The following is a 576,716-nucleotide window of genomic DNA, read 5'->3' on the forward strand; positions in this document are numbered from 1 at the left end:
GGACTTGAATGGTATACACAGAAAGGCTTAGAACTTATTCAAGGAAAAATAGTAGACTCACTAATATTTTGAGCAAAGAAATAATATTAAGACTAAATTGGAAGTGGAGTGTAAGTGGATGCTTCCCTATGTGCTTGACACTTTATATCATATGACTTTTTTCTTTTTTTATTCCCTCCACCCCCATCATATGACTTTTGTTTCATCATATGACTTTTTGTAAAAGATATAAAATACATGTTCTTTAATACAACACAGGTGATTCATTCATGGTGAAGTTTTACAGGTAAAACTAATAAATTTAAATGAGCATTGAAGACTCATGAAATTATTATCCTTCACAATAATAAACTGTCTTGAAAAAACTGAGTGGTATATATAGATATATACACACACATATATAAATAGTTATATAATATACAAATTTAAATCACAATGACAAATTGTTTTAGTATAAAAATGATTAGTGACTTATTGGACTTACTGGGTATTGACACCCAAAATATGTTAGCTAATTTTCTTCCCCAACTCAGCAATTATTTATATACAAGGTAGTGAACCTCAATAATCGATCTGTACTTCTAATATTTTTATATGCCGATGTTCTTATACAGAACACAGAGCCTAAGAAGTCCATGATGTTATAAACAATAAGTAAATAAAGTGAAACGTATTTGTAGTTTTAAGAGTAGAAGTAGATTACTAATGGTGCCTGAGTGCTATGGGTTTGAAACCAACTCCAGCACAGAATACCCCAAGGAAGCTGAGAGACTGATGTGCCCTGGACACACCTGAACAGGGTAAGTCTGGGTCGCCACCTCCACGCCTGAGTGCTGCAATCAGCACAAAAGGGCAATACCTGAGCAGGTTGGGCCAGAGGAGCACGGCTGCTCCACGTTGCTGTGCGGCCATGTGCATCTCTAGCAAATGAACTCCACCATAAAACGTAGAAAAAACCACACAGCAAGTGTGACAATGGGGGAAACAATGTAAGCCAACATCAGAAATATTAAATGAAGATGGCAACTTTGTTGACCTAAAAAAGTGTCAACCACCTAATTAGCCTTTTAGATAAGGATCTTAGAGAAGAAATATGGAGGATGTTCATAGAACTCAAAGAAAGCATAGATTGAGCTGAAGGGACCACAAATACAGAAAACATAAAACTCCAAATTGAAATAATAGGACTGAAAAGCTCTGTAGATGAAATTAAAACCTCAATAGAAAGTCTCTCCAACAGAATAACAGAAGCTGAGGACAGAATCAATGAGCTGGAAGATGAGATACAGAACAACTCCATACAGCAGAAGAGATTGAAAAAAATAAAAGAACCTCAAAGCAAATGATGGAAAAAATACTCAAGGAATGTGAGCAGATGGAAATTGAAGTTTTTGATAAATTCAAAAGAAACAACATAAGAATCACTGGAATCCCAGAGACCCAGGAAGAAAATTCCCAGGAAGAACCAATAGTTAAGGACATCATTACTGAGAAATTCTCAGAGCTAAAGACAACATGCAACCAAATTCTGCATGCCTTAAAAGTACCAGCTAAAGGCCCAGAGAGATAGCACAGTGGCCTTTGCCTTGCAAGCAGCCGATCCAAGACCAAAGGTGGTTGGTTCGAATCCCCGTGTCCCATATGGTCCCCCATGCCTGCCAGGAGCTATTTCTGAGCAGACAGCCAGGAGTAACCCCTGAGCAACGCTGGGTGTGGCCCAAAAACAAACAAAAAAAAGTACCAGCTAAAAGAGACCCCCCCAAAAATCACCCCAAGACACATCCTAGTTACAATGACAAATCCCACAGACAGAGATAGAATACTGAAAGCAGCAAGATCAAAAGGAAAATTCAAAGAAGCATCCTTAAGATTTACAGCAGACCTGTCACAAAAAACCCTCAAGGCCAGAAGGCAGTGGTGGGATATAGTGACAAAACTCAAAAATAAATTCTTCACCTAGAATACTGCACCCAGCCAGACTCACTTTCAGGTTTGAAGGAAGTATACATGGCTTCACAGATAAACAACAACTCAGAAACTTTAAGGACTCAAAACTGACCTTAAAAGACAAACTGAAAGGTCTACTTTAAGACAAGAAAGACCAACAGACACAGCAAACTTCTACACCAAGATGACACTAAATCCCATGACAATTATCTCTCTTAATGTCAATGGATTAAATGCACCTGTTAAGAGGCACAGAGTGGCAAAATGGATCAAAAAGCTGAATCCAACATTTTACTGCCTACAAGAAACACATCTGAATAGTCAGAACATAGACTCAAAATCAAAGACTGGAGGAAAATTATCAAGCAAACAATATCCTTAAAAAAGCTAAAGTGGCCATATTAATATCAGATGACACAAACTTCAGACTCCAACACATGGTAAGGGACAAAGATGTCCATTTTGTATTAATCAAAAGATATGTTCAAAGGAACATGTGCACCCACTGAGGGAACAGCATGTATTTAATACAATTGTTGACAAATCTTAAACAAGATATCAACAGCAATAAAATAATAGTAGGAGACCACATCACTTCCCTGACACCCCTTGATAGGTCAACCAGGCTGAAACCAAAAGGAATATAAAAGCTATGAAAAGAGAAATGGAAGAAACTGGACTAGTATATCTATGGCATTCCATCTGAAGAAAACTAGATACACATTTTTCTCCAATGCACATGGGTCATTCTCCAGGATATACCACATGCTGGCCCATAAAACATAACTCCATAAAGTCAAGAGGATAGAAATTGTACAAACTACGTTCTCGTAATACAAAGAACTGAAATTAGAAGTGAACCACAAAGGGACACAGAGAAAAACTTTAACACCTGGAAATGAAACAGCTCAATATTTAATAATCAGTGGGTCAGAGATTAAATCAAAGAGGATATCAAAATCTTTCTGGAAACAAATGACAATGAAGACACAAACTATCAGAATCTATGGGACACGGCAAAGGCAGTAATAAGAGGAAAATTTATAGCCTTGCAAGTAAACATAAAAAAGGAAGAAGGAGCTTATATAAAAAGCTTAAGATGCAGCTTTTAAAATTAGAAAATGATCAACAAAAGGAACCCAAAATAGGTAGGCAAAAGAAATAATAAAGCTTAGAGCAGAAATCAGTGAAGTGGAAATCAATAAAACAATCCAAAAGATCAATAAAAGCAAAATCTGTTTCTTTGAAAAATAAACAAGATTGATAAACCACTAGCAAAACTCACAAAGAAATGGAGAAAGAGAAACTTAATAAACCAGATTAGAAATGAAAAGGGGGGGTGGAGAGATAGCATGGAGATACGACCCTTTGCCTTGCATGCAGAAGGTTGGTGGTTCGAATCCCAGCATCCCATATGATCCCCCGAGCCTTCCAGGAGCAATTTTTGATTGTAGAGCCACAAGTAACCCCTGAGCACTGTCGGGTGTGACCAAAAAAAAAAAAAAGAAGGAGTGGAGAATATTGCAGAGATTCAAAGACTACTTTAAGAAACTCTATGCCATGAAACATGAGAACCTGGAAAAAATTGATAAATTTTTGGACTCTTACCATTTTCCACAGTTAAACCTGCATCATATAGCATATATTAACAGACCCATCACTCCTGGTGAAATTAAAATGGTAATCAAAAGTCTTCCCCAAAACAAAAGCCCAGGCCCAGATGGATTCACTAACGAATTCTTTCAAACCTTTCAAGAGGAATTACTACCAAACCTTTTCAGGCTCTTTCATGAAATTAAAAAATCAGGAACACTCCCAAATAGTTTTTATGAAGCTAACATCACCTTGAAACCAAAAACAGACAAAGATGCTACAATAAATGAAAACTACAGACCAATATCCCTGATGAACACAAATGCAAAGATCCTCAACAAAATTCTGGCAAATAGGATCCAATGTCTCATCAAGAAGGTCATACAACATGACCAAGTAGAATTCATTCCAGGAATGCAAGGATGGTTTTACATACATAAATCAATCAACATAATACACCATATCAACAAAAGGAAAAATAAAAACCATATGATCATATCACTAGATGCAGAGAAAGCATTTGATAAGATCCAACACCCATTCTTGATAAAAACTCTCATCAAGTGGCCGGAGAGATAGCATGGAGGTAAGGTGTTTGCCTTTCATGCAGAAGGACAGTGGTTTGAATCCCGGCATCCCATATGGTCCCCCGTGCCTGCCAGGGGCTATTTCTGAGCATAGAGCCAGGGGTAACCCCTGAGCACTACCGGGTGTGACCCAAAAATAAAACAAAACAAAAAAAAAGAAACAAAAAAAATTTTCATCAAGATGGGAATGAAAGGAACTTTTCTCAATATAGCCATCTACCACAAGCCAATGAAAAATATTATTCTCAATGGAGATTAACTAAAAGCGTTTCCTCTAAAATCTGGTACAAGACAAGGCTGCCCTCTCTCACCACTACTATTTGACATAATGATGGAAGTTCTTGCCATAGCAATTAGGCAAGAAAAAGATATTAAGGGCATCCAAATAGGGCAGGAAGAAGTCAAGCTCTCACTGTTTGCTGATGACATGATACTATATTTAGAAAACCTGCCAAAAATCTTCTAGAAACAATAGATTCATATAGCAAAGTGGCAGGCTACAAAATTAACATGCAAAAATGAATGATCTTCTTATACACTATTAATGATAAAGAAACGAACATTAAGAAAAACAACCCCATTCACATTAGTATCACACAAACTCAAATACCTTGGAGTCAACTTAACCAAAGATGTGAAGAACCTATACAAAGAGAACTACAAATCCCTGCTTTAAGATATAAAAGAGGACACACAGAAATGGAGACATATACCCTGCTCCTAGACTGGGGTTAATGTCATTAAAATTGCAATACTCTCTAAAGCATTGTGCAGATTTAATGCAATCCCTCTAAGGATATCATGAAATTCTTCAAAGAAGTGGAACAAACATTCCTAAAATTCATTTGGGACAGTAAACACCCACAAATAGCTAAAGCAATCCTTGGGAAAAGGAATATGGGAGGCATCACTTTCCCCAAGTTTAAATTGTATTACAAAGCTATAGTCATTAAAAAAGCATGATATTGAAATAAAGACAGACCCTCAGATCAGTGGAATAGACAGGAGTATTCAGAGATTGCCCCTCCAGACATACAATCAATTAGTCTCTGATAAAGGGTCAAGAAATCCAAAATGGAGCAAGGAAAACTTCTTCAACAAGTGGTTTTGGGACATCTGGTCAGCCACTTGAAAAAAAGCAAATCCAGACCTCCATCTACCATGCAGAAAGGTCATATCCAAATGTATTAAAGACATTGATTACAGAACTGAAACTATAAGTTATATAGAACAACATGTATGTATGACACTCCATGACATAGAGACTAAAGGTATCTTTAAGGGGGAAACAGCACTCTCCAAACAAGTGAAAGCAGAGATAAACAGATGGGACTATATTTAGCTGAGAAGCTTCTGCACCTCAAAGGAAATAGTGCCTAGGATATAAAACTCAGAATGGGAGAAACTATTCACCAACATCCATTAGATAATGGGTTAATATCAAAGACATACAAGGTACTGACAGAATTTTACAAGAAAAAAATCTAACCCCATCCAAAAAATGGGGAGAAGAAATGAACAATTTCTTCGAGAATATATACAAATGGCCAAAAGGCACATGAAAAAATGCTCCACATCACTAATCATAAGGGAGATACAAATCAAAACAATGAGTTATCATCTCACACCACAGAAACTGGCACTTAACACAAAGAACAATAACAATTGGTTCTGGATGGGATGTTGAGAGAAAAGAACTCTTACTCACTGCTGGTGGGAATGCTTTCTTGTCCAGCCTTTCTGTGAAATAATATGGAGATTCCTCAAAAAAACTGGAAATTGAGCTCCCATATGATCCAGCTGTACCACTTCTAGGGATATACCCTAGGAACACAAATATGCAATTCAAAAATCCCTTCCCCCCACCTATATTCATTGTGGCACTATTTACAATAACCAGAATCTGTAAACAACCCAGATGCCCTTCAAAAGATGGATGGCTAAAGAAACTATGGCACACATACACAATGGAATACTATGCAGCCGTCATGAGAGATGAAGTCATAAAATTTTTCTATATATAGATGGACATTGAATCTATTATGCTGAGAAAAATAAGTCAGAATATGAGAGATAGACACAGAATAGTCTCATCTATGGGTTTTAAGAAAAATAAAAGACATTATTGTAATAATTATCAGACAATAAAGATGGATGGTCTAGCTCATGATATGAAGCTTACCACAAAGAGTGGTGAGTGCAGTTAGAGAAATTTCTACACTGACAACTATCATAACAATGTGAATTTATGATACAAGTAGAAAGCCTGTCTCAAATCCAGGCCAGGTGGTGGGGGAGTGTGTGGGGAGGAGGGATCTTGGGGCATTGGTGATGGGAATGTTGCACTGGTAAAGGCAAGTGTTCCTTATATGACTGAAAACTAACTACAGTAATGTCTGTAATTAAGGTGCTTAAATATATTTAAAAAGGCAAAAAAATAAAGAGTAGAAGTATAAAATAATAGATGGATATTCTAGGAGAGATTTTGAACTATCAGAGCGAACCTAAACTTTACATAAAAGATGATAGTAGATCTCCTTCATAGGACAGGAAATTTTGACAAAGGCACTAAGTTTTTAGAAGCATGGAGTCTGGTCAGCATTCTAAATCGTTCCATTCTGCTTGATTGCAGAATGTGAAAAGAGTGTGCTAGAGATATATTAGGAAAGGCAGACAGAAAATAGATAATGATGCTATTAGACACCAAGATTTTCTGTTGTGTGTGATGAGGACTCATTGATGGGGCCATAATAAAGTCTTATCATGGCAGCAATGGCTACTTAACTGTGATGTGGCTATGATATGTCTTAATTGTTGTAAGACAGAGTCGGAGTTACATAGCATATTCTAAAGATTTTATTTTATATGGAATACTTAAAATTTACCACATGTGGTCTTTGAGTTGCAAAAATAGTTAAACCAAAATATTTTAGCTCACTATGTTTCTGCTTTATAGTAAAAACATAATCTGACACAAAATTACATAATAATCATGCACTTTAGAAATATAATCAAATAATGTAACAGAAATTGAGGTCAATACATCTCAGAATTCTTACAGGTTAGGAGACTGAGAGAAAGAATCTGTATCTTCGAAGTATCTGTATTTTGTTTTTACATGTTTGATACAAAGAAAATTTTAACTTTTATTCTACATATTCACTTAACACTATTTTAATATTAAGAGAAAAATATTTATTCTAGAAAATGGTTCCACTGTACTCAAATTTAAATAGTATTTAAACATTCTCTTTTAGTTTTTCACTCTTTTTAAACACAGACTGATTAAACAACCTTTCTCTTTATTTGCCCAGAGATTTAGAAAAATTTCTGACACATAAAAGTAACTTGATTTTATACCATTTACAACATTTACCATTTACCACACTTGGTAGAATAAATATCAAACACAATTTTTATAATGCACCATCTTGTTCTTTACACCATTAAAATTCTCAGATAACCCACTTCTAGTGATTATCCTGTGCTTTGAGTGTTGGAAGTTGTCAGAATCTCTCGAAGAATCATTATTGATGAAAATCAACACATGGAGGACGAACTAAGTTTGGCTCTAAGTTCGTAAAATCACTGAAATGATCTTCAAAAATAAAATATTGCATAAGTTTAGGATTTTACTAAGTCTATAATAAAATAAATAAATAAAAATAAATAAATAAAAATAAAAAATTTACCAAGTCTATAATAAAATGCCTAATTATTTTTAAAATATATACAATAAAATACCCTTTTCCATGCACCCTGAAAAATACTAATTCAAGACACTTAGGACTAATAATCCCAATCAAATGTTAGGATACATTTTCCTTTTATAAATATTGAATAAAATCAACAAAAATCATTGCATTTTAAATTGTACAATGTGATGATTAATTATATGCATATGTTTTGCAAGGATTTCCTCTAATAGACTTAACACAACTATCATTTGAAATAATCATTTTGATCAGAACAATTAAGTTTAACTTTCTTAGAAAATTTCAATAGTTAATGCATTATTAACTAATCATCATGTTCTCTATGGAATCCTCAGACATTATTCATAGAGATTAAAGATGGTGAACTTTTACCAACTTCTTTCCATTTGTGCCAACAATTGCCCTTAGCAACCACCATCATTTCAATTCTCTATTTATGAATTGAACCTTTTCATGTTCCATATTGAAGTGATAATGTGGTATTTTTTTGTTTATGGCTTATTTCATTTAGTATAATTGTCCTCCAAGTTTATTCGTATTGTTACAGATGATAAGATTTTCATTTTTTAGGCTAAAAACAAGTCCATTCCATACACATATTTTCTTCATCTACTTTCAGTTAGTGGACTTAAGTTGTGTCTATACCTTTGTATTTTGAATAACAATGTAATGAACACAGGAGTAGAAACTGTTTAAAGATAATGATTAATTTTATTTGACTATATATACATAATTAATATTGATAGATTATATATTAGTTCTCTTTTTAATTGTTTAGAAACCCCATATTGATTGTCATAGTAACTGAACTAATATAGTCCCACCAACAATGGGCAACTCCAACACTTGTTACTTCTTATATGTATGTATATATATATATATATACACATATATATTTTTTAGAACAGATATTTGAACTATGGTGAGATAATATCTAATTGGAGTTTTGATTTACAATCTTTTGGTGAGGGTACCATATTGGGTGCTTGGAATGAAATGCAGGTTGGCCATAAGTCAGACAAAAACCTACATGATTTTCCTATGTCAAGGCTCTAATTAAATTATTTTTAAGTCTTTTATTATGGTTTTGAGGAGTGTTTTTTGTTCTCTTGGAAAATTTGTGTATTACCCAGCTGCTGCTAGATAAAATGTATTATATAATATACCTAAATGATAATTTACATCATATGTTTTCTTATTAATTCTTACTAAAAGATTTGTAAAACATCTACCAATAACTTTTCCCAGAAAAGTTTCTGCATACAGATTCTGAAATTATTTATAAATTATATGATCCTTGAAGGTTAAAACTATCTTTTATCTTAGAATATGGTTTAGTGTTTGTTTTTAATAGGTATCCAATACATATTTTTTGAATATAGTTTCTCAGTATTCAGTGTTTATCTTACAGGTATCTATTTATTAGAAGGTGTTCATGTTTCATTGTATGTATGAAATCCAACTATGAAGAAATTTGTAAAACACAATGGTTTCAATAAAATATAATTTAAAAATAAATAAAATTGAATTTATCTTAATACTTAAAGAGTTTTACTATATTTGCAATAATCTTTGGAGTGGGAATTTAAAACTGAGAAACATAATTATCATAGTTTTGAACATATATAAATTTAAAAATCAAGCCTCATATCTATTTTTGGAGTGTGAGATAGGTACACTTTAGAATGTTGGCTCACTGTCTCCTCAGCTGTGTGGCATGTACTCACAATTTTTCATTGCTTGGTTTACATTTCTTTCAAGAACAAAGTGATTTCTGAACAAATGCAGGCATGCAACTGAGTTTGTGGTTGTGGTTTCCTACTATTTTTTTTTAATTAAAAGAAAAAATAGCCTGTGACTCTAAATTTATTAGTATGGCCAATATAGAAAGTTTTATTTTCCAATTATAGGTTTATTTTTCTTCTTAACTTTTACTAATAATTAAACATGTATGCCTTAGAAACTATAAGTAATTATGTTTTTTGGCTTGAACTTACTTTCATGATTATTTACAGATAGTGCAAACTCATTTTTAAATACTATTTTAAGGACCAGTGTGATAGTATAAGGGTCAAGTCATTTGCTTTACAGAGTTTATTTCTTTTAAAAGAAGCATGCATAGTGTGTTTGATAAAATAGTTTATAAATATATAAATATAAATAAAATAAAAATATATAAATTTTAATAATGTATTTATAAATACATGTATGATAAATATATTATTTATAGGTATGATTATACAATACTTTATACTATATAATTTTATTATAAATATAAGCATTTGTACATTTTATTAATTTTATAATTATAATATTTAATGTATAATTATTGCTTCCTATGTCAACCTAGTTTTGAAAGCAATATTCTCCTTTATGATATTACTGAAATTAGGGCTGGAGCACTAATCTTGCTTGGATGAGCCAATTCAGGTTTGAGGCCTACACCAATATATGCTCCATGGGATATCATGGAATTTTGTGGGCTTTTTTTTTTTTTTTTTTTTATAAATTTAGCAGTTTTCAAATATCTTGGAATCAACTTGACTAAAAATGTGAATGACCTATACAAAGAAAACTATAAAACTCTGCTCCAAGAAATAAGAGAGGACACGTGGAAATGGAAACGCATACCCTGCTCATGGATTGGCAGGATTAATATCATCAAAATGGCAATACTCCCCAAGGCATTATACAGATTTAATGCTATCACTCTAAAGATACCCATGACATTCTTCAAAGAAGTGGATCAGGCACTCTTGAAATTCATTTGGAACAATAAACACCCCAGAATAGCTAAAGCAATCATTGGGAAAAGAATATGGGAGGAATTACTTTCCCCAACTTTAAACTTTACTACAAAGCAATAGTTATCAAAACAGCATAGTATTGAAATAAGAACAGGCCCTCAGATCAGTGGAATAGGCTTGAATACTCAGAAAATGTTCCCCAGACATACAATCACCTAATTTTTGATAAAGGAGCAGGAAATCCTAAATGGAGCAGGGAAAGCCTCTTCAACAAGTGGTGTTGGCACAACTGGATAGCCACTTGCAAAAAATTGAACTTAGACCCCCAGCTAACATCACGTACAAAGGTAAAATCCAAATGGATTAAAGACCTCGATATCAGACCCAAAACCATAAGATATATAGAACAACACATAGGCAAAACACTCCAGGACATTGAGACTATAGGCATCTTCAAGGAGGAAACTGCACTCTCCAAGCAAGTGAAAGCAGAGATTAACAGATGGGAATATATTAAGCTGAGAAGCTTCTGCACCTCAAAGGAAATAGTGCCCAGGATACAAGAGCCACCCACTGAGTGGGAGAAACTATTCACCCAATACCCATCAGATAAGGGGCTAATCTGCAAAATATACAGGGCACTGACAGAACTTTACAACAAAAAAAAACATCTAATCCCATCAAAAAATGGGGAGAAGAAATGAACAGACACTTTGACAAAGAAAATATACAAATGGCCAAAAGACACATGAAAAAATGCTCCACATCACTAATCATCAGGGAGGTGCAAATCAAAACAACGATGAGATACCACCTCACACCACAGAGAATGGCACACATCACAAAGAATGAGAATAAACAGTGTTGGCGGGGATGTGAAGAGAAAGGAACTTTTATCCACTGCTTGGTGGGAATGCCATCTGGTTCAACCTTTATGGAAAGCGATATGGAGATTCCTCCAAAAACTGGAAATCGAGCTCCCATACGATCCAGCTATACCACTCCTAGGAATATACCCTAGGAACACAAAAATACAATACAAAAATCCCTTCCTTACACCTATATTCATTGCAGCACTATTTACCATAGCAAGACTCTGGAAACAACCAAGATGCCCTTCAACAGACGAATGGCTAAAGAAACTGTGGTACATATACACAATGGAATATTATGCAGCTGTCAGGAGAGATGAAGTCATGAAATTTTCCTATACATGGATGTACATGGAATCTATTATGCTGAGTGAAATAAGTCAGAGAGAGAGAAAAAAACGCAGAATGGTCTCACTCATCTATGGGTTTTAAGAAAAATGAAAGACATTCTTGCAATAATAATTTTCAGACACAAAAGAGAAAAGAGCTGGAATTTCCAGCTCACCTCAGGAAGCTCACCACAAAGAGTGATGAGTTTAGTTAGAGAAATAACTACATTTTGAACTGTCCTAATATTGAGAATGTATGAGGGAATTGGAGAGCCTGTTCAGAGTCCAGGCGGAGGTCGGGTGGGGAGGAGGGAGATTTGGGACATTGGTGATGGGAATGTTGCACTGGTGATGGGTGGTGTTCCTTTTATGACTGAAACCCAAACACAATCATGTATGTAATCAAGGTGTTTAAATAAAAAAAATTATGCATTAAAAAAAAGATTTATATTAAAAATAATAAAATAAAATAAAATAATGAAACTTCAAAAAAAATAAATTTAGCAGTTTTATTAATTTTAATATTTTCCAAATCAATTTAATTGATTTATCAGGGAAAGCACACCAGAATGAATTTAGCCCATAATTACAAGCTAAATTTCTGTAATTGCTAAAACACATTCTTTTCCAAAATTAGTGTAGTTTGTTAAATTGATTTTTTGTTTAACACTTTTCACAAGTATTTTTATATGTAGTTTTGTTAATTTAATCACTGTGAGATACACAGTTAAAAAGTTGTTCATGGTTGAGTTTCAGTCATTCAATGTACCACACCTTTCCCCAGTGCACATTTTTTGCCACCAATATCTCTAATTTCCCTTTCATTCTCCTCCCCTGCCTACTTCTGTGGCAGACATTCTATTATTATTATACAATATTATTATTTAAGGGTTAACACTTTGTCTTGTCCAGGGTAGTCATTTTCAACTATCATTATTATAGTGATCTCTTTCTCTGCTCTAACTCTGCTCCCAGATTATTTGTGGCAAGCTTCCTACCATGAACTGCTCCTCTTGGCCCTCATCTTTATTGTCTTAAACAGAGTTTTAGGCATACCATGTTCCAACTTCAAACTTACCAGGAGTGTCATTACTCTTCCATAAACCTCCATTCATACCACACCCTTCTCAGAAAAATAATTTAATATTTTAATTATAATAGCTTGGGTTACATAGCTCTTTTTGTTCGTTTGTTTGTTTGTTTTGGGGCCACACCTGAATGTGCTCAGAGATCACTGTTGGAGGGGCTCAGAAAACCATATGTGCTTCCAAGAATAGAATCCAGGTCTGTCATATGCAAGGCAAGTGTCTTACTCTGTATTATGGTCCTGAATCATGAAACATTTACTACATCTTTTTATCATCAAAGTATCTATGCAAAAAAAGTTATTTTGGTTTCTGGACCATATCTTATTTTTCTTGGAATTTACTCTGGATTATTATATATTATATTATATTATATTATATTATATTATATTATATTATATTATATTATATTATATTATATTATATTATATTATATTATATTATATTATATTATATTATATTATATTATATTATATTATATTATATTATATTATATTATGTTAAGTTATGCTATGTTAAGTTATGTTATATTATGTTATATTATATTATATTATATTATAATACTCAGCAATTTATTTATAATTGGGGCCAGAGATGAAAACAAGATTATCCTCATGCAGGCAAGTACCTTATCCAGACCCTAAAATATAGATGCAACAGAAACATATTTATCTCTAGACTTCAATTTATCAAATCACTTATATTTCCAATACATGTTTCCTTGCCATTGGTTAATTATATCCAATCCTATAAAATGTATCTGACAGATAAATTAATTTATATGTGGTATGCCTTTTTAAAATGTTTTTTATAACATTTCAATTCACCCAAAAGACAGAAAGCAATTTGTCTTTTCTATTCCTTCTCTCAATAATAGGGCCCCTGTGCAGCCACTGCAGTGAAAGATTCTGCCTCAGAGCATGGAAAATTCACCAACCATGTGTAAATATTTTTTAATATCTTTTTTCAGTCATATAAAGAACACCAACCTTCACCAGTGCAACATTCCCATCACCAATGTCCCAATGTCTTTTGTTTTTACATTTGCTTCTCTGATTTTATTTTAATTTATTATTTATTTTTATTTCACATTCACCCACTCTGATAGCTCCACAATATAAAAATGAAGCTTGTGATAGTCTTCTAGATAACCTATAAGCCCCTCAATATCTAGATTTCTTGGAACATACTTCTATATTGGATCTGACTCTGACTAAGCTACATATGACGTCATTAGTCATCTTCATTCACTTGAAGTAAGGCTCATACCAATTCTATTCTCTCATTATTGTTAGCTATCCTAAACTGAGATGAACTTGTAGTGATTATCGTGTATTTTACCCCTTAAATTCATTCTACAAAGTCCACTTAATAATTTAGTGAGACAATACTTATAAAATGCTTATCATTTATCCCTTCTGTATCACGTGCTGTAATTCTAATGCAGGATCTTAAACTTGTAGATCTCCATTTTAAAATTGTAACTTCTTGCTCTGTTTCCCAAATATTACAGTAGAAATCTAGCAAAGATGACACTGGTGTATACTATGATTGTATAATTAATCAATCGATCGATCAATGACTTTTCATTTCCTCCCTCCTTCCCTCTTTCCTTAGTTTTACTTGTTCATGACGCTGTGATGACTGGGGCTGAACATAACCCTGGTTATGGTGCTCACACATTTTTCAGTTGAGGCGCTGTCTGGCGAGATCATATATTGTAGAATGCAGAGCTTCTTGAGATTTGCACTCGGTTACTGATGGAGCTTGCTGATGCGCTTGCTCACTGAAGTCTGCAGTCTGGTTGTGCTCTTTCTGGTCAGTGTTTGCAGGTAAGTTGATGCAGTGTTCACATAGACTTACCAGGGGGCGCACGTCCTGGACGTGGCCAAGCACTTTTGCTTTGGTGTTTATCCAAGCTTAGTTGAAGGGGTTGTCAGAAGTACCTGTAGTTCTGTGGGCCACAGACTGCAGAGCTGCCAGACTAAAAAATCTGACCCTTATGGTAGCACTGGTGATTTGAACTTGTGAGAACATGGTTATACATTTGTGTTCTAAGTCACCACTATCCCTTTGGGTCTATAGTTCATTTTAAGTCATTATTCACTAAAGCTATATTCAGTTTGCTCCCTTGGTTAACTTGTATTGTCTTTTATAATAGAGTTTCCTTCTCTGACTCTCTTCTTTTCTTATTCCCAAACTCTGTAGCATCATGTCTGGTACAGTATGAACTGTGAATCAGGTAATATGAGATATAAAACTAATTTCATAATCATCATAGCCCATTAAAATAACTCAAGTTTAAAATATAAAGACTTCAGAAATAAGAGCTACCTCTGGATGTAGTCTAGGTTGATACAGTTTTCCTGTTCTTCACAAGATGTTAGCACTGCAATGTAAGTAATTCTTACTCCTGATATTTTGAAGCGCATTTTACTTTTCACATCTTAATTTTTGATAAGGTAAAGAGGAGATAAAATAGGGCATAAGGAATTTTATAGGACCATTGTAATTAGGAATATGTTAGGGGTAAATATTTCTAAAGGATGAAAAGCTAGAAGATGAGATAAGAAAAAGAGTTTATATAGTAAAGATAATATTGTATAATACAGCATCAACACTGAATTTTGACTTATGAATGAATCAGCTGGCTGCGAACTGTTTGATCCCAAGCAGGGACAAGTGCCAATTGGCAACTCTCTCTTTAGAGGCTAAATGCAGAAAATTTTCTAGTTTTGTAGAAAAGGTTTTAATAAAAAACATGAATTTAATTTATTACAAAGGAAACAAGGGAAGATCTTATCTTGCAGTGTTGCAGTATCTACTAGAAATTATGTTTAAAGGCCTATAAGATGAAAATTAGGACATACATGAAAATTTTTGATCCATGCTTTGTTCACTGCACTGCAGATGTTTTCATTTGTGTATCTGTTTGTTTTCTTTTTACATTCAAAATGGTGTGACGTTAACATAGCAGTAGGATATAGGATAAAATCTGAAAAAGGAAACTCTCTTGCTCAAAACTGTACCTGCAACATTAATGGGCATTTTTATGTAAAGTTACACAGGTCAGGGGCAGGTAATGAGACATTTTAATGTACTAATGTACAATTCGTGATATAGCCTTACACTCATCACTAATATTGGCCTATTTTCTTATTGCCTTGAATAAATTTTAAGGTCATTAAATTATTAGATTATTGGGTATCACATTAAAGGTTTGATAAGAGATATGTCTAATGTAAAGCAAATTAACAGATATGAGAATATTGTATACTTTTCTTTAATTCAGCACCAAGCAGTCAAGTTTTCCTCCTGTTAGGTCATTTAATTCTCTGCAGGTAGCTATGTCTGTCTCTGAAGAGAAAGCCTCAAGTTACATGTTACACAAATGAAATGCGATTATCTTTGTGGGTAACAATGTATGATTTGGAACAAGTCTTTAGGTCTAATATAAAGATCCTTCAAATAAATCACCCAGCTAAGCTTCTATGGCCCCAAACTACTAATTTAAAAATGTTGATAAATGAAGTACCTCTTTAGTTAATAAATGAAGTATCTCTTTAGTTATCCTTTGTCAGCAACATTCATTTTAATGGAAAGTGAGTTTACAGGGTTACATGATTGAACTACTGAGCCAAGTCAGTGTTGGCAAATGATGGGCTAAATTATTGATGTTACACACTAATGAATTCTGATGAGAAATAAAACACAGACATTACGTTTCAAGTGGTTCATAATTATTTTTGTACTTTAAAAGCAATTTTATTCTTTTTCCAAATCATACTGGTTTTGTAAAACAAAAACATAGTTAGTGATTATACTAAAATTATTAAGTTTACAGCAAAAAAAAAGCTCTGGCAAGTTTTCATTTCTGTTAAGATAATGTTATTCACACAAGGTTTCTGATTTCTTTATATACTTCTGGGAAAAGATAATTAAATTAAATGTCTAAATTTTAAAACCAGTGTCTTTAAATAAGATAATCTGCTTTGCAACCATGGTTAGCATTTCAATAGATGTGTTTATAATCTATGATATGTCTATCAACACATTTACTGAAACTGTGCTAAAATAGCATAATTATTTCAGGTAATAAAAAACAGAGACTTCCAGAAAGCAGCATTTTTTTTTGTTGTTGTGAAAAATCATCTTCAATGTGTAGCAGAGAATGAAGTGTAAAATGATAGATACTTGACAAATATGGGGCCTGGTGACAATAACTGAAGCAGATTCATGTTCAATGAAGGTATACAGAGGTCTAAAATTCCACAAAGTAATGGCAGTATCCTCTCATATTTACTTCAATTAAACCATCCTAGCTCGAATCTTGAATGATGTGGACCTGTGACATTCCTTATTTCTAGCCTCAATCTGGAGATTTGTTTTGAATTCATTAAACAATTAATTAAAATAAATTAATTTTAATTAATGAAATAGTTGACGTAAAAATCATGGTGGATGAGGTGTTAATCTAAAGGTGTGTAACATGCTGATTCCAATCTTTGGACATGTTCTTCAAGTTTCTTTAGGGTTCAGTCACCAAAGGTCCTAAATAAAGCATTGGATCCTCCCTCTCATACCAGACAAAAGTGTTATAAATTCAAAATTAAGGTATACTGACTTTTTATGAAGCTAAAATCTGCTTTGCAAATGAAAGTGAAGTTTAATTTTCATAAATCTATGCTTAACTTTGAGTACATTTTAGATAGGTTACCAATATTAGCTTAAAAAATTTCTTTAACAAGTGAGAAAAAATGATACAGAGAATAGTAATGAGAAAGGTTTTTAAGTTAAGGTTTGGACTTACACTGACATTATTTTCTAATAATAATAATAATAATAATAGCCAATAATTTAAAGAATGGAAATGGGTAAAACTTGTATAGTGATGGATTAAGGTAGGATATGCAGTGCTGTGTACTCTCCTTATCTCATTTTGTATAAAAGTTGTGTAAAAAATTACATAGGGGTGGCTGGAGAAATAGCACAGTGGTGTTTGCCTTGCAAGCAGCTGATCCAGAACCTAAGGTGGTTGGTTTGATCTCGGCATCCCATATGGTCCCCCATGCTTGCTAGGAGCTATTTCTGAGCAGATAGCCAGGAGTAACCCCTGAGCACTGCAGGGCGTGGCCAAAAACTAAATAAAAAAAGAAAAAAATTATATAGGGATTTATTTTAAGTATAGCAGCCCATTTACATATTTACTGTATGATTTCTTCATCTTAATAAATTTCTTTTTATCGGTATGTCAGTACCATTGCTGAATAAAAGACTATCTCAAATTTTATCATTTTTGTATATTCTTTATTCTAATATCTTCCTCTTATAACTACTTTGTTCATTGTTCTATAATCTCAATATTTTTGGATGAAAAATAATGTGTCTGAGTTAATCTCACATCAAAGCAGCATCATTACATAATGATGATGCTAAGTTGTATGAAAAATACCTCCTGGATATGCTCCATTAGTCACTAATTTTCAAACTTAGAGTTTTGTCTTTGAAAAACTCCTTTCCTCCACACCACTGACATGGGACCTCTACTTGAAAAATGTATTGCCTATAGAAAATAAATGTTAAACTATGCTAAAATTCAGAGTAAAATTTTTATTCCAAGAAAAATATTGAACACAAACTTTTTTCACTCTTTCTAATAAAAATCAATGAATGGTTAGTTTTAAGCTACTAAAAATTCTTTTTGGTTTGGAAATTTAACAGATTAAAAGTAATTAGTGATTTATACTGCCAAATATATTATTTATAACCTAAACTGCATACATTGATATATATGTGAAATGAGTATTACCAATTCAGAAACAAATCTGAATGGAGGTTGTGCTTTATTTATCTTATATGGAAGAATAATAGATGATATAATGCTGCTGTTGCTGCCTACAGGCAATCTAGATATTTTGAGAGATGAAATATTTAGAAGTCAACAAACTGTATGAGGAAAAAAAACCCAGAAACAAATTAGAGAGTACACAGGAACAGAATGGAAAACACTTTGGAGTAGTATAGAGTCCAATGGTGGAAAAAGAGCACTTCAACACACTCAGATAAATAACTTGACATCCAAGTCAGTATTTAAAAATAATAGTCCTCACTGGATATTTGACACTTCTTTTTGTACTGGTGGAGTGTTTCATCTTCTTTTTCTCCTTCATCTCTCAAATCGATGATGAGAGCCTCTAGAAGGATTCTGCCCACTTTCGGAGTATTAGACTTTTACCCCAGTTTATTACTTTTCTCTTCTTCAAACAAAACCACGCAACTTGAACTAGCTAGTCCTGCTCCCAATTAGAGGGGTAAATAAGGGAGGCACCAAGACCAAGCAGGCACAAAACTACTATGTAGTAGGATAGGTACATAGGGGACCACATATTCTAGCAGCCCTGGGGGTGAGGGAAGAGGATATGGGAGATAGGACAAAAACGAAGGTGTAGGGAGGACAATTTGGTGATGGGAATCCCCCCTGATTTTATGTAAATATTTACCTAAAATATTATTGTCAACAATATGTAAGCCACTATGATCAAAATAAAAATTATATTAAAAATACAAGAACAAAAAACCAAAAAAAAATAATAAAACAGACTTGGTTACATCAGTAATGAAGAAAAACTTAATTTGTTCATAATCTATTTGGACATGATATCAAAGTTCTACTAACTAAAAACAAGTTAGGTACTAATTAGACAAAAGATATACAGCCTCTGTTGTGTGTATTGATGATGAACTCTAATCAATTCTATGACCTCATTTTAAATTTCCCCCCCAAATTCTGTAATTATCCTTTACTACACTTGGTCTTAGCCAAAAGGCCAATAAGCGATATGTAATTGTCCTTTACATAAGATCTATTTCTTTTTTTTATTGTAAGAATTTATTTAAGAGACAAAATTGATTAACATAATGAGGTAAACTAACATAACATAATATAGTGACATAACATAACATATAATATAATTGATATAATAATAATACATGTAAGTCAAAGAAAGTTTCTGTTTAAAAACACATTTTTTTCCATAATGGCTTACATATCTTTCACAGTAGTATTTTAGGTACATATTAACATTGAGTCAGGGGAATACCCATCACCAACTATGTCTTCCCCCCATTCCAGTTCCCTTTCTACAACCCATATACCCCACCATCACCCCCCAGGTTGCTAGAGTAGGTGGACCCCTCTATGTCTGGCTTACTATTAGTGATCACATATCTATTTGGTCCTGGAACCCTCGTTTTCCCTTCTATTTAAGAGGCAGAGCTAGAAAAATCGAGGTATGCCAAATAATCAACTTCAGTTCCTTCAAATGGTCAATTCCAAGGATATTATAGTATAAATATTTACGATTCTTTTCAACCCATTTTCTAATGTTTCCTAATAATCATTGACTCATATTTTCAGAGGTGTGTAATTTCCAAGTATTAATGAGATTTTAAAAATATTTTCATTATTTATTTTATTTCCAGTGTGGTGAGAAAAATTCTTCACTGTGCTCATATATTATTCACAATTTAAAAAAATTAATGGGTTGTTTTATGTTTACATATAAAATATATATGCACATATAGACATGTTTATATATACGTATATGGGCCATATATGTATTTCATATACACTTAAAATAGTGTATTTTCGGGGCCGGGCGGTGGCGCTCGAGGTAAGGTGCCTGCCTTACCTGCGCTAGCCTAGGAGACAGACCGCGGTTCGATCCCCCGGCGTCCCATATGGTCCCCCAAGCCAGGAGCGACTTCTGAGCGCATAGCCAGGAGTAACCCCTGAGCGTCACCGGGTGTGGCCCAAAAACCAAAAAAAAAAAAAAAAAAAAAATAGTGTATTTTCAGCTGTTGTTGAATGGAATTTTCCATAAATGTTAATTATGTTAAATTGGTTGATAGTGTTCAATTCTTTCATGTTATTGATTTTCTTTCAAGTTCTTGTTGATTTTTTTTGCTTGTTGAATATATTCGTAAGAAATATTGAAATTCCAAAGAATAGTTATGCGATTTTTATTTTGACTTTTTTTTTCTTCAAATACTGTTTACTTCACAGAAACCTGGAGGTGGAGAGGAAGGGACATGACTATGAGGGAGATCACATCTAGGAGTGCACGTTGACAATGGCGACGTACAGGGCAAGAGTGCTAAGGGCCAGCAGCCCTGTCACCACTGCTCGGGCCAGCAGCGCCGTCCAGCTGCCGAGGGAAGAGGTGGACAATGGTCTCCATGACAAAGGCCTTATAGACATTGAGGACAATGAGGAGGAGGAGGACAGCTGGCCAGAAAGTGTGGTACAGGTCGTAACGGGTGATCATCCACACCTGGGCAGATGCCACAATGTAATGAACCAGATTGATGCTGGAGTCAATGCTCACCTGGATGCACTTCCAAGCAAACTCAATACCAACCCAGAGGGGGATCCAGCAAGACATAATTAGCTCAGCAGTGGCCCAACCCAGGGCAGCAACCATGATCTTGTATTCCCCCTTGCTGGCATTCCTTGACATGACAATGTTGAGGCCTATGAGGTCTGCCACGTCCACACTGGCCTTCATGAACTCCCCAATGAAGTCATAGTTGCCGCCTTCCCAGGTGGGAAAGAAAGTGGCCAGGAACAGCATCTTGCACAGCTGCATGTAGTGGTAGGTGACCCTGGCCTGGATGCATTTCCAGAAGGCGTTATACTCGGACAGGCAGCTGCACTTGTAGGTGATGAAGTAGGGGAAGTAGGCCAGGGTCAAGCAGTTTCCGAAGTGCAAAGTGCAACAGCGTCATGGCACCGGCCTCCCGGGCCACCCATGCGACCCCTGCAGCGGCGTCTCAGAGCGCGGGTCTCAGTCTGCAGGCCCCAGCCTGGGCCCGGCGCCCACCTGCTTCCTTGACTTGTTTTTTAATATTTCCTTTACCTATTTTGAAATCTTCTTAATATATGCATACATTTTCAAGATTATTATATGTGTATAATGAATTGGTTTTTTGTATTATATCATTCCTGATTATATTTATAGTTTGAGATGTTATTTATTTAATACTCATATTATCTCTAAAGAGTTGTGTATGCTGGACACTGCATACCCTGTCTTTTCCACCCTTCTACATTTGACCTATCATAAATGTCTCCGTAGTTAAAGTTTATAATTATAGACACTTAAATATTTAAGGTATATATATTATATAAATATTATATTATAGGGCCCAGAGTGGTAGCACAGTGGTAAGGAGTTTGCCTTGCAAGCATCTGACCCAGGACTGATAAAATTTCAATCCATGGCATCCTATAAGGTTCCCTGAGCCAGGAATGATTTATGAGCTCAGAGCCAAAATTAACCCCTGAGCGCTGCTGGGTGTAGTCCAAGAAACCAAAAAAATTATATTATATAAATATGTAAAGTTTATCATATAATATAGCATTTATGTTATATAAATATTTAAACATTATACAAATACTTAAACTATTTAAATATTAAATAAAATTTAAAATATTAAATATTACATATTTAAATATATAAGTTCTTATATTTATTAAGTTCTTTATATTTATTTATATATTTATATATGTGTAATTTATATAAGTTCTTATATTTTTAATTGAAGTTTTGTTTTATTTATATATCATAACTTTTAATATGGTTGACTTAGACCTCTAGATTTGATTTTTTTTTTCAAAAGAAAACTAGTCATTTATTGAGAATTATTAAGGTATGATGTAAATTAAGGAAAACTAAGGAGTGGAAAACAGCTGACAAGAATTTAGGTCATGGAGATCCCCCACCTAAATCACCAGTGTGTGGCAGCTGTTACTAGATCTAGATTTAATGCAGAACACAGTGTTCTTCAAGGACACCTCAGCTTTGACTTCAACTTTGTCTAAGAATATTTGCTTGCTGCTTGCTTATTAGAATGGATAAAAATGGTGTCGGTGCTTTGTTTGGGGCTAAAATTTTCGAGGGTTACCTGAACTCTTGGTCCACATGAATAAATCCTTTCTCTTCCATCCACCTTGTTTGCAATCTCAATCCTTTTTTTTTTTATTTGTTAAAAAAAATTATTGAGAACATTGTGAATTACAAATCCTTCACAACTTTGTTTCAGGCATATAGTGACATGAATTAGGTCATTCCTATTACCAGTGTTGGCCTCCCCTCACCATAATTCTCAGCATGCATCCCATACCTCCATCCTTGACCCCCTGGACTACTAGTGTCACAGGCTCATTTTGTGTTTAGCTTGTTATAGTTTGGGTCTCTTGATTCTCTTGTCATTGACTTTGGCTTGGGTATTTATATATGAACGTTTTTTCTCCACTCAATGTTCCTGAGACCATTTCAAACTCATTCAGAGGGAGGGAGGCCCTAATACTGCTCTGGCACCAACTTTCTCCAGGATAGGTTCATATGACATCCTAATGACAAGGATGCAGCAACAACTTGATCTAAAGGTAGGCTGCCCTACCTTACAACATAACTGTGAGAAAAAATCAGAAGAGCTTCCATCTTAGGATCTATGCAAAAACCAAGATCTCTAATTACAGAAGACTGACTGACAACCGTGACTGTCCAGAACTTTTCCTGAAACCATAAAGACCTTGTGGTTGGACAACCAACATGCCCAGAGCTTGTAGTCATTCTTACGACAGTATGCTTCATAGGTAGAGACACCTTTTATCTCTTTGGCCAAGGGAATTTCCTTTCTAATTTCCCTGTTTACTTTGTCTATGCAAAAATAAAACAAGACAAAAAACCCAACTTACACATCTGCCCATCTTATTTTATTTAAACACCTTGATTACAAATATGATTGTAGTTGGGTTTCAGTCATGTAAAGAACATCCCCCTTCACCAGTGCAACATTTCCATCAGCAATGGCCCAAATCTCCTTCCTCCCTACCCCATACCCACCTGTAATCTTGCCAGGCTTTCTACTTCACTCACTCATTCACATTGTTATGATAGTTTTCAATGTAGTTATTCTCTAACTGCACTCATCACTCTCTGTGGTGAGCTTCATGTAGTGAGCTGGAACTTCCAGCCCTCCTCTCTTTTGTCTCTTGAGAATTATTGCAAAAATGTCTTTTATTTTTCTTAAAGCCCATAAATGAGTGAGACTATTCTGCGTCTATCTCTCTCCCCTATTATTTTTTCTTCTTTTAAATTTATTTATGTCTTTTAGATAGAAGCTCCAACCTTAAAACTTAAATAATTTTGTTCTGCCACATATTTCTACATCTTCTTAAAATTGAGAATATATTTGATAATTTTATGGATATAAAATTATGAGGTATTTTTTTTTCAGCAATTTGAAGAAAGTCTCCATGTTTTTTGGCCTCTATTTTTTTATGAGTTCTTCAAGATGACTTTTCCCTTTATTTACATATGGCTGCTTTTAGATTTAATCTTTAAATTTAATCACTGGATTTTGGGTATTGATAATGACATATTTGGGCATGATTTTTATGTAATTTTTCAGTAGTTATTTGAGATCTGAAATTACTGTTTTAAACTACAAAGACAATAATATTTTTGTTATTATATAAAATGGATAAGTTAAGCTATACTAAACGTATATAAAATAAATTCTAGTAATTATTCACTAATTTTTTATCACTTGCTTTAAAAATTGCATGATCGGGCCTGGAGAGAGAGCACAGCGGCGTTTGCCTTGCAAGCAGCCGATCCAGAACCAAAGGTGGTTGGTTCAAATCCCGGTGTCCCATATGGCCCCCGTGCCTGCCAGGAGCTATTTCTGAGCAGACACCAGGACTAACCCCTGAGCACCGCCAGGTGTGGCCCAAAAAATCAAACAAACAACAAAAATAAATTGCATGATCAAGACTTATTTACAAATTAAGTAAAATTAAGTCAGCCTGTTATTTGTGGTTCTGTTTAGAATGTTATTTTATATTTTATCCTTTAATTGTCATCATAGACAATAGAATTTAGTAATAAATACACAGAACATTGTCATAGCATATTAAAGGTAGCCAACACTTGTAGGATTGGTGTTGGAACATTTAATGCCTAAGTGACATAAACAATGGTTTTGTAAATAACTTTGTAAATCAGTGTTTAAAAATATTGTTAATCTGTAGTAAACATTTTTTTTTTTATTCTTGGGTCACACCTGGCAGCGCTCAAGGGTTACTTCTGGCTCTACGCTCAGCAATCGCCCCTGGCAGGCTCGGGGGACCATCTGGGATGCTGGGATTCAAACCACTGACCTTCTGCATGCAAGGCAAACACTTTACCTCAATGCTATTTCTCCAGCCCTTGTAGTAAACATTTTTAAATTTCATCTCTATTTGCATTGTGAACCAGACGAAATTGTTAAATCTCATCTACAGGTATCATCTTGTATAAAATGGGTATTCTATGAAACATCTTTGGTTATTTGAAAATTAAATAGAATTAATAAGTTAGTGATGATGTTTTGAACAAATTAAGAGGTACATTATATCTTATTAAAATAAAAGTGAAGATTAAAAAGGGTTTATTCGGTGTCACACTCTGGACCACCTTTCAATCCCTCTTGAACTTGGTACCACATATTGCCAGATTCCCAGGTACTCATAATCATAAACTGAAGGAGAAAGTCATTCAGGCCAGGAAACTCCAAGAATGTCAACAGAATTAACCTAGTAATACGTACACCAAAATATATTGCAATCAAAATGAAAAAATATCAAAGATAAAAAGATACTACTGAAAGTAACAAAAGAAAAGCAGTCTGATTTAGGGAACTATAGACTAGAAGCAGATGTCTCATAGAAAACCTACAATTTAAAAGTAATATGATGTATAAAAATGTTGAAATGCAGACTAGACAGTGGGTACAGTGGATAGAGCATTTGCATTGTATAAGGCCAACCCAGGTTTGGATTACTCCCTGGTATACTATTTAGTCCCCTGAGATTGTCAGGTAATTTCTGAGCACAAAGTCAGAAGTAACCCTAGACACATCCAGGGTGGCTCTATAAAACAAAACTTAAAAAAAGTATTGAAAAGAGAAGAGCACAACAAAAACACTTATGTAATCATTTATATTTGAATAACTGATATTCATATTTATTTATACATATACTTTATATTTATATTTATTTATTTTTTATTTTATTTATTTATATTTATATATTATATTTATATATATTTATATTCAAATTTATATTTGAATAATTTCCAGAAGAATAATTAAAGAATTTATTGCCACCAACTGAGAGAGAGTAAAAATTTTTTTACAAGTTTCTATTTTTCTTTTTCTTTTAAATAATTTCTTTAAGCACCATGGTGACAAAACATGTTCGTAGTAGGATTTTAGTCATAAAATTTACACTTTCCTCTTAACCAGTCAACTTTCCCATCACCAATGTCCCCCATTAACTCATGACTGTCTTTTAAGAACGACCATTTTATTTTTCTCTCTCACTATCATTGTCATGGTAGCTGTTAGTGTACTTATCCTCTAACTGCACTCACCACTCTTTGTGGTAAGCTTCACATCATGGCTGGTCCTCCTGGTCCTCATTTCTATTGTTTCTGGGTATTATTACATACTGTCTTTTATTTTTCTTAATTACACAGATGAATGATATTATTCTTTGTCTGTCTCCCTCTGACTCATTTCACTAAGCATAATAATCTCCATGCCCAACCATGAACAGGCAAATTTCATGACTTCATTTTTCCTAACAGCTGTATAGTATATCATTGAGTAGATGTACCATTATTTCTTTAGCTACTCATTTATTGTCAGGTTCTGGGTTCTTTTCAGATTCTGGATATTTTAAATAGAGATGCAATAAACATAGGAATGCATTTTTTGTATTGTATTTTTATGTTCCTAGGTTATATCCCTAGTAATGATATGCTGGAACATATGGGAGCTCTATTTCCATTTTTTTGAGGAACATCGATATTGTTTTTCAGAAGGGCTGGACTAGACCATATTGCTACCAGCAGTTCCTTTCTCCCCACATCCATGCCAGCACTAGTTGTTCTTGTTCTTTGTGATGTGTGCCAATCTTTGTGGTGTGAGATGGTACCTCATTGCTGTTTTGATTTGCCTTTCCCTGTTGATTAATGGTGTGGAGCACTTTTTCATATGCCTTTTGGCTATCTGTACTTCTTCTTTGAGAAAGTGTCTGTACATCTCTTTTCCCCATTTTTTCTAAACTTGATTGATTGATTGGTCTTTGGACCATATCCAGCAGTGCTCAGGGGCTACTCCTGGCTCTACACTCAGAAATCGCCTCTGGCAGGATGGGAGATCATATGGGATGCCAGGGATCTGATGCCGAGTCTCTCCTAGGTCAGCCATATGCAAGGCAACGGTCCTACCGCTGTGCTATCTCTCGGCCCCTCTTCTCCCCATTTTTTATGGGGTTATATTTTGTTGTTATTAAGTTCTGTTTGTACCTTATATATTTTAGATGTTAGCCCCTTACATGATCGGTATTGGATGAAGAGTCTCGCTCATTCCATAGGTAGTCTTTGTAGCCTAGTCACTGTTTCCTTTGAGGTGCAGAAGCTTCTGAGTTTAATATAATTCCATCTTGTTTGGACAGTGGTGTTTCCTCCTTGAAGATGCTTTTAGTTGCAATATCATGGGGTGTAAATGTTTTCTTCTATATGTCTTATGGTTCTGGGTCTGATATTAAGGTCTTTAATCTATTTGGATTTGTGCCTGGTGTTAGATGGAGGTCTGAGTTCGCTTTTTTGCATGTGACTGACAAGTTGTCCCAACACCACTTGTTGAAGAGGTTTTCTTTATCTATTTTGCTTTTCTTGCCCCTTTATCAAAGATAAATTGATTGTATATCTAAGGAACATTCTGTGAATAATCAAATCTATTCCATTGATCCGAGGGTTTGACTTTATTTATAATACAATTTAAAGTTGGAGAAAGTGGCACCTTTCATTTTCATTTACTAAGGGTTGCTTTAGTTATTCATGGGCATTTATTGTTGCAAATGAATCTCAAAAGTGTTTGATTCACTTATTTGAAGAATGCCATTGGCATCATTAGAAGGATTTCATTAAATCTGTACAATGTTTTGGGAAGTACTGCCATTTAATGAAGTTAATCCTCCTAATCCATGAACAGTGTATATGTCTCCATTGCCTGTGTCCTCATTTATTTTTTGAAGCAGTGTTTTGTAGTTTTCTTTGCACAGGTCTTTCACCTCCTTAGTTAAGTTGACCTCAAGGTATTTGAGTTTCTGTGATATTATTGTGAATGGAATTGTATTTTTAATGTTTTTTCTATCATTATTTGTACAGAAAAGGCATGATTTTTGCATGTTAATTTTGTAATTTATACTCAAATATTGAGTATAATACTTGTCATGTGCTTGTGGTAAAAGACCTTGACTATAGTGAGAAAATTTTCTTTTATTCCCATCATGTTGAAAGTTTTTATCATCTTGTTAAAAGTTTTTAACATTTTAATCAAATCTTTTTTTCTGAATCATTGATATAATCATATGGTTTTAATTTTTCCTTTTGTAGATATGGTTTATTTTTTGATTTACTTATGTATGTTAAATCATCCTTATATCTCTTGAAAGTAACCTATGTGGTCATAATATAGGATCTTTTTGATAAGGTATTGGATTCTATTTGCTAAGATTTTATTTCAGATTTTTGCACCTGTGTTCATGAGAAATATCAGTCTGTAGTTCTCTCTTTTTTTGTAGCTCTCTGCTGCTTTTGATGATCTTAGCTTCTTAAAAACTACTTGGGAGTGTTTCTGTTTTGTCAATTTCCTGGAAGAGCCTGAAAAGGTTTGGGAGTAAGTCCTCTTGAAACATTTGGAAAATTTTGTTATTAAATCCATATGGCCTGGGCTTTTGTTTTTGGGAAAACTTTTTACTATCATTTTAATTTCTTCAATAGTAATGAAACTGTTTAGATATGCTAGATCAGCTTTGTTTAGCCTTGGGAGGCTATAAGATCCCAAGAATTTATACATTTTTCCCAGGTTCTCTTGTTTTGTGGCATAGAATTTCTCAAAGTAGTCTCTGATTTCCCTTTGAATTTTCTTTAGTATCTGTAATTATTTTCCCCTTTACATTTCTAATTCATTTTATTAAGTTTTTCTCTACCAAGATTAGATCATTCCAATTTTGAATGCCACAAAAATCTTCAGAGATGCCTTATTACCTACCTTTCTAAAGCTTTCCCAGAACTGGAAAAGAGGAATTGTTTAAAAATAATTTTTATGAAATCAACATTATCTTGAGAGAAAAATCAGATGGGTATCAAATGAGGAAATAAAAAGAAAAAAGCACTGTATGTCCTACATGAGCCTAAATTGTAGCTTTGTGATAGAGCATTTTATATAGATGAGGCACTAGATTTAATTCTGGTACTGCAGAAAAAATAATATAATATCTGAAACCATAAGGTTTATAGAACAACACATAGGTAAAACACTCCATGAAATTGAGACTAAAGGCATCTTCAAGGAGGAAATAACACTCTTCAAACAAGTGGAAGCAGAGAAAAACAGATGAACTATATTAAGCTGAGAAGCCTCTGCACCTCAAAGAAAATAGAGCCTAGGATACAAAAGCCACCCATAGAATGGGAGAAACTATTCACCCAATACCCATCAGATAAGGGGTTAATATCTAAGATATTAGAGGTACTGACAGAACTTAACAAGAAATAGTATCTAACCCCATCAAAAAATGAGGAGAAGAGACAAAATAATGGCCAAAAGGCACTGAAAAAAATGCTTGATATCACTAATTATCAGGGAGATGCACATCAAAACATCAATGAGGCACCATTTCACACCACAGAGACTGGAACACATCACAAAGAACAAGAACAACCAGGTAAGTGAGTCCAGACAAGACCATGAATGCTCCACTTCTCTCTGTGGTCACAAAATTCTTCTAATCAAGGAACAAAACCACAAACATAAAAATGACCACCATATTACAAAGTCTGCAATGAGAGAGCAATGCAGAACTACACCACACCTACTGCTGAAGATGGTATTTTTTTTATTATGTTTTAATCATAGATGTAGTGATTTAAATACTATGAGAAAACTAAAGTGTTTACTGCTAAAAGTCTCAGGCAGATAAACATATTTTTCATAATTTATTTAAGAACTGAGGTTACAGAAATGTTCATAGTTGGGTTTCAATCATAGAATGTACATTGATTGCCTTTACCAATGTAGATAGACATATTTCATTGACATTTATACTTATCTTTGTATAACAGATTAGAAAACAGAAGTATATCAAAAACAAATGTCTTTAGATCTAGAAATAGTAAAGGATTCAATCAAAGGTTAAAACATTCAGTTTTTTAAATTAACACTTGAAATCGGGGAGGACAAGTCATTTAGTGATTAGGACTTTACATTTAAGTGGCCAAAATTTAAAAATTTAAAAATTTTTAAAATTTAAAAAACCACTAAAAGTATCTCCCAAACACAGAAAGAATAGTAAATCTTGAGTACTGCTTGCTGTAGTCCACCAAAAAAAATTTTTAATTAAATAAAACATATTCTTGGTAATGCCCTATATAACTTTCCTTTATTACCAGCTGTTTCACCATTTTAAATATTTTAATTAACCATTGAAGTTAAGAGCAAGTAAATTTTTTTTTAATATAATTTTTATTTTGATCATAGTGGCTTACATATTGTTGACAATAATATTTTAGGTACATATTTACATAAAATCAGGGGGGATTCCCATCCCCAAATTGTCCTCCCTACTCCCCCGTTTCTGTCTTACCTCCCATTTCCTCTTCCCTCACCCCCAGGGCGGCTAGAATATGTGGTCCCCTCTGTCTCTAACCAACTACTTAGTAGTCTTGCATCAGTTTGGTCTTGATGCCTCCCTTATTTCCCCCTCTAAGTAGGGGCAGGGGTAGCTAGTTCAAGTTGCGTGGTTTTGCCTGAAAAAGAGAAAATAAATAAACCGGGGTAAGAGTTTAATACCCCGAAAATGGGCAGAATCCTTCTAGAGGTTCTCATCATCGATTTGGGAAATGAAGGAGAAAAAGAAGTTGAAACACTCCACCAGTACCAAAAGAAGTGTCAAATATCCAGTGAGGACTCCAGCTATAACGATAAGCACCACAAAAAAACAGATAAAAAATAAACCAAAACAAACTAAAAACAAACACAAACAAACAAAAAACACGCCGTGGTCTTGAAATAAGAAACATGGCGTAGCACATAACGAAAGAAAAGAAAGGAAGAGAAAGAAAAGAAAAAAAAAAAAGAATAATTGGGGCCAACAATTTCAATAATCACATCCAAACTGAGGAATCGACCAAAATAGCTAGGTAAATAAAAATAATAATAACAATAATAAATGAAGGTAAGATATATATATATATAACCAAGGTTTTGTGTTTTTTGTATTTTTTTTTCCCTCCTGCCCTGGCACAGTAAATATTGGGGTCATTCGAAAAGGAATTCACTTGCCCTATAAGATATGGGGTTTCTCCGTCCTTGGAGTATACTGTCATGGAATCAGCTCTAGTCTTTGCTCAGGATCATTACTCTCCAGGTTGTGGTTTTTTTTTTTTTTTTTTTTTTTTTTGGTGTGTGGAAAGCTTCTGCTCTGTCCAGTGTGATACCGTCAGAGCTCTGTGTTTAGCAGTCCCAGTATGAAGATGGTATTTTTGAAAACAAATAACATCAGCCACCTATAAAGGATCTTTGATCAGGTCTTTAATGAGGAATTGTTAAGATTGTTCAAAGGAACTAAAATAAACCATGGAATGGACAGCCCGTAGTACCCCCATCAATACCAAGAGGATAGAGAGTGGAAATGAGAAAACTTCAAACAGAAATATCAATTCCATAAAACTTGGTAGATGAAATGAAAACTCACTGGAAAGTTTCACCAGCAGAATAAAAGCTGCTGAAAACAGATTCGGTGAGCTGGAAGACAAGCAGCTTAACACCTCCATTCAATAGAAGAAATTGGAAAAGAGTCTTAAAATGAATAAACAGAAGATAACAAAATATCCTCAAAATAAGTGACAGACAACGAGAGATAATTTTTGGGATAAATTTAATAAGAACAACGTAAGAATCATTGGGCTTCCAGAGAGCCAGGAAGAAAACATTATGAAGAAGCAACAGTCAAAGACATCAGTGTTGAGAAATTTCCAGAGCTTAGAAATGCTTGCACCCATATTCTGTATTCCTAAGAAATACCAGCTAAATATATCCACATAAAACCACCCCAAGGCACATCGTAGTCACAATGATGAAACATAGAGATAGAATACTGAAAGCGGTAAGAACAAAAAGAAAAATTGCATACACAGGAACAAATGTAAGATTTATCATGGATTTATTACAAGCAACCCTCTAGTCCAAATGGTAGTGGTAGTATATAGTGGTAAAAAAAAAAACTCAATGAATTGAATGCCTCAACAAGACTACATCACCTAGCTAGACTTTCCACTCATGTCTAAAAAAGGGTACACTACTTCATGGATAAACAACAGCTCAGCAAATTTACAAATTCAAAGCAACATGAAAAGAAATACTAAAGGGAGGCTGGGACAATATAACAGTGGGTAGGGCATCTGCCTTTGTAGTGGCCAACCAGGTTAGATTCCCAGCATTTTATATTGCCTCCTAGTCAGCCAGGAATAATTTCTGAGTGCAGAATCAGGAGTAACCCTTGACCACCACTGGCTGTGGACCCCCCCAAAAAACAAAAAGAAAACAAAAAAGCAAAACAGGTATGGGTTTAATTTAAGGCAATTTTTTGCTGCATACAAGAGACAGATTTGAATTGTCAGAATAAACATTCGAAGTCACAGGTTGGAAGAAAACTCTTCAACCAGACGAGTCCCTTAGAAAGTCTGGGTAGCCACACTAATATCAGATGACATAGACTTCCAGCTTAAAAATATTAAAGACAGAGAAGGTCCTTAATAACCAAGAGTTATGCACTTCAAGAAGAAATCACACTCCTAAACATATAAACCTAGAGAGACCAAAATACTTTAAGCAACTGCTAACAGACTTGAAGAAATACATCAATATCAATAAAATAGTAGTGGTAAATTTCAACAACTTTCTGTTACCTCTTTATAGATCAACCAGACTAAAATTCAACGAAGATAAATGGAATTTTAAGAAAGAAATGGACAGAGGCTTAGTAAATTTACATAGGGCTTTTCACCTCCAAAAGCTGAATAAACTTTATAAGTTCAGATGGAACGTTTTCCAAGATAAACCAATTCTGTGCTACAGAACATAATTTCATAAAATCAGGAAAGAAATTCTCTCAATTATTTTCTAAGATCATGATGCACTGAAAATGAAATGAATTATAAACATAATGGAGAAAAACTTTAACACTTGGAAATTAAACAAATTACTACTAAACAACCAGTGTGTCAGAGAGAAAATCAAAGAAAAAATGAAAAGATTTCATGAAACCAATGAGGAAGAAGAAACAAATCATTAAAATCTTTGGGACATAGGAAAAGGGATATAAAGAAGAAAACATTCATCAGGAAGGAAGGAAGGAAAGAAAAAAAAGGAAAAAAGGAAGGAAGGTAGGAAGAAAGGAAGGAAGGAAGGAAGGGCCTAAAAATAATTTAATGGTACAGTTTAAGAATTTGAAAAATGACCAACAAAACGAGCCTAAAGCACACAGGAAGAAGGAAATAATAAAATTTAGAACAGAAATTAATTAACTGGGCATACAACAATCTAAAATATCAATGAAAGGATGACTCTTTGAAAAAATAAACAAGATTGATAAGACATTAGCTAGACTCAGAAATAAAGAAAGAAAACTTAATAAATCGAATCAGAAATGAAAAGGGAATGTCACTATAGAAACTACAGAAATTCAAAGAATATTCAGAGTTTACTTTGAGAATCATTATACCATAAAATGAGAGGACCTGAAAGAAATGGATAAAATCTGGATTCCTATAGTCTTACAAGGTTGAAACAAGATGTTGTGGACTACCTGAATAGAACTATCACTAATGAGGATATTTAAAGAGTAATCAAATGTCTTCCCAAAACAAAAGCCTAGGCCTAGATGGTTTCACTAGTGAAATCTTTAAAGAGGAATTCTGCCAACCTTTTTTAGACTTTTCCAGGAAATTGGAGAACACTCCCAAAATTTTTCCTTGAAGCTGATACCTGATACTTGATACCAAATTCCTGATATCAAAAAACAGATAGAGGCAGCACAAAGAAAGATAATTACAGGGTGATAAACTGGATAAACACAGATAAAAATATCCTTAACAAAATACTAGCAAATAGACTCCAACAGCTCATCAATAAGGTCATACATCATGACTAAGTACGATTCATTCCAGACATACAATGATGGTTTGATATGCACAAGTCAATCAATATAATATACCACATCAACAAAAATTATGAATATCATATTATCACAGCCAGGTCCAACATCTTATTCATGGGACTCAATTCCAACAAAATGGGAATTGAAGGAAACTTCCTCAATATAGTCAAGGCCATTTACCACAAGCTCTAGGCAAGCATTATACTCAATGGAGAACAACTAAAAGTCTTTCTCTTAAGATCTGGCACAAGTATGCTCCATTTCTCCACTTCTATTCAATCGAGTACTGCAAGTACTTTCCATAGCAATTAGGCAAGAAAAAGTTATCAAGTATATTCATATAGAAAAAAAAAGTCAAGCTCTCACTATTTGCAGATAACATGTGACTGTATTTAGATAATCCTAAAGCCTCTACAAAAAAGGTTTCTAGTAGCAATAGATTTGTATAGTAAAGTGGCAGGTTAAAAATTAGTATGCAAAGTTCATGGCTTTTTTTTTTTTTTTTTTTTTTGTGGTTTTTGGGTCACACCCAGCAGTGCTCAGGGGTTACTCCTGGCTCCATGCTCAGAAATTGCTCCTGGCAGGCACAGGGGACCATATGGGACGCCGGGATTCGAACCAATGACCTTCTGCATGAAAGGCAAACACCTTACCTCCATGCTATCTCTCCGGCCCCAAGTTCATGGCTTTTTAATATAGAAATAATTAATGATTATTAATGATGAAAGAAATATAAAAATGTCTTATTCACAATTGTGCTTACAGAAATCAAATACCTTGGAGTCGATTACAGAGAGAAAAGATTTATGCAAAGAAAATTACTTAAAGAAATATAAACAAACACAATGAAATACAGGCACATATTCTGCTCATGGATGGGAGGATTAATATAATTAAAGCACTGTACAGATTTAATGCAATAGCCATGATTTTTTCACAAAAATAGATCAAATTTCTTGAAATTAAAATGAAATAATACAGTTCCATGCATAGCTAAAGCAATCCTTGGGAAAAAGAAGTTGGTGGCAGTAATTTGTCCAACTTTAATTTACTATAAAATTTAGTCATTAAAACAGCATGGTATTGGAAAAAAGACAGATTCGCAGATAGATGGACTCTTGAATATTTTGAAAGTGATCCTCAGATATATGATCTGTTAATCTTTGATAAAGGCACAAGAAATACAAAGCAGAGCAAGGAAAGCCTCTTTAACAAGTAGTATTGGAAAACTGGTCAACTACATGCAGAAAAATACTTAGACCTCTCTTTAATATTGTGAAATGGGGCTGGAGTGATAGCACACTGGATAGGGTGCTAGCCTTTCACACTTGACGAGGCTTTGATCCCTGGCATCTCATATGGTTCCCCTAGACTGCCATGAGTGATTTCTGAATGCAGAGTTCAGAATATCCCTTGATTGCTTCTGGATGTGGCCCAAAAGCCAGAACAAAAAACAAAAACAAAAACAAAAACTAATAATACTGTGTGCAATAAACAAACCAAAATGGATTAACGACTTTGATATCAGACATGATACCCTAAGACACAGAGAAAAATGTCGGCATAAGGCTCCATACATTGAATCTAAAGATTTATGCATGGGTGAAACACCACTGTCCAAGCAAGTAATAGCAAAGTTAAACAACTGGGACTACATTAAACCAAGTAGCTTCTACACCTTAAAGGAAATGGTGACTAGAATGCAAAGACTTCCCACTGAATGGGAGAAATATTCACTCAATATCCATCTGATAACTTGTTAATATTTTAGATATACAAGGCAGTGTTAGAGTTCAGCAAGAAAAATAATACTAATCCCATTCAAAAATGCAGAGAAATAATGAACAGCCATTTCTTCAAAGAAGAGACTCAGGTGACCAAAGACACATAAAAAAAATTCTCCACATCATTAATCATCAGAGAAATGCAAATCAAAACAATGAGATATCATCTCATTCCACAGAAACTGGCATACACCACAAAGAACAAGAACAGCTAGTGCTGATGTGGATAAAGGATGAAAGAGACTCATTTACTGCTGGTGGGAATGCAGAATGGTCCAACCTTTTTGAAAAACAAATATGTATATTCCTCAAAAAGCTAAATATTGGACTATTATCAGACACTTATGCAGATTACATAGCTTAGGTACTGTACTAAATGCTGCAATGAACAAAAGAATGCATATGCTGTTTTTTTGTGAATATTTTTGTGTCTTGGAGATAGAAACCAAGAAGTAAATTCCTGTATTTGGAAGCTCAGTTCTTACTTTTCTGAGAAATCTGCATACTATTTAGCATAGGGGATGAACCAGACAATATTTCCATCGGCAGTGAATGAGAGTTTTTTTATCCTTATTCCCACCAATACAGATAATTTCTAGTCAAATTTAAAACATTATTAACTTAAGGTATCTTTATCAGATAAAAATCCACAGAGATATGATACTCAATAGATGCTAAGTAAATTATTTCCTTAATAATACTACCCTACCTCTTAATTTCTCAGTTTTATAACTTCACAATTTTGTAATTTAAAAATTAAATTTATTCAATAATATACCAATACATTTAAATAAAAATTAAATGATACTATTGAATGTTCTTATAAATTGAATTTCTTTTACTAACACTCACAGTAATATTGACATGTTCATATTCAAAATGCCTTATAATTTAAAACTTGCAAAAACTTTAATTTTTTTTATTGCTGTACTATTTACAGTAGCCCCAAAGGGAAACCACATCAGTCCCACTGATGGACAGATAAAGAATTTCATGTTGGTTTCACTCATCTGTGATGTTTGGAGGGCAGGGCTGGACTTTCACTGCTAAACTTACTGTGGTCTATACAAATAGATGCTGATTTTCAGGCACACTCTTTGAACATGATGCTTTAAGTTAGTTACCTCAATTTAAAAAATAGAACTAAAAAATCAGCTTGAAAAATGAAAAAAATAATGTTTACCTTTTTATAGAAACATATAATAAAATACAATATAATGACAAGTGCATTCAGGTTCTTTGAATATTTTTAGAAGAATCAGATTATAATCATTCCAGACAGCAACACATTTTAAATGTAAAATTATTAAAAGACATTTTAAGGTAAAAGCTTATTCCTCATTCTTAAACTACTGTAACATAGGTCATGTTTTATATTAAACCTAGGTACCCACAAGTTTTAAGCACTATCTCTTTGAGTGTTCATTTTTCCATATTAAATTTGTTATAATTCAGTAGAAACAAAGATTATAAACATGTAAAATACATATAAGGTATATGTACACATATTAAGTGTACATTATAGATCTCAAATATTTTATATTACTGTATATACTAATAATTTAGTGGTATTTTATTAACTTACGGCTAATTATATAATATAAATTAAATGGGATTATAGACTTGTTATTTAAAAATGAATATTATCAGAAGAAATGACCAAAAATAGATATTAGTAAAAGAAAATTTGAAATAGCCTTGGAAGTACTTTGTAAAATCCCTTTTCTTAGTAATGGTAAAAGCACCATGAAAAGCACATGTTTAAAGCTCAACTATGAATAACTTTGTAAATTACAGTGCTTTAAATAAAAACATTAAAACACATGTAAATAAAGTGTATAATTTGGTTTGCTTAGGTTCTACATGTATTGCTTATGCTGCAAGTTCATTATAATTATTATCTTAAAAAGCATATGTCTTATATAGAATAGGCACTTAAAATATAAAACAAAAATCTAGATGTGTTTTCCTTTGGGAAATCATGGTTATGCATAGTATAATATTTCAAATCATTAGAGTATTTTGAAAACAGTCATTTTCAAGTAATAGCCTTACTTAATAAAGATTTTTAAAAGAGATCAGAACCTTAAGGATATCTGATCCACTCAATATTTTTTACAAAGACCAATATAGGTAAGATTGCATTCTAATCTTAAATTGTTTATTTTTAAAACGAAGTCATCTCCAGATCTGCTTAGAAGAATGAGACACTTGCAAAATGGAAGGGGAAAGAAAACTGTACAAGAAAGCCCAAGAGTGTAATTATCACTGAAGTAGCTTTCACACAAAATCAACGGTAAGGCAACAATTAACACTACCTTTCGAAGAGCTGAAAATCATTTCTAAGTCTGTTTTGAGGCTTGTGAAAAATAAATGAAATCGCTTCCCTCGCCCCAAGTATGCATGGCATATATGCTAACATACTGAATTCATCCTTCATGCATTTCAGTTTATTAAAGAAGTTAAAAATTTATAAAATCGATAGGATATGATTTGAATGCTTCATCACACTACCCATCATTTGCTTTTCAATCTAGATCAGAATGATCTTTCCTACTTTCCTGCAATCACCTACCTGCACAACAAATATTTTCTGAATACTCTCTTGAGAGAATGACTGGAAGTGGGCCAGTTTCATCTTGTGGTAGAGGACCACCAGTTCGAAGTGCTTCCGCCACACCTTGAATATAATTTTTTGCAGCTCACAGAGCTAAGGGGAAAAGGGAGGGGGGAAAACACAAGTCAGAGTAGGAGAGGAAATTAATGGCAGTGTTCAAGAAGAATGATGGAGAGAAATATAGAAAGCAGTCAATAGCCCATTCTGCACTGTACGGACCTGACAGGAATTTCACAGTCTCTTGATTTTTCAGCCCACTCATGTGCATTCATCAGAAACCAGTCACATCTGGCCGCCAGGATGGGGGGTTAATTTTCTCTAAATGCCTCAGCAGTTTTGTTCTAGCTGAGGCAAACTCTGTGACTGCAAAGCTGATGAGTAAAATATTTCTACTTCACCCAGTTTAACTCAAAACCGATAGCCTCAGGACATATTGAACCTTTCTTTAAAAAATAATCTTTTGAAGCTTTTTTGAATGGCACATCAGGTCAAGCCAAAGTTTAAAAATACAACTTTAAGACTTTGATGGACACCGTTGCTCCTTTTTCTCCTCATAAAGCTTACTATGGCTTGGCAATGTGTGCTCTAGAGCATGACAAAACTAAAGAGAATTAACTTAGCCATCAACTGCTGAGGGAGAACAATAACAAGGAAGAAAATTCCAGCTAAAACTCCCTATTAATCTACCTCCCTCTGACTATGTGACATGGAAACATTTCATTGCAATGAAAAACAGTGGATGCGATGTTTAGAAATCCAGCTTACTACTGAATCTGCACAGGAAGACTACTTTTCTAAGACATTCTATATCATTGGGAAGTTAAAGATAAAACCAAATTAAAATTTACAGTATAAGTTTAGCAGCATACACAATTGTTATATTTTTATTGTTTTCAAAGAACTACTTCATAAATATTAATGCCAACTGTAGTATTAAAACTATTACATATAATCTGCTGTCACTAAAAAACTTATGTTACAGATCATGTAAATACTTGTTTACATTAGTTTCTTATTAGTATATTTTGCAAAAAACACCAACATTTATTCATTAAAGAATAAATTCATGTTTAAAATATGGTTATTTTATGAGTCATTCATCTGAATACTGTATATATCATACCTGAAAGGTATCATTTGTAAAAATTTTATCAAATAATGCATTTTTAGCCTCTGAACTTTTGTATACAGAGAGATCATACAGTACAGTGGAGAAGGCGATTTTGTTGCATGTGACTGACCCAGGGTGAATTCTGGCGTTTTACATGGTCCCCTGAACCCTGAGTGCAGAGCTAGAAGGAGTAACCTCCAAGCACTGATGGGTGTGGTCCCCAAACAAAAAAAAAAAAACAACTTTTTTTTTTTGGTTTTGGGGCTATAACCAGCGGTACTCAGGGGTTACTCCTGGCTCTATGCTCAAAATTTTTTTTTATTTAAACACCTTGATTACATACATGATTGTGTTTGGGTTTCAGTCATGTAAAGAACACCACCCATCACCAGTGCAACATTCCCATCACCAATGTCCCAACTGGCTCTGGGGACCATATGGGATGCTGGGAATCAAACTCAGCTCTGACCTGAGTGAGCCATGTGCAAGGCAAATGCTCTACCATTTGCTACCTCTTCAGCCCATCCAAAATTTTTTTTAAATGATTAAAATGATTTACCTGGTGTTTTATGTGTATTATATGACCATCTTCATTATGTATATAATAAGCAACATATAGGCATCTATTTAAATCTTTAGAAAAATAAACACCTTCTGCTTGGTAAATTTTTCTTCTTTGTCTTTTTTTCAATTAATATTTTTATTTAAACGCCTTGATTACAAGCATTATTATGCTTGGATTTCAGTCATGTAAAGAACACCCCCCTTCACCAGCGCAACATTCCCATCACTAATATCTCAAATTTCCCTCCTCCCCACCCCACCACCGCCTGTACTGTAGACAAAAGACTTTCTACTTCCCTCCTTCATTCACATTGTTATGATAGTTTTCAACCTAGTTATTTCTCTAACTGCACTTATTACTCTTTGTGGTGAGCTTCATGGAGTGAGTTGGAACTTCCAGCCCTCCTCTCCTTTGTCTCTGAAAATTATTGCAAGGATGTCTTTTATTTTTCTTAAAATCCATAGATGAATGAGACTATTCTCCGTCTATCTACCTCCCTCTGACTTATTTCACTCAGGTTTTCTTCTTTTTCTTTGACTTTTTCTTGTAATTTTGGGGCTCCAACCCATAGCCTCATACATGCAAGACAAGTGGTCCACAACTGAGCCATATCCAAGTTCACTTAATTTGAAGGAAAAAAGAATTAACCTCTAAACTAAATGTTTCAGTTTGTTAAATGCTGAAATATATTACTTGAAATAAGTATATGGCATTTCAGAAAACCTAGGCGACTTAATGAAAAATTTACATCAACTTTGAAGTAACAGTCTATCAATAGTAATGTTTCTATACATTTTAATATATTGGAAATATTTTATGAATTTCAAAATATGTTGAAAATATTTTTCTACACATTCTGGTAGAAAATTATCTTAAATGTGATCATTAAGCATCATTCGGACAAATAATTTATTAGGTATGACCACAACTAAATTTAGGATGATGTAAAAAGAAATGAAGCATTTTTCAAAGAGCAGAAACTGAATGAAAGATAATAGAAGTTCACAGTTATCATGTTTAATCATGAAAAGATGCCAAACCATCAAATCATTCCAGGTAGATCAACTTCTGGCTGAAAACCCTGATGACTTAACAAAATTCATATGGGCACATTGTCCTCCCTACCAAAGAGGCACAGTAGATACCACTACTGACTTCCTTTGACATATAAACAAACAGCTAAGCTCCACAAGTGGGGTATTGGCAAAAGGACAACCTCTCCATTGTTCACAGTAATAAGAGGTCAGTAGAAAAGCACGTTTGATGGGAAATTTTTGTAATAGCTTACCAAGCTCAATGAGCAATAATAGTAACAAGGCTCAGTAAATATAAGTGAAAAAATATAAATTCAGTAAATTAACAATGACTTTAGTAACACCATTGTGAGATATAATGACTATTAAAATTAATTTTTATTAATCTGTTTTTGATAATTCTACTTGTCATTTTGTGTAATAAACAATATCAAGTAAATTTGCTTTTTCCTGCTATGGGGGCATGTGGGAAACAGGAAACACAGGTAGAGAGAATGACTTTGGTAGTGAGATTGGTGCTGGAACACTGAATATATGAATGCCTGAAACAACTGTATTACAAAAAATTTTGTAAATCATGGTGTTTTGATAGTTTTATTATATATATGAAAGTATACTCAGCATTGTAAGCCAATGGTAAAAGAAGAAATTTTCTTAAAAATGCTGGGAACAGGGCAGGGGAAGCCGGGGGAAAAATGCTAGAAACGGCGAAAAGAGGTCAACACTGGTGGTGGGGAATTTCCCTAATTCACTCGCTATGTACCTTAAATATAACTGTGAAAGACTTGTAATTCAGATGGGTCTCAATAAAATTATTAAAAATATAAATAAAATCTTTTATGCTTTTTATGAAAAAAGTTCTAGTATTAAAAACTGACTTTTGAACTAAATTTTGACTTCATTAGATAAAATTCGATATCTAAGTGAAAAAGTCACTTATGCAAATACTTCTGGATTTTCTACACTGTCCAAGGCTATTTATGTGAATCTAACTTGTGCTCAGAAAACCTTTTGCTTCCCAGAATTTCCCATGACTGGCACTGTCCTGGTCACAGATATAACTATTAAAAATAGTAAATCACTATTATTGTATCCCCAAATATGACAAAGAAAATATAAGATAAATTATAGAAGAATTATTTTAAATAAAATTAAAGTTTTAACACACATCTATCACTTTAATGTGTGTAAGTTTTTACAAGTTGGAGGTCATTATAAAGGCAAACTAAATGACAAGTTTTCTATATTAATATCTTATTGAAAGGGAGCAACATATTTAGTAATTTATTTTTATTTTATTTACATATTTATGTTTTATGAGGTAGTCACAAATATACTATACAGTTCATAAATTTCTTAAACATCAAATGAGAAAAAGTGATATCTCAAAAATGTTATTTGTGACAATGTATAGATGAAAAACTAAGATAAAAAGAATGAGAAAAAGAGGACAATTTAAGGAAATAAGTACAGGGAAATCATCACACAATACAACTGCACATGTATGTGAAGTTAAGCAGTTAGGAACAAGAAGGCCAACAATAATCAGAGAAATAGTATGTAAAAGTTGGTTAATTTAATCTATGCATTTATTGGGAAGACAACTTTTTTAGGAAAGTGGCTATAACAAAGATCTAATGGCAAGATATAGCAGACTATGAACATCCAATACATTGTTATTAAAATTGAGTTTATAAATTCAGTTGGTATTGTTGTTTCAACAATTGACATGAATTTATATATCCTAGACCAGCATTTCTCACAGTTTAGTTTCAGGATATGCAAAATCATTATCTCCCCAGAAATATAATCTTTTAGAACTACAGTATAAAAAATCATGGAACCCAGAAATTGATGCTTTAACAAGATAAATAGATAAATGCAAGAAAGATGCGTTGTTAATTTACAGCATTGCTTTCAACAGTGAGAATATGAATAAAACTTAATTGTCTATTTGAGGAAACTATATAATCATGTATTTATACTCAATCCTATGTGCACTAAAACTACAATTAATATGTATGGCATAAAATCTATACAAATAAAATATGAATACTTAAAGTTAATATTTTTTTTTTGATTTTTGGGCCACACCCGGTAATGCTCAGGGGTTACTCCTGGCTATGTGCTCAGAAGTTGCTCCTGGCTTGGGGGACCATATGGGACACCGGGGGATCGAACCGCGGTCCATCCAAGGCTAGCGCAGGCAAGGCAGGCACCTTACCTTTAGCGCCACCGCCCGGCCCCTAAAGTTAATATTTAAATAACAATAGTATTATTAAAAAATGAGTGGTCATAAAAACAAAAAGAAGGCTAGTAGTTAACTCTGAATGGAGGAAAATAATGGAAGAGGAAACGAGACAAAGAGTATTGAAAGTATTTGTATTGGTTTAAACATCCAAAGTAGGACTGGGGATCAGTGATACAGTACCAATAGGCTTTGCCTGTGGTGAACTCAATACTCAAGAACACAAAAGCAAACAAAAACCAAACAAGTACATTAAAAAGATTCAAAGGAAATATAGAAAATTACAAAATATAAGTCAGCAAAGGTAGAAATAAGTAAAGGTATAAATAAAATTTATATAGTTACTTATAATTAACACAAAATTATATTTATTATTTAAAAATCTATCGTAGGCCAAAGCTGACATCTCTGCAAAAAATTCTTTAATATATTTGTGGTATGGTATTATCTCCTTTCAGACTGTAGTTTCAGCTTTAAAAATTCATTTACTGATGGGAATATTGCACTGGTGATGGTGGGTATTCTTTAAATGACTGAAACCCAACTACAATCATGTTTGTAATCAAGGTGTTTAAATAATGATAAATATAAACTATTTACATATAAATCTGAATTCTAAAATATCTTTTTGAATAAAAGTTCTCTATGTATACACTAAGAGTGGTCCTACTTATAATAAAAGAACTGTCAAAAAATGTTAAACTTGGGGCCAGAGTGATAGCATGGAGGTAAGGTGTTTGCCTTTCATGCAGAAGGTCGGTGGTTCGAATCTCGGCATCCCATATGGTCCCCCGAGCCTGTCAGGAGCGACTTCTGAGCATAGAGCAGGAGTAACCCCTGAGCACTACCAGGTGTGACCCAAAAACCAAAAATCAAAAGAAAAAAAAAGTTAAACTTTACATAACAAGGAAAAGACCTCTATCACCTGTTGCTTCATAAATTTCTTTAAAATGTTTATGTTCCTCCATCCATTAGCATAGTTAATATAGTTTTGCTTACTATCTTTATATGTTATTTCACACTAAATTAAACTTAGACATGTAGATTAAATTTTCATAAAAATTTGATTTTGCTAGAATTAAGGGAGGATTAGCGGAGATCTGTTAGAAAGAGAATGTGAAGTGTTAGAAAAATATGTAAAAAAGATTAACAGAAATTTGAATAGGTTGTTTGTATTCCCTAAAATATAATTATCTCAAAATTTCTTATAGCAACAGATATATATTCCCCAAAAAGAATAATGGCAACACAATTTTACATTAATACAATTTTATATGTTATTTATATAATTATTTTATATATAAATATATTTATATATTTATTTATATATAATCTTAAAGTCACATTGGAAAAATAAAAACACGAAGAGGCAGAACTCAGTAAAATATGTTATCTAAATAAATGAATTTTATAATATTTACAAACATTGAATGTTTAGTGCATTGAAACAATAGTAGACTAGTATGCTTTTTATCTTTAAAACAATTATTAATTGCCTCTGTGCAATGCTGAACATAAATATCATTAGAAACATACTTTAGATAAAATTAAATTATTTTTAGAGACATATGGTACCAACAATTAACTCCTCAAAGCACATAATTTAACTGGCTTTGCAATTTAAGAACCCTGGAAAAAAGAAGGGGAACATTTTAAGAAAATGAGAAGTGTCCTTATAATGAATTTGTGCTTGTAAGAATCAGACATAATAACAGTCTTTTTAATTAAAATACAAGTACCATATGTATAGTTACTAAAAATGAACTAAAATTGTTTTGTTAGAAAACAAAGACCAGTCAATACAGAAAATACAGAAATCCTAAAAATGCAAAGGTTAATATTAGCTGTCAGGACTTCTGGTTCATAGACATCACTTTTGCTATAAATAATGATATAGCTGGACAAATAAAAATACACTGATTAATATTTGGCTAAACAGATAATTTTTAAAAATATACTTTATTTTGGGGGAAATATCTTTATATAAAAGATGGTAGTTTATTAAAAAGAGGGGATAAACACCAACAGTTTATTAGTTATAGCATTCTAGCAAAAATTAACAAAATCATTATGATAAGCAATCCTTTTGAATACAACTTGTAGGTCCAATACGAAAGGTCCATGTAGTTTTCCAATTTTCTGATTGGGAATGGGTATGTGGTGGTGACGATGTGTGACAGTTATTAAAGTGTATAGAATTTCTGTAGGAAGCAACTGTGTATGCATGGATTAACTCATCACAGGTATCTGAAAATTTGAAAGTTCATCTAATGTGACTGCTAGTGAGTTTAGGAATTTCATAGGTGAGAAGTTTGCAATCTAAGATTATAAATATGAAGAAATTTTATATTGATAAAAAAATTAAAGCATTCCATGCAATCTACTTCTCTTTCCTAGCTATAAACATAACAAATAGTCCAACTGTAGGGGCAGCTCTCATAAAAAATCAAGCGTTTTTGACAAAGGAGATAAAAATATGCCATGTTCTGCACACTTGCATTTGTGTCTAGATAATCCAACTTAATAATATTGGAAACTTGACAAATTTGATAAAGGCCACCTTAAGAAAAATAAAAGTTTTTCTGCAGGAATGTATTTTTAAAAGATACTATAGTCACAATCAAAACACATATGGTCATTCGATTTTACAAAAATATTAAAATAATTATAATTTCCAATCAGCTTGTTACAAGGTTTCATACGCTGAAAGCATACTGCCTTACTTGATTTTTGACAGAGAAATAAAACTGATAAGCGAAGATATGTGCATACAATTTTAATTCAATGAGAGATGTGAAGTGTATCTTGCAAGGCAAATAGCATAAGCTTTATCAGTTCTGTTTATTGTAATAACCCGAACAATGGCAATTACTAACTACTCCACAGATTTTTGGCAAGGCAGGAATGACAGATATACAAAATCCAGTTAATACTGATCTTTTATAGTACTCAGGTTACCAGATTCTGTATGTACAATATATCAAGGGTAATAAAATATCTCTTTATTAAAATATGTTTCAGAGACTAATATCAAAGATCACATAGCTCACTTCTGGAAACTCTTTGTCAATTTCATAGGTAACATAAAATTAGAAACAAAAATAATCCCCAAATCAGGAATTAATCTGTAAGAAAATAAATTATTGTTAGAGAACAGTTAAATACTCTTAAGTATATGAATAATACATTTCAAAATTCTGTATTTGAATGTCTGCTAATGTATAGAAACTCAGGTGGTATCAGAGAAAAAATCCACTATAGAAACTAATTCTTTGATAAAGATAAAATTTATCCCTTTCTATAAATATGAAGATGTACAGCTTTTGCACTCTTTACAATTAGAACATATACTTTATGTATAATAGATAATAACAATTCAAAATTTTAGTCGTTCATAGTGCAATAAGATGCATAATCCACAAACTTCTTAGTTTATAGATAACTGGTTTTGGAATAAAATTGCTACACTATGATGGACATTCAATTTAAAAAGTATAAATCATTTTTATATTTTTTGCTTACATAAACTCCTCTCACAAATCCCACGAACAGTCCCAACAGAAATAAAATTTGAAAATATCTTAGTTATGGATTTTAGTTTTTGTTTTCTGTGATTTTATATTTTCAAGAATAAGGCAATCATTAAAATTCTATGATTAAATCAACTTCTCATGAAGCAGCACCATATTGTCAAATAAAACAACAATTTTAAGTGTTGAGAATGCAGTTATGTACATGAAATTTAAAAATGAAATTTAGGGGGCCAGAGAGAGAGAGAGAGAGCACAGCTGTAGGGCATTTGCCTTGCATGCAGAAGGACAGTGGTTCGAGTCCCGGCATCCCATATAGTCCCCCGAGGCTGCCAGGGGAGATTTCTGAGCTCAGAGCCAGGAGGAACCCCTGAACGGGTTGCTGGGTATGACCCAAAAAGCCAAAAAAAAAAAAAATCGAAATTTAGGATGCCACTATTTTTTTTATTTAGAGATATACATGCTTTATCAAATGCTTTTATACCTTCCCAGTAGTTCTTAACTATCCAAATGTGAGATTCAGAGCTATGATGTGGAGTCATTTCAGCTTCTTTGGTGCTGAGGATTATCCAGGTCACCTTGGTTGTGTTTGGGGGTCTTCTGAACTACAACAAGTGGTTTTGGGGCCACACCCGTTGACGCTCAGGGTTTATTCTTGGTCATGCACTCAGAAATCGCTCCTGGCTTGGGAAACCATATGGGATGCTGGAAGATTGAACCGCGGTCTGTCCTAGGTCACAGCTTGCACCACGGCTCAGGCCCCTATATTTTTAATTTAAAAGGTTTCTAAATGTATGTCCTAAGGTAACTATTGATTGGAATGTTCATTTATGGATTGATTAGGACTCTTTCTTTATTAACCACCGTATATATATATTTTTAGCTGTTTGAGTCACTTGTTTAATTGTAAGCAAAGTGGGTTATTTAAATGGGTTATTTAAAAAAATCACATTTCGCTAAAGTTAACTCACAACAAAACATTTCAAATATGGTATTTTTGACTTATTTCTAGTTCACAAGAAGAAATATATTTTTCTACTAGAAGGGTATCAAAATCCACTATAAATATCACCACTACCTTTATTTTACATGTGAGTAAATTCAAGTGTTTTAGAAATGTCTTTACTATTTTAAAAAATCAAGTGCAAGTATATAAAATATGCAAAACAATTGTTCAATGGAGCATTTAAAAACTAGTCTAAAGCTTTAAGAAACCAGGAATAAGATATATTTGAACTTATTAGGCAAGACTTATGACCTTTTGTTTTCACTTCTTTTAACTGCTCTTGCTATGATGCTATGGATTTTAGAAACAAAACAAAATGTGGTAAAAATTGTAAATAGTTGGTTTAAACCAGAGTAAATAAAAGGTTACAATAAATATCAGCAAAGACCTAGAATAACAAAGAATATTTTTAAAATATCAGTTTTTAAATTTTTTTCCTTGAAAAAAAGTTGAGAACTAAATTTTAGGACACTCAAAGATGCTGAAAGGAACATTGATGGTGTAAGTATATAGTGCAAAACTCAATGAAATTTATGTTAATAAATATTTGTGAAATATCTGACCTTTTGTCAATATATGATTGTTGTGTCTATGAAATAGTAGCTTATAGGCAAGGCTTACCTTCTAAACCTTAAGTAATTTTCATGATAGCCTCTTAGTAATATATTGCCTTATTCTGTGGGTCACAGAATGCCAAGTAACTATGAACATTAATTTTATTTCTAAAGACAAATATAAAACTAATAGTTAAAATTATTTTTTAATCCTTGAATAGCTATTCTCTATAGACAGACATAAATTTTATAACAAATTTTGCACACCCAAAATAGTAATTACTATTATGTTATCACTGTTTATTTTGTTTTTGTTTTGTTTTGTTTTATTGTTTTGTTTTGTTTGAGGCACACTTAGTGGTCAGGGCTCTGCACTTAGGATTCACTACTGACAGGCTCAGGGGACCATATGGGTGCAGAGAATCCAACCCAAGAATGCAAGACAAATGACTTACATGTATTATTCTCCAGTCCTGCAGTTACTTTAATAGTAACCCAATTTTAAGTTTTATTTTCCTTTTTAAAAATAAAAATATGGTGGGCTAACCCCTCCAAATATTCCTAAAGAGCAATTAATCATATAAAATTTGAGATGATGATTAAAAACACACAAAATAAAAATTCATTTTTTTCTCCAAGTCTAAGTATAATGAGTGAACTTAGATTCTTTAAACAGAGACATGGTTAATATAAAAACACTGTTTAAAACAATACATACTTTTAAAAAATTATGACTTCCAACACTGGTAAGTTTCCCTTAAACGTCAGATACAGATTTGAATTTTTCTTTAGATTTAGTCAAACGTATTTAAGAAACCAGTGGTATGATTTAATTTGAGAAACTGTGTTCTAGAAATTTTTAATGCAAAATGAGCTACAAGAATCACTTCTGGTGATACTGAAGGATCTTTCTTGATATATAGTTGAACTGGGGTTGCCCCAAGGCAAAAGTCTCTTCACCACTTTTATCTCACCAGCCTCAGAGCTAAGCATTCTTTTATTTTATTTAGTTTGTTTTTGTTTGTTTGTTTGTTTGTTTTGAGTAGGTGGTGTCACACCTGGGAGCACATACGGGTTACTCCTTCCTTCAATTACTCCTGACTGTGCTCAGGGAAACTTTGGAGTGCCTAATATGGAACACGGATCAACCTATTAAGCATTCTTAATACTGGAAAATTCTTGAGGCCAGAGCTGTAGTATAGCAGCTAGAGCACCTGTTTTGCACAAGGTCTAACCAGGTTTAATTCCCAGCGCTCCTTATGTTCCAGACCCATCAAGGGTAATCCCTGAGTGTAGAGCCAAATGTAAGCCCTGAGTACCAGTGGAGTAACCCCAAACCCCAAAATATAGTTAAATATATAAGTAAGATTTCTTTTTTTTTTTTTGGAGAATTTTGATATATACATGTATAATACTTGGTCAGTGACACCATTATATATGAATTATAAAAATACTCTGGTTTTCAAAACCTCTGTCTCACTTATAATTTCTTATGTGTATTTTGCCATTTTTTTTTTGACTCCAGCACCACACTTTTTTTTTTTATACCTCATGGTGGACTTTATAAAATTGAAAGAATATTTTCTATTATATATTATGACAATTTCTTTTTTTTTCCAGTTAATCCTAAATTGTAGTGCATCTTTTATACTTTTTCTTTTTTTTTTTTTAACACCACCCATCACCAGTGCAACATTCCCATCACCAATGTCCCAAGTCTCCCTCCTCCCCACCCGACCCCCGCCTGTACTCTAAACAGGTTCTCAATTTCCCTCATACATTCTCATTATTAGGACAGTTCAAAATGTAGTTATTTATTTTATTTATTTTATTTTATTTATTTATTTTTTTATTTTATTTTATTTATTTATTTTTCACAAGCAAGTGAAAGCAGAAATTAACAGATGGGAATATATTAAGCTGAGAAGCTTCTGCACCTCAAAGGAAATAGTGCCCAAGATACAAGAGCCACCCACTGAGTGGGAGAAACTATTCACCCAATACCCATCAGATAAGGGGCTAATCTCCAAAATATACAAGGCACTGACAGAACTTTACAAGAAAAAAACATCTAATCCCATCAAAAAATGGGGAGAAGAAATGAACAGACACTTTGACAAAGAAGAAATACAGATGGCCAAAAGACACATGAAAAAGTGCTCCACATCACTAATCATCAGGGAGATGCAAATCAAAACAACGATGAGATACCACCTCACACCACAGAGAATGGCACACATCACAAAGAATGAGAATAAACAGTGTTGGCGGGGATGTGAAGAGAAAGGAACTCTTATCCACTGCTGGTGGGAATGCCGTCTAGTTCAACCTTTATGGAAAGCGATATGGAGATTCCTCCAAAAACTGGAAATCGAGCTCCCATACGATCCAGCTATACCACTCCTAGGAATATACCCTAGGAACACAAAAATACAATACAAAAATCCCTTCCTTACACCTATATTCATTGCAGCACTATTTACCATAGCAAGACTCTGGAAACAACCAAGATGCCCTTCAACAGACGAATGGCTAAAGAAACTGTGGTACATATACACAATGGAATATTATGCAGCTGTCAGGAGAGATGAAGTCATGAAATTTTCCTATACATGGATGTACACGGAATCTATTATGCTGAGTGAAATAAGTCAGAGAGAGAGAGAGAAAAACGCAGAATGGTCTCACACATTTATGGGTTTTAAGAAAAATGAAAGACATTCTTGCAATAATAACTTTCAGACACAAAAGAGAAAAGAGCTGGAAGTTCCAGCTCACCTCAGGAAGCTCATCACAAAGAGTGATGAGTTTAGTTGGATAAGTAAGATTTCTTAACACTATTTTCCTTCTTAACCCTATCTATGACAATGGTTTAATCAAAAGATCATAAAAAGTGTTTTGCTTTAATCGTTTTGTTCCTAATTACTTTGTTTCATATAACCTGAGAACAGTCCAAATATAAATAAATTATGAGAATGAGTAAGAGATAACTTTATTTATTTATTTATTTATTTTTGATTTTTTGGGTCACACCCAGTAGTGCTCAGGGGTTACTCCTGGCTCTATGCTCAGAAATCACTCCTGGCAGGCTAAGGGGACCATATGGGATGCCGGTATTCGAACCACCATCCTTCAGCATGCAAGGCAAACACCTTACCTCCATACTATGTCTCCGGCCCTAAGAGATAACTTTATTTTTGTAAATTAAGTTATTCACACAAATACATACATATATTTATAAAATTGATGGATTTTAAGCGTAGATAATTCTCAATTGAGAGCAGAATACTGTGATGCAAAACTAGGACAGTCAAGAGTCATTGGTATCAGAAGTTAAATAACTGCATGCAAATGATCTTACTAAAGCGAGTATAAAGTTTAGGGCTAGCAAATCTGTTTTTATTTTCCTTGAGCATATTATTTTGGCTTTAGACTTTAAAAATGCTTGTCGGCTTTCTGTTCTACTTTATTGATCTATAGAACTAACATTGGTGTAAAAATCGTCACTGAGAGCTGAAGAGATAGCACAGCAAGAAAAGCAGTTACATGTAGTTGAGTTGGGTGTTATTTCTCAGCCCATATCCCCTGGGTACAACCAGGACTGACTCCTGAGAATAGTGCCAGGAGTAACAACTGAGTATTGCTGCTATCGGGCTTGGCCCCAAAACCAGAAAAGCAAAAATAAAACCCAAATGGCATATTTTAAGCTTATACCTGAAACTCAACAATGAACACCTTTGTAAATCATAATAAAATGTTTTTGAAAATTTTTTCCAATTGAATCTGAGGTCATTTTCTAGAAAAATCACACTTCTATGCACTGGGGGCAAAAATTTTCTTTTATATCTGAAAATATTGTTATAAGGTAATTTGAGGTATTTAAAATATCTGAGTTCAGGGGCTGGAGAGATAGCACAATGGCAGGGCATTTGCTTTGCATACAACAGACCTGGGAGAGACCTGGTTCAATTCCCAGCATCCCATATGGTCCTCCAGCCTGCCAGGGGCTGCCAGAGCCACTCAGTAACATCCGAGCACTGCTGGGTGTGACCCAACAACCAGTCAATAAATTAATAAATAAATAAAGTTAAGAAATCTGAGTTGCTTTAAGTATATGAAGAAAATTTAAAACTTATTTTGTAATTAGTAAATAAGACCTAAATTAAATAATAATAAAATATGTTAATGAATTGCAGATTCAATGTCATGGCAAGTTAATATTTTATTATAAAGCTATTCTCATCAAACAGGGAACCTTGTCAGCAAATATAAATGAAAAGAATCAGATCATAGTTACTTTTTTTAAGCTTTCTTTTTATGAAATATTATGCTGAGTGAAATAAGCCAGAGGGAGAGAGATAGACGCAGAATAGTCTCACTCATCTATGAGTTTTAAGAAAAAATAAAAGACATTTTTGCAATAATTCTCAGAGGCAAAAGAGACAAGGGCTGGAAGGTCCCAGCTCACGACATAAAGCTCACCACAAAGAGTGGTGAGTACAGTTAGAGTAACAACTACATTGAGAACTATCAGAACAATGTGAATGAACGAGGGAAGTAGAAAGCTTGTCTAGAGTACAGGCGGGGTTGGGGTAGGGAGGAGGAAGATTTGGGACATTGGCGATGGGAATGTTGTGTTGGGAAGTTGAGTGTTCTTTACATGACTGAAACCAAACCACAATCATGTTTGTAATCAAGGTGTTTAAATAAAGACATCAGTTAAAAATTGTCATATTAGTTGATAGTGTATTTCCCTAGCAGCATTCACCACTCTTGATGATGAGCTTCATATTGTGAGCAGGTACTTTCGGCCCTTCACTAATGTCTCTAGGATTATTACAATAATGCCTACTTTTTTTTTAAACCCACAGATTAGTGAGACTATTCTGTGTCTATTTCTCTGCCTCTGACTTATTTCACTCAGCGTAATAGATTTCATATACATTCTTGCATATTAAAATTTTATGACTTAATCTCTCCTAATAGCTGCATAATGTCCCATTGTGTATATATATCACAGTTTCTTTAGCCATTCCTCTGTTGAATTAAAAAAATCTTTCTTTTCTTTCATTACTTGTATGTAGTAAAGTTATGGAGTTTTGTACATTAATTTTGTAGCCTGCCACTTTACTATGCAAATATATTAGTTATAGATGATTTATTTAGAGTATTTAGAATTTTATAAATTTGATAATGCTAGCTGTAAATAATGAGAACTTTACTTCTTTCTTTCCTGTTGAATACATTTGATACCTTTTTCTTGTTTAACTGCTATGGCAAGTACTTCAGTACTCTATTGAACAGAAGTGTCAAGATAAGGCAACCTTGTTGGGGAAGACATTTTAGATGATCATAAAATTAAACATATCAAGATTTATACAAAGATAGTAATAAATTAATGTGATTTGATTTCATCAAAGGCATATTAATTAATAAAACAAACATGAGTTAATATTGTAGATAAATGAAGGATAAGTTAATACTTTCAGGTTGGTTCTAATGTGATAAAAATGAACCAATCAAAAAAAATGATCCAATCCTAACATCATACGTAAAAATTCCAGATATTAAAAATTTTAAGTGACAAAGGGAAATTTAAAATTATTAGAATCATAGGAGGCCAGAGTGATAGTAAGGCCAAACTAGGATCTATTTGGTATCACACTTTGGTACCCAGAGTCCTACCACAAGTGATTACTGAGCATAGAGGCAGTAGTGCACCATATGGGGCAGACCAAAGAAAAATCAGAAGTATAAAAAAATTTATCTGTAAGTAGAATATTTTTATTTCTTCTTTATAGAGAAATAATAAGCCACATTGGGAGAGAATATTTGCCAAAGGTATATATAATGAAGAAAAATAGGATATAGAACTTATTTATATATTCTAAACATGTGTAATCATGTTAATAAATTAAAAAGAATATGCTTAATTAAAATCGGTACTTTCGCCTTAGAGTAGAAGAGTATGGAGAAGGAAAGAAATGAGTGGAGGAAGAGAAAAACAAATATGAAAGATTGGGGGACAGGCACACTGATGGTATTTAAAAAGGAAAAACCTAAATATCCAAGCCAAAGGCAAAAACAATAGAATTAAGAGACCCAAATTTTAACAATCTAAACTTAAAATGGGCCTTTATATTGGCAGGCTGGGGGTCAAGGCTGTAGTGAGATTCACTTGGGGGGAAACATTGATGGAGGGAGGAGGAAGAATTAGTTCTGATCCATTGTATGTCTGAAACCCAACTATGAAAGACTTGCCAATCACAATGGTTTTAATGAAATAAAATAAAAGTTAAAAAAATGTAATTTGACTATTTATTGTTTACTAGTAATTAGGAAAATGGAAATTTGTAATACATTTGACCCTTTATATTAATCAATTTATAGGTAATCTGCTTTAAATACTACTACTCTTATGGCTATGACTAATTATAATTATTGTTTAGAAAGCATTTGCTTTTTTTGGGCTCCGTTAAAAACAAATGACATATAATAAATTGTATCTAATGTAAAGTGAACACTATTATCATTTTACAGGCTGAAAAATTATTTATCATAATTAAATAACTTGTACTGTAGTAGTGGAGGCTTGACTCAAAGACATATCAGTCTTTCTATTACATTATTTTAATTATTATACTTGATAAATATTTGCTGGATAAATTAAATTTAGATACTAATTATATGCCTATAAAAGTTCTGGGCATTAGATACACAGAGATGAACACAAGTCTAAGCTAAATCATTTTTGGGACACACTCAGTGACGTTCAGGGGTTACTCCTGGTTATGCTCAGAAATTGCTCCTGACTTAAGGGACCATATGGGATGCTGGAGGATCGAACTAAGGTCCATCCTAGGTCAGCTGCATGCAAGGCAAACTCCCGACTGCTGTGCCACCACTCTGGCCCCTAAGCTAAATATTTTTAATGAGTATAAAGGTAGGGAACACAGGATTTTGTGAGCAAATATAAAAGATATAGATTAAATACTATGTTAATATGTACATTTGTATTATGAAAGACAAAACACGTGGGGCAATGATTACCAAAGCAAATGATTGTAATTACAAACTGGAGGAGCTGGTTTCATCATGGTTATAGATTTTTTAAAATTCTTAATAAGCAACTTTGGACTTTAAAATTTTTCTTGCTAAATATTCTTTCTTCACTTCTGAGTCACTAATTACAGTTGAACCAGACCCTGTGTCTGATTTCCTGTTGTTCCTTGGCTACTTCCCAATTTTGTTCTTCAAAGCAATGTTTATGTGAAGCTTGCTTATTTCCTCTTTTACTTCTAATAAATTTTCTGTTAGTCTCTCTATTTCCTGAATTTCCTTAATGACCACATCATTACATGAATTAGGTAATCCAATGAATTAATTATATTTGTTAGTTTACTTTTATATTTATTAACTTTTATGATCAGTTCGATAGAGGTGTTGAGATAAATATCTCAGGTATGTAAAAAGGACATCTGTACTTTGCTTTACCCAGAATAATAAATGATTGGAATTTTAAGTATTGCACTCTATTTGTGGTAAACTGTATAGAAATCATAGATATTTCTAGGTCTTCTCAAATCATACCTCAAAATTGTCTATATATGTTTTAAATACAACAGATAGACACTTGGTCATAATCCTCAGAATAAATAAAAGTATAATAGTTAAACCACATATACTATATTTTGTCATATTAGAATAAGCATTGTCATATCAAAAATATTCTTCTCTTGCACTTTGAGTAAATGAGCTTTGTGGAGTTCTAGTTGGGCTTTGTTCTTTTGACAGCTTGTTCTGCTCATTACATGATATGTGGGATTATCAAATCAATAAGATTCTGCTGGTTTTGAAATGCATTTTAAATAGGATAAACTTGTAGAATATTTCTAAATATAAGGTCAAGTTAAACTTAAAAATCAAAAGGCTAAATATAAACATTAGAAGCTGACACACAAAACTAGTCATTAATGAGTCTTGGGAAGTCAAAGGTTATTTTGGAAATTAGTAAAAATTTAAAAGCCTCATTATTATTATTATGTAATATGACTATGACAATTCTTACACCTTTGAATAAATTCAAGAGAGAGGCATGTAAACACTGAAAAAAGCAGGAGGCAAAAATATTCCTAGGGAATGGGAAATAAATAATTATATTAAAAACAGAAATAAACAATCAACAGTAGTGTTTTATCTGCTTTCTTGGCTAGACCATTAGGTTTGGAAAGGCATGCAATAGTTATTTTATTTTGTCTTCTGCATCACATTCAGGGCCAGGTGCATGGAAATCCCTACACAAATATTATTTGAATGACTTAATTAATAAATATAAGGGCTTTTAATGAGCATCAAGAAAGCTGGGCTCTTTTCATTTCAATTACAACAAATTGTACATTGTAAAATTTTATTAGCTATTATGCCTGTTGAACCAACACCACAGGTTAACTCTGTACAATATAGCCCTGTATTACAACAGAGATTACCATTTTACAGAAAAGCATTCCTGAGGCATCTCTAAGCCCCAGGCAGAAAGAAAATGTTTCCTTTACCATGCTCCCGTAGAGGCCTAATATTATCTGTAATAAACCGTTTGTCACACTGAATTATAAATCTTTTTAACATGCAGATTTTGTTAGTAGATTCTGAGCATATTGAGCACATATGCTTTGTTCCTAGCCATAGACTTATTGATTAGAACTGTACAAGGGACTCCAATACCATCACTTACTGTATCTTCATACATAAGAACATGTTATGTCCTGCTGAATTATGTCTTTCTCCAGTATATCCTCATTTTAATCTTTGAATTCTGTGACTCTATTATATAATAAGAGGTACTTTATAAATCGAATGATTTAAATGCTGTATATGGACGCATTTTCATATGATCATTATCTTTGCCTGTTGTCCCATCTACGACCTTCCAGGTGGGGGGCGCAATTGAGAGCCTAATACAGTGAGGTGCTCAGGGTCTTTTGGGGGCAGCTAACTAGTTAGCTCTAAGTTTTTAGAGCTGATGGTAGGCTGACAAAGAAGTCTGCATCCGACCTTCTTGCCTTTACCCCGTCCTGTCTGTGTGGGTTATTTGCTGCTGATAAATATTACCAAGATCTCTTCCCTTTCCAAGGGGATAGGGGAATGGGAATCAATTTCTCAATCTGGGAACTCTTTGAGGACCCATCGATAACCAGTGAAGGAGTAAATTTGACACAGCATCTAAAGTTGTTGATATCAATTATTCTTTTTTTTTTTTTTTTTGGTTTTTGGGCCACACCCGTTTGACGCTCAGGGGTTACTCCTGGCTATGTGCTCAGAAATCGCCCCTGGCTTGGGGGAACCATATGGGACGCCGGGGGATCGAACCGCTGTCCGTTCCTTGGCTAGCGCTTGTAAGGCAGGCACCTTACCTCCAGCGCCACCGCCCGGCCCCGATATCAATTATTCTTAATTTTTCATGAATCCAATGTAATCAGGAAAGTCCTTATGGAGGCAGGGGACAGAAGCCAAAGGGGTTATATGAAAAGAGAAAGTGAAACTGTGATAATGTTTTAACGATGTCACTGTGGAGAAGGGTCCATGGACTAACAAATTTAAGAAGTTTCAAGAATCACAGAAAAGCAAGTTCAGAAAAGGATGCCCCTTCCTATGATTTCACTTTAGCTTAGTGAAAATGTCCTTGAATTCTTTAATTGCAGAACTACATTTTTTTTTCATATTGCTTTAAGTTACTAAGCTCCCATTAGTTCTAGTAGTCAGGAGAAAAACATAGCTTAAGGTGAATGACTTAAAAACACAAGGAGTGAGAAGTTAGTCAATATAGTTTCTCAGCTAATTTTAAGGAAGCAGTCTTCTTTTACCCTTTAATAATGGTTTACCACTAATTGGAAAAATAGAAAATGTGTTTGGAGGTATGAGAAATGCAATACAGTAGAGAGATATTATGGATGCATGGACATTACAAACAAGGTAGACTTTTCAAAATTGCAATTACTTTATTCTTCAATCCATTCAGTCTTGTTGAATCTCTTCAAGCAACTGGTAGCATCATGTACCAGATGCATGTACATCATGTAGCATCTTGTGATCTATCAGCATAACTTCAGATTTAATACATAAATTTTCCTTCTTTCCTCAAGCAAATAAACTGCTGAATGAATAAATTTTAAGTATACTAGGGTTATATAATTTTTCTCTATTCCTATTATTCTTATGATTATTATAACAAACTTCATGAATTGTTTAAACAGGTCAGAAATTAGAGAAGTAGAATGAAAGTGAAGCTTATGTATAAACAAGAATAAAAAACATCAAGAGTTTAAATATTGAATTATTCCTGTAACTTTTCATCAACAAGAATAGATCAGGAGAGAGATTAGGGACATTGGTTATTGGAATGTTGCACTGATGAAGGTGAGTGTTCTTTATATGACTGAAACCCAACTACAATCATATTTGTAATCAATTTTAAATAAACATATTTTAAAAAAAGAATAGATCAGGGACCAGAGAGATAGCCTGGAGGTAAGGCATTTGCCTTGCATGCAGAAGATGGTGGTTTGAATCCTGGCATCCTATATGGTCTCCCAAACCTGCCAAGAGTGATTTCTGAGCATAGAGCCAGGAGTAACCCTTGAGTGCTGCTGGGTGTGACCCTCCCCCCCACAAAAAAGTATAGATTAGAATACTCTTTCCTGAGCTTTAGGCAAGCAACATGTGAATTTGGCCTATATTACCAAGCAAACGCCTATTTTACTTCAAAATGAAGATATGTTTTCAATAATACTACATCTTCAGTTTTTTGCAATGAAACTAAAAGAAACATTAAATCTGATACAATAGTTTATTCATATTAAATTAAATAGAAAAGCTTCCAAGACAAAAATTAACCCAGAATAACCACAGAGTTTGCAGAAATTATGAATTGGCAAGTAGCTAAGTAGATTTCTCTTCCAGTGCCAAGTTCAATTTGTTAATGATGGCCACCTGGAGTGTTGTGTTTTGAAAGTTTGGGAGGATTCACCTGAACAAAGGAATGGAATGTTCAATGATGATAATCCATGTCTGCACATGGTAAGAAAGGTATACAAGGTCCTGGAGAGATAGCACAGCGGTGTTTGCCTTGCAAGCAGCCGATTCAGGACCTAAGGTGGTTGGATCGAATCCCAGTGTCCCATATAATCCCCCGTGCCTGCCAGGAGCTATTTCTGAGCAGACAGCCAGGAGTAACCCCTGAGCACTGCCGGGTGTGGCCCAAAAACCAAAAAAAAAAAAAAAAAAAAAAGGTATATAAATATGGACTTCAAGTATTAATGATTAGAGCATCATGATGTATTTACAAAGTAACCAAATCATGATTTTAACACTTTTGAATGAATAGGACCAATATTTTGGCTAATGTCTTACTTTAAAATATCATCACTCATTTTTATAACAAAATTTAGTTTATGTCAATAATTTCAGGTAAGAGTAGGCACTCACTGCTCTTACTATCATGGATGTGATGCTGGACAAGCATTTGAGTAGAGGGAATTTGTGGACAATTATAATTAATTTTTCTACTGTGGTACCATCTTTCAAGTAAATAAATTAACTATCAACATTCTATGTCACAGTAGAACCAAAACAACTCTGCGAGTGAGAAAATAGCATTTAATACATGGCAGAAGACCAATTTTCTAGTAAACTTCTCCATTTTTTAAAATAGTAAATGTTGTACACGTATATGGATATTTGGTTCAACAGTCCCAAATATGAATATACTAGAGTGGTTTGGAAGTGGCAGCCCAATAAAGATAAAAGAGAATTTATTATAAAGCTAAATCTACAACAAATGTATTAGTGGACTATTAAGTAACTATTAATTTGAGAAAAATTGAAAGCAGCTAACTATAATATATATTGGAGCATGTGTGCATATACGTGTGTGTGTGCTGGAAGCTAATCTAACTTTTCTTTCCTGTACTTATATTTCTCTGGTCATTCCTTAACCATTACCCTTGGAGTTGAACATATACAAGTTATTACATTATAATTGTAGAGGGATTAGAACACATCCAACAGTGTCACTAAATCATCACTGGCACAATGGATTAGCTTTTCTTTTTTAGAAACACCCATCAGTGCTTACAGGTTACTTTCAGTTTGGTGCTTGGTTGCTCAGGATGACATTCAGGGGGCCATACCATGCTAGAGATTGAACAAGGCTTTTTACAAGCAAGGCACACACCTCTTTTAGAAATTTATTTGGGCAACCATTTCCACTTCCACACTTCACAGTAGAATTTTCAAAGATAAATTATCGGTAGTTAAAGGGGTAGAGGACAGGTTTAAGGAAGAATAAGAATGATGTAGAAATCCCAGAAATTCTGAATTTTAATTATGACAATCCATTTGGGCGTTAAGGTCTAGGTGTCTGACTTGAAGCAACTTTGTCCACAAGCCATTCTAATAAACACTACAGTGACTTTAGTTGGATTTTATGGGGAAAGGGAACAGATTATTAGTGTAATAAATTTATTTAACTTCTGGAGATACAGCATAGAGTAAAATTACAGAAGATTAATGAGTAACATGCATTATACACAGCTATTTATGGACAGGTTTAATAAGGATAATTTTGCCCTAATAGTTACATGATCCATTGATAATTTTATAGAGGTCATTGTCTCTAGGGGTAAAAAAAAATAGTATGTTTTATATGAAATTTCTGGGAATCTCTCTTTGACCTTCTCTTCCAATTAATACCTGACTCTCCCTCATGACATGAAACTGCTTTCTCTGCAGATCCACAAATAATGTTTTATTTTAACTTTCTACTTCTTTCAAACCAGGTTGGAGGTATAGATGTCTTTGTTGGTCACCTGCATCTTTTTTTTTATAATTTATAGACTTTTGAAAATCACTCCGCCATACTATTTATTGAATTAAGTTGTCCAAATCTTTAATTAGCCATCTTTTGTTCTCCAGGTCACAAATGACCATTCTGAATTTTCAGTTCTGTCACTATCTTTAAAATTGTTCTATTCCCAACAATGAACATGTCTGTATTCATGGTATTTAAATAAATAAATTGTTAAAGAAATTGCTCTATTATTTTGTTTCTTAAATTCTTTGCTCTCATAAGTCCTTTTCCATTATCTCCTTTATCCCAAATACTCAGCACACACTGTATCCACTTGATTTGTAGTGATTTCTGATATACTGAAAAAAATAAGAAACTTTGAAAAACAACAAAAAGCTTTCTTTGCCCATCTATCATTTATCTCCACATCAATTTCTCTACTTATATAATTAATTTCCCCCTCTTTGATCTACTCAAAGGACAATATCCCAACTATTGTAAATTTTTCCCCAAGGATTCTACTGCATAGTTACCTCCTCTTTATTAGATAATTTTTAATAGGTAATTTCTTAGGTAAAAATAATCTTTTAATTAAATTTTACTATGTAGTATTTATTTTTCACCCTTTATAGAGAGTATCTTAAATGAGATGTCTATATACTATGTATTCATTACTTTTCTCTCTTTTTTTTTCTTTTGGTTTTTGGGTCACACCCGGCAGCACTCAGGGGTCACTCCTGGCTCTACGCTCAGAAATCGCTCCTGGCAGGCTCAGTGGACCATATAGGATGCCTGGATTTGAACCATCGTCCTTCTGCTTGCAAGGTGAACGCCTTACCTCCATGCTATTTCACCGGCCCCTACTTCTCTCATTTTCTATCAAAACTACTATAATCAGGGACCGGAGAGATAGCACAGCGGTAAGGTGTTTGCCTTGCATGCAGAAGGTCGGTGGTTCGAATCCCGGCATCCCATATGGTCCCCTGAGCCTGTTGGGGGCGATTTCTGAGAGTAGGTACTCACACACACACACACACACACTCACACACACACACACACACACACACACACACACACACACACACACACACACACACCTGGAAATGCTCAGGGCTTACTTCTGGTTCTATGTTCAGAATTCTCTCCTAGTGATACTCAGTGAATTATTTGTTGAGCTCCATTGAAAAGGAATTAGATGTATGTGAGAGAACTGCCTAAATCGTGATTATCTTTACAACTTTGGACATATTAACACACATCGATAAACATAAACAAAACTAGACTTATCAGGCTTTTTACTCTCTGCCTCACTGGGACAGGGAAGTTTATTTGTTCAATATTCTATCTATAATGTTTAAGAGAAGACTGTCCACATGAAAACACTCATTAGCACTTTTATCAAGAACTCCAAGTCAAAACAACAATAAAATATCATCCCTCGTCTTTGAGAAAAGACTACACAAAAAAGACTAGAAACAACCAAAAAAGAAAGCAAAAACAGTAAAAGACAAATTCCTTAACTGTTTGTGAAAATGTAAATTGGTTTAGCCTCCCTCTACAGAAAAACAGTGTGGAAAGTTTTCAAAATATTGAAAATAGATCTACCATATAATGAAACAATTCCAGTCTAGATATGTATACCCAAAGGGTTAAAAAGCATTTATTGATTACTATTCTATTTTTATTGTTGAGTTGTGAAATTAACTTGTGTCCCATGAACATGAAAATATAAAGAAAATGTGGTCTACATACACAATAAAATCCTTTTTAGTTGAAAGAAAACATGAAACCTTGCATTTTATAACAAAAATAACTGCAAATGAAAGGGGTTGTGCCAACTGAAGAATGTCAGAAGTAAAACATTGCATGATCTCACTTGCTGGTGGAATATAGAGACTCTAAGCAAAATCAGAAAAGAAAACCAAATGTCACCAACTCTCTTGACTATGACTTAAGACAGGTAACTTAGGGTAGTGAAAGGGGATTAAAGGTAAAAGGTCCAAAGAACTATGTTGGAATAATATTTATTCTTTTGGTGCTAGGTATGGCCTTATCTTTTGAAGAAATGTAAAATCGTACTTTTAAAATATACAACCAGTCTTATACACGTTACTTTAATAAAAACTTTAATTTATAAAATGAGATCATCTACATATAACCAACAGTGTTGAGTTTATATTTAGATATATGGTAGTTCTTTAGGATTTATTAGTAGTAAGATTTATATTTAGATTTATTATTTATAAGAAATACAACAACTTTTTGGAGTTGATCTATGGCTTATATCTTTACTTTTTTCATTTTATTTTTGAACCATACTCTACTATGTTCAGGAATTACTCCCAATTCTGTTCTCAGGATCACTCTTGGCAAAACTGTGGGAGTCATATCTGGTGCCAGGGATAGAACCCAAGTTATCCATGTGAAGAAAAGCACTCTACTCAACGTACAAAGCCCCACATGTGCTCTGGTCCTCTGTTTCTTGACCTCTTTTAAAAAACATCCACAGGACTTTTGATTTAATTCTCCAGAACATCAAGGGAACTCTCCCACAAAACTAGTCTATAATTTTGGTCACATTTTCATTCTTAGTCATCTAAGTTAAACATTCCTTACTTTACACTAATCAGTATTTTATACTCTCTTGGTATTAGGAAAAAGTAAGAGTCTTAGAATTTTTTATGAAATAAAATTGAGTTCTAAAGAGGCATAATAAAAATTTAAACTGCATGTAAAATTCTTAGTTTTGTAGTTTTACTATAAAACATTTTCTTCTTAAACCCCCTCCCTTTTCTCTCCCTATTCCATTGTAGGAGTTCCATTTCATAATAGGCTACTGATCAGACCTGTTATTCTAATGGTGGAATCCCAAAGGACAACATGTTTCAGATGTAAAGTATTCCCCTCAGATTCACTGGCGGTCATGGAAAGCAGGAGAAATTCCTGATGTATGAAGTCACTGTCACTATTGTCAAAGCACTAGAGTGTGGGAAATGAACCGAAAATAAAATCAAAGAATATTTCTTCCAAAGCATTGAATATTAGCGCACAAACAACCTTTTTTTCATTAAAGTACATGCTATTTCAGATCAAATATTAATGTTGAAATGTCCAGAGACATCTAAGCCTAAGGGTTAGAGAGGTATGAATCTTTGTCACCTTTGTAGACAATATAAGAGATTATAGACTGCATCAAAACACCAAAAAAAAAAGTTGTGAAAATATGAAATTCTATGTAATTTCTTTTTAATAGTAAATGACTTCATAAATTCAGATCTCTGTCTTTACTCTAAAGAACAAATTTTAAGGTATGGAATTTTTAAGGGCCTCCTAAGTCTAAATTAAATCACTAAAGCCCCAATAAAGTAACATTAAAATTGAACTGAAATGTGGAAGAGCAAGACAATTTGGAAGTAGGTTAAAATTCCTTTCTTGCTCTTCAAACTTAAATCAGACTGCTGTGTTAAGGTATAGTGATGATGTAAGGCAGTGTGTCATCTTTCATGCCAGACAGCATATGTTACAATTCCCGAATTAGGAGGACAGTTATTCCCCAAATTATTATTTTAACTACATAGTCATTCTCCTTTAGATTTAGGTCAGGCACCAAAAATTAATCTGTAATATTGGGAATGAATATCATAATCCTAAGTTCAAAGTTAAAACTTCAAATTGAAGAGTGCATTCTAGGACACCGAAATTTTACAAAATTGTGATTATTGGCTTAGGATAAGGACATATATGTATTTATTTTTGTAAACAACACATCTGTTGCAAGGGACTCAAATGTGGCAAAACAGCCACTAGCAGTCCCAATATAAGTTGCAAAATCAAACATCCGGGCATGAAAGTCCTTTCCTTAAGTTGCATTCAAGCTTCATCCTTTTTTCTGCAATAACTAAAGCAAAGCCACAGTAGCTACAGCCATTTGCATCTAAGGAAGAGATGTTTTGCTTTGGTGATATAGTTAATGAGTCTAAAAATATTCAGTATAATAATTCTGTCAAAGCCCCTACAGTCTCCTCAATGAGCGGAAGCCTGCAGGATTCCAATGGGGAGCCGAGTAATGAGCTCTCAGCATTTGCTCCCACACCGTCCAGGCGAAATATACTAGAGCCTCCATGGTTCCACATCATTAGCAACATGAAACAAAGACACATGCTTGACTTTAATAAGAGACTAAAGTTGCTGGCTTACTAGTCTTTACTGCATGTAAACTCTGTTTCAGTATTTCAAAACAACTCCTTGCAAAGAGAAAGTAAGGAGGGCTTTAGCAAGCAGTTAGATTTAATTTAATGTGGCAAATGATTGAGTAGAATTTAAAAAAATGGGGTACACGGAAGTGATAGGTTTGACATTAAGTCTCCAGGCTCACTGCAGACTACAGGCTCACTGTGGGAGATGATGGTTGTGGTGGGCTGCAGTGATAGGACTACAGGCATATATGAGTGAGTTTTAGTTGCTATTCTTGCAAGACAGGACTTGAACAAGCTTATTTCCAACTGGGAAAGGTTCAGACATGATTAACTTGGGCATGACCAAATAGGTCAATAATATGACAATGAATTTCTAGCACAATAATTAAGTGGGAAAATTTGCGTGATTTGTTTTTCTTGTTCTGCGCATACCAATAATGCATCAGCATGGATTCATTTAGTTTGTTTCATTAGGTAAAATCATATGACCATAATTTAAGATAGTGATGACTTAATTTGAATACCTAAAAGTTATTTCTGAAAAACATCATTAAATTACTTTTATTTTTGATGTCAGCATTGAGTGATAGGAAATCTATTCATACATGCATACTAATTGCCTCAACTGTGATACCCAATCTAATATCAGATCTTACTAAGATTATTTACTAAGATAAGCAATTATTTAAGAGAACAAAAGACAAAAATAGAAAATGACAACATAAACCAAACATTTCACTGTCAACTAGCAGGACTCAGTATGTTTTACTCTTGTATGATCAGTTGTTAAAATATTTCAACATTTTCTGAAATGAAGTTTGTATATATGATTCTTATATATTATGACAAAATATGTTTTTCAAATGATATGATTTCCAAATACTCTAAATAAGATAACCTAGAATACTTTTATGAGGCTTAGGTCATTACCACTGAGCTTTTGTTCCTTCCCTCTTTGAAAAATGAGTCTAATTTTCCAACCTCAGTTTTCTGGTATTTCTTCCACCTGCTTCACAGCTTCTCATCAGTAATTGACAGGGTCCCTTGATCATATGGGCACATATTTTCAGAACTTAGGAATGCTTTTCTGGGTTGGGATACTATCAGTCTTTTTAAGAGAGCTGAGCAATCCTGTTACTATTTGCTCTACCCTTTCCAAGTTTATGATTAATCTCTGTGGTGTAGACGATGGAAGCACAATGAATGTTCATTGATTTTTATTTCTATTTATCTTTTATTTGATCCTCTTCCTTTGTGGTTGATAAGATTTATTCCCCTTTTTAGTGCATCCTGTTTTGTCCTAAAATGCTATACTGAGACACAACTTTATAATAAAATATATGGTTGGCTTTTACATAACATTTTAAATTAGTCAAGTATGTAAGTTACAAGACCCATTGCAAATTTTTGTAACTGAAATAAAGAACACAAACTGAACCTGTTTGGAAATACTGATAGAACTTTAGTGAGATTACCAAACTGTAAATATCTAAAACTAGATGAAAGATAAGCTATTTAATTTGTGTCAATACTAATATTCTAGGCAAATAAAAACAAGAAATATTATTCATATACATAGAAATAAATTATCAAATATATTGCTTCTCTTATTTCTATATCTTTATTTGCATGAATTTCAAATGTTATAAGAAAACAGATAAATTTGTATTAATGAATTTTTGGTTCTGCAATGAGAAAATATGCTAAAATATCAGGATATTTTAAAATATCCACTACAAGAGTAAAAATTTGATTTATAATCAACTTTTACAGAATTGGAAAATGAGCCAAATTTTGCAATAATTTGAGCACTATTAATTAAATGAAAATGGCTGACTGTAAAACATCAAGCTTTCTGGCATTTAATTTGCCCTATCCTCATTCTCCTATTTATAACTATGCATAATCTTGGAAAGCCAACAGCCTTGAAACTAACAGAAACTCTGCATTCCAGTTATCAGGCACTAATTAAGGATAACAAGAGGGTTTGGAACTTCTCAATGAATCCCATCCTCAGAAAATTTTTATTTATGTTTTTATTTTTGGATCCATCTGGCAACTTCTTCTTCTTCTTCTTCTTTTTTTTTTTTTGTGTGTGTGTGTGTGTGTGTGTGTGTGTGTGGTTTTTGGGTCACACCCGGCAGTGCTCAGGGGTTTTTCCTGGCTCCGTGCTCAGAAATTGCTCCTGGCAGGCACGGGGGACCATATGGGACGCTGGGATTCGAACCGATGACCTTTTGCATGAAAGGTAAACGCCTTACCTCCATGCTATCTCTCCGGCCCCATCTGGCAACTTCTTTTCACTATTTATGCAAGTCCAAATTCCCCCTCTTTATTCTACTTGACTCATTGCTTAATCAGAGTTAATAAACTTATACATAGACATTTGCTAAAATTATCAGTGGATGCTATTTTTTAGCACAGTTGCCTGGGATAGTGATACCTGTTAGATTAAGAGACTGAGGAAAAAGATAAAGAAAAAATAGAAGAATGGAAAGATAATACAGTGGATAGAGTGCTTGCCTTGTATGTGATTGACCAGGGTTCAGTCTCTGGTACCCCATATGATCCTTGGAGTCTTTCAGGAGTAATCCCTGAGTTTAGAACTAGGACTAAGACCTGAGAACTAGCTATCAAAGGAAAAACCCATGTTCAGCACATAAAACACTCAGAAAAAGACCTCAGTTGCTTATGTGTCTTCTCTGGAGGTTCTATTAAAGTGGAATGTGAAGGTAGGGAAGAGTTGTAAACTTCCAGATTGCGGAAGACATGCCCAATACACATATTCTCTTGGCAATTTTTGCTTCATTGGTTCAAGGCATTTAAAGAAATCTCTGTCAAATCATTAGAGGACCTCTAACTGAGCAGAGGCTTCAGTGACTACCCATGAAGAATACAGTTTCTATGGAATTAGTCCGGGAAATTCACAGAATAAACACAACCAATTGCACAACAACCATAATAATAGCAAACACTTGCGTAAAGAAATTAATTTTCTAGAGTTGTCATATTAATTTACTTAAAATGTTCAGTTTCAAGAAAAAATGATAAAATACAAAGAAAGAGAAGAATAGGTCCTAAAACAAAATAATCATTACAAAATGTCAAGTTTTGAAATCCTGTTTCTAAAAATTCTAGTATTTGGATTTGATAGGCAAAGTTTTTAAATCAGTTATAATTATGCTCAATGGATTAAAGAAAAGTGTGTGTATAAAAGTAAAAGAATAGATGAGTGATATATCGAAGCATAAAACAGAGATAAATGTATTTAAAAAAACCAATCTCAAATTTTGGAATTGAAACTAAATGAAAAATTTATTACAGGGGGAAAGAATATAGATGCAGAGTAACAGAAGGAAAATTATATAAACTCTAAGTAGGTTGAACTGAAATTACTTTGTTTGAAAGATTAAATAAAAATAAAAAAACCTGAGACCAAGTAAAACCAAGTAAAACACACAGCATAATATATAACACATATGTACATATTTAAGGTTGTGTGTATTTATATAATATGAGCCACAGGATGAGAAGAGTCAGAAATTGGCAGGAATATATTAATCTATACACTCAAGAGACCTGGTAAACTTCAAGTTCAATAAGATCAGCTATTTATATATATAGATACATATAATAAAGTTTTTGAAAGAAGATTCTCAACCAAGAATTCTATATCCAGCTAATCTATCTTTTAAGAATGAGTAAATATAGTCCAAGAAATAAAGCATGAAAAACATTTATAGAAGAAACTGAACAATAATTCAAGTTCAATTGAAATGAAGAATATCAAAGTAACTGTATAAATATATTCTATAAAATGAATATGCAAGAAATTTGTATAATTAAATACAAAGTCAAGGAAATGAACTCAATTTTAAAATATGCAAAGTACTGAGTGCGCATGTTTGTTTTATCATAACCAACGAACATACATAAAACACTGCTAATTTAGGAAAATTAACATCAAAGAGAGATAACATGTGCACTCCCTGAAATAACAAAAAAAAAAAAAAGAAAAGCTAGAAATAAAAAATTTTTGTAAAGGATATGGAGAAATGGAAACAATCAGACATTGCTGATAAAATCATAAAATAATTACCACTTTAGAAAACATTCCAAAGTTCTTTAAAATCTACAATACAGATGCCAATCACGTAATGAATGGATAAATAAATATAGATGTATATATGTATAGATTTGTTTATCTATACATTCTATAAACAAAATAATGAAATACTATGATCAGAGAAAGAAACCACTAATAAAGGCTACACTATATACACAAAACTTATCATTAGTTATAAATTGAGATGAAGGAGTAAGTGTATTGTGATGGCTGATGGATTTCTTTTGAAGTATTAAAATATTCACATTTGGGTAGAGGATGGTTTGCATAATTTTGACTATAAGAAATTAATAAATATAATACTTTATAGGGTAATATAGAGAAAACATGAGTCTTATCTTAATAAAGCAGCTTTAAGATTTCTAGTTTATACAAATAACTATATCTAGCATAACACCATTTTTCTAATTTTGTGGGATGATACATACAACAAAAGTTCTTGTTCAGGGTTTGGTAGTGTTTTGCATGCAAATAGTTTATGTCTGAATCTAAACACCACATGGTCCAAGAGCATTGCCAGACCAGACCAGGAGATGCTTCCAAGCACAGAGCTGAAAGTAGAACCTGGAACCACTAGATGTGGTCTCAAAACAAGTATCCTTAGGAAACTTTTATGGTAAAAAATAGTAGAATTCACTGTTATACTTTGTTCTATTTTTTTACTTTCTGTAATAATTTTAAATGCTTCAAAGAAGGCAGAAATAATCTGGCTTGATTTCACAGAGCTTGAAAATTTAGAGAGAATGAATAAAATGAGAATAAATGAGTGAAAGCCAAAAGTCAATAGAAGGTTGACTTGATTAGGGAATCAATAAAAGAAAAACATTCAGAACACTTATATATACATATTTTGAATGCAAAGGACATGCCAAAGTTTCATAGAGAGATTTTATTTGAGGAAGATATTTCTCTATTGCACAACTGCTCAGCTGTGCAAGATATCTCTGGTTGCTAACTTAGTTCTAGATGACCCCTCCTACAGCTAGTAAATAACTAAACTGTAAATAGTGACATTTCAGCTCATACATAGAAATCTCAGCTCTTGTATTTTCTACTTGGTAATAAACACATTAAAAGCATTTACTGAGCACAGCTTCTGGCACTGTCCGGCATTTTGAAAGATGCCTGACTTATTTAACTGACTTATTTAGTTGGTGTTATTTTGGAGGGAACAAACTGCAGTGCTCAGTGCTTACTCTGGTCTCTGCTCTAAGGGATCACTCCTGATGGATCTTGGGGGACTGAATGGGAATTGAAGACTTATCTGCTGTACATCCTCTCCATATCCTTACTTTATCTCAGTAACTCTTTGAAATAAGTAGCGCTTCTGTTACAATAAAAAAAAATCTTGTGGTTTATTTAATTACCTTAATGATATAAATGATATAATTCAAGAATGAACTTTTTATATGACATCAAGACTCATGAATACTTTTCTTAATTAAATGTTTGATTCAATACAAGTACGAATACCATGAGCCAGTATTTGAAGATCCAAAAGCCTAATAATACATTTCATGATCCTTGCAACTGAGATACTCTACTCATACTATTTAGTGTTTCTAACCAACTAGCTTCCATTTTCCATCATTAAAAATGATACTTTGTACAAAGAAAGCAAAACAATATTGCTTACATTTTTCCTTAGATGACAAGGCATTTCATAAAAATAACTGAGCCATAGTATAAAATTATTGAGATTCATATATCACTTTTTAAAAAAATTGCTAGGAAGCACAACTTGTGACTGCTGAGAGTAATGATTATCTTTAAATACTAAGTTTTTATTTGTAACACCCATATTATAATTTCTGTTTTGTTCATAAAGTCAAAAAACTTGTTTACTTTTATTTTCTTTCCTTTAGTAGATGATTGGAAAGGATCTAAACTGTTGGTAAAGTTTTCAATTTTATAAATTTGCAGAGGTTAAAACTGAAATAATAAACTAAGCCTGTTCATTGTTTATGTCTCCAGTTGTGAATTTATGAAAATATAACTTAACTCATTCCTACCTACAATGGCCTTCTTTGTTTTCTAAATGATAAAAGTATGATAATTTATTCCTAGTGTATTAATTTTATTATCCTCATCATTTTTGCTATTATTAGTATTAATATTATTTTGTTTGGGGACCACACCAAATGGTACATACTCCCAGTATGCTGATTAGAGCTCATATGATGCAGGGAATTAAAATCAGACTTTCTGCACATGATAGGAGTGTTCCGACCTATTGAGCTCTTTCTATGGCCCCTTAAATTATAGTTTATTTAGGACTTTCAAGAAATGCTCAGTAAGGACCTGGTCTTTATTCCTGGTGATATACTCAAGTTTTCAGAACAGTGCAAATCTTAGGCCAGGTAAACAGATGTTCATGTTTAACAACTAGAAGTTCCAAATCAGGGATGTACCCTAAGGTATTGAGGGGAATTTGAAGTCAATAATCCAATTTAAGGCCTCTTGTATACAAGGTACATTGTCCACCTCTTTGAGCTATCTCCTTTCCCTTAAAATGCATTTCAAGTATGTTAACAGAATAATTTATGAAACTTTAGTATATATAAATGTTATATTTAATTATGGGTCATGTGAAATCAAAATACTGTGCATACCAAATAGAATAAAGGAGAAATGTAATTACATGTTTGTGAGGTTCTACTAAAAAGAAAACAGCATAGCAATTTTTTAATTTTTGATAGAGTCTGATTTGTAGGTGTCACAAAGCCACTGCAATAAAGCCGCTGCCACCTGGAGGCTATGAAAGAGCAGCTAATGTTAAATCTATAAGTTCACTAATTGAAATGACGTGGTAATACAGAAATATATCAATTTAGATGTGATTCATAAAAGATAAGTGATACTGGTAGAATATGAACTTATCAGACTGATCTGGCATGTCTTCTTACAGGTGATTTAATCTTTTGTAGAAAGATTTGTTCTCAAAATGCATGACTATTTTACCTGATCTAGTCACTTCCTTGGTATACATTTTTTTTCATTCTTATTGACTCTTTTATTATTGACTCTTTCAGCTTCAGATGTGAATATTTAAAGACTTAGTATTTTGTCTTTAAAACAACAAAAAAACTAATGCCTTGAATTGTGACAGTTTTATTCTCTATCTTTTATGCATTTTTAATTCGACCTTGGTAAATGTAGGCCTCATTTTTTTGTTTTTGTTTTTGTTTTGATTTGGAGCCACACCTAAATATGCTGTGCTTAGGACATACACCTGGCTCTTCAATCAGAGACCATTCTTGGCTCATCTCAGGGTTAATAATGTAGTTCCAGGAATTTATTCTAGGTCAGCTGCATGCAAGGCAAATGCTTTACATGCTGTACCTCTGATTAACCTCCCAGTTAAGTTTTGAGAGGTTTTTGTTTGTTTTGTTTTGGAAGGCCACACCCGTTAATGCTCAGGAGTTACTCCTGGCTATGTGCTCAGAAATCGCTCCTTGCTTGGGGGACCATCTGGGACTCTTGGAGATCAAACCACAGTCCATCCTAGGCTAGCGCTTGCAAGGCAGACCCTTACCTCTAGTGCCACAGCTCCGGCCCCGCCTAGACCTAAGTTTTGACTGAATTTTCCTCATTTACTTCACTTTAATTATAAAAACTACCATGATGCTCTGCCTCAAAAAATCCTCACTCTTATTCCCCCATCTTTTACTCTATCTCTCTTGTATCATCTATACCTCAACTTCTTTTGTTTATTTTGGGGTTATTTCCACTAGTGTTTAGTGACTAATAGTTTTTTTAATTTTATTTTATTGAAACCATTGTGATTTACAAAGTCCTTCATAATTGGATTTCATACATACAGTAAATCAGGGCCATTCCCAGTACTAGTGTTGACCTCCTTCTACAATTGTTCCCAGAGTGCATCCTATATACCACCACCTTTTGCCCCCAATATAACAGGCCAGTATAACAGGCCCATTTTAAGTTTAGATTCTTAGAGTTTGGGTCTCTTGATTCTATTGTTGACTTTGGCTTGGATATTTAGTTCTGTCCTTTTTTTTTAAACACTACCAATGTCCCTGCAATGATTTAGTTCTGTCCTTTGTCTCTGTCCCTATTCTTTCTTTTTCTTCTTAATTTTATAAAAAGAATACAGAAAAATGATGTAAGACAAAGTAATTCATATCCCAGATTTCTATGAAAAAGAAGGGAGCACCTATCTAAAAGATAAAAATGGGGATGGCAGTTTTTTTGCAAAGGTACAGCAATAGTTGGGTAAAATAGAAAAAATAAAAAACACCCTTTGGCCTAAAAACAGGGTGTTTCTACTTATGAAGCATCCTGTCACTACACCAAATATAGATTCCAGGCATACTAAGTTGTCTAACCCCAAAGTTTTTCTTTATGGTCCCAGAAAAAGTTCTCTTCAATTACGGTTGTTGCAGCCAGACTTATTTAATTACAAATCTTGGTTTTGTACAGATCTTATTTTGGAGAGAGAGTGTCACAGAGCATCTTCTGGTTTTATCACCATGAGGGAACCATGCCTTTAAAGCAAGTTGTTGCTGTTTCTAAGTAATCAGGGTGTCATATAAACCCATCGTGGAACAATGGGTTGTGCCAGGGCAACATTAGGGCCTTCCTTAGAAGACGTTCTATTTCTGGTGCTGGTACAGAAAACCATGTGGGTTCTAAAGATGGGACCCAAAGTTCTGGGGTGAATGGCTGATATCCATTCAACTGAAGCCTAATTCAAATCACCAGAACAAATGTTCAGGGTGAAAGGCTCCTTAAGGGACTAACGTTGACTCTATGCTGGTGATTGCTCTTAGATGTACTTAGGGAACCATGTGATGTGTGGATTGCTAATGAAAATCATGCACTTATTTTATTAATCTATCTCTGCTACTTTCTCAGTGTCTCAATATCTCTACTTCTCTCTGTCTCTTTCTTTCTCTCTTTCTAAACATGTATATATACACATATAATTTTATTTATCTTTGGCTATCAAAAATCCTAAAATAAAAGAACATATTTTTCTTTTCATTCTAAAAGCATAGTAAAATTCAAGATATTCATGTGATAAACATGTTATAAAGAAAAGTAACATAAAAATTAATGTATCATACTACTGCCTGTAGAATTCTTGGCAGGCTCTTCCAACATTCTCAGATAAAAGGCATTGAGTACATTGTACTGGTCATTTGTTCTTTGTTTTTAATTCCTTTCCAACAGTTCTGTGCCCTAATTTGTATTTTTAAAGTCTTATTCATGTAATATTTATTAGTTGGAACCAGTCATCACAGAAAAAAATTATGATAAAAGGAACTCTAAGCATAAATGAGGAAGAAAATAAAATAAGCAAAACTACACTAGGTGATGGAAGCAAATATTATACTGCTGTCTAATAAAACATATTTAGAAGTAAAAATAAAGGTACATGATACATGGAAGACATAAAGGGATGTAAAAGGAGGTGAAGTTTTATATTTCATTTGAATAAGGATATAATGGTAGATTGGGATAAATTATGCATATATAAATGTCAAACCTGATAAAATTACAATACAAGTTACACACAACATGCACTAAAAATAGTATAAATTAAAATGAAATTTAACAATTGTGTCCATGGAATTTATGGAAATTTCTGAAATGGTGGGGTGAGGGAAATAGTACAGGGGTTAGTGTGTTTCTGATCCCTGTTAGATCCCTGGAACTACATGCCACTTTCACATTCATCATCACCAGGGATATCTTTAGAAATTCACAGAGTAGTTGTGGTGGCCACCAGCCCTGCAGTTACCAAATATCACCACATTCACAGGTTAGCAGAGAATCAATAGTAATGGCCTCAGGATTCTTTGGTCACAGCATGAAACCAACCCACTCTTGCCCCAATGAGAGCAAAAAGGGAAAAACAAAGACTTTTTTGTTTGTTTGTTTGTTTGTTTGTTTTCTGGGCTACACCTGGTGATGTTCAGGGGTTACTCCTTGCTCTGCACTCAGAAATCGCTCCTGGCTTTAGAGGACCATATGGGACGCTGGGGATTGAACCGAGGGTCTGTCCTGGGTCAGGTGTGTGCAAGGCAAATGCCCTACTGCTACACTATAGCTCGGGCCCCAGCAAAGACATTTTTCAAAGAAAATAAAAAATAACAGTGTAGTTGTAAACCCTAACTTAAAACCTGCATTAAATACAAGTGGTAGAAATGTACTACTTAGGGGCTGGCGAGGTGGCGCTAGAGGTAAAGTTCTGCCTTGCAAGCACTAGCCAAGAAAGGGCCACGGTCTGATCCCCCAGCGTCCCATATGGTACCCCCCCAAGCCAAGGGCAATTTCTGAGCACTTAGCCAGGAGTAACCCCTGAGCATCAAACGGGTGTGGCCCCGCAAAAAAAAAAATAACAAAAAACAAAAAAAGAAATGTACCACTTAGAATACAAAAATTGGGCACTGCTCTCCAATATATGTTGACTGTTACAGTGTTTGGAGTTTCTACCCTGTTAAACCTGTTATTTGATTGCTGAGTATTAGTTGTATATAAGGTGTATGTTCTAGGTGCTTCATAATAGTGCTATCATTCTGTGTTTGTCTTTCATCTTCTGGCTTACTTTAACAAAATATGTTCTAGGTCCATCCATGTTGCCGCAAAGTCTGTGATTGTATCATTTCTGACTGCCGTGTAGTATTCCATTGTGTATAAATACCACATTTTAATGATCCATTCATCTGTTGTTGGACATTGAGGTTGGTTCCAAGACTTGGCTGTTATACTGAGTGCTGCAATAAATAGTGGGGTGCACACATACTTTGGAATGAATGTCCTTCCAACTTGGGGGTAGATACTTAGGAGAGCAATTGCTGGGTCAAATGACAGCTCAATTCTGATATCTTTGAGCACTCTCCAGACTGTTCTCCATAGGTGCTGGACTAGGGGACATTCCCACCAGCTGTGGATGAGAGTGCCTTTCATACCGCATCCCCGCCAACAGAGATTGTTTCCATTATTTTTGATGTGAGCCATCCTCACTGGTACCTCATTGAGGTAAGGTGGTACCTCATTGTTGTCTTGATTTGGATTTCCCTAATGATGAGTGAAGGTGAGCATGTTTTCATGTGTTTGTTGGCCATCTTTCTGTCTTCCTCAGAGAAGTGTCTATTCATTTCAACTCCCCATTTTTCTATAGCTTTATTTGGTTTTGGGGGGCTCAGCTTTCTGAGTGCATTGTATATTCTGGATATCAGCCCTTTCTTTATCTGACATGTTGAGCGCAAAAATTTTTTCCCATTCAGTTAACTGTCTTCTTGTGTTAAGTAGGGTTTCTTTTGCCATGCAGAAGCCTTTTAATTTGGTGTAGTCCCATTTGTTTATGTTTGATGCTAAAGTGCTTGCCATTGGCATTCTATCATCAAAAACTTTTTTTAATATATAGGTTTTCAAGTGTTTTGCCTATTTTATTCGCAATAAACTTTATAGATTCGGGTCTGATTTCCAGGTCTTTAATCCATTTTGAGTTGACTTTTGTACATGGGGTGAGGTATGAGTCAATTTTCAATTTCTTACAAATGATTTTCCAGTTGTACCAACACCATTTGTTGAAAAGACTTTCTTTGTCCCATTTCAAGTTCTTGGCTCTTTTGTCAAATATTAGTTGACTGTATATCTGGGGGCTTATGTCTGAAAATTCTGTTCTAGCCCACTGGTCTGAGGCTCTGTCCTTGTACCAGTACCATGCTGCTTTGATCACTATGGCTTTATAGTATAGCTTCAGGTTAGGTAAAGAGATGCCACCCAGCGTTCTGTTTTTTAGTATGTGTTTGGCTATCCTGGGTCTTTTGTGGTTCCAGATGAATTTTATGATTGATTGTTCTAAGTCTTTAAAGAATGGTGTTTGAATTTGGATGGGGATTGCATTAAATCTATATAGGAGTTTGGGTAGAATAGTCATTTTGACTATGTTGATTCTACCTACCCATGAGCATGGGATGTTCTTCCATTTCTCTAGATCCTCTTCAATTTCTTTCTGAAGTGTTTTGAATTTTGCGTGGTATAAGTCCTTCACTTCTCTTATAAGGTTCATTCCTAGGTACTTGATATTTTTTGATACTATTTTAAATGGAGTTGTATTCTTTTTTTTTTTTTTTTTTTTTTTTGGTTTTTGGGCCACACCCGGTGGTGTTCAGGGGTTACTCCTGGCTGTCTGCTCAGAAATAGCTCCTGGCAGGCATGGGGGATCATATGGGACACTGGGATTCGAACCAATCACCTTGGTCCTGGATCAGCTGCTTGCAAGGCAAACACCACTGTGCTATCTCTCCTTGGAGTTGTATTCTTAATCTCTCTCTCTCTCCTCTATTTCGTTATTTGTATAGTGAAATGCTACTGTCTTTTGTGCATTGACTTTGTAACCAGCCACTTTGCTGTATTGGTTTATTGTTTCTAGGAGTTTTACTGTGGACTATTTAGAGTTTTCCATATATATCATCATGTCATCTGCAAAAAGAGATAGTTTTAATTCCTCTTTCCCTATTTGAATTCCTTTGATTCCCTTCTCTTGTCTGATTGCTATTGCTAGGACTTCTAAGACTATGTTGAATAAGAGTGGAGAGAGTGGACATCCTTGCCTAGTTCCTGACCTTAGTGGGAATGCTTTCAGTTTTTCACCATTAAGGATAATATTAGCTGTGGGCTTTTCATAGATAGCTGTAACTATGTTGAGAAAGGTTCCTTCCAGACCTATTTTGCTTAGTGTTTTCAGCATGAATGGGTGTTGGATTTTGCCAAATGCCTTCTCTGCATCGATTGATATGATCATGTGGTTTTTGTCTTTTTTATTATTGATGTGGTGTATGATGTTGAACAATTTTTTTATTTATTTATCTAGTTTTTGTCGATTTATTTGTTTTGGTGTGGTTGTTGAAGTTGTCTCTGTTCATATTTATTTTTTCTTCTTTTATCCAGTTTTTGCCAATTTATTTGTTTTGGTGTGATTATTGAAGTTGTCTCCGTTCATATTTATTTTTTCTTCTTTTCTTTTTTTTCTTTATGTGCTCTGCCATGTTTTTTTTTTTTATCTCAAGACCATGGCCTTTTTGTGGTGCTTATCTTTATTGTTGGAGTGTTCACTGGATGTTTTATTTGACACTTCTTTTTGTACTGTTGTGGTGTTCCACAACAAAACTAGGATGAGAGCTTCCAGAAGGACTCTGCCCATTTTCGGCGTATTTGATTTTTCCCCCCCTGTTTATTATTTTTCTCTTCTTCAAACAAAACCACATAAATTGAACTATCTAGTCCAGCCTCCCAACTAGAGCAGAAAATAAGGGAGGTACCAAAACCAAACAGGTGTAGGACCACTAAGTAGTTAGCTAGGCACAGAGGGGACCACTTATTCTGGCAGCCCCGGGGGTGAGGGAGGAGGATATAGGAGGTAGGACAGGAACGGAGGTTGAGGGAGGACAATTCATTATGTTTTATGTTAATATGTACCTAAAATATTATTGTCAATGATATGTAGGCCACTATGATTAAAATAAAAATTATATTTAAAAAATACAAAGATTGGCAGAGTAAGTTAAGAAATATGCTCAAATATATTGTCTATAAGTAATTTATTCATATATTGCAATATAGGTAGATTAAAAGTAGAAAATGGGAATAATTTAATATAAAATCAATAAAAGGAAAGAAGCATTGGCTATAATTAAATCTGATGATGCAGGGGCCAGAGAAATAGTACAATGGTTAAGGTGCTTGGCTTGCATGCAGCAGGCCTGTATTCAATCTCTGGCACCCCAATATGTTGCCTGAGCACTGCTGGATTTGGGTGTGAACCCAAATCAAACACAGTTAAACTAAGTTAAATCTGATAATGAAGACTTCAGAGTAACAAACTTATATAATCTTAAAAGAAGCAAGCTACCTAACATACATGTAATAAAAAACTGTTATATGTCTAGAGAGGAGGAAAAATGTTTAATGCTAAAATATCACTCATGTAAAAATAAAACAATGTAAAAATAAAACAAATTTAGGGGCCGGAGAGATAGCATGGAGGTAGGATGTTTGCCTTGCATGCAGAAGGACGGTGGTTCAAATTCCGGCATCCCTTTTGGTCCCCTGAGCCTGCCAGGAGCGATTTCTGAGTGTAGAGCCAGGAGTAACCCCTGAGCACTGCCAGGTGTGACCCCAAAACCAATAAATAAATAAAACAAAATAATAAAGAAATCATGCAATAATTAATAGAAATGTTAAATTCATAAGGATACAGAATGTAACTTTAACCTCATCAACAACTGAGATTTATAGAAAACAATATCCTAAAATAGTATACATTATTTTCAGTACCCATTTACCACAAATAATAAACCATATTCTATAATTACCATAAATTTTAATAATTTTAAAATAATTTAATCATATAAAATATTCAATTGTAAAAAACAATATGGAAACTAGCCTTTGAAAAATCAGACGCAACAAAACACTTCAAAAATAAACAACACATGTGTAAATAATTAGGGGTCAAGGAAGAATTTTTAGACAAATTAAAAGTACATAAATGTAATAGAAATTAGAATGAAGCTTATGTAAGCTTTTAGAAGACAGTTAATGCAGTACAGAGAGGAAAATTAATTGTATTACATGTCTCCTTTGGAACAGAGTAGACTCTCATATCAATGATCTTTGCTCACTTAGCCCACACAAGTAACGACTAACATAAGAATTAAACATACAAAGGAAATAAAAGTAATAAACATATTAGAAATAATCTAATTGGAATACAGGAGAAATGATCAAGAATATCAGTAAAATATGCCATTGAAAATGTATAAAATTAGATAACTATCATAGCCAATAAAATAAAGAGAAAACACCAATCACTAATACAAGAAATGAAACTGGGATATCATTAAGAACCCTATGGACATAAAAAGAATCAGAAACAGAATAATGCAAATGTATGTTAATTAGAAACCAACACAATATAACAGGTATTCTGCTTATGAGCTTACTGTGAAATCAAGGTATGGGACAGATTTAAAATGGAGGTTGGTAGTTTTCTATAGTCTAAAATTAGTTATTTGTGATAATATTGTAGTTCCTGTTTCTTTTCTATTTACTGGGTTTATCTAGTATCTACAAATCTCACTTGGATCTAATCCACATGAATCTCTGAAAAGTCAGAGCTAACATCTTCATAAACCAGCATGGAATTATATATCATATAATTTAATCAAGTATGAGATAGGTTATCTGAGATGTGATCAGAAGAGAGGTGGTAGATGAGATCTTGGACTCTATATTACAATTTGCTTACTAAACATTATTTAGCTCTTTGTGCAATTTCTTGCATTTATGCATATATCTTAAGCATTATTGCATTAGTACAGCTTGCCAAAGAGAACATATAGTTCTGTGCAACTGAGCGTCATAGAACATATTTTAGAGGGCTGGATCTCACAAGAAGAAATGGCAAATATTCCTTTATATGCAAATATTCAGAAGAAACAAAAGTATGATTTCTCTAGTGAACAAGAAGCACTTTAGTTTATGTACATAATCTGAGGTAGTTATTAGTAGATGGTGAGATAAATTGGTTAAATGTAAAGTCATCTATTGTCTGTTTAAAATTTTCAATATTGTCCTTTAGCATGTAAGATAAAATCCAATATTCTTATTAAGGCTTTTTAATTATCATCTACTTTTCCTCAAAGTAATTTGTAATCACAATTTGCAATGATGAGAATGTCTGTGTTTTCCAAATGTGTACTCAAATTATAATCCCAGTGTAATAAAATTAAAAGTCAATTGCTTAGAAAGATAATCATAAAGGTAAAACACTCATAAATTGAAGGAACACAATGGAGATATTGGATGTTCACCTATAAGAGAGTTTAATAAATTCATTAGCTCTCTTTAGATTAGAGGATACAGCAGAGGTTATCTGCCACTATCTGTTTTCAACATGGAATAGTCCCTTAGCAGAACTTGTGCTGAAAGTCTGATCCTAGACTTGTGGTTTTAAAGACTGTGAAAAATTAATTTCAATGGTTGGGTTTCAACACTCCACTACAGCCCTAGGATATGTTATTTTATTAAAGCAACCCAAGAAAGAAGGCTGCTATCACTATCTAGATATTGGCATCACTATCTAGATATTAGCCAACACTCAGAAATCTAATAATTTTATTCTCTTCCACAATTTTTTTCTTTTTATTAAACCCATTACTATAGGCATCTCTTATGTCCCAAACAGAAAACTCTGGAATACTCTGGCTATGATCTCCCTTTGTGTTGTTGATAATTTATGGGTTTTATCTTTCAATTATATCTCAACTACTTCTTTCTATAGCAACCATGCCAATAACTTTTATTGAGGTAAAAAACAGATTTTTATTTAGAAATTATGAAGAAAGAAAAGGAGGAAGAGAAGTAATGTGCTCAAGAAAGAATATGTTTTTTTCCAAAGATGGTGAGAGTCCCAGTGCATAAACCAATGTTACAGAATTATTGTCCACATCTCAAGAGATACAGGAGACATGTACTTAGACAACATGGGCCCAGCATCAACACAGACACATAAACTAAGATGGGCAGCACATGTGAGTATCTTCTCAAATTAAGTCCTCATTATTACTTGCCTGGAAACCCCTTTAACTAGTCTTCTTTTCTCTCCTTTATCCCTTCTAGCACAGCCTGCATAATTGGTTGAGACAATTTACAAAATAAAAGTCTTAATCTTATTATTTTGTTGCTTAAAACGTTTATAGTAAAATGAGCATTTATTATAAAATTGACTTATCATCAGATCAGCACATAAATCTTGCACAACTGAGTCTTTAACATTCTTGTTAATTTCTGAAAAGTATATTTTTAATTTTTGATCTTTGTAATTTATTTTTATTAATATCTTTATTTAAACACCTTAATTACAAATATATGACTGTAATTGGGCTTCAGTCGTGTAAAGAACACCCCCCCTTCTCCAGTGCAACATTCCCATCACCAATGCCCCGAATCTCCCTCGTCCCTACCACACCCCATCCTATACTCTATCTAGATAGGCTTTCTACTTCCCTCATTCATTTACTTTGTTACAATAGTCCTCAGTGTAGTTATTTCTCTAACTGTACTCATCACTCTGTGGTGAGCTTCATGTCGTGAGCTGGACCTTCCAGCCCGCCTCTCTTTTGTCTCTGAGAATTATTGCAAAAATGTCTTTTATTTTTCTTAAAAACCAGAGATGAGTGAGACTATTTTGTGTATATTTCTCTCCCTCTGGCTTATTTCACTCAGCATAATAGATTTCAGGTACATCCATGTATAGGAAAATTTCATGACTTCATCTCTCCTGATGGCTGCATAACATTCCATTGTGTATATATACCACAGTTTCTTTAGCCATTCATCTGTTGAAGGGTATCTTGGTTGTTTCCAGAGTCTGGCTATGCTCTTTCTAACTAATGAACCCCACCATAACACGCAGAAAAAATAACACTACAAGTGTGACAATGGGGAAACCTCGCAGGCAAAACCATGCACAGAGAATGAAGATAATAGCTGTGATGACCCCAAAAATACCAACCATCTAATTAATCTCTCAGATAAGGAGCTTAGAATAGAAATATGGAGGATCCATGTGGAAATCAAAGAAAATAGCTCTAGCTGAACAGAACACAAAGATAGAAATCAGAAAACTCCAAACTGAAATAACAGTTCTTAAAAACACGGTAGCTGAACTGAAAACCTCAAATGGAAAGCCTCTCCAACAGGGTAACAGCAGTCAAGGGCACAATCAGTGAATTGGAAGATGAAATGCAGAACAACAGAACAACTCCATACAGCAGAAAAGATTGAAAAAGAATCTTAAGGCAAATGATCAGGCAATGGAAAAAGTACTCAAGGAATGTAAACAGAGGAAAATAGAATTCTTTGATACACTCAATAGAAACATACAAATCATTGAAGTCCCAGAGGCCCAGAAAGGAGATCCCTAGGAAGAATCAACAGTCAAAGACATCATCACAGAGAAACTCCCAGAGCTAAAGACTGCATACAATCAAATCCTGCATGCCTGAAAAGTACCAGCTAAAAGAGACCCGAAGAAAAACACCCCAAGACACATCCTAGTCACAATGACGTATTCCACAGATAGAGATAGAATACTGAAAGCAGCAAGATCAAAAAAGGAAAATTACATTCAAGGAAGCATCCTTGAGATTTACAGCAGATATGTCCCAAGACACACTAAAGGTCAGAAGACAGTGGTGGGAAATAGTGACAAGACTGAATGAAATGGATGCTTCACCTAGATTACTGAACACAGCCCGACAAGCCTTCAGGTTTGAAGGAAGGATACATTGCTTCATGGATTAGCAACAGCTCATAAACTTTACAGATGCAAAACCAGCCTTAAAGGAAAAAATGAAAGGTCTACTTTAGGACAAGACTGACCAATGGACAAACCAAATGTATACACAAAGATGACAACAAATCCCATGACAATCACCTCCCTAAATGTCAATGGACTAAATGCATCAATTAAGAAACACAGAGTGGCTAAATGGATCAAAAAGATGAATCCAACCTTCTTCTGCCTACAAGAAACACACCTGAATAGTCAGAACAAATGTAGACTCAAAATCAAAGGCTAAAAGAAAACCATTCAAGCAAACAACACCCTTAAAAAAGCTGGGGTAGCCATATTAATATCAGACGACACAAAATTTAGACTCAGAAAAGTTGTAAGGGACAAAGATGGACACTTTGTACTAATCCAGGGATATGTGCAACAGGAAGAAATAGCACTACTAAACATATATGCACCCAATGAGAGACCAGCAAAGTATTTATTACAATGATTGACAAATTTGAAAGAGGACATCAATAGTAATACAATAATTGTGGGAGACCGCAACATGGCCCTGTCAACACTTGATATGATAGGTCAACCAGACTGAAACCCAACAAAAATATAATAGCCCTGAAATGAGAAATGATCTTTGTATTTTCTTTTCTTCTCACATACATTATGCACATAATTGAAAAGTGTGCCACAGCTTTAATAATTTATCATATTATGTAGTCAACTTCATTGATTACTGAGACCTAGTTTTGTACTTCTCTGTCATCATGGAATCTTAATTGTGTACCCAGTACTTTAATTGCTGCAGCATAAGTCAATAGCCTTCACTAATCTGGAATCTTGAGTAATTTTTGATACTCTTATTAGCAAGATGGACTGGCTGTCATATAACAGTTGAATAAAATATGTTAACTGAATAAATCATAACAAATTTAATTTAATATATAATTATTTTTATCATTTACATATTGGTTCATTCAATAGTTTATTTAAGTAATACCTATAAAGTTACGTGAAAGGCATTTTGAGGTGTATGGTCATGAATATAAAACATATTGCTTTGACTGCAAGTTAAATAAAGAGAAGTTGTTTAAAAGAGATATGTAACATACATGTGATTAAGTTCAATGTTTGGGAATATAAGAATAAAAATATAACTTAATACAGACTAAACAACCGAACAGAAAATGTCTTTGTGAAGTAAAAAAAATCAGTGGAACATAATATAAGATTTATTATTTTTGAGGATTAAAAAAGTTATGATTCAAGAATATTTTCTTGAGAAGCAGAGTGTGCTTGCTTTGCATGTGGTCAACTTGTATTTCATGCTCAGCATCATATTATAGTCTTTTATGCCCTACCAGGAGTGATCCCTGAGCAGAGAGCACAGGTGGTTGTGATCCCAAAACAAACAAGGCTATTTTCCTGAAAGAAAAGACTAGAATGTTTTTTTTTTTGGGGGGGGTCCTACATCTGTTGGTGCTTAGACACTATTCCTAGCTCTTCTGCAGTATGCCCAATGGTATTTGTGGGACAATATGGTGCAGGTCTTACACATTTGCACTATAATTAGGTACTTCTCTTTTTTCCTAGAATATAATGTTGAAAAGGCATACTGGGAGAATATACTGAGAGAATAACTCCAGAAAGGTACTATAAGGGTATATCTTAGTAAAATTAATATATTCTTTGATATGAATAATCACCTTTGTAAAACCAAAAATATACATCATTTATTAAGGAAAGAAAAATGAGTAACACTCCTCAACAAGACACAAAACAAGGCAAGAAAATAAGGAAAAAACCTAGAAAGACCTCTTTTATATCACCATTGTAGATTAAAAACTCACAGATTAACCTAATGTAAGAGATTACTGAGAAAAAATGCCAGAAAATTGACCTACTCAGGAACCATTAGAGTTGATTAAAAATAATAAAGTGCATTAAATATAGGCAAGTCTAAAATCAGTTTAAAATTTCAATGGAAAAATATTATAAAATTTAATGTGACATAAAGTAATGAAAAAGTAGAAATCAAGGCATAGAAAAAGAGGAACTGAGTGGTAGAAGCCAACTAAATTTTTTTAGAATTATAATGTATTAAACTGAGACCTATAGAAAAATATTCATAACTAAAATAATAAATTAAAAGTCCCTATATAGTATATATAAAAATTAAAAATTTCAAGCTTATCACACCCCTTTACTAAAAAAAAATATGTCTTACTGATATTTTGACATAGGCGTCAATCAAAAATTCACCTAAATATTCTATTAGTGTTTAATATTTTGAGAGTAATATAAATGAAAATCACTTATGCAATAAAATATTAAATTGATATAGAAAAATGTAAAGTTTTTTCAAAATAGAGCTTTATAGAATAATTTCAATAAAAATTTCCATCATATAAGAGAGGATTTTTGGTGAGAATATTAATCCAATTATATTTAAGGTTTTAATCCTACGGTTTTGGATTTTATAAAGTACCAAAAGAGCAAATCAAATCACAAGAAAACAGAAAAATATAAAATTCGATCATTTAATAAGTTTCTGGACCTTCTCCAAAGTTAATGGGTCTATATATTTATGCCACATATACGTATACTTACGTATATAGATAAATTTAGAAGTATAATAAAATATGATATATTTTATATTATCTATTTAGACACAAACAATATGTATACCTTGATTATATGCTAGTTAAAGAAACAAATATACAAGACATTGGGAGGGAGACTATTGGCAATATAGTAATATAACTTGGAAATTGACTTTAATGAGTGTGATAATGAAACTGTGGTTAAAATACTATTGTTATTATGTTAAAGGAAGACTGAGAAATTTTATATCAGCAATTTCTTTTAAAATCATACAGAAAATTTGGTTAATGTGAATTATTACTATGCTTTTTGTTTATTTGTTTGTTTGTTTTTGTTTGTTTTGGGTCATACCCAGCAGCAGTCAGGGGTTACTCCAGGCTCTGGGATCCAAAATCCCCCCTGGCAGGCTTAGGAAACCATAGGGGATGCTGGGATTTGAACCACCATCCTTCTGCATGCAAGGCAAATGCCCTACCTCCATGCTATCTCTCCGGCCCCTATTACTATGTTTTTTTTATTTCAAGTTGGAGGTTATAGTTTTGTCATGCTTGTGAATTTTTCTCCAGAAAAAATGAACCTAACGAAATGGAGGGGTGGATAATTTTCCACTATTGATTAAGTATATGATACACAGATCTAAAAACAAGCAAGCAATGATGGTAAGAAAAGAAACAATTTGAGAATGAGCAGATAGTGCAGGGAGGAAGGCCTTGCTTGTGGCTGGACCTAGTTGAATCCCTGAGGACAGACAGGCATAAAGCCCGACCACAGATTTGAGTAGTCCTAAAACAAATCAACAACAACAACAACAACCAGAGAAGCAGTTTATGTGGGAATTCATAGAATCAGATTTTATTAATGAAAAATAGATAAATTTTAAAGTAGGATCAAAAATAAAAGTAAATCAAACCTAACATTGCCCAGTTTTTGAAGCAAAATTTCATTTGAATAAAAATATTCAATATGTCTAGCAATGTTGAGTAATATGTTTTTAGAAAATTATTTTAATGTGATGTAGACATGACTGCAAATAGCACCAAATTATATAAAAATAAATGTAATAAATTAAGCTATCTTTTATTTCAGCAAGCCATTATTTTTTTCTTTTTTCTTTTTCTTTTTTTTTTGATTTTTGGGCTACACTCTGTGATGCTCAGGGGGTTATTCCTGCTATGCATTCAGAAATTGCTCCTGTGTAAGCCATTTTTTAAAGAAGTACAAATACCTAAGTGACTTTTCATATGAACAGAAGAGGTCAAAATCTTACCAAGAATTATCATATAATAGAATATTTGACCTGACAACCAATGAAACTCATGTATAAAAATGAAAACAGACTACCTAGACTGGGATGTTGCCTCTACCACTCATGAGTTGTTTGATGTTGGATAGTTACTTTATTGTACTTTGTCTCTGAAAACAGTGTATATTGCCACAATTTTGTGAAAGAATTTACAATTTAATAATGTGTGACATTTTTAGGCCCTAATTTAGCATTTGTTTATATTAAACATTACTTAACTGACTCAGGTTCAGGTGCTAATTAATTAGTCTCTATCTTAAAATATAAATATGTTTATATTGATTACACTGACAGCTATATTTCAGCAGTAATATTCTCTAGTATATTTTCTTTCTCTATACATGGTATCAGGGATTCAACCCACATTGGCCAAGTGAAAGGCATTGTGAAAAGGCTCACTCTTTTATCTCTCTTGCCACCTTTTAAATTTATATTTAAATCTAAGTCTAAAAATAATTTAGGCAATTTTACACTCATATCTAGAAATTCAAGTCATATAATTGCTATTTGGTATAGAATGACTTAAGTATAAATTTTATCTCTCATTCCCTTTAAAAACCATTTCAAATTCTGAATAGCTCTATAGCCTGAGCTAATTTTTGATATTCTGAGAAGACTACTTTTCATATCCTACTGTTTTAATATATTGTAAGCAAGTGCTTTGTAAGACTAAAAAATTTGACAAAAAATAACTGTAATACCCCAAAAGTACAATGATATCAGTACCTAAATAATATTATTTATCACTTAAAATATTACATTGGAAAATTGAAAAATATTCTCAATTTTATAATAAAGCTATAATTCATAATTCAATGAGAAATCAAAATATGTTATATATATAGCTATTTAATATATATTAAAATATGTTTGTTTTATATATATAGATATTTAATATATATTCCAAGACAGTTTTAAAGTTTATTGCTAACAATAAAACACTAAGTATAGAAATGTGGCATACAGCTAATATTTGACTGACTCACAAAGTAAAGGTCTCTTCACTTTAACTCAGTTCTGACATTTATTGTATATGATAAAAATACTGTATTAGAAATATAATTGTTTTATCTTCTATAAGTAGATACTTTTGACAATTTCAAGCATTAAATAGACTATTTGGTAAGCATTACATAATGGCACATGCATCTGTCTTTATGTGGCTTTAAAAAAAGCAACGGAAAAAAGCAAAGATGTCACACTTATCCTACTTTTGTTGCTACAGTCAGCTAAATAATCAGAGCAGAATTAGGAGAAAAAAATACAAACAGCACAATAAAGAAAAAGTGAATTCAAACCTCAGGCTTATGATGTCCCAGGGCATATAGTAAAGGTTCCACTTTCTCTAAATACATTATTATTCTTCCTTAGCATCTGTGTCTCATAGTTTTAACAAATATGTTACTAAGTGGTAGGCTACGTTGTGGGATATGTATGCCTTTTACTGGATATGTTTGTCAAGTGTGAAACTATCAATTCCCAATTGATGGCTCTAATTTTTTATATTTCAAGGCATAAAATATTCTTTACGGATGAAACTTTGTCTGCTTAATCCATCTGCCAGCAAGTACTTTTTTTCTGGCCAAATATTGCTTAGGGCCTTCAAGTGTTTCTTCATCTGTGAAATGAAAAGAGGTACTTCCAACCTAAAATGCCTTGATCTTCATGTCCCCTTGTAAGTTCAAAAATCTTTCCACAGACATATAGACTAAGCCGCAAAGAGTATAGCACTATGGATGCACTCAGCTTTCGGCAAGTCTCTATCATAAAGGCCAAACAATGCACCAAAATTTGTATTTTTTCAGTGTCTGTAAGACATTCAAGGATGATCTCAGATAAGGGCAATGTCTTCAAGAAAATCACTTTCTTGAATATTATCTATCAATTTGTTTCTTAAATTAAAAAGTAGCTAAGCTTTTTAAACATAGGTCAACATGGAAAGTCAAAGATTTTTATAGAGAAGCTAGAGCATTTGTTTAGTGGTCAAGTAATTGCCTTGTATAAATGTGAGGGGTTGGGATGGATTTAGCCTTCAAAAAAAAGCAGAAATCAAAACAAAAAAGCCAACAAAACAAAATAAATAGGCAGTGTATAGTGTTTTCACCAATTGAATTGTTTCCTAAACAGATATATTCAAGTCTTATTCTCAGCACCTCAGAAATTGATATAATTTGGAGATAGGGCCTTTAGAGAAGTAATCAAATTAATTAGGTCATTAGCACTGGCCATGACCAGTACATCAGTTTTTAGAAAAGGGGAAATTTGTACAGATATACACATTTATACAAGGAAAAAAGAAATGAAGATGGCTGTACACAGTCAAAGACTATTTGAAGCTACCTGAAGTTAGAAATAGAGTCCTGAAACAACTTTCTCAAGAATTACAGAGGGAGTATTCTGCTGACACCTCAAACTTCAGTTTCTATTCTCCAGAGCTGTAACACAATCAACTTGTTTTTATAAGCTTCCCCGTTTGTGGCACTTTGTTACAGCAGCCCTGGGAAACTTACACTATGCTGACTCAGCTTTCAGTAATAACTTATGATAATTATATAATTACATGTTAGAATATTCAAGAATTTTCTAGAATCAGATCCCGGTGCTAGAAAATTTCACTATAGAGAAGAACACTAGCTCTGGGTTACAGAAACATATATTCGAAGGAGAGAAATGAAGAGGGTTAAAGAAGAGGATGACTGGCCCACCTTGTGGTGCATATCTAAAAAAAAAAATGACCCAATACTATTTTAAGTGTGGAACTCAAGTGACAGAAATTAGACTTCAAAATGTATTTGTTCATGCTGGAACAATAGAACAGCTGGTAGGGCATTTGCCTTGGAAGCAACTAACCCAGGTTCTATTACTCCATCTCAATTGGTCACCTGTGCATGCTAGAAGTGATTCTTGAGCACAGAACCAGAAGCCCTGCGCACCACCTGGTGAAGTCTAAGAACAAAAACCAAGTCAGATAAGAAGTCAGGCAGAGTTCATGAAGTTCTCTGGGATCAGTGATGGAGGGAAAGGGACACATAAAGGTGAGACTGAAGACAGCTACATTGTAAGCATAGTATTATTTTGAAATAACCCTATAATCATGGCATCTAACTTGATATTTTTTGTTTGTTTTTGAGCCTCACCCGGTTATATTCAGGGGCTACTCCTGGCTATGCTCTCAGAAATCACTTCTGACTTGGGGGACTATATGGGATGCTGGGGATCTGTCCTGGGTCAGCTGCATGCAAGGCAAACATCCTACTGCTGCGCCATTGCTCTAGCCCCTAAATAAATATTTTTAAAGAAATAACATTCAATTTTTTAAAAACATTGTGATTTATAAAGTTATTCATAATTGAGTTTAGATATACAATGTATCAACACCAATCCCACCACCAATGTCAACCTCTCTCCATCAGTATTACCCGGTGCCCCAGTTTACCATCGTAACAGGCACATTTTTTAATAATTTTTATCATGACCAATGTGAACTACAAGTCTTTCACGTTATATTTAAGGTACATAGTGACAGTGAATCAGGGCCATTCCCACCACCAGTGCTGTCCTCCCTCCACTCCTGTTCCCAGCATGCATCTGATACCTCCCCCTTTGGCCCCTGGATAACTAGTGTAGCAGGTCCCCTTTCTGTATAGCTTTTTCTAGACTGGGGGTCTTGTTGCTGTTGTTGACTTTGGGTTTGGTGTTTAGGTCTGATCATTTTTTATTCCCACTCAAATTTCAAGTGATCCCCCTCAATTTATGAGGCAGAACAAGATGATTCAAGTTCTTTGGTTCTGTTGAATAAAAACAAAGCAAAACAAAAATAATACAATCAGCAATGGTAAAAACACACAATATCAGCAAGAAAAAAAACCCCAACAAAACAATAATAAGAAAGAAAAAAGAAAAAGAAAAGAACAGATTTAAAAAACAGGGGAGGGCTAGTGTAGCAAGATTTGTTTATTTTGTTTTTGATTTTAGTTTGCATATGAACAATAAGTATTGGAGATATTAGAAAGGAAATTCCCTATTCCCTTGGCCTCAGAGATTCAGGTTTTCTTCATTCCTGAAGTATACTGTCATGGTAACAACTACAGGTTCTGAACAGGCTCATTGTTGACCCCACGGTCTTTTTTGGTGCCAAGAAATGTTCTGCTCAGTTGTGACTAAATGAATCAGTCCTCTATCGTTAGAGATCTTGGTATTTGCACAGATTCTCGGACAAAGTCTGGGATAGAGTCTTTATGGCTCTAGAAGTTCTGTTCCATCATGGTTGTTGTAGTCAGTTTTCTGTAATTAGTGATCTCGGTTTTTCACAGATCCTAGAATGAAGGCTAGTAAGTTTCAGAAGATCTGTTCAGTCATAGTTGTCCAAGTCAGACCTCTGGAATTAGAGATCTTAGGTTTTGTTCATATTCTAGGCCATAGCCTAGACTAGGTTCTTACTTATTGGACCCAGGAAGAGTTCTGCTCAGTCAAGTTTGTCAAAGTCAGTCTTCTGTAATTAGTGATCTGTCAAAGGACAGAGTGCCTTCTGTTTCATATTACTATTAGGTGATGAGCGAGGGCAACCTACTCTTAGATCAACTTGTTTCTGTTTCCTTGTCCTCAGGATGTTGTATCAACCTGATGTAAGTAGATGCCAATGTGGTATTAGAAACTCCCTGGGGGGAGTTTGATTCCTGGTGCTATTGCAGGGAACTGTGTCGGTTCTATATTTGGGATCTGCAGGTTGGGTTGGATGGTCACTGTGCGATCACATGGAGTCTAAATCAGTCTTAGAAAAGTGACAAGTGTTCAGGATGGGAGATGAGCCTGTATTATAAAATTTATCGGTTCTTATCCTTAGTAGATAAGAGCTTATTACTATACAGAAGATTTCCCCTTCTTTAGAATGCCTATTCAAAGGGAATTATTATATTGCTGGTGCTTTTTTGGGTAAGAATAATAGGCTATACATTCTCTGTGCCTTAAATTTGGTTGTTAAAGTTTGGGTCTCATGGTTACATTGATGCAGATTCCATGGCTTGGATTTTTAGTTCTGGCTAAATAAATAACATACTTAAAATTTTTTATATAATTATTTAAAAACCATCATATGAAAGATATTTATAATTTAAACAGCAATTTTCAGCTTGTTTCAAAATGGTACTTTTCCTTACATGTAATTTAAAGCAGGATCGTAGAACAGATAGGGAAGTTGCTTTGCCCATGGCCACCAGGGTTCAATCCTAGGCACCCAATATGGTACCCTGCCTATTGCCAGGAGCTATGCCTGAGCATGTAACCAGAAGTAAGCCCCGAAAATCTGACTCTGGCTCCAAAACAAAAACAACAACAGAAAAATGCAGTATTTTTGAAATTTTAGAAGAAAATAGTTGCATGGTTCATATATAGGATTTTCTTGTATACTGACTGATTTTTTTTTTGACTTTGAGATTGCCTTTCTTTAAATGTGTTTCTTAGAGGCAGTGAAAGTTGGATTCAATTTTTTAATTCACTCAGCTACTCTGTGTTTCTTATATGGTACATTTAGACTATTGAATGAAATTATATTCATGAAGTTTTGTGCCACCTTTCAGTAGAATTGGTATGTTTGTGAGATTTGTTCAATTTTTAAAAACTGTCTTCAGAACTTCTTGCAAAGTTGGTTTTGAGTCTAAAATGTTACGGAGCTGTAGCTTATCTGTGAAACTTTTTATAAAATTCCTTGAAACCTGAATGAAAATCTGGCTAGAGTTTTCTTGTTTATGTGCTCATTTCATTGATTCTCTCCTTTTTTCTTTTTTTTTTAATTTTTATTGTGACTGAAGTTCATTACACAGAATTATTTACGGTACATAATGACAATGAATAAAGGGCATTCCCACCACCAATGTTGTCCTCCCTCCACTCCTGTTCCCAGCATGTCTCCCATATCTACCTCCTTTACCCCCCCACCCCCCAGAATACTAGTTTAACTGGTCTCCACTTTAAAGCTTGTTGTAGGTTGGATATCTATTCTGTTTGGTGTTCTAGTCTGGTCATTTTTTATTTATACTACATGTTCATATGACTGGTCCTGGTATCATCCTTTCCCCCCTCAATTTATGAGGCTGAATGATTCAAGTTATACTATTCTGTTGGAGATAAAAAGGTTAAGAAAAAGAGAGAAAAAAAATTGGTATCAACTACTAAAAAAAAAAAAGGAAAAATATCACTGAATAATATCCATAAGAGTGAAAAAGAAAGAAAAAAGTGGAAGAAAAAAGAGAAGGAAAATAATATCAAAAACAAAATAAACAAAACAAAACAAAACCAGAAAAGTGCTGGAGTCGCAGGGTTTGGTGTTACCCCACCCTTCTTTTTTTTTTTTTTTTTTTGCATAGGCACAGCAACTATTGGGGAAGGAAGGAAATTCCCATTGCCTAAGAGATTCAGGGTTTCTCCACTCTTGAAGCATATTGTCATGGGAACAACCACTGGCTCCATACCTTCTCATTGCCATATTCCAGTTTTTTTTTTTTTTTGTGGTGTCAGAAACCTTCCCTCTCTGTTGTGGATGAGAAAATCAGGCCACTGTAGCAAGCAATTTTGGTATTTGCGCAGGTCCTAGGACAAGGCCTGGGAAAGTGTTTTTAAGGTTCTAGAGGTCCTGTTCCAACAATGTTGGTGTGCTCAGTTTTCTGTTTCATGTGCTCCATGTTTTTGCTTGTTCCCTAAGCTGAAGTCTAGGAAATTATGGTTCCAAAGGTTCTGCTCAGTCTCTGTTGTCAGAATTGTGCCTCTGTACTAACAAATCTTAATTTTTGTAGGAGACCTGGGCTATAGCCTAGGGTAGGGTTTTCCTTAATGATCTCAAGGTAAGTTCTGCCCAGTTACGGTTGTCAAAGTCAGTTTTCTGTAGTTAGTGATCTTATTTATCATAGTTCAAAGGATGATACATCATCTGATTTCCATTTAGTGTTAGGTGATGTGATAGGACCTCCTGGTTTTAGGTCAAGTTGACTGAATTTTTATCTGTATCAACTTTGGAGAACTTTTATTGTTCTATTTGGTGAAATAATCAAATAAAGATTTAAGAAGAAATTTTCATTTTTTCAAGGAGCGTTAAAAATAGTTAATGAAAAAAATGAGAATAAAAATAACATATCAGGTATATAATTAGATCATAAATAATACATTAAGTATATAATTTTAGAGATATTCCAATTTATATATTGTTCTAAAAATCTCTATCACTAAAAACATTTTTAAAATATTGGAGGATGATCTAAACCTTAAGAAATCATATCTGCTTTTAATACTGCTTTTGATTCAGAGAGATGGTACAGCATGTAGGAAACTTGTTTTGCATAGTCAGACTTTGAATATCAGATACTTTGCTTTTCATATCTTTGGTACTCTGTATGGTTCCCCAAATATCACCAGGACTGATGCCCGAGACAAAGTTATGAGTAGTAAATCCTGAGTATCATCAGTTGTGATACTTTATATCAGACATATTTGATATTTGATATCATGAAACAAAGCATCAAACAAAAATGCCTTCTACTATACCTCTACACTGCCACTGAAAATGACATCCAGGTGAAGCAAATCACAATAATATTAATTTCAGGCATTAAGTTAAACATTTTAATGCCATTTAAGTATAATCAATTGAAAAGATAAGTTTTCAAAACTACAGTGCAATATCAACTCACACCAGAGATTTGCACACATCAGAAAAGAACAAGAACAACCAATTCTGACTCATATGCAGGGAGAAAGAGGCTCTCACTCATTGCTGCTGGGAATGTAGACTGGTCTAGTCTTTTTGGAAAATAATGGATATTGCCCAAAAAACTAGAAATTGAGCTTCCATTTATCCTACAATACCATTCCTTAAAATATACACTAGGGCCCTAAAACATAATACAGAAAAGCCCTCTACACTCCTATTTTTATTGCAGCCAAAATTAATCAAAATCTCAAAACAACCCAAATACCCTAGAACATATAAAAGTGGCTAAAGAAACATATAAAGAAATATCTACACAATATAATACTCTTTAGCTGTTAAGAAAATTAAGTCATAAAATTTGCTTATTAATGGATGGATATGGAGAGTACCATGCTGAGCAAAATAAGTTAGAGTGGGACAAATAGACACAGAATGATCACACTAATTTGTTTGACATAAAAAATGTCTGGTAGGGGCCGGCGCGGTGGCACTAGAGGTAAGGTGTCTGCCTTGCCAGCGCTAGCCTAAAACGAGCTTCCCATATGGTCCCCCAAGCCAGGAGCGACTTCTGAGTGCATAGCCAGGAGTAACCCCTGAGCGTCACCGGGTGTGGCCCAAAAACCAAATAAATAAATAAATAAATAGTGTCTGGTAATAATAATCAAAGATAATAGAGATGTGGGAATGGAGGACTGGTCCATAATAGGAAATTTGCCACAAAGAATAGGGGAGTACAGTTATGGTAGAAAAGGTGCCACTATCACAATAAGAGTTGGAAATGATAAACTAGACAAGAACTGGGTGCTGAAAGGAGATGAAGTAATATGTATGATACCTCTTCAGTAAACTTATTGAAAACTGGTATTTAGAAAGGGGAAGAGAAAGAGGAGGGTGTGTGCCATAGAGGCAGGCATGAAGTCCGAGAGAGATGTGGAAATCAATCTAAGGGCATTGATGGTAGGAAATGTGCCCTGGTGAAGGATACTGGACATTGTAGTACTGAAATTCACTCAAAAATAACTTTGTAACTATCTCATGGTGATTCAATAAAAATTTTATTTTAAAGAAATGATTTTGAGAACTATATCTACTACAAAGATAACAGTGATCGACTATTAAAGATATCCCCCAAAATTGAGGTTTGATAAAATGCAATGCTTAATAGAAAATAAATCACTTACTTTATGTATATTAACTTATTTTATAATCTCTTAATACTTAAAAAACTGTCATTGATAAAATTTTTCAGTTATCATATTTTATAGGGTTTTGAAACAATACTTCGAAACTAGAAAAAATCATAAATATAAATAAAACCTATAATACACTACAACTGAATAATGAACTTAAACTACGTTATATTTCCTATTAATGCATAACATCAATTCCATGCATAAATACTAAGCTTAACATAAAGTAAAACTAGTGTGTAATTAGAAAAGACAAAATTTACTTAATTACAAATCATATATCTTTGTTACATATAGACTATTACTTTCCATTTTAAGTCATATAAATTAATTTTCATAACGTTTGTTGACAAGTTTAAATCTGTTCTTAGATTTTGTAGTTGCATTATATTATACTTAACTATCTCTCAATTGTTTGAATATGTATATATTTTTCGGTTTGGGGACCACGCCTGGTGGTGGTCATGTGTATTCCTTGATATTGATCTGTTCAGAAATTACTCCCGAAATATGGTCCTTGAGGACTATATGGAATGCCCAGGATCAAACCCAGGTTTGCTGCATGCAAGGCAACACTGTATCCTCTGAGTTACTGCTCTGGCCCCATTATTCTAATGATTCTGGAAGTCTTCACTTCTTGACAGGTAAGTGCTTGCTAATATGGCTGAAAAAAAACTTTGTCATTTTAAATAGAACTGCAGAATACTCTTTACTTCATACCACTAAAAGAGGAATCAGAGAATGCCAAATTCTATACATTTCCAATAGTTATTTTGAGAATCATTAAAATATCTTAAGAATAAAACTGAACAACAACAAAAATAAAAATCACATGGTCATATCAATAGATGCAGAAAAAGCATTTGATAAGGTTCAACACCCATTCTTGATGAAAACTCTCAGCAAGATAGGAATAAAAGGAACCTTTCTCAATATAGTCAAAGCCATCTACCAGAAGCCAGTGGCAAATATTATCCTCAATGGAGAAAAACTAAAATCCTTTCCTCTAAATTCTGGTACAAGACAAGGCTGTCCTCTCTCACCACTCCTATTCAACATAGCACTGGAAGTACTTGCTATAGCGATTAGGCAAGAAAAAGATATCAAGGGAATCCAGATAGGAAAGGAAGAAGTCAAGCTCTCACTGTTTGCAGATGACATGATACTCTACTTAGAAAACCCTAAAGACTCTACCAAAAAGCTTCTAGAAATAATAGATTTGTATAGCAAAGTGGCAGGATACAAAATTAACACACAAAAATCAATGGCCTTTTTATACACTAATAATGATAGGGAAGAAATGGACATTAAGAGAACAATCCCATTCACATTAGTTCCACACAAACTCAAATATCTTGGAGTCAACCTGACTAAAGATGTGAAGGATCTATACAAAGAAAACTACAAAACACTGCTCCAAGAAATAAGAGAGGACACGCGGAAATGGAAACACATACCATGCTCATGGATTGGCAGGATCAGCATCATTAAAATGGCAATACTTCCAAAAGCATTGTACAGATTTAACGCGATTCCTCTAAAGATACCCATGACATTTTTCAAAGAAGTGGATCAAATACTTCTGAAATTCATCTGGAACAACAAACAACCTCGAATAGCTAAAGCACTCCTTGGGAAAAGGAATATGGGAGGCATTACTTTCCCCAATTTTAAGTTGTATTACAAAGCAACAGTTATAAAAACAGCATGGTATTGGAATAAAAACAGGCCCTCAGATCAGTGGAATAGGCTTGAGTACTCAGAGAAGGTTCCTCAGACATATAACCACCTTGTTTTTGATAAAGGAGCAAGAAATCCTAAATGGAGCAGGGAAAGCCTATTCAACAAGTGGTGTTGGCACAACTGGTTAACCACTTGCAAAAAAGCGAACTCAGACCCCCAGCTAACACCATATACAAAGGTAAAATCCAAATGGATTAAAGACCTTGATATCAGAACTGAAACTATAAGGTATATAGAACAACATGTAGGTGAAACACTCCAGGACATTGAGACTAAAGGCATCTTTAAGGAGGAGACAGCACTTTCCAAGCAAGTGGAAGCAGAGATAAACAGATGGGACTATATTAAGCTGAAAAGCTTCTGCATCTCAAAGGAAATAGTGCCCAGAATACAAAGGCCACCCACTGAGTGGGAGAAATTATTCACCCAATACACATCAGATAAAGGGCTAATATCCAAAATTTACAAGGTACTGACAGAACTATACAAGAAAAAAACAACTAACCCCATCAAAAAATGGGGAGAAGAAATGAACAGACACTTTGAAAAAGAAGAAAGGCAAATGGCCAAAAGGCACATGAAAAGATGTTCAACATCACTAATCATCAGGGAGATGCAAATCAAAACTACTATGAGGTACCACCTCACGCCACTGAGATTGGCACACATCACAAAAAAGGAAAACAAGCAGTGCTGGCGGGGATGTGGAGAGAAAGGAACTCTTTTTCACTGCTGGTGGGAATGCCGTCTAGTACAACCTTTATGGAAAGCGATATGGAGATTCCTTCACAAACTGGAAATTGAGCTTCCATACGATCCAGCTATATCACTCCTAGGAATATACCCAAGAAACACAAAAATACAATACAAAAAAAACCCTTCCTTACTCCTATATTCATTGCAGCGCTATTTACAATAGCCAGACTCTGGAAACAACCAAGATGCCCTTCAACAGATGAGTGGCTGAAGAAACTGTGGTACATATACACAATGGAATACTATGCAGCCATCAGGAGAGATGAAGTCATGAAATTTTCCAATACATGGATGTACATGGAATCTATTATGCTGAGTGAAGTAAGTCAGAGGGAGAGAGAAAGACGCAGAATGGTCTCACTCATCTATGGGCTTTAAGAAAAATGAAGGACATTTTTAACAGTATCTCAGAGACAAGAGAGATGAGGGCTGGTAGGTGCAGCTCAGGACATGCAGCTCATCACATAGAGTGATGAGTGCAGTTGCAGAGATGACTACACTGAAAACTATCATAAAATGTGAATGAATGAGGGAAGTAGAAAGCCTGTCTCGAGTACAGGTGTAGGGGGGTGGGGAGGAGGGAGATCTGGGAAATTGGTGGTGGGAATGTTGCACCGGTGAAGGGGGGTGCTCTTTACATGACTGTAATCATACAACTATAATCATGTTTGTAATCACGGTGTTTAAATAAAGATTAAAAAAAATAAACAGAAAAAAAAGAATAAAACTGATTCAATTTGTATTTGTTTACTTGTCTAATTCATAATTACATAATTTATTGAGGGGCAAGAGGTGGTTCACCTCTAGCAGTGCTCTTAGTTTACTTCTGGCTCTTTTTCAGGGATCACTCTTGTAAGGAACAGGACTATATGTGATGTGAGGGATTTCAACTGGGGCAACCAGATACAACAAAAGTGCCTAAACCCCTGTACCCTTCAAATAGTTTTTAATAAAATAAAAGCTTGCAGCAATATAACTATATAATTCACTAATTTTTTTACCCTGCCCCCAATTCACTAAAATTTTTTTGAGAAAAAAGTTAATTTTATTTTCTCATCTATTTGTTATATTTTCTATGGTGTGTGTTTAAAGTTAAATGACAAAATGATACTCAACATTAAAACAGTATAGGGCTGGAGAGACAGCTTGGAGGTAAGGCATTTGCCTTGCATGCAGAAGGACAGTGATTCAAATCCCAGCATTCCATATGGTCCCCCAAGCCTGCCAGGAGCAATTTCTGAGCATAGAGCCAGGAGTAATGCCTGAGTGCAGCCGGGTGTGACACCCCCCCCCCAAAAAAAAACAAAAAAAAAACCCCAAAAACAAAACAGTGATATGATTTTTCTTGAGTTTAAATAGTTCACAAGTACTTTTTATTAGGTTGAATGGTCTTGAAAGACAAATGATACACATTATTTTCAGATTGCAGACAATGAAAATATTAATCCAATAATCTAAAATAGAATTTAAGACACCTACTAGTTAGGACTATAAAGAATATTCAATAATACAAGTGGTCTCTAGATAATATAAAATAATTAACAAAAGAGTAGAGCAGGAAACTCCAAACAAAATAAGAAAAACGTGGCCTAGATGATGGCTCTGTGGAAAAAGACCTCTGCAAGTATCGGTTTGATCCCCATTGCAAAATACAAGAGCTGAGGGTAGAATTTCTGCTTTCTGAAAATCTAGACTCAATAAAAGTGTGAAATGTCCCAGCACTCTGGATCAAGGTTTGAATACCCTAACAGAAAAATAAAGTATGTGAAATGGTGGGGAGTGCATTATGATAGGGAAGGAACCACAATGACAGTAATAGAGGAAAATGATCACTCTGAATAAGAATTGGGTGCTAAAAGGAGATAAAGTGATATGCGTGATACCCCTTCAGTAACAATATTGCAAACCACACTGTCTAAAAGGAACACAAAGAAGAGAGTGAAAGAAGAAAAATGTCTGCCACAGAGGCAGGCAGTGGGGAAGGCCAGAGAAAAAGTGCGGACATTGGTGGCAGGAAATATTCACTGGGTGAAGGGTGTGGTATATTTTTCACTGAAACTCAATCATGAACAACATTTTAATTATGTATTAAATTTTATGGTGATCCAAATAAAGAATTTATTTTTATACATGGTTTGAAAAAGAATAGAAACATGTATGTAATTTGTGTTAGGCAAGAGGGTGAACACCACAAAATCTCCAGTTAAATATAGTCAAAATGTGCATGAAAACTACTGGACAAATGGGCATGATGCTGGAAGACATGTATACAAGCATTGCAACTAAAAATTTGCAGCCCTTGAGAAGCATTGTAGCTGGGTTCATAAGCACCACAACAAGATGTGTGACCCTCAGTAAACACCACAACCAAATATGCCACCACCATAACCCAGAATGTGTGAGGGATCCAGAAACAAAGAGAAAGAGAAAAGAAGAGAAAATAAAATGTATAGTCTACTAGGGAATCTAAGTAATGAACATGATTTTGTATTAGACATATTTTTGTCTACTTGGAAAAATTATATCTTCTGATATAATGTGTCCTATTGCTAGAAAGCATTTGGACAATATACTCAGTGGTGTATAACTTCACCAAAAAGATCATCAGGAAAGACCCTGAATTTCTTCTTGTCTATGCAGTCCAGGCTGTGCTTCACCTGTAAGATATGAAATGAGAGCCCTAAATTTTAAGTTTAATTGCATAGACTTCAGCAGCCTGTATTGTGCTCATTACCAAATGCTTTTATTCCTCCTATTCATTATTAGAAAGGATGTTAAAGTCAGTAAAATGTACGTAAATATTACCATGCATAAATATCATTTCAGGAAGAAATAGAGAGACAATCGGGAAAATGCAGCATGTAAACTGTCCAGAGAAGGATGGGAAATTCCCCTGACTTCATAAAATACGAACAATAACTCCTTCAAAGCTCCTTCTGTCTAGAGGGAAAATGAAGCCACTTTGTGAAAGTGGTCTTGCCACTTTTCTATAAATCCAAGTAGACTTGGATTTATGTGACATTCACCCTTCAAATAAATGTTTTCTAGTGGCACGAAGATTCAGAAAATGCTTCAACAGCAATAACTGAGATGGACGCTGTGTTGTAATAATTTGGATACACTTGACTAATGCAGTTATTTGCAATGAGGTTGGCTCAGTGCCCAAAGCGGTGAGCAAACAAATATAGCTCGACAATTGTTTCGTGCCTTCCAAGACAGCCAGAAAGATTTTTGCTCAGTCCAAGGGGGCTAGTGGTCACTGCTGCAGATTCTGGTCATCAACATCACCTCAGATGGATTTTTCAAATAGCCTTTGTTAAATTCACCAGTGTGCTTGATGTAAAAACGCTGGTGAGGCGCAAGCGTTTTTAATCAAATTAGTATGCAACATAAGGCAGCTGTGTATTCAAATGGGTTTTTTAGCAATTTGGTTGTTTTCCTTATAATAACAGGAAAGAACATTTTGATTTTGAAGGTGACAGAGGCAATATTACCAGAATTAAACAATCTGAATTAGCTTTTTCATGAAATGTAATATGTTTTATGCTTTTAGATGAGATGCTCCGCTGCTCTCAGATGAGCCCTCCACTGTCACAGTCAATGGCCAGGAACAGAATAAGCTCTGGAGGTAGGATTATCCTCAAATTTAATTTTTTTAGAAGAAGCTAATGGCAAATGTTTCTAGCAAACTTTAGGTTCATCTATGTCATAACTAGAAAACCAAGACAGGAAATTAAAAGAACAGATAAGTATAAAATTAGTAAGCAAAGTTTGACATTATCTTATCCTATGAATTTAATGCCCAGAATGAACATAATTCCAAAAATCATAAACAGCATACAAGGCAAAACCTGAAATATTTCAATAGTGTAAACTTAGGTAAATTCAGAACTTCAATAATAAAAAAGCAACAAGATAATAAATGTCACTTTTAAGTTATATAACAATGATTTTTACTGTACTAAATTTGCAACCAAAGCCAATTAAAGATGCCATGTGAAGATCTTTTTATTATTTCTCTATTATATATGAGATAGTGTTCAAAAGGCAACTTATAATCATCCATAACACTGCACATGGGAAATTCTTATTCATTTTGATTAAACAAGAACAAAAGCTCGGAGTATAATAAAACACACATGTCATACTAAAAGGAACATTTAAATTTCTTTAAATGTAAAGCTCCTAGGAAATTATTTCTTACTCTCCAAGATGATCTTGTGTGGTTTTGAAAATATTAAGGATGCTTTTAAGCTTGCTTCTTGAAATTAATTATTTCATCATTCATTAGGCAATCTTTCTAATAATTTGACATGTATTAGAGTCAAAAGAGCTTCTGCTTAATTTTAAAATGCTTGCGTTAGTAAAATATTTATTTTCCTTTTATTGAAAAGACTGACTAAAAGTACTCTGTAATAAGCAAATATCGAACTTTATAATTTAGGCTGGAGAGATACTGATTAATGTCAATGATTACAACATAGTCAGAAGTTACATGATCTAGCTTCAAAAGGAATGATGTCTGCCTAATAGAATAATAAGTACATGCACTAGAGACCAGATAGATGCTCTACAAATATTAGCAAGAGCAATGTGACTAAAGTAGGCTGCTAGTGTTCTGGATGAAAGGAATTTAAAGCCATCTGTTGTCTGGACATCAGCCTGAAAATCATAGGCTTCAATCCATAATATTATCCATTCACATGGTTCACATACTGACATGTCTTTTCCTTACAGATTTGTTCCATTATTTCAAATTAGTCTTTGTAACCTGTGGGAAGGTCTAAGTCTTCTAGGCAATGGTAAAGAAGAACTTACACTATTTCAATCCTGTGGCACATTAACCAAAGTTCATAGGATTGTAGGTTCCATATTCAGAGGAAGACACAGACTTAAGAAACAGACTTAAGTGATAAAATAATATAGGTAGCATTATATGATCCAAACCATCCTCTTTGGTGAGAATACAAAATGAACTAAAATATATTTTGTCTTATAACTTATAAAAAAGACTACTCACAGAGGAGGGTTTTCATGGGTAAAAGTAACACTCGAGAGATTTTCAATCAGTAATCATTTACTGATGATATATAAACAATGTCAGTAAAGAAAATGTAAGTTATTAGGGTCTTTGCTGTCAGTTATTGAATAGTAAGAAGAGAAAAACTCACAAAAGATAAGCAGTCTATTTAAGTATTGATTTAAATTAGTAAATAATAAAGTACTTTTACTTCAAAGTATGTAACAATTAGAAAAGCAACTTAACTTTAAATATTTACAAAACACTGGCAAGCTTCTGTTGAGACATGGTTGGGGCTGACCCAGCCCTGTTCCTGGCTCTGTGCTCAGGAGTGATTCCATGTATGTTCTCAGGAAGATATGCAAGAAACTGAATGTAGGTTGCTTTCATGCAAAGAAATATCTTTCCTCCTATCAAACTGCATTTTCTTGTTTTTCAAATTTTGTTTTGCTCAACTACAAAGAAAACAAGTCCATAAAAATTAAAAAGAAATGTTAAGAACAGGGTTTTGTTTATTTGTTCCTTTTTTTTTTCTTTCCAGTTTTGTTTCATACAAAGAAGTGCTTAAGGTTTACTCTTGACAAGCTCAGGAGACTATATTGGCTGTACAGGATCAAAACTGGGTCCTTTGTTTAAGGTAAATATCATACATGTTGTACTATCATTCTAGCCCCTAAAAATAGGATTTCAAATTAAAATACTAATATATAAATATTATTTATTGTCTTAAACTTAAGAAAAACTCTTAGTCTGCCTCCTTCACGTTTGAGTCAGAGCAAAGAACCTGATGCTTTACTGTCCTTGGTTATATATAATTACTCACACATTCTCTCTCCTTGATAAAAAGCAAACAAACAAATAAATAAAAAAGAGAAAAGGAAAAAAACCCTCCTGGGCTTAAGCGATAGCACAGTGGCAGGGTGTTTGCCTTGCACATGGCTGATCCAGGACGAATGCAGTTTGGATTCCCAGCATCCCATATGGTCCCTGGAGCTTTCCAGGAGCGACTTCTGAGTGCAGAGTCAGGAGTAAACCCTGAGTGCCACCAGGTGTGACCCAAACAAACAAACAAACAAACAAACAAAATCCACAAAAAACCTCTTTTTTCTTTTTTTTTTTTTTTTTTTAGCAAAACTGCTTTGTCTTCTCTATTTAGATAAATCTTTTTTGAACTGAATTTCTTTAAACTGACTTGGTTTTGAATATTACTATGACCTCTATCTCCACATCAAATCATTTCCTATTTGCTTATGAGTTTTCTCAAATGTGTAAAGTGGAAAGCTTCTGCTTACACAATAAGTCCGATGTGGGAAAGACAAAGACAGCTTAATTTATAGTTGATTTCTTCCTACCATCAAATCATTTGTATCTACTCTATTAAAAGGTTCCACTGTGCTCAATAAAGTTTATAATCTTCTGGGGTAAATAAACTCATGATTGAAATATCAACATTACCATCATTTGCCTTTGGACTTTATCTAGATAGTAGGGGAAGGGTGAAGAAAAGATGAATTCACTCACTCAATTATCAAGCAAAAATCTGTGGAATACCAACTGTGTGGAGAGAAGGTATAGGTTAAAGTAAGTACTTTTCAGGGGGCTGGAGCAATAGTTGAGTGTAGACTGCTTGGTTTGCATATAGGTGATCTGGGTTTGATCCTAGCATTCCAAATGGTCTCCCAAGCCCTCCAGGAGTAATAACAGATCACAGAGCCAAGAGTAGTCCCTGAACACTTCTGGGTGTGGCCCCAATGCCAAAAACTATAGCAAAAATAAAAGTTCTTTTTCTAGGAATCTCATTGTATAAACTTAATGCAAGAACTTCTTTAGATTTTTAAGAAATTACTATAATCTATCTTTTGATTATTCTTTTACTTTCATGATTTTTCTCATTCCTTGTGTTGTTTTCCCAGGGAAAATCATAAACTTTGGAAATAAATAATTTATACTTGGAAGCTATTCTTTTATTTTTAGAAAAGAATCTATGCAGTCTGCAAAAATTTCCTAGATATCACTCTTTAATGGTGGAGAGCTACCAAATCAAATTTAAAATTAGTACAAGCTTGAAAAAATGATAGTAGAAAATATGGTATTTTATAATAACGAACATTTATTTATCTGGTTATGATGCTTTAAATTGTAAATTCCATTAAATATCATAGGAGAAAAGAGGAAGTAAAGTGGGTAGGATATGAGGGGGTAGTATAGATAAGGTCTGTGATATAAAGATAAAGAGAAATAAGAAAACAAATACACTATAAAACCACTATAAAAACTATAATCACTAATAATTCAAATATGTATTGAAGAAAGAAATATATGACTAAGTAAGAAGTTAGTATAGCATTAGATGGAAAGAGCACATAGAAATTTTATATCCATAGTCTAAGGATATCCTAAGGGAATATATTCATTTTTTAGAAATATATCTAGAGGGAGGAGATCATGGAGCCCTAAACTCTTGTGATACTTATTCACTGCAACTAAACTGGGCCAGTTTCTAAACTTTGCTTACATTTGTAAGTAAAACTCTAGCTCTTTGATTTAGTGTCTGTTTGATTTTGGGATTGTTTCTCTGAGTTGGTATTAGAGCTTTGAATTTCAACACCAGTCAAAACCCAGAGCCCTTCCTTTGAGGAAGCTAAGCCATAATTTTAAAAATATGTGGCCACACCCATCTGTGCTCAGAGGTTCTTAGGAAACCAGAGATAAGGCAATGCCAAATACCTGCATGCAGAACATGCACCCTGGACCCTGGAACTTTGAATCATTGCCAATAAATCAATATCTCCAATTGGTCAGAATTTACCCTTTTTTTTTTTGTTTGCTTTTGGGCCACACTCCTTGATGCTCAGGGGTTACTCCCGGTTATGTGCTCAGAAATTGCTCCTGGCTTGGGGGACCATATGGGATGCCAGGAGATCAAATCGCAGTCTGTCCTAGGTTAGTTAGCGCATGCAAGGCAAATGTTCTACCACTTGCACCACTGCTCCAGCCCCAGAAGTTAGTTCCCTTTTACACAAATTGCAATAGGACATAAAAGACAATAGAATATCAGAAATGCCTAGACATAGAAGAAATTGTAATGCGTATGATTTAGTGATATAGACCAATCTAAAAGAATTATATACTGTACATGCCAAGTATGTCACATCCAGAAAAAAAATAGTGAAAAAGGAATTATATCACTGGTTGCAAAGACTGAGGAATATAAAGGAATAGATAATCAGCTATGAGTATTGTAGGACAGTAAAACTACTACATACCATACTTGGTTGTTACATTTAATATTATATATTTGCTCAAAGCAAAAATGTACACCACCAGATTAAAATCTAATGTCATCATGGAATCTGACAGATAATTATATTCCAATTAGATCCCTTATTAACTGTAACAAATATACACCTATGATGTGGCATGGTGATAGTGGGTAGGTCTTGCAAGTGTGAAATTGTAGGGTATGTGAGTAATCTGCTGTTTTCATTAAATTTATGAGAATAAAATAAGTTTTTTAAATAAAAAAAGGTTTTGAATGCAGAAGGAAGACTTAATATATACCCTCTCATTTTCTGTTAGTAAAATATTGCATTAAATCATTTTAATGGGAATTTATATATTTGTCTCTGATAACTAAGCTGAACAAGTAGGAGTAAAACTAATTTTTTTCATGAAGTAACATGGTTTTGGGCCCATCTAAGAAGGACTTGCTCACTTCATCAAAGTTATGTTAAACTAAAGACAGTTTTTCATTGTTTTGTGACTATTTTTTTCAGGATAAAATAATTTCTGAGAAAGTAATACCCAAAAAAGTAGCAGGAATTTACTTTGCTGTTGTGAGGTTAGGGAAGAATTTAAATGCTGATTTTACTCTTCTTTGCTGGGCTCAGATTATTATTTAGCTGAAATGTGAAGGAGAGAGACAAGAAGGGTTCGGTGGGCCCACCCATGCTGACAGCACGAATGGCTTTAGCCCCCTCCTGTCTGGTTTTCCCCACCTGCTTCAGGTAGGGAAGTCCTGCCCACCCATGCTGACCATGCAAACCGCACGAATGCAATAGCCTAACACAACATATAGGTCTAGCCAGCTCAGACCTAACACCCAAATTTCTTAAATAATTAAGAGCCCATAAAATCAGAAGCAAATAAAATTTGCTTCCAAACAAACCAGAAATACCTATATCAAACAAGGCAGGTGGCAAAAGCGTGCTCTAATTTAAAGGCCCTGCAAACCAGGCAACAGCAAGAATTGCAAAGAAATATGGGTAAACCAAGGAAGACCCTAACATCTGGAGATATGGAAGGAAACACAAACAAGTTTCTGAGTCCACCAAAATGAACAGATCCAAGAGATGAAGATCTGAAAACAACCATGAAAAAAGAAATGCAAATCATGGTAAATTAAATGAAAGAAGCACTAGCCAGTGAGTACAAGAAAACCATGGATGAAAAAATCAACCAACTAAGAGAATAACTGCTACAGAATATGAGAAATTCCATACAAATGGAATTTAAGGAAATAATAAATAATGTAAAAAGCTATACGAGTAGAATCTCACAGCTGGAAAAGCATATAGAACAACTCGAAGAAAAACTGCAATCAAAAACCGTCCAGGAAACCAACAAGGAAATAAAAGGCAAAGCACTGGAAGAGAAAGTCCAGTACTTAATAAACAAAGGCAAAAGAAATAATCTAAGAATTGTAGGTATACCAGAAGGGGAGGAAACAGGGAAAGGGGAAGAACAAGTGGTCAGGGAAATAATAGCAGAAAATTTTCCAACCCTTTGGAAAGAGACCTTGAAGCAATTCTAGGAAGTAAAAAGAGTCCCTAATAAAATAGACCCTAATAAGACAACACCAAGACATATAGTAATCCAAATGGCAAAAAACAAAGAGTAAGATGAACTCTTAAAAGCCATAAGGGAGAAAAAAACCTCAAGTACAAAGGAAGGGTCATAAGAATCAAACCAGATCTCCCATTTGAAACAATTCAAGCAAGAAGACAGTGGAATGACATATTTTAACGACTGAATGAAAGAAATTTCCAACCTAGGGTCCAACACCCAGCAAAACTCTCATTCATATGGGAAGGAAGACTAAAAACATTCTCAAATAAAAACGATCTAGCAATATTTGCACAAACAAAACCAATTTTAAATGACCTACTCAGAGACGAATTACACAATCCAAATCCCCAATTGTAACAGCAACAACAACCCTACACAACACAACTATACAACAGCCCTCTCTCTCAATAATCTCCCTAAATGTTAATGGTCTAAACTCTCCCATTAAAAGTCATATACTAGAGAACTGGATTAGAAAACATAAACTGGACTTCTGCTGATTGCAAGAAACACATCTACTAATGCAGGACAGGCACAGACTTAGAATAAAAGGATGGAAATCAATTATTCAGGCCAATGGAAAACAAAAAAGAGCAGGGACGGCCATCCTAATAACAGACCAAATTGCATTCAACCTCAAGAAAGTGATCAGAGACAAGGAAGGTCACTACATACTGATCAGAGGAACAATAGATCAAGAAGTACTAACCCTGATAAATATTTATGCACCTAATGTAGACTCAGTAAAATATGTGAGGCAATTACTCACAAACCTGGAGAAACACATGAAGGGAAATGTGATAGTAGTAGGGGATCTCAATACTCCACTATCACCACTGGATAGATCCAGCAGGCAGAAAAATAGCAAAATAATAAGAGCCCTAAATGAAAAATTAGAAGATCTAGGGCTAGTAGACCTATATAGGGCCCTCTGCCCCCATAAAGCAGAATACACATTCTTCTCAAGCCCACATGGAACCTTCTCCAGAATAGACCATGCCTTAGTATATAAATCTAACTTATATAAAACCACAAGTGTAAGGATCATTAGAAGCACCCTATCAGATCATATGCAACAGAGGTCAAAATTAATTGTAAGAAGAAACAATGGAGAAAATCAAACACCTGGAAATTAAACAATATGCTACTCAAGAACAGTTGTATCAAAGAACAACTCAAGGAAGAAATAAAAAGATTCCTTGAGACAAACAATAACGAAGAGACAACTTGTCAAAACTTGTGGAACACAGTGAAAGCAGTAATTAGGGGGAAACTCATAACAATACAGGCTTATGTCAGAAAAGAGGAAAATAACAAAATCAACAATTTAAAGGATCACTTTAAGAAACTGGAACAACTGCAGCAAAGAAATCCAACCACAACGAGAAGTCAAGAAATAATAAAAACCAGAGCAGAAATAAACAACATAGAAACCAAGAAAAAAATACAAAAATATCAATGAGTCCAGAGTTGTTTTTTTTTTTGAAAAAATAAAGAAGATAGACAAACCAAGACTCATAAAAAAAAGAGGGAAATCACCCAAATTAATAGGATCACGATTGAAAGGGGAAAGATTACAACAGAACCCCAAGAAATACAACATATCATGGGGTCATATTATGAACAACTATACTCAGGCTAGAGAACCTAGCAGAAATCGACAGATTCTTGAAAAATACCAGCTACCAAGACTGGAATCTGAAGACTAGAAAATCTAAACAGGCCAATCACTTCAGAGGAAATCGAAGATGTAATTAAGAAACTCCCTAAGAACAAAAGTCCAGGTCCAGATGGTTTTACAGGTAAATTCTATCAAACATTCCAAAAAGACTTACTACCATTGATCCACAGGCTCTTCCAAACCATAGAAAAGACAGGAACCCTGCCCAACTCCTTTCATGAGTCTATTATCACATTCATTCCCAAAGATGACAAGGACAGCACCAAGAAAGAAAACTACAGACCAATCTCCCTAATGAACATAGATGCAAAAATTCTCAACAAAATTTTAGCAAACCAAATCCAGCACTACATCAGATAGATTATACACCATGACCAAGTGGGTTTCATCCCAGAGATGCAAAGTTGGTTCAACATATGAAAATCAATCAACATTATACACCACATCAACAACAAGAAAAACAAAAACCACATGATCATATTAATCGATGCAGAGAAGGCATTTGACAAAATTCAACATCCATTCATGTTGAAAACACTCAGCAAAATAGGGTTAGAAGGAACCTTTCTCAAGAGTGCTCAAGGAACTCAGAATTGAGCTGCCATTTAACCTAGCAATTGTTCTCCTGGGTATCTACCTCCAAGCCAGAAGGACATTCATCCCAAAATATGTGTGCACCCCACTATTTATTGCAGCACTCAGTCCAAGTCTTGGAACCAACCTCTATGCCCAACAACAAATGAGTGGATCATTAAGATGTGGTATCTATACACAATGGAATACTACATGGAAGTAAGAAATGATTCAATCAGACTTTGCAGCAACATGGATGGACCTAGAACATATTATGTTAAATGAAGTAAGTCAGAAGATGAAAGATAAACACAGAATGATAGCACTATTGTGAAGCACCTAGAAACTATACCATATATACAACTAATATTCAAAGATCAAATAACAGGACTTAACAGGGTAGAAACTCCAAACACTGTAGTACCACACATATAGTGGGCAGAAGTGCCAAATACACATGAAAGAGAAACATCATAAACTCTTGACCACACATTAAACCATAAAGAAACCAGCAACTGCAGAAATAGCAGCGTAGAGTGAACAGGTATGTAATCAACCTGTTACTGCAAAGGCTCATAATAATCTCTTAGGGATCTTATACAAGGTTACAGGTAAAGAATACCATGGGAAATCACTGACTACAACAGAAGTATTTCAAAACAATAGGTGTTAATGCCTTAAGCTTAATATATTTAAAGTAACCTCTCAGCTTTTCTGTCCACAGGCATTCTTGGATACAAAGGATGGACAACCTAAGATGGCATCTCAGAGCTAAGCCACATGAGATGCCATAACAAGGTTGCGTTACAAAATTGTCTGGACAAAACGTTTTAAAACCCTTTATCTCTAGGGCATACCTTCTTTTAGGACCTGAAGCATGTGACCAGCCAGACCACCGAAGCAGCAACGGTGACCTGCAGACTTATACTACTGGGCCTACTCATCGAACATATTCAAGCAAAATGACATGCCCCCGCTCTTTTCACCTCTCTTCTCACTACTCCCTCTTCCTTTTATTATCCCCTATTTAATCTTATTTTCCCCTTTCTTCCTTTCTGCCCCTTCCAAATACTCTCCCCTATCCCCCTTCCAGGAATCTGACTACCCCTTCACCCCTCAATCCCATCCAGATTTTCCAACTTATTAAAACTCTTCACCCTCAGTTCTTAATCTATTAGGCATCAAGACTGACCTCCTACCCCAACGAACCAGTACCCAGAACCCGAGTGATGGGACATCCACTCAAACCCACACCTCATCCCCGGCAGGAAAAGACAATCAACACCCCTACTGGCTCATGCTGTGTGGCTCTCCTTACCAATTTATCCTAACGTGGACTGTTGCTGGATACCGGACTTAGCCCTAAAAGGACTCCCAATGCAAGAACTTTACACAAGACCAACCCTCAAATCTTTTACCAATCTCAGGAAGGGCAGGGTGTGCAATGAAAAGGTGCCTGGGAACCCACACCCCACAAGAAAATCTCAAAAGGCAATGGGGAAACCTATACTTCCATCATAAGTATAAGACCTGTATAACACTACCTCTTTATTTTTTATTTAATTTTAATTAAAATCATTTTTCACTATACATATGTCAGCAAATATATATATATTTTTATTTTTATGTTTTTTGGGTGTGTGACTTGTTTTTCTGTTCTTTTCACCCCCAAATGCACCGGCAATATAATGAAGCACCATTTCTTCCTGCAAAGGCACACTAAAAAAGGGAAAATCCCACGTATATAAACAAGCTCTTATCTACCAAGGATAAGAACTCATACTTATTTACAATACAGGGGAATCTCCCACCTTGAAAATATGTCATATGGATCCATCTTAGACGCCAGAAGATTATACACCGACCATCCAGACTTGAATCCTGAACCCCAGACATAGAATCGACACAGTTCTTCACAACAGCTACAGGAACCAAAGCCCATCTGGGACATCCTGAACACTACTCGATCTCCAACATGAGCCAGTTCTAATATGATATCCTGACAACGAGGAAATTGAGAACAAATGGACATAAGAACAGGCTATCCTACCTTACCAACTAATGATAAAACAAAATCAGAAGACTTATTCTGGGACCAACAAGAAAGCCCTAGTCTAGGGTTTGGTCTACATCCTGCATAACAATCATGACCTCCAATTCCAGAGTTCTGACTGAGGCAATTGCAACTGAACGGATCTTCTGGAAACACAACGAAAGGCAATATCCCAGGCACCATTTGAGTTTCAGTGCAAGGAACAAGATCACTAACCACAGAAGACAGATTAAAATGACATCGAGGAAACAGAACCTCTAAAATCACAAAGAAAGTCTTCATCATAAGTTCCAGTCCTTGACCTGTGCACAGACTGTGACCTCTAGATTTAAAGGTCTGTTTTTAACATACAGATCAGAGCAGAAGTCCTCTATATGGCAAAAAAACACCAAGGGGAGAGTAAATGAACGTGAAAGAAGTTTATAGATAATCCCATGACAATATATTCCAAGGGTAGAGAAACCCTGTATCTCTTAGGCCAAGGGGATTCCCATTTCGGATGACCCCAATATTTACTGTGCCTTTGCAGGGTGGGGGAGAGACAAAAACACTAAATAATCCTTCTTTTTTTGTTTTTATTTTAATTTTTTAATTTTTTATGATTTTTTATCTAGTTTTTGTCAATTTTTTTTTGTTTTGGGGTAGATATTGAAGTAGTTGTCCATTTTTTTAATTATATATTTACTTTTTCTTTCTTTTCTCTTCTTCCTCTTTGCGCCTTGTCATATTTCCTATCTCAAGACCATGGCAACTATGTGGTGCATATTTTTATTACTGCAGTGCTCACTGGATATCTTATTTGATTCTTCTTTTTGAACTGTTGTGGTGTTTTTTACCTTCTTCTTTTCCCCTTCAACCCTAAACCAAGGATGAGAGCCTCTAGAATGACTCTGCTCATAGTCGGCATAGTCAATTTTTACCCCACTATATTACCTTTCTCTTCCTCAAACAAAACCACATAACTTGAACTTTCTAGTCCCGCCTCCCAATTAGAGGGGGCAGTAATGGAGGCACCAAGACCAAACAGTTATAAGACCACTAAGTAATAAACTAGACACGGAAGGGACCACGCATTCTAGCACCCCCTGGGGAGAGAGTGGAGGATATGGGAGGCAGGATGGGAGTGGTTGTGGGAGGACAATTTGGTGGTGGGAATTCCCTTGATTCAATGTAAATATGTACATGGAATATTACTGTGAACGATATGTAAGCCACTATAATTAAAATAAAAATTATATTTAAATAAAAAAAGAAGGGTTCGGTGTAGAGCTCAAAGAATACCTGGTCTGATTGAAAGTTTCCTCAGGTAAGATCCACAAAATAAGACCTTCTGTTATGAAAGAATTATGTTCTGATTTTCTTCCCTATGTGAATTGGGAGTTATTTCCGTTTTGTCCAAGAGACCTTAAGAATTGAGATGGTATATAAGAAAAATAAAAGACAATATGGTAATAATATCCAAAGAAAATAGAGATAAGAATCAGGAGGACCAGTCCATGGCAGGAATCTTGAGACAAAAAGCTGAGATTGCAGTTAGGTTGAGAAAGGTATACTATGACAATGATAGTTGGAACTGATCACTCTGGACAAAAATGAGGTGCTGAGAGGGGATAAAGTGATATACATAGTATCTCTTCGTTAATAATAGTGTAAACCAGTGTCAAGAAAAGAGGTATCCCAGAAGCAGGGAGAAGAGAAGGTGGGAAAAGTATTGGGGACACTCTATTGGGAAACGTGGTGTAGATTGTTTGAGAGAAACTCAACTATGAAGAATTTTGTAATCATGGTATTTAAATAATGTAATTATTATTTAAAAATAAATAAATAAAAAGAGTTCTACTTTGTAGTTCATAAACAAGAAGATGAAAGAATCATGAAAGGGACAATAAATGATAGTACAGCATTAGGATGCTTGCCTTGTCCAGGTTCAATCCCTGGCACGCACAGGGTCCCCTGAGTAAAATGAGAGAGAGAGAGAGAGAGAGAGAGAGAGAGAGAGAGAGAGAGAGTGTGTGTGTGTGAAAGAGAGAGACAGAGAGAGGAGAGACCAATACAGGAAAAAACTACCAACGGGAACAAACTTTAATTTAAAACCAAACTGACATGTCTTCTTTTGGGGTGTTACAAAAAAAGATTATGTAAATATATTTAACATTTGCTCTACTTGCAAAAATACTTTTCTGAGACTGTCAAACCTTTTAGTAAATATATACTTGTTTGCTTTTTTATTCAGTTTTGCATGCATGTTTGTAGGCAATTTTGCACTGGTGAAGGGGGGTGTTCTGCTTATGGCTGAAACCCAACTACAATCATGCTTGTAAATCATGGTTCTTAAATAAAAATTTTATATTAAAAATAAAGTATTCAGGGCCAGCAAGGTGGCGCTAGAGGTAAGGTGTCTGCCTTGTAAGCGCTAGCCAAGGAAGGACCGTGGTTGGATCCCCAGCGTCCCATATGGTCCCCCCAAGTCAGGGGCTACTTCTGAGCACTTAGCCAGGAGTAACCTCTGAGCATCAAAAGGGTGTGGCCCCCAAAACCAAAACAATAATAATAATAATAATAAAGTATTCAGTTGTTTAAGGATTAAAAGGAGGAGGCATCCAACACCTCGGTGAGGGCAACAAGTTGACAGTTGATTCTTATGAATGTGTCTATATCAAAGGATGAAATACTACAGATGAAATCATAAAACATTTTATTATTTCATATATAGCCCTAATTAATCTGCTTAAATAACCCTTTTAGAAAATAAATGTGAAAATTGAAGTAAAATAATGTTGCACAGAATAAAAATACCGTTAACCAGGACTGGAGTTATAGTATAGTAAGTGCAGTACTTGTCTTGCACAGGGTTGGCCAAGATTCAGTGTCCCCAGCCCCTTATGTAGTCCTTAAAGCACAACAAGGAGTTCCTTCAATCTCCCTGACTGAAGATCTTAAAATAATCCCTGACTATTGCTGGTGTGGTCCAAAAACAAACAAACAAAGAAAGGATTACTGTATATCAGTTTTGTTAAAATATGTTAACATTCCTAAGACAGTCTTCAACAGATACTTCATGTTTTTAATAGTTGAGACAAATATATTAGTAAAGCAATATGTCAAGTTCTTTTTGTCAAGAATAACTGATATTTTACTTTTAAATTTTTCTTGCAACATAATAAGTACAAATCTGAGTTAAGAACATAAATATTTATATAATATATAGAATATATATTATTTATATATATTCATAATATAAAATATATTATATATTTATATTATATTATATATATTTATATTTATAATATTTATATAATACATAGACTATAAATAAAAGTATAGAATATAAAGTCAAATCTTCAGAAACAAGTAGGTTTTTTGTTTACTTACAATTGTGTTCAACTGATGGCATTTTTAGTCAAATACAGGAAATTTAATGTTTAAAAATAATTACAGAGAAAATAACATGTTCATTATTATGCTAAAATTTAGTATTAATGACAATTTTGGAATTTGCTATACAAATGTGTTTTAAAAATTATTACTATGATTTAATAAGAACACAATAAGATGAGAAAATAAGAAACCATTTAATTTTTATATGGAATATTGAAGTAGTAGGGAATATCAGTCCAGTATAGTATATTGGAGTAGTATAAATATCACTTTGAATACTGTTTAATTTTCTGGGCAAATAGTACAGAAGAGTGCTTCAATGATCCAAGTTGCCTAGGTTCATAATTTGGGTCTGACATTTATTAGTTTAGTGGCTTTTGGCAAAGTCTTTTACTTTTTTGATTTGATTTTTTCATTTTTGTAATGATTATAAACAACACCTAGAGAAGAGCCATAGTAGAGAGGTCCTGGAGCATAAAAGTTAGAATTCAGTGTGAGGATGGGTGATATCAGATGGAACTCCAGGATAACTGGATCTGTGTCCAAGGATTACTCCTGTAGTTCTCTGGGGAACCATATGAAGTGCCAGGGATCAAACTTGGGTCAGTGGTGGGCAAAATCAAGTACCTTGTCTGTTGTTCTGGCCTAGACCTAAAATGTTTCAATGAATTTCTTGAAGAAATTAATTTCTTTTGGGGAAAATAAAATTCAAACCAACCAATCATAAAATATGTTCCTAATTAACTTTACATAACTCTACAGATCTTTGACCTAACTTTCTCTGACAGTTGATATTGAAGGATACCGTATGCTCCTTCTATTTATTAGTGGCTCCCTAAAGTCCCAATGTTATTTCATATATTAGTGTAAGTTTATACATTTGTTTCTTTGAAGGATCTGCCATCATGTCCATATTCAAATGTGTATGGATACTTCCCTGTGATATCTGACATGTTTGAAAAGGAACCTCAAGTTATTTTTTTATTCCTTTAAGGAGACTTTCAAATTATTATAATGTATAGATCGCTATTTCATCATTGGTAAAAGGACTGGATTAATGTGTGAGGTTGATTGACAAATGCCATATTAAAAATATTTGTAGGGGGTTTTATTTTTATTTATTTATTTTACCATAGCCATCAATGCTTAGCACTTGCTGATGACTCTGCATTCACTTCTGACTCTTCCCCTAATGAGCACCCCTAACAGGGCTCCAGGATCATTTGTGGTTCTGAGCATTGTATCTTCAGAAAAGACAACAACAGTCTTATCCACTATACACTGGTACACATATTAGGGACATACAGTTTACATTCCCTATTAAATTCAGTCACCTTTGAATTCCCTGAAACTATAGTAAAATATTTTCACAGATATTTTTATTTTTTGAAAAACACCATTGCTAGACAATCTCTTCTACGAAATATAATAAACTTTTTAATTTTCATTGATTCTTCTAGAGTTCTACCTTTCTAAACATATTCCAGATTTTTCAATGATTTTGTATTATTGGGGGGCACATCTATTAGAGAGCATGGCTAATTCTTGGCTCCATGCTCCAAGATCACTCTTTTTTTTTTTTTTTTTTTTTTTTGGTTTTTGGGCCACACCCTGTGACGCTCAGGGGTTACTCCTGGCTATGCACTCAGAAGTTGCTCCTGGCTTCTTGGGGGACCATATGGGACGCCGGGGGATCGAACCGTGGTCCGTCCTAGGCTAGCGCAGGCAAGGCAGGCACCTTACCTCCAGCGCCACCGCCCGGCCCCCCAAGATCACTCTTGATGTGGCACAGGAGACCACAAGTAGTGCTAGGGATTGAACTGGGGCCCACTGTGTGAAAGGGCAGCAACTTAACCCTTGTACTTTATCTCCAGCCCTTATATTCTAAAATTCTATATTTTTTGCTAGAATGTTGATTTTCTTTTTTTTCTTTCTTTTTTTTTTTTTTTTTTTTTTGGTTTCTAGGCCACACCAATATGGGATTAAACAAAACATTTAATCAGGAAACTTAGGTAAAGGACAATGCTATTTATCTTCAGCAAAAAAAGAAAGAAGCTTTGCTAATATACTTGAAATTAATTCCCTATTTGAAGCATTCTTCCTTACTGTCTGTCCTAGGTCAGCAAGACGAACACCCTACCACTGCGCCACTGCTCTGGGCCCTAGAATGTTGATTTTAAGAACATATGGGACAACTAAATGTTTTTATGGTGACCTTATTTTTATGGGTTAAAGTCATCTCTTATTAAAATGTTTTGTTATGCTAAATCTTTATTCGTTTTAAAATAAATTGTGGTAACACTGGTTTACAAGATTGTAAATGTTTATATGTCTGTAAGCTACTGTATTACCATATCAATCCCATCACTAAAGTGATAACATTCATCCTACAAAGTCCACTGGACCTCCTTCACCATATCAGACCAATCCCTAAGCTCCTTGGTAATTTAAATTCTTTAATGAATCAGAGTTTGTTCTTATTGGACACTGTTTTCGAATTCATTAATTTATATGTGTATATAAGTGAGATCATCTGGTATTGCTTCCTAACTTATTTCATGTAATTTTATATTGTAGTTCTATTTTTAATTTTCGGAGAATGCTCTATGCTGTTTTCTAGAGACTGAACCAATTTATATTACTCCCACCAAGAGTGTATAAGGGTTCTAATCTCATCATATCCTTCCCAGATTGTGATGTTTCAGAATTCTTTTATATGTATATATAAAAGAATATATATGTCTATACAGCTATTCCATGCATATCAGCTTTTTTTCATTGTGGTTTTGATTTAAATTATTCTGGCAATAAGAATCAGTTATCATTTTAATGTGTTTTCTGGTCATTGTATGTTTTTCTTTTTCTTTTTTTATATATATGTTCTTCTTGATGAAGTAGTCTGTTCAGCTCTTGTTAGATTGCTTTATATTTTTTATTGTTTAACTTTGTAATTTCTTTGTATATCTTAGATATCAATCCTATGTCAGAGAGTATTGTGCACAAAAAGAATTTCTTCCTTTTGTTGGAATGTATTTTGATTTCTATGCTAATGATGTTCGATGCAGTCATATTAGATATTTGTTTGTATTTTGAGTAATTATTTTAAAATATAACACAGCAAACTGTAAATGTAATAAACATGGTTAACAAAAACATATCTTGAACAAAGGTTTGGTTTGTTTTTTTTTGTTTTTTTTGGTTTTTTTTTTGTGGTTTTTGGGTCACACCCGGCAGTGCTCAGGGGTTATTCCTGGCTCCAGGCTCAGAAATTGCTCCTGGCAGGCACGGGGGACCATATGGGATGCCAGGATTTGAACAGATGACCTCCTGCATGAAAGGCAAATGCCTTACCTCCATGCTATCTCTCTGGCCCCAAGGTTTGGTATTTTTAATTAAAAAAACTAATCTGGAAATTTTATTTTAAGTTTACTACCAAACCAAAATACTCAGTTTGCTTATATTTTGATGTTGGAAGTAATTAAGAGAAAACCTTAAATTCTGCGGTAAATAATTAAATGCATTTTAAAAAACTTAGATATTGAGGCTAAAGATATAATGTAGCAGATCGGGCACTTGCCTTGTTCACAGCTGATCCAGGTTCAATCCCTAGCATCCCATATAGCCCTCCTGAACAACATCAGGAGTAATTCCAGAGTACAGAGCCCAGAATAACACCTGAAACTCACAGGTTAATTTAAATAAGAATAAAAAAATCTTATTTTAAATAAGAATAAAAACAGAAATATCATATACTTTTAACTATTCTCTGAAAGGAAAAAATGAAATACTAAATTTTAGCATGAATTATATTTTAAATGAAGCAAATAGCAATTAGAGAATTAGAATGGGAAAACAACTTAGATCTTCAGAAAGTATTATTTATTTTTCTTTTGGGCCACACCTGGTGACGCTCAGAGATTACTCCAGGCTATGTGCTCAGAAATTGCTCCTCACTTGGGAGACCATATGGGATGCCAGGGGATTAAACCATGGTCTATCCTGGGTTACCGCATGCAAGGCAAATGCCCTACAGCTGCACCATAGTTCTCCGGCCCCAGATCTTCAGAAATTATTCTTATCTTGTTGAAGTAAATTCTATAATATCCATAAACAATTTCAATGCATTGTTAGTGAAATTGCCATTACATATAAAAATTGTATACAATAAATAATACATAGTCTTGTTTTTGTTTGTTTGTTTGTGCCACACTTTTGGTGTTTAAGGCTTACTCTTGCCTCTGTGCTCAAGGATCCTTTCTCATAGTGGTCAGAGGCCCAGATGCAGTACTTGAGAATCAAACCATAGTCAGCCATGTAAAGTACAAATGCCCTCACTGCTGTACTGTCTTTTTGGTCCCAGTAATAAATAATTTTGTGTAGAAAATTGTATTGTTCTCTTCATTTGTTTTCTTAAATGTTATGTTTCTTTAAATTTGATTATTGTAACATAGTTGAAGAAATGTTGATACATATTATATTGAAGCATAAAAAATAAGATAATTAAATAGACTCAAAGGTACCTTCCAATATGAGGTTAAGTGTAAATGGTACCAAATTCTACATATAAAATGTGTATATTAGGTTAGGAGGAAAGGAAGAAAATGAGAAGCATAATCTCATTTATTTTCAATAAGTCTTCTAATATAAAGACTGCATATTTGGAAAAGCAATGATAGGAGCAAAAGCCAAAATTGGTAAGACTTATACGTATATGTGGCTTAAAAGACAAAAAGAAAAGTGCTCGATTTTAATTGAATTCTTGTTAATAAAGATGAATGTTAAAGAAAATATGGCACAAATTCATAGAGACACATTACAAAGATAGAACAGGATTTTTATCAACCATAAATACTGGAATAAATCTTCAAATCAATTATGGGAGAGGATTAGAGAATAAACAGCCATACTGAAAGATGGGAAAGGAAAAGTAGCTTGTGCTCCATCAATATTTGTTTAATTATAGTGAGTTATTGAATGAAGCAGCTTATACAGTGAACTGCAAATTGGTTAGAGTTAAATGCCTTCACCACTGCCTTTTGGGAGAAAGTAGTTGTAAATGTTGATCAGAGTGAAATAGTCATGGTGAAAGAATGGTAGAATTAGGAGAATGAGTTAACCATGAAGACATTTAAAAATAAACAGTTATCTACATATGCAATCAAAAGAGAAATAAAACAACCTAAAATCAAGTTGTAGTTTGTCATACCAGGAGGGCTGTTAAATAAGTATAATTTAGAAAAAGGCAAATATTTATATATACATATGTCTATGAAGAGGTAGAAAAATTGGACTTCTTGGCTACCTGTAAATATGCCAGAAATAATCAATCAAAAGCTAATCACCTGGATAAGTATGGGTTCAGTGAAACACCAACATAGTTTTCTAAATAGCAAATCATGCCAGACCCATTTAATCTTGTTATGTGATAGCATTGCAGGATACATACACAAGAAAAATGAGAGTGATAATAAATCTTGTTTCCAAAAGGTATTAGAACATGTTCTTTGTCACATTTTCAATGACAAACCTAGGGAAATATGAGCTCAATTAGGACTCTGACTATATTATTTTTAGGTGAGTGGTACACATGCTTGAATACTAAACCAAAGGATAATGAAATATTAAGTCACACTAATATTTTCTTGTAGCTTCAAGGCACTAGAACTAAGAAACATCTCTAATCAGCTGCTATTAAATCATGTGCACTAAGTAATTCAGACTGTGTTCATCAATACTCTAGTAATTATCAAGTTACTTATTATAAATAATGGATAAAAATGAAAGGGCTGAATAATCAAAATATATAAAACAGATTCCTGGAAAAAAATGTCTTATTAGGATAGTGATCACGTGATGTTACTGAAAAGGTTGCCAGTATTCCATAGGAAATTATTAAAAGGAGGAAGTTATACAAGAACTTAAAAGTTAAAATTCAGGGGCCGCTGTGAGATTGGCGACTGGGAGAGATGGAGGAGACCTATTGGCTTTGCATGTTTATCTTCTCTTTTCTCTCCTGAGGCTCTGCTGAGAGGGCCAGAAAGGGTCTAGAAAAAACTGTCTCCTGGAGCCGCTCAGGCCAAAAGACCAAGAAGGCTGAGCGAGTGAAATCTGGCTACCAGAGGAGCCAGGCAGACAGGTGACTCCTTTGTCTGTAAAGGTAGGTGGGAGGGGTCTGGCCTTCCTGTGAGTTTGGCAACTGAGAGAGACCAAGGGGACCTGGCAGCTTTGTGTTCTCTCTCCAGAAGCTCTCATAAGAGGGCCAGTAAGGACCCAGCAAAAACTGTCTCCTAGAGGCACAGAAAAGCATGGCCGCTCTGCTTCCACATGCTCTTTCTAACTAATGAACCCCACCATAACACGCAGGAAAAATTACACTACAAGCATGGCAAGGGGAAACCTTGCAGGCAAACACCATGCACAGAGAATGAAGATGATAGCTCTGATGACACAAAAAATACCAACCATCTGATAACCTCTCAGATAAGGAATTTAGAATAGAAATACAGAGGATACTCATGGAAATTAAAGAAAATATAGCTCTAGTTGAACAGAACACAAAGACAGAAATCAGAAAACTCCAAACTAAAATAATAGATCTGAAAAACATGATAGCTCAACTGAAAAACTCAATGAAAAGCATCTCCAGCAAGGTAACAACGGTGGAGGACAGAATCAGTGAACTGAAAGATCAAATGCAGAACAACTTCATACAGCAGAAGAGATTGGAAAAGAACCTTAAGGCAAACGATCATAAATAGAAAAAGTACTCAAAACATGTGAACAGAAATGAAAAATAGAAGTCTAGAAAAATAGAAATAAAAATGGAAGCCTATAATAAACTCATAAACTCAACAGAAATAACATAAGAATCATTGGAGTCCCAGAGACCCAGGAAGGGGATCCACAGAAAGAATAAACAGTCAAAGACATCATCATAGAGAAACTCCCAGAGCTAAAGACTGCATGCAATCAAATCCTGCGTGCCCAAAGAGTACCAGCTAAAAGAGACCCGAAGAAAAACACCCCAAGACACATCCTAGTCACAATGACGAATCCTACAGATAGAGATAGAATACTGAAAGCAGCAAGATCAAAAAGGGAAATTACATTCAAAGGAGCATCCATAAGATTTACAGCAGACATGTCACAAGAAACTCTCAAGGCCAGAAGACAATGGTGGGATATTGTGACAAGACTGAATGAAAGGGAGGCTTCACCTAGAATATTGCACCCAGCTCAACTCACCTTGAGGTTTGAAGAAAGGATATATAGCTTCACAGATAAGCAACAGCTCAGAAACTTTACAGATGCAAAACCAGCCTTAATGGAAAAACTCAAGGGTCTACTTTAAGACAAGACAGATGAACAGACATTAAATTCGATGACAATCATCTCCCTCAATGCCAATGGACTAAATGCACCAGTTAAGAGACACAGAAAAGAGACACCGAAGATCGGTGAGTGCAGTTAGAATTACACTGAGAACTATCATAACAATGTGAATGAGAGAGGAAAGTGGAAAGCCTTTCTAGAGTACAGGTAGTGGTAGGGTGGGGATGAGGAAGATTTGGGACATTGGTGATGAGAATGTTGTGCCAGTGAAGGGAGGTGTTCTTTACATGACTAAAATCCAACTACAATTATGTTTGTAATCAAGGTGTTTAAATAAATATATTAAAATAAAAAAGAGACACAGCTTGGCTAAATGGTTCAAAAAGACGACCTTCTGCTGCCTACAAGAAACACACCTGAATAGTCAGAAAAAACATATCAAAGGCTGAAAGAAAATCATCCAAGCAAACAACACCCCTAAAAAAGCTGGGGTATGGTCCTGGAGAGATAGCACAGCAGCATTTGCCTTGCAAGCAGCCTACCCAGGACCAAAGGTGGTTGGTTCGAATCCCGGTGTCCCATATGGTCCCTCGTGCCTGCCAGGAGCTATTTCTGAGCAGACAGCTAGGAGTGACCCCTTAGCACTGCCGGGTGTGGCCAAAAAACAAAAAAATCAAAAAAGCTGGTGTGGCCATATTAATATCAGATGACACAAACTTTAGACTCAGAAAAGTTGTAAGGAACAAAGATGGACACTTTGTACTAATCAAGGGATATGTGCAACAGGAAGAAATCACACTACCAAACATATGCACACTCAATGAGAAACCAGCAGAATATCTAATACAATTATTGTCAAATTTGAAAGAGAACATCAATAACACAATGATTGTGGAATACCTCAACATACCCCTGTCAATACTTGATAGGTCAACCAGACTGAAACCGAACAAAAATATACTTTCCCTGAAAATAGAAATGGAATAGGCCTAGTAGATATATATATAGGACACTCCATCCCCAGAAACCTGGATTTGCATTCTTCTCCAATATACATGGGTCATTCTCCAGGACAGACCACATGTTGGCAAATAAAACATACCTCCATAAAATGAAGAGGATAGAAATTTTGCAGACTACCTTTGCTGACCACAAGGCTCTGAAATTAGATGTGAACTAAAAAGCGACACAGAAGAACTAATTTAACAACTGAAAATTAAACAGCCTGCTACTGAATAACCAGTGGGTCTGAGATGAAATCAAAGAGGAATTCAAAAGTTTTTTGGAAACAAATGACAATAAAGACACAAACTATCAGAACCTATGGGACACAAGAAAAGCAGTACTGAGAGGAAAATTTATAGCTTTGCAAGCACACATCAAGAAGGAAGAAGGGGCATACCTCAATAGATGAATGACACAGCTCATAAAATTAGCAAACAGGGAGACAGAAGGAAATAACAAAGCTTAGAGCAGAAATCAGTGAAGTGGAAACCCAAAAAAACAATCTGAAAGATCAACAAAAGCAGAAGTTGGTTCTTTGAAAAAAATAAACAAGATTGATAGACCATTGACAAAACTAACAAAGAGAGAGAGAGAGAGAGAGAGAGAGAGAGAGAGAGAGAGAGAAACTTGACAACCTGTATTAGAAATGAAAAGGAGGAAATAACTACAGATATTGCAAAGATCCAAAGGGTAATCAGAGACTACTTTGAGAAACTAAACCACTAAACATGAGATTCTGGAAGAAATGCATAAATTCTGGACAATTATAACCTTCCACAGTTGGATAAAAAGGATATAGCATATTTGAACTCCCCCATCACTATTGAGGAAATTAAAATGGTAATCAAATGTCTGCCCAAAAACAAAGCCCAGGCTCAGATGGATTCACTAATGAATTCTTTCTAACCTTTTAAGAGTAACTACTACCAATCCTGGCCAGGTTCTTTCATGAAACTAAAAAAAAAAACAAAACGGGAATATTTCCAAATAGCTTTTATGAAGCCATATCACCTTGATACCAAAACCAGACAGAGATGCTACCAAAAAGGAAAATTATAGACCAATATCCCTGATGAACACAGATGCAAAGATCCTCAACAAAATCCTGGCAAATAGGATCTAATACCTCATCAAGAAAATCATTCACTACGATCATGTAGGTCTCATCCCAGGAATGCAAGGATGGTTTAACATCCATAAATCTATCAACATAATACACAACATCAACAATAAGAAAAATAAAAATCAAATTATCATATTAATAGAAGCAGAGAAAGCATTTGATAAGGTCCAACACCCATTCTTGATTAAAAAAAAAACTCTTAGCAAGATGAGAATTAAAGGACCTTTCTCAATATAGTTAAGGCCATCCACTACAACTCAATGACAAATATTATCCTCAATGGAGAAAAACTAAAAGCCTTCCCTCTAAATTTTGGTACAAGACAAGGCTGTCCTCTCTCACTACTCGAGATAGCATGGAGGTAAGGCATTTGCCTTTCATGCAGGAGGTCATCGGTTCGAATCCCGGCGCCCCATATGGTCCCCCGTGCCTGCCAGGAGCAATTTCTGAGCCTGGAGCCAGGAATAACCCCTGAGCACTGCCGGGTGTGACCCAAAAACCACAAATATATATATATATATATATATATATATATATATATATATATATATAATACTGGAAGTACTTGCTATCATGATTAGGCAAGAAAAAGATATCAAGGGAATCCACATAGGAAAGGAAGAATTCAAGCTCTCACTGTTTGGAGATGACACAATACTAAGAAAACCCTAAAGACTTTACCGAAAAGCTCTGAGAAACAATAGATTCATATAGCAATGTGGCAGGCTACAAAATTAACACACAAAATTTAATGGCCTTTTTATAAACCAATAATGATAGGGAAGAAATGGACATTAAGTAAACAACCCCATTCACATTAGTGTCACACAAGCTCAAATGTCTTGGAGTCAACTTGACCAAAGACGTGAAGGACTTATACAAAGAAAACTATAAAGCTCTGCTCCAGGAAATAAGAGTGGACACGCAGAAATGGATACACATACCTCGCTCATGGATTGGCAGGATTAACAATTAAATAAAGATTTATAATAAAAAGTAATTGTCCACAGAATTGTTGTGTAGTTCAAGAGCAGAGAATTAAAGGAAACCAGAGGCTGAATGATTTCTTAAGGTCTTATGAGAGGCAGGATTTACACATTTGTATTTACTTCAGATATTCCTAAATAAAGAGCAGATTAAAATGTACTTCCATTACTTCTTTTTACTTTTATATTGTTTCCTCTCCATCAGTATTTGGAATCCCCTTTATACTTAATCCAGTGAAGTGGACCTAATGCTTTGGGGCTTGTCCATTGCTGCATGTTGTCAGGTTCATCATTGCTGGGCTACCAGAGGCATTTCAGTAATGTGTAAAGGCCACCAGGCCTATGTCCAATGGTGCTCAGGGACCAGGCAGTGTCAGGAATTGGACTTGAGACCATGTATATGCCAAATGCATGCTCTACCCTTGGAACCATAGTCCTGATATCATTGTTCATTACTTCTTTAATATACTATGTAACATCATTAAGATCAAAGTAATTTAAATTCATAAACCTCCATTTTAGGTATGTTATAGAGTTTTGACTATACTTTAATATAGCTGCTTGTTGGTTAAGCTTTGTACTATACTTGCATCAATGTAGAATAATTCCTAAATGGTGTTTTTAACTAAAACTTTGAAGATTGCAAACCTTACTGACAACTGAAGTCAAATACTATAAAGACAATTATATCTATTTTTAAATAATCAGAGCAAACAAATATTACATGATAAAGTGTAAACTAAAAATACTTGGAATTTTATCTGACTTTTTGAGATTTTTATATTTTAGTTTTCATAAGTCTATGACACCTTAAATTCTTATTTTGTTTAAAAACCCTATTATCATTTTTATATTATAAATGAAGACATTGTTACATTTTATAAGTAAATGTCATTTTAAATATATATAAATAAGGAAAATAGTGAAAATCAACTGCAGAATAAGTATTCAACTTGGATTATAGCTTTAGAGAAAGAGTTATATTAATAAGTGTAATATATTAATGTGAAGTTAGTAAGTTATTTTCCCTTGTAGGCACTATATTTCATCCAAATACAAACATTATGGATTTACTTCTTTAACGTGCAATTTAAAATTTGGGCAAGAAGGAAGCATCAGGCTCCAAAACAAGGACCTGAAGAGACATAGGTCTGGAAGCAAACACCAACACAGAAAATAATCCACATAGTGAAAGGGAGTAAAGATGAGTTCAGAAATCCAACATGCAAGCCAGGAATTCCTACACACTAGCTTTCTGCTCCTAAGACACAGGTAACTTATGGGGAAGACCTGCGAATGAATGCAAAGTCTTTCTGAGGCCCAGGCTTTTTATTAGCAAGAATCAGATCCCACCTTCACGTGCTGAACAAATACTGAGTATGGTAGAACCCTGTAACCCTGTAACACCAGATCACATCCTTGAGTGGGGAATGAATACTGAGTAGGGTGGACCCAGTTAATCCAACAGTGATGAGAAACATCACTGGAGAGAATACTCAACACTAATAGTACACAGTTACAATTATTTCAGGTAGACGATTGCTTCCAATAAGAATTGTTTTTAGATAGGTCCGGAGAGATAACATGGAGGTAAAGCATTTGTCTTGCATGCAGAAGGTCGGTGGTTCAAATCCCGGCATCTCATGTGGTCCCCTGAGCCTGCCAGGAGCAATTTCTGAGCATAGAGCCAGGAGTAACCCCTGAGCGCTTGCCAGGTGAAAACCAAAAAAAAAAAAAAATAATTGTTTTTGGGGAAGTAGGGCCATACTAATTATACTCTGCTTGTCATATCTCAGTGCATTATTTTTTTTAAGGAATAAAAGTTTCTATTTATTATCATTAAATATCTTAGCTACTACTGTTCCTGTACTCTATTGTTTAGGTAGAAAGAATATTTGTTTGTGCAATTAACCTTTTAATAGCCTATCTTTTTATTATTGATTATCAATTATATCAGCATCTCCAGGTATCTCAAAATTATATTTGGCCAATCTCAATAATTGTGTGTATGTCTAACTCTAGTCATGTTACAATATTTTTCAGAATTTTAGACTTTATGTCCTCTATCTTCAATCTCAATTTCTGATGCAGTATCTAGGAGATTAGGGTCTTGTTGAAGCAACAAGAGTAAGAATTCTAAATTTCTCTTTGTGTAAATGAACAACCAAAAGATGGTCATATACAAACTAAGGATAGGAATATAAAAAATCCTTTCATAAAAGCCCTAGTTAGGGTTTGAACTATGACTTGCACAATAAGCATGATCCCCAGTCCCAAAGGTCTGACAGAGACAACTGCAACAGAATGGGGCTTCTGGAAGCACAAAGAAAGATACTATCCTAGGTGCCATCCTAGGTTCAGTGCAAAGACCAAGGTCACCAACCACAGAAGATGGATTAAAACAACACTGAGGTAACAGAACCTCTAGAACCACAAAGACTGACTTCATCATAAGTCCCACCTCAGGATCTGTGCAGATACTGAGACCTCTAAACACAGAGCTCTGAGTGTATCACCCTGGACAGAACAGAAGTCTTCCACACACCAAAAAAAACACCACCGGGAGAATAAATGATCCTGAGCAAAGTCTAGAGCTGATCCCATGACAGTATATTCCAAGGACGGAGAAACCCCATATTTCTTAGGCCAAGTGAATTCCTTTTCGAATGACCCCAATATTTACTGTGCCAGGGCAGGAGGGAAAAAAACAAAAATACAAAAAGCACAAAACCTTGGTTATTTTATATATATATATTTTTAACCTTCATTTATTATTGTTATTATTATTTTTATTTACCTATCTATTTTGGTCGATTTCTCTGTTTGGGTGTGATTATTGAAATCGTTGTCCCCAATTATACTTATTTTTTTCTCTTCTTTTCTTTTCTTTCGTTATGTGCTATGCCATGTTTCTTATTTCAAGACCATGGCGTGTTTTTGGTTTGTTTGTTTGTTTTTGGTTTTTTTGTTTTGTTTTATTTTGTTTTGTTTTTTTTTTTTTTTTTTTTTTTTTTTCTTTGTTTTTCGTCTGTTTTTTGTGGTGCTTATCGATATAGCTGGAGTCCTCACTGGATAATTGACACTTTTTTTTGGTACTGGTGGAGTGTTTCACCTTCTTTCTCTCCTTCATCTCCCAAATCGATGATGAGAGCCTCTAGAAGGATTCCACCCATTTTTGGAGTATTAGACTCTTACCCCAGTTTATTTATCTTCTCTTTTTCAGGCAAAACCACGCAACTTGAACTAGCTAGTCCTGCCTACAGTTAGAGGGGGAGATAAGGGAGGCATCAAGACCAAACAGGTGCAAGACTACTAAGTAGTGGGTTGGATACAGAGGGGACCACATATTCTAGCTGCCCTGGGGGTGAGGGAAGAGGAAATGGGAGGTAGGACAAAAACGGAGGGGTAGGGAGGACAATTTGGTGATGGGAATCCCCCCTGATTTTATGTAAATATGTACCTAAAATGTTATTGTCAACAATATGTAAGACACTATGATCAAAATAAAAATTATATTAAAAAAAAACCCTTTCATTACACAGTGCTCAGGAGAAGCAACTCTGCCCATACTTTGATCTCCAGAACCTGGAAACAATGAATTTCGATGTTTCAGCTATGTTGTACTTGTATGTTGGCAGCCTTTTTTTTTAAGAGGCAAGAGTGGAAAAACCCCAATGGTTTCTGAGAATTATTAGAATAATATGTTATTAAAAATTTCTATTTCAGGGCCCGGAGAGATAGCACAGCGGTGTTTGCCTTGCAAGCAGCCGATCCAGGACCAAAGGTGGTTGGTTCGAATTCCGGTGTCCCATATGGTCCCCCGTGCCTGCCAGGAGCTATTTCTGAGCAGACAGCCAGGAGTTACCCCTGAGCAACGCCGGGTGTGGCCCAAAAACCAAAAAAAAAAAAAAAATTTCTATTTCAGTGGCCGGAGAGATAGTATAGCGGTAGGGCGCTTGCCTTGCACACAGCCAATCCAGGACTGATGGTGATTTCAGTCCCGGCTTCCCATTAGGTCCCCGTGCCTGCCACGAATGTTTTCTGAGCAAAGAGCCAGGAGTACTCCCTGACCACTGCCGGGTGTGACCCAAAACCAAACCAAGATAAAATTTCTAATTCATTGAAAATATGTGACACAATAGAGCCATATATTAGCGTGGAATAAATAGTAACTTCTTTTGATTTCTCTCATTCAATGCAATGAATAAATGATAAAAAAATATATTACAGTTAAGAAGTGCATAGATACAAGAAACAAAGGACTATTCCATAAAAGAGAGAAGAAACTTATTCTTGGTAGGGAAAAAAAGTGAAAAGTGCTAAAGCTTTCCCATAGAAGAGAGTTAAAAAAACAAAACAAAAACATTAAAATCACTCACTGGTGAGGAGAGGAGCAAGCTAAATACTTTGAAGTTATATCTGGCCAGAATTATGACAATATGATTCTATTTTTATTCTTTTTTATTTCTATAGCTTGTAATTATAAGTTGTTTGTATTATAATTATTTTGACATTAATAATAAAAATGGACAAAGATTGCTATGAAGTCATAAATTGTATGTGTTGATTGTCGCTTTATATCCTTTTTTAGCTTTTTTGAGTTACTGACATATTATTGCAGCAAAACATATGTAGGGTCAATTCATGCTGAATAGTTATTAGAAACCATGATAACAAAAGTCATTACACTGCAGTTCAGTTTTGACAGTAAAATTTCTGCAACATTATCACAAATCCTCATGCATTAGTGCAATGATCCTTACTATAGTTTCATATTAGAATCAAAAGATTGCTGTAGCATGCTTGATACAAAAAGTCAAGCAAGCCAAATTCTTTTTCTGCTTTTACAGATAACACTTTTGCTCTTTTTATATGTACATCATGCAGATAGTTGCTTTGTTTTATATACTTTTGTCAATAACCTATGAGTACATTGTATGTATCTTTCTTCAAAATGAGATTTTTTTCCTTAAAAGGCCACAAAATTCTGATTGCCAGCACATAAAGGAATAATTTGAAAATGATCTTGTATCTGACACAATCTCACAAAATTCTAAAACTACGGTATGTAATTTATTGTGTTCTATTCTATGCTGTGTGTGTGCAAACCAGTGATTTACTATGATGAAATTGCTCAGTATTTTAAAAGAGATATCTGTCACATTAAGAAATACTTTTATGGGGCCAGAGGGATATCATGGAGGTAAGGCATTTGCCTTGCATGTAGAAGGTGAGTGGTTGGAATCCCAGCATCCAATTTGGTCCCCTGAGTCTGCCAGGAGTAACCCCTGAGCATGCTGGGTGTGACCCAATAACCAAAAAAAAAAAAAAAGAAAGAAAAAAAAGAAATACTTTTATAAGAAAACCATAAATAGTTACTCTTCATCTGAAAGAGAAAATATTTTCATGCCTATCCATTAACAACATTTTATATAGTCCCTTTTTAAAAGAGTCTTATAAGGTGAGATTGGTTATATTCTTCAGGATAATGCTAATTTTCCTAGCTATATTTGATGCAGATCAAAAAGGGTAATTTGTGAACTAGTTCTTTGTGAATCAATTAAAGAGCCTCCCAAGAAGTAATGTCTCCTGTATATATATAAAATATAGGTATTTAATGAACATTTTACTCTACGCTAAGATATGTTCTCTGGAAATGTATCATTTTTTATTCTTAATTGATCTATTTTTACATAATTATGAAACTCATTTTATCAGAGATTGTCATAGATTAAGAATTTTTTGAAAGTACAAACTCTTATCTTGAAAAGTGACACATCTTGGAGTGATAACACAATGAGTAGGGCACTAGCCTTGCATGAAGTGACCCTGTGTTTGATTCTAGGCGCCCCACATGCTACCCTGAGTCCAGCCAGGAGTAATCCCTGATTAAAGTCAGGTGTGGCCCCAAGAGATAAAGAAAAATACATTCTCTTTGGGGCTGGAGTGATATAGTATTGTTGGCAGGGCACTTGCCTTGTACACAGCCAATCTGGGTTTGATCCCAACACCACATATGTTTCCCCACTCCTCAGTGGAAGTGATCTTTGAGAATGCGGAGTCTGGAGTATTGATGTGCTCCAAAAACAAACAAAAAAAATTCTAAAAATTGTTGGACATATTTTTGGTTTTTTTTGGTTTTTGGGCCACACTCGGTAACGCTCAGGGGTTACTCCTGGCTATGTGCTCAAAAGTTGCTCCTGGCTTGGGGGACCCGGGGGATCGAACCGCGGTCCGTCCAAGGCTAGCGCAGGCAAGGCAGGCACCTTACCTTTAGCGCCACCGCCCGGCCCATATATTTGTATTAACGATCTTAAATGAGAGCATATGTATTAGAATATTGAAGTAAGTTTAGCAAAAATATCTTGAGTTTATTAAAAATAGAACTAAACATAATCATTGCATTGTTCATAAGTTTACTGTTAAACCATTATCTTAATGGAGATCATATATAGCCTCCTGACAACTTTTCCTGGACAACAGAATAGAGGTTACCTAGATACTTTTCTAAATAATATCACAATTTATATTACAACTCTGTTCTCCCTAACTCCACATATTAATTGCATGTTCTCAGATTTCATTGACTATTTAATGTCTATTGTAGTAGTCTTTTTATAATAGTATAGCTACATTAAGTTTTGGTAAAAGGGACATAAATTTACCAAAATAATATTAGTACTGTACATTCAAACAAAAGATAGTTTGTAAAATCAATATTTGATATGCATTTTCTTAAGACATATTTTCAGTTTTTGTAAAGTTTTTGAGAAAATTATGAAGATAATATTTAAAATTTTACGTAGTGTCTAGAACATAGTGTTTCCTAGGTATTCACAATTGCTAAATGCAAATTAACAAGATTTTAGGGAGATAATATTCTTCCTTCGCAAAAGCTCTTAGGGGTTAAATAAATTGGTACTTTATCTCCATTAAGAGTAAAACTCAACAAATAAAAATATAAAAATAAAAACCTACAAGCTCTGTATATTTGGGGGATTATTGCAACACTATTTTTTCAAATGATTATCTCAGTGTGATATAAGTATGTATGTAAAAATTAAAAAGAATAATCATATTAAATGATACGGAACTCCAACAAAATCATTAATCAATTGCAGTGGTTTCACTCATCTATAGGCTTTAAGAAAAATGAAAGACATTTTTAACAGTATCTCAGAGACAAGAGAGATGAGGGCTGGTAGGTGCAGCTCATGACATGAAGCTCATCACATAGAGTGATGAGTGCAGTTGGAGAGATGACTACACTGAAAACTATCATAACAACGTGAATGAATGAGGGAAGTAGAAAGCCTGTCTCGAGTACAGGTGTGGGGGGGTGGGGAGGAGCGAGATCTGGGAAATTGGTGGTGGGAATGTTGCACTGGTGAAGGGGGGGTATTCTTTACATGATTGTAATCATACAACTATAATCATATTTGTAATCACGGTGTTTAAATAAAGATAATTATAAAAAAATCAATTGCAGTGGTAAGACATGATTTATACAATTCTCAGTAGAACATATACCTACATAGAACAGGCAAATAAGATCATTTTACTCATTTAGGTGCAATTCAAAATTATTTTTGAATTAAAATATTTAATTTGAGAGCTGAGTGCTCTTGAGGATCTTCTCAGGAATAAAAAAAAATGTTGTTTGTTTATTTGTTTGCTTTGGGGCCACACCCGATGACACACAGGGGTTGCTCCTGGATATGTGCTTAGAAATCGCTCCTAGCTCAGGGGACCATGTGGGACCATATTGAACCCAGGTCCATCCTGAATCAGCCGCTTGCAAGGCAAATGCAGAACCTCTGAGCTATCATTCTGGCCCCAGGAATAAAAAAATTCTAAAGGTGTTCTCTTGTCCTAAAGTTTAACTTTATGTTATTTATTTATTTGTTTGTTTGTTTGTTTTGTTTCTGTACCACACCCAGTGGTGCTCAGGGCTTACATCTAGCTCTGAGTTCAAGGATCATTCCTGGCAGGGCTTAGGGAAACGAATCTGGTGTTGTGTATTAAACCCAGGTTGGCCTCATGCAAGTCAAATACCCTGCCCATTGTAAATTTTCCTTGCTTTCAAGTTTTATAATTTTAGAGTTATAACACCTACTTATAATTTCTGTGTAAATCACATAGTTCTAACTAATAGTATGTTCCTAACAGAAACATCATCAATTGGAAAAATGACTAAGTCTTGGAAAAGGATGTTGTTTTCAGACAATAGAATATATCAGCTTTTTCCTAATTTTTCATCTTGCCTTTCTTTAAAGGTCTAATAAATTTGATGTAGTAATTAAAACATGGAAGGGCCCAAGAGAGAGTACAGGAGTTAATAAGCTCGCCATGTGTTTGGCTTGAATTTGATTTGATTCTTGGCATTGTCAATTGTCATGAGTAGTCCTGGGCACTGCCAGAAGTGATCTCTGAGCACAATGTCAAAAGTATGTCTGGAGATTACTAAATCTGACACCCCCAAACAAGACAATAAATAAAACAAGAACATGAGATAGTGTAAAAAATATTCATGAGTTTTAAGGAGAGAAAATATGTGCCGTTAAGGTGGCAGGCTAGGGAGAAAGGGAGAAAGGAGACAATGGTAAAAGAAAGTTGACACTGGTGGTGGGGATTGGGGTTTGATGTCAGATTAGTGCGACATGTGCTATAACTAAAACTCAACTATGAACAACTATGTAAATCATGGTGCCTTAATAAAAGAAAAACCTTTACAAAGAAAATATTAAAAAATTCTGATATCTTCTATTAAATATTTTTTCAATGGACTTTTCCACTCTAGAGAAGTCATGCTCTCTCTCGAGAGTATTTCTCTCCTCTTCCCCTCACACTTCTCTAAAACAATTCTTTCAGTTCATCCACTTTGACAAAAAGTTAATGTCAATTTTTGAAGAAATAAAACCTAGTTTTCATATATTTTCTCTCACTCATTTTTAGTGTTATTTAAAATTTTGAAATTGGGCTTTTGGTTGGGGCCAAATCCAGATGTGCTGGGGATTGTACCCTGCAGTGCTGTGGAGTTCTGCTGCTCCCAGGCTCCCCTGCAAAATTATCTCCAGGCTGAAATATGAGACATCTTAACTACTCTGTTATTACCAATAAGCAAGGTTAATAAAGCTTTCACATAATTTCAGAAACAAATTTTTTAATTTTTAACAATAGAAGGATCTATCATTGCAAATGATTAAAGTATTGGAAAGGTGATTTAATCACCAAAATTAATCGAACATTCTAAAACATGAGCCAATGGTATATAAAATTTAATTAAAAGGACATTTTAATTTATACTTCATGTTTTTCTTTATGCATATTTTCTTGCTACTTTTGTTCTAAAATACAGATATGCAAGCATGCATGATTTGTGCCAAGAGAATAATTCTTCTTATCATAAACAAAAATTTAAATATTAATTTTTCCAAATAATGAGTTGAATCGGTGTAATTGATTTAAAACTGGAAAGGATAGGCAAAATTCCTCAAAGTGAAACCATTTTATTTTACAAAAGAATTTAACAAGAGCATCAGTTGAAAGGTGCTTTGTATTCCTAAAACTAAACTATCCAAATAACTAAGGCATATATTAAAATGTTCCTGTGTTTATCCTTATACTTATAAATGCTGCAATATTAGGACACTGGACTAAAACCTTAAAGGTTTTTCTCTATTTGATGGCCAAATTTCATCCTCTAAGAAGTGCATTAGACGCTAATGACATACGATTTCTCACTGACAGATTTAACAGCATCAATAAGGCCTCCTGTCCATTGCAGCAAATTGATCCTACATGACACTGACAAGGGCAGCCTGCACTTAATGACCTCCATCGCTGAAGGATGGAAATGAAAAATGATTGGAAGTACAAATAAATCTTTGAAAGTTTCCCTGAAACAGGTGTGCTCAAAGTACAACTCCTTTGAGAGGTCCCTACAAAATAACCCAATCTTCCACTCTCTATTCATACTCTGGATCTTGAATCCATTTTCCTTTAATTTCAAAACTATGTTAAAGATGATTACAGTTCTTGAACAAAATATTGTATGAGTTGCCTCTCTTAAAAGTAGACACAAGCACGAGCATGCCATATACTTTTATTTTCCACCATATTCTTTACAAATTGATAGCAAATGCTACAAAATTTATTTTGCTCTAAAAATACAGAGATATAAGCACGTATGATTTGTGTCAGAGAAACATTTATTTAGAAAGGGAAATACAGGCAGGCTATTGTTATATTTCTCCTCTTCAATTATCAACAACAAGTAGGATGTGTTTAAACTTAATAGCAATTTCAATGCATCAAGTTACTGGGTAATCTCTATTGGTAGAGAAATAGATGTTCTTTCTTTAAAAGCTGCACAATGATTTGAGTATACTAAGATTTTGATCTATTGCTATTATTTTAAATTATTTCCCAAACACATTTGTGAATGTTACTTAGTCTTGTTACTACTTTAATATAAAATTTTAATAGAAAGACAGATACTCTAGATTTGTTTGTTTGGTTTTTATTTGGAGGTGGGGCATATCCAGCAGCACTCAGAGGTCAGTCCTGGCTCTGCACTCAGAAATTACTCCTGGCAGGCTCGGCAGGCCACATGGGGTGCAAGATATGAAACCTAAGTTGACAACGTGCAAGGACCCTGTGCTTTTGCTCTGGCCCCAGACATGCCAAATATTTTTGAATGCTTAATTCAAATGTGGATAGAAGGAAAAATAGAATCTATAAGCAGTATATAATATAAATATAATAGTTATAGTTGCATATGCTTGTATCTATTTAGTTATAAAGTAACTATGCATCTTTTTTAATTATTCCTCATTTTTTCTAAACATTATTTACACATAATGAAATAATTTTTATTAATTTTCCAGTGTCACTGAACTAAGCATTGGTAATCTTACACTTAAATCTGGATTGTGTGTCTAATATTCCATAATGGAGGTGTATAAATAATCCTGGAATTCTAAATACTAAATGATAGTATAGTAATATGGGTGATTACCAGTCATTTGGATCTATGGCTAGTGGAACTATTAAAAAAAAAGTCAACTCTTTTGTATTTTTCTAAATTCAAATTTTAGGAAGATTCACAAAGAAACAAAGAAAATCATTTTTCTTGCCAGTGAGTATCTAAAGAAGCACACAGAAAAGTGGCTACATCTTAAAGCTATCTTTGTATTTACATTTTCAAATTATTATTATTATTATTATTAGGAATATTACTTATTATATTAGGGCTTTCAGTGATTTTCAGTGACAAAGGCAGGTGAACTCCATCTCTAAGTTTCTAATTAAGAAACTTGCTTATATAATAAGATAATAGAATAACAATGTGAGGCTACATGCAAGAAAGTGCTCCATCTGGCATCTAAAATTGTAGATTCTAAAAAGCTTATTCTCAAATAAGCATTAAAATTTAATTTAAATTATTAACTAGAACAAAACTGTCAAATGCATGGCATTTTTGTTGTATAAAGGACCACACTCAAAGGAGACCACACTTGTTACTTTTTATAATGTACATATCAAGTATACCATTATTTTTAAATAAGAAAAATGAATACCTGTTTTATATCTGCAACTGAAGAATCAAGTGGTGTCTCTATATCATATAGTTTTAAAAAATTCTTCTTTTCTGTGAAGAAATTATTCTGCAATTTTAGGTACTCTTGAGCTAAACGTAAATTTTCATTCAGTGCTTTTCTTTGGATTTCCTAGAAGATAAGAATAGATAGTAAAGATAAGATAATGTTAATTTATATGTGAGGTTTTACTACATAGTTTCTATTATCTAAGAGCAACATACTGTGTGTTTTAAAAAAAATAGTAGCACCATAAAAAAATCTTCCTTTGATATAATTTCCCCTTGAATTTAATAAGGTCCTCTTTTGATGTAGTTTTCTATTGATAAATCAGTCTGACTTTCATTTCTCTTCTTCACTGGATTTTCCTTTATAATTATTGCTTTGTGAAGTCTTGTCCTAGAAGACTCAACTCAACATCTCAGGAGCCTGTTTTCAATTTCCCAAGTCCATTAAGCCTCAGTGTTAAGATGAATAAGTAGTTTTAGAAGCTTAAATTTTCATCTCCATGAGATTAAGAATGGTGGTACTTACATAAAATATTGGGGAATTGAGGAATAATAGGCAAAGAAAGTAGAAAACAGTTAATAGTATGCTTTAGTTTATAATAAACGCTAAATAAGCTTCTGTGAGCAGTTGAGAACTTTATAATACCCCCATGACTAAATATATGTTAAATCTAATATTGACTTTTGCAATATCACTTGTTGGGGTTACCTATTATTTTAAGTTAGATGCCTCAATTTAGTATTATTGCAGTTTCTTTTTACATTCTAGCAAAGTTTTTCTTTGCTTCAGAAAGTGCATAACTAATTGTACATGTTTTGAACCTGTTATTAAATTCTCATAAGTAAATTTATGCTATGCAAAACCTTTATTTATTATATTATTTATATTAGTGAAGTTTTCCAAACACATAAATGTACAAAAATAATGACTGTAATGATTCAATAATAAAATATAAAATACCAGTGTGAAGCAATTAAAATATTCTTTGGGATACTGCCATCACATCAAACCTTTCTTTTTTAAAAATATAGTGTGACAAACTTCAGGGGTAGGGTCTCCTTGTATTTACGCCAAAGTTTTTCCTTTCCATGTCCCCCATACTTTGGTGGACCCATGCAAACTATAATTGCCACTCTATCATTGTTTTTACAGTGCTCCTTTGACTTTAAACCTTTAAGAAACCACTAGTAAAAATATCTGGAACTGCAAAAAAAAATGGTTTACATTAGTGTTAACATATATGCTTTTAGTTACACTAGCATTCAGGGGGATAAAGGATGGAGATAAGGGATATATGCTTGGGAACAGGGATGAAGGGAGGACAATACTGGTGGTGGAAAGGCCCTCATTTATTGTCACTGTGTACCTTAAATATCAGTGTGTAAGATTTGTAATTCACTTTGGCCACAATAAAAATTAAAATATATATATATTGTGACAACAGAATATACAAAGAGGAAATGTAATTCAGCAGAAAATTGCCAGCACAAATATTCTTACAGACACTCCTGAAGATTTATTAAGCTTACCAAAAATATTTCTCACCAAGTCTGGTATTCATATTGATCTCTAATGATTAATAATATGTCATAGTGGTTCTTCAAAAAAACCAAAATGATGAGGTGTGAATAATTTTAAATATCCTTGTTCTAATTCTGGCACAATGATATAAAACTTTAAAAACTTCTATCTAGTAAATCTTTCATAAGGAAAAAAATGTATTTCTGAGTAATTTTCATTGTTGTAGATATTTTGAAACAAAAAAACAGTTAAATTCTTTTGATGTATTGACACTAACAGTAAAATTAGTGAGCAACTTGAAACTTTGATAAGTGCTTTACTCAAGTGAGAAACAGAAATAATTTTGAGATTTTTGTTTGTCTGATTTAACATAGTACAAATATAATACCTGAAATAATCTACTTCTGAAATATAGTTTTTTCAGAACCTAGAAGTGTACTTTCGACATTGAAGTTGAGTGCTATATAAGTTGTCATTTGCATTATAACTATTTAATGGAAATTAGTTGAAAATACATCAGATAACTAATTCTTTGTTTCCTTCATAAATAAGTTTTACTTTCAAATGCATATATTTTCAACTTTGCATCACTTCAGTCATATATATTTTTAATTTCTGAATCAGACCAGTTTTTACTGTTATATATACATCAAGTTTATATCTAGAAATAAAATTACAAATTTAATACCAATGTGTCTTCAAAACATTGTTATGTAAATCATATTTTACATAATAAAATTCTAGTAATTAATATATCTGAAAAATTGACAATTAAACACCTATTTCTGAAAGTCAATAAACCTCTAAGGTGCAATGAAGTTCAAGTTTTCTTAATTTTAAATAATGGTATTCTGCTGACAATAAAATTATTTTTATGTTTAACTGTCTTTCCAACTCACAACTCTGACTTGTTTCTTTCTAACCAATAATAATATCAAATAAAATGAAACAAATTTGAAACAATAAATTACTGGTGAAAAACACCCTAGGAGATTAAATATTTAAATTTGGAATTTGAATAACTCTCATATCAGTAGAAAATACTTCTAAGGAACACAAAAGTCAGAGTCATTGCTATAATTAGAGAAAAGAAAGAAAAAATTAATGAGATGTATGATTTCTTCAAGTGATACAGTAAAAAAATCTATTTGAGGGGCCAGTGCAATGGTGCAAGGGATACGTCATCTCCCTTGCCCATGCTAGCCTAGGACAGATAGTGTTTCGGCCTCTCAGCGTCCCAAATTGTCCCCCAAGCCAGGAACAATTTCTGAGCACATAGCCAAGAGTAATCCCTGAGCGTCATGGGGTGTGGCCAAAAACAAAACAAAAAAATCAATTTGATTTAAAAACATTACCGTATTTTCCAGCTTATAAGACAACCGGGCATATAAGACGACCCCTTAATTTCAGACTTCCTCTCTGACTCTGGCCAATCTGAGCAGGCTTTTTACAGTGTAGATTGGGGTACAGAACATTGTATGATTTACATGAACAAAAGCTTGCTTTTTATTGTAGATATTGCTTGTAGATTTTATTGCTTTTATTGGCTGAGTTGGAAAAGTGGTCTGAGCAGCCTTGCAGTGATTGGTGCAAGATTGAGTTGGAAAATACATTTTGTGGCAACATCCAGACAATTTTCATTTAGCAGTCTTTCAAAACGTTTTTCGGGATATACTTGGTGTATAGATGACCCCTGACTTTAGGTTGACTTTTTTTTTGTTTCAAAAGTCCTCTTATACGCTGGAAAATATGGAACATAAAAATTACATTGCATGCAGGGACTGGAGCAGTGGCGCAAGTGGTAGGGCTTCTGTCTTGTACACACTAACCTAGGACGGACTGCGGTTCAATCCCTTGGCGTCCCTTATGGTCCCCAAGCCAGGAGCGATTTCTGAGCGCATAGCCAGGAGTAACCTCTGAGCATCACAGGGTGTGGCCCAAAAATCCAAAAACCAAAAACAAACAAGCAAACAAGCAAAACAAGCAAATTACATTGCTTTTGAGTACACTATGATCTGATCTGATTTACAATATTATTTTATTTATTTCTTAACTTACTCAATTCATAAGCCAGTGCATAAACTTTCAAAACTTACACAAGTCTGAACTATGGTCACATATAGCAAAACAGTGCCAAACACTGTGTAGATAGACCGGATATACTTATCCTGAAGAATGTTTAAATTCATAAGAACTATTTTCAAAATTTAAGGAGTGTCATAGGGAAAAATGGTGCAAATATTTTAGAAATGGCTGTGATGAAGTATGTTATTAAGACAGTTGCAATACTATGATTAAATGTATAGTAATTGTCACCTAGAACTTTAGTGACCTTAATATAGCTATTCGGAGTCAGTTCAAAGGCAGAAGGGAATAAGGAAAGGGTGTCCAATGAAGAAATTTTGGTATTTTAGTGGTAGGGGGGTAATGTAATATATTCTTAAAGGCATAAAAAATATATCTCTATAACATGTATTCAGTATCAGTAGAAAATATTACAACATAAACATTCAGGAGGATACCTCCAGCAGTTCTTTGGGCTTACTTGGGCTCAGGTTTCACTCCTGCAGGCTCAAGGAAATATTTAGGTTAAGAGGAATTATACCCAGGTAGGCTGCTTGTAAAATTATTGTCCTAATCATTCCATCCCAATAAAAGTAATTTTAAATACAGATTTAATGTGTGCTATAATTTTTCAAAAAAGAAATAGAGACTATTGTCCATTTCTCAATTTTGTGTTTTAAAAGAGTCATAATATTTTGACCCGGTTCTAATTGTAAATATTCTATCCTGACGTGATTATATGTGGTTGTCTTGGCTAATCTTTTCTGATTATCTGTCTGTCATTTCCAGAGTCTTGGTTAATAATAATTTACTCCTTGATTTTTATATCTGACTGAGGTTCTCCTGGCTATTATTCTGTGTTCTTGCACAGACTGCAATACACTCACTTTAGTCCCATTGTTAGAAAGAATCGACTTTCTGCCAGAACCTCCAGAAAGCAAAAGTTTTGTTGCTGATATCTATTGATCTATTTTACTTCAGAGCATTCTTGCATCTAGCTGTTCATTAATTTATTTGCTCAATCATTTGTATACTAAAACCCTATGACTTTACTCTATGGGTCCAGCTCTGTAACTATCTAGAGATTAAAAAAGAAAACCAAAAAAAAAAATACCCAACAGATAAAGTGGGACAGAATGATAGTACAGCACTTAGGAGAATTGCCTATTTCAGTCTTTGGTATTCCATATAGTCCTCTGAGAGCACCAGGGATGATTGCTTTGTGCAAATCCCCAAGTAACCCTGGGTATCCTTGGGTATGACCCATAAACAAGAAAACAAAACAGATCATCACTGTTTGTAGAGGATTACAGTTAGAGTTGGGAGAGAGCAAAACTGTAAAATAGTTTTATCAAGGTATTTGTTCAAAATGATTCTACCAAAAGGAATTTATTATACATTATAGGTTGGAAAGGCCAGAAAAAGCTGTCATAGAATAAGTAATCAGTGACCTGGATCTTAGCAGAGCCATTTCTATTACTCTTGTCACAAAGGTCTAAGTAAAATTTGTGTGAGTCAGTTAAGGACAAATGTTTTCTTGACCTAAACTGAACTAATATATCTTTGCAACCTATGCTTTGTGAATTAAGACTTTTATAGGTCATATTAAGTGTTATATATCTTTTGGAATTAAAATACTACAAGTAGTAAAAGTAATAAAATACACCTAGTATCATATCAACTTATCATATTAATGAAACATATCATATTAATGAAAATAATTGCTCTACTTTAATCATCAACAATTTAACAATATGTGATTCTCTGCAAATGCTTATGAGATCACATCACAAAAGACCACAAATGTCTTTATCTGCACGTTAAGGTGCTAGATTGTAAGCAATGATGTGAACACTTTTGTTCAAAGAATTCCCTTTGAGTTGTGGGCATTAATGTAGTGAACACAAATACTTAACATGCATGTCAATTCTCTAAGACTAGAACAAACATGAAAAAACTGTATAAACTGCATCACCTACTGTGTGCATGGAGGTGTTAATGCCTGATACTCCCTTAAAATCTATACAGCAATTACTGCAGAAAATGAGAGTGCTCCCCAGTGTTTCCAAGGAGCAAGTCTGTAAGAATGATATGTGTCGATACTCTGGAGCCTCAAAGGAACAAATAACTGCTTTAACTCTCCCAGGACCCACTTCCTTGTCTGTGCTGCCATGGAAACGAGTCTCTTGTCCAAGACGATTTCTCTTATAATTAGTCTTGAACATTCTTGATTTTTAAATGAACAAATCAGTCCTCTGTATAAAAACTGTTCCATGCCTCAAATTCTTCATGTTATCATGTTAAACAAATGATCTCTATTGAATAATGTATTCAAACTTGCTTACTGAGCAACTGTTATACACAAAATGGGAAAATTGAGAGGCCAAAGACACCTTTATCACTCAGATGAAAGCATGCTACTTGCTGGTTGACCAGTCAAACCTTTCTCATCAGAGTTCAGGGGACGTTCCTTTTCCCATCCCACCACTGCAAATAAATATATGGATACTACATACTGAGTTTTTCCCTTAGCTGACTGAAGAGTTGCAAAAATAGCTCCATTTGATTTGTCCATAAAGTTTACTAGTGGACATAATTACATTGTCATTTAAGAGTCAGAAAAAATGGGAATATATGGCTATCTTGTATTAACCTCATTTTTTTGCTCTGTTTGGTAGATTTATTTGACCAAGAATTATTAATATCAGTATGAAAAAATATACAATTCCAGGGCTGAAGAAATATAAATTAAGACAGGCATTCACAAAACTGTATCAGAATACATTACACATGAAGGACAAAAGATATAGCAAAATAATGATGGCAATTTTTGAGAATTCAGTAGTGGTAAAAATTGAAAGATTCAATAAGAAGTCAACTTTTGAGTAGATTCTAGAGATTGTTTGTATGCTGTATGGAACTCTGCATGTAAACTCAGCAGGAAAAACTGCCTAGAAATACAAGTGTTTCTCCTAGGAATATACCCTAGGAACACAAAAATACAATACAAAAACCCCTTCCTTACACCTATATTCATTGCAGCTCTATTCACCATAGCAAGACTCTGGAAACAACCAAGATGCCCTTCAACAGACGAATGGCTAAAGAAACTGTGGTACATATACACAATGGAATATTATGCAGCTGTCAGGAGAGATGAAGTCATGAAATTTTCCTATACATGGATGTACATGGAATCTATTATGCTGAGTGAAATAAGTCAGAGAGAGAAAAACGCAGAATGGTCTCACTCATCTATGGGTTTTAAGAAAAATGAAAGACACCCTTGCAATAATAATTTTCAGACACAAAAGAGAAAAGAGCTGGAAGTTCCAGCTCACCTCAGGAAGCTCACCACAAAGAGTGATGAGTTTAGTTAGAGAAATAACTACATTTTGAACTGTCCTAATATTGAGAATGTATGAGGGAAATGTACAGCCTGTTTAGGGTACAGGCGGGGGTTGGGTGGGGAGGAGGGAGATTTGGGACTTGGGTGATGGGAATGTTGCACTGGTGATGGGTGGTGTTCCTTTTATGACTGAAACCCAAACACAATCATGTATGTAATCAAGGTGTTTAAATAAAAAAAAATTATGCATTAAAAAAAAAAAGAAAGTTAAACATGGGGCCGGAGTGGTGGCACAAGTGGTAAGGTGCCTGCCTTGCAAGCTAGCCTAGGACAAACCATGATTCGATCCCCTAGTGTTCCTTATGGTCCCTCAAGCCAGGAGTGACTTCTGAGAGCATAGCCAGGAGTAACCCCTGAGCGTCACCGGGTATGGCAGGAAAAAAAAGAAAAGAAAGTTAAACATGGATGGAAATGGGAGAATATGTATTATGCTGAGTGAAATGAGTCAGAGGGAGAGGAATAGACATAGAATGATTCATTCATATGTGGGATATTATTAAAAAAAGATAGTATGGTAATAATATTCAAAGACAATAGAGATAAATGTCAGAAGGACTAGCTAGTACATGGTAGGAAACTAGCCACAGTGCAAGTTAGGGCAGAGAAGAAACCGCTATGACAATGATAGTTGGAAATGATCACTCTAGACAAGAACTTGGTAATGAAAGAAGATAAAATGATAAGCATGGCACCCCTTTAGTAACAATATTGCACATCACAGTGCTTAAAAGGAAAAGGGAGAGAAGAATGTCTGCCATAGAGATAGGCTGGGGGTGCAGGGAGGGGCTGAGGAAACCAAGCAAAACTGGCAAGAAATATCCACTGGTGAAGAGATGGGTGCTGGAATATTTTATGACTGAAACTCAATTATGAACTAATTCATAACTGTGTGTTTCACAATGATTCAATTGAAATTTATTAATAAAAATGCATAGTACTTAGAAAAAGAAAAACTGTTGAGGCCAGAATAATAGTAGGGTGCTCAAGGGTTGTTCCTGACTCTGTGCTCAGAAATCGCTCCTGGCAAGCTCAAGGGACCATGTGGGATACCAGGATCGAATCTTGGTCCTTCCAGGTAGGTCCAGGGTCAGCCGTGTGCAAGGCAAATGCCCTACCACTGTGCTATCACTCCCAGCCCCTAGATCTTCATTCTTAAGCTACCTTCGGGCACAGCTACAATTTCTTTGACAAAGCTTTTCATCCAATAGTCAAAATTCTGTACAAAAGAACTGAGTTAGGTGAGATTTAGGGTCATGAACACGGGGACAAAGACCAAAGTTCATCTACAAGGCTCATCCAGCTGGGGAGCCTTTTTACTGCCCCCTGAAGCTCTGTACTCACTCTCACTTCTGTCCACTGAGAAGAAAAGAAATCACACTGCAAATATCTAATGAAAATAGTCCATTAGCAACACAAAATATGGAATTACCGTGACTAAGGCGAAGATAATATTTCAGAAATGATTGAAACCAGTTGGAGAAACAGTACAGTGGGTAGGGTATTTGCCTTATTCTTGAGTGACCTGGCTCAATCTCTGACTCCCCTGAGCCTACAAGGAATGATCCCTGAGTGTTGAGCAGGAAGTAAATCATGAATACAGATGGATGTGGTCCAAAAACAAAAATAAAATTAATAACATTATTTAAAAATGTTAATAAAATGACTGACACAGACATAAAGTTTGTTTTTCTGGTTTATTTTGGGGGGGTGGTTGTTTGGGGCCACACTCTGTGGCCCTGACAGGTTACTCCTGGCTCTGCACTCAGAAATCACTCCTGACAGGCTCAGAGGACCATCTGGGATGCTAGGGATTGAACCTGGTTCCAACCCAGATCGTCTAGGTGCAAGGCAAACACCTACCACTGTGCTGTCTCTTTGGTCTCAATAAAGCTTGTTTTAAAATAAAAAAAAAAGAAATACAAGTGTTTGTAAAATATTAAAAACTGTCTTAATAATGTAAGTGTCTGTTTCTAAAATTTACCTCTATGTTGTCTGCAGTATATATCCTGCAACTATTCAAAAACTTCAGGATGTATTTTACAAAAAACCTTATTATAATAGCTATTAAATTTTTATTATGCCTACCTTTCTTCAAATAACGTATTATTTCCTAAAAGTAAAATGTTATTGAGTAAGAAAACAAACCATATTAGAAGTAAAAACAAAAACTTGTCCAAAAGTGTAAAGCAGATAAGGCACTTGCCCTACTGATATACAATCCCAGTAACCTGAAAAGTCTCCCAAGAAACACCAAAAGTTTATGAGGATAGAGCCAGAGTAAGTCCTAAATACTGCTTGGTGTGGACCAAAAAACAAAACAAAACAAAAAACAAAAAAAAACTAAACAAAAAAAAGTAAAAATTGGTTTCAGGAATTCATATTCAAAATGATTTTCCTAAGTTAAAGAACATGATATATAAATATTGTTATCAATAATAATATTTCTCTGAAATTTGTTTATTGCTTTTTAAACTATATTTTCACTTCTAAAGATATATTTAATAATACATCTAATATTGATGATTTTTAGCTAATATATTGGTATATTATTTAATTATTATATATTCCTCTGTATTACTATAATTTACTCAGATTTTGTTTTCAGCATTTTGTAGCTTATTTTTAAAGTCAACTACTCTTTCACTTTATCATGTAAAAAACAATTTCTTTTGCATCTTCACCTCCTGATTTGAATAGTTAAAGATTTAGAAAGGTTTCCTATTTACTCACATTTTAATGATATACATTTCTACTTCACTGGTGGAAAAGGCTGATCAGTCACAGAAAGGTCAGTTAACACTAAATAGACCCTTTCTTTATGTAATTACAAAGAATAATATCTTTATGCTGATGGCACTGCACAGGGAGTGGGTGATGCAGAGAATTAATGTGCTGCCTTGTTGGCCCGTGGGATAGAGATTCCAATACAATAACCACAACTTATTCTAATTACTTAGCTTTAAAAGGTCATCAGCAAAAAAGAGTTAAGAAATTAATAACTAACTTTATCATAATGTAATAATCTACTACATAAATGCAGATAGTGTAAAAACATTACCTTAGAAACTTTAATACAAATGATCGAGGTTCCAGAACATGACATAAATTCTTGGAAAAATTAAAATATATGATTTTCCCATAACTTTCTATTGATGTTTGACTCTTTATTTTACTTTATATGATTACAAAATATTTAATGTGAAATTAAAGATTTATATTGGCTATTAATTTTATTACCACATTTATATTATCAATATTATCAAAATAATGCATGTTGTTTATGCAAATAATAGAGATGTACAGGATATAGACTATTAATACCCCTTTTTAGAGTAAAAAAAATTCTCAGAAGTGATATCAACAATATCCATCAAATTCTTAATAGAAACATACAAAAATATTTCAATTGACAATGGGGTGATAGTGGTCAGTTATACCAATTACTCCTCCAAGGTGAAATACAGAAAAAATAAAATTCCCCCATATTTCTATGTTTGTTGCAGAACTATTTATATTAGCCAGAATCTAGAAACAACCCAACTGCCCCAGAACAGATGAGTGACTAATGAAACTGTGGTACATCTACACAGTGGAATACTATACAGCTGTCAAAATCAAGTCATTACACTGGAGCCATTGTGAAAAGCCTCTGCTTTTCTGTGTGCTGCAGTCATGAAACACCTGACTCAGAACAGCTCCAGAGGACATGGCAACAGAGGTGAGCTGTCTCTACCACAAAGTGTGAAGCCTGACTCCTGCCATGTGCTTTGGCACATGGGAGCCATTTTGAAAAGCCTCTGCTCTGCTGTATGATGTAGCCATGAACTACCCCTCCTAGAATAGCTCTTAAGGGCACAGCAACAGAGATGAGCTGTTCCCACCTATGAAGAGTGGAGCCTGATCCCTGCCATGCATGCCCGTGACATCTCCTAGCCAATGAGCCCCATCACAATATGTAGAAAACACTACTCTACAAGTGTCACAATAGAGAAACAAGGCAGGCTAATGCCATGCTTAGAGAATGAATATGGCAGCTCTGATTTATTTTCTTATTTAGATAAGAAGTTTAGAGAAGAAATATAAAGTCCATAATAGCCAAAGAAAGCCTAGATCAAGCCAATTGAACCACAAATAAAAATAAAGAGGATATGAAAATAGAAATGAGAAAACTCCAAACTGAAATAACCTTGGTAGACAAAATGAAAATCTCACTGGAAAGCCTCTCTAACAGAGTAACAGCATCTAAGGATCAAATTAGAGAGCTGAAAGATGAGATACATAATGATTCTATAAAATAGAAGTTATTGGAAAAGAGCCTTAAAGCAAACAGTAAAACAATTCTCAAAGAATGTGAACAGACAAAAATAGAAGTCTTCAATCAACTCAACAGAAACAACATAAGAATCATTGAAGTCCCAGTGACCCAGAAGAAAATCTCCAGGAAGAATCAACAGTCAAGGACATCATTGCAGAGAAAGTCCCAGATCCAAGAACTAACTGCATGCAACCAAATCTTGCATATGCAAAAAGTACCAGCTAAAAGGACCAAAAACAATATATATGTGTATATATATGTATATATAGTTCCAACTGTGTATGTATATAGATACACAGTTGGAACTATCTATGCAGGCAGGAATGTGATGAAAAGGAACCTTCAACCACTACTGATGGAAATTTTGTCTGGTTCGACCCCTATGAAAAACAGTATGGGGAGTCCTCAGTAAACTTTGATTTGATTTGCCATATGACCCAGCAATTGCACTTTTAGGTATCTATCCCCAGGACTTAAAAGCTGTCATTGAAAAGGACATATGCAAACCATTATTCATTGCTGCAATGAGTACAATGGCTAAGATACTGAATCAACCTAAGTGTCCAATGACAGATGAGAGAATTATAAAAAAAAAATGGTACACATACACAATAAAATACAATGCAACTGCAAGGAATAATAATATCAAGATTTTCTGTAACCTTTGTGAAAATGGAAGATAACATGATAGGTAACATAGACAAAGAGAAGAAAGATAAACACAAAACAAAATATTAAGACAATTTTCTAAAATAAATTGATTTTGAGATTCATCTATTGTACCAAATAATTGAATAGTATTATCAAATCATAGTAGAGAGATCATCAGGTCATAATCAATATTACTGAAGCACTAACATCACTCATTTACATGTGTTCTATGATTACTTGTGCTCTATAAGCAATAAGTTCTTCAGAGTCACCACTCTATGATTTATTCTCAGAATTAATTAATCAGTCATGGCCAATGCAAATAAAAGAAATATGTTCTGTAAGCTAATTACCACATTCATAGCCTTTCCCTCTGCGACTTTTTTTTCTTATCATTGCTTTTAGTTAAACTTATTCTTTGGCTTATCTGCATAAAAGCCTCTTATTCCCACATTTCTCTCTGAAGACAATCTGTTACTTTACCATTATTTTCTCAATCCACTATTTCTTTGAAATATATGTGCCAATGTAATGTGTGTTTGTATAAATAAAAATACATTTAACCTTATGGTATGAACACAAAATTAATATAAACATAACACAGATAACCAAATGTTTTTACATTTTAACTATTGACAAACATGAAGGAATTATTAAAATAGGTAAACAATCTAGAATTTTATTAGGAGTGGATAATATACACAAGAAAAATAACCCTGGAATTTATAATATATTATTTGTTATAAGAATAATTTCTTAGCTTATTAATAGCAAAACTTAATATACTTATTGGGTAAATGTGCAAAGGTTAGTGTATCCAATTACTATTTGAAAACTATCTCTATGTCCATATGTTCATATATCACTGTGATAATAATCTTTCTTTTTTAGTCAGTATCTTTGTAATAAATTCCCCATTGTAAAAAATTTTGAATAGAGGGGTTATCAAATGGTTCTCAGGAGGCCACTTGGTAATCCATGGACAATTAGGACAGCAATTCAACATTCAGTGCAAAGGTTCAAAGATGCAGTTCTCTTACCTAACTATGTTGATGATCCTTAGGGACCTCTAGGGCCAAACCCAGAAATACTAGGAGCCGTGTGGTATAAAAATTGAACCAGCATTATCTGCATACAGTGAGTGTGCTTTACCCTTTGCACTGTCTATAAAATCCTTTCTGTGGACTGTTCGTATTTTGCCCCAGTTTTTGGCATGTAGTAAATTAACACTGTGGATTAAATGACATAAGTGAAACTGCATAATATTTAAGCCTTGTTGAATGTAGGGAGAAGAACTTGCACAAAATGGAACTGGAAGATAATATAATATCTAGGGCTCTTGCCCTGCAAGCAACCGACCCTGATTCAATCTTTGCCATCCCATAGGATCAAATGATTACTGAGTGAAGAGCTAGGAATAACCCCTCAACATAGCTGGGTATAACCCCAAAACAAAGACAAAACAAAACTAAAAGAACAAGGAAGAACCTGCACAAATTATTGGAGAAATAAAAATCTAAATATTTTTATTTAAATAATATGTTTATCTAAGCATTCACTTCTGTTAAGACTTTTTTTAAAATATATTTTATATTATCATTAATTTTGGGGGCTCACACCTGACAGTGCTTGGGAAATCATTATAGTGTTACTATATACAGGATGCCCAGATGAAAGGTATGTGTTTCAACTCTTTGAGTTATCTCTCTGGTCCTTGCTAAATATTAATAAATGATAAACTTTAGGGAGTATTATAAACGGTTGGCATTTTTTAATTCCTAGAGACACATTTCACAATTCATTTTGTGACATAAAAACATAGGCATTTATCCATTTACATTTTGACTGAGAAAAATAATAAGGTTTCCAGTTCTTTAAATCCTAGTTTGCAAGAGCATTTTACTGTATAATCTCTCTGTATTGTATTACAGTTTACTTGTAAGTTTTCATTGGAAGACTAACAGAAATCTAAACTACCTGCTTTGCTGCTTTTATACACTTTGCTAAGCTATGTTCTTACAACTCAGGAGATTAAAATTAAAAAAATAGTAAGACAGTTTCACATGAAATAACGATAGCTGATTTTTTTAAATTACTGAAGATCTTCCCAGTTGCTGAGAAGGATGAACATTTAAAAAAAACTGAATAAAAGTATACAAAGGGTGAGCTCTTATTACATTATTCTAAACATTTCTGAATAAGACAATCACTAAATTTATATATTATTTCAGTGTTTTGATTATGTTGAGGAGATATGTTTTAAATGGAAACACTTTATAAACTGCTTTTATCAGATGAGGTTAAAAGATGTGCACTTTTTAAAGTGCTTATGAATTGTTTATTAAATTTTTACTTTTTTTAAATTTAGTTGCCATGAAATTACAAAGCTATTAATGATTAAGTTGCAGGCATACAATGCTTCAACACTGATCCTTTTACCAGTGTCCAGTTTCCTCTACCAATATCCTCCTTTCCCATTTGACTCCCAGCCACCATTTTTTTTCTAGAAGAGGTGCATTTTTGTTTTAATGTGTTTTCACTGTGGTTTACAGTACTGTTACTGACAGGGTTTCATACATAACACTTGACTACTTTTCCCACACCATCTCCTCCTCCCAGTTGAATACTTTCCTCCATCATAGACTTACCCACTTCTTACCCCTAGACCCTAGCTGGTGGAATATTTCCTACTAAATACCAATTTTCATGATCTTTCTTTCCACTATTATGTTTCTTAATACTCCACATATAAAAGAGATCATTTATTGTTGATCTCTCTCCCTCTGACTAACTTCACACAGTATCAAATTTACAGGTCCTTTCATATAGCAGCAAGTATCCTGGCTTTATCTTTTTTAATGACTATATATTCCATTGTATATATGTACCATAGCTTATAAAGTAAATATATTTTTGGACACTGGTTATTCCCAGATTGGTGCTAAAGAACATTGGTATGCAAATATCTTTTCTCCATTTTGTTTTTGGAGTCTTGGGATATATTCTAAGAATATATAAAGAGAATCTTCCTCTGGAACTGGAGAGGTGGCACGGAGTGGTAAGGTGTCTGCCTTGCCAGCGCTAGCCTAGGGCGGACCATGGTTGGATCCCCTGGTGTCCCATATGGTTCCCAAGCCACGAGCAACTTCTGAGCGCATAGTGTCACCAGGTGTCCCCCCCCCTCAAAAAAAATCTTCCTCTGTAGTCGTAGTGTGGTAGTTCAGTGGTAGAGCGTTTGCCTTGAACGCAGCTGACCCAGGACAGACAGCGGTTTGATCCCCTGGCATCCCATACAGTCCCCCACACCAGGAGCGACTTTTGAGCACATAGCCAGGAGTAACCCCTGAGAGTCACTGGTGTAGCCCAAAAACAACATCAAAAAAACAACAACAACAAAATGATCTTCCTCAAATAAATACATGGCCAAAAGGCATATGAAAAAATGTTTTGTATCACTCACAATCAGGAATGCAAATCAAAACAATGAAGTATTATCTCACACCTCAGAGACTGGCATACATCAGAAAGAACAAGAACAACCAGTGCTGCAGTGGATGCAAAGAGAAAAGAACTCTCACCGATGGTGGTAATGTCAACTAGTTCAACTTTCCAGAAAAACAATATGGATATTATGGATATTTCCTTAAAAAAAAAAACCTGGTCCTACTCAGTGCTTTGTTCTATAGCTGTTTCTATGGTAATGCCAGATCAATTTTCCTTTCTCATAAAATTTTTCAAAAATAAAAATTTTCAATTAAAAAAAAGGAAAGGAAAGAAAGACCAATTTTTTGTAATGAAAATCAGATATCTTCATTGAAACTCAATTTTACCTTATCTTTCTTGTTCTCAAAGTAATTACCCTGCTGAAAGATTCAGGTTCTAAAATTTTGATCATCCTAAATGGAGAAACTAGAAGTCTGATTTTAAAAAACACATATATAGATGGGAACTACTAAATATCTGCAAGGCTTCCATTTATCTTGGCAGCCATGACCAAATTAGTCTTTCAGAGAGTGTGGCCATCCCCATCACCAGGAGTATTTTCTTTCTTTTTTTTTTTAATATAATTTTTATTTTGATCATAGTGGCTTACATATTGTTGACAATAATATTTTAGGTAAATATTTACATAAAATCAGGGAGGATTCCCATCACCAAATTGTCCTCCCTACACCTCCCTTTTTGTCCTATCTCCCATATCCTCTTCCCTCACCCCCAGGGCTGCTAGAATATGTGGTCCCCTATGTACCTATCTGAGTGCAGAGTTAGAATTCAGCCCTGGTCACTGAGTGATTCCCCCAAAACCAAAAATTGTTTTTTGGGGTTTTCGTGGAAAAATATTAGAGCAGCAAACACAAAAACACATGTTTGTGCTATATATCACAGCCAAGAATATATTGTAGCTATGACTTTTTGTTCTTTGTTCTTATTACTGTTATTTGGTGTGAGGGGATTGTACAGAGGGACAATCCTCAGGGCTTATTTCTCTGGCTCTGTGCAAAGAGGTCAATCCTGGTTTTGTGCTCAGGGGTGATTCCTGGTGGTTGTGAAGGAATCGTATATGGTACAGGAGTTCGATCCTGGATCCACAGCATTGAAGGTAAGCACCTTACCCACTTCACTATCTCTCCTGCCCCAAAATACATTTCTTGAGATGAGAGTATTCTAAATGATCTAAGTGGAACTTGAAGTGTGAAGGAAGAAACAGGTGAAATTTGAAATTTGATATCCATCTTTCCTCCACTTTGCAGATAGAAGAAAAAAAAATAGATATCTTGAAAATGCAGGCAATTTCTAAAAAGGAAATAACCTGTACCTCACAGTCATCTGGAAATGAGAATTTAGTGCCCATAATCACAAGGAGCTGGATTCTGTCAACATTCTGAAACAGAGGTTTTTTTTAAAGCCTCCAGAAGATAACACAGCCCTGCTGATAACTTAGTTTTAGCTCAGTAAGATCCACATAAGACTTGTAGCATACATAGCTTAAAATAATAACCTTGTTGTTATAAGCCTCTAGTATTACAATCTTTTATTATGGCAGCAATATAAAACTAATATAGTGAATCAGGTCGTATGTTAAGTTACTAGACTTATAAAAATAATATGAAAATATAAAGTTTAATATGGCTGTTTAAAGCATTGTTTTAAAGAAATCCCAGTGCTAACTATCTATCTTCCATCTACCATATATCTTTATATTGATTATAATAAAGTGAGAAAAATGTTGTTAAAATACTAAACAGTGAAATGGAAAAATGTTTGATTGTACTACTTTAAATCAACTTATTTAATGCTAGCCTCAAAAATGCAAAATACTTGCAATCATATATAAAAATCATGGCCAACCTCTAGGTGGACTTCTCCCATTTTTGTGTTTGCTTTTTGTTTATTGTTGTTGTTGTTGTTTTTCCTTTTATTTCTCTTCTTTTTCCTTTTTCTTTTTTTTAAAAATATTTTTCTTTTCTTTTCAAACAGAACCACATAACCTGAATCATTTTGTTCTGTCTCATAAATTGAGGGGAAAATGGATGGTACCAAGACCAAACAGTCGTGTGAACATTGAATAGAAATAAAAAAAATGATCAGACTTAAACACCAAATCTAAAGCCTAAAACAATAAAATAAATGCCCAATCTACAACAAGCTAGACACAGAGGGTACCATTTATATTAGCAATCCCGGTGGCACAAGAGGGGAATATAGGATGCATGCTGGGAAAGGGGTGGAGAGAGGACAACACTAGTGGTGGGAATCCCCTGATTCAATGTCACTATGTACCTAAAATATTACTGTGAAAGATTTGCAATTCACTTTTGTCACAATGAAAAAACTTAAAATAAATGTAGCGAATGGTTCTTTGACCTAAAAAAAATTATGACCAATATGTTTTCAATTGCATTAACTTTATTCAAACAAAGTTTATAAAGTTGTTCATAAAATAGTACTTTCAGGCATTCATGTTCCAATACTAATTGTACCACAAGTGTAATCTTCCCTTCACCACTGTCCAGTTTGACAGCCATCTTCCCAAAACTGCCACCATTAACAGGCACAAAATGATTTCTTTTATACTACTTGTTACAATGAAATGGCTAATAGACTTATTGAAAGATACTTCAGTAAAAAAAATTCTGAAAATTGATATATCTCACAGTAGGTTCATTCAAATCATTGAGATTTTACTAAGATTGTTGCTATGTGGGCTTACTGTGTTTTCTTATTTTTTTAAATTGATCTTAGTTGACTTCTAAACTGTTTTTCCTTCTAATTTGATTTGTAAGATTGTAGAATTTGGAGGTGTTGCACAGCTCACATGCAGCTGTATTCTAGGAATTCCAGCATCTGTGGATCTGGGCCAGTAAACATTAAAACTTTGGCTTCACTTGAATTCCTCCTGAGAGTTGTGAAGATGTAAAGCTGTACCTGTTTTTACATGGAAATAGCTGTGGGATGTGGATGTGGCTACTGGGGCTTTTGACAATATGGTGTGGGGAAGTTGGAGTTAGGCTGCACACCCCTCTCTAGAAGATCCCAGAGTTCTCAGTCCTAAAACAAGTGTACTTGGTATTTTCATACAATTTACTAATATTTTCTAGTACTTTTATTTTTCTTGAACATTAAAAGAGATTATCAATTTACTTTCTCCCAAAGCTATCGAAGTTGCCCAAACTGACAAAAGAAAATGTTTCAAACCAATAAATTATCAATAAACTAAAATATAATTTATATTTATAAAATATATATAATTGAATAAGTTTATAGTTAATATTATACGCAAAAATATAAGATGGATTATAAATCTTATACTTTTATATTTTGATGAGGAAAAATTACAAAATTTTTTATATTTTATTTAAACACCTTGATTACATACATGATTGTGTTTGGGTTTCAGTCATGTAAAGAACACCACCATCACCAGTGCAACATTCCCATCACCAATGTCCCAAGTCTCTCTCCTCCCCACCCAACCCCCGCCTGTACTCTAGACAGGCTTTCTATAACCCTCATACGTTCTCATTATTAGGATAGTTTAAAATGTAGTTATTTCTCTAAACGCATCCCTGTCTGTGGTGAGCTTCATAAGGTGAGCTGTAACTTCCAGCCCTTCTCTCTTTTGTGTCTGAAAATTATTATTGCAAGAATGTCTTTCATTTTTCTTAAAACCCATAGATGAGTGAGACCATTCTGCATCTTTCTCTCTCTATGTACATCCATGTATAGGAAAATTTCATGACTTCATCTCTCCTGACAGCTGCATAATATTCCATTGTGTATATGTACCACAGTTTCTTTAGCCATTCATCTGTTGAAGGGCATCTTGCTTGTTTTCAGAGTCTTGCTATGAATAGTGCTGCAATGAATATATGTGTAAGGAAGGGATTTTTATATTGTATTTTTGTGTTCCTAGGGTATATTCCTAGGAGTGGTATAGCTGGATCGTATGGGAGCTCGATTTCCAGTGTTTGGAGGAATCTCCATATCGCATTACATTTTTAACCCAAACATAGCTTCATAAAGTAAATTCTCAGTCTAAACATGATCGTATCAATAACATCCAGTTTTCCTAATAGAGAAAGTAGACAAACTAAACAAACTCTCTGTCCTACTGAGTTGAAAATATAACATGGTAAATTTCTTCTAATTCTCAATCTCTGTTCCAAACCAAAAGCAGGTGAATTGAAGTTCAAAATAGAAACTAGATGATCATGTGTCATTAAGCTTACTAATTATATTTTTCTCAAGATTTTCCTTAAAAATTTGTCACAATATTGTTTTAGAAATTTCTTTATTCTTTCCATCTATTAAGGTGTTTATGCATTTATCAGACTAAACCAGTGACAGAATTGCAGGCTATCTTGTGTATGCCTGAAATATAAAATAAAGAACTATGCAGTAAAAAAGTTACACTGACTTATCTACTTTGTTAGCTTTCATAGCCAGTTAGCTTTAATGCTGGGTTCATCATATGAATTGGGAACAAGATCTACTTGGGTCTAAGCATCTAAATACTATTATCATCGCTCCATTTGATTTGTTGATTATTCCATACCCTACCTTGTGTACTTGCAGTGAGAACAAACAGAAGGTTAAGGGTGGGGGGCATGTTCTGCTTTTAAAAATTTTTATTTCAGAGAAAAACATGAACATAAAGGCAGAATATGTTAATAGGTAAGACTATATGACAAATGACTATTAGTTGCTGGCCTTAAATAAGTTGATTAAGACAAATTCTGGTAATTTTGATCTAGACAAACCAAGAATATTGACATTTTCCCTTTACTTTTCCTACAAAAATAAGGACTGAGATATTTCTTATAAGAAAATTTCTTACAATAAACTTAACCTAAGCATTTCTTTATTTTTTCCTGGAATATGAAATAACAACAACAAGATGACAACAGTAAAACCAAATGCTCAAAAATATTACTATTTGCTGCAAGGAAACCACAATAAAAAAGTATAAATTAATTTTCCCCAAGTATTAGAACTTTAGATCTTGTATAATACTTTCCTTCACTTTATTTTATCTAAATCATCTGTAAAATTTTAATAATACTTAACATGTTTAAAAATATTTATCATTAATATAATAATATGTATATACTTTTTGTTAGGCTTCAGTAGAAAAAGATTTAGTAACTTGTCACTGGCATAATGGTTCTGAAATAATTTAAAATAATCCAGGCAAAAATCCAAAATAAAAACTGAACTTAATGAGAAAAAAAACCTTACAAAGATATTTACTACTTTTTAAATGGTCACAACTACCTATTGTATTTTATCTAGATGAAATTCATTACCTTCAAATTTAACATTTTTTTAAAAGTCTTCATCACTAATTAAAATAATAGCAATGGAAGAACATCTGCAATTACCCTGTTTAGGATAAAATTACAAGGGCTATAAATCTCCAAGCTTCAGGGCATAAACTGATCACCAGAAAAAAATATGTCTACCTATTGTGTAGTTCTGCAAAATTAGGTACATTGTATGTTTTACTCTCTTAGAAACATCTGGCACAGGTTACTATTATGAGACTTTTGGTCTGTATACAAAAGACACTTCTTGGCTAAATTTAAGAATTTCATGGTTGTATATTTAAGCATGCATTCTTATTAACATTTAAGGATTTGCTAAAGATTGCTGAAATCTTCATTTTAATGTGACTGACTTCATATTTTTCCCAGGCTACAGAGTAAATTTTATGAGACCCAAGTGGTCAAATTCTAGCATTAGTTTGTAAAATAGAACATTCTTGGGGTCAGAAAATTAGTATAGTAGGTAGGGTTCTAGCAGTGCAAGCAGCCAACTAGAGTTCAGTCCCTAGCTTTCTATATGGTCCCTTGAAAACACCAAGAAGAAATTCCTAAGAGCAAAGTCAGGAGTAACTGCTAAGGATCAATGGATATGCCCCCAAAACAAAAACAAACAAATAAAAACAATAAGCAGGAGCTAGCATTGTATCTGGTCATATCCTTTTAGGAGAAAGAAAACAAGGTAAAGCAAAACTCCAAAATGCTCATCAGTTTTGATCCACCAAGGTATAACAAGGAGAAATGAATGGAGCAAAAATAATAGATTAAAAGAAAGAAAAAAAGAAAATAAAATTAAAGAAAAAATAGGTAAATAAATTGGGCCAGCACATCAGAGGAAAAAGGTTTTCCAATTTCTAGGCACTTCATTTTTTTTTTTACTTATTTAATTTTTATCAATTCAACTTTTTTTGTTTTGTTTTTGGGTCACACCCGGCAGTGCTCAGGGGTTACTCCTGGCTCTACACTCAAAAATCGCTCCTGGCAGGCTCTGGGAACCATAGATTTTGTCCTAGGATCTATGCAAATACCAAAATCTCTAATGACAGAGGACTGATTTAGTCAGCCACAACTAAGCCGAGCATTTCCTGGCAACAAAAGAAGACCTTGGGGTTTGATAATGAGCATGTCCGGAGCCTGTAGTTGTTACCATGAGGGAGTGCTTCAGGAGTGGAGAAATCCTGTATCTCTTTGGCCAAGGGAATAGGGAAATCCCTTTCTAATATCCCCAATACTTACTGTGCATATGCAAAAACCAAACCAAACCAAAACAAACAAACAAACAAAAAAAACAAACAAACCTTGCCACACTAGCTCTCCCCCTGTTCTTTTCTTTATTATTGTTGTTTTATTGTTTATTTTTCTTGTTGCTGTTGGTTTGTTTTTTTTTTGCCATTGCTGATTGTTTTTTGTTTTGTTTTGTTCTTCAATAGAACCACATAACTTGAATCATCTTGTTCTGCCTCATAAATTGAGGGTGGGGGGGGAGTAGATGATACCAGGAGCAAACAGTCACTTGAAATTTGAGTGGAAATAAAAATAATCAGACCTAAACACCAAACCCAAAGTCAATGACAACAGAATCAAGATCCCCAATTACAACAAGCTACACACAAAAGGGACCTGTTACACTAGCAATCCAGGGGCAAAGTGGGGGGTATCAGATGCATGCTAGGAATAGGGATGGAGGGAGGACAACACTGGTGATGGTAATGGCCCTGATTCACTGTCACTATGTACCTTAAATATGATATGAAAGACTTGTAATTCACGTTGGTCACAATAAAAATTATAAAAGAAAGAAAATAAATTTAAAAAAAGAAATGAAAGGAGCAGCTTTCTCCCACCCAGGTCTTTGATACCCAAGTGAGGAGTGTTTATTTTTTTTAAATTTTAGATAAAATAGATGTAATTATAAAAAGCAAGTGTGAAATAAATTCAAAATGCCAAAGAATGTCTGCTGAGCAGTGTTCTGACACTGTCTGGAGACATTGGAAGATTCGTCTGTTCCACATCAGCTACAGTAGAAGGAAAGACAGCACAGAGTATAGAGTCCTTGAGTTGTAACACCATAGCTACTCGGTTCAGACCCTAGCATCACATATGGTACCTTAGGCAGAGAGCAAAGAGTAATCTAAGTACAGTCTGATGTGGCCCAATACTTCCATATATACAATATATGTGTATGTATGTATACATATACATAAAGATGTATCTATAATTATAGCACTTTGACAATTTTTATAACAACACAGCATCTTTTATTGCCAGTCCATAGTTCATTATAGACCTCAGGTGTAATACTTCTTTATTTTGTTGTTCTTACTAGGAATCAGTGGTACCAATTTAAAAGAAAGTATAAAATTTTTATAAAACAAACCTTACTAAGTATTCATTAGGATGGATTCATTCTAAATACCTGTAGTCATAGTACAAAAGATAACCATATTAATTTCAAATAAGATAAATGATAAATTTTCTACTTCATTTCGACAGGCTTAATACCAAGATCAAATAAATTTAAAATATATTTTCTGTTTGACACTTTCAAAATGGAAAATAGCACCACAAAATTATCCTGCTAATTTTTATACTGCCCAATACATACATTGCCACATTGCAGTGAGTTACTATAATGCTTATAGAATCTGTCTGCTACTCAGATACTCACACCAGGGGCTGTTAGCAAAGTTGAACTCTAAAACAGGTAGCCTTACTTTTCTAAACCCTACCTTATCTCCAGGATCTTCTGGAAAATTGGGATGTCCCAAAGACTAGTTTTACTAGAGTTTACTGCTAAAAACATCTGCTTTGAAAGAAAATTAAATATTCAAGGACTAGCTGAAAAGTCTAAACTAAAAAAAGGTTAAGTACTATAGAAGTAAAATAGTGTGTAGCTATGAAAGTGTGTTTTGTAAAGTTACAGATATTAAACAAAACCATTTATCATCTCAAAGTTCTAGTGTGCTTTGCTCAGTCTTTGACATTCAAGAAGTTGGTTTGATTAAGTTCTCAGCTGGGTCCTCCAGTCCCTAAAAGTTGTTGCTAAACTTTATTTTCAGTATATGTCTGAGTGAGTATTTTACTTTTTATTATTAGGTACTTTTCTGGTTTCTTAAAGATTCACTCAGGTCCTTACCTTCCTGGCTTCTCCAGTAGTGAAGACTCTTCTGTGAAAACTTTTCTTACACTTCAAATCTCCTTTGCCTGAAAAAACTCAGTACCTTTTAAGAGTTTTACTTAATCAGGTCAGATCTACTCAAATAATCTTTTTTTTTTTTAAGTCATCTGTTTGGGGACCTTAGTTACATCTACAAAATTTGCTTCACAGCAGTACCTGGACTGGGGATAACTGAGAAACTGAGGGAAGATGAACATCTTGAGTTCAATTGGGAATGTAAACTAACATAATAGATTAAAAGATAGATAAATTGCAGGATTTGACTAAAAGAAAAGTCTATACTCTTGTCCGGGAAGACAAACCATATTGCTTATAAAATAAGACTGCTGGGGCCTGTGCTGTACCACAACGATAGGGCGTTGACCTTGTGCACAGCCAAACGGATCTTGATTCAATCCTGGGCAACCATTTGGTCTCCCAAGCCAGGAGCTATTATTGAGTGCATAGCCAGGAGAAACCCCTTAGCATCACTGGGTGTAGCCCAAAAACCAAAAATAATAAAAATAAATAAAACAAGACTGCTGTCCACCAGTTGAATTTCTTTTTTTTTTTTTTCAGGTCAGATTGACAGTCTTAAAAGTAGTGGTAAAATTCAGGATATAATATTCCAAAATATGGTACATTGGAATGCTGGCTATTTTAAGTTGAAGGTCTTCATCAACCACAAAATATAAAATTTTCACTTCTTACCATGTTTCTCCTGGATACTTTCTAAGATTCTGTAAATGAATAACTTTATATGACATTATTTTGTTAATATATTTGCTTTATTAGTATGATTTTAGGCTCAGGAAGGTATTCTAATATATATATGTTATATATAATGAGGATTTCATAGTCATGAACTTGGAAAAGTTATAGGAAATAGTAATAAAAGGTTAGTGAAAGGTGTTTGAATTAATGAAAAACATGAATATTGCATCCTGTGTGAATGCCTCCAAGAGAATAACCTCATAGAGGAGGACTTTATTTTTTAATCAACTCTCTAAGATGGTCTATATTTAATGGATCATGTCAGTGTCATTGACAGGTTGAAGGTTTATTGTATTGGACAATATATTTTATAAGAAATATACATAATTTACATATGTATTTGTCATTTCTGTCCTAAACACCTCTACTGATTCTTTTCTTAATGGAATAATAATTTTCATTCTTAAATATCTGGTCTATTAAGTACTAATTTCATTGGAAATTGCACTTTTGTTGATTTTAATTTTAAGAAATAAGAATAATAAATAATATTGTGGAAGATGTCATATATTGCAGACATATTTCTCAATACCAATTGTGTAGTTGCCCAATTTTCCTCAATCATCCCTATTATCAGAACAATAGACTCAACTGATAGTATGGACTTTAAAAATATAGTCCAAAATATTGCACAGTATTGTCTTTTATCAAGAAACTCATATTAGAGCAAATGCAATTAAGTTTCAGTAATGAGACAAGAATAATAAAATAACATGCTAACCATTATTCCAAGTAACTTACTTGATAAAATGGTAGAATGCTAGAATCGGCTTGGTTATGTAACCAATTAAATGGCAAGACTGAGGCAACATTTCCTTATGTGTACCTCTGTTTTAAATAAACATTCTATATATGGTTCTACTTCTCCATAAATCTAAATTTACTGGTACATGAATCAAGGGGAAGAGAAATGGCTAATCTAAGTATCTAAGATCCAAAGAAAGAAATATACCACAATAAAAAGTGCTTCTTTGAACTAGGAATTATGACTTTTATCAGACAAATTTTTACTCTTCATGCCTTGAATGAATAAGCAAAACTTAGGGTTTACTGATTGTGGTGATATATTTTGACTTTCAAAGAGAAATTACCCTGCTACTGTACTATGGGGGTAATAAGGATCATGTTTGGAATATAGGCAAGCCTCAGGCATCTTTAATTACTTTCATGTCCTATGATTAAAGCAAATTAAAACTGCAATACATTTTTGGCATTCCCATTACTAATGGAGCACACTATTCAAGATGAAGGTTTGGATGAACCAAATAGCTTGCTGAAGACAAAATAAAATGTTTTGGAAAAGAAGATAGAAATAAACACTTTTTATATGAGACCAATTTCAAAAATAAAGATGATGATAAATATGATCATTTTCTCTTTATTGTCATGTGAATATTTATATATCCACACATATATACATATGTATTTTATTCTATTATTCTTTAATAATTTGACATTAAAATTAAAATTATTGTCAGCATAAAAAGGTACAAAAATAAAGAGAATAACAAATATGCAAGGGCTTTGTATTTTCTTTCTCTTGAGAAAGGATCATCATTCTTTCAGATGTATTAAGGATGGCTGTTTTTTATAGTAAAACTATTTTATTTGTCTTTATTTGAGACTAAGAATAATCTAGTAAAAATATGTATAGCTGCATTAGCTTTATCTGTTAACCTGATAGTTTTCATTTGCTAGTCACTGAGCCAGATACTGTTTAGGTGCTGTTGTGAAGGGATTTTGTATTAGTGACTAAATTGTTAACCTGCTTAACCTTATTTATTTATCTTTAGTTTTGAGGCCACACATAGAGGGCTCAGGCGATGTTCCTGACTTGATGCTCAGGTATCACACCAGCTAGTTCTTTGGGGGAATCCCTGTGCCATAGCAGATATTGAACTCAGGGTCCCTAAAGGCAAAGCTTTTGCTCAAGTTGTTTGTCAATCTCTCTAATGAGATAATTTTAAATTTAAGACATCTTATTTTTTTGAATAAATATAATTCATTTATTTAAAAGAATCTGGAAGCAGACTGTAATATTAGAGCAGGTGGTAGAGGTGAGGAGTAGAGGAACTGAATAGAAGAGAAAACAGAGGATGGATAGAGAAAAAACAGAAAAAAATTCTCTTTGATATAATATCATTATTGTATTAATTTTGATTTCTCTGAAAATAAATGACGAAAAAACTCCCACTTTTATTGGAGTAATTGAATTTACTGTTTTTTATCTTTGTGGGAAGGAATCAGAGGTCATTGGTGGAGCTATGGAGCCACTGATATGGGATTAGAGGTAGAATACAACTTTGTATCACAGTTTTTATATTGAAAAAAAAAGAAAAAATGTTGGCCATAACCTGACTTCACTCAGGTTGTCCTCTGTCTTTGTCTTTGGTGAACATATCTGGTGCTGGGGATTAAACCTAGGTCAGCTGTATGCAAGGCAAGTGGCACACCCACTAAACTATCTCTCTCTTCTCCCAAAAGAAATTCTTTTTCGGGGGAGGAGGGCACACCCGGTGGCCTTCAGGGTTCTGCACTCAGAAATCGCTCTGGTCCCCGGGGACCATATTGGATACCAGGGATTGAACATGTGTCCATCCTGGGTCAGCCACATGCAAGGCAAATACCCTACCACTGTTCTACCTCTCTGGCCCTCCCAAAAGAAATTCTATGTAAAACAGCTTTGGCTTATACCCTTTGGCATTATTTACATAACATCTTATTACTTGCCCTAAATATTTCAGAGTTACTTAGCTATTCTCCACAATAGTAATCAAATTCCTTATAATAAATGAATAGATACACATATGTATATAATAAGTACAAAATAGATGTAAGTATAGTTATAAATACATAGAAAACCACTGGCTCCACTATATGTTGGCAGTTCAATTCATACAAGGAGTATCTTTAAATTCTGCCTATTATAGACATTTTTATTCCTAAATATGCCAAATGGAAAGACCTATGCTTGAGGCTAGGTATTGCCCTTAAAAGCATCAAATCCTGAGAATATCACTTAAACTCTGTAAACTTCACTTTAAAGACATGAAAATAAGCTCCATTTAAGTTTTCTTGAACACAAAGAACTAAGAGTATATGTTAAAATTTAAGTACAGAAAAAAAAAAAAACACATATGCTCAGTGACCTAGAGGTTGTTTATGCTTTTTGAAAATATCACGTCTTGATCTCTGAAAGCTTAGCAGAAGGTGCATATGGTATTGTTCTTTTAAGATTATTTGAATGTTGTTCTCAACTTTTAATAGATATTAGAAGATTCAAAAGAGTATATTCATTGCAATTTTCATTAAAATTTAATTTTGATCAGAAAATGTTTTCCAAAGTATTATCAAAATCATTTCCAGTGTTAGCTTTTAAATTGATTTACAATGTGGAATTTTAATTTGACTATTACTATAACAATCTTTATTATCAGCTCTCAGACTAGGATTGACTGACTAACCTGTCCCTGCAACCTTGGAAAATCTATAGGAAAATTTTAACCTATACAGAAAGTGATCTGAAATTCTGTCAACTAAATTATACACAGCAAGAGACAACAGGATATACCCAGTATGACTGGAGACAAAGACAACCTCACCTTCAGCTTGACAGCAAGGTACAAACTGGAAGATATTTCTTTTTTTGTTTGTTTTTCAGGTTTTTCTTGGGTCACACCCGGCACTCAGGGGTTCCTCCTGGCTCTACGCTCAGAAATAACTCCTGGCAGGTTCGGGGGACCATATGGGATGCCGGGATTCGAGCCACCAACATTCTGCACGCAAGGCAAACGCCTTACCTCCATGCTATCTCCCCTGCCCCTGGAAGATATTTCTAAGAATTGAAGGTTTACTCAATAAACAGGAAAGTATTTTCTTTTTTTTGGAGTGGGGGGACCACACCCGTTTGATGCTCAGGGTTACTCCTGGCTAAGCGCTCAGAAATTGCCCCTGGCTTGGGGGGACCATATGGGACGCCAGGGGATCGAACCACGGTCGCGATCTTTCCTTGGCTAGCACTTGCAAGGCAAACACCTTACCTCTAGTGCCACCTCGCCGGTCCCAGGAAAGTATTTTCTTTCTTGTCTTGTCTTTTCTATCTTTATTTATCTTTCTCTCTTTCTCTCTTTCTCTCTTTCTTCTTTCTTTTTCTTTCTTTTTTCTTCTTTCTCTCTCTTTCTCTTTCTTTTTCTCTTTCTTTCTTTCTTCTTTCTTTCTTTCTTTCTTTCTTTCTTTCTTTCTTTTCTTTCTTTCTTTCTTTTTCTCTCTTTCTTTCTTTCTTTCTTTCTTTCTTTCTTTCTTTCTTTATTTCTTTCTTTCTTTATTTCTTTCTTTCTTTCTTTCTCTCTCTCTCTCTTTCTTTCTTTCCCTTCCTTCCTTCCTTCCTTCCTTCCTTCCTTCCTTCCTTCCTTCCTTCCTTCCTTCCTTCCTTCCTTCCCTCCCTCTCTCTCTCTCTCTCTCTCTCTCTCTCTTTCTTTCTTTCTTTCTTTCTTTCTTTCTTTCTTTCTTTCTTTCTTTCTTTCTTTCTTTCTTTCTTTCTTTCTTTCTTTCTTACTTTCTTCTTTCTTTCTTTCTTTCTTCTTTCTTTCTTTCTTTCTTTCTTTCTTTCTTTCTTTCTTTCTTTCTTTCTTTCTTTCTTTCTTTCTTTCTTTCTTTCTTTTTCTTTCTTTCTTTCTTTCTTTCTTTCTTTCTTTCTTTCTTTCTTTCTTTCTTTCTTTCTTATTTCCCAGAGTTTTTAAACATATGTTATTAATAATATCCTTACTTGTGATTAGGTTTCAGTCATGTAAAAACACCCCCTTCACCAGTAAAACATTCCCACCACCAGTGTCCCAAATCTCCCTCCATCCCACCCCACCCCCACCTGTACTCCAGACAGGCTTTCCAGTTCCCTCATTCATTCACATGATTATGGTAGTTCTCTGTGTAGTTATTTCTATAACTGCACTCACCGCTCTGTGGTGAGCTTCATGAAGTGAGCTGAAAGTTCCAGCCCTTCTCTCATTGTCTCTGAGGATTGTTGCAAAAATGACTTTTATTTTTCTTAAAACCCATGAATGAGTGAGACTATTCTGCATCTCTCTCTCTCTCCCTCTGACTTATTTCACTCAGCAAAATAGACTCCATGTACATCCATGTATAGGAAAATTTCATGACTTCATCTCTCCTGACGGCTGCATAATATTCCATTGTGTATATGTACCACACTTTCTTTAGCCATTCATCTGGTGAAGGGCATCTTGGTTGTTTGCAGAGCCTGGCCATTGTGAATAGTGCTGCAATAAATATAGGTGTGAGGAAGGGGTTTCTGTATTGTATTCTTGTGTTCCTAGGGTATATCCCTAGGAGTAGAATAACTGGGTTGAATGGGAGCTCAATTTTCAGTTTTTGGAGGAATCTCCATATCGCTTTCCATAGAGGTTGGACTAGACGACATTCCCACCAGCAGTGGATAAGAGTTCCTTTCTCTCCACTTCCCCGCCTGCACTGATTGTTCTCATTCTTTGTGATGTGTGCCAGTCTCTGTGGTGTGAGATGGAATCTCATCGTTGTTCTGATTTGCATCTTGATGATGAGGAGCATTTTTTCCTGTGCCTTTTGGCCATTTGTATTTCTTTTTTATCAAAGTGTTCATTTCTTCTCTCCATTTTTTGATGGGATTAGATGTCTTTTTCCTGTAAAGTTCTTTCAGTGCCCTGTATATTTTGGATATTAGCCCTTTATCTGATGGGTATTGGATGAATAGTTTCTCCCACATGGTGGGTGGCTCTTGTATCCTGGGCACTATTTCTTTTGAGGTGCAGAAGCTTCTCAGCTTAATGTATTCCACACAGAAATGGAAACACATACCCTGCTCATGGACTGGCGGGATTAACATCATTAAAATGGCAATATGCCCCAAAACATTGTACAGATTTAATGCGATCTCTCTAAAGATACCCATGACATTCTTCAAAGAAGTGGATCAAACACTTATGAAGTTCATCTGGAACAATAAATACCCTCGAATAGCTAAAGCACTCCTAGGGAAAAGGAAAATGGGAGGCATTACTTTCCCCAACTTTAAACTGTACTACAAAGCAATAGTTATCAAAACAGCATGGTATTGGAATAAAGACAGACCCTCAGATCAGTGGAAAAGGTTTCAGTTCTCAGACAATGTTCCCCAAACATACAATCACCTAATTTTTGACAAGGGAGCAAGAAATTCTAAAAGAAGCAGGGAAAACCTCTTCAACAAGTGGTGCTGGCAGAACTGGTAGCCACTTGCAAAAAGCGAACATAGACCCCCAGTTAACATCATGTACAAAGGTAAAATCCAAATGGATTAAAGACCTTGATATCAGACCTGATACCATAGGTATATAGAACAACATGTCGGTAAAACACTCCATGACATTGAGACTAAAGACATCTTCAAGGAGGAAACTGCACTTTCCAAACAAGTGGAAGCAGAGATAAACAGATGGGAAAACTCAGATTTTCAAACAATAAGCAGTTAAATGAATACATAGCTACTAAACCAGCTCTTGAAGAAATACTAATGTCTTATAAAAAGGTAAGAAAATGCCTCTTACATGTATTAAGATATTAAAATTTTTAAGCATGGGAAAGAATAGTGATATTGGAATTTTTTATAATAAATTCGAGATTTTCTTGTTTTTATTTTAAGTGGCTATTTGGCACTTAAACATGCCATTTAGAATCCTAGTTATAAATTCAAAAGGCGCAACATAAAAGAAATCAAAAAATAAATTGCAAATAGACTATGTAGATTATGATCACTAACCAAAAGAATATATCAAAGTACAAAAGGAGAAAATAAGAGAAGTCAAAGGCAATAGCAAAAATACCTTGAATTAACTTAAGACAGTGGCTATTGTTTTCTTTTGTAATAGGAGACTCTCTTCTATAGCTCAGAGAACTAAGGGTCACTCCTGGCAGTGGGCCCAACAGTTCTAGACTCAGACCCAGCAATGCGTTGCTTTCAGTACCCAATGGCAATCGAGACAACATCCAGCATTGCTATGGGGGCTGTATGATTTTAGAGATCAAATTGGAGGCATTGGTAAGTGAGGTATATTATCCACTCCTTTTAACTACTTCTTCAGTTCTGGAAATAATTCTTCTATCTTAGCAATTTCACTAGTCAATAATTTAGGCAAGGATATGATGCCACTAATCACAAAACATAGAATAGCCAGGAGGATAATAAACTCAAGTTTCTGTTGTTTACAAGAGATCCACCTGCACCTTAATTATGAGTATATACTTAGTTAATATAAAAGCTTAGGAAAAAAATAACACAGCTAGTGGAATAAGAAAGACAGATATGGTTATACTTTAGCATGAGAGAAAATAGTTTCAATCTTAAAAGAATGATAATAAGAAGAGATGGATATAAATGTTATAGTGTAATTAAAGGATCAATACATCAAGTGAAGTATGTTTACCAAATTGGAGAAATCGTATTTCTAGAGAGATAGAGCAATATTACAGTAGAGAAGCCTCTTGCCTTGCATGCAGTTGACTTGACGAGAGTTTAATTTTTGATACCTCACATGGTCCTCCCAAACCCAGCAGGAGTGATCCCTAAGCATGCAACTAGGGGTAAGCCCTGAGCCCTGAGCACAGCCAGTTGTTTCCTGCCTCCCTAGAAAAGGAGTCAAAGCACTTACCTAGCTTTACCTAATTACCTAGCACACAGTCAATGCTGATTAAATCCTATCATATATAGTTTCCAAAAAGCACCACCCGGAGTGATACCTGAATATAGAACCAGGAGTAAGCCCTGAGCACCACCAAATGTGCCTCCACCTAAAGAAACATAAACCAAATGAAAGGAAAAAATATATAGAAAGCAACAATTATCAGAACAGACTGAACAGACACACTGACGTCAAAGCAGAATGAAACATTCTCATTCTACTATCATCAGTGAAAAATATTAGCCAGGTCCTTCCTTTTCTCTTTCTTTACTTCATTTTCTCCTTCCTTTCTTCCTTCCCTCCCTTATTCCTTTCTCTTTCTTTTCCTTTCTGTGTTTTTTCTTTCCTCTCTTTCCTCCTACCTCTCCATTTCCTTCCTCCCTCCCTTGTTTTCTTCCTTTTCCTTCCTCCCACTCTCCCTAAAAATAAATTCCAACATATACTAGGACATTAATGTGTATAAAATTATAAAAATTGAAATTATATCATATATATTATAGATAAAAATAAAATAATACTAGATAGTAATTACAAAATAAGCTTAAAAATCATATAGAAATCAAACAACATGGGGCCAGAGCGATAGCACAGTGGTAGGATGAATGTTTTCCTTGCATGTGGCCAATCCAAGATAGACCCTGGTTCAATTCCCAGCGTCACATATGGTCCCCTGAGCCTGCCAGAGCGATTTCTGAGTGCAAAGCCAGGAGTAATCCCTGAGCATCACTGGGTGTGACCCAAAATACAAACAAAAAGAACAACAACAACAAAAAAGAAATAAAACAATGTATTACTTAGTAGAACAAATGAGGCTGTCAAAAATAAATAAAAATGTTCCTGTAAACAAACAAGAATGAAGATATAAGATCTGAACATGGCACACAGTAAAAGTAGAGATACAAAGAAGTTTATACCAATACAAGTATACATTGGAAAATTTAAAAAAAGTCAAATAAATACCAGTCTCACAACTCAAAGAATTAGAAAATGAAAAATAGGAGATAGCACAGCAGTAAGGTTTTTGCCTTGCAAGAGGCCTACTGGGGACAGACCTGGTTTCAATCCAGGCATCCTATAAAGTCCACTGAGCCTGCCAGAGTGATTTCTGAGCACAGAGTAAATCCTGAGCACTGCTAGGTGTGTTCCCTCCCACTCCCATACACACACACACACACACACACACACACACACACACGCGCGCGCGCGCGCGTGCTCGAAGAATAGATGAAACTCAGAGTCAGTGAAGAAGAAAATGAAAAATAGAGCAGGAAAAAAATAAGGTAGAACTCAAGAAGACAATACAAAGATCAATGAAGCTAAAATCTGGTTCTTCAAAAGATAAGTTAAAAAACCTTAGAAGTGGGATTAGAAATTAAAGAAGGTACATTACAACAAATTAAACAAATATAACAAAAACTCATGAGACACTACTGGTCAATTGGAGAATTTAGTATTATTCTTAGATCATTCCATCTACCAACACTGAATCAGGAAGAAAAAAAAATTAAGCAGGCCAGTTATAAGTAAAAACATTAACAGAATAATCTAAAGTCTCTCCAAAATAAAAGTTCAAAATCAGATGGTAACTTTCAAAGAAGACCTTTTATCTATTCTCCTTATGTTTTTTCAAATACAAACTAAAGAGATTCCTTTAAACATTTGACATTTTGAAACCCACTGACTGAATGTAAAGACTGAATTCACACACACACACACAAACACACACACACACACACACACAACCTAAAAACAAAAACAACCTTACAAATCAATATTCATGGTGAGTATAGAGGGAGGATTCTCAACAAAATCTTAAAAAAATTAAGTAATATATTAAAAGAATTATATATTATGCTCAGATGAGATTTATTGTAGGATTTCAATTATTGTTCAATATATAGAAAGCAATTAATGTAACATACTATATCAACACAACATAGAAAAGTTATTATAATATGATCACATCAACATATGCATCTATTTAAAATGCAAATTTTCATATTCTTGTAAACTAACATTATTTCCCTTTAAAAAGAAAACAGAAACTCTCTGACACATGTTCCAAGAGATAAGCATGAGTTCATTGCAGCAATGGAGTTTAGAGAGAAGAAAAAAAGGAAATAACTATCAGTAGGAAAATAGATAAATACTTTGTCCAACTGCATTGCAATTCCAATTCTATAATAGAGGGCCAAGGAATTTTTATCATCCCAGATAGTTTCTGTTTCTTTGTTTTGCTTCCCTGCATATCAGATGAATCATATTATCTGTGTGATCTCATTCATCTCTGAGATCAGACAAAAATTATGAAAGTACTTTTCCTTTTCTCTTTTATTTATAAAAAAATTTAAAAGCTGTTACATATTTACATGTACATATCAAGTATTTGATATTAAAATCTTTAGAAAAATAAGGTATTCATTATAATTTTAAATTAAAGGTGGAAAAAGGGCATTAATTTCTTAAAATAATTAGAGAATTGTTAAGTAAGACAGGCACTCTTAATAAGCACTCTTTTTATTTTTTTTTGACTTTTTGGACCAAATTTTCACCCAGTGAATTTTCACCCAGTGAAAATTGCTCCAGGCTCAGGGGACCATATAGGATGCAAGGGATGGAACTAAGGTCTGTCCTGAATAGGCCTTGTGCAAGGTAAACACTCTACTGCTGTGCTATAGCTCTGGTAGAAATCCCCTAGGATTTTTAATATATAAAAAATATCCAAGACCTAGAAATAATGTGACAGTTTCTCAAAAACATTTTATGTTCTACCTAAAAACAAAAATATATAGTCATTGTGATCCACATAGTGAACCCTCAAATGACATTATACAGCTTAAAGAAAACAATAGACATCCAAATAAAAAACTATACTTTAAAATAATGTATGTAATATCTATGTTAGACTTGTATGATTGATATAGCCTATAGACACTTATATAGTTAAAAATAGTTACATATATAAGTATATAAGTATATATATGCTTATATAGAAGTTATAGTTATTTATCCAGAATATTTTTTTTTTTTTGGTTTTGGGGTCACACCCATGATGCTCAGGGGTTATTTCTGGCTATGAGCTCAGTAATTGCTCCTGGCTTGGGATGCCATAATGGAAACCTGGGATCAAACCAACGCAGTCTGCCCTAGTTTAGCACGACAAGGCAAACGCCCTACAGCTTGCAAGAATTTAGAGTCAGTAAATTAAGTGATTGTAATTGTAACATTTAGGATCTTGAATTACCATAGTTAAATTACTTCTGATCCAAAATCAATTAGTTATGCATACAGTGTCTAGAGATCAGTATTAGATTATAAAATTTTCATAATATTTTTAAGTTAGCCTAAAAATATATAATTCTACCACATGGATATTATTTCAACAAACATATTTAAGGGAAGACTGGTATATTGAGATATTTAAGTGTAAATATAACTAACACAACAGTAGGTTTTTATCATCACTAATTGACAATAAATTTGTTTGTTTTCTCTATCAAGACAGGAACACTATATAAAGAGAGATTTTAAATGTATTTGTGTCAGGTAAAATATAACAACATTCAGTAAGTGACTAAAATACTTTAAACAGAACCTATATTTCATCTTCCTTTAAATGAGTAGACTAAATTAATTTTTGTATTTAACTGACTACTTCTTACTGCAAATGCTAGCGTATGCTAACCACAATTTTTAAATATTTAAGACACAAATGCAAAAGAGACTAAATATAAAACACGGAAAATTTCAAAACAAACAAAAAATCTCTGAAGAATTCTGAATTACATAGAGAAAAGACTAGTTTCCCCCGAAATAAAGCAACAACTTTTAATCTTAGACATTCTTCACTCTTTTCATATGAAAACATGTCAACCATCCCTGTACATAGTTATAGTTGTCAAATCCCATCAACTTTGAGATGAGACTTTGCAAGTTTGAGAGCTGAGGGAATATATTATCAGACCACAAAGGGTTTCATAAAAAAGGTTGAAGAAAATGGTAATCCAACACTGGTTTGAAAAATAATCAGCAAATAAATTACAAAAACTGTCCATTTGCCTGTCCCTTTTAATCTTAATGTCGTATTCAAACTATTGGGCATGTAACTGAATATCTCAACTGTACCTGAAGAAATAATGGAGCGTGTCTCTGCAGTAAAACAGAACGGCACTAAACTGATGAGTTTAACCCAGCAGAAAGAGCGGCTGTAAACATGACAAATGCCTGCTATTGATTTCAGGTTTAATTACTCTGTGCAGCACTGACAAAAGCCCATCAGATGTTGTTGTGAAGTGTAAATGGAACAGACTACACTTCACTGCCCATAGGAAACTGATGGTGTCTGCAGTTTGCATTGTTTACTTTATCCTCCGTAAACTTCAGCCTTGATCAAATTAACAAGTGCTACTAACCTCCAACAAACTACAATGCACTATGGTTTTACAGCAACAGCCTTGGAACAACAGTTCAGCAGCGTCTCATTGATAACAAATGTCAATCTAATGGCTGCTGTTGAACCTTTCAGTCCAGCACGGCACATCTCCACTCTGGAGTCTTGGGGCTTTCTTTGCACAGGTCTAATCTGCAAGGAACCGAAAGATGAGTTTTTTACACGGCTCATCGTCATGGTCAAATAAATAGTTGGTTCCATAGGTTTTCCCCAGAGGTCTTCTAAATGACTGAATTTCTTGTTTTAGCTTCAAATATTAGTTTTTCAAAATATTTGAGAGTAAATATAACTAACTCTAGGTCAATTGTTTCTAGTTTTTCTCCTCACATATGTTGATTGATTGGCTCTTTTTTTTTTCTTTTGTTTTTTTGGGCCACACCCGTTTGATGCTCAGGGGTTACTCCTGGCTAAGCGCTCAGAAATTGCCCCTGACTAGGGGGACCATATGGGACACCGGGGGATCGAACCGCTGTCCCGATCTTTCCTTGGCTAGCACTTGCAAGGCAGACACCTTACCTCTAGCACTACCTCACCGCCCCCGATTGGCTCTTTTTCAATTCCACTTTCTACAAGTGCCTCCATAGAAACTTTCTCCCACCATGATCCCAGAAATATATCCCAACAACCCTCCGCACCCCAACCTGCCGATATAACAGGCCATTTACAGTTTTAGATTATTAAAGTTTGGGTATCCTGATTCCATTATGCTGACTTTGACTTGGATATTTTTTTTTATCTCCACCAATGCACACGATACCACTTGGTCCCTGGTTCTTATCCTTTCATATGTGTTTCTCCTCCTCCACTCAGTTTCTTATCTTCTGCTCACTATACTCTGGGGCTAAAGTTTTCCAGACAACTGCCATCTAGAACATTGCATTTCGTCATGAAGCAATTCTTAATATTACATATAAGTGATATAAGTCTGTTTATATCCTTCTTCTGGCATACTTTCTTTAACATAGTATCTTCCAGTTATATCCATGTTGCTGGAAATTGCATAATTTCATCATTCCTTACAATCATGTAGTATTTCTTATATTTATTACATATATTAATGATCCACTCACTCTTCTGCTGTTGGATTTCTATGTTGATTATAAGTCTTGATTATAGTACAGAATGCTACAATGAGTAGCAGTGTGCATTTATCCTTTCAGAGGAATGTTTTTCTATCCTGGGAATAGATACCCAAAAGAAGGATTGCTGGGTCATATAGCAGCTCAGATTTGAGTTTACTGAGAATCCTCCATCCTATTTGTATAGGGGCTCATCATGTATGAAGAGTATACTAAATAATCATGCAAAGTTTTGCAGAAACATTCTTCTCAAGTTGCCTTAGTTCATACCTTATAGCCAGTTGGGCTTTTGTATCTCTCTACCTGCTCAAATTTGCTTAAGCTGGTATTGACACTCACATTCAGCACCTGTTTCAGAAATGTTTTTCCTGTTTCTGGTTATGCCCAACTCATTAGTGGCAGTTTATTTCCAAGTGTACATTCCAGGCAAGTCAAGCTTAATTTCCCATTCCCTATTTGTAGCATGTACTATTTATTTTACAAACTTCAAATGACACAAAAATAAAAACTTGAGTATATATATTTCATAAATATTTACAAAACATATATATCTATGATCTATAAAGTATACTACTAATAGAAAATGCTGGGCCGAAGAGATAGCATGGAGGTAGGGCATTTGCCTTGCATGCAGGACAGTGGTTCGAATCCCGGCATCCCATATTGTCCCCTGAGCCTGCCAGGAGCGATTTCTGAGAGTAGAGCCAGAAATAAACCCTGAGCAGTGCTGGGTGTAACCCAACCCCCCAAATAGAAAATGCATAGAATAGATTATTTGTTCAGGTTTTAATTATCTGTCAGTACTATCTAGACTAATACAATATAACGGTATTCTGTGACTTGCAAAATATGATACATTAGATCAGAATAAAACTAGGAATTACGAACTAGGAATTAAGAACCATTGAAAATAAATGATAAAACATCTGATACAGGGGTTGGAGCAGTGGTGCAGTGGTACGGCATTTGCCGTGCACGCAGCTGACCATGGTTTGATCCACAGGCATCCCATATAGTCCCCCAATACAGGAGCGATTTCTGAGTGGAGAACTAGGAGTAACCATGAGCATCACTGGGTGTGGCCTCCCCAAAACCAAACAAACAAAAAACCCATCTGATAAAAATTGAGGAAAAATATTAAATTAATATCTATTTCTAGAAGAACATAGTGATCAAAGCATCTGGTAATTGGTTTTAACAATAATAAAAGAAAGCTGAGGTGAGGAATGCAGCCCAAGTGGTAAGGCAAAAGCAGTTACATGAAACAGATCTGGGTTCAATTCAGAACAACATGCTTCTACCCCTGCTCCACTTCCAGCTGACTCAAGTCTGGTGACCCCAACCATTGTTTCAAGCACTCACTGCCTTACAACATCAAGGGTGTGACACCCCCTGAGTGAATAAATAAAACACAACATTCATATGTTGTGGTGTTTTTGTTTTTATTTGTTGTTGTTGTTTTTGTTTGGGGCCACACCCAGTGGCGTTCAGGGATTACTCGTGACTCTGTGCTCTGAAATCTCTCCTGGCAGGGTTGGCGAACTAATGGGATACCAGGGATCGAACCCAAGTGTTGGGTTCATGCAAAGCAAATGCTCTACCACTGTGCTATCTCTCCAGCCCCAAACCCAACATGTTAGATGTGATATCTAACATCTCATTTGCAACTAATCAAAAAAGTAAAAAGACACAAAATCTTTTTCTAAAACTTAAGCTATAAAACAACTGCAGAATTTATTTATTTGAAAATAATTATTTTGTCTTCCTCTAGTCTAGTGTCTAGTTGCTTATAAATCCAGTGAATAGAAAACAGATCTTATCTTCACTGGAGAAAAAACAAAACTAAGTTACTCAAAGGCAAGGAATGTTGCTAGTCATAAGGTACTTGCTTTACATATATGAAGCCTTCGATTTGATTCTTAGCACCAATAATGTGAATAACTATCTCAAATAATTATACAGTTTGTATTGCAATGAATGTTACAAAGGGAAGATAAAAGAAGCAACAGGAACTTGAAAATGGGCACCTGGACCATCTGAGTGAATGGTTTTTTTCTGGAGATCCTTAAATATTACTAGAGATCCCTTTCATTATGACTGCGAAGGGCAGTGTGTCTAAATAGCATTAGATATCTGCTCTTGTTCAAATTTTGTTGATCCAGAATACTTCAGAAGTATTTCTAGACCTTTCCATGAAGGATCAAATCCCCACAAATAACTCTATGTTTTTAATTAATCATTTCACATTTTTTCACAGTAAAAATGAAAAACGAAATCTCTGATGCCATCTATAAATGTAGTCTTCAAGTTTGGGAAGACACCACAGACCACCCAAATCTACTTCCTGTGTTATCTTATCAGCTCCATCACAGAAAATGTTTAGTCCTTGGAGGAGAGGAGACAAAGCCCTGAGGCAGAGGGGCTGAGCAAAGGCTACTTTAAAAAATGCTGGCACATTTGGGCCCACCCAGGGATGCCAAAACAAACAAACAACGCCCCCCCCCCAAAATACTGGAACAACTTAAGCAGAAAGCTATCATTAACATACTGCAAATCACTGTACCTTCACTTAAAAGAGGGGATGGGAATTGTCCTGTCTCTGACACATGAAAGAAGTGCAATTATGGATTTTTAAGACAATTCAGATCAAAATTCCAAGTCAGAATCATGCTCAAATTAGGCCCAGCACAAAATTAATATGAAATAAATAAATATTTAGTTTCCTGTAATTTATACAAAAAATAAGTGTTCCATATTTTTGCAAATCATTATCAATAATGTCCTTATACCTTTCAGTTACTGCACAAATAGCATCTTGTCTAATCTTTGAAATTGCTGGTTCTTAGTTCTAATTGAAAAAAATAAACATGAAAATTTAAATAATAAAATCATTTATTAATAAAGTAAAAAGAAGCTGTATTGTATAATTCCTTTTTTGAAAACATTTAAAACAAATCCCTCTCAAAAATCTAAAAACCGTCATAGGAAAGCAAACAAACAAGCAAAATTTAAGGTCAAATAATACAATAATTGTTGTGGTGTTTTTGTTTTTATTTGTTGTTGTTGTTTTTGTTTGGGGCCACGCCCAGTGGCATTCAGGGATTACTTGTGACTCTGTGCTCTGAAATCTCTCCTGGCAGGGTTGGCGAACAGGTTATAATTTCTGAATGAAAACCTCTGATCGTTCTCTCAAGAAATTGATCTTCTCACGATACTCAACAGGTCCACAGAAAAACAAATAAAATTTAAGATCAAATTATATAATGGTTTGTGGGAAATCCAGTTAAATCTCATCAGCAGGTAAACGTTTTCTGAATGGGAGCTTCAAATATTTCCCTCAAAAGACTGACTGAGCACCTAATAGTATTCAACAGGAGCTAAATTCAAGCCATTTAGGTATCAGGGTAGATGAATCAAGAACCCTGTTTCTTGGGTAGCCTAGATGCTACACAAAAGATATTAATTTTAATTTATCCTTTTACTTTGTTTTTCATTTTTCTCCAAATCACTGACTCAAGAAGTCCATAGGCAAAACAAATCTCTGTTGATGCTTTAGATGCCATGATCCTTAAAGAAGAAATTTAGTGACTAAGGAACACTTGGCTCTGCACTGAGGATTGCACCAGATAATCTGTCACTGTCCAAATACAATTTTCTTTTTTGTTGTAAATGAGTCAGTCACAAACCTCTGATTGCTCCATTTCAAATGCAAATAATTCTGTTCCAACTGCCTCTTTACATTAGCTAAATGAAGTCATCAGTAACCAAAATTGGAGAAAATCTTAACACAACTGCCTTGAACAACTTTTCAAGTTGTAGGCCCCATAAGAATGAAACTGTATATGATAGATAAGACTCATTAGAGAGTCCCACCCTGGATATGACTTATATTCAAAAAGAATAATACTTTCCCCCATAAACAAGAGTGGCCAGAGCAAATTATAATCAAAGATAGATTTCTTGGAGGGTGATGATACCATTAGATTTAAGGAATTAAAAATACATGAAACTTTTGAGTTAATGAACAGGGTCCTTAACTGCTCATTTAATTCAAACAGCTGTTTGTTAATGCCCTAAGCAGTGTCATAAACTGTGAAAATACTGTTGAGTGCAAGACACTAGTTAATGCTATAAAGCAACACATGCTCTAATATTAAAAGGATTTAATGGGATTAATAGAGAATAAAACATTAACTCCCTATTATGATGTTTTAGAACCCAAGGGCAAATTCTGGCTAAAAAGGACTCTGGTTCTACAACCACAAAAAGTAAACTCCAGCACTGTACTGCAAATCATGGCAATTTTATGCCCTTGAAAAAAAGTGGAACCCTGATAAGATCACATCTGTTCCAATCACATACTGGATAAAATCACTGTTTACTAAAGTCCTAAATAACTAAAAATGTGGAACCCCAACAGGATCCCATCTGTTAATGCTCAACTTGGATATGGTCCCATTAAAAAAATTCCATACAATAATGTTTCAGCATAGAACATTGACAAATTTTAATTTTAGCAATTTTGTCTGTAGACTTATATACTGACTTTCTGAAAATATAGTGATCGTACTTTTCTTATAGAGAGTTGCAATAGTTTTAGTAGAGGAAACCAAATCAATTTGAAATAACAAGCTTAAAAGTCTTTCACTGTGAATTTTAGTCAATTTCTATTTGTATCATTTTTCACATTGCATTACAATTATAACAGAAAACACAATATAAAGTTTACAACATAAATTATAATATACAATTTATAGCATGTCCTTTTTTCACATTCTAGCTATCACAAGTAAATGAAAAATTTCAATTATTTAAACATATGACTATTCCACGGAAAAATGTTTTCTATTAATATTCTTAGCAGTAAGTATTTAATTCTGTAAAATAGTCACATTAAATTCTTGTCTTTAATATTGAGATACTTGTAAAGTTTATAAAGTTTATATGAAGACTCAGACTTGGCGGAACAAAAAACGTTAAAAAATATTGGTGCTAGCGAGATAGTACAGCAGATAATGTGCTTGCTTTGCATGCAGCTAACCTGAGTTTAATTCATATGGGATGACCTGGGTGCATCCGATATGGTCCCCCCACCTCCATCACTCCCAGAAATAGTTCCTTAGTGCAGAGCCAGGAGTAATTCCTGAGCAATAAGAAATCAAACAAACAAAAATATTATGATGTTAGTGAGATTAAATGTTTTAAAATGTCTAAAAGATTAAAGACAATCTATTGGTTTGGAGAAATACCTTATTTTTTTTATAATATATGAAAATGAGGCACTGATAGGCATTTGTTATTAGCAGTTAAAATACTACTAACATATTATTACAACTTTATTACTTAATAACCACTGTGCTTATTATATTATGTATGATATATAAATATGTATATATCATGTTTGTATAGCATATACATATGTATATATATATATATATATACATTATGTATAGCTGAATCCTCAAACATATGCCAAAATCTTTTTCTGAGCTGGGGAAATTAAGTCTTAGGTAAAGAGAGCACTCAGGACTCAAGTGCTATCTGGTTGCAAAGAAATTTTCATAAGCAGTGCATTATAACGTTACCTCCTCACCCAGTAAACAGTTTTGTTTGATAGATTTGGGGCCATATCTGGTGGTCCTCAGAATTTATTTACTCCTGGTTTTAGCTCAGGAATCACTCCTAATGTTCAGTGGACAGTATGTGGTGCTAGGGAACAAATTAGGGTAGCAACATGTGAGGCTAGTGCCTTATTAACTGTACTCTTTTCCAGCCCACATCTCTTTTTTATTTGCAAAACTATATTAACATTCCAAAAGCTTCATTCTAAAACTGTTCTCTTTTGGTCTATTTTTCAGAAGAATATTGTACTGTTTTTCACTGAGTAAAAAGGAATTACAAAGTTAATAAAAAAAAATTTTTTTTTTTTTGGTTTTTGGTTTTGAGGCCACACCTGGCAGAGCTCAGGGGTTATTCCTGGTTCTGGCTGTGCGCTCAGAAATTGCTCCTAGCGGGCTGGGAGGACCATATGGCATAGATGCCTGGGATCAAACCAGGCTCCTTCCTAGGTTCATGCATGCAAGGTGAATGCCCTACTGCTGTGCTATCTCTCCCTGATCAAATTTTTTTCTGAGCTCTAAATTCCAACAACTTTGAAGACATAGGTATTTAAACTTGGGGTGGGGGGGTTCACACCCGGTAACGCACAGGGGTTACTCCTGGCTCTATGCTCAGAAATCTCTCCTGGCAGGCTCAGGGGATCATATGGGACGCCAGGATTCGAACCACTGACCTTCTTCATGCGAGGCAAATACCTTAACTCCATGGGCGTATGTCTTAAAGCTTGCATTACCACTCTGGCCCCAAATATTTAAACATTTTTTGGGGGTCACACCCGGCAGCGCTCAGAGGTTACTCCTGGTTCTATGCTCAGATGTTGCCCCCAGCAGGCTCGGGGGATCATATGGGATGCTGGGATTCAAACCACCGACTTCTGCGTGCAAGACAAATGCCTTACCTCAATGCTATCTCTCAGGTCTCAGTATCTAAATTTTTTTTGTATTTTTCATGTTTTTTCCACTTTTTTTCTTTATTTTAACATGTTGATTACAAATATGATTGTGAATAGGTTTTATTCATGTGAAGAACACCCCCTTCACCAGTGAAACATTCCCATCACCAATGTCCCAAAACTCCCTCCATCTCACCCCACCCCCACCTGTACTCCAGACAGGCTTTCCAGTTCCCTCATTCATTCTCATGATTATGGTAGTTCTCTGTGTAGTTATTTCTATAACTGCACTCACCATTCTTTGTGGTGAGCTTCATGAAGTGAGCTGGAAGTTCCAGCCCTCCTCTCATTGTCTCTGAGGATTGTTGCAAAAATGACTTATTTTTCTTAAAACCCATAGATGAGTGAGACTATTCTGCGACTCTCTCTCTCCCTCTGACTTATTTCACTCAGCATAATAGACTCCATGTACATTCATGTATAGGAAAATTTTATGACTTCATCTCTCCTGACGGCTTCATAATATTCCATTGTGCATATGTACCACAGTTTCTTTAGCCATTCGTCTGTTGGAGGGCATCTTGGTTGTTTCCAGAGCTTGGCTATTGTGAATATTGCTATAATAAATATAGATGTGAGAAAGGAGTTTTTGTATTGTATTCTTGTTCCTAGGGTATATCCCTAGGAGTGGAATAGCTGGGTCGATTGGGAGCTCAATTTCCAGATTCTGGAGGAATCTCCATATCGCTTTCCATAGAGGTTGGACTAGACAACATTCCCATCAGCAGTGGATAAGAGTTCCTTTCTCTCCACATCCCCGCCAGCACTGATTGTTCTCATTCTTTGTGATGTATGCCAATCTCTGTGGTGTGAGATGGTGTCTCATTGTTGTTTTGATTTGCATCTCCCTGATGACTAGTGATGAGGAGCATTTTTTCCTGTGCCTTTTAGCCATTTGTATTTCTTTTTTATCAAAGCGTCTGTTCATTTCTTCTCCCCAATTTTTGATGTGATTAGATGTTTTTTTTCATAAAAAGTTCTTTCAGTGCCCTGTATATTTTGGATATTAGCCCCTTATCTGATGGATATTGGTTGAATAGTTTTTCCCACTCAGTGAATGGCTCTTGTATCCTGAGCACTATTTCTTTTGAGGTGCAGAAGCTTCTCAGCTTAATGTATTCCCATCTGTTGATCTCTGCTTCCACTTGTTTGGAGAGTACAGTTTCTTCCTTGAAGATACCTTTAGTCTCAATGTCATGGAGTGTTTTACCGATGTATTGACCTATATACCTTATGGTATCAGGTCTGATATCAAGGTTTTTTAATCCATTTGGATTTTACCTTCATACATGATGTTAACTGGGGGGGTCTGTGTTCGCTCTTTTGCAAGTGGCTAACCAGTTCTGCCACTACCACTTGTTGAAGAGGTTTTCCCTGCTCCACTTAGGATTTCTTGCTCCTTTTTCAAAAATTAAGTGATTGTATGTCTGGGGAATATTGTCTGAGAACAGAAGCCTATTCCACTGATCTGAGGGTCTGTCTTTATTCCAATACCAGGCTGTTTTGATAACTATTGCTTTGTAGAACAGTTTAAAGTTGGGGAAAGTAATGCCTCCCATTTTCCTTTTTCCTAGGAGTGCTTTAGCTATTCGAGGATGTTTATTGTTCCAGATAAACTTCATAAGTGTTTGATCCACTTCTTTGAAGAATGTCATGGGTATTTTTAAGGGGATCACATTAAATCTGTAGAATGCTTTGGGGGAGTATTGCCATTTTAATTATGTTATTTCTGCCAATCCATGAGCATGGTTTGTGTTTTCATTTCCGTGTGTCCTCTCTTATTTCTTGAAGCAGAGCTTTATAGTTATCTATGTATAGGTCCTTCACATCTTTGGTCAAGTTGACACCAAGGTATTTGATTTTGTGTGGCACTAATGTGAATTGTATTGCCTTCTTGACGACCTTCTCTTCCCTATCATTATTGGTGTATAAAAAGGCCACTGATTTCTATGTGTCAATTTTGTAGCCTGCCACTATTGTTTCTAGAAGCTTTTTGGTAGAGTCTTTAGGGTTTTCTAAGTAGAGTATCATGTCATCTGCAAACAATGAGTGCTTGACTTCTTCCTTTCCTATCTGGATTCCCTTGATATCTTTTTCTTGCCTGATCGCTATAGCAAGCATTTCCAGTACTATGTTGAAGAGGAGTGGTGAGGAGGACAACCTTGTCTTGTACCAGAATTTAGAGGAAAGGCTTTTAGTTTTTCTCCATTGAGGATAATATTTGCCATTGGCTTGTGGTAGATGGATTCAACTAGATTGAGAAAGGTTCCTTTCATTCCAATCTTGCTGAGAGTTTTGATCAAGAATGGGTGTTGGACCTTATCAAATGCTTTCTCTTCGTCTATTGATACGATCATGTGATTTTTATTTTTCTTTTTGTTGATGTTGTGTATGATGTTGATAGATTTATGGATGTTAAACCATCCTTGCATTCCTGGGATAAAACCTACTTGGTCGTAGTGTATGATCTTCTTGATGATGCATTGGATCCTATTTGCCAGGATTTTGTTGAAGATCTTTGCATCTGCATTCATCAGGAATATTGGTAATTTTTATTGTGCAATTTTCTTTTTTGGCAGCATCTGTTTGGTTTTGGTATCAAGGTGATGTTGGCTTCATAAAAGCTGTTTGGGAGTGTTCCTGTTTTTTCAATTTTATGGAAGAGCCTGGCTAGGATTGGTACTAGCTCCTCTTGAAAGATTTGAAAGAATTCATTAGCAAATCCATCGGGGCCTGGGCTTTTCTTTTTGGTCAGATGTTTGATTACAGTTTCAATTTCCTCAGTAATGATGGGGGTGTTTAGATATGCTACATCCTCCTTACTTAACTGTGGAAGGTTATAGGTGTCCAAGAATTTTTCCATTTCTTCTAGGTTCTCATGTTTAGTAGCATAAAGTTTCTCAAAGTAGTCTCTGATATACCCTTTGGATCTCTGCAATATCTGTTGTGATCTCCCCCTTTCCATTTCTAATATGGATTATCAGGTTTCTCTCTCTCTCTCTTTCTTTTTGAGTTTTGCCAATGTTCTATCAATCTTATTTTTTCAAAGAACCAACTTCTGCTTTCATTGATCTTTTGGATTGTTTTTTGGTTTTCCACTTCATTGATTTCCGCTTTCAGCTTTGTTATTTCCTTCTGTCTCCCTATTTTTGGTTCCTTTTGTTGGTCATTTTCTAATTTTTTAACCTGTGTCATTAAGTTATTCAGGTATGCCCCTTCTTCCTTCCTGATGAGTGCTTGTAGAGCTACAAATTTTTCTCTCAGGACCTCTTTTGCTGTGTCCCATAGATTCTGGCAGTTTGTGTCTTCATTATTATTTGTTTCCAGAAAAGTTTTGATTTCCTTTTTGATTTCATCTCAGACTCACTGGTTGTTCAGTAGCAGGGGGTTTAAATTCCAATTGTTAATGTTTTTCTTTTGTGTGCCTTTGTAGTTAACATCTAATTTCAGAGCCTTGTGGTCAGCAAAGGTAGCCTGCAAGATTTCTATCTTCTTAATTTTATGGAGGTATGTTTTATGTGTCAGCATGTAGTCTATCCTGGAGAATGACCCATGTACATTGGACAAGAATATGTATCCAGGATTTTTGGGATAGAGTGTCCTATATATATATATATCTCTACTAGTCATCTTTCTTCCATTACTTTTTTCAGGGCTAGTATGTTTTTATTGGGTTTCAGTCTGGTTAACCTATCAAGTATTGATAGGGCCGTGTTGAGGTCTCCCAGAATAATTGTGTTATTACTGATGTCTTCTTTCAGATGTCAGTATCTGTATAAAGAAAATTTGCTGGTCTCTCATTGAGTGCATATATGTTTAATAGTCTGATTTCTTCCTGTTGCACATATCCCTTGATTAGTACATAGTGTCCATCTTTGTCCCTTACAACTTTTCTGAGTATAAAGTTTTGTCATCAGATATTAATATGGCCACCCCACATTTTGAGGGTGTTGTTTGCTTGGATGATTTTCCTCCAGCCTTTGATTTTGAATCTATGTTTGTTCTGACTATTCAGATGTGTTTCTTGTAAGCAGCAGAAGGTTGGATTTATCTTTTTGACCCATTTTGCCACTCTGCGTTTTTTAATTGGTGAATTTAGTCCATTGACATTGAGAGAGATGATTGTCATGTGAGTTAATGCCATATTTATTTATAAGATTGATGTATCTATTGGTCTATCTTGTCTTAAAGTAGGCCTTTCAGTTTTTTCTTTAAGGCTGGTTTTTCATCTGTGAAGTTTCTGAGCTGTTGTTTATCCATGAAGCTATGCATTCTTCCTTCAAACCTGAAAGTGAATTGGGCTGGGTGCAGTATTCTCGCTGAGGCATTCATTTCATTCAGTCTTGTCACAATATCCCACCACAGTCTTCTGGCCTTGAGAGTTTCTTGTGATATCTTAGGGATGCTCCTTTGAATGTAATTTCCCTTTTTGATCTTGCTGCTTTCAGTATTCTATCTCTATCTTTGGGATTTGTCATTGTAACGAGGATGTGTCTTGGGGTGTTTTTCTTTGGGTCTCTCTTAGCTGGTACCCTTTGGCCATGCAAGATTTGATTGCATATAGTCTTTATCTCTGGGAGTATCTCTTTGATTATGTCTTTGACAGTTGATTCTTCCTGGAGATCTTTTGCCTGGGTCTCTGGGATTCTAATGATTCTTATGTTGTTTCTGTTGAGTTTATCAAAGACTTTTATTTTCATCTGTTCACATTCCTTGTGTACTTTTTCCATTGCCTGATCATTTGTCTTAAGGTTCTTTTTCAATTTCTTCTGAGTTTTTCTGCATTTCATCTTCCAGTACTCCGATTCTCTCCTCAGCTGCTGTTACCCTGCTGGCGTTTTACAAATATGTTATTTCATTTTGGAGTTTTCTGATTTCTATCTTTGTGTTATGTTCAGATCAATCTATGCTTTCTTTGGGTTCTACAAACATCTTCCATATTGCTATTTTAAGTTCCTTAACTGAGAGGTATAATCAGATGGTTGGAATTTTTTAGGTCATCCGAGCTATCATCTTCATTCTCTGTGCATGGTGTTTGCCTGCTAGGTTTCCCCATTGTCACGCTTGTAGTGTGATTTTTCCTGCATGTTGTGGTGGGGTTCATTGGTCAGAAAGAGTGTGTGGCCACGAAGCAGAGTTGCCGCGCTCTTCTGTGGCCTCTAGATGACAGTTTTTTTGGGGAGTGCACTTCCTAGGCCTCTGAGTAGAGCATCAAGTGTTCAAGGAAGACAGACAAGCGAAGCAAAGAGTTCCCTTCAATTCCTCAGGGTCATCCAAGGCACAGCAGGAGGGTGGAGCCAGCCAAGAACTCTCTGTAGTAGGCAGTATTGCCCGTAGGAATGCTGATGAAATCCAGTCTCAGGCGGCTTGAAGCACTATGGCCCAAGATGGCTTCTGCACCCTTCTGACACCCAGCAGAAACCAGCAGGAATCAGTGTGTGTACATCCCGACCCACCTGTGAAGCAGGCAGGATCACTGGCAGGAACGCTGATGAAATCCAGTCTCAGGCAGCTGGAAACTGCATGGCCCAACATGGCTTCTGCTCCCTTCTGACTCCTGGCAGAAACCAGCAGGAATCAGTGTGTGTATGTCCCGACCCACCTCTGAAGCAGGCAGGATCACCCACAGGAACGCTGATGAAATCCAGTGTTAATTAATTAATAGGGGAATTTTAAGTTTGTCTAAAATGTGAGGAGTTGAATGTGGAGCTCTGAACTAATAGGAGCAATATTTCCAAATTATTTCATTTTTTTATTGAATGGCATTTTAATGATTAAATTCATGATGATTAATATTCTATCTGAAAATATTCAAGAGAAACTTATAAAGGTCAAACTATTGATTAATGTGGGCTCTCTCAACTTTATTTCTTTATTAAATCAGTCTTCTATAATACAGTACTGTTAAACAGTCTGAACACAGTGCCTTGCAAATATAACTTCTTAGAGACTGTGATAAAGACTTTTGGTGGTAGCAAGGTCCAATAACTTTATACATCAAAACCATTAATGTTAATAGAATTGTAACCACATTATCTAAGACTTAATACAAAAAGAATATAAAAATATTTGAAGACCACTTAGCTTTAAGACATTAAAGGAAACAATAGGACATATAACATACCTAAAGAAAACTATATAGGGGCCGGACTGGTGGCGAAAGTGGTAGACATTTACCTTGCACACAATAACCTAGGACGAATCATGGTTGATTCCCCAGTGTCCTGTATGGTTCCTCAAGCCAGAAGCGATTTTAAGCTCATAGCCAGGAGTAGCCCCTGGGCATCACTCATGTGGCCCAAAAAGCAAAAAAACAAAATGAAGAAAAAAAGAGAAAGAAAAGAAAGAAAGAAAAGAAAGAAAGAAAGAAAGAAAAGAAAGAAAGAAAGAAAGAAAGAAAGAAAGAAAGAAGAAAGAAAGAAAGAATGAAAAGAAAAAGAAAGAAAGAAAGAAAGGAAAAGAAGGAAAGAAGAAAGAAAGAAAGAAAGAAAGAAAGAGGAAAAAGAAAGAAAGAAGAAAGAAAGAAAGAAAGAAAGAAAGAAAAAGAAAGAAAGAAAGAAAGAAGAAAGAAGGAAAGAAAGAAGAAAGAAAGAAGAAAGAAAGAAGAAAAAAGAAAAAGAAAGAAAGAAGAAAAAAGAAAAAGAAAAAAAAAGGAAAAGAAAATTATATAAAAATAAATAGTTGGTATAGAAAAAGGACTGAAAGTCACCAAAAGATACCATGCATTCATCCACCTCAAATAATTATAGGTTAATCACATCAAAATTATGAAAATGTGACTAAACTCCTAAAATGCTGATAAATAGTTGATATATAAAATATCTTTGTTTCAACACAGTGTTTGACACCCTAAAAAAAATTGAAAGTTAAAAATGAATATCAACTTAAGTAATAATTTTAGAATTAAAAAGATATGTTAATTTTTTCCTGGAAAATATCATCTTTATTAAAATCATGTCCCTGTCTACCTATAAATCAATATATTGTTTTACAATTATAAGCACAGAAATTTCCAAAACAATAATTCAGTCTAGGGTTTCTGGAACAGGTAGATAGTATATGAGTTAGGGATCATGCCTTGCTTACTGTTCTAACCGTGGATTGAACAAGAGCCTCCAGGATGCATCTAGCAATTTCCCAAACACAGCTGGATACAATTCTTTTCCTTTTCAGAGGGAGTAGGAATGGAAGTCTCAAAGTTGCTAAAAAATATAAAGTTTACATTGAGTTTTTTGAACTTTATGTTCTTCATGTAGAAAGAGCATGCTTCTCCTTTTTTGGGAACTTTGTGGTTTTATCTGTTGAATGAATATACTAAATTTTTGGATACCAGGTATGTTTTAGTTGTGTAAATTATCTGATGGAATAATAAATGACTAAGACAAGTTATTTTAGGTGAATTATTGTTATTAATTGTTTTCCATGGAAATACCTCTAAAGTTAAAAAGATTTAAGGTAAATTAATTTGCTATAAACCATATTTGACATGTTTTTAGTAACAATTATCAAGAATGTATTCAGCAGAAAGAAATGTCATCCTACAATCTAGAAAAGATTGTTGAAAGCAAGTTATTAACTCATTAATTTGTCCTTCTATTTTTAAATTTATCTGCACTTATTACTTATGGATGTCTTATTTTGGTAAATTAAATAATATATCAGAAATTTTACTAGTTAATTTCAAATATTTGACACTATTGAAAACTATCTGCTCTTATAAATTATCTATGAGAATAATTATGGTAACAACAGCTAAAAGAAGATAATAAAAATGAATGGTAATTTATTTACCATTTATTTACTTAAAAACCATGTTTGAAAATAAAATAAACTTTTCTTTCAGTGTGAAACTGTATTCTCTCAATAAGTAGTATCTATTTATTTTTATTGCGAATAACCAATACAAATTTTTAAAGTGTTAATAATATATCATCAACAAATTAATTACATATGCACATACACACTAATACAATGCAAAATTATAGATATTATGTAAATAGTGATGGCTTGATGGAAAAATGCTTTTATAGTTTACTGTCTTATTTCTTTCATTACTGATTGTAATTTGTAATGATATAGCAATGCAACAGAATTAAAATACAGAAAAGTTTGAAACAGATTTTAATTCCCTAACCCTAAAACTTGTTAAAGGCATTTTAATTTCCCAAAGTAAAAGAGACAATTGTATACAAGATACTATTTTAAGTCTAACCTTATTAAAAAATAAAAACAACATTAAAGAAACCTATTCTCCATTTGGAGCAAGTGGAATTTATGTTAGTAACTCCAATTAACTCTAATGGGAGTTACATGAATAAATCTCAAAAGCACTGAAAAGAAAGAAGTTTTGCTGTTATAGGGAATTCAGCAGAAGAGTGTCCAGATATGATTTTATGTGAGCTGTTGAAATATCATTGAAAACATCTGTGAAGATTGATCAGAAAGCAGAAATTATTATAATTTTGATATAATAATTTTTCTGCCATCACATTATCAACTGTATAGAAAAACCATTAAGCTTTAAATTGAATTTTAAAGTTTATTTTTATTCTGGTTTGAATTGGGAACTGAAACTAGATTTAAGAAAAAATATGGTGATTTTTAATACTATATTAAAAAAAACTTTGATTTCATTTTTTTTTCCTCTCCCATCCTGTCCTCTCTCCCTTTCCTTTCCTTCTCTTTCTCCCTTCTGATTTTCTTTCATTTCTCCTCCACTTTCCCCTCTTCTTCCTTTCAACCTTTCCATCCTATTAATTCTTCCCTTCCTTTTCTTCTCTTCCCTATCTTCTCCCCTTCCTTCATCTCCTAAGAATTTAACAGCTACTAAAGTAACATTCTTACATTGATTCTCCCAATGTCATATACAGCGAGTTTCACATCTGATTCTCTTTCATTAACAGTACTAGGTTAGGCCAATAAATAATATTAATGTAAAACCAAACAAGTATTTTTAAAGATATTACATATTATTCAGTTTATAAATTGTGGGAGTTCAATTATTATATCCCAGACTAAACTGTTATTGTATTAAAATAAACATTATAAAAGAACACTATTAAGATGCTGGAGCGATAGTGCAGAGGTAGGGCATTTGCTTTGCAGGCGGCTGACCCAGGAAGGTTCTGGGTTCAATTCCCAGCGTTATATATGGTCCCCCAAGCCAGGAACAATTTCTGAGCGCATAGCCAACAGTAAAACCTGAGCATCACCAGGTGTGGCCCAAAAACCAAAAAAGAAAAAAAAAAGAACACTATTTAGGAAAAAATAATTAATTGTCACCATTAGAGTTTAAGTTGTTTCTAAAGTATTTTGTTTCCAGGTAATTATTCTCAAATTTTAATAATATAATAATGTAAATTGAAAATAGCAGGCAAGACATTTAAAATATTCATTAACTCCCTCATTAATAATATACAATTTCATTATATTCATTATTGTAGCATATGTTACATTTGGAAATAATATATTTCAAGTTTTTATTTTGATTTTGAAAGGAATTGAATAAGGTATTGACAAACATGTACTAAAAAGAAAGTTTAGTCTTGGTACCTCCCTTATTTGCGCTGATCCTAGGATGGGGCCTGGAATAGCGTCTTTCATTATGTTTCCAGAAGTCCCATTCCCTTGCGAATGTCTCAAGACCAAACAGGTGTAAGACCACTAAGTAGTAAGCTAGGCACAGAAGGGACCACTTATTCTAGCAGCCCCAGGAGTGAGGGAAGAGGATATGGGAGGTAGGACGGGAACGGAGGTAGAGGGAGGACAATTCGGTGATGGGAATTCCCCTGATTTTATGTTAACATGTACTTAAAATATTATTGTCAACGATATGTAAGCCACTATGATTAAAATAAAAATTATATTAAAAATATTAGAAATGTAAGGTATTTAATGAAAATATTTTATTTTAATAGTAAAAAAGAAAGTTTAATAGAACTCATTGCATTTCATATGCAAAATAGTTTTATATTTTACAATAAAGCAAATAAGCTGTTAATTAAAAATTATCTGATTTTAAAATATGGAGACATATGATGCAAACTATAATACTATTAGTAATGAATTAAAAAGCTACCCGGTATAATGTAAGGAAGAAAATAACGATTACAAAGTAATAATTAGTTCTCTGAGGCTTAACCTATTACTTTCAGTTAATATCTTTCAGGCCATTTTCAGATAGCTGCTCTCTTTTTATATGTACAGATTTTTATATGTACGTATCTTGGAAGATCTTACCAATGCTATTAAATAAGTTTAAAATTTGCCTCACTAATTTTTGAATTTGCCTACTTTGACCACATATCAAGAGTGGTTTTTATTATCTTCACTTTCTCATTTTTCTTATGAAGTGAAGGATTGTAGTTGCAGTGCTCATACTCAGACTTGGCAGTGCTGCTCTGGAGATTGGTCTGCGAATCCCACGAAGCAGGACACTGGTATGGTTCTCAGCATTTGAGGACATACCGGGGAAGGAGTCAAGGTCTCATGGATGCAAGGCAAGTACTTGACTATCTCCGTCCCTTCCTTACCATATTTAAAGAGTTTGTCTACATGTTAATGGAAAAATTAGAACACTAATCATAGCATCTGACTTAAGTGAAGGTCTGCTCTTTGTTAATTCTCACTCTATGCTATAACTTCTTCTGCAAACAGATTCTAATTCTTAGTCATAGAAGTAGATTTATGAGAAGTTCAATTAATTTTTGGATGGCTATTTTAAAGAAAAATTGAAAGATGTTTCTAAAATATTTTTTTACCAGGGTCCAAAAAATATTCAGCAAGACATATAATGGGAAAAAAAAATGTAGAAGTGAAAAGTCAAATGCATGGCTCTTAATATAAAGCGAGTTCAAAAACTTATTTAGCCTCGTGGAACAGGAAACAAGCATAGTGGGAATGAGAGTGTGAAGCTGAAACAAAAAAGTCTCAGAAGGTAGATAGAGGACAAACCACTGACCACCCTTGTCTAATATGATGTACAACAAATGTAAATGTGAAGAGAAGAACCTCTTACTAAAGCACTACCAAATTTCATAGTTCATTTTTTCCAGTCCTGGGGACAGTTCTGGTTAATAGATACTATCCCTGACTTCAGGTACACTTGTTGTCCGTAGTGAAATAATGAGGCAACAAAAGATTTGAGAAGCTTTCCCAGGGATCAATCAGATATTTTCCTTACTTTTTTTTTTTCCTAAGTAAAAACAGGCTTTATTCGAAGGGGAGGGAGAAGGATAAGAAAGGTTGAAAGTAACATTTTCAAGAGAGAATTAGGGCTTTTCCAAAAGTAAACAGAACCCCCAGTACACAACCCAGAAGGAAAGCAGGAAAGAGGAGAAATTCCAGAGACATTACACATTTGCTCAGGTACCATGTGCATAGACATGTGCACACATATACACAACACTGACACATGGATCCAGGGAGCAAATATGGGCTAATATTTTATTTTATTTCAAGATGGTGAAACAATGCAGATCCCTTAGTCTTAATATTGATGATTGAACTTAGGAATTACACAAAAATATACAAAGATTCATATATGTTTGCCTTCAGGATCAGGTCTTGAGGATCACTGAATGTTTGCTAAAGAAAATGAAAGCCAGGGCTGGCGAGGTGGCGCTAGAGGTAAGGTGTCTGCCTTGCAAGCGCTAGCCAAGGAAGGACCACGGTTCTATCCCTGGTGTCCCATATGCTCTCCCCAAGCTGGGGGCAATTTCTGAGCGCTTAGTCAGAAGTAACCCCTGAGCATCAAATGGGTGTGGCCCGAAAAACCAAAAAAAAAAAAAAAAGAAAGAAAATGAAAAAGGAAATAACATGTTTGACTAAAGAAACTTCAAGTTTAGTAAAATTTAAATTGTCCTTAACTCTTTTCTCAATCTTACTCAAATGAATTGTTTAAATTATTAAATTTGCATTAAATTTTCTATAAACTGTTCTACACAAAGAGCTCAATGAAGAAATATCAGTATACAAATAGAAGCATTTGGGATTATACATTTATTTAATATATATTTCCCTAACTGTTATGAAGTGGCAAGTTGTATTTTGGTCATGAAAAAAAAGTTGAGAAAAAGAAAATGTCCCTGAACTTTGATTTCTTATTTATAATTTGAGATACATTTTAATTCATGGACTTCTATGTAGTAGCATTTTCTTTTATTGAGGTAATATGGTTTACAATAGTGTTAATATTTCATGCATTATGTGTAGAGTTAATGTGCTATACCTATCACCAAAGTACCAATAACTCTCACCACTGTAAAATAAATTAGATCAATAAATAAATATTGGATTATTTCATAGTCAGGATATAAAGAAACAAAAGAAGATAATGGATAATATACAATGAATACAAACCCTTAGACACTGTGTGAGACCAATTTGAATATAGAATAAATGGATATGAAAGAGAAAGAGTCAGAAAGGAGAAAGGACATCAGATTAATTTGATATATCCCCATTTCTGTTACAATATGAAATTAATAAAAAATACCAATACTTAACTGAAATATTTATCATCCATTCAGTCCATTCACTTGCATTCATGGAGATTCTATTACAGTGTCATTATCATGCACTGTTTCTTAAAGCAAATGATATATTTGATTTTATAATTTTAACTGTTTACATAAAGTCTCAGGAAAAATAAATAATAATTAGAAAAAAACTGGTCATTTTAAGAGATTTTATATCAATACTTACATAAACTTTTTCTTTAGCAGCTGTGAAATTTAAATAAAATCCGTATTTTTTAAGTTTTCCTTGAAAAGTGCCTCCTATATGTGTACTGATATTAGTTCTTTGTACACAAGAATTCAAAACATTTACATCTTTTAACTAGGTTACTTTGTTTTATGTTCTATTTATACTTCATAAATCCATTATAAGCCTATCTGGAAAAGCAATTATTTCCAGGCATCAACTAATTTACTAGACTTCCTTCTCAATGGATATGTGGTTTCTACTTTAGACAACCAATTTCCATAGCAAATCAGGTGGATTTAGTTTCTGCATCCCTGTTTATCCATAAGCTAAATTAAGAATGTTATCATCATAGATGTAGCTACTGGCCAAATAGAAGGTGCAAGATTTGGGAGTCACAATCACACAAGCAATTAGTGGAAGCCATGTCCAGAGCGTTTTGCTCCCAGGCACTTTATTTTTCTCTACCAAAAGAATGCTAAAACAGAGCAGCTCTTCAATTCAATCAAGTAATGGAAGGTGGACAAGATGTACACTTGGGATCTATTCTCTAGTCACTTCTCCTCATTTAAGCTCAAGAAATTTGAACCTGTATATCAATGATAGAGAGATCATAATAACTAGTATAACAGCATAAGAGTTCAAATGAAAAATACGACTGAAAAGTATAAAGGTATTATCATTTACATCAATTGGACATTGTTGACAAATATAGTTTTTCTATATGGATACTCTGCTATATTAACAGCTAAACTTCAGGAGACATGTGTGTGCTGTAGAGCAACCTTACTGAGATATTTTAATGTCAATGACTTAATAAGGTTGACCTCTATCTACAAGAGAATAAAAGAAATCCTAATGTACATTTCCAAGTTAAAAGAACACCCGTGTTGTGTTTATTTGTTTGTTTGCTTTTGTTTTTTTTTGGGCTACACCCGGTGACAGTGAAGCTCAGGGATTACTCCTGGCTATTGCAATGCTCAGAAATAGCTCCTGGTTTGGAGCACCATAGGGGATGCCTGGGATCAAACCCTGGTCTGTCCTGGACCTTATAGCTGCATGCAAGGCAAATGCCCTACCACTGTGCTATCGCTCTGGCCCCTACCCATGGTTTTATCACTGGGAATTTCATTTGTTTTATGCTTAAGAAAAATAGTTTGACAGGCACATCCTTACATGTAAGCAAAAGGCAATATAAAAGTAACTTATCAAATATGGAATCCATATATCCATGCATGTGTACCTATACATATATGTAAATACATATGGAACATTAACTATTTTAAGGTTATTTAAAGGAAAATAAAAATATTTTAAATAAAATTATTCTGATGAGTCTTCTTTCACTATATCATCAAAATACAGAAAATACATATATCAAAAACATATTTTATAATCTTTTCCAAGAGATTATTTATAAATAAATTATTTATTTACATAAAAAGTATCCTTTATAATCAATCACTTATTTGTCTTATCACATAAAGAATAAACTTTGGAGAGGATTTTTTTGTTTGTTTTTGGGGTACACCCAACAGCGCTCAGGGGATACTCCTGGCTTTGTGATCAGATATAGCTCCTGGCAGGCTCAGGGGATCATATGGACGCTGGGGATTGAACCCAGGTCAGCCATGGGCAAGGCAAATACCCTACCACTGCACTATCACTCTGGCTCAAAAAAAAAAAAAGAAGTTTTAATTGCAAAAGGAAAATTGTTCAAAAGACTGGAGCTCAAGTTCCATATGCATTAAGTCCAGATTCAATTCCTACTACGTTGGAGTAAGCCCTGTTCAAGGAGTCACAAGTAGTACCTGTGCCTCTAAAACATATGCATCAGACTAGAGAGACAGCACAGTAGGTAAATCATTTACCTTGCATTCAACTGACCTGGGTTAGATCCCTGGCACCACATATGGTATTCTCCCCAGTCTCCTCAGGAGTGACTCTCTGAGCACAGAATCAGGATTAAGTCCTTAGCACTGCAGGTCATGGCCACCACACAAGCAAACAAAAAGAATCCATACATACATCACAATTTGAAAATAACATAATAATTTCAGATGCAAATTTACTCAACTCAGTTTTAAATCATTTTCTCAGGTTATAGTCACTGATTAAGTGTATTTATCTTTTTAATGAATAGGTTAAAGCAATTTAATCATTAATATGACATATTGTCATTTTCTTTTATTTTTAAAATATCATGGAAATTACAGTAAATGTGCATTCATTCTGTATTAATATAAAATTAAGTTTAGGTACTTCAAAAAGAAAATTGGTAAATATATGTCACTTTATAGAGAGGGAATTTTGAGGGTTTTTTTTGGTGTCATTTGTGAAATATGTGTAAGTGAACCAGCAAATATTCTAGATAAAAGTTTGTTTAATATACTTGAGAACCTCAACAATCAGAAAAGGAACTTTTTTATTTTTTGGTTTTTGGACCATAGCCAGTGGTACTCAGGGGTTACTCTTTGCTATGTGTTCGGGAAACACTTTGGGGGGCCTTGGGGATCCATATGGAATGCTGGGGATGGAACCCAGATTGACCTTACCTACGTGTAAGGTAATCACCCTTCCCACTCAGCTATTACACCAGCTCCAGGTAATGACCTATTTTTAATGATCTAAAAAAAAATTGTTCAAACAGAATGCCAAACACATTATAAAATATTTTCTAGAATTATGAATAAAATAAAATTCCTAAGAGAAAAAAACCTTCATATTCTTAGAATTATTACTTCTATGCTAAGAAAGGCCAGGAAATACCTTAAAATTACCTTACATTGCAGGAAAACAGTGAACTAAGTATTAAAGAAAAATATGTGTTGCTCACATCTTAAATGTCCTTTTTCTTTAGCTGTAGGTACCTAAATCTAATTTTAGTATTAAGGTAAGTCATGTTATTTCTTTCTGTTCCCCTATCAAATCCTACAGCAAATATACACAGAACTTTTTCTATCCTGTCTTTGAATGCCTTCATTTACAATCATTTTGTTATTGAAAAGAAAAATAAATCATGTGTGATAGTAAAAGAAAATACATTATTGTCTGCTTTCATTATAGGTTTTTCATTTAAATCTATACTGTCCTAGAACATATTAACAAAGTTAAGAGAGGACTAAATGTACCATCTATAACAAACATTGGAAGGACAGTTCCTGAACTCCTTTGTAGAATCAAACAGATCCTTGAGTAATCCTTGGATGGTTTAAAAAGAAACAAAGAAAAAATTCCAGCCATTAAAAACAGGGTTCATATTTGTAAATTTAAGCACAGAAATTAATTTCAATATTTAACCCAAATTTTTCACTTAGAGAATTCGACAGAACTTTCAGTAAACTTACCAATTTTGCTACTCAAATGTAAGACTCTTGGTACAAAGATGATGAGAGGGAAACCTCCAACATTGTCTCAGCATGATATATGTGTTTTTGCTTTACTTCCTCTAGTAAGAACTAGAAATCTAAGAATATACTAAAGACGTAAGTACTCGAAGTTGGATTAGCAATAGAAACCTTTGGAGGAGTAACATTTACAGAAAGGACTTATACAGGAAAACATGAGCTTTCGGGACAATTGTCAGAGAGAGTGAAATAGGTGTTCAAAGAAATCACTAAGGGGCCGGAGCGATAGCACAGCAAAAGGGCGTTTGCCTTGCACACAGCTGACCCTGGACAGACACGAGTTCGATTCCTGACATCCCTCTGAGCCTGTCAGAAACTATCTCTGAGCACAGAGCCAAGAGTAACCCCTGAGCGCTGCTGGGTGTGACCCAACTCCCAAAACAAACAAACAAGCAAGCAAACAAAAACCCCAAAGAAATCAAGAAGCAATTAGGAGAGGGACGTTGAAGACACGGAGACAGATTTGTCTCTTTCAGCAAGATGGATAGATGGTAGGGGATAAAATCAGAGAAGAAAAGATCGTTACTGAATATGCATACCAAGGCACCACATTAGGTTTTATTTTGAGTGACAGAAACCATTAGCATGGCTAAGCAGGGGTGTGGCCTGATTTACAATTTTAAAAAGATTACAGTTCTGTAGAGAATTAATGACAAAAGCAGGCACCAGTGACAACAGGAAGTAGAGTGGTAATCTAGGAGAACAGATCTGATTCACGAAATGTCCTAGTGGACACCATCAAGATTAAGAAGCTATTAATTTCCATTTATAGAGCAAACATTTCAAAATAATGATGTTCTTGCATATAGTTTGTATTTTAATCAAGAGATAGTTTAAAATTAAGTCATTGTCACTGTCAGGGCTTTTCAGCATTACTGTTCCAGGAGGGCACTTCAGCTTCAAGGAAAAAGGAAAAATGTCTGATAAAGGTCCCAGTGGTCATGGTTCAGGAAGAAGGTGCAAGAGGCTTCGCTATTTTCTAACGGAGACTGATGTTTTGAGGTAAGATATTACCATTTTAACTGTGTTCTAGCCATGGATTTGTCAGTGGCAGTGGTCTAAATCACCTCTTCAGTTTTACCCTGTGACTCTTCCAATATCAGAAATATAAAACACTTCATAAATGAATTCTTATCTTCTAAGGAGAAATAAAATAGCACAAAAATATCTATGGGGTGTAATAAGGTACACAATACATAACATACACATATTGCTCTGGAAGATCAATAGTAAAAGCAGTCTTTCTCTTATGTTTATGAAGTGTTAAGTGCTATGTCAAAGAAATTGGCAGATTTAGTTTACTCTATAATATTGCCCCAATTTGAAACATGAGAAATGTAAAAGTCACCTCGCCTAACTACAACATTAATATACACCCTCATTCAAGGCTAGTTCTGTATCATGAAAAATTTATATTTTAATCTCTTAAAATATGATATCATATGAGAGAAATAGAATGCCTGTCTCTGTCTCGAATATAGGCAGGGGGGTGGGGAAGGAGGGTGTTGGGTGATGGTGAGCATTGGTGGTGGGAAGGTTGCACTGGTGAATGGGCTATTCTTTTTTTATATCTGAAACCCAACTAAAACATGTTTGTAATTATGGTGCTTAAATAAAGATATTATTAAAAATTATTATTATTATTATTTTAAAAACTAAAATATTAATTACTTCTGGCAGGATCGGTGGCCACAATGGGCTGCTGGGGATCTAACCCAGGTCAGCCATATGCAAAGCAAACACTACCTGCTGTGCTAACACTCTGGCCCCAATATAAGCTATTTAAATATTCCAAATAATTTGTTAAGTATTCACATTGGAAATTGTTGTTTCCTAACATTACTAGAGCCATAGCATTCCTATGGTATCTTTATAGTGTACATTTATTCACCTATAAATTCTTTTAAAATAGGGGCTACAATATGATATCACTTTCAGAAAAGGTTGCTTTGAAGTAAATTTTCAAGTATGTCTTCTGGAAGAAGGTGGCACCTTCCAATACAAAAGAAAGGTAAAGACAATGAAAAGTAGAGAAAGCAATTGTGCCCACTAAGACTTACTTTTAAAGAAAAACACTAGATTTAGAGGAAAAAGAAAACATTTCTGTTCAAAAATGGAGAGATACTGCTGGTATCTAACCAGTAGAAACTACAACACATGGGCTAGCTGGAATCCCAACAAAGGATTATCTGATTGTCAAAGGTGACAAAATTAAGAAATTGTACTACAACAGGGAAAATTCCCACTGTGACATTTAAAGATGTTAGTCTTTTTTTATAGATATGACTGTGCCAGTGCAAGATTTTGACAAGTCAAAAACTAAAAAGAGAAGGGTAACCTAGATTTTATGCCATTCAATCCTGAAAGATAAAAAGCAGAAGTGTAGGATTTGAGGCCCAGCAAATGGGGTTCATTAGTAGAACCTGAATGTTTATAGTAAGTGTAATAGTTGAAAGCAAGCTCTACAGATTAGAAGATAAGAGCTTGCTGATAGAATGATAGCAGTGGGTGATACAAAATAGAATCAAATGTGTAAAGAGCAGATATTAGGTTAGATAAATGATATGAAATGTTTTTATAGAAAACTTTAAAACCACTTAATTTTTTTAAATATATAGCCTCAAAAGAGAGTAAACAAAAATATTTAAGTGGAAGACTTTTTCATTTCATTTTCTTATTTGATTGGGCATGTGAGAGGTATTTCATTACATAGTATTTCATACATACTATTTCATAGTAGTATTTCATTTTACATGAAATGCTAATATCCCCATGTTTTGAAATAAGGAATATGTGTAGCAATATAATATAATTTAGAAGAAGTTTTATTAAACATCACCATATTACTTTTCCAAAGTTCACAGAAATATAGCACAAAAAAGGACAGTTTAGAGATGAGGAAAATTATAGAAATAATCATGTATTTTTTAGTCCATAGAAACACTGTGTCCAGTTAAGAAAAGTGGGAAGATACCATCCTACAGAGCTAATTGGGCAAACTAGTCTGCACAATAATGTATTTTAATTGAATTTTGAAAATGAGAATAAATATATTGTGTGATAATATGAAACTAGACTATGTCTTTTCAGTGAAAATGAGCATGAAGCAAAAACTTTCTTGTTTGCACACAAAGCATCAAAAAGCAGAATACAAATGGAAATCAAGGACACTTTTCATGACTATATTTGAGTTTGTTTTTTACCATATCTTTATTAGGAAGAAATGAAGGGCCAGATAGATAGTACAGTGAGTAGGGCATTTGTCTTGCACATAGTTGGCCTAAGTTCCATCCCTGCATATGGTCCCCTGAACAGGCCAGGATTTCTGAGCAGAGAATCAGGAGTAACCCCTGAAGGCCTCCATATGTGGCCAATCCACACCCCGAAAGGAAAGGAAAAAAGAAAAGAAAAGAGAAAAGAAAGAAAGAAAGAAAAAAGAAGAAAGATAAGAAAGAAATGTAATTTTAAATATGTATTTACTGAATCTTCTAGATTGAATCAAAATATTTTATTGGTAAATAATAATAACGAATATATAATGAAGATAAAAACTTTGAATAATACTTAAAATTACTATGTATGATGCTGTTTATGACTGGGTCTAGTCAATTCTGGTAACAATGCCATTGTTTTCATGAAGTTTATAGTAAAATAGTATTCTTAACATTATTATGTAAAAATTCCTGAATACAGAGATCTTACATGAACTCAAAATATGTCCTGGTCATAAGCATATTATAAAATAAAATTTTAGCAAAGGCAATTGGAATAGTGTTACAAATTTCACACTTTCATCACTTATCTGTTCATAAAACTTTTAAGAGTAAAATACTTAGCCTATTTATTAAAGAAATTTTAGGAATCCTTAATATTGTTTTAAAAAAATCTTAACATATACTTAACCAAAGTATGATTTTCCAAAAGGCATAAGGTAGGAGCTTTTATAAATCACACAGGAATGAAGAAACATTTAGCAATGCTCCTGAGGCAATTTGTAAAATAAATATCAATGACTTGTTCACACTGTTCAGTGAGTTTAGAGTTTACTAAATTTTTCTTTGCTGTTATTATTGCAGCTATAACAAACTCCAATTGAAAGTTATTTTTTATAAAAATAATTTTTATCTATAGAAGTTACACAATATTGAGGATTTTATTCAATAAGGGGATTCAAGTTGTTCCCCAACTACCCGCAAGCATCCTGAAAGTTAAATAGCTTGTTTCTCCCCAAATGAAAGACTTAACTAAAATAGGCAGTATGAACAATCTCCAACTGTGAACTAATTAAAGACAATTCCCTTTCAAGGTTTTTTCACTAGATGTCATTTGTGATTTTATTTTGCTTTCCTTAAATTTGTCCTATTTTACATGTTTGTTCTTTCAAAGAGTTATTCTAAAAGTGCATATTTTAATATCAGAACTCATTGACATTCTCATAAATCACACTTAAATTAACATTAACTTTATATATTCTTTCAAAAGTAATAAAGATAATATAATACTATGAATCCAATACAAGCAGTATTTTTAATGAATATATGACTTTCTGCTTCTTAAGTCCATTGTCATTATGTCCAAAAATGCAGACTTAAGTGATTATAACTAAAACTGAAATTATATGCTTTATTCCCTCCATAATCTTAGTTCCTTATGCCTTATTTCACTTATACTGTTGAATTTCTAATGTTGAAAAAGTTTTGGAAAATCACTGAAGAACTATTTTAGGACAAAAAATGTTGAATCTAGAGCCAAACTCTAAAATGCCCAAATTACAAAAAGAAATATTGAAAAATATAATGGAAAAAAATTGAGAAAAATTAGAATTCAACATAGAAGTTGTACTTTAGAGTAACACTGCTACAAAATTTGTTGGTCAGTTAACCAAAATCACCATTTCATATCATTAGATTTTGAAGACTAATAATGTTTACTGAAATATTAAATTTCAGATGTCATGCATGAATTGTTTAAAATATGATATACCAAAAGCCTTAAAACTGAGGATTATATCAATTTTAATGTCAATCTTGATGGCAAAAGATGACAGAAAAATAAACAATTAGGAAAGACTAATCCAGAAACTAAATTTAAGCAGATTGAAATCAAAAGCCACACACCAAACTATTGCATTTCACTGTTTCCTATTCAAAATAAGAAAAATCTCATTTTGATGTTAAAATTTGCAATGTGATCTTTGACAGTTTGAACCTAACTTCAAATGTCTAACTATTCTTGAAAGTTAAGTTTGGGACAACTGTTTCAAGAATTAGTTTAAGTCAATTTCATAGTTTCTGCCATCTGGTTCTTTTCTACCAATCCAGAAATATTTCTCATGATTTCTCACATAAACCTTCTGTTCTTACCAAATTAGTGTTACTCATTATTACTCTACCTTTTCTTTTTAAGTATGCTTTTAAGGGTTGAGGAGGTAATGCAAGTTACAGAGGCACTTGCATGAAAGTACAAAGCCACTAGGATCATTTGCCATTCTTCCCATCTATACACTACTAGCTGTGAACCCCTCCATAAAAAAGAAATTAACTTTTAGAAAAAGTTTGAGTTCATACTATTCTTCAGGCTTGGGCCCAACTACAATCATGTTTGTAATTATGTTGCTTAATGATATTATTTTGAAAAAAATAATTTCTATGCATATAAAAGTATTGTTAAAGTTTATATTCATAATAAATATAATACTATTTAGGATTACATTAAAAATACCTTCATGAAGATGCAGCCTCCTGCTGCCCCCCCCACAGCCTTCTCTCTCCTTCCTCCAAGACCCCAGGGTTACCCCTGGCCGCCTGCCCAGGGTGCCAGCAAGGTGGGTGCCAGTGAGTAGTTTAGAGGGGACCCCAGGCCTCCCCAATCCTGCATCTGGGGTGGGAAGGGACTGGTGGACTTGCAGTTTCCAGCATAATTAAGGATCCAAATTTCTTTCTAGGAGCTGGAAGCTTCAGCAGGCAACACGGGGAACAGCATGGCTCCATGCTCTAGGCTTTTTGGCCAAGCTTAGGGGAAGATGCGGCCTCAGGCTGCCCCCCCCCCAGCTTTCTCTCTCCTTCACTAGATGGGTGGATTGGGGGAGGGGACTGGTAAACTTTCCTTCCCATTAATCCCCATTCTCAAACTCTGGGGGGCTATTACCCCCTCAATCTATATCCTATACATTTATAGGATATCATATAGTTTATTCCACTTTGCATTATACAGTATAGATAAATAGGATATCATAGGTGTTCATCTACATTTACAGTATACAGAATATCTATGTTATACTATTCCCTTCCCCCATTGGCTCACCACCTACAACAGGGGTCTCAAACTCATTTTAGCTGAGGGCCGCAGGAGGCAAAGTCGGGGTGGTCCTTGAGTGCAAAGTCAGTAGTAAGTCTTGAACATTGGGGGGTGTGACCCAAACAACTAAAACAAAACAAAACAAAAAAGTTTCCTCTAGGGCAGGGCCACAAAATGTTGTGCTGAGGGCTACTGAGGGCTGCAAACGGCCCACTGGCTGCAAGTTTGAGAACCCCTGACCTACAGGCTCATTTCTAGTTCTTTACTCTCAACTCCACTGTCTATTGTCCCACCATTTTTACCCTCAGCTCTTCACTCCTTATGATGCATATTGTTATCCTCTCTCAAGCAAACTGCCAGCCAGCTCTCAATATGAAAAAATAGACTCTCAGCCTGAGAAGAAACCAAAACTCTGTTCCTATCAATCTATCATCAACGGATTCGTATCCTCCAACTCCCTTCACTGGTTACCTGTGCTTGCTACCATAATCTGTTTCTGAGATGCCCCACTCAAAGACATTTCGTGATAGGGAAGTGCTGGGAGTTGTTTATAGACTCCAGATGGCCAAATAACAGACCAAAGTGGTGTCCCAGAAACAACACCCCCCAACTATTTCTAAAACATAAAAGGGACATGTGTATCTCCTTTGTATATTTTAGATGTATTCCCTTAACATGTATAACTCCTTTTAAATATCCTCTTATGTAGTACAATTTTGCCCACTTTTTTTTTTTGTTTGGTTGGTTGCTTTTTCTCCTTTGAGATCTGTTCAATAAGCAATGCTGGAAGAAGAATATTTCTGTATAGAATTTATGTTAGAACCAAGTTATGGGGAATGTTGGACTTGTTCCCTTGGCCCCAAGATGCACCAACAATACTTTGTGGCATTGTTTCTCTTTTGCATAGGCACATTAAAATGGGAAATTATTACATATAAAAACAAGTTATTATCTAATAGAGATGGGAACACAAATTTTGTAATGCAGTTAGACCTTATACCCTGAACATTGGCATAATAATTTGACTTAAGTCTCAGAAGAATGGTCATTGCCCATATATCCCTGAACAATGAACACCATCTATGGAAACAACCACAATGTCTATAACATTACCAGGACACAAACCTCTACCAGGGAAGACCCTAACACTGCTCTGGCATTGATTTAATCCAAAGAGTGCTTTCAACACCCAGACGACTTAGCAACAACCTGTTTGAAGGGCAGGTCTCTCCGCATCTAATGGTGAGGTGAAACTAGAGGATGCTCCACATCAGCCTGACTTCAAGGAAGGAAATCCAGAATCCAGAATCTTTAAATACAGGAACCTGACACCAACAACAGCCGAAGTGTGAAAAAGTTTTACTGAGACCATGGAGAATGACTCAGAGTTGGACAGACTGGTATGCCTGGAGCCCAGAGTCGGTCTTATGCCAATAAACTTCTGGGGTGAGGCCATCTTGGAATCGGGCCAAGGATTTTTTTTTCCATTTTCCCCATAGTTTGCTGGGCCTATACAAACAACAGCAATTGCTACTTTCACACCTTTACTACTATATTTTTTTTAACATTTATCCTTTAAGAAAGAAAAAAAAACACAGCTTACTTAACTTAAAAAAATAACTGTTGGGGCAGGAGAGATAGCATGGAGGTAAGGCATTTGCCTTGCATGCAGAAGGATGGTGGTTTGAATCTTGGCATCCCATATGGTCCCCTGATCCTGCCAGGAGCGATTTCTGAGCTAGAGCCAGGAGGAACCCCTGAGCACTGCCAGGTGTGACCCAAAAAACAAAAAATAATCATAATAATAATAATTGTAGTAGAATACTTGTCTCAAATGCAGGCTGAGAATGGGAAGGAGGGAGGGGGGCATTGGGGTTGGGAATGTTGCACTGGCGAAGGGGGATGTTCTGTTTGTGACTGAAACCCAACCATGATCATGTTTGTAATCATGCTGCTTAAATTAAAACAAATACCTTCATGAATTTACCAACTTGTCCTTCAGTGTTAAGTATGAAACACTATTTGAAGCCATACAAACAAGAATCAAATTTTTCTCCTGTCTCTGTGCTCCTGTACTAGGTACATAAACTTTAATAATTAGAAATCCTTTTATTGTCATAAATGAGATTTGGACACTGCTTCTGCAGGAAAGTTTAACTTATTCTAAGCAATTGCAACTCTGCTACACGGATGTATTTCTAGAGCAATTGTAGAATATCATACCAAGTAAAGTTAGCCAGAAAAGAGACAGAATATTCTTATTTATAGGTAGGTATATAAAGAAACATAGGAATATAGTAAATGCCCAAAGGTAATAGAAACAAAGAACAGAGAACTGGTCTTTGGTAGGAAGCTTGCCATGAGGGAGATGGGGCTTGGGTTCTACACCAATAGTGGAGTGAAGTAGTTACTGGAGTGGAAGGGATGCTGGAAAATAGTAAAATGATACACATAAAACCACGTAAGTAGCCATTGTAAGCCACAGTATATAAGGAAGGAAGGAAGGAAGGAAGGAAGGAAGGAAGGAAGGAAGGAAGGAAGGAAGGAAGGAAGGAAGGAAGGAAGGAAGGAAGGAAGGTAGGTAGGTAGGTAGGAAGGAAGGAGGGAGGAAAGGAGGGAGGGAGAGTAAGGAGGGAGAAAGGATGAAGGAGAAAGGGAAGGAGGGAGGGAGGGAAGGAGGGAGGGAGGGAAGGAGGAAGAAAAGAAAGAAAGAAGAAAGAAAGAAAGAAAGAAAGAAAGAAAGAAAGAAAGAAAGAAAGAAAGAAAGAAAGAAAGAAAGAAAGAAAGAAAGAAAGAAAGAAAGAAAGAAAGAAAGAAAGAAAGAAAGAAAGAAAGAAAGAAAGGAGAAAGAAAGAGAAAGAAAGAAGAAAGAAAGAAAGAAGAAAGGAAGGAAGAAGAAAGGAAGGAAGAAGAAAGGAAGGAAGAAAGAGAGAAAGAGAAAAAAGAAAGAGAAAACATGGACTGTGTAACAAAAATTCACTTGAAATTGCAATAATTGCTGAATATCCATGTGTATTCTCCTTTTCAGTTCTCTAGATGTTATTCTCCTATACGCTTTCAGGCAGCCTCATATCTAGTTCTGGTTAATATGCTAACTTCTAGGCTAGGATATCTAAATGAAGCTATCGAAATAGCACAGTGGGTGAAGTACTAGCCTTGCAAGTCGCATGTCCCAGTTTGATTCCTGACACTGACTGTGATCCTCTGAGCACAACTAGGAATAAACCCTGAGCACAGAGGCAGAAGTCATCTCTGAGCACTTCTGGGTGTGACCCTCAAAAAGTAAATAAAATAACCACACACACAAACACACACATACAACAAAGAAAAATATATGAGATAATGTTAGGGTAGTTATTTAGGTCTTTGATTGAAAGGAAAGATCTATGAAGTAGAAACAACCTGTATTTTCTCATGAAGGGACTTTGCTCAAGAGATTACTCTGCATATGCAGTAGATAGTTGTATATTAACTTTATGAAGAACATAAACATGATTTAGAAATCAGAAAGCAAATGGTTAAATACTAATTCATTTAGGGCTTTTGGAATATTGAAAGAAAAACATCTTTAATTGTAAAAATATGAAGAACATAAGCATTTTAATCTGTTACAAAAAGGTTCAAAACGTGTCAATATTGAATATCTCAAAATATGAGAAAATATGTTTCAACAAAAAATGTAAGTATAAGTCCTCAAAAAGAATCCTGAAGTTTCTGGGGCCGGAGAGATAGCATGGAGGTAAGGCGTTTGCCTTTCATGCAGAAGGTCATTGGTTCAAATCCTGGCATAAAGTATGGTCCCCTGAGACTGCCAGGAGCGATTTCTGAGAGTAGAGTAGTACCCCTGAGTGCTGCCGGTGTGACCCAAAGCCCCTCAGAAAGAAAGAAAGAAAGACAGAAAGAAAGAAAGAAAGAAAGAAAGAAAGAAAGAAAGAAAGAAAGAAAGGAAGGAAGGAAGGAAGGAAGGAAGGAAGGAAGGAAGGAAGGAAGGAAGGAAGGAAGGAAGGAAGGAAGGAAGGAAGGAAGGAAGGAAGGAAGGAAGGAAGGAAGGAAGGAAGGAAGGAAGGAAGGAAGGAAGGAAGGAAGGAAGGAAGGAAGGAAGGAAGGAAGGAAGGAAGGAAGGAAGGAAGAATCCTGAAGTTTCCATAATATTTTTTTAATTTTAAAGTCACAGATATTTCTAGAAAAAATATGGAGGCCATCAGATAAATTTAAATGTTAGTAACAAACAGCAGCTTATCAAAAAACTGTACTGAAAATATGCAGTGCTGGAGATTTAACTTGGCTGAGCCTTGTACAAAGCCCTACCCATTATACTATCTCTCAGTACCCAGCTTTGAAATTTTTAAAATAATATTTTTAGCGATTGCAAAAAATACATTATTTTCAAATGCAATGGAATTCCCACCAAAATATATATTATGGTATAATATATTATCTCTGTACATTAAGAAATAACTATTTAGAATATATATTCTCTGGCCATGGCAATCTCAATTATAAATCAATGAAACTAAGGCATCTAGAAAATGCTCAAATATTTGTTCTTTAAACACATATTTCTTTAAAAAGGAAATCACATTGGACATTCAAAAATATTTGATCAGAATAAAAATGAAAAGACAAAATACTAACATTTATATGAAATATCTGAATTCCTGCTTACTTAATAAGTATTGTTACTTATATTTGGAAAAAAAACAATTATCTAAGTATTCACTCTAAGTGCATAAAATTGAGAGAAATAAAGTCCATAATATTTAGAAGAAATAACAGCAAAAAACAAGTAATTTGAAAAGAGACAGCAATTCACTACTTTAACTCAAAATGGAAAAAAGAAATTAAAATACCAAAGTAATAAACATCTAGTATTTTATACTGATTATTACAAAATTAAGTATTTTAAGCAGTTTTGTCAAACACTTGCAGGAAACATTGCTTACTTCTCCTATAAGACCCTGACACTTATGAGAGTCTGTATTTTATTTATTTAATTTAATTAATTAATTTATTATTTTTTGGTTTTGGGTCACACCCGGCAGTCCTTAGGGGTTACTCCTGGGGAGGACCATATGGGATGCTGGGATGCAAACAGGGGTCCGTCCTGTGTTGACCTCTTGCAGGACAACAGCCTTACTGCTGTGCTATCATTTAAACTTCCAAGAGAGTCTATATTTTAGATTAATAATGAGTAAAAAGAAACTGTGGATAGGGATAAGGTTTTCAAGAAGGCTGAGTCTAGTCTCTCAGGTCCAGATTGGAAAGGATATCAAAACATTGAGTTACCTAAGAGCTAGAGGTATTTCATGGTGGCTAATTGAGTGGAAAACTTAGGATCTATTATTCTTAGTTGTACACAGAAGACTACAAAGTGTATTTTATCAGGGGCTAATTCTATGTAAAACCAAAAGGTTTTACTTTAGAATGGTCACAGTATTTCAAAAACCATCCTTAAAAAGACACAAATGACTATGACTATTATCAGAGAATAAGAATATCTAGAAATGTTGATTAATTGGTGTGATATGCACTGATATTACCCATGTTACCCATAGAGTAAATGTTACCCATAGGTAAATCTCTCAGAAGAGAATTACTAAGCAAAAAAGTAATGATGACTATACTATTTATGGTTTTAATTATTCGACTGTTTTTCTACTCTTCTAAAGAATCTCTAAAGGCATTTCTTTTCAAGAGAGCACTCTTACATATCATCTTACACCATAGAGACTGGCACACATCAAAATGAGCAAGAATAACCAGTGCTGGCATGGATGGGAAGAGAAAGGAACTCTCATTCACTGCTGGTCCAACTTGTTGACTGGTCCAACCTTTTTGGAAAACAATATGGATATTCCTCAATAAACTAGAAATTGAGCCTCTATATGATCCAGCATTACCACTTCTAGGAATATAACCTAGGACCCTCAAAACACCATGCAGAAAGGTCCTCTGCATTCCATTTCATTGCAGCACTACTCCTAGTAGTCAGAAACTGGAAACAGCCCAAGTACCTCAGAACAGATGACTGGATAAATAAACAGAGGTACATATATACAATGGAATACTACACAGTTGTTAGGAAACTAAAGTAATAAAATTTTCTTTAAAATGGATGGATATGTACTATAAAATTCTAAGCAAAATGAAATAAAGAAAAGTTCAAATATGCCCTATTTCTACTATAATATCTGTTACTTAATTCATAAAATGTAAATCCAAAAAAGTGTAGCCATTAAATGCTCATATTAAAATGAAGGGGGCTGGAATGGTAGCACAGCGGTAGGGTGTTTGCATTGCATGCAGCTGACCCAGGACAGAAGTAGGTTTGATCCCCAGCATCTCATATGACCCTTGAGCCAGGAGCGATTTCTGATCAGTGCCAGGAGAAACCCCTGAGTTCTGCCAGATGTAGCACCCCAAAAACAAACAAACAAACAAAATAAGATACTTTCTACACAGCATATATTATAATTAAAAAAAGAAAATAATTATTTTATTTAACTTTCTGGTAACTGCAACACATTGTCCAATGTGCTTCACTCTCTTGATTTTTCAAGAAACAAGCAGCTACATGTACTAATATTTTAAGTGAAGTAATTAGAGCGATTAAATCTGTCCAATCATAAAATGCTCTTAGGCTCTATGCTTTCTGAAACTCTAATTTTTTTTGTTTTTGGTTTTGGTTTTTGGGTCACACCTGGCAGCGCTCAGTGGTTACTCCTGGCTCTACTCTCAGAAATCGCTCCTGGCAGGCTCAGGGGACCATACCGGAGCCAGGATTTGAACCTATGACCTTCTGCATGAAAGGCAAATGCTTTACCTTCATGCTATCTCTCCGGCTCCTGAAACTTTAATTTTTAAAGGAAAATATGGTTTAGTTTGCATTAGAGTATTTTGAAAAATACTGAATATCTCAAATATTGTCATTATTAGAGCAGCATGACATTTTACTTATATGAATATAATCTAACAATTATATTTTCAATTTTTATTATTTAATTTCTATTTATTTTTATATATTTTATTTAAACACCTTGATTACATACATGACTGTGTTTGGGTTTCAGTCATGTAAAGAACACCACCCATCACCAGTGTAACATTCTCATTACCAATGTCCCAAGTCTCCCTCCTCCCCACCCAACCCCCACCTGTACTCTAGACAGGCTTTCTATTTCTCTCATAGATTCTCATTATTAAGATAGTTCAAAATGTAGTTATTTTTCAAATTAAACTCATCCCTGTTTGTGGTGAGCTTCATAAGGTGAGCTGTAACTTCCAGCCCTTCTCTCTTTTGTGTCTGAAAATTATTATTGCAAGAATGTCTTTCATTTTTCTTAAAACCCATAGATGAGTGAGACCATTCTGCATTTCTCTCTCTCCCTCCCTCTCTCTCTCTCTCTCTCTCTCTCTCTCTCTCTCTCTCTGACTTATTTCACTCAGCACAATAGATTCTATGTACATCCATGTAAGGAAAATTTCATGACTTCATCTCTCCTGATAGCTGCATAATATTCCATTGTGTATATGTACCACAGTTTATTTAGCCATTCGTCTGTTGAAGGGTATCTTGGCTGTTTCCAGTCTTGCTATGGTAAATAGTGCTGCAATGGATATAGGTGTAAGGAAGAAATTTTTGTATTGTATTTTTGTGTTCCTAGGGTATATTCCTAGGAGTGGTATAGCTGGATCATATGGGAGCTCGATTTCTAGTTTTTGGAGGAATCTTCATAATCGCTTTCCATAAAGGTTGAACTATATGGCATTCCCACCAGCAGTGGATAAGATATCCTTTCTCTCCACATCCTGCCAACACTGTTTGTTTTCATTCTTTGTGATGTGTGCCAATCTCTGGGGTGTGAGGTGGTACCTCATAGTTGTTTTGATTTGCATCTCCCTGATAATTAGTGATGTGGAGCATTTTTTCATGTGTCTTTTGGCCATTTGTATTTCTTCTTTGTCAAAATGTCTGTCCATTTCTTCTCCCCATTTTTTGATGGGATTAGATTTTTTTCTTGTAAATTTCTGTCAGTGCCTTGTATATTTTGAAGATTAGCCCCTTGTCTGATGGGTATTGGGTGAATAGTTTCTCCCACTCAGTGGGTGGCTCTTGTATCCTGGGCACTATTTCCTTTGAGGTGCAGAAGCTTCTCAGCTTAATATATTCCCATCTGTTAATCTCTGCTTTCACTTGCTTGGAGAGTGCAGTTTCCTCCTTGAAGATGCCTGTAGTCTCAATGTCCTGGAGTGTTTTGCCTACATGTTGTTCTATATATCTTATGGTTTTGGGTCTGATATCGAGGTCTTTAATCCATTTGGATTTTACCTTCATACATGATGTTAACTGGGGGTCTAATTTCAACTTTTTGCAAGTGGCTATCCAGTTGTGCCAACACCACTTGTTGAAGAGGCTTTCTTGGCTCTATTTAGAATTTCCTGCTCCTTTATCAAAAATTAGGTGATTGTATGGCTGGGGAACATTCTCTGAGTATTCAAGTCTATTCCACTGATCTGAGGGTCTGTCTTTATTCCAATACCATGCTGTTTTGGTAACTATTGACTTGTAATAAAGTTTAAAGTTGGGGAAAGTAATTCCTCCCATAGTCTTTTTTCCAATGATTGCTTTAGCTATTCTAGGGTGTTTATTATTCCAAATGAATTTCAAAAGTGCCTGATCCACTTCTTTGAAGAATGTCACAGGTATCTTTAGAGGGATCGCATTAAAGCTGTACAATGCTTTGGGGAGTATTGCCATTTTGATGATGTTAATCCTGCCAATCCATGAGCAGGGTATGTGTTTCCATTTCCGCGTGTCCTCTCTTATTTCTTGGAGCAGAGTTTTATAGTTTTCTTTGTATAGGTCCTTCACACTTTTAGTCAAGTTGATTCCAAGATATTTGAGTTTGTGTGGCACTATTGTGAATGTGGTTGTTTTCTTAATGTCCACATCTTCCTTATTACTATTGGTGTATAGAAAGGCCATTGATTTTTTTTGGTGTTAATTTTGTAGCCTGCCACCTTGCTATATATGAGTCTATTGTTTCTAGAAGCTTTTTGGTAGAGTCGTTCGGGTTTTCTAGGTAGAGTATCATGTCATCTGCAAAGAGTGATAGCTTGACTTCTTCCTTTCCTATCTGGCTTCCCTTGATATCTTTTTCTTGCCTAATCGTATAGCGAGTATTTCCAGTGCTATGTTGAATAGGAGTGGTGAGAGAGGACAGTCTTGTCTTGTGCCAGAATTTAGAGGGAAGGCTCTTAGTTTTTTTATGGAGGATATATTTGCCAGTGGCTTGATATTTTCACTTTTTTTTTTTTTGAGTTTTGGGTCCCACCATATGATGCTCATGGTTTACTCCTGGCTATGCACTCAGAAATCGCTCCTGGCTTGAGGGGCCATCTGGGATGCTGGGGGTTTGAACATAGGTCCATCCTAGGTCAGCGTGTGTAAGGCAAAAGCCTTACGGCTTGCACTGTCACTCTGGCCCTATATTTTCATTTTTTGTCCCCCCCCACACACACACCTATTTTCACTTTTAGAAAGAAATGTTTGGGGTCTGAGCTAAAGCACAGTGGGTAGGGTGCTTGCTTTGCACTAGTAGACTGGGTTTAATCCCTGGCATCTCATATGGTCCCCTGGGCCATCCAAGAGTAACCCTTGAGCACAGTTGGGTATGAACCCCAACCTCCCCAAATAAAAACAAAAACCAACCAACTAACCAACCAAACAAACAAAATATTCACCTTACAAAACTTTTCTGGTTACAATGTAGTTGTCTCATTCTTGAATTAATTTTCTAACTTTCCATAGTATCCTATAATGATTTAAAATATTGCATTCAGCATTTTAGCTATTTCAAGGTTTATATATTCTATATCTTCAGACTGATTATTTCTAGATTATCTGTCACTGTTTTAGTGTTAAGAAAGGGATAGTTTTTTGGGGCCGGGCGGTGGCGCTGGAGGTAAGGTGCCTGCCTTACAAGCGCTAGCCAAGGAACGGACAGTGGTTCGATCCCCCGGCGTCCCATATGGTTCCCCCAAGCCAGGGGCGATTTCTGAGCACATAGCCAGGAGTAACCCCTGAGCGTCAAACGGGTGTGGCCCAAAAACAAAAAAAAAAAAAAAGAAAGGGATAGTTTTCTGCTTCTTGTCAAAAATATATTCCCATTAGCCTACCATTTTGCATGCATCTTGCTAACATACATTGCTATTTTTAAGTAATTCTTAGCCCCCAACAGTTTTATACAACACAGGTATAACATGATATCTCTCTGGATTTGAAATGCTTACTTAAAATTTGTTTTTATACAGACTGTAATGGTTCTGGGTTGCTTTTGTCAAAATTAGTTGTTTGCTTCTGGATAATAGGATTGCTTTTATATACCATTCTTTTCTAAAAGTAAGTCAAACATTAGCTACTTAATGCTTTCTTTTATATATATATATTTATTTAAACACCTTGATTACATACATGACTGTGTTTGGGTTTCAGTCATGTAAAGACCACCACCCATCACCAGTGCAACATTCCCATCACCAATGTCCCAAGTCTCTCTCCTCCCCACCCAACCCCCGCCTGTACTCTAAACAGGCTTTCTATTTCCCTCATAGATTCTCATTATTAGGATAGTTCAAAATGTAGTTATTTCTCTAACTAAACTCATCCATGTTTGTGGTGAGCTTCATGAGGTGAGCTGTAACTTCCAGCCCTTCTCTCCTTTGTGTCTGAAAATTATTATTGCAAGAATGTCTTTCATTTTTCTTGAAACCCATAGATGAGTGAGACCATTCTGTTTTTCTCTCTCTCTCTCTCTCTCGCTCTCTCTCTCTCTCACTTATTTCACTCAGCATAATAGATTCCATGTACATCCATGTATAGGAAAATTTCATGACTTCATCTCTCCTGACAGCTGCATAATATTCCATTGTGTATATGTACCACAGTTTCTTTAGCCATTCGTCTGTTGAAGGGCATCTTGGTTGTTTCCAGAGTCTTGATATGGTAAATAGTGCTGCAATGAATATAGATGTAAGGAAGGAATTTTTGTATTGTATTTTTGTGTTTCTAGGGTATATTCCTAGGAGTGGTATAGCTGGATCATATGGGAGCTCGATTTCCAGTTTGTGGAGGAATCTCCATATTGCTTTCCATAAAGGTTGAACTATATGGCATTCCCACCAGCAGTGGCTAAGAGTTCCTTTCTCTCCACATCCCTGCCAACACTATTTATTCTCATTCTTTGTGATGTGTGCCATTCTCTGTGGTGTGAGGTGGTATCTCATTGTTCTTTTGATTTGCATCTTCCTGATGATTAATGCTTTCTACAAAATTATCTTCCTCTGGGACCGGAGAAATAGCATGGAGGTAAGGCGTTTACCTTTCATGCAGAAGGTCATCAGTTTGAATCCCGGCGTCCCATATGGTCCCCCGTGCCTGCCAAGGGCAATTTCTGAGCACAGAGCCAGGAAAAAACCCTGAGTACTGCTGGGTGTGACCCAAAAACCACACACACACAAAACAAAATTATCTTCCTCCAGACATTTTTGTTATTATAATGTACATTTCTCAAAGTAAGTGACTATGTTCCATGATACAGTCAGATGTACCATGGTTCTCAGTAATTGAAATGATACTTTTATTTCTTCCCTCAGAAAACAATGATATGCTGGTAATTCCAGAATTTCCTCAACAACTACTCGCCTGCAATCTACAATAGTACAAAATTGGTTAAGTATGTGTATATTTTTTATTCATTACAATTAGGTAAAATAAAACAAAATTAAAATATTCTAAGATATTTGTATTAAATTAATCTTAACTTAAAAATACTTTTTTTTAAATCAGTAATTTAGGACAAGAAAATCATTGCAACCATTGATATTTTGGTGCCAAATTCCAATAAAACAGCAAAAAAGCTATCTTGAAGAATTGTACATGTGGACCTGAAAGTTCAAGATAATTTTGCTCAAACTGCCTAAAGTAGAACTATCATAGCATATATATTGCTTACTATTTGGGTGATAAGTATGGTTTTATTTAATCAGGGGTCTTAGGTAGAGGACAGTGTTACTTATCTTCAGCAAAGAAAAATAAATAAAAGAAGAAGATGCTTTGCTTCTGTACTTGAAATTAATTCCCTATTTGAAGCATATTTCCTTACAAAACACAATCTTGAATTAGTATCTCTTAGATCTGGTGCCAGCTATAAATCCAGCTAACTTGGATCAGATGCTTCTATGTAAAAAATAAAAGTCTATATTTTCAGGTATTATTATGAGTTTCAATAACTTGTATGACATGTCATAGCATCTTTAATAGTTCCTTTCTAATATTTTCTTTGCATATGTAAAAGACTTTCTAAATATATAATCACTTGATTCTGCATTGCAGCATCCACAAAGTCACACTTGTTCTAGATTGCCTTGGGCAAAAAGGAAAAAATATAGTCATCATGTCACCCAAAAATGTTTCTCATTTAATTTATTAATAAATTAATTAACTCATTTATCTAATCTAATTTATAAATAATTTATTTTATACCTATATAAAGATCCAAAAACAAGCATACTTAAAAACAAAATGATATATTAATGATTTGAACATTCATAAGCTATAAAACCTAGAAGAGAGGCCCGGAGAGATAGCATGGAGGTAAGGTGTTTGCCTTTCATGCAGGAGGTCATCAGTTCGAATCCCGGTGTCCCATATGGTCCCCCGTGCCTGCCAGGAGCAATTTCTGAGCATGGAGCCAGGAATAACCCCTGAGCGCTGCCGGGTGTGACCCAAAAACCACAAAAAAAAAAAAAAAAAAAAAAAAACCTAGAAGAGAAATCGTTCAAATAAAGTGACTGAGAAGCTTAAGAGAATTAGAAGAAAAATAATCAGTTTCTTGGAAAAAACAGTTGTATTAGATGATTAATAACTGCAAGCATTTTAGTGTTGCTTCATCTTATTGCACTTCACAGATTCTGCACTTTTTACAAATGAATATTTGTGGTAGCCATGCTTTGAGCAAGTCTACCAGCACTATTTTATAAATACAAGTGTTCACTCTGTTCTGTCATATTTTGCTTATTTTTGCAATATTTCAATTTTTCATAACAGAAATGTAATCAAGATTGCTGATCAGTGATCTTTAATGTTACTTTTGTCATTGCTTTGGGGAACCTACACTATTCCCATGTAAGTGAACAAAATTAATACAAATTATATGTATCCACACTACTTTACCAATTGGGCATTTCCTTATCTCCCTTCTTGGGGCACATGATATTCATATTAGGATAATATATTAATTAGGTTTCAAATTGTTTAAATGTAAAGAAAAGTTCCATGAATCCAAAGATATTAATGACTAAGCTCAATAAAGAAGGCATGTCAAATCCAATATGTAAAACCAGACCTTTCCTATCAATTAGCTAAGTTGTAAAAGCAAAGGAAATGTTCTTAAATAAAATGGGGAGTAGAGTGGGAGAATAGGACCAGGAGAAAATACTAGCATCATATTTTTTATGCTCTACCAGTATTGTAAACCACAGAGACTAAAAGAAAGAAAAATAAAGATGCCTGCCACAGAGACAAGCAAAGGCATGGGAGGGAACTGGGAATATTGAGGATGCAAGTGGGCACTGGTAAAAGAACTGGTGTTGGAAAATTATATGCTCAAAACTCAATCATGAATTACTTTGTTATACACAGTGACTCAATAAAATCTATAAAAATTTAAATTTCTATTCTAGTGAACACACATAAAAAGTAAAAATAAACAGCTAAGATGTAGAAAATTTCAATGATCTACATAAAACATGCAGCATTTACTTAAGGCATGAGTGATAAACCACTTTTCCCCCCTGGGATCCATTTGAATATGCATTATTATATTTTACCGGTTATATAGTCCAGACAGATGGACTATGACCAGTGGACTAGAAACATACATGTTTTTCCATGCAGTTTCATGGATCATATATGGATTGTGAAGCTGATGTTATCCATCCCTGCCTTAAACCAAACTTGATCAACAATCTAAGGCTTTATGTCTCATCAATTCTATGAAAGCTCAAACAAGTGAGAAAACTGTTAAAGAAAAATTTGAAGGTATTAGAGTGTAGTTTGTCAAAATCAAAGAAATAAGTCATTTCTATAACACAAATCTATTCTGCTGCCTCTGGATGGAAGAATCATTTTGACTTTCAGGTCATGTTAGAAATCCACTTCACAAGACTCCAGTTGCCAAGGATAGTTATTCCTTCAATGGATATAGGCAAAATTAATTGAAAATTTCTGGAAAAATGAACTGTTCTAGATGTTATTATAATATACGTGATTCGTGGTAGTAGGTTTCAACATCAATGGAAGTTTTAAAGACTTTATTCTACACATCATAAAATTTACCTTCAAAGGGTAGAAAACAGCAACAAAGAGAGTTGCTATAAAAAGTGGAGAAAAAGGGACCAGAAAGATAGCACAGCAGTAAGGCGTTTGCCTTGCATGCAGAAGGACGTTGGTTCAAATCCCGGCATCCTATATGGTCCCGCGAGCCTGCCGGGGCGATTTCTGAGTGTCGAGCCAGGAGTAATCCCTGAGCGCTGCTGGCTGTGACCCAAAAACCAAAAACCACAAAAAAAAAAAAAGTGGAGAAAAAAATGAAATAAGTGAAGAAAAAAGTGGGATTTAAAAAAGTGGGGTTTAGAATTGGATGTGGAAAGAAATGATGTGACAAACCTATTTAAATCTCATTAAAAATTAAATCTATCTCCATATTGTGAAAATTTTGCTTATAAATGAGCAAAGGAAGTGATTTCTTTAAGTGGAACATTGATGGTAAAGATGTCATAATAAAATTTACATGAAAACAAAGATTTTAGATATTGCAGAAATTTTCTTGACAATATTTGAAAGCATTGGTTATCAAAAAGAGGAGCCTACTATGGGTTAAATGCTATTAAACATAATCAAATGCTACAGAAAAATATTTCATGAAGTAGAGAATAAACTGATACAGCAAATTGATATAGATATTGCTCTCTTTAAAAAAAAATTCACAACCACCCAACATTTAGCAAGTATGACTCTATTTAGTCAGCAATCATCAATATCAAGGCAGGATCTTCCACTGACAAAATTATTGCAACATGCTGAAAACTCAGATAATTGTTATTATTTTAATAAGGTATTTTTAATTAAAAAATTATTATTTGATATCTTATTTCACAGTATGAGGCAAATAAGACATTTTTATGAACAGTCTCTTACTCCACTGATGTAGCTATAACTCTAGATTCTAGAGATACTTTAGAATCAACCTAAAACATCCCTCTGTATAGATTTAGCAAGAATAACCTCTTGAACTTAAAAATAGAGGTTTAGAATGATTGTAGTAAGTTATTTTTGGATTTCTAAGAGATTTGCTATAAATTGGAATTTGCTGGTTTGTTTTAGCAATTTGAAAAATAATCTAATTCAAATAATTTTCTAAAAGTATCCTTAATAAAATATTTGTTATCTACAAGTGGTCAATATTTTCTTTTGTTTCTTTTTTTATTGTTTCTTGCAATGCTTGGAATTGAACTGAAGTCTTTCCATATGCAAAACAAATTATCTTCCACTATACACCTTGCCCAAGTAGTCATTTCTGATGTGTTATAGGTTTTGAAAGCACTTTGGATTCAGAAATCATATTAATGAATTTTCAATGTTAAATTAAAATGAATTTGCAATATTATGTGTTAGCCACTTAAGCACATTATCTCAATGAGTTATGCAGATCAGGCAAATACTGATGTTTATGCATTACAAAAGTATTGCATTTCTAAAGATTGTCAACTATCTTTAGACAACTTTAAGTTTCAGGGAAATGTCAAGTTGCCCAGACAGCTTTCTAAAATTCAACTTTTCATTTAAAAGCTCAAATTTGTCTTTGTCCGCTAAAGACAAAATTTGGTGGTTTTTCTTTTCCATTTTCTAGAAAGTGTGTGTCAAATATTTAAGTCTGAATAAGCATAATTTTTCTGGCTTTTTTAATCACAAAGTCTTTTATTAAAATGCTTCTGGTTAGTTTCATAACTCCAAAATGACAAAAGTACTTTCCCTGGAGACAGGAACACTGACTTTTGATTCAGCAAAAGTGTTTTCTGTGCACTTCACATTTCATTACAGAGCATATTAAAAAGAGTTACATTGAAGTCTAAGTCTTGAGAAATAACACAATTAATATTTACTACATCACCAAGTAAATTATAAATTAAAATTGGCCAAGCAAGTGACAAGCAGTGAAGAATGCAATGGATATTAGTATCGTCGATGCTGACACCTTCATTCGTACTAAGGCACTACCATTTACCCTCCACTGCTTTTTGCATTGAGTGTCAATGTTAACTTGGTGAAAAAGACAAATCTATTATTATTATTATTTGAAAACAACTTTGTACTTACAGTTCTAGTCTACTGACCGCAAGAGGGTAGCCAAACTTTGGAAGAATATTTATATATGGAGAAAGTTCTTGTAAAAATGTTAAAAAGTATATTGTTTTTAAAAAGTGACAAAAATTTCAGGGCCCAAAGGAATACATTGTTAGGTGAGTAAAGTAATTGCTTTGCACATAACTGACACAAGCTTGATCCCCCAAATCTTATATGGTTACCCTTGTCTCTTTAGGAGTGATTCCTGAGCTTAGAATCAGGCATACATCCTGAGGAATCAAACTAGGTGTGTCCAGAAGAAGTTAGTAATCACAGAAAAAGTTAGTATTTCCTGAGTACCTGTATAAAATTTAATAAAATATAGTTATTAGAAAAATGTATGAATCTAACATAGTTATGCACTTATTACTAGGAGTTATTGAATGTTTGGTAATATACCTATTTCATTCTGTCTCCCTGGAAATATATACTTTGTTGTCTCTGTGTAAAGTGAAGTGATTTTATTCAAAGAATATTAGATAGAAGAAAGATAAGAGAGCTCCATAAAGAACTTTTTTTCTTCATCTGGAGTATGGTGTTGGGGAGCCCAGAATGGAGTGTGAGTTGGCAATGTCTTAAACCTACATGAGGTTCAGAACACAAGCTCTTAATGTTATTTCTTTAAGACTATTAGGCATTTGCAAATTGAGTATATAGAAGAAATTGGATGCAAAGTATTTTGATAGATGCAGAAAATATGCTTACTTAAAATGTTCAGTTCAGAGGGGAATATAAAATATTCAGTTCAAATACTTTAATTTGGGGGGGGTCACACCTAGCAGCTTTCAGGGGTTACTCCTGGCTCTACACTTAGAAATTGCTCCTGGCAGGCTCAGGGGACCATATGGGATGCCGGGATTCGAACCACTGTCCTTTTGCATGCAAGGCAAACGCCTATCTCCATGCTATCTCTCCAGCCCCTCAAATACTTTAATTTTTTAATCAGATTTTCTTTAGTCTGTTATGTGATTGTGATTTTGACAACTGCAACTTTGTGTATATAGTGTAAATACAATATTGTAAGTGTAAAATGGCTGCTTATGTCTATAGAGACAGGTGCTGGTCATTGCTTGAGAAATTGAGGCATTTTAATTAAATCACTGCATCAAAAGATACCATTAGGGTTACAGATCCAAAACCGTGGGTAAGATAAGTAATTTGCAAAGAGAATACACTCCTTTTAGCTACTCGAGTTTCTTTTTTCTATCAGGCATTAAAACCTAAGTAAAATGTGCATTCAAATCACACCTGTTTCAGTTTCTCAAAAGTGCAATTTCAGCTAATTTAACAATTCATTCCTCTTAGGGATACGTTTTACTGGGAGATTTAAGCTAGTGAGATCAGTCTGAGTAAATCATGCAGTTAACTGATTTTTGATAATAGAAAATTTGGGCTGGTTAGAAATGCTTAAGGACTATGGAAGTGCAGACTGTGGGTGGGTCAGTCAGAAGAATTCTGCTTCTGTGTCCAGGAGGCAAAGGCCTTAGTCTTTTGTCACTAAACTTCAAGTAGCATTCCCTACTGATCTATACTTGGTCTATTAGCAAAAAAAAAAAAAAAAAAAGGAAAGAAATAGAAAGTTGATAGAATAATCCAGGGTTAAACTGAAATATAATACAGAGTAGTAGCTGAATGGAACTAGTTTTAATTTATTTCTTCTATCACGTTCTAATCATTAGCTGAACGTTCCAGTAAAAAAGGAAATTTTTCAAAGGTGAGGTGTGGGGCTTAGCAGTGCTATACTAGCCTGGCATGTGGGAAGTAACTTTGTTGCTTGACATCAGAAAGGAGACCTAGAGGTTTTTGTTGAAGAGATTAAATCGCAGGGTGTTGTTTTCTACCTGCAAAGGTTAAATTTTAAGTTGCAGAGCAGTTAAACAACCCTCTATCCCTGTAGTGTGAGAATATATAAGAACACAAACATTTTACTTTAGGTTTAAAAAAAGAGGTAATATTTCAATTCAATTGTTACATACGCTGTTGTTTTTTATTTTTAGTGGTCAACTGTGGGGTACACCATTTTTTATGTTGCACTACTTTTTATTTGCATATAAAACCTTGATCAATCTCTGCAACCACATAGACCAGTTAACTGATCTCTCTTTCTCCAGTTATACAATTCATGAAGTCACAGATTTCTTGTTTGGAGCATTCTAAGGGATTTGTTTTGTGAAAAAGCAAAATGAGAACAGCCAGAAGAGATGTTTCCACCCTTAAAATTCCTTAACATATGCTGGACGTGAATAATTTCTGGGACTATGAGAACTTTTTGCAACCCATGGTCACCTACATCAATAATGCCTATTTAGAAAGTATTGGAAAAGAGTCTGTGGAAAATGGCGGTGGGACAGCAGCAATAAGGAAGAAGAGCCTGTAGATGCCAAGAGCAACTCTAGCCTTAGTGACCTGAAATTCCCAAAACCCCTGTGTCCAGCAATGAGACCAGGCATTTAAAGAAGGAGCAAAGGCGAGTAACTAGATCAATTATCAAGCACCGAGGGAAATCTTTGAGGAAAATAAAATGTAGTTGATCGACAGTAGAGAACAGAAACTGAGCTGGAAGCAGCTACACTGGATGTGGTGTTCTCAATGACAGAATAAGTGTTGACCTGAATTGATCTGCAACAGAGCTGGGAATTGTGAAAAGTGCTATCAGGGATGGGAATTGTGGAAAGTGGCATAGACCCATTAGCAATGGCCGAGCTATGGTTGCAGATATCATCGCTGAGGAAAGATGCAGAAGCAAAAGTGAAAGGCATCATTGCTGAGAAGTTCCCAGGACTGAAGAGTGCTTGCACCCACATCCTAGATGCCCTAAGAGTACCAGCTAAAAGTGACCCAAATAAAAGCACTCCAACGTACACCCTAATCATTAAGATGAAAACCTCAGATAGGGATAGAATATTGAAAGCAGCAAGATCAAAAAGATTTTCACCAGCAACCTTCCAGGCCTGGGCTATAGAGAAAATACTCAATAAAATGAATGTCTCACCAAGAATACTTGACCAAGCCAGACTTTCATTCAGGTTTGAAAGAAGGATATACTACTTAAACAACATCTCAGGAAATTTACAGACTCAAAGCTAAACTTAAAAGAACTGAAAGGTTTCCATTAAGGCATGCATTGTAAGATTGAAATTCAATTTTGAAAAACTTCATAATCATTGTGTCTCAATAAAAATGTTTTAAAAAATAAGCCAAAAGCAGGCAGGAAGAAGGAAACAACTAAATTTAGAGCAGAAATTAATGAACTGGACACTCAAAAAATAATCCAAAAGTTCAATGAAAGCAAGAGATGATTCTTTGAAAAAATAAACAAGATTAATAACACATTAGCAAGACTCACAAATAAAGAAATAAAATTTAATAAATCAAATAAGAAATAAAAGGGGAATGTCACTACAGATGATAATACAAAAATTCAAAGAATAATCAAATATTATTTTGAGAATCGTTATGCCACAAAATGAGAGAACTTGGAAGAAATGAATAAATTCTTGTATTCCTATAACCTCATAAAGTTGAACCAAAATGATGTGGGTTACCTAAATAGAACTAACAGTACTGAGGAAATGGAAATGGTAATCAAAGGGCTTTGAAAAACAAAAACTTAGGCCCAGATGGTTTCACTAGTGAATTCTTTTAAATTTTTAATGAGAACCTAATGCCAATCCTTTTCAGACTCTTCAAGGAAATTGAAGAAACAGAAACACTCACAAAAAATCTCTTATGAAGCTGATACCTGATACCAAATATCTGATACCAAAAGCAAACAGAGACATAGCAGAGAATTACAGGCTGATAACTCTGATAAACATAGATATAAAGACCCTCAACAAAATTCTAGCAAATAGTATTCAACAGCTCCTCAAGAATGCCATACACCCTGACCAAGTAGGATTCATCCCAGAGATGAAAAGGATAGTTTTCAACATATGCAAGTCAATTAATATAATACACCATATCAACTAAAAACTATAAAAATCATATGACCATAGCAATAGATGAAAAGAAACCATTTGACAAGGTCCAACATCCAAGCATGATGAAAATTCTCAACAAGATGGGAATTGAAGTAAATTTCCTCAATATAGTAAAAAGCCGGCGCGACCCCCCCCTCATAGACTGCAGAGGCCAGCCGCGCCAACGGGGAATAGCGAACCCCGGCGTCCATGGTGAGTGCACTGTTTTAGGGCGCTCACACGTGGACGACCCGCAGCCGCCAGCCACCCTGCGCGCGACCCCCCCCTCATAGACTGCAGAGGCCAGCCGCGCCAACGGGGAGTAGGGAACCCCGGCGTCCATGGTGAGTGCACTGTTTTAGGGCGCTCACACGTGGACGACCCGCAGCCGCCAGCCACCCTGCGCGCGACCCCCCCCCCCATAGACTGCAGAGGCCAGCTTGTTGGCACAGAGACCACACCACCCGTTGCCTCAACTTCCAGGCCCCAGAGTTCATCCCACCTGACCCGAGCGTAGACTGGGGAGGACATTCCCTAGTACCTAGTGGGCCGGAGTCACCTGCCCAGCTGGGACAGGTGGGACGAATAGACTAGGTGAGCTTGGGCCTGCCCCCTGGACCTTTAGGTAACCTAGAGCAACCTAGCCCCGAGCCCCAGAGTGGACCTGAGACCCCCCCTAGGGCTGAGAGCAGCTACCGGGAGGGCTTGACTGGGGGAATTTCTTCCGCGGTAACTCGGAGGAGCAGAGCTTCATTGACCCCCAGATAAGGGAGGGAACAGAGAGTCAGGCTCAACAGCGCCCGCAACCAGTGTGGCCAGAAGCGGAACTACACCTGCTGACAGGAATAAAGAGGAAGACTGACTTCCAACTAGTAGAGGAGAGGAGAAAAAGGAGAGGAGAAACAGTGCCCCCCACCACTGTGGTCAGGAAAAGGCCAGTACTAGCTGCCAACAAAAGAGGAAAACAACTAACCAGGCCACATAAAGAGTACAGGAGGATCAAAACCTCAGCGAGTTCACCCAAAAGTCCCTCTAGAAACACCCTCAGGGAGGGAACCAACTCCCACACCACAGGGGATCAAAACAGGTGAAAATTAGAAGCACAGCACTCTAAAACACACCATTAAATACAAAGAAATATGCGTAAATCAAGGAGATCACTAATATCTGGAGATATGGTGACAAACTCTTGCAAGCTTCCAAGTCCACCAAAATACACAGATACACGCGATGAAGACCTAAAAGCAGCCATGAGGAAGGAAATGCAAGAATTAATAAAAGGAATTAGAGAAACCCTAGCTATCGAGTATAAGAAATCTATGGATGAACAAATCAGCCAAATTAAAGAAGAAATGTTAAAGAACATGAGAGATTCCATACAAAAAGAAGTGAAGGAATTAACAGACAAAGTAACAAGCCTTACAAGCAGAAACACAGAATTGGAGAAACACATTGAAGAACTCGAAGGAAAACTGCAAACAAAAAATGATCAAGAAACCAACAAAGAAATAAAAGGCAAAGCACTGGAAGGAAAGGTCCAGTATCTAATGAAAAAGGACAAAAGAAACAACCTAAGAATTGTGGGTATACCAGAAGGGGAGGAAGTAGGGAAAGGGGAAGAACAAGTAGTCAGAGAGATAATAGCGGAGAACTTCCCCACCCTCTGGAAGGATACTGCAATGCCAATACAGGAAATAAAAAGAGTTCCCAATAAGATAGACCCCAATAAACAAACACCAAGACACATGGTAATCCAATTGGCAAAAAACAAAGAGAAAGAAGAACTCCTTAAAGCAATAAGGAAGAAAAGAAACCTCAAGTACCAAGGTAGGGACATAAGAATCAAACCAGATCTCCCATTTGAAATAATTCAAGCAAGAAGACAATGGAATGACATATTTAAACGACTGAATGAAAGAAATTTCCAACCTAGGGTCCAATACCCAGCAAAACTTACATTCATATGGGAGGATAGACTAAAAACATTCTCAAACAAGAACGAATTTGAACTATTTGTGCAAACAAAACCGATCCTAAACGACTTACTCAAAGACGAATTACACAATCCAAACCCCCGATTGTAACAAAAACCACCCTACACAACACAACTACACAACAATCCTCTCTCTCAATAATCTCCCTAAATGTTAACGGACTAAACTCTCCAATTAAAAGACACATAGTAGAGAACTGGATTAGGAAAAATAAACCGGACTTCTGCTGTCTGCAAGAAACACACCTACAGATGCAGGATAAGCACAGGCTTAGAATAAAAGGATGGAAAGTGATTATTCAGGCCAATGGAAAACAAAAAAGAGCAGGGACAGCAATTCTTATATCAGACCAAATTGCATTCAACCTCAAGAAAGTGATCAGAGACAAAGAGGGTCACTACTTACTGATCAGGGGAACATTAGATCAAGAAACACTAACCCTGGTCAATATCTATGCACCTAATGTAGAGCCAGCAAAATATGTGAGGCAATTACTGGCAAACCTGGAGAAACACATGAAGGGAAATGTGATAATAGCAGGGGACCTCAATACTCCACTATCACCACTGGACAGATCCACCAAACAGAAAAATAGCAAAGAAATAAGAGCTCTGAATGAAAAATTAGAAGATTTAGGGCTAATAGACTTATATAGAGCCCTCCACCCCCAGAAAGCAGAATACACATTCTTCTCAAGCCCACATGGAACCTTCTCCAGAATAGACCATATATTAGGATACAAAGCCAACCTATATAAGACCACAAAGGTAAGGATCATTAGAAGTACCCTCTCAGATCACTATGCCACAGAGCTCAAAATTGAGGTCAAGAAGAAGCAATGGAGAAAAACTAATACCTGGAGATTAAACAACATGCTGCTCAACAACAGCTGGATCAAAGAACAACTCAAGGAAGAAATAAAAAGATTCCTTGAGACAAATGACAATGAAGAGACAACATGTCAAAATTTATGGGACACAGCAAAAGCAGTAATTAGGGGGAAACTCATAGCAATTCAGGCCTATGTCAAGAATCAGGAAAATAACAAAACCAACAGTTTAAAAGATCACCTCAAAGAATTGGAACATCAGCAACAGAGAAGTCCAACCACATCCAGAAGGCAAGAAATAATAAAAACCAGAGCAGAAATAAACAACATAGAAACCAAGAAAACAATACAAAAAATCAATGAGACCAGGAGTTGGTTTTTCGAAAAAATAAACAAGATAGACAAACCACTGGCAAAACTCACCAAAAAAAAAGAGAGAAAACACCCAAATCAATAGGATCACAAATGAAAGGGGAGAGATTACAACAGAACCCCAAGAAATACAACATATCATGAGATCATATTATGAACAACTATACTCAACTAGGCTAGAGAACCCAGTAGAAATCGATAGATTCTTGGAAAAACACCCTCTTCCAAGACTGGAAAAGGAAGATCTAGAAATCCTAAACAGACCAATCACCTCAGAGGAAATTGAAGATGTAATTAAAAAACTCCCTAAGAACAAAAGCCCAGGCCCAGATGGATTTACAGGTGAATTCTATCAAACATTTCAAGAAGAGTTACTACCACTTTTCCATAGGCTCTTCCAAACTGTAGAAAAAACAGGAATCCTCCCCAACTCCTTTTATGAGGCTAATATCACACTCATTCCCAAAGAAGGCAAAGACACTACCAAAAAAGAAAACTACAGACCAATCTCACTAATGAACATAGATGCAAAGATACTCAATAAAATATTAGCAAACCGAATCCAGCACTTCATCAAAAAGATCATACATCACGATCAAGTGGGATTCATCCCAGGAATGCAAGGTTGGTTCAACATACGCAAATCAATCAACATTATACACCACATCAACAACATGAAAGACAAAAACCACATGATCATATCAATCGATGCAGAGAAGGCATTTGACAAAATCCAACATCCTTTCATGTTAAAGACACTCAGCAAAATAGGGTTAGAAGGAACCTTCCTCAAGATAGTTACAGCTATCTATGAAAAGCCTACAGCCAACATTATACTCAATGGTGAGAAACTAGAAGCATTCCCACTAAGATCAGGAACTAGGCAAGGCTGTCCACTCTCTCCACTCTTATTCAATATAACCTTAGAAGTCCTAGCAATAGCAATCCGACAAGAGAAGGAAATCAAAGGAATTCAAATTGGGAAAGAGGAACACAAGCTATCTCTCTTTGCCGACGATATGATGGTATACATCGAAAAACCTAAAGAGTCCACAGTAAAACTCCTAGAAACAATTAACCAATACAGCAAAGTGGCTGGTTACAAAGTCAATACACAAAAGACAGTAGCGTTTCTATATACAAACAATGAAGTTGAGGAGAGAGAGATTAAAAATACAATTCCATTTAAGATAGTATCAAAAAATATCAAGTATCTAGGAATCAACCTTACAAGAGAAGTGAAAGACCTATACCAGGGAAACTTCAAAACACTCCAGAAAGAAATTGAAGATGATCTAAAGAAATGGAAGAACATCCCATGCTCATGGATAGGTAGAATTAACATAATCAAAATGACTATCCTACCCAAACTCCTATATAGATTTAATGCAATCCCTATCCAAATCCAGACACAATTCTTTAAAGAATTAGAACAAGCATTCACAAAATTCATCTGGAACCACAAAAGACCCAGGATAGCCAAACAAATACTGAAAAACAAGAAGCTGGGAGGCATCTCCTTACCTAACTTGAAACTATACTATAAAGCCATAGTAATCAAAACAGCATGGTACTGGAACAGAGACAGGACATCAGACCAGTGGGTCAGAACAGAATTCCCAGACATAAACCCCCAGGTATATAGCCAACTAATATTTGATAAAAGAGGCAAGAATCTGAAATGGAACAAAGAAAGCCTATTCAACAAATGGTGTTGGTACAACTGGAAAACCACATGTACGAAAGTGAAAATCAACCCATACCTTACTCCTTATACAAAAATCAACTCAAAGTGGATCAAAGACCTTGAAATCAGACCCGAATCCATAAAGTTTATTGAGAATAAAATAGGCAGAACACTCAAAGACCTATATATCAAAAAGGTCTTTGAGAATGGAGCACCAATGGCAAGAACGTTAGCATCAAATATAAACAAATGGGACTACATCAAACTAAAAAGCTTCTGCATGGCAAAAGAAACCCTGCTTAACGCAAGAAGACAGCTAACAGAATGGGAAAAAATCTTTTCACTCGACATATCAGATAAAAGGCTGATATCTAGAACATACAAAGCACTCAGAAAGCTGAGCCCCCCAAAAGCAAACAAAGCTATAAAAAAATGGGGAGATGAAATGAATAGACACTTCTCTGAGGAAGACAGAAGGATGGCCAACAAACACATGAAAACATGCTCACCTTCACTCATCATCAGGGAGATCCAAATCAAGACAACAATGAGATACCACCTTACACCAGTGAGGATGGCCCACATCAAAAATAATGGAAACAACCTTTGTTGGCGGGGATGCGGTATGAAAGGAACTCTCGTCCACTGCTGGTGGGAATGTCCCCTAGTCCAACACCTATGGAGGAAAGTCTGGAGAGTGCTCAAAGAACTCAGAATTGAGCTGCCATTTGACCCAGCAATTGCCCTCCTAGGCATATACCCACAAGATGGAAGGACATTCATTCCAAAATACATATGCACCCCACTATTTATCGCAGCACTCAGTATAATAGCCAAATCTTGGAACCAACCTAGGTGTCCAACAACGGATGAATGGATCATTAAGATGTGGTACATATACACAATGGAATATTACATGGCAGTTAGAAATGATACAATCACAGACTTTGCAGCAACGTGGATGGACCTAGATCATGTTATGTTAAACGAAGTAAGCCAGAAGACAAAAGATAAACACAGAATGGTAGCCCTATTCTGAAACACCTAGAACATATATTTTATACACAACTAATACCTAACAATCATATAACAGGGTTTAACAGGGTAGAAACTCCGATCACTGTAATAGTCAACATATACGTGGGAGCAGTGTCCAAAATACATGAAAAAGGAACAATGCAAACTCTTGACTGCACATTATACCACAAAGAAAACAGCAACAACAGAAACAGCAACATGGAGAGAACAGGTATGTAACCAGACTCCTACAACAAAGGCCCACAATAATCCCTTAGAGATTGTAAACAGGAACACAAGTATAGAACACCGCGGGAAATCACGTAATGCAATGGCAACATACCATAACACTACGTTTTAATCCCTTTACCTTACTATATTTTAAAAATAACCTCTCAGCTTTTCTTTCCACAGGCGCCCTTAGATACAAAGGGCGGACAAACTAAGATGGCAACTCGGGATACCACACGAGATACCATACCTTGCTTGCACTATGAGACGGCCACGAGAAAACTCTTTAACATTCACTTTATCTCTAGGTTAAACCTTCTTTTAGGAATCGAAGCACGTGACCAGTCAGACCACCAAAGCAGTACCTGCGATGTACAGACCTAAACTACAGGCTCTATTCATCGAACACATTCAACCAAACCAGCATTCCCTTGCTATTCTCTCCTTTCTTCTCTCTATTTTTTTTCTCTTTTCTTTTTCTCTTCTACTCTTCTCTTTACTTTTTTCCCTTTCTCTCCTCCCTTTCTACGGTATTTTCTCTTTTCTCTTCCTTCATACCCCTCCCATATATCTTCCCCTTTCTCCCCCCCGGAAATCCAACTATCCCTTCACCCCTCAATCCCATCCAGATCTCCCACCATATTAAAACTCTCCACCCTCAGTCCTTAATCTTTTAGGCATCAAGATCGACCTCCTACCCAATGAACCAGTACCCAGCACCCAGGCGAGGGGACACCCAACCGAACCCACACATCGTCTCCTGCAAGAAAAGACAGCCAACTCCCCTGTGGACACATGCTGCGAGACCCTCCCTACCAACTCCCCCTAACATGGACTGTTTCTTGAAACCGGACTTAGGTCCAATAGTATCCCCAATGCAAGAACTCTTCCAAGACCTCCCAGCTGCAAATTTTTACCAATCTGAAGGGGGGCAGGGGGTGTGATTGGAAGATGCCTGGGAACCCACACACCACAAGAAAAATCCAAAAGACAATGGGAAAACTGTACTTCCAACATAGGCATAAGACCTGTAATACACCAACTCTTTACCTGTTCTCTCCCAAATGCAAAGTAGTCTTTTGCACCACATTGGTCCTTTAAAAACTTCGCTAACTCATTTTAATTTTTTTATATTTGTTTAATTAACTTATTTATTTAAATGTTTGCCTTACATATACATTTGTGGGCACATACACTTTTATTTCCTTTTTTTTTTTTTTTAATCGTCTTTGGGTATGTGACCTATCTCTGTTACTCACTCTGTCCACCCCAAATACTCCGACATATAATGGAGCACCACTTCCCCCTGCAAAGGCACACTAAATAAAGGGGAAATCTTACATAGTAAAAAAAAAAAAAAAAAAGAGCTCTTATCTACTAGAGATAGGAACTCATAGTTGTTTACAATACAGGGTTATCTCCTACCTTGAAAATATGTCATGTGGAATCAACTTAGACCTCAGGTGATTAGATACCATTCAACCAGCCTTGAACCCTGGATCCCAGACATAGAAACGGCACAGCTCCTCACAACAGCTGTAAGAAACAATCTCCATCTGGGACAGCCTTATTACTGCAGGGTCAACAACAAGGGCCAGCTCTAACATGATATCTCGACAATGAGGAAAATGTGAACAACTTGACCTTAGAGCAGTTTAGCCTACCTCACCAGCTAACGACAAGACAAAACCAGAAGACGTGGCACCCTTTGGTAGGTCCAAAAGCCAAGATCGTGATTTACAGATGACTGGATACTAGAACCACGACCAGACTGTATACATCTTGGGACCAATAAAAAAGCCCTAGTCTAAGGCTTAGTTTGAACTAAGACCTGCACAATAAGCATGATCCCCAGTCCCAAAGGTCCGGCAGAGACAATTGTAACGGAAAGGGGCTTCTGGAAGAACAAAGAAAGACGCTATCCTAGATGCCTTCCTAGGTTCAGCGCAAAGACCAAGATCACCAACCACAGAAGATGGATTAAAATGGCACTGAGGTAACAGAACCTCCAGATTCACAAAGACTGACTTCACCATAAGTCCCACCTCAGGATATGTACAGATACTGGGACTGCTAAACACAGAGCTCTGACGGTATCACACTGGACAGAGCAGAAGCTTTCCACACACCAAAAAAAAAAAAAAAAAAAAAAAAAACCACAACCTGGAGAGTAATGATCCTGAGCAAAGACTAGAGCTGATTCCATGACAGTATACTCCAAGGACGGAGAAACCCCATATCTTATAAGGCAAGTGAATTCCTTTTCGAATGACCCCAATATTTACTGTGCCAGGGCAGGAGGGAAAAAAAAAATACAAAAAACACAAAACCTTGGTTATGTATATATATATATCTTACCTTCATTTATTATTGTTATTATTATTTTTATTTACCTAGCTATTTTGGTCGATTCCTCAGTTTGGATGTGATTATTGAAATTGTTGGCCCCAATTATTCTTTTTTTTTTTTTTTCTTTCTTTTCTTTCTCTTCCTTTCTTTTCTTTCGTTATGTGCTACGCCATGTTTCTTATTTCAAGACCACGGCGTATTTTTTGTTTGTTTGTGTTTGTTTTTAGCTTGTTTTGGTTTATTTTTTATCTGTTTTTTTGTGGTGCTTATCGTTATAGCTGGAGTCCTCACTGGATATTTGACACTTCTTTTGGTACTGGTGGAGTGTTTCAACTTCTTTTTCTCCTTCATTTCCCAAATCGATGATGAGAACCTCTAGAAGGATTCTGCCCATTTTCGGGGTATTAAACTCTTACCCCGGTTTATTTATTTTCTCTTTTTCAGGCAAAACCACGCAACTTGAACTAGCTACCCCTGCCCCTACTTAGAGGGGGAAATAAGGGAGGCATCAAGACCAAACTGATGCAAGACTACTAAGTAGTTGGTTAGAGACAGAGGGGACCACATATTCTAGCCGCCCTGGGGGTGAGGGAAGAGGAAATGGGAGGTAAGACAGAAACGGGGGAGTAGGGAGGACAATTTGGGGATGGGAATCCCCCCTGATTTTATGTAAATATGTACCTAAAATATTATTGTCAACAATATGTAAGCCACTATGATCAAAATAAAAATTATATTAAAAAAAAAAAACCTAAAAAAAAAAATATATAGTAAAAAGCCATTTACCACTAGTCCAAAGCAAGCATTATGCTCAATGGTAAACAACTAAAAGCCTTTCCTCTAAGATCTGACTCAAAAGAAGTTTTCCCCTTCTCACCATTTCTATTCAATATAAGTACTGGGAGTACTTTCCATAGCAATTAAGAAAAAGTTATCAAGGGCATCCAGATAGAAAAGGAAGAAGTCAAGATCTCACTGTTTGCAGATGACATGATACTGTATTTAAAAAAATTTTAAAGACTACAAAAAAGCTACTGAAAAAAATAGACTTATATAGTAAGTAGAAGCCTACAAAATTAATATGAAAAAGTTCATGGCTTTTCTATACACAAATAATGGAAGAGAAGATAGATATTAAAAAAATTTACAAGTGTGTCTCAGAAAATTAATTAAGCACTTTGGAGTCAACTAAAACTACAAAAAACTACCTCAAGAACTAAAAAAAATGGGGACCAGAGAGATAGCATGGAGGTAGGGCATTTGCCTTGCATGCAGAAGGACAGTGGTTCAAATCCTGGCATCCCATATGGTCCCCCGAGCCTTCCAGGAGAGATTTCTGAGCACAGAGCCAGGAGTAACACTTGAGTGCTGCTGGGTGTGACCCCCCAAAAAACAAAACAAAACAAAAAAAGAAGTAAAAAAAGAACGGGGCCGGGCGGTGGCGCTCGAGGTAAGGTGCCTGCCTTACCTGCGCTAGCCTAGGAGACGGACCGCGGTTCGATCCCCCGGCGTCCCATATGGTCCCCCAAGCCAGGAGCAACTTCTGAGCGCATAGCCAGGAGTAACCCCTGAGCGTCACCGGGTGTGGCCCAAAAAAAAAAAAAAAAACCAAAAAAAAAAAAAAAAAAGAACACAAAGAAATGAAGACACATATCCTGCTTATGGATTGGGAGGATTAAGATAATTAAAATGACACTACTTCCCAAATAACTACAGATTTAATCCAATTCCTATAAGGATATTTTTAATGCAATCTCAATAAGGATACCCATGACATTTTCCAAAGACATAGGTCAAACACTCTTGAAATTTATATGGAATAATAAACCTCCACAAATAGCTAAAAAAAGTTCATGGAGGCATCTCTTTCCCCAACTTCAAACTGTACTATAAAGCAATAGTCACTAAAACAGCATAGTATTAGAATAAAGACAGACCCTCAGATTGATGGAATAAACTTGCATATTATGGCACTGATCTTCAAGTATATAATCAATTAATCTTTGATACATGGTCAAGAAATACAAAGTGAAGCAAGAAAAGCTTCAACAAGTGATACTGTGAAAACTGATCAACTACATGCAGAAAAGTGAACTCAGACCTCTAACATTGAGTACAAAAGTAAAACCAAAATGGATTAAATATATTGATATCAGACCTGAAATCATAACCCATATAGAGGAATATATAGGCAGAATGCTCCATGATAGTGAATATAAAGTTAATCTAGGGTGAAACCCACTGTCCAATCAAGTGAAAGCAAAGATAAACAAATGAGACTACATTAAACTGAGAAGCTTCTTCACCTCAATGGAAATGGTGATGAGGCAACAAAGATTACCCACAGAATAGGAAAAACTATTCACTCAATACCCATCTATAAAGGGTTAATGTCCAAGAAATACAAGGCACTATTAGAACTTAGCAAGAAAAAATCATCTCAGCCCATCCAAAAATTGGGAGAAGATATAAAGAGATATTTTCTCAAGAAAGAAATATAGATTACCAAACACCACATGAAAAAATGCTCCATATTACTAATCATCTGGGAGATGCAATTCAAAACAAGGAGGTATCATCTCACACCACAGAGATTCACACACATCACCAAGAGCAAAAACAAATAGTACAAGTGCAGATGTTGAGAGAACGGGACTATCACTGCTGGTGGGAATGCCGGTTTGTTCAGCCCTTTTGGAAAACCATATGGATATTCTTAAGAAACTGGAAATTGTGTTCCCTTATGATCAAACAGTACCATTTCTAGGGATATGCCCTAGGTCAGGGGTCCTCAAACTTTTTAAACAAGGAGACAGTTCACTGTCCCTCAGACCATTGCAGGATCAGATTATAGTTTAAAGAAAAAACTGTAACAATAATGGCCCACAGGCTGTAGTTTGAGGACCCCTGACCAAAACTAAGTAGAAAAGTAGAGAGACAGAGAGAAGGAGGGGAGTTGGAATATGTGGCACACATTCGCACTGCAGGCCTGGAATGAATCAGATGTTAAATAGGACAGACAGCAGCAGCAGCAGCAAAAACAGCCAACAGATGAGTGACTAAAGAAACTATGGTATATCTATCTACACAATGGAATAATATTGTGAAATGGTATTGTGAATACTATTAGAAAGGTGAAGTTATGAAATTTGTTTCTATATCAATGGACATGGAAAGTATTATGCTGAGTGAAATGAGTCAGAGGGACAGGGATAGACATAGGATAATGCCACTCATTTATGGTGTATAATGAAAATTAAAGATAATGTGGTAAGAGAAAGGAGGACAAGGAAAACCAGTCCATGGTAGGAAATTTGCCACAAATAGTGGAGCAGTGCAGTTAGGATTACCATGACAATAATAATTAGAACTGTCAGTCAGGACAATAACTTGGTACTGGATGGAGCTAAAGTGATATACACGGTATCCCTTCTCTAATAATAGTGGAAACCACATTATATAAAAAAGAAAAACAGTAGGGACAGAGAGAGAGAGAGAGAGAGAGAGAGAGAGAGAGAGAGAGAGAGAGAGAGAGAGAGAGAGAGAGAGAGAGCCTGCCCCAGAGGCAGGAAGGGGGGTGGGTGGAAGAGAAACTGAGGACATTGGTGATAAGAAAATTCATGGGTGAAGTGGTGTTCATTTTAAGACTGAAACTCAATTATGAACAATTTTGTAATCATGTTGTTTAAATTTAAAAAATAAATTAAAAATGAAACTAACAATAAAAATAATTATTGAAATAGTTTACAAAAATGCAATGAATTTCATCAGTATAATTTTTTTGTTCCATTTCCACTACAAATGTCTCTCCTAGAATTTAATAATAAAAAATGAAGTAATTTACAATTGAAACTGAAACTTAAAGTACTAGAGAAATAGTACAGTGGGTTAGGTATCTAGAAAATGATGGGGTTTAATCCCAATCAGTGTATAAGTTTCCCTCAAACTTCACCAGGTGTGACACAGAGTACAGAGTTAGGAATAAGCCCTAATATCACTGGGTAGTACTCCAAAGCAATAAAAATTACAATTTAAAATATATAACTATATAATGATGCCTTTGAAGTATGCCAGTCATTCATATATTTATTACATACTATTATTAAAATATTTATTTAAATAATTTAAAAATTGTTAAACTATAATATATAGCACAAATACAATATCAGTTATAAAAATAATTTATCATTTTACAAATATTACACAAAGTACTTCATATAAAAGTAATTGCATGAGGCAAGAATGATAGAACAGTGGGTAGAGAGTTTGCCTTACACAGATGACCCTGGCATCCCATAAGGTTCCCCCCCCCACCCCCCTGCCCCAGACACCACCAGGAGTGTAGAGCCGGTTCATTGATACAAAAATGCTATTAATCTTAAGTCATAAATAAATACTATGCTAAGTATAGCTTAAGGTCTTTTACCAAGTTAGGGGAGATATTTTATCTTTTGGACACACCCTGTTACCCTCAGGGGTTACTACTGGCTATGAGCTCAGAAATAGCTCCTGGCTTGGGGGACTATATAGGATGCAGGGGGATTGAACCCAGGTCCAACCTGGATCGGCCACGTGCAAGGCAAACACCCTACTGCTGTGCTATTGCTCCGGCTCCAAGGGGAGATTTATATAGCTTTACTTGGCAAGAGAACTAAGTTAATGATTTTTAGTGCGTTTACAATGCATTACAGGTCTGGGGGGTGCGATAACTCATGTGGTAGGGAACATGCCTTGCATGTGAAAGACCATGTGATCGAGAGGCTAACATGACTGAGAGTACAACCAGATAAACACTGGAGGCTCCCAAGCACTACCAGGGCTACCTTTGCCCCACAAAATGTGTTATAAACTGGGCCTGCAGAAATGGAATAGCAGTTTGTGTGTCTTGCAACACTTCCCCAGATTTAATCCCCAGTATTCCAAGTGATCTCAGAGCCTACCAGAAGTGACCCTTGTGTGCAGAGTTAGGAGTAAGTTAGCATTTCTGAGGGGACCCTCCCCCAAACAAACAAACAAAAAGTATTGCATTCCTTATGACTATCCTTATTATAACTTCATGCATTTTTGCATATTATTTTCTAGAAGAATACTGTTTCTTCTTTATAGGTTTTTTTTTTAATGAATCCTTTATCTACGACAGACTCTAAATTAACTGATGAAAGGATCTTTTTGCCCTCATCTCTTCATTGCAGTTTTTCTCTTTTCTTTAATTAGATCCTTTTTTTTCTCACCTCTTTTCCTCTTTTCACACTTACCTGAGGCCAGATTCCCAAATACAAAGGAAAAAGGAGCAATGTCCTAAAACCACTCCTGGGAGGAGAGCAAGAAGGGACTGAGCAAGCAGGGCATAAAATAGAACCTAGATACTTCATGCAAGCAAGTCACAAATGGAAGTTTTTGTGTAGGTGTTTTGAAAATGAAAATCTGGCCAGTTCAATGCCCTAAAGACAGAAAAAAACAGCCTCTATCAGATTAAATACTATCCACTATTCTTGATATTTAGACCTGACGGGAATTTCTAACCTTAAAAGTAGATACTGCGAATTTAATGGACAACAATATCTATATAACAAACACAACAATGAGTTTCATTGAAGCTATTTCTTATAGTGACCCTGAAGGAAATAATTCTAAAGAGAAAAGATAAAATCTAATAGGGAATAGCCTCTCTGGTAGTTTAATTCTAAAAGAGCTTTTTTAAAGATAGTAATAGCTAAAAGAACGAATTAATGATTTGCAGTTCTGACAAGATTATTTCTTTAAATCAAGATTTTGGGGCTGGAGTGGTGGCACAGCAGTAGAGAGTTTGCCTTGCACGTGGCTGACCTAGGATGGACCTTGCTTCAATCTCCTGGTGTCCCATATGGTCCCCCAAGCCAGGAGCGATTTCTGAGTGCATAGCCAGGAGTAACCTCTGAGCATCACCAGGTGAGGCCCAAAAACGAAACAAAAAAAAAGAAAAAGAATAAAATTTGTGACTACAGAATTTGTGTGTTCTTGGGAATAACTAAAATTGCCATTGTTACTCATTACAGAGTAGCCAAGTGCCTCAGCACCTAGCTTTGTTGGACTTGGAAAGTAGATTTATTCATGAGGAAAATGTGGAGAACTGTCTCTATAGAATAGAGCTGAGGTTTCAAATATCCCTAATCCCAAATATCTATAATAGATAGAAAGGAAATCAATTTCATGTACTATTATTTTTATTTTATACTCAAAGTACCTCTGTATACCTATGCAAGATCTTCCTTTTTAAGTAATGCAAAATAGTGGGCATACATATAGTTTTAGTATGTATGCCCACTATTTCCTAGCTACTAAACCTTACTATGAGTATTCCACAAATTTCAAGACCCTAATTAACTGAGAAAATTTTTTATAACTGTAGTCTGCTTTGTCCTCATATCACTTGTTTAATTTTATCTTTTGCCTTATAATAAAGAGAGAATATTCAAAGGTATTTTTTAAATTTGAACTCTAAATACTTTTTTAGTATATCTTGGTTCTTTCCAAGATATTTATTTGTGATTTGTGAAGAATGCATAACACACTATTAAATAGTCACTTTTTGTTTTCCTTTATTACCCTTTCTATACTACCCTCTAATTCCAATGAGTCTTTTCATGTAAAGTTCTTGCTATCTATCTAAAAAACATGCTATTATTCTTTGTACTTTTAGTTATTGTGACTCTCTTATTTTATCTGAACTGTACAGCAGCTGACTTACTATTTTTCCTACAACTTAAATTATAAAATTATCTTTGATGATGTCTACATGAACAGACTTGTCTAATCTAAAACAGAGAGTCCCTATCTTTCTCGATGATGACACCCACCATTCTGCAGTTATCTAAATTCCTTGGTACACCCTAAACTGTTGTCACTCTCAAATGTTACACTTTTGAAAATTTAAATAACTTTATCCTATTTCATAACTAAATTTTATTAATTGCTATTTTATTTTGTGACAATTCCTGGTCTCAATTTAGGAAAATGCTTTCTATGATTATGATTGGTTAGCAAATAAAAACTCTAAGCTGGAAACTGCCTTAAGTCTCCTTGCCTATGATCTCTGTATGTGTGTCTACTTCGTTTTTATATTTATTTTTTGTTTTTACATACTGGAAGATATATCAATCTATTTTCCTAATATGTCTGCTTTTGCATTTTTTCACTCAAAAATTATATTCTCTTTTTTTGGGGGGGGCCACACCCAGTGACACTCAGGGGTTACTCCTGGCTATGCGCTCAGAAGTTGCTCCTGGCTTGGGGGACCATATGGGACGCGGGGGGATCGAACCGCGGTCCGTCCAAGGCTAGCGCAGGTAAAGCAGGCACCTTACCTCTAGTGCCACTGCCCGGCCCCTCATTTTTTTTCTTTTCTTCAAAAGTGTTTTATTTTTCTTCTACTTTAAGCACATTTTTTTTCCTCCTGTGTTTATAGATCTCATTCAATCTACAAGCTTCCAGCTCTGAATTAAAAAAAATATCTAAGATAGTCATTCCTCAGATTTTAACTGGTAAGAGAGAATAGTCACATTCTGCTACCATCGCAAATATGAGTGAATCTATTCCCTCGATAGTGTCTCAGTGTTATAATAAGCTATATCTCTGATTCAACTTTTTCAGCACTATACTTTTTGTAAATCTCTGTCCTCACTCAATATTTTTTTAAGGACCAACTCATACTCTTAAGAAGTAACTATGATTCTTTCTCATAGCAATAGTCCTTCTATCTAACTTAAGTATTTAACATAGGGTTTCAGTTCTTTTTTGTTTATTTGTTTGTTTTTTGGGACACATTTGGTGATGCTCAGGGGTTACTCCTGGCTATAAGCTCAGAAATCGCCCCTGGCTTTGGGATCCCGGGATCGAACTAAGGTCTGTCCTAGGTCAGTCGCATGCAAGGCTAACTTGGATTTGGAGATCATCATTTTTATGCTCTTATTAAAAAGCATTCATATTGATGCCTTGTTAGCTTTTCTACTTATCAAATGAACAGACTCAAAAGCCCCCACCTTAAAATATATTGCTTTTGTTTACCATAATCTGACATATTTTATTCTATACTAAATTTTTCTTTGTTGTCACTGCTTATTTACATTGTAGATCATTGAAATCTGGTTTCTGCCTTCACCATACTCCTAAACATATTGTAACTATGGTCTATTATCTCTAACTTCTTTTACATTTATATTTCTTGATTCTTAGTTTTTTCTTTTATCCTTTTGAACCCACTTCTGTGAAAGTTTTTCTGAACATTCATGTTCATAAAATTCTCATGTTTACATGAAATACTAGTGCAAATCACATTAGCAATCTGCTTTTACCTTCACTATACTTTCCTTTACTATTTTAGTAGAAACATTAACATGAGTTCCAAGGCTGTAGCCTAAGTGTAGCTGAATCAGGAGATAAGCATCTTGCATTTCAGTTCTGAGGTACAGGTAAACCAAATCTATTATTTTCAGAACTGAACTGATCATCTCCTTCTCCATACTGACTCTTCCTTTCCTTTGCTCTTTCCTAGTTTCAGAAACTAGAAACCAGATGTGTTCTGATTGTCTCATTATTCCTGGTTCAACATCCAAAAAAGTGACTATGGTTTCATCATGATCCTAACTTTATCTTTCAATTTTTTTGGGGGGGGCCACACCTGGTCACGTGACACTCAGGGTTAGTTCTGGCTATGCACTCAGAAGTCGCCGTTGGCTTGGGGAAACATATGGGACATCGGGGGATCGAATCCCAGCTTATTCTAGTGCTGGCAAGGCAGACGTTTTTCCACTCAGTGCCACAGCTCCGGCCTCTATCTTACAAATATTTCTTCTCTTTTTTATCCTCGTTTCATTGTCTTTCTTGAAGTTGTTACCACTTTAAGACTAGGTAAGCTTAGGAATGTCCTACTTTTCATTCCTGTCTCCAAACTTCTTTCTGACACAAATCTACACTAGCCATCTCCTTCATAAAAGAAAACAAAGCTATTATATTCATTATGTGATGGATACTACATCAATTAAAAATACCACTTTGAAAAATTTGTACTTGCATGATAAATTAGCTCTCAGTTAGTGAAAAAGTTTATAAAATTATAATTAGACATAATTGATGTTTTGAAAAACTATAAATGTAGAGGAAAAATATGAAATTTATCCAAAGCTTAGTGAACATGGGTTCCTTGGTGCCTTCATTTTTAAGAAAAATTCCAATAAATAATTGCATTTAAGTTATAATTAAAATAAGCATAACCATGTTTATCTTGATCAAATTTTACTTAGAAGCCATTTCTTTTGTCATTTATGCTGTTACCTCTCGTAATACAAAGGACATACATACCAGTGTAATTTAATAAAAAAATTAACAAATATAGTCTCTATTTCCTCTGAAGTCTTAACACAGAGGTATAGGGCAATGTTTGCCAATCAAATTGTTTATGCAAATAACTGCATCTAGATTGGCTTGTAACTAAGCACAGTGGAAACTATCATTCACCTCTGATGAGCCAAGCAGATAGCATATGCAAATCTCAGAGCTGCATAATGGCTTTTTCTGGACTTCTAACTTCAGTTTCCTTTCAGAATATTAGTTTTAACAACACTAGTCTACAAATTTCATGACATTAGTGGAACAGATACTTCGTTGTTTTTGTTTTGCTTTACTTTAGCCTTTTCTGACAGAGTTTTTAAGGATATAAGTGTAACTGATATGTTACCTGCACCTGCTTTTTAATAACATCTATTATGGGACTTACACAATACATGTTTGCTTAGAGACTATTCAAATACAAGTAGGCAAACTGTTTCTTTTGTCTGTGGCTTTGTATCAAATGATATTTAAAATTTTTTAGTATTTAATGAAAATATTTAAATTTACCGAAAATTTTTATTATTATTTTGTTTACCTTAAAACATCTCTATTTCCTAGAGAGCTTTGAAAGAATGTAAAAATAATATGTATATCATTTCATTCTGCTGATTTACAACCAGTAGTCTAGATATTAAAATATACTAAATTGCATATGTGCTCTATATTCCCTATTCATACTCAACACTTTTTGTATTTATTTCCATGTATTGCCAAAAAAAAAACCAAAAAATATTTTTGCTATGAAAGCATTTTATGAACTGGTTTAAGGTTCCTAGTGATCTCTCTAGACTTGAGTGATAGGACAGCAGGTAAAGTGCTTGCCTTGTACACACACACTGACCTAGGTTCAATTCCCATATGGTCTCCAGAATCCCATCAGGAGAATTTCCTGATCTCAGCGGCAAAAGGAAGCCCTGAACATTGCTGGTTGTGGCCCATAAGCAAAAAAATAAAGAAATGAATAAAGATTACTTAGTGATTTCACACTGATTTAGTAGATCTGTAATCCACAGACATTTAGACATTTAATTCAATATAAGGCAGTATAATGACTTCAAAAGCTATGAATATAATAAAGTATTACACATTAAATCTTACTTTCTCAAAGACAGTTTGAACAAAAGACTTAAAATTTATAATTACAAATTTTTTGTCCATTGTACTGTCATCATCTTGAATGTTCAGTATAGTTAAGATATTGCATTTCAGTCTCTGATATATATTACACAATTTTACCCATTTCAATATTTCTGCAAATATCAATCACTTACATTTACCTGAAATATACATGCAATCAGAATACAGTTGTACAAAATTCAGGTACGATTTATATAAATGTACACAAGAGATATGCAAATTTCCTTCAATTGCATTATGAAACAGACTAAAAACTTTAGTGCAGTTCTGAAATTTGGAGTATCGTGGGGGTAATTTCCTTCTACTGTTGGCCAATGCCACTTGTTTATGACAATAGCTTGCTATAAAATTTAAGACCCTTATTCAGGAGGTTAATGCGAGGTAGGAACTCCATTCAGTGTTATTTTGGCTTAAGGGCATAATGTCACAATTTGGTGCATCCTCTAATGACTTTTTTTTTTCCTCTAAAGGCAGCTTACAGCTTAGACCTAGTTCAGCGAATTTCCTTGTAAGGTCCTTGGAAGATTGAAGAAAAAAAAAGTACAATTGATTGCGTGGCCAAATTTCTGTTCATGCCTGCTTACTGATTTTTGTTCATTTCACAAATAAACAAGGCATGAATACATCAACCCATAAACCATAAACAATAAAGAACTTCATCCTGTAAGTTTGCTACGGCCAGCAGTTTGTGGCTGAATCTGCTATTTGTCATAAGATAAATGATAAAGTGATTGCCATTTGTCACTGAATACACAAGAGGAGTGCTCAGCTGTGAACTACTCAAATGCAGACAACAGTAAATATTGCCATTCTTATTACTAACTTCCTTTAAAAGGACCCCTAAAACTATGGAGAAAAAAGCATTGTATGTTTGGGGTAAAAATTCTTATACTTTTAACTTAAGAAGCAAAATCACTGAATATGCACTAAACATCTGAAATATTCTTTTAAAAACATTGTATTTACTGTAACATGGAATGCATGCAAACATAGGCCATCTTTTATAAAGAAAGGTATTTTATAAAGTTGAGCATCGAATTTAATTTATATGTATTGTTCCCATTTTTGTACTGTTCAGTGATTTTTAATACAAACTTTTTTATGTTTCTAAGAATCACTGGTGCTTGACGGCTTTCAACTATATTCATAGAGGTTATAACAGCTCCCATACATTAATGTAGTCTGTGTTTTATCTAAACTCTGATTGAATTTAGGGAGTGATTAAATTCTGTGTAGCCATACTTACTATCGACTACATGAACTTTATTAATTTCTTTTACTGGCTCCACAAGAACATAGTAGAAAAGCATAAAATGCAAATGATGGATCCCCCAAAAGTGACAGGTCTTGAAATCCCTAAACTATAATACTAATTAGTAGCAAATGCCATACTAGATAAGAAGTGAACCTAACTCTGAAACCTTCCACAACAAAAAAGTTCCTCAAAATTGAAAGCTTATATACTAAGTATAAATACTTATACAATATTTGGATCTGTATTATGATGACTTGAAAAATGCAAAATAGCTGATACATATTGTTCAAGGTTTTACAAAACTGTATAACTAAATGTTATCACATTTTACAAGAGAAACTAGATTAAATAACATATAACCTGAAATATCTTTACATAATTAGAAACAGTAACTTCAAGATAAGATTGAAATACATGGGAGAAGAAAGGAAGTATGCACTTTATAGTATCTTTAAATCCAAGATGAATAACAAGTAGAAAAATAAGTAGTTTGCAAATCTTCAGAATTCAACCTTTGAAATGCAATTTATGTAATAATTATAAGCACTAAATAAAATTAAAATATCATAAAATAAAATATAATATGGTCTGGGGCCAGAGAGATACCACAGTGGTAAGGCGTTTGCCTTGCATGCAGCCAATTCAGGACAGACTGTGGTTCGAATCCTGGCATCCCATATGGTCCCCCGAGCCTAGCAGGGGCAATTTCTGAGCGAAGAGTCAGGAGTAATCCTGAATGCCACTGAGTGTGACCCATAAACCAAAAACAAAAAATAAAAAATAACGTGTGGTCAATCCTTTAAAGTATAATCCAATACACAATTTAAATATTTTCTTAAATATTACTAAAATCATACTTATAAAATATCATTTTTCTACTTATCCTATAGCCTACTAGAAATATTCCAAATCATTAAAGTTAGTAGTTGAGATTTTTTAGCTGAAGCTAATAAATAATTTTTATTGGGTACTAATGAATAAAAACAAAAAAAATAGATCAAAAGTATACAGGTGTACTTGACCTGTGTTTCTCACTATTACGTGTCACCAAAACATACCAAATGAATTTTTAAATAGTTGTTTAAATAGTTTTTGCACTACTTATTACCATGACATATAAAATAAGAACAACTCTAAAATCATTAACAACATGGTTAATTCTTATGAATTTAATGTAAAAGTATATTTATGGTAGGTAGATAGAGGCACCACACCAAGACCCATTCATATACAATATATTTGCACTCTGATGTGAACATTGGTTTAATGATCAAATCTTAAGTAGGAAAAGCTAATACTGTTTTCAATGCTCCGATATAAATCATATTAACACAAATTTTTGTTATCACATAGATTCATTTCTGTTTTTAATTCTCTACCAGCCATTTTATTTTTCTATTATGATAAATCTATTTTTTAATGAATTAGGTTATTTCACTGATATATACATTTTATTGCCTCTACAACATTCAAAATATTGTTTCAGAGGCTTTTTTTTTTTAAGTATACAAACAGAACACAGGAAAAGGAAAGGCTGACTTTTAGGCTTTTGACAGGAGTCTTGTATAAGTGGAAGACTTTTAATTCTCAAATTGTTTCACTTCAATAACTCTTTTAAAGTTGTTGCGCCAAGATGCCTGGCGGATTAAGCTCCATTGCCTTTTCTTGTTTTGAACTAATGTATTCTTGATCACCGTTTAATGAAACTATATACCACATGGAGATTTCACATTAGATAAGCCATGTGAAACCCTCATCAGACAAGTAGCTCTGGCTGGTGGTAATCCTTCAGATGAAAATTTCAGACTAGCAGGTTTTCCAATTTAAATGAGCCCCTTTAACTATAAAAAATTGGCACGGTATGATTGCTAAAAATTATTTTTAAATTTTTATGTTGCCAAAGTGCCCTAGTGGCTGTGAAAAACAGAAATACTGCCGTAAATACAGAAAGCATTAACTGGTCACTGAGGGGATCCAATTTACAACCCATAGAGACAACTCACACAGCTCACTGACACTGGCACTATTGGGTTTGCGACAGGGCATTCAGCTTTGCTCTCCCCCCCCCCAAAAAAACAAAACTCATTTTAAATATGCAATTAAATAGATTTATTCCACAAGTTTCTCTAGTCAGTGGTTATTACTCACTCTTACTTCAGTGCACTCTGATCTATAGAATTTTCATGATATTCTCAGGTATCCTTTAGAAAGCAGTAGAACTTACTATGAATTTCCATGAAAATTACACTGGGGGAAATTAACAAGTACTGTTTAATCTTTTATTAAAGTTAATAAGTTTAAAATGTTTTCCTGTTCTTTGTTTCCAGCCTCATCTATGAATCATGCCTATTCATAATTCCTTAACTAGAATTAGAACCAGCAGAAACGTTATTCTCAACTTAAATTTAATTTGTAGGTTTGGATTCAAACCAAACAATACTTTTAGAATTTTTATAACATTTGTATCTTGTTTTAGTATGTTTCAAATGACAATGTCTGTGCACAAGCACAGACTATGTCAAAAGTTGTACTCTTTTGTTTATATTATATACTATTTGTGCATACAGTTGAAAAATGTTAATAAACAATTTACTTTGGGCAATAACAATGTCATAAAATTATTAAAGATTAATATTTGATAAAAATGAAAAACACAAAAGTATGACTACTTAAAAGGGACAAAAAGTCATTAAAAGTGCCTCTTCTTGTAGAATTAACTAGTGAAGACAAACTGGACGATTAGTGAAGACAACCAAGAGATTGGATAAGAAACTTGTGCAACACACTAACCATTAATGATTATATACTAATCAGGAAGTGAAGGATCTGGTAAATTTAGGATGGAAAGAGGCCATGGCTAAAGGAGTTAAATTGTGCTGTTTTTCAAATTCCACTCTATTTTGGTTTGGGGGAAGAGAAGAGAGAACATATGTCAGAGACTCAGAAACATACAGGATTATGTCTCAGAAATCAATGTCTTCCAGTTAGGTGTTCACAATATAGTAAATAGCTACATCAAGTTAATTTCATTGTAGTCAATCATTTTATAATTTATTGAACAAACAGTAGAAAAATATGTTCATTTCTTAAACATTGAGTATTAAAAACAAAATTATATTTTAAGGAGCAATGTGGTTATCATTCAGGATTACTTAACCTACTCAGTTACTTAATGAAATCAGGTCACTGCATGTTACTGCAGCTTGTAACTAGTTGCACTCAAGTGAGGCCAAATAGAAAGGTTGATTTGCATCTATACCAGACTGCACAGACCCAAGCAGACAGCGAGCCAGTCTTTACCTAACAAAATAAGACAACAGCAACCTTGTAAAGATACCTACTAAATCTCCTAGGCTAAGCATGCAGGGTATAGGACTCCACTCCTTGTCAGAAAGGTGCACTTCAGTCTGAGAAATCATCTGAGAGTGATGTGCTCATGCTCTGTCACAATTACTGGAGGGAAAGGGAGACTAAGAAATACGAAGGGAAACTTGCAAGGATGAACGATCAGAGAAAACCCAAATCTCTCCCAGAGTCAGCAGTGTGACAGGAGAGTCTTGCTTAAAAGAACAAATAAGTAAAGAAACTTAAACAACAAATGAAGGAACAGAGAGAGAAATATGGGTATAAGGGATAGCTTTCAACTTCAAAAACATGAAAATAAGAGGCATTCCTAAATATTATGACTCCAAATATATAATCTTTTTTTGGTGTCTGCTTTATATCAGATATAGCAGCAAATCATAGTCTCTAGGGAAATAAGCCACCTCCTTTTGAAATAAAAATAATAATAATTTTAATAATGATGAAAACAAGTTAATGCTATTACAAAAATCACAGAAAATAATTATAGAAAAATCCAATGTTCAAGACAAGAAATATTTATGTATATTTAAGATAAAAAATTCTGAATTATCTCCAAATAAAAGGAAATCTTTAATGCCATCAAGATATTAGTAACTAGTATTAAAAAGTAGGGCTTATACTATAAGGAAATCATGATTTTTTTTCATAATCCCTTTTCTGATTACCTCCCAAAGTGGGATTGTATGCTCTCATAATACTACTATGTATATTATCTATTTTTATATTTAGCATATTATAGAGATATTGAAGAATTTTGTCAGGCTTCCTTATTAGACAGTTTATTAAAAACAGGATATATATTATATAATGCCTACCACTTTTATAATAAACATTTCTATTTTAAAAATTATTCCTAAAAACTAGATCACATGATTTAAATAGGCTACTAATGATACTTCAATTTTGAGTGAATTGTCAAGTGACACCAAAATAATTTATTGTGTGCTTTTAATAATTAATTTTGGTCCAGAATAGTCGATGTCTATCCCAAAATACTATAAATAAAATGCATCATAAGAAAATGTATTACAGCTACCTTGGGTTAAAGTATATTCACTGAAAAGGTTATATATATTCAGTATGTCTAAGTATTTTATTTCTACATTTTAGATTTTATTGGATGCTTATGCAACAAGACTTGTATTTCTGAACTAGTATAAGAAAATAAATTGGTATTGTGAGATTCGGGACAAATTGAATTAAAATATTGGAAAGATCAAATTCCAAGGAAAAACATTAATGTGATATACTTGTACATGTGTATACATTTATATATATGAGTAAATTAAATATGAATTTCCAAGGTCTTGTTATTAGTGGTAGGGATTTGAGAGTTGAGTAATGAAAGTGAAGGTTATGAGAGTTATGAAGGTCATCCTATTCTAGGATTAACCCTCTTTCATCACATAGATGCAGACTGAAGTCCAGGCCTAGAAGGAGAGACCCAACCAACTATGTTGGAAACTTGATATTGAACCTCCAGACACCAAAACTGTTAGTAATTAGTATCTTCCATCTATAAGCTATCCAGTTCATTATATTTTGTTATAGAAACTTGACATACTAAAAAACTTTTCATTTTTTTTAATTATATCTTTATTTAAGCACCATGATTACAAACATGTTTGTAGTTGGGTTTCAGTCATAAAATCTTTTCTTAAATTCATAAATTTTCTAGAAAATTATTGAATCTAAAGGGGATTGTGACCCCTCCCCAATTTATAACCAACTAGAATAAGTGAGGATGATCCTGAAAATCCTCCCATTTTGCTGCTGGTTCTCAAGTAAGGAGGAAACTGTCAAGACTGTGCTCAATGACTGAAGTCCATTAACTACTCAGAACTCTAGATAGTGCCACCACATGTGACGATGTCAAATATAAATGCACATATGCCTTTTGATTAGGAAGAGGCACTATGTTGTCTTACTTAATCACTTCTGAAATATCCCTCCCTAATAAGTATATATCATCTGTCTCTCACAATGCAGACAGACAATGGTTAGGGCATTGTAATGTGGTGCTGAAATCGAGAGTAGTTTCAACTGAAGAGTTCATGGTAAAATTAAAACTCAGTTACTATGGAGCATATTGAGAGATTCTCAATAAATTGTTTATCTTCTCTCTACCTTTTAACTTCAGGAGAAAACTTAATTTCTCAATGATCATAAGCCAAATTAGAATTTAATTTCTCTTAATTAAATCTTGTAACCCTTAAAACAATAGCCACTAACAATAAGGCCATGAAACACTAGTGATAGTTGGTAAATATAGCCTCTGCTTTCCTATTTACAATGGGATTTCAGTATTGCAATATTGGTGGGGCAGCTATTATATAAGACACCATTATGATACTGGATGTGCAATTTAAAAGCAGGATGGTTATGGGAAAGTCTTATTTAATGTTTCTTGAGTTCATGTTCCATAACTGTAATTTTTGAAATAAATAATATATTTGCTGTTTATTCTACTAGATTGCTTTATCAATAAGATAAGTTTTCATTGGAACTCTAAATGGCAACTAGAGTTTCTAAATGTAGAAATTAATATTTTTATTATAGAACATCTTATTTCAGAATTCAACTCAAATCTAAATTTATGGAAAATACTGTTGAGTCAAAAGCCAAAAATGTTTTACTAACTTTTTTGCTTTGTTCCTTCATTGTCTTTTCCCATAAAGTGTATTTCACATTATAAAAATCAACAAAGGTTATCAAAAACAACATTTCCATTATTTTATATAGTACTGAAAATGAACATGACACTGTACAATAGTTTATATATCCATTTCCTTTCTCTTTATAGCCTATTTCATTTCTCTCAAACTGTTATTATTATCATGGCACCCAAATTTGAGATATGCAGCTCCCTCAGGAGGTCAGGTATACATGTTCTCTATAATCAAATAAATCAGACAGTGGGAGGGCTATTTGAGTATTTCTGATATTTCATAGAGCACCAGGGTCAGACTCAAAATGTCTAAATTTAAAAGGGAATTTATGCTGATACTAATAAAAGTACTTTATAACTCTTAAATATAGTTTATCTCTGTTTTCCTATCTGTCTGTCTGTCTCCCTGTCTCTCTTTTCTTTTCTTAAAAGTCTTGAAAAACAGAAGAAAATTCAGAGAATGGATATCTGAAAACAATTAGTATATTTTGGTACACCACTGTAGGCTAAAACAAATTTTTATAGATAACTCATTTACACAATATTAACTTTTGTCCTGAAAGTAAAATGAGATAATTTCTCTGAACATAACATACATTTATATGAATGCAATTTAAAGGAAGATAGAGGGAAATTTGGGGGATCTATAAATTATCTATATACACAAACAAGTTGTTATGCCAATTATTACTGCATAGAAATTTTTCTCCATACATGGAATGATTCTTACATGTTAAAAACCATACTTTATTCAAATAACTCTCAATATCTTGGGTAGTGTTTTTATGTAAAAGAAACTCATTGCATACTGAATAAATTGGACTGAAGCATTATCCCATGACAAAACATTCCAAATTGTACTCTGAGAGTGCTATTACTTATTTTTTTCTTTATTTAAATATCTTGATTACATAAATGATTGTCATTAGGTTTCACTCATGTAAAGAACCCTCCCTTCACCAGTGCAACATTCACACCACCAATGTCCCAAATCTACCTTCATCCCACCCCACTCCCAACTGTACTCCAAACAGGCTTTCCAGTTCCCTCATTCATTCATATGATTATGGTAGTTCTCTGTGTAGTTATTTCTATAGTGTATTCATCACTCTTTGTGGTGAGCTTCATGAAGTGAGCTGGTGTTCCAGCCCTCCTCTCAATGTCTCTGAGGATTGTTACAAAAATGACTTTTATTTTTCTTAAAACCCATAGATGAATGAGACTATTCTATGTCTCTCTCTCCCTCTGACTTATTTCACTCAGCATGATAGATTTCATGTACATCCATGTATAGGAAAATTTCATGACTTCATCTCCTGATGGCTCCATAATATTCCATTGTGTATATGTACCACTGATTCTTTAGCCATTGGTCTATTGAAGGGTATCTTGGCTGTTTCCAGAGTCTTGCTATGGTAAATAGTACTGCAAATAATATAGGTGTAAGGAAGGGGTTTTTGTATTGTATTTTTGTGTTCCTAAGGTATATTCCTAGGAGTGGTATAGCTGGGTCATATGGGAGCTCGATTTCCAGTTTTTGGAGGAATCTCCATATTGCTTTCCATAAAGGTTGAACTAGACAGCATTCCCACCAGCAGTGGATAAGAGTTCCTTTCTCTCCACATCCCCGCCAACACTGCTTGTTCTCATTCTTTGTGATGTGTGCCATTCTCTGTGGTGTGAGGTGGTACCTCATAGTTGTTTTGATTTGCATCTCCCTGATGAATAGAGATGTGGAGCAATTTTTCATGTGTCTTTTGGCCATTTGTATTTCTTCTTTGTCAAAGTGTCTGTCCATTTCTTCTCCCCATTTTTTGATGGGATTAGGTGTTTTTTCCTTGTAAATTTCTGTCAGTGCTTTGTATATTTTGGAGATTAGCCCCTTATCTGATGGGTATTGGGTGAATAGTTTCTACCACTCAGTGTGGGGGGGGGGGACTCTTGTATCCTGGGCGCTATTTCTTTTGACGTGCAGAAGCTTCTCAGTTTAATATATTTCCATCTGTTAATCTCTGCTTTCACTTGCTTGGAGAGTGCAGTTTCCTCTTTGAAGATGCCTTTAGTCTCAATGTCCTGGAGTGTTTTACCTACGTGTTGTTCTATGTATTTATGGTTTTGGGTCTGATATCGAGGTCTTTCATCCATTTGGATTTTACCTTCGTACATGATGTTAGCTGGGGGTCTAAGTTCAATTTTTTTGCAAGTGGCTAGCCAGTTGTGCCAACACCACTTGTTGAAGAGGCTTTCTTTGCTCCATTTAGGATTTCTCACTCCTTTATCAAAAATAAGTTATTGTATGTCTGGAGAACATTCTCTATGTATTCAAGCCTATTCCACTGATCTGAGGGCCTGTCTTTATTCCAATACCATGCTGTTTTGATAACTATTGCTTTGTAGTACAGTTTAAAGTTGGGGAAAGTAATTCCTCCCATATTCTTTTTTCCAATGATTGCTTTAGTTATTCTAGGGTGTTTATTATTCCATATGAATTTCAAAAGTGCCTGATCTACTTCTTTGAAGAATGTCATTGGTATCTTTAGAGGGATCGCATTAAATCTGTAAAATGCTTTGGGGAGTATTGCCATTTTAATGATGTTATCCTGCCAATCCATGAGTAGTGTATGTGCTTTCATTTCTGCATGTCCTCTCTTATTTCTTGGAGCAGAGTTTTATAGTTTTCTTTGTATAGGTCCTTCACATTTTAGTCAAGTTGACTCCAAGATATTTGAGTTTGTGTGGCACTATTGTGAATGGGGTTATTTTCTTAATGTCCATTTCTTCCTTATTACTATTGGTGTATAGAAAGGCCATTGATTTTTGTGTGTTAATTTTGTAGCCTGCCACCTTGCTATATGAGTCTATTGTTTCTAGAAGCTTTTTGGTAGAGACTTTAGGGTTTTCTAAATAGAGTATCATGTCATCTGCAAACAGTGAGAGCTTGACTTCCTCCATTCCTATCTGGATTCCCTTGATATCTTTTTCTTGCCTAATTGCTATAGCAAGTACTTCCAGTGCTATGTTGAATAGGAGTGGTGAGAGAGGACAGCCTTGTCTTGTGCCAGAATTAAGAGGAAAGTCTTTTAGTTTTTCTCCATTGAGGAAATATTTGCCTCTGGCTTTTGGTAGATGACCTTAACTATGTTGAGAAAGGTTCCTTCTATTTCCATCTTGCTGAGAGTTTTGATCAAGAATGGGTGTTGGATCTTATCAAATGCTTTCTCTGTGTCTATTGATATGATCATGTGATTTCTATTTTTCTTGTTGTTGATGTTGTGTATTATGTTGATAGATTTACGGGTGTTAAACCAGCCTTGCATTCCTAAAATGAAACCTACTTGATTGTAGTGGATGATCTTAATGAGGCATTGAATCCTATTTGCCAGGATTTTGTTGAGGATCTTTGCATCTGCATTCATCAGCGATATTCGTCTGTAATTTTCTTTTTTGGTAGCATCTCTATCTGTTTTAGGTATCAAGGTGATGTTGGCTTCATAAAAGCTATTTGGAAGTTTTCCTGTTTTTTCGATTTCATGAAAGAGTCTTGCCAGGATTGTCCTCTTGAAAGGTTTGAAAGAATTTATTAGTAAATCCATCTTGGCCTGGACTTTTGTTTTTGGGCAGACATTTGATTACTGTCTTAAATTCCTCAATAGTGATGGGTGTGTTTAGATATGCTACATCCTCTTCCTTCAACCGTGGAAGATTTTAAGAGTCCAAAAATTTATCCATTTCTTCCAAGTTTTCATTATTAGTGGCATAGAGTTTCTCAAAGTAGTTTCTGATTACCCTTTGGATCTCTACCATATCAGTAGTGATCTCTCCTTTTTCATTCCTAATACGAGTTATCAAGTTTCTCTCTCTCTCTCTTTGTTAGTTTTGCCAGTGGTCTATCAATCTTGTTTATTTTTTCAAAGAACCAACTTCTGCTTTCGTTGATCTTTTGGATTGATTTTCGGGTTTCCACTTCATTGATTTCTGCTCTCAGATTTGTTATTTCCTTCTGTCTCCCTATTTGTGGGTCTTTTTGTTGAGTACTTTCTAATTCTATGAGCTGCGTCATTAAGCTATTCAGGTATGCCCCTTCTTCTTTCCTGATGTATGCTTGCAAAGCTATAAATTTTCCTCTCAGTACCGCTTTTGCTGTGTCCCATAGGTTCTGATAATTTGTATCTCCATTGTCATTTGTTTCTAGGAAGGTTTTAATTTCCTCTTTGATTTCATCTCGGACCCACTGGTTATTCAGTATGAGGCTGTTTAACGTTCAGGTATTAAATTTTTTCTTTTTTTTTTTTTGGTTTTTGGAGCCACACTCGTTTGATGCTCAAGGGATACTCCTGGCTAAGTGATCAGAAATCACCTCTGGCTTGGGGGGGACCTTATGGGACACCAGGGGATTGGACCGCGGTCCTTCCTTGGCTAGCGCTTGCAAGGCAGGCACCTCTAGACGCCTCTAGCGCCACCTCACAGGCCCCTGTTTTAGCTATCTTAATTTTAGTCTCTGAGGTCCTTAAAGCTAAAGTGATACTCTTTTTGGTTTTTTTTTTGTTTGTTTGTTTTTGTGTCACATCCTGCAGCGCTCAGGGGTTACTCCTGCTCAGAAATTGCTCCTGGCAGGCTCAGGGGACCATATGGGATTCCAGGATTCGAACCACCATCCTGCAAGTGATCTAAAACGCCATAACTCCATGCTATCTCTCCAGCCCTAAAGTGAGACTCTTGTAGTAAGTTTTTTCTCATGCATTTCTTTAACAAGATTGTGTTTCCTTCTTCCTTCTTCTCTTCCTAGGATTTCAATGATGTGCATTTTATTTGTGTATATTTTTTTCTAACTTGACTAAATCATTCACCTTTCTTAATGAGGCAGGGGAGATACTCAGGAAATAGAGGTAAAGACTTGCAATTGAACCTACCACCAAGCCCCACCCCCAGAAAAGAGCACTGCTGGCTATAGCCTCTGAAGTTTTGAGTTGAATCATTCACTCTGATGGGTTGAGTGTTGCCAGGAGTGATTCTTCTTCTTCTTCTTTTTTTTTCTTTGGTTTTTGGGTCACACCCGGCGGTGCTCAGGGGTTACTCCTGGCTGCCTGCTCAGAAATAGCTCCTGGCAGGCACGGGGGACCATATGGGACACCGGGATTCGAACCAACCACCTTTGGTCCTGGATTGGCTGCTTGCAATCAAACGCCACTGTGCTATCTCTCCAGGCCCAGGAGTAATTCTTCTTCGATCTTCTGACCCTCCCACCACTTGAGGAACCCCTGTATTTTATTTATTTATGTTTTAATTATGCTTTACAGATTTACTTTTACTTGAAATCAATTACTAAAATGTATTATGTTCTTTAGGTGCATTTATTTTCCTTACTTTTTCTTTTGGGGTGGGAGTCACACCCAGTGTCAGTGCCACTCCTGATGGTTCTGTGGTGCTAGGAATCCAATAGTTCAGGCATACAAAGAAAACAACTTAATCCCCCTACAATCTCTCCACTTCTCTGTAATTTTTCTGATTCCTTTCATCTGTGCCTTAGTACTTGAAGAAGCAGCCATCTCTTCTCTGTTCTGATTGATTTCAAAAGTAAATACTTTATTTAACCTATCAGCCCCTGCTAGGGATTCTGAGGCATTTTATGACATATTCTATGTATCAAGTTTCTTATTCCTTCATGGGATAAAATTCTTAAAAGTGCATGTCTTGATTCTACAAAATAAGAAAGAGCACTAAGAGTCTCTTTTTTGTTTTAGCTAGGGTGCTGCTAAAGTTATCATTTCTTATTCTTTCTTCCAGAAATTGAGTTGTTCTAACAATCTGCAGACAATTCCTACCCACTTGCAAAGTCACACAGTCACTACTGGGGATTCTATATTGGAACCTATAGCTGGAACCTATAGCTGTGGAGAAAACATATGGGGTTCACTAGAACTTGGTTGTGGACCAATTGGAAGAAAAGTGTCCCAGACTGTTCTGGGAGGCTTTGGATAAAAGTCTGGGAGGGTTTTCTAATTGATTTGCAGAGAGATTCTGAGGATCTTTTTTGATGCACAAAGTTCTCACAACTGTGCTCTGGATTCTCCCTAGCCACTAGTCGACACCATTTATTTTCGATGATGGGTTTGAATTAAATATGGTATTTTGACTACATTTTTCAGAGCTAATTCAGATTCACATCTGAATTCACTCAGATCCACTAACTCCCCCAACCCCATTTCAGACTGTTTGCATAGCAAATATGTCTATGTCATTGATAATAATTTCTATATCTCCATATATGGAGGCAATTCAATAGGCCTGCTAGATGAATTTTCTGAATTTTCCTGAAGAGGATAACTTGATAACCACATGGAATTCCATAAAAAAAAAAAAAAAAAAAAAAAAACCTGCCAAAACTTTACTCCTATGTGGAAAGTTGAGGAATTCCAAAGAGATACTTTTGAAATTTATGTCATGGTACTGACATTATATTCACTTCATGTTATTCGACCTAAATAGTATTTCTCCCTTGTATATTTACAGGCCAAAATATGGCCTCAAATAAATTCATTTGCTCAGAGAATTTTCAGTACCAAGACGATTTCTTCTGTCAGCCCTATTTACATCAAAAAAGCCTGGTCAGAAACTTAGTTCTAAGTCATGGAAACTCCTAGCCAGGTACAAGATTTACATTTCTTTGACCTGGTTTTCTTTTACTCAAAAGTAACTTTTCCCTGCTGGTCTGCAGACTGGATTAGCTCCTAAATATCAGTCAGGCAGCTTCCGCTTTTTGTTTTGCTAACTTTCTCTCTTCTAATTTAGGATTTCTCAAATAGATCCTTTTCACCTGAGATGCCTAGCCAGTTAGATTGTTATATACCGTATTTGCTGGCGTATAAGACGATCCCCTAATTTTGCAGTTAAAACATAGGTTTAGGTCTATATTCGCTGTATCAGACAGAACGTTCTGTGCTGCAACTCTATGTACCACAGTGAGCCAATCACAACAATCAAAGGTTCAAAGGTTCTACTGTAATAGACTTCCTCTCTGACTCTGGCCAATCTGAGCAGGCTTTTAACAGTGTAGATTCGGTCCAGAACATTGTCTCATTTGCATGCATCAAAAGCCTGCTTGGATTGGCTGAGTTAGAGAGGCGGTCCGAGCAGCCTTGCAGTGATTGGTGCAGGATCGACTTGGAAAATTCCTTTTGTGGCAATATTCAGACAATTTTCGTTTAGCGGCATATTGAGACACTTTTCGGGATATACTCGGCGCATAAGATAACCCCCATCTTTGGTTGACTTTTTTTTGTTTCAAAAGTCATCTTATATGCCGGCATATATGGTATATCCAACAGGCCTGCTAATATTTCTGCTTTTCTTAAACTCCTGCTCTTTGTAAAAGAGGACATTCCTTTCATACTGAAGACTCATTTTTTCCCTTAACTACTCCTAGCTTGGAGATTAAATTTGGAACACACTTGCCAGAACGTGTTTCCCCATATATTTATTGTGTGGTCTCATTTCTTCATATTTTTCTGTATGCCAGCCCGTGTAATGCCCTCTCCCTGAAGCAGGTTCACTAAAGTCCACTGGCACTGCAGGACAGAAGCTATCTGAAACAATAATGCTTTATCTCTTTAGCAAAGGTGGGAAAATTTGCTATGATCCTCTTTGTAAGAGGGTGGCTTTTCTATGTTCAGGGTTCATTCATTTTCATAGAATTCCTCTTGCATGTGTGTTTGTATGTTGTGTGTGGCACATCCGCCTGGACCATTTTTACATGAGTTACAATAGACTTGGAGTAAGGGGAATCTATGCAAACATCAACTCATAATGTGGTTTTTTGAGTAGCAAAGCCCTGTGTCTTAGACTCTGAGGTTTGATGTTTTCTGCCAGGAATGGTATAACGATAGCCGTTTAATTTGTTAACACACAAATATAGCAAAATATCAGGCTCTTTCTATATTTTTATAGCATTTCCCAAACTTTAATGAAACTGAAAAGCCTTGTGCTAGTTAATATAGAAAAAAAAATAAAACCTTTTTACTCTATTTTAAAAACTAGCAAATTTCAGATGCTGTTATCTTTGTAAAGTGCAAAATAGAAATAGAACAATAGAATAACTGGGGCCGAAGAGATAGCATGGAGGTTAAGGCATTTGTCTTTTATGAGGAAGGATGGTGGTTTGAATCCCAGCATCCCATATGGTCCCCCGAGCCTGCCGGGGGTGATTTCTGAGCGTAGAGCCAGGAGTAGCTCCTGAGCACTGCTGGTTGTGACCCAAAACCCAAAAAAGTAAATAAATAAAGAACAATAGAATAACAATTTTTAAACATTGCTTTAGCCTTACTTTAGATTGTTCCTGTAATGTATTAAAATTTTAGTAAAACATAAACAATTAAGGTATACTTATGAATGCAATTAATATTAGGAACTCACAATTACTATGAATAGAAGAGAACTAATCCATCTATGCTATTACTCTAAAGAGTGTATTTCAAAAGTATCAGCCCCACTAATAAAGTTAGTTACTTAGAGAAGTTAATATACAACATGTATGTTGAGAGTATAAAAATGTCATAAAACTGAAATTAACAAGACAGTGATTGAAATTAATGACTCTAGAGAGATAAAAACCAAAGAAGTTAAAATTAGTCGTTGATTCTGTTTAAAAATTTAAAAAGCACACATAAACTTCATTGAATATAGTTGTAGCAATAATTCTGAGATATATCTGTAATTATAAGGTGATTCAAGAGTGGTGAAAAATCACAAGTGACATCAAGAAAACTGGTCAGCTACATGTAAAAAAATGAACTCAGGCCATTCTTTAATGACATGCATAAAAGTCAAGTCAAAATGGAATAAAATCCTTTCTATCGGATCTGAAACCATACTTTAGGGGAAAACGTAGGCAGAACTCTTTACAACACTGAAGCTAAAGGCGTCTTCAAGGATGAAATACCTGATCAAGCAAGTAGAAGCAAAGATAAACAAATGGAATACATTAAACTGAGAAGCTTCTGCACTTTAAAGGTAATGGTGAACAGTATACAAAGACTGCCCATGGAATGAGAGAAAGTATTCACAAAATATTCATCTGATAAAGGGCTAACATATAAGATATATAAAACACTCTCCATACAAATATGGGAGAAGAGATGAACAGAAACGTCCTCAGAGAAGAAATATAGGTAAATAAAAGGTATACTTTAAAAATGCTCCACACCATTAGTCATAAGGGAGAGGCAAATCAAATCAACAATGATATCATCTCACACCACGGAGAATGGCACACAAAAAGAACAAGAATAAGCAGTATGGTGCAGATGCAGGGAGAAAGGGACTCTCAATTACTCAGTCTTTTGAGAAAACAATATGAATAGTCCTCAAAAAGGTGAAAATTGAGTTTCTATTTGACCCAGCAATACTGCTTCTGGGAATAGCCAAGGGACTTCAAAACATAATGTAGAAAAGCCCTATGGACTCTAATGTTCATTGCAGAACTATTTACAATAGCCCAAGTGCTTGAGAACAAATGAGTGGATAAATTAAATAGAGTATATCTACACAACAGAATACTATGCAGCTGTTAAGAAAATGAAGTTATAAAATTTACTTATACTTGAATGGATATGGAGAATAGTATGCTAAAAATGAGTCAGGGATTAGAGATATAGACATAAATGATTACACTTATTTGTGAAATATCAATATAATATAGTAATATATTATCCATTAACTAAGAAATACCTGTGTTTTTTTTATAAATTCTTTAATTGAATCCCCATGTTACACAGTTACAAAATTGTTCATAATTCAGTTTCAATCGTGCAATTTTTCAATCATGCATTCCATTATACATGATTCACCAGTGTATATTTCATGACAACAGTGTTCCTAGTTTTCCTCTTACCTTCCCCCCTGCCTTCCCCATCTTATCTCTGGGGCAGGCATTTTTCTTCTCTTTTTCTTTATTTCTCTATTTCCCTCTTCCTTTAATTGCTTTTAACAACTGTGGCTTGCAATATTGTTACTGAAGCATTATCATACATAACAATTTATAAAAAAACACAGGTATTTCTTAATTAATGGATAATATATTAAGCAAACTTTCTAAATATTTCGTTCATATTTGGAAAATATTTGTTCATATAAAACATATTAGCTTTTTATTCTGGTGTAATTATATACTGATTTATTGGGTCTGTTCCAAAACTTCAAGTAGTCCCAAATATGAAATTACCTTTCCTTTCTAGTCCTCAAATTAAAAGTATCTTTCTTCAGAGATACAAATTACTTTTAAAAACAAATGTGAATCTAACACATTATTGTATTAAGTTCACATATTTAATTCTTCTTAAAGTACTTTTATTGAGTTGCTAGGATTAATAATTGTACTAATCATACTTTTAATGTAAAACATGTATATGTACATTTTATATATAAATTTTGTATACATTTTTATATATGCATATTTATATATTTTTATGCATATATCATCATATATATAAACATCAGTTATACATAAGAACCATGCCCACCACCAAAAAATCCATTTTCCTCCTCAGTGTTTCCAGGATCCTTCCTCTACTGCTATATAAATCACTTTTTATAGAAAAAATATCTTCAGTTATGATGACTTTAAACATGCTTGTTTCCTTTTTTTTTTTTTTTTTGGTCACATTTGGCAGCACATAGGGGTTAATCCTGGCTCTACACACAGAAATTGTTCCTGGAAGGCTCTCAGGACCATGTAGAATACCTGGAATAGAACCCCCGTTTATCCTGCCTCAGTCATGTGCATAGCAAACGCCCTGCCATTGTGCTATCTCTTTGACCTCTCCCTTTCTTTTGACTTTAATCTCACAAGTGGGAGATTATCTCTCTTTTTCTATATCTCTCTTATTGTAGAGGTGCTGACACCTGCATTTAACTGATATTTAATTATTATATTTGCTGATATTTTGGGAAGAATACTTCTGCAATAGTGCTTGAGACCTTTTGGCTACTCCTAGTGATGCTCAGATCAGCACTATGGACGTGAGGGTTCAGTTTTTGGATCTGATTTTACTGCGTTACTTGGACTTGATGGTGCCGGAGGCCTCTAAGGCCACACCAGAAGGTAATGAAAAGATGGCCCTAAGAGGAGCAGCATGCAGAGTCAAGAGTTCAAGCCAGGGGCCGGAGAGATAGCATGGAGGTAAGGCATTTGCCTTTCATGCAGAAGGTCATCGGTTCGAGTCCCGGCGTCCCATATGGTCCCCTGTGCCTTCCAGAAGCAATTTCTGAGCATGGAGCCAGGAATAACCCCTGAGCACTGCCGGGTGAGACCCAAACCCCACAAAAATAAATAAATAAATTAATTAATTAATTAAATTTAAAAAAAGTTCAAACCAGAGTGTCCCATAAAGGGAATGTGCTTTACTACTTTGATCTCTCTCCATAATCCGAATCAGCATTTTAAAAATAAATATATTAATTATGAAAACCATATTCCATTTTTTAAATTAACCATGTAATATAAAAAATTGAAAATATTATATTGAAGGCAAATATTTTTTCTCTGGAAAGTCACTTGTAAGTGCTCTAAATGTTTCTGTAGACCATAGGTTAAGTTTAAATTCACTGTATCTAATATATCAGCTTACTAGGACAGGGACATGTGTGATTCAATTCAAATGTTTTCCATATCTCCTATCTTGCATTATAGAAACTGATTTTAGGATTTTGATGATATATAATAAATGCCTTAAATATAGTGGTCTTTGGAGCTGGAGAGATAGCATGGAGGTAGGGTGTTTGCCTTGCATGCAAAATGATGGTGATTTGAATCTCAGCATCCCATATGGTGGTCCCGCAAGCCTTCCGGGAGTGATTTCTGAGCATTGAGCCAGGAGTAACCCTGAGCACTGCCGGGTGTGACCCCACCAAAAAAAATAGGCGTCTTCATAAAGTAGTTATATTAATAAAAACATGGTGAGTGGTTTATAAAATAACATTTTTAAAAACATAAGTCTTCATATTAATATCTCAGTCACACATAGGTTAATTATTTTTATGATTTTAGTTCCTGGCTAGACAATGAGGCCATGAATAAATTTTCCTTTAAGAAGTCAAGAAAACAGGGCCAGAGAGATAGCATGGAGGTAAGGCATTTGCCTTGCATGTAGTAGGACAGTGGCTCGAATCCTGGCATCCCATATAGTCCTCCTGAGCCTGCCAGGAGCGATTTCTGGGCATAGAGCCAGGAGTACCCCTGAGCACTGCTGGGTGTGACCCAAAACCAAAAACAAAACATACAAAAAGAAGTCAAGAAAACTTTATTGTATAATTTGCTATTATTGGGGCAAAGTAAGTCAGGAAAGCAGAAAATATGAACAAAAGAAAAGAAATTCTACAAAGTATTAGGAGATTGTCTCTTCTCAAACTCAATTGTTATGTTGTCTGCCAAACTGCTATGCTGTTCACAATAATGTTATTCCATATTATATTCTAAATTAAAGATAGGGAATACTCTAGTAAGGATTGGTGTGTGTGTGTGTCTGTGAGAGAGAGAGAGAGAGAGTGAGAGAGGAGAGAGGAGAGAGAGAGAGAGAGAGAGAGAGAGAGAGAGAGAGAGAGAGAGAGAGAGAGAGAGAGAGAGAGAGAGAGAGAGAGAAACAGCAGCAGGAAAGGAAGAGGGAGAGGGAGAGACTGGCCTTCAAAGTAGAAATATTCACTAAAGTAGGCTAGTGCAATACGAAAAGTAAGTATCTCTGAGAAGTTCCAGTTTATATTGTAGATAGCAAAAACAAGATAGAAAAAACAAAAACATTTTTTATGCATTTAGTCAACAATGAATATTTATTGAGTGCTTTCCTAGATTTTTGAATACAGAGATTAACAGAAAACCTTCAGTTCTAGTAGTGAATATATTTTTAAAGTAGGAAGTAGACAAAAACAAACAGGTGAACAAACCATGCTGACCTAGAGATCGATGCTAAGAAACAAATGGGCCTTAGGACAAGTTCATGTGACTGGATGCAGGGACACTTCCTGGTCAGACTGCAGAGACAGATATTTGGTTAAAAAGATATATGTCTTAATTACTTAGAAGCTAGTTGAGCAACTTTTTTCTTCATATATATCTGGCTAGCCATATTTTGTCATTTAACTAGTTACTGATGTCCAGACAATAAATGATTATTGGAATCCCACTGCATTGTTAGTACCAGTATGTTGGGAAAACATAGATTCAAACAACTAATTGCACTGCTGTGATATAAAGTATAATCAGTGACTTAAACAAGGCAGTACATTACATCAATTTTCTTATTCATTGGTTTTATTTGAGTCTAAATTTTTCTAATTCTTGTGCAATATTTGACCATCAAAGTTCCATGAACTATTCTGAGAAGGCGTCATCTATTGCCACTAGATGGCACCAATTATTTTCATATTTTTTGGCCTAAAGAAACCAAACAAACCCAAACCCTACACTTTTCCATTTAAAATAGCCACATTTAAAATGGAAGAATGTTACTTGTGCTACTATTTGAGTGTTATTTATATTAATCATTTTTACATGATATATTACAGTAATGTTCATTCACTCATGTTTATTTGATGCATATTTGTTTTAAATAATTTTGTTGGCTATATTAACAATGCTTTTGAAAAATATATACGGATAAGAAAGTGGCTGAATATATTAAATATATTACATAATTGACTAAATATGTTTGAAATCATCTAACACTAGCATTAGATTCATTTTTTAAATATTCACAAGAAATTATTTTGACAAATTATGGTAGAAGTCTGGAATTTTTAGAATTTTGAACTGTAACTAAAAGGAGAATTTTTAATATAATGAAATTATGTTTGTTATAAAACTTAAATAAAATATTACAGTGTATCAGTGTATAAAACATGAAGTAATCAAAACTAAATTTTATATTTAGTCATATTCAATATTAAAATTTGGTATATGTGACTATCATACCATATCAAATGAGGAATACATTTTAAATGATTTTATTTCTTCTTCTTCTTCTTTTTTTTTTTTTTGGTTTTTGGGTCACACCTGACAGCACTCAGGCAATATTCCTGGCTCTATGCTCAGAAATTGCCCCTGGCAGGCACAGGGGATGCCGGGATTCAAACCACCGTCCTTCTGTATGAAAGGCAAATGCCTTACCTCCATGGTATCTCTCCAGCCCACATTTTAAATTATTTTATTTCTAACTAGGAAGTTGACTGTACAATTAAAACACAAAATTTTTCTAAAAGAGAAGCGCTATTAATAACTATTAATTAAATTAATTAAACTAATAATGAAAACAAATTATTTTAGTTTTTCAAAAATGACATTAAACATTCTATTTTATTAAAAACCAAAGTGCAATTTTTGATATATCTAATTAGAAATAATTTTAGAATAAATGTTTCCTACACTTTTCACCAATAGACCCAAAAATAAAACAAAATACATGAACAAAAGGAGAATGCCTGGAAAATAAAAAAGTATAATAAATTGTACAATAACTGAGAAGAAAAGTGAATTATATAACTCATTAAAATTTTTTAAACCCAAACATATTTGCAACCTCAAAATGGAAAATGAGTGACATACTAGTTGCTCATTTAATTTTACTATATTTCCATCACTCTTAAGTAGTTCAAAATTGGTACTCACTTTAATATTTACCAGAGTTTTGATCCTCATTGAATAGGTCTGCTTAAATCCCTGTTCATCCTCAAGTAACCTCTTTTGACAGTTTTTTTTCTCATCTAAGAAGTATTTGAACACAAAGTGTATTTGTTCCTTTTTATAATTAGTAGTTTCAAGGTCATCTCTAGGAAAAAAATATTTTAATTCATATTTAATTCATTTAATTATTAATTAACTATTCATTAATTAATGAATTAATTCATTTCACTATTTAATTCATATTTTTATTTTCTAAACCATAATTTATAATAGAATAAAAATATGCCATACTGGTTAAATTTTTTTAAATACTTTGTTAGTGACCTCAAAATAATGCTTTTTGTTTGTTTGTTTATTTGTTTGTTTTGGCCACACCCAGTGTTACTCCTGGCTCTGTGTTAAGAAATCACTCCTGTCAGGCTGGGAGCCATTGGGGATACTAGGGTTACTGTGGATAAAACTGGGTCTGTCCAGGGTGGGCCATGTGTAAGGCAAATGCCCGATCACTGTGCTATCACTCTGACCCCCCAAATAATGCTTATCTATAGTCATATGTGAAGCTAAGCACTTGGAGCCCACACACTGCTTTCCCTAGTTCCCTAAACACAGAGTACACACCCTGACTTAATCCCCTAAACACAAAAGGACTCACACCGTACTTTCCCCTAACCTGAATGACTGAGACATATTATAAATACTACATTCCCTTGGTGCAAATCCCGGTGTCCCATATGGTCCCCTGTGCCTGCCAGGAGCTATTTCTGAGCACACAGCCAGGAGTAACCCCTGAGCACCGCCAGGTGTGACCCAAAAAGCCAAAAAAAAACAAAACAAAACAAAACAAAAAACTACATTCCCACCTAAAATAAACTTAGTTATTCACCCAAAGTTACTTGAGAATGGTTTTTTTGTAAGCGCTCTATGACCCGGTGATCTGACATCATGGATGACATATAAAATATATATTCATTTTATTTATTTATTTATTTATAAATATCATCCTGTTACCTGCGGTGGTCAAAAGAATGTTAAAAATACTCATGTTACACTATTTGTTTCACACTTTGTTAATATTTGTCAAATTCTGATATTTTTATCTCATGTTGGAAAGAAATTGATATCGGTATCAAGTATTATTGACTATTCAAATGGTATCATCATTTCAATGAAAGGACTATTTGCCTATATTTTTGTGGGAGTATATTTCTGTATTCTGAGTGTTATAATAAATCTATTCACAAGATAAAAAAAGAAATTATTATATATAGACTTTCTATTTAAAAAAATAAAAAAAATAAATATCATCCTAAAAAGCCTATCATTACTTTAGATTGTCCAATATTTTTATGGCAAAAAAAAAATGAGTGCTCTAAGCTAGAAATCTCTCAATTGCTTACAAGTATGTCATAAGGAAAAAACTGAAAAGCTCAGTCTTTTTATTTTTTCCTTACCATAAGGCAAATTATAAAAATAGACATCATGGACAATAAATGTTCAATATACCTACTCATTACTGAAGCAATCTTAGAACTAAAGGAGTCAAAAGAATAGTTTGTTTCTGCCATAAGTCTGGAGAAATTTAGTAGTCTCTTGGTTATTTATGTAGCATGTATCAGTTTTCCTGTCATTCCAATAAAATTCCTTTTTGAGAAATAGTACCAAAGAGACCTTGCTGAGGTTAAGCACTTGCTCTACATAGGACAAATACTTGTCTGATCCTCAGCATCATCAGAAATGACCCCGAACAGAACAAGGAATAGTTCCTGAGTGGACACTGATGGTGTGGACCATATGCTGCCATCCCCACCCCAATCTTTATTTCCAAATTGAAATTTCTTTTATAGAAGTTTTAATTTCAATTTTATATATACATGTATATATATATATATAGATATATATCTTTTTTGTTTTTTGTTTTTGGGCCCACACCTGATAATACTCAGGGGTTACTCCTGGCTATGAGCACAGAAATTGCTCTTGGTTTGGGGGACCATATGGGATGCTGGGGAATCGAACCACTGTCCATCCTAGGTTAGCGTGGGCAAGGCAGACACTTTATTGCTTGCACCACCGCTCCGGCCTCTATTTTTAAGCCCAAAGAATTTATTAAGTAAAACCACATATAGAAAGAAAACTTAGGGGAAAGAAAGGTAAAGAGAAAAATCATAAGAGAATGCCGAACATTTGTGACTATGGAATTTTGAGCTAAGACCTGGTTTCGTCCATTTTTTGTAGCAGTTAAATAAATGTCTTTAAGAAACATTTCATTTGAAGTAAATGCAGGATCACTTTTTTGAGACCTATTTCTTTTCAAATGAAAAGGATACTGGAGATAGAAAAACAATACAGCAGTAGATCACTTGCTTTGCATATGGCAAACTCAGGTTTGACACTGGCACCACTGAGTCACACCAGGTATGGCCTCTGAGTACTAGCCAGGAATAAGCTATGAGTACAAGGCTCAAGCCCCTCATCAAAATTAATAAGAGTTAATAATCTAGATGCTATATCTCATATAAATCTTTGCACATAACATTTATTCAATGAGTATTGCCCCCCTTCTGAGTATGTCATTACCAACATTTTAAAGATCAGGACAGTAGATTCACAATGGTTCAAAACACTTAGTTTAGATTACACTACAGTAAGTTAATGATCTTTTATTTACATTTTTATTGTGGTACTAGTAAGTTATTGATCTTTTTTTTAAATTTTATTGTGGTAAAAGTAAAATACAAATCTTTCACAGTAATATTTAAGGCACATAATATTGTGGTAAAAGTACAATTTACAGTAAATTTAGGCACAATAGTGACATGAATTGAGGGGCATTCCCACCACCAGTGTTGTCCTCCCTCCATCCCTGTTCTCAGCATGCATCCCACATCTCCCTCCTTTGCCCCCCATAATGCTAATGGAACTGTTCCTCACTTGTACAGTTTGTTGTAGATTGGGTATCAATTCTGTTGTAGTTGACTTTGGATGTGGTATTCAAGTCTGATCATTTTTTATTTCCACCAAATGAACATATGACTGTCTGGTTCTTGTACCATGGGGACAGGGGAAGGCAAACAAAAAAGAGAAAAACTAGGAGGAATCTATCTAAGTGTCATAAATATCCATTTAGAAGAAGGAAGGGAAACAAAACAAAACAAAAACAAAAAGGGAGTAACAACAAAAATACAAAAAGAATAAAAAAAGAATAAATAAAAACCAAATCCATCAGTGACGGCAAAAAACAAAAACAACAAAAACAGACCAGCAACTTCTTAAAAAAGGTGATGTTTCTTCTTCCTTTTTTGCATAGGCATAGTGAATATTGGGGGAAAATTAGAACTGGAATTCCCTTGGCCTAAGAAATACAGGGTTTCTCCGTCCTTAAAGCATACTGCCATGGGAACAACTACAGGCTCTGTACTCATTCATTTACAATAGAACCTAAATCTTATCAAATGATTCCCACAATGCTGTAAAGGGAATTCCAGGATTTCCTCCATACATTTAATTAATCAATAGATCATTCTAGAGCATTTACTAAGTGTAAAGAATATTGCTATTCAGTGGGAAAACAAAGGGGCAAAATTTGCCCTCATTTAACTGATAGTATATCATACAGAACAGAATTTCTGCCAGAGATTTCAATAATTCTTAGTGAAGTTGTACTAGGGCACATTTTGGTGCTTTGGGGAGTCTGTAGCAAGAATATATATTTGAGTGAATAGAACTTGGCAAGTTCTGTGAGGGAAGTGATTGTTTGGCTGAGACCTGAGACCTGAAGAGTGATTTTTCTATAGAGATTCTTCCAATGAGTGGGAGGTTTTACAAAGTTGTTATTAAAACATGGTCTGTTTAAGAAACTGAAAGTTATCCAGGACCTAAAGGTAAGATTAGAGAACAGAAGAATGGAATGTAAATGAATAGCAAGGAAAAATGTGGTGCTCTCTATAGAGATCCAAAGAGTGGGTTGTTGGGAGTTCAACAAGACATTTTATTCATTTTATAATATTTTTATTTAAACACCGTGATTACAAACATGATTGCATTTGAGTTTCAGTCATAAAAATAACACCCCCTTCACCAGGTGCAGCAGTCCCTCCACCAATGTCCCCCATCTCCCTCTTTCCCCTCTCCCTGCCTGTATTCAAGATAGGCCATCATATATAGTATATATAGTATAGTTATTTCTCTAACTGCACTCACCACTTGTATTAATTATTAATTATAAAGTCCTATTGTTGAGGGTGATGATGAAGCCTTTTTGGCTCTGGTGGGTCAGAAGGTTTCAGGGTAGCAGCTGCTAAATAATTTCACAGGCTTTAGGAAACAACCAGCTTTACTACAAGGCCCTATTCAACACATGTGGGTTTTAAGCTAAGCTTTATTAAGCAGCCTCCATCAGCAGCCCTGCATTCATCCTTCCTGTGTCCAAACTCTCTTTGCTGCATCTGCCTCTCCCCCACCCAGGCAACCCCTTAATTACCAGCCACAGACCCCTCCCAGCTGTGGGTGGGTCTTACCTTCCAGGTGAGATAGACAGGAAGTTAGGGAAGAGGTAAGAACTACTCTTTGTAATGAGCTTCATCTCTTCATCTGGTCCTTCTGGCCCTCATCTCTGGGTGCTATTACAATAATATCTTTTATTTTTCCTAAAATCCATAGATAAGTGAGACTATTCTGTGTGTGTCTCTCTCTCCCTCTGACTTATTTCACTCAACATAATAGATTCCATGTACATCTATTGTAGAGTCTAGATTTTATTCTTGAAACAAATGGTGCTACAGCTCTCACATTGCATAAAAACTGGGTCAGAAATGTAACTCATTCTCTGCCTGCTTCTCCAATAAGGAATAAATTCCCAAATGAGATTTTTTTTTCTTTTTGGGCCACACCCAATGATACTCAGGGGCTACTCCTGGCTATGCCCTCAGAAATCGCTCCTGGCTTGGGGGACCATATGAGCACTGGGGGGATTGAACTGTGGTCTGTCCTAGGTTAGCCAAATGCAAGGCAAATGCCCTACCACTTGCGCCACTGCTCTGACCCTCCAAATGAGATTCTTGGAAGCGTGCCATCACATAAAACTATCTAAAGACCAGCATGATAGCTGGTTTACATATTTTTCTTGTTCATTTTAGCTGTGCTGTAACTTTTCTTAGACAGAAAGAGTAAGACTTGACAGAGGTGAGTCAATAACATTGGCATAAAAAACTTGAGTCAAAAGTGAGTTTCCACCATAAAGAACTTGAGTCAAAAGCAGTTTCCACCAGGTATGTATGCCTTGTCAAAAATCAAGGAATCTTGGGTACAAGTTCTTAAGTCTTCAATACTGAGAAAAAGTTACTGGTTTTTTTCATAGTGGGAAAGTGTCAAAATAAGCTAGAATAGAAGATTTGAAAACTAAAAGTCATCATTATCATGGTGCAATGATATATTTTGATTAAATAAAGTTGATAAGAATGTGATTGATTATACTTAAGTGAGTATGTAGATTAAGGCATTCCATTAGGATAGAGGACAAAGAACTTATTCTGTACCCACCCAACTTTGCTTTTTTTGTTTGTTTGTTTTTGTTTAGTTTTTTTGGGGGGTCACGCCTAGCAGCATTCAGGGACTACTCCTTGTTCTGTGCTAAGAAATCACTCCTGGCAGGCACAGGGAACCATATGGGATGCCGGAATTCAAACCACCTTTTGTCTTGGATTGGCTGCATCCAAGGCAAATATGCCCTACTGCTGTACTATCTCTCGGACCCCATGTACCCATCAACTTTGAACAGGAAAGCAAGTTTTCAATTTAGCAACAGTTATTAAGTAGGGGAAGAAAAATTATACTGTGTTCATATACTGAGTCAACCAATCCTGTGCCCTTGGCATGAACCTCCTACTAAATATGACACATGTCATTGTTTAAGCTTGTGTGTGAGTATATGTGTGCATGTGACTCTTTGCATATACTGACATTTGCCACAAAATATCTCCTGGTACAGAAGTAAAATTAGTATTTATATAAAGTACTAGGTTAAGAAAATTTTAATTGTGAAAATCATTTTTTTTTGTTTGTTTTGTTTTTGGTTTTTGGGCCACACCCGGTAACGCTCAGGGGTTACTCCTGGCTATGTGCTCAGAAGTTGCTCCTGGCTTGGGGGACCATATGGGACACCAGGGGATCGAACCGCGGTCCGTCCAAGGCTAGCGCAGGCAAGGCAGGCACCTTACCTTTAGCGCCACCACCCGGCCCCGTGAAAATCATTTTTATGGTGAAAATCAGTAGCTGTATAAGGTACAGATTAAGAAAATTTTACCAAAATATGGGGCCGGAGAGATAACACAGAAGTAGGACGTTTGCCTTGCACGCAGCCTATCCAGGACGGACAGTGGTTCCAATCCCAGCATCCCGTATGGTCCCCCGAACCTGCCAGGAGCAGTTTCTGGGTGTAGAGCCAGGAATAACCCCTGAGCGCGCCGCCAAGTGTGACCCAATCCCCTCCCCAAATAAGAAGAAAATTTTACTCAAAATAAATATTATTTATAAAGAATTATCAAAGTTGATGGGCAACCTAAGATCCAAAAAAATGCAGGACTGCAAAAATTCAGCAGTCGTACTTTACACATCCACATTTTATGTCTATTGGTGTGGAAATTAAGACACTCAGATGTCTATAATGGTTAATACACTACAATTTTTGAGGAACTAAAATATCAGCAGAGAGCAGAGTGGTAGTTGAGCAGGTGAAGCTATTGTTTTGCAAACAGCTAACTCAGTCTTGATCACTGACACTGTCATTCCCTGAGCAAGTTAGGGGGAATGCCTTAGTGTAGAACCAGAAGTCAGTTCTGAGCACCACTGGTTATGGCCTAAAAACCAAAAATTAAATGAATAAAATATCCAGGTAAGTTTTAATGTAATATCTCATTAAACATAAGACTAATCTTATAAGAGCACAATTCCTTTAATAAAATACAAATAAGAAACCTAAATTGCAATATAATATACATGTAAGCAAATAATCTCAAGTAACCAAAACCAAAGCCTTTTATATTTTCTTCCAGAGATCATCACTTTAATAATTTAAATATATACTTTGTTCTATACATATTTTGAGTTTGAGTTATACTTAAAATCCTCTTATTAGTGGTAAATATGCCTATTGTATATATTATATCTAAGCAATGTTTTTTACTCTGAGTGATAAAAAGAAAAAAAAAACCACTATAATTCTATATGTTTGAGGTAGGATTCTTTGACTTTATAGTTAATAAAAAGTTGTATCCAGAATGTGGCAAAGCTATAAAGCACCATCCTTGCAGGTGTGAGGTCCTGGGGTTTAATAACTAGCACCACATCACCTATCACTGCCAAGTATAGGAAAAAAAATTATTTTTATTTTTATAAAAGTATTTTTTTAAAGAAAGCTACAGGGGTCAAATAGATAATATAGCAGGTATGGTGCTTGCCTTGCACTCAGTCAACCTGGGGTTGAATGCTGGAAACCTACATGGTCCTCTGAGTCTGCCAGAAATAATCCTTAAGCAGAGCCAGGAGAAAGCTTTGAACATTGCTAGGTGTGGCTCAAAACAAAACAAAAAATATTTTAAAGGTTACAAAAATTAAGGACTTCTTTAGTTGATATATGTTTTAATATATTTCATATATATTTTTATATGCAATAGTTTTTGTAAAGGTCATCAAATAAGAGTATATTTATCAATTTGTTTCTCTTTTATTGATACCTGGCTGTAAAATAACCTTGCACGCTGTATCTCCAAGCCCAAGTGAATATCTCTAAATCAAGGTCGCACATGAAATAATTCAAATCAGGCTGAGGGTGAAACATGTATAGTCTGGCAGTCTTCTACCTAGTATGGAGCTCCTGCTGCCTGCCAGAACTACAGTTTTTATTGAGTACAGGGACTATCCCTGAGTGGGGCAGTAAACCTACCCAGGTTTACAAGTTTACAAGGTTTACGATCTTTTTGGGGGTATAACCAAGTTGTAAACAAACATACAAAGAAACCAGGGATGATCTTTGTTTTTGGGTAAAATAAGATGTAACCCAGCACCTGGCACTAAATTAATGATAGGCTATCAACAAATAGTAATTAACTTAATATGGTCATCTATTAAAAAAACAGTAGCTCATTCCTAATATATTTAATCTGCAATTATCTTTCTTTCCAATCATACTTTGAAGAATCAATATGCACAGTTGAAAGAGCACATAATTTGGAACAGAAGGGACCTAAACTGGAGCTACTGCTACCATTAAAAGGCTGTTCAATCTTAAAGCAATCATTTAATTTTCTTGAACTTGTTTTCTCAGTATTCACTTAGAAGCATTTTTTATATAATTTAAAATTTTTAACGCTGACTGAGAAGATGAGCACATATTGATCTATTAAGTACCTCGCTGGCTTATTAATAACTCAAACAATGGAGCTTTAGCTAGAAAAAATACCTTTCTTCTAGATAAAATTGGCTAAATCTATGTTAAGAGATGCACTTCAGCACTGTTTTGAAATCTGTTACCAAACCATGACAACTACCAAAATATCAATGGAACTTTAAATATTAGTTGGCATTGTCCGTCATCACTGCTAATTTGTAGAGTTGTTAATTAATATTAGAATATCAGGTTTTATTTCTCCTTTTCCTATGGGATTTATGTGTTGTCACTATTAAAATTTCATTCCCTGGGTCATGGGAACCACATTTATTGCAGAAGCAATATAATCTAGCAACTAGATGGAATAATTAAAAATATTTAAAAAACAAGAATACAAAATAAGTAAGTTTCATCAGTCTATGAATAAACTTTGTAAGTTTGTATGAGTTATAGAAATCATTTTTATATATTTGAGACCTCAAGTATAGTAAAATATATAAAAATGTGTATAAATATATTTTAATATAAATATTTTTCTTGTGTGGCATGCTGAATAATATTTACTTTCTTTCAGCTAAAACTATACGATCTATATAAAACTATATTTTACTCAAGTAACAATAACCAAACAAATCTGTTGTGTATATTGATCTGATTTCTTTATGGCATATTATATATGTCTGTGCATATTATATCAATCTGTGATAACTGTTTTCATGAATTCTTATGCCCCCACATTTTGTAAATATTGCATTTGTCCTCAATATTTCATCTGAACTATCAGTTCTAAATGTGATCAATATTTATTTCTCCAGTAGTCCTCTAAGCACTAGTCTCAATATGTTAAAAAAATAAGTGAATAAAAGCCAATGAATAAGAGAAGAATATATAAGTTCTACATGAGGGCCTCTAAATATACTACATCTAGAAATATGATCAATCTTTAAGCAAAGGTCATTTTTTAATCTTCCCTTCCCTAAGCAAAGGTCTTAATAATCTTTATTAGGTACACCTCAGACTAATGAATAGACTGAATTATGGACTTCTGAAGAAAATCAGTATAAATAAATAAAGTTTTATAGAATATCTACTTCTAAAGACTTGCTTTAAAATTATCGTTCTAAAATTTTGGGTAGAAAACAGTGAGAATTGAGAGCATAAAAACCGGCTAACCTTTGCAAAAGCTGGCTCCCTGTGTGTGACACCAGGCGGGGAAAATCCGCGAAAGTACACCGGCCCAGTGGGGCTCAGCTGTGAAAGACTGTGAGTGTGACCTGTCTATGTCTGTCTACTGTCCTCTTGCGTGAAACTCTTGCGAGTGGGGCAAAAAGAGGCTCAGAGGAGCACGGCCGCTCTGCTTCGCTACGCGGCCTTGCACTCTTTCTAAGGAAAGAACTCCATTGCAACAAGAAGGAAAAATCACACTAAGAACGGCGCTATATCACAGAAGCAAACATTTCTCTCTGGACTGTCTTCTCTGTTGCATGCTCGGGCCTAAGATTTGACCCAGTGTGAGGCTTCATCCACGGAGGACTCCCCTCCCTTAGAGGCAAGTCAGCCCATCCAGAAAGGGAGGAGCCAGAGGAGTGTGCTGCCTACATCATATAGACAATGAATACACTACAACACGTAGAAAAACCCACAATACAAGTGTGACAATGGGGAAACAACGCAGGCCAGCATCAGACATAGAGAATGAAGATGACAATTCTGAGGACCAGATAATGACTGAACAACTAATCAACCTCTCAGATAAGGACTTTAGACTAGCAATATGGAAGGTGCTCAACAGACTCCAAGAAACCATGGATCGAGTTGAACAGAACACTAATAAGAACCAAGAAAATATGAAGGCAGAAATGACAAAACTCCAAACTGAAATAACATGTCAACTAACAGGACTGAAAAAGTCAGTAAACGAAGTGAATGACAAAATGGATAAGCTCTGGGACAGGGTATCAGAAGCTGAGAATAGACTTGGTGCTGTGGAAGATGAGATACATAACAATTCCATACAGCAGGAGAGATTGGACAAAAAACTTAAAGCAAATGAGCAGACAATGGAAAAATTAGTCAAAGAATGGGAACAGACGAAAATAGAAGTCTATGATAAGATCAACAGAAACACCTTAAGAATCATTGGAGTCCCAGAGACCCAGGAAGAAAATTTCCAGGAAGAATCAATGGTCAAGCACATCATTAAAGAGAAACTTCCAGAGCTAAAGAATATATGTGATCAAATCCTGCATGCCCGAAGAGTACCAACCAAAAGAGACCCCAGAAAAACCACCCCAAGACACATCCTAGTCACAATGACAAATCCCACAGATAGAGACAGAATTCTGAAAAGAGCAAGATCAAAAAGGGGAAATCATGTTCAAGCAAGCTTCCCTGAGATTTACAGCAGACCTGTCACCAGAAACGCTCAATGCCAGAAAGCAGTGGTGGGATATTGTGACAAGACTGAATGAAATGAATGCTTCACCCAGAATACTATACCCAGCAAAACTCACTTTCCGGTTTGATGGAAGAATACATGGTTTCACAGACAAAAAAACAGCTCAGAAACTTCACAGACACAAAACCAGTCTTAAGAGAAAAACTGAAAGACCTAATCTAAGACAAGACTACCCAAAAGACACACCAAATTTTGAAATAAAGATGGCGTTAAATCCCAGGACAATTCTTTCTCTCAACGTCAATGGACTAAATGCACCAGTTAAGAGACACAGAGTGGCTAAATGGATCAAAAAACTCAATCCAACCTTCTGCTGCCTACAAGAAACGCACCTGAATAGTCAGAACAAACATAGACTCAAATAAAAGGCTGGAGAAAAGTTATCCAAGCAAACAACACCCATAAAAAAGCTGGAGTGGCCATACTAATATCAGATAATGCAAACTTTATACTCAGGAAGGTTGTAAGGGACAAAGACGGACATTTTATATTAATCAAGGGGTACGTAGAGCAGGAAGAATTCACTCTCCTAAACATATATGCACCGAATGAGGGGCCAGCAAAATATTTAATACAACTGTTGACAAATCTGAAAAATAATATCAACAACAACACAATAATTGTGGGGGACCTTAACACGGCTTTGTCAACACTGGACAGGTCAACCAGACTGAAACCCAACAAGAATATACTAGACCTGAGGAGAGAAATGGAAGAAAGAGGCCTAGTGGATATATATAGGACACTCCATCCCCAGAAACCTGGATACACATTCTTCTCCAATGTACATGGGACATTCTCCAGGATAGACTACATGCTGGCACATAAAACATACCTCCATAAGATCAAGAGGATAGAAATTTTGCAGACTACCTTCGCTGACCACAAGGCTCTGAAATTATTTGTGAACTCCAAAGGGACTCAGAAGAAACACTTTAACACCTGGAAGTTAAACAGCCTCATGCTCAATAACCAGTGGGTCCTAGATGAAATCAAGGAGGAAATAAAAAGGTTCCTGGAAACAAATGACAATAAAGACACAAACTCTCAGAACTTATGGGACACAGCAAAAGCAGTACTGAGAGGAAAATTTATAGCTTTGCAAGCACACATCAGGAAGGAAGAAGGAGCTTACCTGAGTAGCTTAATGACACAGCTAATAGAACTAGAAAATGCTCAACAAAAGGACCCAAGAATAGGAAGACAGAAGGAAATAACAAAGCTGAGAGCAGAAATCAACGAAGTGGAAACTCAAAAAACAATCCGAAAGATCAACGAAAGCAGAAGTTGGTTCTTTGAAAAAATAAACAAGATTGATAGACCACTGGCAAAACCTAACAAAGAAAGAGAGAGAGAGAAACTTGATAACTCGTATCAGGAATGAAAAAGGAGAGATCACTACTGATATGACAGAGATTCAAAGGGTAATCAGAAACTACTTTGAAAAACTCTACGCCACTAAAAATGAGAACCTGGAAGAAATGGATAAATTCTTGGACTCTTATAATCTTCCACGGTTGAAGGAAGAGGATGTAGCTTATCTAAACACCCCCATCACCATTGATGAAATTAAAACAGTAATCAAATGTCTGCCGAAAAACAAAAGCCCAGGTCCAGATGGATTCACTAATGAATTCTATCAAACTTTCCAAGAGGACCTACTGCCAATCTTGGCAAGACTCTTTCATGAAATTGAACAAACAGAAACACATTCCAAATAGCTTTTATGAAGCCAACATCACCTTGATACCTAAACCAGACAGAGACGCTACCAAAAAAAGAAAATTACAGACCAATATCACTGATGAATGCAGATGCAAAGATCCTCAACAAAATCCTGGCAAATAGGATTCAATGCCTCGTTAAGAAGATCATCCACTACGATCAAGTAGGTTTCATCCCAGGAATGCAAGGCTGGTTTAACATCCGTAAATCTATCAACATAATACACAACATCAATAACAAGAAAAATAAAAACCACATGATCATATCAATAGATGCAGAGAAAGCATTTGATAAGGTCCAACACCCATTCTTGATCAAAACTCTCAGCAAGATGGGAATGGAGGGAACCTTTCTCAATATAGTGAAGGCCATCTACCACAAGCCAGTGGCAAATATTATCCTCAATGGAGAAAAACTGAAGCCTTTCCTCTAAATTCTGGCACAAGACAAGGCTGTCCTCTCTCACCACTCCTTTTCAACATAGCACTGGAAGTACTTGCTATAGCGATTAGGCAAGAAAAGGATATCAAGGGAATCCAGATAGGAAAGGAAGAAGTCAAGCTCTCACTGTTTGCAGATGACATGATACTCTACTTTAGAAAACCCTAAAGACTCTATCAAAAAGCTTCTAGAAACAATAGACTCATATAGCAAGGTGGCAGGCTACAAAATTAACACACAAAAATCAATGGCCTTTCTATATACCAATAGTAATAAGGATGAAATGGACATTAAGAAAACAACCCCATTCACAATAGTACCACACAAACTCAAATATCTTGGAATCAACTTGACTAAATATGTGAAGGACCTATACAAAGAAAACTATAAAACTCTGCTCCAAGAAATAAGAGAGGACACACGGAAATGGAAACACATACCCTGTTCATGGATTGGCAGGATTAACATCATCAAAATGTCAATACTCCCCAAGGCATTATACAGATTTAATGCCATCCCTCTAAAGATACCCATGACATTCTTCAAAGAAGTGGATCAGACACTTTTGAAATTCATTTGGAACAATAAACACCCTCGAATAGCTAAAGCAATCATTGGGAAAAAGAATATGGGAGGAATTACTTTTCCCAACTTTAAACTGTACTACAAAGCAACAATTATCAAAACAGCATGGTATTGGAATAAGGACAGGTCCTCAGATCAGTGGAATAGGCTTGAATACTCAGAAAATGTTCCCCAGAGATACAACCATCTAATTTTTGATAAAGGAGCAGGAAATCCTAAATGGAGCAGGGAAAGCCTCTTCAACAAGTGGTGTTGGCACAATTGGATAGCCACTTGCAAAAAATTGAACTTAGACCCCCAGCTAACATCATGTACGAAGGTAAAATCCAAATGGATTAAAGACCTCGATATCAGCCCCAAAACCATAAGATATATAGAACAGCACATAGGCAAAACACTACAGGACATTACAGGCATCTTCAAGGAGGAAACTGCACTCTCCAAGCAAGTGAAAGCAGAGATTAACAGATGGGAATATATTAAGCTGAGAAGCTTCTGCACCTCCAAGGAAATAGTGCCCAGGATACAAGAGCCACCCACTGAGTGGGAGAAACTATTCACCCAATACCCATCAGATAAGGGGCTAATCTCCCAAATATACAAGGCACTGACAGAACTTTACAAGAAAAAAAACATCTAACCCCATCAAAAAATGGGGAGAAGAAATGAACAGACACTTTGACAAAGAAGAAATACGCATGGCCAAAAGACACATGAAAAAATGTTCCACATCACTGATCATCAGGGAGATGCAAATCATCAGGGATATGAGATACCACCTCACACCTCAGAGAATGGCACAAATCACAAAGAATGAGAATAAACAGTGTTGGTGGGGATGTGGAGAGAAAGGAATTCTTATCCACTGCTATTGGGAATGCTGTCTAGTTCAACCTTTATGGAAAGCGATATGGAGATTCCTCCAAAAAACTGGAAATCGAGCTCCCATACGATCCAGCTATACCACTCCTAGGAATATACCCTAGGAACACAAAAAATACAATACAAAAACCCCTTCCTTACACCTATATTCATTGCAGCTCTATTTACCATAGCAAGACTCTGGAAACAACCAAGATGCCCCTTCAACAGACGAATGGCTAAAGAAACTGTGGTACATATACACAATGGAATATTATGCAGCTGTCAGGAGAGATGAAGTCATGAAATTTTCCTATACATGGATGTACATGGAATCTATTATGCTGAGTGAAATAAGTCAGAGAGAGAGAGAAAAACGCAGAATGGTCTCACTCAACTATGTGTTTTAAGAAAAATGAAAGACAACCCTTGTAATAATAATTTTCAGACAACAAAAGAGAAAAGAGCCTGGAAGTTCCAGCTCACCTAGGAAGCTCACCACAAAGAGTGATGAGTTTAGTTAGAGAAATAACTACATTGAACTGTCCTAATATTGAGAATGTATGAGGGAAATGTAGAGCCTGTTTAGGGGTACAGGCGGGGGTTGGGGGGGGAGGAGAGGGTGATTTGGGACTTGGGTGATGGGAATGTTGCACTGGTGATGGGTGGTGTTCCTTTTATGACTGAAACCCAAACACAATCCTGTATGTAATCAAGGTGTTTAAATTAAAAAAAATTAAAAAAAAAAAAAAAAAAGAAAACAGTGAGAATTGCTGAAGTGAAAAATATTATTTTTATAAGGAATGGAAGTCTCTGATACTTAGAAAAGAAAAAGTATTTCTAGCAATTAACATAAAAATAAAAGCAGAACTCAGGAATATTATTTTAGCCAAATTTTGAATATCACTTAAATTCACAATAAAATAGTGATTAAAAATAGATCATTTTCAGATTAACTTTTAAATGTGGAAATTTTATCCTATATTCTAAAGATGCACTAAACATTAGTGTTACATTCAATTTAATACTCACTTTGAGTTGCCAATTAACAGATCTAAACTTTTTCTTTCCTTTTTCATTTCTCCTAATTCCATGTCCAGTTGATTTATTTTTGTTTGAAAGAGCGTTGTTTGGCTCTTAGCAGCTTCTATTTCTTTTAAAATGTTAGATTGTTTTTCCTGAGGGGAAAATTATAGGGATGCTTAATTTTAAAATCCTTTAGGGACTATTATGTTTTAATTTGTGATTAAAAACAAAATAGTAACTTATCACAGTAACCACTTAGTTTATGTTCTCTTCTTCATTTTCACATCTGATCAGATCTACTGAAAAAGACAGAGCTCTTCTCATCCTTCTCTCTCTCCTCATTTTTTCTTTTCATCCCTCTCCTCTACACTAACTTAACCTCCTGTCATACACATACGCACATATTAAAAAATATTTTCTTTAAGCTTGTAAAATATGTAGCCATGAATTTCAAATATTCACACTGAAGTTGACAAAGATCTGGTCTTTTGAGCAAGAGAAGTTGATATTCAATACTAGGTTCAATTTCCCAAAGCTGGTCTATTGGATACTAGAATGGAGGTTTCACTGTACGCCTGTTCCAGGATTCCTTCCTTCATCACTGCTGGTCTATATCTTGACTAAGTGGCTGGCTGCCTTACTGAACTTTTCTCCAAACTATTTCTAATGAGAGCTACCCTGCTTCTCAAATACACACCATCAATAACTCATTCCATGGATCTGACCTACTGCTCTTTTGGGCTCTTTTTATCCTACTTTTTCCTCTATGAGACTTAATATGTTTATTTTTTTAATTTCTATGGATTTCAAGAATGGTTAATCTTTTATATTGACTTTTTAATAAAAATCTGTCACTTAGTGGTCTCAGGTGCTTTAGTGGAGAAATAAAAAAGATCAGGGGCCAGAGCAATAGCACAGCAGTAGGGCATTTGCCATGCATGCTTCCAACCCCTGATGGACCCCGGTTCCATCCAAGCATCCCATATGGTCCCCATGCCTGCCAGGAGTGATTTCTGAGTGCAGAGCCAGGAGTAACCCCTGAGGGCTGCCGGGTGTGACCCAAAAATACAAAAAGAACAACAACAACAAAATAATATCAGAACTAAATATCCAAACCAAAGTCAATGACAATAGAATAAAAAGACTGAAGTTTATAACAATCTAAACTTAAAATCAACCTGTTACACTGGTAAGCCAGGAAGCTAAGGTGAAGTTATGGGAAGCACGCTAGAAACTTTGGTGGAGAGAGGTCAACACCGGTGGTAGCAAAGGCCCTAATTCACTTTCACTGTATGCCTGAAATACAGCTATGTAGGGCTTGTATCACAGTGGTCTCAAAAAATAATCAGCTACTTGTCCAAGGTATTAAACATTGTGTATAATAGTTTAATACTCATTTGAACATTGACTTTTTGCTGAAAGTCTAATATTGTTCTGAAAGTCTAACATTTTCCACATTACAATTAGTGATTTTCTGCTGACTGATATACATACTTGAAAAAATATTCATCACATTTTGGGGTTTGAGAGATAGTACAGCAATCATTACCCTTGCCTTACACAGGCCAACCTGGGTTCAATCACTTGTATCTTATATATTGCCCTGAACATCACCAGGAATTATCCCTGATCACAGAGCCAGTTGTATCCTGCTTATTTTTTAATTTAAAATTTATGAATTATTACATTTTAAGTGCTTAATAATAATTGGAAAGACACTAATTTGAAACACAAACTAACCTCTTATCTCTAACTATCTGATTGATAGTATTTTCTCTAACATTGAGTAGATAAAACACATAGTATTATTCAATCAGATTGTCAACATATAATGTGCACTTATATGCTATATATAATGCATATATATTTTAATACAGTTGACTATCTTCTGTGGGGCCACTATCAGTAAGACTTTGGTAAACATAGCAGAATATTTTCTTTTTTAGAATCAAAATATTAGATACATGAGACAGAACTCAACATCCTGAAATGCATAACTTGCATGTATGAGGTGTCAAGTTGGATTGCTGGCATTGCCTAACCCTCTAACTCACTAGGTGTCACCTGGTGAACTTGAAACATCACCAGGTGGTACGGGGGCTTCCAAAACTGCCAATCCAAAGTAGCATCACCTTAGTAGTAATACCTTTGTATCACCTTGGCCTATCCTATAAATCTTTCTTTAGAGTTTATATCTTCAGTTATTTCTGCATAGATAATAATGTGTATTTCTATTTCTTAACACAGTAGCAGATCATAAAAATGTGACCTGAAAATCTTTCTAGAACTAGAGAGATAATATAAAGAGTAAGGACATTGCCTTGTTTGTTATCAACCAAGGTGTATTTCCCATGCATCACATATGGTCTCTCAAGGGTCTCTAGGAATTATACCTGAGCCCAGAGATAGGCATAAACCCTGGTAAACCCCAAAGAAAAACAATAAAAACAAATTAATTAGAAAAAATATTTTCAGTTGATCGATGTATTTTTTCTTTAAGCCATTTTTCATTGTTTCTGTTATTGAATTCTTACAACATTGTAGTTGATAAAAGTAATCTGTATTTTAAACAGCATAATTTAATGGCATAAATTCTAGGGCAATTGTCTGATACAGTAAATTTTAATTCCAGTACTAATAAGCTCTGCGATACTTTCTTTAACTACCATAGTTTGCTAGATTACTTAATTTAGACATCAAATTATTTGAACTCTACAATGAAAAAATTTATAGCACATACTCATAAAGTTTTTATGAAAATGAAATACTTAAATGCATCAGGAGGTAGTTTTTAAGACTGGGGAACATGCTCTGGGTCATGTGTTCCATTCAATGTCATTACGTTCCTACAGTGACAGAGTATAACTTTCAATGGTCCCTGAGAAATACTGAGATGGCCCCAGTGATTTCCAATCATTGCTGGGCCCAAGTTTAGAACTGTCCAAAACTGTCCAGTGTTTTAGGGACTGTCCTCTAGAATATCTAGAGCATTTCTAGGGAGGATTTCTTTTCCCAAAATAATGAAAAAAAAAAAGATTCTACATCTACAAATTAAAAACAGTCAAGAGTGAGTTAGTGCTTTTTATTCGTTTATATCTTACTTCATTTTCTATTATTGACTCACGGGTTTTCTTCTCAATATCCTGCAAATTTTGGTGTTTAATTTCTATAGATTTCTTCATAGACTCTCTCCTCTCTATTATATCATTTAATTCCTAAAAGACATTGAACTATGATAAAGCAAGCACTTACAATATAATTATTCTGATTTAAATAAATCAGAGGGTACCTAAACAATAAAAATAGCTAATATTAAAATAAAATAGCATTTATATAAAAATACTTAACCAAAATAAAAATTTCAAATAAAAATTATAAGCTATAATCATAAAAGTTCATAAAAAATTTACTCTATATTATATGATATTATATACTATATTATAGCTTTATATTAAGAGTATCAGTGCGGGCCAGAGCAAGAGCACAGTGGTAGAGTGTTTCCTTGCACGCGGCCTACCCACAATGGAGCCAGGTTAGATTCCTGAAATCCCATATGGTTCTTGAACCTGCCAGTGGTGATTTCTGAGTGCAGAGCCAGGAATGACCACTGGGGATTGCCAGGTGTGGCCCAAAACAAACAAACAAACAAACAAGAGTAACAAGGATTTATAGACAATAAAAACAATAAAACATGATTACTACATATTTTTACTACTTATTATGAACAGTATTTCTATGAGTATTGGGATATACTTTATAAAATTAATTTTCATAACTTTTGTATAAATGAGCAAAAGTGATAATGGCATTTTAATTTTTTTTTTTTTTTTTGGCTTTTTGGGTCATACCCAGTGGCGCTCAAGGGTCACACCTGGCTTTGAGCTTAGAAGTCACTCCTGGCAGGTTAGAGGGGACCATATGGGATGCCAGGATTCGAACTGGGGTCTGTCCTGTGTTGGCCGCGTGCAAGGCAAACGCCTTACCCCTGTGCTATTGCTCCAGCCCCTCAACTTTAATTTTTCAACAAAATCCCTGTCATTTTCCATAGAACTCCATCAAATTACGTTCCTGCTAATGATAAACCAGAACTCTTCTTTCTCTACATCCTAGTCAATTCCTGTTTCTAGTTTTCTCACTGTGTTCTGCTTGTTTTTCCATAATATTTAGTAATATATTTGCATACTTAGGGTAACTCTACTGTGCCATCATACAAGTTTTAATGCTAGGCATATGGATCCAAATTAATGGGGACTTGAGTTGATTATGTTAAGTAAAATAAGGAACTGAAAGACAATTGATGCTTTCACTTTTTTTTTTTTTTTTTTTTTTTTGGTTTTTGGGACACACCTGGGGACGTTCAGTGTTGACTCCTGGCTATGCACTCAGGAATCGTTCCTGGCTTGGAGGACCATGTGGGACACAGGGGATCAAACCTCGGTCCATCCTAGGCTAGCCCAGGCAAGGCAGACTCCATACCCCTTGTGCTACCACACAGGGCTCAATACTTTCACGTTTATGTGGAATATAAATGACTAAGGCAAATGGAGGGATGAAAACAACAGAAATAACTGCCACACTTGCTAGAAAACTGTTTATCAGAGAACCAAGGGAGGGAGAATAGAAGGAATATGTGTGGACATCTCTTTTGGTCATGAGGCAGCAAGAAAACTTTGGCAGCAGGTGCGGTAAACCATACACACATAGAGAAATATTAAGCAGAGTGCCTTAAATTCCCTAATATAGTAAAGTAATAGAAATTAATTTAAAAGGGAACAATTTTTAGAATGACTATAGGGGGGGGGTCAAGAAAATACTATAGTCAGTAGGATGTTTGCATTGCATGTGTCAAACTGGATTTTATATCCAGCACCACATATAGTCCCCTAAATTTCACTAGAAGTGATATGTGAGTGGAGAGCCTGGAGAAATCCCTGAGCAAAAAAAAATGAACAATAAATAATTGACAATAACAGTTATTAATCTTTCTCAAATTCATTTCATGTTCAAATTGTACTCAAACTTTCTTAGGCAAATAGTAATTGATTCATTGAATATATATTATGCACTGATAATATAAAATATATTATATAACAATTATATATAATAAATATATTACATATATATGTATTTAGTTTTTGTATCATGGTCATTAGTCCTTGGGATCTTCCTAGTGGCTTCAGAAAACCAGATGGGGATTAAAGATGAAGATGAAACTCTGAGTAGTCACGTGCAAGGCAAGTACACTACCTACTGTGAACTAGTATTTCTTTTTCTCCACATCCTCTTAAATTCCTGCTTCTAGTTGGTTATTCAAGCCATTCTAGAATAAAATATCTAACATTTATCAATCAAATTTATATTTAAAATAATCCATTTCTAACATATATAAAAGGACGGGGGCCAGGGGCGAGGGTCTCAGGTGCACTGATAGTGTTAAAAGACAGAAAAATGAAAGACATTCTTGCAATAATAATTTTTAGACACAAAGAGAGAAAGGCTGGAAGTTCCAGATCACCTCATGAAGCTCACCACAAACAGGGATGAGTTTAGTTAGAGAAATAACTACATTCTGAACTGTCCTAATAATGAGAATGTACGAGGGAAATGGAAAGTCTGTCTAGAGTACTGGTGGGGGTTGAGTGGGGAGGAGGGAGATTTGGGACATTGGGGATGGGAATGTTGCACTGGTGATGGGTGGTGTTCTTTACATGACTGAAACCCAAACAATCATGTATGTAATAAAGTTGTTTAAATAAAAAAAAATTTACTCTTTCCATTGTTTAATATTTTTATAAGTTATTAACATAATTAGGCCAATGCGTAATTTACACTTTGTACAAATGTATGATTCCGATAAATGTGAGCTTATTTAATAGAGAAGTTTTGAAGATTATTTTTATAACAAACCATTGTAAATCAATACATTTTAAACAAGGAATTACAAAAAGTCTCAAAGACTAGTATTGTATCATTATTATCATTTGCAAAGAAAAAGATCCTGCTGTCAAAGTGACCCACATAAATATATGTGTGTTCCCTCTGCAGCTAAGGACAAGAATATATAACTCTTACCACACCCTCTAATTCTACAGTAGACTAATGACATGTTGTATATATACTTTCTACTGAATTTTTTTTGGGAAGGGCTAGTAATATCAGTTAATGTCATAAACTTGTTGTTTTGAAAATATTTTATTGACATTTGCTTTATTTTTCAAACTAGTTGTCTTCTACATAAATCAACAATGGTACATTATATTTTATATTGAGTTAACATAAATTTAGCATTTTCTTAACAAGCATAAAAATTTTAAATTAAGCTTGTCATGGTAGTCAATAATAATAGACAGATTGCTTCTCACCCATTTGAAAACTGCTTTCCTAAGTGTGCTATAAGAGAGATAATGAGGTTACAGATCATTTTTGTACCTGATTTTTATTTTTTTAGATAAAAAAGAATAATTCTCTAAATCATAATAGAAAGTCGCATACACAAATTCTCATAAATAAATTAGTATACTAAATTTTCTGCAAATTAGTTTCTGGATTAATTTCAGTGCTTACATTAAAATGATCATCTTGGCTCTCCTTGATTTTCATTGCCTCTTCTTTGATTTGATCAATAGGCATATCTATATTTTGCAGGAATATGGAATATAATCTCTTTCTTTTCTCAATCTCCTGCTTTTCCACTTCAAAAAGCTCTCCGATAGAAACCAATTTTTTCTTTCAGAAAACATTATAATTTATTAATTTTAGTTATTAATTTCTTAAAAAATTATGATGCCTCATCTATGATAGGCAATATTTGCTATTACTTAAAAATAAATGCCCTTATCAAAGGTAGTAGATACAAACTAATAGCATATTTTAGGGGCAAAAAGCTATGATTAGAAAAACATTTGATAGTCAATAATCATAGAATTTTAAGAAATAATTAAAGAATAATAACATTTAAAAATAAACTAAAATATCAAAACATATATTTTTATTGCATGTCCTATACTAAGTAAAACCAACGAGTAAGAAATTAATGAAATAGTAAGCAAAGATGGTGGAACATTATATAATTTTAATATAAAAATTAGGTATTTTAAGCATTTTGCTTTTCTGTTTGAAAATGTCCAATTTTTTTTTAAAGAAAAGGAATAACAAAATTTATGTTTGCTTAGAAAAGAATTCAGATCATCTCAGAGCTACAGATAATCTCAATTAACAAGCATGAAACATTTTAAGCATAATGCATTTTTACCATAACATCTCCTAACTATTTTCATAATAATAAAACTAAACATTATTTATACATTTGTAAGAGAAGGTATTTTAGAAACATGCAAGCCACATACTGGTACCCAATAGAAATGCTGGTAATTGACAGAGATAAAAATGTTTTTAATTATTTTGCGAGATGTTATTTTAGACTTAAAATCACTATCAGCATGTTTTTTTTTTAAAGCATTAAATAAAGAAAATCAGTTAAAAAACACTAAAAGTAAAGAAAACATCACATCATCATAAAGCAAACTGAAGAGACACTTAGGATTAAGATGGCACTGCCCTTTTACTAGACTGGCAGAAATTCCCATTAAGCCATAAAATGAGATATGTGTATGGAAGGTCAGTTTTTTTATGCATGGTTAAACACCACAAGTTGTACACAGAAGGCAACTGTCATCAGCAAAGGAGGCAAAACTGCTGGCTTGCAAACCAAGTAACGAAAAGATGCCTCATTACAGGCAAATTTAAAATGCTAACTAAATGCAAATTAAAGATAGAAAAAATAAATATTGCAACCAAAATAGAGTTACCTGATCCACTAATCCTTTGGCCACCTCACATCGAATGCGTGTTTTCAAGAAATCTTCTCTCCCCTAAAAATTAGCAAATTTATTTAAATGTGTTGTTTACAGAATCTTGGTGTGGATGGAGCTTTTTTAAAAAAATTACTTTCACACATTCCACTAGATTATACTAGAGTTCACACTATTGCAAATTGAGTGTTGCCAACTTTTTTTAAACTAATACTTGAGCTAAATGTATTAACACAGATTGGAAAAAAGAATCCAGAATTTCCATTCAATTCAATTTGTATTTTATAATTCTGAAATACAAATTAATCACAACGAAACAAAGTAGTGTTCACTTCTTTTTTAAAAAAAACTGTTTGTTTTTAATATTGTTTTTTATAATTAACAAATCATAATATACAATTTAAGCTGACCTGTATAAAATATGATTACTGAGAAAGATAGTATGGCACTTGCCTTGCACAAAGTCAACCCCAATCACCACCAGGAGAGAATATTTGGATTTAAGCTTTCCTTCAGACTTTAAAAAAAGACTGATGTAAAATGTTTAAAAGAAATATAATGGAAATTCAAACTTGTCTCTAAAATCCCTCTTAAGTTACTGAATCATATGGCAGAATCTAGACAATGTGTAGGGATATAATTCTTATTTTCTCAGTATAGCAACCCATCAAAATTATTCCTTTTGCAGTGATAAACAACTTCAAAGAAGGTAATAAAATGGTGGCAAAGAAAGCCATAAACTGATTATAATAAAAAATAATATGTCCTTCAATTAAGAACACCACATTTAAACTCAGCTTCTAATATAATGATGTTTTGATCCCTTGTTTAAAAAGTTGATTCTTTTACATTATAACAACTAGTTTATCAATTTGTGAGGTATTAGTTAAAGGGGAACACATTAAAATACTGATATACACCTGAATATTGCTATGGTTGTGGCAACAGTAGTGTCAGGCACAAATAGAGGATTAATTTGGCAGAAAAACACTTAAAAGTAACTTCACTGTATCAAACTCCCCACACTGCCTACCAAAAAGCTTCTGTATGCTAGAGGAAACATAGTGTGTTTCAGAAGATAGTGCCATTTTTTTACCTTCCAGGGGTCTTCAAACTACGGCCCGCGGGCCACATATTGTTTCTTCACTTCACATTTCCTCTAGCTTCTGTATGCTAGAGGAAACATAGTGTGTTTCAGAAGATAGTGCCGTTTTTTACCTTCCAGGGGTCTTCAAACTATGGCCCGCGGGCCACATATTGTTTCTTCACTTCACATATTGTTTCTTCACTTCACATTTTGTTTCTTCACTTCTAAATAAGATATATGCAGTGTGCATAGAAATTTGTTCATAATTTTTGTTTTTACTATAATCTGGCCCTCCAACAGCCTGAAGGGCAGTGAACTGGCCCCTGTTTAAAAATTTTGAGGACCCCTATTAGGCAAACTAAAAATATTAGTGTGAGTATGTGGGGAGGTGTAAAGTTAAGACATAAAGTTAAGAATATAAACATATCCTGCCGACTACGCCAAAAAAATATAAACATTTCTTAATTTATATTCATCTGTCTACATGCTTCCAGTGAAAAAACCTGAAAATCGGTGAAGGATGTTAGGTAAGGTTGTGTGTTTTAGAAAGGTCAGTTTGACTGTAATATGGTTTTATTAGTTTGTGTTATATCTTAAAATTCATTCATTTTCTCCTTACATGTCAGATAATTTAAATGTACTCAAATCTCTGAACTTAGATAAATTAAAACTGTAGTAATTACTAATTTCTGAATGTGTCAAAAGATAGGACTGTAGGCACTACCTGACAAATTTAAATAGACCAGATGTTAGAAGCTGCAAATATTAAAAGATCAACTTTTCTGTAAAGATGAGCTCATTAGGAAATGAACTGTTCAAGACCAATTCAACTCATACCAATGGACAAACCCTCACTCTCCATGGGAAAAGTATCTGACTTCTCAGGAAACTCATCTAAGCTGTGTTCTGATAGATTCTTGTGACTCAAAGAGAAAAGACAACGGACTGATCGTCAGAAAAAAAAATTATTTCCTATTGGGATACTGATTTCATACCTAAATCTAATACAAAATCAAAGTAAGTGTTCCCAGTCAGATGCCTGAAGAATTTTTTTGGTACCATCCATTACTGTACGTATGATTGGTCCACCAAGGCATTGACAATATACCCAGAGGCATGCCGGTCCTGTCTGCTTTGACATGCTTTGAGATATAAGTGGAGTTCTGATGATCACAGGGTGACAAGAATTAAAGGTATTTACCAATCACCAAGATTTTGAATGAAACCAAAGAAAGAGAGTGGTTGCATTCAGGATTCTGTGAAATAATTACAAGTGGGTCACCTTTGACCTGCTGTCTGGCTTTAGCACTCAAAACCAGAAGGTGGCAGCAGAGAGCTATTATTCTGCTAGACAAGATCTGTATTTGGACCAAAAAAGACAACCCTGAAGAGTAGCAGATGAATTACTCGCATTTTCTGTCCCCAATCTCCCTTTCAGGGCAGCAAAACTACAAACAAACAGATCTGAACTCAGACAAAGGAGATAGCACTCCTTTGATTTCCAACAACAGAGAAAAAAATCAGAGAGCTCATTGCATAAAGTCAGAACGACAAAAATTAAGACTTTAATATTAAGTGTTAAGGGGTCTGGCTCTAGACTCGCTGGCACATGGCTCTGAATCAGATTTTTTATCACCTGCCCCCACCCAGCTCTGAGGAGTACAGCCCTGGTGGCCCTCATCAGGTGAGCCAAGCCATGTCACCAAGATGTGTAGCTCCAGCTGTGCCAGTACTCCTGAGGAGTGACTATGTCCCCTAAGCAAGGAATGAGAATTGCCTACTTAGAAAAGGAAACAAACTTCAGAGTTAACACAGAAAAAGCAAATTTGGGGAGCCTAGCAGTCAACTGTGGGTACAGTCAATTAGTAGAGCAGTAGGGCAGCCCCGGCTATGCATTGCTAGGCTACATTTTGTTGGTCAGGACTCAAATAGAAAGCCAGGTGACAACTTCACTTAGTTCAATCTAAAAACAAATGCAAGCATATTACTATTCAGTATTAGTTTAATTGGGAGCAGGGTTTAGGGACACACACAGAGGAGCTTGGGGGTTACTCCAGCTCTGTAACCAGAGATCGATCACTCTGGAAGTTTGCAGTACCAGGGATTGAACCCTCCCTTCACCCTGTACAAGGCAAGTACTTCCCTGTACTAATTCTTCAGTGCCTTTATTATTTATTTATTTATTTACTTTTTATTTATTCATTTTGGTTTTGTGGTCACACCCGTCTGTGCTCAGGGGTTACTCCTCGCTCTACGCTCAGAAAACTCTCCTGGCAGGCTCATAGGACCATATGGGATGCCGGAATTCGAACCACCATCCTTCTTCATGCAAGGCAAACACCTTATCTCCATGCTATCTCTTTTGCCCCTCCTTTGTTGAATTTTTGGAAGTATATTTAAATATATTTTTGTAGAAAATCTTTTGACTACAAATAAATTAACCTGAATTTACAAATCCATAGAAAGACATTATAACTTGTGAGTATATTCCTTCTTAAATCTAGGGATTAAATTTATTTTCCATAGAGTCAAATTAATAAATCCTCTCAGCCTCTAAAAACAGCAGAAAGCCTATTAACCTTTTTAAGAATTCAAAATAAAGTGAATGCATGATTTATCTTTGTCCTCACATACTCAAACTACTCTTCTATTACTGAGAAATAGTGCATTTAAAACATATATATTTTTTGTATTTACTATGTATTTGTGTTTCCCATCCAGTTATGTAGGACCAACTTTATTCTAAGCATTATTCTTTACATTATGATGCAGCATTATACAAAATAGGTAATAAATCTTTCCCTCTGTAAACATGTTTGGTTGTTAATATGTGAGTATAAACATCTTTAAATAAATATCTTTGCAGTCTTTGCTATGGGGTTATATGCTTGTAGTTATATTTTTATAAATTATATTAAGGACTATATATGATTTATTTATTTAAAATACCTTACATATATTAATTTTACTTTCTTACGAGGTTCTACTATTTTATATTGATTTGGATATTTCCAACAGATTACACAATAAATTATATTTTGTGTCAATAAAACATTGTAACATACATAAAGTAGTTTATATAACATTTATAGTAAGCATTGAATAAATATTTATTGCTTTTAATGTATTATTATTGTGTACATATTTATTAGGAGATAAGGTCAAAAGTTAAATGTATAAATCATTTATTATAGATAATTTTATTATGAATTGTAAATTTAGCCCTATTCTATGGAGTATTCTCCATGTTGTTATTTCTACTATCTTAAATACTATATTAGCCTCCAAATTAAATGTTTTGATAAAATATTGTTTAATATAATATTAAATATTACCATACAATATGGAAGTATTATTAAATGCAATTAGGAGATGAAAAATAATAGTTCAACAACATAATCAATATTTTCAAAGTAAGTAACTGATACATCCAAATGTAAAATTAAAAATTATTACTCAAAAATGTATACTATTTAAAAAAACACATCTGGTAAGCAGGGACTGTAGGGATGAGCCTCAATGGACTATTAGACACTAGGAGACACAATTCTGACAGTCTTTGCTAGCCTAGCTGATTCCAATGCTGGCAAGGACCATTTTTTAATTTTGCTTTTTTGGGGGGAAAAGCACCAGCAGTGCCCAGGGCCTTAGTCTGCCACTTACCACTGCTCTTCACTCAGAAGACTCAGGGGAGTAGATTTGATGCCAGAATCAAACCATTGTTAACCCCTGCAAGGCAAAGGCCTCAACTCTTTTTTTTTTTTTTTTTTGGCCTCACAAGCATTTTGATATGCTACCCATGGCCTATGGGGTGAGAGCACCATGAAATAACACATTATAACCGTATGTCTAAGAAATGGGCCACAACTTTGTTCCTAAGAAATCTGTTCCAACTCAACACAAGGCCCCAGTTGCTCTTAACCAATCCCTAGGTCCCAGCCACTGTACTCCCATTTCATTGGTAAGAAAATTTAGTTACAGAATTATATCTAATTCAGTCACTTTGAGTGACAATTTCTAATAAAATTAAATATAATTTTGTTCTGAAATACTGCAATCATGTCTGTGGACCCAAAAGAGTTGAAAACTTAAGTGTACAAAAAGGCTGCATTGCTATTTACCGTAGCAAGACTCTGGAAACAACCAAGGTACCCTTCAACAGATGAATGGCCAAGGAAACTGTGGTACATATACACAATGGAATATTATGCAGCTATCAGGAGAGATGAAGTCATAAAATTTTCCTGTACATGGAATCTTTTATGCTGAGTGAAATAAGTCAGAGAGAGAGAGAAAGACATAATCATGTATGTAATCAAGGTGTTTAAATAAAATATATATAAAAAAAACTGCATTGAAATGCTTATAGGTCCCCCGAGCCTGCCAGGAGTGATTTCTCAGCATAGAACCAGGAGTAACCCCTGAGCACTGCCAGGTGTGACCCAAAAACAAAAAAAAACAAAAACAAAAACAAAAAAAAGAAATGCTTATAATGACTTTATTTGCAATTGTTCAAACCTAAAACAAGCAAAACAACCTTCAGTACAATAGTTGATGATGATGTACTGCACAATGAGATATTATTTAATACCAAAAACTAAGTTATCAAGTTATAAAGTTATCAAGATAAGGGGAAAGGTCAAATCTGAAAAATACTTCATACTATATGATTCTCACTACTTGAAATTCTGGAAAAGACAAAGATATGAATTGATATAAAGGTCAGTGGCAGTTTGCCTGGTGTGGGAAGTGGGAAGAGATGACTAAGAAGCACCTGGAAGATATTTAGAACAGTGAAAATAATCTGTATGATGCCATAATAATGGACTCATATTATTATTCATCTCCACAAAGTGTCTATAACACCAAAACTTAAACAAAATGTAAACTATAGATTTCAGATAATTATGTTTGTTTGTTTGTTTGTTTTGGGCCACACCCGAAACGCTTAGCTGTTGCTCCTGCCTATGCACTCAGAAATCACTCCTGGTTTGGGGGACCATATGGGATGCTGAGAATGGAACCGAGGTCCGTCCTGGATCATCCACGTGCAAGGCAAACACCCTTCCGCTGTGCTATATAGCTCTGGCCCCAGACCAAATAATTCTTATGTATAAAACAGTGCTTCTCAATTATTTTCTGTCATGCCACCCTAGGAAGAAGAAAACATTTTTTGCGCCACCCCCTGCGCAACTGTAAATAGTATATTTATTTAAAAAATAAACTTTAACCTGCAAAAAATATATAAAATAATTTGAGCTGATTTTTTTAATCAGAGGTGATGTCTGGATGAATGACTACAATGAGCACGTTTTGCAATGCATAGCTTTACTAAGCGGATTCGAATCGGGACACAGCTACTCTCAGCTCCAGAGACATACAGAGACAAACATGGAGCTTAGCTTGTTATGACAGTGTTTGTAGAGGTCAAATGCGCCCCCCCCTCCCCGCCAGTTATGGAGCCTCGCGCCCCACTATTTGAGAAGCACTGGTATAAAATATTGGTTCACGAACTGTGAACTCTACTACTTTGGGGGAACTGGCTAGCGATAATATGGAATAAATATGTAGGAGGAGGAAAGGGCATATGGAAGAATCTAAGAAATTTTCTATTTCTTTTGAGCCAAACATTACATTAAAAAGTGTCAGTGTTAAATTTTACTTTAAAATTCATTAAATAAAAATGTTTGCTCTTGCTTGATAAACTATAAACTTAGAAAGTATAGCTTCATGTTCATGTTTTATCATGTTCATACCAAAGTTTCAGTGCCACCTAAGCAATCAAACTCGCCTTCTCTACCATTCCCTTCTGTGCCCTTACATTTTCCTTCTAATAAATACCAAAATTATTTGTCTAAGTTATTTTGTGGTGCTTTGTTACTTATATGCTATTACTAAATTGTATGCTAGTAAGAATGCTTTAGTTATTTATATTACATATAAAGACACTGTATCCTGTGATTCCGCTTCATGTTTAGATTTAGTTCTAACAAAAGTACCTCAAATTATATCCATGTTATTATAAAGTCAAATGTTGTCTTTGCAATAGCTTAGTTATACGGTGTTTTAGGAATAAAATATTCTACAAAATCTATATCTAAACATTATCTAGTGGGTATTTGAAATTTTTCCATGTCTTGGTTGTTGCAAATAAGGCTATTATACACAGAAGTGTGAATTTAGCTTTTTTGTTATTTTTTCAGCTCTACTGGATATATATCTAAATTGGTCTGATTAATTAATATGGACTTTTATTTTTAGGCTTTGTTTTGTTTTGATTGTTTTGTTTGGGAGGGTCATATTCACCATTGCTCATGGTTTACTCTTGACTTGTTTCTCTTGGGGTCCTCCAGTAGTGCTTAGGTGACAATGTGTTGCTCGATCAAACAAGGGCTTTCCATATCCATTTATGTGGGGTTCATCTTTATTTACTCTTTGGAGACATTCTGAAGTATTTTTTGATTGGGTTGTTTGTTTTGTCCTTGAGTATGTTTCTATATATTATTAATATTAAAACTTTATCAGATAATGGTGTGGAAATATCTTTCTTCTGCCATTGACTTGATTTTTTACTTCATGGTGGTTTGTTTAAAAATAAAAGTGGAAAAATTTTAATTTGATGTAGTCCCATTTTTTTTCTAAATCCCTATTACTTGAAATGAAGCCAAGAAAGTCTCTGAGGTTGATGTTTAGGAGAATAGCACCAAAATTTTTTTCCTCTGTGTTTTATTGATTCAGGTTATAAATCATGGGACACTATTTAATAATGACACTAAGTGTAAGCATACTGGACTTTTCTATAAAAGTAAGTATGGCTTGATAGATCAAAAAGCAGATCCCATATATATGGGCTTCTAAGAATGGCATTTCAAGTCTAAATACAAAATGATTAATAGTGGGGGCCAGAGAGACAGCCTGGAAGTGGGGCGTTTGCCTTACATCCAGAAGGACGGTGGTTCGAATCCCGGCATCCCATATGGTCCCTAGTGCCTGCCAGGGGCGATTTCTAAGCCCAGAGCTAGGAGTAACCCCTAAGCGCTATGGGTGTGACCCAAAATCCAAAAAAAAAAAAAAAATCACACAAAAAATATAATAAGCACTAATGTAACTGCTATCTTAAAAAATGATTAATAGTGAAAGGCTTGAATAATCTATATTAAACCAACAATATGGAGAAAAAGCAGGAACTGATATACTTAATAGATCAATTAGATGTTCAGAGGTGGTCAGAGACAAAAATACTAAATGATTTATCGATATTCAACTGGTATTTATGCACACAATACAGGGGAACCAAAAGGCATGTCAGTCAATCTTAGCAGCCTTAAGATGGAGACATATGTATAAGATTTTGTGCTAATTTGTTTTCCATGTAGAACTTCAACAAATCTAGGACAGCAAGTTTTGTGGTGGTGGTGGTGAAGCTTTCAGGTTTTTTTTTTTAACAAACTTTAATTATCTCAAATTTATATTTGAATAATAATTTGCATGGTTGAGTATCCTTGATTGACAGTTTATTATCTTTCAATATTGAAAATATTCTTCCATTCTTTTCCTGTAGAGTTTCTGTGTCGATCTTGAGATAATCTGACCATATACTTTTTTACTTTTGATACCAGCACAAAGTAAAAAATATGCCTGTAGAGAAATATCTTTTCTCTTGTCTTTATGTATTTATTTTTACTGTTAAAAATGAGAACATTCCATAAACTTCTTGGGAAAATATGGTTATTTCCTTATATTTAGAAATTTCTCGGAGATTATTTCTTTGCATCTCTTAATATTATTTCTAAACTCTGCTCCTTTCTCTTTCTTCACTTTTTGAGATACTCAGGATTCTTATGGTTGTAGTCTAATATTTACCACAAATCTTTAACAAATCTTATTTCACTTTCCTTCTCTGTGAGACATTTGTATTTTGTTAGTGTCTAAGTCACTCAATTTTTCCTTTATAAGATTTTAAGTCCACTTACTCTGTTTTTTGTTGTTGTTTCCACATTTTATTCACTATGCTCCTTAAACTTGTAATTACTGTTTATCATCATCATCATCATCATCATCACATCCATCATGTTGGTAAAGAACCCATCTGTTCTTTTTTGATTTTGTTATTGTCTGTACTTTTGTGTTTAAAATTCTCTAACTTCACTGAGTTGCATCATAACAGTTCTTGAAAAATGTCTTGCACACCCTCCATCTGTGTCTGTAGATTTTATCACTAGTTATTTTTATTTCTGTGCTCAGATCTTCTGCACTATCCTTAGAGATTATTCTTTTTTAAAAATAATATCTCTAGTTTTGTAATTCTCTTTCAGCGCTTCCATTCTGCTATTTAAAAAAAATTCTTCTGTTAGATTTACATCCAAGCATCTAAATTATCTTCTTTCATTTTACCAATAGGTGGCAGTATGACTTTAGTTTTGGATTTCTCCTTTGTTTACTCTTTGTGAAGAGAGGGACTAATTCTGAATACGGGGGGAAGTTTGGATTTTTTTCTTTATCTTTGATGGGGAGGAGAGAGGGTATAGTAAGACCTAGGACCTATCATGTAGGAGTGTGTGAAGGGCCCACTCAGTGGAGAGATCTACATCTTATATTCTACCTTTGTGACCAAACCCTCTACAGGAACACAAAGTTTAGTACGTTGTTCCCTGATTTCTCTTTTAGGTAAAATCTCAGATGCCTAAGTGGAAAGCGGGACACTGATTGTAGCACAGTACTGTTTTTCTGCAATTGTGCAGCACAGCATTTCATAATCATCAAGAAAGAGTGTCACTGGTTTTAGAAATTATGGTCTTTTTCTACCTTGCCCCAGTGAGGCTTACCAAAGCAGTTAGGTACTTTTGTGTCCTTCACCTTTGTCCTTTCCTCAATTCCATGAGCCATCAGTCATAAACCTCAAGATCTATAGAAGCTTGGTAAACTTAAAGAAGTCAAGCAAACGAGGCAATTAATAGGTTAGACTTAATATTATTTCTATTAGGACTTTAAAGGAGAGGATTGACTGTTGTAGCCTATTCAGCCATTTTTTTTGAGATATTATACCAAAAATCGGTTCTTAAGTATGGTCACCAACAGAATTATTTGAAGTTTTAAAATTATTTAATATTTAGTGTTCAGAGTATATGTCTAGTGTTTGACTGAGTAATCTATTAACAAAATAAACATCAGAACTTGTTCCCAAACTGTGGTTATCCAAAATACAATACACACTGAACAGACCACTTTAATCCAAAACAAGCATATTCACAAATGACAACAGTATAGGGTCGTGGACACTGAACTAATTAACATGTGAATAAAAGTGCAGCATAATGTTGCAAAAAATACCTTCCTTTTTCATTTTTACTCTCTTGCTTAACTTGTATATAACTCTAGTACTATAATCTGATATCCACTATAAAATTCCAGTATTTTTAAAGGCAAAAACTTTAAATTATTTCAAATTACACAGAATATTCTAATAAAGTTTTGAAAAATATTTAGTATCTGATGAAGGCTTTTAAGGTTTTTATGTTATACTATCATTTTTAGGCAAAACACGAGTTTCTGCTCTGTCCTTTAATATTATAATGAAATATATATTACTCTTATTATCTTCCTTCATTGTTGGCTAATTTAATTTTGACCTTGAATAATCATATTTTGTTCTGGATAGTCAGCCATTGATATGTAAGTTATATAAAATTGGAATTAATCATTTACAATAGCTGAAAAGTATTGTGATAGTTTAGGGTTTCTTCTAGTCCAAGAATGCCTTTTTTTTTTTTTTTTTTTGGTTTTTGGTTTTTGGTTTTTGGGCCACACCCAGAGATGCTCAGGAGTTACTCCTGGCTGTCTATTCAGAAATAGCTCCTGGCAGGCATGGGGGACCATATGGAACACCGGGATTCGAACCAACCACCTTTGGTCCTAGATCGGCTGCTTGCAAGGCAAACGCCGCTGTGCTATCTCTCCGGGCCCAAGAATGCCTTTTTGATATTTAAAAGAAACATTAATCCAGGGCCAGAGAGATAGCATGGAAGCAGGGCATTTGCCTGGCATGCAGAAGGACGGTGCTTTGAATCCCAGCATCCCATATGGTCCCCTGAGCCTGCCAGGAGCGATTTCTGAGTGTACAGCCAGGAGTAACCCCTGAGTGCTGCCGTGTGTGACCCAAAAACCAGAAGAAGAAAGAAGAAGGAAGAAGGAAGAAGAAGAAGGAGGAGGAGGAGGAGGAGGAGGAGAAGAAGAAGAAGAAGAAGAAGAAGAAGAAGAAGAAGAAGAAGAAGAAGAAGAAGAAGAAGAAGAAGAAGAAGAAGATCATTTGAGAATAATCTCAGAAATATTCTTAATAATTATGTAATCATTTATTTTTTGGGGGGTTGGGTTTTGGGTCACACCGGGCAGTGCTCAGAGGCTACTCCTGGCTCTATGCTCAGAAATTGCCCCCCGCAGGCTTGAGGGACCATACGGAATGCCGGGATTCGAACCACTGTCCTTCTGCATGCAAGGCAAATGCCTTACCGCTGTCCTATCTCTTCGGTCCCGTAATCAATTTTTATAGGATAGATTAAGGATTAATTTCAGGAAATCAAGCTCCCATATGATCCAGCTATACCACTCCTAGGAATATACCCTAGGAACACAAAAATACAATACAAAAACCCCTTTCTTACACCTATATTCATAGCAGCACTATTTACCATAGCAAGACTCTGGAAACAATCAAGATGCCCTTCAACAGATGAATGGTTAAAGAAACTGTGGTACATATACACAATGGAATATTATGCAGCTGTCAGGAGAGATGAAGTCATGAAATTTTCCTATACATGGATGTACACGGAATCTATTCTGCTGAGTGTAATAAGTCAGAGAGAGAGAGAAAAACGAAGAATGGTCTCACTCATCTATGGGTTTTAAGAAAGACATTTTTATGAAATGACATAATGAAAGACATTCTTGCAATAATAATTTTCAAACACAAAAGAGAAAAGAGCTGGAAGTTCCAGCTCACCTCAGGAAGCTCACCACAGAGAGTGATGAGTTTAGTTAGAGAAATAACTACATTTTGAATTGTCCTAATAATGAGAATGTATGAGGGAAATGGAAAGCCTGTCAAGAGTACAGGCAGGGTCGGGTGGGGAGGAGGGAGATTTGGGACATTGGTGATGGGAATGTTGCACTGGTGATGGGTGGTGTTCTTTACATGACTGAAACCCAAACACAATCATGTATGTAATAAAGTTGTTTAAATAAAAAAAAAAGAGAAAAAAAGAATGGAGTTGGGGGACCTGAGAGATAGCATGGAGGTAAGGCATTTGCCTTGCATGCAGGTCGGTGTTTCGAAAAAAATAAAAGGATTAATTTCTGTCCAGAATCAATAGATACAAAAATTATCCTCAAAAAAGTCATTGTAGCCTCTCAAAAAAGTATATAGACTTCCACTCATTAGGGTTAATCAAAAACAACAAAGTAGTTACAATTGCAAAATTACTAATCTGAACTACTACAGACTCAAAATTTATTTTTAATTTATGTTCATTCTGACACAGATACATATGGTATACAACTGGGCAACAATAATAGTACAGCGGGTCTAGAGTTTGCCTTGCAAACTTACTTGACTCTGGTTAATCCCAGCATCCTGGATTCTTCAAGTCTGCCAGGATTAATTTTTAAGCACAGAGCCAGGACTAACCCCTGAGTACCACCGGATGTGGCCCAGAAACCAAAATAAAAAAGAAGAAAAGGAAAGAAAAATTTAAGAACCAAAATTAAAAAATTTAAAAAAGAAAGGAAAGGAAAAACACTTTATGTATATTTTTCCTATATATTCAGCTCAAAGATCTGCAGGAATGGTCAATAATGAAAATATTTCTTCAGTGAAGTAATTTCTTTCTGTGACTGCTAAGCAGTTATTAGTCAATGACATTAGAGGAGGAATATATATTAATTAAAATGTCTTTAATTTTGCTTGATTAAAACAGGAGGACATGGGGCCGGAGAGATAGCATGGAGGTAAGGCATTTGCCTTTTATGCAGAAGGACAGTGATTCGAATCTCAGCATCCCATATGGTCCCCTGTGCCTGCCAGGGTGATTTCTGAGCCTAGAGCCAGGAGTAACTCTGAGCACTGTTGGGTGTGACCCAAAAACCAAAAACCAGAAACAAAAACAAAAAAAACAGGAGGACATTTTGCTTTGGGCTGCCAATGCAAGTATAGTTCAGTCACATCAAATTTACATTCTCCTACTAATTGTATTTTATCTATCTATTTATTTATTTGTTTGTTTGTTTGTTTGTTTGTTTTGGGGGGGAGCAAATGCAGCAGTGCTAGGGACTTAATTCTGGCTCAATACTTAGGAATCACTTTTTTGGGCCACAACCGTTTGATGTTCAGGGGTTACTTCTGGCTAAGCACTCAGAAATTGCCCCTGAATTGGGGGGACCATATGGGACGCCGGGGGATTGAGCCACGGTCCTTACTTGGCTAGCGCTTGCAAGGCAGACACCTTACCTCTAGCACCACCTCGCTGGTCCCAGGAATCATTTTTAATGGGACTCCAACAAGAATATTTTTGAAATTGAATGAAATATTCTTCTGAGTGCCTCCAATTAAGGAAATTATATATAATATATGTTATATACAATATGTATATTATATAAGTATAAGTATATATGACAACAATAGCAAAATATCAATGATAGAATTTCCTGTCAAGTGGAAAAATTAAAACACCATTAAGTGGCTTATTTATTTATATATTTATAATTGTTGAGATTCTGTCATTAACAGTAGTTGAAATGACAGAATCTCACTACACCAGTTCACTCTACCTGTGTGCCAAAGACCCCCAACACTCCTCCCTTTCAATCCCAACTCCCAACACCAACTCAATTGTGTGGATCAGTTTTCTCATTGTGTTGCCTTTAGTAAAAGGCCAAATTAAGCAGATGTTGTTTTCACTGATAGTCTCAACAAGAAAAACTTCTGGTCACAGAGAAGTATGTATTAATAAAACCTTTAACAATTGTAAAAACATCATTCGTTTATATATGAAAATACATTTTCATTCAATTATATCATGTTTAAAACAATTTTAGATTAAATTTTATTAATTTTATATTAATAAAATTCTGACATGAGATATTACAAACTACTTAGCAAACCATAAAAAGAACAGGTATGGTATACCAACTAAATTGAGTAGTCATAAAGAGAAATATTCTCAATACATAAAACTTATATGAACAATTCAAATACTAGGGAAGTTTTCCATGAAGATAGTGCTATTTGAGAAATTAGATGCAGTTTAAAGATTTATATTTTACAGATATAATCATTATTTTTATGATGAGAAACGTTGAAGAAGCAGCATAATACAGGAGGAATATAATTTTAATGTGGATGGTCAAAACAGCTTGTTATAGAGATCCCATTGTCTTGTAAAAAAACAGTTATTTTAGCTCACCTCTTAAAACAGGGCATGAGTGGTTAATTATAACATCTCTCACTTAAAAATTAGTTTGAGTCACAATACAAAAAAGGCACCTGCATGACTATGTTCATTTTAGAATTATTTATAATAGCCATAATTTGGAAACAACCCAAGTATTCGAGAACGGATAAGTAGATAAAGGAACTATGGTACATAATGGATTACTATACAACTGTTAGAAAAAAATAAAGTCATAAAATTTGCATACACATGTGTTGCTTTACAATTTAAAATTTGGTTCACCCAAATTGTATCTATTTGTTTACAACTTGATTTTACCCAAAACAGAGATTTTCCTGACTTAGCCTATCATGATAGGCCTGTCATTACTACCCTACAAGGGGTGGTTTCTGTTCTCAATAAAAACTGCAGTCTGACAGGCAGCTCTTTCTGTCTTGGCTTGATCAGGTTACTACTTGGCAACACATATTTTGCTCTCAGCTTTGTTATTTTCTGAGACCCACTTTCCTTGGGTGGATATGGAGTATTTGGAGCCGTTACACATATGGAGGAATAGACATAGAATGAAAGCACTCACTTGTGGAATATAAAAAAAAATGATGACAATAATATCCAAAGACAATAATGTCAGGAGGACAAGTCCATGGAAGGAAGCTTGCACAAGGAGAGGGGAGTGTATTTAGGGCAGAAAAGGGATTACTATGACAATGACAGTTGGAAATAATCACTCTGGAAGAAAATGAGAGAGAGAGAGAGAGAGAGAGAGAGAGAGAGAGAGAGAGAGAGAGAGAAGTGTCTTCTATCGAGGTAGCAGAGAGTAGGGAGAAACTGAATATGGCAGAAAATATGCACTCATTGATGAAGGGATGGGTTTTGGAACATTATATGACTTAAATTAATCATTATCTGCATATAACTATGTATATATAACTGTGTCTCATGGTGATTCAACTAAGTTATTTAAAAATTAATCGCAGAAACTATAAAAAATAGCTTGAGAGATCAAGAGAATATCACAGCCTACTACTTGTTGAGTGCTCTAGAATTCAGTCAACTTGCAAAGCTGATATTTCATTTTTCCATAGTGCTCAGGCTTTAAGAACACTCCCCTACCATATGCAGAACCTTTGATATGTTGGATGAGATGAACTAAGGTTTCTTTTATTTTAGTGATCAAGATAATTTAATGCCAATAATAGAAAAGGAATTAACTAGCTATGTTGATAATTTTGAAGTATAACTGTTCCTTTTTCTCAAGAACTCAGAAATACAAACCTTGAATTTTCTTCTTACTTCAGCTATTTTCTCTTCTACATCTTCTAATTTATATCTAGTTAGGTGGAAAAGAGCACCAATTTGATAAGCTCTCTTGTGTAAATATTTATGAAGCTGATCATTTTTCAAGATCATTTTTAACATAGCATGGATTTCAGAGTCAATTTCTGATTTTTTCCTTATGCTGAAAAAAAAACAAAAATGGACATAATTACCATAAAGGTATATACTGAGCAAATATATATAATAATATACTTTATGTAAAATAGAATATAAAATGTATAGTCTACATAAAATATAGTAAAATATATCAAATGATTAAAATAATTTATACAAGAATTCCATTTATCTCTTATTTCTCATTTGGTTATCTCTAAATGCTAGTCTGTGGCAATTTTTGTTTGTTTTTGATTTTTTGGGCCACAGATATGAACTGTGCTCAGGGATCATTCCTGTGGGACACAGGGCACCATATATCATGCAAAAATCAAACCCAGGTAAGCTGCATGCAAGTCAAGAGTTCTACTTAGTGTAATATAATTCCCAGTCCTGTATTAAGAAAGTCCTAAGGCTCCTTATGATTATCTTTCAGTCATTTAATTACAAAACTTAGGTAATTTAACATGATCAATTAAAAATAGAAGAAAAATAAAATTGAATATGGACAAGGAGTTAAGCAGAAATTGTTTAATAATTGCATGATAAAATTACCAATGAAAAAATGGGATATTCAACATCACCAAAGAGATGCAAATAAAAACCACAGTGAGATTACACTACCCTAACTTGAATGTCTTTTCTCAAACAGACAATAGCAGCAGCTATTGGAGAAGACATAAAGTGAAAAAAGGATTTGTTCGTTTTGGGTGAGAATTTAAATTGGTATAGTTTAGAAAAATTAAAAATTAATTAAAAATTTAATTAAAAATTAAATATAGACTGTCATACCGCTCTGTCTTTCCGATGCTCTATATTTACTTATGTGTTCAACTTTATCTTTGTCTCACTGCAGTTTATAGTGATTTAATTTTGTTTTAGGTACAGTGAGCATTATAAGTAAATATTCAGATTTTACAAAGACTGAATGTAAAACATATCTATAGAGAAATTCATACCACACAGTTGATATCAAGCACACTAAATAGAAAATATTTTAAATAATAATCTTAAAACAGTTGATTTTTTGACAGTTTTCTGAAGGCTGCCTATCATGTGAATAAGTAATTAAGTAAAATTGTTTGCTAAAACATCAACTGTACCACATTTATAATAGATGATGCATTAGTAGAAAGTCACAATTATCAAGTTATATAGTACTGCAATGTGAACATGTTTGCATCATTATTAGTACCACCAAAAACTCAGTATTATTTGGGGGATGAGAAATAGGCTGCACCCAGCTGTGCTCAAGGGGAATTTCGGGGCCAAGGCAATAGCACAGAGGTAGGGCATTTGCCTTACACATGACTGACCAGGGCGGACCCGAGTTTGATTCCTGGCATCCCATCTGTTCTCCCTATCCTGCCAGGAGCCGTATCTGAGCACAGAGTAGGAATAACCCCTGAGTGCCGCCGGGTGTGGCCCTCAAACCAAAATAAATTAATAAATGTTTAAAAAAAAAAAAGAAGCTAATTTCAGGCTCTGAAGACAGGGATAAATCCTTGTCCAGACTCAGGAGGCCATATGCAGTACCAAGGATTGAACCTAGGCGAGCTGGTTGCAAGGCAAGACATACCTACTGTACAATAATTACAATAATTTCTGGTTTTGCTTTGTTCTGTTATGGTGCCACACTTGGCAGTGCTCAGGGCTTATTCTTGACTCTATATGCTCAGGGATCACTCCAGGTGGACTGTGCAAGGGATTTATATAGGGTGCTGAGTATGAAACCCATGTTGGCCACATGCACCTGCCTGCTGCGCTCTCTTCTCCAGCCCTCTAGCAAATATTTATATAATCAAAACACTAAACAAAGACTTCTAACAAATGTAGCAGTTACCATTTAATATCACCATTTTAAAATAAACTATATGTGATTATCATGGAAAATTGATCACATAAATAACACAGTTATTGAGAATATCATCAAAATTCTTTAGAATATTGTATATATAATAGTTTGAGGTTAGGAATAGTTTGTGGAGGCATTTTCTAGAGTTATTAGCATCTACAATGTGTTTAAACATTATTTTATTTCCATTTTTGAATTTTTGGGAAAAATGAAGTAAGTCAAACTAAAGATAAAGGGATTTAGGCAAATTATCAAAAACATTTTTTGACCTTTAATCATTTGTTTATTTTGACATTTTTTAAATTTTTATTGTGTCCAAAGTGAATTACAAATCTTTCATAATAATATTTAAGGTACATAGTGACAATGAATGAGGGGCATTCCCACCACAAGTATTTCCTCCACCCGTTCCCAGCATGCATCCTATGTCTTTTTCCTTTACCCCTCAGAATACTAGTGTAACTTTTCCCCACCTTACAGCTTGTTGTAGATTGGGTTACAATTCTGTTGTCATTGACTTAGGGTTTGGTGTGCAAGTCTGATAATTTTTAATTTTCACTACATATTCATATGACTGTCAAATATTTAATGACAGAGTAAGGGATTTTGTTTGTATTTGCTTTTCTTAGAAAATTAATGGCCAGAGAGAAATACATAAATGTAGCACAGACAGTTTGTTGCAACCAGCACAGAGGTGAGGCAGTGATTATTAATGTTCAGAGCAAAGTTTTAGAGCCAGAGAAACGTATTTTAAGATTCTGATTCTTTGTTGCAATTGGGAATACAGTTTGGTACACATATTTTCTCTGAAAAATTGGCTGAAACTTTCCTCAATTGAAGTTGCTATAAATATTAATCCCAAAAAGGAGAGTATGTGCTTATGTAATAACTCCAAATGATTTGATTAATTTTGATAATTAAAAATATATAACATCTTGTATATTCATTACCATATTCTATACATTAATGAAATGGAAAACAATGAGATGAAGAGAAAAATATTTAGTATATAAATATACATTAATGATTAATATTATCTTGGAGAAGAGAAGGATATCACAAAAAGTGGTGGCATCAAACATATAGCAGAGTAAGAGTACAAATATTTTAGGGAATAAAGAAAAAAAATGAATCTTCACAGTAAACTCTGTCACTTATTTGGTGCTTTTTTATTTTTAATTTTTTGTCTTTGGGCCACAGCCTGTGGTACTCAGGAGTTAGTCCTGGCTCTAGACTCGGAAATCACCCCTGAAAAGCTCTGGAGACTATATGGAATGCCAGGAATTGAACCCGGGTCTGTGCTGGGTCAGACACATGCAAGGCAAACACTCAACCATTGTGCTATCTCTTCAGTCCTTTAAATTTTTTCTTTTTTTTTGGTTTTTGGGCCACACCCGGTGACATTCAGGGGTTACTCCTACTCCTGGCTATGTGCTCAGATATTGCTTGGGGGGAACAAATGGGATACTGGGTGATCAAACCTCGGTCAGTCCTAGGTCAGCCACGTGCAAGCCCTATAGCTGTGCCACCACTCTGACCCCCTTCTTTAACATTTATTAAAGAAAAATAAGAAGCATATACAAAGACATTTTATATATACAATGTCTATAAACAAGAATCTCAACTGAGAGAAATTAAGAATAATTAAAATTTTAATTTTATTGCTAATAATAAAATAATTGCTAATGCCTAATATTATAAATATTACTAGAAAAATATATGGAGCCAGAGAGGTTTAAATAAATAGCTGTTGATCACTATTTGCTTGTCATTTTATAGGAGGTGACTAAGGTGTAAAGATGAATTAAAGCAAAGTTTTTTATTTTATATTCTCATCAGGGAAAATAAAAACTGTAAAAAACAAATTCTTGTTCAATAACTAAGTAAAAAATATAAGCAGATAAAGTATTTTTGAGTTGTAGATAAGGGAAAAATAAATCATCACAAGGAGAAGCATCTTGAAATAGAGGCACTACATGATTGTGAGATGAATTAATAATATGTTTAAAACCAAAAGAGGAAGTAGAAAATGTGAAATAAAGAATGCAGAAAATTAAGAAAGAAAAATAGTTCAACTAACAACCGAGGTTGAAGCTACAAAGAGGAAGTGTTGGCATATGTAAATATTTTGGTAGACTGGACTATAAAGACCATGGAAAAGTACTGAGAAAGGTGGAAATTGTATAGGTCACAGACTACAGTACCTAATATACAGACATGAGCAATTGTACTTTGTCCAATAGTTGGCAACAAACCTTTGAAACATTTATTAAAGATGTTAAAAGCAAATAACTCATCTTTGAGGATAATTTCTGCCGGTGATGATGTATATGCTGGAAATGAGATCCCATCTTGGAGCGAGGTAGACCAGCTGGAAGCCTGTTTTAATCTTACAATTAAGATACAATTAGAGCCTGGCTTATTTTGCTGGTAATTGAAACAGACAGAAAGAAAATACCTATTGGAAAATCATTTAAAAGACTTAATAGAAGTTGGTAAGAGGTTGCCTATAAGTGGTAGAGAAGGATATAGGGTAATGCTTGAAACAATAAATAGTGAATAATTGAATCAAGTTATGTTATGGGAAAGAGTAAATAGATAAAATGATGCTATTTAGAGAAATAAAGGATGTGGGCAGAGAGTTAAAATACAGAACATCTTAAAATAATGACAGTAGGTAAAATTACTACAACAGGAAGAATAATAATTTAAATGCTTTGTGGTTAGGACCTTGTCAGGAGACAGGCAGATACATAAACTACTCTTGAATTCTTAGAAAGATTAGTTCCAGAGCTGAAGGAAGAACTAACAAAGCACCATTCTGTGGCTAAAAATGAAGAGCACCAGAAAGAGCATAAACACAAATGCACGGCCACACAGAAAATTAAAAGGCATGCAGTAAGATTAGAGATTAAAAATGCAGGGAATTAATCAAGGTAGGGTTTTCTTTAATATTGAGATAATTTTTGGTGGAATTAGCGGATGTTGTGTGGCTGCATGGTAAAGAGCATGCACTGCACGTGTGATATTGGGGTATAATGTCCCAAAGCTGCAAAAACAATACAAATATAAATGCATACATAAATACATAAAACATTTAAGTAGCATGAGATTTTCAGAAGCCAAACAAATCTAAATAAAAAGGTGACTAATAATCAAGTAACGATTGCCAAAATATATAGCAAATGTTGCAAATTATTTATATACTTAATTAGAATAAAATAGAAATGCTGTGAGATAGGCAGAGATACAAATAAGATGAAGGCAATGCTTTCACTCTGAGTTAAAAGTTGTTCAATAATGAATACAGCCTAGCAAAATAATAATGAAACAAGTGCAGACATCAAAGACAGATGTGATAAGAATAAACCATGTCCTGAACAAGACAAATAATCTTACTTAAGACCAAGAGCAAACATAAGAATGTATGGGTATTGATCAGGAAATTCCATTGACTGAACCCCCCCAGATAAGGAAATGGCAGAACATTTTTTGTAGATATTGTCCTCTCAGAATACATTTTTGTGACTAAACATTTCATGCTTTTAAGTTTTCCTTCCAATATAAGTAATCAATAATAGAAGCAAAATTTTAAAAATATTTTATTTAAATTTATGCTCTTTGGAGATTTATTTTGATGCCTAAATCAAAAACTTCATAAAGTAGTTATTTAATTAATAAAAATTCATATGAAAATTATGAACTGTTTTCTGCTATTACTGCTTTGAATGTTACTTTATATTACATCCTTAATTTTTCACTCTATTTTTTTTTTTCAAGAGAAGACTCAACTTTTTTATTCTGGCAACACTGAGGACCCAGCCCAGGAACTTCCAGTGAGCCCCAGAGGCGCCTCGACCTGGTGGTCTGGCCCTTAACCACCATGTGACACAAGTCAGCACAGTCTATAGACAGTCACACTGGGTTTGGGAGTGAGCAGCATTTGACCGTATGCATCATCCTTACCTGCCTAACATAGCAAAAGCATTTCCTAGTCGACAAGTTTAATTTCAGTATGAAACAAGAACTCCTAAAGGAGGGGAAGCAAGGGAAAAACTAAATCAAGTCCAAAGCATGATGAAGCCATGACGGAAACTAGGTGGAGGCTGAGCAAGGGGATCTATGGCCTTTTAGGTGATTTAGTCCCAGGAGCCGTCACTGCTTTTCTAGTAAGATGGAATTTTTCTAACATCAAATTTTAGCAGAATAAACAATGGACTCTCATGATTCTGCAGAACCAGTCTCCAAAAGCTATACCAGGTGGGTCCCGTGCAGAGCCATGACTGTGGTGTCAGTAGTAGCCATAGGGAGGTTGCCGGTAGCCACAATGTCCGTACTGTGGGAGGTAGGAAGGGGCTTGTCTCCGCTGCTGGTAATTGCTACTCCAGGACCGGCCATGCCATTGTCTGTCGTTGGACCATCCCCACCGGCCATCTCCTCGGAAATGCCAGTTCTCTTGTGACCAGTTCCCCCGGTTTCTCTGGCTCCCACCAGCTCTGCTCTTCCACTCCTCAACAATTGGCGGGGTCTCAGGAGGGCGCTTTAAGTACCCCTGGAATTCTTGGTCCTCTTCTGTGAACCTCTTGGAAAACATCTCTTCCAAATTGCGCAGTTTCTGAAGTGTCCGTCATGTTGATATCCGAGACAGCTGCCAACCACACCGCAGACCCGCAACAACCACTCTATTTTCTATATAATTGTAGCATTCTTTTCAATCTGCTGTTTATTCTTTTGTTCTGTTTTGGGCCACGCACACCAGTGCTCAGGGTTTACTCTTGGCTCTGTGCTTAGGTATCACTTTATTTTTTAATTAATGATTTTTTTAACTGAATTTCCAAGAGATAGTTTCAAAGCTGATCATGATTGAGTTATTGAGTTTCACTCTTGGGATGCTTGGGGACCATATGAACTACCAGGAATGTAACTGGAATCAGTTGCATGTAGGATAAGCACTTTAATCTTTATCTCTCGGGTGCTGTGGGTTTTCTTTTTCAATCCCACAAAGTATTCTGATTTCATTATACTTTAATGACACTTTCAAGTGCACTGACTCCTTTTATGCTAGCTGCATTTGCTGTTTAATGAACTCTTTAAATAGAAATATATCCAACTTAATTTTGTTAAGTTTTGGTGAGCTTTTTACAAATATGCCTGAACTGTTTTTGGTACATTTTTTTAATCAATTTGCTTTGTTCCCTTTAACAATTTTTTTGTTTTGTTTTGTTTTGTTTTGTTTTTGGGGGGTCACACCTGGCAGCGCTCAGGGGTTACTCCTGGCTCTACTCTCAGAAATCACTCCTGGCAGGCTCGGGGGACCATATGGGATGCAGGGATTTGAATCACCACCCTTCTGCATGCAAGGCAAATGCCTTACCTTCATGCTATCTCTCCGGCCCTGCTTTTACAATTTTCTTTTTCTTTGTTGGGGGTGGGGTGGGGATTCAGACTCACTGGGGCACAGGGCTTACTGCTGACTCTGAGCTCAGAGATCACTGCTGGTAGGACTCATGAGATCATATAAGGTACTGTGGATTGAACTTGGGTTAGCCACCTGTTTTCCATCCACCCAACATTTAAGACTGTCCACACTTATGATCTAACATTTTGTCATTTAAAATAATTTAGGACTCAAGTGCACTGATAGTTATTTCAAGCATCTCTTATTGATGTTAAATTTTTCTTTATGCTCTGTAATTTATAAATTCATCTTTAACAGCCTAATTTATCTGAGAGAATTTTGTGCATATTCCATTTTAATATAGTCCTATATTGACTGTGAACTTTTTAACAAGGCAAGTTACTGACAGTGAAAGCTAGTAAGAATATGAAACAGGGTTCTGCAGAGACAGTGCAACAGGAAGGACATTTGCCTTGTATGCAGTGATTTCTGGTTTGATTTCATAAGTTGCCCCACCAAAGCTGCCAGGAGTTACCTAGACCTCAGTGCCAGGAGCAAGCCCTGAGCACAGCTGGGTGTGGGCCCAAACCAAAACAATTTAAATATTTTTACAAAATTTTAAAAAGATAATATGAAATATAATATTGCCCAGATCTTCCCTTCAAAATCCTCTCATACATTTCTCTTAGCCATAGCTATCACAGCATATAATCTGAAACTATTTTATTACAGTTTATATCTCGGCTATCTAAAATGTATTACTGACTTTTTTGTTTTGTTTTGTTTTTGGGTCACACTCTGTTGTACTCAGGGGTTACTTCTGGCTCTGTGCTTACAAATTGCACCTGCCAGGCGTGGGGACCATATGCAATGCCAGGGATCGAACCTGGGTCCATCCTGGGTTGGCCACAAGCAAGGCAAATGCCCTACCACTGTGCTATCACTCTGGCTCATGAATCCTTATCTATGCTGCTAAACTAAATGTTTCTAAAGTATTATTCATTTTTATTACAGCCTTTATAACAGGCCTCCTCCCCCTCCTCTCCCTCCCCCCCCTCCCCTTCTCTTCCCAGTCCCCCTCCTCTTCCTCCCTCTACTCCCCTTCCTCCCCCTCCTCCCCCTCTTCCTTCTCTTCCCACTCCCCTCCTCCCCCTCCTCCTTCTGCCCCCTTCCTCCTCCTTCTCCTTCTTCTTCAACAAATACTTGAATTTACAGCAAGCATTGCTGCTGCACTTCAACATAAGTTTAGTGATCTCTTAGCTTATGGTGAAGTAACTGATTGTATTCGTGAAACAAATTATAAATATAGCAAAAAATAAAACAAAATAAAATTATTAGGCATATATACACATAGTAAGAACATTATACTTGGCCTAGATGTTTGTCAGAATGGACCCTAAACTGTAATATATGGATGAATTAGCTAGATATAAAAAAAGAAAAAAATTTAAATTTTAAATATAAAATGTCAGGACCAGAGAGATAGCATGGAGGTAAGGTGTTTGCTTTGCATGCAGAAGGACGATGGTTCGAATTCCGGCATCCCATATAAACCCCCGAGCCTGCCAGGAGCGATTTCTGAGCGTAGAGCCAGGAGTAACCCCTGAGCGCTGTCGGGTGTGAACCAAAAACCAAACATATATATATATATATATATATATATATATATATATATATATATATATATATATATGTGTGTGTGTGTGTGTATGTATATATATGTGTGTATATATGTGTATATATATACACATATATATAATGTCACTGGAATGGTAAAACAATACATGCTGGGTAATAGAAATTGAGATAAGACCTTTGTATTTGAAACAAAAAACAATGGTGAGCCACTGTGTGTGAACGAGCTGAATGAGTGAAAATGGAACCAGCTGAGGCTGGTGTGTATAACTACATTTGGAAACCTTTAGGATATTCTAAGTTGCTATGTTCTCCCTTTACTCTTGAAGATAAAATTAAAGCAGTTATGGAAGTAAATTGATCACAATTACTCTTTTAGAAAGGTAAAAAAAATATCACTACATAGTAAACACATATAAACCAATTACTTCTTTGTAAGCCATTTACATACATTTAAATGTACATTTAGGTAGGAGCTGTTGTTAAGGTGCTGGAGACGTAGTGATGTAGAAATATTAAAAGTATAGTCAGAGCTAGCAATATAGTCAAATGAAAGCTCTTGCCTGGCTGAACATTGTAGAATTTTTGAGTGGTCCTCAAATATTGCCCTAATGACACCTCAAGAACCACTGGTCCAATCTCTGTCACTCTATGCTCTGCCTAACTCTTCCTGGAAGGAACCAAGACTCTGAAATGGTTATAATGGGTGCTGATAAACAAAAAATAAATAGAGAGATAATGCAAAGGGGTGGAGTCCAGGCTTTTGCACGTACAAGGCATAACATATGTTATAGCCCTGTGGCCTCTAAAAGACCTGGGCCACTAATATGGCCACTGGCCAGGTGCAGGCTAAGGACCCCTAGGAATGGTCACTAGTTCTGTAAAAACCACTGGGGAGGCATCCATATAAATAAATTGCTTTTGAGTAGATTGATAATATGTTATTAATACATTGACTATATAGACTGAAATATAAAGCAGTCAAGGAAATCCAGGTTTATGAGTTAAGAAAACTAATTAGTCATATAGGAATAAATTGAGGAGCAACAGTGCATGTGAACTTGATAAAACAGTTGAATTTAAAGCAGCTCTGAATACAAAATGACAAATGAAAGAGGGATATTTGAGTGAATATAGAGATACTATCACTTTATTCACTAGTAAAGGACTGTGATTAAAGTTTATCATTTTAAATAATAAAAAAACTAGAAACTAACAATAACACAAGCACTAAAATACTACAACACAAATACTAGCAACACAAGATGGAGAGGTCACATTCAGCAGGTCAAATATGCTGTGAAAGAATAAAACTTTATGGAGTCAGGGAAATAGCTCAATGGGCTGGAACATAAGGTTTGCATGCATAAGCCCCAGGTTTGATTCCCATCACTACATGGTCTCCAGGATGTATTACTAAGCACTGAGCTAAAAACCCCTGAATACCTGTGGATGTAGCCTCCAAACAAAAAACAAAGAATAAAAATGTTCATAATTTCATAATTACCTATCATTGATATAATGTGCCAACAATTCAATATCATGGGCAAGTTTTTTATTTTCTTCTCTTATTTTAATATTTGCGAATGATAAATTTGCACGATCTTTTTCAATTTCGGCAAGTTCTATATTCCATATTCTTTTCTTTAAGAAAAAAATGACAACCATTATTATCTGTGTGCAAGGATCACCAAAAATAAGTATTAATAATTGAATTAAATTGTTTCAGTTAATATTTGGAAAAAAAGAAAAGGTCAACTTACTGCAGCATGATATTCATTAAATGCTGTCAAGTATTCAATATTCATATTCTTCTTTCTTTGCACTAGTTGTTCATAATCTCTTTTTAATTCTTCTAGCTGAGAAAAAATAAGTTATGTGATATCCTTTTATGAAGTAAAAGAATAGGTATTTCATTTTAGGCAACTATTATAACTTAATAAATGATAGTTAAAATAAAATATATGTAGGCTATTTTTATTTATAAAATATAATATAAGATTAACAAATGAAGTCTACAATGCTCAAATAACAAAATAAACAACATAAAATATAATAAGAATACATAAAACTATTTTGCAAAATTAATACATTTAAACAAATATAATGCACTTCAATAAATTAAGGTGAAAATAACAGAAGTATTCTCCAGACTAAAATGTATTACATAATAAGTTTACATACATTTTCTATAAGTTTTAAACTATTCTAGAATTTTTCTCTGAAAGTTTGGTGTTGGATTTAACTGTCCAATTAACTATTTTATTTATTTTGGGGTTTTGGACCATACCTGGTAATGCTCAGGGGTTATTCCTAGCAGTACTCAGTGGTCCATCTGGGATGCTAAGGATTGAACCCAGGTCAGCCATATGTAGGAAAATGCCCTACCTATTGTGCTATTGCTCTTCACCCCCCACGAATTATCTACCTTAAATTTTAAAAAATCTAAGGAAATAGATCATAAATATGAGGCAAAGCATCAATATATTTCAGATATAGTATGTCAGAAATAAAACTTTAGAACAAGGGATTTTTAATAAGATTAAAATAAGTGTTCATCTAAAATCATAAGAACTAGATTGTATATGCTAACATACCCAATGAAAGAAAGAAATTGAATGAACAAAAGAAAGAAACTGGAAGGAAGGAAGGAAGGAAGGAAGGAAGGAAGGAAGGAAGGAAGGAAGGAAGGAAGGAAGGAAGGAAGGAAGGAAGGAAGGAAGGAAGGAAGGAAGGAAGGAAGGTGGAAGGAAGGAAGGAAGGAAGGAAGGAAGGAAGGAAGGAAGGAAGGAAGGAAGGAAGGAAGGAAGGAAGGAAGTTTGTTGAAAAGCATAAGGAATAATTAAAGAATGGGTTTGATTTTTATTGCAACTAGCAAGGTCAACAAAGTAACATAGCGCTCGAGGCTCCCACAGCCCCTGATACCTCTACTGGGCTCAAGTAGTGCTGAACCACGTAGTGCTGAGTCAAGCATCACCAGATTGAAAATCAACGTAAGTGGATCTTGAGCACCCGAAAGCCAGTGCAGACAGTTTTGATAAAGTATACTACAATATAATTCTATTTCTTTTATTTTTATTATATCTTTATTTAAGCACCATGGTTACAAACATGTTTGTACTTGGGTTTCAGTCATAAGAAATAAACGCCCTTCACTAATGCAACCTTCCCACCACCAATGACCCCCATCTCCTTCCTCCCCATACAAGGGGCCGGAGAGATAGCATGGAGGTAAGGCGTTTGCCTTTCATGCAGAAGGTCATCGGTTCGAATCCCGGCGTCCCATATGGTCTCCCGTGCCTGCCAGGAGCAATTTCTGAGCATGAAGCCAGGAGTAACCCCTGAGCACTGCCGGGTGTGACCCAAAAAAAAACACACACACACACACAAAAAATGTAATTTTAAATCATAGTTTTCTAATCAATTTCAGCAAACTTTCTGAGAGAAGAATGGGAAAAATAAAATCCATTAGAAGTATTTCATTTAAGTGATAAAAGCTTGGCTAGAAATAATTTTAAGTAGAAATGCAATGAAAGAAATCAATTAAACACATAAATCAAGTTAAACACAAAAATTTCTTGGGGGGACAAAGCAATAGTATAGTGAGTAAATAGTATAGTAGTAAGTGCTTTTGGGTGTGGCTCAAAATTAAAACATCGAAAAAATCCCCCAAAACACAAAGATTTTTGAAGAATGAATATAATCTATCTTACCCAGTTATTTTATGCCTCACAGTATTAATTTAAAATTGTCTTTTTCTGAAATTCTTTTTCTTTCTTTCTTTCTTTCTTTCTTTCTTTCTTTCTTTCTTTCTTTCTTTCTTTCTTTCTTTCTTTCTTTCTTTCTTTCTTTCTTTCTTTCTTTCTTTTCTTTCTTTCTTCTTTCTTTCTTTCTCTTTCTTTCTTTCTCTTTCTTTCTTCTTTTTCTTTTTTCTTTCTTTCTTTCTTTCTTCTTTCTTTCTTTCATCTTTCTTTCTTCCTTCCTTCCTCTCTTTTTCTCTTTCTTTCTTTTTTCTTTCTTTCTTTTCCTTTCTTTTTACTTTCTCTTTCTTTTCTTTCTTCTTTTTCTTCTTTCTTCTTTTTTCTTTCTTTTTCTTCCTTCTTTCTGTTTTTCTTTGTTTTTCTTTCTTTCCTTCTTTCTTTCTTTCATTCGTTCATTCTTTCTTCTTTCTCTCCTCTCCTTCTGTCCTTCCTTCCTCTCTTTTTCTCTTTCTTTCTTTCTTTTCTTTCTTTCTTTTCTTTCTTTCTTTCTTTCTTTTTCTTTCTTTCTTTCTTTCTTTCTTTCTTTCTTTCTTTCTTTCTTTCTTTCTTTCTTTCTTTCTTTCTTTCTTTCTTTCTTTCTTTCTTTCTTTCTTTCTTTCTTTCCTTTCCTATGTCTATTAATTAGTTAACTCATTTACCAATAGTCTTTTATTTACCTAGCATGGCACAAGAACTGTGCAAGTTATTCAGAAATATAAAAAATGCATCTCCTACCATTAAAAAGTTCAAAGCCACTGCTTTCCTGGTTTTGGCAGCCAGGATACAGCAGCAAATAATTTCTTTATGGCTCAACACCAGTAAGCTGTCTCCACCCAATACAGGTGGAGCTAGAGGATTGCAGCTGGTTCCATTTTTTCTTGGTTGTGCGCTTCTTCTAGCCCATGAACCCCACCACAACATGTATTAAAAATCACACGACAGGGGCTGGAGTGGTAGCGTGGAGAAGTCAGTGTCTGCCTTGCTGGCGCTAGCCTAGGAAGGACCGTGGTTCAATTCCCTGACGTCCCATATGGTTCCCCAAGCCAGGAGCAATTTCTGATTGCATAGCCAGAGTAACCCCTGAGTGTCACTGGGTGTGCCCCCCAAAAATAAAAAAAAAAACAAGAAACAACAAATAACCCACACTACAAAATAGTAAAACAACTTATATAAAATAATCAAAAATTTATATAAAATAAAAAAACAAAATAATCTTGTGTTTATTAGTGTTCTTCTCTTTTAATTTATTCAATATAATGTCTTCCAATTCCAACCAGTTTGCATCACATTTTATGATGTTGTTTTTCCTTGTGTCTGTGTAATATTCCATTGTGTATATATAACACATCTTAGAGCATTCCATTGACATCAACAATTACTTGTTTAGTTGTTTTTAAACAAAAATATTGTTGTTGATTGTGGGCCTCACACAATACGTAGTGCTGGTCATGCTTGCTGACATAGATGGTCTGGGAAAAGGATGCACTCAGTTTCTAGGATTAGACCCGTGGCCTTAAATTTTTTTAACACAGTTGCTTTCTCAGATGTGTGCACACATAAGTATATCACATATTTTATACATACATATATACACAAATTCATACAGGTTGTGAGAATATTAGAGCATGAACACAAGATCATCTGTGATCAAATCTAGGCATTGACATCTATAAGTCATCTGCTCTACAAATTGAACCACATCCTAGTCTCCTCTGCATCTTTTTTCTCTTTTCTCTTCTCTTCTTATTTCTTCTCTTCTTACTCCCTTTCTTCTTTCTCTTTTTTCTCTTCTTCCTCTCCTTCTCTTCTTTCTCCCCTTTTTCTTCTTCCCCTCTTCCTCCTCCCTCCTCTTCTTCTTCCTCTTCTTCCTTCTACTTTGTCCTCCTCCTTCTTCCTCCTTCTCCTTTTTCTCCTCCTTCTCTTCCTCTTCCTCTTCTTCTTCTTTCCTCCCCCCCTCCTCCTCTTCTTCCTCCTCCTCCTCCTCTTCCTTCTTCTTCTTCTTCTTCTTCTTCTTCTTCTTCTTCTTCTTCTTCTTCTTCTTCTTCTTCTTCTTCTTTCCTTCCCCTCCTCCTCTTCCTCTTTTCACTCTTCCTCCAAATCCTCTTATTTTCTTTCTGGATCTCTTGGACTCCAATGATTCTTATGTTGTTTCTGTTGAGTTTACCAAAGACTTCTATTTCATCTGTTCACATTTTTTGAACAGTTATTCCATTGTTTGATCATCTGCTTTAAGGTTCTTTTCTGATTTTCTGCGGTATGAAATTGTTTAGCATCTCATCTTCCAGCTCACTGATTCTATCCTCACCTGCTGTTACTCTGTTCAAGAGCTTTCCATTGAGGTTTTTATTTCATTTACCGAGATTTTCAGCCCTGCTGTTTCAGATTGGAGTTTTCTGATTTCTATCTTGTGGTCTGTTTAGCTCAATCAATGCTTTCTTTGAGTTCTATGAACATTCTCCATATTTCTTCTCTAAACACCTTATCTGAGAGGATAACTAGTTGGTTGGTACTTTTCAGGTCATTAGAGCTGCCATCTTCATTCTATATGCTTGCTGTTGCCTTACATTGTTTCCCCATTGCCAAGATTATTTCACTTACCCGTGGTATAAAGAGTAATTGTATAAGGAAATGTAATGTAGTAAAGAAGGGATGCATAATAGGGAGGACAGAGAAGAAAAGAAATTAAGGTGAGAAGGAGGTAGGCAAAAAAGGGACATAATGGAGTAACAAGTGTCAAGGCTTTAGTTATTTTAGTGATGTGGGAAACAGGTATAATAGATCCAAAGTTCAAATTCAGCAACAATGAAAACATGAGACCTAAGCTGTAATCAGAGAGCTATGGCTTTACTAAGGTTAACTTAGAATAAATTAGTCTTCCAAGTGGATGCGAGATAAAGATGGTTTTCTCAATAATTTTTTTATTGTTTTAAATAAGAAAAGAGCAGTAAAGATGAAACATAAGAGTTGATACCAAATTAGTACCAAACATGAGCATTCAACCAAAGATTATAATTTAAAGATGAAGAGACCCATTGATTTCAGGAAACCTCTGAAAACTGAGAATGATTCCAGGATATTAGCACTAAGGGAAACAAACTAACTAGGCTCTAACACCACAAGAAGAGTGTCTTCCCAAAGCTTGGTGAACTTGGAAACAGATTTACTCTGGAATCTTCAGGAAATTAAAAGGTTGTAGATACCTTGATTTCAGTTTTAGAAGACAAGCATCAGAAAAATTCATTGAGCCACTGACCAGAAAAATTTGAGGAAAGCATCAGTTGCTGTTTTTGATAAATTTATAATGCAGTGATTTTAAAACAATACAGAAGAAAATTGACTGCTGTTTAATTATTATCTATAGTAAAATTTAATAGTCATGCTATAAAATGAAAATTAGTGTTTTTAATGGAAACTTACCATATTTGTCAAAGTAGTTATTTCCATTGTCGCTGACATGCTTATCTTCTCTGAGTCACTCAATTTCACCTCTTCCTTCTCAATATTAACAGAGATAGTATCTGCTGATGTTGAGTAGATTGTAATAATATAATCAAGCTTTTCTATCTCCCGTCTAAGAAGAAAATATAGTCAATTTTTCCACTTATTGATATGAGCTTTCAGCTTACTGATATTAGCTTCCAACTTAAAACATATCAATACAAACAACTTATTCCTGGGGCTGGAGAGATAGCGTGGTGGTAAGGCATTTGCCTTTCATGCAGAAGGTCATTGGTTCAAATCCTGGCATTCCATATAGTCCCCAGAGCCTGCCAGGAGCAATTTCTGAGCATAGAGCCAGGAGTAACCCCTGAGCACTGAAAACGCTGAAAACCACCCCAAAAAACAACAACTCCAAAAAAACTATTTATTCCTAAAACTTAGCACATTTCAAAGCATTTCTTGTAAAGTACCCCTTAAATACTTAAACAGCAAAGACAAATTCACGATTAGTACTTGTTTCCAATAGAAAGAATTGTAGAAAACATTTTATTTGTAAATTTGAAAAAATAGGTTAATTTCTTATTTGATTTCAGGTAAGAGATAGAAGAATCTTTGTTTCTGCAATTGTGTAGTATTTGTTTGGAAAAGGAAGGAAGGAAGGAAGGAAGGAAGGAAGGAAGGAAGGAAGGAAGGAAGGAAGGAAGGAAGGAGGAAGGAAGGAGGAAGGAAAAAAGGAAGGAGGAAGGAAAAAAGGAAGGAAGGAAAAAAAGGAAGAAAGAAGGAAGGAAGGAAGGAAAAAAGAAAGGAAGGAAGGAGGAAATAAAGGAAGGAAGGAAAAAAGAAAGGAAGGAGGAAGGAAGGAAGGAAAAAAGGAAGGAAGGAAGGAAGGAAGGAAAGAAGGAAAGAAGGAAAGAAGGAAGGAAGGAAGGAAGGAAGGAAGGAAGGAAGGAAGGAAGGAAGGAAGGAAGGAAGGAAGGAAGGAAGGAAGGAAGGAAGGAAGGGAAGACATAAAAACGAAAACTCTACTCATTAATATAATCCCAGATGACTTTGTTTTTACTTCCCCACAGTCTTAGATGTAAAATATATGAACCTGCATCTTGGAAAACTAATGTTTTGTTTTGTTTTGGTTTGGTTTGGTTTATGTTTTGGGTCACACTCAGCAGCGCTCAAGGGTTACTCTTGGCTCTTTGCTCAGAGATCACTCCTGGCAAGCATGGGGACCATATGGGATACAGGGATTTGAACCACCATCAAGTCCTGGATTGGCTACTTGCAAAACAAATGCCCTCCCACTGTGCTATCTCTCTGGCCCCCAATTTTTTTTTAAAATAAGTACTTGCATAGAATTTTCTGTTTCTACAAAACTTTCTTTAAAGAAGTGTCATTTGATCAACTACATAATGTTTTATCTTATCTGATGGTCAGAAAAAGATTTTAAATATAAAGTATTTTAAATAAAGATCAATATATCTAGTGTACTGATACATATTAAAATGACAATGTGTCAAAATAATAAATAAAATTTACATGGGAGGCAAAATTGGCAATATTCAGGGGTTACTCCTGGCTGACTACTCAAAAATCACTCCTGGCAGCACTCACAAGCTATGCAGGATGTCTAGGATTGAAGCCAGGTTGACTGCATGCAAGGCAAGTGACCTGCCTACTATCCTATCACTCTACTTAGAAATAACTAACTTTTGAAATTATAAACAGGTAACAAATTGGCATATTTATTTAAAATTTATATAATAAACTACTGATGTGTAACAAAGTACACCAAGGCAATGTGATATAAAAACAAAAAAATACTCAATAGATAAATAAGTAGAGCAATAAACAAATATTCATAAGAAAATAAATGACAGTAGTGAATAAATACCTATTTGTGTGTATTGAACTGTTGCAGATTCTCGAGACTAATATTTATATTAAAAGTAGTTAAAAATCAAACCTGAAAAATGCTCCACTATAGAAATGAAAAAGTAAAAACAGTAATAAATAAAGTTATTTATAATTGAGCAGAAAGTACGTTTCCCTATGAGACTTCTTCCAAACACCAGGTAGATGCAAAGTGGAACATAAGCATTCAAAAGGTGTAAGTATAGTTAATGTCCTTCTCTTGAAATTACTTTTTCTTCTCATAATGGTATCTATTTCAGGATATTATTCCAGTCAGAACACAAATTACAGAGTTGGGCTAAAATGCAGTAATTGCTCAGTATAGTTGATGTGTGAGCTAAGTATTATTTTAGTTGTCACTATTTCTATTTACTGAACAAGTTTATGATACCAGTTCTTCAAACTTTTAAGGATTTTTTTTTCAGTAAAATGCCATGAGTTTTGCTACCACTTGTGATTGAGGACATATATACAGATATTCAGTGAGGCAAGGACAGCAAATATTTAATTTATGAATACTATAAAATATTATTTCATACAATATAGATACACTACGTATCTAACTAATTGATAAAGAAAACACAAAAAAGTGAGATACATATGTGATCTAATTATTAATAATAATAAGAATAACATAATAAAATAAAAATACATTAAATAATTTTAAAACAATATCATAAAACTATATATGTACATAAAATATGAGTATATATATATATTTAGTTTTTAAGTCACACCCATTGGAACTCAGTGTTTCCCAGGAGTCACTCCTGGAGGTCTTTGGGACCATAAGAAACAAGTTTGTGGGGCCGGGCGGTGGCGCTGGAGGTAAGGTGCCTGCCTTGCCTGCGCTAACCTAGGACGGACCGCGGTTCGATCCCCCGGCGTCCCATATGGTCCCCCAAGAAGCCAGGAGCAACTTCTGAGCGCATAGCCAGGAGTCACCCCTGAGCCTCACAGGGTGTGGCCCAAAAAACCAAAAAAAAAAAAAAAAAAAAAAAAAAAGAAACAAGTTTGTTTGAATGTGAAAGGCAAGCACCCTTCCTGCTATAATAGCACTCCATCCCCAGGAGTATATATATTTTTAAATAAATCTTGTTATATACATGTATTTAAAATAAGTACATGGATTGTTCCTAGCTAATACTGATAGATTTTTACGTGTCTCAATCTAAACATTTTGGAAAATAATTAATTTTGCATATTATTAACAAGTTACATTATACTCATGAGCAATTTAGCAGTACATATGAAAATCTTTTAAAATATTGCAGAATAGGAGCCGGAGAGATAGCACAGTGGCGTTTGCCTTGCAAGCAGCCAACCCAGGACCTAAAGTGGTTGGTTCGAATCCTGGCATCCCATATGATCCCCGGTGCCTGCCAAGGGCCATTTCTGAGCAGATAGCCAGGAGTATCCCCTGAGCACCGCCGAATGTGGCCCAAAAACCAAATATATACATATTGCAGAATAGCTGTCCTAATATATGAGGATTGGTCTTGGAATTTCAATTATGCTAAGTGATGTTATTCAGGGGGAGAGAGACTGACACATAATTATCTCTGTCATAAGCAGCATATAAAAAATGTGGTAGGAGAATAACAAATATCCAAGGACAATCACTATGAATTCTATGAGAGTTGGTCTTCAGTCAGGAGCTTACCAAGAAAGATGAGACTGGGCTGAAAATGGAAAAAAACACAGTAACAATGATGAAGGGAAGTGATCAAAAGAGGGGGCTACTTAAAGGTGACAAATCATGAAATCCTATCAGTAACAGTTACCAAGAGCCAAAGTGCCAATAACTTATTTTAAAAGTCTGTATCATAAAGGTGGGTTTGTGGGTGTGAGGGAAACTGGGAACATTGGTGGAGGGAAGTGAACACTGTTGAAAGGTTGGTATTAAAATACTGTATACCTGGAACCTAACCTTGAATGACTTTATAATTTATGCTGACTAAATACAACTTTAAAAAAGACAAAGCAATTGTACTTTAGTGATATATTCACATATATGTTTACATGTTTATAATGGATAATTTAATGCATCTATAACAGCAATATAGTACATAGGTATCATGAAGCTCATCTGATTTTTATAATATATGTTAAGTTTTATTTATATTTTTAATTCTGAAGACGAACAGTTGTGAAAATTCTTACTTGTAGGCTCGTAAGCTTAATTCTCCATTATCAATATCTATTTCTACTTGTTCTTTCATTTTTTTAGCTTTCAATTTGGCACCTTCACAGTTTTCTGTAACTTCTTGAAGTTCATTATTCACAAGTTGAAAGAGTTCCATTGCCTGAAACAAAAGGTATTTTGCTAACATATTTGCTTAACTCTAGTTAGAAATATAAAAGAGAAAACTCACAGATAAGTTATGACATAGAAATAGATAATGTTATTTATAGGGGGCTGGAGAGATAGTACAGCTGGTGAGATAGTAAGGTGCTTGCCTTACACACAGCTGAACCTTGGTTTGATTTTGGCACTCATATGTTTCAGACCACCTTCAGGAGTGAACACTTAATGTAGAGACAGGAGCAAACTCTTAGTAAGTGAGGTGTGCCTGAAAGATTGAGTAGGCACTTGGGGGCTTATCTTATATGTAGCTAAACCTAGAGTCAATTCTCTGCAGTGCATATGGCTCTCCAAACACCATCAGGAGTGATCCCTTATCATAGACCCTGGAGTTAGCCTTGAACTTCAATGGGTGTAGCCCAAAATCAACAACAAAATCTCTTTACACCAATTTTGTTCCCATAATAAGTTTATTGTTTATTTTTGTTTGGGGGCCACACCTGGTGATGCTCAAGGGTTACTCCTGGCTATTTGTTCAGAAATCGCACCTGGCTCAGGATACCATATGGGATATCGAGGGGGGAGGGAGGAATTGAACCACAGTTCATTCTAGGTTAGCGTGTGCAGGGCAGATGCCCTACCACTTGTGCCACCACTCCCTAAGTTTACTGTTGATTTAAGAAATTTTCAGCTTAACCTTTTAGGAAAAGCATCAATACTAAGGATGTATAAAAGTTATCCAAAAATAATGTTAACAACCGAGGCTGGAATGATTGCGTGAGCGGTAAGATCCAAAAACAAAACAAAAAATGTAAACAACCAAGCTATGCTACTAAAAACAAAACACAATATTTTTACCCACACACTATTTAACTAAGGTAATAACCCTTATGATTTCATTATAAGTATTCATATTTCGTTTATTGGTTTTACTATCAAATTATAACTTTCTTCTTTCTCTTTTAAAAATAATATCTTTATTTAAGCACCAAGATTGTAGTTGGGCTTCAGTCATAAAAAGAACACCCCTCCCCCCCACCTGTTACCAGTGCAACATTTTTTTTCTTTATCTTTATTTAAACACCGTGATTACAAACATGATTATAGTTGTATGATTACAGTCATGTAAAGAGCACCCCCCTTCACCGGTGCAACATTCCCACCACCAATTTCCCAGATCTCCCTCCTCCCCACCCCCCTACACCTGTACTCGAGACAGGCTTTCTACTTCCCTCATTCATTCACATTGTTATGATAGTTTTCAGTGTAGTCATCTCTGCAACTGCACTCATCACTCTATGTGATGAGCTTACCACAATGTCTCTCATCTCCCTCCTCCTCTTCCTCCCTGCCTGTATTTGAGACAGGCATTCTACAAGGGTAGTTTTAGTGGTGTGGCTGAACCACAGGTCTCTGTCCACTTGGAAAGGTATCAGAAAGGGTTTTTATATAAGACACTACATATTGAGAAGTACTCTTTCCACTGACTCAATGTTACACTAATATGAGGCGTTTTTTCCTCGAAAAAAATTTTTCTTTAATATTTAGAATAGCTTAGCATAAATTAAAGAGTTTAAGTGTCAATAACCTGTACAAGATTTTTTTTTGTTTTTTGGGCCACACCCTTTTGATGCTCCTGGCTAAGTGCTCAGATATTGCCCCTGGCTTGGGGGAACCATATGGGACGCCGGGGAATCAAATCGCGGTCCTTCCTTGGCTAGTGCTTGCAAGGCAGACACCTTACCTCTAGCGCCACCTCTCCGGCCCCGTGTAAAAGATTTTTACTATGGATACAAGTGTAGTTCTACGCATTTAATATTATTATTGGGAGGAGGGGTTGGATCACATTCAGCCATGCTCAGGCCTTACTCCTAGCTCTGCATTCAAGGATCATATCTGGCAGGATTCGAGGAACCATAAGAATGCTGGGGATCAAATTTGAGTTATCAGCATGCAAGGCAATGCTATCCACTGGATAGGCCTATCGACTGGCCTATTACTTGCAGACACAGATCTATGCAGATTAATAGATATATTAGGTTGATATATTAAATAAATGTGATACTTAAGTAAAGAAAAAGTTTAGGAAATTTAAGTGCTGATGTTAAAGGAAGAAAAGCAATGGATAATATAAAATTCCACGATGCTCACTTTGTGAAGTATAACAGAAGTGGCACCTGATAGTCATTGCATTGTCTTGTTTCTAGGAAACAGGGTTTTATTTTGAGGCAAAATCATTTATAAAATAATTTCTTGGAGGTCAGAATAGATAGTATTTTTGTAGCTTCAGGGTCTGAGTTGCCTGTAGAATATGAAGAAGTTTTATTTTTATGAATTTGATTTCAAGTATACTGGCTAAAAGTTTTGTTTTTGGTTTTTGTCTGTTTTGTGTTGCCTTTTTTTTTAAAGCAATAAGATTACATTGGCAGGGCTCTGACCTGGGTATCTTCAAACAGAATAAAGAGAGCAGAATAAAACAAAACTTGATACATACTTCATTCAGGCCTAATAACCACTCAACTGTTTTCAGAAGCTATCAAGATGCTTGTAGGGCTTCAGTAAATATTACCACGCTAAGTAACTTAATCTTTCTAATTTTAGTAATAATATCCTATGTTCTTTAACTTCCCAAAATTCTCCAAGCATAATTATTTAAATTTCAGGTTATGACCTCAATCATTTAAGTGGCAGGCACAAAAGAATAATTTTTGTGTGTTCAAGTTACAGAGAAAAATATGATTAATGTTAAGCTTTCAGACTTGATTAATGTAAAGTTTTCAGACCTGGGGAAATAACCAATCTTATCTCTAGACAGAGCATCCTTTTATTTTTATATTATTAAGTCCAACTTTTTTTTTTTCCTTTGGTTTTTGGGCCACAACCCGGCGGTGCTCAGGGTTTACTCCTGGCTGGCTGCTCAGAAATAGCTCCTGGCAGGCACGGGGAAACATATGGGACACCGGGAATCGAACCAACCACCTTTGGTCCTGGATCGGCTGCTTGCAAGGCAAATGCCGCTGTGCTATCTCTCTGGGCCCAGTCCAACTTCTTTTTTATTTTTTTTTTGTTTTGGATCTTTGAACTATACCAGGCTGTCAAATATGAAGGCATCAAAGAAATAAATAAATTTTACTAGAGAATTGATAGTCCAAGGAGAGGGTAAGAAAAGGGTGATCTAAGGGCTTTTAATTTCTAAATTACTGAAAAGTCAGCACCCTCTGGGAACACACTGCAGATAGGGATCCTGTGTTCACCATTTTGTTCTGCCTTTTCTCACCAGGAAGACGACCACAGAGACTTTACATTAGCTTCCTCTTCCAAAAAACAAACAAACAAACAAAAAACAAAACAAAACAAGACAAAACAAAAAAACCTTTTGAGACATAAAGATCCACTTACGCTTGATTAACATTAGATAGATATCTGGTCTCCCTCCTGTGTTGATTTTTCTTGAATGATAAATACTGTGTGTGGGGCCGGAGAGGTGGTGCTAGAGGTGCAAGTGCTAGCCTAGGATGGACCACGGTTCCATCCCCCAGTGTCCCATATGGTCCCCTCAAGTCAGATGTAATTTCTGAGCGCATAGCCGGGAGTAACCACTGAGCATCAAACAGGTCTGACCCAAAGCCAATAAACAAACAAACAAATAAATATTGTACGTAGAAGACAGTTCAATTTTAGTCTAAGAGGCTGGGAGTTCCCCTGAACACATGCTTTTTTCTCTTAAATCTGTCTTGTTTTCTTAATCCTCAGGGCAACTCTGGTTCAGGCCCATTTATTCAGGAATGGATGTTGGCACCTAGCAATGTTCAATGGTTATTCCTTCGTTAAGGAATTACTTCTATCAGAATAAAGAGACCTTATGAGATGCCGGTCATTGAATCTGGTATGACCGCATGCAAGAAAATCACCCTATCCACTATACTATTGCTGTGGCCCTGAACATATTCTTATCAATTATTTATTCAATTGATACATATTTTATCTTTCTATTTTTAGTTTTGGGGCCACATACAGTGATACTCAGGGGTTACTCCTGGCTCTGCACTTCAAAATTACTTCTGACAGGCTTGGAGGACCATATGGGTTGCCAGGGATCAAACCTGGGTCAGCCACATGGAAGGCAAATGCCCTATCCGCTGTGCTATTGCTCCAGTCAATTGTCAGTTATTCAATTATTCAGCATTCAAAAACATTTGTTTAAACCTAGTTGTAAGAATCATCTTTTAGTCATGTTTGAGAATATTCAAATTCTTTAAAATAATTTATAGGGGCCGGGCGGTGGCGCTAGAGGTAAGGTGCCTGCCTGCCTTGCCTGTGCTAGCCTTGGACGGACCACGGTTCGATCCCCCGGCGTCCCATATGGTCCCCCAAGCCAGGAGCAACTTCTGAGCACATAGCCAGGAGTAACCCCTGAGCGTTACCGGGTGTGGCCCAAAAACCAAAAAAAAAAAATAATAATTTATATAGCACATATCTACATAAATCACAAGCACACAACATGCAGAAGAATACAACTTTAAGGAGTATTTTGTAATTAAGTAACATTGGGAAAATGCAATTTTACATCCATAAATTTTTACTTATTTGTAGCAACAATAATTGTTTCTTGAAACAAAAATTAAAAAAGAAATGTACTGGGCTGGGGAGATAGTGCTACAGGGTATGTACCTTACATGCATGGAACCCAGAATGGTCCCTGACACTGCACGGTTCCCCAAATAAGCCAGGTACAGCCTTGCAGGACTTCAGCATCACCTGAGTGGACCCTCTAGATCCAGGATTATAGTTCCGAGCAGCACAGGATCCTGGTTTGTGTGTGGGTGTCCAAGTGCACATGCACAAAATGTTTTATGAGTACATCAGTACCAGGGAATAATCAGGAATTTGAGGTAATGTCTTTAAAGAAATGTGTTGACTTCCCACTATTATTTCAAAGTCAAAAATCTTTCTACTTGGGGCGGAGTGATAATGCAGCGGTAGGGCGTTTGCCTTGTACACAGCTGACCCAGGATGGATGTGGGTTCGATCCCCAGTGTTCCCTATAATTTCCCAAGCCAAGAGCGATTTCTGAGTGCATAGCCAGGAATAAACCCTGAGCATCACTGGGTGTGGCCCAAAAAAAACAACAACAACAAAAAAGGTTTTTTCTACTAATATTAAGAACTACTAATGTATGAAAAGTTCTACCTTTCTAAATCTAAAGTTTCTAAATCTTAATAAATGTCATGTGGTCACTGCTAAGATCATATTTTGTTTGTTTATTTTTTGGTTGTTGGGTCACACACCTGGCAGCACTCAAGAGACTGATTCTGCTCTCAGAAGTCGCTCAGGAGACCATATGAGATACCTGGATTCGAACCTGGGTCCATCCTGTGTTGGCTGCATGCAAGGCAAAATCCTTACCTTTGTGCTATTGCTCTGGCCCCAAGATCTATTCATTTTATAAATGCAGAAATAGATACACAAATGTTAAGTAAGTATTTATAGCATAAGATCTAAACAGTATAACTCTATTATATGATGAATAGTCCTGAATCCAGTTCTTGGCACAGTAATCTGACTGTGATAATGTTTGATAAATACTTAAATTCTAGACAAAATTGAGGACACCAAAGGTGTTGGGGAGGAAAGATGTGGTATCTAAGGAAAGTGTCCTATGGATAGTGATAGAAGGATTTGGTGGTATGCATAGGTAACACTATCACTAATTTAAAAATACATACAACATTGTAAAATAATGTTACTTCAACTTAAAATGATCATAAATAAATTAAAATGCATATTCATTCATTTAATCATTTACCTCATATTTCTTTTTATAGTGATCCTGTAAGGTGCTAAATTCATAACGCTGCTTTTCCATCAACAAAGGAGTTTGATTTTGCATGTAATCTATGTCTGCTTGAATTTGTGCATTGTATTTTTCTAAATTTTCCTTTTGCTCTTGAAGGTATTTAACTTTTCTGGTTTTATTGTCAATATGCCATCGTAATTCTATAATATCTCTCAAATAGGCATCATGCTCTAGATATTGTAAGAAGAAAATAAATGTGATTTTAAGTTAAAATCTCCAGAAATAAATCTATTGAATCATACATATGAAATATTCTAGTTTAACATAACATTCCTTTATAAAATATATTGCTTTCTTTACTCATTACTAAATTATGCTTTTTAGTTTGACAATCACTTTAATATAAATCCTATTTATTGTACTATATGTATGAACTTAGTTATATAAGAGCAATATATAGAACTCACACCTAAGAAAAATATCAATTGTCAAGCCACCTAAAAGTAAAATGATGAAATATGAGTTATAGTTATTACAGAAAAAATTTTAAATTGTTATTAATTTCTGATTTATACTTATTTTCAACATACCAAAAGAATAGGTTATAAATAAGATGTTACCTATAAAATTAGCATGTAAGTTTATCTTCATAAACAAGATGCTAAAAAGAACAATACTTTTTTTTTTTTTTTTTTGGTTTTTGCACCACACACGGTGACACTTAGAGGTTACTCCTGGCTCTGCATGCAGAAATCACTCCTGGCTCGGGGGACCATATGGGACTCAGGGATATCGAACCATGGTCCATCCGAGGTTAGCCACATGCAAGGCAAATGGCCTACCACTGTACTACCCCTCAGAACAATACATTTTTAAGAACAAAATTAAAACAAATTGCATAGATTCAACACTAAATCTAGCATAAATCACGTGGGGTCTGTAGGAAGAAAAATATGAAATGCCAAGAAATAATATACATGTGAATTTATATAAATAAAAAGATGATTTGTACGATACAAAATTATTTCAGGGGCCGGCGAGGTGACGCTAGAGGTAAGGTGTCTGCCTTGCAAGCGCTAGCCAAGGAAGGACCGCGGTTCGATCCCCTGGCGTCCCATATAGTCCCCCCAAGCCAGGGGCAATTTCTGAGCGCTTAGCCAGGAGTAATCCCTGAGCACCAAACAGGTGTGGCCTGAAAAACAAAAAAGCAAAACAAAAACAAAACAAAATTATTTCAAAACATTGGTTGTTTTCCTCCATAGACTGATTAAAAATACATAGTTCTTTAATGCGCTTTCATGCTAAGGATGGAGACCATTAGAATCTAAGATTCATGTCATGACTTTATAATTAGAGTTGTCTTTTAAGTGAACATAGATTTGGTCATGAGTCTTCTTTATTAAATAAGTATATTAGCATGAGAATAACAAGGGGAAATTCAGAGATTTTCCCATCTAAATCTAACAGTGATTTCTACTAATCTCTAAGGAACCCCACTTCAAACTTAAATTTGATCTTAGTATACTAATTTGTTAAAAATCTACCAGCTTTTAAGATATTTTTTTATCAAAAGGTATGAAAAAAGTCTTGATAGCAAGGGAACCAACTGATTTTTAAGGATTTTATTTCTGATTTAAAAAAGAAATTAATATTGAAGCTTAAATTCTTTGTCTGAACAATTTAACCATTTAGAAAACCCGAGACAAGACTTTAACAGTATTTTCAAACAACTTGAGACAGTAATAGTTATAGAACTCTACGTTAACAACAGCAAGACATGTACTAATTCTCAAGATATGCACACATCACACAGATTTTCCAAGTCACATAAAAATTAAGATTATTTTACTCTAAACCTTTTCACATAATTAACATCATTAAATATTTCTCAAAACTTAAATTCTAAATCAGGACTTAGAAGACTGTAGGGGGATCCAGTTTGAATTCCCAAGCATAATCTCTGGATGTTGCCCAGCAGTTTTACTGATTGTTAGTGGGTGCGGTCACAGAGGTTCTTTCTACCAGCACCGCCAGTGTAATTCTGTTAGTTTTCAAAACCACTATGTATCAGCAGAACCACTATGTATCAGCAGCACTGCATCCATCCCTGGGCTCTAGCAAGGAACTATGACTAGAAGGCCAAGTATCACCAGAAGTGGTTCTCAGGCATTGCTTGAAAACAATACCCCACATAAAAAAAAAATCAGCAGCAAGATATTTAAGACATATATGATAATCCCCAAGTATCTGAAAATCAAAGAGCAACTTCTAAGCAAATAATAAAAAGTAGGTCTAAAAAGAAATTTCTCTTTTTGTGATCTACCCCAAGTGCTCCACACTGTTTTCAAAATACATTTGCTCTCCTGTATTCAAGGAAGCACTATTCACTTATGATTTGGAAATAACCCAAGTATTCAAAAACAGAAGAGGAAAAATGGAATTGTTGTATATAAACATAAAATATTATCCAGAAATTAAAAAAGATAAAATCATGCAACTGGCTTTTACATGGATGGAACTAGGGGCTATAAATATGAGTGAAGTCAAAAGGTGAATGATAGATACAGAATGATTTCTTTTATATGTGGGCTATAAAGAAACATAGTAAGAGGATTGAGGGAGATAGAGAAGAAAGGTGATTGCTTGCCCTACAGATGGCAAATCCAGGTTTGATCCCCACCATACAAATATTCTTCCAAGTATCACAGTAATGATTCTTGAGCACAGATCCCTGAGTGATTCCAAAACACAAAGTCATGAATAAGTACTGAATACAGTGTGTGGTTCAAAAACGAAAACAGCAAAAACAAACAAAACACAGTAAGAGTAATAAATGGTGAAAATACACAGAACTTGGGAGATTGTCTAAAGAAGTTGGTTTACAAAAGTGAGTGGGTGGGAGGTAGGAAACTCTAGGACAATAGTGGAGAGACTGTGACACTAGAGAAGAATGTGGTACTAGAACATTATATACATAAAGTTCTATTCTTGATAGTATTGTAAATCATGGTGCCTCAACATAAATTGGAAAAATTCACAAGGGAATTTTTGAAATGTTGAATTTTCAATTTAATATATTCTATTTTTAATTATTTTATATAAATAAAATTAATCAACATCATCAATATTTATAAAATACAATTAATATAATCTTAATAGGAATGCTGTAGTTTTGAAATGTCTTCCAGAAGGCAGCACAGATAGAACAGCAGTAAGGTACTTGCTTTGCACATGATCGACCCAAATTTGATCATGCTCATTGAATATGCTTCACCAACTACTTCCAGGAATTATTCCTGAGCACAGTAAGGGTAAGCCCAGAGTTATGAGGGTGTGGCTTAAAATTCAAGTACATCACAAAAAGTCTATTATAGAACATGGCATTGTACTTCATGAAAACATCCTAGATCCTCTACTAAGATTCAAAAGAAAATAATAGACACTGACACTTCCCAGGTAGTTCATTCCGGGCTGATACCTTTGCTGCATTCTGAGAAAGACCACATCACCAGCACCACACCTTAAACCCACCGAAAGAAACAACTCAGGTCTTTGACTTAACCCTATCAAATTGCCAAGCTAACAAAATTGTTTCAAATCTATAAATCCTGGACCATGCAGTCATCGTCAATACCTCAGAATTTTAAAGTAGTGTCTCCTCAGAAGTATTACAGGAAATCTGACGGTAAAGTTATATTTTCTAGCAAGCTTAGGGAGCTTACACAGAAACACAGAAGGCTCAACTCAACTAGCACCACTAAGAGCCTTGTAAATCTTTAGAAACTGACTTTAGTAACACCATAAAGAGATTTAAAAATTATATCAAATTGATCCTTGTTGATCTAAGTTTTGATTATTCCATTTGCTTTTGTATTGTAACAAACAATATTAAGTAAATTTTACTGTGCCTTCAAGGAGGCAGGTTATGATCATTGGGTGGGAAATTGGGGACACTGGTAATGGAAAAGTCACACAAGTAGTTAGATTGATGATTGGATATTTAATGCCTAAAACAGCTATTTTATGAAAAACTTGGAAAATCATGGTGTTAAAATAAAAATGCTAAAAGTTGCATTCAAAATATAAATGTTTATTTTAGAAAAATAATCAAGTGAATATTATGTTAATACTTCACCAAGACATAGTTGGTTAACTTAGTCACAAAGCAAGGGTAAAAAAGAAGAAATTAAATCAAAACTAGAAAACCATTAGCAAATTTAGCAAAGCAAAATTGATGTTTTGTTTCAGTTTGGGGGTTAACTCAGGGCTTACTCTTGCCTCTGCACTCAGAAATCATTCGCGGCAAACTCAGGGGATCATGCAGGATGCCAGGGATCAAACCAGGGTCAGCCGCATGTCAAATGCCCTGCTTACAGTGCTAACACTCTGGCCCAAAATTTGATGTATTTAAAATATAAGCCAAATTACAAATCCTCAAGTAAAGACTAAGATTAAAAAAGAGAAAGCCAAAATTAATAGAAGAATAAGAAGTGTCATCACAATTATTATACAAATGTAAATAATGTGAATAGGTACAATGAGAGTAGCATGAAAATGCTAGTTATTACCTCAATTGTAGTACCTATGTATAATTTTACAAAACAGTCTTTTATTCTGTAAAGAAACTTTACATGACTGTAATCATACAACTATAATCATGTTTGTAATCATGGTGTTTAAATAAAGATAAAAAAAAAAGAAACTTTGCTATACACATGTAACTGTATCATTTGGTACAAAAGACCAAAAGTGAAAAACATTTCTCAAGTGAACGTTTTTGTTATGGAAAACAAATATCATTTTTAAAATATTAGTTCGTTTAAAGATGGGCAAGAGCATTAGAACAGTGGTTAGGACATTTGTCTTGTACATGGCCCACTGAATTCAATTTCTGGCATCCCAAATGATCTTCTGAGCACTGCCAGAGTGATTCCTGAGTGCAATTCCAGAAGTAAGTCCTGAAAATCTCTGTGTGTGCCCCCAAAATTAAAAATGTCATATTTTGAGAGAAGGATGAAGTGACCAAGCAGAGAAGAAAGGATCCAGGGGTAGAGATATCCCAGTTTGTTCTCCATATCCCATAGTTGCTTGTCTCTTGCTTCTCTCTGGTTTAACCCAATATAAGGATGAAATTCAAAATAGATGTTTAGATAATATTTATCAGTCTCATGGGTCACAAAATAAAAGATACAACTGGAATGTAAGATGAACTGATCTCAAGGAGGATAATAAGATATATAAATAGAAATTAATTTCTTAATTAAAAAATATGATCTTAACATCCAGAAACATGTTTGAATATGTTAAGGAAATAAAATGGTTTTCCTATAACATATGCTACAGACATTGAGAATCAAAAAATGATAAATATGGGGCTGGGTAGGTGGCGCTGGAGGTAAGGTGTCTGCCTTGCAAGCGCTAGCCAAGGAAGGACCGAGGTTCGATCCCCCGGCGTCCCATATGGTTCCCCCAAGCCAGGGGCGATTTCTGAGCACATAGCCAGGAGTAACCCCTGAGCGTCAAACGGGTGTGGCCCAAAAAAATGATAAATATACAACAAAAATATGTAATCAAATTCATAAAATATATCATATGTTAATATGAAAGCAAGACATTCTTGAAAGAATATCAATTTCTAGGAATATTTTCAAACAGAAGGCACTTTGGTTAATTGATGCATAGCTAAATAATTTTTAATCTCACTGCATAGACTAGTAAAAATAAAGCAGATTAACATGATTTTTAGGTTTTAAATATATTTTAAAATATTGATTAAAAGGCAACCAAGCACTAAATTATCTATCACCCATGCAGGATGACTTTCATGATTTAAAATGCATTTATTAGATACCTAGGCAACTTAATTTAATTTCAATTTTATTCTTAAGTAGAACTTCATATGGGTTCCAACTTTTCCTAAGCTTCTTATGTAAAGAGAAGGTTAGATTATATATAAATTAATTCACATAAAATTTAACAAATTGTCTCAACACTAATTTTGACTGCTGCTGCTGCTTCTACTACTGTTACCATCAGCAATAACAAAGAAGGGCCTCTCAAAAAATTAAAAAATGTGAAGATGACTCTTTTTATTTGTTTGTTTTTTCGGGCCACACCCATTTGATGCTCAGGGGTTACTCCTGGCTAAGCGCTCAGAAATTGCTCCTGGCTTGGGGGGACCACATGAGACATCGTCACGATCTTTCCTTGGCTAGCGCTTGCAAGGCAGACACCTTACCTCTAATGTCACCTTGCTGGCCCCGGAAGATGACTCTTTAAATGTCTGAATAGAAATCTGTTCAGATATCTACTGATATCTAGAATTTTAGAATACCTATTCTGATTTTATTGTATATAATCTTGGTTGCCTCTGAAACTCTAGTAGTATGTATATATTTATAAAATTCTATCTATGCTAATATAGTAGTACATATGTACATCATAAATTCTATTGAAATTTAATCATAAGAGAATGAAATCTTAAAATATAATTAAATGTTTTAATACTTTTCTTGCAGCTCCCTAGAATATATACAACCTTCTGAGATTAGTTTTAAAGGCCATAACAAATGTGTATATATGAATTCCATCTGACACATAAATGGTCATAGTACCAGAGTAATAACTATATAGCATTCCTTTTATTTCTCAAAAAAATATTGGGTTTAATAAAGCATAGGAAACATGAGTTAAACATATTATCCTACGATAGTATAAAAATTTCTCAGCATAAACTGATTCAGATAGTTATAAACCCAACATAGTGTTTGGAGAACAAGAACAGTTGAGGAAATTAAGGATATTAAATAATTTACTATGGGTACCTCATTCTGTAGCCTAAAAAATGTTTACTTTGTATTTATTTTTTGGGAGAAAGGGGACTCCCAAGGGAGTCTGACTGGTGACTCTTAAATCAAGTCAACAGGAGGTGAATGTAAAGGCCTGTGGATTCCCTGGATTATCAAGTGTTGCTCGGGAGTCTTCAGAAATGCACCCGGTGACTCTGGAAGACCATCTCATGGAGTCAGAATCAAAGACATTCTAAGAATGTGCCATCATCTTTGACCCAGCCCTCATTCAACACTAGTAATGTGAACGATTCTTGGGTACATAATGCTATACTTTCCCAAAGTAATATAAAATATCAAACATGAACATAGATGGATTTCTATATTATTATAGGAAATGCATTATAGAAAATCATGTCTGTTGATTCCATAATTACATAAATTTCATGGAATTACAAAATAAAAATAAAATTATAGTATATTTTTCCTTAATTTATTTTAGATTTATGCCTGCAAACCTGCCATAAAATTAAGAACACCTTTCAAAAGTTCATTTCTAGTGTCAGGAAGATAGTTCAATAGGCTACAGTACATACTTTGTACAAAGGAGCCCCAGGCTTAAATCTGGCACAACATGATCCTCATCACTACCAGGATTATCACCTGTGCACCTTGTTTGTTGTAGCCTCTAAACACCAGCAGTGGTCCACAAACTCTTAAAAATAAAAACTGCAACCTAGGGTTCGAGGTTGGACGGTCACTGTATAATAGTATGGAGTCTAAATTGGCACTACATGCCATATGTTCAAGGTAGGAGATGCCCCTGTGAGTTCTTAAAATGTGTGAGTTTGTATCCCTAGTAGATAAGATCTGTTGCTATATGTAAAATTTTGCCTTTTCAAGTATGCCTTTGCAAGAAGAAATAGTGCTATATTATTTTGCTTGTGTATTTGGGGGGTGAGAGTGTCAGGCTCCATCATCTCTGTGCCCTGGTTTTGACCTAAGCTTTAATCCCAGGCAAGACTTTTTCTTGTAGGGTTTTGTACCCAGCAGAACCAAAACAGGTGAAGTTAAGGAAGAGGAGAAAACAAAAACAGGAACAAATATACATATATATATACATATATATACACTTACATATATATATATAAAGGAAAATAAATAAAAATGAGTTTAAAAAAGTACTTAAGGGAACCAAGTGTTGCAGGAGACTATCATGCATTTGGAGATAAACAGGTTAAGAGGGAGTATTATAAAGTTCTTAAACTTATAAAGGAAATATAGGTTTCCCCATTGTCTTTTGAGATATTCTTGTGGGGGGTGGAATCCAGGGCAGATTTTTATCACACACCCTGGTCTTGTTGAGTTGGGAAGTGATTTGCAGCAGAAAGGGCATGGGTAGAGTTCTTGCACTGGAGGTCCTTCTGGAGCTGGTTCCAGTATCAAGCAACAGTCCACATTTGGAGGGGGTGAGAGGGAGGGCCACAGAGCATGAGTCAGCAGGAGTGTTGGTTGTAGTTTTTTTCTGGGGGGCGAGATGTGGGGCTGAGTGGGTGTCCCTCCACTTGGGAGCTGGGTGATGGCTTGTTGGGACAGGAGGTCAATCTTGATGACTAATGAATTAAGAACTGAGGGTAACAAGTGTTAATAAGGTGGGATATTAGATTGGGATTGGGGGGTGAAGGGATAGTAGGATTTCTGAGGGGGAGGAAGGGGGATAATATATAGGAGAGACTATATACACTATTGACATGGGTTGTTTACAATTTAGGTTTGGGTCTCTTAGAGTAGACCTATTTTTATGTACTCATACCCACATATAGACATACATTACTGATCTATTCTTTTTTTTTAACAATTTAACTATTTATTTTTATTTTATTTTTAACAATTTTATTTATTTTTAATATAATTTTTATTTTAATCATAGTGGCCTACATATCATTGACAATAATATTTTAGGTACATATCAACATAAAATCAGGGGAATTCCCATCACCGAATTGTCCTCCCTCCACCTCTGTTCCCATCCTACCTCCCAAATCCTCCTCCCTCACCCCCGGGGCTGCTAGAATAAGTGGTCTCCTCTGTGCCTAGCTAACTACGTAGTGGTCCTACACCTGTTTGGTCATGGTACCAGGTATGACCCTAATAGGATGGGTCTGATCTCTTAGGGACTGGTTGAGTTAAGATAAATAATTAGCTTAGGTATATCTTAGGAAAGAGTGGAAGGCAGAGCCAAAGATACAAGAGAGAACAGAAAAAATATGTAAATATAGTAGGAATAAATTAAACATAAATTTAATAAATCAAATAGAAGAGATTGGGTTAGAGCGTCAGAGATGGGATGTTTTCCTAGTTTCCAGACATTTCATCAGTGATGGAGTTGGGCCTTGCTAAATAAAGGTTTCTGGGTTAGATAATGTCTGATATAGAACCAACAAAGTTCACTACAACAGCTTCAGGAACCAAACTCCCTCTGGGACGTTTTTAATACTGCTCTGACACCAATATGCACCAGTTTTGGTATGACATCCTGACAATGAAGAAATGGCAACAACTTGATCTAAGAGCAGGTTGTCTTATCTCAACAGCTAATGATCAGATGAAATCAGAAGACACATCATCCTTTGATCTGTGCAAAAGCCAAGATTGCTAACTACAGAAAACTGACTGTGATCACCATCACTGGGCAGAACATATCCTGGGACCAATAAAAAAGACACACTAGTTTAGGCGTTGGCCTACGATCTGTACAACAACCAAGATCTCTAATTCCAGAGGCCTCACTGAGACAACTGCAGCTGAGCAGAACTTCTGGAAACAAAATGAAAGACTCTATTCTAGGCTTCATCCTAGAATAGGTGCAAAAATCAAGACCACCAACTACAGAAGACTGATTAAAACAAAATGATGGAACAGAACTTCTGGAACTGTAAAGAAAGACTCCATCCTAGGCTCTATCCTATGACATTTGCAAATACGAGGATCACTGCTACATAGGACTGATTTTATCATCCATGATTGAGTGGAAAACTTCCAGACATCACAAATGGACCTAGGGGAGAGTAAAAGACCATGTAAGAAGCTTGTAGTTATACCTATAACAGTATACTTCAAGGACGAAGAAACCCTGTATCTCTTAGGCCAGGGAAATTCCCTTTCTAATATCCTCAATTTTTCTGTGCCTATGCAAAAAAATAGCACAAATTAATATTTTTGTAATAGTTGTTGCTTGTTTATTTCTTTTCTTTGTCTTTTTTTTCCTTGTGCTTTGATTCGTCTTTATTTCGGGATCGTAGTTTGTGTTTGGTTGTTGTCTCTATTGCTGTGGTGCTTTTCAGGTTTTTTTGTTTGTTTGTTTTTGTTTTTTGTTTGGGGGGGTATTTTTTGGATAATTTTTATGTTTTCCTTTCTTTTCCCCTTTTTTTTCTTAAACTGATTTTTATAGTCTCTAGAAGGACTTCTCCCATTTTTTCTTGTTTGAATTTTGTTCCCCTTTTATCTTTTTCTTTTATTTTTCTTACCTTCAAAAGGAACCACATAACTTGAACCATTTTGTTCTGCCTCACAAATTGAGAAATAATGGAGGACACCAGGACCAAACAGCCATAAGAACATTGAGTAGAAATAAAAAATGATCAGATTTAAACACCAAACTCAAAGCCAACAACAACAGAATACCCATTCTACAACAAGCTAGACACAGATGGGACCATTTATACTCGCAGCCCAGGGCAAAGTAGGAACAATATGGGATGCATGCTGGGAACAGGGGTGCAGGGAGGACAACATTAGTGGTGGGAATGCCCCTGATTCAATGTCACTATGTACCTAAAATATTACTGTGGAAGATTTCTAATCCACGTTGGTCAAAAAGAAAAATTACTCATAAACTGCACTATTTATATGCAAAACTTTGAGGCCACTAATCAGTCAGGATATATAATTCAGAATTTTTTATGCTTATGCATCTACAATAAATTAAAAGACACTAAAATTTTGTTATTGTTACCTTTCTGCACTGCTAATGGGATTTTCTGAAGTCTCCAAATTGACCAAGAATCTATTTTCAGGCTCAACTTTTCTCTTCTTAATTTTTGCTTTAATAAAGCTGCTTCAGCTTCTGCACGGTCAGTTTCTAGACTTTTAATGAGATGGATCGCCTCTGCCAGCAATGTTTCAATTTCCTTCTTTAATTCTGGACACTTTTCTATTTAAAAGAGGAATAAAAAGGCCAGAGAGATACCGCAGTGAGTAAAGTAATTGTCATGAATGCTGCTGACCAGAATTTAATCCCCTGATTCTCTGAGTTTTCCCAGGAGTAATCTTTGAGTGCAGACCCGGAGTAGATGTGGCCCAGCCCCAAATTAAAAAGGAATATCTTTGCTAATAGGGATATATTTGCTAATGAATCAGTCTAAACTGGGTAGTGAGAACTCATTGTATCACTATTCTCCATATTTATGTATATACATATTTGTATTAAGAGTATATTGGAAAATTAGATTTTTTAAGTTCTACCCATAAATAACATGAAATAATAATGTTTGAAGACATTTTTAAATGAGCATCTTATAAAATAATCAGACTACTTAACTTTCAACCAATACCTTCATTTATATTATATCATTAAAGGGGAAATATATTTTCTTCATAAATTCTATTACAGAGGATAGAGGTTTTGATTTTGTTTTGGGATCTTTTAGAGGGGAGTGCGGGAATGAAATCTAGGGAACTGCCTCATGCAGCCAACCTAGGTTCGATCCCAGAACTATATATGGTCTCTTGATCACTATCAGGAGTGATCTCTAGGAGCAGAATCAGAAATAAGACACAAAGACAGTTTGCTACCGCTCCCAAACAAAAGCAATTATATTTATCAGTTTTCAATGGACACATATCAAGTGTTCAACACTTGTATGTGGTTAGGAATCAGTCTATTCGGCAATGAAGTACAGAGCACTTGGATTAGGCAGATTCTGTCTGAAGTACAGTCAAGTTTCCTAAAAGGTGGGCAGAATTTATCATATACTCAAAATATGGTTTACAATAATCATTAACATGTATTGAATTAATGGTAAGTAGCTATGAAACACAAACCTTAAATATATTTATTATCAACATGCTAAATATATAAAATACAAAGTCAGTGTGAATTTAAATATCATTATTTTATCTAAGATTAAAATACTTTACCCCTGTCTTCTGGTTTAACCTCTGCCAATGATGTAACAATACTCCACTCTTTTGAGGCTTTTTGGGAAGAAATTCTGGCCCTATAACATGAAAAGAATTAAACAAATAAAAAACAAAGTTTTGCTTACATTCAGTCAAATAAATCTTAGGTGTTACTGTCTTACTAAATTATACTGATTGTTAAATGTATACATGTAAATTCTACTATACAGACAATAGCAACATTATAAGAAGAAATAATAAACTTTACCTTTTGTGGTAAATAGAAGGTTGAGATGTTATAAGTTATATAAAAAGTACTGAGGGGACATTAAATCAGGAGTTATGTTAAAAAAAAATAAAAGGATTTTCTTATAGTATTACTAGCAGTAAATATAATTTGATTTAGATGGGTTAATTCTCTAATTTTAGCTTTGCAGTTTCTGGGAAACCGATATGAAGCTAAAAAATAAAACAAAATATCTTCTTTGAAGTCAATAATTTCACTTTAATTTGGAAAAATATCCAACTTAAAATGCTATTTCTTTTATAAAATATTTTTAGTTAAAATTCCATTATGTTTAGCCACAGTGATAATGATGCAATTGACCAAGGCTCAGTCTCTAGCACCCCAGTTGGTTCCCTGAGCATCCCCAGAATCATTGTCTGCAGAGCCAAAAATAACCCCTGAACATCATCAGGTAGAGCCCCCAAATAAAAAAAAATTCTGTCAAGCGACAAAATATTTCTTATCATCAATATTTCAGTGTTCAATTCTTAATGTTAGACTATTTTCATTATATTTAAAAATAGATGTTTACCTTATTAGAAATCATAGGATCAATATATTTTAAATTTTTTATTAGAATATTATAACATAAATGTTCACTTATACAAAACATTTTAAATATAAGATAATACATATTCACTCTTTCAGATAAACTTTTCTATTTTATCAAATTTTATAAGTTTAGTTATAAGTTCTTGCATGCTATTTTTGTTACATGGCAGTGTTTTCTGTACATTTATTATTATTAAATATTTCAAATGACTATATTTTCTATACTTTTGTTGTACTACAATTTATAAAAACAACTAGGCAGCTTGTATTTTTTTCTGAGAAATAGACACAAGTAGGAAAAAATTCCTTTTCTTTAAATTTAAAAAATAAATTTTTTTCTCAATTTTTTTTGTTTATTTTTTTTTTTTTTTCGGCCACATGCGGTGCACACAAGGCAGTCACCTTACCACTTGTGCCACTGCTCTGGCGCCAAATTTTACTTAAAATGTTTATTTAATAATATCTATAAAAATAATAAATTATTTTGGTTACGGTAATATGTTTTCAATTGTGTTAATGTATGCTCTTGATGTACAGTTAGCATGCTATACTAACTACAAGGGTTTATTGATCCTCTGCCAATATCGTCATATTATTTCTAGCCCAATAAATAATGTAATTATTTTTCTTATTGCTTTAAAAATGAAAGAAATTGTGCAAACAAGTATTAGAATATATAAAATTTATTAATTTACCAAGTAAAATTTTATTTTAATTCTCATATTTTATTGAGGTATATAATATAAACTTAACAACACGGAAGTATGAAAACAAGTGGCTTTTGTTTTTTTATTATATTAAAACAATAATCTACCTAGTTCTTTTTTTTTTCAGACCACAATCGTTTGATGCTCAGGGGTTACTCCTGGCTAAGCGCTCAGAAATTGCCCCTGGCTTGGGGGGACCATATGGGACACCGGAGGATCGAACCGCGGTCCTTCCTTGGCTAGCGCTTGCAAGGCAGACACCTTACCTCTAGCGCCACCTCGCTGGCCTCTAATCTACCTAGTTCTAAAATATTCTGTATTACTTCAAAAGAAAAGCCTTTATTATTAAATAATTTTCCATCTTTTTTTCCATTATCTCTTAGAATCCATTAGTTTGTTACTCATCACTATTGATGTGCGTATTATTAAGTTTTACATAAATAATATAATATAATAAGTGACCTCTAAGTCTGCCTTCTGTAAATTAGCATAATAGTTTTATATATTTATGTTATAGGATATATTAGAATTTTGTCATTTATATTTGAAAGTATCCTTTCGTATGCATACGGCACCCTTTCATCTGATCAGTCCATTGAATAATGTGAGGTTATTTTTACTTTTTTAACTATCACAAATAATGATAATATGCATACTTGTATACAAGTTTTTATCTGAATATACTTTAAATTGTGTATGGATAATTGCTGGATTACATGCTATATCAATGTTTTTTGTGTTTTGCAAGTTGCCTCCAAATCCTATATTTTTATTATGTGAAGGTATTGGAATTTATCCTATGCTTCTTATATCAATTGAGACATTCATATGGATTTTTCTTCTTCCATTTTTATAGTAAAGCAATATATTATTTTATAAAATCAGACCATCCTTTAATGCTCGAGGTAAATCACAATTATTCATAATAATTAATTCGATTTAAATGTTTGTAGATATTGAAGGAGAATATTTGTATTTATATTATTGGAGTCTTTCTTTAGTATATATCTTGTAATTTCAGAATAATATTGTCCATATAGAATGAGTTAAGAAGTATTTTAGAATAATGCTGTCTTCATTGAAGGAGTTATGAAGTTTTTTATTTCTCTTGTAGGTTTTGTAAAAGTTAGAAAGATTAAATCTAATTATCGAGCTTCATATGACCCAGCTATACTACTCCTAGGAATATACCCTAGGAACACAAAAATACAATACAAAAATCCCTTCCTTACACCTATATTCATTGCAGCACTATTTACCATAGCAAGACTCTGAAAACAGCCAAGATACCCTTCAACAGATGAATGGCTAAAGAAACTGTGGTACATATACACAATGGAATATTATGCAGCCGTCAGGAGAGATGAAGTCATGAAATTTTCCTATACATGGATGTACACGGAATCTATTATGCTGAGTGAAATAAGTCAGAGAGAGAGAGAAAGACACAGAATGGTCTCACTCATCTATGGGTTTTAAGAAAAATGAAAGACATTCTTGCAATAATAACTTTCAGACACAAAAGAGAAAAGAGCTGGAAGTTACAGATCACCTCATGAAGCTCACCACAAACAGGGATGAGTTTAGTTAGAGAAATAACTACATTTTGAACTATCCTAATAATGAGAATGTACGAGGGAAATAGAAAGCCTGTCTAGAGTACAGGCGGGGGTTGGGTGGGGAGGAGAGAGACTTGGGACATTGGTGATGGGAATGTTGCACTGGTGATGGGTGGTGTTCTTTACATGACTGAAACCCAAACACAATCCTGTATGTAATACATTTGTTTAAATAAAAAACAAAATAAAAAAATTAATAAACTTTACCAGAAAAGTCATTAATTATGAATTTTTCTTTGTGGAGATATTTTTATTTATTTATTTATTTTGCTTTTTTAGACACTCAGGGGTTACTCCTGGCTATGGGCTCAGAAATCACTCCAGGCTTGGGGGGCCATATGGGACACTGGGAGATAGATTTAAAGTCACTCCTGTGTAAGCCGTGTGCAAGGCAAATGCCCTACCACTGTGCTATCAATGCTCTGGCCTGTTGAGACATTTTTGATTACTAATTTATATCTTTATAAATTGATTACTAATTTATATCTTTACCTCTTATAGAACTGATTTAACTTTTTGTCCTGAGTCCTTTGGATGTGTCTACTTAAATTTATCTACATCTTCTTGACTATAAAATGCATTAGAATAAAATGTTTTTATTTGTTTGTGTGTTTGTTCATTTTTTTGTTTAGTGAGTCCCAGCATGCAGGAAAGCATCAAATTGCTCACTTCTTGACTCCCAAGATTCTTTACACAGACATCCTTTTAGTGAAGAAAAGTATTCCGTCTCTATTTGTTTCTATTATTTTGTTTTGTTCTATTTTCATAGATCCAGAGTCTGTCATCTCCATCTGCTCACCATCTTATCCTCAAGTAACTTTAGTTCCATGGGACTATTTTTCTTAACCTATTTATCATTGTTCTATCCTGAAAATTGCATCCTTGAGTGAAAGAACCCAAATCCTATATTTCTGATTTATTTTTACTTTAAAAAATATCTTCAAGTTCCTTTCATTTTACAAGTGGCAAAATTTTACCTTTTATAGTTGAATATTGTGTGTATGTGCCATGTTTTGTCAGATTTTTTGCAGGGCCTAGGTTTAGGACCACACCTAGATTTACTCATGAGTTACTTCTGGTTTTACATTGAGTTAACCGTGTGTAGTGTTTAGGAGGAAATGTGGGTCATTCACATGAAAGGCCAGTGCCCTACAACTGTGCTATCACTCCAGTCTCATTAAATTTTATGGAATCAATTAAAACATAAATATATGCCTTTTATCGTATTTGGGGAATTTTCACCCAGTTTTTCTGAAAATATAATAATCCTTTATAATCCTGTCTTCTTTCTGCCTTACTCTTGAGTCCGTTATGTATTCCTGATGGCATTAGGTTTATTTATTTTTCTTTATTTTTTGGTCAATCTACTTTTTATTAATAATAATCTGAGACAACCTATCTTTAAGTTCATGATTTCTTTCTGTTAATGAATTAAATGTCAGTGATTATAAAATAACTAATTTATTTTTATCTCCAATATACCTTTTGCTTCAAATTATGTTTCATTTCCTTATTGGCATTCTATCTGGGCTGAGATAACTCCTAACTTTGTTTAGTTCTTTGTCTCTTATTTTTTTATATCTTTGATCAAATAAAATTTGATCTATTTTATCAAATAGTTGGCTTAAAAGTCTGTCAAATAAGTAAAATATCTGAGCTTTTTATAATTTTTCTTATTAGTTTTCTCTTTTCCTTTTGGTACAAATACTTTTTGCTACTTCACAATAATCCTTCTATTAAGCCTGAATGATAAAATGAGAAATGAAAATAATACTATATTCATTTTATTGAGTTTGTTTTTACTATGCAGGAGTAGAGGAACATTTGTCTATCCAGAGAAACTTGTATATTTCCAACAACATTTACAAGCCATACAATACAGACATATGGGCCACAGATATGCAGTCAAGAAGAATATGTCTGTCCCGTTATTTATTAAGGTCAGATCACATGATTTTATGGGCTGTCTTCAGACAGGCTTGAGAAATTTCACACCTCTTTTGCAGTGGATTGTTGCCATTTGTTTGGTTATTCTTCAAAATGCTTTTTATATTATTATCTGTATTCTTTATCAGTAGAGTCACATTAAAGTTAGCTTACTGGTAAGCTTTTTATCCCTCTAATTTAAATATCTATGGACAAAGAAGAATAAAGTAAAAGAAAATACTCTTTCAATTATTGTCGATTGCCTGTTTTGCAGAATTCCTTCAATGCTTTTCCAAGCTATTTACTTTTTGCCTACCTTAATTGTTTGTTTGTTTTTGCCAGGGGTCACACCCTGCAGCGCTCAAGGGTTTTCCTGGCTCTATGCTCAGAAATCCCTGCTGGCAGGCTCGGGGGAACATATGGGATGCCGAGATTCGAATCACTGTCCTTGTGCGTGAAAGGCAAACACCCTACCTCCATGCTATCTCTCCAGCCCCTACCTTAAACTTTTGACTTAGCAAATCCTAAAAGTAAGCCAGAGGCCAAAAAATTATATATATTCTCAAATTTTCTGAGAATGTATCTAGGATTAGTGTATGTTTTGATTCTTTAAGATAGGAAAGAAAGATCATTAAAAGAACTTGCTTTTCCAGGCATCTCTTTCCAATCTCTTCCTTAGCTGAATTTTGGTCTCTGCTACTTGTCTTGACTGTTACCTATAAACTTCAGACTGTTGTGGCAAGTATGTGCTATTAAATGCTTTTCACAAACACAGAAAAAGACAGATTTTAACAGCTTCAAGTCAGGCAAAGAAAACCATTTGTGCCAAACATTAAGGAAGCTGCCATAAAGTTCAAAACAGTAAACCACATTTCTTTGAAAATAAGATTCACATTGTTTCCTCTGTCACTACAAGTACTGATGGCAAACTGGTCTTTATTACCACCATGAATCTACAAACTGGAGAAACAACAAGTGGGTAAATTAAATGCCACAGACTTCTCTGTAAATTAACAGACTCTTCTATCAATATTTCCTTGATTGCTATAAAATTTTTATTAGAGTCACATATATACATATGTATGAAAATATATACATATATAATTTTTGCACAACATGAAATGGTGCTCAGTGCTTGGGGGACCATATGGTATCATGATCGAAATTCCTACGTCTGCTGCATACACAGCTTGTGTTCTAGCCTGTTGAACTAACTCTCCAGTTACAGGCTCCATATTTCTGCAAAAGTTGATTCTGAACAACTGTTTCCAACTTTATGGTTATTCATACTATTAGTCATAGTTTGAAGAATCTCTATTCTTCCACTTTCTTTGATATTCTCATATGAAAAAAAATCCTTCCCTCAATTTCTTTTTCCTTTGTACATAAAACCTATGTACAGAAAATTAATTATGAATTTGGACATTAAAAAAGCAATAAACAATGTATAAAAATTCTTACCATTTTTCCAGAGAAGTTTCAAACTATAAGAATAAAAAGTCTCAGTGAAAATCAAATTCTAAGTATTTTCAAAAACAGGAAACAATTAATACTCAACATTACAGTTAAGATTATAAATATTTCACTTCACATATGTCACTATAGTTTTGTCAAATTAAATTCTATTGTTATCAAATAGGATGTATGTTTCCCTACTTATTTTTACGCTTTTTATTCTCATTACCTTTTAATTATTATCCTTTAATTTAAACATCTCTATAAGTTTCCAAAACTTAACCTTCATTATAAATTACTTCAAAATCTTCATTATAGATCATTCAAAATATACTGCAGTTTCTTTCCCCAGAAACTCTTCCCAAAATTGGCTCTGCACAAAATTGGAACATATATGAGCATGAGTATTAATATACTGGCATAAGTATATTAGTATATATATTAGTATATATATTAAATGTGAATTTGGGGCAGGAGCAGTGGCGCAAGAAGTGAGGTGTCTTGCCTTGTCCGTGCTAGCCTAGGATGGACCACGGATCAATCCTTTGGTGTCCCATATGGTCCCCTAAGTCAGGAACGATTTCTGAGCACATAGCCAGGAGTAACTCCTGAGTGTCACAGGGTGTGGCCCAAAAACAAAACAAAACAAAAAATTAAATGTGAATTTACCAACATCTTTTTAAACTCACTCTTCTCTCTCTCATATCTCTCTCTGTCTCTCTCTCTCTGTCTCTCTCTCTCTGTCTCTCTCTCTCTCTCTCACACACACACACACACACACACACACACACACACACACATGCACACAACCAACACACCTAATTTTCCTAGTAATCAAAAAAAGATAGCTAGGTCACATCACACAGGGGTCAAGACCTGGAAGTACCTGGTTCTCAAGCATAACCAGATGGCCTTTGTGAATCTCAGCACTGCTATAGAAAATCACCAACATTTTCCTATACTATTATATACCTTCTAGGTAATAAACTCATAAGAGTTACATTTTACAGAAAAATTATATAGTACTTTGGGCTTTACAACACTGTAAGTTTTAATATTTAGTCAGGATTTTGTGAATAATGTCAGGCTGGATACACATGATTACTCCTCTTCAATTTTCTTACATAAAAATTTGGAGAAAAATTATGTATTTTATGTATATTATGACAAATATAAAATATTTGTCAATAAAATCACTGAAACATGCATTTTAAAAGAACTACCATAAATACAAAACAATCAGGTCATAATGACAGTGAAAACATCTAAGAATAGTATAACACAGGAAAGACAAGTGAAAATCATTTCATGAGAGTTGAGATACTTCTCAGCTCATTTTATGAGAAATTTATATCATGTAATAATAAACTGCTAACAATGAAGGGTAATAGTAATACCATCTGAGATGGGTGTTTTGCTTTTTTACCCCATGATTAAAAATATTTGGCTAGAAGTTGCTTTATATAATGAGAAGAATTCTCTAAAAATACTAGAAATCTTCCTAATATAGAAAGGCTAATTAAAAATGAAAGATTGGTTCTAGAGAGAAACAAAATAGAACCTAATATCTAATAGAATTTCATCTAATAGAATTAAAAAAGCTGGAGAATGAAGGAGAAACTAAAGGGGAAAATGTTAATAAAGGAAATAATAACAAATATTAAAAGTGAACATGGAAGTAGATAAAATAAGATGCCTCCAGCTTTCTTGGATAAACACATTGACTCCTATTTTTAAAGAATATTTTTTTTAATTTGTATATAAATGCTTTGTATATCTGTTTAAATATATAATAACACATGTACTTACTATATAAAAGTCTTATTTATTCTGGAAAAGTTTAGCAAACAACAGTAACAAAAGCATCAAAAAACTAATGCCAATTATAAATGATCAATTTATAAACAACTCAGGCTCAATGTTCTCCTATATTTCTCAGATAGAGCTTTCATCTATTTAATTCCATTCATAGAATGTAGGAAGTATCAATCAGTCCTGAACTACTAGCCTAAAACCAGGACTCAGCTTTTGCTCCACAGCCTCTAATTTTCTAGCAGCCATCAAAAAGTGGGACGACCTTTCAAAATAATCAACAAAAGTCCTAGCAATACTTATCTTTATTTGGGCTGTGCTTCTAAAAGTTCAGTGAACAGGCTTCCAAAGTGGCATTTCATAGGCCCCACAATTATAGTGCTATCAGGTCAACTCATGCAGTGTCTGCGGTGGACTTTGAAGCATAGCAAATAAATACAAGTCTCTCCATCCCTTTGAGCTATCACTCTAGCCTTCACATGACTCTTAAGGGACAGAACACCCTAGACCAAGCATTATAAGTGAACAGAAATTTATTAGAGCCAGATCCGCTAAACAAAAGTAAAGGTTGAGGAGAGGGATAAGTAAGCAGAGCTCTCCAGGAAATCTGCCCTCTTTTTTTTTTTTCAACAGTTTAATTATGAATAAATTTCTCAAAAATAGAATCTTAAAAGGTAAAATTTTTTGTTTCTTTGTTTTTTGAGGTTTTTTGTTGTTGTTGTTGTTGTTGTTTGGGGGCCACACCTAGCAGCACAAAGGGTTACCTCTGTGCTCAGAAATCACTCTTGGCAGACCTCAGGGGTCCATATGGGAAGCTGGGAATCAAACCTGAGTCAGGTGTGTGCAAGGCAAATACTCTTTCCACTATGCTATTGCTCCAGCCCAAAGAGGTTAAAATTTTTATTCTTTCTAAATAATCTTTTGAACACAATTGAAAGCTACAGCAATTTCAAGAATAAACTCCTTTCAAAAAAATAAAGCAAAGTCAATATAGGGTAAAATGACAATCATATTTTCTTTTTCTTTCTTGTTTATGAGGAGGGAAGTTTGGGCTTATTCCTGGCTCTGTATTCAGGGATAACTCCTGGCTGATTTCATGGGGTCATATGTGATGCCAGGAATAGAGCTAAGATCAGCCCTATGCAAGGCAAGTGCCTTACTCATTGCACTATTATATTTTCTCACAAGAGACATACTTTGTAATTCCATAGGACAAAATAATTCGTTAAAGAGGGCATGCTGTTCACTTATATACCAAATCACACGTTAAATCATCTAATCAGTTAAGTGTCCCAAAAAATGATGTAAGAACTATTTAATTTACTAGTCAAATTGGCTTGTGAAAATTACTACTTAGCATGATTGCCTCCAGATAAAGAATGGGTAAGGATTAAAATATATTCAATAAGTTATTTTATCCTTCTGAAGAGATTAAAAATGTCTATGTTAGTAAATTATGCAACTAAAATAATCAATAAAGTTGTCCTAATGTTATTAAAATACTCCCTGGATTCTGTATTTAATAAACCTTATAGTCTACAAAAAAATTTTTTTAAATCATTAAATTTTTAAATGTCACTTACCCGTTTCAAATGTTCCTGTATTTTAGTTTCCAGACCATCAATATGTGAAATAATTTTGTTGACACATGGTCTTGGGATGTTTATTAATGCACAGCTGTGACGTCTGCATGGGTAGCTAAAGTAAATGTCTTTATTTACCACTAAAAATAAAGAAGATAATTCTACTTAACCACTATAAAGCAGTAAAAATTAATATTCACAAAACACAAACATTATTTTTCTTTGTTAATATGGAAACTCCTTTTTGTTTTGTTTTGTTTTGGGGTCACAACTGGCAGTGGTCATGTTTTACTCCTTGCTGCACACTCAGGAATCACTCCTGTTGGAGCAGCAAGGTCCATTCATGGAACAAGGGATCAAACCTGGAGTCATCTGGTGTGCAAGACAAGTGGCTAATCGCTATACTATCCCTCCTGACTCAGTCCTAATCTTTTTTAAAGATTATATAATTATGGAAAATAATTATAATAATTATGGAAAATAGTGACATATAGACTAAAACTTCAAAAATAATCTACAAGTTAAGATAAAATTCCCATTCATCACTTAAATTTAACAGCTAAACATGAACCAAAGTAAGGAGGATAAAAAAAAAAAACTCATGGCAAAATCATGATTTCCCATAGTATGATAAACCAAACATTAAAGAAATGCCCCCACAAAAGTAAAAAGGCAGAAAACAAGTTAGTCCATTAATTTCTATAAATCCTAAATCACTTTAAATTAAATTTAGCAACTAGAGAAATAGCATGGAAGATATTCACCATTCATTAGTTGACAGGGGTTGGATACCTAATCACATATAGTTGGTTCCCTAAGTCCTATCAGGACTGATCCCTGAGCACAGAACAAGGAATAAACCCTGAACACCACTGGATATGAGCCCCAAACAAAATTTACTCGGAAATATAATTTAAATTCTCTCTTCAAAGAGAGTCACCCAACAAGGTAAATAATATCCACCCACTTGTGCATTGAGGAAATTCTTCTTTAAATCCAGTAGAAGTTTCTCTTATTGAAAATAAATAAATAAAAGTTAGTCCCCTTCACCCTTTAAATAACCTCATTTTCTACCTTTCATTTCTGAAAATTAGAATCTCATATAAAGAGTGATTGATGTTCTCACTTTAACATTCAAGTTGTGCTCATCATAAAATCCACTCAGACTGATGTGCCTCGGTGATTCTAATCCTGGCAGTCCCAAATAGGCTGAAGGTTGCAGAAGCAGAACAGAGTTGTTCATGAAACTCCACCAAAGTGCTTACTTGCATTCTTTTGTCAGTAAGGGCTCAATTGGGTTAGATTATAAATGCATCCACTAATCTTAAATGCAAGACAAAAGAGGCTCAGTGCCTCAATGAGAATAATGTGATGAATTCATTTCAGTTGACCTTGAGCAACCTAGTAATGCTGTTGCCTCCAGACTGTCTTCTGTTTCAATGCCAACCCACAAAGTAATATTTTATATATTTTCATTGAAACAGTGGTCTTTTTAATATCTTTTGATTAAAGTAGGAATATATTTCTCTAAAATACAATATTATGAAAATTATATATTTATGAATAAAAATGTCTTTGCATCATATATATGAATATATAAATACATGTTTTTATATTCTGAGTAACATTTTTGCACACTAAAATATGCACCAAATATAAGATTATACTAAGCACTTTGTGTCATGTTTAATTTAAATATCATAGTAATCCTACAAAATGAGATAATTATCCTGATTTTATAAGTGAGGGAAACAAGGTTTAAGGAAATTATATAGGTGTTAGGGAGACAGTACTGCAGGCGAATTGTTTGTCTTGCATACAGCTGACCAGGGTTCAATTTCAGGCACAGCATAAGGTCCCTCAAGCATCCTTAGGAGTGATCATGAGTGCAGAGCCAGGAGTAAACTCAGTATCACTGGGTATAAAGAAGTTATATAACTTGTCCAAGTCTACAGAGCTGATAGATGGGAGAGTTGGAGTTTAAGCTACAGGTATGCATGTAATATATAAGCTATATTTTGAAGGTTGTATATAAGCTATATTATAAAGGATGCTGATAGTTTTTAATAATATAATTAAAATATTATGGCAAAGTAAAGTTAAAGTCCTTAAAAATAATGTCGTATTATCTCAAATGTCTTGCATACCACTGATTTTTAATGTTTGAAAGTTGACTCATGATATCAGAGCTAATATTCTCATGTGTTTTTATTGCCTTTGATGATACTTGGAACTCATACTTGATATGGCTGTTTTATATGTACAACGTTATATTTGTCCTTGTAATTTTATATACATATATATATATATATATTTTCATCTCTGTAATTGTTAAAAGACCAAAAAGCTAGCTAGTAAAAATTGCACATTATCTCCTACCTAATATGTTGAAACGGTGTGTTATCATTACCTATCAAAGCATTTTTTTCACTACACTATGTGTATGCACATATGGAGGAATAGATAGAAATTAGTTATTTAATATTTTTATTTATCTATCATTTTAAATATACTTTTGAATACTAATTTTTGTGGTCTAGTAATAATATTTTAATACGATAAAGTAGGGGGAATGGAATAATATGAATAAAAACTTGTTTTAATCATTTTTTGTAAATATAATTTTTATTTTAATCATAGTGGCTTACATATCATTGACAATAATATCTTAGGTACATATTAACATAAAATCAGGGGAATTCCCATTACCAAATTATACTCCCTCCACCTCCGTTCCCATCATACCTCCCATATCCTCCTCCCTCACCTCTGGGGCTGCCAAAATAAGTGGTCCCTCTATGCCTAGCTTACTACTTAGTGTCCTACACTTGTTTGGTCTTTGTACCTCCCTTATTTCCCACTCTGATTGGGAGGGGGGACTAGATAGTTCAAGTTATGTGATCTTGTTTGAAGAAGAGAAAAGTAATAAACTGGGGGGAAAAATCAAATACGCCAACAATGGGCAGAGTCCTTCTGGAGGCTCTCATCCTAGGTTTGAAAGACGAAGGGGGAAAAAAAGGTGAAACACCACAACAGTACAAAAAGAGGTGTCAAATAAAATATCCAGTGGGCACTCCAACAATAAAGATAAGCACCACATAAAAGGCATGGTCTTGAGATAAAAAGCATGGCAGAGCACATAAGGGAAGAAAAGAAAAGAAAAAAAACAATAATAAATATGAATGGAGACAAGAACTTCAATATCTACATCAAAACAAAGAAATCGACAAAGACTAGATAAATAAATAAAAAAAGTTGTTTTGCGCTTTTTTCCTTTTTTTTTTCCTTTTTTTTTTCCGTCCTGCACAGGTACAGTTAATATTGGGGTCATTTAAAAAGGAATTCCCTTGGCCTAAGAGATATAGGGTTTCTCCACTCTTGAAGCATTTTGTCATGGGATTAACTATAGACTCCTTTCAGGTTCATTTACTCTCCTGTTGGTGCTTTTGTGGTGTATGGAAGACTTTTGCTCCATCCTGGGTGATTAAATCAGACCTCTGTATGTAGAGATCTCGGTATCTACACAGGTCAGGGAGTGGAACTTATGATGACGTTTTTCTTTGTGGTTCTAGAAGTTCTGTTCTCTCAGTGTCATTTTAATCTGTCTTCTGTGGTTGGTGGTCTTGGTCTTTGTGCTGATCCTAAGATGGGGCCTGGGATAGCGTCTTTTGTTATGTTTCCAGAAGACCCATTCTGTCACAATTGTCTCAGACAGACCTCTGGAACTAGAGATCATGGTTGTTGTGCAGGTCATAGCTCAAACCCTAGACTGGTGCTTTTTTTTATTGGTCCCAGGAAAAATACAGTCCTGTCATGGTTCTATCAGCCAGTCATCTGTAAATCGCGATCTTGGCATTAGGAGAGACCAAAGGGTGACAAGTCTTCTGATTTTGTCTTATCATTAGCTGGTGAGGTAAGATAACCTGCTCTTGGGTCAAGTTGTTCCCAGTTTCCTCGTGTCAGTATATCATATTAGAGCTGACACTTATTGGTGTCCAGGCAGTATTAAGGATGTCCCGGATGGGATTTGTTTCCTGTGGCTATTGTGAAGAACTGTGCCATTTCTATGTCTGGAATCCAGGGTTCAAGGCTGAACGGTTGGTGTCTAATCACCTGGGGTCTAAGTTGGGTCCACATGACATATTTTCAAGGTGGGAGATGCCCCTGTATTATAAACAAGTATGAGTTCTTATCTCTAGTAGATAAGAGCTCGTTTTTATACATAAGATTTCCCCCTTTTTTTAGTGTGCCTTTGCAGAGAGAAATGGTGCTACATTGTATTGCCCGTGCATTTGAGGGTGGAAAGAGAAGAAAACAGAAATAGGTCACATCCCAAAAAGATAAAAATAGAAATAAAAATATAGTACTCACATATATATAAAAAGAAAAAAGTTAAAAAATGAAATAAAAATTAATTAAAGGAACAAAGTGGTGCAAGAGACTACCTTATGTTTAGGGAAAAGCAGGTAAAGAGGTAGTGTAATACAGGTCTTATACTCAGGATGGAAGTATAGGTTTCCCCATTGTCTTTTGAGATTTTCTTGTGGTGTGTGGGTTCACGGGCACCTTTTCATCACACAACCTGACCATCTTGAGAGTGGCAAAAGATTTGCAGCAGGGAGGTCATGGGAAGAGTTCTTGTACTGGGGATACTTTTAGAGCTAAGTTCGGTTTCAAGTAACAGTCCACATTTGGAACGGTTGGTAAAGAGGACCATGAAGCATAAGTCAGCAGGGGAGATGGTTGCCCTTTTTTTGCAGGGGGCGAGGTGTGGGTTTGACTGGTTGTCCCTTCGCTTGGGTTCTGGGTACTGGTTTGTTGGGGTAGGAGGTCAGTCTTGATACCTAATGGATTAAGAACTGAGGGTGAAGAGTTTTAATAAGGTGGGAAATCTAGATGGGATTGAGGGGTGAAGGGATAGTCGGATTTCCAAAGGGGGAAGGGGGAAAGTTCATGGATGGGGCAGGAGAGGAGAAAAGAGAAAATAAATTAAAAAGAAAAGGAGAGAGAAAAAAATAATTAAAAAAAAAGTAGTGAGAAGGGAGGAGAAAGAGCAAGAGAATGCTAGTTTGCTTGAATGTGTTCAATGAGTAGGGCCTGTAGTATAAGTCTGTAGGTCATAGTTGCTGAATCGGTGGTCTGGCTGGTCACGTGTTTCAGGTTCTAAAAGAAGGTATAACCTAGAAATAAAGGGTATGTTAAAGAGTTTTATCAGGACTTTCTCATAGTGCAAGCTGGGTATGGTATCTCGTGTGACTGAGCCCCGAGATGCCATCTTAGTTTGTCCACTCCAAGAGTGCCTGTGGGAAGAAAAGCTGAAAGGTTATTTTAAATATAGTAAGTTTAAGGCATTAAAACAGACTGTTATGAAATGATTCCGTTGGAGTCAGTGATTTCCCATGGTATTTTTTACCTGTAAACCTGTATGAGATCCCTAAGGGATTTTTATGGGCCTTTGTAGTAGAAGGCTGATTACATACCTATTCTCTCTATGCGGCTGTTTCTGCTGTTGCTAGTTTCTTTGTGGTATAATGTGTAGTCAAGTGTTTGTGTTGTTCCTCTTTCCTGTGTTTTGGGCACTGATCTCCAGTATATGTTGACTATCAGAGTGTTTGGAGTTTCTACCCTGTTAAATCCTTTTATTTGATTGTTGAGTATTAGTTGTAGCTAAGGTGTATGTTCCAGGTGCTTCAGAGTAGTGCCATCATTCTGTGTTTGTCTTTCATCTTCTGGCTTACTTCATTTAACATAATATGTTCTAGGTTCATCCACGTTGCTGCAAAGCCTGTGATTGTATCATTTCTGACTGCCATGTAGTATTCCATTATGTATAGATACCAAATCTTAATGATCCATTCATCTGTTGTTGGACATCAAGGTTGGTTCCAAGACTTGGCTATTATACTGAGTGCTGCGATAAATAATGGGGTGCACACATACTTTGGAATGAATGTCCTTCGAACTTGGGGGTATATACCTAGGAGAGCAATTGCTGGGTCAAATGGCAGCTCAATTCTGAGTTCTTTGAGCACTCTCCAGACTGTTCTCCATAAGTGTTGAACTAGGGGGCATTTCCACCAGCAGTGGATGAGAGTGCCTTTCATACCACATCCCCGCCAACAGAGATTGTTCCCATTATTTTTGATGTAAGCCATCCTCACTGGTGTAAGGTGGTACCTCATTGTTGTCTTGATTTGGATTTCCCTAATGATGAGTGAAGGTGATCATGTTTTTATGTGTTTGTTGGCCATCTTTCGGTCTTCCTCAGAGAAGTGTCTATTCCTTTCATATCCCCATTTTTTATGGCTTTATTTGGTTTTGGGGGGCTCAGCTTTCTGAGTGTTGTGTGTATTCTGGATATCAGCCTTTATCTGACATATTTAGTGCAAAGATTTTTATCCCATTCAGTTAACTGTATTCTTGTGTTAAGTAGGGTTTCTTTTGCCATGCAGAAGCTTTTTATTTTGATGTAGTCTCATTTGTTTATTTTTGATGCTAAAGTTCTTGTCATTGGCATTGGCATTCTATCATCAAAGACTTTTTTGATATATAGGTCTTCGAGTGTTCTGCCTATTTTTTCCTCAATAAACTTTATAGATTCAGGTCTGATTTCAAGGTATTTAATCCATTTTGAGTTGACTTTTGTACATGGGGTGAGGTATGAGTCAATTTTCACTTTCTTACAAATGGTTTTCCAGTTGTACTAACACCATTTTTTAAAAAGACTTTCTTTGTCTCATTTCAAGATCTTGGCTCTTTTGTCAAATATTAGTTGACTGTATATTTGGGGTCTTATGTCTGGAAATTCTGTTCTAACTCACTGGTCTGAGACTCTGTCCTTGTACCAGTACCATGCTATTTTGATCACTATGGCTTTATAGTATATCTTCAGGTTGGGGAAAAAAGAGATGCCACCCAGCTTCCTGTTTTTTTTTAGTATGTGTTTGGCTATCATGGGTCTTATGTGGTTCCAGATGAATTTTATGATTGCTTGTTCTAAGTCTTTAAAGAATAATGTCTGAATTTGGGTGGGGATTGCGTTAAATCTATATAGCAATTTGGGTAGAATAGTTATTTTGACTATGTTGATTCTACCTACCTATGAGCATGGGATACCTTCCATTTCTCTAGATCCTCTTCAATTTCTTTCTGAAGTGTTTTGAATTTTGTCTGGTATAAGTCCTTCACTTTCCTTGTAAGGTTGATTCCTAGGTACTTGATGCTTTTTGATACTATTTTAAATGGAGTTGAATTCCTAATCTCTCTTTCCTCTACTTCGTTATTTGTATAGAGAAATGCTACTGTCTTTTGTGTATTGACTTTGTAACCAGCCAATTTTCTGTATTGATTTATTGTTTCTAGGAGTTTTACTGTGGACTCTTTAGGGTTTTCCATGTATATCATCATGTTATCTGCAAAAAGAAATAGCTTGAATTCCTCTTTCCCTATTTGAATTCCTTTGATTTCCTTCTCTTGTTTGATTGCTATTGCTAGGACTTCTAAGACTCTGTTGAATAAGAGTGGAGTGAGTGGACATCCTTGCCTAGTACCTGACCTTAGTGGGAATGCTTTCAGTTTTTCACCATTAAGGATAATGTTGGCTGTGGGCTTTTCATAGATAGCTGTAACTATCTTGAGAAATGTTCCTTCCAGACCTATTTTGCTTAGTGTTTTCAACATAAATGGTGTTGGATTTTGTCAAATGCCTTCTCTGCATCAATTGATATTATCATGTGGTTTTTGTCTTTTTTATTATTGATGTGGAGTATGACGTTGATTGATTTGTGTATGTTGAAGCATCCTTGCATCCCTGGGATGAAACCCACTTGGTCATGGTGTATAATCTTTTTGATGTAGTGCTGGATTCGGTTCACTAAGATTTTGTTGAGTTCATTATGTTCTATGTTCATTAGTGAGATTGGTCTGTAGTTTTCTTTCTTGGTGGTGTCTTTGCCCTCTTTAGGAATCAGAGTGATGTTAGCCTCATAAAAGGAATTGGTGAGGATTCCTGTCTTTTCGATGGTTTAGAAGAGCCTGTGGATCAGTGGAAGTAATTCTTCTTGGAATGTTTGATAGAATTCACCTGTAAAAACATCTGGGCCTGGACTTTTGTTCCTGGGGAGTTTCTTAATTACTGTTTCAGTTTCCTCGACGTGATTGGCCTGTTTAGGTTTTCTAAATCCTCCTTTTCTAGTCTTGGAAACTGGTAGTTTTCCAAGAATCTGTCACTTTCTTCTGGATTCTCTAGCCTAACTGAGTATTGTTGTTTATAATATGTCCTCATGATGTGTTGGATTTCTTGGGGTTCTGTTGTAATCTCTCCCCTTTCATTTGTGATCCTGCTTATTTGGGTATTTTCCCTCTTTTTTTGGTGAGTCTTGCCAGTAGTTTGTCTATCTTGTTTATTCTTTCAAAAAACCAACTCCTGGTGTCATTGATTTTCTGTATTGTTTTCTTAGCTTCTATGTTGTTTATTTATGCTCTGGTTTTTATTATTTCCTGTCTTCTGATTGTGTTTGGGTTTCTTTGTTGCTGTTATTCCAGCTCCTTAAGATGGTCCTTTAAACTACTAATTTTGTCGTTTTCCTCTTTCCTGACATCGGCTTGTATTGCTATGAGTTTCCCCCTGATTACTGCTTTTGCTATGTCCTACAAATTTTGACAAGCTGTTTCTTCATTGTCGTTTGTCTCAAGGAAGCTTTTTATTTCTTCCTTGAGTACCTCTTTAATCCAGCTGTTTTTGAGCAGCATGTTCTTTAATCTCCAGGTTTGGAATTTCTCCATTGCTTCTTTTTACAGTCAATTTTGACCTCTGTTGCATAGTGATCTGACAGGGTGCTTCTAATGATCCTTACCTTTGTGATTTTATGCAGGTTAGATTTGTATCCTAAGGCATGGTCTATTCTGGAGAAGGTTTCATGTGGACTTGAGAAGAATGTATATTCTGCTTTCTGGGGGTGAAGGGCCCTATATAAGTCTATTAGCCCTAGTTCTTCTAATTTTTCATTAAGGGCTCTTATTTCTTTGTCAGGTTTTTTTTTTTTTTTTTTTTTTTTTTTTTTTTTTTTTTTTTTGGTTTTTGGGCCACACCCGGTAACGCTCAGGGGTTACTCCTGGCTATGCGCTCAGAAGTTGCTCCTGGCTTGGGGGACCATATGGGACACCGGGGGATCGAACCGCGGTCCGTCCAAGGCTACCGCAGGCAAGGCAGGTGCACCTTACCTTTAGCGCCACCGCCCGGCCCCTTCTTTGTCAGTTTTCTGTCTTGTGGATCTATTCAGTGGTGATATTGGGGTATTAAGGTCTCCTACTACTATCACATTTCCTTTCATGTGTTTTTTCAATTTTGCAAGTTGTTGCCGTACATATTTTGCTGGTTCTGCATTAGGTGCATAGATATTAACCAGTGTTAGCACTTCTTGGTCTAGTGTTCCCCTGATCAGTAAGTAGTGACCCACTTTGTTTCTGATCACTTTCTTGAGGTTGAAAGGAATTTGGTCATATATAAGAATGGTTGTCCCTGCTTTTTTTTTTCTTTTTTTTTCCATTGGCCTGGATAATTGATTTCCATCCTTTTATTCTAAGCCTGTGCCTATCTTGAATTTCTAGGTGTGTTTCTTGTAGGCAGCAAATTTCTGGTTTATGTTTTCTAATCCAGTTCTCTGTTATGTGTCTTTTAATGGGAGAGTTTAGTCCATTAACATTTAATTGGATTGTGTAATTCATCTCTGAGTAGGTCATTTAGGGTCGGTTTTGTTTGCGCAAATAATGTGAGCTCATTTTTGTTTGAGAATGATTTTAGTCTTCCCTCCCATATGAATGATAGTTTTGCTGGTTAGTGGACTCTAGATTGAAAATTTCTTTCATTCAGACTTTTAAATATGTCATTCCACTGTCTTCTTGCTTGAAGTATTTCATAGGGAGATCTGGTTTGATTCTAATGTTCCTTCCTTTGTATGTGAGGTTTTTTTTTTCTCCCTTATTGCTTTAAGTAGTTCGCCTTTCTCTTTGTTTCTTGCCATTTGAATTGCTATGTTTCTTGGAGTTGGTTTGTTAGGGTATATTTTGTTGGGAACTCTTTTCACCTCCTGGATTTGCTCAGATGCATCTTTCCAGAGGGTGGGAAAGTTTTCTGCTATTATCTCCCTGACTAATTGTTCTCCTTTGGCTGTTTCCTCCCCTTCTGATATACCTTCAATTCTTAGATTGTTTCTTTTGTCTTTGTTCATTAAATACTGGACTTTTACTTCCAGTGCTTTACCTTCTATTTCTTTGTTGGCATATTTGTTGTCTTTTGTTTGCAGTTTATCTTTGAGTTGTTCTATGTGATTCTCGAGCTGTGCGATTCTGCTCTTCTGGCTTTCTACATTTTTACGAATTTCTTTTAATTCTGTTTGTATGGAGTCTTTCATGTTTTGTAGCAATTCTTGTTTAAGTTGGTTCATTTGCTCATCTATTGATTTCTTGTAATCTCTAGCCAATGTGTCTTTCATTTCTTATAGCATGGCTTGGAATTCTATTCTCATGGCTGCTTTTAGGTCTTCCTCTCTTGGGTCTGTGCATTTTGGTGGACATGGAAACTTGTTCTGATTTCTCTCCATCTCCCCTGTTGTTAATGTTTTCCTTGGTTTTCCCATCCTTCTTTGCATTTATTGGCTTTGCTTGGAGTGCAGTGCCTTCAGGTTTCAGCCCACTTTTGCCACCTGTGGTGTGTGGCTGGGTCCCTTCTCGGGGTATGGCTCTACATGAGTATGTTGGGGGATGTCACTGAGTTTTGGTCTTTCCCTCATCCTCCAGACAAGCCTGGTCAATCGTCACCCCCTTCCTGCCAGACAGTGCAGGTTCACTCCTGGCCAAAATGGTAGAGGACGCCGTTGAGCCTAGATCACTAGCCCTCCCCACCTGGGAGGCAGCCTGTGCTTCCTTCTTGCCCCTATAGTCACGGGATTCCCTGACTCCGTCTCCCTGGGCTGTGTATGATAGATTGCTGAGTTGGCGATCCCCACACTGCTCCCACTATGCTCAGGTCGGTGGTCTTCCCACCCTCTCCTGGCCTGTCCCGGGTGCTAGGGGTTCCCGTGATTGGGCGCCTTACCCTGGCTCCAGTCGGGGATCTCCCCACACTCCCTCTGGCCTGTCCCGGGAGCTCAAAGTTTCCGTGAATGGGCACGTTACCCTGGCTCCAGTCTGCGATCTCCCCACACTTCCCCTGGTCTGTCCCCGGAGCTCAAAGTTCCTGTGAATGGGCCCGTTACCCTGGCTCCAGTTGGAGATCTCCCCACACTCCCTCTGGCCTGTCCCGGGAGCTCAAGTTTCCCATGAATGGGTGCCTTACCCGGGCTCCAGTCGGCAATCTACCCACACTCCAAAAATGTGTTTTAATCATTTATACAAGATATAACATTATGAGTTACAAAAAAGAGCTATAATTTATGAACAGTCGTATTCTATTACATACATGTTATAAGCTAAAAGTTTTCTTTTCAAATTTCTTCTCTATTAACTATTATTTTCTTTTGTTCTACTAATAAATCTATAAATCATTGTCCTTCCTCTCTAAGTTTATACGATGCATATTAATTTTTTTCTGAAAAGATCTATATAATACAGGTACATATTTAATCCCATGTCTTAAATTAATTGATTTACTTAATATTTTATAAAATGTACTCAAAATAAAAAATTATGGATTATTTGTAGGCAATAAATTCTAATCTAGAATATTAATTATAGAATTCGTGTTCTCATAATTTTAGGGTCTATTATCAATAAAATATAATTCTGATGACAAAAAATAATATTTGACTATATATAGCTTATAAAGGTTTACTGCATTATTTATACTCAGTTCTCACCTTCAGTGTTTGTCATTTTATTTTCATGAATAATCTCAGCAGTTTCCTGAGGGCCCTTATATAGGACCATAGCATTGTCTTTAAAGAGAGAAAAAATTCAGTGAGCAGTTAATATAAATTTAAAAAGCAGTAAAATCATGTATAAAGTCATATTGTAAAATCCCTAACCTTAAAGAAGTAACTATAATGCAAACAATAAACTAAACCCACAATGCAATACCTTTACATGTCCTCTCTTTTATCTTAATCTTAACTTTTACAGGTTGATAATAGTCAAACAGAATGCAACTTTTAGAGAGAAATGTTACCAAGATGATAAAGTACAAGACCCCAGTCTTAATCAGTCAAATATCAATTATTACACAACTATTAACAACAAAAATAGATCTGGAAAGACTAGGAGTTTATTGGAGATACTTTGGCTTTAGTAGAAGAAACATGCCTGAGAAATACTGCACAAAGTAAGAAATATGGCTTCATTTTATCTGTATCAACCATTGTGCCAGGCTGATATCACTCAAATGTCAAGTGATAACACTGGCACAAAAGGTCCCTCTCACTGGAACAGATAAAAAACAAAGTCATCAGATTCTTCATTCTTTTTGCTTCAATTTCACACTACCCAAAAGGAGGTCAGCATAGTGAGATGTATATTGATGACTTGGGAAAATGAAGTGCAATGAGTGGTTAAAATTAAAAATCAAGAATCAACTACATGCAATTGCAAAAGAATCACAGCCTTAAAGACTCACACTACTCAAAATAAATGAATTAAAAAATATATTTCATTCAAGCAAAAAATAAAAATAGTTATAAAAAGGTATAGTGAAATCATACTAAGTAACACCATATACAATATAATTAAAATAATACAAAATTTAAGAATAAGTTTAAACATGGAGGTAAAAAATATGCACCAAAATATAAATTAATAAATGATCATTAAGAACACAAAAATAGAAATATCCTGTTTTCATTGACTCAGAATAGTATATAGAGATAGGTTAAATATTTACTGAAGTTAATCCTTATCAAAATGTCAATAAAATTTTTAACATGAATAGGAAAAATAATCCTAATTTTTTATAGAATCATATGAAAGTACTAAATAGCCAGTAAATTTTGAGAAAAATGAAAGCTAAACAAATTATTTTGATTTTAAAATATATGACAAATAATGTAATAAAACAATATATTTGCATTAAAACAGACATAAAGAGAAATTGAAACATACATAGATACTGAATTCAAAAATAATCTTTATTCATATTGTTTAATATTGATAGTGAAGTGAAGACTAGTTTATTCTGGGTATTAAAATATAAACAAAGCTGAATTCCTGTTATATCCATCACAAAAATTAACTCACAATAGATTATTATTTAATATCTATATGATCTAAACCCATAAAACTTATAAACATATAGGTAAACTCCTTGAGTCTGGCTTTCTTAAGAATCTTTTGAATATAAAACCAAAGCAAAAGCAACAACAAAAAAAGTTAGTAACTGGACTAGATCAAGCTAAAAATCTTTCTATAGAAAAATTATCAAAATAATTCAAAAGTAATATATTTGAAAAATATCTATCAAATACAATCTGTATAATATTCAAAATAAGCAAATAATTAATACAAATCCATAGAACAACACAAATTGGCAAATAACCTGAGTAAACATTCCTAAAAACAAAATATATGGTCAAAACTGACAAAAAATCTTCACTAATCAGAAAAATTTCAATTAGAATAATATTGAGATATTACACAATTTAGAATAGCATTATTACAAAGATAATAAATATTGGCATGTCAAAAAAAAGAAATTCTTTTACACCGTAGAGAAAAAAGTAAATTGGTATAACTACTGTAGAAAACAGTGAAAATTAATGAAGACCCATTTTTTAATTTAACTGCTGGATAATTTGGTGATCCCATTACTTAATATATATTCAAAGGAAATGAAGCCAATATTTCAAAGAAATTACTAAAATAATATCCCTATCATTTCAGCTTTAGTCACAATTTTGACCATGAACTCAGAATCAGTGCCCATCTATAGACGAATAAATTTTAATATACTCTACATTTTAAATGGGTCAAAGGAAATATTAACAAGAAAAATTAGTCATCAAGTAAAATTTAATTTTTCAAAGATTACAAGAAAATTTAAGAGATTTCAATTTTAAAACTAAAAAATAAACTTAATTCAGTGAAATCAATGGTCAAGGAGAATAATTACAGTTGTTAATATTATTCTATTTAAGAAAAATAAGGGGGTTCAGAGATATATAGTACAGGAGGTAGATTATTTATTTGCCTTGCACACAACCAAACTGGGTTCGGTCTCAAATACCCTATATTTTCCACATCCCCATCACTGCAAGAAGTTATTGAGTGTAGAGTGCAGGGTAACACAAAAACATTGTGGATGTAACTCAAAAAATAAAGGAGAATAAAAAAAGATAGCAAGAGAGTTAACATTGGAGTTAAGACAATTATCTTGCATGCAGCAAAACTTTATTTAAATTCCCCATATCACATATGGTCCCTCAAACACTCCCTGGGAAGTCACTCCTGACAGAAAATGAGTGGAACCTAAGCACTTCTAGGTGTGATTCAACTAACCCACCTATCCCATAAAAAAATAACACCAGCATTACACCAAAAAAGGAAGAAAATAGGTAAAATAGCCTAGCATTATAAGAAAAAGAAGAGCAAGCCAAGTCCAGAAGGATTAAAAGAAAAAAAAAATTAGAGTAAATGTAATGAAAATTAACAAACCATTGCAATAAATTAAAAAAAAATTGATGAAAACACTCCATGACATTGTGACTAAAGGCATCTTTGAGGAAACAGCACTCTCCAAACAAGTGGAAGCAGAGATATAGAGACTGAGAAGTTTATGCACCTCAAAAGAAATAGTGCCCAGGATACAAGAGCCACCTACTGAGTGGGAGAAACTGTTCACCCAATACCTATCAGATAAGGGGCTAATTTCCAAAATATACAAGACCCTGACAGAACTTTACAAGAATAAAATATCTAATCCCATAAAAAGGGGGGGGGGCAGGAGAAGAAATGAACAGACACTTTGTCAAAGAAGAAATACAAATGATACATGAAAAAATACTCCACATCACTAATCATCAGGGAGATGCAAATCAAAACAACTATGAGGTACCATCGCATGCCACGGAGATTGGTGCACATCACGAAGAATCAGAATAGGCAGTTCTGACGGGAATGTGGACAGAAAGAAACTCTTATTCACTGCTGGTGGGAATGCCCTCTAGTAAAACCTTTATGGAAAGCGATATGGAGATTCCTCCAAAAAACTGGAAATTGACCTCCCATACAATCCAACTATACCACTCCTAGAGATATACCCTAGGAACACAAAAATACAATACAAAAATTTGTTCCTCACACCTATACTCATTGCAGCGCTATTTACAATAGCCAGACATTAGAAACAACCAAGATACCTTCAACAGATAAATAGCTAAAGAAACTGTCATACTCATACACAACGGAATATTATGTGGCTGTCAAGAGACATGAAGTCATGAGATTTTCCTATACATGATGTACACAAAATCTATTATGCTGAGTGAAATAAGTCAGAGGGAGAGAGATAAATGCGGAATAGTGTCCCTCACCTATGGGTTTTAAGAAAAATAAAGGATATCTTTGCAATTATCCTCACAAAGAAAGGAGGGCTGGAAGGTCTAGCTCATGACATGAGCTCACCACAAAGAGTGGTGATTGCAGTTAGAGGAATAACTACATTGATAACTATCATAGTAATGAGAATGAATGAGGAAAGTAGAAAGCCTGCCTCAAGTACAGCGGGGAGGGGGACGAGGGAGATTCGGGACATTGGCAATGGGAATGTTGCACTGGTGAAGGGGGGGTGTTCTTTACATGACTGAAACCCAACTACAATATATTTGTAATCAACATGTTTAAATAAAGGTAAAAAACGTTGCTCTTTGAAAAATCAAACAAATTAACAAGGCTGAAGAACCTAACAAATAAACAAATCTTTAGCTTGAATATGTAGGAGGGGAAAAAGGACAACACACAAAGTATTAAAATAAAAAATGAGACAAAAAGGTTTATAGTAAAATTCTGGAATGCTATATATAATAATATTTCAATGAAATAGAAAATCTAGATAAAAGATATAAATTATCAAAATTGACTCAAGAATATAAAAACAACCTAGGTATAAGTAGTTAAGTAATTTTTTATTTTTTTCTTTATTTAAACATCCGGATTACAAATATGATTATAATTAGGTTTCAGTCATGTAAAGGACATCCCCTTCACCAGTGCAAACATTCACACCACCAATGTCCCAAATCTCCCTCCCTCAAACCCCACCCCCACCTGTACTCTAGACAGTCTTTCTAGTTTCCTCATTCATTCACATGATTATGGTAGTTCTCAGTGTAGTTATTTCTATAACTGCACTCACCACTCTTTGTGGTGAACTTCATGAAGTGAGCTGGAAGTTCCAGTCCTCTTCTCATTGTCTCTGAGGATTGTTGCAAAAATGACTTTTATTTTTCTTAAAACCCATAGATGAGTGAAACCATTCTGCATCTCTCTCTCCCTCTGACATATTTCACTCAGCATGACAGATTCCATATACATCCATGTATAGAAAAATTTCATGACTTCATCTACTGATGGCTGCATAATATTCCTTTGTGTATATGTACCACAGTTTCTTTAGCCATTCGTTTGTTGAAGGGCATCTTGGTTGTTTCCAGAGCCTGGCCATTGTGAACAGTGCTGCAATAAATGTAGGTGTGAGAAAGGGGTTTTTGTATTGTATTCTTGTGTTCCTAGGGTATATACCTAGGAGTGGAATAGCTGGGTTGAATGGGAGCTCAATTTCCTGTTCTTGGAGGAATCTCAATATTGCCTTCCATAGAGGTTGGACTAGACTGCATTCCCACCAACAGTGGATAAAAGTTCCTTCTCTCCACATGCCCGCCAGCACTGATTGTTCTCGTACTTTGTGATGTGTGCCAATCTCTGTGGTGTGAGATGGTACCTCATAGTTCTTTTGATTTGCATCTCCCTGATGATTAGTGATGAAGAGCATTTTTTTTTCATGTGCCTATTGGCCATTTGTGTTTCTTTTTTTTTTTTTTTTTATCAAAGTGTCTGTTCATTTCTTCTCCCCATTTTTTGATGGGATTAGGTTTTTTTCTCCTGTAAAGTTCTGTCAGTGCCCTGAATATTTTGGATATTAGCCCCTTATCTGATAATTATTGGGTGCATAGTTTCTCCCACTCAGTGAGTGGCTCTTGTATCCTGGGCACTATTTCTTTTGAGGTGCAGAAGATTCTCAGCTTAATGTATTCCCATCTGTTGATCTCTGCTTCCACAAGTTTGGAAAGTGCAGTTTCCTACTTGAAGATGCTTTTAATCTCAATGTCATGGAGTGTTTTACTGATGTGTTGTTCTATATACCTTATGGTGTCAGGTCTGATACCAAGATCTTTAATCCATTTGGATTTTACCTTTGTACATGATGTTAACTGGGGGTCTATGTTCACTTTTTTTTTATTTTGTTTTCTGTTTTTGGCTATGCTTGGGTTACTCCTGGCTTTCTGCTCAGAAATCACTCCTGGCAGGCACAGAAGATCATATGAGATGCCGGGATTCGAACCACCAATGGTCCTGGGTCAAGCTTGCAAGGAAACGCACTACCGCTGTGCTATCTCTCTGGCCCTTATGTTCACTTTTTTGCAAATGGCTAACCAGTTCTGCCAGCACCATTTGGTGAAGAGGTTTTTCCCTGCTCCACTTAGGATTTCTTGCTCCTTTGTCAAAAATTCGGTGATTGTATGTCTGGGGAACATTGTCTGAGAACTCAAGCCTATTCCACTGAGCTGAGGGTCTGTCTTTATTCCAATGCCATGCTGTTTTGATAACTGTTGCTTTGTAGTACAGTTTAAAGTTGGGGAAAGTAATGCCTCCCATTTTCCTTTCCCTAGGAGTGCTTTAGCTATTCGAGGGTGTTTATTGTTCCAGATAAACTTCAAAATGTTTGATCCACTTCTTTGAAGAATGTCATGGGTATCTTTAGAGGGATCACATTAAATCTATACAATGCTTTGGGGAATATTGCCATTTTAATTAAGTTAAACCTGCCAATCCATGAGCAGGGTATGTGTTTCTATTTCTGTGTCTCCTCTCTTATTTCTTGGAGCAGGGCTTTATAGTTTTCTTTGTATAGGTCCTTCACATCTTTGGTCAAGTTGACTCCAAGATATTTGAGTTTGTGTGGCACTAATGTGAATGGAATTGCCTTCTTGACGTCTATCTCTTCCCTATTATACTGGTCTGTAAAAAGGCCATTGATTTCTATGTGTTAATTTTGTAGCCTGCCACCTTGCTCTATGAGTATATTGTTTCTAGAAGCTTTTTTGTAGGGTCTTTCCCATTTTCTATTAGATGCAGAGGTCTCAAACTCGCAACCCACGGGCCTTTTGTGGCCCTCTGTACATTTTGTGGCCCTGTCATACAGGAATCTTTTTTTGTTTTGTTTTGTTTTAGTTATTTGGTCACACCCCCTGATGTTCAAGGCTTACTACTGAATTTGCACTCAAGGATCACTCCGATTTTGCCTTCTGCAACCCCAGGTAAACTGAGTTTGAGACCTCTGAATTAGAGTATCATGTCATCGGCAAATAGTGAGATCTTGACTTCTTCCTTTTTATCTGGATTCCCTTGATATCTTTTTCTTAACTAATCGCTATAGCAAACACTTCCAGTACTATGTTGAAGAGGAGTGTTGAGAGTGGACAGCCTTGTCTTGTACCAGAATTTAGAAGAAAAGCTTTTAGTTTTTCTCCATTGAGGATAATATTTGCCATTGGCTTGTGACAGATGGCTTTATCTAGATTGAGAAAGGTCCTTTCATTCCCATCTTGCTGAGAGTTTTGATCAAGAATGGGTGTTGGACCTTATCAAATGTTTTCTCTGCGTTTATTGATATGATCAAGTAATTTTTATTTTTCTTGTTGTTGATGTTGTGTATGATGTTGATAGATTTACGGATTTAAACCATCCTTGCATTCCTGGGATAAAACCTACTTGATCGTAGTGTATGTTCTTCTTGATGATGCATTGAATCCTATTTGCCAGGATTTTGTTGAAGATCTTTGCATCTGCATTCATCAGGAATATTGGGCTGAAATTCTCTTTTTTGGAAGCATCACTGTCTGGTTTTAGTATCAAGGTGATGTTGGCTTCATGAAAGCTGTTAGGGAGTGTTCCCGTTTTTTTCAATTTCATTGAAGAGCCTGGCTAGGATTGGTAGTACCTCCTCTTGAAAGGTTTGAAAGAATTCATTAGTAAATCCATCTAGGCCTGGGCTTTTCTTTTTGGTCAGATGTTTGATTACAGTTTCAAGTGTCCAAGAATTTTTCCATATCTTCTAGGCTCTCATGTTTAGTAGCATAAAGTTTCTCAAAGTAGTCTCTGATTACCCTTTGGATCTCTATAATATCTGTTGTGATCTCCCCCTTTTTGTTTCTAATATGGGTTATCAGGTCTCTCTCTCTCTTTCTTTGTGAGTTTTGCCAATGTTCTATCAATCTTGTTTATTTTTTCAAAGAACCAACTTCTGCTTTCGTTGATCTTTCGGATTGTTTTTTGGTTTTCCATTTCATTGAGTTCTGTTTTCAGCTTTGTTATTTCCTTCTGTCTCCCTATTTTTGGTTCCTTTTCTGGTCATTTTCTAATTTTATGAGTTGCATCATTAAGTTATTCAAGTATGTCCCTTCTTACTTCCTAATGTGTGCTAGCAGAGCTATGAATTTTCCTCTCAGGACACTTTTGCTTTGTTCCATATAATCTGGCAGTTTGTGTCTTTATTATCATTTGTTTCCAGGAAATTTTTTGATTTCCTTTTTGATTTCATCTCAGACCCACTGGTTGTTCAGTAGCAGGCTGTTTAATTTCCAATTGTTAAAGTTTATTTTCTGTGTGCCTTTGTAGTTCACATTTAATTTCAGAGCCTTGTGATCAGCAAAGGTAGCCTGCAAGATTTCTATCCTCTTGATTTTATGAAGGTATGTTTTATATATCTGAATGTAGTCTATTCTGGAGAATGACCCATGTACACTGGAAAAGAATAAATATATCCAGGTCTTTTGGGATGGAGTGTCCTATATGTATCTACTAGTCCTCTTTCTTCCATTACTCTTTTCAGGGCTAGTATGTTTTCTTGGGGTTTCAGTCTGATTGACCTAACAAGTGTTGACAGGGCCATGTTGAGGTCTCCCACAATTACTGTGTTATTATTTATTCTTTTAGATTTGTCAGTAATTGTATTAGATAATTTGCTGGTCTCTCATTGGGTGCATCTATGTTTAATAGTCTGATTTCTTCCTGTTGCACATATCCCTTGATTAATACATAGTGTCCATCTTTGTCCCTTACAACTTTTCTGAGTATAAAGTTGGTGTCATCAGATATTAATATGGCCACCCCAGATTTTTTGAGGGTGTTGTTTGCTTGGATAATTTTCCTAAAGCCTTTGATTTTTGAGTCTATGTTTTTTATGACTATTCAGGTGTGTTTCTTGTAGGCAGCAGAAGGTTGGATTCACCTTTTTGACCCATTTGCCACTCTGTGTCTTTTAGTTGATGAATTTAGTCCATTGACATTGAGGGAGATGATTGTCATAGGATTTAATGTCATCTTTGTTGATAAGTTTGCTGTGTTTGTTGGTCTCTCTTGTCTTAAAGTGTCTACTTTTAGTTTTTCCTTTAAGGCTAGTTTTGCATCTGTGAAGTTTCTGAGCTGTTGTTTATCCATGAAGCAATGTATCCTTCCTTCAAACCTGAACTTGAGTCTGGCTGGGTGCAATATTCTTGATGAGGCATCCATTTCCTTCAGTCTTGTCACAATATCCCACCACTGTTTTCTGGCCTTGAGAGTTCTTGTGACATGTCTGCTGTAAGTCTTAGGGATGCTCCTTTGAATGTAATTTCCCTTTTTGATCTTGCTGCTTTCAGTATTCTATCTCTATCTGTGGGATTTTTCATCGTAACGAGGATGTGTCTTGTGTTTTTCTTTGGGACTCTTTTAGCTGGTACTTTTCGGGCATGCAGGATTTGATTGCATGTAGTCTTTAACTCTGGGAGTTTCTCTTTGATGATGTCTTTGACAGTTGATTCTTCTGGAGATCTCCTACCTGGGCCTCTGGGACTCCAATGATTCTTATGTTGTTTCTGTTGAGTTTATCAAAGACTTCTATTTTCATCTGTTCACATTCCTTGAGTAGTTTTTCCATTGCCTAATCATTTGTTTTAAGGTCTTTTCCAATTTCTTCTGCTGTGTTGAGTTTTTCTGCATCTCATCTTCCAGCACACTGATTCTCTCCTCAGGTGCTCTTACCCTGCTGGCGAGGCCATCCATTGAGTTTTTCAGTTGAGCTACCATGTTTTTCAGATCTGTTATTTCAGTTTGGAATTTTCTGATTTCTGTCTGTGTTCTGTTCAGATTGATCTATGCTTTCTTTGATTTCTACAAACATCTTCCATATTTCTATTCTAAACTCCTTATCTGAGAGGTTAATCAGATGGTTGGAATTTTTTAGGTAATCCGCACTATTGTCTTCATTCTCTGTGCATGGTGTTTGCCTATGAGATTTCCCCATTGTCACGCTTGTAGTGTGATTTTTTCTGCATGTTGTGGTGGAGTTCATTGGTATTAAAGATTGTGTGGCCGCAAAGTGCGTGCTCTTCTGCAGCCTCTACGTGACAGGTTTTTGTGGGTGCACTCCCTATCACTCTGAGGAGAGCTTCAAGTATTCAGGAAGGAAAGACAAGCACAGCAAAGATTTCCCTTGATGTCCTCAGAATTGTCAAAGGCGCAGCAGGACGGAGCCCCCAGGACAGATAGCTCAGCTCTGCCTGGCAACCCCCACAGTTAGACTTTACTCACTCACTCACTCGGCAGCTTCAGGGTGCAGTTTTTTGGGGGTGCGCTCCCTAGGCCTCTGAGGAGAGCTTCCAGTATTCAGGAAAGACAGACAGGCACAGCCAGCTAAGTAACTTTTAAACTGTTACTATATGGATTCATAGATATTATAGCAAATAGGATGCTTGCCTTGCATGCAGGCAGCTCAGATTTGACACTGGGGACTCCACATAGTTCTCTGAACTCTCCAGGAGTAGTTCCTGAACATAGAGTTAGGAGTAAGCTTACTAGGTATGGTCCAAAAAGAACAAAGAAAATAAGCTACTATTAACAAAAGCTCTTGATATAATGCCTTCATTGACAGGTATTAACAAATATTTAATAAATTATCAGTAACATTTAAAAGATATTTCTAAAAATTAAGAGGAACACCTGCTAACCCATTCTATAATCTCTGTATTATCTTGACAACAAAAATAAGAAACATGGGAAAATCAATTATACACAAAATATTCCTAATGAGGATGTAATAGAAATCTTGACAAAACACCAAGAAGCAAAATTCTGTAGTTTATTAAAAGAATCACAAATCATGTCAAAATATTTTCTCTTGTTATAAAACAATATTTTAAAATAAAATCAATGCAATATATCATATTCATAAAGAAATCACACAATCTTCAACTGATGCAGGAAAAGTTTTTAATAATATCAAATCCCATTCATGATAAAACTACAAAATTAGGAAGAAATTTCCTTACATGATAAAGACCCCTGTGGAAAAATTAAAAACTAACATTATACTTTAGAATAAATAATAAAAATTTCCCCAAAGCTCAGGATAAAATGGAACATTTTTATATTTTACCACTTCTATTCAATACAGTTCTGAAAAGCATAAATAGGCAAAAAATCTAATTCAATATAAAATAAACTTCATTTGGGGTCAGCATGATAGTATAGTATAGTGGGTAGGATATTTTCCTGACATTCAGCCAAGTCAAGTCTGATCCCCAGCAGCTCATTATGGTTCACTAAGTTTCAGTAGGATGATACCTAGGAACAGGGAACAGAAGTGATCCCTGAGGATAAAGGTCAGGAGTGATCCCTGAGTGTAGGGATCAGAAACTTGAACACCACCAGATGTGACCAAAAATTAATAAACAAGCTACATCAAAATAACATACATAGAAATAAGTTAACAAATGAAGTATTTGTTCATTAAAATATACAAAAATTTGCTGAAAAAGCTAAAATATCTAAATAAATAGCAATACATCCTAAGTTAGTATGTTGGAAGTCAATCTTGTTAATATGCTAAAATTACTCAACTATAATTTCTATTGAATTCAAAATGACTTTTGGGTATTTTTTTATTTTCCTTATTCTGAACTTGTCATATCCCAAAAATTAACAAGAAAATTCAGGAGATCTAGACTAGTTCACATCTTGAAAAATAGAAAAACAATGTTGGAGCAATCATGTTTCCTGATTTCAAAAATTACAAAGCAGGCAAGAGAAAAAAGTAATTTCGGTGGGGTGCTTGATTTACACAGCATTTCATACATGTTCAATTTCCAGCACCATAGAGCTCACCAGAGCTCAACTACGACTGATTCCTGAGCACATAACTAGGAGTAAGCCATGATCACAGCTATGTGCCCCCCCAAAAAAATATAACTAAACAAAAATTCCTACAAGCCTATCTGGCCGCATTAAGTATGAACATGTAATATGAAGAAGAATAATTTAGATTATCAAAATAATCTAAGTAAGTAATCTAAGTAATAAAATAAGTCTTTTTTAACTATTTCCATTATGACAACTTGATACAAACAAGCAAAAGAAAAAAATGTTTGATTCCTGTGACAAATAATGACTAAAATGAATATAAATGGATCTTAGTTAAAATCCAGGACTAAATCTATAAACCATTATCAGAAAAAATGTATATATTTCTCAGATTAGATGATCACATATGACTTTTAAAGTTAGATCAGTATTGACTTTATAGAAATTAAAATTCTTATACAAAAGATATATTTTATTCTTATGCAAATTTTTATGCAAAAGATAAATGAATTGCATAAATTCTTATGCAAAAGATAGGGAAAACCCAGCCTCTACCTAGAGCAAAATATTTGCAAATTATATATCTGATGATATATAGTTTCTGAAATACAAAAAAGTTTTATCACTTAATATACTTAAGGCTATAGGTATCAATAAAAAAGACATTTAAACTAATTTACAGTGGGGAAAAATATAATAAAGACATAAATCTAAAGAAAATGCACAACTAACCAGTAAGCACACTTAAAGGAAAATTAAAATCACATTAAGATTACAATTCAAACACACTTAAATGGCTGGACTAAAATTTTAAAATAAAATATAATCTTAACATAGCAAGTGTTTGAAAATATTGTAATCCTCATACTTTCTATTTAATATTTACAATATTACAACTGCATTGAAAAGAAATTTGGCATTTACTCATAAAGTTAAACATCAAACTACCAAATTATCTAGCAATTGCATTCCTAAATGCATACCCAATAAAAAATGAAAGCATATGTCTCATAAAAACTTATTGAAATTATAATGAACAGTTGGGTTATTTTTATATTTTGGTTATTGTGGATTGTACTGCAAAGAACATAGTTGTGCAAATGCTTTTTGTCCATTATTGGGGGCCCTCCAAGTATATTTCAAGAACTGCAAACTCAAATCCTAGTTTTCTGAGGATCATCCAAATTGTTTTCCAGAAAGTTTTGATCAGTCAACATTCCCACCAGCAATAATGAGGGTCTTTTTTCCTCCTGTATCCACACCAGCACTGATTGTTTTTGTTCTCTTTAAAGTATGCCAATCTCTGTGGTGTGAAGTGATATCTCATTGCTGTTTTGACTTACACTTTTTTTATGATTAATAACCTGGAACATTTTTTTGTAATCTTTTTAGCCATTTATATTGTCTTTTTTGAGGCAACTTCTATTTGTCTCTGATTTTTTTATGGGGATTGGATTTTTTATATATCAGTGCTTAAATATCATCAATATTACCCCTTCATTGGATCAGGGATGTTCTGTGTAATATCTTTATATTTTTGTCACCACTTCCTTTGAGGTGCAAAAAATTTTTAAGCAAAAAAAAAAAATTATGGGCCAGAGCGATAGCACAGCAGTAAGGCATTTGCCTGGCATGTGGCCAACACAGGAAGAATCCCAGTTCAAATCCCATATGGTCCCCTGAACCTGCCAGGAGCGACTTCTGAGCACAGAGCCAGGAGTAAACCCTGAGCACTGCCAGGTGTGGTCTCCAAAACAAATACCAAAGCAAAACCAAACAAAACAAAATTTTCTTAAGCTAATATAGTCTAATTTTTGTTTATCTTTGTTTCAATTTGCTTGGCCAAAATGGCATTGACTCTATAAAGAGTCAATAGCTTCAATGTTACGACGTTTTGTTTATTTTCTTCAATTTAACTTATGGATGCACTTCTGATATTGAGGTCTTTAATCCATTCTGATTTGACTTTTGTGCATTGTGTTAGAAAGGTTCTAAGTTCTTTTTTTTTTTTTACTTGTAGCTGACCAGTTTTCCCAGCACCATTTGTTGCTCCACTATTGAAAGTAGATTAAAAAAATTTATTAATATACTGAGGATCTATCTCTGGATTTTTAATTAATTGTATTTTATTCATCAGAAATTCTATCCTGGATAATGAAACTATAGTACATATATACAATGGAATATTTATCATAAAGAAAGATATAATAAGGAAAGATAAAATGATATAATTTACATTCTACATGAATGAATCTGGAGAGTATAATACTGAGCAAAATTAGAGAGACAGTGACACTGATTGATTTCTAATATGTGAGATAGAAAGAAACATAATTATAGAATAACAAATGCTCAGAGACAGTGGAAAATAAAATAAAGACAGTGGTCTTTAGTGGGAAAAAAATGCCACTTGGGGATTTTGGGGTGAGGAGAAAGGAGGGCTAGATTTATAGTGGAGAAAAGTGGTCAACCAGGAGGAAGAAGGTAAGCTGAAAGGTAGCAAAGTGTTATGCATCAAGCATAATACTTTGAACCCCTATCAGTAATAGTACCATAAACTATAGCACCAAAAGTTTTTTGTTTTTGTTTTTGGGCCACACCTGGTTACTCCTGACTCTAGGCTCAGAAATCACTGCTGGCAGTCATGGAGTCCATATGGGATGCCAGGATTTGAACCAATGTCAGTTCTGAGTAAGCTGTTTGCAAGGCAAATGCCCTTCTGCTATGCTATCTCTTTGGCCCCCATAAATTATTTTTTAAAAAGTGCCAGTCATAGAGGCAGCCTTGAGTCGTAAGGCAAATGGGTCAGGGAAGATTGTTGGAAGAAAGTGAACCCTGGTGAAGGACTGGTTTGCTGATACATTTTATGCCTGAAATTCTTTCATGAATAACTTTGTACTTTACAGTGTCTAAGTAAAATTAAAATATTTTAAAACTGGGCCTGGAGAGAAAGCACAGGGCGTTTGCCTTGCAAAACAGCCGATCCAGGACAAAAGGTGGTTGGTTCGAATCCCAGTGTCCCATATGGTCCCCCGTGCCTGCCAGGAGCAATTTCTGAGCAGACAGCCAGGAGTAACCCCTGAGCACCGCCAGCTGTGACCCCAAAAAACAAACAAACAAACAAACAAACAAACAAAATTTTTAAAACTTAAAAATTTATACTGGAATATTCTTTTTATAAAGGCTCCCAGTGGAAAATCCATGTATTTTTCTACTGATGATGATAATCAACATGTAGAATATGTATGCAATATTACCCAGCCATATAACTTGACAAAATTATAATTTAATAGGTGGATAAATAAGACCCACTATGCTACAAAATTACTTAGATGGAAATATCCAAAAATATGCCCTGCTCTACCTTCTTTACCCACAATGGCTAAGTGCCTGAGATAGGGAAGTGTTGTAAAAGATTTCCAAAGAAATCTAAGTGTTCATATTACAGAGGGTCTGTGAAACTAGTATCAGTATCTGGAAAGTTTCCAGGTTTCCTGAAGTGACTTCAGAAACATATTGAACTGGTTGACCTTCTGTCGGATGTGGGTGTTGAGCTGAGAACTCTCCAGGATGATGGCATGCCTACCAATTATTGAATAAATGAAACAGTCTGAGCTCTGTTTTCAGAAGGCTGCCTGCCCTGTCAAATTCCTCACAGCATAGATGGGTGACTTCTGTAGTTAAAGCATAAAAATACATGGAAAAGATGTGGGTGCCATTGTGAGAACTTGAATCAGTGGCAAAGCCAAAGGCCTTAGTGATAAAGTCAGCCTTCCTGACAAACATGGGAACTGGTCAAAGATATAGTCCTGCTTTCAGTCAGGGTACCACAAAGCCACCACCTGCTTGATCCAGATAGGGGACTTCCCTAATTTTGTAGGTAGATTCCAGGAGCTGGGAAGTGGTTCATCTCTTTCCCACACACCTGCAGAGATCAGTCAGTAGACAGCTTCACCCACAGGATTGGAAGCACATGCTCTACCCTTTCTTCTCCTACAGCCTCCTAGGTGGAAGTTGCCCCACAGATATTAGTTCTCTGTGAGAGACTACATGACCTAGTGATTGTCATGGGAAGCTGCAGTCCCCAAAGCACTGGATCTAGTAGACCACATAGTAAGCTATTGCTTGAGTTCTTGATGGGTTTCAGAAGTACAGAAAGTCCTTGGGTCAAAGAGAGATAGAGTGTAAGGATTTATGAGTTTGCCTTAATGTAGTTGTCTCCAGTACAATCCCTTCCCCAGAAAGCAATTCCTGAGCATAGAATCTGGAGGTACCCTGAATACCATTGGGTATTCTCAACCCACTTCCAATAACAAAAACAAAGTACAGCAAGACCTTGAACAACAGATTCCTAATACCTTGCTTATGATAGTGACATGGTCAGACCATCAAGGAAGAGTCTCACGTTCTTTTACAGCTAATGAGTTTGTTAAGGAATTTGCGTTACAGGTTGTATATTTTCCTCTCTCTGCTAATAGTTCTAGTTTTCAGATAGCAAGAAATGAACAGAGGAGAATGGGGTGTAGACATCCTTTCAGGGGTCTCAAACTCGCCCTCCGTACAACATTTTGTGGCCCTGCCCTAGAGGAATCTTTTTTTGTTTTGTTTTGTTTTAGTTGTTTGGATCACACCCCCCAATGTTCAAGGCTTACTACTGACTTTGCACTCAAGGATCAACCCAACTTTGCCTCCTGCGGCCCGCAGGTAAATTGAGTTTGAGACCTCTGTTGGGTTCTTTAGGCAGATCTCCAGGTGTAGCTCCTGAGCACAATAATGTGTTCTGCTGACTTCTGCTATGCAATGAAGCTTGGGGTTCTGAGAAACTGACCAAGAACTTCAACCCTCTACTGGTCTGAACAGTGTGATAAGATACTGGGCTACATGGTAAAGCTCACAACCAGCTTTACTCTAAACCTCTTCACCAGAATTTTTAAGTGTGCTCTAAGACAGAAATGATGCCCATCTTTTTCAGTATTTCCAGGCCTGTAACATTGAGGCTCCTATAAAGCAGGTATATTTTAGTTTCCAGGAACCAAGTGAAGATAGAATGCTAGTGGCAGCTAATGAACTTCTTTGTAGGTTATGATGTGCTCTAGCATACAGTTAAATAAGGGTGGCATTGTATGACCTCATGATCATACTAAATGCACTTATTAAAATGTTTTATTTTATTGAAACCAATGTGATTTACAAAGTCCTTAATAGTTAGATTTCAGCCATATAGTTTATCAGGGCCATTCCCACCACCAGTGTTGACCACCCTCTACCAATGTTCCCAGAATGCCTCCTATACCACCACCCTTTGCCCCTGGGCCTACCAGTAACAGTCCCATTTTAAGTTTATATTGTTTAATTTGAGTCTCTTGATTCTCTTGTTGTTGACTTTGGCTTGAATATTAAGTTCTGTCCTTGTTTAACTCTATCAATGCTCCTGGCCCATGGCACCCTCCTTTCTTGTTTCTTCTTAAATTTATAGAAAAATGCAGAAATATGAGGTAAAACAAAGTAATTTATGCCCCAATGTGCTTTTTTCCGTGTCCAAAACTAGTTTGACCTGCAGCACAGCAAATAGTCCTTTCCAATATAAAATATGTCCCATAGCAGCCATCATGTCAGCTCATCAGCCAGTTCCACAGTCTCATTTTATTCTTGAAGTCGATAGAAATCAAGCTGCAAAGATCATAGACACAATGGTCACACAGCTTAAGACTGACCACTTTCAGGAGTAAGGGCAGGCCAAGTCTCCACCCTGTTTAGGTCCAAGCATTTTTACCTACAACCCACAATTTCTGCCAGGCCAATGGCCCAACTTTACTGTTTTACCGCTAATCTTTACAGACACCTTACAAAAACTGTAAGTATGCAGACATTCAGGCTAGGAACTGTGGAGTATTCTGGAGTCAATGTGGACCCTATCTCAATACTTCTAGAAGCCCTAGCAACCACAAATAAGTCTCACAACCACCAACAGATCAGCCACCGAACTTGGTATTCCTGGGGCGTGTGGCCAGATATGAAGTTACATGATGTTTCCAAATTTTTCAATATTAAATCCCCAATAGGAACACAAAAAATTATATATTAAAGTAGCATAAGCCACCTAAAATCAATAAACAAAACCAATAGCCTAGAAAATGATCAACTAGCAACAAATAGCTTAGTAAACCTTCAAATAAGACTTAATGATCCCATGTGAAATGTAACAAATTTCACAAATTTTCTTTTTCTGACTTTTTTTCCAATAAATCTATTACCACTTAATTATAAACAAGCAAAGTGAAATAAATTACTTTTGCCTATCAAAAGGGCAAGCTGTGGGTGGGAGTGGGAAACAGGGAACAACAGTGGAGGGAATATTACACTGATGTTAGAATTGGTCATGAAGCACAGAATGCCAGAAACGATAGTGAACAACTATGTAAGCTAGTGTTTAAATAAAGTAATAAAAGAAATTTTAAAATAAAGTAAAAAAATTAAATACATAGACTTTATCACAGGAAAATCACCAGCTAAGCTCTTTCAAAATCTTGGAACTGCTGATATTAATTAAAATTACAATAAATCCAAAAATGTTTGATAGTTTTTTTCAATCACTTAAATGCACAAATATTATTATTATGTCTTTTTCCAAAGTGTTTCTTTGGGAGAGTTGTTTTAAGTACATAATTTGTTTCATTTTGCTTATTTCTAGATTAGGTCAATTTCTAGAAATGAAATTATTTTTGCTTAAGTTTCACTATGTAACTCTATAAAAATATAATTACATTTCTAGTTAACTGATAGAGTGAAAAGAGCTAAATAAGTTATTTGATGTTTTGGAAATGTTCTGAGATATTTCTTAATAACATTCTCAAAATAAATGTGGTCCTGAGTACTGAAATTCTTAAATGAAATTAATAATGCTATGATAAATCTGTTGTGTAACATCTCACTCATGTCTATAATTACTAATTGACCACTTCTCATATAACCAAATAACATTGTTGTAATTTTATGATCCATTAATATCAATTATAATAGCCCCAAATAATTTTTGCTCTAGTGCTCTCCTTGCTTTGAATGTAATTTTGCAGCATCTACCATCAAGAAGTGAAGTCTAACTCCTTACTCTGGGCTGGTCTATTGACTTATTTGGATTCTTAAATGTAGCAGAATTAGAGTAATGTAATTCTGAGCCTTGGTCTATGACACACTGTGAGCTTCTGTTGTCCATATTGTCAATGAGATAAAGGCAAAGGAGTATTATAACCAAGATAGTGTCGAGTTGAGTCAGCCCAATCGATTTCCCTGGCCAAGGAATGAACTCTGTAAAAGAGCCCAGCCCGAGCAGATGCAGTAATGGGCCTTCATTGACCTGTGGCTTACTTCAGATGCATCAATGAGCACTAACTAGTCCACCCGAGAACAGCAAGACCACCCAGTGCCACATACAAATTGGCTAATGTGATTTTCTGTTGCCATATGTACATATATTTTTTTGGTTGCTAAACAGCATCAGTTCAACAATAGCTAAATAGTTACAAAGACTATTGTTCCAATTAAAGTACTCAAGACAAAAAAAAAAAAAGCTGGCAATCCTTTTTTTTTAAATAAAGAACCAGATAGTGAAAAAAGTTGGGTTTTTTGTTTGTTTTGGTTTTTTGGTTTTTGTTTTTGTTTGTTTGGTTGGTTTTTTTTAGGTCACACTCAGTGACGCTCAGTGGTTTCTCCTGGTTCTGTGCTAAGAAATCGCTCCTGGCAGGCACGGGGGACCATATGGGATGCCAGGATTCAAACCACAGTTCGTCCTAAATTGGCTGCGTGCAAGGCAAACAGCCTACCACTGTACAGTCTCTCTGGCCCCAGATAGTAAAAATTATAAGTTGTGATGTTTCTCTGTATATTTATTACTCTTTTTTATTTATATTTGTTGGTTTGATTTGGTTTGGGGGCCAGACCAGGCAGTGCTCAGAATTTTCTCCTGGGTCTCCTGGGTTTAGGCATATGCAAGGCACTATTTTTCCAGCCCACTATTTATTTTATTATCTTATTTTAACAACTCATTAAAATGTAAATTCACCTGTTCTGATTAGGCCCATGCTGTAATTTGCTAAGTTCTGTTTTATATCCTGCAAAAACATGATACTGCTAACATGTTATAAAATAATAAATACGGAGGTTCTGGCTGCAAAGTTGTAAGATAACATATCACAGAGTTTTAAAAATAAAATTGTATTTGCTGTTAAAATTTTAATAGCTATTTGTTAGATAAGTAGCATCACCATAGCCTATTTCAAGCAATAAAATGAAAATAGGTGAAAAGCTAAATATACAATTGCCTACATATACAGTAAAAGCTGACTCCAGCATACCATTTTTATCCTACCTACCATACTGCCATTTGCAGAAAAGCAGTACTAATAATGAAAGTGATTAAATCCATAGAGATTTTATTTTCCTAAAATAACTCACTTCTTTGCCTACATCACCTTTCTGGTTCCAATGAAGTTTTGTGACCCTTATTATGGAGAAGACTACAGTATTTTCAACTTCTTTCTATATGAGACTTGACTTATATTAATACTTATAGCATATAAAGTTAAATTTACCTTTTTTGGCTTGCTCATCTACAATGAAAGAACAGGAAGACTCTGACCTATATTCTGGCATGATTATTAACAATATTTTGAAACCTAGTGAGAGATCAAAAATATTTATAAATCATGAGTAAAATAGTTTATATTTAATTTCACAAAGAGTTATCACTTCAAGAACCAACAATCTGATCAGAATATAATTATAAAAGTATAAACTATTATAGATAAGTACCAATCAATTCTAAATTACTTTTTAAATGTAAATAAATCTAACAATATACTCTTTTCTATGAGATCTACAATCATTTTATCTAGTAAAATTAAATTGTCAAATCTTCGTTAGAGAGAGATCTTGATACTTAAGTTTTCTGGTAACTTAAATATTGACTACAAGATCATTTAGCATTCATCACTGAAGGTATGAGCTCAAAATCCTACAAAAATTTTGAAAACTGAGGTGCCAGAGAGACAGGACAGTGGGTAGGGTACTTACCTTGCAAAAGTCAACCCAACCCAGATTCAATCCTGGGTTCTATCATAGCACCCCATATGGCCCTATAAGCACCATCAGGAGTGATCTCTGAGCAGAATCAAGAGTCAGCCTTAGCACCACTAAATGTAATGAAAAACAAAATTCTGAAACATATTATATTGCATAGGATACAGTTAAGCCTTTCCATTGTATTCAGATATTTAATAAATCTGTTATAGATTTTTTGCATATTTTTGTAGTATATCATACTACATATGATATAATGGGAAAATACATTCAAAATTTAGTGTTTTTGATATTCAACCATTCTAGAAATGAATAAATGAATTTATTCTCTAAATGAATAAAATTATTAAAAATGTTTAAAAAAAACTTTCCCCATGGTCTATTCCCTAGTTTTAATTTAAAAAATATTGAATGTAAATAATCATGTAAATGTTTTCTGGATCACCAATTATTCAAGCCTACAATGTAATATGTCAATAGTTAGCTGTTAAAAGACTCAGAAAACACATCACCAAAACTCACAAAACTTAAAAGCTATTAAGTCAATGATAGTAAATACCACTTATCTAGACTTCAAAAACTTAATTATATGTATAATATTTTTAAAATATTATTTTCCCTATTTTAATGGTTACCATAAAGCTATAAAATTTGAGTTTCCTATCTCTTCTATATTCTCATGAAAATAGTGCTCACTAGCATGTTCCCAAGGTCTGTGGCTAATAGTGGCCATGGGATCTCCAACTGCATGCGAGAGTAAACTGGAGAGTCTTTGACAGCGCAAGCCACCAGTACTTGTAGCTGCCACTCACCTTTCCTATAAAATAAAATAAAAAAAAATAGTGCTCACTATGGCAGCACTTACACTAAGAATATATTTTTATAAAAATATTAATGAGGGCCTGGAGAGATAGCACAGCGGCATTTGCCTTGCAAGCAGCCGATCCAGGACCAAAGGTGGTTGGTTCGAGTCCCGGTGTCCCATATGGTCCCCCCTGCCTGCCAGGAGCTATTTCTGAGCAGACAGCCAGGAAAAATATTAAATGATCTTTTCTTTCCTTTTTTCTTTTGTCTTTCTTTTCCTCCCTCTCTCCTTCCTTCCCTTTTTCTTCTTTCTTCCTTCCTTTCTTTTCCTTTCTTTTTCTTTCTGTCTTTTTACATTTTTTCGTTCCTTCCTTCCTCCTCCCTTCCTTCTTCTTCACTTCCTTCCCCCTCCCTCCCTCCCTCCCTCCTCCCTTCCTCCGTCCCTCCCTCCCTCCATACCTCCCTCCCTCTCTCCCTTCCTTCCTTCCTTCCTCCCTTCCTTCCTTCCTTCCTTCCGGCTACACCAAGGGGGTTATTTCTGGCTCTGCACTCAGAAATCACTCCTGGCAGGCTCAGGGAATTATATAGGATGCTGGGGATTGAACCCTGGTCTGTCCTGGGTCAGCTGCATGCAAGGTGAACACCCTAGCACTGTGCTATAGCTCCAGCCCCTAATCCTTCTTTCCTTTGGGAAGGTTGAGTCACAGCTGGTGGTACTCAGGGGTTAATCTTGTCTCTGCACTTGGGAATAACTCCTGGCGAGCTAAGAGGACCATATGGGAAACCAGGGATTAAACCTGGGTCTGCCATATGAAAGGCAAGTGTCCTACCCAGTGTAGTACCAATCCAGCCCCAACTTTAGTCTATTTTAGTAAGCCTATAATCCATTATTATCTGGTAAATTGAGGGGAGTTTGACCACACCTAGTTGTGTTTAAGGATCAATCCTGGTGCAGCTTGACAGACCCTATAAACTGTTGGGATAGAACCTAGGTCAGCCATGTGCAAGGCAAGCAAGCATCCTATCCAAAGTATCATCCCATCTCCAATCCCATCTCATTCTTTTAGGAGGCAGTATAAAATATTGATATTTTTTTCAGTAATTATGAAAATTATATTCATTCATTCTTACTGATTTTTTTCTAAACCATGACTATTCTTGACTTTCTTTAGGTGGGGGAAAGGGAAATTTGAGGCCACAACTCACTATACTCTGTGCTTAGTCCTGGCTCTGAGCTCAGAGATTACCTCAGGTAATGTTTAGGAGACTATACAGTGTTGAAAATCAAACAGGGATCAGCCACACTGTGAGGAAAGTGCCTGAATTCCTATACTGTCTCTCCAGCCCCTGATTTTATTTATCATTTGTTTTGCTCTATTCCAATCTAAATGTGTCATGTAACTAAAGCTTAAATATCTGACAGTGGGAAATACTTTATAAACTAGTAGAATTTGTTTTAAAAATAGCTTTTTTGGGGGCCGGAGCAGTGGCACAAGCAGTAAGACGTCTGCCTTGCCAGCACTGGCCTAGGACTGACCACATTTTACTCCTACAGCATCCCATATGGTCCTTCAAGCCAGGAGCTATTTCTGAGCACATAGCCAGGACTAACTCCTAAGCATCACCAGGTGTGGCTCAAAAACTAAACAAAACAAAACAAAAATAAAGCTTTGTCAGGCCAGAGAAATAGTACAATGAGTAGAGTATTTGCCTTACATATGGCTAGCCTGGGTTCAATCTCCAGCATTGCAGATGGTCCTCAGCAAGGTATTCAAACCCTGAACACTGCCAGGTGTGGTCCAAAAGAAAAATCAAAAGGTTTTCAGATATCTATGACCGCCTAAAGCTTTCCGACTGTGAGAAACTGTAATTGTTGCCTATGCGTGTTTTTTCACTGTCCTGTCTCCTGAACCTCTTGGGAGTGGGCTGAAAAGAACCCAGAAAAATAGCTCTACCAGAGGCTCATCCAAGGGCCAGAACACCAAGGAACTGTGTCCGACCATGAAAACCGGCTATCCGCAGAATTCTGCAGATAAACAAGTCTCCTGTTTGTGATGTCAGGCTGGGAATATCTATGCCTGCCCAGTGGTTTCCAACTGTGAGAAACTGTGAATGTTGCCTGTGCCTGTTTTTTCACTGTCCTGTCTCCTGAACCACTTGGAAGTGGGCCAAAAATGGCCCAGAAAAATAGCTCTCCCAGAGACTTCAGAAGAGCACTGCTGCTTCACTTCGCTTCGTGGCTGCTCACTCTTTCTAACCAATGAACCCCACCACAAACACAGGAAAATAATCACTCTACAAGCGTGACAATGGGGAAACCTCACAGGCAAACACCATGCACAGAGAATAAAGACGATAGCACGGATGATTTAAAAAATTCCAACCATCAGATTGACCTCTCAGATAAGAAGTTTAGAAAAGAAATATGGAAGATGTTTGTAGAACTCAAAGAAAGCATAGATCGATCTGAACAGAACATAAAGTCAAAATCAGAAAACTCCAAACTGAAATAACAGATCTGAAAAACAAGGTAGCTCAACTGAAAACCTCAATGGATGGCCTCGCCAGCAGGGTAACAGCAGCTGAGGAGAGAATCGGAGTACTAGAAGATGTGATGCAGAAAAACTAAACACAGCAGAAGAAATTGGAAAAGAACCTTAAGACAAACAATCAGGCAATGGAAAAATTACTCAAGGAATGTGAAATGATGAAAATAGAAATCTTTGATAAACTCAACAGAAACAACATAAGAATCATTGGAGTCCCAGAGGCCCAGGTAGGAGATCTCCAGGAAGGATCAACTGTCAAAGACACCATCAAAGAGATGGTGTTAAAGACTACATGCAATCAAATCCTGCATGCCTGAAAAGTTAAAGACTACATGCAATCAAATCCTGCATGCCTGAAAAGTACCAGCTAAAAGAGACCCAAAGAAAGACACCCCAAGACACATCGCCGTTACAATGACAAATCCCACAGATAGAGATAGAATACTGAAAGCAGCAAGATCAAAAAGGGAAATTACATTCAAAGGAGCATCCCTAAGACTTACAGCAGACATGTCACAAGAAACTCTCAAGGCCAGAAGACAGTGGTGGGATATTGTGACAAGATTGAAGGAAATGGATGCCTCACCGAGAATACTGCACCCAATCGACTCACGTTCAGGTTTGAAGGAAGGATACATAGCTTCATGGATAAACAACAGCTCAGAAACTTCACAGATGCAAAACCAGCCTTAAAGGAAAAACTGAAAGGTCTACTTTAAGACAAGAGAGACCAACAAACACAGCAAACTTATCAACAAAGATGACATTAAGTCCTATGACAATCATCTCCCTCAATGTCAATGGACTAAATTCACCAACTAAAAGACACAGAGTAGGAAAATGGGTCAAAAAGATGAATCCAACCTTCTGCTGCCTACAAGAAACACACCTGAATAATCAGAATAAATGGATTAAAAATCAAAGGCTGGAGGAAAATATCCAAATAAACAACACCCTTAGAAAAGCTGGGTTGGACATATTAATACCTGATGACACCAACTTTATACTCAGAAAAGTGTTAAGGGACATAGATGGACACTATGTACTAATCAAGGGATATGTGCAATAGGAAGAAATCAGACTATTAAACATATATGCAACCAAGGAGAGACCAGCAAATTATCTAATAAAATTACTGAGAAATCTGAAGGAGGCATCAATAATAACACAATTGTGGGAGACCTCAACAGAGCCCTGTCAACACTTGATAGGTCAACCAGACTGAAACCCAACAAAAACATACTATCCCTGAAAAGAGTAATGGAAGAAAAAGGACTAATATATATATATATATATATATATATATATATATATATATATATATATATATATATATATATAGGACACTCCACCCCAAAAAAACATGGATACACATTCTTCTCCAATGTACATGGTTCATTCTCCAGGATAGACTACATGCTGACACATAAAACATACCTTCATAAAGTCAAGAGGATAGAAATTTTGCAGGCTACCTTTGCTGACCACAAGGCTCTGAAATAAGATGTGAACTTCAAAGGCACACAGAAGAAAAATTTTAACAATTGGAAATTAAACAGCCTGCTACTGAACAATCAGTGTGTCTGAGATGAAATCAAAGAGAAATCAAAACGTTCCTGGAAACAAATAATAATGAAGACACAAACTGCCAGATTCTATGGGACACAGCAAAAGAGGTCCTGAGAGGAAAACTTATAGCTTTGCAAGCACACATCAGGAAGGAAGAAGGGGCCTACCTGAATAGCTTAATGATACAGCTCATAGAATTAGAAAGTGCTCAACAAAAGGACCCAAAAATAGGGTCAAAAGAAGGAAAAAATATGGGTCGGACAGAAGGAAATAACAAAGCTGAGACAGGAATCATCGAAGTGGAATACCAAAAAATAATCCGAAAGATCAACAAAAGCAGAAGTTGGTTCTTTGAAAAAATAAACAAGATTGATAGAACATTGAAAAAACTCACAAAGAGAGAGAGAAAACTGATATAGAAAACTGATAATCCATATCACGACATATATTGCAGAGATCCAAAGGGTAATCAGAGACTACTTTGAGAAACTTTATGCTACTAAACATGAGAATCTAGAAGAAATGGATAAACTCTTGGACACTTAAACCTTCCACAGTTAAGTAAGGAGGATATAGCATATCTAAACACCCCCATCACTATTGAGGAAATTGAAGCTGTAATCAATCATCTGCCCAAAAAGAAAAGCCCAGGCCCAGGTGGATTTACTAATGAATTCTTTCAAACCCGTCAAGAGAATCTACTAACAATCCTAGCCAGGTTCTTCCATGAAATGGAAAAAATGGGAACACTCCCAAGGAACTTTTATGAAGCCAACATCACCTTGATACCAAAATCAGACAGAAATGCTGCCAAAAAAGAAAATTACAGACCAATATACCTGAGGAATGCGGATGCAAAGATCTTCAACAAAATCCTGGCAAATAGGATCCAATGCATCATCAAGTAGGTTTCATCCCAGGAATGCAAGGATGGTTTAACATACATAAATCTATCAACATCATACAAAACTTCAACAACAAGAAAAATAAAAATTACATGATCATATCAATAGATGCAGAGAAAGCATTTGATAAGGTACAACACCCATTCTTGAAAAAAAAACTCTCAGCAAGATGGGAATGAAAGGAACCTTTCTCAATCTAGATAAAGACATTTACTACAAGCCAATGGCAAATATTATCCTCAATGGAGAAAAACTAAAAACCTTTCCTCTAAATTCTGGTACATGACAATGCTGTCCGCTCTCACCACTCCTCTTTAACATAGTACTGAAACTGCTTGCTATAGCGATCAGGCAAGAAAAAGATATCAAGGGAATCCAGACAGGAAAGGAAGAACTCAGGCTCTCACTGTTTGCTGATGACATGATAGTCTACTTAGAAAACCATAGACTCTACCAAAAAACTTCTAGAAACAATAGACTCATATAGCAAGGTGGCAAGCTACAAACTTAACACACAGAAATCAATGGCCTTTTTATACACCAATAATGATAGGGAAGAGATGGACTTCAAAAAGTCAATACCATTCACATTAGTGCACACAAACTCAAATATCTTGGAGTCAACTTGACCAAAGATGTGAAGTACCTATACAATGAAAACTATAAAGCCCTGCTCCAAGAAATAAGAGAGGACACGCGGAAATGGAAGCACATACCCTGCTCATGGATTGGCAGGATTAACTTCATTAAAATGGCAATATTCCCCAAAGCATTGTATAGATTTAATGCGATTCCTCTAAAGATACCCATGACATTCTTCAAAGAAGTGGATCAAACACTTATGAAGTTTATCTGGAACAATAAACACCCTCGAATGGCAAAAGCACTCCTAGGGAAAAGGAAAATGGGAGGCATTACTTTCCCAAATTTAAACTGTACTACAAAGCAATAGTTATCAAAACAGCATGGTATTGGAATAAAGGCATACCCTCAGATCAGTGGAATAGGCTTGAGTTCTCAGACAATTTTCCCCAGACATACAATCACCTAATCTTTGACAAAGGAGCAGGAGGTCCTAAGTGAAGTAGGGAAAACCTCTTCAACAAGTGGTGCTGGCAGAACTGGTTAGCCACTTGCAAAAAAGCGAACATAGACCCCAAGTTAACATCATGTACAAAGGTAAAATCCAAATGGATTAAAGACCTTGATATCAGACCTGATACCATAAGGTATATAGAACAACACGTCAGTAAAACACTCCATGACATTGAGACTAAAGGCATCTTCAAGGAGGAAACTGCACTTTCCAAACAAGTGGAAGCAGAGATAAACAGATGGGAATACATTAAGCTGAGAAGCTTCTGCACCTCAAAAGAAATAGTGCCCAGGATACAAGAGCCAACCACCATGTGGGAGAAAATATTCACCCAATACCCATCAGATAAGAGGCTAATATCCAAAATATACAGGGCACTGACAGAACTTTACAAGAAAAAACATCTAATCCCATCAAAAATGGGGAGAAGGAATTAACAGACACTTTGATAAAAATAAATAAATAAATAAATACAAATGGCCCAAAGGCACATGAAAAAATGCTCCTCATCACTAATCATCAGGGAGATGCAAATCAAAACAATGATGAGATACCATCTCACACCACAGAGATTGGCACACATCACAATGAATGAGAACAATCAGTGCTGGCAGGGATGTGGAGAGAAAGGAACTCTTATGCACTGCTGGAGGGAATGTCGTCTAGTCCAACCTCTATGGAAATCGATATGGAGATTCCTCCAAAAACTGGAAATTGAGCTCCCATTCAACCCAGCTATTCCACTCCAAGGGATATACCTTAGGAACACAAGAATACAATACAAAAACCCCTTCCTCACACCTATATTTATTGCAGCACTATTCACAATAGCCAGGCTCTGGAAACAACCAAGATGCCCTTCAGCAAACGAATGGCTAAAGAAAATGTGGTACATATACACAATGGAATATTATGCAGTCATCAGGAGAGATGAAGTCATGAAATTTTCCTATACATGGATGTACATGAGTCTATCATGCTGAGTAAAATAAGTCAGAGGGAGAGAGAGAGACACAGAATAGTCTCACTCATTTATGAGTTTTAAAAAACAATAAAAGTCGGGCCCGGAGAAATAGCACATTGGCCTTTGCCTTGCAAGCAGCCGATCCAGGACCAAAGGTGGTTGGTTCAAATCCCGGTGTCCATATGGTCCCCCGTGCCTGCCAGGAGCTATTTCTGAGCAGAGAGCCAGGAGTAACTCCTGAGCACTGCTGTGTGGCCCAAAAAACAAACAAACAAACAAAAACTAACAAAAAAAATAAAAGTCATTTTTACAACAATCCTTAGAGACAATGAGAGGAGGGCTGGAACTTCCAGCTCACTTCATGAAGTTCACCACAAAGAGTGTTGTGTGCAGTTATAGAAATAACTACACTGAGAACTACCATAACCATGTGAATAAATGAGGGAACTAGGAAGCCTGTCTGGAGTACAGGTTGGGGTGGGGTGGGGTGGAGGGATATTTGGGACAAATGTTTGCACTGGTGAAGGGGGGTGTTCTTTACATGACTAAAACCTAATCACAATCATATTTGTAATCAATATGTTTAAATAAAGAAAAAAAGTTTTCAACCTTATCAAAATAATTATTAAGCCCAATATTCTATATATTTAGTTTTAAAATATAATGCAAACCATCAAGGGTCAAAAATTATATATGTGCATTTAGCATGAGCTAAAAAGGAATAATCATTTGTAAGCTTAACAATCTAAAATGTCTGAACTAGATTGCCATTGTTTCTTTCATAGTTTTAGATTCTCAGTTTAAGTAAAAACATACCCCCAAAACACATTATAAATATGTGTTAATAAAATTACTGGGAACTATTAAAAAGTTTCTTATAAAGTAGTCAGGAAATCAAATGACACCATTATATGTTATATCAGCCTTGGATGTTCTTTTTATATTTATTCCAATTTTGTTTCTAAAGATTGTAGACGTTTTGGCTTTTGTTTTGATTTTTTGTTTGTTTTGGGGCTTCGGGGCCAGACCCAGAGATGCTCAGTGATTACTTTGGCTCTGCTCTCAGAAAGCACTCCTGGTAAGCTCAGGAACCATATGGAATGCCAGGGAACAAATTTTAGTGGGCCACATGCAAGGCAAATGCCCTACCCACTGTGCAATCACTCTAGCCCTAGAGGCTAGAGTGCATTTTCAGTGTTTTAGACTCCAATGCTATTTCCTTCTAAGGAACTTCAACCATCAAGGAGAAACTATATCTTAGATTTTATTCAAACTATTCCAGAAAAAAATTCTTGGGCATCTTTGGGTCTGCATATAATCACTTGTTACCCTACATCAGGATACTATTATTGTACATCATATCCAACTCTTCTTTCTATTTCTGGCCACAATTATGGCCAGGAGTAAGGCAGTTGTATATTAGCACATGCTGTTGGACATGGTGGGGTAGGGAAGAATATAGGGAAGTAAATCTAAGTAGATTTTTCCAAGAGACTATTCAAAATATGTCAGGAACAATGAGAGGTGATGACTCTACACAAAAACATAAAATATTCTGTCTCTCATACTGATATGTTTCTGATTATTTGAGATCTTGCAATGACGATTTCTTTATAATAAAAAATCTGTATTATAACAGAAAGCATTATATTGCTACAAGGGATTAAAGTGAAACTACAAATCCTCTTATTTTATATTATTGGAAATATTTAGGAGACTGAATTGAATTACTTTTTAATATCCAGTTTATCTTAACATTTGGTAAAGCTTAACACTTCAATCATTCATTGACTTGTTTATAAAATATTGATTTGTATCTTATTTATATATTTCAGCTGTTTTGCTTAGTGTATGAATATAAGTAACATTTCACCTGTGTCCACAAAGTACTCACCAATTTTATTGTATACTATATATTTTAGTAATATAAAATAATTTTAACACAGGGTTTAGAAATTTCATATCCCTAAGCAACAAAATTGTCTTCTTGACTTTATTGCATGTTCAATTTTCTAGCCAAACCACTTATATAAACAAGACAGAGACTTTTATGCTGCCATTCCCTTTCACATTTTTTTTATTTTGCTTTTCCTTGGGTACCTAACAGAATTTTTTATTTTGCTTTTCTCCACAGAATTTACTTCTATTTTTACTTCTCAGATAATCTATAAAATTATGCACATGTATAATTTTCCTGCTGAGGTATCAGATCTGAGAAGACTTTGAGTTTTATTTATTTTTTATAATTAAATCCCAACAGAGTAAAAGCTCAAAGAACTCAGATAATAATGAGCATTGTGAATAATGTTAACAATGGAAATATTTTTAAAAATATAAACTTGAAAATTCATAGTATAAACTATTTTAATAAAGCAAAATAAAATAACTAGCATTTACAAGAATACATAATGAGCTTAAAGACAACATTTTTCTTAGGGAAAATAGTAAAACCTTGCCTAAAATTTTTAAAAGTTGACATCTTAATTCAAGTCAATAACAAATTGAAAGATAATATTTCAAATCCAGTTATGAGAAAAAAACAGTTCAATTTTCCACATATTATAATACTTTTATTTCAACCATTTTATTTTATTTTATTTTATTTTTATTTTAGGGCTTGCCCCTGGTGGTGATGCTCAGCATGCCATAGGTTGATCCTAGGTCAGTTTTGTGCAAGGCTAGCACCATACCCACTGTACTATCTTTTCATCAGTCTGACCCTCTTTATTTATTTATTTATTTATTTATTTATTTATTTATTTATATTTTGGTTTTTGGGTCACACCCAGCAGCACTCAGGGGTTACTCCTGGCTCCATGCTCAGAAATTGCTCCTGGGAGGCATGGGGGAGCATATGGGATGCTGGGATTCGAACCAATGATGTTCTGCATGAAAGGCAAACGCCTTACCTCCATGCTATCTCTCTGGCCTCGACACCCATTTTAAAATTAAAGAACTCATTGAAAAATATATGACTACTACTAAAGCAAAAATATTAGAAGTTTACAGTAAATTAGAACACATTTATCAAATATAAACTTTCTCTTTTACCAAATTTTAAATTTTATAAATGGTTAGATTGCTATTGAATTAAAATTCTTGCATAGCAAGAACAAGAATATGAATTTAAACATGAATTCCACCACATGCCTATCCTTGGCAAGAAAAAAAATCTTTTTTTTTTTAATTTTTATTGTGACCAAAGTGCATTACAAATCTTTCACTGCATCATTTATGGTACATAGTGACAATGAATGAGGGGCATTCTCACCACCAGTGCTGTCCTCCCTCCGTCCCTGTTCCCAGTACGCATTCCTCTTCTACCCCCAGTTTGCTAGTGCAACTGGTCTCCATTTTACAGCTTGTTGTAGATTGAGCATCTATTCCACCATCATTGGAGATTAAAAGGATAAGAAAAAAAGGGAGAAAAAAATTTGGTGACAACTACCAAAAAAAAGAAAGAAGAGAGAGAGAAAAAAAAAGAAAAGAAAATGGAAGAAAAATAAATAAATGGACCCGGCAAATAAAAATAAAAATAAATCTCTAAATAATAACCACACGAGTGAAATAGAAAGAGAAAAGTGGAAGAAAAAAGAGATGGAAAATAAAGTCAAAAGCTAACACATCGAAACGAAACAAGAAAAAATATGGGTGCTGGAGTGGTAGGGTTTGGCATTCCCCTTTTTGAAAAAAAAATCTTTTTAATTATATTTTAGAAAATTTAGAAGTGATAAGGGCTGGAAATAAAGTAGACAGTGTAAGGCTCTCGCATTTGGTTGACCCAGGTTCGATCTCTGGCACCTTATGTGGTCTGCTGAGCCTTACAAGAAGTCTGATCTATGTCTTCAGTGCCAGGAATAAGCCACAGATGAGGGTGCTCTCCAACCCTCATTTGAAAATTTGAAGCGTGCAGTCAAGATAGCTGACCAAGGAGATCATAGGGGAGAAGTGGAAGTGTATGAGTATGCTAAATAATCAAATCCCCAGTCCTACAATATTATAACAAAAGAATGATAGGCAAGAAACTATAGAGTAGATGCAAGGTTCTAAGTCACTGGCAAGAGACTTGACCATCTTCAGTCTTGCTGGACTCCTTGCCATATTGGAACTCATTTACTGTAACATTAGACCTTAAGTCAAATTCCTAAAGAGAGCTCCACACATCCTTAACAAATAGCTGAATTATCTGGAGATTCAGAGATAATTATCAAAGTCAACTGACTTATAGCATACAAACAGACTAGATATGGATCCACAGGTGATTTTTAGAAAGTGAGTCAAAATATTCCCTGGACAGAAAACATCTTGAACCTCCCAAAGCACAGCAAATTAGTGATGTGTTCCCATGGTCTTCCAAGCTTCTGACCAGCCCCACAGTGCATGCTTTATCACCAGGTGGGACTGGGCCCCAGACACCACTTAACACAAGCCCTAGTCATCACCTATGTCTGCGGGATCAGCTTCTGGTCAGAAAAAAAAAATCTTAAACACCTGATTACTGCTGAGGCCTCTAAATCTTGGAACCCTCCCTCGTGGGCATTTTGTGACTACTTTGGGATTCACCCTATTGAATTTCGTCACATTTCTGTGAGAACTTCCTGTTCCAAACTCTAATGGTGAGTGAGGACCACTTCAATACAGGCCTTCAAACCCCCATGAGGCACCAAACACACAAAATAATAGAAAGAAGTCCCCATAGTGGACTAAGACAAAAGCCTGGAGAGAACGACTATAATGGACCTATGCAAGGTATCTAAAGGGCATTTCAAAGCAACAGGTCTAACAATACTCATTTAAATTATATCAATGGAAGAGAACTTTGAGAATGATTGGAAAGTCTGAGAAATGTCCGATAAATGATAGAGATAAATACTACAGTAGCTATATTAATAATTATTTTATCAAGACTGAGCAATAGAAAAATAGATGAAAATCTAGCCAGTGTGCTTGAAGTATTATGATGAAATGATCCAGAAAAGTGAGAAAAATAAGAGAGAAATACAATGAAGATAATAAAGCCGTATAAGACAGTATCAAAAACAATATCAGAAAAGTTCCAGAAGGAGGGTCTGGAGAGATAGCACAGCGGCGTTTGCCTTGCAAGCAGCCGATCCAGGACCAAAGGTGGTTGGTTCGAATCCCAGTGTCCCATATGGTCCCCCCCCCCCCCCCCCGCCATGCCTGTCAGGAGCTATTTCTGAGCAGACAGCCAGGAGTAACCCCTGAGCACCGCCGGGTGTGACCCAAAAACCAAAAAAAAATAAAAGTTCCAGAAGGAAAAGAGAGAACAAAACTGAAACTTTTCTTTCCTAGTATCTGCCATGCCAACAGCATTTGAGAGAATTAAGTGGTACTCACAGTGAGATTTCTCTTATCTATATAAGTCTGAAACGTTTGTGCTCAATCTCATCAAAGCAATCCTTGGGGCCACCTGGGCCACAATTGGAAGCGCTCTTAGGGCCATTTAGTCTGAGGTCAAACTCAGAGCCTTGTGCATGCTAGGTGCATGCATGAATTCTATTCGGCTGGCCAGAGAATTTTTTCATTTGATTAAGTCACAGCCAAAAATCTTTCTATAGAAGAAGAAAAAAACTTTCACTTCAAATAGTTGAAACTCAGAAAATTCAGAACAAAATAATCGAAACAGAAACACACAAAGTGATGTTGCTGTAGCTGGAGATATAGTACAGCAGGTAGGCATTTGCCTTAAATGCAGCTGACTTGGATTTTATCCCTGGTATCCTATATAATCCTCAAGCATCATTAGGGGTGATTCCTGAATACAAATCAAGGAGTAATCACTGAGCTTAACTGGGTGTAACACAAAAGCAAAAACAGAATGCCAGTCTAGATGTATACGACATCCTGACGACAAGGAAACAACAGCAGCAACTTGAACTAAGGGTAGGTTCCCCCACCTCATCACCTAATGGTGAGATGAAATCAGATGAAACTCTATCCTTTGGCCTGTACAAAAACCAAGTTCACTATTTACAAAAGCCTGAGTGCAACAAACTGTGACTGAGCAGAACTGTTGGAGCCATAAAGACTCTATCCAAGATCTCATCCTAGGACCTGTTCAAAAACCAAAATCATTAATTACAGAAAACTGACTTTAACAACCACAACTTAGCAGAACATTTCATGGCACCATAAACAGACCTCAAGTTTAACAATGAACATGGCTGGAGCCTGTAGTTGATCCCATGACAGTATGCTTCAAGGGTGGAGAAACCCTGTATCTCTTAAGCCAAGGGAATTTTCTTTTTCACTTTTTTTCCCGGTATTTTGTTATTTTGTTTTGGGGTCACACCCAGCAGGGGTTACTCCTGCTTTTATGCTCAGAAATCGCTCCTGGCAGGCTCGGGGGATTATATGGGATGCTGATATTCGAATCACTGACCTTCTGCATGCAAGGCAAATGCCTTACCTCCATGCTATCTCTCCTGCCCTGGAATTTTCTTTCTAATTTCCCCAATAATTACTGTGCCTATGTAAAACAAAACAAAACAAAAACAAACAAAACAACTTGCCACACCAGTCCCCCTCCTATTACTTTGGTTTATTATTTTATTTATTTAATTTGGTATTTTTTTGTTTTTGTTTTTTCTTTTTCTTTCTTTCTTTCCTCTCTTAAATTTAAATTTATAGTTTCTACACCAGGGACTCATCCCTGATTTTCCCCCCAGCAGAACAGCTTGTTCTGCCTTATAAATTTAGAAGAAAAACAAAAGTGGATGGTTCAGGAGCAAGCAGTCTCACGAATATTGAGTGGAAATATAAACTAACAGACCTAAATATTCAACCCAATGTCAACAACAATAGAATCACGAGACCCAAACTACAACAAGCTATGCACTAAAAGGATTTGTTACACTAGCAGTCCAGGGAACTAAAGAGTGGAGACAGGGGAAGCATGTTGGGAACAGGGGCGGAGGGAGGTGATGGAAATTGCCCTAATTCACTGTCAACTATGTACCTTAAATATAACTATGAAAAGCTTGTAATTCACATTGGTCTCAATAAAAATTATTTAAAAGATTAAAATTAACAAAAAAAACATAAAATGAAATACAGCTGTTTTTCTCATTATTTTTCTTGTTTACACATATACTGGCTTTAAAAAATAATATAATAATCTGCTTCAATTGTTCTATCAGTTTTATTAATCTCAAATTATTTTCTGTCTATTAAAATAAATAAAATTAGGAGACAGTGATTCAATAAAACGATTTTAATAGGATACATTAATCCATGCAGTTAGAGGTCAAATCATTAATTTTTTTGGTGAAAGTACTAACAGTAAGGAGCATGTGGGGAAATCAGGGAGATAATAGCTGGGTCTTTGTCACTTATAAGAATTTTTACTTTCTGAAAACTCATTGGGATGTTTACTTAATTATACAAAATCATTTCTGTTTATGTGATAAGCTTCAAAAATTAATCATAAATTTGTTTTTGTTTTGGGGTCAGCCACTGTGGTGCTCAGGGGTTACTCCTGGCTCTGTCTGGGGGTCATTCCTGGCACTGCTCAGGAGTTCATATAGGATGCCAATGATCAAACCCTAGGTTGGCCACATGCAAGGCAAACATGCTACCCATTATGCTATCACTCCGGCCCCCTCATCATAAAATATTTAATTAAAAAATAAAATTTCTGAGCCCAAAAGATAGTCCAGCAAATAAAATGTTTGCCTTGCATGTAGTCAACTTGTGCTTGCTTCCTGGCACTGCATTACGGTCCCCTAATCACTGCCAGATGTGATCCCTGAGAACAGAGCCAGGGGTAAGCCCTGAGCATAGCCATAGTGGCTCAAAAAATTTTAAACATAAATTTCAATATGAAATAATAATAGAAAGAAAGAAAGAAATCCTACCTTACTGTTATTTTCACCGAAAACATCCTATTGCTTCGTTTTATTGAGAAATATTAGGTTACATTATTCTGAGACAATGCCAAAGATGTGTTAGTTAGATTAGTAAAGAAAATTGCAAAACTAGAATGCAGTCCTCTGCATTTTCCTATACATATCTATAATGCTTTTATATAAATCTTTAAACTCTATTTTTCTCATTCCTAGTCTTGTCTTTCATTTATAAAATTCTGTTGACTTTGTATTATGTCTGTATTACATCCAATAGATTAGAATTAACATCCATTAAATATTACATCTCATGGTTTTACTAAAGCTAAGCACATTTTTAGAAATATTAAATATAATTTTTCTCAAACAAATCAAATTAGAACTGAAAAGTCAATTTATACATATATATTCACAAAGCTATCTCATACTGTATTCAGAATTTGTCTGGGTGAAGAGATGAGCCATTCACCTTCTGGTAATTACTTGCGATATAAAGAATGGCAAGCAAGTCAAATTATCTTTCATAACATTAAACTATTTTAGAGGTCAATATCATGTATTAAATTATTATTTCACCTCTGAGTCACACCAAATGATTTTATAGTGAATGTGCTGAGAAATAGTTACATTCATTGATAAAATATAAGGTATTTAAATAATTCATATTAAATAGATATTTTCTCTCAAGCCTGAAATAAATTAAATTTTGAAGCTTCAAAATTTTTATAAAAGAAATATTTTATAATTAGAAAATATTATGCTATTTTTCATTCCTTAAGAAATGTGCATTTTATATTTGTTTAGAATCACCAAATACTATTTATTGAATCTGCTATTTCTCAAGATATTTGGGGAAATAGAAGAAACTGAGAGGTAAACATAGGCAGAACTCTCCATACCATCGAGGCTAGAGGCATCCTTAAGGACTAAATGTAATTAGCCAATCAAATTGAAACAAAGATTTAAAAAAAAGATAAAATAAACAGGATAAAGTAAGGAGCTTCTGTACCTCAGAAGAAGTAATGACCAAATTACAAAGATAATCCACAGAATGGGAGAAGTTATTTGCCCATCATTCATCTGATAAAGGGTTATTACACACAAGATAGATAAATCACATATATAACTATACAAAGAGCAATTCAGCACCATCAAAAAGATGGGTGAGATGAACAGAAACTACCTCAAAGAAGACATAAAATGGCCAAATAGTACATGAAAAAATGTCTCATATCACTAATTATCAGATAAATTCAAATAAAAAAGAGATAACACCTCACACCACAAAGAGTGGCACATATCATAAAAACAACTAATGTTGGTGTGAATGTGATGAAATTAGGAACCTCCTTCATTATTGGTGGGAATATCAACTGCTCCAGTCTTTCTGGAAAATAAGATGGACATTTCTCAAAAACTAGAAACTGAGGCCAGCACCCTTCTGCCTCTCTACTCTGCTGTCCTGCATTTTCGGCCTGATTTCACCCTTGGTGCGGCTCATCAGCCAGCCTGCCTTCCTGTGAACTTTCCGGGGAGTCTGCCTTCCCGTGAGCCTTCCGTGGAGGTGAGTCGACACGCCCAGAAAGGGAGGAGCCACTGAACTTCGCTGGATCTCAGATGCCAGCACCCTTCTGCCTCTCTACTCTGCTGTCCTGCATTTTTGGCCTGATTTCATCCTGGGTGCGGCCCATCTGCCAGCCTGCCTTCCTGTGAGCCTTCCGTGGAGGTGAGTCGACACGCCCAGAAAGGGAGAAGCCAGAGGAGCACGGTTGCTCCGCTCCCCTTCGCGACGGTGCACAGCATTTAGCCAATGAATACAATCACAACACGTAGAAAAACACGCAGTACTAGTGTGACAATGGGGAAACAACATGGGCCAGTGCCAGACATAGAGAATGAAGATGGCAACTCTGATGACTTGAACATGATCAACCACCTAGTCAGTCTCTCAGATAAGGAGTTTAGAGTTGCAATATGGAACATGTTCAAAGAACTCAAACAAAGTATAGAAGAGAAAACTAAAAAGAATCAGGAGAATATGAAGATAGAAATGAGAAAACTCCAAACGGAAATTTCAGATCAAATAACAGGTCTGAGAAACTCAGTAGATGAATTGAAGAAAAACATGTTTGAGATTTCCCACAGGTTAACAGCAGCTGAGGATAGAATCAGTACACTGGAAGATGAGATACATAACAATTACATACAGCAGAAGAAATTGGAAAAAAGCCTCAAAGCAAATGATAAAACAATGGAAAAATTACTCAAAGAATGGGAACAGATGAAAATAGAAGTCTATGATAAGCTCAACATAAACAACTTAAGAATCATTGGAGTCCCAGAGACTCAGGAAGAAAATCTCCGGGAAGAATCAACAGTCAAGAACATCATTAAAGAGAAACTACCAGAGATAATGAATACATGTGATCAAATCCTGCATGCCCGAAGAGTGCCAACTAAAAGAGACCCCAGAAAAAACACCCCAAGACACATCCTAGTCACAATGACGAATCCCATAGATAGAGACAGAATTCTGAAAGCAGCAAGATTGAAAAGAGAAATTACATTTAAGGGAACATCCTTGAGATTTACTGCAGACCTGTCACCAGAAACACTCAAGGCCAGAAGGCAGTGGTGGGACATAGTGACAAAACTCAATGAAATAAATGCTTCGCCTAGAATACTGCACCCAGCAAAACTCACTTTTAGGTTTGAAGGAACAATACATAGGTTCACAGACAAACAACAACTCAAAAATTTCACAGACTCAAAACCATTCTTAAAAGAAAAACTGAACGGCATACTTTAAGACAAGGCTTACCAACAGACACACCAAACTTTAATATAAAGATGGCACTAACTCCCAGGACAATTCTTTCTCTCAATGTCAATGGACTAAATGCACCAGTTAAGAGACACAGAGTGGCTAAATGGATCAAAAAACTCAATCCAACCTTCTGCTGCCTACAAGAAACGCACCTGAATAGTCAGAACAAACATAGACTCAAAATAAAAGGCTGGAGAAAAATCATCCAAGCAAACAACACCCAAAAAAAAGCAGGAGTGGCCATATTAATATCAGATGATGCAAACTTTATACTTAGGAAAGTAGTAAGGGACAAAGATGGACATTTTGTATTAATCAAGGGATATGTACAGCAGGAAGAAATCACCCTCCTAAACATATATGCACCGAATGAGGGGCCAGCAAAATATTTAATACAACTGTTGACAAATCTGAAAAATAATATCAATAACAACACAATAATTGTGGGAGACCTCAACACGGCATTGTCAACACTAGACAGGTCAACCAGACTGAAACCCAACAAGAATATACTAGACCTGAGGAGAGAAATGGAAGTAAGAGGCCTAGTAGATATATACAGGACACTCCACCCCCAGAAGCCTGGATACACATTTTTCTCTAATGTACATGGGACATTCTCTAGGATAGACTACATGTTAGCACACAAAACATATCTCCATAATATCAAGAGGATAGAAATTTTGCAAGCTGCCATTGCTGACCACAAAGCCCTGAAATTATATATAAACTACAAAGGGACACAGAAGAAAAATTTTAACACCTGGAAGTTAAATAGCCTCATACTGAATAATCAGTGGGTCTGAGATGAAATCAAAGAGGAAATCAAAACCTTCCTGAAAACAAATGACAATGGAGACACAATTTATCAGAACCTATGGGACACAGCAAAAGCAGTACTGAGAGGAAAATTTATAGCTTTGCAAGCACACATCAGGAAAGAAGAAGGGGCATACCTGAATAGCTTAATGACGCAGCTCATAGAATTAGAAAGTGCTCAACAAAAGGATCCAAAAATAGGGAGGCAGAATGAAATAACAAAGCTGAGAGCAGAAATCAATGAAGTGGAAACCAGAAAAACCATCCAAAAGATCAACGAAAGCAGAAGTTGGTTCTTTGAAAAAATAAACAAGATTGATAGACCACTGGCAAAACTAACAAAGAAAGAAAGAAAGAGAAACTTGATAACTCGTATTAGGAATGAAAAAGGAGAGATCACTACTGATATGGTAGAGATTCAAAGGGTAATCAGAAACTACTTTGAGAAACTCTATGCCACTAAAAATGAGAACCTGGAAAAAATGGATAAATTTTTGGAATCTTATAATCTTCCACGATTGAATGAAGAGGATGTAGCATATCTAAACACACCCATTACTATTGAGGAAATTAAGAAAGTAATCAAATGTCTGCCCAAAAACAAAAGCCCAGGCCCAGATGGATTTACTAATGAATTCTTTCAAACCTTTCAAGAGGAACTACTACCAATCCTGGCAAGACTCTTTCATGAAATTGAAAAAACAGGAAAACTTCCAAATAGCTTTTATGAAGCCAACATTACCTTGATACCTAAACCAGACAGAGATGCTACGAAAAAAGAAAATTACAGACCAATATCGCTGATGAATGCAGATGCAAAGATCTTCAACAAAATCCTGGCAAATAGGATTCAATGCCTCATTAAGATCATCCACTACGATCAAGTAGGTTTCATTCCAGGAATGCAAGGCTGGTTTAACATCCATAAATCTATCAACATAATACACAACATCAACAGCAAGAAAATAAAAACCACATGATCATATCAATAGATGCAGAGAAAGCATTTGACAAGGTCCAACACCCATTCTTGATCAAAACTCTCAGCAAGATGGGAATGGAGGGAACCTTTCTCAATATAGTTAAGGCCATCTACCACAAGCCAGAGGCAAATATTGTCCTCAATGGAGAAAAACTGAAAGCCTTTCCTCTAAATTCTGGCACAAGACAAGGCTGTCCTCTCTCACCACTCCTATTCAACATAGCACTGGAAGTACTCGCTATAGCGATTAGGCAAGAAAAGGATATCAAGGGAATCCAGATAGGAAAGGAAGAAGTCAAGCTCTCACTGTTTGCAGATGACATGATACTCTACTTAGAAAACCCCAAAGACTCTATCAAAAAGCTTCTAGAAACAATAGACTCATATAGCAAGGTGGCAGGCTACAAAATTAACACACAAAAATCAATGGCCTTCCTATACACCAATACTAATAAGGAAGAAATGGACATTAAGAAAACAACTCCATTCACTATAGTGTCACACAAACTCAAATATCTTGGAATCAACTTGACTAAAAATGTGAAGGACCTATACAAGGAAAACTATAAAACTCTGCTCCAAGAAATAAGAGAGGACACGCGGAAATGGAAGCATATACCCTGCTCATGGATTGGCAGGATTAACATCATTAAAATGGCAATACTCCCCAAAGCACTGTACAGATTTAATGCGATCCCCCTAAAGATACCCATGACATTCTTCAAAGAAGTGGACCAGGCACTTTTGAAATTTATTTGGAACAATAAACACCCTCGAATAGCTAAAGCAATCATTGGGAAAAAGAATATGGGAAGAATTACTTTCCCCAACTTTAAACTTTACTACAAAGCAATAGTTATCAAAACAGCATGGTATTGGAATAAAGACAGGCCCTCAGATCAGTGGAATAAGCTTGAATACTCAGAGAATGTTCCCCAGACATACAATCATCTAATTTTTGATAAAGGAGCAAAAAATCCTAAATGGAACAAAGAAAGCCTCTTCAACAAGTGGTGTTGGCAAAACTGGGTAGCCACTTGCAAAAAATTGAACTTAGACCCCCAGCTAACATCATGTACGAAGGTAAAATCCAAATGGATTAAAGACCTCGATATCAGCCCCAAAACCATAAGATATATAGAACAATACGTAGGTAAAACACTCCAGGACATTGAGGCTAAAGGCATCTTCAAGGAAGAAACTGCACTCTCCAAGCAAGTGAAAGCAGAAATTAACAGATGGGAATATATTAAGCTGAGAAGCTTCTGCACCTCAAAGGAAATAGTGCCCAAGATACAAGAGCCACCCACTGAGTGGGAGAAACTATTCACCCAATACCCATCAGATAAGGGGCTAATCTCCAAAATATACAAGGCACTGACAGAACTTTACAAGAAAAAAACATCTAATCCCATCAAAAAATGGGGAGAAGAAATGAACAGACACTTTGACAAAGAAGAAATACAGATGGCCAAAAGACACATGAAAAAGTGCTCCACATCACTAATCATCAGGGAGATGCAAATCAAAACAATGATGACATACCACCTCACACCACAGAGAATGGCACACATCACAAAGAATGAGAATAAACAGTGTTGGCGGGGATGTGGGGAGAAAGGAACTCTTATCCACTGCTGGTGGGAATGCCGTCTAGTTCAACCTTTATGGAAAGCGATATGGAGATTCCTCCAAAAACTGGAAATCGAGCTCCCATACGATCCAGCTATACCACTCCTAGGAATATACCCTAGGAACACAAAAATATAATACAAAAACCCCTTCCTTACACCTATATTCATTGCAGCTCTATTTACCATAGCAAGACTCTGGAAACAACCAAGATGCCCTTCAACAGACAAATGGCTAAAGAAACTGTGGTACATATACACAATGGAATATTATGCAGCTGTCAGGAGAGATGAAGTCATGAAATTTTCCTATACATGGATGTACACGGAATCTATTATGCTGAGTGAAATAAGTCAGAGAGAGAGAGAGAAACGCAGAATGGTCTCACACATTTATGGGTTTTAAGAAAAATGAAAGACATTCTTGCAATAATAACTTTCAGACACAAAAGAGAAAAGAGCTGGAAGTTCCAGCTCACCTCAGGAAGCTCATCACAAAGAGTGATGAGTTTCATTGGATAAATAACTACATTTTGAACTGTCCTAATAATGAGAATGTATGAGGGAAATTGAGAACCTGTTTAGAGTACAGGCGGGGGTCGGGTGGGGAGGAGGGAGACTTGGGACATTGGTGATGGGAATGTTGCACTGGTGATGGGTGGTGTTAAAAAAAAAAAAGAAAAAGTATAAAAGATGCACTGCAATTTAGGATTAACTGGAAAAAAAAAGAAATTGTCATAATATATAATAGAAAATATTCTTTCAATTTTATAAAGTCCACCATGAGGTATTAGAAAAAAAAAAAGATTTAAAAAAAAAAAAACTAGAAACTGAGCTTCCATTTTACCTAGCAATTTCACTTCTTTGTAGCTATCTCCAAAAGCCCAAAGACACAATGGAGAATGGACATTGGCACCTCTGTGTTCCCTGCAGCTCTATCCACAATTACCAAAATCTGGAAATAACCATGTGTCCGAAACCAGATGACTGGGTAAAACAAGAACTATGGTACACATATTCACTGGAATAAAACTTAATCATAAGTAAAAGTAAAATACTGTAATTTTTCTTTATATGCGTGTGTCTGAATCTGGAGTGTAGCATGAAGTATGTCAGAGGAAGAGAGAATGACACAAAATGACTTCTCTATATGCCAGGATATAATGAAACACAATAGTGAAATAACAAATGACAAATGGTAACAGAAACAAAGAACATGAGCACTAAAAGCATGCTACTTGGAGGTGTAGGAGAATTGGACGAGAAAGAGAACAGTACAAACAAGGAGGAACACAATGGAGAAAAGTGTTCAACAGAGAGGAGAGGGGATAAAATGTAGTAAACTGTTATGCATGAAACCCTACTATAACTGTATTATTATAATAGTGCCAAAGATTATATTTTTTATAAACTGCCTCTAAGAGGCGGTACAGTGTTGGGGAGAGAAACCAACCATAGAATGTAGGAAGCTCTGGGAGAGAAGTAGGCTTTGATGAAGGAACTGGAAAGAAAATTCATTATACTTATGAAACCCTATGATGAATAGTTATTCTTTATTCTTAGTGAATTAATTTTTTAAAAAAGAAAGTTATGTGACATTACCTCTGACCTCAAATTTTTCATTTATGTGGAGCTATTGTTAACTCATTGAATAGCTAATGACCTAAAACACAAAATTTATAGTTTTCAGTTAAGACATACCATTATAGATATCAACTACTCAACAACCTCTAATGTGTGTATCATTAATGACCTTCTTTTGCTAAAGAGATTTTAAAGCACTTACAGGTCAAGCCCTTTGCAATGACTTGTAGCTGGATAGCACAGAACTGGATTTGGCACTAGAGTCTATCACCAAGCTATACTATCCTCTTATTAAAGAGATACCAGGGAAATAATGTGATCAATGTTGCCAGCATAACACTAAAGAAAACAGTTCCCAATACCTTTACATGTCCTTTTATGAGTATCAACTTTCTAAATTAAGAATATTATTTGCATTAGTTGCCAGTCATTTGAAAGAAATGTAAACCTGGTTAGAATGAAATAAGAACATTTTTTACAAAGCTTCTGTTTAATAAAACAGAATTTGGCTCAAAGACAAACAGATGAAAAGCTTAAATAACTAGACCAAACCATTCATATAAAAATAACATTAAAAACACCTCTGAATATAATACCAAAAACAAAAACACCTAAAATTTTAGAAATATTATTTTTTTTTTTTTTTGGTTTTTTGGATTTTGGGCCACACCCGTTTGACGCTCAGGGGTTACTCCTGGCTATGTGCTCAGAAATCGCTCCTGGCTTGGAGGGACCATATGGGACGCCGGGATCGAACCTTGTTCCGTCCTACGCTAGTGCTTGCAAGGCAGACACCTTACCTCTAGCACCACCTTCCCGGCCCCTAGAAATATTATTTGATAAAAAAAAAAATACAAAACTGCCCAGCACTAACAGAGGTAGAAGATTTAGGATTTGAGTATAGTTTAACGGCAACCAAGAAGATAATAAAACTTGGGGTGGGCAACAGAGAAAGAATTTTGAGTTTAATCAGAGAGACTGCTTCACAGGATTCAAGACTGCCAATAATACCTAGCTCCCAAATTCCCAGAAAAGGGAAGAGCAAACCAGCTGACTATATCATCTCAAGACTGTGAAAAGAGTAGGAGGGAGTTTCCTTGAGGGCGATAAAGACTCAATAGTAAATTCCCTGCTGAACCAATAAGAGAGAATCACTGAATTTAAATTTAGTTATTTATAGAAAAAATTTCAAGTCTTTTGCTCTCCACCAAACTCAGTTTGTGGACTATGTTGCGGTTCATATTTTTCAACTAACTAAATGTGCCCTGCTAGTCAACTCTGGTCATCTTTTACAGAATTTTCTGATAGAACTGGAAGTTTCTCCAAAGGAGAGTTGTAGCATATTTCTCCAGTCCAAACTATATTGGTAATACACATCACTTCTCTCTGTGTATGTACACATACAGGCACAAACCAATATAGTGAACATATAACAAATAAATAACAAATAGCAATAAAGGGAACATAGTAACAAAATGTCTTTGATTTTATCTAATTTGTCTATCAGCCACAAATAAATATATTTTGAGGAAAAAAACATACACTTTAATGACTTGGACTAAAAACATAACTAAAGTTTGCAATGTGAAAGCTTTTTTTAATTATTTCTATGATCTGTTTATAATCCATTATTAAGAGAAAAAATATTTTAAAACTGCATGAATTTGCTTGTTGACTTAACTTGTGAAAGTATACAAAAACACAGGAATTATACACCAAAGTTTGAATGCATCTACACAAAAATTGGTGCAAAACTCTGACAAAGCTTCTGCATCAAATAACAAAGAGAAACAGAACCCAAGGGATCAGGAGATATTTCAAAAGGATGGAGCTCATGCCATGTCTCTGAGTTTGTTCCCAAGAACTGTAGGGTGCCCATCCATCACCACCAGCCTGAATATGAAACTCTCAGGCCTGCAGAGCTGGATCAACTGTTAACAGAGTGGCCTCCACTGAAAAAACACCTATTTAACATAAAATGAACAGTACCCACTGAAATAGAAGACATAGACACTCACCAAGAAGAAAAATGCTCCTGTTATGATCCAAATAAAATATTGGAACAGGGGGCCAGAGAGATAGCATGTAGGTAAGGTGTTTGCCTTTCATGTAGAAAGTCATTGGTTCGAATCCCAACATCCCATATGGTCCCCTAAGCATGCCATGAGTGATTTCTGAGCATGGAGCCAGGAGTAACCCCTGAGCGCTGCCGGGTGTGACCCCCCCCCCAAATAAAAAGAATTGTTGAATCATTATCCTGGTAAACTGTCTCTGATATTTCAGGACCAAAAAATAAATCTTTAAAAAACAAACAAACAAAAATTTGGAACAAGAAACTAGAAACTGTGGATATAAATAGGGAGCAGAGCCACTGGCTGTTTTCTTGGGACCACTTGTAACTTGAAGATAAAGAGCATTTCTGGACACAATATTGGAATTCTATCTCCATAGCAACAGTTCCCTACCCTGGAAGAAAATACATCTTCCCAAATCTCCTTAGAAGACTAAATTATATTGGGAGGAAAAAGAAATCACCCAGGGCAGGAGAGATAGCATGGAGGTAGGGTGTTTGCCTTGCATGTAAAAGGACAGTGGTTTGAATCCCGGCATCCCATATATTCCCTCGAGCCTGCCAGGAGCAATTTCTGAGTGTAGAGCCAGAAGTAATCCCTGAGCGCTGCTGGGTGTGACCCAAAAACAAACAAACAAAAAAAAAAAAAAAAGAGAAAGAAATCACCCACATTGCTAGACAAAGACAAAAATCTGGAAAGAATAACTACAACAGAAATATGCAAGTTACCTAAAGAGCATTTCATTGCAACAAATCTAAATTTGTTCATTAAAATGAGAAGACTTATAGAAGAGAATTAAGAACTAATGAAGATATTGCCAGATCTGGGGGGGGGGGGGGGGGAGAGAGAGAAAGACTAGGTTCCAGAAGAGAGGTATGGAGGTAGAGTTAGTACTGGAAGAAATAATCGCTAAAAATGTCTCTGAGAAGATAAAAGAATAAGACACTTATATCCAGGCAGTTCAAAGAACTCCAGATAGGTTAACAAAAACATAAGCACAACAACATATGCTTTAATTAAACTGGAAAAATCAGAAATAGAGAATTCTAAAAGCAACAAGAAATCAAGAAATTTCTCCACAGAAATTCTACAGGTCATAGGGAATAGTATGATGTATAGAAAGTGCTGGATGGACTCCAACCAAGAATACTCTGCCTATTTAGTTTATCACTACGAATCTGAAGAAAACTGAAGATTTTCTGATTTAAAAAAAAAAAAAAAAACTTAAAGGAGTTCATCATCTCTAAACAGGCTCTTCAAGAAATCCTAATGAGAATTCTATATAAAGGTGAAAACAAGTTTCTACTTGAAAACGGAAGTTACCTTATCTTAAAAAAAATTTAGAAGTCATTGAGATTTTATCTTCAAGGTTACTGATTCTTTGTTACTTCTATTCTGTTAAGATTGGAGAACCTTAAGTGTTCAGATGTTTTTTCAGTTGTAACATTTCTCTTTATAACTTATCTAAAATTAACTCTGAAACATGTCACTTTAAATAGATTTTTTTCTTGGAGGTTTCAAATGTGTTCATTTATCATTGCCTTAGTTTTCATTCCCTCACTGAATGTAGTTATAAATGGAGTTTTGATGAAACTTTATTCAATTCAATATTTGGCTCAAATCAGGATAGGTTTAGGTTCAACCATTTTGAAAATAGTTCATGTCATACTAATTTTCTTTTGTTGAATAATTTTGAACGATATCCCAGATATTTTATATATTCTATTCTGAGTCTCTGGTTTTGATTATAATACACTATAAACAAATAGTATAAGTAATGTCTTAAACTTTAAAAAATAGTTTATCTATTAAGAAACAAAAATGGGGGGCAGAGGGTGGCGCAAGTGGTAGGGTGATTGCCTTGCACACGCTAACCTAGAGGAGACCACAGTTCAATCCCCCAGTGTCCCATATGGTCACCAAGCCAGGAGCAATTTCTGAGCACATAGCCAGGAGTATCCCTGGAGCATAACCAGGTGTAGCCCCCCAAAAAAAATTAAAAATAAAACAAAAACAAAATTGTTAAAAACTCAGTCATGTTAATTTATATGACATTAAGGTACATGAACTATTATCTTTTCATTAGTTTATGTATTGCCTTAAAAAGGAAAATTGATATAATTAATCAATTTAATTGCATTTAAATAATGAGAAAATGCAAAATGTGTTAACATTGGTTTAGATATTACAATAAAACTCACTAAGATTTATTAACCATTCTAACACAACAACCCTCATCCTGCTGTCATTTTAAACTGTGTGGTTTAAAGTTTGCATAATCAGGAATCTTGGAATATCTCAAAGGCAAAAGGTCTGCTTTCCACGGGTCAGTGCAGGTTTGATCCTACTTCCATTACACATGTGCTGCCCCACATGCCCAAGGGTAATCCCTCAGCTCTATTGACTTTATTTTTCACCACCACAACAAAACTGATAGACAGCAAAATGTATGAGCACTTAAGTCAAGTATGGCCAGTCGCTGGTCATCAGAGAAACAACAGCACAAACGGGGGAAAAAAGGAGAAAAATAGTTTAGTATTTTTTAATGGATAATTTGATAGGAGTCCTCAGTTTTTCCACAACAGTTATCCCTATATTATACTTGAATTATTACTTTTTCCCCACAAGAATATCCATATATAGCCATGAATCATCAAGAATATATTATATTTTTATTCATTCAGACTCCATAAGTGATATTCCCTCAAATGTAAGCTACTGAATTAATACAAAGCAGATGTTGCTAAGAAAGAATTCTTGTTCATAGGAGCTACCAAAATAAAATTTAATAACAGCAGAAAAACTAACCTTCCCTTGACTATGACCTCAATAAAAGGCCATGTTATTTTCCTAGAGTTCTTCAAACACTAAATTGAAAACAGGTAATGTATTATTGCCATTCACCTTGTCAACCACTCATTGTTCCTCCCACTGCATTTTTCTCTCATACATTTTTCCTCCTGTACAGTAAGTCATTAAGAAGGCAGGAAAATGTAAAACTAAAACTAATAAGAAAATGAGAACAAATAAGGTGAAGTTTGACAATGAAGCTTTATTCTTCTCACTACAGACTTAAATTGTTATTTGAGAATATGTAATAAAATAAAATAGGTTTCCTATTACATGTCTCATTCTATACAGTAATGCACCTAAATAGCTTCTCACTCCATGATTGGCCAATAATTCAACGGTAAGCAATTTCTTTTTATGAAAAAAATGTACTTTCCTATGCTTTTAAAAATAAAAGCAAAATGGTTTTCACTATGAGGTTATCATTATGCCACAGGGGAAAACAGTAATGTTTCCTTGAAATTTTTTATTTTTGGCAGATTTTAAACTATGAGCATGTGCTCATTTTAAATTACTATGATTTAGCAAAAATAATAATACAAGAAATACTTAATATATTTTAAGAATGATATAATTTCAAATATTAAATGATTAAATTAATGTTCTATATTAAACAAAATGCTCCCAGTAATGTAGCTCTTGAGTAGTATCAAGTCACACAGAGAATTAAACTCTCCTTTAATTTCCCATTGTTCTTAATTTATTAAATAAGAGAAAAAGGTTCGTTTGCTGTAAGACTAACCAAATAAATACATAATAACACCCAGTCAGAAATCTATGCTTAATGATATAACAGGCAAATAGAGAACAAGTGTGTAGCCATCTGGAGAATAAGAAAAGCAAAAGTAATAAGGAAGCCTGGAATTTATTATCAAAAATTATACTAAGATCTTCTTACTGCAATTTTCTATGGAAATGTTCAAATTAATGCACAAATAAACACATTACATACTATGAATTTGTGCCTTACTAACAACAATTTATATATTAGCTCATGGCATAATATTTGCTAACTAATCTAAATGATCTATAAATGCTATCATACTGATTGAAAATGTTCTCTCATACCACAAAAAATGCCAGTTATATTGAGTGACATAGCTTGTTAGAATTTTTTGAGCCAGAGGGATACTGTTGGGTCATCTTTTGTATCAGATTATAGAATGCAAATAAATTAATTTGAAAGCAACTAAGAAAGCAAAAAATACAAGATATGGTAGAAAGCAGATACAGAAAAATAGGTAAAAGAAATCAGGCAAAGTTCATACTCCTTTTTTACTTCAGAAGGGGTCAACACTGAAATCTGAAATGACTCCCATTATCTTCACAAGTGTAATTTTTGCAATATGTTCTCATTAGCTGTTAGGCTCTAGAAAAGGGAGAAAGAAATCAGAGATGTAGCTTAAGTAAACATTCATATGCCTTACATACATGAGACATGAGTTTAATCCCCAACACCAAGAAAAATGTATTTTAATTTTATTTTATTTAAAATCCTTACTAATGGAGAGATAGCACAGTAGGTGGGGCACTTGTTTTGCAAACAGCTGACCTGAATTCAATTCTGAGCAACCCTGAGCACTGACAGAAGCAATTCCTGAGCACAGTGCCAAAATTATCTCCTGAGCATCACCAAGTATAGCCATAAGACAAAATTAAGAATTCCTTGCAGATATGGAAGGAAAAAGAGGAAATTAAATTGTGTTCTTCCTATTCTATTAGTTCTTCAAAAATGTCTCCCAATTTTCTCTTTTCTATTCTATTTGTTTGTTCCTTTCATGGCAGCATCCCTTACTGGTCAAAAAGAAGAAACAATACAGAGTCTTATAAATTCATAAGTAGATAAACATTATTTATCAACAAAAAAAGAAATGTATTCATGCTACCATTGAAATTCTCTCTTTCCAAAATTCATCCCAAGTGAAAGAAGTTATGTAGGGATACATATTGATTTAATATGTGATTTAATATATTTATCTAGAATAGGAAAAGTTATAGAGACAAAAAGATTTATGGGTGCCAGAGTCTGAGAGGAAGGAAGAGTGAAGGTGACACAAAATATCATTGATGAGGACAAAATGTGTCAAATTTACCTTATGATGATGTTGTGTAAACCTTAATATTGTATAAACCCTAATACTTCTATATCTAAAAATGTCCATTTTTTAATTCAAATTCTGTAACTAGGTTATATTTTTCTGCTGATCCTGGGCTGTAGAAATTACGTTTTCTTTCACTTTCAATTCACAGTGTCTAACAAATATTAAGTGTTTGAAATATTTCTCAAATGGAATTGTTAAGCTCACAGAAAATATATCTTCAGAGTTTTAGTTTGAAGTGGTGGTGTTTAATAGAACAGAAAAGAAAATTGCTTTTATCATTCCATTTAGACTTAATGAATAACAAAAAATAATAGAAAGTAAAACTTAACAGCATTTCAGGTTATGTATTCTAGAACTAAGAGGTCCTATTTTATACATACTAGCCACATTAAATTTAAACTTAAAAGATCAGGGGCCAGAACAATAGTAGATCAGATATGGTGCTTGCCTGGCAGGCAGCCAACCTAGGTTTCATCCCAGGCACCCCATACGGTCCCTCAAGCACCATCAGGTTTGATCCTCAGTATGGAGCCAGGATTAATTTCTGAGCATCACTGTGTGTACCTCTCCCCCCAAAAAAATTTTAAGTCAGATTTTTTATGATATTAGTATTCTTCAAATACTCTATAGTTACAAGTCACTATGGATCATTGATCATTGCTGAATAAAACAATTCCATCACTGCAGAAGAATCTTGTCCAACATGGCCAAAAGCAAAAATTTCCAGGCTTATCATGCAACTTTTCAAACAAAATGATTCAGTGCAACTCCATCCATGATCTTCAAAAAATCAGAAAACGCCCCCCTCCCATTACATTTGAGGCTACTACTAACCCACTCAACATTCCAATGGTATTTTTCACTGAAAAATCCATTGACAACAGGGCTTCTTAAATTTTTTCCACAGGGGTCAGACAGATGGCACGCAGCCAATCCAGGATAGAAAGTGGTTCTAATTTCGAAATCCTGTGTGGTCCCCAGAGCCTGCCAGGAGCGATTTCTGAGTGCAGAACCAGGAGTAACCTGAACGCCGCTGGGTGTGACCCAAAAAACAAAATTAATTAATTAATTAATTTAAAAAAATGTGTTTCCACTGCATCCTGACCCTTTGTCCAAGAAATATTTGAGTCACCAATATATAAGACTAGTATACAAATTTAAAGTTTATTGGAAGTAAATCTTAAACACATTACTTTTACAAGAAATTTTAAAGATTTTTTTTTGTGACACACACATTCAGTTATGCTACCCATGGATTTACCTCACACAGTTTAAGAGCTAAGTTCTTAAGCACATGAGACACTTGTTATCACTTTCTAAACAGATTGCAAACTTTTTTTTGCTTAATCATTTACCAAATATTTATTTAAAATGCATTATATACTAGGGAATGAAGATAAAAATAAAGAGGACCCTTTGGAACTGTTTAAAATTCTTCATAATAATACATCAACAGTCAGCACAGTGTCACATGATAAAGCTAATGAGAAGAGAGCATAATTTGGTACAAGAAATGAGAGAGAAAACTAATCAATGACAATTTTTAAATTAAATCGTAAGATGTTAAATGGAGAATAGAAAGAACCAAACACTATTTAAGGGGCAGAGATTACAGTGGGTAGGGCACACGCCTTTCACTGGCTGACCCATGTTTGATTCCTGGAATCACATATAGTACCCTTAGCTCTGCCAAGATTAATACTTGGCCAAAGAGCCAGAAATAAACCTACACACCAACAGATATAATCCAGAATCAACTAAATGAAAATATCTAAAAAGCTCAAATATCCTAATTTGTTAAGCAATTAAATATAATAACAGAAAAGAATTTAGAAAAATCTCAAAATTTTGGCAAGAGAGATTGAATAAAAGAATGGCACAGACATTTTTTAATAATTTTTATTGTGACCTAAGATTACAAATCTTTCACAGTGGGGCTGGAGAGAGAGCATGGAGATAGGGTATTTGCCTTACATGCAGAAGGATGGTGGTTTGAATCCCATATCCCCTGAGCCTGCAGGAGCGATTTCTGAGTTTAGAGCAAGGAGTAACCCTTGAGGGCTGCCAGGTGTGACCCCCTCCACCCAAAAAAACACTTTCACAGTAATAGTTAGGTACATAGCTGCATTGAACACAGGGCACTCCAACCACCAGTGTTGTTCTTCCTCCAACCATGGTCCCAGCACGCATTGCATATCTCCCTCCTTTGCCCCCCAGGCTGCTAATAAGTGGTTCCCTCTTTGTCTAGTTTTTGTAGAATGGGTATCGATTCTGTTGTCGTTGGCTTTGGATTTAGTGTTTAAGACTGATCATTTTTTTTTTCTACTCAATGTTCATACAACTATTTGGTCTTGGCACCATCCAGTTTTTCCACTCAATTTATCAGGCAGAACAAGATGATTTTTTTTTTTTTTTTTTTGGTTTTTGGGTCACACCCGGCAGTGCTCAGAGGTTACTCCTGGCTCTACACTCAGAAATCGCTCCTGGCAGGCTCAGTGGACCATATGGGACGCTGGGATTCGAACCACTGACCTTCTGCATGAGAGGCAAATGCCTTCCCTCCATGCTATATCTCCGGCCCAGAACAAGATGATTTAAGTTATGTGGTTCTGTTTGAAGGGAAAGAAAAAGAAAATAAAAACAAAAACAAACAAGAAAAACTCAAAAAAAAAAGCATAAAGCAAACAAAAATACCTGGGAGGGGTTCATCTAGAGTGTTATAAATATCTATTTAAGAGAAGAGAGGGGATAAGGAAGAAAAACATCACAAAAAAAACAAAAAATAAAAATTAAGATAAAAAGGACAAACTAGAAAACAAAAACAAAAACTACAATGACACAAAACAACCACTGCAATACAGACAACAACCAAGCAATAATCATGAGCCTAAAATTAAAAAAAAAAAGAAAGAAAAAAAAAGAAAAAGGAAAAAAAGGTGCTTCTTTCCCCCCCATCTTTTGCAAAGGTACAGTAAATATTGGAGAGGGAATCAGGCCTCTGTAACTAGAGGTCTTGGTATTTGCACAGGTCATAGGATGGAGCCTAGGATAGTCTTTCTTTATGGTTTTAGAAGTTCTGTTCCAACACTGTTGTTTTAATCAGTCTTCAATAATTAGTGGTCTTGGTGTTTCCACCAATCCTAGGATGAAGTCTATGATAGAGTCTTTCATTATGTTTCCAGAAGTTCTGCTCAGTTGCAGTTGTCTCAGTCAAACCTCTGGAATTAGAGTTCTTGGTTTTTGTACAGATTGTAGGCCAAAGCCTAGGCTAGGGTCTTTCTTATTGGTCCCAGGAAAAATTCTGCCCAGTCATGGTTGTCACAGTCAGTCTTCTGTAGTCAGCGATCCTGTTTTTTTTTTTTTTTTTTTTTTTTTTTGGTTTTTGGGCCACACCCTGTGAGGCTCAGGGGTTACTCCTGGCTATGCGCTCAGAAGTTGCTCCTGGCTTCTTGGGGGACCATATGGGACGCCGGGGGATCGAACCACGGTCCGTCCTAGGCTAGCGCAGGCAAGGCAGGCACCTTACCTCCAGCGCCACCGCCTGGCCCCAGCGATCCTGGTTTTTGCACAGATCAAAGGATGACATGTCTTCTGATTTCATCTTATTGATATGTGATGAGATAAGACAACCTGCTCTTAGACCAAGTCGTTTCCATTTCCTCATTGTCAAAATGTCATATCAAAACTGGCTCATGTTTGCGTCAGAGTCATATTAAGAATGTCCCAGAGGGATTTTGGTTCCTGAAGCTGTTGCAGAGAACTGTGTCAGTTCTATGTCTGAGATCTAGGGATTAAGGTTGGAAGGTCACTGTCTAATCAGAAGAAGTCTAAGTTGGGTCCAAATGACATATTCTCAAGGTAGGTAGCACCCTGTATTGTAAAAGATATGAGTTCTTATCCCTAATAGATAAGAGCTTGTTTCTAGATGTAAAATTTTCCCTTATTTAGTATGCCTTTGCAGAAAGAAATGGTGCCATATTGCTGGTGCATTTGGGTGTGAAAGTGTCAGGCTCCATCATCTCTGTACTCTGGTTTCTATCTGAGTTTCTATCCTAGGCAAGACTTTTTCATGTAGGTTTTTGTACCAAGCAGAACCAAAACAGGTGAAGTTAAGAAAGAGAATAAAACAGAAACAAGAAAAAAATATATTTGTAGGGCCCGGAGAGATAGCACAGCGGTGTTTGCCTTGCAAGCAGCCAATAGAGGACCAAAGGTGGTTGGTTCGAATTCCGGTGTCCCATATGGTCCCCCGTGCATGCCAGGAGTTATTTCTGAGCAGACAGCCAGGAGTAACCCCTGAGCACTGCCGGGTGTGGCCCAAAAACCAATATATATATATATATATATATATATATATATATATATATATATATATTTGTATATATACACCTATATATAAAGAAATATATAATATGATATTTTATATAATATAATATATAATACTCCAAGAACAAACACAAAGGTCTAATAGGGTAGAAATTCCAAGCACCTTAGTTGCCAGCATTTAGCAGGGAGAAGAGTTCAAATAAATTGGAAGAGGAACAACACAAAGCCTCAACTATGCACTATATCATAAAGAAACCAGTACCAATGGAAACAGTGGTTTAGAGTGAACAGGTATGTAGTCAGCCTTTAACTACAAAGGCCTATAATAATGTCTTAGGAAACTTACACACAGATACAGGAGAAGAATATGATTGGAAGTTAGAGACTCCAGCTGCAGTGATTCCTAACAATATATTTTAATGCCTTAATCTTACTAGGTATGAAATAAACTTTCATCTTCTTTGTCCACAGGGATTCTTGGATAAAAAGGGTGGACACCTAGGTGCTCAGTCATACTAGATACCATATTAAGTTTGCATTATGATAATGTCTTGATAAAACATTCCAATATAACTTTTTCCTTTGGTTTATGTCCTCTATTAGGACCTGAAGCATATAATCATTCAGACCACGGAAACAATCAACTGCAAACCACAGACTTATGTTACAGGACCTAATCAAAGAACATGTTTTGGCAAATTAACATTTCCTTTCTCTCTCTTTCTCTTTCTCTCTCTTCCTTATTTTTTTCTATCTCCCCTTTCTTCTTCTTCTTCTTCTTCTTCTTCTTCTTCTTCTTCTTCTTCTTCTTCTTCTTCTTCTTCTTCTTCTTCTTCTTCTTCTTCTTCTTCTTCTTCTTCTCTTCTTCTTTTCTTCTTCTTCTTCTTCTTCTTCTTCTTCTTCTTCTTCTTCTTCTTCTTCTTCTTCTTCTTCTTCTTCTTCTTCTTCTTCTTCTTCTTCTTCTTCTTCTCCTTCTCCTTCTCCTTCTCCTCCTCCTCCTCCTCCTCCATCATCATAAATTCAATGTATGTCAAATAAAACCCACACTGTTAGTTTCTCTTAAGGAAAGGAAATTCAATACATAAGTTGCAGTGGACAATACTACATAGGGTAGCCACCTACATAGGTAGACCTCACTACCACATTCCTAGTACTCAATAAGTGAAAACTATGTGTATCCTAAAATGCTCCAGCCATTATCTAACCCTGAAGCCCTCATTTAGCAAGGCCAACCCCATCACTGATGAAATGCCTAGAAACTAGGAAAACCTCCCAACTTTGACACACGGTCTCTTATTTGACATACTTAATTTTCTTTTTAATTTATTTTTACTGCATTTAATTATTTCCCTTTTATCTCCTCTCTTATCTCTTGTTCTCCCTTCCTCTCTTTCCTAAACTATACTTAAGCTATTTATTTAATTTAATTCAACCAATTAAGAGTTCAGACCCATCCTGTTAGGGTCAAATATCTAACAATTTAAGAATAGACCACTAATGTTTGTCTTTATGTGGGCATGAGTACGAAGACAGAGGACTCTCCTCTGAGTGTCAAACCTAAATTGTAAACAATCTATGCTTATAGTGTATATAACCTCTCCTATATACTATCCCTCTTCCTCACCCTCAGAAATTCTACTATCCTTTCATCCCCCCAATCCCAATCCAATATTTCTCCTTATTATTAACGCTCTTTACTCTCAGTTCTTAACTCATTAGGTATCAAGACTGACTTCCTGCCCCAATAGGCCATCACCCAGTTCCCAAGCAATAGAACACCCTCTCAGCCTCACATCTCATTCCCCCAGAAAGAAACTACAATCAACACTCCTGCTGACTCCTGCTCTGTGGCTCTCCTTCTCACTCCTCTCTCTTATGTGGCTATTGCTTGATACCAGATTCAGCTCCAGAAGGACCCTAGTGCAAGAAATTGACCCGAGGTCTTTCTGCCACAAATCATTTCTAAAACTCAACTAGTCCAGTGTGTGCGATGAAGATGTTCCCTGGATTCCATCCCCACAGGAATATCTCAAAAGACAATGGGTAAGCTTATATTTTCTTTGTATATTTAATACCTCTTTAATACTACCTCTTAACCTGTTTACCCCCAAATGTAAGGTAGTCTCCTACATCACTTTTCCCCTTAATTAATTTTTAAAAATTATTTTTATTTATTTCTTCCTTTATATATAAGTGACTATATATATATATATATATATATATATATATATATATTTGTCTTGGCACAGACATTATAAAAACAGGTATATGTGAAGAGGAGCAGAGAAGAAATAAAAGAGAAGGACCCCAAAGATATAGTACAGCAAATAATACATTTCTTGCAAAAGGCTGACCAGACTTTGATCCTTGCCATCCTATATGGAACTCTGCCAGGAGTAATGCTGGAGAACAGAAAAAGGAATAAATCCTAAGCATCACCAGGTATGAACTTAGGAGGGTGAGAGAGAGAGAGAGAGAGATTGATACTAGAGCTAGATTATGGAGTATTATCATTCTGAATCTGATAAATGAATGAGAGCACTAAAAACAACAAAATGAAATATTGACTATGAAAACTATGAAATTATTACCATTAATAATTTATATAAAACAGCAGAAACAAAAATGAATGGGGTAATCAAAAACCAAGATAAAGCAGTTTTAAAAATGAATCAATATCCTCAAGAATTTTAAAGAGCAGTGTGAAATTAAAAATAAATCTAACTAAAGATCAATTTCATATGACAATAACTGTTAGATTGACTTCATTGTAAGTATTTCACTTAAATGAAAGTAGCAGAACTTTGGTAATAGGAAGTCCAGTGGAATATAATGAGGTAAAGAATGGAAAGATACTTTATTTTAGAAATCTAACAAAAATGTACACAGAATATGTACAAAAGTGATATGCAGATACAAGAGGACTTATCTATTTGCCACTTTCCTTGCAGAAAAGATTTCAGTTTCAAAATTTGTGTTCCATCCCCTATACATACACTGGGTCCATCTTACAGGTTTGGATTAATCACAGTTTATCTCTGGAGCCACCAACCCTTGACCAATGAGTGGTATGGAATGTATTAACTAAAGATAAATTATATTTTGTAATTATTGGTCCATGAGTTGTTTCCAAGCAGGATGTATTGGCCTGCCAGCACTGTTTGGTAATAATAATTGGATTTATAATTGCATCTAATTCAGTAGAGCCTGATATAAGTGGTTTAGACAGAAAAGGTTGGTAACATAACTGGACTATATCTATATGATGAGCTCATTATACAAGACTGCCACAGTACATTTAGTTTTTCTGCCTCAGAAGTGTTTCCTATGTGAACCAGTAGTGGTTGCAGACTCAATGGATCAAAAACACCTACATAGTCCAGAGCTGGAAGAATAGAGATCTGTGCCTAGAATGTACGGTCACTTTCTATGTATTTCTTCTGATGTTTCTCTGCTATATCCTCTGTCTGTAATAAAATTGTTCTAAGAGTATTAGCACAGCAAATGAGTTCTAAAAGCAGAGGAACACTGAAGGTGATTAACATGTAATTAGCACCAGATAACATAAATTTATCAGCAGAAAGGACTCAGCTTTTCAGCCTCTCAAAGAATTTTCCACAAGCATATTTTTCGAACTTAATTATAATTCCTGAAGGGAGTTTTTGCCTCAAAGAAAAAAATAGAAATAATAAAGACTCATTTACATAAAAGCCTTTAAAAGATACAAAAATTGCTTTCTAGTTTGTCCATGAAATATCTTATTAACCATTAGTTCAGGAATATTTGAATAATGGATTTTTCCACAAATAGTTTGATTAATTCATTATGCAATACATCACATGTTAGGTATTTATGCTCATATTTTTATACTTTCGCCATCTTTTCAAGCTTTCCTTCACCATTCCACCTTCATATCTGATTTATCATGCCCAGCACAGAAATCTCATATATTTCACTGAATCATGGTTAAATTCAAGATTTTTTTTCACTTCATATGGGTGGGCTGAATTATGTTGGATCACAAAGAAAAGTCTTTTAATTACCTCTGCTCATAAAAACATTCTGTAAATGCCCAGGAAAGAAAATTAGCATATAATTTTCATAGATAAAAATTAAGGTGACATTGAATGATATATCATAATAAAATTTAATAAAGTGCTAAAGAATATAGCATTTAATTAAACTGCAAATTTTAAGTCAGGTATAGGATTAAATTTTAGATGGACTCCTTTTTAATTATATGACTTTGGACAGAGTGCTTATAATAATAATAATAATAATAATAATAATAATAATAATAATAATAGTGCTTTGAGCAGTTGCATACTCCTCTGGAAAATAATGAACTTTTTCCTCTTTAAAATAATGAACTTATAATACTTTACAATGTTATCACAAGGATTAATATAAGATAACATATATGCTAATTGTTCAGTTTGTTGTTCAGAAAATAATATGCACTTAGTAAATGGTAATGATTTAAATGCATTGAATGATAGCTGATCAACATATTATATACTCATGAATACAATAGTTAACCTGCCCAGTAGTTCCATGTTCATTTTAATAATATGAAGACAAATTCAACTTTACCCAAGTGAATTTTAATGCAATTTAGAGATGGTATACACAAATTAACAATAGCCAGGCCATCTATACAGATAGAATTCTACCTATAGCCTCTGTATCATAAAAACAGGAAATCAATTCAAATCATAATCTTTGCCATAATCAATGAAGTCAATATTTTGCCAATGAATACTAGCACCACAATATATGATATACCCAGGAAAAAAAATCATCCCCAATAACATAGGAAGTACTACTTGTTGACACACTTTACATTTTTCTTTATGAACAATTGCCAATTATCATACTTCCTTTTTCCCACTGCCATATCTACCATTGAGTATCTGCTCATTGCCAGTAATGACTTAGTCCCCTGTCACATGAGCTCTGAATAAATAGGTTCTGTTTTTTCTCACTTTGGGTGGTCCTAGTTTCCACAATATTAGAAACAAGGCTAAATGTGCAATAAAAAATAATTTTCCTATAAATATATACACATTATGTTATATTGTTGTGTAAAACAGACATCATGGCTATTAAGTCTTAAACATGCAACATCTGCTATAAATGCACAATTTTTCCAGAAGTACTTCTTTCTTTTCCCCAAGCAAGTACTTAATCCAAATGCCATGATCTCACCTTAGATTATTATCCAACACTAATTCTTTAATTGCAGTGACAATTCCAACTACTTAACTTTTCTCCTATGTCATATATACTCTCCCCTACTGTTTAGTCTTAACTCCAGGATCTAGTATTTAAATAGTATCATATATTCTGATTAGCTTTTGGTCTCATGTCTCGGTAATTCTGATTAGAGAAATATTGCTTTTATCCCCACTCCCCAAAATCCTTGCCATATAAAACTGGGGCTCTGAAGAAACTAATCTTGATTCTATAATTTCTACTTGATAGACATATCAACTCTTGTAATTCCATCTTCAATATAAATGTTTCAGAGACAAGGCCATAAATGATAAATAAATGATTTGCAACCCAATGAGTTATGTTCCTCCCTCATGAGCTGTTGAGGTTTATAGAAGCCCCAATTACTTTAAGCTGGGCGATGTGTGTATGCTATACTCTTTGAAGTCATGGTGGAATAAGCCAATGCTAAACTGAAGTCTACAGTCAATGGAAAAAGTACAAAGAAGGTGTGTGTCATTCTCTGCTGCAGGAAATGAAGAAAGGAAAAAACCTGAAAATACAGTAATAGGTTGGTTATAAGTTAAAGGTGAATCTAAAGTGTGCGTAGAAGAGAAGAATTAAGAATAATGATTAATCAGAATTATTATATGGATTATTGATTATTATAAGATTTATTAATTATTATTAATTCTTAGGAATTAATAATTCTTAATTAGTAACTAAGAATAAGAGTTCTGGCAATTATATTATCTATGTATATGTATTTCCTATAGGGAAATTAGGTGGTTTAACATTCAAACTCATTAATATTATTGAAACTAATGGGAATATTAATATTCAAACTCATGGGAAGTTAGTTAACTGGATATTGTTAGAAATAGTTAATACAAAAATAAAATAAGGATAATATTGTCACTTTAAAAATGCATTAAACAAGCATATAAGTTGTCTGACATTCAACATGAAGAGATCAAACTCCTTCATTTGGGAATTAGGTTAGGAGACCCGAGTTTCCTAAGTCAAAAACCTGCTTTCCTTATTTGTGTAAGGGGGTATTGAAATGAATCATCTCGAGTATTCTGCTGCCTTGCAAGCGCTAGCGTAGGATGGACTGCGGTTAGATCTCCCAGCGTCGTGTGTGACACCAGGCGGGGAAAATCCGCGAAAGTACATCGGCCCAGTGGGGCTCAGCTGTGAAAGACTGTGAGTGTGACCTGTCTATGTCTGTCTACTGTCCTCTTGCGTGAAACTCTTGCGAGTGGGGCAAAAAGAGCCTCCAGAAACCTCGCTCGCCCAGACGCCATTTTTAGGGAGGGACTTCAGAACATAAAAACCGGCTAACCTTTGCAAAAGCTGGCTCCCTGTGTGTGACACCAGGCGGGGAAAATCCGCGAAAGTACACCAGCCCAGTGGGGCTCAGCTGTGAAAGACTGTGAGTGTGACCTGTCTATGTCTGTCTACTGTCCTCTTGCGTGAAACTCTTGCGAGTGGGGCAAAAAGAGCCTCCAGAAACCTCGCTCGCCCAGACGCCATTTTCAGGGAGGGACTTCAGAGCATAAAAACCGGCTAACCTTTGCAAAAGCTGGCTCCCTGTGTGTGACACCAGGCGGGGAAAATCCGCTTCGCTACGCGGCCGTGCACTCTTTCTAAGGAAAGAACTGCATTGCAACAAGAAGGAAAAATCACACTAAGAACGGCGCTATATCACAGAAGCAAACATTTCTCTCTGGACTGTCTTCTCTGTTGCATGCTCGGGCCTAAGATTTGACCCAGTGTGAGGCTTCATCCACGGAGGACTCCCCTCCCTTAGAGGCAAGTCAGCCCATCCAGAAAGGGAGGAGCCAGAGGAGTGTGCTGCCTACATCATATAGACAATGAATACCACCACAACACGTAGAAAAACCCACAATACAAGTGTGACAATGGGGAAACAACGCAGGCCAGCATCAGACATAGACAATGAAGATGACAATTCTGAGGACCAGATAATGACTGAACAACTAATCAACCTCTCAGATAAGGACTTTAGACTAGCAATATGGAAGGTGCTCAACAGACTCCAAGAAACCATGGATCGAGTTGAACAGAACACTAATAAGAACCAAGAAAATATGAAGGCAGAAATGACAAAACTCCAAACTGAAATAACATGTCAACTAACAGGACTGAAAAAGTCAGTAAACGAAGTGAATGACAAAATGGATAAGCTCTGGGACAGGGTATCAGAAGCTGAGAATAGACTTGGTGCTGTGGAAGATGAGATACATAACAATTCCATACAGCAGGAGAGATTGGACAAAAAACTTAAAGCAAATGAGCAGACAATGGAAAAATTAGTCAAAGAATGGGAACAGACGAAAATAGAAGTCTATGATAAGATCAACAGAAACAACTTAAGAATCATTGGAGTCCCAGAGACCCAGGAAGAAAATTTCCAGGAAGAATCAATGGACAAGAACATCATTAAAGAGAAACTTCCAGAGCTAAAGAATATATGTGATCAAATCCTGCATGCCCGAAGAGTACCAACCAAAAGAGACCCCAGAAAAACCACCCCAAGACACATCCTAGTCACAATGACAAATCCCACAGATAGAGACAGAATTCTGAAAACAGCAAGATCAAAAGGGGAAATCATGTTCAAGCAAGCTTCCCTGAGATTTACAGCAGACCTGTCACCAGAAACGCTCAATGCCAGAAAGCAGTGGTGGGATATTGTGACAAGACTGAATGAAATGAATGCTTCACCCAGAATACTATACCCAGCAAAACTCACTTTCCGGTTTGATGGAAGAATACATGGTTTCACAGACAAAAAACAGCTCAGAAACTTCACAGACACAAAACCAGTCTTAAGAGAGAAACTGAAAGACCTAATCTAAGACAAGACTACCCAAAAGACACACCAAATTTTGAAATAAAGATGGCGTTAAATCCCAGGACAATTCTTTCTCTCAATGTCAATGGACTAAATGCACCAGTTAAGAGACACAGAGTGGCTAAATGGATCAAAAAACTCAATCCAACCTTCTGCTGCCTACAAGAAACGCACCTGAATAGTCAGAACAAACATAGACTCAAAATAAAAGGCTGGAGAAAAGTTATCCAAGCAAACAACACCCATAAAAAAGCTGGAGTGGCCATACTAATATCAGATAATGCAAACTTTATACTCAGGAAGGTTGTAAGGGACAAAGACGGACATTTTATATTAATCAAGGGGTACGTAGAGCAGGAAGAATTCACTCTCCTAAACATATATGCACCGAATGAGGGGCCAGCAAAATATTTAATACAACTGTTGACAAATCTGAAAAATAATATCAACAACAACACAATAATTGTGGGGGACCTTAACACGGCTTTGTCAACACTGGACAGGTCAACCAGACTGAAACCCAACAAGAATATACTAGACCTGAGGAGAGAAATGGAAGAAAGAGGCCTAGTGGATATATATAGGACACTCCATCCCCAGAAACCTGGATACACATTCTTCTCCAATGTACATGGGACATTCTCCAGGATAGACTACATGCTGGCACATAAAACATACCTCCATAAGATCAAGAGGATAGAAATTTTGCAGACTACCTTCGCTGACCACAAGGCTCTGAAATTATTTGTGAACTCCAAAGGGACTCAGAAGAAACACTTTAACACCTGGAAGTTAAACAGCCTCATGCTCAATAACCAGTGGGTCCGAGATGAAATCAAGGAGGAAATAAAAAGGTTCCTGGAAACAAATGACAATCAAGACACAAACTCTCAGAACCTATGGGACACAGCAAAAGCAGTACTGAGAGGAAAATTTATAGCTTTGCAAGCACACATCAGGAAGGAAGAAGGAGCTTACCTGAGTAGCTTAATGACACAGCTAATAGAACTAGAAAATGCTCAACAAAAGGACCCAAGAATAGGAAGACAGAAGGAAATAACAAAGCTGAGAGCAGAAATCAACGAAGTGGAAACTCAAAAAACAATCCGAAAGATCAACAAAAGCAGAAGTTGGTTCTTTGAAAAAATAAACAAGATTGATAGACCACTGGCAAACCTAACAAAGAAAGAGAGAGAGAGAAACTTGATAACTCGTATCAGGAATGAAAAAGGAGAGATCACTACTGATATGACAGAGATTCAAAGGGTAATCAGAAACTACTTTGAAAAACTCTACGCCACTAAAAATGAGAACCTGGAAGAAATGGATAAATTCTTGGACTCTTATAATCTTCCACGGTTGAAGGAAGAGGATGTAGCATATCTAAACACCCCCATCACCATTGATGAAATTAAAACAGTAATCAAATGTCTGCCGAAAAACAAAAGCCCAGGTCCAGATGGATTCACTAATGAATTCTATCAAACTTTCCAAGAGGAACTACTGCCAATCTTGGCAAGACTCTTTCATGAAATTGAACAAACAGAAACACTTCCAAATAGCTTTTATGAAGCCAACATCACCTTGATACCTAAACCAGACAGAGACGCTACCAAAAAAGAAAATTACAGACCAATATCACTGATGAATGCAGATGCAAAGATCCTCAACAAAATCCTGGCAAATAGGATTCAATGCCTCGTTAAGAAGATCATCCACTACGATCAAGTAGGTTTCATCCCAGGAATGCAAGGCTGGTTTAACATCCGTAAATCTATCAACATAATACACAACATCAATAACAAGAAAAATAAAAACCACATGATCATATCAATAGATGCAGAGAAAGCATTTGATAAGGTCCAACACCCATTCTTGATCAAAACTCTCAGCAAGATGGGAATGGAGGGAACCTTTCTCAATATAGTGAAGGCCATCTACCACAAGCCAGTGGCAAATATTATCCTCAATGGAGAAAAACTGAAAGCCTTCCCTCTAAAGTCTGGCACAAGACAAGGCTGTCCTCTCTCACCACTCCTATTCAACATAGCACTGGAAGTACTTGCTATAGCGATTAGGCAAGAAAAGGATATCAAGGGAATCCAGATAGGAAAGGAAGAAGTCAAGCTCTCACTGTTTGCAGATGACATGATACTCTACTTAGAAAACCCTAAAGACTCTATCAAAAAGCTTCTAGAAACAATAGACTCATATAGCAAGGTGGCAGGCTACAAAATTAACACACAAAAATCAATGGCCTTTCTATATACCAATAGTAATAAGGATGAAATGGACATTAAGAAAACAACCCCATTCACAATAGTACCACACAAACTCAAATATCTTGGAATCAACTTGACTAAATATGTGAAGGACCTATACAAAGAAAACTATAAAACTCTGCTCCAAGAAATAAGAGAGGACACACGGAAATGGAAACACATACCCTGCTCATGGATTGGCAGGATTAACATCATCAAAATGTCAATACTCCCCAAGGCATTATACAGATTTAATGCCATCCCTCTAAAGATACCCATGACATTCTTCAAAGAAGTGGATCAGACACTTTTGAAATTCATTTGGAACAATAAACACCCTCGAATAGCTAAAGCAATCATTGGGAAAAAGAATATGGGAGGAATTACTTTTCCCAACTTTAAACTGTACTACAAAGCAACAGTTATCAAAACAGCATGGTATTGGAATAAGGATAGGTCCTCAGATCAGTGGAATAGGCTTGAATACTCAGAAAATGTTCCCCAGAGATACAACCATCTAATTTTTGATAAAGGAGCAGGAAATCCTAAATGGAGCAGGGAAAGCCTCTTCAACAAGTGGTGTTGGCACAATTGGATAGCCACTTGCAAAAAATTAAACTTAGACCCCCAGCTAACATCATGTACAAAGGTAAAATCCAAATGGATTAGAGACCTCGATATCAGCCCCAAAACCATAAGATATATAGAACAGCACATAGGCAAAACACTACAGGACATTACAGGCATCTTCAAGGAGGAAACTGCACTCTCCAAGCAAGTGAAAGCAGAGATTAACAGATGGGAATATATTAAGCTGAGAAGCTTCTGCACCTCAAAGGAAATAGTGCCCAAGATACAAGAGCCACCCACTGAGTGGGAGAAACTATTCACCCAATACCCATCAGATAAGGGGCTAATCTCCAAAATATACAAGGCACTGACAGAACTTTACAAGAAAAAAACATCTAACCCCATCAAAAAATGGGGAGAAGAAATGAACAGACACTTTGACAAAGAAGAAATACGCATGGCCAAAAGACACATGAAAAAATGTTCCACATCACTAATCATCAGGGAGATGCAAATCAAAACAACGATGAGATACCACCTCACACCCCAGAGAATGGCACACATCACAAAGAATGAGAATAAACAGTGTTGGCGGGGATGTGGAGAGAAAGGAACTCTTATCCACTGCTGGTGGGAATGCTGTCTAGTTCAACCTTTATGGAAAGCGATATGGAGATTCCTCCAAAAACTGGAAATCGAGCTCCCATACGATCCAGCTATACCACTCCTAGGAATATACCCTAGGAACACAAAAATACAATACAAAAACCCCTTCCTTACACCTATATTCATTGCAGCACTATTTACCATAGCAAGACTCTGGAAACAACCAAGATGCCCTTCAACAGACAAATGGCTAAAGAAACTGTGGTACATATACACAATGGAATATTATGCAGCTGTCAGGAGAGATGAAGTCATGAAATTTTCCTATACATGGATGTACATGGAATCTATTATGCTGAGTGAAATAAGTCAGAGAGAGAGAGAAAAACGCAGAATGGTCTCACTCATCTATGGGTTTTAAGAAAAATGAAAGACACCCTTATAATAATAATTTTCAGACACAAAAGAGAAAAGAGCTGGAAGTTCCAGCTCACCTCAGGAAGCTCACCACAAAGAGTGATGAGTTTAGTTAGAGAAATAACTACATTTTGAACTGTCCTAATATTGAGAATGTATGAGGGAAATGTAGAGCCTGTTTAGGGTACAGGCGGGGGTTGGGTGGGGAGGAGGGAGATTTGGGACTTGGGTGATGGGAATGTTGCACTGGTGATGGGTGGTGTTCCTTTTATGACTGAAACCCAAACACAATCATGTATGTAATCAAGGTGTTTAAATAAAAAAAATTATGCATTAAAAAAAAAAAAAAAAGAAATGAATCATCTCATTGGTCCAGGCAAGCAACCGAGGAAATAAATACAAAACTCACCAGCCTCTGATCTAGCAACAATGGCAATATGTAACTGGGGAGACGCTTAGAAAATACATACATTTATATATATGTATATGTATATATACATATATACATATATATTTATATATTTATGTATACATAAAGTCCAAATAACACATAAGCTACCACAGGAATCTTCCAAGAAATAAACAAAAATTTTAAAAAGAAGGCGCTTGGGTGCCAAAGAGATGGTACAGTGCATCTGCTTTGCATGCAGCCGACCTCCATTTGATCCCTGGCACCCGAGGTGGTTCCCCAAGCCCACCAGGTGCGACCCTGAGCACTGAGCCAGGAGTAAGCTCTGAGCACTTCCAGGTGGGATCCAAACGCTGCCCAGCCCCTGGCCAAAATCCAAAATCCAAAGGCCCTCCTGTAGTGCTGGTCTGAGCGAAGTGCAGTTGGTGGACCCTGGGTCAGGTGGTTCTTGCAGCTCCCAGAACTGATTAACTGGGGGTCCCCACTGGCAGCCAGAAGAGGAGGTGCGGCCGGGGGTGCGGCCGAATGCACCCGACTCACCGGCTCTGCTGGTCTCCCCGCGCCGGGCCTGCCCAGCCCGCCGCCTCCGTGGCGCCGGCGGCCTCGGCCCTCGGGGTCCGTTAGTCGGCGTCCGACCCACCCCGGCGGGGCTCCAGGCTCGCGCTCCCCGGCCGGCCCCTTCCTCCAGCCTAGACGCTAGGCCTGGCCGCTGCCCCATATGCCCGCTCTTTTTCCCTTTCTTTCCTAAACTAAAGACCCCGCCGCACTCTTTTCCCGCTTGATGGAAGAGGAAGAGGAGGGGACATATCCAAGCCCTTTCCTAGGTCCTAAGGCAGTTTGCTACACATAGGCCCCCAGACATTTGGCACCTCCGTGGGGAACAATGCCGCGCCCAGCGGAAATCTGCTCTCTTGGGTCACCCCAAACAAGGGTGGGAATGCCCCTCATTCCTTACTACTATGTGCCTTAAATATTACTGTGAAAGATTTGTAATTCACTTTGCCCACAATGAGAGACAGACAGACAGACAGACAGACAGACAGACAGACAGACAGACAGACAGACAGAGACAAAGAGACAGAGACAGACAGAGAGACAGGCAGAAAGAGTCAGAGAGAGAGAGAGAGAGAGAGAGAGAGAGAGAGAGAGAGAGAGAGAGAGAGAGAGAGAGAGAGAGAGAGATTCGAAGTGTCATCTTTTGGGTGGCTTCAGGGTAAAATTCATTATAGGCAACAGACTTCTTTTTAGCCTGGCTGTTGGTCTCAAGGGAATTGGGGCTTCCAGAAAGCTCTACAGCCTCAGAGGGAGGCAAGAAAAGCTGCTTTCTGTGTGCAGGTGAGGTTTGGAAAGCCAAGCAGCCAAGTTCATTTGTCTCTGTGGCTACTGCTTGCTAATCAAAACAAAAATATAAAAAATTCGTCCTCTTGCTGCAGGAGTGGTGACGGCAGGTCTCTGTTCGCCCACGTTTCCGGGTTCTTCGGTATTTTCAAGAATAAAAATATTGTGTCATAAAGATGCTCAGACACAGGGAATAGAAAAGTTTATCGGAAAGTATGAAAAACTTCCCAACTGGGAAGTTGGCATATGGCTATTTTCTGAGGGATTTTTTTTTATAGGAAAACTCGGTCCTTGTATAACTTATCAAAATATGAGAGGATTCCTATTAGTTTCCCCAAGATGTCTTGTTAAGTTAGGGTCCATTTGTGTTGATAAGATACAACTAACACCCTGTATGTATTTAGGTTATTTATCCTGCATCTCCTGGGTATTATCCATTATCTTGGTCTTCTGTGAGGCCAAGAGCTCCAGCAGAATTTATTGTCCTTTTTTTATATTACTATCTTTATTTAAACACCTTGATTACAAATATGATTGTATCTGGGTTTCAGTCAAATAAAGAACACCCCCCTTCAGCGGTGCAACATTCCCACAGAATGTATGGTCTTGGAGCATGTAAACCAAGCAGTCGCACAAAGGGTCCAGAAATTCTCAGAAATTTTTAAAATGTACACTTCAGTCAGCAAAAATGGAGCTGCAACAAACAGTGGGCCAGGGGAAACTGAGACTTCCTCTTTTTTTTTTTCTTTTTTTTAAATTCTTATTTTGACTAAAGTGGATTACAAATCTTTCACTGTAATTTTTTAGGTACATAGTGACATTGAATCAGGCATTCCCACCACCACTGTTCCCAGCATGCATCCCACATCCCCCTCCTTTACCACCCAGGCTGCTAGTCTAAGTGGTCCCCTCTGTGTCTAGCATGTTGTAGATTGGGTGTCAATTCTGTTGTTGTTGGCTTTGGAGTTGGTGTTTAAGTCTGATAATTTTTTATTTCTACTTAATGTTCATATTTTACCCACAAAGTATTAAGGGGCACAAAGTATGTTCCTAGATATTTTTTTTTTACTCCTTTTCAGTGAATACTGTGACCTGAAGATTGCTTCAAGAGAAAGGCACTTGTGCCTTACAGTTGTCTTTTACCAACTACCTCTTTGGATGAAATCAAAAGCAATGAATAACTGAAGATAGATAAAAACAGAAAATCAGGGTGAAGATGAGTATTCTCTTGCAGTCAAATCTTATTTCCAGGCAACACCGGGAAGATACAAAGGCCTGCCAAAGTTAAGTCAGCAAAATCGATTATCTTTAACAGCTATTCAATTAGTAATACTTCCTAATGGAGAGAAATCAGCTAGGCCAGAGATAGAATAAAATCTTTCTAGCAAAAGATGTAAAAGAGGAATCTGTAGCAAGCAAATTGGAGAGAGAATTTAATCTCAAATTAATATATGCAGAAGCAAAGCTTTTTTGGTAATTAAAAAAATAGATTTCAGATGAACTCTCCACTTTCCCATCTCTCTCCATTAATTATTTAAAATTGGCATGTTAACAACACAATAAATTTTAAACCAAACAAAGCGATTTGAATGCCAACAAATATATTTTCATGATGACTCAGTATGAGACTACATAAAAACAGCGACTTGGTTTTTCACACATCTGCAAGAAATTTTCTTGATCACAATTTCTTTTATTGGTAAGGTGGTAAGAAGGTTTTTAAGAGAAATTAAGTTCTGGTCCCTGGTAACCATACGCTGCATAATCTGCTGCACTGTAATATCAAGGAGTTTACCCTAGGATTTTAATTCCTTGATTTTTACCTAATGAAATGGACATTTGAAAAGGAGATTTTTTTAGGATGAGTTGGAACTAATTGAGTGAACCCCTAAAATTGACTAAGATATTTCCAGAGTCAGAGACTTGGACCATCTATAGATCTGAAAAAAAGGTCTATTCTCCATTGCCAGTTTTGAAGATTGAGGAATGTTGACAGCCTCTAGGAAGTAAGAACCATCCCATTTTACAACCATGAAAGGTAGCTCATGAGATAGCTCCTAACTACAATATAAAGGAACTGAATTCTGCCCAAGAAATTGAATGAGCCTGGACAAGAAGTTACATGACCAAAGACACTTCTAGAGACCAAAATACTGTTTCTGACACTGACCTCATTTTACATCCTTGTCTAGTAGAAAGTCACCTGGGTTTTGAGAATTCTTGTAGAGTGCTGAAAATTGAGTTGGTGATTTGCCGTTATGATTCCAGATGTTGTGTCTTTACTGCAATAAATCAACAATTCCCTGGTCCATGCTATACAAATATAGACTTAGCAAAGTATCATTTGCTACTCAGCAAGTATAATCAGAAGCGACTTAATTTCACTTGGAAATCAGCAATATGCCTTCAGCTTTTGCCATAACAATATGCTAAATTTTATTTCTCTTGTCTTATATAGTGAGGATTCTTTTTTGAGCAGTGTTTTCCAAAATGAGTGATACTATTGCCCTGGGGTTCTGGAAGTATCCATGTTGTCAGTTGTAGCCTCAGGTGAAATTGTGGGAACCATTCTGATTCTTAATTTAAAAAGGGAAGATGTGCAAGGATTACCGTTACTGAGTTTGTTTGTTTGTTTCCCTGAAAGTGAGCAGTGAACATAATAAATTTGGTAATCTGTTCCAGTCTATATTATAGATCTATTGTATAAATAAAATATTTTACTAGTAATTTTTTAAAAAAATGATTGATATGCCTTGGTAAAATACATAAATTTTAGAGGATGGGAGATATTTTGCAAGAGCTCAGAATTTTGCTACCCCTGTGAATTTTCTGTGTCCAAATATCATGACACACTTTCTATAGAGATAAGAAAGGGGTCTTAACAAATGGGATCTAAGCAAAGAAGTTAAATACGGGAGGATTGTGGGTAGAAAGGAGGTGACATCTACTTTGACTAATGAAGGTGACATCTACCAATTTTGTGTGCCACTTTAATCTGTGTAATAGGTTAAAGTAATCAGTTCTGAATTGCACCCAGAGTTCTAAATTGTTATGCCCCATTCTTAGACCAGTGTTTTTCAAACTTTTTTTTAACAAGGTACACTTTTTTTATTAATATCTTTATTTAAACACCTTGATTACAAATATGATTGTAGTTGGATTTCAGTCATGTAAAGAGCATTCCCCTTCACCAGTGCAACATTCCCATCACCAATGTCTCAAATCTCCCTCCTCCCCACCCCACCCCCTGCCTGTACTCTAGACAGGCTTTCTACTTCCCTCACTCATTCACACTGTTATGATAGTTGTCAGTATAGTTATTTCTCTAACTGCACTCACCACTTTTTGTGGTGAGCTTCATGTAGTGAGCTGGACCTTCCAGCCCTCATCTCCTTTGTCTCTGAGAGTTATTGCAAAAATGTCTATTTTTTCTTTTTTCTTCAGGTTTTTAGCCCATTTTCTTTTCTTTCTTTTTTTTAATTTTAATCAAAGTGGATTACAAATCTTTCACAGTAATATTTTAGGTACATAGTGATATTGAATTATGGGCATTCCCACCACCAATGTTGTCCTTCCTCCACCCTCCACTTTTAACCTTGTTTTCTTCCTTTGTTCTCTTTCCAATCCCATATCGCTTGTCCTACAGTTTTGCTCAGTAGCCTCATGTCATAGCCCCCATTTATGCAAACTTTACTCTGTTTCCTTTGGAATGTCTTAGAATGTCTTGAAGCCCTCAGGCCACAGGGCTCCAGATCATAAATTTTAAGTTAACTATATTTTGTCTTGCCTTTGATTCAGAAAATGCAGAATTCTATTGGTATGTTTTACAGAACCACTGGTAAACTATTCCAGACTCATTTTGCATTTTGTCAAAGGTCATCTTCTCTCCCATTAATCTATTAACCATTGTAATAGCAAACCCAGAATTATTGCAAAATTTTTTCAGGAGACAAATATAGACAGAGAAAACAAGTTATCACACAGAAATTGTCTGAAGCTTTATCGAAAGCCCGTCATAGAAACTGCCATGTGAAAGAAAGAAAAAGACATGAGTTAGGTAGTGGAGTTAGCTGGCAGCCAGGAGTAGATGCAGCTTAGGAATTCCTCATGCTCTTCACATTGAAGGCATGATCTCCCTAGATTATTCTTAGTGATGCCGGTGAAGGTTCCCAGGTGACAATTTTGCCTTTGATTTTGGGTTCACTGCCTTCCTTCACAGAAAATAACTGGAGTGGGAACAGATCTCACCAGTGTCTAAAAGGGAAAAAAGTGGGGGAATGTCTGTCACAGAAGTATACAAGGGAGGAAGGTGGAGGGACACTGGTAGTGAGAAATGTGCATCAATTTTTGTACATGATATTGATAATTTTGAAACTAAAGAAACTGTATTATGAATAACCTTGTAAACCACAGTGTTTACATAATTTTTAAAAATATTTTTTCGGGTCACGCCCGGCAGCGCTCAACGGTTACTCCTGGCTCTACACTCAGAAATTGCTCCTGGCAAGCTCGGGGTACCATACGGGATGCCGGGATTCGAACCACTGACCTTCTGCATGCAAGGCAAACACTTTACCTCCATGCTATCTCTCGGGCCCCATTTTTAAAAATCTTTAAAATAAGGTTTTATTGAAATGTACTGCCCAAGAAATAAGAAGAGGATAAGAAAGGGAGAGTAATTTAATCAAGAGAGAACACAACACGGGCTTTTCCAGAGATGGAAAGAGCCCCAGTATACAACCCAGCCTGAACATAGGAAAGATGTTTCTCAATAGGGGAGATATGGGCAGCAATGTACAAGCAGTAACCACAATTGCTTGGCTCCTTTGCTCCAAGTGGTTATATGTTGTTTCTCCCAACATGGGACTTTCTGCTTAGGTAAAAACTTTGCCTGTTGTAGTTGCCAGGGGGGTGGATTGGGATCCATTGATCTTTGCATTTCTTCCTTGGTTTTTGTTCCAACTTTTGAGCCTCTCTTATCAGGCCTTACTTAGTTCCAGTATCCAAAAGGTGTATTCTGGAAGCCTTAGGGTTAGGGACAAGAGTAACTTCTTCAAATTCCATTTCTTGGTTTTATTATGTCCCAAGAACTTTAATTACATCCTGAGAACTCATTGCCATGTGGGGTCCTTCCCTATGTATCTTCCTGCTTAGTATGATTGCAGTGATACTAGAATGAGACCATTTCTGCCTAATATAGTGCAATCATCAAGGACCAATTTCATTGCTGATCAAAGGCCAGTAACAAGAGAGAATGAGAGTTTTATTGACTACAAGCTAGCAGGTTGGTAGATCCATGTCCTCAAATCAGCCTTCTGTCTGCACAATCACAAGAAGCAGTTTTTCTTGAGAAATGAGCAGACATTATAAGATAGAGGGGTTCACAATTCTCTCTCCTGCCCTGTTACCCTGAGGCACACATCGTCTAAACTAAGCAATGTAAGGGTTAAGCTTTTGGGGACGTAAAATGTGAGGAAAACTCCTGCTCTTTAGGTTTGGGGCAAAAAAAGGAGTAAATAAAGGATTAATATTCTTGTTTTGAGGAGTTTGCCATTCCTAGTTTATTTGAACCTGTTACAATGGGATTCCTATATTGAACATTTTTGCCCCAGAATACCCCATTAGCTTAGCTGAAATCTTCTCTTTATAGGGCTCAGAACATCCTATGTTATCTGTTGAGATTTTTGGAGTAATTTGCTGTTCTGAATTGAGATGATTATTTTCTTATTTTGAGTTGTAAGTTTTGAAGACCTTTCACACCCTATCTACCTTGGCTTTTTTGTTTTACAAAGAGTATTGAAGAGGAAGCAGTTTTAATTTTAAGGAAGTTAAACTATTTTTATTTATCATATGATTTTGGTATTGTATCTAGAATTCATTACTAAACTCAAGTTCACCTAGAGTCTCTCCTGTGTTATTTTCTAGATAGCTCATAGGCATAGATTTATGTTGATTAATTTTGAACTAAGTCTTTGTAAAAGTCTAAGGAGAATGTGTGGGCTTATTTATTTTATGTATTAGTTTCTTTTCATTAGATGCCTAGTATTTCCAGTACTGTTAAGTCTGGAACTCTAGATCTGCCACTGGAAAGACCACTAGGGAGACAGGCAGTAATGTAATATGCAAGGGAGTTTATTCCAGCATGCTGGGGTCCATCATCTCTTAAGAAACGAGGATCCCGAGAATGACTCACAGGCCAAATTTAAAGGCTCAAGTTTAGGGCTCAGTCTAGGAAATTTCCACCTCTGGGTATAGATCGTTTTTAGTTTTTGGGCCACACCCCGCGGTGCTCAGAGGTCACTCCTGGCTGTCTGCTCAGAAATAGCTCCTGGCAGGCACGGGGGACCATATGGGACACCGGGATTCGAACCAACCACCTTTGGTCCTGGATCGGCTGCTTGCAAGGCAAACGCCGCTGTGCTATCTCTCCGGGCCCTATAGCTCGTTTTTAAATTTTTGGTTTATAGTACAAGGTTGGGCTAGGATTGGTTGCAGTTCAAATGTATCATTTGACAAATGGTTATAGGGGGCTGTGAACTCAGTGAGGGGTGATCAGACATCTCCAGATCCAGGGTGCGGTGTCAGATCCAGGATGTGGGTATCATCTGGTCTTTGCTGCTTAGCCTTTGATATTTGACTAGGAGGCTAGTTCCTGGAATATCCCTGTAAGGTCTGGTTCCAGGAACTGGTTGCTCTTCTGGGCCTAGTCTTTATACTTTAAAACTAACGTCTGTCATGACTGCACTTAGATTCAGAGAAAAGCTAATTTACAGCAAATTTCTAAACCAAACTTTAGATTCTAACATTACTCTAACTTGAAAATTACCTTCATTTAATTGCCTGGCTCTTACAATAAAGATAAAATGACTATATTTGAGTATGAGATCTAACTATTCGTTGCATTGGCATATTTGACTATTTTTCACTGATACCATTGTCTTATTTATGGAAATATATTAAATACTAGGCAGGTAGTATGTTAGTATCTGTTTCAAATTTGTTCTTTTGTTATTTGCTTCTTTTCTTCTTTTTTACTTTTTGTTTTGTTTTGTTTTTGGGTCACACCCAGCAAAGTTCAGGGGTTACTCCTGGCTCTGCACTCAGAAATTGCTCCTCGCAAGCTCAGGGACCCATAAGGGATGCCATGATTCAAACCACTATTTGTTCTGGGTTGGCTGCATGCAAGGCAAATACCCTCCACTGTGCTATTTCTCTGGCCCTCTTTGTTTCTTTTTTTTTTTCTTTCTTTTCTTTTTGTTTTTTCTTTGTTTGTTTGCTTTGTTTTTGTATTGGCCAGGGCTCACTCCTGTAATGTTCAGGGTTCACTCCTGAGACTATATGTGGTGTTAAAGCTTGAGCTTGTGTCAACAGCGTGCAAGACAAGAAGTTTACTTACTGTACTATCTGGCTTCTTGGCTTCTTTTTTAAAATTCTTCATTTTTCTGTCATTTATATAGTATTAATTGGAAATATCATATGATGCTACGTTCTCATTATCAAATATACTAATAAAAGTTAGTGATTGTCCTAGAATGTGCTAGATATATTTACAGTTGATATAAATATATTTTCAAATATTCTATACTGCTTTCTGAGTCATAAACTATAAATATCACTCATAAATTTTCCTTTGTGTTCTCACTTAAGTATTCTATCTGTACCCTGAGAGAACTTCAGTGAAAGAAAATAGACTTTTTTCCTTCTGATATTCACCTCTGTCTTTTTTCATGATTATCATGACCATTTTACTTGATTCATGTTTCATGTAAAATAAACAACATTATTTAGTAGAATGAGTTCTTATATTCTTTTACAGAATATGCTCAATTTTAGTGTGGGGAACAACATTGATTTATGTCATAGTTTTGCTTGAAAATTATTGAACTAATTAATTTGTTTTTCTGGGTATGTCGTTTAACAAGTTCCAATCACTGTTTACTTAAAAACAGTAGGTTAGTAGTTCTCAAGATAGAAATAAAAAACACAATGTGGCATATTAAAATATTTAATAAAAATAAATGATAGCACAAGCACTATAATTTACTATCTGAATTTTCTCAGAAAACATGAAATACCAATAAATAAACTTATAAATACCAACTGTGTATATGCACGTTTCTGTATCTTTGCTACTTATCTGTATTTCTAAGTGACTGCTTTGAAAATGGAACAAAATTCCCACCAGAAGTATAGATAGATAGATAGATACATACATACATACATACATACATACATACATACATACATGCATACATACATAGATAGATAGATACATAGATACAAAGATAGATACTTAGACAGACAGATAGATATACTTTATATACATATATTATATACACATTATATACAGTGGGGAAGAAAAGAAAAGTTAAAATATTTAAAGTGATTAGAACTACGATGGTGCCAGAAAAGAGCTACTATGCAGCATTAGTACTTGACATGTTTTGGCTTAGATAATTAAAAAAATAATTAAGGGGCCTGGAGAGATAGCACAGCGGCGTTTGCCTTGCAAGCAGCCGATCCAGGACCAAAGGTGGTTGGTTCAAATCCCGGTGTCCCATATGGTCCCCCGTGCCTGCCAGGAGCTATTTCTGAGTAGACAGCCAGGAGTAACCCCTGAGCAATGCCGGGTGTGACCCAAAAACCAACAAAAAAAAAAAATTAAATTATTCTTGCTTATTATCTAAGTCTATCTTCATAATAAAGATTTTTGCTATCTTCACAGTAAAGATGTGAGAATCAATCTTTAGTCAATTAGAAGTCCATTGCTTTTCTCTATGACAATTAAATCTAAAATAGAAAAGAGCTATAGCCATTGTTATCAAAGTGAAAACTAAATGTCCTAAGATAGTGATATGGACCAGATACATCAGAACTGTTTTATACATAGCATCTATTTTTACACAATAGTGAAGAACTTAAAGTGGATAATTTATAAAGTAGCACAAAGTTTATGTTATATTTTAATGAGTATTTTATTTTAGTCTTTGTTTATATAATTTTTATCACAACAAATTTAAGGTCATATAAACAAAATATATAATAAAAACTAATGAAATGTCAATGGATATAGAAAATAAGGAACAAAAGGCTAAGATAGTTGCTCAAATGAGGCTGATTGGCAAGCAAGATCAAAGGATAAGCTTAAATAGTAATATCAATGTCATAATTAATTTATTTCTTGGGTTTTATGCCTACTTTTTCTCTCTAATGCTCAACCTCCATTTTCTTTCTCTCTCTAGCTCACTCTTGCACTCTCTTCTCATCTTTCTCTCTCTCTCTCTCTCTCTCTCTCTCTCTCTCTCTCACACACACACACACACACACACCTACACATAAATCCAATTTCTTTCTTTTTCTTATTGGTTTTTGTGCCACACTCCTTGATGCTAAAGGGTTACTCCTGGCTCTATGCTTAAGAATTGCAACAGATGCCTGCCCAGTGGGGAACGACTGTGAAAAATTGTGAGTGCTGAATGTGTGTGTCTGTCTACTGTCCTGTTGTGTGAACCTCTTGGGAATGGGCCAAAAAGAGGCTCCAGAAGAGCACTTAGCTCTGCTTTGCTACGCGGCCGTGCACTCTTTCTAAGGAAAGAACACCATCGCAATAAGAAGAAAAAATCACACTAAGAACTGTGCTGGATCACTGAAGCACAGCATTTCTCTCCTGTCTTCTCTGCTGCGTGCTCGGGCCTAAGATTTGATCCTGTGTGAGATTTCATCGACGTAGGACTCCCCTCACTTGGAGGAAAGTCGACCCATCCAGAAAGGGTGGAGCCAGAGAAGTGTGGCTGCCTACATCATTTAGCCAATGAATACCACCACAATACGTTGAAAAACCCACAAGTGTGACAATGGGGAAACAATGCAGGCCAGCATCAGACACAGAGAATGAAGATGAAAATTCTGATGACCAGAATCCAACTAATCAACCTTCAGATAAGGACTTTAGACAAACAATATGGAAGATGCTCAAAGAACTCAAAGAAACCATGGATCGAGTTGAACAGAACACTAATAAGAACCAAGAAAATATAAAGACAGAGATCACAAAACTCCAAACTGAAATAAAATGTCAACTAACAGACCTGAAAAACACAGTAAATGAAATGAATGACAAAGTGGATAAGCTCTGGGACAGGGTATCAGAAGCTGAGAATAGACTTGGTGCTGTGGAAGATGAGATGAATAACAATTCCATACAGCAGGAGAGATTGGAAAAAAAACTTAAAGCAAATTAAGTGGAAAAATTAGTCAAATAATGGGAAAAGATGAAAATAGAAGTCTATGATAAGCTCAACAGAAACAACTTAAGAATCATTGGAGTCCCAGAGACCCAGGAAGAAAATTTCCAGGAAGAATCAATGGTCAAGAAATCATTAAAGAGAAACTTCCAGAGCTAAAGAATATATGTGATCAAATCTTGCATACTCGAAGAGTACCAACCAAAAGAGACCCCAGAAAAAATACTCCAAGACACATCCTAGTCACAATGACGAATTCCACAGATAGAAACAGAATTCTGAAAACAACAAGATCATAAAGGGAAATTACATTCAAGGGAGCATCCTTGAGATTTACAGCAGACCTGTCACCAGAAACACTCAAGGCCAGAAAGCAGTGGTGGGATATTGTGACAAGACTGAATGAAATGAATGCTTCACCTAAAATACTGTACCCAGCAAAACTCACTTTCCGGTTTGATGGAAGAATACATGGTTTCACAGACAAAAAACAGCTCAGAAACTTTACAGACTCAAAACCAGTCTTAAGAGAAAAACTGAAAGACCTAATTTAAGACAAGACTAACCAAAAGACACACCAAATTTCAATATAAAGATGGCATTAAATCCCAGGACAATTCTTTCTCTCAACATCAATGGACTAAATGCACCAGTTAAGAGACACAGAGTGGCTAAATGGATCAAAAAACTCAATCCAACCTTCTGCTACCTACAAGAAACACACCTGAATAGTCAGAACAAACATAGACTCAAAATAAAAGGCTGGAGAAAAATTATCCAAGCAAACAACACCCATAAAAAAGCTGGAGTGGCCATACTAATATCAGATAATGCAAACTTTATACTCAGGAAGATTGTAAGGGACAAAGATGGACATTTTATATTAATCAAGGGGTATGTAGAATAGGAAGAAATAACTCTCCTAAACATATATGCACCGAATGAGGGGTCAGCAAAATATTTAAAACAACTGTTGACAAATCTGAAAAATAATATCAATAAAAACACAATAATTGTGGGGGATCTTAACACGGCTTTGTCAACACTGGATAGGTCAACCAGACTAAAACCCAACAAAAATATACTAGACCTGAGGAGAGAAATGGAAGAAAGAGGATTAGTGGATATATATAGGACACTCCATCCCCAGAAACCTGGAAACAAATTCTTCTCCAATATACATGGGACATTCTAAAGGATAGACTACATGCTGGCACATAAAACATAATTCCATAATATCAAGAGGATAGAAATTTTGCAGGCTACCTTCACTGACCACAAAGCTCTGAAATTATTTGTGAATTCCAAAGGGACACAGAAGAAAAACTTTAACACCTGGAAGTTAAACAGCCTCATAAAGAATAACCAGTGGGTTCGAGATGAAATCAAGGAGGAAATCAAAAGGTTCCTGGAAACAAATGACAATAAAGTCACAAACTATCAGAACTTATAGGACACAGCAAAAGCAGTACTGAGAGGAAAATTTATAACTTTGCAAGCATATATCACGAAGGAAGAAGGGGCTTACCTAAGTAGCTTAATGACACAGCTAATAGAACTAGAAAGTGCTCAAAAGAAGGACCCAAAAAGAGGGAGACAGAGGAAATAACAAAGCTGAGAGCAGAAATCAACGAAATGGAAACCCAAAAAGCAATCCAAAAGATCAAGGAAAGCAGAAGTTGGTTCTTTGAAAAAATAAACAAGATTGATAGACCACTGGCAAAACTAACAAAGAAAAAGAGAGAGAAACGTGATACCTCGTATTAGGAATGAAAAAGGAGAGATCACTACTGATATGTCAGAGATTTAAAGGGTAATCAGAAACTACTTTGAGAAACTCTATGCCACTAAAAACGAGAACCTGGAAGAAATGGATAAATTCTTGTACTCTTATAATCTTCCACGGTTGAAGGAAGAGATGTAGCATATCTAAACACCCCCATCACTATTGATGAAATTAAAATGGTAATCGAATGTCTGCCCAAAAAAAAAAACAGCCCAGGCCCAGATGGATTCACTAATGAATTCTTTCAAACTTTCCAAGAGGAACTACTACCAATCCTGGCAAGGCTCTTTCATAAAATTGAACAAACAAAAACACTTCTAAATAGCTTTTATTTAGCCAACATCACCTTAATATCAAAACCAGACAGAGATACTACGAAAATAGAAAATTACAGACCAATATTGCTGATGAATGCAGATGCAAACATCCTCAACAAAATCCTGGCAAATAGGATTCAATGCCTCATTAAGAAGATTATTCACTACGATCAAGTAAGTTTCATCCCAGGAATGCAAGAATGGTTTAACATCCATAAATCTATCAACATAATACACAACATCAACAACAAGAAAAATAGAAATCAGGGGCCGGAGAGATAGCATGGAGGTAAGGCGTTTGCCTTTCATGCAGGAGGTCATTGGTTCGAATCCCGGCATCCCATATGGTCCCCTGTGCCTGCCAGGAGCAATTTCTGAGCCTGGAGCCAGGAATAACCCCTGAGCACTGCCGGGTGTGACACAAAAACCAAAAAAAAAAAAAATAGAAATCACATGATCATATGATTAGTTGCAGAGAAAGTATTTGATAAGGTCCAACACCCATTCTTGATCAAAACTCTCAGCAAGATGGGAATGAAAGGAACTTTTCTCATTATAGTTAAGGCTATCTACCACAAGTCAGTGGCAAATATTATCACCACTCCTATTCAACATAGCACTGGAAGTACTCGCTATAGCGATTAGGCAAGAAAAAGATATCAAAGGAATCCAGATAGGAAAGGAAGAAGTCAAGCTCTCACTGTTTGCAGATGACATGATACTCTACTTAGAAAACCCTAACGACTCTACCAAAAAGCTTCTAGAAACAATAGACTCATATAGCAAGTTGGCAGGCTACAAAATTAACACACAAAAATCAATGGCTTTTCTATACACCAATAGTAATAAGGAAGAAATGGACATTAAGAAAACAACCCCATTCAAAATAATGCCACACAAACTCAAATATCTTGGAATCAACTTGACTAAATATGTGAAGGACCTATACAAAGAAAACTATAAAACTCTTCTCCAAGATATAAGAGAGGACGCACAGAAATGGTAACACATACCCTGCTCATGGATTGGCAGGATTAACATCATTAAAATGACAATACTCCCCAAGGCATTATACAGATTTAGTGCGATCCCTCTAAAGATACCAATGACATTCTTCAAAGAAGTGGATCAGGCACTTTTGAAATTTGTTTGGAACAATAAACACCCTAGAATAGCTAAAGCAATCATTGGGAAAAAGAATATATGAGGAATTATTTTCCTCAACTTTAAACTTTACTACAAAACAATAGTTATCAAAACAGCATGGTATTGGAATAAGGACAGGCCCTCAGATCTGTGGAATAGGCTTGAATTATCAGAAAATGTTCCCCAGATATACAGTAACCTAATTTTTGATAAAGGAGCAAGAAATCCTAAATGGAGCAAAGAAAGCCTCTTCAACAAGTGGTGTGGCAAAACTGGCTAGCCACTTGTAAAAAATTGAACTTAGACCCCCAGCTAACATCATGTACGAAGGTAAAATTCAAATGGATTAAAGACCTCGATATGAGACCCAAAACCATAAGATATATAGAACAACACATAGGCAAAACACTCCAGGACATTGAGACTACAAGCATATTCAAGGAGGAAACTGCACTCTCCAAGCAAGTGAAAGCAGAGATTAACAGATGGGAATATATTAAGCTGAGAAGTTTCTGCATCTCAAATGAAATAGCGCCCAGGTTACAAGAGCCACCCACTGAGTGGGAGAAACTATTCACCCAATACCCATCAGATAAGGGGCTAATATACAAATATATATCCAAATATAATATCCAAAATATACAAGGCACTGACAGAAATTTACAAGAAAAAAAAACCAACTAATCCCATCAAAAAATGGGGAGAAGAAATGGACAGACACTTTGACAAAGAAGAAATACAAATGGCCAAAAGACACATGAAAAAGTGCTCCACATCACTAATCATCAGGGAGATGCAAATCAAAACAACTATGAGGTACCACCTCACACCACAGAGAATGGCGCACATCACAAAGAATGAGAATAAACAGTGTTGGTGGGGATGTGGAGAGAAAGGAACTCTTATCCACTGCTGGTGGGAATGCCATCTAGTTCAACCTTTATGGAAAGTGATATGGAGATTCCTCCAAAAACTGGAAATCGAGCTCCCATACGATCCAGCTATACCACTCCTAGGAATATACCCTAGGAACACAAAAATACAATACAAAAACCCCTTCCTTACACCTATATTCATTGCAGCACTATTTACCATAGCAAGACTCTGGAAACAACCAAGATGCCCTTCAGCAGACTAATGGCTAAAGAAACTGTGGTACATAATATATACAATAAAATATTATGCAGCTGTCAGTAGAGACGAAGTCATGAAATTTTCCTATACATGGATGTACACGGAATCTATTATGCTGAGTGAAATAAGTCAGAGAGAGAGAGAGAAAAACACAGAATGGTCTTACTCATCTATGGGTTTTAAGAAAAATGAAAGACATTCTTGCAATAATAATTTTCAGACACAAGTGAGAAAAGAGCTGGAAGTTCCAGCTCACCTCAGGAAGCTCACCACAAAGAGTGATGAGTTTAGTTAGAGAAATAACTACATTTTGAACTGTCCTAATAATGAGAATGTATGAGGGAAATGGAAAGCCTGTCTAGAGTACAGGCAGGGGTCGGGTGGAGAGGAGGGAGATTTGGGACATTGGTGATGGGAATGTTGCACTGGTGATGGGTGGTGTTCTTTACATGACTGAAACCCAAACACAATCGTGTATGTAATCAAGGTGTTTAAAGAAAAGAAAAGAAAAGAAAAGAATTGTAACAGGCAGGCTCAGGGGACATATAGGATGCTATGGATTGAACCTAGGTTGGTTTTGGTTTTGGACCACACCTGTTGACACTCAGGGGTTGTTACTCCTGGCTATGCACTCAGAAATCACTCCTGGCGTGGGGGTCCTAGGTCGGCCACATGCCAGGCAAGTGCCCTACCATTGTACTATCACTGTGGCCCTAAATCCAATTTCTTATATAGAATCTTGTAGGAGAACACTAAACAATGCAATGAAAAATATAATCCGCCACTAATTTTCATTTGATATTTAAGTAAAACACTGATTAAAGTTAAACAATGTGCATATTAAAAATGGTGAGCTCATAATATTCAAGTAGATATCATATTGGTTTGATCTGATTCAGGAAAAGATCTAAAAATAAGGTAGAAATGGCATAGTACTTATTTCTTTTAAATAAAATACTGTGAAATTGTATCTTTCAAGAAAGTTCTGGGTAAAACTATTTAGCAAGGCTTTCAGGTTGCCTTCTCCAGAAAAGTGCTGGGTTGTAGAGTGTATTGTAAAGTATTTAAATTGAAAGCAGATCTAGCTTATGCTGAAAGCAGTTTTATAGGCTTTATGACAGCCAATAAGATAAATAGAACTTTCTCATAAAAAGTCAGAAACATTTGGCTAGATAAATCAATACAATTTATTTACAGAGGGTGATAACATGAAGAGCTAAATGAATCTTCAGCATTTTGGACCATTTAAAATTTCTTTTAGGAAAAATATTCCTTCAGAAAGTTATAAAAAAAAAAGAAAGTCATAAATGTAATCTATTTTATTTAAGGTATAATGGACATTTAACAGTTTCAGGTATATAATTCGATTCCATATTTGTATATAATGAAAGATAATCAACACAATAAATTTAGGTATCTATAGACAAACTTAGTCAAGTGATAGTTTTGACAAATGACTAGATTCAGGACTTTTTCCAAAGTTTACAATATATAAATATTGTAAGATAAAGACAAGATAAGATAAAGGGTTTAGGGGCCAGGGATATAGCACAGCTTTAGGGTGTTTGCCTTGCATGAAACCAATTCACCAGAAACAGTGGTTCGAATCTCGGCAACCCATAGAATTCTGGCATCCCATATGGTCCCCCGTGCCTGCCAGGAGCGATTTATGACTTCAGCGCCAACAGTATCCCCTGAACACCACCGGGTCTGACCCAAATACCAAAAAAAAGAAAAGAAAAGAAAAGAAAAGAAAAAAAGATAAATGGTTTAGAACTGAATTATTTAAATTGTTTCATTATAGAATAGCATCAATAGTAAGGTCTTTGCAACTTCCTGTTTTCTCACTGTTCCCCAGTAACAATTGTTTACAATTAAAAGTGATTAAGCTGTTATAAAAAGTAATTTAATGAAAGCAAATTGAATTTTTGTGAATATCTGCTTAAGACAGTAATTTTTAATTTAGAGAAATTAATTGCCATTATTTTAGATATAATTAGATATTCCAATTTTCTATTGAACACCTTTCTGGTTCATCTTAATACAACATATTTCTCCTTGAAGAATTTAAATAATTATCTTTGATGGGCATGGTATTCATTCAGAAAAATATAAAAGTCGCTTTTAATAACTGATTCAAGTACAAATTGAGCCCAGAACATTTGTTTAGTAAATCAAAATTTGAAATGGTCTAGTCCTATCAAGTAATATAGTATAAACAGTTGTATTACAGGTATAAGTGATTATTTAACAGGAACTAATTAAAAAATGAAAGCCAAGAATTGGAATATATGGAGGTGGTTGACTTTTTCTTTTTATAAAGCAAAAATTGTTTAAATAGAACCATGTGCATTTATAAATCTTTATTATTTTCTTTCTTTTTGAAAATGCAGGTCTTTTAATTGTATGTTTTGTTTTTATTATCTCAAATTATGACATTTTGCTCTAATTTCTGAATGATGTTTTGCAGGAAATATACTTTCATTTTATCATTTAATTCCTTTCTGAATTTCCTTGATGATCAATACAGTTCAATGCAGTTCATAACTGCACACTGATTTGTATTGGTTCTATTTTTGTGTATAACAATATTTTATAATAAAGTAGATGAAAATCTACTTATATTTATAAATATAAATTTTATATAAATATAAAATTTTATATAAATTTATATATGAATTCTATTTATAAAAGAAAATATTTTTGCGATCAATTTTATATAAAATCTTTTTTCTATTTGTTAATAAAATAATCTCGTATACTGTGTTTTTATGTCATAGATATAGTGTCCATTTTAATGTTTCAGTTCTCAATGTATATCTTATTTTATTTCCCCAGATATGTGGTAATATTTGTGGTGTATTTCTTTTTGGTAAGAGATAGAATTAGCTACAAAATTTTTCACTTGACCTTGATGACACAATAAACTCCACCTTATAGAATCAATAAAATTTTACTAAATGTTAAGTATATCCATTTGCACTGTACATCTGGAACTTGGGTAATGATTACATTATCGGTGTGCCTGGTTGGAAAAAAAAGGAAGCAAATTGTTCGTACATCACCTGAAATTCCACTAACAATCACTCTCTAGTTTTTTTTGGTGACACTTTAGTTCCCCAGATACTAGCATCATTTCAGAAGCAAGAAATAATAAGACCCAGTTCTGAGGAAATGTATTAATCCAATGCAATACATTGATAACAGCTGAGGACCTTTTTGGGTAAGGCTAGAAGATTCATGGTTTAATCTAGTGATTGCTCAGCTAACACATTTTAATATTTTATAATGAGGTTTGGAAATAAGAATATGCCAATCCATTAACAATACTTAATTTCTGTTTTTTGCCCAATATATCAATTTTGTTTTGTTGTAATATAGAAATGATTTGGTTGGGGAACTCAGGTCTTAAGCCTGGCTCTATGCTTAGGGTTTACTCAAGCTTGCTTTGGTGATCATATGTGGTAACAGAGGTTCAAAGTGGGATTAAATATATACAAAGCTTCTTCTTAGTTGAAAAATCTTTCTGATCTTGCCCAATAGACCTGGAGACTTTTTTTTGCCTCTAGATCTATATATGTCAAGAAGTATCTCACATTTCTGCAGAACTATATTTATAGAGTTCTCCATAATCAGATACCGCTACAGTTTTCTTAAAGTCTCATCTTATGCTATTTCTATCATGCTACTCATGAGAAAACCAATTTCAAAACACCAACTTAAAGTTATGTGTTCTGGTCTTCTTATGCTATCAACTATATTAACCCTTAGGCATTATCAGCAAAAACAGTGTCCTAAAGAGATGAAATGAAGAACAAATAAAAGAAATAACTTTCCACATGTGAGAAAGTGTAATGAAACCAAATATTTGGTGAATGTCCAAAAACACAACTTTTTAAACTCCAGTCTGATAATTTAAAGGAAATAGAAATTTCAAAGTGAAAAATATAGTCCTAAAAAGCAGTTATCTAAAAAGAACTCTCATCTTCAGCATCCTGGTAGGAATGAAATTGAAGAGGCTAATATCTATCTTTTTCTAAACTCCAGACTTGTTCTGGTATCAGAGAGCAAGGGTGTCAATAGATTTAGTCCAAACAATTCAGTTTTATAGGCACAAAGCAAAGATGCAGAAATGGAACTAGAAGAGTACAGGAAAGTATCCTGCAGATGTCTAAAGAAATCAGAGAGATATCTGATAGATGTCTGACAGCTCTGATAAATGTCTAAATGTGATCCTAAATCCGCCTGACCCGAAGTACACCTAAGCTTAGAGTAATAAAAAGAAAAATAGTAGATAGTTCAGATATTTTAAGGGTATATAAGCAAGATATATGAGCCTTAATTTCTGGTTGAAACCTAGGGATTATTATTACACTTGCATTGCACATAGCTGATGACTCTGCTTCTATCCCGACCACCTCTTATGGTGTCTTGAGCAAATATAGGAATGACCCCTGAGTAAAAAAGCCAAGAGCAACCCTGAGCATAGTTGAGAATGGTCTACACCTAACCCCGTACCCCCCCTCCAAATATGAAGATGCAACTCCTCAGAAGGAAGTCTCTAAACACATTATTTTAAAAAAAAAAGTAAATTCAGAGTTATGGCAGAATGATTTCACACAAGAATAATAATATGAGAAAATTCTCTCACCATCTTGTGTTCAAGTCTTTCAAAGGCCACTAAAAAGGGAGAAATTACAGTTGAAACTTTTCCATGGTCATCTATTTGAAAGGGTAAAAACAAATTCCAGAGGAATTGATAAAAAAAAATACATGCATACTATAGTGCCTCTCTAAAAACTAATATATATATATATTATGTATATATATTATATATATATATATATGTGACATCCTGAGGTAACTAAATTCTAATACCTAAAGATCTTAGTATGAGCTATCTCAGTGTGGCACAATAGGAAAAAGGATATTCCACATTTATCAGTAGGAAAGAAATCTTGGGTACCTATTTTGACTGAGTATAATCAAAGTGAAAAATATTAACATAACTGAGCTTACCTAAAGTAATTAAATCATCAAGCCATATAGTAGAAAGACTAATGTTTTTGTTTTTTTTTTGTTTTGTTTTGCTTTTGTTTTTTTGGGATTTTTGGTGGGGAGGGACACCAGGCAATGATAGAGAGCACAGGCCACTTCTGATGGTGCTCCTAGACTATGTGGTGTATGAAATTGAACATGGGTCTTCCACATGCAAAGCAAAAATTCAGTCCCTTGAGCCACCTCTTGCATTAGAACTGTTGTAAAGCAGAGGCTGCTCAATGACAAAACTGTTGCATTGGCCACTTAAATATCTGATTTTTGTACTCCTACCCAGAAAGCTATAAACACACACACTTGCAATTCTACTCACATCATGCACTACACTGAAAATAATATATGAAAAAGTTTAACTGGGTGAACAGAAATCATTTTCAATATCTATAATTCTGAATATCATCAAGGCTTTCAATTATAATTCCAAGAAAATATGTTATTCAAGTGGCCTACTGAGTTAGTTAATCAGCACCATTCAGCTTAAACTGTGATTTTTCTCTTTAGCACATATTTCTATAACTCATTATCACCAAAAGTTATGTTTTTAAAGCATCAAGTACATTTGCAGTTGTTTTCTTTAACTTGAATCTGGGATTAATTCTAATCTATTGTACTTAAAAGTTATAAATTTTACAAAAGGAATAGCACAGTTATTATCCCTAATGAAGCCCCTGTGGTGTGTCAGCGCAACCAGGGACTATTACCACATGTCTTATTTGGCCTTCACATTTTCCCTTTGCCACCACATGCTATTGCTAAGTTAATTATAATCTAGAATTCTCATTGAGTTTATAAACATGTATTGCCTTGCAATTTTCAAATCTTTATTGTAACTTTTAAAATATTCCACTTTCAGACAGCTCTATATTGTATTAGAGCTTAATAAAATTGAAATATAAAGCTGTTTTCAAAAATGTAACAAACTTTCTAAATTATTAAAAAATCATTTTATCTTCATGTGAATGCAACACATATTGGATTTCAGCAACAATACAGATTTTTTAACCAAAGTATTAAAGACAAGTCACCAAAGCATTAAAAAACTATTTTTAAGATAAAAATGTTATCATTTTAACATACACAAAGTGAGTTCAAGCTTTTTGTCATTTTAATTATCTTATTAGAATTAATAGTTATTAGAGTATTAGAAAATATTCTTGATCTTAAAGTCATCCTTCTTAAAATTTTCCTGTATATCATTTGTCTTCTTAAACTTACCTGCTTCAAGATATTTTGTATTGCAAGATTTATGTACCTATTTAGAAATGCACATTAAACAGATTAAAAATGGCCTAAATGGGAAGCAGCTATACAGAGATAATATTTAGAATAAGATATCTCTCTACTTACATAATGAATAATATATTTATATATTGTTCCTTTTGACACTGTTAAATTTCTTTTCATCTAAATTATATTACATATTAGAAGGAAGAATAATCTGTAACAAGTAATTATTTCATGAACCGAACATTTCTTAAATTAAAAATACTTCTACTTCTAAATACATTTACATTCATTAATTTGGTTAATCAAAAAGTTTTCCTGGGTATTTTATATTACTACACTATTTATAAAGGTGAATAAAAATATACTTACCCAAGATAACTTGATCAGTTAATGTAGGCAGCCTAATTACAGTTATTCTTTTTTTTTCTTCCTTTTTCCCCTACAGTTACATTTTTAATCACCTTTTAAATCACCTTACATCTGAGAAAACATTGGAAAGTGCAGAATAAATCTTCAAAAATCAGACTTATATTTTTAATGACAGATAATCTGGTTGAAGTTCTTACCTGCCCTATCATTGTTTTTTTCTCACTTAAAATTTGCATTTAACCCCATCAAAAAATGGGGAGAAGAAATGAACAGACACTTCTTCAAAAAAAATATATGAATGGCCAAAAGACACATAAAAAAATGCTCCTCATCACTAATTATCAGGGAGATGCAAATCCAAACAAGAATGAGGTACCATCTCACACAACAGAGACTGGCACAGATCACAAAAAAATGAGAACAAACAGTGCTGGGGGAGATGTGGAGAGAAAGAAACTCTCATTCACTGCTGGTGGGAATGCCCTCTAGTGCAGACTTTATGGAATACTATATGGAGATTACTCAAAAAACTGGAAATTGAGTTCCCATATGATCCAACTATACCACTCCTAGGAACATACCCTAGGAACACACACACACACACACACACACACACACACACACACACACACACACCTCAATTCAAAAACCCATTCCTCACACCTATATTCATTGCACTGCTATTTACAATAATCAGACTCTGGAAACAACCAAGATGCCCTTCAACTGAATGAATGGCTAAAGAAACTGTAGTATGCATACATAACAGAATATTATGCAGTCATCAGGAAAAATGAAGTCATAAAATTTTCCTATACAGGGATGCACATGGAATCTATTGTGCTGAGTGAAATAAGTCAGAGGGAGAGAGATAGACAGAATAGTCTATCTCATCTATGGGTTTTAAGAAAAATTAAGGACATTATTGTAATAATCTCCAGAAACAATAGAGATGAGGGATAGAAAGACAGGCTCACAATATGAAGCTCACCACAAAGAGTAGTGGTGCAGTTAGTGAAATAACTACACTAACAACTATCATGACAATATTAACAAGTGAGAGAAGTAGAATGTCTGTCTCAAATACAGGCAAGGGTTGGGAAGCAGGGGTGGTCATTGGTGGTAGGAATGTTGCACTGGTGAAGGGGATGTTCTGTTTCTGACTGAAACTCAACTACAATCATGCTTGTAATGATGGTGCTTAAATAAATATTTTATATATTAAAAAAAGAAATTTACATGTATCTGTGCTCCAATCCACAGCAAACATAAGTCTTTTTTGGTTCTAGGAATATGGAGTAGGATAGTAAATTGTACAGCTAATTCTTCTTGATAAGGATTAAGCCTTTAGTTTTCATATAGAGTTCTCACTACTGGAAAATGAGAATCCATTATACTACTTGAACCATGGGGAATAAAGAAGATTAATGGGCTGAGGAGACATGAGGGGAGGAAATGTAAAGAAAGGGTTGTGAAATACAATCTTGAAAGGAACAAAGAACTGAAGAGATTAAATATTTATATGACCTACTATTGATTATCTCATTGAAAATAAGAATGTAACAAAAAATAATGTGTAAAACTGCACTCAGACTTAATTTTCCTGATTTAACATCAGGCATCCCTACCAGGCTACAGAACTTTATGTTCTTGAATTTATTAATGATATCATTAAGCCCCTGAAGGCAATTTCTTTTAGTTAAAAGATATGGCAGGTAAATTTATATTATCAGCATTAGTTTATAAATAAACATATTAACTGATGAAATTTAAGCATGAGTTTTAAAATGTTTTTATTTGATATGTAGTTAAAAATAAAACATTTCCAAAGTAGTATACATCAACTCTGTATAAGTGGGCATTAGAAAAATGAAACAATACATACATTGTATTATCTACCATTGCTTAAATGATTATCAAGCAATTATTTTCCAAATTTTACTTTAATGAATAAATCTGACAAAAATAATGCTCTACTATCTCACCCCACCTCTGCACCCAGTAACCCAAAACCCAACAGCCTCTCTTCTTTCACTCTTGCCATCTTGTTGGCGAAAAACAGCCAAACTCCACAACTAATCTCCAAAAGAGCATGATGGCCCCAAATCATCCCATTTGTCCAGGGTGACAACTCTGACACCTTCCCAGAAAGGGAGAGACAGATTCCGCTTTCTGCACAGCATCCCATCTTCTGACATAGAAACATGGCCCAGCTCTACAACTAAACCTTATCTAAACACTAAACCACCAAATTATTCCAGATCAATAGCTCCTGGACTACGTGGCTATGTGAAACCTCCACATTTCTTAGCAGTGTCAGATCAGTAGAACTAGAGAAAATTTGATAGGTACGCTACATAAAGATCATTAAACTCAGTGAGCCTAAGCAGTAACAAAGGAGGCTCAGCTGATTTACCAAACAGCCCCGTAAATTCTCAATGACTTTTAGTAGTACCATTGAGAGATATAATACTTATAATAATTTGACTTTTATTAATCTATTTTTATAATTCTATTTGTTTTGTAACAAACAATATAAGTTATTTCTGCCACCAAAGGGGATGGATGGGGCGGTGGGTGAGAAACTGGGCTTTGGTCGAGGAAAGGTCAATGTGGTCATAGGATTGATGCTGGTACATTTAATGCTTAAAACAATTGTATAATGAACAACTTGGTAAATCGTGATGTTATAATTAAAAATATTCATTTTGTTTTGCTTTGGCCACACCCAGAGGTGCTCAGGGCTTAGTCCTGACTCTGTACTCAGGGACTCCTTGAGGGCTAGAGGGATCATATAGGATGTCAGAGATCAAACCCAGGTTGACTGCATGTAAGGCAAACACTTTACTTGCTAAACTATCATTCTGTCCCCTAAAAAGATTGTTTTAGTTATTCCCTAACTTGGTTTGTATTCAATTTGAAAGACATCTACTTCTTAAACATAATGAATTAAACGCATTCTCTAGACAAAATGAATATATAATGTTAGCTGTTGAGAAAAAAAAAGAGGTTAAGAAATAATTGTATAGACTAGGTGTTATGATTTTAGATGTGTCATGTAAGTGTTCTGGGGAAGGGTTCTCTATTTGAAGACAAAGTAAATGAAGTGAGAAAAAAAATCATGAGGTTATTTTGGGAAGAATGTTATTGACTAAAGAAACCACAAATCCCAAGGTTCAAGAAGCAAGAGAATGAGGTGTTTCTGCTATTTTAATGTACTTATAGTAGTGGCAATAAAATTGCTTTTTATAAAAACTGAGCTTAAAACAAATAACAACAAAGATTAGGGAAAATAATAACTAGAAGTCACCTGAGTGAATTTAAGTATACAGAAACAATAAATTGAAAATCAATTCATAAACTATTGAGGACTGGCAAGAGCTTAAAACTTATAGACATATTAAGAGCATGCATTAGTTAATTCTCCATGTTTGTGAGATAGGCCCAACCATATAGCAAAGAGCTATGCAATAAAAGAAGTATTTTTGTCTGAGTGAGTGATATTGGTAGAAGATCATGTATTTTTTTTTCATACTTTTTTTTTTTTGTGGTTTTTTGGGTCACACCCGGCAGTGCTCAGGGGTTATTTCTGGCTCCAGGCTCAGAAATTGCTCCTGGCAGGCACAGAGGACCATATGGGGCGCCGGGATTCGAACCGATGACCTCCTGCATGAAAGGCAAACGCCTTACCTCCATGCTATCTCTCCGGCCCCAATCATGTATTTTTTTAAGTATGGTTCTCACTCCCATGGTAACAGCTAAAGTTTAGATATTTCTCCTACTAAAATAGTTTCAACTTCTGTCTTTCCTTTTATTAAGAAAAATTACATAAAGACCATTTATTGTGCTAGCAAAATATACTATTCACAAATCAAATAACAGCAATTTTGCATAGCTGAAACATTTACTATAGAGAAAAGACAAAATTTGATGTGTTTGTGGAAGTAAAAACTAAGATGAAATGAATGTCTGGAAGTCTGTGAGAAAATAGGATTGTTAGGCAATAACATCAAAGAAGTAACAAAGTACTTAGAACCAAATCAATAAAGCTTAAATAGGGCAATCCTGACCAGTTTAAACAGACTGAGACTAGTTTTTGTGTTAGTGTAATAAAAAGCAATGCTAAGTTATAAGCTCAGTTCTAATGTAAACTATTCTCCATTTTAGGATTATTCTGGCAGTTGTATAAGAAAAGGATCTGATAATATATATAAAGCAACTGAAAATGAGCTATATAACTGTCCAAATAGATTATAGAAAACTAGAAAAAAACATTATCCAGTCATAGTGATTAAAATAAATGGTCATGTGTGAATATACTTTTTAAAACAGCCAACAGGATTTCCTAATAAAGAGAAGTGGGTCGTGAGAAAAAAAGAAGAATGACTGAACATGTGCTTTGCTTTGTTTTGTCTTTTTTTGTTGTTTTGGTTTGGTTTGTTTGGTTTTCTTTTTTTCTCTTGATTCAACTGGACATAGATGTCATTTATTAACTGAGAAAGAGTGAAGAAGGAAACATTTTAACAGGCATTTAGCAAGGAATCAACGGTCACATTTGAACTTATTAGAACTAAAATAACTCACTGAAACCCAAGAGAGGAAATCAAGTTCCAAATGAAAGAAAAAGGTTGAACTAGAGTTATAAATCATAACATTTGGAAAAATGAGCTATATGGATGAGATCACCTAGAGAGGAAGTATAAATACTGACATTTTCAAAATCTGACAAATAACAAGAGAGCCAACAAAATCAACAATTTAGGTATGAATATACTTCTGTGAGATTAAAAATTAAAAAGACTCATTAAAAAGTAAATTTGTCAATCAATAATCCTAAGTGGTATTAAACAAGTGTCTATAAAATCTTATTCATTTGCAGACACAAATTTGGATTCTAGGAATAAAGGAAACAAAAAGAGATACACAAGTATCTTCTTTAATGAATATAAATTTTATTGAGTGAGATAACTATTATATCTAGGGAAGTGTACAAGAAACACTAATAGAGAACCAAAAGAAAATGAGACAGTATACTAAACATTTATTTATTTACATTTGGGGCCACACCTGGTAATGCTCAGGGGTAGTAGTGCTCAGGGGTTACTCCTGGCTTTATGCTCAGGGGTTACTCCTGGCTCTATGCTCAGGGGTTACTCCTGGATCTATACTCAGAAATCCCACCTGGCAGGCTTGGGGGATCATGTTGGATGCTCGGGAATCGAACCTGGGTCTGTCCCAGGTTGGCCTGGGACAAGGCAAATGTCCTATCTGCTGTGCAATTACTCTAGCCCCAGTGAGTCAGTATTAATCAAGTAAAATATTAAAAAAATTTAGAAAATAATAGTGATTGAACTTTTTAAATTAAAAAAGAATAAAAAACAATTATGCTAATCATCACCGTCAATTTCCAGTTGAAAATGTTAAAGGCATCAATAAGAAAACCAAATTATAAAAAGAAATACAAAATTATTTAAAAAGATATGGCCTAGGATAGAAAAGAAAACACACATATAAATATAAAGAATTAATTAAGAATTTACAGCAAATTTTATTTCAACAAGCATCTAATTAGAACAAAGTTTAAGGAACCAAGTAGTAAATTTAATAAGTTTTGCAGACCAGAAGTATCAATTCTGCCATTATAGTGCAAAAGTAGATAGACAATTTATAATAAAATAGGTGGCTATACTCCATAAAAGCTTGTTTATAAAACCAAACAGTAAGTCAGTTTAATCTTGGGCTCACTTACCAATTTCTCTTAAAAATAAAAAGAAGGGAATTGGTAAGAAGCAATATTTTAGAGACAAAAACAAAGATATTTCTAGTATAATTAATTATTATTCCATTGAAAACAACTCTTTGAGAGCAAAGCAAGAGTAATAAACATAAATCAGCACACAAACATATTATAGTGTAACTATAAAACATTGAAGATAAAAAGAGGACTCTTAAAAGCCACCTTAGAAAAAGAACTGATGACTTGCAAAGGAACAATAGTTACAGCAACAGTAGTTTTCTAAAATATGCCAGGATAAAATAAAATAATGTATGCAAATTGTCAACCTAATCCTAAAATTTGATACCATACTAATCATCATTCTTGAAGGAGGGCAAATTTAATCACTTTGTGATAAAAAATTGTATGATAATTTGCTACTGCCAAACTCACAGATCAACAAAGCATTAAATTCAGCAATAAATAAAATCAATACAAAACAAAAATTTTGTTTTGGTTTGTTTTGGGGCCACACCTGGTAATGTTCAGAGGTTAATCCTGGGTCTGTACTCAGCAACCACTCCTGATGGGCTCAAGGTACCATATAGTATGAGAGATCAAACCCAGATATATTGCCTGAAAAACAAGCATCCTACCCACTGTACTAGCAATCCAGCCCCCTTAAATAAAAATTTAGATCTTAGACATAAACCATAAAATACCTAGAAGAAAACATAGATGATATCTTCTAGAATCTCAGAATCAGAGATTAATTCAACAACATGACTCCAAAGGAAAGAGAAATGAAAGAAAGAATAAATAGATGAGGTCATGTTAAATTAAAAGGTTTTTACATCTTTAATGAAACTACCAGACAAACGAAAAGTCAAGTTAATATTTGGAAGAAGATTCTTTTATAATATAGTTCTGATAAAGGGTTTAAATCCAAAATTATAAAGAATACACACAGTGGGGCTGGAGATATAGCATTCACATTCTTAGTTCTTAAAATTCAAGACAATGGAACCATGTTTAAAAGTTCCAAAGAAGAGTCAAAATCAAAAAAGTTGAGATCAATTAGAAATTATCTTTATTTACCACCTCCTACTGTTTGTCATTTAACTGCTGCCAAGTCAAGTTGCTGCCACTCTGAGCTCCAGAATCCTGACAGAAATGATCCTAAAACACAACCTTAACCACATCATTTCCCTCCAGGAAACACTTCTCACATAGCATGCATTACTTTAATTGAAGAACCCTGGGAAAATAAATAACATCTATAGCATTTTTATAACTCCAAATATAGCAAAATAGTAATTTTGTAGGAGCTCTGAATCTTCCTAGGTTTACTTAACAATTGGTGAGGGAAAGAGGTGAGATTTTCATCAGAGTCATTGAACATTCTGCAAAGTACTATGTGTTATTATTAATGAAATGCAGTAGACAAATTTAGTTACAACACGAACTGACAGTAGTATGAATAATGGTAGTCTATTTAAAATGTAAACAGTACGTTTTGCCCCCAGCAGACTTTAGTTCCTATTTGTTCATTCTCAATATCTTCAAAGATACATGCAAATTGTGTATGCACTATGTGTGGAGAAAAAAAGAAGAAAAAGAAAGATTTATTTATTTTCAGTAATTTGTTTTGATCACAGCAATGCCTAGTGGCATAAATTCTTTGGTTTAATAGGACAATGCATATCACCAGACAACCATATTTTAGATAAAATGGTTACTTTATGTATAATAAAATAATCAATTCACCAGAAATGTAAACTCTTTAATATTATAGCTGTACATTAGTGCTCATATTAAATAAATTAGAAAAAAGAATAAAATGTCACTAAAAATGCTATCTTTCTTTAAACTTCAGGGATAATGTAAAAATGCCAGACATCTTTTTAAAAGTAATTATATTTGGATTTGCACTATGGTATTTGGATTTGCACTGATGATATTTCTGTAAACTAAACATTCTACACAACTCAAAATTTTATATCTTCTCAGTTTCTTTTCTCATTCACTACCACTGTTGACCTAACTACATATGCTATTTTGTTTTGTTTTGGGGCCACATCTGGTAGTGCTCAGGGTTTATTCTGGCCCTGATGCAGGAATTATTCATGGTAGTGCTCAGTGTACCATATTGGGTGCCATGGATTGAACCTAGGTGCATGCATGCATGTCAAATACCCTACCCACTGTATGTCTCTTCAGCACAAATTTTCATCTCTTAAATTCTTTATTTATTAATTAAAAAAAGATAAAGATTTCTAGTTCAAAATCCTCTAATTTCTGCCAATTCCAGAAAATTGTTTACATCTATACTTTCTCCTTTTATTCTACCTTTCTATATAGACACATGAACTAGTCTTTTTACTTTTTATTTAAATAATATATTTACTTAAGCACCATGATTACAAACATGTTTGTAGTTGGTAGTCTTTCTACTCTTTAGATCATTTCTTCCATTTGAGGTTTTTCTTCATTTGTATAATGATGAAAAGTATGAGTTACACACTAAGTTGACATTTTAAACTACACTATAAAAAAGAATATCAATGTAAAATAACCTTCTTATATCAGATTCTTGGTGCCTTTCACCGTATACGTTTCTTAAAACTTCAAGAAATTAAAAACTCTGGAGGCAGAGAGATATTGTAAAGGGTTAATGTACATGCTTGGCATATACAGGGCCAGTTCCAACTCTGTTATAGTCACTCCAGCACCACTAGGAACAACCTCAAGTACTCAATTTGGAGTATCCCCCACAAGGTGGAACCCACAAAAAAAGAAAATAAAAATTTCAACACCAATATGTGGGAAATAATTTAGGACTTCTTTTAATTTAATGCATTCAGTTTTTCTCACTGAGTCTTCAGCCTTTAAAATATGCCTCTATGGGGCCGAAGAGATAGCATGGAGGTAAGGCATTTGCCTTTCATACAGAAGGTCATTGGTTCGAATCCCGACATCCCATGTGATCCCCCGAGCAATGCCAGGAGTGATTTCTGAGTGTGGAGCCAGGAGTAACCCCTGAGATCTGCCGGGTATGACCCAAAAAACAAAACAAACAAACAAACAAAAATGCTTCTATGGTCACTGCTCAATCCTTACGTTTTTAACCAGTTCTCTTTAATGTATTCCATGTACAAACATCTAAATTTAATCAAGTTTGCATTTATAGACAAGGTAGCAACTTTATAGGAAAGGTAGGAAAAGGGTAGCAACTCTCAGCAAAATGGGGCTCGTGAGTACCCCTGGAGCAGCAGTGTTGGTCTGCTTTAACCAGAGTTCTTTTTTTTTAAGGGGAGGGGGGGTGTTGGGTCACACCTGGCAGCGATCAGGGGTAACTCCTGGGATGCCGGGATTTGAACCACAGTCCATCCTGGATTGGCTGCTTGCACGGCAAACACCATACCGCTGTGCTATCCTTCTGGCCCCATTAACCAGAGTGATTGTGAAGGAGGAGGGTTAGCCCAAGTTCAAGCCCCATTAGGAATCAGTAATTATGACAGGATGGCGCCCCTCTTAATGCTTTCCTGGCCCCTTTCTGGTGTGAAAGTGTCTCAGGAGGCTTTCAGCATCAAGGAGAAACCCAAGAAAAATTGCTCTATGGGCTTCCCTCTTCTGGCCCCAACAAATAGGGATTCCATCTGCTAGAGAGTATCCAACACTTGTAGAAATTTAGTAAATACACTTGCCCAAAGAAAACTATCAAACACTGGAGGCTTCCATTGCATCTATGCCTAGGCATTTTTGTTTGGTTTTGGTTTTTGGGCCACACATGTAGACTCTCAGGGGTTACTCCTGGCTATGTGCTCAGAAATTGCTCCTGGCTTGGGGGGGACCATATGGGAATGGGGGGGTCAAATCTTGTCCTTCCTAGGCTAGTGCGGGCAGGAAGATGCCTTACCACTTGTGCCACCGCTCTGGCCCCTATGCCTAATAAGCATTTTATTCCAACTGCTAATATGAAGATGGTAAAAACAAAGTCAATTAAAAAAAAGAATCTTTATTTTTGTAATAAATTATCATTTTAATTATTATTTAAGCACCATAATTACAAGGGTGATTATAGTTGGGCTTTAGTCATAAACAGAACACCCTGCTTCACCAGTGCAACCTTCCACCACCAAACCCCTGCTCTCACCTCCCGCATCCCCACGTGTATTCGAGAAAGGCGTTCCATTCCTCTCATTAATTAACATTGTCATGCTAGTTGTTAGTGTAGTTATTTCCCAAACAGTATTCACCATTCTGTATTGTGAACCAGTCCTTCTGGCCCTTAACTCTATTGTTTCTGGCCTTATTACTGTAATGTCATTAATTTATTTTAAAGCCCATAGATGAGTGAGACTATTCTCTCTCTCCCTCTGACTTATTTCACTCAGCATAATAAAATCCATGTACATCTATGTATAGGAACATTTTATGACTTCATCTCTCCAGATGGCTGCATAATATTCCATTGTGTATATGTACCACAATTTCTTTAGCCATTCCTCTGTTGAAGGACATCATGGCTGTTTTCAGAGTCTGGATATTAAAAATAGTGCTTCAATGAATATAGGTGTGAGGAAGGGATTTTTGAATTAATTTTTGTGTTCCTAAGGTATATCCCTAGGAGTAGTATAGCTGGATCATATGAGAGCTCAAATTCCAGTTTTTTTGAGAAATCTCCGTATTGTTTTCTATAAAGACTGGGCTACATGCATTCCAAACAGCAGTGAATAAGAGTTGCTTTCTCTTCACATTACCGCCAGCACCGCTTGTTCTCGTTCTTTGTGATGTGCGCCAGTGTTTGTGGCATGAGATGGTACCTCATAGTTGTTTTAACTTGCATCTCCCTGATGATTAGTGATGTGGAACATTTATTCATGTGTCTTTTGGCCATTTGTATTTCTTCTTTGAGGAAGTGTCACTTCATTTCTTCTACCCATTTTTGATGGGGTTAGATGTTTTTTCTTGTGAAGTTCTGTCAGTACCTTGTATATTTTGGATATTAGCCCCTTATCTGATGGGTATTGGGTGAATAGTTTCACCCATTCAGAGGGTAGCTCTTTTATCCTAGGCACTATTTCCTTTGTGGTGCAGAAGCTTCTCAGCTTAATATATTCCCATCTGTTTATCTCTGCTTCCACTTGTTTGGAGAGTGCTGTTTCTTCCTTGAAGATGCCATTAGTTTCAATATCATGAATTGTTTAACCTACATGTTGTTCTATACACCTTATGGTCTCAGGCCTCATATCAAGTTCTTTAATTCATTTGAATTTGACCTTTGTGCATGGTGTTTAGCTGGAGTTTTTAGTTCACTTTTTTGCAAGTGGCTAACCAGTTGTGTCAATACCACTTGTTGAAGAGGCTTTCTTTGCTCTACTTGGATTTCTTGCCCCTTTATCAAAAATTTATTGATTGTATGCCTAGGGGGAACATTATTTGAATACTCAGGTCTATTCCACTGATCTGAGGGTGTGTCTATATTCCAATACCAAGTTGTATTAATAACTATTGCTTCGTCAATATGGAGATTCCACAAAAACTTGAAATTGAGTTCCCATATGATCCAGCCAGCTATACCACTCCTAGGGATATACCTTAGGACCACAAAAATACAATTCAAAAATCCCTTCCTCACACCTATATTCATTGCAGTGCTATTTAGAATAGCCAGATTCTGGAAACAACCTAGATGCCCTTCAACCGATGAATGGCAAAAGAAACTTTGGTACATATATACAAAAGAATATTGTGAAGCCTTCAGGAGAGATGAAGTCATGAAATTTTCCTATACATGGATGTGCATGGAATTTATTATTCTGAGTGAAATAAGTCAGAGGGAGAGAGATAGACACAGAATAGACTCCCTCATATATCGGTTTTAAGAAAAATAAAAGACATTTTTGCAATAATTCTGAGACAAAGAAAGGAGGGCTGGAAGGTACAGCTCACAACATGAAGCTCACAACAAGAGTAGTGAGTGCAATTAGAGAAATAACTATACTGAGAAATATCATAACAATGTGAATGAATGAGGGATGTAGAAATCCTGCCTAGAGTACAGGCAGGAGTGCGATGGGGAGGAAGGAGTGTTGGGACATTGGTGATGGGAATGTTGTACTGGTGAAGGGGGGTGTTCTTTACATAACTGAAACCCACTACAAACATATATGTAATCCAGGTGTTTAAATAAAGATATTCATAAAAATAACTTGCTTTGTAATACAATTTAAAATTGGAGAAAGTAATGCATCCCATATTCCTTTACCCAAGGGTTGCTGTAGCTATTCATGGGTGTTTATTATTCCAAATAAATTTCAGAAGTGTTTGATCCACTTCTTTTAAGAATGTAATGGGTATCTTTAGAGGAATTGCATTAAATCTGTACAATTCTTTGGGGAGTATTGCCATTTTAATGATTTAATCCTGCCAATCCATGAGCAGGATATGTGTCTCCATTTTCTTGTGTCCTCTTTTATTTCTTGAAGCAGTGCTTTGTAGTTTTCTTTGTATAGGTCCATCACCTCTTTAGTTAAGTTGACTCCAAGATATTTGATTTTGTGTGATACTAATGTGAATGTGATTTTTTTTTATTTTTTATTTTTAATTATGAGAACAAGGATGCAAAGAACGAGGACAAGGTAAAGTTACAGTGGAAGGACAATCACCCATAACATAATTCTCAGAAGTCCCCTTGCTGATATCTTAACTTTGAAATTTCAGCCAAAGAACATTAAGATAAATAAAACAGAACTCATGTACAATTACTTTATCCCTCAAGTCCCCAGATTGTAACACATTATAATATTTCTTAACAGCACACAAGGCAATCTAAAGCCATAAAACTTACGTAACTCCTTAAACATTACAGGCATAGTATATTTTTACATTTCCATATACAGGCATATTAGCTTAAGTTAACCTCAAATTTTAAGTGGGTTCTTTTTAAGGATTAGAGTCAAAGGAGCACAGTAAAAATGGTGTTAGAGTGGCAATTGTTGTTTGCATAGGCCCACCAAAATATGAGGGACATGGAAAGAAATAACCTTGGCCTAAATACAAAGAGACCGGACCCCTGAAGTTTTCTGGCACAAGACCAACTCTAGGCTCCAGGCAAGCTAGATCATCCAATCCAAGACATTGTCTGTAGTGCCAACACACTTTTATTTTTCACACAGTCTCCGTTGTTGGTATCATGTTTCTGTATTAAAGATCCTGGAATCTGCATATCCTACATTGAAGTCAGGATGTGGAGCATCCTCTCGTTTCACCTCACAATCAAAGGGCAATGCAGGGAGCCCTGTCCTGTAAGCAGGTCGTTGTTGTTGTTAAGTCTTCTCAGTGTTAAGGGAAGTCTCTTTTGAGCAGGTCGATGTCTGAGCAGTGGTAGGGTCTTCCGTGGTAGAGGATTGCTTCCAGGTGATGTTATAGACCAGCCTGGATGTTTCGTGGATGGCTTCCCTGGTTCAGGGGTGAATGGAAAATGCCCTTTCTTCTGAGGTCTATGCCAGGTCGTTATGTCAATGTTCGGGGTGTAAGGTCCCTTTGCACTACAAGATTTGTGTGTTCCAATCTCTATTAGATAGGATCTTATTTGTATGTATAGTATTTTCCTATTTTAATGTGCCTATGCAAAAAAGGAGCAATGCCACGTGGTGTTATTGGTGCATTTGGGGGCCATAAGAACAATTCCAACGATTCTCATGATATGGTTCAATCATAAGCATTAAACTGGGGGACTCTTTCACCAAAATTCCTTGTTAAACAGCTCAAAAAGAGAAGATAAAAAGTGGTTAGAATTGTCACTGTATAAGACAACATTTAGTAAGAATTATAGCTGTCAGAGAAAAAACACAAAATATTCTAAGAAATACGTGTCCATTTTATGTATCTTAAAACAGTTTGGGGTTGTTACACATAATGCACGGTTTTGGTCTGTGATTAGGATTGTACACTACTGAAGTTAAAAAGGTAATGTAGGTTAGTGACATTTGGGGGGGTTAGAGAGTTAAGGAGTAAAAAAGAGCTTTGTAGGGGCGAGGGAAAGGGCAGAAGATGATTTTTTTAATGTCCATTTTTTTCTCTGTCATTATTGGAGTATAAAAAGGCCATTGATTTTTACATGTTAATTTTGTAGGCTGCCATATTGCTATGAGTCTATTGTTTCTAAAAGCTTTTTGGTGGAGTCTTTAGGGTTTTTTAAATATAGTATCATGTCATCTGCAAATAGTGAGAGCCTGACTTCTTTCTTTCTTATCTGGATGCCCTTATTATCTTTTTTTTTTTTTTGCCTAATTGCTATAGCAAGTACTTTCAGTATTATGTTGAATAGGAGTGGTGAGAGCAGACAGCCTTGTCTTGTACCAGATTTTTGAGGAAAGTTACTTTTTTCTCCATAGAGGATGATATTTGACATTGGTTTGTGGTAGATGGCCTTAACTATATTGAGAAAAGTTCCTTTCATTCCCATCTTGATAAGAATTTTTATCAAGAACGGGCATTGGTGTTCTCAAATGTTTCCTATGCATCTATTGATATCATACTTTTTTATTTTTCTTATTGTTGATATTGTGCATTATGTTGATTAATTTATGGATGTTAAATCATCCTTGCATTCCTGGGATGAAACTTATTTGGTCGTGGTGAATGACCTTCTTGATGAGGCATTGGATCCTATTTGCCATGATTTTGTTGAGGATCTTTGCATCTGTGTTTATCAGTTATATTTTTCTATAATTTTCTTTTTTGGCAGCATGTCTGTCTTGTTTTGTTATCAAGGTGATGTTGGCTTCATAGAAACTGTATGTGTGACTGAACTTCGCTGGATCTCAGATGCCAGCACCCTTCTGCCTCTCTACTCTGCTGTCCTGCATTTTCGGCCTGATTTCACCCTTGGTGCGGCTCATCAGCCAGCCTACCTTCCTGTGAACTTTCCGGGGAGTCTGCCTTCCCATGAGCCTTCCGTGGAGGTGAGTCGACACGCCCAGAAAGGGAGGAGCCACTGAACTTCGCTGGATCTCAGATGCCAGCACCCTTCTGCCTCTCTACTCTGCTGTCCTGCATTTTCGGCCTGATTTCACCCTTGGTGTGGCTCATCAGCCAGCCTACCTTCCTGTGAACTTTCCGGGGAGTCTGCCTTCCCGTGAGCCTTCCGTGGAGGTGAGTCGACACGCCCAGAAAGGGAGGAGCCACTGAACTTCGCTGGATCTCAGATGCCAGCACCCTTCTGCCTCTCTACTCTGCTGTCCTGCATTTTTGGCCTGATTTCATCCTGGGTGCAGCCCATCTGCCAGCCTGCCTTCCTGTGAGCCTTCCGTGGAGGTGAGTTGACACGCCCAGAAAGGGAGAAGCCAGAGGAGCACGGTTGCTCCGCTCCCCTTCGCGACGGTGCACAGCATTTAGCCAATGAATACAATCACAACACGTAGAAAAACACGCAGTACTAGTGTGACAATGGGGAAACAACATGGGCCAGTGCCAGACATAGAGAATGAAGATGGCAACTCTGATGACTTGAACATGATCAACCACCTAGTCAGTCTCTCAGATAAGGAGTTTAGAGTTGCAATATGGAACATGTTCAAAGAACTCAAACAAAGTATAGAAGAGAAAACTAAAAAGAATCAGGAGAATATGAAGATAGAAATGAGAAAACTCCAAACGGAAATTTCAGATCAAATAACAGGTCTGAGAAACTCAGTAGATGAATTGAAGAAAAACATGTTTGAGATTTCCCACAGGTTAACAGCAGCTGAGGATAGAATCAGTACACTGGAAGATGAGATACATAACAATTACATACAGCAGAAGAAATTGGAAAAAAGCCTCAAAGCAAATGATCAAACAATGGAAAAATTACTCAAAGAATGGGAACAGATGAAAATAGAAGTCTATGATAAGCTCAACAGAAACAACCTAAGAATCATTGGAGTCCCAGAGACTCAGGAAGAAAATCTCCGGGAAGAATCAACAGTCAAGAACATCATTAAAGAGAAACTACCAGAGATAATGAATACATGTGATCAAATCCTGCATGCCCGAAGAGTGCCAACTAAAAGAGACCCCAGAAAAAACACCCCAAGACACATTCTAGTCACAATGACGAATCCCATAGATAGAGACAGAATTCTGAAAGCAGCAAGATCGAAAAGAGAAATTACATTTAAGGGAACATCCTTGAGATTTACTGCAGACCTGTCACCAGAAACACTCAAGGCCAGAAGGCAGTGGTGGGACATAGTGACAAAACTCAATGAAATAAATGCTTCGCCTAGAATACTGTACCCAGCAAAACTCACTTTTAGGTTTGAAGGAACAATACATAGTTTCACAGACAAACAACAGCTCAAAAACTTCACAGACTCAAAACCATTCTTAAAAGAAAAACTGAACGGCATACTTTAAGACAAGGCTTACCAACAAACACACCAAACTTTAATATAAAGATGGCACTAACTCCCAGGACAATTCTTTCTCTCAATGTCAATGGACTAAATGCACCAGTTAAGAGACACAGAGTGGCTAAATGGATCAAAAAACTCAATCCAACCTTCTGCTGCCTACAAGAAACACACCTGAATAGTCAGAACAAACATAGACTCAAAATAAAAGGCTGGAGGAAAATCATCCAAGCAAACAACACCCAAAAAAAAGCAGGAGTGGCCATATTAATATCAGATGATGCAAACTTTATACTTAGGAAAGTAGTAAGGGACAAAGATGGACATTTTATATTAATCAAGGGATATGTACAGCAGGAAGAAATCACCCTCCTAAACATATATGCACCGAATGAGGGGCCAGCAAAATATTTAATACAACTGTTGACAGATCTGAAAAATAATATCAATAACAACACAATAATTGTGGGAGACCTCAACACGGCATTGTCAACACTAGACAGGTCAACCAGACTGAAACCCAACAAGAATATACTAGACCTGAGGAGAGAAATGGAAGTAAGAGGCCTAGTAGATATATACAGGACACTCCACCCCCAGAAGCCTGGATACACATTTTTCTCTAATGTACATGGGACATTCTCTAGGATAGACTACATGTTAGCACACAAAACATATCTCCATAATATCAAGAGGATAGAAATTTTGCAGGCTGCCTTTGCTGACCACAAAGCCCTGAAATTATATATAAACTACAAAGGGACACAGAAGAAAAATTTTAACACCTGGAAGTTAAATAGCCTCATACTGAATAATCAGTGGGTCCGAGATGAAATCAAAGAGGAAATCAAAACCTTCCTGAAAACAAATGACAATGGAGACACAATTTATCAGAACCTATGGGACACAGCAAAAGCAGTACTGAGAGGAAAATTTATAGCTTTGCAAGCACACATCAGGAAAGAAGAAGGGGCATACCTGAATAGCTTAATGACGCAGCTCATAGAATTAGAAAGTGCTCAACAAAAGGATCCAAAAATAGGGAGGCAGAAGGAAATAACAAAGCTGAGAGCAGAAATCAATGAAGTGGAAACTAGAAAAACCATCCAAAAGATCAACGAAAGCAGAAGTTGGTTCTTTGAAAAAAATGAAACTGTATGTGTTCCTGTTTGTTCAATTTTATGAAAGAGTCTAAAAGTATTGGTTGTAGTTCCTCTTGAAAGGTTCAAAAGAATTCATTAGTGAACCATCTGAGCCTGGGCTTTTGAGTATGGGCAGACATTTGAGTGCCATTTTAATTTCCTCATTAGTGATGAAGGTGCTTAGATACGCTATATCATTCTGATTTAATCATGAAAATTTATGAGTCCATTTATTTATAATTAATTTATAAGGCATTTGCCTCACATGCAGAAGGTCATTGGTTCAAATGCCGGTATCTGCCAAGAGCGATTTTTGAGCGTGGAGACAGAATTAACTCCTGAGCACTGCCAGGTGTGACCCAAAAACCAAATACCAAAAACCAACAACAACAACAACAAATAAAGAAAAGGTGCGTCTTCTCGCCTGCTACACAACCTTTCTGGCGTCTCTTCGAAGGATCTATGTACGTCTTAAACTTATCTTCTCAGGAGCTTGTAGTTGATTCCTTGATACATGTTTCTGGTTTTAGACACCCTGTGTTTAGGTTAGAAGTTTTTCTTTACATTTTCCTGTGATGGGCTTATGCAAACAGCGGCTCTTTTATTATTGACTAGTTTTTCCTTTAATAATTGTAGACAATATTGTTTGTTTACTAAAAACAAATGGGGGAATTGTTGTGTATGTAAATATTTTTGGGATTATTATGTTATTGACCCTACCCTGATCCGGTGATTGTGCCCTACCCTAGGGTGTGACCTGGCATTCTGCCCCCACCCTAGGGTGGTACCTGATTCTGCTTCCACCATTGAGTGGTATCTGATCCCACCATTGGGTGGTACCTGATTCTGGGGGATAAAAACAAGGGTCTGTGGAAGGCGAGGCGTGGTTGGCTGGAACTGAGACTGAGACCTTGGACTTCAGTCTAGTCCACCGAATAAAGCTAATATTTCTACAAGCCTGACTGTCTGCGAGCTGTTTACCCATCATTTCACCTCAGAACCGTAGGCTGGATAGGGTGGCAGACACGTGCTCCGAGCTGGAGGGGAAAGACCTCATCCTCCATCCCTCCATCAGTCAACCTCTTCAGGGGCTGACTTGCAACATAATTTATAAGGCATTAATTTATGAGTCCAAGAATTTATCTGTTTCTTACAGGTTCTCATGTTTCTTGCCATAGAGTTTCTCAAAGTACTCTCTGATTATCCTATAAATCTCTGTAGTATTTGTAGTGATCTCTCCCTTTTCATTTTAATCTGGTTTATCAACTTTCTCTCTCTCTCTCTCTCTCTCTCTCTCTCTCTTTTTTGTGAGTTTTACCAGTGGTTTATCAATCTTGTTTATTTTATTTATTTATTTATTTATTTTTTGGTTTTTGGTTTTTGGGCTACACCCGGCGATGCTCAGGGGTTACTCCTGGCTGTCTGTTCAGAAATAGCTCCTGGCAGGCACGGAACATATGGGACACCGGGATTCGAACCAACCACCTTTGGTCCTGGATCGGCTGCTTGCAAAGCAAACGCTGCTGTGCTATCTCTCTGGGCCCATGTTTATTTTTTTTTCAAAGAACCAACTTCTGCTTTCCTTGATCTTTCAGATTGTTTTTTGGGTTTCCACTTCATTGATTTCTACTTTAAGCTTTGTTATTTCCTTCTATTTTTTTGGTTCACTTTGTTAGCTATTTTCTAATTTTATAAACTGCGTAATTAAGCTATTCAGTTATGCCCCTTCTTCCTTCCTGATGTGTTCTTGCAACGCTATAAATTTTCCTCTCAGTACCATGTTTGCTGTGTACCATAAATTCTGATAATTTGTGTCTTCATTGTCATTTGTTTCCCAGATTCTTTTGATTTCCTCTTTGACTTTATCTCTGAACCACTGATTGTTCAGTAGTAGGCTGACCCATTGATTGTTCAGTAGTAGGTTATTTAATTTCCAGTTGTTCCAGAAGTTCACTTCTGTGTAGTTCTTCTTTGTAGTTCACATTTAATTTCAGAGCCTTGTCATCAGCAAAGGTAGTCTGCACAACTTCTATTTTCTTGATTATATAGAGGTATCTTTTATGTGCTAGCATGTGGACTATCCTGGAGATTGACCCTTGTACCATAGTTTTTGCCCATATAAGACAACTAAAAGTATAAGATGACCCTCTGGTGGAGTGGCTTTCCATAGAGTTTTTCATTTAATCTACTGAGTTTTTTCAGATCTGTTATTTCAGTTTGGAGTTTTCTGATTTTTATCCTCATTATACTCTTTCTATGCTTTCTCTGAGTTCTATGAACATCCTCCATATTTCTCTCAAATTCCTTATCTGAGAGACTAACTAGGTGGTTGGCCATTTTTGGGTCATCAGAGCTGTCATCTTCATTTTCTATGCCATGTATTGGCCTGCAATATTTCCCCATTGTCACGCTTGTATTGTGGGTTTTTCTACATGTTATGGTAGTGTTCATTGGCTCAAAGGTGTACTAAGCGAAGAAAGCCCCTGTGGCTCCACTGTTTGTGGGCAGGACAGTTCACCTCTGAAGAAGAGCCCTCAGTAAATGATGGGTGGAGAGCATCCAATTCCAGGCCACAGGATGATTGTCCAGGAGGTCTAGGCAGTTGGCAGAGGGGGCAGGGCATTGCTGCACCTGACAGGGGGGCCACACACAGTGATGCTCAGAGGTTACTCCTGGATTTACACTCAGACATCTCTCCTGGCTTGGAGGACCATATGGGACTCCAGGGATTGGGTCAGCATTGCAAATGCCCTACCTTTGCGCCATCACTCTGGCCCCAAAGTTTACTTTTCTGACTTTTCTGTTTTCAGATAGGCTACTACAGTCTGAGCCATTTCTTAGGGAATTTTCTAACTATCATTAAGAGATAACCATTATTACATTATTATTATTTTTCTCATAACTAGATTGAAGCTTATGTTCACTTAATATGAAGTCCACTTATATTGAAAAATATAAGGTGCAGAAAATTATATAACATGCACCGCAGTAATAGCAAAGTCTCATGCCGCCCTTCTATTCCAGGCCATTTTCTCATGAACAGTTTGTTTTTTTAAGCAAATTTATGTGCATCTATAATAATAAGTAATTTTCAATATTTATACATTAAAATACTCTTACTGTATCTCATATTTTAACATTTAACTTGGAAATGCTATATGCATAGTACTTTTAGTGTTTGCTCACAAGTAAAAAGTTTAGGTGCTTTGCTTAGCCAGATGACCAATAATAAGTGCCATGAGAGAATATGATTTTCTACTTTTCATTATGTCAAAATACTGAAATATTTTGGACATAGAGAAACATCCTAGTTTCTGGAATGCTTACCAAATTTACAACAGGCAATGATTAAAATGTGCTTTTAAATTTTACTTTGAATGTTGATACTTTAATTTGGTTTCAATTAAGATTTTAGTTTATTCAGATAATGTTTAATTAGAAGAATTAAAAGAGAACTCAAGGCAGTATTTACATCAACAGGGAAAAATTGTTCTGTTTATAGTCAAAACATTTTATGAGGTACATACAAAACTTCTATTTAAGTATAAAATTACTGGATTTATTTTCTCCCATTTTTATTGAGGCACAATGATTTATAATATTTTAGTGATAGTTTCATGCATACATTGTTCCAACACCATGTTCTATTCAGCCTATCCACTTCACTCTACCAGCATTTCTAAGACACCTTCAAGACACTACCTCCTTCAAATTGTTTGCAAACCTTTTCACTTCATATTGATTGTTGTACCTATATTAAATATGAAAATCAAAATATCCTCTTAAAATCATAATGTAGTTCATAATTTTTAATAATTTCACTTAGGAAAATTAATAATTGGAATAGAAAAGTATTTATACAGTTAGATGCTCTTTTGCCTAAAATTTGTTTTGAACATTTTTACTGAGATACTGTAATTACAATGCTTTTATTTATAGTTTACATGCATGTATTGTTCGAACACCATACCTACCACCAGAATCTTGATTTCTCTCTGCTAAAGTCCTAAGAACCCTTCTCTTTTAACACATTTACCCAAAAACTTAGTTCTATAGACCAAATCTACTGTTCTGGTGCCTTTGTTTTTTGCCTGAATTTTGTAGATTGAAAATATACCTCAAATGGAGTTAGATTTTCACCTTGATAAAACCTTCATAATTGAAGAAGTGAATATCCTTTTACTGGTTATGTTAGTTGTATGTAACATTTGAGCAGTGGCTCAAATTCAAAAGAATTGCAAAAAGAGCTTAATAAAAGCTGTAAATTGATCACTCTGAGGACTTCAAGGGAAACTTCTCCTGTGCCTGTCTGTGTTTCTGAATATCTGAAGGTCTCCTCAGAGGCCTAAGGAGCGCACCCCAAAAAAACTATCAACTAGACTCCGCTTCGCAGCCGCGCACTTTTTCTAACCAATGAACCCCACCAAAACACGCAGGAAAAACCACACTACAAGTGTGACAATGGGGAAATCTCGCAGGCAAACACCATGCACAGAGAATGAAGATAAATAACGAATGACCTAATAAATTCCAACCACCTGATTAATCTCTCAGATAAGGAACTTAAAATAGCAATATGGAAAATGTTTGTAGAACTCAAAGAAAGCATAGATCAATCTGAACAGAACACAAAGACAGAAATCAGAAAACTCCAAACTGAAATAACAGATCTGAAAAACATGGTAGCTCAACTGAAAACCTCAATGGATGGCCTCACCAGCAGGGTAACAGCAGCTGAGGAGAGAATCGGAGTACTAGAAGATGTGATGCAGAAAAACTCAACACAGCAGAAGAAATTGGAAAAGAAACTTAAGACAAATGAACAGGCAATGGAAAAAGTACTCAAGGAATGCAAACAGATGAAAATGGAAGTCTTTGTTTTTTTTTTTTTTTTTTTTTTTTTTTTTTTTTTTTTTTTTTTGGTTTTTGGGCCACACCCTGTGACGCTCAGGGGTTACTCCTGGCTATGCGCTCAGAAGTTGCTCCTGGCTTCTTGGGGGACCATATGGGACGCCGGGGGATCGAACCGCGGTCCGTCCTAGGCTAGCGCAGGCAAGGCAGGCACCTTACCTCCAGCGCCACCGCCCGGCCCCGAAAATGGAAGTCTTTGATAAACTCAACAGAAACAACATAAGAATCATTGGAGTCCCAAAGACCCAGGAAGGAGATCTCCAGGAAGAATCAACTGTCAAAGACATCATCAAAGAGATACTCCCAGAGTAAAGACTACATGCAATCAAATCCTGCATGCCCGAAAAGAACCAGTTAAAGAGACCTAAAGAAAAACACCCCAAGACACATCCTCATTACGATGACAAATCCCACAGATAGAGATAGAATACTGAAAGCAGCAAGATCAAAAAGGGAAATTACATTCAAAGGAGCATCCCTAAGAGTTACAGCAGACATGTCACAAGAAACCCTCAAGGCCAGAAGACAGTGGTGGGATATTATGACAAGACTGAATGAAATGGGTGCCTCACCGAGAATACTGCACTCAGCCCGAAACATGTTAAGGTTTGAAGGAAGAATACATGGCTTCATGGATAAGCAACAGCTCAGAAACTTCACAGATGAAAAATTAGCCTTAAAGAAAAAACTGAAAGGTCTACTCTAAGACAAGAGAGACCAACAAACACAGCAAACTTATCTACAAAGATGACATTAAATCTTATGACAATCATCTCCCTCAATGTCAATGGACAAAATTTACCAATTAAAAGAAAAAGAGTGGCAAAATGGGTCAAAAAAGATTAATTCAACCTTCTGCTGCCCACAAGAAACACATCTGAATAGTCAGAACAAACATAGACTCAAAATCAACGGCTGGAGGAAAATCATCCAAGCAAACAACACCCTCAAAAAAGCTGGGGTGGGGGCTGGAGAGATAGCATGGAGGTAAGGAGTTTGCCTTTCAAGCAGGAGGTCATCGGTTCGAATCCCAGCATCCCATATGGTCCCCCGTGCCTGCCAGGAGCAATAATAATAACCCCTGAGCACTGCCGGTGTGACTCAAAAACCACAAAAAAAAAGTTGGGGTGGCCATATTCATATCTGATGACACCAACTTTATACTCAGAAAAGTGGTAAGGGACAAAGATGGACACTATATACTAATCAAGGGATATGTGCAACAGGAAGAAATCAGACTATTAAACATATATGCACCCAGTGAGAGACCAGCAAATTATCTAATACAGTTACTGACAAATCTGAATAAAGAAATCAATAATAACACAATAATTGTGGGAGACCTCAACACGGCCCTATCAACACTTGATAGGTCAACCAGACTGAAACCCAACAAAAACATACTAGCCCTGAAAAGAGTAATGGAAGAAAGAGGACTAGTTGATCCCAAAAAACCTGTATACACATTCTTCTCCAATGTACATTCTCCAGGATAGACTATATGCTGACACATAAAACATACCTCCATAAAATTAAGAGGATAGAAATCTCGAGGCTACCTTTGCTGACCACAAGGCTCTGAAATTAGATGTGAACTACAAAGCCACACAGAAGAAAAACTTTAGCAATTGGAAATTAAACACCCTGCTAATTAACAACCCGTGGGTCCAAGATGAAATCAAAAAGAAAATCAAAATTTTCCTGGAAACAAATGATAATGAAGACACAAAATGCCAGAATTTTTGGGACACAGCAAAAGCAGTTCTGAGAAAAAAAATTATAGCTTTGCAAGTACACATCAGGAAGGAAGAAGGAGCATAGCTGAATAACTTAATGATGCAGCTCAAAAAATTAGAAAATGACCAACAAAAGGAACCAAAAATAAGGAGACAGAAGGAAATAACAAAGCTGAAACCAGAATCAATGAAGTGGAAAACCAAAAAAATCCGAAAGATCAAAGAAAGCAGAAGTTGGTTCTTTGAAAAAATAAACAAGATTGATAGAACATTGGCAAAACTCACAAAGAAAGGGAAATCTGATAACCCATATTAGAAATGAAAAGTGGAGATCATGACAGATATTGCAGAGATCCAAAGGGTTATCAAAGACTATTTTGAGAAACTTTATGCTACTAAACATGAGAACCTAAAAGAAATGGAACAATTATTGGACACTTATAACCTTCCACAGTTTTTTTTTTTTTTTTTTTTTTGGTTTTTGGGCCACACCCGGTAACGCTCAGGGGTTACTCCTGTGGCTATGCGCTCAGAAGTTGCTCCTGGCTTGGGGGACCATATGGGACGCCGGGGGATCGAACTGTGGTCCGTCCAAGGCTAGCGCAGGCAAGGTAGGCACCTTACCTCTTGCGCCACTGCCCGGCCCCTAACCTTCCAGAGTTAGGTAAGGAGGATGTAGCATATCTAAACACCCCCATCACTACTGAGGAAATTGAAACTGTAATCAAACATCTGCCCAAAAATAAAAGCCCAGGCCCAAATGGATTTCCTAATTAATTTTTTCAAATCTTTCAAGAGGAGCTACTACCAATCTCAGCCAGTCTCTTCCATAAAATGGAAAAAAACAGGAAGGGGGTATTCTTTACATGACTGAAACCTAATCGCAGTCATATATGTAATCAAGATGTTTAAATAAAGGAAAAAATACTTGAAAAAAACTCCTGTTAGCCTTATTACAGCTGTTATTAGTAACTGTTTAATAACCTATAGATCACACACCTATTAAAATAGGTCTATTAAAAATAAATGTTTAATAACCTATACATTACACACCTAATTGTGTTGAAACAGGGCAGGGGAGGTAATAAGGAGATAAATGCTTGTCATGCATGTGGCAAACCACACTTCCACCTTCAGCACTGTATAGTATATGATCCTCCAAGCACTACAGGGGTCATTCATAAGCAGAGTTATGAGTATCCCTTTTAGACCACTGTGTATGGCCCTCACTGCTACACTTCACTGCAACTTAAAACCAACTGTGTCTGAATGGAATTTTCAAATATTTAATCTCTTGAATTCCATATCATATGAATTTAAAATAGGCTTAATAATAAAGTGAAATGAAATTTAGGAATATACAATAAGTTAGAAGAATGTATTGCTTATTATACTATTTGAGGAGTATAGAGCATATAAAACCCAAGTAAACCGGTTGTTATTATTTGTATTTTCTAGAAATAAGGCTGCCAGATAATGCAAAAGAGTGTATACACATTTCAGTTTTACATAATGAGTAAAATTTTAATGTAAGTACCCTCTTACATTATGCTATATATATGTTTTTAAGAGTATTCATTATTTCTCTGATCTTTATTTTATTTTTGTTTGTTCTTTTTTGGAAGGGCCACTACTGGCTGTGCTAAAGGACTATTTTTGGTGGGACTTGGAGGGACCTTCTGGGGTGCCTGGGATCAAACCTGGATCAGCCATGTTCAAGGCAAATTAATTTCTCTGACAATAGTATCTTTATGGATTATTTTTTCTGATCTTAAATCTTATTTAGAATCTTGTTTTTCCCAAATATGGATATTCTATGTAAAAGAAAAAAAAGCTTTATTTTCAACAGTAATAAGTTTTATTTACTTTGTATTAACTTAAGGTTTTAGGTAATTTATTTGAGCTTTAGTCTGTTTTTGTTAGTAATTCTTTTCTTTAACTAAGTGAAACCATGTTAATAAGAAGAGTGGTGTTTAAGGGAAAAAAGAATCACAACCTATTTTTCTCAACAGTTAATTCATCCAGGTCACTCTTACCTACAAAAATATTTTCAAGTAATTAGACAGATAAACTAAAGGTGCCAACTCCAGTCAAAGATTCTTCTTGATATAATTTACAGCTTCTATTTTTCCTTTATTTAAACATCTTGATTACATATATAATTGTCATTAGGTTTTAGTCATGTAAAGAACACCCCCCTTCACCAATGCAACATTCCCACCACCAATGTCCCAAATCTCCCTCCATTCCTCCCCACCCCCACCTGTACTCCAGACAGGCTTTCCAGTTCCCTCATTCATTCACATGATTATGGAAGTTCTCTGTGTAGTTAATTCTATAACTGTACTCACCACTCTTTGTGGTGAGCTTCATGAAGTGAGCTGGAAGTTCCAGACCTCCTCTCATTGTCTCTGAGGATTATTGTAAATATGACTTTTATTTTTTTTAAAACCCATAGACGAGTGAGACTATTCTGCTTCTCTTTCTCTCTCCCTCTGATATATTTTACTCAGCATGATAGATTCTATGTACATCCATGTATAGGAAAATTTCATGACTTCATCTCTCCTGACAGCTGAATAATATTCCATTGTGTACATGTACCACAGTTTTTTAGCCATTCGTCTGCTGAAGGGCATCTTGGTTGTTTCCAGAGCCTGGCTATTGTGAATAGTGCTGCAATAAATATAGGTGTGAGGAAAAGATTTTTGTATTGTATTCTTGAGTTCCTAGGGTATATCCTTAGGAGTGGAATAGCTAAGTCGAATGGGAGCTCAATTTCCAGATTTTGGAAGAATCTCCATATCGCTTTCCCATAGAGGTTGGACTAGATGGCATTCCCACCAGCAGTAGATAAGAGTTCCTTTTTCTCCACATGCCCGCCAGCACTGATTGTTCTCATTCTTTGTGATGTATGCCAATCTCTGTGGTGTGAGATGGTATCCCATCATTGTTTTGATTTGCATCTCCCTGATGATTAGTGACAAGGATCATTTTTTCATGTGCCTTTTGGTCATTTGTATTTATTTTTTTATCAAAGCATCCTTTCATTTCTTCTCCACATTTTTTGATGGGATTAAATGCTTGTTTTTGTTTGTTTGTTTGTTTGTTTTTTTGTAAAGTTCTGTCAGTGCCCTAAATAGTTTGGATATTAGCCCCTTATCTGATGGGTGTTTAGTGAGTAGTTTCTCCCACTAGGTGGGTGACTCTTTTATCCTGGGCACTATTTCTTTTGAGGTGCAGAAGCTTCTCAGCTTAATGTATTACCATCTTTTGATCTCTGCTTCCACTTGTTTGGAAAGTGCAGTTTCCTCCTTGAAGATGCCTTTAGACTCAATGTCATGGAGTGTTTTACCGATGTGTTGTTCTATATACTGTATAGTATCAGGTCTGATGTCAAGGTCTTTAATCCATTTGGATTTTACCTTCATACATGATGTTAACTGGGGGTCTATGTTTGCTTTTTTGCAAGTGGCTAACCAGTTCTGCCAGCACTAACTGGTGAAGAGATTTTCCCTGCTCCAATTAGGATTTCTTGCTCCTTTGTCAAAAATTAGGTAATTGTATGTTTGGAGAACATTGTCTGACAACTCAAGCCTATTCCACTAATCTGGGGGTCTGTCTTTATTTCAATACCATGCTGTTTTGATAACTATTGCTTTGTAGTGCAGTTTAAAGTTGGGGAAAGTAATGCCTCCCATTTCCCTTTTCCTTAGAAGTGCTTTAGCTATTCAAGGGTGTTTATTGTTCCAGATGAACTACATAAGTGTTTGATCCACTTCTTTGAAGAATGTCATGGGTATTTTTAAGGGGATCGCATTAAATCTGTATAATGCTTTGGAGATTATTGTCATTTTAATGATGTTAATCCTGCCAATCCATGAGCAGGGTATGTGTTTCCATTTCCATGTGTCCTCTCTTATTTCTTGGAGCAGAGCTTTATAGTTTTCTTTGTAAAGTTTCTTCACATCTTTGGTCAAGTTGACTCCAAGTTATTTGATTTTGTGTGGCACTAATGTGAATGGGTTTGCCTTCTTGACATCCTTCTCTTCCCTATCATTATTGGTGTATAAAAAGGCCATTGACTTCTGTGTGTTAATTTTTGTAGCCTGCCACCTTGCTATATGAGTCTAATGTTTCTAGAAGCTTTTTGGTAGAGTCTTTAGGGTTTTCTAAGTAGAGTATTATGTCATCTACAAACAATGAGAGCTTGACTTCTTCCTTTCCTCTGGATTCCCTTGATATCTTTTTCTTGCCTGATCGCTATAGCAAGAACTTCCAGTACTATGTTGAAGAGGAGTAGTGAGAGTGGACAGCCTTGTCTTGTACCAGAATTTAGAAGAAAGGCTTTTTGTTTTTCTCCATTGAGGATAATATTTGCCATTGGCTTATGGTAGATGGCTTCAACTAGATTGAGAAAGGTTCCTTTCATTCCCATCTTGCTGAGAGTTTTGATCAAGAATGGGTGTTGGACCTTATCAAATGCTTTCTCTCTGTCTATTGATATGATCATGTAATTTTTATTTTTCTTCTTGTTGATGTTTTGTATGATGTTGATAGATTTATGGATGTTAAACTATCCTTGCATTCCTGGGATGAAGCCTTCTTGGTCATAGTGTATGATCTTCTTGATGATACATTGGATCCTATTTGCCAGGATTTTGTTGAAGATCTTCACATCAGCATTCATCAGGTATATTGGTCTGTAATTTTCTTTTTTGGCAGCATCTCTGTCTGGTTTTGGTATCAAGGTGATGTTGGCTTCATAAAAGCTGTTTGGGAGTGTTCCCGTTTTTTTTTAATATCATGGAAGAGCCTGGCTAGGATTGGTGGTAGCTCCTCTTGAAACATTTGAAAAAATTTATTAGGAAATCCATCTGGGCCTGGGCTTTTCTTTTCAATCAAAGGCTGGAGGAAAATTATCCAAGCAAACAACACCCTCAAAAAAGCTGGGGTGGCCATATTTATATCTGATGACTCCAACTTTATACTCAGAAAAGTGGTAAGGGACAAATATGGACACTATGTACTAATCAAGAGATATGTGCAACAGGAAGAAATCAGACTATTAAATATATATGCACCCAATGAGAGACCAGCAAATTATCTAATACAATTACTGACAAATCTGAATAAAGAAATAAATAATAATACAATAATTGTGGGAGACCTCAACACGGCCCTATCAACACTTGATAGGTCAACCAAACTGAAACCCAACAAAAATATACTAGCCCTGAAAGAGTAATGGAAGAAAGAGGACTAGTTGATATATATAGGACACTCCATCCCAAAAAACCTGGATACACAATCTTCTCCAATGTAAATGGGTCATTCTCCAGGATAAACTACATGCTGACACATAAAACATACCTCCATATAATCAAAAGGATAGAAATCTTGCATGCTACCTTTGCTGACCACAAGGCTTTGAAATTAGATGTGAACTACAAAGCCACACAGAAGAAATTAAACACCCTGCTTTGCAATCACACATCAGGAAGGTAGAAGGGGCATACCTGAATAACTTAATGACGCAGCTCAAAAAATTAGAAAATGACCAACAAAAGGAACCGAAAATAGGGAGATAGAAGAAAATAACAAAGCTGAAACCAGAAGTCAATGAAGTGGAAAACCAAAAAACAATCCGAAAGATCAATGAAAGCAGAAGTTGGTTCTTTGAAAAAATAAACAAGATTGATAGAACATTGGCAAAACTCACAAAGAAAGAGAGAGAGAGAAATCTGGTAACCCATATTAGAAATGAAAAGGGGAGCTCACGACAGATATTGCAGAGATCCAAAAGGTAATCAGAGACTACTTTGAGAAACTTTATGCTACTAAACATGATAACCTAGAAGAAATGTAAAAATTCTTGGACACTTATAACCTTCCACATTTAAGTAAGGAGGATGTAGCATATCTAACCACCCCCATCACTACTGAGGAAATTGAAACTGTAAGCTAACAGGAGTTTTATTCATTAAAATAAAAAAGTATACTCTTCATTAAAATATTGTATTTATTTTCTAAGCAATTATACTTACCAGGGTAGCTTTTAGAAGATAACAACTATGAAAGACTCTTCTTAAAAGTGTGATCTAAGGAAAATTTTGAAGTACTAATCTAAAAAGTATATAAGTCTACAGTATATTTTATATACTATATTTCATATAGTATGTAAGTTTATAGTCTATAAGTACTAAGTAAAGTGCAATAAAGTAATTATCTTTATCCTATAAAATCAACTCAGGGAGGTCCTTAGAAATACAATACTATATATCAAGGTTTATTTTGTTTGAAGAAGTTGATAAATGTAAGCTTATATAGGGCTCTTTTTTTTGCCAATCTAAGATTGATAGGGGTCTTCTGTTTGTTTAGCAGTCCATCTCCTTAACCATTTGGCCACCTCATCACTCTTCTGTTTATTTAGTGGCCTCTTAATGAAGAAGAGCCTAAAATAAACCTATATCAGAACTTTCTGTGATTGCCCAGAGAATTTGTTACACTAATTAATCAAGTACATTTCTGTTTATATTGTCACACCCCAATTTTCTATATCCTACCTAGAGCTTTTCTTTCCTGCATCAAAAATGCATGTATTTAGCAAAAAATCATCACATTTTATAACAATATAAAACATCAATAATTTTGCCATGTTTTATAGAATCCATGTACCAGAGAATGGAACTAGTTTGTCCTTTATTGTTTTACACTTAAATATAAAATAGTCTAGATTTTCTAGCCAACTTAGTGTAATATTTTAAAAATTAAAAAAATAGTACTATTAATAAACTTTAACAATCTATAATAATGTAACATAATTTACTTCATTCTAGGAATAAATTTAACTATTGCTTGCATATTATTTACCAGGAAGTATATGACTTATTAGAAAAACTTGCCCAAAACATACTTGCTAGAAAAACTACTCCTTGATTTTTAATTCACACATACAGATTTAATACCCAGTAGGAGAAAAAAAATTTTGAATTGAGATTGAAGTACTTATCTAGTTGAAAACATTTTTTCTCCTGGTATCTTCATGTGAAAATAGAAACTCTAAATTGTTTCACAGAGCAGGTAGAATAACCATTACATTATTATTGCTTTATATCTTTTCTGACTCCACAAAAATAAATGGTAGATAATATTAAAGCAGAATCTAGTGATTTTCCTCTAAGCAGTAATTGTTTTCATATTGAGCAATGAGCTACAGTAAAAATTGCTAAAGATATAAATTGTGTTAACTAAAATAAAACTACCCAGGATATATTTTGAAAACAAGAATACCAAGCTATCTTGATGCTGTTGATAAAGTGTGAATCTGCCTATTTTACAACTAAATCAAGTAGATAACTAGAATCTGAAATGAGACTAGACATTAGAGCCAGAAAGAATTATGCTTGAAGGTCTATGTCTGTAGTTTTCTATTATATGCTGTCAAGTTCCAGTTTCTTTTTCTATTTTGTGAGTGAATAGGACCTGCTAAGCAGTGCTCAGGGAGCCTAGGGGACACCCCAGTGAAACTCAAATTTAACCATGTCTGGCTGCTTGGGCCCTCTTCTGGCCACCTTCTATAGTGCTTGGAAAGTGCAGGGTCACACTAAATAATGCTCTAAGTCCTTAATAGCTACACCCATAGATGTTCAGGAATTGAATCTGGTTGGGCACAAGCTACACATCTGTCTTAACCTCAGTACTATTTCCTAGTTCTCAGTTCTCTTTTATTTTTTGGGGGGGATCAGACTTGGCTGTAGTCAAGGCTTCCTCCTGCAGGGCTCTGTGCTCAGGTATTGTTCTTGGCTGGCTTGAGAAACTATATGCCAAGGACACAAAAGGGTAGCCAACGTGCAAGGCAAATGCTTTACTCAACTGGAATGTCTCTTTCTAATTTTTATATTTTCTGAAAAAAAAAAACAATATAGAAATTTTAAATAAAATAGCATAATTTGCAAAGTTAAAATTTGATTCTAATTAAAGTTTAATAAAATGTATTAATCCCTGGCATGTATGTTTTTGAAAAAGGGAAAACAGAATTTAGTGCAATACCAGAATTTAAAGTTAAATTTTAAAATATTCTGTAAATATACAGAATAATAATGATATTCATTTTAAAAACTTTATACTACTAAATATGATTGCATATATTCAAAAGGTGAATTCTCATTGAGTGGAAATAAAACTATGGTCAAATCTAAATACCCAAACTAAAGTCAATGACAATAGAATCAAGAGACTCAAACTATAACAAGCTATACACAAAATAGACCAGGAGCTAAGGGTAGAGGTATGAGATGCATGCTGGGACCTATGGTGGAGGGAGGTCAACACTGGTGGTGGGAATGGCCCTAATTCACTAAACACCTGAAATACAACAGAAAGACTTGTAATTCACATTGGTTTCAATAAAATTTTTTAAAAAGCAAATACTTATATGGTGAAAAAGTCTTATCAAAACTGAAAAATAAACAATTTATCTAAGAAGACATATCTATTTTAAAAATTGACTTTGAGTGCCGGAGAAATAGCATGCACAAGGATGGTGGTTCGAATCCCGGCATTCCATATGGTTCCCTGAGCCTGCCAGGAGCGATTTCTAAGTGTAGAGCCACCATTCGGATGTTTTTACTAGGGATGTCTACAAGGATACATCATCATCATCATCAATCATCATCATCATCTTATATATGTTATGAGTAATATATTAAAACAAATAGAAAAAAAATTTCCCAACTCATTTTATGGTGAAAACACTAACCTGATTTAATCGCAACTGCACTAAAATTAGATCAATAAATTTTATAACCAGTTATAAAATGTTGAATGAAACATAAAATTTGATCTTATTACAAATTAAACTTTTATAATAAATCATAACGAGGTAGCATTTATCTCAAAAAGAGTCAATACAATCTTAGAAATTCAAATAAGAAGTTCATCAATTTAACATCAAAATTTTATTAACTTATGGTTATTAATTATCAATTGTTGAAAATTTATCATCAATTTATTATCAAAAAAATTTTAACGTCTGAAAAGAGCTTGATGTCACAGAACCAGACTAAATCCTGAGTGCACGTGGGTGTGACCCCACCCCAAATAAAATAAGGCATCAGATAAATCATACTTTCTTATCACAAAGGTAAATTATTACAACTATAGCTTTTTTTTTTTTTTTTGGTTTTGGGCCACACCCTGTGACGCTCAGGGGTTACCCCTGGCTATGCGCTCTGAAATCTCTCCTGGCTTGGGGGTACCATATGGGACGCCTGGGGATTGAACTGTGGTCTGTCCTAGGCTAGCAGGGCAAGGCAGATGACACCTTACCCGTACCGCTTGCACCTCCGCTCCGAACTCATCTAAGGCATTTTAAACAATTACATAAATTTTGACTCTTACACTAGCAAAAAATATAAAATAATTTAATTAAATTTTGGCATTAAATATAAATATAGCCCCATAAAGTTTATATTACAAATGTAATAGAAAAGATGATCTAACACCTTTATATTGATTTTCTATTTTTTTTTTGTTTTTGCTTGAAGGCCACATCCGTCCATGTTCAGAGGTTTGATTATTCCTGCTCTATGCTCAGGAATGACTTCTGGTAATGATCAGAGGTCCACATACACTGCAAGGGATTCAGATGGTCAAAAACATGCAAGGCAAGTGTCTTACTTCCTGTGCCATCTTGACTGCCCAGTTTTACTTTTTTAAATGACAGTTTATACAGAGTACATTGGAAAATGAAACTGTGTTACAGGAACTAGTATGTTGTTTTGATATGAGATGTTAAGTTAATTAAATATGATGGCATTAACTTGGCTCTAAGCCTTGTAGTCTGTTCAAGCAACCCAGATCCTCCACCATTAGTTAATGCCACAAGGTTAAGAAGTGAGAAATCTAAGGACAACCAATTACCAACAGCCAGTCTTTCCAAATAATACAATTGCTAAATAGAATGGCTTAGAGCCAAATAATTTCCTGCTTTGCTGCCACCTCTTTTCTATAAGAGTATTTCCAGTAAACTTCTGTTAGAGGCCTGCTCAAACTACTTAAACTTTGATCATGCTATTTTTAACCAGTTGGGTCAGCAATGTTCCTGGCAGCCCACAATCAGCCAACTCAGTGCTTACACAGCTGGTAAATCGGGTCAGAGAGCCAATCAACATCATTCAGAGATGTCGGTTTCCTAACATGGGGCAGAGCTAGTTCATGGAGTTTTGTATTTAAAATCATAGACCATTTTCCATCCCCTGAACTCCTCGCCTGTCTATACTCCCTGCTAGACTGACTTATCCACTTGGAAGGACACTTTTAAAACCATGTTCAGTGTGAAGTCTCTAATAGTTTGGCTTTTATTTTACAGCTTACACAATACTATCAGATTCTTAATTTGCTGGCTTTGTCTCCTTAAATTTCATTCTGAGGGATGAGTCAGTCACATAAAAGACAAGCAACTTACCTGTTGTAACATCTCTTTGCCCTGAGGGAAATAATTTTAAAGGAAGATAAAGGAAGAGGAAAAATGAAGAATAAAAGACAGAAGGAAGTAAGGAAGAAAGGGAGGGAGGAAGGAAGAAAGGGAGAAAGGAAGAAAGAAGAGAAGTGAGGAAGGGAGGAAGGAGGGAAGGATGGAAAGAAGTAAGGAAGGGAAGGAAGAAGGAGGAAGAAAGAAAGGAAGGGAAGAAGGGAGGGAGGAAGGAGGGAAGGAAGGGAAGAAGGAATAGAGGGAGGGAGAGAAAGAAGGCAGGGAGGGAGGGAAGGAAGGTAAGAAAGGAGGAAAGGAAAGAAGGAAGGAAGGAAGAAAGAGAAGGGAGAGAGGGAGGGAGGGAAGGGAGAAAGAGAGAAGGGGAGGGAGAGAACAAAAGAAGGGAGGGAAGGACAGAAGGAGAGAAGAAAAAGGAGGAAGGAAGGAAGGAAGGAGGGAGGGAGAAGGAAGGTAGGAAGGAAGGATGGAAGGAAGGATGGAAGGATGGATGGAGTGAAGGAAGGAAGGAAGGAAGGAAGGAGGGAAGGAAGGAGGGAAGGAGGGAGGGAGAGAAGGAAGGAAGGAAGGAAGGAAGGAAGGAAGGAAAGAAGGAAGGAAGGAAGAAGGAAGGAAGGAAAGGAAGGAAGAGGAAGAAGGAAGGAAGGAAAGAAGGAAGGAAGGAAGGAAAGAAGGAAGGAAGGAAGGAAAGAAGGAAGGAAGGAGGGAAGGAAGGAAGGAGGGAAGGGAGGAAGGGAAGGAGGAAAGAAGAAAGGGAGAAGGGGAGGGAGGAAGGGAAGGAGGAAGATAATAAAGGGAGATTAAATGAAAGTAAAACTAGACAATTCTCTAATGAAGCACAGAAATAAGTAGTCCAGCATCAAAACCTGATGGATTGCATTTCGAAACCAAGATGTATTATTTAATGACTTAAAAGAAAAGTGTGAAAGTCACATGTAAGGAGAACTCTCCATTTTTATCCAACTATGAATTACTTCAGATAGAAATCTTAAAGGGCCCTATTGAAGAGACTACGATGGAGAAATAAGTCTATGTTCTATTGTAAAACCCTTTATATCATCTCTGCCTGTCCCCTTGCTCACAAGTCTGGTTGAATGTACAGGAGGGTTTAGTGGAGGAGAGTGCCACCGTCTGCTTGATTTCAGCAATAACAAAACAAAGGAAGATGCTCCAGGGACAAATCCATCTCTATTGTTTTCAATTATTTCATGGTTGGCTTGTTCCATTGTTACCTATTTTAAGATCTATAAATGGATGTAAATAAAACAGTGAACCAGGATATTTTACATTCACAATCTAGGTATATTTTTCTTATAACAAAATTCATTATTTCCTCTACATGCAGGGAAAGATTTCCAAGTTCAACAAAAGTAATCATATCAATTTACTCACTGTAAATTCTGGCTAGAAGTTATGTTTTGTTAATCTTGTATTTTTAATAGAGATAGGGCGTTAATTATTCATAATAGATATGTTTTATTTGAGCTATCTTGTCATCTTATTAATCATGAATATGTATTTGTGAAACATTTTCATCATATGATTTACAGAAGTTTCAACAAATGCCTAAAATGCAGCTTTCCATTAACATTACTGAGCATCAACATTATGAAGAAAGAAACCTTAAAATTCCATAAGATCTAAACAACTTAACTAAACTATATTTTAATATGGAGATTTGTTTGATAAAGATTACAAGAACATTTTTATGCAGCACAAATTAGAACATTATTATTAAAGAACAGATAAAGCTTCTATTTTTGTATGTATGCCACTGCCACAAAAGGGGAAACATTTTAAAGGATAATGAAAATCATTTCCAAATTTTATTCTTAGCATAAGCAATAGAATAGCTGTAGAAACTTTGGAATCTATTCTCATTTAATGCAAATGATAGTCACATTAGCTAATAAAGAGAAAAATCAGGTAGTTAAAGTATTCTCTCTCACACGCACACACTTCTTTCTCTCTGTCATACACAATGCCACACAAACTTTTGTTGACTTAATACTACTTGAAAAAATGAACAATAATAAGTGATTAAAATGTAAACAAAGCTAACTCTAAAGTGTTTAATTTAGATTTTATTTCATTCGGTTAAGCCAATTTATTTCCTAGATTCAAAAGAAAAGCAAAGGGTAATATAGTTATTTTTTGGGAAATGGCATATGAATATGAAAATCCCCATGCATATTAGTTTTACAGCTTTGCTTCTTCATTCCTTGGCTCAGTAGATACAAAGTACACTAGATTTTGTTAGGTCCTGTTCTGTGCACTTATACTAGCAGACACTGCTTCGCAGGCTGTGCACATGGGAAACCATCTTCTCTGGATTATCATCTTTAAGCAAAACTGTAAGATATGTTTATCTTAAAAGTGAAATGGTCAGAGTACCCACTCAGGAGCAGAGACACACATCTGTGGGTGAGGAGTGTGATCTCTTCATCCCTTCCCCCAGTCACTCTAGGCAACCTGCTCAGGAACTTTCCTAAAGACCATTGGTAAATACAGTATTTGTAAATTTGTCCTGTTTTCTCAGAAGCTTCCCGTGTCACTGTCTAGTTATCTAGGAAGATTAATTCCAGCTGTGAGGTGGTACAGATAATACCATGCTTCTTAAATTGTAGTCTGGGCTGGAAGGGCAGCCAAAGCCACAGGACAGAAATGGGTCATTAACAGTGATGTTAAGCTTTCTCTCAAAATACCTTTATGCTCATTAATCCCAATTTTTGCCCTAGAAAAAGTATTTTTGAAGATTATGTCTCCTTTTTAAAAACTTGAAGTTAAGTAGTTCTACCTTAAACATAATGCAATGACAATTTTTGAGGGTTATGAATTACAAACTGAAAAACAATGTTTTAAGAAATTATAAAATTATTACAAAGAATAAAAATATATTATTTTGCATCTTCTACTCTATGGAGAGCATCATGCTGAGTGAAATCATCTGGAAGGAGAAGGCCAGATAAAGAATAATTTCTTTCATATGTATGATATAAAGAAACATAATAAAGAAATAGCTAATAGCCAAAGGCTACAGAACCTAAGAAACCAGTCTACAGATCTGAGTTTACCAATAATGGAGGATGTGGTGTTGAAATATCATAAATATAAAATTTTATCTTTAACAGTATGAAAGACTAGGATGTCTAAATTTAAAAGAATCTTTTATATAAAATAAGTGATTACTTTATTTCAATACGAACTATAAAAATAAGTGTTGTTTTGTGTAAGGATATCATGAATGCTGAAATTTAACTATTACTGTATCAGTTATGTAAATTGAGCTATAAATAGAAGTTCAGATTATAAGAAAAAATGCTTTGTTTTATTTCATTTGTGGTCAAAACTATTGGTGCCAAGAGTAAGGTTCTTCCAAGCTTGGTACCTGCAGCTATTTCCAGTCATTCTCAAGGGATCACACAGCACAGAGGATCAAACACAGACCTCCCAGGTGCAAAGTATGTGCTTCAGTCTTTTGAGCTACCTCTCTGGCCCAGGAAAATATGCTTATCTTTTTTAATTTATAAAATTAAAATGAAAAATGAACAAGGCTGAAAAATGTGTGCAAGGTATCTGGTAGAATTACTACATTCCATTAATAGAATTATTTTAAAGTTTCAGAGAAAAAAACTAGACCAGTAACTTTTCACCAAATTTTAATGAGAAAAGAATGGAGGATCCAAATTTAGATAGTTTGGGGCTGTCTCAATGGTCCATTCAATGATAGCTTGGTTCATTAAATATTTTGTGCTATGTTAAATTGGACTTAGAAACTAAATCAACTGAAAAGTAGCTGATTTGTTGGTATGGTTGGGCAGAACCTACAAAGTATAATAATTTTCCTAGATTTTTATGGACTATTTCATTTAATAGAACTTTGTTAATCCAAGTATATAAAAATTATTGAAACTCAGGTTCTACTTTTTTATGAGAAAAAGGACAGTGAAGCAAATTCACAGGTAAAGGGGATCCAAGGAATCTACGTACAATCGTTTTTAAATGATATGGTACTATTTGCACTAAAGCAAATTATTATGCTAATTAAAATACATGTGCCCTTATTCTAATTCTAGAGTCAATAAAGCCTGTTCAGACAAATTATTTTTTACCAAGTTTGAATATACTTAGATCTAAGATTGCATTTTTTTAACTGTGTATATTATGGTGAGTCAATGAATAAATTTATTTATAAAATAGAAATACAACTATACCCATAAAAAAGAGAGCAAAAAAGAATTTCTCTGATGAGCTTCTGTTAAAAATAAGTACTTATAAGCTAGTTTCTAATAGTACTTCCAATTGTTTTCCTTTTGCTTCCCACCTTTTTTTTTTTAATTTTTTTTTAATTTAAACACCTTGATTACATACATGATTGTGTTTGGGTTTCAGTCATAAAAGGAACACCACCCATCACCAGTGCAACATTCCCATCACCCAAGTCCCAAATCTCCCTCCTCCCTCCCCCAACCCCCGCCTGTACCCTAAACAGGCTCTACATTTCCCTCATACATTCTCAATATTAGGACAGTTCAAAATGTAGTTATTTCTCTAACTAAACTCATCACTCTTTGTGGTGAGCTTCCTGAGGTGAGCTGGAACTTCCAGCTCTTTTCTCTTTTGTGTCTGAAAATTATTATTACAAGGGTGTCTTTCATTTTTCTTAAAACCCATAGATGAGTGAGACCATTCTGCGTTTTTCTCTCTCTCTCTGACTTATTTCACTCAGCATAATAGATTCCATGTACATCCATGTATAGGAAAATTTCATGACTTCATCTCTCCTGACAGCTGCATAATATTCCATTGTGTATATGTACCACAGTTTCTTTAGCCATTCGTCTGTTGAAGGGCATCTTGGTTGTTTCCAGAGTCTTGCTATGGTAAATAGAGCAGCAATGAATATAGGTGTAAGGAAGGGGTTTTTGTATTGTATTTTTGTGTTCCTAGGGTATATTCCTAGGAGTGGTATAGCTGGATCGTATGGGAGCTCAATTTCCAGTTTTTGGAGGAATCTCCATATCGCTTTCCATAAAGGTTGAACTAGACAGCATTCCCACCAGCAGTGGATAAGAGTTCCTTTCTCTCCACATCCCCGCCAACACTGTTTATTCTCATTCTTTGTGATGTGTGCCATTCTCTGGGGTGTGAGGTGGTATCTCATCATTGTTTTGATTTGCATCTCCCTGATGATTAGTGATGTGGAACATTTTTTCATGTGTCTTTTGGCCATGCGTATTTCTTCTTTGTCAAAGTGTCTGTTCATTTCTTCTGCCCATTTTTTGATGGGGTTAGATGTTTTTTTCTTGTAAAGTTCTGTCAGTGCCTTGTATATTTTGGAGATTAGCCCCTTATCTGATGGGTATTGGGTGAATAGTTTCTCCCACTCAGTGGGTGGCTCTTGTATCCTGGGCACTATTTCCTTTGAGGTGCAGAAGCTTCTCAGCTTAATATATTCCCATCTGTTAATCTCTGCTTTCACTTGCTTGGAGAGTGCAGTTTCCTCCTTGAAGATGCCTGTAATGTCCTGTAGTGTTTTGCCTATGTGCTGTTCTATATATCTTATGGTTTTGGGGCTGATATCGAGGTCTTTAATTCATTTGGATTTTACCTTTGTACATGATGTTAGCTGGGGGTCTAAGTTTAATTTTTTGCAAGTGGCTATCCAATTGTGCCAACACCACTTGTTGAAGAGGCTTTCCCTGCTCCATTTAGGATTTCCTGCTCCTTTATCAAAAATTAGATGGTTGTATCTCTGGGGAACATTTTCTGAGTATTCAAGCCTATTCCACTGATCTGAGGACCTATCCTTATTCCAATACCATGCTGTTTTGATAATTGTTGCTTTGTAGTACAGTTTAAAGTTGGGAAAAGTAATTCCTCCCTTATTCTTTTTCCCAATGATTGCTTTAGCTATTCGAGGGTGTTTATTGTTCCAAATGAATTTCAAAAGTGTCTGATCCACTTCTTTGAAGAATGTCATGGGTATCTTTAGAGGGATGGCATTAAATCTGTATAATGCCTTGGGGAGTATTGACATTTTGATGATGTTAATCCTGCCAATCCATGAGCAGGGTATGTGTTTCCATTTCCGTGTGTCCTCTCTTATTTCTTGGAGCAGAGTTTTATAGTTTTCTTTGTATAGGTCCTTCACATATTTAGTCAAGTTGATTCCAAGATATTTGAGTTTGTGTGGTACTATTGTGAATGGGGTTGTTTTCTTAATGTCCATTTCATCCTTATTACTATTGGTATATAGAAAGGCCATTGATTTTTGTGTGTTAATTTTGTAGCCTGCCACCTTGCTATATGAATCTATTGTTTCTAGAAGCTTTTTGATAGAGTCTTTAGGGTTTTCTAAGTAGAGTATCATGTCATCTGCAAACAGTGAGAGCTTGACTTCTTCCTTTCCTATCTGGATTCCCTTGATATCCTTTTCTTGCCTAATCGCTATAGCAAGTACTTCCAGTGCTATGTTGAATAGGAGTGGTGAGAGAGGACAGCCTTGTCTTGTGCCAGAATTTAGAGGGAAGGCTTTCAGTTTTTCTCCATTGAGGATAATATTTGCCACTGGCTTGTGGTAGATGGCCTTCACTATATTGAGATAGGTTCCCTCCATTCCCATCTTGCTGAGAGTTTTGATCAAGAATGGGTGTTGGACCTTATCAAATGCTTTCTCTGCATCTATTGATATGATCATGTGGTTTTTATTTTTCTTGTTATTGATGTTGTGTATTATGTTGATAGATTTACGGATGTTAAACCAGCCTTGCATTCCTGGGATGAAACCTACTTGATCGTAGTGGATGATCTTCTTAACGAGGCATTGAATCCTATTTGCCAGGATTTTGTTGAGGATCTTTGCATCTGCATTCATCAGTGATATTGGTCTGTAATTTTCTTTTTTGGTAGCGTCTCTGTCTGGTTTAGGTATCAAGGTGATGTTGGCTTCATAAAAGCTATTTGGAAGTGTTTCTGTTTGTTCAATTTCATGAAAGAGTCTTGCCAAGATTGGCAGTAGTTCCTCTTGGAAAGTTTGATAGAATTCATTAGTGAATCCATCTGGACCTGGGCTTTTGTTTTTCGGCAGACATTTGATTACTGTTTTAATTTCATCAATGGTGATGGGGGTGTTTAGATATGCTACATCCTCTTCCTTCAACCGTGGAAGATTATAAGAGTCCAAGAATTTATCCATTTCTTCCAGGTTCTCATTTTTAGTGGCGTAGAGTTTTTCAAAGTAGTTTCTGATTACCCTTTGAATCTCTGTCATATCAGTAGTGATCTCTCCTTTTTCATTCCTGATACGAGTTATCAAGTTTCTCTCTCTCTCTTTCTTTGTTAGGTTTGCCAGTGGTCTATCTATCTTGTTTATTTTTTCAAAGAACCAACTTCTGCTTTCGTTGATCTTTCGGATTGTTTTTTGAGTTTCCACTTCGTTGATTTCTGCTCTCAGCTTTGTTATTTCCTTCTGTCTTCCTATTCTTGGGTCCTTTTGTTGAGCATTTTTTAGTTCTATTAGCTGTGTCATTAAGCTACTCTGGTAAGCTCCTTCTTCCTTCCTGATGTGTGCTTGCAAAGCTATAAATTTTCCTCTCAGTACTGCTTTTGCTGTGTCCCATAAGTTCTGAGAGTTTGTGTCTTTATTGTCATTTGTTTCCAGGAACCTTTTTATTTCCTCCTTGATTTCATCTCGGACCCACTGGTTATTGAGCATGAGGCTGTTTAACTTCCAGGTGTTAAAGTGTTTCTTCTGAGTCCCTTTGGAGTTCACAAATAATTTCAGAGCCTTGTGGTCAGCGAAGGTAGTCTGCAAAATTTCTATCCTCTTGATCTTATGGAGGTATGTTTTATGTGCCAGCATGTAGTCTATCCTGGAGAATGTCCCATGTACATTGGAGAAGAATGTGTATCCAGGTTTCTGGGGATGGAGTGTCCTATATATATCCACTAGGCCTCTTTCTTCCATTTCTCTCCTCAGGTCTAGTATATTCTTGTTGGGTTTCAGTCTGGTTGACCTGTCCAGTGTTGACAAAGCCGTGTTAAGGTCCCCCACAATTATTGTGTTGTTGTTGATATTATTTTTCAGATTTGTCAACAGTTGTATTAAATATTTTGCTGGCCCCTCATTCGGTGCATATATGTTTAGGAGAGTGAATTCTTCCTGCTCTACGTACCCCTTGATTAATATAAAATGTCCGTCTTTGTCCCTTACAACCTTCCTGAGTATAAAGTTTGCATTATCTGATATTAGTATGGCCACTCCAGCTTTTTTATGGGTGTTGTTTGCTTGGATAACTATTCTCCAGCCTTTTATTTTGAGTCTATGTTTGTTCTGACTATTTAGGTGCATTTCTTGTAGGCAGCAGAAGGTTGGATTGAGTTTTTTGATCCATTTAGCCACTCTGTGTCTCTTAACTGGTGCATTTAGTCCATTGACGTTGAGAGAAAGAATTGTCCTGGGATTTAACGCCATCTTTATTTCAAAATTTGGTGTGTCTTTTGGGTAGTCTTGTCTTAGATTAGGTCTTTCAGTTTTTCTCTTAAGACTGGTTTTGTGTCTGTGAAGTTTCTGAGCTGTTTTTTGTCTGTGAAACCATGTATTCTTCCATCAAACCGGAAAGTGAGTTTTGCTGGGTATAGTATTCTGGGTGAAGCATTCATTTCATTCAGTCTTGTCACAATATCCCACCACTGCTTTCTGGCATTGAGCGTTTCTGGTGACAGGTCTGCTGTAAATCTCAGGGAAGCTTGCTTGAACATGATTTCCCCTTTTGATCTTGCTGTTTTCAGAATTCTGTCTCTATCTGTGGGATTTGTCATTGTGACTAGGATGTGTCTTGGGGTGGTTTTTCTGGGGTCTCTTTTGGTTGGTACTCTTCGGGCATGCAGGATTTGATCACATATATTCTTTAGCTCTGGAAGTTTCTCTTTAATGATGTTCTTGACCATTGATTCTTCCTGGAAATTTTCTTCCTGGGTCTCTGGGACTCCAATGATTCTTAAGTTGTTTCTGTTGATCTTATCATAGACTTCTATTTTCGTCTGTTCCCATTCTTTGACTAATTTTTCCATTGTCTGCTCATTTGCTTTAAGTTGAAAATAAAAGCTCCAATTTTACATGGTTGGCTATTTTGTGAATTTGGGTATCTCTCTCATTAAATTCACCCTGTGAAACTCAATAGCTGCCCAGCATAAAGCTCAATTGCAATATTATTATAAATTAATAAAACAGGTGAAACCTGTAGGTATTTCTTTAATGTTATTGTTTAAAATAGGTCCATCTGGAACCAGAGATAATACAAGGAAGTGAGCACATGCTTTACATCCTAGAAGCCTGGGTTTGATCCCTTGCATCCGCTATGTACATGGTCCTCTAAGCAGTACAAGGAGTAATTCCCAAGCATGGAATTGGTATAGTCCAAAACAAACTTTTTTTTTTAATTAAGAAGTCCATGTAGACCAGAGATGCAACTTGATTAGTTCAATCCTTGTAGCAGAATAAGTAATTTTAAAAGGCTCTTCTGATTTGCAATTCAAGTATTAATTACATCAGTTCCTAGTTAGTTAACACTATTTTATTTTCAGAAAATTGGTTTATAGGAAGATAAAAAGTGAAATATCATTGATTTTGAATTTAAACAAAGAATAAACATAGAAATAAATAGTCTAGGAAGGTTAGTTTTGATTTTTGTTTACTGTTATATATGTCATGTATGTGTTATACACACAGACACACACACTCAATTCTTTTTCCTGGTTTGTAATTTCGACACTGGTTTTCTTCCAGTCCTGTGGCATCCTTATTCTGAGAGTCATATTGGAAATGAGAACTCCCATATGACCCAGGTGCTTACTAGTAACAGATTTAGGTAAGCAATTAATATCTGAGATGGTGATTTAATTTTGCCTTCCTTACTCCTTTTTCTTTTAAAAAATAATTTTTATTTTGACCAAAGTGGATTACAAATTTTTCACAGTAATATTTTAGGTACAAATGACATTGAATCAGGGGCAGTCCCACCACCAATGTTGTCCTCCCTCCACCCTGTTCATAGCATGCATCCCATATCCCCCTTCTTTGCCCTCCCCAGGCTGCTAGTATAAATGGTCCCTTCTGTGTCTAGCTTGTTGTAGATTGGGTATAGTTTCTGTTGTAGTTGGCTTTGGATTTGGTGTTTAAGTCTGATCATTTTTTATTTCTACTCAATGTGCTTATGACTATTTGGTCTTGGTACCCTCCATTATTTCCCTCTCAATTTGTGAGACAGAACAAGATGGTTCAAGTTATGTAGTTGTTTGGAGGAAAGAAAAAAGGGGAGGCAAAAAATCAAACAAGCAAAAAATGGGAGAAGTCCTTTTAGAGGCTATAAGTATCAATTTAAGAGAAAAAGGGAAAAAGAAAGAAAAAAACATAAAAACAATACAAAAAATAAAACAAAAGAACCCAAAAAACAGCACAGCAATAAAGACAACAAATAAACAATAACCACGGTCCCAAAATAAAAACAAAACAAAACACACCAAAAAAAAGAAAAAAATCAAGCAACAATAACAATAACAAAAAAATTAATTTGTGCTTCTTTTTTGTATAGGCACAGTAAATATTGGGGAGATTAGAAAGGGAACTCCCTTGGCCTAGAAATACAGGGTTCCTCTGCCCTTGAAGTATACTGTCATAGGAATAACTAAAGTTTCCATGCATGTTCTTTTACTCTCCCCTAGGTCCTTTTGTGATGTCTGGAAACTTTCCACTCAGTCGTGGATGAAAAAATAATCAAGCCTCGGGGCCGGGCGGTGGCGCAAGAGGTAAGGTGCCTTCCTTGCCTGCGCTAGCCTTGGATGGACCACAGTTCGATCCCCGGCGTCCCATATGGTCCCCCCAAGCCAGGAGCAACTTCTGAGTGCATAGCCAGGAGTAACCCCTGAGCGTTACCGGGTGTGGCCCAAAAACCAAAAAAAAAAAAAATAAAAATAAAAAAAAAATAATCAAGCCTCTGTAACTAGAGATCTTAGTATATATAACCCCTACTATATACTATCCCCTTCTCCCTCTTCAGAAATCCTACGATTTCTTTACCCCCAATCCCTATTTGATATCCTGCCTTATTAATGCTCTTTACCCTCAGTTCTTAACCCATTAGGTATCAAGACCGACCTCCTGCCCCCAATAAGCCATCACCCAGCTCCCAAATAAAGAGACATCCATTCAGCCCCACATCTCGACCCCCTGCTGAAACCACAACCAACAACCCTGTTGACTCATGCTCTCTGGCCCTCCATCTCAACCCCACCAAATGTGGTCTGTTGCTTGATACCAGATTCCGCTTCAGAAGGACCCCAGTACAAGAACTCTAGCTAAGCCCTTTCTGCCACAAATCATTTCTCAAACTCAACAAGACCGAGGTGTGTGATGAAAATGTGCCCTGGATTCCACCCACCACACAAATATCCCAAAAGACAATAATGGGGAAGCCTATGTTTTCTTTATAAGTTTAAGACCTCTATAATACTAGCTCTTAACCTGTTTATCCCCAAATGGAAGGTAGTCTCCTGCATTACTATGTTCCCTTAATTAATTTTTATAAACTCATTTTTATTTTTTCTGTATATATATCTTGTTTTTGTTTTCTTCTCTTTCTTAACTTCACCTGTTTTAATTCTGCTTAATAAAAAAAACCTACAGAAAAAAGTCTTGCCTGGGATAAAAGCTCAGGTCAAAACCAGGGCACAAAGATGATGGAGCCTGATACTCTCACCCCCAAATGCACCAGCAATATAATATAGAACCATTTCTTTTTGCAAAGGCAAACTAAAAAAGGGGAAATTTTACGTATAGAAACAAGCTCTTATCTACTAGGGATAAGAACTCATATATTTTACAATACAGGGGCACCTCCCACCTTGAACATATGTCATGTGGTCCCAACTTAGATTCCATGTGATTAGACAGTGACCATCCAACCCCAAACACTAGATCTCAGACATAGACCTGACACAGGTCTCCACAACAGCTCCAGGAACCAAACTCCCTCTGGGACATTCTTAATATTGCTCTGACAACAACAAGCACCAGTTTTTATATGACATCCTGACAATGAGGAAATGGCAACAACTTGATCTAAGAGCAGGCTATCTTACCTCACACCCTAACAATAAGATAAAATCAAAAGAAACGTCATCCTTTGATCTGTACAAAAGCCAAGATTGCTAACTACAGAAGACTGACTGTGACAACCATGACTGGGCAGAACTTATCCTGGGACCAATAAAAAAGGTACTAGTCTAGGCCTTGGCCTATGATCTGTACAGCAACCAAGATCTCTAATTCCAGAGGTCTGTCTGAGACAACTGCAACTGAGCAGAACTTCTGAAGGAAACATAATGAAAGATTCTATCCTAGGCTTCATCCTAAGATCGGTGCAAACACCAAGACCACCAACTACAGAAGACTGATCAAAACTACGATGATGAAACAGAACTTCTAGAACCATAAAGAAAGACTATCGTAGGCTCCATCCTATGATCTGTGCAAATTACTTACTCCTTTATAATGGTTCTTTGCTTCAGTCTTCTTACTCCTTTATGTTTGTGTGTGTATATATATACATATATATATGTATGTATTTATATATTACATATATAAAATATAAAGAAAGTAAAATATTTAGTGAGAGCCAAAATATCTTGTGAGAGCCAAGAACAGAAAGTGGAGCAGTGAAGTTGGGAAGAAAAACAAAGGTTTCTATTTTCTCAACAATAAACTCTAAGTTTAAAATAGTCAGGACTGTGTTGTGCTTGAATAAAATCAGACTAATGAAATGGAAGTACCTTATAATACTAACAAATAAGAAGCATATCATTTAATTTAAGGATCTATCTTTAAGAAAACAGACTGCTCTTTGCTTGAAACAATCAAATTAGTGCAAATGGAAGCTGCAAGTTTGGCAAAGTTCACAAGATGAAGGAAAGCAGATGCTGACTTTTGTATTAAAAATAATGGAGGGTGGTGGCTGGAGAGGTGGTGCAGAGGTAGGGTGTTTGCCTTGCATGCAGCTGATCCAGGATGGACCATGGTTTGATCCTCAGGCATCCCAAATGGTCCCCTAAGCCTGGAGCAATTTCTGAGTGCATAGCCAGAAGCATTACCTGAGCATCACTGGGTGTGGCCCCCAAACCAAAATAAAATAAATAAATAATGGAGGGTATAAATGTCAGAAATAGTAAAGCAGTTTTCTTTATTCAGATCTCTAAAATTGAGTAATAAATATATAAAATCATTTGCACATAGACTAAGTTAAATTGTGTAAACCTGATTATATCAGTTTCAGGGTTTGAGGGTGGAGGAGGACAATTCAGAATGTTTTTTCATAAACACTTTCAAGATAGTGATTAAAACATGTTTGATTTAATTATAAAACTAAAGAAATGTGCAAATTATTTTAAGTGTCATGGTGTCAATTTGTACCTGTTATGTGTTTTCTTTTTAAGAAAAAAATAGCATTGTTTTCAACATACAGCAACCAACCAACAAAATTAACTTCATTGCTGTCAACCGTAAATAGTTAATTTTTAAAGTGGTAAAAATACCACTTTACCTCTTAAATTAAACTTAGAGGCATCTATTATGTTCCTACCCACTAATTTTAGTTATTTTAGGATTCAGAAAATTTATGTAACCCAATTTATTTGTTTTGGACCATCAACACTCCTTAAGTGAAGGTGTTTATGTATTAAAATGATAGATTTAGACTACAGAGGCAAAAACATTTTAAAAAACTTTAAATAGATTGAGTTACTTGAAGAAGGCATCATGAGATTTGACCTATAAGTTTAATAACAGAATAACAACAAAAGAGGTAGAATGAGTAAAAAAAATTAGGAAAAATTTAAAGGTAAACAATCTATGTCTTTTAATCACAAAAAGATTTCATAATATGATGTCATTTTTTTCTCCAGTTTTTGTTTATCCTTTAGTCTCTATAGTCTTTCCTTCAATAAAGATAGTGAAGCTTTCAATGACATTATTCTTTAGCTATAGACTCTATCAAAACTTGCATGCCTCGTACTTGCTATGCTCCTTGTTTATACTTTGTATTCATTCAGCTCTCTCTGGATTATTTAATCTAAAGTTTCTATTTTCTCTTTAAATTTACCACTTCCATCTATTTCTTCATATTTCCTAAGAGAAAACTAGCAATGTCTGCTTCCTTACTCCCAGTTCTGTCAGCACACCTGATGTTATTCGATGATTTATGCCTTTTAGGTAATATTATGTGTTAAATGCATAATCTCTGATAATTATAATTACACACCATGATTCAAATTTTATTTTATCATTTAATTGAGCATCATCAAAATCTGTAGACAATCACTCTCACCAGACACTTTAAATTCATTTTAACTTCATAACTGACACATAATTCTAATTTCCTGTTGTTTTTGTAGACGTTATGTTTTTATTTATTGTAATAACATAAGTTTACATGACAATGTAAGTTGTAAGAGTTTCTAATGTTTTTGAGCCACTATCACCACCAAAAACTCAATATTGCTACAATCAGTCCAATTTCCTTTAACATTTTTAAAAATGTTAGACATAAACCTAAAATTTTCCTTAACCCTACCAACAATTCCAATTTCTTCTACGATTCTCCTAAGATCTTCAAGAGTAAATATTTTGTATCTACTTACATATCTTAACATTTAGTTATTTTAGTGTTATGGTGTTTTAAATTATTGTTTTTATTTAGGAAACATTTTACAGTATATATTATTTAATTTTTTATTTACTTTATTTAGAGAATTGTCACATAGTTGATATAGTTGATCAGAATACATTTCCAAAAGTGTGAAAGAAAATTATTTTTTAAAAAGAAGAAAGAGAAGAGAAAAAAATTAAGTACAACAAACAAAATTGTGGTCATTATTGTATCTCCAAGGAAGTAATTAAGTCATCGTCAGAAGATTTAGTAAGCTTTTGGCGTTGCTCACTATTCTGTTACTTCATTTGTTCCTGAATATTTTGTTTTTGTTTTGGGGTTTTTTTGGGGGGAGGGCCACATCGGTGATGCTCAGGGGTTACTCATGACTATGCGCTCAGAAATCACTCCTGGCTTGGGGGACCATATCAACCACGGTCCGTCCTAGGTTAGCGCATGCAAGGTAGACAATCACTTGCACCACCACTCCGGCCTCTGTTCCTGAATATTAAGTGACTTCAGCTACACATTGGCATCTAAATTGATGTGTTCGTATAGGGATGACAGTATTAAATAAAAACGTAGTTGCTATTAGCTGCCATGCATTCCAGACATTCAAATCACTATTGTTGATAACTGAATCTTTTGTGGGACGTGTTTTTGGCTGTCAGGTCTTCCAGAAATACAAAAAGCAACGGTGGGCACCCACTCATTCTGAAAAAGTCATGGTGAGGTCAGCCTAAAAACAATATACCTGGAGTTGGTTAGATTGGTGTCTCTGAAGAGTTATAGAAGAGTGATACTCGGGGTCATAGGCAAAGCAGCAATTATGGGTAATGGATGCAACAGGAAAGACCAGTACAGCAGGGACTTGGGCTGCTCTCTACTCAAGAGATTTAAGCTTTTAGCTGTGTGGTCAGTGTACCTATGATTTTTTGTGACTGTGTTTACATTTCTTTCAAAAACATAGTGGATATATGGAGCTGGTCAGGTATAGATATCTAAAAGTTAACTTTGGAGGGCCATACCTGGCAACACTCAGTGGTTACTACTGGCTCCACAATTAGAAATTGCTCTTGTCAGTTTTGGGGGGGACCATATGAGATCCTGGGAATTGAACCCAAGTAATTTCAGGGTCGCTGCAAGCAAGACAAACTCCCTACTGCTGAACTATCACTGCAGCTTCCTAAGATTTCACTTTTAAAGTCATATGTGTTTATACCTGTAGATTGTGTTTTAATTCATTGTATTTTATAAAATGTACATTCTATATTTGATTTAAATCTTTTTGGGAAAACAGTTTCCTGTTTTTGAGTTTGGGGACCACACCCAGTCTTGCTCAAATCTTACTCTTGATTTGGCACTCAGGAATCACTCCTGGCAGACTTAAGGACTCTATGTGGTACCAGGGATAAAACTGGATAGGTCTTATGCATGGCAAATGCCCTATCCACTGTACTATAACTTTGGCCCCCATTGTTTGATTTCGCTATTTTGATCATTTTAACAAAACATTTTTTTTACTCTTGGGCACAGATATATAGAAATAGAATTACAGGGTCAGGCCTCAAAAAATTATTTTTAAATGTAATTTCAAATTTCTGCCTTAAATGAGCAACTGAATGTGCCCACATTACAAAAAATAGCTTAAATAGGGACCTGTTCTACATTTTTACTGGCACAAAGAACCTTTCTTGGGGGGGGGGGGGTTCTTTTTCGCCTTTGTAGAAGTAGCAAAGAGAATTTGCAAATATAGCATAGTTCTTTTACCTACATTTAAATTTATTTTATTTATTATTGTTTGTTTGTTTATTTTGGTTTTGGCTCACACCCAGCAGTCCTGAGAACTTACCTTTGGCTCTATACTCCAGAATTACTCCTGAGAAGGTTTGAGGGACCATATGTGATGCCAGGGTCAAAAGCATACAGGGTAAGTGCCTTATCCACTGTATTATCACTCCAGCCTCAAGATTTACTTATATTATTGAATACAGGTTTTATTAATTTCTTATAAAAAAATCTTGGGTTTCTTTTTGAAATCATAAAAAGATTGTTTAACCTTTCTGTTACTATTGCAAACAGGCTCTTAGTCTTCATTATAATTTGCATTTTATTGATAATGAATGAAAAAATATTTTGTGTGTGTTTAAGTATTTGCTAAGTAGTTTTTATTTCTATCACCTATTTGTTGATTCTCTTAAAAGGTCTTGGAAGATATCCTCCAATTTTATAGCATTTTCCTTTTCTTTTACTCCCTTTTTCTTTTAATTTGAGGCACTGTGGTTTATAATTCTTCTCAAATGTTATTCCTGCATGTGAATTCCAACATCACACCCTCCATGAGAGTGTCTGCTTTTCTCTGTCTTCATCTCAGTGTCCTCTTCCATCCTCACATGCTACCCTTGGAAAGCTACTCTATTGATGTGGTAACAGATTACCAGGATGCGTTTTTTGGGCCAGTTGTTATTCCCAACTATGAGGTACTTTTTTTTTTTTTTTACTGTTTTAGCTTAAGTCTTTAGTATAATGCTTAATAATGGTGGTGATAGCAGATATTTTCTTCTTATTATAAAATATTGATAATGTTTCTAACATTTCATTACTAATATGGTATTTGTATAGTGTTGTCAGGTATCTCAATAAAATTGGAAAGACGTTTCTGTTTTCTTAAGAGACTAGGATGAATATATGTTCACTTTTGAAAAATTCTTTTCTGGGATGGGGAGATACCTAGCAATGCTCAGGGGTTACTCCTGGTTAAACACTCATAAATTTTCCTGGTAATACTCAAAGGACAATATAGGATGCTGGACATTAAATTTGGGTCGACCATATGCAAGACAAGTGCCTTACCCACTGTATCTCTCTCCTTTTCCCTCTCTCTCAGCCTTTAAATTTTGCAAAATTATTTGTTGGTGTGGGCGACCGTACACCCACATATTCAATGGATTTTTTCACCGCTGCCTGATTCAAGCCATAAGTTTGCATAGCCCTGAGCCAAAAGAACCCTGCAAATAAATTTAGCTCACCACAGAGAATCTGGCTTAACTAGATTCCTTAAATCTTTCCATGGAACCTGTTTTTTGTAACTGCTCTCATACACGCAATTATAGATAGGTTTTTGTAAGGTTTAAACTGTAAGATCTATTAAGGATTTGCTTCCCCTCCCCCCATCCTGCCAGGTTTCTCCTTATCCTTCCCGCCATCAAAATGTGTCTGCTCCCATTGGTTAAAATCGTTGTACCTGTACAAATCTGATTGGTTTAAGTTTCAATCCTATGTTTTTGCTCCTCCCACTGAAGCAGGGTATAAAAACTCTGCTTGCTCCCTCAATAAACCTCTTGACAGGAATTCAGCTTGAGCTTTTTATTATTAACTTCTATGGCTTAATTTTCTAGGTGTTCACAAAAGAGCTTAACACTTGCGAATTATTTGTATTCGCCTTCTACCTTCTGTCCTGGTTGAGAGAAAGCTGCTGGCCGGATATCTCTCCCATTAAAGGGCAGAAGCGAAGACGAGTGCATGTTGGCATCTATTTAAATGACCCTATGATTTTTTCTCATTTAGTCTATTAAAAATTATCTCAATACATTTTTTCATGTTGATCCATGTTTACAATAAATGGATAAAGATTCTTGGCCATGATATCAATTACAAATTGCTGTAAATGGCTATTAAAAAAAGACCTGGCCATAGAAGATTAAATCAAGACAAGAATTTATTTTTCTTAAATTATCAAATCTTGAATAAAGTACCTGCTGACATTAGTTCTACAATTTAAGGAAATAGGAGAAAGAACTTGTTCATCCTTGAATAATCCCCATTGTCTCAAAATTACCATTGGAGATACAGGTATCATATCATATTCTCATTAGCAAAAAATAATGGGCAGCTGGTAGGGAGGGAAGAAAGAAATAGGATAACAATAATTTCCCAAAAGACTTAACGCAGAATTTCTTCTTGCACTTTATTACCCATTCAATATTCCAAAGATTGAGAGAAATATAACATTTAAACTGGTCATATTAATTATGATTAAAATTAGAGATTATTTTTACTGATATGTATTTAAATATCTAATCTTCACTACAATCATACTATATTGTCATTTCAATTTGAAGTTTCTTTATTTGAATGACTAATATTTTACTTATAATTCTGCATCATCACCAATACATCTACAAAGCTTATTAAGATCTCACAGTTATATATTCACTCATCTGTACATTAGGGAAATAAAGATATAGCTCTATGCAAGTCTGTCACATGCATAGCTTTAAATATACAGTAACACAAATAAGATACTTAAGTTTATCATCATCACAAAATAACTCCACACTACATCTTTTATGCCACAGATTCCTGTATCCCCATCTTTATACTCAGTAGTTGCTAATCTGTTTCCAACTCCTTTCTTATGTTATTTCACAAATCTGTGTGACTGGAATTTATAGTATATGTTTGACTAAAATGAAACACTGCAGATATGTGAGAGCTGAATTTGTTGCTAAACTGTAATCAAGTCTTCTCTCTGACCAGGAACTTTTTGCTAATTTTACTCCTTCCGTACTTCATGACCTCACATCAGCACCAATAGCTCCACAATCCTGCTATAAGCATCTACCTTTTTACTCGTGTTCCTTTCACCTAATTTGAAAACTGAGAAAATATATTGTGAATGGTCTGTCTGACTGAAGATCTGGAAAGTGCCAAAACCTAAGATGGAAGTGATTATCTTAGGTTTTGGCACTTTCCAGATCTTCGTGTATCCTCTCAACTCAATTGGTTCCTTTTCATTCCCACAGTCTATCTATTTGTAACAGCTTGAATCTCCACCTGCCTAAGTCAGACTAGATGTTTAATTCCAACTGTGTAGAACCTACCTGAGCTAAATGCTCATTATGGAGGGATTACAGCAGAATTGAATCTCAGTCATCCAATATAGTTACCAGAAACAAAGTCACAATTTACTTATTATCTATAGTTTTGTTTCTTAGTAATTGTATTTAATGTATGTGTATATATGATTTCATATTTACATAATTTCTACATTCTTCTGAACTGTGACATTTCATTGAAGCAACTGTCATTTTACTAAATACTAACACGTTTTATTTTTATTTTCTTTGGATCCTTTATTTTTTTCCATGTTAATTAGATAATAATGGTATTGTGTAAGATGTTAGGCTTTCATATTGATGCCTACTTTTATATCTTGGCATTTTGTTATGATATTAAATAAGTTACTTCTCTGGGGGAATTGTTTTCAAACTTACTATGATATTTTATAATTCTTAAATAACTAAAATAACATTAACATTTGTTTGTGTATAAAGTATTTAATATACAGCTGCTTATTGACCAAAGTTATTATATATAAAACTTCCAGTTTTATTTTCTATTTGAGTAGTAACACTTTGACACCAGCTCATAGCACTGGTGGCTCACACTTGGCTGTGCTTAACACAATTACAGCATCCACCAGTGTCAATGTGTAATCTGACTGACCTCTTAAATCCTACAATGTGGTTTGTTTCTTCATTTCTTACTAAATCTCATAAGATCCACTGTTTTGTAAGTATCACAACTATTAAATTATTTTGAGAATGATTCCTTTTATTTTAAAAATAACTCTTGATTTCTTTAACATCTTATAAACATTTTTATTAAACTATTTTCATATTATTAATATTTGCTGTTCTTCTCAATTTTCTTTTCTAGCTTTCTAGGTCACCTTGTTTTAGACATGTATTTTATTTAAAACATAGCTGTAATTTTTTTTGTTGGAGGGGGTCCAAATACAGCAGCACTCAGGGGTTACTTCTGGCTTTGCACTCAGAAATTACTCCTGGCAGGACCATATGGGATGCCTGGGATAGAACCTGGATCAGCTGCATAAAAGCAAAGGTAAAATATGCTTTGCTATCGCTTGGCACCCACTACTGTGATTTTAATGCCAGAAAAAAAATAACAAACAAAACACTTTAACCAACTATTTATTACTATATTTATTTTAACTTATTTATGCCACCTTATTGATAGTTTAATGCCTATGACACCCATATTTTTTCTTTTTAATTTTTCTTTTTATTATGGCCTAATTACATTTTTGTTTCATTATTTCTCTTTACATACAGAAGTGTTTTTGTTTTTCTAGAATAGCGATTTGATTTAAATTTCAAATATATGTTCAGGAACAGACTTCTTAATAGCATCAAGATTTAATCTGTTCTGTCTTTCTTGTATAGTTAGTCTGCCATCTTGAAGCCAGATGTTTTGCCACAGGAATTAGGTTAGAGTTTGCTTATCTTTGGAGAGAGATATACTTTACTCATGTCATCAATAGTTTATGTCTTCAAAATTTCTCTTCTCCAAATCTGCATTTCAATTATCCATACTTTGATAAATTCATATTTTTATTCCTATCATTGTAAAATTAACAATGAGATAAGGACATTTCCCACCAAATATATGAGTTAAAATCTCTAAGCCTATATTCTGAAAGTCAATAAAAATTGTACAGAATGAGTAACATTTTTTCCTGTTCCTATTTGAAGGGTACTATGACTACTTTAGGGGTAGGGGCAGGGACAAACAAAAAGTGGTGTTTCCTTAGTTCCATTGTATAAGGATGGCAGTAATTTTCAAAGTAATCTAAAACTCAAATACCGAGAATGATGTTTTGAAGATTGAACTAAGGCAGGTTGATTGTAAGAGGTGCACAAATGGGGTTAGAGCTATAGTACAATGGGTAGGCCCATTGCCCTGCACAGCCAAACCACATTGGATCTAACCTCCCATAATGTCCCCTTAGCTCCTCCAGTGGTAATTCATACGTCAGAATCAGTAGCAACCCCTGGAGCATTACTGGTGTGGCCCTAAAACAAAAACAAAAGAAGTGAACAGATTTTATGAAATAGTTGGTAACTAATACAGGAGAACTGTGGATGAAATTCCTTCACTTCTCTGAAGAATAAATTTAGGAACTCTAGAAGCAACACACAGTTTTGTGAGAATTTAAGATATCTTATTTTAAGGGTTGTGAAAAAAATATTTCTTACCTCCAAGGAGAGGATTCCCCAGAGAATGCTAAAATATAAATAATTCTACACTCTCACCATCCTCTCACCCACCTCTCATAACAAATGTTTGTTCATATGGTTTACTAAAGATACTTTTATTTTTTACGGTATAGTCAATACTTGTACATTTATAGACAATACTTTGTAGATGTCTTTTGAACATATTTAAATTAAAAATATTCCAAATAAAAAGCTGAAAGCAAATGAATATAACATTACTTAGAGTATAGTAAATCAGTGCAGTATGAAATGGTGACAGGTGGGCCAAGCCTTGCATTGATAAAAGATCTGCTTTTGGATGGGATTATGAAAAACTATGGAAACAAGAATCATATATTTGTCGACATGAGCAATTAATTAAGCTAGTGTCATTAGCAAATAATTAAACCATGAAACTAAAATCTAAGTTAATTAATCATTTTAATTAATTATGACAGTGATGTTAATAACAATTTGACATCTACATTTGTACGAACATTTCAGAAAAGGATTATCTATATATCAGACACTTAGGAACAGTAACTCTCAAGACATAAAATAAATCAGATTCTCTTGTGAGAAGAAATGTGTTTAAAATGTAAATTGTAGTGGTTGTCGGAGAAACAGTGCAAATGGTAAGGTGCTTGCCTTGCACACAGTCACCTGGGGGCTCCATCCCTAACACCACATCTGGTCTTTTGAGCACCACTACGAGTGATGCCTGAACTCCTGAGCAATGTTGAGTGTGATCCAACACATCCACCCCACATGATTATAATTTAAATAATAGGATCCCCCTTTCAGAAATTTAAATTAACTTTGTGAAATTAATTTAATTAGGACTTATTATTAGTGAACTTAACAACCTTCCTTTCCACATCCTAACAAATATACACACACAAAAGGTCATTTTGATGCTTATATTTTGTAGATGTAGTTAAAAAGTTTTGCTTAAGAATTAAAACTACTGGAGAGATAGTACAATGATTATAGCACTAGCCTTGCACAGAGCTGATCTGTATTCAATCCCTAGAATCCCATATAGTCCCCAAGCACTGCCAGAGTAATTCCTGAGTGCAGAACCAGGAGTATGCTCTGAGAACTGCCGAGAATAATTCTTGATCGCAGATCCAGGATTAAGTCTTGAGCACTGCAGCATATACAAACAAAATACAAATAAAAAGAGGTAAAACTAATAAAAATTGCTATGTGTTTTATAGATACCAAGAGATCTAGATACATGTAGATCTGAAAATAACTACTTTATTGTTAGAGAATGAGGTTAATTTTATTAGATAGTAAGAGGAATATATCTAGAATAAATGATTAAAAAACACTAAGATAATTTAAGAGAAATTGTAGGTTTTCTAGCAATATGCTAAAATGTCATAATAATTTTTTTCTTTCTTCAAGAGATTTAACTAAAATATGAGGATAGAAAGGAAGGCAGTTGTAAATGCCTTCTTATAATTTTGGTGTCATAGATATTCTTTTGAAATAATGTTTGAGGAACTAGAACTGATCAGTCAGTTCTAGGTTTTGTTTTTTTTTGGGGGGGGGCCATACCCGTTTGACATTCAGGGGTTACTCCTGGCTATGCGCTCAGAAATCGCTCCTGGCTTGGGGGAACCATATGGGACGCCAGGGGATCGAACCGCGGTCCTTCCTACGCTAGCGCTTGCAAGGCAGACACCTTACCTCTAGCACCACCTTCCCAGCCCCCAGTTCTAGGTTTTAACCAGGACAAGGTTGGTAGCCTTGGATTTTTGTGAAGGACAAAGTAGGGAAGACTTAATTTGAGTCCTACTTATTTCTCATCTACTAGTGCCTTTTGGCATAATCAACATCTGTAAGGAGTAACACAACACACTGATGCTCTTATCTGCAAGAGTCAGAAAAAGAAGCTTTTTATATGGTGGTAGTGGTGGAAAGCAAGTACCTACCCCATGTTACTCTTAAAAATTGAACTTATATAAGCTTCTGTTCCAGATGTTAGTGGTACATTTTACAAAGCTTTGCATGAAAAATACTATTGCTACTATAAAAGAACTTTAAGAAACTAGACAAAAGGGTAAGGGCAACACAAGACAACTCACTTAGTGACAAAGCAATGCCTGAAGATCCACACTTTCAAAAATAAAAAATAAAAAGGAAGCTCCAGGCCCCTTTCCTTGACTGATATTTAAAGAATACTTACCCCATAAATATTTTATATTGTGTCATTACGTTTTGATTTCTTAGCCAGAGATATAGCTTCGAACAAGGGTGACGCAGATTCACCAGAGTTCAAATCTCCACATCACAAAACCCCTACCCTCCAGCCGCCAATCCCTAGCCTGCAACCCCAGGCATAGAAGAATGGTCCTGTTTATCCCAGCATGCACTGGTGCAGCTTCAGATTCTCGGGTATCAGAAATGAACTGTCTGATCCAGCAGACTGAGTGACCCCAAGGTCTCCTCAGCAGTGCTTGAGAGTTCCCCATAATAATCATAAAATAACTAAAAATGGACGTTTATATTCTTAGAGTATGTCACCCTAATTAATAAGATTCTAAACGGAGAAGGGCAGATGAGAAATAATCATCATTAGTTCAACAATTGGAAGTTGATAGTGTGAAAATTGATATCCTTTAAATTCTTTTTTTTTGGGGGGGGGGGGAGTTTGGGTCACACCCGGCGATGCTCAGAGGTTACTCCTGGCTGTCTCCTCAGAAATAGCTCCTGGCAGGCACGGGGGACCATATGGGACACCGGGATTCGAACCAACCACCTTTGGTCCTGGATCGGCTGCTTGCAAGGCAAACGCAGCTGTGCTATGTCTCCGGGACCCCTTTAAATTCTTGATGCAACTTGATTTGCACATTTTGTAGTCCTAACCCAGATTGCTGATAATGTCATAGAAGTGTCTATCCTTTTACCTCAATAGGGTTTGAAGATTTTAGAAAAGAGAGTTAGCCTTTGAGGACTCCATCATACTATGCATTTACTTTGTTTGCAATTGTATTTTATTTATCTTTCACTTCAACTAGATTGTTTTCCTCACAAACATAATAAACAGAGATAATTTCATTTAAAAAACCATCAAATTTTATCTTAAATATTTATAGTGGTGCTCTGTGTGTCCACATAGACATGACAATGCCATTCTACATCTGACTAGATTATTTGATTATGTTGTTAGACTATTGCAATGTTTGCTTCAAGTAACTGTTTCATGCAACACATTTATCATAATCCTTTAAGTAGAGAGAAGTGTAGGTTAAACAACTCGAAAAGAATAGGTTATTTAGAAATGTTATACTTGGCCCGGAGAGATAGCACAGCGGCCTTTGCCTTGCAAGCAGCCAATCCAGGACCAAAGGTGGTTGGTTCGAATCCCGGTGTCCCATATGCCCCCCCCCCCCCCCCGTGCCTGCCAGGAGCTATTTCTGAGCAGACAGCCAGGAGTAACCCCTGAGCACCGCCGGGTGTGGCCCAAACCCCCCTCCCAAATGTTATACTTGCCTACTACTAATATTATATTGTCTTTACAGTAGCATACAGTTTTGTAGAAAATTTGTAGGGAAATGTCTAAAGCGCTCTATTAAAGAATGTCATAATTACGGATGAAAAATCTAGGTGACAATTTCTACCTAAATCCAGATTAACAGTTTTGAGAGACTGTGCAGGAGTTAAGATGCATGCCTTGTATGTTGCTGACCCAGTGTGATCATGCCAGCATCTCAGGGATTACCACCAAGGCCCTCAAGTACCCTTGGGAGGTCCTGGAAATCCTCAGAACCAAAGAGTCGGAGAGCTATACTGCATCCTGGCAAATCCAAGCACCTTTATCCTCCACCACCCTCCAGCACTGAACCCCAGAGCAGGTTGACAGAGAATTACTGGGACCATCAGTCTCCTTAGCACTACTTGGAATACTCAAAAGAAAAATAATATAGGGCCCGGAGAGATAGCACAGCGGCATTTGCCTTGCAAGCAGCCGATCCAGGACCAAAGGCGGTTGGTTCGAATCCCGGTGTCCCATATGGTCCCCCGTGCCTGCCAGGAACTATTTCTGAGCAGACAGCCAGGAGTAACCCCTGAGCACCGCCGGGTGTGGCCCAAAAACCAAAAAAAGAAAAAAAAAGAAAAATAATATAAATAAAATAATTTCATAAGTTTAAAAGTCTAACTCCTTTCTTTTCTCTTGTATTTCTTCTCATCTCTTCCCATAAAACAGATGCTTTTACTAAATGAGAAGATGGTTCTTACAGTGTATTTGATCCCCACGGATAAGGCACTTGCCTTGCATATGGCCACAGTAGCTGTGACTGTGCTTGGAATCCCTTCCATCACAAGTAGTCCCCCGAGCACTGTCAGGTGAGTCTTGAGCACTGCGCTAGGAATAATCAGAAGCAATTGAGCACTTCTGGAGGTAGCCCCAATCTCTTTACCCATCTCTGTACCCAAACTAGTTCCTAATAATTTTTATAGCTCTAAACAAATTTTAAAATACAGAATTTTAGTCAATGATTGCTTTAGTATTTTAAATTAAACTGTTAGTTAATGGTTTTGTTTTATTTATTAATTTTTTAATGATTTAATTTTAAAATATTCAGGCATAAGTAAAATCAATGTTAACATTTTGGTTAATTGCATTGATTTTTTTTAAGTACCTGTGATACATAGAGCTCTATTCCTTCAAGTAAAAATCAAGCACATCTTTTTACTTGAAAAAACAATCCACATCCATTTCTTCTTTGAAACTGCAATTTAGCTGCCAACAGAAGTTCCTTGGGGGATTTTAAAAACATCAATCAGTTTCACAGCTGGAGAGAAAGTGCTTTCTTAGAGGACAATTTTAGCTAAAGGAAGAAGGCTCTGTCATTTTCAAAGGTACACAATGAGTTAAATTTATAAATTTACAAGAATCAACTTTTGACTCACACTGGCATTATCTGAAAAGAAAAAAAAAATTGCACTGTTAGAAAAGAGTAGGCAAAGTAACTAAAAACTTTGCCTCTAGTTATTTCTCAAGACTGCAGAAAACTGCCGTGAAGCCCACTGGAGAGTCAGGGCCTACATCCTGCAGCCATGCTCCAGAAAAACCTGGCTATATTGTAGAAAGGCAACTTCACTTTAAAATTTTACTTCTCCCTGAATAGAAAGATATTTCAGCCTCAGGTCTAAACATTGAAAGGAAAGAAAATTAAAGTATAAGCAAAGAATTGCCCTTAGTTTCCAACTTTTTTTTTAACCTTTGACCAAATTGTTTTTACTCACAAATATAATAAATGCAAAAATAATGTTATAAAAAAATCCCCATTATAGTTTTATCTTCAGATATTTATTAGTACTTATTACATTTGGACAGAACATGGTAGTGATGAATTGTATCTTCTTGGCATTTAAGGAAAATAGTTTTTTTAAAAGGATAACTATTTGACATATCTTTTTTTTTTTTTGGTTTTTGGGTCACACACGGCGGCACTCTAGGGTTACTCCGGGTTACTCCTGGCTCAACACTCAGAAGTCATTCCTGGCAGGTTCAGGGGACATTATGGGATGCCGGGATTTGAACCACTGTCCTTCTGCATGCAAGGCAAATGCCTTACCTTCATGCTATCTCTTCGGTTCCTATTTGACATATCTAATAAAGCTGAGTTTGGAATAACTTAGTTTTTACCAGTGTTTTAAATAACACAATTCCCTTTTCTATGTAATTGTCACAATATTTTGATTAATATGCAGAAAATCAAAGGGACACTTTCAGTTAATTAAGATAAATGTAAAAATGTGCTATTCATTTTTATCGGTTCATACATCTGAAAGACTGCTACTGTGCTATATAACAATTGAGCTATTGCTCTTTTAAAAGTGTATAAATCTTTGGGTAAAAATGCACTTATATATGTGGCTAAAACATGAAAAAATAATTTGGTAATTAACATTCAATTTCACTAAAGAAATGTTTTAAATAAGTCTTAGATAGTTCTCTCAGAAAAATCTATCAAACTTAGAAGCAAAGAAGAATGCCTTATTGCTTTTGTAATTTTAACTAGCTTCTATTTGAAAATGGGAGAATGTTGCCAATTGTGAAGATAGATTAATTTTAATAAAATAATTTAAAAACCTCATTTTATTGTATAATATAAATTATGACCATGAAGAATTTAGCTCTTCTTTGAAAGAACAAATGGACTTTATTTTTTATTGTTACAAATGGTTGCACATGTCTTGTTATTTGGCTATCAAGTTTTAAATTATCCATTTTATTTGATATGTATTTGCTAGTATTATTTTTAAATTCAAATGTACTATTATTACTATCATCATTTCAAATGGTTAATTAAACCATTATTATCCCAGTAATAAAAAATATGTGGTACAGATAGATAGCACAGGAGATGAGACACTTACCTTACTTTTGGCTGACCCCAAGTTTGATCCTTGGCAAGTCATTTGGCCCCCAATTACTGACAGAGTTCATTCTTGAGCACAGAATCAGGAATAGCAGCTGAGCATTGCAGGTTGTGGTCCAAAAATCTAAACACGGAAAATATGGACTGAATTAGTAATAAAGTCACCTGATGCTGAGTGGGAAGACAGTCAAAAGGGCGGGAGAAACCGTGAATAATAAAAAGAAAGAAAAAGTCATAGATAAGCATTTAATGAAATGATACTTACTGGGTACAGTACTTTATTTTTATTCTTTATTCTTTTAACTCGTATGCTGCAAGGTAATTATTTTTTTGACTTTTACAAATAAGGGAACTGGAATCAAGAACGAATCACTATTTTCAGATTGGCTAATAAAAGCAGAATTATGGCATGGAAAGCCAGACACAGGTAACTTCAAGGCTAAGGAAATAACAAGATACATCTCAGATCATTCTGGACAGTTTGATAGAAGCAGTCTGCGTGTTTTTTTTTCCCAAGGAAAACAATAAGTGGGGAGGGAAAACTATAAGTTAATGTCTCAAAACTTCTAAATGCTGCATTTCTTATACAGTGTTCCAAACACAAGCATCAACTCTCAATTTCCAGTAGCATCAGTATTGCGTTATCAGCCCTTTCAGTGTCTCACCTACTTCTTCATTATTCATTCATGTCATTGTTCATGCTTTGGTATATGCAATTTATTCACGAAACTCGGGTGTTTTCTAAGTGGTAGATGTAGTTTTGTCACTAATGGTATAAACATCAGCTAGAAAAAGTCCGTTCTTGAGGCTGAAGAGATAGTACAACTTCAGCGATAGCCTTGCATGCAGCTGACCTGGGTTCAGTTCCCAGCAACACATAAGGTCTCCTGATCATTATCAGTGCTCTTTGAACTGAGAGTCAGAAGTAAGCCCTGAGAACGAGCAAAAACATGGAGCACATAATACAAAAAGCTGAACACACCAACAATGTTGGAACAGTACCTCTAGAACCTTAAAGACTCTATCCTAGGCCTTGTCCTAGGACCTGCGCAAATACCAGATTGCTTGCTACAGTGGCCTTATTTTCTCATCGACAACCGAGAGGAAAGGTTCCTGACACCAAACAAAACAAAACAAAACAAAACAAAACAAACTCTGGGATATGGCAATGAGAAGGTGTGGAGCCAGTGGTTGTTCCCATGACAATATGCTTCAAGAGTGGAGAAACCCTGAATCTCTTAGGCCACGGGAATTTCCTTCCTTCCCCAATACTTGCTGTGCCTATACAAAAAAAAAAAAAAAAAATGGTGGGGTAACACCAAGCCCTGCCACTGCACCACTTTTTCTGGTTTTGTTTTGCTTTATTTTTTTGTTTGTTTTTTTGATATTATTTCACTTCTCTTTTTTTCTTTCACTTTTTTCTTTCTTTTTCACTTTTGTGGATATTATTCGGTGATTTTTTTTTCTTTCTATTTTAGTAGTTGATACCAAGTTTTTTCTTCTCTTTTCCTTAACCTTTTTATCTCCATCAGAATAGCATAACTTGAATCATTCAGACTCACAAAATGAGGGGCGGGGAATGATACCAGGACCAGTCATATGAACATGTAATGTAAATAAAAAAAATGACCAGACTGGAACACCAAACAGAATAGATACCCAACCTATCATAAGCTGTAAGGTGGAGACTAGTTACACTAGGATTCTGGGGGGTAAAGGAGGGATATGTGGGAGACAAGCTGGGAACAGGAGTGGAGGGAGGACAACATTGGTGGTGGAAAAGCCCTTCATTCATTGTCACTATGTACTGTAAATAATTTTGTGTAATGAACTTCAGTCAATAAAAAAAAAGTAAAGAAATAAAAAAATTAAAAAAAAAAAGTAAGCCCTGAGTACTGCTGGATAGATTCCCTACCAAAGAAAGGGCAAAAAATAATCCTTGTCTTTATAAATGTCCTTCTAATAGGATCTGAGAACAACTTTATTACATTCAAATCACACAAATAATAAATTCTTAAATTACAATAATTTCTACACTAGCAATCTCTGTCCTCCACCTCAGAGTTACATCATAAGAAACAATCTGAAAATGCAAAAACGATGTAAATCTTACCATTTAATCCCACTACATTATTTTAAGAGTTCAAATACCAATTGAAAAATGGCAAGAGAAGGGGCAGGGTGTGGATAAAAATGAACAAGAGGCAAAAGAGCAAAATATAAATGAAAATAAAAAAGAAAAATGCATAGATGATTGTTCAGGCCTGAAGGGAAAAAGGCAAAAATAGAGATAGCCTAGAGAACTGAATTAAGAAGAATCTGACAAGAAAAACGAGCTGTGTACCATCTGTTTCTGTACAAAATTCTAAACCCCTTGAGACAGAAGCCTTAATTCCTTTTTATTTGCATATCATCACCACATAACCCAGAATTTGGTCTTGCACATACTGTGCATTCTGTGACCTTGCCTGACTAGAGTTGAAAGGAGGGGGAATACCCCATGAATTGGCCCAAGCTGATTTATTAATATTAAACACTACTGATGACTAGTAGACAGGCTATAATAGCATCTAACTCCACGACATCTGATTCCCACAATACTGGTGACTTAAGTGATAGATTTGCTATGGCTTATAATTATTTGGCAAATTTTGTGGACCATAGTCAATGCAATAACCAGTGCTAAGTAAGATTTTTGCTGTAATTTCGGTAGAGAAAAGGGATGTAGATGTCTGTAATGTGAAAATTTCCTCAAATTCAGGACTGAGTAATCTCTTTATTCTTTTTCTTAATCCTCTCAGAGCTTTCATGCAGCCACCAGGGTGTTATACATTTTGCCAACGTCGTACTAGTTCTACTGGAAGGAAAGCTAGGCAAGTTCTTCCATGTACCAGGGTAGTGAATCCCAGTTTCTGACCATTTGATTGGTCTATTGTTCTCTAGTCTTATGCTCACACTTTGATCAGGACAGAATTCAATTCTCTTTCCTCGGACATCAACAGACTCTAGAGGTCAGGACTTGTCTTTTACTTTTTCATTCATCCTGCTTATTGTTGCTTTGAATAATTGTGACATGCAACCAATCACTATTTCTAGGCCTAATTTTAGTTAAAAAGGCCCAATATCCTGCTCAGGATTATTTAAATTAGGAAGAGAAACAAAGTCATTTTCAAACTTTGGCCTTTTGGAATTTCCTGTCTATGTGGAAACTATTGTTTGAATCTTGAATTTAGCACAAATGCACCACATTTCACCATGGATTAATTCATTCTTTCCTTTGGATTCAAATACATTTACATCTTTCTTCCTTTATCGCTTCAGGTTTGGCTTACCTCAGGTCAACATGAGAGCAACCTTTTCTCAGAGGTGTTTCTTTGTTTGTTTGTTTGTTTGTTTGTTTTATAGTCACTGGAACAAATGCCTTGTCTGCAGAAGATCTGGGTTCCATCCCAGCCCCTCGTAGTCTCTTCAGCACCATGCTGGGCTGAGTGAAACCTCTGAATATCACCAGTTTTGTGGTCCTAATGTATGCCACAAACAAATAAGCAAACCCACGGTTGTTATTTTTTTTTATCACTAGAAAGTGTTTTGCTTCTTAAATTTTCTGCTTTACTTTCCAGGGCAACTTTTTAAAAATTGTTTAACTCTTAAACAGAATCTCCTCTACCTAATCATTTCAAGCTTCTTTCAGCTATCCATAATGTTTCAAGTAAACTTCAAATATTTAGAACCGCATCTTCTACCAAAGTGTCAATATTCCTATAATTTAGAAGATATATGAATTTGAAAAGTGGCATATTAGTAAACAGATAATAGAAGAAATAGATCTTTTCATGGTATCTGTGATTATGAGATTTATAAAGGGCATGTCAGAAATATCAGAGATCATTAGTTTATTGGAAGTTGCTATTAGTGAGTCATATATTGACTTAATATCTTTATACATTGTGGATTACACTTCTATCTCTAGAAGGTTCAAGAAATGGGTTATAAAAAGTATTCAATTACTCAACAGTTGTTATAGGAAACCTAACACAAATTTATAAAGGTATAAAAAGTTCACTAATATTTTTTGTTTGGGGGCAACACCTGGCAATGTTCAAGGGTTACTCCTGGCTCTGCACTCAGAGCAGGCTCGGACTATTACATATGGGATGCTAGGGATCAAACCCAGTTTGGCTGCATACAAGGTAAATGCCTGCCTTACCTGTTGTGCTATTGTTCCAGCTCCAGGTTCTCCGGGTTCACTGGTAACCAATTGGCATTTATTTACTTGAAATACAAACTTCCCCACAACCCCAAACAGATTCAATGGAGTTCATTTCAGGAAATCTTTTATTTTGAATTTCAGAATTGTGAATGCACAATTTAGCATGTCTTAAAATATATATATGTATATTCAAATATGTACATATATATTTCTTGTCTAAGGGGATGTTACGTCTCTTTTTTCCCATTGAATAAATGTGTATTTAGTTGTTTTTATAGAAGTAGAAGAACATTTGGGCAGGAACAAATGAGGGTATGCAAGGGCAAGTATGACTTTCTGACCTAAGATTTATGAGCTCTCCTTAATGTGGAGACAGTTCTGCACATAAATCTTTGTGCACTAAGAAAAGAATCTATTTTCTATGTTCCGTGTTAGGTAGGTGGATGAGAAAGCCTAGTGAGAAAAGATGTGGCCATTCTCTAAGTTACCCGATGAAAACAAATAATTAGTATGGCAACTAAGAACTTTACCACGAGGAATAAAAACTGACCTCTAGGGGCCGGAGAGATAGCATGGAGGTAAGGCGTTTGCCTTTCATGCAGGAGGTCATCAGTTCAAATCCCGGCGCCCCATATGGTCCCCTGTGCCTGCCAGGAGCAATTTCTGAGCCTGGAGCCAGAAATAACCCCTGAGCACTGCCGGGTGTGACCCAAAAACCACAAAAAAAAAAAAAAAAAAAAAAACTGACCTCTAAGACTCAGTGCCATGTGCCATAGGAGTAATATATGCATACTAACATGCGACACAATATTTTTCCATCAAAGAATACTACAGTGCTGTGACAATTGTTTCTTTCTCTTTCTAATATGCTATAATTAATTTTTATTTATTGGTTTGTTTATATATACATATATATATTATATACTTAGCTACACCCAGTGGTGCTCAGGGGTTACTTCTGGCCCTGTACCCAGGAATCATTCTTGGCAAAGATAAGGGGTCCATATGAGATTCCAGGGATGCCTGGGCAGTTGCATGTAATGTGAGAATCCTATCCACTGTACTACCTCTTGATTTTGATTTAAAATTAAGAAAACTAGAATGAATGCATTGAATCCAATAATAGGGTTTCAAAACTGCATGATTAAATGAAATTGTCAGTGACCTCTCATTAAAAAATAAAGGTGAAAAAGCACCTACTTACAAACAGGCAAGGGGAAAAAGCTTATAACATGTTTGAGAACATTTTAGCAGTCCTACACTGACCACAACTTTATATACTTAGTTTTATTAGTTTAATTTACTTAATTATTACTGTTTCTTTTAGCAGGGGAAATAATAAAATTAAACAGGTACTTGTATTTTGGTAACAAATAGATGTATTTTTATAATATAGACACACTAAAGGTGAAAATATGTAATCATACATTTATAATATCTAGTGCACTTGAAGTTAGAGAAATTTGTTATAAGTATATGATTTACAAAATAGTAATCACAGTATAATTACTCTGTGGTTAATGGTCTCATATCATATATACTTTCTAAAAATTAAACCTGGGGGAGTACCTAAAATTGCTTCAGCCTTTACTAGAAAATTTTTCTAAGTATAAAAAATGTTTTCTAGAAGCTGGAATTGATCAAACTATTTCAAGTTAGAGTTATAGTCATTCCTTAGGACAATTTAAGTCACTAGAATGAGCTAATGATGTGATAAATAAGAACATCCCATAGTTCTCTGGTATGTTTTTCATTCTTTTCAGATTTTTTTTTCAATTTCTATTGTTTTATAAATGTATTCTCGATCTCATCTTGGAGTTCCTTAATCTTTTCTTCAGCATCTGCTAATATCCTGCTCAGATAGTCTTTTTTTTTTGTTTTGTTTTGTTTTGTTTTGTTTTGTTTTAGGTCACACCTGGCAGCGCTCAGGGCTTCCTCCTGGCTCTACACTCAGAAATTGCTCCTGGCAGGCTCGGGAACCATATGGGATGCTGGGATTCGAATCTCCGTCCTTCTGCATGCAAGGCAAACGCCTTTCCTCCATGCTGTCTCTCCGGCCCCTGCTCAGATATTCTAATGAGTTCTTATGTCACCTACCTTACTCTTTATTTACTTCATTTTAGGGTAGTTTTCTCATTTTTGGCTCTCATACTTTCTTGTGTTTTGTTGACTGCTTCTGAAATAATTTCTTTGAACTCATTAAACATCCTCAGTATGATGCTACTGAAGTCATTATCTGAGGATTCTATGAGGTTTGTTGGTTCTTCCTTGTTTTTGTTTTTGCTTATTGAACTTGGTGTACTTCTCCATGTCTTCCCCATTGCATTTGGAGTGTTCTTGCCATTCTGAGAGATTCAGCTTGAGGTTACTCTTTTCTTCCCTATTTGTCTTCTGTCAGTGGCAGGAAGTATAACTCTGGGCAGTGTGAAATTTGATGAGTAGAGCTGTCACATGGCTGTGTATACTTCCATGTGCTCCAGAATTTTGGTGATGGGCCCATTAATATGGGAGAGGTCAGGTGTGGAAATGCTGAGAACTAAGTCTGAAGGGAGGGGAATCTACCATCAATTCTGATGTGAGTCATATTAATCTTACCTGGAAAGCTGAGAAAGCAAGCTGAGGATCCAGGTAGATCTTTTACATTTCAAATTTGAGTTCATCTTAGATGCAGTAGATACATAATGTCATACTGTTTATACTCCAAAAGTTGTGATTTTCCCCTTTTGTTAGTTTAAATTAAAATTTTTTGCTACTCGAACTGAAAATATGCTTAATATGATTTTAATCCTTATATGTTTTTTGAGTCCTGTTTTGTGTCCCAATATATAGTTCATCCCTAAGAACAAATCATGAGTGATTGAAAATACTATGCATTCTATTGTTTGAGGCTTGAATGCTCTGTGAATAACTTATGAGACCTCTCTCATTTAAGTTTATTTAAGGCCATGGTTTGCTTATAAATTTTATGCCTAGATGACCTTATCATTGCTCTTAGCAAAGTGCAAAATGTGTCCTACTATCATTGTGCTGCTGTCATTGTCACTCTTTAGGTTTGTTACTATTTGCTTTATTTTTTTTTTTTTTTTAATTTTTTTTTTATTTAAACACCTTGATTACATACATGATTGTGTTTGGGTTTCAGTCATAAAAGGAACACCACCCATCACCAGTGCAACATTCCCATCACCCAAGTCCCAAATCTCCCTCCTCCCCACCCAACCCCCGCCTGTACCCTAAACAGGCTCTACATTTCCCTCATACATTCTCAATATTAGGACAGTTCAAAATGTAGTTATTTCTCTAACTAAACTCATCACTCTTTGTGGTGAGCTTCCTGAGGTGAGCTGGAACTTCCAGCTCTTTTCTCTTTTGTGTCTGAAAATTATTATTACAAGGGTGTCTTTCATTTTTCTTAAAACCCATAGATGAGTGAGACCATTCTGCGTTTTTCTCTCTCTCTCTGACTTATTTCACTCAGCATAATAGATTCCATGTACATCCATGTATAGGAAAATTTCATGACTTCATCTCTCCTGACAGCTGCATAATATTCCATTGTGTATATGTACCACAGTTTCTTTAGCCATTCGTCTGTTGAAGGGCATCTTGGTTGTTTCCAGAGTCTTGCTATGGTAAATAGAGCTGCAATGAATATAGGTGTAAGGAAGGGGTTTTTGTATTGTATTTTTGTGTTCCTAGGGTATATTCCTAGGAGTGGTATAGCTGGATCGTATGGGAGCTCGATTTCCAGTTTTTGGAGGAATCTCCATATCGCTTTCCATAAAGGTTGAACTAGACAGCATTCCCACCAGCAGTGGATAAGAGTTCCTTTCTCTCCACATCCCCGCCAACACTGTTTATTCTCATTCTTTGTGATGTGTGCCATTCTCTGGGGTGTGAGATGGTATCTCATCGTTGTTTTGATTTGCATCTCCCTGATGATTAGTGATGTGGAACATTTTTTCATGTGTCTTTTGGCCATGCGTATTTCTTCTTTGTCAAAGTGTCTGTTCATTTCTTCTCCCCATTTTTTGATGGGGTTAGATGTTTTTTTCTTGTAAAGTTCTGTCAGTGCCTTGTATATTTTGGAGATTAGCCCCTTATCTGATGGGTATTGGGTGAATAGTTTCTCCCACTCAGTGGGTGGTTCTTGTATCCTGGGCACTATTTCCTTTGAGGTGCAGAAGCTTCTCAGCTTAATATATTCCCATCTGTTAATCTCTGCTTTCACTTGCTTGGAGAGTGCAGTTTCCTCCTTATCAGAGAATTTTGCAGCAGGTAACTGAAATGGTTCGTTTCTATGTCTGTGGTCATTTTAAAAATGTTCCATATGAGTCAAAGACACCCTTTTTTGTTGTTTGTTTGTTTGTTTGTTTTTGGGCCACACCCGGCGATGCTCAGGGGTTACTCCTGGCTATCTGCTCAGAAATAGCTCCTGGCAGGCACGGGGGACCATATGGGACACCGGGATTCGAACCAACCACCCTTGGTCCTGGATCGGCTGCTTGCAAGGCAAACGCCGCTGTGCTATCTCTCCGGCCCCTCAAAAACACCTTTGACCTTACTGTCTTTGGGGAGGAGGAGGGCCATATTTTGCAGTGACAGGGGCAAGTCCCAGTTTAGGGGTTACTCCCAATGGTGCTCAGGGGATCATACAGGGCCAGGAATTGAACTTGTGCTTCAATCCATTGAAGCTCTCTCTATGCCCTAGTTAGTTTTATTTTGTTTCTTGAGCTTGATATATCCATTACTGAAAGAGTAAATTAAAATCTCCTATTTCCATGTTGGATTGGCCAATTCCTCTTTCTAGCCTTGCTAATTTATGGATAATCCAATCCAAAGGTATCTTATCTAGTAGATACAGGCTTCTTTATCTAATTGAATCTTTTTCAATATGATATGATCCTTTATTTTTATTATATCCTGATTTTTCCCCATCCTTAACTTATGTAATATAATTTTCCCTTGAAAAATGTTAGGAACTGCATATGAAGAAATCACAACTTAATTAACTTGTCTTCTAGTAATGAACATTTATTGTTTCTAAGTTTTCACTTTGTAAATCACACAGTAATGAACAGCTTTGACTATCTCTAATTTTTTTCTGGGTAAAATCTCTATAGTGGAATTACAAGGTGAAAATTGAACAGTTTTTTACTTTTTTTTTTCTTTTTTAGTTTGGGGACCACACCCAGTGGTCATTTCAGCCATTCTTGGGAACCCTGGGGTTCTGAGGATTAAACCTGGGGCTCCAACATTCAAAGCACTTTTCCCAACTGTTGTTGTTATCTTTCTGGTTCAGAAAGTCACATAAGTCACATTCTGGTGTGGGGAGAATAACACTGTTATAGTTGTTTAGACTATACACACACGATAGTTTAGTGCTTGGGGCCCAGCAGGGTAAATCTGGGAACAACCAAGCCACAAACACAGCTAATGCTCAGGGGCAATTTGATGCCAGGGATTGAACATGGGGCCTGATGCATGATAGGCAGTTCGGCACTCCAACCCTTGGAGCTATCTCCCAGGATGGCGGTAAATTAAGTCATGACGTTTCTTTGCTTGGAAAGCTATATAACTGCCACCTGCACTGTTCCTGTTCAGTTGTGCCTCCCAGGCTAGGCCCATCCATTCCAACCCCCCTTCATTGCAGCCTCCTATTTAGCAGCATCAACCACCCAAAGTGTGAGTCGTGTCTTCCATAGTCACATCCAAGTCAGGATGGAAAGAAATGATGAGAGAGAATCCCAGAGGGATATAAGCTTCTGCTCTGATCCAGTTACTTAAACATACACTATACTCAAGGCACCATACATGTCTACTCACTGGAAGGAATCCCAAAAAGAGATACCAGCATCCTCACTTTAAGATATGGGAACTGAAATTAGAGTGAGGGGCTGGAGCGAATAGTACAGAAGGAAGGGCATTTGCTTTGCACAGCAACCCAGGTTTGATCCCTGGCTTCTCATATGGTCTCTTGAGTACCAGCAGAAGTGATTCCTGAGTGCAGAGCCAGGAGTAATGTCTGAGCATCTCCGGATGTGCCCCCCAAAACAAAACAGAGAGAGGAACTCTCTCTAACTCTAATTTAGATTTTATCTTAGCACATAGCTGCTTTAACAGCCTGAATACATAGGTACTCATCAACCATGCTGGTTCCCTTTGCAGCTTGAGAACTCAAGACTTTGTCTAATGGGGAAGTCTGTGGGTCATTTCTCAGGCCAGCTACCAGCTGCCACTCTAGCCTGGCTTGCATAAGCCCAACCAGACTTGGACACTGGCTGGAAAGTCCCGGGGACCAGCCAGCGCTGAGCAGCTCCCCCAGCAGAGGGCAATAAAGTCAACACCCATAGGTAACCCCCCCCCCACCCCCCAGGTCCCTGCAGAGACCTAGAGATGCATTTCCCCTGCAAAAGCAGTTAGTTTATTGACCGACCTAAACCTAAACTATTCAATAAAATAAACATTAACTCGGAGTAGGGAGATGATAAATTAAACAGACCTTTGAACTTGGGCCTTTCTGACCTGGCTTTCATCAATAGTATCCCAGGGGGAATAGGGTTTTCCACCACTCTGCACCTTTTAGGCTAGCTGGGCCTTTGAGCTAGAAACAGTTGACCCAGAGACTTCAAGGGAGCTTATCAGAACCACTGGAAGAGAATGGGGAGACAGGAGAGGAGGGGGGAAGCTTAGGGTCCTCTAAAAGGTCTACTCAAGCTTCCCATGGTCCTGATTTGGACAAGATCTACACACCCTCCCTTCCTTTCTTTTTGATCTAAAAGAGCACAGCTCTTTTTCAGGTCTTCCAGCTCCCATAGTTTTTGTCCGCTTCTCCCCCAAACCCGCTATTATTTGGAGGAAGTTCTCCCTTGTTAGGGGGTCCCTTCCAGAGATCCTACACCACACACCCCACCCCCAGGCCAGCCAGATCCAAGCTGGGACCTATTGGAGGTCTACTCTTAACATGGCGGCCCTAACAGGATCAAAATTGCAAGTCTGGCACTCTGGCCTTTTGAATGATTTCTCAGTCTTAGTGTCTTTCTTAAAAAAATAAATAAATAAACTAAAATTTTGTATTTCTTCTTAAGAGTTCCTGAGCAGGTACTGGATGGACATGGCTCAGTTTTTTTTCCTCTTGGTCCACAGCATTTGTTTCGAACCATTTAAACACACAACTACATGCAGCTCTGCTCAGTGCTTACTTCTAGCTCCATGCTCAGATATCACTCTTAGAGGTATTTGGGGGACCATGTGTGGTACTAGGAATCGAATTTATTTCAACCAGGTGCAAGACAAGTATCTTATCTGCTGTTCTATCTCTCCAGCCCAAGGCTGAACTCTGCGTATCCAAGCCAGGCCTTTGAACTACAGCCTGCCAGGTGTTTTGCTGCTGCTGCTGCCTGTCCTGCTTAGCAGCCAACTCATCCAGGGAAACATTGAGCGTTTGTGGAATGGGCACAGCACTCTCCAACTCCCCTCCTCCTTGCTGTCTCTTAACTCACTCAGTTCCGGGCAGGGATCGTTAAACTACAGCCCACCAAAAGCAGGCCCATAGTTCCCATTGAAATATTGGTAAGTTTGGGGGCCAGAGTGATGATGCAGGGCGTAAGTCATCTGCCTTGTGCGCACTAGCCTAGGACAGACCGCGGTTCAAACTCCCTACGTCCCATATGGTCCCCCAAGCCAGGAGAGATTTCTGAGCGCATAATCAGTAGTAACCCCTGAGTGTCACCGGGTGTGTTCCCCAAAAAATATATTGGTAAGTTTGCTGATTTAACTTTACTTGTTCTTCATTCTAAATGCTGTATTTGTTCCCATTTTGTATTTTTTACTTCAAAATAAAATATGTGTAGTTGCATAGGAATTTGTTCATAGTTTTCTTTTTTTTGTTTGTTTGTTTTTGTTTTTGGGCCACACCCGGCGGTGCTCAGGGGCTATTCCTGGCTGTCTGCTCAGAAATAGCTCCTGGCAGGCATGGGGGACCATATGGGACACCGGGATTCGAACCAACCACCTTAGGTCCTGGATTGGCTGCTTGCAAGGCAAACACCACTGTGCTATCTCTCCAGGCCCATAGTTTTCTTTTTTTTTTTTTTTTTTTTTGGTTTTTGGGTCACACCAGGCAGTACTCAGGGGTTATTCCTGGCTCCAGGCTCAGAAATTGCTCCTGGCAGGCACGGGGGACCACATGGGACGCCGGGATTCGAACCGATGACCTCCTGCATGAAAGGCAAACACTTTACCTCCATGCTATCTCTCCGGCCCCAGTTTTCTTTTCTTAACTATGGTATAACCATCCAAGTCTGAGAGACAATGAACTAACCACTTGTTTAAAAGATTTGATTTGATCTAAGCACATAGCTGCGTTAACAGCCTGAATACATGGGTACTCATCAACCTGTCTGTTTGCTCTGCAGTTCTAGAATTCAAGACTCTGTCTAATTGGGAAGCCTCTGGGTCAGCTGCCAGCTGCCCGCCAATGCAGAATGACAGCCCTGCACTGAGTGAGGACCTACTTAGTTCTTTGGCCCCTTCCTGTCCAGCATCTCCAGCTCCCCAACCCAGAGGAAGACCTTCCTTTCCAGACCAGTTCCCAGGAGCCTGCCATCATTGCTGCTTTTCATGCATCTCTCAGAGTCCTATGTACCTCCTTACAAAATGGGCCCTGATTAAAGGATGCTATGAGATTGGGGGGACTAAAGGGTCAGGGGACTAGAAAATTCATGCAGCCACTAATTCTGTGATTGGAGAGAAGTAGAAGGGCTGAGGGGCCACACACCTTTCCATAGGAACTTCCCCTGCATCAGATGGGTAAACACAAACACAAACCCTCAGCCCCAGAGAGCTGTTTAAAAATGAGAAACCCACACCTGTAGTTTAAAGACTAAATTCTGCTTGTTTTTATGTGAACTACTATTCACTTGTTGGTTGGCTGTGGATCCTTAAGGAGACACACATAAAACTAAATGAAGTAATTAGTCTTAATGTCTCTCGGGACAATTACTCAATGCCGGAGAGGTGGAAGCCTGTTTAAGAAGCTAGAGAATGCCAGGCCTGCAGTAGCTGAAAGAATGGACTTTTGGCAGGTCAGAGGGTTTGCAGAGGGTAGGAATGACGAGACTGGTGGTCCTTAGGCAGGTGACAAGAAGGTCCCACTTAGGACTGGAAAGATAATTTAGTGGGTAGGGTGTTTGCCTTGCATACTGCCAACCTGGATTTAATTTTCAGAATCCCATACAATCTCGAGCACTGAGTGTAGAGTTAATAACCCCTGAGCATTGGCGTGTGTGGCCTCAAACCTTAGATACATAGGTAGTAGATGATAGATAGATAGAAAGAAAGAAAGAAATAGAGAGATAGATAGAGAGAAAGAAATATTTAGATAGAGAGATATATAGATAGATGATAGATAGATGATAGATAGATGATAGATAGATAGATAGATGATAGATAGATAGATAGATAGATGATAGATAGATAGATAGATAGATAGATAGATAGATAGATAGATAGATAGATAGATAGATAGTAGGTAGATAAGGGTTCCTACCCTCAAACAGCCACCTGGGAGCAAGTGCCTCCTCATGGTCTGTCCTTGGCCCAGCCACATCCCAACCCTGACTTCCCCATAGGGATATTTGCCATTTCAGACCCAAAAAACTGAGTTCTAGTTCTAACGAAAGGATATGGGCAAGAAATGTGCATTTGAAGAGCTTCCTAGTTATTCTAATGTCAATAAAACTTGAGGATTACTGGGTTTCAATGTCCTGACCCCAGGGGTGACTTATAGCAAATTTGGCACTGTGCATCCAGCAGGCTGGGTGCTCCTAGCCTTCTCTCCTAAGCTCTGCATTCCACTGAGTTCCAGGGTCAGCTGCCTGGTCTCCCTGCGCCCTGTATTCAAGGACTTTAGAAATACCTGGTTCGGGCCCGGAGATGATAGCACAGCGGCGTTTGCCTTGCAAGCAGCCGATCCAGGACCAAAGGTGGTTGGTTCGAATCCCGGTGTCCCACATGGTCCCCCGTGCCTGCCAGGAGCCATTTCTCTAGCGCCAATGCACCGGCCCCAGGAATTGTATTTGCTTTATTTTAGTGCTTCTCTATTGCATAGTATTACGTATTGTTAATATAATATCCCTTTTCCCCTCTTGCTAAATTTATGTGGCCTAAAGTATGTTTTGTTAAGTAGTTCCTGCCTATTATAGTTTCCATTTGCTTGAGTACCAGTTTCCCTTTGAGATATTTATCAAAACAAAAGAAACCAAGAACTGGAAACAACCTCAGTGTCTATTAAGATGAAGAAGTGATATATACATATATCACTTCTTCATCTTAATAGACACTGAGGTCTATATATCTACACATAAAATAGAATATCATTAAGTTGTTAACAAAGATGAAATTGGGCCCGGAGAGATAGCACAGCGGTGTTTGCCTTGCAAGCAGCCAATCCAGGACCAAAGGTGGTTGGTTCGAATCCCGGTGTCCCATACGGTCCCCTGTGCCTGCCAGGAGCTACTTCTGAGCAGACAGCCAGGAGTAATCCCTGAGAACTGCCGGGTGTGGCCCAAAAACCAAAAAAAAAAAAAAAAAAAATGAATTTCTGCCACAAGGCTAGACCTAGAATATGTTATTTTTAGTGAAACAAATGTGCATGGAACAACAAATACCATATGATTATGTGATTTATAGATTAAACCAAACAAAAGAATCCCAGATGATTCAAAGGACCCGGGCATATATTGTGTCAGAGCCCTGGGTTTGAACCCCCAGTACCACAGTACTCTGAGCCCTAAGTGTTGGTATGTCTCACTGCCCCATCAAACCAATGGGTGGGCGAAATTTAAAACAAATTAAGTTTTAGGTTATGAGACCCTTTCGTGGTTGCCAGTATAGAAGGGATAATGGTAAAAATCAATCTAGTAAAAGAGAAAACCATATTGTTACAGAGATGATTAAATTAAATAATGTACTAATTTATTGGTATGGGGCAAAAAGTAAATAAATATTTTGAGATTACTTTTAATTCTGTGCTCAGGAATCACTCCTAGTGATACTTAAGTGACTAGAAGTGGTGCTTGGGATTGAACCCAGTTAAGCCTCATGGAAGGCAAGCACATAGTTCTAACCACTTAGCTCCTAGGATTGAAATTTTAGTGGTAAATTTAAGGAAGTATATGCACATGTTGAATTTTAACGATGAATGTCTAAAACAAGTATAATATGAATGTAATTAAAATTATGATTTCTATCCAATGATATTCATTTCATTTCAGAAGGAAATAAAGATGATATCGGAGAGATAGTATATAGGTAGTATGATTGCCTTGTACATGCTGACCCACATTCAATCCCCAGCACTCCAATATGGTCCCTCATCCCTGCCAGAAGTAATCCCTGCATTCAAAGACAGGAATTAGACCTGAGAACTTTAGAGTGTGACCCAAAAACCATAGAAAGAGGAGAGGAGAAGAGAGGGGAGGGGAGGGGAGGAGAGGGGAGGAGAGGAGAGGAGAGGAGAGGAGAGGAGAGGAGAGGAGAGGAGAGGAGAGGAGAGGAGAGGAGAGGAGAGGAGAGGAGAGGAGAGGAGAGGAGAGGAGAGGGGAGGAGAGGAGAGGGGAGGAGAGGGGAGGGGAGGGGAGGGGAGGGGAGGGGAGGGGAGGAGAGGGGAGGGGAGGGGAGGGGAGGGGAGGAGAGGGGAGGGGAGGGGAGGGGAGGGGAGGGGAGGAGAGGAGAGGAGAGGAGAGGAGAGGAGAGGAGAGGAGAGGAGAGGAGAGGAGAGGAGAGGAGAGGAGAGGGGAGGGGAGGGGAGGGGAGGGGAGGAGAAGAGGTGGAGAGGAGAAGGGGAGAGGAGGGGAGGAGAAGAGGTGGAGAGGAGAAGGGGAGAGGAGAAGAAGGAGAGGGGAGATAGGGGAAGGGGAGAAGGGGAAAGAAAGGAGGGGAAAAAGGAGGGGAGAAGAACAGAGGGGAGGAGATAGTTAGCAATGTTATCACCTCTATTTCTGAGAAGTGAAATATACCTTTTTACTTTTTTAACTGCCTTGAGTATGAGTTAGTGGAAATTCCTAGACAGGATTATATAGCCATTGATTTTGGTACATGTACCCCATGAATACAGGGTCTCTGACTCAGTTTTTGCTGGATTTTAGTTCTATTATGTGTTAAGTGAGGAAATGATTATCTCTAAGATTTATTTTAGTGCTAAAAGTAGCAATTTTGTTAATTTAATTTTAATCAGAAATGGATAGTTCCTTATCTTTTATAATTTCAAAGCTCATTGAAGAAGCTTGATAAATATGTGTTCCAAATAAAGTAATTCTTTTAAATATGTCTTTCCTAAAAGTTATATTGCTTCTCAATCATGAAGTTTAAAAATGTAATTATAAATTAAAATAATAATTGTAATAAATAAATATGATTAACTAGAGATTCTATATTTTAATAAGAACAAGCCATATATTCAAATACTTAGTGATTTCACCCATAGGAAAAAACACAATGTCTAATGAGAATAAATCCTTAAACTAAATGCAGAATCAAATTTACCAAGTGAGGGTAGTGGACTAAAATGGAAAAGGGCTTATGGAATGTGAGAATATTAGCAGTTCAATGGTTGGTGTGATGTGGGATGGTAAAATTGTAACCTTAAAACATAAACATTTATAATCTTGTAAACCAATGTCAGCTCAATAAAAATTTTAATTAAAAACAAGTTATATGTAAAACACAACAGTCAAAATTAAATGATAATCAGCATACTATAAGTATTTTAAATAATAAACAAATATATTGCAGGATATATTATGAATTTCTGCAGATAATTAAAGAGTAAACATGCAATAAAACACAGAGAATGAATAGGATATCCACAAGTCTGAGTTATTGGGAAAAATGTGTAAGTAATAAAATAATCAAACCTCTCACTCATTATGTTGACAAATGTTAAATATCTGACATCATTATATATGAGCCAATAAGGAAAGAAAATGAAACTACTCTCAGCTAGCAGGAGCATACATTGATATAATCACTTTGTTGGACACTTTAATGGAATCTAGCAGCAGTGAAAATAATCAAACCATATAATACAAAATGTTTTACTATAACTGCACTAACAGAAAACTACCTCCCTCATAGTCATAAAAGGCAAGATTGTTAACTGCAAAATTGTTCTTAACGTCAAAAACATGCTGTCAATAAGAAAATGAATAAAAAATGTAGATTAGACAGGTATGATAATGTACTGCAATAACTAAAGTAGAGTTGTACATTGTAAGTATAAATTTTTGAAGATACATGAAATATATAGAAATATTTTATTTATTAGTATATGTGCAAGTTATATATTTAATACATATAATTAGAAACCCAAGATATATTTAATATAGTCACAGGATCTGTAACAAATATATTAAAACGTTATTTTTAAATTCAACATATGAGAATTTAAACTGAAATACACTACCTTTATTTTAATATAGGTTACAGTGACTTCACTCAACAAAATTATTAATAATTATAATTTGGGAATAAAATATCAAGAGTGCCAATGACATGTTTTAGAATTCTCATTTCAACTGACATTGAAATGGAGCTATAGAATAATCTTCCGTAGCACATTAGAAGAACCTACAAACAAAGGAACCAAAGAACTAATGGCCTGAAAAATTAACATTTCATATTTTATTTAATTTCAAACAAAAACTGAGAGATTAGAACACTGACATGTTTAATATAACTTAAGTTATATATAATATATATAACTTAATATAATATATAACTTAATATAATATAAGTTTAATATAACTTAAGTTATATCGGAACAATTAAAAGCACTTATGTGCAAGGGCTAGAGAGATAGTACGGCATAGAAGAGAGATAGTAAGGCATTTGCCTTGCATACAGATGACCGTCGTTCAATCACTGACAACCTAGATAGTCCCCTGAGCCCTGCCAGAAGTGATTCCTCAGTGCATGCAGATAAATCTGAACATGGCTGGGTGTGACCCCCATCCCCAATTATAAGCATTGTGCAAGAACATTTTCTCCACTTTAATAAAAGGTCTTTCTATTTTAGTCTCAATTTCTCTTGTCATGAAAAACCTTTTAAATTTTATGTAGCCCGTTTTATTTATTTTTGTTTTTGTCATAATTGCCACTTGAGTAGTCTTTGCTACTGGACAACTTGATTTCAAAAGGATGAATAATTCTGCCTATGTTTCCATCAAAGTACCATATGGATTTAAGTCTAATTTTTAGGTCTTTAAGCCACTTGTAAATAACTTTTGTGAATGATGTGACATACAGTTATATTTTTATTATTTTGCATTTGATTATTCTGTTTTCTTAGCACAATTTGTTGAAAATAATTTTCTTACTCTATTTTATGTACCTAGATCCTTTGCCATAAGTTAACTGTCCATAAGTCTGAAGATACATCTTTGAGATTTCAATTCTGTTTTGACAGTAAATCTTTATTCTAATACCATACAGAATTGTTTGATATAGCTTTGTAGTATAATTTAAAGTCAAGAATTGCAGTATCTTTCACCTTATTTCTCAGGATTGCTGTAAATAACTTGAGGTTCTTTATTATTTTGTGCTAATTTAAGTAGTGCTAGAAACCTGAAGGATATCTTCAGATTTTTATAGGGACTGCATTAAATCTGTATAATGTTTAGGTAAGAAATTAATTTTGAGAATTTTAACTCTTTCAATCCATAAACATGGATTTTATTTTTGTTTTGTTTTGTTTTATTTTGTTTTTCATTTTCTGGTGTTCTCTACTATTTCAATAGTGACTTACATTTTTCAATGTATAAAACTTTCACATTGCTAATTCCTAGTTATTTTAAGTTTTGATCTCTATTTTAAGCAGAGTAATATTTTTTATTGCTTTCTCTTCTAGATCATTATTTTCCTAACATGCATGTGTTGATTTTTTTTGTTGTTTCTGTTTTTGTTTTTTGTTTTTGAGCCACACCCGTTTGATGCTCAGGGGTTACTCCTGGCTATGCGCTCAGAAATCGCCCCTGGCTTGGGGGGACCATATGGGACACAAGGGGATCGAACTGCGGTCTGTCCTACGCTAGCGCTTGCAAGGCAGACGCCTTACCTCTAGCGCCACCTTCCCGGCCCCGCATGTGTTGATTTTATAGCTACTTTTCTGTGTCTAATGTTTCTAAGAGTTTTCGATGTCATAGTTAGGATACCTGTGTATACTGTATTAGGATGCCATCTGCAAATAATCAAGCTATAAAAAACAGTAACAAGGATCAATGGGAAACAAAATAATCTTTTGAAAAATGAAGTGAGGATATGAATATACACTTCCCTTAAAGAAAACATTTGGTAACCCAAAGGTTAAATGAAAAATTTCATCATCACTTAATATCAAGGAAATAAAAGTTAAAAAAAAGTTAAGGTGGGCCCGGAGAGATAGCACAACGGCATTTGCCTTGCAAGCAGCCGATCCAGGACTGTTGTGTATGTAAATATTTTAGGGGATTATTATGTTACTGACCCTACCCTGATCGGTGATTTTGCTCTACCCTAGGGTGTGACCTGGCATTCTGCCCCCACTCTAGGGTAGTACCTGATTCTGCTTCCACCATTGGTAGTATCTGATCCCACCATTGGGTGGTACCTGATTCTGGGAAATAAAAACAAGGGTCTGTGGAAGGCAAGAGGCTTTTTGGATGGAACTGAGGCTGAGTCTTTGGACTTCAGTCTTGTCCACCGAATAAAGCTAATATTTCCACAAGCCTGACAGTCTGCGAGCTGTTTACCCGCCGTTTCACCTCAGAACCGTCGGCTGGACAGGGTGGCAGGAGCATGCTCCGAGCTAGAGGGGAAAGACCTCATCCTCCATCCCTCCATCAGTCAACCTCTTCAGGGGCTGACTTGCAACATAAAAGAGGGCCTGGAGAGATAGCACAGTGGTGTTTGCCTTGCAAGCAGCCGACCCAGGACCAAAGGTGGTTGGTTTGAATCCCGGTGTCCCATATGGTCCCCCGTGCCTGTCAGGAGCTATTTCTGAGCAGACAGCCAGGAGTAACCCCTGAGCACCGCTGGGTGTGGCCCAAAAACCTAAATAAATAAATAAATAAATAAATAAATAAATAAATAAATAAATAAATAAGTTAAGGTATCTCACATTAGTGAGAATGGCATATATCAAAAAGTGAGAAACAATAAGTATTGGCCAGGATAAAATGAGAAAAGAGCTTTCATTCACCGGGACGTCAACTGATTCAGCCTCTATGTAAAAGATTTTGGAGATGTCTCAACAAAATAAGAATGAAATAGTCATATGAAACAGTGAATCTACGTCTTGGTGTTTACCCCCAACACAAAAACATTAATTTGAAAATATATATGCACAACTATATATATTGCAACACTTAGTACAATGACCAGGATATGAAACCAATGACAGCTCAATGGGTGAAGTTATGGTAGGTATAAACAATGAAACACTATGCAACTATAAGAAAAGATGAATTTTTCAATTCACTGTAATGTGGATATAAATAGAGGGTCTCGATTTAAAGAAAATAAATGAGAAAGAAAAGGAAAATAAATGAGAAAGAGAAAGGAAAAGAGAAAGCTCAGTGAAGACCATGTTCCTAGATATTGGATGATCTCAATCAGCAGTGGACTATAGAGACAAATTAACAAAATAGACACTATTTTGAATGTTGGACTTGAATTGAAAAACTCAAATCATCAAGTAGTGGTAGGAGTGATAGTGGGTGTGGCTAGATGTGACTAGAGGTGACACCAGAAAGTGGTGGAAGGTCTTGGGATCATGGTAGTGAGGTGCAGTAACTTTGTACATCAACACAATAAATTTTAATTGTTATATTTAAATGTTATATAACCATGTTACCTACAGAATAATTTTTTTTTTTTTGGTTTTTCGGGCCACACCCGTTTGAGGTTCAGGGGTTACTCCTGGCTAAGCGATCATAAATTGCCCCTGGCTTGTGGGAACCATATGGGACGCCGGGGATCTAACCGCAGTACTTCCTTGGCTAGCGCTTGCAAGGCAGACACATTACCTCTGGCGCCACCTCACCGGCCCCAGGATAATTTTTAAAAAGTAGAACATTTAAAAGTGTCATTTATCTGGGGCCGGAGAGACAGCACAGCGGTGTTTGCCTTGCAAGCAGCCGATCCAGGACCAAAGGTGGTTGGTTCGAATCCCGGTGTCCCATATGGTCCCTCGTGCCTGCCAGGAGCTATTTCTGAGCAGACAGCCAGGAGTAACCCCTGAGCATCGCAGGGTGTGGCCCCCCCCCAAAAAGTATCATTTATCACATGTAAGTAAAATTTCATAATTGTGAAAGAGTGGAGGGCATAATCTAAGGTGCACAAGACTTTATTTTGTCTGTACTCAGGGATCACTCTTGGCAGTACTTGGGTGCCACGGCATGCATGAACTTTTAGGGGAGCTCAGCCCACCAGATGTATCCTCAGATTTTCCTGGTGGGGAGAACTGAAATAACCCCCACGGGGTTCCTTAAAAGGCCCGCTGTGGACGCCTTTTTCCCCTGCGAAGATAGTTGAGGAATTTCCGAAGAGATAAATACATGCTTGGTTTTACATTTTCTGTCATTATTTGGCTATCTCTCCTTTGTAAAATCTCAAGCAAAATTGTGACCTCTATCAAATAATTTGGCTCAGAGATTCCAGCACCAAAGATTACTAAGAGAAACCCTTTTCTGAATAATATTTAGAACCTAAAAGCAAGACAATATTTTTTTTCTTCTTTTTCAAATATGTCCTTGCAGCTTCAGTTTCTGGTAATCAAGGGCATAGCCAGAATGCAGATCCTGGGCTATTAACTCTCCTCAGAAAAAGAGAACTACATTTTAGGGAATTTGGTTCCTTCCTTTACTTGACTTCTAAAACAATAGAGCTCAGCTCAGGGAAGGCCATGTTCCTAGATATTTTTTACTTCCTAATAATCCCTGATTTTGCATTTGAAGTAAACTTGCAAAGAGTTGCCTTGAGTTGAAACCTCCTTTGTAACTCAGAATCCTTACAGTTCACACTCATAGCTTAAGCATTGTCATGTTAAACTTTGCTATGTGGTTGTAAATACTCTTCTCTCTACCTATGATGGTTTTTTTTCCCTTATAAAGCCCCTGCTTAAAGATTAAATTTGTCGCACTCCTACCAGAAGATGTGTTGACTCTACATACTCTGTGTGTGGTTTCATTATTTCATATTTCACCGCCCTTGCAACCCACTCTCTCTGAAGTGGATTCATTGAAAGCCCACTGATGGCTGTAGGACAGAAGCCACCTACAGCACTTGGGGGTGAGGAGTTATATGTGTTGCCTTATATTAGGGTCAGCCAGGTGTAAAGCAAAACCTGTATTGCAGTTAGGTAAACTGTGATCTATAAAAATAAACATAAAAATACAAAGCCCTATTTCATTGTAATTATTCAGTTAAAGGAAGATTATTTATATAATGTAAAAAGTTAATTGAAAGCGTTTTATTAGATATTAAAATTGCATGATACAGTGCATTCATGATGTTATGCTCTTCAAAATGATCAGAATAATTACCTCTTAAGCAAGCAAGGAAAAATTGACCAGTACTTTATTTAAAATGATAAGCAAAATGATGGCCTATGGGGAGAGGTCATTAAGACGATAGTTTTTAAAGCATTTTGACAAGAGAATTTATTCTCAAAAAATTATAAGCTATTGAATAAGCAAGGAGTGGGAAAATCCAAAGGATTTAGTTCTTATTAGGGCAAAGTATTTGTTTTCCTGAATATCTACAACCAAAGCCAACAAACTCATTATTTTTAATGTCTTAAGTGTTCCACTGAAAAGGATTAGGTCATTTGCCAAAAAATGTTTTTATCTGTGAAATAGCCGGTTTTCAAATGCAAATGTTGGAAAAAATAAATATAAGGTTTCCATAATTGGGTCCAGCAAATGCATAACAAATTAACCAGTTAAAACCAGGAGATATAAAGGTTTAAGGGTCAGAGCAAAGGAGAATGGGGAATAAATAAACTGGGATAAAATAGAGACGGTTTGGGAAAAAAATATTCCAGCAGGGAAGAAAGAAGGAAACTATGTAGGAAAATAAAAAGGAGAAAGGGCCTAGAAGATACAGGTTTTGTTGATTGTGTGAGTCATTTAAATATATGCGGCTTATAATGCTCTGTAGGAGCTGATCTCACGTAATCACAGGAGCAGAAAAACACTTTCTTCCAAGTTCATTTCCAAATACCTGAGAGTTACACCCCATTTTGAAGAAGAGAAGAGAAAGCTTTATTGCTCACATTAGGCTGCAATTTAGCTTAAGGAGACCCTCACCAAAAACAAAAACAAAACAAAACAGAAAACAAAAGTTACACCAGACACTACAGCAGAAATAACTGGCAGGATTCTTCTCAGCCTTTATTAGTTACACAATTCAGAGCTTCTGAAGTCTCTAGAATCCAAACCTACATGTGCTGCATTTAAAGTAAAATGAAATGTACTTGAAGTGATTCGGAAATCCTTGAGGATTCAGGTAACTTTTTCTCAATAGAATGAATTTATCTTCAAAGTACCCAAGCACTTGGGGCTGGAGAGATAGCACAGAGGTAGGGCTCTTGCCTTGCAGGTGGCCAACACAAGACCAACGTTGGTTCGAATCCTGGCATCTCATATGGTCCCCCATGCCTGCCGGAGTGATTTCTGACCATAGGAGTAACCCCTGAGCTCTGATGGGTGTGGCCCAAAACAAACAAACAAACAAACAAAAACAAAGTACCCAATCACAAAGCTGACAGCTATGTGAATAGGAGTAAAATCAGTGGGGAAAAAATTTCATCCCAGTTAAGGTAAGAAACATAAAAGAAAAAAGTAAAAGAAAAATACTTTCATATTAAAGGTCCAAGTAAGCCTACCTCCACTTGGAAAATTTATTAGATCATAGATTTCTGGGTCCCACCTCTAAATTTTCTTACTCAGTAGATATCAGGTGGGGCAGATAATCTGGTTCCACAGCTGCACTTTTCCTCTAAGGACCTTCCTTTATAATCTATTGGTTCATTAGATGCGCTTTTAAGATAGCCAATTTTAAATGTTTGTATTTTGTGTTATTATTATAATTATTATTTTTTCAGTGCTAGGGATCAAAGTCAGGCCTCAAATTTATTGGGCAAGTGCTCTACCACTGATCTACATTCCCAGACCATGAAACATTGCCAAATAAAATGAAATTAAATAAATTATAGCAGAATTTATTAAATAATACAAATCAGGATTCTGTTTTTCCTTTACTTTCTTCTTTCTTTTTCTTTCCTTTTCTTTTCCTTTCTTTACTTTCTTTCCTCCCTCCCTCCCTCCCTTTCTCCTTTCTTCCATCTGTCCTTTCCTCCCTCCTCCCTCTGTCCTTCCCTCTCTCCATCCTTCCTTCCTTCTCTCCCTCCCTCCTTCCTTCCTTTCTTCTTTCCTTTTTTATATTTTTTGGTTTTGGGGGGGACCACACCATGTGACGCTCAGGGGTTACTCCTGACTATGTGCTCAGAAATCTCTCCTGGCTTGGGGGACTATATGGGAAGCAGAGTATCAAACGGTCCATTCTAGGCTAGCGGGGGCAAGGCAGATGCCTTACCGCTTACACCACCAGTCCAACCCAAGGGTTCTGGTTTTCTAAAGAGCTAAGTATTAAACAATTGGACATAACACTACTGTTTCCAACTCAATACTATAGTATAGCATGTTTTTTGTGGCAACTTAACAAAATTTCTGGACTGTCGAGTTTGTCATTATGTCTTACTGGGTTAAAAAAAATTGAACATTTGATGAAAGTATACATGCACCTCCAATTAATGCACTGCTGAGACCTATCCACGCCGAGAACTTAAATATCTGAAGGGTCTCGAGACAAGGCTCTAATACTACTGTTTGCACATACCTTTGGCGTTGTTTGTATGCTAAAGGCTCTGAGTTCATCTCAGCACCATATGGCTGCTGGGATGGCTGCTGGGATGAACTCCGCATTGGATTTCTTGCTCATGAGTGGTACTGGAAAACTAACAGATGTGGTCCCAAACCCACTCCAGCATCTCCGTGTATGTCTCTATTATAAAAAGAAATCTTAAAAATTGTCACTGTATTACTTAGAGATTATGCTAAAATGACGAATTATCTATATTAAGGAGGACAAATTCCAGATGTTTGCTTTTTGCAAGCAGCAACAAATTATCCCCAGACCATTTAATAAACAGCTTTATCTTACATAGAATCACTTTATTTTATGGGAAATGAAATCTGATCTTACATCCTTTAGCCACACTTATTTCATTTTTAAAATAGAAAGGTAATGTTAATATAAGTGCTATGTATATCTTAATCAATAATGCAAATATTTATTGTGAAAGTGTATTCTTTAAAGTATGGTAGTTAAACAGTTCTTATCTCTAATTCATATTTAGAAATTAACTGGTTCCTATTGATAACAAAATACTATTTTTCTACTTTAAATACTATTTAGTCACATTGCTTATTATTAAAGTTATGCATGGGCGGGGCCAGTGAGGTGGCACTAGGGGTAAGGTGTCTGCCTTGCAAGCGCTAGCCAAAGAAGGACTGCGGTTCGATCCCCCAGCATCCCATATGGTCCTCCCAAGCCAGGGGCAATTTCTGAGCGCTTAGCCAGGAGTAACTCCTGAGCTTCAAATGGGTGTGGCCCAAAAAAACAAAACAAAAGAAAAAGTTATGCATTGGCATAATATACCCTTCATATATGATTTAAGGAAATTAATGAGATCCTCTGAATCAAAATTGCAACTGATAAAATGAATTTCTATTTAATATTCATGGACAAGAAAGTAATTTAAGTAAGCAGTTTATACTTTCAGTTGAATGATTTGAAAATACATTGTAAACAATTAAATTACTCACACCTTACAGTATTTATTGTGTTTATTCTTTACTAACTTGCCTCATTTAATGAAATAAGCCACTTACTTAACTTCCTAGTGCACTTCATTAAATTAACTCTAAAATGTCTTGTTAGAGGTAATTTAGCCAAGAAAAAGCTCAATATTGTATTCATTAACATCCATTTAGTCAAAGAGACTGTGGTGGATTTACCCATAGATTAGTCCAGAATGTGTACTAGAACTTCAAAGAAGTGCAGTAAATTGATTATGGGACGAAGCAAAGAAATTTGTTTTTAAAACCTGAATCACCTGGCCAATTAGCATAAAATCAGGTTGTGGCTATGACATTTATAATCAAATATTTCTCAACTGAATTTTCCAAAAGACAATCTTGCCTAAAGCTCAGTCCTCTGAATTTATAGCTATACTCATATGTAATTCACCTAATGGAAGCGTTTTCTTTAGAACTACCATATGGATGATTTTATATGAAAGACATATAATTATGACAAGGTAGTTTAAGAAATGAAATGAATAATTGCTCCAATACATGTAGTCCAAGACAGTCATTATGAAATCATTCATAGATTTTTATATTTTAAGGAGACTAGCTCTCAAGCAGAGCTGTAAATTGTACATTTTCTCTAGTTTGACATTTGTCATTAGACATGCCCCACTGTATTTCCATCAGGCACGGGTTTTGCCTTAATTGCATATAATTTACCAAATTTTCAATATTGTTTCTGAATTTTGAGTCATATTTAGGCAAATAACCCAGATTATTTAGGAATTTATACATGTAATCTTTTCTTGTTTGCTTGTGGTTTTTGGATTGAGGATCCTGACACATTTAGCAGTAGACTTTTCTCCTTACATCTTCATCTTTTCCCCAAAATGGCTAACTACTTATCTCAGCACTTATTAAAAGTCTCTCTTTACCCAATCATTTGTGATGCCATCTTCCTGAAATATTCAGGTTTCATATATACTCTAGTCTGTTACTGAAATTCCTTCTATCCACTCATCTATCATGGAAAGCAGTATGTAGCCTTCATTATAGATGCTATCTCATATGTTTTAATATTTTGTGAGATTACTCCATTACACTTTCCTTTTCATTTTGTTCTAGTTATTCTTACAGAATCTTTCTGCATGAAAATTTTATTATAAGTTTAGTATAAAGCTCTCTGGTTGCATAAGATTATATTATTGGTGTTTTATTAAATTGTGTAAAATTTATACATTGTTTTCAGAGAACTGACATTTTTATGATTCTTACTTGCTCTGCTAAAGGATAAAGAATGAACTTCCTTTGTACATGTTTATATTTGAGGCAGAGGATTGAGCTGTACCTGAATATGCTTCAGAATTACTCCTGGCTTTGTGCTGGTACTCATGGGACCATATGTGGTGCCCCGATCAGGCCTTTTACAAATTTACATTCGTGTCTATTAGGGGCATTATAAGATTGTAAGACTTTCACTCAGCCCATCCCAGTGTTTTTAAATACTTCAATACTACTTTCCTGCTATTTCTTATTTTCTGTGTATTTGCTTGTGAATTAAAAATGAATTTTGAATTTTTTTCAAACAACCAATATAAGTTTGCATTATAAACATCACTTTTGTTATGTTGAGGATTGGCTATTTCCCCAGAGATGCCCATCCCTGTAGATACTGCCCAGGCAGTTTTTGGGCCTCATGAGTAAATCAGCTCAGTGATTTGGGGCTGCTCTGGCTCAGCCATGTTAGGGATCACTAGAAATTACTATAGGCTACCAGAGCCATACCCAACAGTGCTCTGAGGCCACTAGAATTTTACCCATTAGTGTTCAGAGGGCCACTCAATGCCAGAAATCAAACTAAAATTCAAGTATGCCAAGCATGTAATTTAACCCTATTTGTTCTCTCTATCTTAATGTATCTTTTTTATGCTTTACTTGATTAATCAATTAAATGCAAACTAACACTTTACTAAGGTAAGACTAACTTTTAAAAGACAGCATATATTAATGCGAAGAACTTGATATTTTTACTGTTTTATTATTAGTGCTATTATTTTTGTAGTTAGAGCAATCAACACAGATTTATTCTCTCAGCAAAGTTTTAAGCATCTAATACAATATTGGCAATTAAAGCGCCACACTATACAATATGCTTAAGGACTTAATCCTTGTGTAAATGGAACTTCATATGACTCTTTGATTAATAGTTTTCTTTTTTCCTCTTCCTTTGGCTCTGGAAAACACTGTAGTTGCATTTTATGGCACTCCGAGAGTCCTATTTTTAATACTTCTATATAGAAATTACTATTCTGTTATGTGACATAGTCTGGGATTATGTTTTACAATATATATTTCGAAAATTTTATTCTATACTATCAGGGTATGATTGTTTGACATAAATCTAGACGTTATACTAGTTTGTTATGTTTTAATAGTTCCCCTATATACTGACATAAAAGACTAGATTGTTCTGGTCTTAAGAGTGATAAATAAATCTCTTTCCATCTTTAATTTTCTTATTTTGGTGGGCTATATCCAGCTGTATTTAGAAATACTCCTGGCACTGCACTCAGTAATCACTCCTGTTGTGCTCAAGGGGCCATATAAGACATCAGGGATCTAATTCTAGTATATCTAAGCAAGGCAAGTATTCTACTCAATATATTATAAATGTATATATTATAAATTTATAATATATATAATATATTATAAATTATAAACACACATTATTATATTATAAATATAATACATTATAAATTATAAATATAGTATAAATTATACCCAATATATATAAATTCTACTCACTGTATCTCTCCTGCCCTTTGCATATTTGTTTGTTTGGATATTTTTGCTTTTGTTTTTGAACCAAATTCAGAACTTTTTTAGGGCTTACTACTGGATTTCAGCTCAGGGATCACACCCTGACAGTGCTCCAGGGATTACATGCAATGACAGGAATTAAACCCACTCGAAATCATGCAATGCAAGCACTCTCTGCACTGTACTGTCACTCCAACTGCTCCATCAGCTTTGTCCTTTTTCATTTTCTTTTCATCACCCCGCAATGCTTGGGAGTAATTCCCGGTTCTGCACTCAGGAATTAGTTCTGATGGTGCTTAGGGAATGCCAAGCATCCAACCTGGGTAGAATCCAAAGCAGCACCTTACCCACTGTATTAGCTCTCAGATCCCTCCATCTGCTTTTCACAGAAAAATGCTCGTTAGTTGGTAAGTAAATGTTTTTTAAAATTACAGCGGCATTGTAAATACTACTTTTAAAATTAACTTCTGTCTATACAATTCTGTGATTCATGGTGGTGATATAACTTTTTTGAATTTTATTTTGTGGTCTTATATCAGAATTATCAACTGCTTTTATCCTGTTTTATATGCTACCCATGTCTCACCTCTGATTTAGTCTTAAAACTACAATTATTTACATAACACTGACCGAATGCTTCTCTCAAAATTTTCCATTCAATTATTTTTACCATTTTTAAAAACTGTCCACTTGAAGTCAAGGTTGGTTGTTTTTCTTGTAGAAGGTCAATTGTGTCAGCACAATTTGTGAAAGTATATTTTTCTCCCATTAGATTTCTAAATACTTTTGTTTGTTCATCTTCCTTTCCCTTTGTCGTTATTGCTGCAAAGATTGGGAGTCACACATGCTGAGTTATGGCACCTGGAACCTCAAGTTTCAATGGAGCAAATATGTCAAGAAATGTAAGGATTGAACTTTGTGGCCTCATGCTTGCATGGTGTGTGTTCACCATTGAGCGCTATGCCAAAAATGAATTAGCTGTGTTTGTATTGTGTCTCTAGTCTTCTGTTGCTATGGATCTAGCCTTCTGTGAATCCTACCCAGTCTTGATAAGTGTGGCTATAAAATTTGGGAAAAGAATAATTCCTTAGATTATTTTTTTCTAAGTTTACTGTTTGTGATTCTAGTTCCTTTGCCTTTCCAAATAAATTTGAGAATAGTCTTGTAATTATCTAAAAGCATTTTTTATGCCTTTTTTGGATATTTGAACATTTTTCACAGTTGTTATGATTTATCTATAATGGTTTGTAGAGTTTCCTGTATAACTTGTTTATAGTGGTTGCTCTAGGCATTACATAATATATATACAACTTATCACAGTTTTCTAGTGTTAAAATTTTATCAGTTTCAGTGAAACTATTAGTCTTATCTCTCTTACATAATTTTACCTTCCTCCATTTATATATTAAGAGCCACATTAGATAATGTTATAATGTTGTTAAGCTTTAAATATATTAATAAAATTCAAGATTAGGAAGGTCCATTATATAATTTATATTTTTGTTTTCTGTTATTTCTTTTTATCTAATAGCCAATGATCTTATTTTCTTTCTATATAGAGAACTACCTTGAGCCATACTTATAGTGTATGTTAACAACAAATTCTTAGTTTTCCATAGTATGAGAAAGTAGGAGAGTGATAAGCCATGAAAAGAATGTCAGTTACCTGAAAGTAGGAAAATAAAATAAGATATATGTTTTGTTAGGAACTCTTAGTGACCCCCCAAAAATTTTAGGACATTCAATATATTGTGAAATAGTGGACTGATAAATATGTGACTTTAGTTTAGAGCATTGAAAAGTCAGGAGTTATGAAAGATGTCTGTACAGTGTAGGTAACTAAATGTTATTCACAATGAAGTACTTAAAGAGGTTACATACTCATTTTTAAAATAAAAATTATGCTTTCAACTTAAATCTTTCCTTTAAAAATACATAGTCAACATTTATATAAAATATTTAAAGTAAAAATTATAAAACATTTTGCTTTAATAGAGATTGCAAAAATAATTGAAGTTAAAAGTATCTTCTTCCTTCCTTCCTTTCCTCCTTCCTTCCTTTCCTCCTTCCTTCCTCCCTCCTTCCCTCTCTCATTTCCTTTCTTCCTGCCTTCCTTCCTTTATTTCCTCCTTCCCTCCTTCCTTCCTTCCTCCTTCCTTCCTTTCTTTTCTTTCTTTCTTTTTCTTTCTTCTTTCCTTCTTTCTTCTTTCTTTCTTTTTCTTTCTTTCTTTCTTTCTTTCTTTCTTTCTTTCTTTCTTTCTTTCTTTCTTTCTTTCTTTCTTTCTTTCTTTCTTTCTTCTTTCTTTCTTTCCTTCTTTCTTTCTTTTTCTTTCTTTCTTCTCTCTCTCTTTCTTCTCTCTTCTCTCTTTCTTTGTCTTTCTTTCTTCCTTTTTCTTTTTTCTCCTTTCTTTATTTCCTTTCTTTTCATTTTCACAATTGCTTTGGTACTCAGGATTCTTTATGGTTCCATATAAATTTTATTTGTTTTTTGTTTTATTTCTGTGAAAAGGCTACAGAACTATGTAAATATAACATTAAATATATCTGTATATATTGTCTTAACTAGCATGGGCATCTAACATTCTTAGTTTGTTCTTTCTTCTTTCTTTTTCTTTCTTTCTTTCTTTCTTTCTTTCTTTCTTTCTTTCTTTCTTTCTTTCTCTTTTTCTTCCTTCCTTCCTTTCTTTCTCTTTCCTTCCTTCCTTCCTTCCTTCCTTCCTTCCTTCCTTCCTTCCTTCCTTCCTTCCTTCCTTCCTTCCTTCCTTCCTTCCTTCCTTCCTTCCTTTCTTTCTTTCTTTCTTTCTTTCTTTCTTTCTTTCTTTCTTTCTTATTATCATTATCATTATTATTATTTTCAATTATTATTTTGTATTTTGGGCCACACCTGGAGGCACTCAGGGGTTACTCCTGGCTCTGTGCTCAAAAATTGCTCCTGGCAGACTCAGGGGATGCTGGGAATCGAACCCAGATTGGTGTCATGCAAGGCAAATGCCCTACCACTGTACTATCTTTCTGGACCTCCAAACACAAAACAATAGAGTATTTTTCTAAAGAATCCCATTGTAAAGAGAATGTTAAAAAAATAGATAAAAACACTAATATCATTAAGTGAATTTTGTGTCAGTTCTAAAGAAAATATTTTCATATTAGCTTAATTTTCTTTAAAAAGCTTTAAAATTCTAGAAACACATTTTTCTAAACTGTTAATTTTCAAAAATGAAAACTTTTAGGTGTTTGTTTTTAATGAATTATCTAACATGCTTAAAATATATGTTCTTCCAAGTAGTTTACTACATAGCTAAATAAATTGACATTCGAGAAGATAAATATAGAATAACTGAACTTTAATAAAAACTTTCGCATTGTTGGTGGGTACTGTTAAAATATGTACAGTGTCTAGGAAAAGAGAAGTGATAAGACACTTGTCTTGCTTGAGATAGGTGATAATTCAAATCCCGATACCACATACGATAATGGTCACGGGTTATTTCTTAGCACAGAGCCAGGAATAGATACTGAGCATCACCGGTCATGACTCAAACCTGTCCCCTCCTAAAAAAAAGAAACAAAAATGTGTATATGGAAGGGAAAACCCTGAAACATTGGTGTTGTCTACACCAGTGATATTGACACAGGCGGTGGTGGGCGTGGTGTTGTAATAATAGTATCCCAAAACTATTATGCATATTATCTTAAAGCCCTATTATTAAATGTATTATAAATCATGGGATCTAATAAAAATTTGGGGGAAAGTATTTAGAAAATTCAATCAATTATATACTTTGTTTTCATTAACCTAATATAACTTTGTAATGTATCTTTTTCAAATCTATAGTTATTAGAAAATCCTAAAGTAAATCTAATTAAAATTTTGCTTCATTCCCAACTTAATTGACTTAGAATTAAACTGTTTTAATAGAAAAATATTAATTGCTGTACTAAGTACAAACTAATATAGATTATTGGGTTCAAGATAGAAAAGCTTTTGCATTCGTTGATTAAAAGGAAAAAAAAAACCTTTCTTGTACTAGTCTTTGAAACTTCCCTTTAGTTAGTACTTTTTCAACTTTGATAACGTGATGTGCTATCTAGTTTTCCAATAACCATTTATTGAAAACCATTCTTTTCTTGTTATATATTCTTGTCTATTTGCATAAATTAATTGATTGTTGATACACAGTATATTTCTGGGCAATCTTGTCTATTCCACTTATTTTTTCTGAATTCTTCATTCTATTCCATGAATCAGTTAGGACTTTTGTTTATGTTTGTTTTGAAATGACACCTGACAGATATCAGGAATTTTATATCAGAACTTACAAGTGCATAGTATGAACTGTGGTCGTTTTAGTCATTTTCTTGGCACTATTTATTTTTTTATGACAATACCATACTTCTATTGTTACTATATCCTCAGAATATTGTTTGAATTAATGTCTGCTGCCTACTGCTTTGTTCTTCATTTTCACAATTGCTTTGGTACTCAGGATCCTTTATGGTTCAATATAAATTTTAGATGTTTTTGGTTTTATTTCTGTGAAAAATCTACCAGAACTATTATAACATTAAATATATATGTATATATTGTCTTAGCATGAGCATCATAACCTTCTTAGTTTGTCCTATCCCCAAGTATGAAATATCTTTCAACTTCTTTATGGTTTCCTCAATTTCTTTCATCAGTATCTTACACATTTTAGTGTAAATATCTTTAATCTCTTCAGCTAAGTTTATTCTTGAGCAATAAAGTTGGCTTGGGGACTTTTATATTTTGCTTCTTAAATGATGCTCAGGGTGGGGGAGTCAGGGGTTCAGTGCTAGGGCCTGGTACTGTTCAAGCTCTATAATGCTGGGAAACTCCAAATCTATACTTAGTTGTGCTTGCAAGGGCATATAGTACCATGATATCAAGAAACAGTACACAAGTCAAGGTATGAAGAAGCAAAAGTAGTTAGGTAAGACCATCTCAATTTAAATAGCTTATCTATAGCAAAGAAAACCACAATAAAATACAATCTACTTAATGAGAGAACACATCTGCAAACTATATATCTATAAGTTAATATTTTAAATAAACTCATTCAACTCAATAATTTAAAAAAATTGATAAAAGGTGAAATTCAAATAGACATTTCCCCCAAAGCATAGATAACTAGCAGATAGATCAGGAATAATCAGCATCATTATTATCCGATATGGGCCCAAACAAACAAAAGCATACACAAAAAATAGCAAAATGTGAATTGGTGAGATTATCTTGTACTACAAGATGGTGGTTTCTCCACAAATTCAAAAAGACCTATCATTATGCTATATTTCTTTCTTGTCTGAATATATTTATCTAAAGAAAGCAAGAGCACAACTTTATAAAAGTACATACATCCCCTGTCTTTTGCATCATTGCTTTAAATGGAATATGGACACAAAATAGCATGAATGAATGAGTCTATAAAGATGTAATAAATATATACAATGGACAACTGCTCAGTAATTAAAAAAATTACATCTTACCATTTCCAAGACTTAACAAACCTTGAGGGCATTTTGCTGAGGGAAATAAAAACATTCAAATATTGTGTCTTTCCACTTATATGTGAAATCTGATGTATAAAGCAAATAAAATGCAGACTGATAATAAGTTGATGGTCATCAGAGAGAAGGGTTTTGAGTTTGGAGTATGATAAAATGAATGAAAGTGTTCAAAAGACACAGCTTCTAGTTATAAAATATATACAACATGGAAGTGACTTATTTACAGCCAATGACTAAAAGCCAATAACATTAACTTACAAATTCAAAAAATTATAAAATCACATAACTGTGTTCCTTTTGCTATATATTTAAATATTGAATCATGTTGTGTAGCTTAAATTAATATGGCCTTGCATGATAATGATATTTAAGTTTACAAAATAAAAATCCTAGACTAGAGAAAATTTGCTAGTGTAATAATATTTACACAGTGGTAAAATAATGATAATTACATAGTGGAACAATAGCAAATAGAGTAGATCCTGGTATATGCAGTTTTTAGTACTTGGTGGTATGTGCTTCAAAAAATGTTACAAAACATTACAAAATTGATCCCACAGTTGTCTTTTTAAATTTTAAGTTTTATCGAAGCAAACTGGACACTAGGACTCTACACATAAATGTAAACGGGAGACACAAAAGGAGCTCCTCAATGTGATATATAATAGGAACTGCTTACACACACAAAGAAAAAACAATGATTATTACATCAAAATGAATAAAATATGTGTACTTATGCTTTTAGCCTTCAGTTTCATTTAAACTGTAGTTTAAATTATAGTTTAACTGTAAAATAAATAGTTTGTGGGATAAATCTTTGGCCATATAGATAGTATAATGGTAGGGCACTTGCCTTGCATGAGACCACATCCATAGACATCTACTAGGTCTCTGTCATACTTCCAAGGAGTAATTCCTGAATGCAAAGCCAGAGTAATACTTGATCATTAAATCCCCAAATACCTAACAAAAAAATCCATCTTTTTGTGCATATAATTATTTTGGAAAAACTTTTTAGCATTCTCTTATTTTCTATATATAAATTGTTGGCAATTACTTGACAAGGATTGCTTTCTTTACATATAAGAACATATTTTATAGGAAATTTTTGTGTAATTTCTTTAATTCCAAATTTTTATATACTATATGATACATATGTTTATACTTATGTGTGTGAAATGGTAGACTGTATTATGAGTAGGAGTAACTTATTCTATATATATTAATTTTTAGTTTCAACTACAGCTAAAATAAAATATTAACTAAGTAAAAAATGTCAAGGAAAGGATTTTTTTATAAAACAGTTCTATTGCATCAGCTATTTTAGCACAAAATTTATTCTTGGCAGAATAAATTCTACAGATGCTATTTATATTCATTCTATTTTAATGTTTTCCTTATCAATTTGTAAACAGGAGGCCAGATAAAAAAGATGAAAAGACTCTAGTGTTGATGTTATGTGAAAAGAAAAAAGGTACTGAATATCTTTACTATGAGAATCATCGAGGACACAATATATACAGATTTCTGAAATAATCTTCTAAATCTTCAATGATGTTAAAGTTAAATATCATGCTTTCTCCATTCTGTATATGGGTAAATGAGAATAGAGATGATTCACTGCAAGGAGAATTCTATACACTAATCAATAAGTGAGCTGGGCAGTTTGTGATGGTTTTGGAATCAAGACATTTTCTTTTTATTGTAAAATATTAATGAAACAGCTGACAAGCCAACAAAATTTAAAGGAGGATATCTCACAGGAGAGAAATTTGTTGATATTGATTTTAGTTTCAGAGTGAGTTTTATGAACTTAGTTATGGGTATGTCTACATTTACCTTTGTGTGAACTCTTTAAATAAAGAGATGTTGCACTTTCAGAGATAGATATCATCAAATCCTCTAATTATCGGAATGTATTTCAAAACTGTAGGGCAGGGCAGAGAATATGCAGGTGTTATTATTTTTAGTAGTAGAAGACTGTGCATAGGAGGTTTGCTATTTTGCTATTAGAGGCAATGATTTAAAAAGTACTCACTAGAGCCTGAAAGATACTACAGGGTTAAGATTTTTGCCTACCATATGGCCAACCCATGTTTGATCTCTAGCACCACATGTTGTTCCTAAGCACTGTGGGGAGAGGGGGGCAGCAGAGTGTACAAGGCCAGGAATATCATGATCACTGCCAAATGTTTCCCACAAAAATGAGAAAATAAAAAATGATTCCTCCTTCCCTTCCGTTTATAGTAGGAGTTGTTGTGATGACCACAGTTCACAGGCTGCTGGTTGTGGAACTCTCAAATTTTAGTTCTTATGCTTTTAGACAGTTGGTTGCATTCCTCTGAAGATCACTCACTTTTTCTGCATAGTGCAGGGAAGGGATCATCGATGGTAGTGCCACTAGGAGCGCAACATGTCTGCAACATGGAGAGTGCTGGGAATCAATCTTACAGTCTCATTTATATAAAGAAGACATGCCACTCCTAAGATTCACCCCATAATTATTTTCTGCAAGAAATTCAAGGTATGTGCTTTTTAATGAGAAGAAAAAATTTCTTTAGGTTCAGAAACAATTTCATTAGTTGAAGGTATGCAGTTTTATGAATTGCTATAAACACAAAATTTAGTGCAATAGATTGACTTCTAAATTAGAAGAGCTTAAAAGTGATGTACTTATATATCTCATTGTCAGATTATATGTATAATATTTATTTACCCTTTAAATCTTCATGATATTCTTTCTTCTAGCTCCAGGAGCTGGAAGATGTAGTACTAAAAATAGCCTGTAATTCCACGGTGTAGTGAGAAAAACAGCTGACATTCAGAGTATTTAGTACTTATTTAACTATTAATGCAGAAACTGTTTACAGAGCTAACAGGTATTTTTATTTTGCTTTAATTTGTTTACATAAACAGAGCAGAAATATCCACAATTTCACAATTCCTTTTCTGGTACTGGATTTTATCTAAGAAAGCTATTTAGAACATGGCCTATCTTTATAAGCAAATCAGCAGGCATAGTTAGAGATCTAAAGAACTCCCAGTATCCAGAAGAAAATGTATCCAAAACATTTTGCTTGTATAAATCCGCATTATTTTCTACAGTTTAGCTTCAATATTAACTTCATTATAATCATCTTTTAAACAAGTTAACATATACATATTAAGTCACTGACTCAAATCATTGGCAAAGTTGTAAAGATATTTCAATAGAGTAAGGAACATAAACAGTATTATCAACAAGTTTTTCTAAAACTATTAATTATGTGTATCTGAACCTATATATGTACATTTAACAAAAAATTAACATCAAATGAGTTGTTAATCAAAATGTAAGATGTAGTACTATTAAATCAAGTGCAAAAAAACATAAAAGAGGGCCTGGAGAGTTAGCACAGCGGTGTTTGCTTTGCAAGCAGCTGATCCAGGACCAAAGGTGGTTAGTTTGAATCCCAGCGTCCCACCACCCCCGTGCCTGCCAGGAGCTATTTCTGAGCAGACAGCCAGGAGTAACCCCTGAGCACTGCCGGGTGTGCCCCCCCACCAAAAAAAAACCCCAAAAAAAAACAAAAACAAAAAACATAAAAGAAAATCTATATGAACTAGGATTTGTAAGTGACTTTTACCTGCAACACTGTCAAAAACATAAATACAATCTAATCATAACAAAATCAACGTACTCAGTATTTTAAAGCATTAAATCCAGAGATTCTTAAGAGAATGAAAGGATGAGCAGCAAAGGAACTTTCTATAAAATACATATATGTTAAAGGACTTATATCCAAAATATACAAAGAACTCTAAAAACTCATCAATAAGAAATAAACAAATATTGGGCAAAAGATAGGAACAGAAATTCAACATTGAAGGTATACAGATGGCAAATAAGCATATGAAAAGATATGCAGCAACATTTGTCATTAAATGAATGCCAATTTAAACAAAATGAGATGCTACTACACACCTAATTAGAACTCCTAAAATCCAGAAAAAAATGACAATACCAATTACTAATCAGATGCCGAGCAACCAGGAACTCATATTCATTGCTAGAGGAAATATAAAATCTTACACCCACTTTGTAAGACAATTTGGCAGGTTCTTACAAAGTGAAATAATTGCTTTGCCATATTATCCATCAATCACATGCCTAGGTATTTAACTAAATGTATTGAAAACATGTGTCCACATAAGTGTGGTTCTTGTAAACCAGAAGCATTATTCATAATTGCCCAAACTAGAACAACCCAGAGGCCTTTTATCAGATGATAATATATACAAATAGCACATTTGTAAACTAGAGCATTATTCAGCAAATGAAGAATGTGTTCTCGGCAATAAATGATATTAATAAAACCTAAGTACATATTGCTAAGTGAAAGAAATATATCTGGATAGACTATATGTCTCCTTCTACATGACATTCAAAGGCAAAAACTATAATGGCACAACTCTAGAGGTAGTACTGTGTTTGACAGAGGTTTAAGGAATTTAAGGGATGGTGTGAGCAAATTGAGCATGGTGAGATTATTTTAGGGAGGTGTATAATACTATTCAGTATAATATTATAATGTATTATAACAGTATTCAGTATGATACTTATAGAAAGACACAGAATACGATAAAAGAATCTAACTTTATTACAAAAGTACGAAATAGAGTTGTTTTCTTGTTTGTTTGTTTGTTTGGAGTCACACCCAGCAGTCCTCAGGGCTTACTCTTGTATGACTATGACCTTAGGGGGTCACATGTGGCCCTGGGAATCAAATCAAGGTTCAGCTATGCACAAGACAAGCACCTTACCAACTGTACTGTCTCTGGCCCTGATGTAATGCTTTTTCTTTAGGACAATTTACATACCTTTATAACCTTCCTCTTAACCCCACAAGTTCATAACCCTCCAAGAGAATAATGAGATCACCGAATTCCAATAGGACATCCTATAAAATTCTTGGATATATATCTGGCCAAAAGTTCTCAGAACTGTCAAAGTTCATTAAAAGTAGTTTCTTTCTTCTTTCTCTTTCTTTCTTTCTTTCTTTCTTTCTTTCTTTCTTTCTTTCTTTCTTTCTTTCTTTCTTTCTTTCTTTCTTTCTTTCTTTCTTTCTTTCTTTCTTTCTTTCTTTCTTTCTTTCTTTCTTTCTTTCTTCTTTCTCTTTCTTTCTTTCTTTCTTTTTCTTTCTTTCTTTCTTTCTCTTTCTTTCTTTCTTTCTTTCTTTCTTTCTTTCTTTCTTTCTTTCTTTCTTTCTTTCTTTCTTTCTTTCTTTCTTTCTTTCTTTCTTTCTTTCTTTCTTTCTTTCTTTCTTTCTTTCTTTCTTTCTTTCTTTCTTTCTTTCTTTCTTTCTTTCTTTCTTTCTTTCTTTCTTTCTCTTTCTTATTCAGCCACACCCAGTGATGCTCAGGGGTTACTACTGGCTTTGTGCTCAGAAATCACTCCTGGCTTGAAGGACCATATGGGACACCGGAGTATGGAACCGCGGTCTGTCCTAGGTTAGCTGCGTACAAGGCAAACACCATACCAAAAGAAGTCTTCTTTCTGAAAAGAAACAGAATGTTACATGATGACTCTGTTTTATACAGTGTCCTGGAATAGAGACTAAAATATAAAAGGTTAAAAACTATGGGTAAATGCATAAACAGAGTACAGGTTTTGTCAATGACATGGTAATTCAGCAATTTTATAAGTGTACCATTGTATAGGTAAGAAATCAATAATATAAGAAACAGTATAAGTGAGGTATAAGGGACTATTCAATTTGTATGTAAATATAAATCTGTTCTAAAATATAAGATTTATATTTGTTAATAGTTGGTTTGAAAAGTTAAAATAACTATATCAGGGGCTGGAGAGCTAGCACAGCACTCAACCTATCCAGGAAGGATGATGGTTCAAATCCTGGCATCCCATATGTCCCCCATGCCTGCCAGGAGTGATTTCTGAATGCAGAACCAGGAGTAACCACTGAGTGCCACTGGGTGGGTTTGACCCCAAAACCAAAATAAAATAAAATAATTATGTCAAAGGTACTAAAAAAGTTAAGCATTTGTTGTTTATGAAACAGTCTTGTAGTATGGTAAGAACAAGAAGATTCATGTTTTTAACAGATAAGTTATATGTTTGAATCAATTTTATATTAATAACTTGACAGTATCTTGTAAAATATATACATACTAAATCCTAAATATGATAAATTATATAGTCTACTTCTTCTTTTTAACAAAAGGAAGTATTTTATAATAGGAAAGCAATGTACTTTGTTGTACTAAGTATGCTTAAATGAAGTTTTGCTTTGCTTATAATTTCATCCCAATTTTGTTTCTTACATGTTCTTTGACCTTAAATTTATTCAATCTCTTTGTAGCCTATCTCAATAATTTATAAAAGAGCAACATGTCTTTTGAAAATAATAAACAAAACACTTGCGTATAGCTGTGTTTCTGAGATAATACATGCTCACTAAATATTAACTGTTACCATTGATATCCCCAAGAACCTTCATTTCATAATGCATAACATTAGCAAATATTTATATTAGCATAGAAAATTAACCAATACAATTTATCTTTCATATAGATGTGAAAGTCAGAAAATCAGTACTCATTAGATATTGAAAATAAGGGTCCTAGGGGCAAGAGCAATAACACAGCATGTAGGGCTTTTGCCTTGCACCTCAGTTAACCCGGGACCAACATAGTTTGATCCCTGGCATCCCAATTGGTTGAGATGGCCAGGAGTAATTTCTGAGTGTACAGCCAGGAGTAACCGCTGAGAGCCACCGGGTATGCCCCAAATAGGAAGGAAGGAAGGAAGGAAGGAAGGAAGGAAGGAAGGAAGGAAGGAAGGAAGGAAGGAAGGAAGGAAGGAAGGAAGGAAGGAAGGAAGGAAGGAAGGAAGGGAGAAAGGGAGGAAGGGGGGGAGGGAGGGAAAGGAGGGAGGGATGGAGGGAGGGATGGAAGGGAGGAAGGGATGAAGGGAAGGAAGGAAGGAAAGGAGGGAGGAAAAGGAGGGAGGGAAGGATGGAAAGGATGGAGGGAAGGAAGGGAGGGAGGAGGAAGGAAGGGAGGGAGAAAGAGAGGGAGGGAGGGAGGGAGGGAGGGAAGGAACAAAGGAAGGGAAGGAAGGAGGGAGGAAAGGGAGGGAAGGAGGGAAGGGAGGAAGGGAGGAAGGGAGTTAGGGAAGGGAGAAAGGAATGGAGGGATGGAGGGAAGGAAGAAAGGAAGGAAGGGAAGGAGGGAGGGAGGGAAAGGAGGAAGGGATGGAGGGAAGGGAGGGAAAGGTGGAAGGGCTGGAAGGGAAGGGATGGAGGGAAGGAATGGAGGGAGGGAAGGGAGGGAAGACGGGATGGAGGATAAAGGAAGGGAAGGAAGTGAGTAAAGAGGGAGGAAGGGAGGGGGAGGAAGAGAAGGTGGGAGGAAGGGAAAGTGGGAAGGAGGAAGGGAGGGAGGAAGGAAGTGAGGTAGGGAGGGAGGAAGGGAGGAAGCGAGGAAGAGGAAAGAAAAAGAGAAAAGAAAAGAAAGAAAATAAGGGTCCAAGTATAACTTCTTTTTCTCCCTCTACTCCTTTTATTTGCATATTTACTTCACATATTGTTTTAGCTCCTTGTAACTGTGGGATCGACTGATTATAAGAAAAATATGTGAAAATAAAAAGATCATAATAGAGTATTGTACCAATGATAGTTAGGCTTAATAGGATAAGTCTATATAGAGTATATTATATATTATATATAATGATATTATATATAATAGTGTAAGAATTATATTGATCCAAACATGTTTTATATAATTACTTATTTTTGCCAGTTATATTAACATTCAGAGATAAACTGCTTAAGAAAAACAAGTAGAATAAGTGATACCTTTTCTGCTAAGATATTTATGTATTAGTTTGCTTAGTATTGATTACAAACTAATAGGTACTAGGACCTTAGCTAATTATTTTTGCTACAAAGCTAGCACTAGGACATTACTTTCCTGGAAAGTATTCAGTTTGTCGTGGTAATAATGATATTATAATATTATTATATTATATAATTATATATTATATATAAATTATAATATATAATATTATATTATTATAATAATGATATATAATGATAATAATATATGCTAAATGGAAACATTATTTGAAGATGTAATAGAAGGAAATCTTTCTGAATATGGTGGAAATTATGGATTCAGAAAATATTAAAATTTAGAAATAAAACTTGAAAATTTTCATCTTAAAGCTGGGGTAAGCAAAGATTTCTTGAACATTACTCAAAATCTAAATAATAGCAGAAAATAATAAACTGAGCTTCATTAAATATACCATTAGAAAATATAATATAAATATATCATTATAAAATTAATTGATAAGCTACAAGTAGGGGAAATATTAATAGTCCATTAACAGTCTACGTTCATGTTTGGTGACTAGGATCTAAAAGCAATTAATTTTTGAAGAGTGGAGAACGATCAAAAATAACGTAAGAAAAATTCTCAGTATTATAGAAATGTTCTATGTTTTGCTATGGATAATAACTAAGTGAGGGTTAGTTAATTTTATAGCCTACAACTATGAAACATCATTTTACTTGAGACCTTTTCATTTTACATTATGTCAAATAGTAAAAAAAAAAAAAAAAAAAAAAACAAAGAACATAAAAGCATTTAAGACATTTTAATAAAGCAAACACTTCTTGCCTGGGTAGAGTACTTACAATATGCAACAGGAAGGGAAAGCATTAGTTTTGTGGAAACAGAATAAAATAAATAAACAGAAGTTAATGTAACTGTTTGGGCAGAAGTATCATGATTTATGAATTTTTGGATATACTACAAATTGAATTACCACTTGGTCTATAAAAGTGGAGAGTATCAAGAGAAAGGATTTTCCACTAAAAAATGCACATTGCTTAAAAAATCGTAGCAGCAACTCAATCTAGGTATTGTTAAAATGCATGATTCGTTATTTTGACATCTAAATGTCATAACTCTCTTTGATCCTTTTCCTTAGAGAAACTTTGCCTAAATGTGATAGAGTGGTAGAAAGCCAGGGTTGGGGTTTGAGTAAGAATCTCTTTTGCTGCATCTCTGTAACAAAAGGTAAATATGTTTAGCATCACCTTCAGCACCTCATGCCAGTCTGGGGCTATAAAAAAGCTAGACGAATTTCAGACACTTCTGAGTCATTATTCCCTTTTCTGAAAGAACCCTGCAATCTTTATTTGGTACTAGGTAGATCTCTGTGTGGAGTGCAAGTCCTGTACACGCCCTTCCTACTCCTCTCACATCACATAAACCAGTAGACAATTGGATGGCAATTCCTTAGTGACAATGGGCTCCTAAGAGATCATCCAGTTATTTCTGCTTTGTAGCTAATCAATCATGTCACCCCATGGTTAGTGGAAGTTTGTTGGCTAAGATGATCAGCCATGTCCCCTGCAATAAAACTCAAAGAGAAGGCAATAAGAATTCTTCAGTTACAAAAGACACACTATCTCCCATGACTTCAATCTATTCTTGTAAAAGTTGCAGAATGGCCTTATAGCTTCCTTTGAGCTTTTAGTGCAATATAAGACATCTAAAGGAAGTTCCACTTTTAGACAGTTATCAATAGAATATACCTTATACCTTAGTATATGACATGAAATGGCAAACATGGAAAGTGAGGTGAGCAGATAATCAGTAGTATGGACAAAATTCCTTTGAATTTGAGTCTGAGACAGCTGTGACAATCAGAATTCTAGTCTTCTCCTTTGTAAACTAAGAACATTCTCTCACTTTTTCTATATAATGATGAATTTAGCAGCATGTAATTTTCCTTCTTATCCAGTAAATGTGGAATTGAATTAGAGTTTACCTAGAGAAACCTAATTTGTAGTTTTGAAAATAAGCAAAAAAGCAGTTAGACTGCAATGTTGATATTCTGATCACATTACATATGCATAAAAAGATAGTATCAAGCAAAGCTTTATTTACACTTCCTAAGTGGGTTTTTCTTTTTAAAAGTGTATAAACTAATGAGTGTTGCTGTTTGGGAATATGTAGATCCCTCTTTGTGTAATGGATTAAGTGTGAGTCCTGTTAAACACTGGGCTATAAATCAGACTGTGTTCTCTGTGCCTAATTAAGGGTTTAAAGGGGGAAAAGTAAATTCTTGAATGAAGGGTTCTACTCACAAGCAGAGTTTGTTATTTCACAAAGGAAGTACAGAGATAAAGCAAAAAAGGGAGCAATTTAAGAAAGTGTAAAAGAGGAAAGAAAGCTGAAAATGTTTTAGTTACTTTATTTCTCTTTAAATATGTTTTAGCTGCATAAGAGTCTTAATGTAACATGAAAAATTTATTATCAATTAACATTTTTAAATAAAATTATATGAACCCAAAACTAATCAGGACTAAAAATGAATTTCAAAATATTTCTGATCAAATTAAAAAAAATTAACATACATTGAAAATATAAACAAATAAGTTAAAGCTTTGAACAATCATGAGCTTTTAAATTTTTACTACACAAATCTTTAGAATATATTGTATTCCTAAAATATTAACCTCTTGCAGATTTCAAGTAAAAGGCTTATCAATTAATTAACTCATTTCCTAGTAGATGAACTTAACAGAAGTTCAGATAAAATTAGCCTTAGATAATATTATTAAAGTACTTCTGTTTGTTCCTGGCGTGTAGTTAATGTTTATATTCATACTATAAAGTGACTTTAAATTAATATCTTGAGAGACTTAATAAGTTCATTACATAGGATACATATTAGAACAAGAGAGACAAGGTACAAATTCATTAGCCCTTAGGAGCTTTTCTCAGTAATATCTGACTATACATAATTAATAATGCTGATATTTGGCTTTATTCACTTCAATCTGTATTACTCCTGAATTGGAAAGGGAAAAACATTGGCTGCTTAGATGAGGAAAAAAGGAAAATATGTCTGATTGGCTGAGCTTTTGTTGTACATACAAAGAGATTAATTTGCTAAATTCAAAAGCATATTTAATTCAGTAAATCTTTCATTTAGTAAATATTTGTCATGACCTACAGTATGACAAGCAATTTGTTTAGTGTCGAAAATTCACTGAATTGGATAGTGGACAAAGGAGCAAGGATAACTACCTTCATGGAATTTCCATACTAATTAAATCCTGATCGTTCATTAACAAAAGATCTTAAAATTAATTAAATCTGTTAACACACTTAACAGTTTGATTAGTTACCAAATGTTCATACTTTTAGAATCCCGAGTTCTTCAGATTATGCATAATAAACATATTTCAGAACTACAACTTAGGTTTAATGGTCATCAAGATCATCTCAAACTACTTTTCTTTCTGTCAACTTTTGTGCCCATTCTCTTTCCTTCATTTCAATTATCATTACCTCTTCAGACACCTTCTATCTGCTGGGGGGCTTGTAGTAGAGAGGGGTGAAAGCAAAGATTAGTTTTTAATGGGAAAATGGATCCCTTCTTTCTATCTGAAACACTTAAACTTTCTCATGTTGAGCCAATATTTTGATTAAGCTTAATGGTGAAATGGCCTTTTCTAAAAGCTTATTTGGGACACAACTATGTCTGTCCTCAATTCTGTCTCTTCTCTTAGTACCGAATCTCATACGACCTTGAATTCTTTTGCTATGCATCACCACTTCTATTTTGTCTTGTAAAAAACAGTTTGTGCTGTTTGTGTTTCATCTATATTTAGTGGTTATTTATACCTGTTGTAAAACATTTTATGGTATAAAAATATAGAAATAAAATATTTGCAGAAATTAAACAGAGACAAACATTGCTTTTTTTTTTTTTTTTTTTTTTTTTTTGGTTTTTGGGCCACACCCATGAATGCTCAGGGGTTGCTCAGGGGTCACTCAGGTGTTACTTATGGGAGACTTATGGAATGCTGGGGAATCAAACCCCAATCTGTCTTAGGTTAGCCGTGTGCAAGGCAAATGCCCTACTGTTGTGCCACCACTTCTGGCCCCCAGAATCATTGGATTCTTTTTTGTTTGTTTGTTTGTTTTTTGTTTTTGGACCACACCCAGCGGTGCTCAGGGGTTACTCCTGGCTGTCTGCTCAGAAATAGCTCCTGGCAGGCCCGGGGGACCATATGGGACACCGGGATTCGAACCAACCACCTTAGGTCCTGGATCGGCTGCTTGCAAGGGAAATGCCGCTGTGCTATCTCTCCGGGCCCAAATAATTGAATTCTTAACTTAGAAAACAGAATTGTAAATAAGCAAGTGGAGCTGGGAAGATAATTCTATGGGCTGAGTCTATCGTTCACATATAGGCCAAACTTAGCTTGGTCTTCAACCTGGTACCATGTAGTCCTTAGAGCACTTTTGGGAGTAAACCTCCAGTACAAATCTTAGGTTGGTACCAAGCACCACAGGTTGTGCCTCACACATTCAAACCCTCTATAAAAGAAAAAAAAAAAAAGATGCAGGAGAGTGCAAAGACGGTGTAGATATATGCGGATTGAACCCTGGAGCTATCTCTATTGTCTAATTAGGATCTGCAGCTCAGAAAATAATGTTTAAAGAAGTGTTAACTGGAACCTGTTTTCTTTTCATTTACAGGAAGGCTTCTTAAAATAGATATGATCTTTTATGGAATTTAAATGCATTTTAGAAATGCTTATGAGATGTCATTTGAATATTTGCCTATTTGTAAATTGTTATGACTTTTACTGCATACATATTTAAAAAAAATCCCTCTGCCTCACTACGAATGTGTAAGCTCAAATCTTGCAAATACTTCAAATCTCATTTTAAAGTACATTTCTTTCTTGAAGCTGGAGCGATAGCACAGCATTAGAGCTTTTTGCCTTGTACGCGGAGGACCTGGGTTCAATCCCCTCATCCCATATAGTCCCCCAAGCCTGCCAGGTGAGCATAGAGCCAGAAGTAGAACTAGAAGTAACCTCTGAGCCCGGGCAGGTGTGCCCCCGGCAATAACCTAAAAACAAAATCAAAGTACATTTCTTTCTTAAACCTTTATTCAACTCATGTAGTTTCCTTCTTGCCATAGTTACAGGAAAACTTGGTGAGATAGAAATAAAAAATAGAAATGAATGAACATAAAGAATGTAAAAGACAGGAGTGTAACAATGCCAACTATGTGTCTCGAATGCTATCCCACCTTATTTCTGGTGCTTTAGTGTACATATAAATGACATATATATATATATACATATAATATATATAAAACCAGCCATGTGGAATATTACCTGTCATAGAATATTTAAACTAAAATATTTCAAAGTAAAAGTAGAATCTAATATGCTACTAGTCATCCTTTTATTTTTATATTTGACCTACGGTCAACAACTATTTTTTATTTTAGTTTAAAAATATATACATTACTTTTATGCTTTCAAATTGGATGGTTTTCTTCTCTTTAATACTGAGAATTGAACATCAAAGAATAATGGTACTCCAGAGAAACTGAATATGTGTATTTTCCTCGAACGGCATCCAAAAAATTCTTATTAAGCACTCGTTCACAGAAAATAACAAATTATATGTTATAGCTTGATTGTTTAAAATAGGTATTTCTGAGTAGAAGAGAAAACATTAGAATGGGAATACTTTGAAAATATATCAATTTCTTTCACCATAAAGAGAATTCTTGAATATAAAAGCAGATGTGAACATGATTCACATTTAATATATTTGAAATGTAAAGTAAAAATATAATACACCTGGAGAGAGTTATGCAAATTGCATGGTAAAATTTTCCCCTTAGGGATAACTTCAGTGTGTTCTAGAAATCCATTTTAAAAAGAAGGAAAAAAAGTGAAGATAATCTTTCCTTAAACAGACACACAGCTTTTTCTGATTTTAATGAATTAATAAAGCAAATATTTTAAAATAGAATTAGCATAATTAGTTCTTTATGATTATGAACTGCCTCTGTTTAATTTTTGGTAATCAAACAGTTTTATTACTACAGTCATCCCTCAGTGTTCTCAAAGGAATCCCCTTATGATAATGGGGCTCTTTCTTAGACATTTCCCTTTGTACGTTCATTTCTAGTTCTCAGGACTTATTTTTAAGCGTGGCAGTTTAAAATAAAAGACACGACATGAAATCAGAGTCAAAAGGCTGCGTGGTTCAGTTCTTCAAATTGATTTAACAAGAGCCCTTAGTTTAGTTACAGTACCATGTTGGAAATCATCGTTTGTTCAGCAGAGGGAAAATACATGTTTTCCTGGGTTGTTTGGGGATCAAATGTGATGAGGTATATGAAAACACACACACACACAGACACAAAGTACTATTTGCATACTATTATCATATTAGGGGAAAAAAACCTTGTACACGTAATTTAGTATGGCTGACCTCTTTTGGGTTTGTTTCTCAGATACTTAAGATAAACATACACATAATGAGTGGGTCGTAAAGCCATTTCTTTCTTGGCTTAAAGCTCACTTTATTGACTTAAAATATCATCGGCGGTTTAAGTGGGAAAGGGCACAATAAACTTTCCATTTCTAGGACTTTCAATGTTGGGGGAGTGGGGTGGGATGGGGAGCCGTTCTCTAACCAGGTGAACCATCTAACTCTTGACGCGTTCAGCCTCGTAGTTGTTAAGTAATTCTCCACAGAAGCCAAAGGTTAGCTTTGCAGTTGTTTATAGAAGCAATTGGTCTGAGATTCCGGGCAGGAGTATGGCTGTGTGAAGGGAGAACGAGATCTCAGGTTCCCAGCCAGGGCCCCGAGTTGAGTCTTGCATTGTTGCTTGTGCAGTAGGTGGGCTCGACTCGACGTTGGGTCGAGTTGAGTTGCGTGTCCAGTGTGATGAGGGGTGGGTGGCTGGCTTCTTTTTCGAAGTCCTCCCTCCCGCTTTGCCACTCGGCAGCGACAGGGCTGGCTCGGGAAGTCCTCCCCAGCAGGTCAAAAATGAGAAAAGGTTGAAGTTGTGAGAGTGTGTGTGTGTGAGAGAGAGAGAGAGTGTGTGTGTGTCTGTGTGTGTGTGTGTCTGTGTGTGTGTGTGTCTGTGTCTGTGTGTGTGTCCAGGACCCTCTGGGACTCGGGAGCAAGTCCCCCCGAAGCCGCGGCGCCCGCGATCGGGGCCCTCGGCGGGGCCGGGCGCGGGGCGCGCGGGGCGCCGGGGGCCCGGGGCGGGGGGCGCGCGGCGGCGAGGGCCCCAGGGCGTGGCTGCGGCGGGGGGCGGCGGGGCGCGCGCGCGAGTGGGAGCCATTCCCGGGCCCGTGACGTCAGAGTGTATTGTTGTGCGCGAGGCCGAGCGGCGGAGCATCCCGGAGCGAGCGAGCTGTCACCGTGGCGGTGGCGGAGGGAGAGCGGGAGAGCGAGCGGGCGATCGGGAGCGCGGGCGAGCGAGCCCGGCCGGCGCCGCCTCCGGCCTCCGTCTGCGTCTCGTCCCCGTCTCCGTCTCCGTCTCCGTCTCCGTCTCCGTCTCCGTCTCCGTCCCCCGTCCCCGCCCCCGGCCCCGGCCCCGGCCCGCCGCGCGCCGCCGCCGCCGCCGCCGCCGCCGCCGCCCGCGCGCCCCGCCGCCACTCCCCCGCCCCGCGCGCCGGCCAGCCCTCCCTCCCGCCCGCCCGCCCGCGCGCCTCCCTCCCCCCGGCGAGTGCGGGTCACCGGGTCACTGGGTCATTGTCTGCGCGCCCGCACCCGAGCGCCCCGCGGAATCCCCCGCGTCCTCCTCGGCACCCTCCATGACATGCCAACATGAAAGACAAGAGGAAGAAGAAGGACCGCACCTGGGCCGAGGCTGCCCGCCTGGTACGTGCCGCCCCCCGCGCGCCCGCCGCCCGCCCGCCCGCACGCCCGCCGGGTCGCCTCCGAGCGCTCGGGCTCCGGCTCTTTGTTATTCCGCGGCAGTGGGCTCGCCCCGGGGCCCCGGGGGTGTGTTTTGTGTGTGTGTGTGTGTCTGTGTGTGCGTGCGCGCGCGAGGGGCGCCGCGATCGTCTCGGGGAGCCCCCCGCGCGCCCGGGACACTTCGCCCGCAGACTCCGCGCTCGGGGCTCGCCCGGTCTCGCCTCGGCCGCCGCCCGGGCCCGCTCCGGAGGGAGCCTCCCCTCTCCTCCCCTCTCCGCTCCTCGCCGCCGCTCCCCCCCGAGACCTTTGTGTGGCAAGCACCACTCCCGCCCCGCCCGGCCCCTCCACCCCCCGGAATTTCGGCACCAAAAACTCCCCGGCCACGGTCTGTCTGTGTGTGCGTGTGTGTGTCCGCTGGGCGTCTGCGAGTGGCTCCCTGCGTCCGTCCGTGCGTCCACGTGCATGCCCGGCGTGTGTGTGTCTGTGTGTGTGTCCGCCCGACGCGGACCCGCGGAGGGTGCAAGGAAGGAAGGGAGGAAGGGAGGAAGGGGTGGCGTGCGTGCTCGGGGCTGCCAGGGGGGCCCGGTCGCGGCGCGCCCGTGTGCCGTGGCGTGTGCAAGCCGTGTGCACGCCGAGACGAGACGTGCCTCCCTCCTTCCCTCCCTCTCTCCCTCCGTGCAAGTGTGTGTCTGCGTGTTGGGGCTCAAGTTCGTCGGGGTCTGTAGGCATTGTGCTCCCCTCACTGTTTGTGTGTGTGTACGCTCCGTGCACGTGTGTGCCACCTGGGAGCGTGTGTCCGGGTGTGTGTGTGTGTGTGTGTGTGTGTGTGTCGGTGTCTGGGCGTGTGTGTTGGGTGAAGTTGGGTCCGTGTCATGTGCGGTGCGAGGTTAGGAAGAGTGTCCGTCCGTCCGTCCGTCCGTCCGTCCAGCTAGGTGTGTTTTCCTGCCGGCTTCCTGGGCGGCGTTACTTGGCAGCTCGGGCTTTTCTCGAACCTTTCCGCGGAGCTTACGTTTTAATCATCGAAAGAATGTCTCTATAGAAATGCTGCTTGGCAGAGGCAGAGGGGAGTCGGTCGGTGTTGGCGTCTTCGGTTTGATGCATGCGTTTGTGTGGCTTTTTCTTTTTGCTTTATGCTTCGTCTTGTGTTGTTTAAAGGGACGGCTGGAAAGGGATTTTGTTTTCTTTTCTTTTTTTTTAAGAGGATATTTCTATATCTTGTGTCTCACGGGAGAGCAGGGCATGATGACATTGGAAGCTTCGCCTTCCAGGGTTTCGGCGACATCAATTAAATATTTATTTACCAACTTACTATCCGTTATAAATCGGTTCAAAGAAAGCTCACTGCATGCTAGCTGCACCGGTGGGTGTGGGTGGGATGAGACCCTGGGACTTGTTATTGGGTTGACTTTGTAAAGAGTGTTTTACTATAACTGTAATGCCTTCCTTTTTTTTTAAAGATTTGGAGTAAGTACATCGTGCCCAAGGAGAACATTTGTCAAAAGTAATTATTTGAGTTTGGCTGAAGGGCCTTCTTGTTCTCTCTCTCTCTCTCTCTCTCTCTCTCTCTCTCTCTCTCTCTCTCTCTCTCTCTCTCTCTCTCTCTCTCTCTCTCTCTCTCTCTCTCTCTCTCTCTCTCTCTCTCTCTCTCTCTCTCTCTCTCTCTCTCTCTCTCTCTCTCTCTCTCTCTCTCTCTCTCTCTCTCTCTCTCTCTCTCTCTCTCTCTCTCTCTCTCTCGATTCTAGAAAGGTATTTTAGATAATTGACTCGATTGCCCTGCAAAGAAGTGACAAAAGTCCTTTTTAATTGCGATCTGGTTATTGGGAGCAGAAGTGGCTAGGCCCCTTCGCTTTGCCTGGTAATTTGTAGTCGTGTATGTTATGATTTCTCTCCTTATCTGTGATTGTGTTAATCACTAAATCACCACTCTCTGTGGATGAATGGGCAGGTGATAGTCATTTTCTAATGAACTGTTTCTGAGAGAGGAAACTTATTTGTGAGGAATATGTGAAAAGTAAGCAGTAAGTGTTAAGTAGATGCGAGATTGATGCTATCACTGAATTTTTGCTAGAGCACAGTACATTACTTATTGTTTGCTCAGCCATTAATTCAGAATTGTGTGGGGGTGTGCAGAGCTTCTGGAAATGCATTATTCAGCTTTCTTGGAGTGGCAATCAAGTATTATTATGGAGCCTTAGTGTATGTATTTTAAACAAGTGAACAGTGAGTTCATTTATAAATATTTAAAAATAATGATTCGTGAATTAGCCATAGCTTGTGCCTGCAGAGAAATATTTAATACATAACATTTCGAGGGGATTTGAAGGTAGCCATTTGTATCCGTGTGTTACTCTTCTTGAGACACTCTGATTTATTTATCAAATCCTAATGTCTGTATTGATACATCTCGAAATAGATTTCCGAATCACAGTTTTTGTTAGAAGTTGCATTTTCCTGTTGCAAAGTTCATTGATGGGAAAAGACACATTAGGAGTCATCAACACAAAAGAATTAATGATAGACCAGATGTCTCTATTTTAACCAGACATATTGAACTAGTAGTTATGGTAATTTTTCAATTTGGTTCAAGTTATTTTTCCCCTGGTAGTTGTACAAATGTCTATGTATTTAAAATGTGACAGTTGAAATAAAATACTGAAAAAATAGCAAGTGATTTTACTGAAAAGATCCTTTTCATAAATTTGCAATTGTGTAAAAGTGATGTTTTTAACTTTGCAAATAAAAGTAGCCAATCTATTAAGTACGATTAATGACTATAAGAAGCATCATTGCATATTGATATAAACTCTTGTAAACTTGCATGAGAAGAATTTTACTCTACATTGGTACTTTTTATTTACTTAATGAAAAAGAAATGTCTTTTTACAGCATTTCTGTGGAAATATACCATCACATTTTATACTGCCCTGCTGTTGTGGCTGTTGAGAGGACTTTTTTGCTTTTTCTCTGTCAAATAATAAACCAGGTGTCTGATTTTTAAAAATAAGATGAAGTATAGATGTAAATCACAGAACTTAGTGTGTGATTCTTGAAATTTGTGAGCTAAAACAAGAACACCAAAATGTACATTTGAGAGCATCTTCTCAATTCATAGTGTCTGTTATGTGTACATATACATATTTAAGTTGATACATACATGTTGCATATACACATCATTATCCAGCTGGAGTGATGGGTGGGGAAAGGGAGTAGATGGAGGAGGGGCGAAAAAGGGCTAAAAGGGGAGATTATCTTTAAGAGACTATCAGTGGCGAGGAAATGCAAGAGGGATTCCTTGAACTGTGACCAAAAAAGCTTTATATTTAACTATACCTTTGCGTTTATTTTGAAGGAAAAAAAATAGAGAGAGAGAGAGAGAGAGAGCAAGACTTTTTAGAGGCAGAACTTCCAGTCAGAAGCAGATTCTTTTTTTGCTTCTTTCTTTGTATGAAAAGTAGATGGACCCCAAATCCATACTCTGGCAACTCCAGGGCTTTAGTTTTAGGTAGAGATGAAGCAATAAGCTCTCTCAATTTTCTTATTTGTCTGTGGTGAGTTTGCTTAGCTGACGAAAGAAGGAACGGTGGTATAATTTCCCTGTACTTTCAGGAATGCAGTGATTATTAACAGGCTGCCATTTTAAAACAGTAATACCACTCTTTTTTTCCCCTCCCCTTTCTGCCCTGCATCAGTTGCAGAAATTTCAGCTTTCAAGCCTCCTCCCCTCCCCCTCTGCCTTCTGCAGTTGTGGTTGTTACTTTGCGCATTGCCATTTAATATGGAGTCTGCTCCCAACCAGATGCATTCTCATCTGTTTTATCTGCTCTTCTAAGATTGTAGAGTCTCAGAGGATTCCACAATCACATGGAACTATCTTCTGTCTTAATATTTGTAGACCACAATAAGAATAAAAATCAAAACCATAACTCATGTCGAGCTGGGGCTTTGACTTTAATCCTTTTGACTTTTATCTCAAGTCTTCACTCTGTTACTATAAATACAGTTTAAACCATTGTGAAAGGATCTTCATGCTTCTTTGTAAAAAATGGGGATTTGACAGGACTTTGTTTTACTGCACTAAGGGGTTTCTTTGTTACTGGCTTAACACAGAACACACTGTTATTTATATATTTATTCTAGGTTAATTTTTTTTTGACATGTAAAAATGTTGTTGCTTTGAGAAGTGTTTTTTTTTTTTTTCTTTTTGATAGCTTCATCACTTTGTTCTACTGGGAATACTGCTGTTAAAATAATGGCTCAATGTATTAATTTGTTCCCTGAGTTTCCTTCTATTTGTTTCATTTCTTACAATCTTTGTTTAGTCTCAGTGGCACCTGAAAATAAATCTGTTAACAAATCTTCAATAGCTTTGTGCTTGGTAACATGACTGATTTATTTTCTTGTAGTTTTTGATACATTCATAAAGATAATATCAGTGTGAGTTATTTTCTGCTTTTTGGGATTTTTTTTTTTTGGTTTGGTAGTTCAAGGTGACCTTTGACAAGAAAAAATTAATGGCAAATTTGCCTTATTGTTGAGAAAAAAAACATATACTCAATTTTGCTCTAAAAGGGTTACTGAAGATTTTATAAATCATATTGTAATAAACTAGTATAGGGATTTATTAATGTAGATCTGTGAAGCTTTGCACAGTGAAGAATTATTGCATAATATTTTAAACTGTAAGTATTTATTTAAAATAAAACTGAATGATATCGGTAGTTGTTAAAATAGAAAACAATTGATAGTTATGTTACTGATTGTTTATACTAGAAGTATAATTTTTCTGAAATGATGATCTTGGAGATAGAGGGGAGAATGAAGGTCCTTCTTTTGGCATTTTCTCACTGTGCTATTGATGCTTAGAGTTTAGATTATGATTAGGCCTTAACAATGGAGAACATTTTGACTTGTGATTTGGTGTAAGTCCCAGAGGTACACATGAGCATAATTGTGACAATGTTTATTGGCTCACAAGCCTGACTAATGTATTTGGCAAATGAAGTTTTGTTTTCAATCACTCAACATGTTAAATGGTTTTATTCAACTGTGATCTACACATAGAATTATCTCTTTATGTTTATATTTCATTGTCTTTATCAGATATGGATCCAGCATTTTTATTTTGCAGCTCAAAAGATAGAAGAGTTTGGCAAGCTTAGCTTGCTTAGGAAAAAATAGTTTTAAGTTGAAAAAATATATTTGAGATTATAAGAAATGTGAAATTAGGCATGTTTTAAAAACTGTTTAAGCCAATTTTTTTTTTTTTTTATATTTCTACTAACAAGAAGTGCAATTTTAAGAAAAGTCTTTCTCGACTTTCTCAGGGCAGAAATGATAGTATAGCAGGTAGGAGGGGTTGCCTTGTATGCGGCTGATCCAAGTTTGATCCCTGGCATCCCATATGGTCCCAGGGGCTCCAGATGAGCCCCCTGTCCCCCCAAAAAGAAATTTTATTTTCTTTGAGGATATTTTTGGTGGTAGCTGGTGCCTTGATATGCCAGAAATGAAACATTTTCTTTGGGTACTGTAACTTTTAAACTTGTAAAGAAATTTTACTAGATAAACCTAACTTATAACATAATTAATACTTGCACCTACAATAGTTTCAACACATTATTGAGTTGCATTGGAAATGCTATTATTGTCTAACATTTTGAGGGATCCTTCACGTATCATCCAGATTTGAGAAGATACAAAAATATCTTCAAGAACCTAGAAATAATCTAAAGAGTTCAGAGAAGGTGCAAAGGAGGACTTGGGGGGTGATTGAGTAGAGACCCCCCCCAATAACTTATCTCATGAATGATCAAAAAAGTACCAGTTTACAGATAAGAGTGAACAAAATAAAGTAGACTTCAGGAAACTGGAAATAATGTTGCTGGAGAAATAACCCACCTGAATGGGGCGAGGGATTTGCCAGTCATTTAATGTGTTTGAACCTGGTAAATTAGAGCCTGGAACTGATAGGGTGGGTGGTAGTAAAAAGAGGATTTTGAATCAAACATGTGGATTATAATGAAGACAGTTGCATTGTGTGAGCTTTTTTATACCACCATTTAATAATAATAATAATTATAATTATAATTATAATAATAATAATAAAGCAAACTTGAAAACAAAAGTCATGTTAGGAAAAGTCTAAATAATAGTTTAAGTCTATCCTGTATTCTTTGCCAAATGAAGTAGACACCAGTAAGTAATATGCATTTCATTTGCGGAAGTCATACACAGAACACTGTTTATTTCTTAAAAATATTCTCTAGAGATCAGTAGGTATCTAGGGTTATCTCAGAAATTCTGACTGCAAGTGTGGTTTAATGATGCGTCCAGCATCATCTCTCTCTTTCTGTAAGGAAAAGGGCAAGCACAAGATCTAATAAAAATTCTGTGCTTTCTGGTGTTTAAAAAATATAATATAGGCATTTTAGCTGGTAGGAATATAACTAATTTCTTGCATGAAGGTATAGGGAGGATCCAAGCTTACATCACATTTATTTTCTGCTTTTCGTATTGTCTTCTGTTTGTTTCTCTATTTAATTATCAAAAGGCTACACAAACTTATTGATGTCATTATTGTGTTACTGTTTGATTACACTATAAATTAACTTATCTCCCTCTCACCCCCCCCCCCAATAAAAGTTCTCAGTAGCAGGCTCCCTCCTGATAGGGCCTGGAGGAGGGGCATCTGTATAGAACCACTCTCAGCTATTTGCCAGCACAGAGCGCCTTGATTGTTCTGCTTTTGTTCCCGCACAGTTGGTAGCTGCAGAAATTTAGCCCTGACCAAAACTTTCCCTCAAGAGCTCTTGGGGAACAAATAGAAACATTATATGATTAGCCACATTGTTTTCATTATTAAACAAATCTACATGAAAGGGTAGCAATTAACAGCTTTATCAGCCTGAATTTAGACACCTATCTCTCCTCTTCCCTC

At 35.4% G+C, this 576,716-nt stretch overlaps 2 protein-coding genes, 1 non-coding gene and 1 pseudogene across 3 annotated transcripts; 1 reads left to right on the forward strand and 3 right to left on the reverse strand.

Moving 5' to 3' along the window:
• Positions 1–20,895: 20,895 nt before the first annotated feature.
• LOC126003869 (transmembrane protein 147-like) lies at positions 20,896–21,641 on the reverse strand. The gene is given in 2 exon segments (XM_049770216.1): positions 20,896–21,095; positions 21,097–21,641. Coding segments are annotated over 2 exon segments (534 nt in total). The 5' UTR covers positions 21,525–21,641; the 3' UTR covers positions 20,896–20,989.
• Positions 21,642–31,746: 10,105 nt separating this feature from the next.
• Positions 31,747–354,936, reverse strand: CCDC178 (coiled-coil domain containing 178). The gene is made up of 17 exons (XM_049770918.1): positions 354,888–354,936; positions 354,596–354,735; positions 351,207–351,229; positions 344,674–344,753; positions 343,490–343,687; positions 332,696–332,916; positions 326,748–326,890; positions 322,656–322,809; positions 317,262–317,357; positions 317,006–317,142; positions 306,455–306,638; positions 290,645–290,707; positions 282,843–282,988; positions 267,343–267,502; positions 139,037–139,186; positions 38,573–38,707; positions 31,747–31,854 (listed from the first exon to the last, which is right to left on the reverse strand). Exons 1-17 carry the CDS (start codon positions 354,934–354,936, stop codon positions 31,747–31,749), a joined length of 2,187 nt encoding a protein of 728 aa, XP_049626875.1.
• LOC126003872 (RNA guanine-N7 methyltransferase activating subunit-like) lies at positions 312,453–313,131 on the reverse strand (annotated as a pseudogene).
• A 32,809-nt stretch (positions 354,937–387,745) lies between the features above and the next one.
• On the forward strand, positions 387,746–387,874 carry LOC126005006 (small nucleolar RNA SNORA44). Its single transcript, XR_007494193.1, has one exon. It is a non-coding gene; the product is annotated as a small nucleolar RNA SNORA44 (small nucleolar RNA).
• The last annotated feature ends 188,842 nt before the right edge of the window (positions 387,875–576,716 follow it).

Source organism: Suncus etruscus, chromosome 3 (genome assembly GCF_024139225.1).
Source record: "Suncus etruscus isolate mSunEtr1 chromosome 3, mSunEtr1.pri.cur, whole genome shotgun sequence".
In the NCBI taxonomy this organism is placed as follows: Eukaryota; Metazoa; Chordata; class Mammalia; order Eulipotyphla; family Soricidae; genus Suncus; species Suncus etruscus.

Bases quoted from the DNA above. Each gene is read 5' to 3' on its own strand.
- CCDC178 (XM_049770918.1), bottom strand. From the start codon at position 354,936: ATGGACCTTGCTGCTCCAACAGGAGTGATTCCTGAGTGTGCAGCAAGG. The intron at 322,810-326,747 runs GTAAGAATTTTC...TTTTCTTCTTAG, and splicing joins TTAAGCTTACGAGCCTACAA to ACGGGAGATAGAAAAGCTTG. The intron at 306,639-317,005 runs GTAATTATGAAA...TTTTTTTTTCAG, and splicing joins GCACATTATATCAATGATAG to CATAAGGAAAAAATCAGAAA.